The sequence below is a fragment of the Drosophila grimshawi genome, unplaced genomic scaffold (assembly GCF_018153295.1).
Source record: "Drosophila grimshawi isolate 15287-2541.00 unplaced genomic scaffold, ASM1815329v1 contig_311, whole genome shotgun sequence".
NCBI lineage: Eukaryota > Metazoa > Arthropoda > Insecta > Diptera > Drosophilidae > Drosophila > Drosophila grimshawi.
The window spans coordinates 7,514,174-8,081,454 of NW_025063098.1; the positions used below are offsets into that span (position 1 = coordinate 7,514,174).

The 567,281-nt window shown below is 39.0% G+C and overlaps 60 protein-coding genes and 1 non-coding gene across 130 annotated transcripts in view; 32 read left to right on the forward strand and 29 right to left on the reverse strand.

Annotated features, from left to right (window-relative positions):
• Positions 1–718, forward strand: part of LOC6563083 (RNA-binding protein Nova-1) — a 7,680-nt gene extending 6,962 nt beyond the window's left edge. The window contains 2 exon segments of the mRNA XM_032737692.2: positions 346–528; positions 531–718. Coding sequence (XP_032593583.1) covers positions 346–528; positions 531–565 — 218 coding nt within the window. The 3' untranslated portion in view covers positions 566–718.
• An 8,268-nt stretch (positions 719–8,986) lies between these two features.
• LOC6563082 (probable maleylacetoacetate isomerase 2) lies at positions 8,987–10,181 on the reverse strand. Its single transcript, XM_001990040.3, has 3 exons — positions 9,664–10,181; positions 9,275–9,605; positions 8,987–9,201 (listed from the first exon to the last, which is right to left on the reverse strand). The coding sequence occupies exons 1-3, from the start codon at positions 9,929–9,931 to the stop codon at positions 9,057–9,059; spliced, it is 744 nt and encodes a 247-aa protein (XP_001990076.1). The 5' UTR covers positions 9,932–10,181; the 3' UTR covers positions 8,987–9,056.
• Positions 10,182–10,478: 297 nt separating this feature from the next.
• On the reverse strand, positions 10,479–11,688 carry LOC6563081 (probable maleylacetoacetate isomerase 2). The gene is made up of 3 exons (XM_001990039.2): positions 11,245–11,688; positions 10,843–11,173; positions 10,479–10,782 (listed from the first exon to the last, which is right to left on the reverse strand). The coding sequence occupies exons 1-3, from the start codon at positions 11,450–11,452 to the stop codon at positions 10,665–10,667; spliced, it is 657 nt and encodes a 218-aa protein (XP_001990075.1). The 5' UTR covers positions 11,453–11,688; the 3' UTR covers positions 10,479–10,664.
• Positions 11,689–12,644: 956 nt separating this feature from the next.
• On the reverse strand, positions 12,645–13,876 carry LOC6563207 (probable maleylacetoacetate isomerase 2). Its single transcript, XM_032737249.2, has 3 exons — positions 13,523–13,876; positions 13,133–13,463; positions 12,645–13,066 (listed from the first exon to the last, which is right to left on the reverse strand). The coding sequence occupies exons 1-3, from the start codon at positions 13,734–13,736 to the stop codon at positions 12,937–12,939; spliced, it is 675 nt and encodes a 224-aa protein (XP_032593140.1). The 5' UTR covers positions 13,737–13,876; the 3' UTR covers positions 12,645–12,936.
• Positions 13,877–21,684: 7,808 nt separating this feature from the next.
• Positions 21,685–37,999, reverse strand: LOC6563206 (serine-rich adhesin for platelets). Its single transcript, XM_001990037.3, has 10 exons — positions 37,911–37,999; positions 34,063–34,435; positions 32,802–33,490; positions 30,971–31,089; positions 30,143–30,878; positions 29,156–29,530; positions 25,665–28,691; positions 24,930–25,091; positions 24,265–24,743; positions 21,685–22,641 (listed from the first exon to the last, which is right to left on the reverse strand). Exons 1-10 carry the CDS (start codon positions 37,926–37,928, stop codon positions 22,383–22,385), a joined length of 6,237 nt encoding a protein of 2,078 aa, XP_001990073.2. The 5' UTR covers positions 37,929–37,999; the 3' UTR covers positions 21,685–22,382.
• Positions 38,000–58,882: 20,883 nt separating this feature from the next.
• On the forward strand, positions 58,883–60,800 carry LOC6563205 (alkaline phosphatase). The gene is made up of 2 exons (XM_001990036.2): positions 58,883–59,003; positions 59,065–60,800. Exons 1-2 carry the CDS (start codon positions 58,949–58,951, stop codon positions 60,636–60,638), a joined length of 1,629 nt encoding a protein of 542 aa, XP_001990072.1. The 5' UTR covers positions 58,883–58,948; the 3' UTR covers positions 60,639–60,800.
• A 524-nt stretch (positions 60,801–61,324) lies between these two features.
• On the forward strand, positions 61,325–72,123 carry LOC6563203 (atlastin). Of its 2 annotated transcripts, none has more exons than XM_001990034.3 (5): positions 61,325–61,418; positions 69,025–69,369; positions 69,441–70,654; positions 70,715–70,781; positions 70,842–72,123. In XM_001990034.3, the coding sequence occupies exons 2-5, from the start codon at positions 69,160–69,162 to the stop codon at positions 70,989–70,991; spliced, it is 1,641 nt and encodes a 546-aa protein (XP_001990070.2). In that variant the 5' UTR covers positions 61,325–61,418; positions 69,025–69,159; the 3' UTR covers positions 70,992–72,123. The 2 variants fall into 2 exon arrangements, with proteins under 2 accessions (XP_001990070.2, XP_032593704.1); XM_032737813.2 differs by lacking the exon at positions 61,325–61,418 and adding an exon at positions 68,255–68,369.
• LOC6563204 (putative tyrosine-protein kinase Wsck) lies at positions 63,974–67,543 on the reverse strand. The gene is made up of 2 exons (XM_001990035.3): positions 65,946–67,543; positions 63,974–65,451 (listed from the first exon to the last, which is right to left on the reverse strand). The coding sequence occupies exons 1-2, from the start codon at positions 67,068–67,070 to the stop codon at positions 64,150–64,152; spliced, it is 2,427 nt and encodes an 808-aa protein (XP_001990071.1). The 5' UTR covers positions 67,071–67,543; the 3' UTR covers positions 63,974–64,149.
• A 299-nt stretch (positions 72,124–72,422) lies between the features above and the next one.
• Positions 72,423–73,592, reverse strand: LOC6563202. The gene is made up of 3 exons (XM_032736971.2): positions 73,407–73,592; positions 72,497–73,016; positions 72,423–72,426 (listed from the first exon to the last, which is right to left on the reverse strand). The coding sequence occupies exons 1-3, from the start codon at positions 73,558–73,560 to the stop codon at positions 72,423–72,425; spliced, it is 678 nt and encodes a 225-aa protein (XP_032592862.1). The 5' UTR covers positions 73,561–73,592.
• Positions 73,593–74,275: 683 nt separating this feature from the next.
• Positions 74,276–74,665, reverse strand: LOC116805440 (metallothionein-3). The gene is made up of 2 exons (XM_032737363.1): positions 74,585–74,665; positions 74,276–74,526 (listed from the first exon to the last, which is right to left on the reverse strand). The coding sequence occupies exons 1-2, from the start codon at positions 74,607–74,609 to the stop codon at positions 74,351–74,353; spliced, it is 201 nt and encodes a 66-aa protein (XP_032593254.1). The 5' UTR covers positions 74,610–74,665; the 3' UTR covers positions 74,276–74,350.
• A 1,460-nt stretch (positions 74,666–76,125) lies between these two features.
• Positions 76,126–94,106, reverse strand: LOC6564426 (ubiquitin carboxyl-terminal hydrolase puf). Its single transcript, XM_001990032.3, has 20 exons — positions 93,780–94,106; positions 92,511–93,602; positions 91,324–92,053; positions 90,358–91,249; positions 89,004–89,890; positions 84,732–88,052; positions 84,467–84,653; positions 83,821–84,404; positions 83,624–83,747; positions 82,704–82,891; positions 82,367–82,637; positions 82,111–82,293; positions 81,521–81,920; positions 81,345–81,450; positions 81,088–81,259; positions 80,824–81,014; positions 80,392–80,744; positions 78,534–79,482; positions 77,481–77,818; positions 76,126–77,415 (listed from the first exon to the last, which is right to left on the reverse strand). The coding sequence occupies exons 1-20, from the start codon at positions 93,820–93,822 to the stop codon at positions 76,520–76,522; spliced, it is 11,907 nt and encodes a 3,968-aa protein (XP_001990068.1). The 5' UTR covers positions 93,823–94,106; the 3' UTR covers positions 76,126–76,519.
• A 645-nt stretch (positions 94,107–94,751) lies between these two features.
• LOC6564425 (set1/Ash2 histone methyltransferase complex subunit ASH2) lies at positions 94,752–98,077 on the forward strand. 2 transcript variants are annotated; one of them, XM_001990031.3, is made up of 7 exons: positions 94,752–94,961; positions 95,028–95,212; positions 95,282–95,626; positions 96,618–96,998; positions 97,070–97,350; positions 97,427–97,684; positions 97,770–98,077. In XM_001990031.3, exons 1-7 carry the CDS (start codon positions 94,786–94,788, stop codon positions 97,872–97,874), a joined length of 1,731 nt encoding a protein of 576 aa, XP_001990067.1. In that variant the 5' UTR covers positions 94,752–94,785; the 3' UTR covers positions 97,875–98,077. The 2 variants fall into 2 exon arrangements, with proteins under 2 accessions (XP_001990067.1, XP_032593308.1); XM_032737417.1 differs by lacking the exons at positions 94,752–94,961; positions 95,028–95,212; positions 95,282–95,626 and adding an exon at positions 96,129–96,500.
• Positions 98,078–98,787: 710 nt separating this feature from the next.
• LOC6564424 (myb-like protein AA) lies at positions 98,788–100,570 on the reverse strand. Its single transcript, XM_001990030.3, has one exon. The coding sequence runs from the start codon at positions 100,221–100,223 to the stop codon at positions 98,883–98,885; it is 1,341 nt and encodes a 446-aa protein (XP_001990066.1). The 5' UTR covers positions 100,224–100,570; the 3' UTR covers positions 98,788–98,882.
• Positions 100,571–100,823: 253 nt separating this feature from the next.
• Positions 100,824–105,829, forward strand: LOC6564423 (CLK4-associating serine/arginine rich protein). 4 transcript variants are annotated; one of them, XM_001990029.3, is made up of 6 exons: positions 100,825–101,099; positions 101,205–103,169; positions 103,307–103,388; positions 104,729–104,813; positions 104,904–105,009; positions 105,076–105,829. In XM_001990029.3, exons 1-6 carry the CDS (start codon positions 100,903–100,905, stop codon positions 105,701–105,703), a joined length of 3,063 nt encoding a protein of 1,020 aa, XP_001990065.1. In that variant the 5' UTR covers positions 100,825–100,902; the 3' UTR covers positions 105,704–105,829. The 4 variants fall into 4 exon arrangements, with proteins under 4 accessions (XP_032593134.1, XP_043071040.1, XP_032593135.1 ...); XM_032737243.2 differs by lacking the exon at positions 105,076–105,829 and having other exon boundaries at positions 100,824–101,099; positions 103,307–103,392; positions 104,904–104,971; XM_043215105.1 differs by lacking the exon at positions 105,076–105,829 and having other exon boundaries at positions 100,824–101,099; positions 103,307–103,359; positions 104,904–104,971.
• A 734-nt stretch (positions 105,830–106,563) lies between these two features.
• LOC6564422 (bolA-like protein DDB_G0274169) lies at positions 106,564–107,201 on the forward strand. The gene is made up of 2 exons (XM_001990028.3): positions 106,564–106,897; positions 106,960–107,201. Exons 1-2 carry the CDS (start codon positions 106,607–106,609, stop codon positions 107,116–107,118), a joined length of 450 nt encoding a protein of 149 aa, XP_001990064.2. The 5' UTR covers positions 106,564–106,606; the 3' UTR covers positions 107,119–107,201.
• On the reverse strand, positions 107,133–108,779 carry LOC6563279 (protoporphyrinogen oxidase). The gene has a single exon (XM_001990027.2). The coding sequence runs from the start codon at positions 108,663–108,665 to the stop codon at positions 107,223–107,225; it is 1,443 nt and encodes a 480-aa protein (XP_001990063.1). The 5' UTR covers positions 108,666–108,779; the 3' UTR covers positions 107,133–107,222.
• Positions 108,780–112,733: 3,954 nt separating this feature from the next.
• LOC6563278 (calcium-activated potassium channel slowpoke) lies at positions 112,734–164,313 on the forward strand. 31 transcript variants are annotated; one of them, XM_032736831.2, is made up of 27 exons: positions 112,734–112,843; positions 112,964–113,147; positions 119,158–119,496; positions 126,829–126,987; positions 127,123–127,234; positions 127,568–127,719; positions 128,037–128,204; positions 129,588–129,679; positions 140,914–141,024; positions 143,266–143,371; positions 146,326–146,478; positions 146,898–147,053; positions 147,297–147,409; positions 150,084–150,242; positions 150,311–150,387; positions 151,039–151,074; positions 153,210–153,281; positions 156,997–157,071; positions 158,126–158,158; positions 158,280–158,469; positions 159,052–159,117; positions 161,058–161,235; positions 161,591–162,098; positions 162,337–162,473; positions 162,992–163,134; positions 163,201–163,420; positions 163,492–164,240. In XM_032736831.2, the coding sequence occupies exons 2-27, from the start codon at positions 113,085–113,087 to the stop codon at positions 163,627–163,629; spliced, it is 3,756 nt and encodes a 1,251-aa protein (XP_032592722.1). In that variant the 5' UTR covers positions 112,734–112,843; positions 112,964–113,084; the 3' UTR covers positions 163,630–164,240. The 31 variants fall into 31 exon arrangements, with proteins under 31 accessions (XP_032592722.1, XP_032592726.1, XP_032592719.1 ...); XM_032736828.2 differs by lacking the exon at positions 147,297–147,409 and adding an exon at positions 148,851–148,963 and having other exon boundaries at positions 112,735–112,843; positions 163,492–164,313; XM_032736830.2 differs by lacking the exons at positions 143,266–143,371; positions 147,297–147,409 and adding exons at positions 141,489–141,594; positions 148,851–148,963 and having other exon boundaries at positions 112,735–112,843.
• A 6,688-nt stretch (positions 164,314–171,001) lies between these two features.
• LOC116805400 lies at positions 171,002–172,157 on the forward strand (the record flags this gene model as incomplete). The annotated part of the gene is made up of 3 exons (XM_032736970.1): positions 171,002–171,163; positions 171,230–171,406; positions 171,993–172,157. Coding segments are annotated over 3 exons (504 nt in total), but the record flags the coding sequence as incomplete, so codon positions are not given.
• Positions 172,158–172,483: 326 nt separating this feature from the next.
• LOC6563277 (mediator of RNA polymerase II transcription subunit 12) lies at positions 172,484–178,615 on the forward strand. Its single transcript, XM_032736968.1, has 4 exons — positions 172,484–172,540; positions 175,532–176,089; positions 176,858–178,294; positions 178,363–178,615. Exons 1-4 carry the CDS (start codon positions 172,484–172,486, stop codon positions 178,507–178,509), a joined length of 2,199 nt encoding a protein of 732 aa, XP_032592859.1. The 3' UTR covers positions 178,510–178,615.
• Positions 178,616–179,062: 447 nt separating this feature from the next.
• On the forward strand, positions 179,063–179,435 carry LOC6563276 (DNA-directed RNA polymerases I, II, and III subunit RPABC5). Its single transcript, XM_001990024.3, has 2 exons — positions 179,063–179,189; positions 179,269–179,435. Exons 1-2 carry the CDS (start codon positions 179,095–179,097, stop codon positions 179,375–179,377), a joined length of 204 nt encoding a protein of 67 aa, XP_001990060.1. The 5' UTR covers positions 179,063–179,094; the 3' UTR covers positions 179,378–179,435.
• On the reverse strand, positions 179,390–180,802 carry LOC6563275 (methionine aminopeptidase 1). The gene is made up of 3 exons (XM_001990023.3): positions 180,579–180,802; positions 179,785–180,522; positions 179,390–179,713 (listed from the first exon to the last, which is right to left on the reverse strand). The coding sequence occupies exons 1-3, from the start codon at positions 180,730–180,732 to the stop codon at positions 179,481–179,483; spliced, it is 1,125 nt and encodes a 374-aa protein (XP_001990059.1). The 5' UTR covers positions 180,733–180,802; the 3' UTR covers positions 179,390–179,480.
• Positions 180,803–182,252: 1,450 nt separating this feature from the next.
• LOC6564459 (dorsal-ventral patterning protein tolloid) lies at positions 182,253–218,451 on the forward strand. The gene is made up of 14 exons (XM_001990022.2): positions 182,253–182,404; positions 193,175–193,787; positions 209,528–209,868; positions 209,941–210,359; positions 211,379–211,609; positions 212,011–212,247; positions 212,892–213,450; positions 214,090–214,288; positions 214,355–214,619; positions 215,220–215,425; positions 215,547–216,190; positions 216,258–216,438; positions 217,260–217,513; positions 217,594–218,451. The coding sequence occupies exons 2-14, from the start codon at positions 193,367–193,369 to the stop codon at positions 217,900–217,902; spliced, it is 4,266 nt and encodes a 1,421-aa protein (XP_001990058.1). The 5' UTR covers positions 182,253–182,404; positions 193,175–193,366; the 3' UTR covers positions 217,903–218,451.
• A 2,499-nt stretch (positions 218,452–220,950) lies between these two features.
• Positions 220,951–224,201, forward strand: LOC6564458 (dorsal-ventral patterning protein tolloid). The gene is made up of 6 exons (XM_032737281.2): positions 220,951–221,081; positions 221,143–221,960; positions 222,023–222,284; positions 222,354–222,559; positions 222,673–223,035; positions 223,183–224,201. Exons 1-6 carry the CDS (start codon positions 220,987–220,989, stop codon positions 224,151–224,153), a joined length of 2,715 nt encoding a protein of 904 aa, XP_032593172.1. The 5' UTR covers positions 220,951–220,986; the 3' UTR covers positions 224,154–224,201.
• Positions 224,202–224,470: 269 nt separating this feature from the next.
• On the forward strand, positions 224,471–230,914 carry LOC6564457 (protein abnormal spindle). Its single transcript, XM_001990020.2, has 6 exons — positions 224,471–224,554; positions 224,621–224,797; positions 224,909–225,121; positions 225,186–230,154; positions 230,216–230,517; positions 230,579–230,914. Exons 1-6 carry the CDS (start codon positions 224,540–224,542, stop codon positions 230,849–230,851), a joined length of 5,949 nt encoding a protein of 1,982 aa, XP_001990056.1. The 5' UTR covers positions 224,471–224,539; the 3' UTR covers positions 230,852–230,914.
• Positions 230,915–231,482: 568 nt separating this feature from the next.
• LOC6564456 (allatostatin-A) lies at positions 231,483–237,277 on the reverse strand. Its single transcript, XM_001990019.2, has 3 exons — positions 237,029–237,277; positions 231,952–232,378; positions 231,483–231,887 (listed from the first exon to the last, which is right to left on the reverse strand). Exons 2-3 carry the CDS (start codon positions 232,349–232,351, stop codon positions 231,814–231,816), a joined length of 474 nt encoding a protein of 157 aa, XP_001990055.1. The 5' UTR covers positions 232,352–232,378; positions 237,029–237,277; the 3' UTR covers positions 231,483–231,813.
• A 7,438-nt stretch (positions 237,278–244,715) lies between these two features.
• Positions 244,716–246,743, forward strand: LOC6564455. Its single transcript, XM_032737394.1, has one exon. The coding sequence runs from the start codon at positions 245,000–245,002 to the stop codon at positions 245,258–245,260; it is 261 nt and encodes an 86-aa protein (XP_032593285.1). The 5' UTR covers positions 244,716–244,999; the 3' UTR covers positions 245,261–246,743.
• Positions 246,744–249,112: 2,369 nt separating this feature from the next.
• Positions 249,113–261,993, forward strand: LOC6564453. The gene is made up of 8 exons (XM_001990016.3): positions 249,113–249,368; positions 252,075–252,451; positions 252,512–252,638; positions 257,301–257,690; positions 257,753–258,480; positions 258,556–258,831; positions 258,906–261,618; positions 261,705–261,993. The coding sequence occupies exons 2-8, from the start codon at positions 252,100–252,102 to the stop codon at positions 261,874–261,876; spliced, it is 4,758 nt and encodes a 1,585-aa protein (XP_001990052.2). The 5' UTR covers positions 249,113–249,368; positions 252,075–252,099; the 3' UTR covers positions 261,877–261,993.
• Positions 261,994–262,064: 71 nt separating this feature from the next.
• Positions 262,065–266,043, forward strand: LOC6564021. Its single transcript, XM_001990015.3, has 7 exons — positions 262,065–262,558; positions 262,671–262,792; positions 262,857–262,970; positions 263,038–263,282; positions 263,344–263,990; positions 264,048–264,774; positions 264,834–266,043. Exons 1-7 carry the CDS (start codon positions 262,382–262,384, stop codon positions 265,511–265,513), a joined length of 2,712 nt encoding a protein of 903 aa, XP_001990051.1. The 5' UTR covers positions 262,065–262,381; the 3' UTR covers positions 265,514–266,043.
• Positions 266,044–267,984: 1,941 nt separating this feature from the next.
• LOC6564020 (transcription factor cwo) lies at positions 267,985–282,275 on the reverse strand. Its single transcript, XM_001990014.2, has 4 exons — positions 280,837–282,275; positions 271,778–271,901; positions 270,922–271,243; positions 267,985–270,690 (listed from the first exon to the last, which is right to left on the reverse strand). Exons 1-4 carry the CDS (start codon positions 280,893–280,895, stop codon positions 269,192–269,194), a joined length of 2,004 nt encoding a protein of 667 aa, XP_001990050.1. The 5' UTR covers positions 280,896–282,275; the 3' UTR covers positions 267,985–269,191.
• A 9,846-nt stretch (positions 282,276–292,121) lies between these two features.
• Positions 292,122–310,147, forward strand: LOC6564019 (DNA-binding protein RFX2). 4 transcript variants are annotated; one of them, XM_043215071.1, is made up of 12 exons: positions 292,123–292,524; positions 296,520–296,665; positions 296,731–297,047; positions 297,135–297,474; positions 306,847–306,925; positions 306,995–307,208; positions 307,309–307,476; positions 307,573–308,019; positions 308,089–308,391; positions 308,996–309,310; positions 309,384–309,752; positions 309,816–310,147. In XM_043215071.1, the coding sequence occupies exons 3-12, from the start codon at positions 296,772–296,774 to the stop codon at positions 310,020–310,022; spliced, it is 2,718 nt and encodes a 905-aa protein (XP_043071006.1). In that variant the 5' UTR covers positions 292,123–292,524; positions 296,520–296,665; positions 296,731–296,771; the 3' UTR covers positions 310,023–310,147. The 4 variants fall into 4 exon arrangements, with proteins under 4 accessions (XP_032593324.1, XP_032593325.1, XP_043071006.1 ...); XM_032737433.2 differs by having other exon boundaries at positions 292,122–292,524; positions 296,520–297,047; positions 309,819–310,147; XM_032737434.2 differs by having other exon boundaries at positions 292,122–292,524; positions 296,520–297,047; positions 297,144–297,474.
• Positions 310,148–312,992: 2,845 nt separating this feature from the next.
• LOC6564018 (putative GPI-anchored protein pfl2) lies at positions 312,993–324,673 on the reverse strand. Its single transcript, XM_001990012.3, has 4 exons — positions 324,429–324,673; positions 314,520–316,336; positions 314,310–314,454; positions 312,993–314,234 (listed from the first exon to the last, which is right to left on the reverse strand). Exons 1-4 carry the CDS (start codon positions 324,486–324,488, stop codon positions 313,929–313,931), a joined length of 2,328 nt encoding a protein of 775 aa, XP_001990048.1. The 5' UTR covers positions 324,489–324,673; the 3' UTR covers positions 312,993–313,928.
• A 1,169-nt stretch (positions 324,674–325,842) lies between these two features.
• LOC6564017 (protein slender lobes) lies at positions 325,843–330,490 on the reverse strand. Of its 3 annotated transcripts, XM_032737197.2 has the most exons (6): positions 330,376–330,480; positions 330,123–330,206; positions 327,226–330,063; positions 326,969–327,171; positions 326,670–326,900; positions 325,843–326,610 (listed from the first exon to the last, which is right to left on the reverse strand). In XM_032737197.2, exons 1-6 carry the CDS (start codon positions 330,404–330,406, stop codon positions 326,209–326,211), a joined length of 3,789 nt encoding a protein of 1,262 aa, XP_032593088.1. In that variant the 5' UTR covers positions 330,407–330,480; the 3' UTR covers positions 325,843–326,208. The 3 variants fall into 3 exon arrangements, with proteins under 3 accessions (XP_032593088.1, XP_001990047.1, XP_032593087.1); XM_001990011.2 differs by having other exon boundaries at positions 326,969–330,060; positions 330,376–330,490; XM_032737196.2 differs by having other exon boundaries at positions 326,969–330,063.
• Positions 330,491–332,163: 1,673 nt separating this feature from the next.
• Positions 332,164–333,418, reverse strand: LOC6564171 (leukocyte receptor cluster member 1 homolog). Its single transcript, XM_001990010.3, has 3 exons — positions 333,345–333,418; positions 333,165–333,264; positions 332,164–333,103 (listed from the first exon to the last, which is right to left on the reverse strand). Exons 1-3 carry the CDS (start codon positions 333,365–333,367, stop codon positions 332,297–332,299), a joined length of 930 nt encoding a protein of 309 aa, XP_001990046.1. The 5' UTR covers positions 333,368–333,418; the 3' UTR covers positions 332,164–332,296.
• Positions 333,419–333,701: 283 nt separating this feature from the next.
• LOC6564170 (baculoviral IAP repeat-containing protein 6) lies at positions 333,702–353,019 on the forward strand. Of its 6 annotated transcripts, none has more exons than XM_032737091.2 (33): positions 333,702–334,069; positions 334,682–334,992; positions 335,151–336,204; positions 336,340–337,071; positions 337,180–337,999; positions 338,062–338,297; positions 338,354–338,575; positions 338,991–339,260; positions 339,345–339,759; positions 339,841–340,268; positions 340,348–340,577; positions 340,639–340,783; positions 340,855–342,283; positions 342,350–342,621; positions 342,687–342,862; positions 342,925–343,422; positions 343,484–343,604; positions 343,890–343,958; positions 344,183–344,970; positions 345,038–345,302; positions 345,369–345,592; positions 345,654–345,771; positions 345,837–346,067; positions 346,130–346,314; positions 346,374–346,915; positions 346,979–347,442; positions 347,509–348,846; positions 349,397–349,660; positions 349,724–350,341; positions 350,408–351,305; positions 351,387–351,858; positions 351,943–352,371; positions 352,427–353,019. In XM_032737091.2, exons 1-33 carry the CDS (start codon positions 333,850–333,852, stop codon positions 352,877–352,879), a joined length of 14,937 nt encoding a protein of 4,978 aa, XP_032592982.1. In that variant the 5' UTR covers positions 333,702–333,849; the 3' UTR covers positions 352,880–353,019. The 6 variants fall into 6 exon arrangements, with proteins under 6 accessions (XP_032592982.1, XP_032592983.1, XP_032592984.1 ...); XM_032737092.2 differs by having other exon boundaries at positions 338,062–338,282; XM_032737093.2 differs by lacking the exon at positions 338,991–339,260 and having other exon boundaries at positions 333,703–334,069.
• A 1,593-nt stretch (positions 353,020–354,612) lies between these two features.
• On the forward strand, positions 354,613–358,274 carry LOC6564169 (solute carrier family 23 member 1). The gene is made up of 6 exons (XM_001990008.2): positions 354,613–354,757; positions 355,647–355,782; positions 355,851–356,373; positions 356,434–356,950; positions 357,527–357,896; positions 357,952–358,274. The coding sequence occupies exons 1-6, from the start codon at positions 354,716–354,718 to the stop codon at positions 358,131–358,133; spliced, it is 1,770 nt and encodes a 589-aa protein (XP_001990044.2). The 5' UTR covers positions 354,613–354,715; the 3' UTR covers positions 358,134–358,274.
• LOC6564167 (serine/threonine-protein kinase par-1) lies at positions 358,265–385,180 on the reverse strand. Of its 5 annotated transcripts, XM_043214987.1 has the most exons (16): positions 385,160–385,180; positions 377,891–378,159; positions 377,626–377,825; positions 377,332–377,549; positions 375,728–376,322; positions 374,177–375,349; positions 372,076–372,732; positions 370,557–370,929; positions 370,227–370,490; positions 370,051–370,161; positions 369,799–369,922; positions 369,441–369,583; positions 369,175–369,231; positions 368,596–368,717; positions 360,294–364,353; positions 358,265–359,358 (listed from the first exon to the last, which is right to left on the reverse strand). In XM_043214987.1, the coding sequence occupies exons 2-16, from the start codon at positions 378,112–378,114 to the stop codon at positions 359,304–359,306; spliced, it is 8,376 nt and encodes a 2,791-aa protein (XP_043070922.1). In that variant the 5' UTR covers positions 378,115–378,159; positions 385,160–385,180; the 3' UTR covers positions 358,265–359,303. The 5 variants fall into 5 exon arrangements, with proteins under 5 accessions (XP_043070922.1, XP_032593016.1, XP_032593018.1 ...); XM_032737125.1 differs by lacking the exon at positions 369,175–369,231; XM_032737127.1 differs by lacking the exons at positions 369,175–369,231; positions 372,076–372,732.
• Positions 385,181–394,829: 9,649 nt separating this feature from the next.
• On the forward strand, positions 394,830–394,911 carry Trnas-gcu. Its single transcript has one exon. It is a non-coding gene; the product is annotated as a tRNA-Ser (tRNA).
• Positions 394,912–409,926: 15,015 nt separating this feature from the next.
• LOC6563939 (ruvB-like helicase 1) lies at positions 409,927–411,671 on the reverse strand. Its single transcript, XM_001990005.3, has 3 exons — positions 410,701–411,671; positions 410,431–410,629; positions 409,927–410,371 (listed from the first exon to the last, which is right to left on the reverse strand). Exons 1-3 carry the CDS (start codon positions 411,515–411,517, stop codon positions 410,017–410,019), a joined length of 1,371 nt encoding a protein of 456 aa, XP_001990041.1. The 5' UTR covers positions 411,518–411,671; the 3' UTR covers positions 409,927–410,016.
• A 524-nt stretch (positions 411,672–412,195) lies between these two features.
• On the reverse strand, positions 412,196–417,764 carry LOC6563938 (glycine dehydrogenase (decarboxylating), mitochondrial). The gene is made up of 7 exons (XM_001990004.3): positions 417,476–417,764; positions 417,336–417,414; positions 415,592–416,118; positions 414,648–415,381; positions 414,018–414,420; positions 412,415–413,341; positions 412,196–412,343 (listed from the first exon to the last, which is right to left on the reverse strand). The coding sequence occupies exons 1-7, from the start codon at positions 417,650–417,652 to the stop codon at positions 412,233–412,235; spliced, it is 2,958 nt and encodes a 985-aa protein (XP_001990040.1). The 5' UTR covers positions 417,653–417,764; the 3' UTR covers positions 412,196–412,232.
• Positions 417,765–418,214: 450 nt separating this feature from the next.
• On the reverse strand, positions 418,215–440,078 carry LOC6563937 (titin homolog). Of its 6 annotated transcripts, none has more exons than XM_043214892.1 (11): positions 440,027–440,078; positions 439,607–439,959; positions 430,139–430,416; positions 429,414–429,539; positions 429,235–429,354; positions 428,757–429,148; positions 427,440–427,640; positions 421,106–427,373; positions 420,923–421,036; positions 420,392–420,859; positions 418,215–418,521 (listed from the first exon to the last, which is right to left on the reverse strand). In XM_043214892.1, the coding sequence occupies exons 1-11, from the start codon at positions 440,029–440,031 to the stop codon at positions 418,378–418,380; spliced, it is 8,469 nt and encodes a 2,822-aa protein (XP_043070827.1). In that variant the 5' UTR covers positions 440,032–440,078; the 3' UTR covers positions 418,215–418,377. The 6 variants fall into 6 exon arrangements, with proteins under 6 accessions (XP_043070827.1, XP_032592888.1, XP_032592885.1 ...); XM_032736997.1 differs by having other exon boundaries at positions 420,923–421,033; positions 440,027–440,077; XM_032736994.2 differs by lacking the exon at positions 418,215–418,521 and having other exon boundaries at positions 419,190–420,859; positions 440,027–440,076.
• Positions 440,079–440,649: 571 nt separating this feature from the next.
• Positions 440,650–441,230, reverse strand: LOC6563936 (UPF0691 protein C9orf116 homolog). The gene is made up of 2 exons (XM_032737370.2): positions 441,044–441,230; positions 440,650–440,977 (listed from the first exon to the last, which is right to left on the reverse strand). The coding sequence occupies exons 1-2, from the start codon at positions 441,180–441,182 to the stop codon at positions 440,772–440,774; spliced, it is 345 nt and encodes a 114-aa protein (XP_032593261.1). The 5' UTR covers positions 441,183–441,230; the 3' UTR covers positions 440,650–440,771.
• A 161-nt stretch (positions 441,231–441,391) lies between these two features.
• On the forward strand, positions 441,392–442,360 carry LOC6563935 (multiple coagulation factor deficiency protein 2 homolog). Its single transcript, XM_001990001.3, has 4 exons — positions 441,392–441,631; positions 441,695–441,782; positions 441,861–442,002; positions 442,058–442,360. Exons 1-4 carry the CDS (start codon positions 441,474–441,476, stop codon positions 442,183–442,185), a joined length of 516 nt encoding a protein of 171 aa, XP_001990037.2. The 5' UTR covers positions 441,392–441,473; the 3' UTR covers positions 442,186–442,360.
• Positions 442,361–442,615: 255 nt separating this feature from the next.
• On the reverse strand, positions 442,616–443,323 carry LOC6563934. Its single transcript, XM_001990000.2, has 3 exons — positions 443,172–443,323; positions 442,796–443,109; positions 442,616–442,733 (listed from the first exon to the last, which is right to left on the reverse strand). Exons 1-3 carry the CDS (start codon positions 443,310–443,312, stop codon positions 442,616–442,618), a joined length of 573 nt encoding a protein of 190 aa, XP_001990036.2. The 5' UTR covers positions 443,313–443,323.
• Positions 443,324–446,310: 2,987 nt separating this feature from the next.
• On the reverse strand, positions 446,311–472,150 carry LOC6563925 (synapsin). Its single transcript, XM_043214806.1, is given in 13 exon segments — positions 446,311–446,906; positions 448,259–448,915; positions 448,918–449,716; positions 449,775–449,942; positions 452,606–452,702; positions 453,066–453,283; positions 467,438–467,542; positions 467,606–467,749; positions 469,132–469,203; positions 469,275–469,438; positions 469,854–470,197; positions 470,516–470,592; positions 472,072–472,150. Coding segments are annotated over 11 exon segments (2,994 nt in total). The 5' UTR covers positions 470,077–470,197; positions 470,516–470,592; positions 472,072–472,150; the 3' UTR covers positions 446,311–446,559.
• Positions 455,143–467,908, forward strand: LOC6563926 (tissue inhibitor of metalloproteinase). Its single transcript, XM_001989999.3, has 5 exons — positions 455,143–455,388; positions 465,864–466,087; positions 466,191–466,276; positions 466,709–466,927; positions 466,991–467,908. Exons 2-5 carry the CDS (start codon positions 465,955–465,957, stop codon positions 467,183–467,185), a joined length of 633 nt encoding a protein of 210 aa, XP_001990035.1. The 5' UTR covers positions 455,143–455,388; positions 465,864–465,954; the 3' UTR covers positions 467,186–467,908.
• Positions 472,151–476,857: 4,707 nt separating the features above from the next.
• On the forward strand, positions 476,858–498,046 carry LOC6563924. Of its 4 annotated transcripts, none has more exons than XM_032737299.2 (11): positions 476,869–476,977; positions 478,581–478,729; positions 488,700–488,963; positions 494,115–494,221; positions 495,319–495,428; positions 495,502–495,580; positions 495,657–495,754; positions 495,816–496,010; positions 496,461–496,603; positions 496,671–496,816; positions 497,462–498,046. In XM_032737299.2, exons 2-11 carry the CDS (start codon positions 478,643–478,645, stop codon positions 497,571–497,573), a joined length of 1,341 nt encoding a protein of 446 aa, XP_032593190.1. In that variant the 5' UTR covers positions 476,869–476,977; positions 478,581–478,642; the 3' UTR covers positions 497,574–498,046. The 4 variants fall into 4 exon arrangements, with proteins under 4 accessions (XP_032593191.1, XP_043070961.1, XP_032593190.1 ...); XM_001989997.3 differs by having other exon boundaries at positions 488,700–488,948; XM_032737300.2 differs by lacking the exon at positions 497,462–498,046 and having other exon boundaries at positions 476,858–476,977; positions 496,671–497,220.
• A 1,042-nt stretch (positions 498,047–499,088) lies between these two features.
• Positions 499,089–510,043, forward strand: LOC6563923 (bestrophin-2). 8 transcript variants are annotated; one of them, XM_032737170.2, is made up of 9 exons: positions 499,120–499,221; positions 502,904–503,155; positions 505,121–505,231; positions 505,299–505,722; positions 506,156–506,488; positions 506,556–506,918; positions 507,991–508,684; positions 508,851–508,901; positions 509,342–510,043. In XM_032737170.2, exons 2-9 carry the CDS (start codon positions 503,085–503,087, stop codon positions 509,683–509,685), a joined length of 2,391 nt encoding a protein of 796 aa, XP_032593061.1. In that variant the 5' UTR covers positions 499,120–499,221; positions 502,904–503,084; the 3' UTR covers positions 509,686–510,043. The 8 variants fall into 8 exon arrangements, with proteins under 8 accessions (XP_032593064.1, XP_001990032.1, XP_032593061.1 ...); XM_032737169.2 differs by having other exon boundaries at positions 502,913–503,155; XM_032737174.2 differs by having other exon boundaries at positions 502,913–503,155; positions 506,556–506,798.
• A 1,165-nt stretch (positions 510,044–511,208) lies between these two features.
• On the reverse strand, positions 511,209–516,858 carry LOC6563922 (SAFB-like transcription modulator). 3 transcript variants are annotated; one of them, XM_032736827.1, is made up of 9 exons: positions 516,558–516,858; positions 516,014–516,496; positions 515,920–515,947; positions 515,335–515,464; positions 515,200–515,243; positions 512,954–514,046; positions 512,411–512,560; positions 511,821–512,339; positions 511,209–511,748 (listed from the first exon to the last, which is right to left on the reverse strand). In XM_032736827.1, exons 1-9 carry the CDS (start codon positions 516,675–516,677, stop codon positions 511,370–511,372), a joined length of 2,946 nt encoding a protein of 981 aa, XP_032592718.1. In that variant the 5' UTR covers positions 516,678–516,858; the 3' UTR covers positions 511,209–511,369. The 3 variants fall into 3 exon arrangements, with proteins under 3 accessions (XP_032592718.1, XP_001990031.1, XP_043070765.1); XM_001989995.2 differs by having other exon boundaries at positions 511,821–512,342; XM_043214830.1 differs by lacking the exons at positions 511,209–511,748; positions 511,821–512,339; positions 512,954–514,046 and having other exon boundaries at positions 512,445–512,560.
• A 300-nt stretch (positions 516,859–517,158) lies between these two features.
• On the forward strand, positions 517,159–519,100 carry LOC6563995 (peptidyl-prolyl cis-trans isomerase sig-7). Its single transcript, XM_001989994.2, has 2 exons — positions 517,159–518,662; positions 518,726–519,100. Exons 1-2 carry the CDS (start codon positions 517,251–517,253, stop codon positions 519,060–519,062), a joined length of 1,749 nt encoding a protein of 582 aa, XP_001990030.1. The 5' UTR covers positions 517,159–517,250; the 3' UTR covers positions 519,063–519,100.
• Positions 519,060–519,755, reverse strand: LOC6563994 (complex III assembly factor LYRM7). Its single transcript, XM_001989993.2, has 4 exons — positions 519,688–519,755; positions 519,486–519,629; positions 519,345–519,426; positions 519,060–519,284 (listed from the first exon to the last, which is right to left on the reverse strand). Exons 1-4 carry the CDS (start codon positions 519,709–519,711, stop codon positions 519,118–519,120), a joined length of 417 nt encoding a protein of 138 aa, XP_001990029.2. The 5' UTR covers positions 519,712–519,755; the 3' UTR covers positions 519,060–519,117.
• Positions 519,756–519,866: 111 nt separating this feature from the next.
• Positions 519,867–530,218, forward strand: LOC6563992 (protein Lilipod). 3 transcript variants are annotated; one of them, XM_032736899.2, is made up of 9 exons: positions 519,867–520,237; positions 525,302–525,426; positions 525,552–525,691; positions 525,758–525,988; positions 526,137–526,205; positions 527,196–527,710; positions 527,767–527,998; positions 528,066–528,222; positions 530,106–530,218. In XM_032736899.2, the coding sequence occupies exons 1-9, from the start codon at positions 520,160–520,162 to the stop codon at positions 530,122–530,124; spliced, it is 1,566 nt and encodes a 521-aa protein (XP_032592790.1). In that variant the 5' UTR covers positions 519,867–520,159; the 3' UTR covers positions 530,125–530,218. The 3 variants fall into 3 exon arrangements, with proteins under 3 accessions (XP_032592790.1, XP_001990027.1, XP_032592791.1); XM_001989991.3 differs by lacking the exon at positions 530,106–530,218 and having other exon boundaries at positions 528,066–528,908; XM_032736900.2 differs by lacking the exons at positions 519,867–520,237; positions 530,106–530,218 and adding an exon at positions 523,408–523,454 and having other exon boundaries at positions 528,066–528,908.
• LOC6563993 (tetratricopeptide repeat protein 12) lies at positions 526,244–527,078 on the reverse strand. Its single transcript, XM_001989992.3, has 3 exons — positions 526,730–527,078; positions 526,556–526,678; positions 526,244–526,487 (listed from the first exon to the last, which is right to left on the reverse strand). The coding sequence occupies exons 1-3, from the start codon at positions 527,047–527,049 to the stop codon at positions 526,271–526,273; spliced, it is 660 nt and encodes a 219-aa protein (XP_001990028.1). The 5' UTR covers positions 527,050–527,078; the 3' UTR covers positions 526,244–526,270.
• Positions 530,219–530,462: 244 nt separating the features above from the next.
• Positions 530,463–535,715, forward strand: LOC6563991 (protein polybromo-1). The gene is made up of 3 exons (XM_001989990.3): positions 530,463–531,435; positions 531,489–534,527; positions 534,587–535,715. Exons 1-3 carry the CDS (start codon positions 530,493–530,495, stop codon positions 535,561–535,563), a joined length of 4,959 nt encoding a protein of 1,652 aa, XP_001990026.1. The 5' UTR covers positions 530,463–530,492; the 3' UTR covers positions 535,564–535,715.
• A 287-nt stretch (positions 535,716–536,002) lies between these two features.
• On the forward strand, positions 536,003–537,035 carry LOC6563990. Of its 2 annotated transcripts, none has more exons than XM_032737181.2 (4): positions 536,003–536,428; positions 536,485–536,555; positions 536,610–536,880; positions 536,945–537,035. In XM_032737181.2, exons 1-4 carry the CDS (start codon positions 536,023–536,025, stop codon positions 536,983–536,985), a joined length of 789 nt encoding a protein of 262 aa, XP_032593072.1. In that variant the 5' UTR covers positions 536,003–536,022; the 3' UTR covers positions 536,986–537,035. The 2 variants fall into 2 exon arrangements, with proteins under 2 accessions (XP_032593072.1, XP_032593073.1); XM_032737182.2 differs by having other exon boundaries at positions 536,005–536,428; positions 536,940–537,035.
• Positions 537,036–538,329: 1,294 nt separating this feature from the next.
• LOC6563026 lies at positions 538,330–540,136 on the forward strand. Its single transcript, XM_001989988.2, has 3 exons — positions 538,330–538,560; positions 538,624–538,804; positions 539,257–540,136. Exons 1-3 carry the CDS (start codon positions 538,419–538,421, stop codon positions 539,882–539,884), a joined length of 951 nt encoding a protein of 316 aa, XP_001990024.1. The 5' UTR covers positions 538,330–538,418; the 3' UTR covers positions 539,885–540,136.
• A 1-nt stretch (position 540,137) lies between these two features.
• LOC6563025 (ETV5-related protein Ets96B) lies at positions 540,138–546,296 on the reverse strand. The gene is made up of 7 exons (XM_001989987.2): positions 546,249–546,296; positions 545,237–545,708; positions 545,008–545,178; positions 543,798–543,912; positions 543,588–543,634; positions 540,877–541,588; positions 540,138–540,813 (listed from the first exon to the last, which is right to left on the reverse strand). Exons 1-7 carry the CDS (start codon positions 546,294–546,296, stop codon positions 540,435–540,437), a joined length of 1,944 nt encoding a protein of 647 aa, XP_001990023.1. The 3' UTR covers positions 540,138–540,434.
• Positions 546,297–548,161: 1,865 nt separating this feature from the next.
• On the forward strand, positions 548,162–549,805 carry LOC6563024. The gene is made up of 2 exons (XM_001989986.2): positions 548,162–548,300; positions 548,362–549,805. The coding sequence occupies exons 1-2, from the start codon at positions 548,225–548,227 to the stop codon at positions 549,720–549,722; spliced, it is 1,437 nt and encodes a 478-aa protein (XP_001990022.1). The 5' UTR covers positions 548,162–548,224; the 3' UTR covers positions 549,723–549,805.
• Positions 549,806–550,809: 1,004 nt separating this feature from the next.
• On the forward strand, positions 550,810–553,354 carry LOC6563023 (solute carrier family 25 member 44). The gene is made up of 4 exons (XM_001989985.2): positions 550,810–550,913; positions 551,328–552,225; positions 552,298–552,425; positions 552,492–553,354. The coding sequence occupies exons 2-4, from the start codon at positions 551,523–551,525 to the stop codon at positions 552,681–552,683; spliced, it is 1,023 nt and encodes a 340-aa protein (XP_001990021.1). The 5' UTR covers positions 550,810–550,913; positions 551,328–551,522; the 3' UTR covers positions 552,684–553,354.
• Positions 553,355–553,860: 506 nt separating this feature from the next.
• LOC6563021 (cytoplasmic aconitate hydratase) lies at positions 553,861–558,818 on the reverse strand. Its single transcript, XM_001989984.2, has 10 exons — positions 558,722–558,818; positions 558,553–558,645; positions 557,694–557,863; positions 557,412–557,627; positions 556,840–557,350; positions 556,677–556,777; positions 556,496–556,612; positions 554,958–555,612; positions 554,179–554,897; positions 553,861–554,113 (listed from the first exon to the last, which is right to left on the reverse strand). Exons 1-10 carry the CDS (start codon positions 558,726–558,728, stop codon positions 554,003–554,005), a joined length of 2,700 nt encoding a protein of 899 aa, XP_001990020.1. The 5' UTR covers positions 558,729–558,818; the 3' UTR covers positions 553,861–554,002.
• A 306-nt stretch (positions 558,819–559,124) lies between these two features.
• On the forward strand, positions 559,125–560,073 carry LOC6563020 (exosome complex component RRP46). The gene is made up of 3 exons (XM_001989983.3): positions 559,125–559,296; positions 559,356–559,591; positions 559,647–560,073. Exons 1-3 carry the CDS (start codon positions 559,191–559,193, stop codon positions 560,010–560,012), a joined length of 708 nt encoding a protein of 235 aa, XP_001990019.1. The 5' UTR covers positions 559,125–559,190; the 3' UTR covers positions 560,013–560,073.
• Positions 560,024–561,896, reverse strand: LOC6563793 (CDK5RAP1-like protein). The gene has a single exon (XM_032737389.1). It carries the CDS (start codon positions 561,863–561,865, stop codon positions 560,075–560,077), a length of 1,791 nt encoding a protein of 596 aa, XP_032593280.1. The 5' UTR covers positions 561,866–561,896; the 3' UTR covers positions 560,024–560,074.
• Between the last annotated feature and the right edge of the window lie 5,385 nt (positions 561,897–567,281).

Consider the following 567,281-nt stretch of genomic DNA (forward strand, 5'->3'; position numbering starts at 1 on the left):
ATTTTTGTAACTAGTAATACATTAATACACATTTGGAGTAGTGCAATTATTGGGTTTATTATTCTTTATTTGTTTATTATTGCAGGTTTTACCTCAGTGTCAGATTGTTTAGGCTTAAGTCCTTTTAACCGTTGATCAAATGATTATGTTTTTCTTATTTTAGAATAGGCTTCTCTCAATAGGTTTGCTAACCTCTTGGTTTATACATACCACATATACATAAACATATATAAATATACACAATTACACATCATATTACCTTAATATATATATACACACACACACACACAAATATATAATCTATATCCATATAATATTTAAAATAATCTGATGCAAATATTCCAGGTCCGAACGGTCGTAGTTTAGTTGAAATTCAACATGTTTCTGGCGCTAATGTGCAAATTTCCAAAAAGGGCATTTTCGCACCTGGCACTAGAAATCGCATTGTTACCATTACTGGTCAGCCGAATGCCATTGCCAAGGCGCAGTTTCTAATTGAACAGAAAATCAACGAGGAGGAGACAAAGAGGGCCGTCAAATTCCATTAACCACTGTTGTGAATTAATAATCAAGCAATCAAGCAAGCAGCACAACAACAAAAAACAACAACAACAACAACAACAGCAACCATCCCCTACCACCCTACCACCCCTGAACCCCCAAACACCCCCCCATTCAAGCGTATTTCCTCAACAAAATATGTTCATTAATTTAAAAAGAAAAAAGAAAAAAAAACGAAAATGCTAAGAAATCTAAAGCAAAACATAACAAACAAAATGCAAACAAAAAAGAAGTCTAATTTCAAACGAATAACATCAGCAGTAGCCATTAAAACAAAAACAAAACACCCACACACACACACACAACATATATATATACATATATATATATATATAAATATATACATTTTAAAAGGCATTCTGATAAATATTAAATAATTGCCCAAGCAAAACGAGAAGAAATTCAAAGCCTTAGCAAATTTGATTTGACAGTAAGACAAACCAACTACTATCAAAATGCTGCATTTGTTTGCCACACTTATAGTATGTAAAATATGCACATATATATATTTATATGTGTGTGTGTATATACGGTTTGTTTACATAATTTTAAATTTAAATCGAGTTACACCTGGCATAATAATAATATTGTCCTTGCCTAATTTTGTTGTTGTCAAATGTTTGCGTGTTTTTCTTTTTGACACTCTGACAAGCTGAAAACTTATCATAGATATAACACTGTTGCAAATATATATATATATATATATATATATATATATATGTGTGTATATATCTGCATATGTATATATATGTGTGTGTATGTGTGTTGTGTATGCATGTGCATATGTACATAGATATGTGTGTGCTTATGTACTATGTACTACACACTAATTGTTGAGTCTTGTTTATAATACACATAAAACACACACACATACACACACAGAAATGCACATATTTATATGTTTATATATATATATATATATATAGATATATATACACACTATTCAAACACGTTAAATAGCATTATGTTGAGCCTAAAGAAATGGATTTGTTTGTGTAATGCGAGCGTTTTCAGTGAAAACTTCAGGTGATTTGACAAAATGGTGTCCAAATAAGGTAAATATTTTACTACACACACACACACACACACACACACACATAAAAAAATACAAATACAAATACAAATACACACATGCATTGCATATATACTATATATATGTACATATAACAATATGTACAACTATATACAATAATGGCGTTAAATTGCTAAAACGAACGCTTGACCGGCTAGTGATATAAACTATTTGATACACTTTTTACCTCAACACACACACACACACACACACACACACACAAAAACTGATTGCGTTTCTTGTTTTTTGTTTCTGTTTTCTGTTGTTGCCCTTATGTGCTTATTGCTATGTTTAAATATGTATATATATACACACACATATATGTATATTAAATATTACGTTTTTTAAGCCCCCCCCCCCAATGTTCTATTATGATATATTGTTACAAAATGTTGATCATGATAATGTTGTTTAATTTTCGTGAGAGTGGTACAAAAAAAAAAAAAAAAAAAAAGATAGAAAAGAAAACAAATTGAATTAAACAAACAAGTGGTGTTAATGTGTTGCCCGCGCACGTGAGTCTCCTTTTTGGTATTGATTTTATGCTCCCGATTTGTTAATCCTCATTTGTTCTAAACGTCTCCTCTTAAAAAAAGAGAAAAGAAATTCGTTTTAAGTTTCTCGTTTGAAACTGCACCTTTGTCTTCTTTTTTCGATTTTTTTTTTATATTATTGGTCCAATAGAATAAAAACTTTTGGTTTCTTTTTTAGAATCATCATAATTTCTTTTTGTTTTGGAAACTTTGCACCATTATTTTGACATACATACATTCTAATCTTAAGTATTACATTTTCTCTTTTTTTCACCTAATGCATCACAATTCTAATTTAAATTTAAAATAGAAACTCATGTTTCTCTGTAAAATAAACATATCCACACACACACACAAACACAAGTCTACATGCGGCCAATAAACCCCTATTAATTGTTAAGTATTGTGCAATTAGTAAACATTATTATTTTGGATACATTTGAACTCGACACTATGTACATTAATTCACATTTATATACATTTACCACAGACAACAAGCCGAACATTGAAAAACAAAAAAAAAAAAAACAAAAAGAGTTATGTTTACATCACATTTGAATTTGTTTAATTCATAGAAATATACACACATACACACACACACACACATGGATAGAAATGATTAAAATGTAAAGAAATTTATTGTTTTACTTTGTGGCCAACGCAGTTTTAAGTTTAAAGTTTCTTTTTATGATAAATAAAATCAAAATAATGATACAAAGCTTAAATAAATTATGAATATTACGAAAAACAACCAACACACAAATGTGTTTAATTGAAAGCACCTATCAATCACCACTCACAACCACCGCTCCACTAACAGCGAACTCTAAACAATTCTGCAACATTATCATGTCAAATCAACAGTCAGTCAGTCAATCAATCAAACTCTCAGCTACGCTCGATATCAATTTCAATTTCAAATTCAAATTCAACTCAATTTTAATACAATCACTGAAAACGCTCACGAAATTATAAATAAAAACCCAATCCTAAGCTAAGTCTATAAATATAAGTTGAAAAGTTGTTCACATTATTATTTCTTTTTTTCTTGCTATTATTGTTAAAGCTGACCTACATCTGTTCTTATTTGTGCAATATTTATATAAATAATATAAGAATTATAATAAACCTGCGCCAGAAGAGTTAAATAGTTACAATATTCTTCAAATCCAAATTGTGACAAAAGTAAAATGCTTTAAGAAGCGTTGACATAAATGAAGTTAAACAACAAACATTTTAAGTCAAACAAAACCAAAATTAAAGTAATATTGAAAGTACAGTCGTAAATGCTAGTGTGCCTTGAAATATGCAAAAAAAAAAACAAAAAAAAAAAACAAAAATCAAAACAAAAAAAATGAAAATGGTCGGAGATTTTTGTGTTTTCATTATCTATTATTATAATTATTATGAATAATTATTTTATATATAATTTAAAATTGTCAGAAAGAGATACAAGGCGTACAGAGTGCTGGTAAATTTAAAAAACAAAAAAATAGTAATAGACCGTCAAATATAGCCGAAGAAAAATGCAAATTAAGAAATATGAAAACAACGATATCATATACATTACTACAGCCACAAACAAACCGCGATTCAGTAACTTTTCAACAAAGTGCTCGATTCCACCCAAATCAGAACAAGCATAAGACACTGAACCCCTGACCCCAAACAAAAAATACAACCAAACAACAAATAACCACAAAAAAAATAAGTACATTTTCTCGTCTTTTTTGTCATGGCAAACCAGAGAAGAGCAAAGGAGCCATCCACATACATACATAGACAGTCAGACAGACAGACAGACAATATGCATATGGCACATGGCACATTCACAGTTACCGCCCCGTTCCCTTCCCCATAAACACACACACACACACCACACACACACACCTACATATGCACACCTACACCTAAATACATGCATACATAGATACACCATGCATAATACACATTGGTCATACTAAATATTATCATATGCGTGAGCTCACTGAGTTATGTTTAATGTATGAGTTTTATACGGTATCTAAAGTTAAAGTAGAGAGAATAAAAAAAAAACAAATATTATAAATATATTTGTACTGGATCTGTGATATGTATTTAAAAAAGAGAAAACACAAGCAAAAACAAAAAAAAAAAAAAGAAAACATAAGATATATATGTATACATATATGTATATAAATATCGAGTAGAACGAAACATGAAATTAATTATGAAATAATTAATTTTTTCTGAAATGACGAAAAGCTTTTCTTCAGAAGCAAAACAACAAAATCAACTAACGCAGCATGACATTTTTGTCATTTGTCTCAGCGAGTTGTTGCCACTCCGAATGTCCGAATGTTTGTTCTTGTCACCAAATTCAAATTAAAATCACAACCCGCGTTTCTTGCGTTATATGCAACGCCCATGTCCATGCCACATGCCAACATGCCGACCGATGCAACATCGCCTGTGTATGTGACGAAAAAGAAGACAAAATTCTCTGCTCTGGGTCCAGTTGCTCGGGGTTCCGGCCCCGACAGTCGACGTGTTTATGCTTGTTTGGATTTTATTTTGTGTTTTTTTTTTCGCTGTACAAAAAGCCAGCTCTTATTATACAGAAATCATATTTAATACATCTGGTTATATCCAAGATTATGCTAGTTGCTTTAAATAAATTCGAAAAATCGATGGCCCGATCAAAAATCAATTCGATGTTTTACCAATTAATCATTGGTCACATTTCTCATAGCTACAATCACCATTTAAAAAAAAAAATAAAACGCCTCCGCCTTCGCCTCCCCGCCACCCAGCACAAGTCACCACATTGGCTAAGTACACGAAACCTCATCTGAATAAACTTTGGAAAGGCGTACGCATATTTTAATTTGCAAGTTTTATTCAAGTTTTTTAATAATTAAATATATAATGCTGTTATTTCAGCGACGGAGTCTATTAGAGTTAAACTAGTGCAAATAAAAAGCAGAAGAAAAAATAAAAAACAAAAAGTTTTATTAACTATATATATATATTTGCGTATTTAAAATATTTCAAACTTGACTTAAATGATTAAAAACAATAAGATGCAGCAAAAGCGCAAGTACTAAAATGAAACGGAATAAACAAATTACAAATTAAACCGCAATTTTTGCTCTGTAAAAAATTATAAAATAAAATAAACTACAATAAAAAATAATTAATTGATAAGTGGATATAAAAATGAAGTTAAATTTATCAATCAAATCAGTTTTGTTTTTGTTTTGTATGGTAAAGAAAAATACATAAATACTTATATACATATATAGTATATGAAAACTAAAAGAAATTGTTACTTATAATTTGTTATGCTTTGCCTCCACACTGTTATTAGGACAATTAAACAATTAAATGCATATTAACATATATACAAACATAAATCTATGTACAGAAATACATAACGATGAACAGATTCACAAAGGCTTAACCAACATCATTTTGGCAAGTGAAAATCATGCATTGTAAATCTTGTGGCAAGACTCGATCACTGCAAAAATGATTTAAATTACGTATTATGATACGCAAGGCGATTTCAATCAATTGTCAGTTTAATGAAGTCATTCTATACGAGAGAGAGAGAGAGAGAGAGAGAGAGAAAAATGCGTGGGATATGTATATGCATACATACATATTCAGACATACATACATATGTACATGCCCACACTCGCCATTATGTGTAAATAGGCGCATATTCACATACATACATACCTACATCCATACATACATATATATTGGCAACAACAATAACAAGAGAAGCCGTCTACAAGTTCATTCAACATCAAAAACCACACACAACTTATTAAAATATTTAACAAATTATATTTAAAATATATATACATACAATAAATGCATACATACTATATAAAACTAGTTGTTAGCGTGATACATACAATTATTATTAATTAATTCATACATACATATATTCATATAAATAAAAGGCTTAACGATGATACAAAACAATCAACAAAACGGGGCTGTGCTGAGTTCCACTTTCCACTGGACTCCTTCAGCGGCATGTTCAACTCAGCACAAATCCTTGCAACATTTATTTGCCAGCATCGGATTTTGTTTTCCAAAAAAGCAGCTTTGCATTCAATGTTTTTAAGTTTATAGCCATCTTAAGCTTTAGTCAGATTCGTGAGATTAACTTACACAACTCTTAAATAAATACATCGTGTCAAACAAAAACAAAAAAAATACAAATCTTTCAATAATTTAAAGGAAAACTAAATGATTTTCTTTGCATTCACAAAAGTTGATACAACATATTTAAAAATTCATTGAACACAGTCACAGTCAGGCGATACCTTCAACAATTTTATTTTTAATAGAAGATAACGTTTGTCCAAGATACTAGCCATCTTTGAAATTACATAGTATCAGTCAGTAGTGATGCCAAAAGTAAAATCTTGTGTATAATCAATACTTTTGTTTTTCTCATATAAATAATGTAGTAGTCTTCAACAAATGGCAACCTAAGATAGTAGAAGCATACGTGAGTACCTTAGGATGAAAAACAAAAAAAAAAAACAAATCTAATAATAAATACAAAGTTATAACGTTGCCTTCACGTTGTGTACTTAAACTTACGATTATTGCAATTGTTTATAATAGCAACAATTTGCTAAAGTACAAAACGACGTGCAGGATTTCTGTTGAAGCTTTTATACAAGCCACTAAATTTTACATTAACAACAGCAAAACACCAAATATAAATAAATTTGAAAACTTACCATTTTCTCAACATTTCTTAGGCAAGTCAACTACTTACTTACATGCATAATCCAATTATGACAAAAGAGAACAAAAAAAGAAAAGAAACAAAAAAAAAAAAACAAAAGAAAAAGAAAAAGAAAAGAAAAACAAAACAAAAGATAAGAACAAATACTCTCACACAAAAAATGTCGAAACTCAGTTGCACTTTACGAAATCGAAGAAACGAAGTCTTAATATTAGTATACAATTTTAAAATTTTAAGCGGAAACCTCAATTGAACGATGGTCATTCGGAAAGCTCGTAATCGCAGAACATTCAAGCAAGCAAAACATCATGGAAACTCATTCAAAAGTAAAAGTACTAAATCTTTTATGATTTGACTGTGATAAAAAAAATAATGACAAAAATGAAATGAAGTGAATGAATTAACAAATGAATTGTATAATAGAGTATGTATAAATTGAATGTATGTATACACGCAAATGTAACATTAACAATTAATGTAGGTGCAATCTATGGCGGCTCTTTAACAAATCCAATAAGTAGCAAAGAATATTCGTTGGTATGTGCTCATAATGGAACACCATGTACGACCTAGAATATGTTGTTAAAATAGCGATAATAAGTATGTATTTACTTACTGCAAAAGAAAAAATAAATAAACAAAAAGAGAAGAAAAAAAGAACACAAAACCAAAAAAAAAAAAAACAAAAAATCTGAGAAATATAAAAGTTTTACTTATACATATTAGCAAAATATTTAATGAAATTTTAGCAAGAAAATATCGAGAGAAAGTATAGAGAAAATAACAACAAACAAAAAACTTCATTATTAATTAAATACAATAAATATATTAAAAATAACAAATTGAAAAAACAAAAACAAAAACAAATAGATGATATTTAGTTATGCTCTATTACAAATTTATAATCAATTGAAGTTTTATAAAGATGAGGTTCAGCTAGCGAAGCAGAAGGTTTTATAAACATATATGTATCTATTATTTTGAAATTGAAAAACAAGGAAAATATTTCACACTCAATTTAAAAAAAAAAAGTAAACAAAAAAACAACAACTAAGCAAAAATTTCATTTCGCAACGTGCATACTACATTCTTTTTGGAAAATGGAAAACATTAAAAAAAGAAAGAAAAATACAAATAGTCTAGTAAAAATGTTAAATAACAAAAATCAAAAGGAAATGTAGCTCATTCAAATTTTAAAAGAAACACGTAATTTTTGCAACTACTCGTATAATAAAACCAATCTTGTACAATTTGGCAAGAGGCGCCTCGTCGACTGGCTCGCCCAAAAACCAAAAAGTATACAACAAACAGTTATCCCTCTCTACATATAATTACATATATACAAATGCATAGTACATATAATCCAAGGGGATCATACCCGCAAAGAATACAAAATGCAACAAACTCTTTACGATCAGTGCGATATAGAGCAAAAGATGCGGCAGGCAGGCTGGAAACAATAAACAGAAAGCAAATACTAAGCTAGTTAGGACAGATGTACCGATATTAGACATTATACTGAACATAATGCTAATGGTAATGTTATGAAGTTAGTTCACATACGTATGTAATAGTATTTATAGTGAAATTTGTTGAGTACATACATATACATACATATTAACATGCATCCATAAAGTGGAACACCAGCAAATGCACACAACAAATGTCACACATTATAATGAGAAGTTAGAAGATCCGTTAAGAAAAAAAACCGAACTAATTGTAAAGTGAAAATCCAAGTCAAGGAACATAAAGAGTTATAAAATACACATATAACATGAATTACACATTTAAGAAAGATTATATAAAAATAAAAACAAAAAAAAACATAAAATAATAAAGATTATATTAAAAGTATTCCGTTTTCTTTGATTTCGCATTCCCATTTTGCAGAAGTCCATTAGAAATCAGAGGCCTCAAAAATATGCCCCTTAATGTTTGAGGGTAAGGAATATTTTAGCAACTTAACGTTTGCAGAATTTCTGCATATTTATCAGCCTGTAAGCATTTGCAGAGGACGGACTAATCAAAAACAAGCCTCGTGGATACGACTAAATATGAAACTTCGTTTTAAATATACATCAAAATCATCGACATATTTCCACATTTATTTTGAATTCGACACGAGCTATTTTCATTTACTAATCTTTTGTTTATTTGCCAGCTCTGGTGGACAGTCGGGTTGATTATAAGGATGAGAGGCACGAACAGCTGATTGTGTTCCAAAACTGTCATCGAGTTTTACTATCGTGGGAAAGGGATTCAAGTTAACTCGGAACCTGAGAAAGTAATCAAATGGAGTGAATGTGATTTTTACATATTGTGCTAAGAATGATATGTATTGAGGCTCACCTTCTGGCATTAAACACCTGTGGAACAAGGCAGCAATCAGCCATGGAAATTTCATCCCCAACACAGAATTTACCGGACGATGCAGAGAGCACCTTCTCCAGACCAGCAAAACGGCTTGATATCCAATACTGAGCCCACTCCAAGCTATTTTTTTTGCCCACACGGTCCAATACGCTGGCATTTTGCAGCGGCTGAATGCCGGAGCAAATGATTTGCACAATCTGTAGCACCTTGGCACGCTTAAACGGATCCTGTGGCAGAAGAGGTTGCTGGGGTTTTGTTTGTTCCAGGTAGTGCATAATGGCCACGGAATCACAGAGTATTTGGCCATCTAAATAGAGGCAATTAAATAATTTAAAATTATCAACTGGAAAGAGGCCAATACTCACCAATTTTTAGAGCAGGTACCAGTTGCGTTGGGTTTATTTCCTGATACTCACTCGAATTGCTGTATAGTGGAGCATTTGGTTCAAAAAGATGGGTTGCTTTGATTTCATATGGTATACCCTTCAATCCCAATGCAATTCGCACCCGCCATGCACAAGAGCTGGCGTAGTACGAGTAGAGCACTGGTTTTGCATCGCTCGAACTTAACCTGCGTGTCCCATTTCCAGCCAGATTCAGTAAACTTATAGTTGATTTTCTTAACGCACTCATTTTGTTGCGTAATATAAACAAACTTTATCTCTTATCAGTCAGCAGTGGTACAAAACAGGTTGCCAGAGATAGTCTACTGGAGATATCTACTGAAAATGATGATTTGATCGTTAGAATAAAAGAAGTTGGCAATGATCACTATATCGACGCTATATTGTGCAATAGAAGCGTTTCATTAGCACAAGTATTATGTTTATTAAATGGAATGCTGGATTCTGGAGCGATTATCACCCTTAAGCGATTATTGAATAGCACTATCGATATCACCTACATATCGCGCATAGTGTAATTATAAATATCCCTCAAAGTATGCAACAAACTAGCAAAATCGATCAAGTTTAGTTAGAACTTTACTTTTTGAAAATGTAGTTAATATCTGAAATTGTTTCAGTATTTTGGATATATAAATAGGATGTATATTTAGTCGGTTTGTGGTAATGATAGGAGGTCGACTCGCTCTTGGACTCACGAATGTTTCAAATTGGACTACAATGGATTATCCTTGAAACCTGTAATCAACTTATTACATATATATGTACTATGCACATTTTTTTTCGAGTTGTCCTTTAGATTTGCGATTTTAATTTACCTAATTCTAGTTTTTCATTCAATATGTTCATATTTATTTTCAGCAACAGATATAATTTGATTTTAATATTTTTCCATAAAAACTGTCAGGAATTCATCACAAAGTATGATAAACCTTTTAATTATTAATATTTGCTTAATTTGCTCATTTTTGTAGATAGTCGGGTTGATTATATGGATGGCAAGCACGAATCGTAGTATTTGTTCCCAAACCGTGATCGAGTCTTTGGATCGTTGGATAGAGATCCAAGTTAATTTGGTACCTGCGAAAGGATTTATGTGGCTTTGATTTGCTATATCAATAACGATGAAAATAAACTCACCTTCGGGCATTAAACACCTGTGGAACAAGGCAGCAATCAGCCATGGAAATTTCATCCCCCATACAGAATTTACCGGACGATTCAGACAGCACCTTTTCCAGAGCATCAAATCCACGTGATATCCAATGCTGAGCCCACTCCAAGCTTTCCTCTTCGCCCACACGAGCCAATACACAAGTGTTCTGCAGCGGCTGAATGCCGGAGCAAATGATATGTACAATCTGTAGCACCTTGGCACGCTTATACGGATCCTGTGGCAGAAGGGGATGTTGTGGGCGTGTCTCATCTAGGTACTGCATAATGGCTACGGAATCACAGAGGGTATGGCCATCTAAAAATGACGAGTTAAAAAGCTTCAAATTACCAATTGGAATGCTGGTTTGTGATACTTCCGTTACTCACCGATACAAAGAGCAGGTACCTGTTGCATGGGGTTTACTTCCTTATACTCACTGGACTTGCAATCCGTTTTGATGTCGTATGGTATTCCCTTCAGTCCCAATGCAATACGCACTCGCCAAGAGCAAGAGCTCATGCAGGAGGAGTATAGCACTGGCTTTGCATCGTCAGAACTTGGAAAATGATCTGCTGGCTTTGTCAATGCACTCATCTTGGATTGCACTTTGCACCCACTGCAAACAGCTGATGTCTCTTATTAGTCAGCAGCTGTGCCAAACAGATTACCAGATATTTAAACAGCTTCTGGTGATGATGATTCGATCGTTAGCATAAAAGGAGTTTGTAATGTGAACGAGTCTGTTGTATGTGTTGTTCCTTGTGGAAGTATTAAGTCTGTTAAACGGAATGCTGGATTCTGGAGCTGCACCCTTAAGCGATTATTGAATAGCACTATCGATATCACCTACACCTTCGTGCACTGTATAAATTATAAATACCGCACAAATTATGCAACAAAATAAGGGTAAAATAACTATGGCCTTGAGAAACTAGCAGAATCGAGTAAGTTTAGTTAGAAGTTTATTTTTTTAATATGTAGTTAATATTTGGAACTGTTACATTATTTTGGATATTAGCATAGTATATGTATTTAGTCGGTTTGTTTGCGAAATCAGGCAGTTCGTTTAATGGTACAGTATAAACTGTTGTTATGATCGGATGTTGACTTCTTGCGAGTGCATTAAATGGGACTACAATGGATTTCTAGAAACCTGTAATCAACTTATTACATACATGTCTACTATGCATACGATTGTTTGAGTTGTCATTTAGTTTTGTGCCTTTAATTAAGAGAATACTAATTTTTACATTTAATTTGTTCACATATAATGTTTTTTTGGTAGCAACGAACGATTCATTCGCTTAAATATGGTCACATAAGATCTCTGGTGTCCATGGTAATAGACCCCGATTTAATGCCTAAGGTATGGTAAGTATTTAATGTTATTATGTATATTTTGTTCTTTACTTAAATAGTTATGTGTTTCTTTTTTGTTGTTGTTGAATATTTTATAATCAGAATGCCTGCTAGTGGAGTTTACTACCTCTTTGACTGAAGTTTTGTACTTTTCAAAAAGTTACTTTGTTAAGCGCCCAACTTTCTTACTTATGATTGTATATGGAAATACATTTGCGCATTTGGTTTATAGAATATGTATATATGCACTAATACTATTTTTGTTTCCTTAAATCCCTGAATTAAATTTTGCTTTTCGTCATGAGTTTTTCCTTGAAATTTGTTGTCTTTCTGTTAGCCTAAATAAAATTCATAAAAATATGTTTTCCTTTTTTTTTTTTATATATGTGTTCATCTTTTAGATAATTTTTCACATTAAAAACTGAGGGAAATGATAATATTTTCTTGATAATAATTTATATTGTTACTTTGCATGCCACTCAAAATTTTATTTTTTATCGATAGTATTTTTATGCATTTATGCATAGTTAAATGCTGTTAGCAATTTTTTAAATCACATCCGACTGTATCTATCAATGGAATTTCCGCCTCTTCAGCTAGCGCTTCAGCTCCAAATAATTTGTTGTCTCCTCACGATTGAATTTTCTTAATGTTTTCTTTTTACGAACTGCAATTCACTTTTTTGTTTTACGGCGCTTTGCAGTTGTCGTCGGAAAATTCTATTTGTTGGGCAGCTCCGGTGGACAGTCCGGCTGATTGGAGGGATGAGCAGCACGGAATGCTGGGTTGCTCTCCAGTTCGCGATCAATGCGCAATATGATGGGATATGGGCGCAAGTCCACATGGAATCTATGCAACATAGTATAAGTTATGAACAATTTTCATCTTGATTAAAAAAAAAACATGCAAATTTACCTTCTGGCATTGAAAACCTGCGGCACAAGGCAGCAATCAGCCATTGAGATTTCATCGCCCACACAGTATTTGCCAGCCGAGGTGGAGAGTGCCTTCTCCACGGCACGAAAACCACGTGTTATCCAATGCTGGGCCCATTCCTTCTTCTTTTCCTCCCCCACATGGATGAGGACGATCAGGTTTTGCAGTGGCTGAATGCCCGAGCAAATTATCTCAATTATTTCACGCACTTTTGCCCGCTTGTGCACATCTTGTGGCAGCAGTGGACGCTGGGGGCGTGTCTCCTCCAGATAGTGCATAATGGCCACCGACTCGATCAATGTATGTCCATCTGAATAAAACCAAATGTTAGCAACTCTCATTCTTAGAATATGATTTGGATATGCTCACCAATTTGCAGTGCCGGCACCTGTTCCATAGGATTAACCTCACGGTACTCATTGCAGTGCTGCTCGCCGCCCGACTTGATCAGACTGATGGGCTTGATGTCGTAGGGTATCTCCTTCAGATTCATCGCAATTCGAACGCGCCAGGAGCACGAGCTGCGCCAATACGAATAGAGTATTGGCTGTGTATCGATGGAAACATTTGCGTTAGTCGACATTTTATTCAGATTGCTGACGGCAAAATGAATCCCTCAGCCAGCATATTGCCGTTTCGGACTCATTTTTATTGTGAAATGTGTTTCATTTGAATAAATACTGTGAGCTGAGCACATAGTACAGAACAGAACAGGTTGCTACTGATAACGAGTACAGACAAAACAACACAAACTCTTCAGAAGAGCAGCATATTTTAAGAGTTAATCTGGTCAAACCAGTTGCTCAGCAGTAAGTTTGCAAATTTGATTGTTGTTTCTTCTGCTGCTGTTAAATTTATGACTTTGTTTTTTTAGTCGTAGTAGGTGCTGATAAAAGATATATAAATATGAGGAGAGACTCCATTTGTTCTAGAGTTGAAAATCTTTTCCTATTCAATTTTCAGCAGTTATTTGTCTTAATACTGGATACAATTCATTGCTTTAATGTCGTCAACATATCTTTATGTTTATGGCAATATGTGTAAAGTTGATTTTGTTAAATACAATTAAATCATTTTTGAATATGGACCCCGGATTAAGGAAAAATATGTATCATGTCTGATTTACAGTTTTGCAATAGACGAAAAATAATTGAGAACAGTTCCCCTTTTTTAATCGATAGTTTGTGGTCACACTAACGATAAATGAAATTGATTTTCACTTACATATTTTATATTATGCATACGTACACATAAATGAATACATTTTGTAAGGCAAACTTCGAATGCTCACAAAATACAAAATTAAATTGGTATTCTCTCGAATAAAGAGTAGTTTCAGTTTTTTAACTTTGGGATTTTTTCATAAGTTAGCCTAAAAGTATGCAATACCGAATGCATATTAAATTTAATTACTATTTAAATTTAAGTAATTGTTGTATATAAGTTTTCAACTGGATATATAGCTTTTAACATAGTTGCAGAAGCCACCGGTCTCTAAATAATAATAGTTTACATTTTAATAAAATGAGGTTCATAGAAATGAAAAGCTTTTGAATTAATTATAAAAACTATCAAGCAGAACTTGTCTGCTTAATTATAATTAGCACAAACTGTTTTTTCCGTTTATACCCACATGATTCATGAGGTCCTCGCGTTAATTGCTGCTGCTGCTGCAAACGTTAAGAAAGTTATACACACACTGACCGCCTGTACGAAAAACCAGAATGTGCAGAGCAACAGTAATAAAAGGCAATGGCCTCTGACAATGTGTATATGCACATATATATATATATATATATATATATATATAAATGTGTATATATAGCGAGGACCCTATTTCGTTCGGCCAAAAAGCAGCCCAATTCCGGGAAGAAGCGTCGGTCTACACTCCCAAACACATGCCTAAAAGTTCGTTGAACCCGTGTGAAAGTAAAGTCGGTGGTATCCATGTGAGAAGACAGGGAGCCAACAGTAGGCCGGGCCGAGTCGGCGCCGAGCCCCGAAGTGTGTCGTACATACATCAAGGTCGGCTAGGGGCATTAACCTTAACCAAGTTGACGCTGTCCTGGTTGCTGTCAAGCAAAAGCAACCCAGTATGACTCGCCAAGGACATTCGCCGTCGCCGTCGCCTTCGCCATCGCCTCGACATCGACATCGACAGCAGCGCGCTCAAGAGTCAGCGCGAGCGCACCACAAAATGGCTCACAAGTTTCGCTGGGGTGCGCTTTTAGGGGTTGCTCCGACGAGCGACACAAGACACACTGTAGTTTGAGTTAAACATGACCGGCGGGGCTGTCGAGTCCTCTCACAGTCACATGCAAATTCCAATTTGTCGCAGGCATCACAATAACCTGGCAACACTGTTATCGCCATTTCGTGCTGTGTGTACGCTAGCGAAAAAAGCTTTCGGTTGCACGCATGTGCGGCAAACGCTCGCTGGCAGTATGAGTTTGACTCAAACCAGTGGCAGTCAGCGTCTGTTCGTGTAGTATGAGTGAGTTTTCAGCAAGGATTCTTTTTTGTAGAAGCGAGCCACAAATTTTTAGCGCCATTCAGCGCTGGACTGGACGAACTTACCTTGGCTATGGCCGAAAGGGACATAGCGTTGTGATGGTACTTTGAGTAGTTAATTTTGAAGCCGTTTAAACCGGACGCACTGCGAAAACGTTAATTTGCGGACCGGACCGGGGTGGGATGCACCAAAAAATACTGGGCGTAAGCTCCGTTTGGTGATTTAGCTTCACCTAATACATATATATATGTATTATATATATGTATATATATATTTGTGTCTATCACTGATACAATAGTTAACTATTACACAGCCGATTTGGGTATAATTGGTATTTGTTATTTGTTATATGTTATTTGTGTTATTTGACTTCAGGCGACCCCCAATTGCACTCAAAGTCGAACTGCGAATATGTCAGGTAAGCGCGGTGCGCGGCGGCAGGAGGACAACAGCGACTGTGAGAATGACGAGGACGACAGCGTTAACGACAGGATATAATGTCAGAACGCAACTAAACACACTGAACTAAATAAACGAGTGCGAAAGCGAAAGCAAAGGACACCGACAAAGCTAACAGCGTGAGTGAGAGGAGAGTCTGAGCAGCGAGATGAGAGCGCAAATGGCTGAAAAATGGCAAACAGAGCGCAGCAAAAATGGCAAAAGCTTACATTCAGCTGGTGCCTGGCTTGGCTTAGCTTTCTTAGCCAATTTCCAAACCAATTCTAAGACCTGAAAAAAATAAAATATGCAATATTTTCTTATGACCGTTAAAATAACGAGAAAAACACTTAAATCATTTGTTTTTTTTTTTTTTTTTTTTGACCATCAGTTTATTTGTGTTTCCATTTTTAAATATTTTTTACTAGGTTTTTTTTTTTTGTTTTGTAAGTTTACTTCATTTCCATTAAGGTTGCTCAAATGATTTTTGATTAAATTACAAGTGCTTAAACCTAAAGGTATGTAACATATGGACTAAAATAGTTAACAAATTGCTACAGTTTGTTTGCACAGTAAAACGTATACAAATAAAAACCTAATATACATATAAACATTATATAAGTACATACAACTAAAGCAACAGGAAATTGAAGTTGAACCTATTACAAACTTTAATTTCAGTTTCGTTTTTTGTAGAAATGCAACAATGTGTATAACGACTTTAAAACAGTCGCACAACCAATAGAATATCACACCAAAAATGGCAGAGTACAACGAATACAACAAATTGTAAGATAGATAGAGAGAAACAGATACAGAGTGTGTGTGTATGTGTGTGTGTGTTTATGTTTGTTCTGGGTGTATGTATGTGTGTGTAGTTTTGTCTAAGGAGAGAGTGGACATTGCTAACTAGGTAGGTAACGGTATTGGAGACGATACCAGCTCATGCGTGCATCGTGAATCGTCCGTCTGTGAGGCAGGGTGCTTGACTGTACAGATTTCTCTAGTGGGTGTACCGGACTTGGGCATTGGGTACAACATTCATAAAGTTTAACTACCTCATCGCTACCTAAGTTGTCGTTGTCGTTTTGCTAGCTAACAAAAGTAACTGTGTATATATGTATACATATGTATTGTATGTATGTATAAAATTGCCAACAAATCAATAAATTATTGTTGTAATATTTTTAGAAAATAGTGTCCATATATCATCATCATCATCATCATTGTCGTCATTCTCTTGACGGTCTACAATTAATGCTTTCATACATTTTGTTGTTTTATATTTCATTTCATTTGGTTTTTGTTTGTTTGTTTTTTTTTTTTTTTGTTCACTTAGCCTAATGCATTCGAAGAATTGACTACAATTTAATGGCAAGAGCCACATTTTTTGTTTTTTTTTTTGTGTTTTTTTTTTTGTTGTTTTCTTTTTGTTTTTTAGGAGTTTACATGTACAACATACGTTACACATACACATACAATACACAATAATCATAATAATCATAATTATTTGAATGTTAAATATATAACTGGTAACATCATGCTAAATACAATATACCATCATTATTAGATAGTTGCTTCAATATGCTAAAAACTTTTCATTCCATTATAATTATCAGAGATGCAGTCAAAAGTCGAACCTTTTTGACCATTTTAGCGATACATAATTTTAAAAATTATCTGGAGGGAATATTCATGATTCTCAAATATCGTTGCGTTAATCAATTTGATACCGAACATAGGTGTAAAGAATTTATTGCATGTGTATAAGAAACAAATATCGTAATTATCTTTTCGTTTCCGGTTTCGATTGAGTTTCGTTGACAGAAAACAAAAAATGTTTAAATTTGCATTGGTTATTATTAGGTACCCAATAATGTAAAGCAAAGTTAAAGCAGTTTTGCAATAAATGATAGCATGTAAAATCCGTTTGCCTTTCATTACAATTTACAACTATTTTTGATCATCAGTTACAACCATGAAAACATTTATGTTTACACTTATGCATTTGTACACATACATATGTATATGTATGTACCGTAAAATATTTCTTACTATGTATATCAATTATATTAGTACAATATAAATATGTGTGTCTGCATATTTTGTATCATTTTAGAGAATTTACATGCTAAGTACAATTTACGTTCAACAAGAGGTTATAGCATCTCAACTAATGCCATAAAGTAACAGTTTCTTTGTTTATAAAAGATTTGCATATTACAGTTAAAACTTACGTCTGAGAGTTGTGTACTTGTATATGGTACTTTCATTCTATATTCGTACTGCTCGGCGATGAGCTAGAGAATCGGGATATACTCCCAACTGCTCCCATATCTATCGATCGTGGATGTCGTTAATACTGAGCTGTAAAGAACGCTGCTATGCATCTAATATCTGCATGCAATCATATATATTGGCCTGAACTGAAACTGATCTTGATGATTGGCACATAAATTTGGAAAATAGGTTTTCTATAAGAAATTGATTGATTGAAATTGCATTTATCTTGATTCTAGTGTCTAATTATCAAAGCAAGATTTAAACATTCAAATAAATGATCAGTCTAAATACTCAGAGATCTCAACTGAAAGGTGCTCAACAAATCAATACATTAACAGATAGATAGTTCGACAGTTCGACCCATATAATGATGTATGCCCTTCATAGATACATATGCATTTTGCTATGTCGGCAATTCGCCTAAAATTGTCACTTATGCGCTAAACAGGAATTCAATCATCCATAGAAATTTACATAATGTTTTCTGTTCTTATTATGTATATTGAATGCTTTTCATTTTGTTTAAATTAAATTGATATGTCTAAGAGCTATTATCAATCGTTTTCAATTTCATAAAGTTTTTTTTGTATTGTATCTCGAAGTAATTCAGTTGTCTTTTATTTTTCATATACTTGTATGTACTCGCGCATTTGGTAATTGTTGTTCGTATTGTAAAATTATTGTTAGAAAGTGATGTCTGCACATATATAACACATATATATATATGTTAGTGTAAACATACTCCATACATAAGTACATTTAAATCTTAACTAATCGAGTTTTATATTGTTAATTCACTTTGTTTGAGTTTGAGTTTGAGTTTTGAGCTAAAAATAAGTCAGTGGCCCATGAGCGCGTGCAGATCCAGCTTTCGTTAGGTTTATGTATATACAGATTTGTACAAACATGTATGTATGTAGTATGGTATGCATCATATCATATACGAAACATGATGTAACCGTATATGTATATGTATTTGTATTTGTGTGTAGTTGTATGTAGTATATTATTACATACTCGTACACTTAATGAACAATCACAACGCAGAGTATTCGAATAAAGTGCTGGAGCCGCTGAGTTTTTGCAGTTTCTTTAGAAATTAGAGAGAAGTGAAAGTGAATATAGCACAAAATACATTTCACAGATTGTCATATCTACTTTGTTTACGTTTCGAGTAAGGAGAAAAATAAAAATGCACACAGATCGCATTGTAATAACAGATGAGAATATTTAATCAATAGATAAGAAAACATTTGGCACAGTAAATCAAACATAAAAGTAATAAACAATATAAAAACAATATCAAAAAAAATTAATTGTATAAGAAAATCTCTTTTTTGACTAGATGGTAGGACTTATAACTTTCAGCCTACTTTAATATGCTGTATGTTATTATTTGACTAATTCTTAGATTTTCATTTGGCTTTTTTGTCTTTAGGAAACTTTTTTGAAAAGCAACAAAGTACACGCATCTTACTTAAAGTTACTTAAATAATACATCTAGTAAGTACATACTTATCATTATGGTATATACTTGTGTTTAAACATATATTTCAAGACTTTATTCATAATACTTAACACTTACGCTTGAAGGCATTTATTTTATAGATTTTTTCTTTTCTTCTTTTTTTTTCTTTTAATATAATCGAACAAAGTTGAACATTGTGGTAAAGGATTGGAAGTTGTCTATGTGTTAAGTATGCTGTAGAGAAAATGCACACAACCAAAGTTGATCATTAGAATATCAATTGATTTCTTTTTTTTTTTTTGGTTCTGTTAAGTTTCTATTGCTTGAATGTATGCTTGTATGTATTTGTTTATCTACTAACATACGTATAGTACAAAAATAGTATTGTAACTGGTATGAGAAGAGTCTTTAAGCGGCTTTCGTAGCCCACAACAAACAGTTTAAAAGGTGCTTAGTGGTGGGTTGCTGTAGCTGATTACATTTGTGCACACATATGCACTTATTACGTCTGTGTGTGTGTGTGTGTGTGTGTGTGTGTGTGTGTGTGTACATGTGACTCACACAAATACCAAATAATTATGCATTGATACTCAAATAAGGACTATGATTATGGCTTTAATAAATATAACGTAAAGAGCTATTGGCAAACGGCCACAATGATGTGCATTGGAACTTATATAGATATATATATATATATATATACATATTTATTATACATTCCGCTGCACGAGTATTTGAAGTTCAGGACTGGCTTCTGTCTGTTCTTAATAACTAATTACGCTAGCTGATTTCATATTTTGTTTGACAAGCAAAAATGACGCATACACTAAGCAAAGTACAACCTTGAAAATTGCTAAAAGTTTGTTTGCATTTCGCTTGGCCGTGAGTGTGTTCGGATTTTGTAGTTGTTAGTCTAAATACAAGTTGATTTCGCATGCATGCATTTTGTTACAATTATATTACATTATCAATTACATTACGTTTAACTAATTTACGTCATAATATACCACCGGCATCGTAAACATTTATTGCGTACACTCAATTGATCTATTTGTTTGTAGTACATTAGCTCACTGTCCAAATGGAAAACGTGTGATTCTTGTTGTTCTTGTTGTTGTTGTGGTTATTCATCATTTTACTGGCAGATTTACTGTTGTACATATGTACTAAATAATTAATATACATATGCAAGTTCTTAATTACTATTTATCTATTTAAAACGTTAAGTGTATTATGTGTAAAATGTGTGTAATCTAATTGAAAAGAAATTTACTATACTTATTCATATTCACCAAAAGGTGAATGAGTGTGTCTGTTTCACTGTGTGTGTTTGTGTTTGTTATCGATAAAATAATGTCTTTTATGCATTTGGAGAAACATTAAAATAACATTGGCTTATATGTATGTATATATATGTATATATTTACAATATAATTATCTAGTTATATATGCATATATGCACTTATTAACTAAATATGTATGTAGTTAGTTTTATTTACAGAATGGCGTTAAAAGTTAAAATTTTTCAATTTGAGTTTCACTTTGTTTTTTTTTGTCAGTTATTTTTTTTTTATTTTATTTAGATTTTGTTTTTAGCTAAAATCGTTTTTGATCTCACTCAATATCACTTGATTTCACTAGAATTTTTATTTGCTTCACATATAGCAATATGTATTAAGTACAATAGTTTAGATGTGTAAGTACAATAAAAGTTAAATTTCAACCGATTGAAATTTGCTGAATTGCAGCTTAAAACCTAAAACAACAATCATCGTATATGTATATATACTTTTATACATATATATATATACTTCATTTATGTTTATGTATATAATTATGTTTATGCATGTCCTTATACTCATACAGATACAGATCATAACTCTTACAAACTAAACATGTATCGCACTAGTAAAGTATCTGTAAAATGTGATGCAACTAGTTTAAGTAGAAAAACATGTAGTTAACAGTACGTACGCGCTACTAATAGTTAATAGATTAATTGTTAAAACTACAGTCGAGTCGAGAGTCGAGAGAAAACGCCTACTATAAAAATACGGTAGGTATATGTTTTGTATGTATGTAAGTATGTAACACAAATATTGCATTTGCTTACAATAGTTAATAACAATTCAATTTGAACTTGCTTCAATGTATGGTTATATGTATGTATGTAAAATTTATGGCTTAGACCTTAACTACAGATCAAGTCAAAGAGTTCGCTAGGAGAGATAGTAGATAATTATATAGATTGATAGATAGATAGATAGATAGATAGGGGAGAGCGTGTAGAAAACATGTGAAAAGTATGTATGAGAAAAATGCCATTAACTGCTAAATACATCAAAATTACATAATTCATTTACTTACATTAATACATTACATTCAACTCTGAGTTTCATTTAACATTATGTATTCTCATTTGCTTTTGTTCTGATTGAAGACTAAAATTTAATTCTAAGATTGGTAAACAATGCTTGCTGCTTGCTTAACGCGATTGTCAATCTATGCTGGGCACGGATGATCCACATCTACGACGAGGTGGAGGCCGTAACCGATACTGCAGAGGGTGCTGCTGAAGCTGATGCTGCTGTAGATGCCACAGACGCTGCTGATGCTGCTGCTGCTGCCGATGCCGATGCTGATGCTGCTGCCAGTGCCACTGCCACGGCAACAGCAGACAGATTTGCATTGGTGGCCGATTGCTGTTTGGAATTGGTTGATTGTTCTGATTCTTGCACACGATGCGTTTTCATATGGGCGCTGCGACTTTTCACCTTATTGAAGACTCTGTTAAAAATATAAATTGCAGAAATAAAAAAGCAGCAAGTGCCTCATATTAGAGTCGGACAGTGACATGGACTGGACTGTATATTAATTAAAATGCAACCGGTAGTATATAACATAGACATGTAGATATAGGCGAATAACACAGATATAGCAAAAAGTAATCGATAACTAAGATGCATGCACATATATGTATATAGATTCAGCGGTGAAGAGAGTTTCATGCAAAAATATGAGAAGCATTTCATATGGGTCCATTTTTTTCTTCTTCTTTTTGTAGTTTGTTACTTAACCTTGTGTGGAGTTAAATTGCTTTGTTGTTATTATTTACTATGGAGAGTACAGAGTTTTGCTTTATAGTTTTGAAACTTAAAAGAAAATGAATAAGTATAGATATAATAAGATAACAAAAGAGTTAAAAGTTATGTGCGCTTGAATGTTATAGTATTATTATAGATACAATTGCGATGATTCTTCAGTTGTGATCTCAAAACGTTTTTCTTTTTTCAGATATAGTAATCTTTGATTTTTTGATAAAAATCGTCAGCCAATTAGCTGGTCAGGATCACGCATAAAGCAAGTTTCGTCATATGAAAGAACTTCACATTAAGAAATTGGTTAAATTGGTTAGTTGGATGAATTTCCCAGAAACGGTGATTGGGGTGTTATAATATTTACAATAGATTAAATGCAAATGGCATTTAGCGCTGCATTTAGAAAACAAGATAAGTACAATAATTGATCAAATCAGAGAACAAAGTGATTCGAAGTAATGGAGAGACAAATGGAAATTAAATCAAAGAAAACGCAAAAGTGAAAACTTAAAATTATAAATCATATACCACTTACCAACAATTCTGACGACGTAGCCCAAGCGATTTTTTTTACTCGCCCTTTGGCTGAGAGTGTGAGGAGCTGATTTCAGTAACGTCTATTTGCGACTTGTGATTCTTCGCTTTAAAATTGCAATTTATTGAATCATTTTTATTGATTTGATGGTTTTGGTTGGCACGCATATTGTAATTGAATATATTTTGATTGATTTTTGCATTGGTTTCGCATCATGGAACAATAAATACAATACAACAACAATAACAACAATTATTATCGCTTAATGGAAACGCTAACTAAAACGAATGAAAATTTTTAAACTGATATATATGGAATGAACTAAAATCTTTTCAGAAACACTACAAAATCAAGGCATGAAGCAAACAGAGAGAGAGAGAGAGAGAGAGAGAGACAGAAAGACAGAGAAATATAGAGAAATTGATGGGGGCAGTAGATTGAAAGTGTAGTAATTAAGAGCAGAAATTACTTTGAAATCAAAAATCATAGATTTAAATTGAAAAGAAAATGACGTTCAAAACGAAAACGAAAACGAAAAGAGCTAGTTACAAATCCAAAATTCGGATTCAATTACGAATATGTCTTGATACGAAAGTTACGGTTACGATATAACGTGCTTTACGGTCTTAACTCAATACGGGCACTCAAATCGCTCAATATGCTTGCGTAATTCAAATTTTTTTCATGAGTTGTCAATTTTATGTTTTTTACGAATTGTTGTAGATATTCTCTTTATTTTTAAATATATATGTATATATATTTATTTTTGACTCTTACTTGCCGCACACCTTGCAGGGGAACTCGGTGTCCTTTGCAATATTGGAATTGTTGCTGTTGCTGTCTTTTGTTGCTGTCGATGTTGTTGCTACTGCTGATAGCAACGTTGGGTTTATGGAAGTGCCAGTTGCATTGGTGATGTTGCTGTTCATGTTGTTGTTGTTGCTGTTATTGTTGTTGGCATTGGTATTGGTGTTGCTGCTGTTATTGCCATTTGTGTGCGCTACGGTTGTTGTTGCTGTTATTGTTGCACTGATGCATTGATTGCTATTGCTGCTAGGCTGGGGCGCGCATGCGTTGCTGTTATTGGTGTTGTTGTTGCTGTTGCTGGAACTATGGTGGTTGTTGCTGTTGTTGGCACTAATTGCCGTGGCATGCTGATTGTTGTTGTTGTTGTTGTTGTTGTTGCTGTTGCTGGCATTTCTACCATAAGCGTGTATGCGAACATGACCGTGCAGCGCCGCCTTCGAGCTGAAGCTCTACAGTTTGATCGGGGCGGGGATATCAGCATTATGTACAAGAAAGAAAGTAAACAGAATGAACCCGACTAAGGTATGAGGACATGGTTTGCGTGTGTGTGTGTCTGAGTGTGTGTGTGTGTGTGTGTGGGGCGAACTAAACATGCCGCAGCATTCTCATACACATACTCGTAGACTATAACTTACCGCTGAGCAGTCGGCAATCTCGCAGACATATGGCTTTTGCTCCACAACTGGGGTGCTGGGCGGAACTGGCTCCATTTTCAGGTGGGATACCTTGTAATCAACACAGAGCTTCTTCCAAAAATAATACATTTGCACGCATTCGCCCGATGTCTTGGTGAGCAGCTAAAATGCATAAAATTCAATTTGTATTTATGAGATTGTGTTTCAAAAAATATAATGTAGACAAATATTTAATATAATTTAAATAAAATTGAGATTTTGTTTTTTTTTAATGGATTTTATAATTTTTATAAAATTGTAAAATCTTTTTGAGATTAGAGTCAATTTTATATATATTTGATAATCGATGCTGCCGGCAAATTCAGATCTGATCGTAGAACGGCAGCAGTAAAATAGATTTGCTTAAGTCCAGTATCTTAAACAAATCTATTATCTATTCAAACAGAATTTTATGCTAGGAAATGCTTTATCGATTGTCTCATAAGATTTGATTCTGGTAAGCAAACAGCAAGCTAATCTGCTTCAACATATTCCTACTAATTTATACAATCATCATGTTCATCAGTAAGCGATTTACGAGCTTAAAGAAATTTAAACTGATTCATCGAAACTTACATAAATTTTATTTAAAATACACGCCGTAAATTGTGTTTAAGAAGTAAGTAAGCAACTAAGTATATGAACTTCTATGCAAATCAGTTTATAAAATAATTATCATATTTTTCATTTCATTACCTCGCTGGCGATTTTGCCAAAGTCTTTGCCATGCCTTTCCAGGCCGCGTAAAAACTGCTCCAGTTCGTATGCTGTCCATTTCATTTGGAATGCGCTGGACTGCGTCTGCAGAAGGGTTAACACCGCCGCCGCCGAATTACCTTTCGCCTCAAGCAGGGCTTGGAGGGCTACCTCCTCTGAATGGCTGCCCATGGGCACGGCCGAGGATTTGCTGAGATCTATGTAGCGCATCAGTATTTTATCGTCGATCTGTACGCTAGGATCCCACATCATGTCCGCGCACATTGTCTCCTTGATGGCCTCTTCGAGTGGCTTGCAGGCGGGTATCTGCGCTTGATACGTCGAGCCCAGATTCACCTTGGACTCATCGGAGAAGTCCACCAGGCCCACAGGATCACCGAAATCATCGTCAAAGGCATCAAACATGTTTTGACCAAGCTGCTTGCGTACACTGTAATATAGACCGGTGCCCTTCCGATCCGGATTCAATATTGGCGCCGGAGTGTAGTGGGTGCGCGAGGGTTTGCGCAGTTTGGAGCGATGTGGCGATAGCGTATGGAATTTGGAGAACTTGTGCACATCCTGTGCACCATTTGAGCGCAGGCGACGTTTCAATATGGAATTCGTTTGATTGGACAACGGTTGCAGATTGGAAAAGCTGGGTGATGGTGTCGCCACTGGAGCTGCTGCGGGTAAGTTGGCAATCAGCGATTTATTGTTGTTGGAATTACTTTTGATTCCGTCGCCGCAGGCAAAGATCAGGCTAGCATCCAGAGCGGATGTTTGTCCGTTTGTTGTTTGCAGCAGCGTTCCAAACTCTTGTTGCTTGTCGATGCTGTGGTTGTTGTTGTTGCTGTTATTGTTGCTGCCGAAGAGTAATGGTTGCAGCAGATTGTTAAGTGGCTGCATAGTCATCGACTGCTGATTGGCGTCCAAATACTGCGTTTGACAGGACACGGGCGTAAAGTTTGACAGCATAAAGTCCGACTGTTGCTGCTGCTGCGGCTGTTGCCCGATCCCTAACTGTTGCTGTTGCTGCTGTGGTTGCAGTTCTTGCTGCTCGTCTTGCTGCCGTTGAGGCGGCAATTGTTGCTGTTGTTGCTCAAACATGACCCCGGAAGATTGCAACTGGTCCATGGACGGTACCGTCGATGAGGTCGCCGACGTCGTCGCATGGACCACCTGACGCTGCAGGCCAAAATCTCGGGGAGAAGAGGACAAGAGCGGATCATCCGAGTTGGACATCATTTGCGATTGCAGTCCCAATCCGGGCAAATAGTAGAGATCGATGATATTCTCAGCCAGCTGTTCGCTGCTCAGCTGCAATTGCATATTCTCATCTGGAAGGACCTCGCGAAGCACCTGCTTAACATCCTCCGCGGAGCCAATGCCACTGGTGAAGAAGGACTCTGAGAGAGGTGAGGTGGCATTGCGTGAGTCATTCAGGAATTCCTGATCCTCATCGAGAAACGACAAATTAGTTTCCGCAAACTCACGCAGATCACACTCAGCATCATCCTCGGTGCCATTTAAGAGATCCTCCACCTTGATGGAAGCATCAAAAGCGCTCTCCTCCAGCACCGTCTTTAACTTGAGTATCTTCTCATTGTCATTCTCGTTGAGCTGATGCTGCATGCAATCGTCATCCGTCTTGAAATAGACGTGCGAGAAATCTGTCTTATCCCCGAAGAAGGTGTGGTTGGCGTCCACAAACTGGGCCGCAGCATCTTCAATAAATGGCGAGGATTGAGCAACATTCTCGTGACTGGACGGCGGTGTCGGATAAGCCAATGGCGAATGCAATGGTGATGAGAGAACACCTCCTCGCATATTGGCAATCGCCTGAATCTGCGAGCTGTTCTGCATGATGAGCTCCTTGGAATGGAATTGCTGGAACGTGGGCAACGGCGTTGTTGTCTGATTAGGGTTGGTGTTTGTGTTTGTGTTGGTATTGGTATTGGGTGTGCCCGACTCTGGCTCCAACTTGATCAGCACATCGTCCTCAACACTGTTGAGCAGCGGAAAGTTCTCGGAATGTTCGCTTTGCTTGTGCCCCTCATCCTCATTCTCTTCCTCATTGTTCAGCAGTTCCATTGTGTCCACAGTTTGCAATAGCATTTCCGTATCCGAGACATTAAACACCTCGGCATTGCCAAATAAATCAACAGCATCCGTATTGGTCGTGTAGGTGACCGCATAGACCCCATTGACACCACCCGAGATGCTGCTTGGCCCAATGCTCTCCTGATTACCTCCAATGGTCAGGGAGAGTGGTGTGCCATCCGGCAGAGAGATACTGTTCGCATTGCTTGCTCCGTTGCTGCTCACCTTGTTGGACTTTGTGGACACGACATGCACATCCGAGGGTATAATCACTGTGCGATTGTTGTTGGTGATAATCTGACGACTAGTCGCTGCCTGGACACTGTTGCCAATGAGTTCGGCGTTGGCCGCATTGCTGAGCAGCAGATTTGTACTTGTGTTTTGTGCCTTCTTCGAGGTGACGGCAATCCTTGTGCCACGCTTGAGTAGCTCAATCAATGTGGAATCCTTGGGATCCGCATTGCCAGAGACACTGTTTATGCTGCTGGCGCCCTTTAGTGCCGACAGAGCGCTCATTGTCGTCGTCGTAGGCACATTGTTGGTGGTTATCGTAATTGTATTTGCACCACTGCCCAAACTCAAAGTTTTCGGCTGTCTCTGCCCACCGCTGAAGATCTCGATGCTTTGCGGTAGGCCAATCTGTTGAATGCTTAGACCACTGCTGCTCTTAATGGTGGTTGCAGCGGGCAGCACCGCTGTGGTTGTGGTGGTGCTGCAAGAGGTGGCTAACGCTTGGCTCAGGCTACAGTTCGCGTTGCTCTTCGGACTGAGAAAACTCTCCAAGTCGCTGATGGAGCGACGCAGATTGCAATTCCTGTTGTTGTTGTTGTTGCTGCTGCTGATGTTGCTGTTATTGTTATTGTTGCAGCTGACGACACCACTATTAACCGCACTGCTGGGTGGTGCAGGAACTGCAAAGGCACCCTGCAAGATTAGAGACTGCATTAGTGGATTTTGAATTTCCATTCTAAGCATTATAGCTTATATTATAAAAATCATAAATATATATATAAAAATCATACTAATTGTATCCTCAGTTAAAACAAACAAAAAATTAATATTATTTTGTCATGTTTCCTTTCTAAAGAGAGCAACATTTTTCTCAAACTCAAATTGGGTTTGCTTTGGCATACTTTATACGAACTTGTGTTCGAGCTTGCCACAAAAAGTCTAATCAATAAGACTATTTCTTTTATTGAGCTAAAAATAAATAAAATTTACAAAATCATAATTATTTTGCTTTTCTATTTATTCACTTAAGAAATAATCATCACGACCTAAATATGCACAAAAAGCAGTCATTCAAAATTCTTTTATGAACATGACTTTTTTTGAATAAACAAATTTAAAGCAATCAATATTTATGGTTACTTATTCTCAGTGCTTACCTTGTTGATGTCCTTTCGCTTGCTTATAATCTTCTCCTCGATAAGGGCACGCACTCCAATGCTGGCCGTCTGCAGGGGAGGTCCGCCGGAGTCCTTCTTCTCGCTGCGCTTCGTCTCCGGATCCTTTTTGAAGTAGCCGCCATGCAGACGCATATGCCCATTAAGTGCGGGTACATTTTTGAACTTACGGTGACAGAGATTACACTCAACTGGCTTGTCGACCTTCACAATGTTGAGCAGGTGGGGATTTATGGCGGTAACTAACTGTTGCTGGCCCAGCTCATCGTCCTTTACCTCATCGGGTGGGCTTGATGCGGAGGCAACCAGTTCGGTGCCCTCGTCCACTGTAAGCGTCACATTTTGCACATTATTGAGCTGAAAAGGTTTTTAGCATATGTATTCATGAATAAAGTAAATGAAAAAAATTGTTTTATAATTCAATTTAAAAATGAGACGCTTCTACTTAATCGACAATTCGAAAAATATTCGTTATTTAATTATGTATACACTTAAGAAATAACTTTCATTGATGCTTACATCAAATAATTAATAATATTTAATTAAAATTCTAATTTAACTTCTCATTTTTAATTTGAAATCTCTTAATTATTTGAATTTAAAATTCCATATAACTCAATATTATTTATTTCCAAATCTTTTTAAGATTTGTGCACTTAATATTATAATAATATAAATAAATAAAATATCGGGGATACGCTTAAAAAACGCCAACTCTTTTTAAGAATATGTGCGATTAAATTATTAAATCTTAAAAAGATTTGTACACTACAAATTACAAAAATAATATAAATAAATAAAATGTTTAAGTTTATAAGAAGCTTCATTATTTTATTTAGTTTAATCTTAGTTTAAGCTTAGTTGTTGCGTTTCAAAGTTAACTTGCTTACAATTCTAAATTATTATATATAATATACAGTGAATGAAATTGTACTGTAATAACTTCGGAGCAGATTTTACTATGCTCACCAATTGCATGTTCCAGGTCCTTGGTCGCGCCGAGACCTGGGCTGTTTCCGTATTGATTTTATAGGAACTAACGCTGGTGGGCGACGAGACTGTGACCTGGGCACTGGTTTGCTTCGTCTGCTGCATGATCTTGCTGATGAGATCGAGTTGCTCGCGTGTGAGTCCCTCGGCCTCCAGCGTTGCGCCATCACAGAGCGTTATGGTGGGTGAACTGGCCACAACGGAGCTGCCGTTGCCATTGCCCGATGACGAGCATGACATAGAAGATGCGGTGGAAGATGTTGTCGAGCATGTCGATGTGGTGGGCGAGAGTAGAGTAACACCCGTTTTTATGGGCAAATTCATTGCCCTGATTTGCTCATCGGACAGCGCAATTCCAGTGGCCGCATCCACAATGGAGCTACCAGTGGAAATATATGTGCGAATGCAGGTGGCGCCATCCGGTGAGCTGGCATCCCCGCTGGCCGTAGCCGGCGATAGGCTCAGGGAACTGGTGGCAACGCCGATGCCGTTGCTACTGCTATTGCTGCTCCCGCTGCCAGTTAAGCTGCTAATGCCGTTGCTGACGTTGCCGTTGGTGCTGGCCGTGGGCGAGAGTGATTCGCTGGTCGGCACGCATCCATGGTGATTCTCTGAATGACGACGAAGGGAACGCGCATCGCAATATGATTTGCCACAGCCGTCCGCTCGACACTCGTAAGGCTTCTTGTTGCGATGCGTCATCATGTGTCCGTTTCTACAGCGGATAAAGAAGAATCGGATGTGGTGGTTGTTGTGTGTAAGTGGATCAGTGGATCAGTGGATCAATGCGGCGCTTCATTAACTTACAAGTGATCTTGCCGCTTGAATGCCTTCGAGCAGAGCGCACAAATATATTTCCGTTCGTCGCTGTGCGTCAATTTGTGCTTGGCCAACGCCGAGGCATTTCCGAATATCTTGCTACAAATCTATAAAAAGTATATACACAAGCAAAGTGAAATGTAATTAGCATCGCATGCGGCATCCTCCACATGTCGTCCACATAATTGAAAGCGTTGCACACGACTGTCGATTGCCCCTAACCGTCAATTTGGAAATTTTAATGAGCTACGTTGCGTATACGCAATGACACAACATACACTAATTACGCCCGTGTTCATAAAATATAGATATAGCCACAGACACCAAAAACCGACACCAACCTCAAATGCTACTCTAATATGTTAGATTTGTAGAAATGCTTCATTTGATAGCAACTAAGCTAATACTCGTATAACTATTTTGGTAAGTTTGTGGACTTTAATCTTTTGAGCGGACAATTATTTTTATAAATTAAATAAATAAAAAGTTTAAATATAAGAATGAAATAGTAATATTCAATATTTTATGCTAAAATGCTAGTATTATTTATTTAATTTAGTTAAAAACTTAATTGTTCAAGACAACTAAGGAAAGTTACTGATTTGAAAAACTTCTGTTCTACTTAAGAGTATTTCTTGAGCGTATGACAATTTTGATAAATGAAATATCGTTCCTTGAAACTAATACAACACAAATATTCAATATTTAATATTTATATTTGTCTAACATTTATTTCATTTTAATGAGAATAATATTGCTTATTATAACTAAGCTATATTAACTAATTTGGTCAGCATCTGTTTTTTTAATATAAAAAAAAAGACAATTTTAAATGTAATATTGATTTTTGGAGCTAATAAAGTACAAATAATCAATATTTAATACTTATACTCTTCTAATAAGTATTTTATTTATATTGAAAGCGTTTTTATTATAGAAATATTTATTTTTCGCTTTATTAACCTGGGCCACAATTTATTAAATCCATTTGTGTCACAAAGAATCGTAGAACTAATAATAAATAAATAAATAATTAAACAAAGTGTTTTCAATAAATTTTAACTGCAAATTTTGTTTAGCAAGAGTGTATGGCAGTAATTGAAATAGATGAGCTTAAACTGAAGGAAAGATAAACCACTTTAATTGATTACTTTCTGTTAGCAATTTAATTAACAAAAGTTACTATGATTAAATTAAAAGGTGACATCTCCAACCTCTTTGTGCAGACATTTACTTCATCAATACAAGTATCAATATCAACATTTGTCTGTCTGAATTAACACATCAAATTCAAAACATATTATTTATAAATAAAGATATATCATATACATACAATTAAGATAAATAAATAAATAAATAAATAATCTCAAAATGGTTTTCAAAAGTTTCAAAGATTATACAAATACTTGATATAAATATTCATTTATTTTATTGCCAACCTACAATGTGTTGTGACTAAACATGTAAACAAGAATCTAATTGTGATAGACAGTTAAATGCAAATTGTACAGCTGTCTTAATAAAAACATGCTTCAATTTGCATTTACCATGTGCAAAATACTATGTATAAAATCTTGTTGTGTATCTCAAAACTGATTACTAATTTATGTTCAAATGTATTCCCATGATAATAATATTTGATTATAGTTTAGTTACTTGTTTAAGGAGAGCAAAATGAATGGGATGACTCTAATGTTTGCTTATAAGCTTTAGTAAGGTACTCGGTATTTTGTATTGTCATTTTTATTTGCCTCAATCAATCCAATGATAATTCACAAAAAAAAAAAAAAAAACCCACAAAATCCAATCAAATACGCACCTGACACTGCTGAGGTCCGTGACGCGTAGGGGAGGATAATTTGGGTCGACTCTTTCTGGGCGCGTTGTCGACGGTGACAATGCCAATGCCAGTTGCTGCTGTGCTCGTGGATGTTGTTGATGCTGTAACTATGCCAGCAACATTTCGACCATTGCTCTTGAAGCTTAAGCTTTGACCGAGGCTGCTGTTGCTATCGTTACTATTGCTGCTGCTACAATTGCTGCTGCTGCTGGTGTTGCTGGTGTTGCTGCTGACGCTGCCAATGCTGCCCACAGAGGATGCGATGCTAAAGTTGCTGCTGTTGCTGCAGTTGCTATTGTTGTTGTGCTGACTGAGTAAACTGGCTGCGCTGCTGGTGCTGCTGTTGCTCAGAATCTGTGCCAACGTTGTAACATTGGTGGCCGTGTTGCTGCAGCTGCTGCTTCGTATTAGACAGTTCTTAATGTAGTTGGTCTTGCTGCCGCCAATGCTGCTAATCGTTGTGTTCGTCGATGTGCTCACAGTCTGTACGCTAATCTTGTTGCTGGCACTGCGACGTGTTATCGTTATTTTATTGGGACTATTCAGATGTATCCCGGAGCTTGTCAGAATTGTCGCTGCAGTGCTGCTGCTCTTGTTGTTATTGCTTCTTTTGATGCTGGTGTTGTTGTTGCTATTATTACTGTTGTTGCTATGCTTGTTTTTAAGAGCTGCAAATATATATACGCATTTAGTCTGTGGTTAGGGTTGCAAAATACAAAATACACTCAGATAAACAATTTGCCTAATTTTTTGGATCTCGCCTAACAAATCGCTTTGAAAAAAAAAACAGAAATTGTTTCAATTTTAAGAAATATTTTAAAGAAATATTTATAAATATGTTTTTCTACTGGATCCAGCAAAAAATATATTTAAATTATAAACCTCACCGACCAATAATAAATTGAAGAAATATATTTCTAATATCCAATATCTATATAATACCATATTTTCTTTTAATTTTGTTTAACTCTATTTTTTTCTTTTTAAGAAATATATTTCTAATATCTTATTAATTTCTAATTTTTTACTTCTTATTAAAAAAAAAAAAGTGTTTCTGAAAATTAGTAAGTAAGAAGAAATTTGTGTTTTATTAATATTTAGAATTTAAATATATATTTAACATTAATTTCCCTCCTTTTGTTGAAAAATAAAAACAATTTGTCGCTAATTCTGCAATTTTCTATAATTCTCTAATTCAGCTGCATATCTGTTATCTGATTGCACTATCTTTTCCACTTACAGGCTGTCTGTATGGTGCCTAAAACATCTGCTAGCATTTCCGGATCCGGATAGCCAACGGTCAGAGCATTCTCCAATGCTGACGTTATTCCTGACGCAGCTGATGACGATGTCTCAAGCACTGTGACGCCATTTGATTGGCTGCTCAATGACGATGTTGCTATTGGATTTGATGTTGCTGTTGTTGTTATTGCTGCTGTTGCTGATGTCGATGTCGATGTTGTTGTTGGTGTTGTGCTATCGGCTGCTGTCTCCAAGGTACTCGCATCTCTCAGTTGCAGTGTCACGGATCCCTCGCTGCCCAGAGAGGCGCTGCACATCAACACACGCTGAGCGCTGAGATTCGTCAGAGGCAGATGTATGCTTTTGGATACCTGCGGACAGTGTGGCAATTGCCAAAAGCTGCTTAATTATGACTACACACAGGCTAATATACAAACTTGTGTGTGTATTTCTGTTTTAGACTAAGTATAAAGTAGAGGGATAGAGAGAGATACAGAGAGAGAGAGATAGGGAGAGATATAGCAAGAGATACACAGACAATATATTGTCGTGTACTTTCTAAATGGATGCCAAAAAACGCGGACAAGCGATTGCTGCTGCTGTCAAAGAGGATTATTTGAGATTATTGATAATTCACGGCAACTGTCACCTAATAGCAGAAAATCAACAACGTTGGTGTCTCGCATTAATTAATTAATCAAATGCATTTAATTTTTTGAATCATTTGTATTAAACCATTGTCGGAAGTCGAACGACAAATAAAATGTTGAATAATTCAAAACGGCTCATTACAACGTAATTGAAAAAATTTCGCACTCAATTCTATACGAAATAATGTAAGACTAACAACATATATGTATACATAATTTGTATTTTTAGGCATCCTTTTGATAAGTTGACAACGTCTGCCTACATTCATTAAAATGCACTAAAAATGATGAGTCGGCGCACTGGGCTAATTAAAGTTTAGTTGGCCATATCTAAATACACATTCGATTCAAATGGTCACTGGTGGAGGTGTGAACCAATTAAAGATCTTGATAAGCCGCAACCAATGCCCAATTAATGTGGCAACAATTGCAATTGCCCGTAGCCGCAAAACAAGCGAAAACAAATAAAAACAAAAACAGACCGGGCATAAATATCCAGAAGTGCCTGCGACGATAACCACAATGAAAACTAAAACGAAGACATTCGCATAAATTAGTTGCTTCGAGCACATTAAATTTCGCAATGCATAAATAAACAAAATTTTTATTGTTCAGTCTGTGTGCAAAATAAACAGCGCAAACTTGCCTTGACCAATGCCCCAAGTGTCTATCTGATGGAGGCGCCAGTATTGTGCCTTATATTCAGGTTTAGTTCATTTTAAATTGCTTTAATATTTATTTAGAGCAGGTCGGAGCACTTTTAATTGATTTCTGACTTTTAAGCACTAATTTAGCAAATGTTTTGACTACCTTCGTACTTCCCCCTAATATTGAACGAAAACATGCAATTGTAAATAAAGAATTTTATGAAGAAATAAGCAAAAGTGCTTGGTAAACTTAATTTCTTGAGTATCACGTGAGTTGTCCAGTTTCATTCGGTACTCGGACAAATTTCACGCGAATGCTGTGAATTTATATGTGCTTATCTTGTATTCATTTCATTTAATTTTAATTGCCAATTGATACTAAGAAATTATTTACTCTCATCACCGACCTATTCTAGCTTGAAGTTAAAACTTCTAGCTGTTATTTTTCAAGATATCAAACTAAATGCACTTGGACTGCATTGAATAGTAGACTAGAGAAAAAAATACTGAAAATTAAAAAAGAGTTTTTCTATTTTGCAGAAGTATATTTCTTAGTAATGGAAAATATTTCTTAAAAGTAGAAAGGCAAACAAATATGAATGTGTAGTGACTAACAAATTGTCTCAGCTAATCGTCTGAAGAATATAAATGTTTGGGTCGGAAAACATGAATAATAATAAGAACATCCCAAATTGATGTAAAGCAACAATGTATTTAAACAAATGAGAATTCTGTAGTCGACCACGAGATACCCTGAACCCAGCATACAAAAAATACTTACGTCTGCGTATAGTAAAAAGATCAAATTCAGAATACTTACTATAACTTCTGAGTTTATTTTCCAATCCTGTTGAAATGTCAAGGTGTATTATTTCTCAATTGAAAGGCTCTAAGTTGTGGCATTTACTGCTATCGGAAATTTATTTGTATCGATTTTTTCGAAACAGGGAGAGTTATCGATAAAATATTATAAGCGAAAAGTAACATTCCAAATTTAAAGTCAGACGAACAGACAGAAATGGCCAGAACAACACGACTGTTGCTGATCAATAACATATATATTTTATGGGGTCAGACAAGCTTCCTTCTGCCTGTTATGCAAACTAATGACTGCTATTCATAATGCCCCACAGTTCACATGGGCGTTACCAGTTGCCCTCCACCCAGCTGCTGCCTGCGTGCCACACATTTTTCATAAATTGCTTTCAATGCGTGCATTTGAATGGTTCAATAAGAAGCGATTATAACATATTTTATGCCTGACTGCTTGCAAACAGTTGGCAAACTCCCAATGAACATTAATCACATCTGAGTAGCCCTAATGCGATTGTTAGGTTTATTAGTTGTGAGCTCTTTAATTATTTGCAGCAGCAGCTATTTATGATTGTTGAGAAGAGCTCAAAGTTAATGCGCATGGGCAAACTGATACAAATCTCGGCTAAGATGTCATGCTGTCAAACAACAAACAGCACACACCGCCAAACATGACGGCACATCCTGTTACGACATGATGCGGGACCATCTTTACCTGCCCCACGGTGCACATGCGTGTGTGTATTTTTATAGCGTGATTCATGTGTCAATCAAATGTCAATGTCACTCAAAAAAAAAAAAACAAAAAAAACAAAAAGAGAAGAAAATACCAACGATGAGTTTTGCAGCTGGTGTGAAAAATGAAAGAGCAAGAGTTGGTTGAGAATCGTTCGACTGAGGTAAGTGTGGATGTTGGACTCATGATTTGCCGATGAATTTTATCGCAGACCATTTGGCCCACCAGCATTTCGTATATATAATATTGATATACTAACTGGCTGAGTTACATATATGGTATTCATAAAAATTTCGTAGCTCATGTCAACATAAAATTGAAATCGTTATTCGGCAATTTGTCATCGGCTTTTGCTTATTAGTAAAATGAGCTGAAACACATGTTCCGCCACAGCCCCGTCCCCCCCTTTCAACTGATGCCATCCCTCTTTTTACCAACCCCTCCATGCTTGAGGAAGAGCTTTCCCATCGCCAACGTTGTTGTCGTCATCAATAAGCATGAGCGATTCATCAACCAAGTCCAAGTCGCGAAGCTGCCTGGGCCTTTATGTGTATTTACTTATTTATTTACGTTTTTTTTTTCGTCTTAAATTGGGAAATGTTTATGAATTTGCTGTTCAACTGTTGAATTATATTGAAATTGCATACATACGCACATTGCTATTTATATTGGTGCTTGCTCAATATTTAGAGCAATTTAACACGGCGTATGCGTAATTTTATGAGTTAAATATTTGATTAGCTTTAAATTTAAATATTTTATAGCCTCCCGATGATTATTTATGCATTAGAAGCATGCACTGTGTGTTTTTGTTGAATATTCCTCATACGCAGTGATGGCCAATTTGATTATATAAATAAACGCTATATGTGCAAGGCATAACATGTATATACGTATATAATTTATTATGCCTTCTGAATGATTGCACACATAAACTGGCGTATTATTGTGGCATTTGTTGTTGCTCTTGTTTTTGGGCGATGCTTTTTCGCGTACTTACCGTATTTATGGCAGCCATCGTCGCACTTGACGCAGTTGATATTCTTGTTGTTGCTGTTCTTGTTCTTGTTCTTGTTGGTGCTTGTTCTTGTTCTTATAGTTGTTATTGTTGTTGTTGTAGTGGTGGTGGTGGTGATGATGGGGATACAAAATCAAAAATCTGCAAAAAGGTTTTGTATGATAGAACATATTCGATTTCTGTTTCTGTTGCTGTTTTTTTAATTTTGTCTTTTTTTTTCTTTTTGTATCTTTTGTATTTTGTTTCTTATTGGTCACTTCACGATTTTCGTTTAGCGACATTAAAATAAATATAATTAAGTATAAACGAAAAATTGCAAAATAAACTAAAAACACAAATATGATGCATAAAAATGTGCGCATAAAATCAAGAAAACAAAGACAATAAAAAAATAAAAATAATAAAAAAAAATATATATATATATAATATATAACATGCACATAGGCAAAACGTACGACATGACGACGAGGGACGAAAAATATGTGAACATCGAGAACACAATCAAAATGTATGAAAGTTAGAGTTTGTATAAGAGTTAGATGGGATCTGTATTTAGAGGGAGCGCAGGACTGGGCATTTGATTACTGATTGATGATTGACTGACTAGCTGACTGACTGAGTGACTGAGTGGGTGAGTGAGCGATTGAGCAATAAGTGGCATGTGGCATGACTGAGCATTAAGTTTGTGGAAAATTCGCAAGCTACTTATACACATGTTTAGAGAGTGACATTGAAAATATCACCTTAATTTGCATTTAACATTTTTTATGACGTCGCGTCTGAAAACCGAAAGTGTTTTATTTGAAGCATTCGACCGTAAGTTTTGTTTGCACTGCTGCTATTATCGGCGTCGACGTCAACGTCGGCGTCGGCGTCGGCGTCAGCGTCGGCAGTGCCGTCAACGTCTTCGTTGTCTGCTTTTCAAATTTTCTTTTGTAATTTCTCAGTTGGCTTTGTCTCTCATTATTTATTTTTGTACACAATAGTCTTTGTCTGTCCGCTTGTCTGCGTGCTTCTGCTTTAGTTATTTTATTGCAAGTTTCTATAGTTTTATTTTTATATGAATTCAAGTATTTCCCCCGAAACGCCCATCTCCCCATACCTAGATATATGTACGTTTGTATGTTTCTATCGTATATACACATAAACACATTTGTATGAGAATGTCACAACAAGAAATCTACGAGAATATTTGCCAAACATGTGGTACGAGCTTGGCAAACACATAGATACGTTTACACACGTATTTGTGAATGTGTTCAAAGGTGAACGATGGTCAAATGCTTTTCTTATTGGAACATCAAAAATTCGGATTAAGATAAACATTGCAAAAATATTTGAAGATTGGTTTTCTCATAAGAATTAATGTTGAATATGTAAAGAGTTTAAATTTTTCGAATGAGACTTAAATATTAAATATACACGCAATGCAATCGCATAACAGAGTTGGTTAATTGTTTAGCAAAAAAAATATTTTATGTGTATATATATATATATGTCCACTTTAATTGTGTATAAATTTCCTTAGTTATTTTATTTTAAATATTAAATCAAGGTTGCAATCGCCATTTGTTTTAATGCACGGCTTGAACTAGTTTTGGAAATAGTCCGTACTTCCATTTTCCAATGTGTGAGGAAAACAAGAAAATTAATTAATTTTAAAAACCCAATTTTATTAAAGTTGTTTTTATTACTTTTATATTGATTTTTGCTAATTGTTGCAATTGTTCATGATTCAATATATAGTTCAAACGAATTTTCTAATGGTTTTCTCCATTTGTTTATTAATTTTAATATAAGAAAATTAGTTTGCTTTATTTGTTTACTTAATGTGGACTAAAAACATTCTAAAATTGTTATTAAGTTAATAAAAAAATGTTAAATGAAATGTTATAAAATATTTATAAATTATATTAAATTTATTATTATTGCTAAATTACAAATTTAAAATGAAAAAAATAATTCAGGATATAATAATAATAATAAATACCCCTAACAAATCATGTCTCTTTTTAATATTTTATTTGATTGGTGTTTTAAAAATAGGGAGTTAGAATACCGGTGCAAGAGGAACAATTAGCAATATGATCGTCTGTTTGTTCCGGCGAAGACCCCTTATTCTCATAATATTCACGATTGTGTTTGAATCAATGTTATGCATTCATATATCTGATATCAAAGCGTTCTCCGTATGTGATGGGAGGAGTCACCGTAGATTAAACTTTGTGAGAAAACTATAATTCAGCCCCCTTTTCAATTAATAAATAATAATCTTGGTTAATTATTTATATTTTTATTTTTAGATGGATAGAATATCAAAATTTAAATACTGCATAGAAAAGGTTTTTAGTTCATTCGACTATCATCTGAGTTAGGGTTAGAATATTGTTTTGTGATCGATCCACATCGGAGCCATTTTGAAGTGCTTGATCACTGTTAAAAAAAATATGTGCTTATCCCAGAACGACAGAGTGATCTCATAATACCATCGGCAAGCAGAAACAAATGTGTAAAATGCTTTTGCTATTCACCTTCGAACTGCATGCGAGTTTTAAGCAGGCACGATAGAAGCAGCAAATGTGATGGCCAAGCCAAAGTATCTGAACATGTATCTTGTCGTGCGGTCGTTGCTTTTTAATTATAAGTATGTATGAACAAGCCTGCGTACATATGTACATGCTACATCCGTACTTGTTTATATGTGTGCAGCACATTGCGCATTGGTACACTGGCACAATGTGTCACACAGAGTGGGCCCAAATCGACGTTGCCAGGACGGTGGTAGTAAAGCGTAAACACATGCGGAATGTTGTCGAGCGCGACGACAATTTGTTTAAAAAAAAATGTTTGGCAAGGCGCCCACTAAAGCACACCAATAAAATGAGCCAAGGGGCGAACATCAAAATTATATCAACAATCTATGCAACCGAAACAAAGGCATTAGCACTAACCAACGAATTCCATGATAACCGCAACGTATTTTCATTTGGCCGGCACTGGTTTTTGGTAAACATACAAATTTGCTACACTTGAATCCAAAATTGTGTTTTTTTAATGTCGTATAAAATATTTTCTTCATTTGTCAACAGTGTTTTCTATTTTCTATAAATTATTTCAAGTGACAACCGTTTAATCAATTAATTATTTAATTATTTCTTGATCCCCTTTCTCAGTCTCTCTGTTTCATTTAATTTTTTTATATCTACCCCAGTCTTGTTTATCTCTCTCTCTCTCTCTCTCTTTCTGTCTCTCTCCTTAAGCGTACATTATTTTGTATATAATTACATTATTTTTATCTATATTTTACCAACCATTGCAATTATTTCTGAATCATTTGCTCAGATTGAATTATTTTTATTTGGTATTATATTTATATTTCTCTCTCTCTCTCTCTCTCTCTCTCTCTTTCTCTCTAAGCATTACATTACTATCTGGAGTATTACCTTTAAGAACTTTTCGTCAGTTTCTGTTTTTTCTAGATTTTCCCAATCCTAGCAATTTTTTCTGAACAATTTCACATTTTAATACCCTCAGATAGTTTTATTTTAGTGATATTTTATATTTTCTTTTAACTATTCCGTTGTTTACTTTATGTCTTTTAATTAAATTTTTAATTTTTGAAATTTATTTTAATTATTTTCAAATCTTTTTCAAATTATATATAGTCTATAGCCTACATAAAGTAAATAAATAAACATGAGCAGACACACATACATTTATTTTATGAGCTTATGTGTATTCATATATAATAATTTGAAAACTTTCTATTGTGGCCTGTGGCATCAACTCATAAAAAAGTTCTATGCCAATAGAAATGTTTGTTTTTTCCTGTTGTGGATTTTTTTTTCCATTATCTCAGGTGAATCAGAACAACCACAACAAAACAACAACTACCTTGTTTATACATAAGTACGATCAAAAGCAATAAGCATACGTATGCCACATATGCCACACAAGCAGCTGTGACTGTGCATTGTTTTTGTTGTTGTTGCAGCAGAACTATGGACAAAATTAGATGGCAAACGCAGACACACACTGATGTACATACATATGTATATATGTATGCGCATGTGTATTTTCAATGTTAGACCACATTCTAAAAATACATTTTGCAGCCGTGTAAATGCCAAGAAAATATGGAAATTGGTGGGCGTTCGGATTTGCGGCTGTTTGGCCGGCATCTCTCATATCAAAATCCAATTAAGATCTTTCGCGTGCATTGATTGTAAACAAATAAGCGCCAATTGGGCCTGATAGACTTCTTTTCATACAATCGTCTAGCTGCGTCAATCAAAATGTGGTTTTTGTTGCTGCTGTTGCTCATTCGCAAAATTTGGATACGTACAAGTTTAATTACCCCAATTAGACAATAATAAAGAACTACAATAGCACCTCCGTTTTAGTGGCAATAAAACGGCTGCACGAGCCACGGGTGCTAATTACCACACCTGTAGGTGGCTGATAGCCGAAAAGACCGTCTGTGATTTATGAATTGAATGTGTTATTCATATATATTCACTAATAATACTTATAAAACACTTTGGCTAATACAAACAGCGCCCATTCCATCAGACTTCTTTGACTGCTTTGATCTGGAGTGTGTATTTATATTTGTCTATGTGCGTGTGTGTGTTCTCCACGGTTTTTTTTATACATATACTTTTTTATTGCACATAATGCTTAAGTGGCTCTTGAGAGTTGCAAGTGGCTCCGTGCTACCGGATAATTGGGTTAATAGCCTGTGGTAACGGTATAAGTAAGGGCGACTTTGGGATTTATTATTTAAGCAGCAATTTCATTCGACTATGACATACCCCGGGAATCAATTCAGTTTGAATTCGACTATAACAACAATTAGTTCAGTAAAAATTATATTTGACTTTAAGGTAGGATATTAAGCTTTAACAATTTATTTTTTGAATATATTTAAAGTGGTCGAATTTATCCAAATAGTGAATAAGTTTGTTACGTGATTCTTGGTTTCATAACTTTTAAGATATGACGAAATACGAAATCCGTGAGAGAGCATTTCCTTAACACGTCATGTAATTTAGACAATAGACGGTACATATATATATATATACATTAGTTTACATAAATAATCCCTGCAGCTTAAACCTATAAGCATATGAAGTGTTGAACTAAAAGAATATACCGGTGTTTGTATCAATGTATTAGATGTATTTTAGTTTCTGTCCCATGTTTTTATTTGATTTATAATTATAAAATTTTATTATTTGCAATGTTCTTAATTATGCTCTGTGTTAATATATATTGAAATATATATATATATATATATGTGCCCCACAGGAACATCTTTTAAGAAAAGTGCTGGAAAGCAATAAAAAAAATAACCAAAAAAATGAATACTTTTTAAGCCTTCAGATTTTTTTCCAGTCACTTTTTTTCCAAAATAGGAGATGGACTTTCAGCTTTTAAAGTGCCAAAGAAACCTTTCTTGTCAAGAGCAGGCTGGTGGCAGGTGGTTCTGACAGTTGGGGAACTACTCAAGTTAGAAAATGGTTCTAAATTCTACCCTCTGGAGTCCAAAAAAATAATGTATTTCATGCTACAACGATTTTTTTAATATATTAACTAAAAATAATAGGGATATGGAAAACAAAACGATTCCCATACTTGCCGTCGTTATTTTATTTTTATTTTTTGTATGTACTTTTTATTTTATTTTGCGAGAGTCAATCAATCAATTTGGTTTTTATTAGATGTGTTTTAAATTTAAGTTTGAACATTTTAAAATAAAAAGAGGGTGAAAAGTGATGTCGTGTTTGTGGATCACTCAATTATTCTATTGTTCCACACAAAACACTGCCAAAGACTGAAAATATTTGTCGAATGTCCAAAAATAAAATTAGCACGTTTATTCTGACTTAAGCGCGAGGAATGAGGAAATTTTAGAGCGTTGACAAGCAAAGTGGTAACAATGATCAATGGGTGTTCATCCAAGAAACACATCACTTGATTTGAATAAATAAGGGATAAGTGGCTGCCACAGAAGTTGCAAGTGAATTTCATTTTGACATTTCGTGTGCAAAATGCAAGAAACTCATTTACAATAAATTCAAAATATATTCAAAATAAATTGAAACAATCGGCAAATAAATCAAATTAGTCACACAATAGAAAAACAACACACGCGGGTTGACTAATGCATTTCTACAATAAAAATCATGAAAAATCGGCGAAGGCGGCACTTTTAAGTAGTGCAACTAAAGATTCTACTCCGGCTGATTAAGGCTGACAGTGATGATGATGGTGCCTTAGAGGCAAAAACAACGGACATAAATTTCAACCCAGACTGCAGCCTGTAGTATGTGGGTATGTTGTAGTCACAGTGGAACAAATAAGTAAAATATTTTAATTAAATAAAGACGCACACACACACTACATTCACATAATCAAAGTGAGATGGCCATAGTAAGGGGCCAACGTTGGGATAGGCATGAGGGGGGGGACAAGGGATAGGAGAAGACGCCTAAAATTTGTAACGCCAGGCAGCCAAGCAGAAATCTTGGCGAACACGACAGACACGCCTTGTAAGACACAGACGACAAACGACAATGGCTACACTCTTGCCAAATGCATAAATAAAAACCAAAACAAAAACAAAACCCAACCAAAATCGAAAAAAAAAGAAAACAAAATAAATAAATATACTTAGAATCGGGCAGAAGTGTGCATTATTCACTGCAAGAAATGTCGAAATGAAAACGCCAAGTTTTGCAATACAAAACATTACATGTGCTCATCATTAGAAGGTACAGCAGGCACATGCATAGTACAGATACCGATATAGAAACAGAAACAGATAGATAGATATACAAGCACATGTGCTATCGGTCTCGTGGAGCGGGGTTAGGGGGGATCATCGGTATGCTTTGGCACAATCATCCACGTTTCATCTATTGTTCTGCGATGTGTTGTTGTACTCGTTCTTGTGGCATAAGTTCCACTTCAAAAAACATAAAATACGCGCTAGTATTTTTAGCAATCCGTTCATTTGATTTACGATTTCATTAAATCAGCTAATGGACATGCTCCTCCTTCTCATCGCGAGTGACGGACGCGGAGAAAGAGAAAGGGCAACCCGCGCTGATCAGCGGCACAGCTCACCGTCTCTCTATATACATACCCCCCTCTATCTGCCTCTCATACTCTCGATCTCTCTGTCTCTCTCTCTCTCTCAGTCTCTCTGTCTCTCTCTGTTTTTCGCTGACTGCAAGCGACCACCTGTCGTTGTCTGTTGGAGCTGCCGGCCGCCAGACGCCTACCAATTATGTATTATGGCTAATGCCTGCCTGACAGGGCACAAACGTGGCCAACGTGCAATTCGGTCAGATTTAGCTTAAGAATGCCGCAGAGATATGTTGAGGCATAAGACCAAGTCGATCTACAATTTTAATTACCCTCAAAATGACTACATTGTCATCAGCTGAAACATTTCTCAATGCCTATATATATATAAATATATATATATGTGTACGTATGTATATATGTAAACTCACTATTCAACATCTTATAATTAGACAAAGTGTTCGTGTTATTGGAAATATTAAAATACATTTACTAAAATTATTATTTTTAATTTTTTCAAAATACCTTTAGCAATAACACTTAAAGAATATTTGATTGAATTTTTGTTTTATTTACATTGGCAACCTTAATAAGCCTATTGAAAAGCTATATCCATTTAGTATAAATATTTTTAGAAAATTAGGCATGATTCTGAATACTCTGACAGCTACATATGTCAACAAACTGGATGTATCTAATTTTAATATATATATATATTTATATTTGTCATATATATTCGGCACATTATTCAACCTATTGAAAAACTATTTCCATTTATTAAACATATTTATTTTCAAATTTAGACAACTACAACTGTTAACATACTTTGTTTATTTGTTCTCTCCCTTTAACCTTAGTGCTTAAATTATATTTTATTTAATTTGTTTATATCAATTATAGTGGAAACATTAATCCGTTTATTTATTTTTATATTTATTTTTTTATTATTATAAAATATTGATTTCATATATATTATTTCTATTCATATTCCTGTCACTTTGTGGTTAACCACACAAACATTTGTCGCTGTTACAACCAATTCCCTATCAGAAATTAGAGAAATATTTTATGAATGTTTTCTCAGCTGACATATTTGAAATTATGTTGCCGCCACACGTGCCGCATCTGTTGGCAATATATATATATACATATATATCTATACATATGCATGTGTGTTTTTGCCACAGCACCGAGAAATTAATAGTTCATCAAGCAGCCGTTTACGCTGACAGATAGACGACGGGCATCGCCATCCCGTCGAGTTGCCAGACAGACGGAGACAACAAACAAACTAATGGATACGACTCGACATATTTCCATAGCTATTCCCTGTATTTATTGGCGCATGTTCTTCAACATTTTGGTGTCCAAGTCGTCCTCGTTGTCGTTGTATTTTTGTTTGTTTCGTCTGCCTTTTTGTTCTTTATGTTAGTCATGAATAATTGCATTTCTAACATAACTTGACTTTCACTTTATCAGCAATAGATCAGAACAGCACACTCTATAAGTCAACGCACACATTCTGGTGTCTTTTTGGCAACGTGTTGGATGCGATAAAAATATTACCACATACGTAATATGGCTAAAAAAAAAATTGAAACAAAAAAATAAAAGAAAACCTTAAATACGTAAAAATAAAATAAATATTAAATAAGAAATTCCATTTTTTTGGTGACGTCAACTGTCTATTATTTTGCTTTAGTCATAAATCTGACAGATTCGCTAAAATGACTCGATGCTCGCTCGCGTCAAAGAGGAAACCAAATTCAAGGTTTTGAGCTTGAATATATTAATTTCATATTTGGCAGTGAAAACCTGAAAATGCTTTATACTAAACATACACATATTCTAAGCATGTTGCTAGACCAATTATTATGATCACAATCGCAATAAATAAATTAAATATTACAATCAATTCTGTTCACTTATTGGAAGAAAAACAGCTTAAGACAATTGGAAAGAAATGTTTGGTTTTGTTTTTTAAATAAGGAAAAGTATATTTTGTTCAGTATACCGAAGTAAATGGAGATTTTTCCAATTCGTTCTTCAATTAGTTACAATAATCTTGTAACGGTAGATAGATATATGTGTATAGTATGTGTAGACTATATACACACAAAATAAAAATGGCCTTGAAATTTTGAAATTCTGAAAGTGAAAATCGCTCTGAAAACTAGCATTTTTTTGGATTTTTATAAATAATTTCTAAGTATTCGGAAATTTAAATGCTCTGATTAACAAAAGAAAATAAATATAAATAAATATTTATCGCCAACGCATTGCATTTTTATAAAATCTATAGCTTGTTAATTGTCATGATGAAAACCCCAAATTTTTAAAACATATTTTCTAATTTATTAAATCTATATATATACTTTTTGTACATATTTAGTAAATTAGAAAATGAACATGTTTACAGGAAATTACACACTTATTAACAAATCAATCAATTTGACAAGTACAGAAATAGGTACAAGTTATTTTAAGCATATATCGCACTGTGTGAACTCATCCACATGCTCAGTCATGATATTATTGTTTTTGGTATGACAATCGCCTTGTGTGTGGATGAATGAGGTATGTGATTGTGTGTGTGTGTGTGTATGTGTGTATGTGTGTGTGTTTGTCTTTGTCAGCACATCATTGAAATCGTTGTTAATACCAGCCATAAATATGTATACATATATCACTCACAGACATGACAGTTTTTCAAGAACAATGCCGAAACAACAAGACATCGTAGCATAGTATTAGGCGCAGTAGGTCACATTTATATAGTCGTATCATACATATTACACTTGTTAGTATTGTTAGACGGAACATAAAACGTGTCTTCAGAAAAATAACAAATCAAAAACCAAAAAAAAAAAAAAAAAAAACAAAGACAAAAACAAATAACAAACAACGACGACGGGCAAATAACTGAAAATATGAATGCGGCTGCATTCATTACGCGCGCTCTTACCTCTCAACCGGGCACTGCATTTGCCTGGGTCGTGTACCACAGTGCGTATGATGAATTTCCTAAATGTGGATTGGCAACGTTGGCAACGGCAACGGCAACGCCAACGGCAGCGGCAACAGCATCGGCAACGGATTCGTCAACGGCATTAGCGACGGCATCGGTATCGGCAACGACAATGACAACGTCGTCTATCTAATCCACGGCTATTGCTTTTTATATGGCTTATATATGTATATAGGTATGTATGTATGTAGGTGTATCCACAACAACTATATAAGCATTTCTATATCCGGCGTCCACTCTGGCATTGAGTTGATTTTCCACGGCTCGTGATACGGCTGCTAATAATGATGTTGTTGTTGTTGTTGTTGTTCTTGATGCTGTTATTGTTTTTGTGTGTCGTGTTCTTGTAGCTGCTTTGCTCGTTGATGTTGTTGTTGCTTTTAATGTTATTTTAATTCTTGTTAATACTTTTCACTGATTTAGTTTCTTCTTTTTGCCTTTATGTATGTCTGTAGGTATACACTTGATGTTGTTGTTGTTGTTGTTTTTCTTAATTTGTTGTTTTCGTTTTGTTTTAATTCACACGCACGCGGAAAAGGTGGGCCAAACACAAGGCGGCCATTTCCTTGTTTCTCACTCGTTTAGCAAGATTACAAGAGCTGCGCCTTGTTTCGTTATTGTACTCGCATTTAATGTGCAATTATTTGTTATTGAGTTATGCGTAAGGTACGTAAAAGCTAAACTTATTATACCTCTGAACGATTATTGTTGCAAAAGTATTCGCTTTAGTTGCCATTTATATACTCGTATATAATTTTATGATCATTTCTTTGTAAAGAGGACGGCTTGACACGCATTTTTGTTTATATTTAACAGCTACCTGCAGAAATAGAATTTTATTATATTTTATTTGATTTAATTTCTTTGTAAATTGATTGTCTCCATTGTTAGCAGTCGATGTCTGTTTATCGCAACATAAAGTGTTCTGTTTTTTCATGAATATTTGTGTGTTGTCTTTGCGTTTATATAATTGCTTTGCTTCATTAAACAGTTTATGAATTTCTTTTTAGTGCTTTCGCCTGGCCCGTTTCAACTTCAGTGCACTTTTCGTTACTACAATGTAAAACTCATTTTTGAAGTTGTTAGCACAGCTTCTGGGCAGCTGCAACAACAAAACTACCCCCAGAAATTTGTTGCGAAAGAAAATGGAGAAAAAGCGTTTGCTTCAAGCGATATTTGGCTTAGAAACCCCAAAGCTTAAAGGCAAAACAAAAAAAAAATGAAACCTACAAAAACTGGGGAAATTACTTAAGTTTTTCAATGCGTTTTACTCAATTTGACTTTAGGTCGTTGTTAAAATTGGCGCATTAAGCGCAAAAAAAAAGTTGTGGCTGCTGAACCCAAAAGCGCCCTAAAAGTGTTTCCCTTCTCTACCCCTACACCCATGTTGCCTTTTGGATGCCATACTCTTGCCCTTCCCATTGCAGATGTTCTTGTTATCGTTGTTCTTATATTAAATATTACGCTTGTATGTAGTAGAAGTCAAAATAAATCGATAAAAGCTATGCTACATAAAGCAGCACACAGATACAGCCACAGATACAAATACAAATACAAATACAAAAACACACAGCGAACAGCAGCAGCGACGGCAGCAGCGGCAGCGCCAGCAGCAGCAGCAGCTACAAAAACACAAAAACATCATCAGCAACAACAAGAAGAGTAACTTCTAGCAATAAACAGCCTACGAACAAGAGGAGAAACAACAAGAACAACAAGAACAACAACAACAACGGCATAAAATGTTTTTCACTGGCTCCTTGAATCGTCCTTTTACCAGCAGCATCCCCCCCTCCCCCAACCACAACTCCTACGGCACTCAGTCAGCTTCGCTGCCAGCGCCCCTACCCCACACCGCCAAACTGCTCTCATTCATGTACGCAAAAGCCGAGCGCAAAATACGAATGGCGAACGAGACTCGTTCGTTAGCTTCGTCGTTGATTTCGTTTCTGCACGTATGTGTGTGTCTGTGTGCTTGTGTGTGTTTTTGTGTGTTGGTATGTTCGTATATTCGCACGCCTCACTGTCTGCCATTTCGTTTCAACGTACTCCGTATGTGCGTGTGTGTGTGTGTGTGTGTGTGTATCGACTGCTGATGCTGTTGTGTACTCCACATTACCACATTTGGCATCGTGTATTTTTCCGCGTAAGCAGGTACATACACACAGACACACACACATATATATATATACATACAAGTATAGATATTTGTCGCTGTGTGTGTGTGTGTGTGTGTGCAACTCCTACATTTGTTGGGAAAAATCAATTAAAATTTAACTCACGTTCCGTACGCACTTTGTGCGAATATCCCCCTTTTTGCAACAGCCACCTTTTCATGATACAAACACACTTAAAATGTATTTCCATTGGCCAGGAGCGAGTTTAATTTGTCTCATTTGAATTTTAATTAAAAACTTTTACAGGTTCAATAACTTGCAAATGTACGCAATGTAAGAAGCAAAAAAAAATCGGTGCCCCTAGTGAAAATGTGCGTTAGCATCTGATTTCCATGTAACAGCTGTCTGCCACAATCAAAACTTGTTATTGTTATTCGTTTGTTTGTTTGTTTGAGTGTTCGTTTGTACGGGGTATGGCAAAAGAAGGCGTGTCCAAATTTGAATACAGTTTGTCAGTAAATTAAGCCGAAACACTCAAGGCTTAGTATTTAATTGTTTGATGTGGGCGCTTGTTAAGAAAACTTTTCAATTGGCCTCTGAACCTAAGAAATACGTACAGTATTAATTGGCACGGAACAACTCACACATAGTCACAACTCTTAAAGGGGGATTCAGTAATTAATTAATTAACAATTCATAGAAATCATTTGTAACTAATGAGCTTAGCCCAAACTTATTTCACACAGAAGTACTATACCAATTTGATATATATATATATATATATATATATATACATATATATATAGCAGAAAATATAGGCGTGCACTCACTTCTACACATATACATATATAATCCGTACAAAAGCAGAATCATCGCTATAGAAAACTTGCAGGTGGTGAGTTTAATCAACCTAAACTAAAATAAAATAACTAGCAAACTGTATCCGATCTATGGCAGATATACACATAAGATACTGATCATCATTTAATGTCAAACAAGTAAGAATGCTCCAGTCGAGAGAGCTCGACTTTCCGATTTGATAATTTCAATATATTGAATTGTACAATTTTAATATACTGACTTGTACAATAAGATAAGCTCCAGTAGTTCTTATCCGATCTTCATATTTTCATAGAAAAAAACATATTAAATCAAAATATAGCCAATTCAAAAGATTTATCTTGAATATTGCAAATATTATTGGTAATATATGTACATGCTATCAGGATCAGAAAACGCCTTAAAAACTAAACTTTTTTTAATATACGAATACAAAAAATCTTAAAACTCCCTAAAAGTAGTTTACAGATTTGTTATGAGATCTGGGTATAAAAATACCAAGTACAATACAACTTGTATCAAATGAATATTGGAAATATGTCATCATTGGCCATGGATTGTAGCAGATTAAGTCTGTCAGGCAAATGAAAAATGGCGACAGCCTGTAAACGCTTATCAAATTTCTAAATTTAATACAATCATTTGTAAGCGCACTCACAAACATAGAAATGTTTGAAATATTCAGAAATTTAATTGTAATTTATTCTTTGCCAAGTTATATTTTCATTTATTTTCTCAAAATATATATTTTCAATTTTTTTTGTTTAGTTAATAAATAATAAATTGCAAAATTTACAAATGTGCAAATTTACTTTTATTGTTTTTAAGTTAAGTTCTTCTAAAACTTCAAAATTTAAAGGCTCAGAATTTTGTAAATGAACAATTTTTAAATTTTACCATACATTTTTCCAAATTTTCATAGGAAAACATAACAAACGTAAGAATAATAATGTTTGATTGAATAGATGCACACAATTCTAAACTTGATTATATATTAATTTATTCTTATGATAATTATCAGAGCCTACATTTTTAATGAATCTGTCTAAAACACACACATCGGAATTTAATTTAGACCGTTACCGAAGGGAATCAATACTGAATTGAAAAGTGAAATACGCACTTGATGAGCAGCAGCCATAAAATTAACAACAATAACAACAATGATCAACTCAATACACGACTCCCTCCCCATCCTTTGGCAACCGGTTAGGTCCGCATGCAGCGTCAGTGAATGCAAGTCTCCCGTTTGCCCATATGCAGCTACTGGTTGCTATAGTTACTATCCGGGGATAGTGCCTGGATTATCGAGATCCTGCGCACAACATTTCACAGCGATATGCATATGCCATATGTGGAAGTTCTTATTCACATCTAAAATTAAACTGAGCCATGGGCGAGTTCATTGCTGATCTGCTGTTGTTGCGCAATTTTACAAAGTCGGAGCGAAAATAAAAACAAAGACAGCACAGCATCATTTTAATTAAAACTGAATGGCGTTTGACTTTCGGTCGGTTTGTCACTGATTAAGCACCGGAAAAATGGGTGAAGGTCATGCCCCAGCCCCGAGCACTGCACTGCTGTCTCTGCGCCCAACACTATTGCGACGGCCTCCAAACGCACAGCAAAGCAAGAAGGCCATTAACTAAATACTATATCAACAACAGCAGCAGTAGCAGCAACAACATTCACCGCAAAATCAGCAATAACAGCAAAGGTAGGTAAACAAACCAGCCCACACACACACGCATGCACATTTGCACAGTGCAAGCGTATTGCATACAAGCAGGCGCATCCACTCTAATGAATATATGCTGTACTGGCAATAAATATATTGTAATACATAAAAATATCCTATATATATATATATATATATACATATATAAATAACAAAACAACACGCGCCCCAACTCCAACTGGTCCTATTTTCTCAAACTCAAATGCTTTCATAATTTTTACAAACACAAAAAAACAAACACACTGATAAATCTTCAACTGGCGCCACTTCACTCCTTTGCTGCTCCATAAAACCCAGCAAGCGTCTGCTGCCTTACTCGTTCTCTCCCAATGCCCAAAGCCAACACAACGCAACTCAACCCAAAAACAAAAACCAAGCCCAGCCCCAAACCCATCCCAACCTTCCCTACAACAAGAACAACAACGACAACATCCCTCCAATTACTCACACATTCAACGAGCACTCATTTAAACGAAGCACCCAATGCTTACAGTATAACGGCAAAGTTAACTCTCGCTGAATCGCTGATGCTGCTGCTGCTGGTGCTGCTGCTGCTGCTGCTACTCCTGCTGCTGCTGCTGAGGGTAAAGCTAAAGCTAAAGCTGACTCTGACACGTTCGTTTGGGGGGCCGCATTCGTTTCGCTTGAACCGAATGTTCGTGTCGCCTGCTCGTCTCTCGCTTGCTCTGGCTTCGGCAACATTTATCCTGTTTGGCTCGATATCTATATCCGAATGATGCTGCTGAGCTGATTGCACAGTGGACTAAGCAAATCTCAATTTTATGCATATCGTTGGCATTTTTACTATTTTTAATGGTTTTGGGTTTTTGTTATGAGAGTGAAGAATATATTTGATTTTATAGTATTAAGAGATCTTTTGGTTTATGTCGCCAGTTATGAAGCTATAACTTTAATTTCGGTTTAATTATTTTATGAAAATTTGAATTGTTCAAGAAAACCTCATGCTTAAAAAACATGTATAGTAGTAACATTTTGAAATTCGAATAAATAAATCTGAAACACAATCCAACTTCTCTTACTCAAACCCAACATCCCCAACAACAAAATTATAATTATAAACCATAAGAAATTACCGACAAAAATATATTTCTTCGAAAATTGAGTTATTGTGTGAAAAGTATTTGTGCTACAGTGAATTTGGAAAAATTGTTTATAAACTCTAAACAATGTACACAGAGAAAGCACATTTAGTGAATTTGTATAAATTAATTTAATCTCTAATCTACGAATTACAATCAATTTTTTTTTATTCTGTGATCAATGTATACAAATTTTGATAGATTTACGTTATAACATTAATCAGTGTACACAATTTAAAGTTTGGGTTTTTTAAAACGTCCTAAGGAATAAACATTCCCTTTTTTGTTTTGAGATTGTAAGAAAATTCGATATGATCAATCTATGTTTAAGCATTAGGTAATGCACAATACTAAAATGTTTTGCTTTAAAAAAAGTCCTATCGAATAAACCCCATTCTTTAGTGTTTCTAAGAAATTTCCTTTATAGACGCACAATTAGAATTCATTTTAATCTGAAAATTATTTTAACTGAAGATAATTCGAGTTACAGTAAACTCAACCCATAAAAAAACACATCTTTCAAAAAACAACCTTTGAATGCATTTTAAAATAAAGTATATTTTGAATATGTAATTTTAATTTTTAGAAATATTTATTTTGATTTTCTTAGAACACAATAAGAATTCATTGTGCTCTGAAAATTCTAGTCACTTAAGATGGTTCGAATTACAGTAAGCCATGTAAGTTTAGATAAAAACACATCTTTAACAACGCATTTGTTATTATTTTTTTATGCGAATTTATAGTTTTCATTTATAGTTTTCATTTATAGTTTTGTGAGCAAACCAAAGAAATCGACAAATGTTTACAAACCTACTATTAAGAATAAAATGTGCGAGCGATGATTGCTCACATTTAGTTACAACTTTGAGTCAATGTGCAGTCGTCGTCCTCGTCGTATATATATATTTATATATATTATATATATATATGTGTGTGTATATATGTCCATTTGTATGTACGCATGTTTGTGTGTGTACGCATGTATGTATGTCATATGGTTTATTACTTCTGCAGAACTGTGTGTATATGTGGGCTACTATGTTAAAAGTTTGCCTCCCCCAGCCGCCCTTCGATGACGCCAAAGCGACAAGTTGTTTGTGTAGCTGGCGTTTTACTGTTGTAGGTCTATCTATCTAAATGTGTGTGTGTGTGTGTGTGTATGTAGGTGCCTTGAAAAAGTTTTAGACCATTTTTTTTCGTTTCTTCTTTTTTTTCTTTGTTATTTAATTGTTTGGCATGTTCTTGTGTGACTCTCATGTGACTGCTCAATTTCTCCGTCGCTGATGCTGGGCGTGTTAGTTGTCATATTTTTGTTGTAGTTGCTGTTGTTGTTATCGACATGCGAGGCAACTTTGCTGTTGTTGTCGTCGTTGTTGTTGGCGTGTATATATGATAACTTTCGTTTTAACTGTCAATTGAAAGTTGTCATCTTATTTTTAGCATTGATTATGAATGCTTTAATCACAGTCCGTTTAGCAAAATGAATGTATCCATATATCCTTTTCAGATCGGAAAAACTTCAAATATATGAAAAATCCCAAGCCAAAAAAATGTTTGCCATAGCAATGCCATAGTAGCATCAAGGCTGTAGTAAAAACCTCTTTCTATCTTTTTTTTTTTTTTTTTGTGACATCACACAAAGTCGCGCACGTGAACATTTTGCATATGGATATATTTTTGTGTGTATGTCTGTGCGAAATACAGCAGAAAACTCAAACGTCGAGTTATGTTGAGCCATTTTAGCGCTTTGGCAGCCAGCTGGGCGTCCAATACAAAGCAGCATCCTGATGTAATATGTATCCACTTACATACGTATATACATGTATGTAAATGAACATAGTCACATAATCTGGACACACGCACACACAGAAACAACTGTAGTCGAACACAATTTGTAATATTTAGTATTATTCTGGATTTTTCCTATTGTTGGGCTTTTATACATTTTCTGCATCGAACGACATCGGATTGTCTTTTTTTGTGTATATATAAAAAGTGTACATATGCACATACGCCATACATATATAATGCTTTTCGATAAATACAGTTATACACACAAATACTCGTACACCAGCGTAGGAAAAAACTTTCATCAAATCCATTTGTCAATAATTTCATGACAAATGGCATTGTGTATAAACAAATTGTAGAGCAAACGTTTCTTAAATGATGTTGTTGTTTTTCTTTCATTTATTTTGTTTAATTAAATTCAACATTTTGCAATACACAAGATCACACACTTTTTTGCACTTATTTTTACCTTTTTTTATTATTTAAAAATTATTGAAATATCGTTTGTTATATACACGCGTTTTTTTTATAGTTAAATATGTGTATATACATACATTTTATATATTTTTATATATATATAAATATGCATGCATACATATTATTTTTTATGATTTGAAAAAAACAGCAAATGTTGGGCTAAAAGTTTTGTCAGCTCTTTGGTTATTTTGCTACAGTTCCTTTGCTTTCCTCTATGTGTTTTTGTAGTGTAGAAAAAATTAAAAACGCGCCGTTGGTATAAAAATGTTTAGCTTATGCGATTTTGACGTTTTGCATGCGAACCAACAACTATTTTGGCCAAATGCGCGCTGACAGGCCAGAAGCTCTCGTACGAAGATGTTTCTTGGCGCAGCAGCAGCACAAGATAACGGCTGCTGTGCAAGAGAGATTTTAAGAGAGAGTGCGAGCGAAAAAGAGAGAGAGAGAGAGAGTGCGCGACTGAGAGAGATAGAGACACCCGCTGAGATTGTCAAAAAATTAAGCTTTTTTTCTATTCGGATGCTCGCGCCTGCGCTCCTGGCAATGCTTCACATCTAACAGCGCGAATAGCATTGCCAACAGCAAAATACTTTGGCTTTCGCGCAAAACTTTGCGCGCTTCTTTGAAATATCACGATTTTTAAAAACAAAATGTCAATGTGAATACATAGATGCATATGCAAGAATAGACGTTCATCACCTAATCTAATATAAATATTTTTGAGTTCATGTTTCTTACCCTTTGTTATTCAACATTTTTGAATATTGAATTATCGCAAGCTAAATCAAATTTGTAACAACAAACCAATCAATGTTAACCTATGCTAATCACTTTTAGTCCAATATCAGCGCAGTGAAAACTAGTATTGTCTACATCAATGCAGCCCTTGAGGGTCGATTATCACACGAAACAAACGCATGCTCCAGAAAAACACAGCCCAGTTTTCAAAATGCTCTCATCGGAGCATGTTTATCATCGATGGACACTGAACAAAAATCTTTTGTGCATTGTGCTATATACACGTGAGAAGAAGAAAATCGCCATACTTTTGGCGCTAAGGGTAACTCACATTATTATTCAGAAAATATATATATTTATAAAATGGAAGGTTGTGTCTTTCGAAAAGTCAGGGTTGCTTTCTTAATTCTTCTAAAACTAAAAAAAAAAATCAATTTTCTAAGGAATTTTTTTTATGTGCATACATTATTATTAAACATTCGAAAATTTTAAGTTTTTGGTTCATATTTCTCTGAGTGAATACTACTGCAATATGTATATATTACAAATAACTCATAACAAATCACTTAAGAGAAATCTATTAAATAGTTGTGTGTATTGAAATGGATTTTTTATTTGTAAGCACTAAACTCATATTCACATATATATATATGTATATAAGTCAGAGTTCGATCGTGCTGGTGGTATGTTTATTATTTGATTTTTCATTCACTACGAGTTTTAATCATATTGATCAAGTGCGAACTTCGTAAGTCGGCCGTCAAATTGATATTGTTTTGAAAATTTTAATCTAAAGCCAATGACCTAATTACGTCCTTGCAAGGGATTTTACTTTTAATATCATATATTATTACAATAAATTTGAATGCTATAATGAACTGTTATTTTTATTTAGGGATGCAAAATTAATTGGAAATGTGTGAGGCCACGGCCAAATATGCTGAGTTGTTGATGTTTTATAGCTGTCTATTTAGGGTTTATGACTTCAGTAGAATAGCATAACACGGAAATCTGAACTACAATTTCAAAAATTAAGTAAACCATAGCTCAAAGACAGCAATCACGTGCTCAGATCCGCCGGCAGGCAGCGGCGATGAGCAGGCAGACGACGTCGACTTTGTTGACGCGCCGCGGATGATGATAACACACTTTGAAAAACCAAAGAAGACGTACCTACAGTACACACTCGCACAGCGCGACCCATTAAAACGGCCTCTGTTTGCCGCAAAAGCCGAGTTGGAATTTTCTATTAGACAACTGACCTGCTTTTAAAAAGCGATGACTTTTATTTATAATAAAATTACATTTAAATATGAATAGCAATTATTATTCTTATGATTATTAATTATTATTACAATAATTATGGACACAGAACTGTCCAATATTTTAAGAAATTTAAATTTTAAATTGAAAATATAGATTAAAATAAAGAATATAGTAAACATATACAGGAGAAAAACAGAAAAACCCAATCACACCATAATTAGTAGTTTAGTAGCAACGAGAGTACAAGAGCTAAGAACGCAGAGATAAACAGAGATATAATTAGTGGGACCTATAATAAAGAAAATAAATGTAATGAAGAAAAATATATTGAATCCTTAATATACATTTTCAGTAGTATCATATCACCGGGAAACTTCTGAGCGTGCTTAACTGTGCTAAACCTATCTTATTTCTATTATATTATATATACAATTCTTATTATTATTTTTAACATATTTTTTAGGTGTTGCAACAAGCGTTGCGTTAAGCGAGGGTTTACTGTATGTATGTATTTTCAGAAAATTCAAAACACAACACACACACATACATAAGAATACAGTACGTTCAAAATGATGAAGACGGGGATTCGAACAACGATTTTACAATTGTATATACAAACACACACAGACAACACACACACACACATACACACACACACACACACCCATATGTAGATGCATAGATTTTGGTTTATCAGCCGTTGTGGAACTGATGGCGTCGGTGTCGGCGACGACGACCTGTTATGAGATCGTACCCGACTATAAATAAAGCTGGTCTCGTGCGACTCACTATCAATTCCCATTGAAACGTGCACAGCTCTGGCAGCAAAGATGATCTTGCATTTGTTCGCATTGGGAACGATCGTTGTTCTTGCCAGTGGCTATGGTAAGTCAAAGTTCGAACTGAGTCTGGGCTGGTGCTAACTGCAAACTGTACCCACTTCTAGCGCTGCCCACCCGTGAGGCTGAGCGTGGCATGCATCCAGTGTACAAGGCAGATGCCGCAGAGCTGCGTTCCAAGCGTGCCAGCATGCCGGTGATGACGTTTCCCTCGTTGAAGGTGGAACAGTATGCGGAATATTGGCGTAGCATTGCCAACCAGACGCTGGAACAGCAGCTGGAGAGCAAGATGCGATTGAACACACAGTTGGCCAAGAATATAATGCTGTTCCTGGGCGATGGCATGTCCATACCGACAATAACAGCGGGCCGAGTCTATCTGGGGGGCGAGGAGAAGCAGTTTGCCTTCGAGCAGTTCCCCTACGTCGGCCTGAGCAAGACGTACTGCGCCAATATGCAAGTGGCGGATTCGGCGTGCACCGCCACAGCTTATCTGTGTGGCGTCAAGGCCAATTATGGCACTGTGGGCGTCACGGCAGCGGTGCACATGAAGGACTGCTTTGCGCAATCGCAGCCGGAGCATCAGGTGGCCTCCATTGCCGAGTGGGCGCAGCGGCAAGGCATGGCCACGGGCCTGATCACAACCACATCGGTGACACATGCCTCTCCGGCGGGTATCTATGCCCACATCGCCAATCGCAACTGGGAGAACGATGCGGATGTCCAAGCGGATGGCGCTGATCCCAGCGTCTGTGCGGATATTGCCTCCCAGCTGGTGTATGGTCCAGTTGGCCAAAATCTGAATGTGATTCTCGGCGGGGGACGTGAGAATTTTCTACCCGAACATGTTCGGGACACAAGTGGCCAGCTGGGTCGTCGCAAAGACGGACGCAATCTTATCGAGGAGTGGCGGCGTCAGCACACCAACAGTGCCCACTACGTATACACACGTCGCCAGCTGCTGGAACTGTCCAACCAGACGTCCCGAGTGCTCGGCCTATTCGCACCATATCATATGCCCTATCATCTCGATTCGAATGCCGAGGAGCTGCCCACTTTGGAGGAGATGGTGCAGGCAGCGATGGACATACTGGAGCGCCAGAGCGGCGGACGTGGCTACTTTCTGTTCGTAGAGGGCGGTCGCATCGATCATGGTCATCACGATACGTTGGCCCTGCGAGCCATTGATGAGACCGCTGAGTTCGACAAGTCCGTGCGCTGGGCACGGACACACAGCAGCGTGGAGGATACGTTGATTGTGGTGACATCGGATCACTCGCATACCATGTCGCTGGCCGGGTATTCCAGTCGAAAGAACGATATATTTGGCATCAATGATGGGCAACTGGCCGCCGATGATTTGCCGTATGCAACATTAAGCTATGCCAACGGACCCGGCTACAACAGCAACTATCTGCGTGAGGGAGGCGCCGTCAAGCGGAAGAATCTGCGTGCCATCAACATGAAGAACAAAGATTTCATGTTTCCGACGGCGGTGCCACTCGAGTCGGAGACACATGGCGGCGACGATGTTGCCGTCTTCGCCAGTGGACCCTATGCCCAGCTCTTCTCCGGCGTCTACGAGCAGCACTTCATCCCCCATGCGATGGCTTATGCCTCCTGTTTGAGTGAATCGCGTAGCATGTGCTCGGATACGGGGATTAGCCGGCGAATACGTTAAGTTGGGCCTTGGGATTGTGTAGTCACTTTGGGCGTGACTTTGATTAATGCACAATCAGCAGTAATTAATTGTACTTATTACGTAACTTATGAACACACTATTTTAGTTGGTAAGGTATTTAATTCAAACAGCTATATGACTAAATATACAAAATCAAACTAATTCAATGAGTTTTATTTCACTCCAATAATTCCAATAATTTTTGCAACAATACGTTATACAACAAAAATCGGTTTCTTAAAAATTTAAATTTAATTTTAATTAAGCAGAAAATTTCTAAATTTGGTACATTCCTTTGTTTTAAATTTAGATAGTCGGAATCAATAAGCAATTGAAAATGGGAACTCGGATTTGACTTTCTGTACATAATATTTCAACTAAAAAGTTTTTAAGACACGATCTTCTAAAACTATACAATATAATTCACAATTTTTAATTAACTAACTATTCAACTTAATAGGATAGCTTTGCAGCAACATTTGATAATTATAGTTTATTTTATTTATATAGATAAATTAAACAAATATTGCATATTTATTTGGTTAAGTTTCCAATAATAAGAGTTGCCAATAATAAGAGCAACATTGAAAAGTATTTTTTAAATCTGATAGCAAGAGATATTTGGAGTCAACTATCGTTTGCTGAACATCGATAACGAGAGAATCATCGCATCGTTCGGTTAATCGACATAATATACACCACTAGCAAAAAGGTGAGCAAAGTAAATGTTAAAAAAGAGCAAGCAGCAGCAGGCGCGTTGGAGGCGAATTGTTTATTAAAGTGAGTAATATGCAAATTGAAACCGTGAATAACAATAATATACAAAGTGTGCAACAATGTGAGCGTGCGAGTGCCAAGCAACCAGTTATGGTTTGCCCTCGCGACGCAGAACTCTGTACATGTACATCTGACATACACATATCCATACACATGTATGTAATAAAAACAAAAAACAAATTCTATTGCGTCGTCGCTCTGCGTGTATGTGCATGCTCGCATTGTGAGTAGTGGTCAACACTGGTTTACACACAGGCTCCACTTGTTATAATTCCCTTTTGTGCTATCTACGACCATGTCCACGTCGACGTCCACACACAAGTTTCGTTTGCTGACGCTTGTCTAGCGTCATTTCAGGGCTCGCAGCTTGATTTATTAATAATTTGTATTGCCAATACAAACACACACACGCACACAGATTCGCACATATCTGTGTGTATGTGTGCCAATGTGCTTTAGATTGTTGTTTTTGCTGTTGCTGTTGCTGTTGCTGTTGCTCTTGCTACAGCCGTAGCCTCTTTGCTCTGTTTGGTAACGTCATTCACCTTGACTCCGAGTCGATGAGTGCAAAAGTCGTCCAAGCGCTAAAGCGGTATATATATAAATATATATATATATATTTTTTGTTGTTATTGCTTTTTTAGCAACTTGCGCTTCACTGGGTTTTTGATAAACTTTCAGCTATATCAAAGAAAGAAGGAAAAAACATGTGCCTTGTCTTTAGTTAGTCTATGGGTTTCATATTCCATTTACTTTGGCTTATCAGCTGCTCGCGGACCGGTTCTGCTTTATAATGGTGATAGCCAGATTATCACTGCGTGTCCAATTGTAGAATTGTACCGTGTTCCGATCGAATGTATATTAATATTGTATATGAATTTATTATATACACCAAATTGAAATGTATTCGCAAATGTTTCAGATATTTGCCCTTGGGTAATCTTACTCATCTTGCTCGTGTCTATGAGTAATACATAAGCACTGTAATTTTGCAAAAGAAATAATTTTCTTTATTTCATATACCCTGTACACATTTAATTGTTAATTGTGTGTATTTAAATACAACTTTGCGAAATGAGAATCGATTGCTCAACATTGAAACTATTATACCTATGTTTGAGCACATTTTTACTGTCACAATCGTTGAATTTCAAAAATAAAAAAGAAATAATTATAGTTTAGATATGGGAAATAAGTTGAATTAGTTCATTGCACTATTTCTGAAAATGTTGCATCATATTTCTTTAATTACATTTTTCATATAACCTAAAACAATAGTAAGACAAAATTATTATTATTAAATCTATAATACAGTCTCTTAAAAACATTTTCAATATCGTCAATTCGAATAATTAAATTTAAGATATAATAAGAAGATTTGCTACTGAAAGCGCTCCATCTTTTATAACATTTTACATAGTTAAATATGTAGATTCTACCATTTTTCTGGGCTCCGATTTAGGGAGTCCCAAGGTGACTAAGCAAAATTATAAAAAAAATTTTAATTATAAAAAGACGGCCACAATTTTTTCATATAACCTCAACAATATTGAATCCAATTTCTAATACCCCTTACAAGAGAAGAGATATTGATACTGAAATCTTGAGTGTTTTGAATGTGTGTGTAAATAAGTAGATGGACAATCATGATTGATTGGGCTTTGTCAAGAATTGTAACTCACTTCCAAGGGAGAGGCACAATAGACCCAGCAATAATAATAATAAGTAGATATATTCATATATATATATAAAATAAATACAGGGTGTCATCTAGTCAAACATTGTTGTTCAGAGCATACAAGTACTTTTGTTGCTCTTTGCAAATAATAAACACTTTGCCATTTGCCCAATTAATTGTTTAAACAATTGCATTTTGCGCCCAAGTTGCCGACACCCCATTCGCTCGACCTTTAAACTGATTAATCGCCAATTTCTATATGCGCTACTCATTTATATTTTCGCATATATATTTCATATGTATTAATTACGCCGGCTGTCCCCGACTCTCCCCGCACCTTTGGCTCTCGCTTTCTCTTTCGAAAGCTATTTCGATCGATTATCAATTCGATGAGTTCGACTCTTTTTTGATTTTGTGCAGTTTAGTGTTGAAACAGAGTTCAATATTATTATATAATTTGTAAGACATTGCTTTTGCCTTGTTGCGTCGGGATTCGTCTGCGGGGAATCACAGTGAATCGCCAGCGAAAAGCATATTAAAGTATGAAAAAAATTTGTAAAAAAAAAATGGAGCGCTCTCAGTAGTTATTCTTATTATTATTGCTTAGCTCCAATTTGCGGAACGTCTTTTTTTTTTTTCTTAAAAAAAAAACAGGTTTCATAAGCTTTTTTCAGTAGAATTTAACAATTGTGTTAGTGAAAATATTTTCAAACGTAAATATTTTAGATTCAATAATAATTTGGTCTCAATATTGCTTGTATGCTTATATGAAAAAAATCTTTTTCTCTTTCTGGAATTTCATTTTTGTTTTAAATAACTAATATCATACTAGATTTGTTGAGAATAAGGATGCAAAAGAGATGTAGACTCTATCAATGGGTATCTGACATAAGCACACGCATTTATTTACTCGAACAATATGGGAAAATTAAAAATAAAGCAGTATTTAAAATAAATTAACCTCAATCGAAACAGGCGATTATCGAACAGTGCCTGTCAAAAGTTAGGGTTTATGAAGACTAAAGTCGCTAAGCAATCTGCTATCTCATTCTGGCACTAATTGCTCGTCTCAAGCATTGGCAGATACAATGGCAGCGTCTCCATGGTGTCCGAGCTGGAGCGATCAAAGCACAACGCATGCCGGGCCGAGGTCATCAGCTGACGCACACCGAAGGCCACATCCTCGAAGCCGATCCGCTCGCTGGGTTCCAGCTGCCAGCAGTTGAGCAGCAGCTGATAAAGATCGCCATAGACATAGGCGGGCTGAGCGGGACGCACTCCAGCACGAATTGACTCCAACAATTGCTGACCATTGGCCACATTGGCATAGGGTGTGCCGCCGAGAGCACAGCACTCCCAGGCAACACACGCAAAGGACCACACATCCGACTTAGTGGTGTGGTGCTGATGACGCAACACCTCCGGCGCCAGCCAGCGGCACAGATCCAGTTGCTGGCGATTGCTGTTCACATAGTGCGGCGGACCAAAAACGCTCAGCTTCAGCTTGGAGTCGGCGCTGACGAAGACGCTGTAGGCGGTCAGTTGGCGATGTAGCACCTGGCAGCTGCCCAGATATGCCATGGCGCTGGACAGCTCGTACATCCACTGGAGCACCAGTTGTTCCGTCAGCACGGTCAGACGGAGTGCCGGCGCTGCCTGTCGGCTCTCGATGAGGCGTCGCTTGAGACTCACACGCTGCAGTTCGAAGACCAGATAGAACCAATCGGCACTCGCCGATATCCCATAAAAGTCCAGAAGAAGCTCGTGATGTTGCAACTTGCGCAGTTGCCTCAATTCACGCAACAGTTGTGCCTGCGTTGTCCCATTCAAATCGTCTAGGGCAAGCACATGGAGTGCAGAATCTCGGACAGCAGCTGTGGCTGCTGTAGATCCATCGTCCATATTATTGATCCTGCCGGTGATGATCTCACCGTAGCGACCCTCGCCAATCACATCATTGGCATTTAAGCGCAACGCATTCCGCGGCAAACGCTCGAATCCATCGATTGTGGACTGCAGCTGCTGCTTGAAGCTCTCCAGTGTGGGTGGCAACTCCTCCTCCACCAGATAGCCGTTGTTCTCTCGCTCAATGATCGGCGTCTGCTGTGTCATCTCGTGCGCATTGCGTCCCCGCCCGGTCAGACCCCGACCATGGCAGGTCTTGTAGCGCAAGTAAAAGTAGGTGATCAGGCTGAGCAGCAGGCAGCTGCCAAAGATCACACAGGTGACGGCCAGTGCCACCACCGAACTTTGTCCCTTCTCAAACGTCGCATAGCTAAAGTCGTCCAAGGAACTCGCATGCTGCTCGTGACCGCTGCGCGTGTACAGCGTCTTGGTGATGTTCCGCAAGGTGCTCTCCTAAAAAATCGAAAAAATTAATGCATTTTAAGATTGGTAAAGTCAAAAAACTCTTTTTTATAAACAATGATATTCAAAAATATTGTTTGAGTTGAGTTTGATTGAGAAAGTTTCGTAAGAAAGTTATTATGAATTGATTGATAAAGTTTCACATGGGAACAGAAAATAATACATAAATATGTTTAACATGAATTCATTATATAGAAATGTGTTTAATATATACTGAAAATGTATTCAGCATATAGAAATATGTTTTATACACACAACGGAAATTCACTATGTTTTATATAGATATATTTATATACAATGAATTACTTTTCTGTATATATATATATTTCTATATAATGAATTAGTTTTCTGTATATATAAAACATTTTTCATTACTTTTCTGTTCCCAAGCGGCATCACTGTAAAGGGAAGTTCTTTTGTATTCAAATAAACATTATTATTAAGGACTTGTCCTGATATTATTTGGTAATCCATCAGCAACTTACCACGCCCAAGCTAATGTGGACATGATCCGGTTGGTTCTGGTGGTTGTGCTCATCTGAGAGCTGCTCCAGGGGCACGTTGCGATAGCGTCCATAGCGTTTGTTATCGCCGACGACAAAATGCCTGGTGCGATTGTCCTCAGGTCTATCGTAGTCCAGCTCGGCGGCTATATAGTAGGGCACACCATTTTGTTGTGCGTCCTGCCAGCTGCCCAGGAGCTGGGCATCGAACGGCTGGCTCAGCGCATTGTCCACAAACTCAACAATGACGAGCAGCTTCGTCACGGGCCCATTGTTGTTGTGCACGGGTGCTAGCTCCACCGTGATGGTGTTCTCTGTGCGTGTCAGAATCTTGGGTTGTGCGGGTGCCGGACTGGGCAGACCCACCTCTGTGCTGGCCATGATTGTAGCATGACCGCATTCATTCTCCTCGTCCCCCATCTGCTGCTGCTTTTGCACACAAATCGCTCGAACGCTGATGTTGTAGAGCGTTGCTGGCTGGAGATCGGTGAGCTCGAATCGTGTCTCCGTGCCCTGCACTATGAATTCGGGCTGCTGGAAGGCGGGCAGTGTGGAATAGGTTTGCATCACCCGACATCTGATCAGAAAGTTGGCAATCTGTTGGGTTTGCGGGGCGAGTGCTTCAGCGGCGCCAGCGAGGAGCAACTTGCTCGACCCGTACGCATCCCATGCGAGACTGATGCTATTCTCGCTGCTGTTCACCATACGCAGATGATGCGGCGCCGGCTGGCGCAACAGCGTTGTTGAGTAATAGGAATGGACACCGACACCGCCGCAATATTGCGCCTTATTCGCCATACACCGGGTGTGACAGAGATTCTCGTCCTGTTTCTGCTGCGGCTCCAGTTGATTGGCACAGAAGCATTTCTCGGCAGCGAGCACAGCATACCGATGTCCCTGATGCTCACACATCTCGATGCATGTTTGCGGCATCTTCGCATACACCAACTCCTTGAACAGATCCGTTCGAGCCGTATAACAACCGACATAAAAGTAGACGGGCTCCTCCTCGAGCACTTCCTGTACGGAAACGCCAATGGAGCTGAGCAGCAGCAGCACCACAAAGAACACGAGGCTGTTTTCGATTGGGCGGTGTCCAAACGGCATGTTGTGTGTTGTTCGCTGGAATGATGAGCCTCGCGTGGCCAGAGCCCCTATGGTGGAGGCTTGTGTGGCTTTGATTAAGCTAATTAAACACTTTGGCTGACTAATTTAAGCAAATTAAGCCCTGATTTTTCTCTTATATTGTTTTCAATGCTTTTTTCTTCTTGCATTTTAAGCGCTGCTCAGAACGCGACTATTTTCATGTTGCCCGTTTTTGCTTTGGTCATTTTTGTATCGTTGTTGTTGGCTATTGTTGTTGTTGTTGTTTTGCTATTGTTGCTGTTGCTGTTGCTCTCAGCAACGATTCCAGTTGACTAATCATGCTGCTTGCGTCGACGCTGGCGTCACTGTCATTGTCACAACTGTTGCTGTTACTTTCCATTTATGTTGTTTACATCGTACACGAGGCAAATATCTAATGTGCCAAAGGGAGATAACTAGCACGTTGTCATTGTTTCATGATCAAAACTGGTTGATCATCATGCATATAGTTGACTCTGTCTAGCACCTGTGTGACGTTCTGAGCACAGCTTTAACAGCAGGTAAAAACTGTGGCACAGCATTGCCAAAACAGTGTTTAACAATTTCGAAATTCAACATCTTTTACTAAATTATTGCAAACTAATTTAGCACCGTCATACAAAAAGAAATGTTTTTTTTTTGTTTTGGTTAATTAACAGTCAAAGAAAGGTCTGTTAATCAAAAAAAAAAACAAAAAGAATTCAACAGCTGCAGATGTCGCTCTGATCTCTACCTGACACGTTCCAACTCTGAACAGCAGAAGTGCAGAGAGCAAGAGAGAATGAAAAGAGAGAGAGTGTTGGCCTGATACCTAACAGCAAAACGATCCCATTACGAATACAATTCGTTTTCTGTACTTTGTAAGCAGTGTAGCTTCGAATCCATACACAAATTACATATAAGAAATATGTGATAAGTTATTGGCGCATATGAGTGCACAGAATTTGTTGCTGAAGACAAGTTTGTATTCAGGAGAATTAGTAATTAGTAATGAATTAGATTGTATGCATACAGAATGCACTCGGTAATGAGTAGTCATTCACCGTTCGCTACTGGGAAGATGAGAGAGAGAATTTTGATGATCTCTCTCTCTCTCTCGCTAATTGTGTTGCTGTCAAACGGCTCGGCTGCTAAGCGAACAGCGGGCGACTTGCGTGTTGTGCAGTTCACTTTTGGTTGACAGTCGCGATTGACGCTGCGACTGTCGCAACACTGATTGTATTGTTTAATTAAATTTCATGAATATTGCTACAAAGCAGAACGAAGCGACCATAGTAAATGGTAATTGTTTTGCTGTCAAACGCGTTTGTCTAGCATAAAGTGCGTTTGATTGCTGTATATATTTACATGTGTGTGGTGTGCGTGACACGATCTGCCGACTGCAGAAATAGCGTTGTTCGATTACGTTTCCAATTAGAATTTACAGCAATGGTCAACGTCGCAGTGACAAAATGAAAAAAGCAAAAAGTTGTCAACGTCATCAGCCTCAGCCAAAACTAAAATAGAGCTAGGAATTTTAATGTGATTTTTTGTACATAAAATTGTGTTTGCGCGTGTGTGTCAAATTGAACTCGATTACGTGCCATATTCACGCACCTGAATCTGAATAAGCGAAAGATTCCCCTCCTCTCCCCTTATTCTCAGTCTGCGCTGTTGGCTGTGCCAAACTAGCGCATTGTTGAATTTATTTTTGGCCACCTCTCATAATTGCAGGCCGCCGCCTGTGGCTGGCACATTATGCCCGTTCACATGCCAAAATTCAACACACACACACATTCACATGCATACACTGTAAATTGAATAGAACTTGCGCAATTAACCGTTAGTTGAATTGGCTGCCACTGTTGATCTGGCAACACTGCAAACGTTAACAGGAATCCTCTCTGCACATTTACAAAGCAACTTTTACAAAATCTTTCACTTTTTTCTATTGCAGTTGCTCAAAACAAGCAAAAACATTGGAACACAAAGCAACAAAGTTCGTCAAAGCGCCCAACAAACAACACACAGACACACACATACACAGAGACAGACACACACATACGCACACACGTAAATAAATAGCATTCAGATGGAGAAGAGAACAATGGGCGGCTCGTCGGTGCAGGTGATCAAAGCATCCGAGGAACACACATTTGTCCTCGACGAGGATGCGCTCAGCGAGGTGTTGATGCGGGACGAGGTCAAGGATCGCTATGTGTGCGTCGTCTCTGTGGCGGGTGCATTCCGCAAGGGCAAAAGTTTTCTGCTCGACTTCTTTCTACGCTACATGTACTCAAAGGTGAGAGGCCAGTGCTATTAACCGATGCGTGTGTTTGTGTGTTTATTAATCAACACTGTTCTTTTTTGCAGTATGTGCGACATGATGTCACAGATTGGCTGGGCGATGAGGCGGATCCGCTGTCGGGTTTCTCGTGGCGCGGTGGATCGGAACGTGAAACGACCGGCATACTGATGTGGTCCGATATATTCCTGCACGATTATCCCAATGGCGATAAGATTGCGATCATATTGATGGACACACAGGGCGCCTTCGATAGCCAGAGCACTGTGCGCGACTGTGCGACAGTGTTCGCATTGAGCACAATGCTGTCCTCGGTACAGATATACAATCTCTCACAGAATATACAGGAGGACGATCTGCAGCATCTGCAGCTATTCACCGAATACGGCCGCCTGGCGCTGGCCGACACCGGCAAGAAGCCATTCCAGCGTCTCCAATTTTTGGTCCGCGACTGGAGTTTCCCCTACGAGGCCGAGTATGGAGCTGTCGGTGGCGATAAGATACTTAAGCGACGGTTGGAGGTGTCGGATAAACAGCATCCGGAATTGCAATCGCTGCGACGACACATCTCATCGTGTTTCACGGAGGTGGCATGCTTCCTGATGCCACATCCGGGTCTCAATGTTGCCACAAATCCGCAATTCGATGGCCGGCTCAAGGATATTACGCCCGATTTCAAGAACAGCCTGCGTACGCTAGTTCCCATGCTGCTCGCACCCGACAATCTGGTGTACAAGGAGATTAGCGGACAGCGTGTGAGAGCCCGTGATCTCATCCAGTACTTCCAGTCATACATGACCATCTACAAGGGCAACGAGCTGCCTGAACCGAAGAGCATGCTGGTGGCCACTGCGGAGGCGAATCACCTAACTGCCGTTGCGTCTGCCAAGGAGCTGTACAATCAGCTCATGGAGGAGGTGTGCGGCGGCACCCGGCCCTACTTAAGCACCGCACATCTGGAGACGGAGCATATGCGCGTAAAGGACAAGGCACTGTTTCAGTTCGCCGCCAAACGCAAAATGGGCGGTGAGGAGTTCACGGAGAAGTTTCGGGTGCAACTGGACGCCGATCTGGAGGACGTATTCTTCAACTATCGGGCACACAACGAAAGCAAAAACATCTTCAAGGCTGCACGCACGCCCGCCGTCTACTTTGCCTGCGCCGTCATCATGTATGTGGTCAGCGGCATCTTTGGACTCGTCGGACTCTATACATTTGCCAATTTCTGTAATCTGGTCATGGGTGTGGCGCTGCTAACACTGGCACTCTGGGCCTACATAAGGTGACTCTCCAATAACTCTTGGCTAAACATAATCACTAAACCGATTCCATATTCGTATAGATATAGCGGCGAGCTGAGCGACTTTGGTGGCAAGCTGGACGACTTTGCCACGCTCATGTGGGAGAATGTAAGCGATAACATATAAGTTAATCTTTTATCTATTTGTGTTAACTGTTTGCGTTTGCAGTTCATGCGGCCGATCTATCAGGGTTGCATGGAGAAGGGCATTCAACATGTTGCCACGCATGCGGCTGAAGCGGCAATTGGCGGCAGTGGCAGCAGTGGAAAGCGTTCGACAACAGCTGCTGCTGCCAATGGCAAGTTGAAGCGTTCATGAGAATACGCCCAAGTAGCACAACACAAAACGAAGCCGCCTCCCGGGACACACGAGCAACAAACGACAACTGCAACTAACAACAACAACAATAATAACAACAACAGCAAGAAGAAGAGCAACAACAACAATTTTGCAACGTGCAAATCAAATAAGAATAGCAGCAACAACAATAGTGGCTTCCTCAGCAGCATTTGGGGCAAGTTGAGCGGAGCCATACCTGCTGTGGCAACCAAATCGTCGAGCAGCTGTTCCGCCTCCGCCTCGGCCACAAACTCCACATCCACAGCCTCCACAAGCAGTCGCAAAAAACGTAAATCGAAACGCAATTAATTAAGTGGCCACAATTATCAAATTTAGAATTGTCGTTTGATTTGTATAAATTTAAGTCCAAAACAAACAAAAAATATGAATTGAAACAACAAAAAAAAAGTGAAAAACTAGCTATTAATTGCCCTACAAGGAATATTGTTTTTTTATATTACATACACTAATTTAATAGCTCAGCGCAGCGCGAAGTAATACATAACTATATATAATAATAATAATAATAATATACTAAGTAAGTGGCTCGTATTTGTTGAAAATCAAATTTTAAATTGTTTTTTATATGCATCTATATATATATGTACCTATATTGGAAGGAAATCTTGAGACCCGATCTTTAATGCTGTAATATAAAGAAAATTGCTAACGAATTTAAACTTGTTTAATTTCCCCTCTCCCATTATTATTATGTGAACAATCCTAATTCTTGCCCCACGCACGTTTTGCTGTAGAAATATAAAAACAAAAGCAATTTTGATATGTATAAAAGAAATAAAATGCACTTTGTTGTTGGCTCGTTTGTAAAACGTACTCAAATCATATTTTTCCATTATTGTTTCTCAGCTTATGTAGGAAACCTTTAAAAAAAAACAAAAAAAAAACTGAAAATCAACAAAAATCATTGCCATCTACACAAAGTCTCATTGTTGGTAAAGGTCCTTTATTATTATTGTAGTAAGAGTAAATACGTTTTGAATATATTTTAAGCAATATACATATATTAAAGTGTATGATAAATAGCTTACTAGCATTTATATATTCGTCAAGTGAAAGCAAAATACATCGATTTCTTTCATCTTTTTTGAAATATTCATTTTTGTTGTCTTAGTACTTGGAATGAGCAGACGCTTTTCTGCTCAATAATTGGCAAGCCTCTGATATTTCACATCGAGTCTTGTTTCCAAGCGGGTTTATTTGGGTATCTAAACCATCCAAGGCCCCCTCATACACACACAAAATATGTATTAATAATAATTAATAATATGCATGTAGTTGTTTCTTAATGTGCTCGGATTCAGATGATGAAATTGTTTCTATTGTTATCTAAAATCTAAAATATCGCATCTTTGGTTGAACGTTTATTCAAAACTTTACCGGTAAGTAACATCAGCTAAATGAATATTTTTTAACAATATTATTTCATAATATTTAAAGCTTTCTATTAAAATTTAAGTGAAAACATTTCATTTTCGTCCTCTTCTTGCAATTCATTCATTTTGTCAATCATATACAATTTGAATAATCTCTGTCTTTTGGAAGACAGTTTTTCATAATCGGCCAGTAAACTCTTAAAAAACAATGTATTTGCATTTTCTGGTGATTTTTCTTTGTTTCTAGATTGTGTGAACTCAATCATTGGTGCAGCTTCACTTTCTGTAAGTAAGCTTCTACTCCTTTTGACTGCCACTTGGCTGCCTATGGGAGTAGTCTGTGAGATATTTGTGCTCACGCTCTGAACATCTACCGGGTCGTCATATTCAAACCCTTTTTCTGCAAACTCTTGTTTGCATTCGTCCTCGGAGATGTAGGTTTTATTGTTGCGATACTGCTTGATGTAGTCCTTCAAAAAGGACATGGCAGCAGCCAAATACCATTTTTTCCTACGCTTGCCACTCAATCCAGACTGCCTGCCACTGCCTTCCCTCAAATATCTGGAATAGGCACATCGCAGACTTGTCCATTTGTGTTTACATTGCCACGCTGCAATGATAAAGACGAAACACAATTAAAAAAGCAGAAATAGACGAAAAAGACGAAAAAGACAAAAACATAGCAAAACAATGAAAACAACATAAATAGACGAAACAGTCCATAAATCAGAAAAACAATAAAAACATACAAAAAAAAAATAGACAAACACATAGCAAAACAATAAAAACAGCGGAAAAAGACAAAAAAGACATACAAGTATAAAAGCAATAATAACAGCTGAAACAGACAAAAAAAAAAAAACAATTGAAACTGCAGAATTAGACGAAAGACACAAAAAAAGTATAAAGACAAAATAAACGTAGTATTAAAAACAAAATTAATAAATAATTTTAAAAAAATATTACAGTTATGAATAATGTTCTTTATCATTCAACTTACCTTCACAATTCATTTCGCCTGCTATTTCAGCCCACAATTTGTCGATAGTTACTTTATTGGCATGTTCTTTGTGTTTGGAATTGTAAATTGGCCTTCTTGCCTTAATTAATGATATTAATTTTTCCACATCAATGTTCATTTCTATTCTGTTCATTCACACAACGACGATGATAGAAGAAAAAAACTAACGAAAAAAAACTGTTTTTATTTTGTTGTTTTGTTTGTTTTTTCAATGTGTGATGATAACGACAACAACGCTGACTAAAAAACTATTGTGTTTTACTCTGGTTACGATGTGAATTTTTGAAAAGTAAAAACATTTTCTTTTGTTTTATTTGCTTTAATATTATACTCATGTTTCATAAGACAATATTAAACGTTTTGACTGATACGGAATGTTTTCAGCTTAACAAAAGACGGCAAACAAAAATGGAAATGACAAAACAACTTATCGAGGCAATATCGATAACATTGATATTTTTATTTTTATATCGATGCTTTAGTGCGATTTTCTTGTTCACTCAACTTTTGAAAAGCGAAGCGCGCTTTTTTAATTTCGCATGAGCGCGCAGAAATAAAATTAATACATATTCACACATTATTTAAGATTGCTGGTAGTTCTGAAGTATAGTAGTGTTTGAATGGAAACAATAACAAAATAAATTAATGCTGGTATTGTCCAAATATACCAATTACATGACAATTTTGTTTATGTTATATGCCAAAAATGTACTGTAAATCATTGCAGCGGCATTTTCTGTGTGCAATTGTGAATCAAATGCATTCGGAAACCAAATAAAGTTCACAGTCATATATTGGTAAGAGTGCATTTAATACTAGCAGTCACTTTTAATTATAAATAAATAATAAATAGCTCACTAGCAGTTATATTTTTATCGAGTAAACGCAAAATACATGGATTTTAAATATTCATCATTCTTGTCTTAGTTCTTAGTGTTCTTGCAGCAGCTCTTCTCTCCCTTGCCATCGTTAGCAGCCTCATTTTTTTTGCAGCAGCCACCGCTCGAGTTTTGAGCTCCATTATTTGGGTTGCAGCCACACTTTCCAGCCGATTTGCACTTGCAGCTGTCGGCACACTTTTCTGCGGTGCATTTGCATTCTGTGTTGTGAACTTAAGCTTAACGACTTGTCATACATCATTGTGTAAATTCACTTACCCTTCTCACAACCAACGCAAGGCATTTTTCACAAAATATTTTTGTCGTTCAGGTTTCACAAAAAGTCGACTTCACACTTGGATACGATGACTTTGACATTTGTCACAGCGCATGCGCTTCAACGGTAAGAACTATCGAGGGTTAAGTGCAACAGGTTAACAACGAAAACGCTGCATGTCATGCAGTATGACAATCCTCACAACAGATGCAGTTGAAAGTTTGAGAGTCAAGAGAGAACAGTATGCAAGAACAGTTTGAAAGCCAAGAGAGAACCGTGTGCAAGAGCAGTTTGATGGCCGAGAGAGAACAGTATGCAAGAACAGTTTGAAGACCAGAGAGAACAGTATGCAAGAACAGTTTGAAAGCCATGAGAACAATCTGATTTTGATGTTAAATTGTTAAAAACGATTGAGTAAATTTCAATTCGATTATCACATTAAAGTTTTTCATGGGAAAAACTCAATTATCTGACTATTTATGATATTCGCTTTCTCTTTAGCTATTTTCAATTAAATTGTAAAACCAGAGGAATTAATAATTACACATAGTATTAACTTATATGCTGCATTGTTTTTATTGTTATTTGCTCTTATTTTTTGTTTTTGTTTTTCTGTTTTGTTGTTCAACATTACATATTTTAGATTTCGATCGATTGCTGTGACTTAAGACTAAAATTTTATGCGCCCCTTTTAAGTAATGGGTTTTTTCAGTTTATTGGTTTTTCTGTTTTTTTTCTTTTTCTTTTTAAAGTTGTTTCTGTTTTTTTGTTTTTAACTTTGTCCTATTGTGTTTCACATGGACAACTTACTAGACTTATGTGCGTAATTACAATTTATTCTCACATGAACTAAAGAACGTAAAAATTATTCAATTCGTAACCCGTTCATCAGCAATTTACAATGAAAATTGTTACACATCCATTTATTATTATGTAATAAAAAAGTGTTGGTTAGTTTAGTATATAATATCTGTTATATCTGTATTATCTGCTCATTTGTCTCTAACATTCAGTTATAGTGCATATGGATAAGGAGACGAGACGGAGTAGGAGTTGTGGGGAAGGGGGTGGGGATTGTGAACACGATACGAAACTAAACCAAAATGTAATTAGCAGCGTAAAACGTACCTACAGATTTCTACTACAACATATATATATATACGATATATTAGCGTCTCAGAAGCCGTTTTTCAACACACATTCATATTTGTTTAATGTTTTCTTGTTTGTTTCTAATATCTTTTGTTTTTTGCTTTTGCTTTTGTTGTTGCTGTTGTTTTTGTATTGTTGCCCTTAATGCATTTGTTTATTTGGCATTTCGTAGTGCATAACAAGGTTCTTGCATTGAAGATGTTTTCTAACTTGTTGCCTAATTATCAATTTGAAATGGGGGAATTTTGGATGATTTCATGGAAGTCTTAAAATAGTAACGTTTATCATTATTGCTAATTGTATGGATGTATGGATGTATGTATGTATGTAAGGATGTATGTATGGATGTGGTATGCATGTATTTATATATGTATATATTTATATATGTATGTATATATGCGTGTCGATGTAGATGTGTGCGTGTGTGTGTGAATTACATAACTATTTGAATTGATGTGTTACCGCTTGAATATGTTGCTAGATTAATTTTAATTTAGTATAACTGTCCTTGCTCAAAAATCGTTCGCCTCCGCGTGCCACGAAGGAGGCATAGCACCAACCTTGGGTTGTTCAAATCATTCCTTGCATCAACTTTTGACCTTTGGCCAAAAATTCGTAGTAGTAGTACCTATGTGAGCCTCAGCCTGAGCCAGTGTATAGCCATTGTCGGATGCGCCTAGCCGCCTAGCCTGCCATCATCATCATCATCATCATCATCATCACCACCATCATCATTCCAATGGCTTGCCGTAAAATAAAATGCTTAGCAAATCATTGAACGACAACTAAATTTGTGTTGGACTCGCTGCCTGGGAAGTGGATGCAACAACGCTGCCGGCAGCGGCGCTGATGGGTGGGACGACGCTGTTGACCACAGCTGCAGTTGCCGCCGGCAGCGATTCATTGAATGTGTCCGCCGCCTCCTGATCCTGATCCTGATCCTGACCGTTGACCGACTTGGACTTCAGCGGTAGAGTTGCGTGTAAATTCATTTCGCTTGTATCAATCTCAAAATTGTAATTGCCCTGCAGTATATCATCCTCGGGCTCCGGCGGCGTTGTGGCACCCTTGGGCCTGGCCCGGATTGCCGCCGCAGCAGCGGCTGATGTGGATGCCTCAACAGGCAACTCTTCACTGGGCAGCTCCCTGCTGCTAGGAGCTGCTGCATTGGACGCATTTCCCCCATCTCGTTTGATGATGGTAAAAATGCTTTGTATGTAGGATTCCATGGAGAGCAAATTGCTCAGACGCCGCTTGCGCTCCTCGTTGGCCCGATCGTGAGCGGTCTTCTTGTTGGCCGATTTCTTATTACGCTTGGGTGTCGGCTCCAATTCATCTTCCAGTTCCGTTTCGTCATCGGACGAGGGAATCGATCCTTTCTCTTGCTTCTCGGAAGCAGGACTCGCCATATGCTCGTCCGCGTAGTCAGCAGCTGGTGTCGCTGGTTCCGTTGCAGCGACACTAACAGCGACAGCAGCAGGAGCAGCATCGTCAGCGCCTACAGCAGAGTCACTGGGCATTTCCATGGACACATCCGCCGTGCTGATCTTATCCACCGATTCAACCTTCTCTTTGCCATCTGGCGAATTGTCTGCGGTCTCTGCCTCAGACTGGCCGGCTGATGACGTTTGCTCCTTCTCCTTGCCGGATTCACGTTTTTGCTTCTTGTTTGGGAATTGATCTGCAAAATGAGATACAATATTTATCAGACTTATCATCTTGTAAGCACATAGGAGTAAAACCAACCTCGCTCCACTTCCTTTTGAAAGCGCTCGCTCTTGTTGAGCAGCGCCCTTAGCGATCCGCGGAGTTCCTTGCGCACGGAGGTCGGCACACCCGTCGCCTGGGCAATAATGCGTATGGCAAAGAGATCACCGCAGAGCTCCTCGATGTCATCCTTGGAGTGCATGCCATAGTTAATCGTGTAGATCATTCGAGCCACCGGCAGCTGTGCGGCCACTTTGTGATAGTACAGCTCCAGAAACTCTCGCACAAAAGTATCCTTCAGCATGCTCCGCTCATCTCTGAGCACATTATGCAGATACTCGATTAGCAACGGATTCTTCACAAGCAGTTCCGAATATCTATGGGTACAAAATTGAAAGTACTTTAATAAGTCCTTCGAATAATTATGAAAAGTTTCCTTAATATACACATTGATTTGACTGTTTAATTATTTTGCTAAAAGTTTACATGTTCCTTTAACTAACGTGGAATTTATATCAGTACTTTTAATCTTTATTACATTTATTTAAATGTAATAGTATCGAACATTGAAAAACAAGTGAAAACATTCCATTCGGGCCAAGTTTAGTTTTGGTAAGGTTATGAGAGTTGTAAGCAAGAGAGGAGACTTCGGTGAACAGGTAAACCAAGTGTTAGTAATTCAGTTAAGACCCCGAAGAGAGAAAAATAGAAATTGTTTTTGATTCAGAAGCAGAAGATCTAAGAATACGCAAATCATCAACGCATTCAATGCGATCAGGTCAAGTGGTGTGCCAATAAGACAAGAGTTATTTAAAAAGGGAATTAGCCTATAAAAAGAAATTAATTTTGCATTTATCACAATTATAGATTTAATAAATTTACTCCACGCCAGGTTTGAAAACTGTCTAAATCAATTTGTAGCCTTTGATCAGAAAAAGAGTTAGTTTTCTTTCTGATTCCGATACGGACTATATCCATATATCAGTTCCGATATTTGGGTTTTAAGAAAACTATGAATATAGTTTATTACTCCGATTGCTATTCTATATTTCAATTGATTAAGAATATATAAATGTCCAGTGGTTAACTCACTTGTGCGTTAGTGCATTGTTGTGTATGCCCACCCAGAATTTGGGAAAGTAGTTGAAATGGAGCGGCGTCGACTCAATGGCCACCAGGCAGTGCAGCTTGACGAGAGTGTCGTTGAGGGTGCCCGTGTTGATGCACATGCGCAGCATCACATCGATGAAGTCATGATACGGCCTGTAGAAGGCATCCACTTGGGCATCGTACTCGGTGTCGAGGCCACGTGGCGCCAACTCTGACAGGGCAATGCACATCTGCACCATCGGCCTGGGTGGTCGTGGCGAGTTCTTGGCACCCAGTGGCCACGGCGTTTGTTTGGCACCGCGACGTGGAAAATAGGGTCCCAAGGGGCCAATTGCGTTGGGTGCATTGGCCACAGACAAATGGCAGTTGATTAAAATGGGCGCCAAAATGCTGGTGGCCTCCAGGCTGGTGTTGCGCACCAGCTCCTTGAGCACCTCCAGCGCCATGCGACTAATCTCCGGCGAGTTGAATGTGTTCAGCAGCGTTGCCAGCCGCTTGATGGCATCGGGCAGCGCCTTGGCCAATGCCGAGTGTTGATGTTGCTGGCGCAGAAAATGCTGTTGCTGCAACTGCATTTGTTGCAATTGCAGATGCTGCTGCATTTGCTGCTGCAGCTGCTTCTCCTTCTGCTGGGGCGTCTGTGGCGCTTGGGTGCACTGCGTCTGCTGTTGCTTCTGCAGCAATTGTTGCTGCTGCAATTGCAGCTGCTGCTCCAGTTGCTGTTGCTGCTGCTTCTTTTGCGCCGGATTGTCGGTGCGCATGCGCAACGTGGCCAGCAGCAGCACCATCTCCCCGAGCAGATCCAACAGATCCCCAGCCACATGACAGGCGGTTGCCTCGTGATGCATGGAATGTAACGTGTGCAACGCCTCGAAGCACATCTCAATGCCGCCATTATAAATGACCAGCATGCGATCATCGTCGTTGTCCACTGCAAGCAAATAACAAATGAGGCTTTAATTCGTTATACAAGCAGACTAGCTTCTTAATAAAAGCAATCGTCAGCACTAATTGCATATTATTAGCAAATAGTAAGGCGTTTATAAGTCAAATAGTTTGAGAATAGTTATATATTATACATGCACAATAAGCAATATATTTAAACTTTGTTTATTATAATTCTTATTTCGTGGAATAAACAGATTACAGCCAATCGTGAATAAGAGAACATATTACATTTCAAACTCCAGACTCAAATTTAGATGTTAGCAGATTAACTTCGATTTAAAAAGGCGTTGCTAAGATAACCATTCTTTCCTGTCTAATTTTAGTTTAGTTCTGATGGGAATGTAAGGTATGTAAAGTTGAATATTTTAATTTAATTTCTAACGACAATGGGCTAAGACAATTGCGAAATTCGCTTTTAACAATTTCCTATATATACAAAATTAGGAGCAGCCCGATAATTGATTTTATAGTATTTTCAATAAATACTGATGCTTAGATCAACAGTCACAGTCATGTCAAGTTGAAAAGAGTGCAAATTTCAAAATAATACAAAATAATGATATCGCAATTGAAAAAATAATTATTGTCATGTTATTGTGGTATTGAAAACAAAATAAAGTAGTTTACAAAAGATATATAATGCCAAAAAGCAGTCTGGCGCAAATTGGGAAATAATTATTGGGACAGCTAGAAGAGAGAGTTAGAGGCAGAGTTTCCTATCGATAATCTAGTTCTAAAGATCTAGAGTAGTTGCTGAAGTGTCTTCTCCATCTACTATTTTATCGTTACAAAATTGGAGTCTACTTTTTAAAAAATGTATCGGGTTACAAACGTTATTATGCCCATTGCAATGGTATTTTCTTTGCAATAGTAGATTTTATTTAGAGCTTACCCAGTATTTTGAGCGCACTAATGAGAGTGGACCAGGAGACCCGTGCGTCCAGGCTGCTTGTGTAGGCTACAATGACGGAGCGTCTGAAGGCGATGACATCCAGTTTCTCCTGTTCGCTGGCATCCGAATGGCGGGTGGCAAACAGTGCCATCAGTTTAAAGAGCTCATCAACAGCGGCCGCATATTGTGTGGGATGCGGCGTGATGTTCTTGAAGGCCCATTGTAGATTCTGATGCTGTGCCAATTGGCGGGTGAGTGCTCGACTCTGCTCACAGCACAGACGCAGGAGTCCATAGTAGGCGGGCAGCATGGACCGATTGTAAGTAACAATTTCCGCGTCATCGTGATCGGCACTGAATGGAACAATGTTTTTTTTTTGGATTGATGGAACCGTAACGTAACACGGAGATCATTAACAATAGATAGCCTTACAGTATATAGTTAAATGCAATGTTGCGGGTAATCTCCGGACAGTTGGCGACCATGGCCGCATTTTCGGGGCAGTCGACAAGCGAATGATGCCAGAAGGTGAGCAGTGCGTGCTTGTTGTGATGCGCCGGTACGCTGGGCTCGGAGAGACGCGGATGGAACAGCTCCCACAGGGAGCGCATAAACGAACCTATCTGCAAGCGTATAAATAACATGTTTAGATTTGATGGTTTCGACCGGATTGCGATGCAGTGCTGCCAAACTTGCCATTAGTTTTTCAGTCTTTGAAACCATACAGTAGCTGAGTAGATTAAAATAGGCGGTCAACTTTGTGGTGCCATGTGCCCCAATGTCCGCATACACCCTCGCTGGACGCAGTAGTCGCAGCAGCAATGTGATCACCTGATGCAGCACCACCTGGGCATCGCTGTTGATGTCGCTGCAAATGCAAGATAACAAAAGACAAATTCACATAACGCTGCCATCATGAACCCATTTCAGGTTCAAGTGCAGCTAATCTTTACCGGTAACTGTGCGGATTGAGGGCCAACAACTTGTGCTGCGAGTGGGCGCGAAAGTTGGCCCGAAACGGTTGCGAGGGCACCAACGCCACCAGCAGACAGGCAGCGGCTACAACAATATGAATATACACTGAGATTTGAGAGGACCGAAAGATGTCAAATTTTTAGCCATCGCCTACCATTTCGTACGCGCGTATTATCGTGGGCGAGGAGAAACTGTTCCAGCCATTGCTCGGCGGACTGTAGTATCCAGGCATGGGCGATTTTATTTTTTGTCGCCTGCAGCGACAGCCAGTCAAGCACTGACTGTGGACAGTACTCGGCCGCATCCCACATGCGGGGCAGCACTAGCTGGGTGAAGCAGGGCAGGCCAACCGGTCCGCCCTGCGTCTCGGTGAGCAAAGTGAGCAGCTTGAAGAATGGTGCACAGAGCTCGGTGTGCTTGGTGACCGAGGCGAAGAGCATACTGATGATTTGGGTGGCCAAGCGATCGTCCCAGCGGCAGAGCGCATGGATTAAATGCTTTGTCTGGTGCGGATTAATGCCGTCCTTTATTTGTTGATACAAAAATGGAAAGCCCTACGAAATATATGTGAAACAAATATATACACACAGGCATTAGATATATTAGATTGTTTGGTTTTTGATGGATTTATGTTATGGTTTTGTGTTTTGATAATTGACGTTAAAACGATGTGGTTGTGCTTGAATTGATTGATGATTGATTATTGATGATATATCAACCGCTTGAGAGCTTTTTCAGTATCACCTTTCCGCCGGCAATGGCATTGAAGTCTTTCGGCGACAGTCTCAATCGAAAATCGGCGCCACGCGAACGCTCCACAAGACTGGCACAGAGTGCAATCATTTTGTCTAGCGACGCTGGACGCATTTTTTCAACTGAAAGCGCTTCATCTGACGAGTTGTCCTCGTTGTCCGAGCTGATGTCAATCTGCAGTGGGCAAACACATATGGTTAAAATATAAATTTTGATCAATTGTTTTGCGTGTTTGCTGTCGACTTACACTATCCGTTTGCTTATGGCCCAGGTAGAAGTCGACCAGGCTCTTGAGTACACCGATGCGCAACAGAAACAATGCCTCCTCATCGCCCATGCGCGAGAACTCGCACATCAGGCTAAAGTATTCGGACAAATGACGCAAATGCGAGCGAGCTCCATGCTCCAGCAGCGAAATTAGCGAGCTTATAAACCGTGTCACACACGATGCCTGGCCAATCAGCTCCCTGTCATTTTCATCCGTTTCAACGCCCAGATACAGATCAGCATGTGTTGCACTATAAAAATGTGGTAAAAGTAAGTTGAAAGTGCAATCAAGAATTAATTTTAAAAGGAACACTTACCGTAGCCGCTGTATGACATGAACGACCAGACGCTGAAACATTTGACGCACCATTTGATTTGGACACTGGATTAGCACCTGTACGGGCCAAAATGGTTCCACGGACATGTGCGAAAGGAACCATTCGCAAGCCTCTTCACTGGCATTAAACTGCTTTGTAAGCAATTCCACCCAAGGAACCATCGTGGGCTGTAAATTAAAATGATTGTGGTGTTAAAATTATTAGATATCAGTAATTCTTTGAATTCCTTTACATAAAAATAAAACAAACAACAAATTAAAAAACAAGCTTGCTTTGAAACTTATTTAAGACACTAAACAAGTCATTATAATCACTTGTGTAAAAATCAAATTAAGCAAGTCAAACAGTGGAGATTAGTTCAATTCTGAAATTTGTTTCTCATGAAACTTCAAATTGCATCATCTGATTTGTTAGTTGAGGAAACAGAAAACATAATCTATTATCATTATCTATTTATAGGTTGTATAAGAAAACATAAGTCCTTATTTAATGCAAATTAGAATCACTAATTATAATAAAAATCTGCAGAAGTCTGCCTAACTAACTAAAAAGTATCAATGTGAAAATTAATTGAATTAATTAAAAAACAAATTAGTTTGTTGTTGTTTTTATGCGAAAATAGAGTGAGTAATTATAATATAATATATAATATAATATTAATATATATATATTATAAAAGGTATCCATGTAAAAAAAAATAGGAATGTATTTCAAATTTATTAACGATCATTTCATGGATCAAATTTGATTAAAGTTTTAAAAAGAAAAGGCTTGGTTTTAAATATGTTAAAAATATAAAGCTGTAGAAACAATAAAAAACCTAAACATTATATTCCAAGTCTTATGCAGTGGGACTCAAATCTATATTTATTGAGGTTTATTACTATTCGAATGCTCACCTTTTCCTTGGCATGTATGAATGTTTCAATAAAAAATGACACAGACAACTTGGCCGCCATGCAGGTGACGTCCGTGTCCGAGATTAATGTCTGTGGTATATGGCCGCAAATCTGCCACATGAAGCTGCAAGCAAAATCGAAAGCAATTAGCAACTATATACTCTTATTGAGATTGTTTTTGCTTGTTGTCTGCTCACTTGAAGTAGGTGTGCTCGAAGATGTTGCGATCTTGCAGGAACTGTCTATTGTCCTGCCATATCCAATCCTCTAGCTCCTTGCTCAACAATGGACGAAACTGTTGTGGCTTTGTGGACACTTTGGCTTCCGCGACGACGGCACCCTTTGAGGTTGACGCCTGCGGTTGTTCTTTGTTATTATTCGACTTCAAATTATCACAATTGGCTGTTATTTGCTCCTCCTCTCCCTTCTTCTCATCATCGTTCTTGGCGGACTCTTCCTGCTGCTGCTCTGGCTGCAACTTTTCAGTTTGGCTCTCATCCCTCTCTTTCTCCAGCGGCTGTGCCTTAAGTGGTGGATGCGCCTCGTCCTCATTTGTGGAATCTTTTTTATTATTGTTAATCAGCGTCTCCGCTTTAAGGGGTTCTTCCGCTTCGGGCTTATCCTCGTTGGTGGGACTTGGCGTTGGCGTCGCCAGTAGCTCCGAGTGTCGACGCTGCAGATGTTCAGGCAAGCGTCGCTCATAGAACAGCATATACGCAGAATTGGTCTTCTCAAAGCTAAAGTCCAAATACTTTTCGGTCACTGAGTCGTACGTTTTGCTCTTTAACATGAAATAGAGGAATATGTAAGTGGAATAATCTTTAGTTGGAAATGAAGACTTACTGTCATCTCGCCACCAAAGCACTCGGCTGCTATTTGCGAGGGATCAAATGGCTTGACTTCGGCATCATTGAAAAGGAACCAACGCTCGTGCGGATGATAATTGCTTTTCGTGCGCTCCTTGATGAAGCTGTAATAGTGTCCACCATCCGCGGTTCCCGTGTGCACTGTAACGCCAACCAATTCGTACCTGCAACAAAAGAACAAAATGTTTTTTTTTGGTTTTCAAAACGAACTGAAAGATAACATTCCATGTGTAGTCACTTACTCATAGCACTCCTCGATGTCAGCGTCCAGTGTCGCCTCAGCCTTTTCGTTCTCCGCTGCCTCGAGATCCTCGCGCTTCCGCTTCTCGCGATCCTCCTTGTACTGCTGCGGCATCAGCGTCTTCTCCACATAGTGGCACATATTGAGACGCAGCGGAAATGAGAAGTGCGTGTTGACCTTCTCCTTGAGCATGGTGACCATGTTGAACGTATATCGCATCGTATTGAAGCACAGTATCTGTGGCAGTTTCTTGAAGCAGGCGCGCTTCTCGGCGCGCACCTTTTTGCCGCACTGCGAGCACGTGTACATGTTGTCGCCCTCGAGCGTATCTTTGACGGTCACCTCGTCGAGCGACTCCTGCAGATTGCGCATATCCGCAACCTGACAGCGAACCGTATAGAATTCCTCGGCGGTGCGCGAGACATGTCCGCAATCCAATGAGACCACATTGTTGCTCAAGGTGCCGCAGAACAGACGCTTCACCAGATGCTTCAGATCGGGTGTCATCTCCTCCAGCTTCGACACCAGATCAATAAAGAACTCGGCCATATCCTTCTGCTCGCCCGTATTCAGCGGCTGATGGTCCATCTGATAGACCCGACAAAAGCTACGCGGATTATACGCCTTGCGCTCCGACTCCAACAGATAAGCGAACATTCGTTGTAATTCCAGCAGCGTCGGCGCATGCTTCTGTGCCCCGGCCGGGGGCAGGCGCAAAATTGCGGCACGCGCCTGTGGCATCATGTACAGATGCTGTATGCAGCTGGCCATGTAGCAGGTGGCACCCAGATTCGTTAGGCCGACATAGCCGCACTCGGCACGGCCCTCGTCACGTGGCCAATAGTCCCAGGGATACGGCTGCTTGGGTCCGGACTTGTGCTGCGCCAGCAGGCGACCATGCAGATAGCCATAGTTGGTGGCACAGCCGCGGGACAGCTCTACGAGCAGATCGTATGCAGCGGCACGCGATGTGGCCGATTTGCATTTGGGCTTCTGCCGGTTGGCCGGTGAGGGCATCTCGAACAGAAACTCGATGAGCTGCTCAATGAAACTGAGCGCCTTCGTTCTGTACTTGTAACTGGTGTCGTACTTGATCAGGTTCGACATGAGATTTAGCAGCCCGACCAGGCCATCATCCTGATAGCCGTGCCGCAGTTCGTGATAGTCCCGGCCGAGAATGCTCTCCGAGATGCTCTCGCACAGCAGCTCGATATCGATGCGCTCCTCGGCGACCATTTCGGGCGTCAGGGTGTCCACGAGTCGCGCCAGCAGCCAGAAGTAATCTCGACACGCCGGTCCATACGGCTCCTTGCCCTCCTCGGAGAGCAGAAACTGGGTGTGCTGCACCGAGGAGCTCATCTGCTCGGCACGCGGCAGCAGGGCGATCAGCTTGTGCAGCAGCGGCGCCAACAGCAGACGATAGCTTTGCGCATTGCCCAAACAGATGCGATAGAGACCGGCGCAGATTTCACGGCGCACCGCCGGCTCCGGATCCTCGAGTATGAACTTCTGCAGCCACGTGCATTGCTCCGGCTGGGACCAGAGCAGACGACGCGCCTCGGACGAGGCATGCACAAAGCTCACCAGAATATTCATGGTGAACTGTACCAGTTGGGCGCGTCCCCAGAAACCAGTACGCAGCTGATGGAACTGATAGGGGAACACCAACGAGGTGGCGCCGGTGGACAAATGCTGATGCACTTCATCACTGAGAATGCTCGAGAGACGCTGCAGACACTGTGGCACCTCCATTAGCTGCAGCATGAAGGCATGCGGTCGCGACATCAGCACGTGTGCATCCTGCGTCTGCAGCTCCTCGAAGCCCAACAGCCAAAGGATGCGTAACAGGCTGGCGAGGCAGTCGTGACGCCACTCGTTCAGCGCCAGCTCCTTGGCATGGGCGCTCTGCTGCAGCTGGCCGCCGCTGAAGATCTCGTACAGATGCTGCAGTCCACCGCATTTTATGAATGCCTCGCTCCACTTGCTGCTCTCGCCGAGCAGCACACTGCGCACGGGCGCCGCCGCTGTCGCCGCTGGCAATATGGTTGCTGCTGCCGCCGGCGCTGCTGGCGGCGGTGGTGGTGTCACACAGCCAATTGGACGCTCTAGCTCGATCGGTGCATCGATCTTCTTCTGCCGCTTGCTAATCTGCTTGGGATGGTTCTCTTTGTCGCCGCCGCTGGACTGGAATTCGGTGACATCCGCATCGCTGCCGGAGCGTGGCGTCGATGGTTGTGTCGTCGTCGTCGTATCCAGCTCTGAGCAGCCGATCAGCTCCTTGCTGCAATCACTGCTGCTGCTGCTCCGTTTTGGCTCCGGCGGCTGCTCGTTGCTGTTGTGCCGGCGGTTGGTGCCCTTCTTAAGACGCGGCTGCTCCACAATGACCAGACTGCCATTGGAACCGGTCGCAGCAGCGCCGGCAGCAGCCGCTTGACGCGGTGCGCTGCTCAGCGCCAGGCTCTCGACGATGTGCAGGGAGTACATGAACTTTTGCAGATTGCTAGGATCGAGCAGTTCGTTGAACTTCTGTTTGATTTGCTTGCGCTTGTTGGCCAGCTGCTCCTGATCGCCGACGGCGTCCAATTGCTGCAGCTCATTGAGATCGTTGACCAGATTCTTGAACGCATCCAAAATGTGCGGATTCGTCGGCAGCATCGCTAATATGTCCCAAACACGGCGCGACAAAAGCTGTGCCTTGGTGTGATGCTGCAGATGCACCGTTGACGACTGCGGCTTCATGTCGCCCAGCGTCTGCATCAGACAGAAGAGTTTCTCAAAGTATTTCGGTTGCAGCAGTAGCACCGTCGGCAGGCATTCCTTTGGCGGTGGCGGCAACATCGATGGATGCTCCACATTTGTCTCCTTGCGCCGCGCACCACGTCCGCCCAACGAGACGTACACAATCTGATTGTCCTTGAAGCCGGCATCGCCCAACGTCCGCTCATCATAGTCCGAGGTGAGCTCCTGGCCCTGTGTTATTATCCGCAGCGGACCGTCGCTTAAGAGCAGGCCCAGCACCGGCGCCGTCATGCCCGACTGCAGGCTCTCCCACCACTTGGACACCTCCGCCTTGAGATCGGCAATCAGATCACAGGCATGCATCTGCAGCAGACTCTTCTCCGATAGCCCAGCCTGTTGCAGCACAATCCTCAACGGTGGACCGGCGCCCTCGTTCTTCAAATTGCTGTGCGAGCCAATCCCCTTGCCCTCGATTGCCCAGCGCCGCAAGTGGAAGGCATAGCGTCGCCTAAACGTGTCCAGATGCGTATTCAACAGCAGCAAGCCACGCTGTACTCGCATCAAGGCATTCTCATCCTCAATGCTGCAAAAATATAACAATTTAAATGATTTTAGTTTACAATTTAAATGGAGTACAGGTATATGTAAATATTTGTGGGTTTTTTATAGATGTTAAGTTCATACATAAACATTTTTGAATATTCTTAATCATTTAAAAAAAAAGAGTTATTAAGAATCTATCTAGAGGCATAATCATAATTTTAAAATATCTTCAGATCAATACTCTGCCAAATATAAAATGGGAAATTTTAAAGATCATAAGATGAAAATCTTTTCCAAAATATAAAAACGAATCTTGTTTGGACTAAAGGATTTTGTGAGTAAAATTAATTTGTAAATTAAATATTAAAAATCCGGCTGGCGAAACATTATTTTCTCTCAACCAAGCAGATTCCAACTTGCTTTTAAAATTCTTTGAGATTAGAAATAGAGATTTGCTATACACAATTTAAAATGTGGTTACAATACGCAAAGAAAAACATTAGCCACGGATAAAGCTTTATAGTACCACAAAGCATACAAATGATATCATAATTATTATTTATTTAATGTCAACTGAAATCAATCGGCACAGGAAAATACAAATAGTAGAATTTCAATAAAATAAAATAAATAAATAAAAATAAGAATTATTTACAAGATTTCGGAGGGTATTTAAGTGCAAAATGGTCCAACATTTGTTGCACGAATTGGGAAAAACAAAATAATTAGTATTAATTAGAATATGCCCAACAACAAATGCAAGCGAAAATATTATTCCGGAGACAATAAGTTTAAAGTGTAGTTCCTAATGATAGAGCAGTCTAAATTGATTGCATGATAAAGTCTATTGTAATCATTACATTCATTTTGGAGGTTGTGTCAACAAGGAGAAGTCTATCCATGTATGGAGCTAGAAGTTCTTTTGCACCTATTCCAAATGCCAGATTCTCTTTATGCAATTTTATTGAAATCTCGATTGGTTGCAACTTACCATTCCAATGCTGTTGCCGCCTGCACCAAGTTGTCCATGCACTGGGAGACAAACTCCTTTTCCAGGCGCAGCTGCTGGCCCATGTAGTACATGTTGATGTATTGGATCGCTGCCAGCGAGACCTCGTTGCTCTGGGCACGCAATGCGATCTGCCACAAGTGGTACATGCCTACGGCACTGGAATTGGCGGTGATGGCATCGCTGTGCTTCTCGTACTCGGCCATGGCGATGCGGGCGAAACTGCACAGTTGCTGGAACAGGCCCAACGCCACCATGGAGAACTCTTCGGGTCGCAGTTCCGGTAGCTTTTTCAAGTATAAATGTTGCAGGGCATCGATGCCGAGGGCATGTTGATCGCCGCCCTTGGTTTGCGCCTGTAGCCACGAGAAATAGCAGTCGGAGCACTCGGGATCATGCGCTAGCCACTCCCACAGTGCGTCCAACTGGTCCAACGTGAGGCGAAAGTTCTTTGGCGAGCCCACCGACGAGAAGATCGATGACAGAAACTGCAGCCGCACTGAAACTTGCGTCTTGTGCGAGTATAGCTGAAGGCCCAGCTGCTGCTGTTGCTGCTCCCCATTCTGATTGATCAGCAGCTCCGCATGCCGCCTGGCATAGTGGCGAATGTTGTTGAAGAAGCACTGCATCATGCGATGATTGCGCTCTGCCCACATCGTCATTGTGTGTGTGTCCGATTGCCGAAACTGTTGGAATGACGCAAACAGCTTCGGCAGCAATCTCAAGCTGACAATCACACTGCGATTGTTCGCCACGTTCTGCAGACAACCCTCAATGAACTTTGTGCGCAGCTGGCGGTCCATGCTGAAGCATAGCAGCGTCGCCAGTGCCTTCTCCGCCTCCAATGCCAGAGATTCGCCAAGTTGACCCTGAAAACACAATGCATGAAATTTAATCAATACATGATTCACTCAATGATTGTATTCCTAAACCTGAAGGATAAATATGGCTAAGCTAAGATATACCTCAAACCTCGCCTACTTTAAAATCAGATTTATACTTTAAGAATTTAATATTAATCAAAGATAAAAGTCAAAGAATAAATACCAAAGAAATAAGATCCTTTAAGTTTTGATTCATATTTCATAGCTAAGGATAAGATCTCTCCAGTTTGGGAGTCTATCAAGATTTGCCCTCAATTAATATTTAGTAAAATAATAGATAAAAAGTATTTTAAAATCAGATTTGGGTTGCCTTCATCAGCAAAGAAAAAATAAAAGCCAATTTGTTTAATATTTATGAAAGTCTCGTATTTGAGTATTAAATACCAAGGAACAAGATCTTTTTAATTTTGGGAATTTAATCTTGAGCTCAAATTCATTTAAAATATACTCACAATTTTGTCATCCTGCAGCAGATCCCAGAGTAGCGTATTGCCAGGCTGGCAGACATCGTTGAGCTTGAAGGAGGGCTGATTGTTGGCCGCCTTGGGTGAGTGCTGCTGCTTGTTGCTGCCCTCCATGAGATCCACATCGGAGTCCGACTTTGATTTGGCAGCGGCGGCAGCAGCAGCGGCGGCCGCTGCATTCGCCTGATGTCGCATGGCCGCCAACGATTGTTGCGCATTGCCGGTGGCAACAGCGGCTGCGGCAACAGCAGCGGCGGCAACAGCCACATTCGATTCACCGGACTTTTGCATGGCCACGGCGGATTGTACGGCCATCAGAGCAACAGCGGCGGCAGCTGCAAAGCCCGGTGCAACATCACAATTTGGGGCAGTCACACGGCCCACATGAGAATTGACAAGTTGCGCCAATTCCTCCTCGCACGGCGACACATCCTCGTCATCGAAGTCGGCAAGATTCTTCTCCGATTTATTGCTCATGGGCGAGGAATAACTGCCATCATTCTCGGCGCCGCTCAACAGTTCGCTGATGTTCGTCTCGGCAATGGCACGTATATACGGTCCTTCGCCGTGCAAATGTTTCAGGACAGCGGCGGGCACCAGTTGATGGCCGGCGCCATCGCTGCATTCATCGCTGTCTGCGAGCAGTTCGCCATCGCCATCGGCATCGCCGTCATCACTGCTGGGCACATCCTCGGCACCGTCCCATATTTCGACGAGCTCATGCGGCAGCAACAGCTGCTGTTGTTTGTTGCTGCTGGCTTTTGGCCGGCGGCGCTTGTTGCTCGTCTTCTTGCGATGCATCTGCAGCTCGAGAGCAGCTCGCGATTGCAACTCCTCCTCGCTGCTGGTGTTGTCGATGATGTTCACAATGCGATGGTTTCTACAAGCACAAACAGAAACGAATCAGTCAGACAATAATTAAATCTCACATTGTATATCATCAATTGGACTTACTTGATGTCCACCTTGGCCATGTCCTCGCCACTCAGTTGCTTGACCTTCTCGGTGGTGGGATCACAAATATGCCGCCTGTGCCTGGCCTGTTTGCAAGGTGTTACCCCATCGACGGGACTTTTGTGACCACCACCACCTCCTCCGCTGACACCGCCACCGCCACCACCACTAGCAATGCTGCTGTCGTCGGCACCGACATGATCATCCTCGGTGTTGCTACCCTCAATGCTGCCGCTGTCCGAGCTGGAGGCCGTCACATTCGAGCCAAGCAAATGGTCTTGCATCAAATTCATTTGGCTGCGCGTGCAATCGCGCGTCCAAATCAACTTGGTCAGGGCGGAGGCAATGTAAATGCTTTGCTCCGTGTGCTCCTTGGGATCCATGCGGCACAGCAGCGAATACAAATGCATGGCCGGACGCGGTGCCAGATTCTTTACGAGTGCCGGTAAAATATCAAATATGGTCTTCGAGCAGTGCTTCAGCTGCGTTGCTTGCCAAATTAGCTTGATGTCCTCCTCGGAGATCTGATTCTCCACGGCCAGGAAGTTAAGAAGTACATGCGCCTGCTTCACAATCTCCACGTGCAGATTCGGCCCAAACAGATGCTGCACAATCTGATTCTCCGTCAGCCAGTTGGCAATGCGCTGACCAAACAGCTCCACCTCATTGACCGTCTCCGTTGTGCAGATCTCATTGAATAAATTGATGTGAGCATTGATCTGCGCCATGCCTAAAAAAAAGATGAAACAATTAAGGTAAAGTTCCAATTGATTTTTGATTATTGACGATTGATTATTGACATTAAAAATATTTACACAAAACCAGTTGCTCCGGAAGATACAAATAATTTATGTATATTGCATTTTAATGATTAACTTGAGCCATTCTAAGCACTTATTAGGCATCAAAATAACCAGTAACCCATCTTCTACTTTAATCTGTTAATATTATTTTATAATTGAAAGCGATGTTTATAAATACAAATTTAGCAAATATTTAAAACTTAACTTAAGTGAAATACGTTAGATATTTAAATGATAAATTTGAGATTTAGCTAGATGAGGCATCTAAATTAACTCTAAGACATCTCATAATTTAAGCGATTATTGAAAGCGAAGCTTAAGAATATGAATACTAAGAATATTTAGCAAATATTTAAAATGCATTCAATTCATCCGAGCACTCACCCGCCAAACGCATCGTCAGTGTGGTGGATGTGAAATACTTGAAAGCCAGCGCCAGGCCCTCGGTATCAAAGTTGACGGCCACGTCGAGGGGATCCCGCATGGAGGACCACACAAAGTCAGCCATGGCACGCGTCGCCGCTGAACGCAGATTCTGATCGGATAGCTTGCACATGTACTGCAGAATGCGGCTGCGGAGTGGCACAAAGAGCTGGGTGTTGCAGTGATAGTTGAGCCAGAGCTTCACATTCGACACTGTGGCAGTCATGGAGTGTGCCGTGGACACAGGCAAATCGGGATGCTCGAAGCAGAGGGACATGGCGCCAAAGCCGCCCGAATTGCAGAAGAGACTCACGTTGCGCAGCAGGTAGATGGGCAGATCGTTGTCGTGCAGATCGCAGATTAGGGCCAAGTGGTGCGCTTCGTCAGCCTGTAGATCGTCTAGGCGGGAGTGCATGCCGTGCTTGTGGGCAATGTACAGCGGAAAGTTGAGTAGAAATACCTTGGAAACGAGAACGAGCAGCTTCTCCACCTCCGGCAGTATCCATGGCTCTTCGGTGTATTGTGGATGTGATTTGGTGCTACTTGGTGGGGCTGGCAGTGGCGGTGTTGTTGGTGGCTTCTTTGGCGGTCCGGGGCCATCGCCCGAGGCACGTTTCTCCTCATCGCCGCTGCCGTCCGCAAGCTTGGCTTTGTTCTCATCAGCGGCGCGGGCAGAAGTCGGCGATGACGATGATAACGACGACGAGGACGCCAGCTGCTCCTTGGACTTGTTTTCGCTTTCGCTGTCATTGTCGTTGTGTGCCTCCCTTTCCGGTGCTGGTGGCTTCCGTTGCGCCTGGGCGACCACCTGCGCTGCGCTGGCAGTCAAACGCTTATAGCTGTCGATCAGATGATCGATGTGCTTCAAATGCTGCACCGTCAGACAGATGAGCGACTGCACCACCAGATTGAAACGATCATAGTTCTTGTTGTCACGATACAAGCACATGCACTGACGCTGTGGCCACGACTGAATGTAGTTGAATGTCGTCTCAATTTCGCTCTTTAGCAGCAGCTGAAACTTAAGCTCCGAACTGGCCACGCGCACCTCATCTGAAAAATACAAAGTGTATGTATGTGAGGGGGGATTGGGGGTGGGGTATGGGGGAGGTGTGGGCGCACATTTAGACAGTTGTCACAGTGTAAAGCCGACACATTATAAGCAATATTTTTCACGATTTTGCTTTTCTTTTTTCTCTTTTTTTCTTTTTTTTTTTTGTAGCTACTTACACAGCTCCAATAGATTTTGGAAATCGGCGCAAACCTCGCACATTGTGCTCTGGTTGTTTTTGGTGCGGCTATACCGAAAGCCGTAGCTGCTGCTGCGGCGGCTGCTTCTACTTCTTAAGATCCGTTTGATTCGCCGTTGCCGTTGCCTCCTTCGCCTCTGCCAGCGTTTGCCGTTGTCGCAAAGTCGAATTTGTTGGTGGGCTTTTATTTGATATCGTCAGTCGTTTGTTGCTTCCAAGCAATTCCATTTATATTGCGAACTTAATGCCACTCACTCTCATGCACACAATACGTACTTGTCTAGCATTGCATATATAAAAAATTCTCTTAAATTCTAGTAAATTTTTATGATTTGATATATTTTCTAGATATATTTTCTGTCGATAAGAAACATCGCTACTACACGACCGATAGACGGGCAGCGAGTGTGGCGGCTGGCCGACTATTTTGAAGGCAACTCTAAATGTCTGTGTGTGTGAGATACGATACTCTGTGGATTGCAGACGATACGCGATGGAACTTCGATAAATTGACAATTCACTCACCCAACCGGCATTTACTATTTTTTAAATTAAACGTTGAACTAGCTATCATAGATGAAAATATCAATATAAGACGTTAAGCAATAACTTGTCTGTAAAGTCGCTGTTGATAATTTTATATGAATGGAGTTTCTTTGCTGCTTTTAAATTCCACTTGGAGGGTCTTTCAGATTAACTCTTTGCATTACACTGTTAAACTCTTTTTCGCGAAACTTTATTAATCAAATGAAACATCTTTTCGGATTAGAAAGTGAGTAACGGCACTTTTTATCGTTCCTTAGAGCGCGCTCTTATTAACATTGAACCATTGAACATTCTGGGGTGACCAAATTTTGATAGCTCACTTTGTTCACTTGAACAATTTTCGATAAATCGCCGCCGATTTGGCAACTTATTCTGACAGCACAATTCATTTGTTTACATATTTTGTGAATAAAACATCCAATTAGATTCCATAATTAAGCATGGACGACTGCGGAATGGAGACCAGCTCACCTTCTGAGGCCACCACCGAGCTCAGCTTCAACACCGACGACGAGAAAATGCAATTGCAAGAGCAACGTACCTCTGCCACCGTCGGCTGCGCAGCTGTAGTTGGGGAAGGCAGCGACAGGCCGACCACAGCCGGCATTTGTTATTGGTATGCGCACAAATGTGACCAGACGTTGTGATTCTCTGATAAGCAGCAATTTTCTATATTTTTTAGTGGCAAGGAACGCAACCTCAACCTGATCGAGCTGCTGTGTGCAACATGCTCGCGATGGGTGCATGAGACCTGCATAACATATCAACTAGGCAAGGGCAAAATACTGCCCTTTATCTCCAATTATATATTTGTGTGCAAAAATTGCTCGGGCACCGGCCTGGAAAGCTTTCGCAAAAGTCAGGCCAGTAAGTGGCTAATATAAAATTGCTCATTATAAATTATTCACTGTCTGTATTTGTATTTCACTCTTTAAGCAATATCTCAGATGTGCCAGTGCGCGATTGCGAATATGCAGCAGGCGGCTTTACGCGATGGCAAGCAGCACATACAGTTCAGCAAGGACAAGGAGATTATACCCTACATTGAGCAAAACTGGGAGGCAATGACCACGATGCCGCGACGGTTGACGCAGTCCTGGTACTCGACGGTGCAGCGATCGCTGATCAAGGATGTCAACACGCTGTTCGTCTACGAGGAGCACGCTGAGCATGGGGCCATGTACGGGCTTTTCCATCAGGATCTGCGCCAGATCAAACCCAACTACGAGGTTATGAGCAAAACGGGCGCATTGCGCCTTACCGAGGATGGTTACATACAAGGTGAGTATTAAACGACATTAAACCAAAACAATTTGCTAATTTATTCATAATTACGAACTTAAAGGGTATTCATAAATCGGTGCTTGGCAATCAGTTGTGGCAATCATTTCTGTTGTGCCCACCATTCGTTACAGCTGAGCGTGCACAGTGGGTCCAATTTGGCTAAATTTGCCATGAAATCCAATTAATGCAATGTCTATTTTTTATTCATCGCATTCCTTTTGCACGCTCTTTCTAAACATGCTTTGCGTGCGTCGTGTGTGTGCCTGTGTGTGTGTGTTTCATTTCTCTGTTTCTGCTCATGCGGCAGTTATCTATGCACATTTTGTTGTTGTTGTTATTGTTATGTTGAGTGTTTCTAAGATTAAATTCATTGCTCGCGCTCGCTGCTCTTCGCGCTCTCTCTCTCTCTCACACTTTTTGCGCTCTCGTCGTTGATTGTATTTTTTTTCGCAATTCCGGCTAAGCGAAAGCTGATCGTAATTACGTTTCGCGGTAGTTTCTTATTTGTCGTCGTCTTCTGACCACACACCCACAACAACAATAACCAAAAAAGACAACAAACAAAGAACTATAGAACGGGGTGGGTGGGGCTCGCGAACGGAACTTGTTCATTACACTAATAATTAATTGATAGTTGCGTTATATATACATATTTATTTTTATTGTTGTTGCTCTTTTTGGCTGTGGCTCGTTAAGTGTGCGCTGTTTGCTGTCTGTCGCTAGCTTATTGATTTAAAGCGCGTCGCAATTACGCTCTTTCTTCCACATACACAAACACACATTTATATATATAAATATATATATGTTTTTATTGTCCTTGCGATGACGTCAACTCAGAGTTCAGCGTCGTTTGCCAGCAGCGAAGAAGACTGTAAGTGGAGTAACCTGCTCAACACATTGACAACCACCCACTCAACCACCACCCACCCAACCACTCTCTAGTCACGTACATCAACTTATAGACTTTTACACGGATTTTTTTTTGCAGCCACGCTCGCCAAGAGCAACAGACAGAAGCGCAAATTTCCGGGCACCGATGCTGGGCCGACGGGCAAGAAGGGTCGCCCCAGCTCGGATGTGACGGCCAATGTGAAACTGCCGCCGCATGGTTATCCGCTGGAGCATCCATTCAATAAGGATGGCTATCGTTACATACTCGCCGAGCCCGATCCGCATGCGCCGTTCCGCCAGGAGTTCGATGAGAGCGCCGACTGGGCGGGCAAACCCATACCCGGCTGGCTATATCGGACGCTGGTACCACACGCAGTGCTCCTGGCGCTGCACGATCGTGCGCCGCAGCTAAAGATTAGCGAGGATCGCCTGGCGGTGACCGGCGAGCGTGGATATTCTCAAGTGCGCGCCACCCACTGTAAGTTAATCCACGGATTACAACCAGGAATTCGAGTGTAAATCGATTTAATTTATTTAATTTGTGTTCAGCTGTGAATCGCGGCAGCTGGTACTACGAGATCACCATTGAGGAAATGCCGGAGGGTGCAGCGACTCGTATCGGCTGGGGACGGGAATATGGTAATCTGCAGGCGCCGCTGGGCTATGACAAATTCGGCTACTCCTGGCGATCGCGCAAGGGCACCAAGTTCACGGAGAGCCACGGCAAGCACTACAGTGAGGCTTATGGTGAGGGCGACACACTGGGCCTGCTCATCGAGCTACCCGAGTTGCCCACCCTCAACTATCTGCCCAACACATTCAAAGATCGCGTAGGTCTCTCCTCGCATTAGCTGCAAATTTTTAATCATGATTTGATTGGTTTTCCCTTTTTACAATTTGGATTAGCCGCTCGTTAAATTCAAATCGCATTTGTACTACGAGGACAAGGACAAAATTACAGAGACCCTTAAAAACCTGCACATTTTGAGCGGCAGTCGCATTGAGTTCTTCAAGAATGGACAGTCGCAGGGCGTGGCTTTCGAGGATCTTTATGGGGGCAGCTATTTTCCGGCCATTTCCATACACAAGAGCGCCACGGTCAGTGTGAACTTTGGCCCAGCCTTCAAATATCCCGAAGCGTTAACCGAACGCAAGGCCAAGGGCGTAAGTTCATATATATATATAATTATATATATATATATCTGTCTTAATCTCGCTTGCTAATCTCGTTATATGTGTCCGACCCTAGATGAATGAGCGCGTGGAGGAGCTGATCACGGAACAATGCTTGGCGGACACACTATATCTAACCGAGAACGATGGCCGGCTGCGTCTGGACAACCTAAGCCTTTAAATAATATTATAAAAAGCGTCTTACTAAAATGTCGACTTTATATTCTGCAAATTTAAAGCAGGTTTTTTAATTTATTAATAGTCGATGTTATAAGGAGGCGAATATAAAATGTATTTTTAATACTTACTAAACTAGAAGGCCGCCTGTCGAGTATATTTTCTAAAAACAATAAAACACCGCTTACAATTCGAGTTTTAAGTTAATTTCACGAAAATTTAAGTTTGACTTCCCAACTTCCATTAATAAAAATGTGTAAGCATTTTTCAACTAATAATTTTCAATATAAGCAAATCAGATAAAAAATAACTTGGTTTATCAAAAAATCAAGTTAATATTTCTTGATGTATAACTTTCTTTCGACTTTGGAGATCGAATATTTAAAAATTCCGTCTAACATATAATGGGAATTTTACTGTTTGGCTAATCAGTTTGAACTCTTTTAAATAGAATTAAATCTAATCTGTAGACTAAAGCAAGGGCATAACAATCTTTTCGTAAAGGGGGCCCGATTTTAACATTTTCTTAAATTTTAATCAAATCCGCTTTTTGTGTCTTTAAAGTTGAGATAGTGGACGGGTACAGTTGACCCCTTCACCTCCCGGCGTACGTCCTTCATCTTCTTGAGAGATGTTGTTGTACAATCACAAAAGAAATCTTGAAAATTTGAAAGGTTATCTTCGGGGTAAAACAGAAGATTAAATACCCTTGTATTCTTTTAAGGGGCATCTACTTTGTGAAAATATTTTGGTAAAAAAAAAAAAAAAAAACATTTTTTGTATACAAGAAATCCACTGTCAAACTAAACATTTATAGCTATATGAAGATTATATTAAATACAATGGAGATTCACATTTGGCAGGGCATGTTATGTTCCCGATAAGTTCTTAGTTCCCCTCAAGACAGATGTGAAGAATTATTATAATATTTCATCCCTGCAATTTGGTCAAACTTTATTGCTAGTTGTTGTTGCTGTTGTTGTTGTTGTGTATACAAGATGAGACTATTTGGCTACTTAAAGGCTTTAAATTTTGAGGCACTGTACGGTATGTAGAAGGCACTACTGTTGGCAAACTCCGATCGCGGATGATGGATGGCAGCCGATATGGAACGACCCGTTGATGGTGTATTTGAATTAGTGGTCACCACTTGGTCCAGGGCCAGGCCATACTGATGCTGACGCTGCTGCTGATCCCGCTGCTGCAGATCCCGCTGCTGCTGCTGCTGCTGGCCACGTCGGGTGCCATGGCCCAACGAATCCCGATTGCTCGAAATGCTCTGATTGGACGCGGTCGTCGTTGTCGTCATGTCATTGGTGCTAAACTCCCTGGGATGCCGGTTCAGCGATGGCAACACAATCGCATGCTTGTTGTTTAGGAATCGACTGGCAGCCATTGGCATATTCCAGGCGGATCGAATGCCAGTCTGTTGGCGTCTCTCCGCGTATGTTAGGGCCGCTGACTTGGGCTGCTGTTGCACCTGTGTCAGCTGCACAAAGCTGCGATTGTTGAGCAATCCCCGAAAGCGTCGATTCGAGTCGAGCACATTAAGAATGGGCGGCATCCGGAGACGGGAGCGGGCAACGGTTGCGGATTGAGGTGTGCTTGGTGCTGCTGGCGCCGCCGGAGGCTCCCGCCTCCTCAGCTTGAGCGCTACAGATGTGATGTGTAAGTCTCTGTCGAGTATCGCCACAAGATTCGGGCCAGGACGTGTATAATTACGGGTTGGCTCCCGTTGTTCCCTCTGACGGTCAACGGTTGGGGTGAGAAAGCCATCATCCTCCTCCTCATCGCCCTCATCAAAGTCATCCAGCGAGTTTAGACTCAGATCGGAGATGGAATCAATGTCTCCCGACTCATCGGGTGCCGGATTGTTGCGGTGGCTGCTGTCAAAACTTTGCTGTTTCAGTGGCTGCGCTTTGCGCGTCAACAGACTGGGAAATTTGTGCTGCCAATCGATGATTTCATGTCGCAACTCCTGCTCCTGGTCCGGCAGCTGCTCCTCGCCGCTCAGCATACGATCGACGCGCTCCCAATCGAGTTTGTTCTTCTTGATGGCATCGTCCGCCCAGGGTATGGAGCCAATGGAGCTGCGATCGATGCTGCTGGACGAGTATGGCACCTCCTGCAGAAATTCAGAGTCATCGTCCTTGTCGCCATCCGGCTCGGGTTCATTGTTCGTATCGTCATTGTTAGTGTTGCTCTTACTGTTGTTGTTGTTAATGTTGTTGTTGGTGTTGTTGCTGCTGTTGGGAAACAAGGGGACATCATCGTGCAAGGCTTGATCGTCCTGCCCCTCGCCGGAGTTGTTGTAGCGTTTCTCTGCTCCGAAATAGTAACGTCTAGCAGACATTAGACGACAAAACTGGATCCAGGAGCGAAAACTGGTTGTGCTAGTTTCTTATTATATATTTTTTTTTGCTATTATTTGGCTAAGGATGAGCAGGATGTGAATGTGTCCTCAAAATCGATGCCGCAAAATGTTGTAGCGGCAACAAGAGCAGCGGCAGCGGCAGCAAACTGACAATTGTTGTTTTGTGCTCTATGTTGTGTTGTGTTGTGGCTCATTCCAGTTTTGCCAGTTATTTATTATCCTTTATTTCCGTTTCCACCCCAACCCCACACGAGCTAGGACATGCGCAATTGTGTGCCGCACTCAGCCGGCATGCAAAAAAATATTATTCTTGATTCCGTTTATTATAAATTGGTTTTTCTTTCTTGCATGTCAATATATGTTTTTGCAACCACCATCCTTTTTTCTTTATTTTTTAATTAAGCCCAATTAATTTGAAATCTGCCCTTATCGCTGGGCAAAAATCGAGCATTGTCAGCGGAACCAGTTCCAATTCAGGGCGTCGCATTTGCAACGTTTCACAACACTGACGCCGAGACGCAATGGAAACGAGTCACTTGATAAACGAAAAATAGACGATTTTTGCCGGCCGAGCGTGTGTGAACGTGAAAAGTTTTCGCTGTGATAAGTTTGATATTCTTTCGGTTTAGTTATTTTTTTTGGATTAAATGGGAAAATTATGTGGCACGAAGCACGCAAACAGGAACGCCGCATACGCGGCCTCATCGTGGACTATCGCAAGCGTGCCGAGCGCCGGCAATATTTCTACGATAAAATCCAAGCAGATCCCACACAATTCCTGCAGCTGCACGGCCGGCGAAGTAAAATCTATTTAGATCCGGCCGTCGCAGCCGCTGGCGATGGAGACGCAATCATGCAAGTCATATTGAGTGCCGCTTTAACTATATAAATTACAAATATAAAATATAACTGTTTAAAAAAAGTGCGGAAATTGTTAATTGTTTGTTGCATTTCTTACAGTGTGCCTTGGCAAGGTAATCAGGACAATCTTATCGATCGCTTCGATGTGCGTGCCCATTTGGATTATATTGCGCCCGTGACAAAGAGCAGCACCAGCAGCGGCGAGGCGGCATTGACTGGCCACGATGACGATGCGGAATTGACGGCGGAGGAGCGCCAGTTGAACTATGAACGTTATCGCATCTTGGCTCAGAATGATTTTCTCAATGTGAGCGAGGATAAGTTTCTGCATCAATTGTATCTGGAGGAGCAGTTCGGCGCCAACGCACAGCTCGAGGCGGAACGCAATTTGGGCAAGAAAAAACAGAAGAGCAGCGCGGGTGGTGCAACCATTGGTTATTCCTATGACGATGCTGGGGAGACGGTGGCCACGGTGGCGATTGGACCGCAACCATTTGGTACGGCGCCGGCAACGAGCAGCACAGCTGCTGCTGCGGCTGCCGCTGGCGGCGGCGGCGTTGGCGATAAGGCTGAGAATTCGGATGAATCCGATTCGGATATCGATATGGATGTATCCATTGATATTGGCAAACTGGACACGACGCAGGCACACGAGCTGAATGCTTGCGGTCGCAACTATGGCATGAAGAGCAACGATTTCTTCTCGCACTTGACCAAGGATGCCGACGAGGCGGATGCGCTGCGGATTGCCCGCGAGGAGGAGCAGGAGAAGATGCTGTTAAGCGGTCGCAAGTCGCGTCGCGAGCGACGTGCCCAAAAGGAGCGACGCATCGCGAATCGGCCGTTCAGTCCGCCCAGCTATGCGGCCAAAGAGGATCAGGGCAAAAGCAAGGACAAGGACGAGGAGTCCGAGTCTCGCTCGCCATCGCCTGCCGAGGGCGGTGGCGAAAAGATCACGTACATTACCTCATTTGGCGGCGAGGACGAGATGCAGCCGCATTCGAAGATCACCATCAATCTGAGCAAACCCGGTCAGACGCTGGGCGAGTCGTGTATTAATGCAAGCAGCGGTGCAGCAACTGCTGCAGCCACTGCAGCTGCCTCCGCCGTATCCTATGCCCAAAAGGTCAAGGACAATTTGGACAAGCTGCAGCTGATGAACGAGACGGCGAAGCGCAGCGGGCGCCGACGCTCCCACAGCACCACCCGCAGCCCCAGCCGTCGTCGGAGTCGACGTCGCAGCTATCATCGTCGCAGCCGCAGCCGGAGCCGGACACGCAGTCGTCGCCGACGCAGATACTATACAAGATCAAGATCGAATTCACGCTCCCGCTCCCGCAGCCGCAGCCGTAGCCGTACACGCTCCCGTTCCGGCTCCTGGCCGCGCTACACTTCGCGCAGTCCCAGTTATAAGAGATCACGGAAACGCTACTCGTATTCCTCGCGCAGCTCCAGTGTCAGCTCTTACACGCAGTCGAGGCGACGACGTTCACGCTCCCGATCCCGCTCTCGCACCGGTCCCCGCTCCCGTTCCCAGTCGCGCGCCAGTCAACGGCGTCCGAGTCGCGTTAAGAAGCTAACAACGCCACCAGCCACACAGAAAACAATTTGCCTGAGCACAACGACAACGACAACATCGAGCACAATTTTGGCAACAACGGCGACTGTGCAACTGAAGCACTTTCAACAGCAGCAACAGCAGCAGCAGCAACACCTGCAACTGCAACAACAACAACAGCCGAAACCCGTAGCTCCACCAGCTGTGCCCATGATCAGCTATCCGCTGTCGACGCGTGTGCTCAGCCTGACAACAGCAACGCCGGCGGTGACAAGCACAACGGGTTTGGTGCCACAGGTGACGGAGGCGCCTCCGCCGCCACTGAAGCGCTACTATGGACGCAAGCGTGGCAACGACACATCCTCCTCGTCGCCGGAGAGCAGCGGCAATAGCGACGCGGATGAGGAGGAGGAGACGGCAGCAGCAGCAGCAGCCAAACAGCTGCCGGGCAAATCTTTGCGCGGCCGAGAACGTGATGATTCCGAGGATTTGGATGTGGATACTGCGTAAGTGACGGCAGCCGTGTGGTAAAGTTGAGCAACCAAAGCAGAAACCCAAAATATTTAATTTTTCCACTTTTTAATGTTTATTTTTCAAGTGTTTGCTTTTCTTTTGATAATTAATGCAAAGTATTTGCTTTCAGCTCGGAGCGCTCGCAGCCATTGATGTCGTCATCCAGCACGGGTAATCAAACAGGCAAATATAGTTCTGCTACCGAAACCAAAGTCAGTAAGCAAAACCAAAGTGTCCCATTGCCTCAAATATGTAACTGGAGTACACCACAAAATTTCACGCCTCTACCCACAAATACAAAAACCAAAAAACCAAAAAAAGAACAGAAAAAAAATCAAAAACAAAAAAACTATCCAAATCAATGTGCATCCAAGTCGAACACCAATCAACCAATATGCATATGGCACAACCATCAATACCAATTGATCATCCCAGACGTAGACGCGACCCATATCCTTGCAGCATTCTTACTCCTTGTATATGTACATATAGTTCCCAGATCTGTCCATTTATGCCCTAAAACTTTAGCATTTAGTTTTATGATGTGTGATTTTCCTCTATCAAATGGTTATTGTTCTCCAGTAAGGGTATTCACATTTTTTTTTTTGCCAAGCGAATGCTTTTAGTCAGTTCCACAAACAATAATTATTTCGATATTGCAATTATTTCTCAAGGAGATTTAGTTTTTATAGCGATCAGCTATTAATTTTCTAATCTTACAAGAGCTCGAAACAGAACTCAGTACCACAAATATATAAACACAGACCAATAATAATTCGTATATCTTTTAAGTGTTAGTTCTTCAATTTTCCAAGCAGACGCTTTTAGTCAGTTCCAGTTAATTATCTAGACTTAGTTGCTGGAGCGATCACTAATTAATTTACTAAACTTTGAAGAGCTCGAAATCGAACTTTAAATGATTTCCGTCAGACAGACGAACACAGACCAAAAATTATTATTATAATAATTATTCGTATTCAAATATCTTTTAAGTGCTCTTTTTTTTAATTTTTCTTAAATCTCATTTAAAAAAATTATTTCTAAAATTAAGATTATTTTTAATATGACTAGAAAATTTCACTTTGGCATACGTAAGAATATTTTAGCCCAAAAATTATTCATACAATTTTCAGATCCCTAAAATACTAATACTAAAAAACCGGTGAATATGGCTCTTAATATCCCTTGTGGGAAAAAGAGATATTTTGGGTCCAAGATTTTCATTTTAGTGTCAAATTTGGCGAAAAAGAAATGGCCACGTTGAAAGTGCATCGGCCAATGTAAAGAAAACACTTCCAAGTCAAAAGTGTACGAATAATTATCGGTCTGACTGTACAAGATCCACAGGGTTTTTCTATTTTTTTTGTAAAGGCAAACACACTTCCTTTATATGTATTTTCTTTTTTTTGTATATGGCTAAACGTTTCCTCAATTTATTTGTTGCCACGTCTTTTACGCAAAGACACTTTCGACTGTAACCAGAACTGACTCCAATTTTTTGTCACACACATTCGCGTCAAGCTTGCTAAGTAATTGTTGTCGACTCTTACAGGGATCTGGACAGGCGACTGGCGGCGGACGACCCAATCTGCGAGAGCGTCTTAAGCGCAAGATGCAAAACCTGCTAAACAGGCAATGTAAGCCGCCGAGTGTAGTGTGACTTTCAATAAAATACTAGCTGATCTCCTCCTGAAACAGTTGACTAATAACCCATTTTTTCACTTCAGATAAGGCCGATAAACGTGCCGAGATTGAGAAATCGGAACGGGAGCGTCAGCTGCAGCAGGAGCGCGAGGATGAGATGCGCGAACTGGCGCTGAAATTGCGGCGCAGGTGAGTAATCAGTTGTGGGTGGCTTTTGTTCTTAGGGAAAGCCCTCTCACATCTCTTTATTCACAGGCGGCGCGAATTGCGCCACAAATATGGAACGCCCTCCAGTGGCAAACTCTCCGACAGCGATGTGGAATCGGTGGACTCCGAGGCGCCAGCGCGTTCCACAAAACCAACTTCACGTCGCAGCAGATCGCACAGTCACAGCCGGAACAGGAGGCACCGATCCCGTTCGCGCATTCGTCGAAGCACCAGCCGGGTGCAACGGAGGCGCAGATCCCGCAGTGCAAGTCCCAGTGCCAGTGCTAGTGCCAGTGCCCGGAATCGAAGGCAGCGATCCCGATCGCGCAGCAGACGCAGCAACAGTCGCATGGAACGCAAACGCCGATCACAAAGTCGCCGTCGCAGCGGCAGTCGCGATCGTCGGCGATCGCGCAGTCGACGCAGTCAATCCCAGACACGACGACGCCGCCAACGTGAGCGCAGCCTGGAAAGAAATCGGGAGCGGGAGCGCTACAGACAGCAGCAGTATGAACGCTCGCATGGAGGACGCGACGAGGCACATGCTCATGGCAGTCATTTCAGTGGTGGTGGAGCAGGAGGAGGAGGAACAGGTGGTGGAGGTGGTAGTAGTGGTAATCGCGGCAGAGTCGTCATTTCCGCGCCACCCAAGCTGAAGAAGCTCGTCGACTACTGAAAACGATCAACTGACAAAAATACTAAAGAATATTGTAGAGAGATGCGAGAAAGATTTATTCACATGCATTGATCATGCCCGCTCAACGTTTCATTGTTTTTGTAGGGTATACGCATATTTTTCTATTACATGTTGAATATATTTTTGTTTTTGCTTGCAAACACTCACAATTCAAATAAAAACACTTCATTAGAGCAATTGCAGTTGTTTTTTTTATGCGTTTGCTGCAAATAAACTGCGGCAAGAGAAAAATGTATTCAGGAAAATGTTTGTAAATTTGGCGAGCAGTATTTTTTTTTCTTTGACCGAAAGTTAAATTTAGTGATGAGCTTTTCTTTGGTGGTAATTTAAAAAAAAAAATAAAAATTATTATTAAAAAGGGCGTACCCAGCTTAAAAAGGGGCGTGTGTGAATTAATCCCCTCATTTATTTTTGTATTTTAAAGTGTTAAACATATTTTTATATAGCTAATTTAAAATACCTCGAAAACTCTTTTATATATTCTATAAATTTCGAAACTCTTTTATATCTGAATTTCTTGGTTTTTTTTTTACAAAGTGAATTAGTTGAAATGAAGAAGCTAAGGAATCTTAAATTCTTTTTTAATTTAAAGTCCAAATCAAACAAAGATAAATCACAATTTTGGTTTGAAAATTTATTTAACAGCAACTAAATTGACTACTTTTGTTTGAAAAGTGAACTTTAAAATTCCATTCAAATTGATCTAGTACTTAAAAAAAGTAAAGGTCCACTCTAATTCACATTCAAAACTGTGCCTATCGATAACACGCCCAGCGATGAACCGAACTGGCTCACATCGTCTATCGGCTTTGACATTAACCGGCCAGCGAAGTTTGTTTATGTAATTGTGAAACAGCTGATCTGAGCGTGAGAAGTGGAAACATGTTTAGTTTAACTTTGCGTCATTCCGTCAAAGTTAGCGCACAAAAGGTGAATCAACTGCTGTGCACCAGCGGCACATACGTCTATAGAAATAGCCGAGCAACGATGTCACAGGAGCCACAATATCCGCCGATAGAGACGGCGATGAGAAAAGCGCTAACAACTCAGCTAAAACCCATTTTCCTCGATGTCAGCAACGAGTCGCCGATGCACAATACACCCAAACAGGCCGAGTCCCATTTCCGGGTGCTTGTCGTCTCCGAGAAGTTCAACGATCTGACGCTGATCAAGGTGAGTCAATAATAGTTGACAACTGTGTTTAATTTACAAAAATGCCAATTTTTGCTTTGCAGCGCCATCGACTGGTCAATGACACCATAAAGAATGCATTGCAGGAAGCAGGATTCGAGTTTATGCACGCTCTCTCCATTGAGGCGAAGACGCCTAAGCAATGGCAACCGGAGCAGGAGCCGGAGAAGAGTCCACCCTGCTTGGGTGGCTTTGGCAAGTGATGAAATGCTGGTGCTGAAGATGGATAAGTCAACTTTATGTAAAAAAATTGAAAGGGAAAACAAAAATTATATACAAAGATTAATAGACAAAAAGATAAACAATTTCAGTGCGTTTGTGGCATGGGGAGCAACTCCACCTGCCGACGGGCAGAGAGGATGACATCGTTGATGCCGACGCCATCGTAGGCAGCACCACACAGCGACAATGGCAACTTGTAGTTGCGTATGTAATCCCGAATCTGCTGCACACGCCGCTTGTGGCCAACGGTATATTGGGGAATGCATTTGTGGAGCAGGTGGACGCGACTAAATGTCGGCTCCTCCTTAATGTTCAAGATCTTGCGCACATGCTGCTGGGCCGTGTCGCGCAACTCCTTCTGGCTGGGCTGGTGGCCGAACCACTGTTCGAACCACTTGCCGCCCATCATCACGGTGAGGATCGTATTGCCCGCCATGTCGAAGCAGCAGCTGTCGAAGATCACCCCCAGCACCGGCAAATTTTCCACTGGCGGCACCAGCAGACCAAACCCATTCTGCTTGAGCAGCTGATCGCTGTTGTATTGCAGATTGACCACAACGACATCCACATAAGGGATCTCGAGCAGTTGGGCACACAGCGATGGATGCTGCTGCCGCACCAGCGGCGCTAATTGATACGCCGGCAACGAGCTGACCACATGCGACACGGGCAGCTCCGCATTCCGTAGACCGAGCCGTGCACCGTCGCTGCTGAAGCTCAGATTGTTACAGCGACTGCTCAGCTGGACGTTCACATCGTGCTCGCCGAGATATTTGCGTAGGGCGCGTGGCAGCTGCTCCAGGCCATCGGTCAGGCTGTACATAGCCCACTTCTCCTGCACCGCCTGTTTGTACAGATTACTCGGTTCATCTATTGGCCTATCCACATCCTTGTCCTTGTCCTCGTTCTTGTTGAGGCGCGAGTAGAGCACGCCCTTGATGACGCCCCCATACTTTTGCTCCTTCTCGAAGAGACTGTCCATGAGAAAGCGCACGCTAATCTCGCGCGCATCTCCGGCACAAATCCCACATATCATTGGACTGATCGCATAGTCGGCGATCTCCTTGCCAAATCGCCGCTCGGCAAAGCTATAGATAGATTCATCCTCGTTTTTGGCCACAGTGCCGCCCGTGGTCAGGTCATGGAGCAGAGCTCGATACAGCGGCTTGGTAAAAGGCGGTACCGTGGCAATCAGACCCTTTGGACTGTTGGGTAGCATACAGACCTGACCCTTGGCATAGAGCATGCGGTTCCTGGCCGCCACATGGGAGCTGCGTATTGGTTTAACCGGCAGCTTCAGTTGCTCCACCAACTCCAATGTGTTGGCACCAGCCACACCCTTGGGTCGGATTGTGCGTGGTCCAGTCTCGAAGATGAAGCCGCGCTCCTTGTGCCATTCCGTGCGTATCCAGCCGCCTACACGAGGCGATGCCTCGTAAATGGTCAAAGGTTTGCCAAAGCGGCGCAGCAAATAATAACCGGCGGATAATCCACTGATGCCGCCGCCGAGTACGGCTGTCGTAGTCATTGTGTAATTGGAGTTGGGTTAGGTGCTCCCTTTTTGCTGTTTGATAAGTTTCCCTATTGTGGATAATTTCGCCACCTTCTTGAATACCAAATCTAGGCAACCTAGTTTTCGGTAGTTATGGCTTAAATATTTTGATTATCGGCTCTTATCTACGACTTATCGATGTTTCGATTATTATATTTAGCCCAGTATTGCTAACTATCGACACAATAAAAATAAAAGACGGATAAAAAATAAAATAAAATTAATTGACTGCTTTATTGCATTGTTTACAATTTAAGTTCTTATAAATTTGCATAGCTTATTTTTTTTTTTACATATAATAATGTTTGCTGCATTGGAGTAATTGTGTAATCGATAGTTGGGGGCCTTATTTTTCACCCAGGTGGCAGCCCAATACATATTAGGCGCGCCCAAATGAAATTACTGAGAGAAATACGAAACTTATTCGTTTCATTAAAATTCGATAGGAACTAAATTATGGGGAAGGCCATCTGGCCAACGGATTACTGCTGCAATACAATAATCTTTAATAAGAAAATGAAATGCAGATTTCTAGTCACGTGGATGAAAAGAAATCCAAAGTTCGTTTTGAATATCATTCAGCCCTTTTTTTTAATTAGTCGGCGGAGGGGAAGAACTGGTCACAGTGTTTGAGTTGTGTTTTTTGCGAGTTAGTCCCAGTGACCCCAGGTGAGTGCAGATCCTTTCTTGGCTTAGAAAAAATATAAAATATATAATAATATATTATAATATAAAACACAATGTATTATACATATTATATAAAAAATTAATAAATATGGATAATTATTGATATAATTTTTATTGTATTTGTAGCACATTTTTATATTATTAAAAATCTAGCATTTTCATTTTTTAATCATTAAAAATTAATAATAATTGCCACTCAGTCAACTTTTGTGATATTAAATTCCGATACAAAACTATGCGGGTCGATGCCCTTGGAGCCATCGAAAAATATTTGGTGTATATTATTTATTTACATTTTATTTATTGATTTTATATTTTGTATATTTGTAATGTACATTCTATTTTGCATTTTAACTTAATTAACTTCTCAAAAAAAAGAAAACTTTGTATGAATTGGTAAAATATAAAAAAATCTAAAATGAATCGGAAATTTTGTCTTAATCGCCGAAATATAAATCTATATAGACAATAGAATCCAGAAGTTTTTATAAGTTATCCGAAAAGTATGCAACAGTTCCATTTGAAAATATGCCTCAAGTATGCCACATTTGTTTGAAAGAGGCGACAAAATGTTTGCATTTCCTTGCCTGGAGGTATGAGCAATATTACGTATACGCCACGTGAGCGGATCGTCAATAAAGCGAATCACACACACACTTGCAGACACACACACGCACACACACATACATTGGCATTTTCGGTGCATTTTGGCGGCAGTTTTAATGAATCAGAAGCTCCGCCTGCCGTTGCCAGGCCCCTAGCACTCCGAAAAAGCTCAGAGGCGAGCTTTGGCTGCACAGAGCCACGAGTCGTGTTGTTGAGTTGGCAGCGCGCAGAATTGTATACGCTGCTGACGAGAAAGGTTGGTTTCTTTTGGCCTGTGCGCGTCGTTTGTCTGTGTGTCAAAAGTAATGAAAAAAAAAGTTCCTCAATAAATATATATGTGTGTGTACACACATACACACAGACACACACACTCATGCTGTTCTCACATATAGTGTGAAAGTGAAAAATTTTCAATCTGCGTATGCCAATTAAAGCAAATATTTCCTACGCAAACATTCAATTTGAAAAGTTAAACGCATTTTTTCGAAAACAAAAAGTATCTAAATATTTCTGTACTCGTTCGTGTGAAAATCGTGTGCTAGCGTGAGAGAAAAAAAGTAGAAAAATGATTAGTTGTGGTTGTGTGACATATATATATATATATACATATATATTTTTGGACAGGAAATTCAATTAAAATAGCTCACTCGACAAATTCGTGTGAGTGTCGTGCAATTTAATATCCGATATAATACAAAATACAAATTATGAAACTAATTCAACTGTATAACAAAAAAAGAACCAACAACTATCAAAGGATGGCTAAATTAATATGTGGATTTTTCCTGTTTATTCTGGCGATGCTGCTGCTGCTGTTATTTTTCATTTAAGAGGCACACAAGCACGCATATACGCATGGCTACAAAGATACATTCCTTCACACACACACACACAAACACACACAAATATTTGTATATGTATACGTATTGTGCCAGTTTCATGTTGAATTGCTCAAAAACGAGCACACACACACACAAAAGTTTTGAACGACGACGACGAGGACGAAGGGCGCGGCGAAAGGACACGATGATAAAGTCGATGGGCAGCCGGAGATATAGTACAGTTATAGTTGTTGCTGTTGCTGTTGTTGTCGCCGAATGAGCTGCTGGCCCCGTTCTAGCCAGGCTTCGTTGTCGTTGTCATCGTCAATGTTATTTTTGTTGTTTCCAACTCGTCGTCGTCTTTCGTTCGTTCGTCGCGCCTTTTGTTGGTATATGTGTGTCAGTCAGTCAGTGCCCGAGCCTATGCGTGTATGTGTGTATAGATATATATATATGTATGTGTGTGTGTATGTGCGCGTGTGTGTGTGTGTATATATGTGCAGTAGATACCTACAAAGAAATTAAGCCCAATTCGAAACCGAGTTCAATGCGCGCCTGGCCAGGCATTCGCTCTGTTTACATTTCGGCTCACAATGGCAACACTGGCCGCGCTCACTCACACACATGCACACACACGCACACAGAGAAACGGTATTTAGCGCAAATTGGCGTGTTTAAAACTATATTGCCTGCGCAATTATTTTAAATATATGCACTTAAAGAAAAAAGAAAAGAAATATCCCTATGCGGCTTGTTAGTGTATGTATAAGTGTGTGCATGTGTGTGTGTGTGTGTGTGTGTGTGTGTGAGTGTGTGTGTATGTGCACAACTAAAAAGTAGGGCAGTGTGTTTCCGTTTCAACGACAGGCTGCAGCAGCGTACTCTTGGAAGCGTTCATTGCCTCGCACACGCTTCACGCGCACAGTTCGTGGCATGCCTGCTTCTGCTTCTGCTTCGTTCGTTCGTTCGTTGCCCCGTTGCCAACACTGGCGTCGCATTGCATGCATCATTCATACGTACTGTGAAAATTGTGCAACATTGGTTTTTGTATGTGTGTGAGTCTGTTTTTTGACAATATTTAATGAGATACTTATGACAATTGTTAATAAAGGCCAACAATAGCAAATCACAATTTAACAACACTGCTCCTTGTATGCCTAATCGAAATTATTTTGTGCGTTCAACTTGAAGGAAAAAGCTTCAAACGCATTCGGACTGCAGGCAAAGCGCATGCCCAAAAACACTTAAGAGAATGCGAGTGTGTGTGTGAGAGAGAGAGATAGAGAAAGAGAGAGAGAGAGAGAAAGAGAGAGAGAGTGAGAAGAGAGAGCCATGCTTTGCTAGTCCTAATAAAAAGTGACGCTCAGCTGCTGTTTTTCCTTTGAAATCTGCTTCGCGTCTTTATTTATTTATTTACCAGGTGCTTTGTCGTTTTACCTGCAGTCGCCCAATTACTATCATTTGTCGTGGCAAATAGAAAAGCAAGTGAAATTGCGAAGGCAAAGGCACCATGAATAATTTCTCTGTGTTGTGGAGTGTCCTGCTTAGTTGATTAAGTTTAAAAAAAAACCCTGCGCACAATTAAAAAAGCCAAAAAATTCAAATCAGGCAAGAGCTGTGTAAAATAAAAATAAAAAATAATAATAAATAAGTTTGAAGTTTTCTTAATCATTTTTATTCATAGCAAATCAATTGAACAAAATGATAGCAAGCAAACGCACAATGAAATTAATAACGGTATTCTAAAGTAACAACAACAACAACAACTTACAAAAACCCAATTTATATGAATCGAAACCAATAAAATGATATAACAAGCCGCATATAATGAAATAAACACGAAACCAAACCAAACAATTCTCATTTCTACGGCTAAAATAATATTTATAATAATAATAACCAAAAACGACTAAAAGCAAAACAACAACTGCTGTATAAATAATAACAAATACAACAAATCGTCTACACATTGATGTGCGATTTGAGCGTGTGAATGTTGGCAGCCCTGGAGCCCTGCCTCGGTGGTTTAGCCTGTACTAGGTGAGTAACAGCACCCCCTCTCCCCCACTAAATATTAATACACAAAACGAAAAACACAACAAAAAAAAAACCAAAAACAAAAACAATTTCCTACATATCTGACGCACACACAATTTCAAGAAGCGAATATGAAAACGGAGACAAGTAAATCGATTGCGGCTGCTTATTTGGCTCTAATTGCAAGTGAGAAACCCAAATCCAACCAGATATCAAAAACGAAAACGAAACCGAAACAGCTAAAATGGCCAGCTGGTGTCCAAATTGTCAGGAACTGCCACCGTTCTATCCGCCAATCTCGCCAAAGGTAAAAACCTTCATTACTTACGTGTGTTGTGTGCAACAACAACAAGCTAGATGTCGTGAAAGCTTAATTCTGCTCGTATTGGCTATCGATGTGCAATCAATGCAATCAATCAATCCAATCAATCAATCATATTGGGGTCATCATCATTAAGGCAAATCGGAGGCGACTTATTCGACGATAATTGGATATCAATCATTTACAAGAACTGCCTCTGATCTCTGATAAGAGTTTCAGTGTATGAATAAGCTTAATAATATAGCAGTACGGTTCAAATACGAATTGGATGCGCACTTAGAAAAAAATATCTGCCTTAGAATTTGAATAGTTAAATAGTCCTAACATTATCAAAATAAGCTCACGCAGACTAGTGCTCGTATTGGCTGTCTATGTGCAATCAATGCAATCAATCAATCAATCATATTGGGTTCACCATCGTTAAGGCAAATCGCTGGTGGCTTATTCAGGATAATTAGATATCAATTATTACAAGAACTGCCTCTGATCCCTGATAACTGTTGCACTGTACGAACAAGCGTATTATAGCGTATTACGGTACAAATACAAAATGGGTGTACACTCAGAGAAAAATATTTACCAACGATTTTAAAAGACTGTTCAAATATCAAGAAAAACACAGAAAATCAAAAATATTTAGCAGTAATTCCCAAGTTGAAACTTGAAAGTCTTCCTAATATTGAAATAATACTAAAAGCCAGAAATAATTATAAATAATTTCTAAGTTGGCGAAATACATTTTTTGACTTTGAAAACGTTTGCCATTAATTACAATTTTGATAGTTGTATTAAATATTAAAATAATACTAAAAGTCACAAATGAAAATAATATTGACATGAATATAATATTAACAAATCGAAAAAGTTTCATTCAATTAAAGAAATATATTGAAAAAAACTTTTTATTTTTTTATGTTTGTGGCCAATAAATTAATGATTCTCCAAGCTCAGGGGCATATATTTTTCTAAGTGCATGTACGCATGTATGCGCATATTTCCATACGTGTTCAGCAGCTCGCGTGACCTTTTGCGAACGTGGCACAGAAACTCAAACTGTAATTGTAACCGAAACAGAAACGGACACACAGCACCAAACAACAAGCAGCTAGCAGCTAGCGGCAAGTAGCAAGCGGCAAACGCCCAAATGGGGCAGCGTAAGCCCTTTGGCCTTGGTAATGTCGCGTCGGCAGCGGTCAGCAATCAGTGGCTACAATCAGCAGGCCAAGTGCGACCCATAAATTGCTCAAAAAGTCGAAGGGTATTTGTCAACCCATTGCTAGTCGCTTGTGGCATTTGCAACAGTCGTCTGTCGGCTCTGTTGGCTCTGACTGTTCTCTATCTTTTTGTTCTTTTACAATTCTTTTGCTTGCCACCATTTGACGGACTTGCGTCAAGTTGTCTATCTATGTATATATGTAAGTGTGCATATATCGGGTGGTTCACAGCCACGCCCACTCACCAAGCCTACGCCAACGCCTTAAAATCAATAGTTCACAATGTAAATTATTACCACTTGGTCGTCGTGTGACTTCATCCACTTGATTGCCACCCGGGTTGCGCGTTTCTGTCTGACAACCTGAGAAATCGCCTTAGTCTTTGGCCATAATTTATATCGCTCTGTTATCTAAATGCCATGGGTCTGGCTTATTAGTCGCAGCAGGGCGTCGCTGTAGAAAACGCGTATCTAAATTCCAGTTAAGTCACTTTGAAAATAAACGAAATGTATTGTAGAGCAAAGTAACAGACAAAATGCTGACTAGAGCAGAAAATACGACAATTTAAATAATTGATTATTATTTAAAATAAATGTATAAATATGTACAAATTGCTGATGTTCTCAAAATTCAGATAGAAATAAATTGTGTTTTAAGTGAGTCATTTGTAATCTTGACGGCTGTAGTTTTTGTTCTTCGCTCCAAAATACACATCGGAAAAACACGATGATAATGATATTTGTATGTTTATTTATAATTCCGACAGTTGAATGGCAAAATCACTTTTCATCATGTCATTATCGTTAACGGCTAGTTTTAAACAGATTTAGTATGTCAACAATCTAGTCCATTGCTCGATTTTGATTGATTTGAAGATAAAATTGACGGCATTTAAAATGTTGACAGTACAAATAAAGAAAATATACATGTATCGAATATACTTATATAAGTATGTATGTACTTGAGTGATTTACTCAATCATTTGACTATCATTTCATTATTTCTAGTTGGAATACATATTTATTTTGCTTAACTATTTAATGTCGACTAGTAAGTTCAAATAAAACCACTTAAAATTTAAAAAAGAAATGAGAAAAAAACTATAATTGAAGCCATGTTTTAATTTTAAACGAATTTCCCATTAATAATTCTTGAATTTCATGTCAATGCTTTTTATTTTATATGAGTTTTATTTAAAGACTGAAATGTTTTTCTGCGGTTATTTTGTTGGAATTTACTTATAAATGATATATATTCTATTTTTTTGTTTTATTTTACTCATTTAATATATTTTTTAATATCAGTTATATATCAGCCGAAACGGTTATATATATAAAGTAAAAAAATAAATTAATAATAACATTTAAATAAAAAAAATTTAAAAATTGATTAAACAATTAAAGCAATACTTAATTTTTTAAATTAATTTCAATTAACATTTATAGAACTCCACTTCAAAACTAGGTGCTGGAGGTTTGTCGATTGTCAATTTTAGTTGGAATTTACTTAATATTAATTAATATCAGTCGAAAAGAAAAAATACAGAAAATCAAAATTAATAAATAAAATATTTTAAAAATGTTCTTGCTTTTATAATAAAAAAAAAAGAAAAAGAGTAATTAAAGCAATGCTTAATGCTTTTTTCTAAATCCCTTTAAATTTCTACAATTTCATTTGAAAACTTGCCTTTTAAACACCATTAACAATATATATTATTATTTATGCAAATACGTCATCGTGATGTAGTTGTGGACATCATTCCATGGCATCTAACAATTTCAAGGTTAACGACAGTTTAAAAATACGCTTCTAAGTACACGAATTGAAAATAAATTTTTTTAATTGGCCAATTGCAATGAAGCGATAAACTTAACCAGCTACTAAGAGTGACATATAAAAAAGAAACTATAAATAAAATGCACGCTGCTGTCGCCGCTGATGATGATGAGCAATTATGGCAACTCAAAATGCATAGTTAAGACGGGCACATGAACTAACTGGGCCAACATGTTTATGGCAACGATGGGTGGGTGGGTGCTTGGCTGTTCAGGCTGATGTTGTTGGTCTATACCCGCAGGAAATAGTAAACAAAGCGCGTAAATTATGAAACGACAGCTAACTGGCAACATGGCGTGACTGGGCTGAGTTTAGCTGAGTTGGGCTGAGTTAACCTGGCCGGTGTGCTCTGTTTGCCGTTAACCGTTAGCCGTTAGCAGTTTGCTGGGCGACAGGTCACAGAAAAGCAATGCAAAATTTGTGTGTGTGTTGGTGTGTGTGTATGTGTGTGCTTCGAGCTGAACTGCCACTGAGCGGGCACAAAAACAAAGAGAACTCATATTTTATTTATTTATATTTGCCCTGCTGCTGTTCTTGTTGTAATAATAATTCATTGTTGGCAACACACGCATACACAAAGACAGACACACACACATACGCAGAGGTAAACAGCTCTATTGTACATACCATAAACCGTCTTATACACTTCCCGAAGGCATTTACACTTTGCCGCGATGTTTAAAAGACTACTTTGGATTAAGAAATTATTCTAAAAACATTGATTATTAAATTAAATTGATTAAAAATATGACTTAAGTTTGAAAATAATAAACTAGGATTGAAAAATACTGTTCAAAGCTGTTACAATACTCTGAATCAAATATTATTAATAACAAATAATTCTTATCAGACTTAAATTAATAATATTATATATAAATATAAAGAAGGAAGCCTAATTTTGATTGACAGTCAACGCAGAACAAAAGCCAGATGAACTTGGTTACCTAAAATAAGGCAAAGAGCTCGGAAAATGGAGTACAATCAATGTTCAACAATTTTTTTTTATAATCTTTAGCATTCAAATCATTTTAAAGTATATAAATATATATACAATGTATTTCAAATTTATTTTATTTTTTATTAAACGGGTGTTTTATGAAATTGGCGATTAATAGTTATAAATCAAATGAAATATTTTGGTTTTATTTGTTTTTTTTTTCTATAAAAATGTACATCCAATATTTATTATTATTTATTACAAATTAGCATTGAAATTTAACCATTATACAAATTTAAGCGCTCTTAACTTATTTTAAAGTGCAAAGCTGACGACTGTGATTAAATATAGGAAAGAGAATGCCAGGTGCGGGTTGCATCAATGTTAGATATTCTTTAACTTTTCGTGGCATTTAATTAAATTCAAGTTTGTCGCCTGCGCTGACAATTTTCGCGGTCAGCCAGCGAGAGAGAAAGAGAGAGAGACGGAGAGTGAGCCAGCGTCAGGAGATAGCACCAGTTGGCCAGCTGAGAAGTCATCGGCGGCGGCGTTGGACACCTCCTCATCGCTATCGTCGCATATACGCAAAAGAGCCCGTTCATTTTCAGTTGGTGCGCGGCTTTTGTGCTGTTCGCTCGATGCCTCCTTTTTTGTTTGGCTGACTTTGGTCGTGCGTGTTGCGTTGTGGCGTGTGTGCCAGTGTATGTGTATGTGTGTGTGCGACAAATGCAAATTTCTAATATACATATACAAAAACATATATATATATATAAATATAAATATATATATATATATATATATATATTGCAAGTGGTGTACGCAGTGATTCATTGAGTGCGTTGGCCCCAGTGGCTCATTATTGCAAAGCGTGCAAAATTCGATCAAATAAAAATTAAACACAGTGAAATTTGTGCAAACATCTCGCAAACATCTCTGAGTTGAGAATTGGTCAATGTTCATTGACCATTGATACTTATAAAGATAAAGATATATATATGTATATATATATAAATATCTGAATGTACACGTACTCGTCTAGTAGTATTGAAAATGTCGCATGGCTAATGCTAACATTCTAAGCAAATTGTCGCCGCGTTCTATGCTCTAGCTGGTTGTGCGTGTGTGTGTATGTGTGTGTGTTGTCGCGTACATTGCGAGATCACTTTAAAAATAAAAGAACGATTTGTTTGTTGCTATTTTTAAAGGCGTGCCAAGTTTTTGTGCCGTTCTGTTCCGTTCCGTTTCGTCTCATCTCGTCTCGCTGTGGTTCGACGTGTCGGGTCGTGTCGGATCTTTTGGCTCTTTGGTGGCGTCATTGGCCACTTGGCCATGCCCAAAGATTGCCAGTGGTCTGCTATATGCACTTGAAAGCCCAGTGAAAATCAGTCACAGACCCACTCTCAGCCACAACATAAAGTCATAATTTCACATCAATTGTACATAAAGTGTGTATATATATAATATATAGATATATATATATATAGCAATGTAAGCAAACTGAAATGGCAAACGGATTGATCGGCACAAATATCAGTGTACTGACAAATGTAAGCAATGATATCAATAATGTACACAACTAGTCTGCTGCTTATATTTGACATTTCATATAGTTGCCGTACTACCATGTAAATTTCAAAGCATTCGCAATTAAGTTTATACTTATTTATGGCATACACTCTCTGTCGTTCAAAACTAATATTTTTGTTTACATTTATGCGCTTCGCGATGCAAACTTGAGCCAAAAACTTGTGCTCATTTTAAATGTCAAACGTGACGTATGTGTAATATATATGTACATCTATTCAAATAAACACACACATAAATTCATACATACTTACATACATACATATATACATGCATTTACTCGTGTATCTAAATACATATTTATAAATGGCTGCTGTCTAGTGCTCAAAAATGTTGTCACTACCTAGTTATGAATGTTATTATTGCTAAGAGTTAGTTAAATTGAATTTGCAATACTTATAAATATTTAATATACATTTTGCAGGGGATGTCGGGGTGTGATCAAAGCACTGTCGAATCATTGGCCGATGATCCAACAGATTCACCATTCGATGCCGATGATTGTCTCAAAGTTCGCAAATATTGGTGTTTCCTGCTATCCAGCATATTCACATTCCTTGCTGGCCTGCTCATTGTGCTGCTATGGCGTGCATTTGCATTCATCTGCTGCCGCAAGGAGCCGGATCTGGGACCCAACGATCCCAAACAGAAGGAGCAGAAGGCGTCGCGCAACAAACAGGAGTTCGAGGGAACATTTATGACAGAAGCAAAAGACTGGGCTGGAGAGCTTATCTCGGGTCAAACAACAACTGGTCGAATTTTGGTATGTTACTCCCCTCAATTCATTAAAATTCGATTCAAAATTCCACTCTGATCCAAGTAGAAATTTTGCAATTTACAACAAAGCACCTTGCTTGCGTGGCATATGGATACACTTAGAAAAAGCGTTTCTAGAAGTATTTTTTTTAAATTTACGAAACGATTTTTATAAATAAAATAAGCTTAGCCTCCACAGACCCAAAAATTATGGTGTTTATTTCTACATTTGAAAACTATTTTATTTTTTAAGATAAATGTATACTAAATGTAGAAATGCAATCGCAGAGAGAGAGCATTATTAAATTTATTTGAGTGTAGTATTCCTCTTCAAGTGCATTTTAGTTGCTTACTCAGTTGGCGACGTGCGTGTAAAATGAAACATTTACATTTTATTGTGCCACATTTTGCTGCTGTTACTGTTGGTTGCATGTCAACATCGGAAGCAGCAAAGTAAATCAACCATTTCCATGTACCACAATTGCTCACAGCCAAATTTATTTAGTGGCCTGCGAATGCCACCCGCTTTGGTGCTTTGAATAAGTCTGGGGATCTAAATGTTCCCCAACTGCTTACTTGGAAATAAACATGTGTGCTGATAACTAATTCTGGGCGTGAGTAAACATACATATTTCAATATTATGCATATGTCACTTTATACAACCATCCATTAAATGTGAATGCTTAAGTCCAAACCTACTATGGGGATTTTATATGTGGCATTGCCTGACAACCGCTTGAAGTCGCCGACTCATTTGGTTAGTGACTGTATATATTTGGCGCGTAGTACCTTCAATTTCGTAATTATTCATTTCGTTCGTGAGTCACGAATTAATATTTGTATATTAACAAAGTAAGAGAGCAACTCACATGTGGGTCTTAAGATGCCAAAGGGTATACTTAAAATATTTAAATGGTTTACTTTCTCAGGCATTGTTGAAATATTTTAATGGATTAATTCTTCAGGTGTAATTAAATGCTAAAATATTTAATTGGCTTATATTTTAGATAAAGATGCCATAATTATAAAATCTAAAAATATTGACACACAACTAAATACCACATAAGTAAGAGAATACAAAGAAAACATCTGAATGTTCTAGTCAAGTGACTACTCGGTAAATTCTGCATAGAAGTCGAGAATATATTTATATTGATATTTCCCCTTTTTCTGTAGGCGCTTAGATCTAAGTCTCATATTTTTAATTGAAAGGTTGTTTCTATAATGAGATTCTGGTGTGTATCTCTGCGATCTAGGGGAAGTATTTCAACTACCTCTTAGCGCAGGATTGATCCATTTTCCAACTAAGCGTCGTAAATCGCACACTATTTTTTTTTATGTTTCAAATATGAAGCGATCAGGTATGACTACAGGGCTGGTTAAGGGCATTTATTTAAATCGAATTTAAATTAGTTTAATAATCCAGAGGCAATTCTGCATGACATCTACATACTTTCCCTCTGATTTTAGCCTCACAATTTGTGCTTACAATAAGGATTTCTTGTTGAGAAGGGTTGTCAAAACTGTTCTACAAATTTTTTACAACTTTCGCGGATATCCTCTATCTGAAAAGGGCACAGGGCTGAAGAGAAAGACAATTATATTTTTTCCTTTTTTTGTTGCAAAACATTTTTAGTATTAAAATAGCTTATTTTACTTCCATGTCAGAACTTCTATGAATTAAGTGCTACCCAAAGAATTTCTTTAATAATCACAGAAGTTTCTCAGTTGACTATTAAATCGTAAATAGTATCAATAAAATCAGCAACTACTGGGGAGTGCTTCAATAGACTTTTGTTTTTATTTCTATAGCATACTTTTTTTGTAAGCATACTGGGTAGTTTGCAGTAAAAAATCTATTAAACCTTTATTGTGGTTATAGTAAGAATTTGGTTTGTCGCCTGAGCGGGTTCGATTAAATGAGGGTATCTCCACAGATTACATTTGAAGATTGAAACATGCATAGATATCTGAAATTCCAATTTTGCGGCTTGTTGACATTTCGGTTGGTGTTTATCTGGTATTGCAGATTGAAAGACACCGAATAGCGCAATCGAATGCCAGTTAAAGCCAACGCATTCGACATACTTACATAGTTCTTATTATCAAATGACAGTTGAATGTTGAGACGACAACAAGAGCCAAATGGAAATAAAAAAGCCAACTCACAGCGGTCTATGTTTATGTATATGATAAATGCCGCTGCTTGACGCTGCATGGCATTTTGCCATTACTACAAACAACGGGAAGAACAGCTAGTACAAATATTACTAATGCTCGCACTCCCAGACCGACGCACACATCCACATCCACATCCACACCCACACACACATCCACACCCACTGCCATAACAAGCTGGCTTGTGTGCCGCCCATTTATTGATAAATGTTACATGCTCTTTGTTATATGCAAAATGGCAACAACAACTTTCAGCTAATAACGGGAAACAAGGCGAAATGAAGCAAAAAAAAAGAAGATACATGTAAGGGTGCTCTAGTCAACAATGCCCAACTAGTAGATAGCTAACAAGGCCTAAAATACAGTCTTACTTGGTGTATATACACTCTTCGCTACATGAATAGGACACCCCTTAAATCTGTTTTAGACTAGGTATGCCAGAGACTTCATCTTATTTCCAATTATAGTATATAGTATATTCAATTGCTTACATTTAAATTCAAGTATGTTTTACGACACTTCATTAATTTTTAAGGAAAAATACCAATTAGAAAACTTTGACTATTCCTTCCACAATTAAAATCATGTTGACTATTTTAGATTTATCAAACAAAGTTTTTTGTAAGCTATACAGCTTCAAAGCGGAAGCAAAATAAACAAATTTTTCAAAATTAATTTATTTTAGAATACATATTTATTCATTTAAAACTCTGTTATCTTTGAACTATATGCAATGGTAATCTATTGTTTGATTATTGAAAGGATGTCATTGAAATTTGTAAAACAATACAATTGAAGAAAGTGATATCAGAAAACTATTTATTTTTTATTGTTTAAAGAAAGGAAAGTTCTCGTTTTTTTATCTTATAATTCCTCCGGTGATATTTCCTTCGGATATCCTTTTTCACAGATACTTCCTTCGGTATTGGTATATATGTACGCAATTTGATTCTAGCGGTACAGGGTATAAATAATAGAATATATGTGCCACAACAATATAACAGTAAATATTGTGGGCGATTGCCAGGCAAATGCCAAAGAAAATCGATAAAAACTTGCACGTTTCACTTTACTGTTACCAGGACCCACAACGAAGATAGAAGCCAGAAAACGAAAGCATTGAAAAGAGAGTGAGAGAGAGAGAGAGAAAGTCGATGAGATAGCAAACGGGGTGGGAGAAATGTTTATTGCCAGGCCTACTGCCAAAACACGCCAGTTGGCTGGCAGACAGTGGCCAAATGCTTTCTGGCATTGCAGCTGTTGGCCGCTTTTTTAGATGCCTTTCTACACGTAGACGTTTTACCAAAGCCATTTGGCATTTACTTGGTATCCTATTGTTGTTGATTTATTATTGTCATGGCTGCTAATAGATGTCGCTTGAATGTATTACATCTATTCCCTTTTTTTCTTCTCGTTTTGACTGTTATACAATCAGCATGCATTAAAAGTTGCGTTTTAATTGTTAGTGTAACCTTAACAATTAGCAGTTGAAGCCAGACATGAAGTGCAGTGCACTCCAGTTGGTCGCATTGGGGCTTCATGGTGTATCCAGCTGCTAATTGGATTTACACTTTCAAAGCAACGGGAATGCGGATATGGACCCTATGCCTGAAATTGCACTTATGACAGCTTACTGCGTGCCGTGCCGTGCCGCCCATATCCGATTGCACTTCGTCACGCCATAGAGCTCATTTCAAGTGCTGCATTGGATATTGCTCGGCTACACAATGCTCTACAGGCAAAGCTCGCAACTAATATATGTAATATACATATATATGTAGCACAAACAATTAAATAATCAATTCTATTTTTTATTTATATCATCGTTAACAAAAAATAACTAAATCTGAAATTCTCAATTCTAAATTGGTTAAAAAAGTAGTATTGTTGCGAATATGTAATCTAGTTACTTAAACCTTTCAGGACCAATTTAAATTAGTGTATCTTAAATAGTATTTGAGGTTGTATTATTTATAATCATAGCTTACAATCACAGCATACAAAAAAATTAAGGAAATGTAAATGCGTATTCTTCAAAATAAAATATTCAAGTAATGTTATTTTTAAAATAACAACAACTAAATAATAATTAAACAAACAAATTGTCCCAAAAATATATAATTATTATTATAAATTAATAAATATATATAATAGAGCCATGATCTATTAAACTTTAATCAATTTATTGACTTGACTTTAAGAAAATGATTAACCATTAATCTGCAGAGTAATCTTAATATAAATTTAAATTTTAGTTTGGAGTTTGAAATATTACGAAAAGATAGGCTTAAATCTAAGGAAGTTGTGCTCATTACAAAAATTAATGTTTAAAATGAGGACATTAATATTTATTCTTGTACAAATATATATAAATATATACCAAATGTTACAAACTAGTCTCGTTTTAGGTAAAAATAGATAACTTATAAGCAAAAGGCAATTTAACATTCTATTTTGTGTGGCATACTTTGAGGCGTCTAAAGATACCCAAGACGGTTACAAAATGAAACTTAAAATCGATAGTTTGCTGATGTGTTTGTTGGGCAAACAAATCGAGTGAGAACCTATGTAATAATCTTGGATAGTGAATTCAGCTTTCTTTCTCTAACGTTTTGCATTCCGTCGAATGAAAGAGAATTTATTGCCTTTGCTCGAAGAATATTTGAAAGAAATGAAAAGAAGAAACACGTGTTTCGCCCACACATCCACTTTGGTTTGTCCGACATTTCAAGTTCGCGGTGGTGCAGCTGGCTTCTTTGCGCTGCGGCTTAAGTGGTTTTTGCGCCACATCAAACACATTTCGGGTTGAGCTCCCAACTAAGTGATTGACCCAGTTTCTTGCTGATGCCAACAAGAATAAGCCGTGGATATTTTTTTATCATATTTGTAGCCATGTTACGTTTGACTCGCATTCTTGGCCTGTCCTGGCCCGGGTGCTGCATTGATTACCTTTTCTTGGTGACGTCAGTCTCCAGTTGACTACCGATGGGTATTATTAAAGTCTTACGTCAACAATGGATGCGATTGAGAGATTCTATTTCATTAACGGACAATGCCAATTAAGTTATCTTAATGAAAAGAAAACGACGACCCATGGCGTATACGTAATCAGTTAATTTTGTCTTCTCACTCAAAACCTTTGTTAATTTTGAATGAAATGTCTTAAATTAACACTGTTTCGCAGTAAGATTGAAGAATTTCATAAGTTTTTATGTTAGTTATATATATTTGTTATAGTCATGATGTGAAATCAATTCTGATATTCCTATTTCAGCAGAGTATCTTCTAATAAAAAAGTTTCTTCATCTAAGATTGTTGTGGAGTAATTCAAGTAGACAAGTTCGGTAGTTAAGCTGTGAAATCAATTCCGATATTACCTTCATATAAAACTGATACTGAAAATCAATAATATAAGTTACTTAAGAGCTAATAAGAAGAAAACAAATATTAGAACAAATAGAACAAAAAAATTTAATATTTAAGAGGAAATTTTAAGCATCTTGTACTTTGTTTTTCTTTGGGAGTGTCAAATTTTTGTTAATTTAATTGGAATAGCACAATTTTATTTAATGTTTGTTGCGCAACTAACCAAAATTCAGATGAGATTGTAAGTTTGGCTCGTTATGGCTTACTAAAAAAAAACAAACAAAACAACAAATCAGAAACAACATGGGGCTTAAGAAAGTAGTTTGCGTGCGGCGCTTGCCAAATTTAGCTTTCCTTTTATGGTTCGTTTTGTTCGATTATCAAAGCAATTACGTCTATGAGGCAGAGTGGCGGCAATAACCATTAAGCCCATTTAGAATATAAGCAGTTTCAATGTTGGGAAAAAGTGCGACCGCCGTTTTGGCAATCAGCCCTGACATTTAACTGGCGCCCAAGTAGTATGTACTTTTGCCTCTCGAGTGCATTTTAAACAAAAAGCAGCCACGTCGAAATTACCTTGTAAATATTTTATGATTGCCGCAGATTTATCAACGGGACGCCCTCGACTAATTGCCGCAGTGATGCTGGACCTCGGCCCATGAATCAAATGAGCCGTGAGCAGAGCAGAGCAGAGCAGACCCGAGCTCCTGCCGGCTTCAATGCCACTGTGCAATTAAAAATGCATAATCCCATAAAAGTAGTTTTTCTGAATTTTAACATTTTATCTGTGCCTAAATTTGACTCTGCCAGGAGCAGAAGCCATGCTTATGCAGCTTTTATTGACATTGAATTCAATCATTTAAAGTTAATTTCAATTAATATAAAACATAATCATAAATATTGTTTATTTTTTGGGTCCCTCTTTTTGTATTTTAAATATGTTTCTTTTGCTGGTTCTAAGTCACTTTAAGGGTCTTGATAGGCTTCCGATAGTGTAAAATAACAATTGAAGTGTACGCCTTAGCATTATTGGAAGCTTCCAAATATAAAAAAAAATCAGTTAGAATAGACGTCTTTTTTTAAATTATCTCAAATAAAGAAATTAAGCGAACCGTTAAAAATTAATTTTTCGTCTCGGCTTTGGGAAAAGTAGAGGAGCTATAAAAACTCATTACATTACTTTCGAAAAAGAATGCAATAACATATACAAATAAAATAATAAATATCTACCAGTGCCGGTAAGGATTCTAAGTCTGTTCTATTCGTGTTTGTTCAAAGCCGCCTAAAAGATATTTGGCTTGTCTGAGACCTGATATTTCTACCCAACTCAATTGCCATATATCTCTGTGATTCTTCGTTCCTAATTTCGGGCTTAATTTAAATACAAAAATATTTTAGTGCTTTATGCAACTGTTTGTCGTATTCTACACATTTCGAATTTGTTAACAGCGAACTGGAATAATTTTGCAACAAGTTGAAAGAAGTCTGAAATAAATTGTTAGCTTGTCCCAAACGATAGGTGAATCGTGTATCCAGCTCCCCAGATCAGTGTGATTTGTTGTTGATTGCTAAACCAAATAATTATAATTGTGATCAAATTTTAAGTCTTTAGAAAATATAAATCTTATCGATATATGAAAATCGCAGTCACCTGTAAAAATTTGATAAATTTAATTTATTAAGATGTGAAGGTGAATTACCTTGTTAATTATATATACTCGTACGTATTTAATTTGTAAAAAATGTTATCCATAAATTATAATGATGGCTTCAAATTATTCATTTATCTTTCAGGTCGTACTCGTATTTATACTCAGCATTGCATCTCTCATTATATACTTTGTTGATGCATCTAGTGAAGAAGTTGAAAGATGCCAAAAATGGAGTAATAACATTACTCAACAGATCGATCTCGCATTCAATATATTTTTTATGGTTTACTTTTTTATACGAGTAAGTTTCCACACAACACACTATTTATTTTCTCACAATGCAATTGGCTGAGCCATTATTTGATAATCAGTTGATATTTATGTTTACAAATTTGTTAAATATGATTGTGTTCTTTCATTAACGATTTTTTTGCAGTTCATAGCGGCGTCCGATAAGCTTTGGTTTATGTTAGAAATGTACAGTTTTGTAGATTATTTTACAATACCCCCGTCCTTCGTATCAATATATTTAGATCGAACATGGATCGGTAAGCGCAAAAAATGAAAAACCCCAAATTTATACTATAATTATGAAATTCCCAAAAAAAAAACAAATTTGATGCATACAAATCGGTTCTAAGATCACAGATTCCCATATCTCTTGTGTACACTTAAACACACATACACACACACACACACGCATATATATGTATGTATATATGTACATCACAATTACACGCACGCAAGTGTGAAAGAAATGTTTAATTTTAATAACACGATTCAATAGTTAAAGGCGTGCCACGATCGATTTGTATGCATGCAATGTGCTTTACTCTATGTGTGGCAACTTTAATTTGTGTCAATATGTATTATATAAACAGGTCTTCGATTTCTTCGAGCGCTACGTCTCATGACTGTTCCAGATATTTTACAATATTTAAACGTACTAAAAACATCGAGCTCAATACGTTTGGCTCAACTAGTATCAATTTTTATATCCGTGTGGTTAACAGCAGCGGGCATTATACATCTGGTATGTAGACACACACTCACACACCTACACAATTACACACATACACTTTTAAACATTTACACACTCTCAGCTATGCGTGACGAGCGTCTTCCCGACGGCTCTGTGACAGATTTGCAGTGTGTGTTTGAGCCAGTTAAAAGATTACGCATACGCCTCGCTGCACACTGTTACAGAGCATGTGGAGGAAGGACGTACGTTTCGCTTTCTTTTTGTCGAGTGTCCAATGGCATAGTGATTTGAAATGTGCAATGTCGAAAAATCGCTGATGCGTATTTGTTTGCAATTGAAAATTGCAATTGCATTTACTTAAAATTTAGCTGGAGAACTCTGGCGATCCGCTGGATTTTAATAATGCTCATCGTTTATCCTATTGGACCTGTGTCTATTTCCTAATTGTGACCATGTCAACGGTAGGATATGGTGACGTTTACTGTGAGACTGTCTTAGGGAGAACATTTCTCGTGTTCTTTCTGCTCGTCGGCTTGGTAAGTTTTAACAACAACAACAACATGCTTAAACATTCAACAAAAAATATATACCACTTACACATATAGCAACAACAATATGTTCTATTCCAACAATATTCAATCTTTCTTTTAGTTTACATAGACAATGTTTCTCTCTCTCTCTCTCTCTCTCTCTGTGTCTTGCCCAAAAATTTACATCGAGGCCCATTGAGTTTAGGCCAAGCAACTGTGGTGTTGGCAGTGCTAAAATGTGTGAATGATTAAAGTTTTGGTTGTTGCCTAATGTACTTAGTAGTACAGTTATGCTCAAAAAACAAAAAACTAGCTTAGTGACCAAGTATCCAAGTAACCAAGAGCCTCCAGTACCAGTATCAGTTACCCTTTGTACCGAGTTTAGCACTTTACTTTATTTAACCTCAACCTCGCGTTGTCCCTCTACTGTAACAACATCAAACAACAACAATCCGACTTCTACCATAAGGATTTATCTACAAAAAAAAACTCTATATATTTTATTCAATTAATCTTTTTAAAATGTATTTAAGAAATATGCTACGTTTATGTAAATACATAGAACGACTTAATAACGCTGCACCAAATTTGATTATAAAAAGTTTACTTTGAGACTCCGTTTCCGTTTCCGTTTCCGTTTCATTTATAAGTTTTGTCTAAGTTTCGTTAGCTTCTTCATCACCAAAAGTAAGCTTAACGCGTTTCAACGTGCGGTTTAATTTTTAGTCACTTTCGATCAATTCTTCTTCTTATTACCCCGCACACACAGTGACATCTACATACTTACTCGTACAGCAGCTGGTAGTTGATTCATTTTTAATACAGTTGCATTTTCTGTTAATTTTTAATGCTGTCGAAACGAATGCATGCAGTTTTCTATCTATATTTTTAAAACATATTTGAATTTTCAATTTGCTTTTGGTTTGGTAAAACAAAAACTTGTAGACACCGACACTGACACCTACACCCTGACAAACAGGCATAACAATAAACCAAAACAAGAAAAAAGCATATTAGGAAGACAGGGTCCATTTTATTTAGTATATGCATATATAATCAATGTTTCCTAACTATATCACATGTAAGGTAATGGTTTTTTTTGCATGCTCTTATGCTGGCTGCCGCAAATTTGAATTGAAAACTAAAAATGCTTTTAGGAACATATGTATATTGAGATAAACTAACAATTAATTTACTAAGTATTAGCCTCCTTTTGGTGTGACTGTCTTGGCCTTACTTCGTACCCACACTAAGCAGATGCAGAAAGTGTTTTTTCAATCGGAACCTATTGCTAAGACACACTTAAATCACTTAAATCTTAATCAATCAATTATTTTTGATAAACAAATTTGTTAATTTTGCTGTATTCGTATGTGTGGAATATTTTAGGCAATGTTTGCCAGCAGTATACCGGAAATAATTGAACTCGTTGGTAGTGGCAATAAATATGGCGGTGAACTGAAAAGAGAACACGGAAAGAGGTAGTCTATAACATTCCATATGCAATAAAAGACATAACAACATCACATTCAATTTGAAAAAAAAAAGAAAACATAATTCGATATAAATAAATATGAATAACTGTAACACAAATACAAAATCAAATAATATGAAGATCTATATATCTATAGCAAATCTATACTTGAATGAAGTTAGGAAACTTTGAATATGTGTAATTTATTCAATCAGCTATTTAAGTTTAGACTATTGTGTTGCTTGAAGTTTATTTTTGAGCAGTGTTCTCTCATATATATGTATATCTAACTTCTAATTAAATATATATTTGCAAATATTCAGAATTGAATCAAAGGTCTAGGTGATTATTTAAACGATAACTCTGTGTATGTCCTTCTTAAGAACGAGAAACAATCTTTCGTACAACAACAATTGTAATTAGTCGTATTAGCAACACAACAATTATTGATTAGTGATATATTTATAAATATATATATATATATATAAATATAAATATATAGTAACGTGAACACTCAGTTAAAATATTACGTACTTAGTCTGTTACCCTTTGTTTTGTTTTTCATTTACCAAATGGATTTGTATTTTGGTAACTCGCATACGAAGTTGACTGTCATGCAAAGTTTTACTAATATCTTTACCCTCATCAAATGTAGTTCTCAGTCAACTCTGGTTAAAAGAGTCATATTTACTAAGTTTAATTTTTCAATATGAATATACATAAACCAAAAAACATGACAATTATTATCATTGCGTGACGCGCTGATAAATCATACAAGTTATTAAGTATAGTACTTATTCCATTATAATTTCTCTTAACATCGATATTCCTTTCAATTAGAAACGATGGATACACATTTTTTCCTACAGATCAGTATGTCATATACATATATACATATAATTATAAATATGTAATGTATATGCTACATTTATTTTGTGTTTAATTTAATTAGGGTTTTTTTTTTGTGTATTTGTATTTTGCCTTGATTTATTGGTTTTGTTTCACACATTGGATTTCAATTAGTTAGCAATTCGTTCTATAAACACTTTGTAGGCGTGTGTTTACATTAAATTTGCCCCGAATTTGCTGTCCAATTTAATTTAATTTTTTTTTTTACATTTTTAATTTCGTGTTTAATGTTAAATTACGTTTTTGTTTTGATTTGCCAATGCTTTTAACGTTTTTTGCATTAACACCAGAAGTACAAAACATGCGTTTATCAATTTGAGATAGTTAAAGACTTGTTTTATTCAACCATCTTAAAGCATTTATGCAATACTATTAGGCGCATTGTTGTTAACACATATAATAAAAAGCATCGGTCACGCATTGCCAAATCAACAATTTTATCTCAAAGTACACGTTAATATCATATATATTTTCTATATTGAAGAGAGCAAATATCAGCTATATATTATGCAATAATTCAAATTTACTACTACTGATCCTTAAATAAAAAGTTTTGTGTCAGTGTCACCGTAACATAAATAGTACATACATTTTTTAAGTCTTCTTTTTTAAAATTATTTTCCCTTTTATGGTAATTTTATAAAGACATTCTCCAGATATACAAATCAATTATTATTATTATTAAATGTGTGTCTGATTAATAGTTAATGATAATGCCCATAAGTCCATTTTTAAATTCTAAGTAAATTCAAAGTAGAACGTGAAATTATTTTGGAAGTTGTCTTTAATCTTCGGTAAGCCGAAGTTTTTTTTGCTATCGATTTCAAAGGCATTTAAGCATACTAAACGTACAATTTCAAGGTTTGTTTAAGTTCGATCAATCTCATAGCATTTAACATTTAGCACATCACTAGAACTGAAAAGTATCGCTCTATTTTGTATTTAAAAAAAAAACCATTACAGTACCCCAAAACTAAAAAGTAATCATAAACCTGTGCTTAGCCGAGAGATGTCCTGCTCTTCGCACATTCCTTGGCAGCCACAGCACTTTTCGTGTACAGCTGTAAATCTGTAAATTAGTAGATCTTAAAGTAAACCAGTAACTACAGTAAATGTTTTAGATGCGGTAAAAGTGAATATCTTAACGGAAAATTAAAACCAAAATGTATTTGTAAACTAATGTACAATTAGATATGTAATACTATTGTGAGAATGCTTTCAAATTTCTGCAAATGTTGTCAACTGTGTAAATAAGCAAGTATGAGTGTTGGAGTGCTTGATCTGAATGAATGTCTGAATAATGTGTGTGGTGGGGTGAGATCAATTTGATATTTGAATATTGTTTTCTGTTCTGCGTCGTCTGCGTCGTTTCTTTACGAATTTCTTACTCTCGCATTTAGCAAATTTTGAGCATTGTTTAATGCTTAAAACACACACCATCCAAAAAGACCAGCAACAACAAGTTAGCCAAATACTTAAACTGCAATTGTAACTGAAACTGAACTATTTTGGCACTTCTCTCTATTCTAAATGTGTATGTGTGTTGTTGAATTTAGGCTGTGTTCGCTAGTTGGATACCAGAAATCACTGAACTGGCTGCCCAGAGAAGCAAATATGGTGGAACATATAGCAAGGATCCTAGAAAAAGGTACACGAACATATTGCTGGCTGTACCACAAAAAGAAAAATATACAAAAAAAAAAAAAAACAAAAAAAAAATAGTATAAAATAAAAACAAATAAAAACCAAATAACAACAAGAACACCAAAAAGATGAATTACAAGAAACTATAAAGCAACAATCGCTACAATCGAATTAACCTGATTTCTCTTATATTGCATTCTTACTAAAAAAAACTTCAGAAAATGAACAACCTTTTAAAGATACCTTTGTTATTATTTCTTACTTGTCTTTTTTCCTTTAATTAATTTTATTTCTATTTTGTTTTTATTTTCATTTGTTATTTGACGCCACTTGAATTTGCATAAAAATGCCCACATATTTTGCTATCAAACTCTGCTCAGCAACTGCACTCAAAACAGTTGAAAAAGCAACACAAAATTACCGACAAATCTTAAACCACAGAACAGTTGCCAGCAGCTTAAATTGATTTTAACTATTGCTTATCAGCAACTCGAATTAAGATTAGATCAAGAAATATTACTTATATACGAATTCCCAAAAGGCATTGGTTTCTTGGTGGCATGTGTAAAGAGGAGAGCAGAACTTCAACTCTCTTCAGTTAAATAAGTAAAGCAAATGAGGCTAAAACTTAAATGTGTAATTTGTTTTTCAAAACCTTCTGTAAATTATGTTGTCATATTTACCAAATATAAACATGCTAAATACAAATGTAACATTTTTTTTACAACTTGGCTTACTTTTATTTCTTTTTTTTTTGTGTGCGAATCCTTAGGCTTAATGTTAGTTAAAAAAGAAATACTCGACCAAAATCGAAAATGATTGTGAATTTGAACTTGTGCGCAGCGGTAATCTAATGTTAAATCATGATGCATATTCGATTTGTGATGTTGAAAGTACACACTTAGTTAAACGTAGCGCCTGGCGGGTATGCAACACATTTTTGCTCCCACATTTTCAAGTGTGCAACACGGCATTTCCTTTCACGCATTATAACAAGAGCTAACTCATTATCAGTTACTGCTACTGCTACCGACTCAAAACAATTATCTACTATACATAAATGTATGTAGTTTTCCTTTTAAAAGTAACATTTATTGATTTTGTTGTAATTATTGCTGCATAACTCAGAGCATGCATCTTTCGACATTGGTAGCATAATTTCGAAATTGATTGCAAACAAGCCAACACTGCAAACAAACACATTTATGCACACACTAATTCACAAACGCACACACACTCACACACACACACACACAGATACACACACATAATTTTCTTAATTCGTTTCGTTCGGGGAACAATTTACAGAAGGGTTTGAATTAGTTGCGTGTGAGTGCAGTGAACACAATGCACAGAAATCGATGAATTTTGGCACAGAAATCGTTGAACTTTATCTTCATGGTCTTTTGCTTAAGAGCCACGTAAAAAAATAATCTCATTGAAAATGTTTTGTTACAATTTATTTGACAAAACTTTTAAATAAAACTTGCTCAGTTTTTTTTTAATAAGGTACAATCTAAATTGAATTTTCGTGTACTTTTAAATGTGAAACTCACATTAGGCTTTAATTTTGTCCCATTTTTAGTTTGCAAAGTGTCACTTCGCGAGTTTTTATGCAACTTCAGCAGAGTCAATTTATGACAAATTGGTTTTGTTTATAGTTTTAGTTTCCCCGCTGAAATGCTTCGAACCAAATAGCTTTTTACTAAGTTTGGTTTTTGAAAACAAAAAAAAAATTATAATAATAATAAGATAAAATGCATAACATTGAATTGTTTGTTGGTTTGTTTGTTGGAACACACACCAAGTTGCTATTTAAGTTCTGTATTGATTTTAACTATTAACATACCTTTTTATTCCAATTTTGTACAAGTTTTATAATTCTACTTAAATACATACATAAACAAATGCAGTAGATACGTTTTTGCAATTTTATCCACTACCTACTACATATTATATTGAATTCACTTGTAATTACATACATACTACATACTAAACTAAATACTACATAATTATATGGTATAAACCAAGCCATACGAAAAACATATAACACACAACTTAACTATTTAATAATCTCTAATTAATTAAAGTCGTTAATTTGCTTGCACCTACTTAGTATGCCGCAGCCACGCATATACGAGTAAAAATGAAAAATATTAAACTGCGCGAATCCGCGTTGCAAAATTTCTCAATGATTTTATTAAGACAAACAACAATTTTCTTTGTTATTCAGTAATCAGTTGCAGTATCTGTGTAATCGTTATCAATATCAGCATCATGAATACATTTGAAACTCTTTCCCGATTCCTCCCAAAAAAAAGTATAGAATCTCACGCACACTAAACCAGATACAAAGATACAACAAATTTTGTTTGTTAATTAAACACACAGACAAAAACCTACCACACAGAGCCACCGTATTTTGTTGTAGTTGTAGTTTTGCAACAGATTCTGTTGTCCATATAGTCAAAATAGTCAATTTAGTCAATAGGTGCTAAAGCCCAGACCCAACATCAAGCTAAGGTCAATATCGATTTGTATTGATGTGTGTGTGTGTGTACTTGGCACCAATTTTCTTACAGATAATTACTTACTCCATACTTAAGACATTCCTGATATGATACCTACATATATACACGTATTTGCTCGTGTACAATTTTCGATTTATAATTTAATACATTTTGTACTATCTACTTTATATATATATATATATATATATATATATATAAACTTATTTAATAGCCAACACGTACCCCCAAGAAATCGAACGCCTACTGCAAAATTTGTATAATACACACAAGTGTTACCTGTTAACCTTTTGAAAAAAAAAAACAATAATTAGCTGCAGACTGTTGAAATGGTTGGTTGATTTGTGAAGAAAGTAAGAAAATATTCATTTATTTCAATTTTAGTTCAATTCAATTCATTTTCGATACGATGTTTCCGTTTTATGTTTCCTGTGTTAGTTTTATGATTTCGAACATTTAGAAGCTTCAGTTTCTACAACAATGAGATCTGGCGTTATCAAAAAAAGAGAAAACAAAAATATCAATTCATGCAGCAGCAATAAAAATGAACAACAACCAGAGCAATTCTTACTTTCAGCAGGCAAAACTCATCTCGTCTACGTCGTCGAACTACTTAGCATTTTTTTGAGGGGCATAAATGTTATTACATACATATGTATGTATATGTATGTCTGCCAGTCGGTATATTCCTCTCTGTCTCTCTGTGTTTTGGCTCCCTCGCGTTCTCTGAACTCCGTCATACTAAATTGTACTTGATTTTTGTTTTATTTCTATCAACAAAAAAAAGCAAAATGTATTCGAAAATACTTCACTATCATTATCTTTCATACTGTATACAGGCGATTTTTGCAAGTTGTATACCTGAGATTATAGACTTGATTGGAACAAGAGCCAAATATGGGGGCACATTAAAAAATGAAAAAGGGCGAAGGTGAGACAAACTAAATTTTCTTACAATCAACAGACAAATAAATAATCAAAAAACTGATTTTTAAAATATTAAAAAAAAAAACAACCAGACTACTTACTACCACAAAAAAACCAAACATAAATTTAAGTCAATAAATGTTTAAATCACTCAAAGCGTACCTAAAATTAACTAAAGTCTTAGTTTCTGACGATATAAACACCAAATCAAAATGAAATTTCTACAAGTGAGAAAGCAATGAATAAAATATACAAAAATAAAAAAAAAAAATTGAAAATGAAGAGAAAAAATCAAATACCATTAAATTGTGCAGTATTTACTTTTACTTTGCGCTTCATTCATACGAATCCTTTTCGAGTGAAAAGATATCTGAAATTTGATTTTGATTTCTAAAACATTAACCAACTACAAGCATACAAACATATTTACATATATATTTATATATGTATATATAAGCACCATATATACAAGAGCCCAACACACATACAACATAAAAGCCTCACAAAACACGGCCAACTAATCAGCATAGCCAAAAGCTAGCAGCAGCAATTTACATAATACTCATACGTCTCGAGTGCCTGCTTAGCCAGAAACGGTGCAACACAACATTTGAACAACCCAATCAATAACCAATCAATCACAAACTCAAACTCAAACCGAATTCAGAACATTCGATCGATCAAACACACATACACATAAAAAAAAATCCTCAAATACAAGCCACACAAGAAAATTAAACAAAATTACAAATGCAAAAGCAAGAATCAACAAGAAATTTAACACAGAAAAATGTTTTGTTTTGAATTTTAGTTCTCAACAACTCATTTTGGGTTCTGGCTTTGTGTTTTTTTTCTATTTTTTTTTTTTTTTTTGCTTACTTTATTCACTTTATTTCGAATTTAATGTGTCGCCTACTCTACGTAGGCCGACACCATTTAGAGTGTCAATTATCGTTGACAAAGTTACCAGTGCGGTGGTGCTTGAGGAATTAAATTTTATGTTTGGAAGAGCTCGCCACATCAATATTGATTTGATTTACTGATTTCTTATATATTTTGTTTGGATTGGCATTTTTGAGAACTATTGAAACCTGATTCCAAAACTGTATCGTACCTTAAACTGTTCTGAGTGTATAATGTGCGTACTCTTAACTACCAAATTTATCTTGTAAGTTTAAAAAATTCTTATTGAACGCCAAATTATCAATCTACTCTTCTGCTACTTTCTGCTCTTTATAAATACATAATTACATATATCTTGCTCTAAATTTGTTATATTTCTTTATTAGTTTATTAGTTTCTCAGCGCTTATTCTCAGCGCAGGTGTTGCACGTTTTCAGTTCCATTTTCAGTTGACTTAAAACGATTGTCTATCTATGCAGCTAAATAATAAAAAAATATATATACTTTACATGGGGGTCTCGTGGGGCGGTAAAATACTTATGATTGGCAAAACTATAAATGAAAAGCAATAACTGAAAACAAAAAAAACAGCCGTTAAATAGTTTCTTTGATTTAATTCGTTTTGTATGCCATCATCTAGTCATTTTGCATTGTATTAGCCCTTGAAGAAACAGTGATTGGTGTTTAATATTATGTTACATATTCGTAATTGTCTATATAGTCCTTGATATCGAAGTCGTAAAACGTATATATATGTATATTATGCAATCAAATTTTAAGCGATCAAACATTCAACGGTAATAATGCATATTATAATATTCCATAACAACAAATATTATACGTAAATATTAGAAATGCATAAAACAATGTACACACACATACCTTCATTTGTCAAATGGTTAAAACTAAATATCAATTTCTTGAAGAGATTAACTTGTAAATAATCCACCTGTCACTGAAGATTTTAAATTAAAACCTAGAATACTGTTATTATATTTTTGGCTAGTCTGTAAAGCTTACTTCTAGGAAAGGGACTTAATTGAAAAAAGTCTTTTTTCATTTTTCAATTGTCCAGCCATGCATTTAAATTGTTTAACAATCATGTGACATAGAAAAATGAAATATGTGTGTGTAACATATTTTAATAAATAAAAGTTAAACTAAAGAAGCTCATATATATACAAACCATATATTACTTTCACTCTCTGTCTACCCGACTGTCTCTTTTTCTGTCAGTTATCAGCTACTACTTATCAATGTTGTAGTTCTTGAGAAATTTGTATTTATATCTTCCGCAATATACTCGATTTCATAAATAATACAAAACTAATTGTAATTATTAATTTCGTATCTTTTTGGTTGTTATTATTGTAATTATTGTTTCTCAGTGCTCTATTACTATTCTATTCTATTCTATTCTATTCTATTCTACATAACTACAATAAAACATGGTACAATCAATAAATATACGAATTGGCGCATATAACAATACCGTACACGATTAAAGATAAACATCAATCACATACTTATGTAACCAAGAATTGTAAGCATTGTTATGGCTAAATCGGTATATCTATTATTACTATCTATAAATCGCAACTTTTTTAGTGTTCTGTATGGATGCGATAAAGTATTGAAATGAATCGAAACCAAGCCAAATGAATTGGATTGATCGATTGACGCCATTTGTCATCTAGATGATTCTTCCTTACACTTTCGATCTTTTAGTTGACGTGTAGTAATCTGATCAAAGTGTAAATGTTTAGGCTGCCGTTGATTTAGTTTTGTGAACTGTAAAAAAAATCCTCGTCGTGTGATCAATGGTTCAACAAGTACACTATACTCTTACTGTATGAAAAGTCTTACGCTTAGGTGAGTCCAGTTTCAGGAATCCAGCGACTTACTTGGAAAAGTTCGACCGTAAAATGATACACAATCCGTAATGAAAACACGTACCCGATACCGTTTCCACAGCTGTTTCCGATTCCTTCCAATACATACACATTATGCTCTTATTCTGTTATTATTATAAGCTCTCAACTTCCTACCAATTTTCCAAAATTCATTTGTTGTTTTTTTTCTTTACTTTTCACCTAGCCACAAACATTTATACCATTCATGGCACATATAGGATTCATCTGAAATCGAATCAACATTATTTTGTAAATGAAATTTATTTGTTATTAATATTCATGTGTGGAACACATGAGTCGTATTTAAATATATCAAAAATGAATAGAATAAAAATGAAATTATGAAAATGCGTGGCCAGGCATCAAACTTGTAACTTTTCACGGAACTTGTTAATTTGAATAATTAAGATCAAATTATATTCTAAAAACAGCAACGACAATATTCTAAAAACTCAGCACATTTTTATTAAAGCAAATATTATTGCAATTTAGTATTATAGTTAGTTGATTTGCCTGCGAACACAAATTTAATACGACTTTTCTCAAACACCAACATCTTTGACACTGTAGTTGATAATTCACCTAATTAGTTATTAGCGATGCATCCACTTTATCTTATATTGTTCATTTTAAATACAAACATATCGAAGACAACAAAACACATGGTAAAAATAGCATAAGTGATAAATAAATTGCAATTTCCATACGTCTTTTTCTATTCGAAAGTTGCAAGTATGCAAACAATTAAATATTCTGTGCGTATCATAACAAGTTCTTAAATGATTTGAACTGGTTTTGCATTTGAATATTTTGCTTACGGGATAGAAGGTTATCTTAATTTCGATGCTTTAATGGATCGAAATAATGATTAATTTCAAGTTGATTCTTCAAGTGCAATTTTGTGCTTTTATGTGGAATTTCTATGTATGATTCTCATCGTTTACATTTAGAATGGTTTTTGAAGGATCGTAATGTGCCAACAATTTTTTAATTGCTAATTATATTAAGGCAATCTGTATAATGAAAATTAATATATGTCAGTATAAGACAAATCACACATACATACATACATATCTCGACGATGTTGATATGAAGTGGATAAAAATCTCATCACCGATAAGAACACAATAATAACACACAATGAATGCATGTTTTAACTGATGCACCCTAAGATTAATAGGTTTGAGTATGCCTGCCCGGTTGCCTGATTGCATGCTTGTATTAATCGTATATGTAGAATACAGATATATATATATATATACAAATAAATATATGTGCATATATACAGATATTCCCGAAAAAACACTGTAGACTATGATTGGAATGAGAGTAGTTATTTAAAATGCAATTACATACTCTGTATATACAGCCGAAAAACAAAAAAAAAAAAGAGAACAAAATAAATATAAGTATATACACAGATTTGGTAATTGTTGATGCTTTATACGATGCATGTAAGTTGATTATTGCCAACGGTGTGCGTAGCTATTTTTTGAAGTTAGTAATACATTTTTATTTTACCTTCTTGTTTGACTTGTCGAATACAACTGCAAAGCCATAAAAAGCTGTTTTGCACATGTATGTATATATTTTAAGTTGGTTTTTCCTTTTGTTTTTTTTTTTTTGACATTTTGTTACATTTACTTTGTGTTCAAAGAGATTTCTGGGGTAGCAGACTAAATTCATGCATATTGCAGTAATTCTTAATTTATTGTTTCGTTTTTTTTTGTGTCAATTTGTATAATTTTCGTATTTTAATTTTATGAAAATACAATGTAATTTATAATTATAATACTATTTACTGTTTTAACTACAAAATAACACTGACAAGTTATAATAGTAATCATAATGAAAACAAATCAGTTGATAACCAATACAAATGATATGAAAATATTAATATATAAATAAATAATATAAAAAAAATGTATACACTCAGTATATAACACTTACACATACACATAACACACATTCATCAAAGACACACACACACATCGAACAAGCGCTTTATAATTGTACTATAAACTTAAAAGCTGGTTTTCAGTTTACTTCAACAAATCTTGTATAAATTGTTAAACTTGAAAAGGCCAAATATTCTGCCGAAAAAAAATTACAAATTATTTGACATATTTAAAATTCTATAAATTGTTGCAATGCTTGCAACAGGTTTCCACAGCGCTACTGCACACACACACACACATGCGCACACACAATGACATCAAAATGCATATACACCTGAACATTAAAATCTGCACACTAACACACTGATACAGCTAAAATACATGAGACATGTACACGGCTTAATGCATCCCACTCTTAGGTTAAGCCAAACTCTTGCTTTGAATATATTAATCAACATTTAAAGCGATTTTACTAATATATTTCTCTTTATTATACAAATACACAAAACCCGTTCCCAGACATATTGTGGTATGCGGTCATATAACATACGAATCCGTGTCGCATTTCCTGAAGGACTTTCTGCACGAAGATCGTGAAGATGTCGATGTCGAAGTAGTCTTTTTACATCGGTAAGTTATCAACAATACCTGGCTATAACATTAAGAATTTGTGTGATAAATTTGTAACTGTGATTATTTACATATTTATTTTCGTAAAATTTGTTGTATTCTATGACATATGTATAATTTCAATGAAATCAGCAACGACAAATAAAAATTTAGTGCAGTATTTAAGCAGAAATGTATTGCAGCAAGCAAGTGCCCTTAAAAGTATGCTAATCCAAATGGTTTTTGATTGTGCTAATTGCTTGCTGCTTTATATAGTTGAAGGTCTCAGTCTGTTAAGTTTATAATAATAATAATTAGTCAAAGCACTTATTTTAAGTATTTGCATTATTATCGCATTAGTTACTAGTTATCGCAAAATTCAACTTATTTATTTTTTAATAAACATGTGTAAATTTGATTTACATAATTAATTAATATTAAACTCAACTATATACAATAAATGAACGTAATGTAAAACCAAATAGCAAAGAGCCTGACCTGGAGCTAGAGGGACTGCTGAAGCGCCACTATACAACAGTGGCGTTTTTTCAGGGCACTATGATGAACGCAGTCGATCTGGAACGAGTCAAGGTACACAAATACACTTCAAGGAGCAATACTTAAACATATTCACATTGAGAGACACAGAACCACAGACACATATACATACACACACATACAGTACTATAAACAGCATACACTTACACAAAGATACTGAAATAACTGGTCGATTGTGTTTTTTATATTGAGGACGAGCTAAGTTTGCTCAAACTCAAAATCGCGTCACACTGTGAATGTTTATTAAAACTGGCTACATAGGCTTTAGACCGCGATGCGACCACATAAAATATACATACATATAGTTAGCAACAAACTAGTGTTTCACTTTAAATGCCAACCTCAAGTCCTTTAGTTCGATGGGCCAATATGCCAGCTCACAGCCACTCCCAATTCTCAACATTTGCTCGTTCTAACTCTTAACTCTTCGTAATATGAATTTGGTTTCTTGCAATTTTTCCTCAAGATTTTGTTTGATTAATATTTAAGTTTACACTTGGCAGATACTTGCAATACATTTTCAATGGATACGAAAAGGATACAAATAGTTATGCTGCAAGCTAACTGGCACTTGTGGATGCTGATCTATCCATTTTCAGATATTGCTCATTTTCTATTTATTTATAATTAAATATTTTTTTTTAATATTTGTTCAATCCTTAAGAGAATACTTTGTAATAGATTTATTAAACACTTAATTTCACGATTTTCGATACCTACAATAAATTTATAGTCATTTTTCAATTTGTTCACGTTGGCTTTCAGTAATACTAATAACCTGCTCAATGGAATGTCCTCTTAGCTGAAATTTTATTCAAGTTTGAATTTTGTATTCTATTATTTGTTGATTATATAATAACATAGATAAAAGTCAAATTAATATATATTTATATATATTAAATTTTGCATAGTATAAGATTCAAACTTTTCATATATATATATATATCTTCTTTTTTTTTTTGAGTCGCAGCACCTTTTGCTTTTTAATCAAAGTACTTTTGTACTTTTGTATCATATGAATTTCCGAGCATTTCTCGTATCTACAAAACTTAAATAGATACGAGTCTTTATTTGCGCAGCACAATTAGAAAACTACATATGATGATTGACGGTAATAATTATAAAATGTTCCGATTAAACTTAAGTTTTCATATCTATATGTATGTAATAACTAAAACTTGAGATATTTGTATTACATATATGTACATATGTACACTAGAATATGTATTTTATTAGTTATTTACGAGAGCTTATCTATTTTAGTAGTTAAGTTTAGATCATAGATTAGACATTCTTAAGTCAATACAATCCACCTTATTAGGAATAAACATTTTCTAAATACTATATACATATTTTTGTAAATAAATTTATATTTTAGTTTATGTTAATTTGTGGATAATTCATAGACTATTTCGCCGTTCGCACATTTGATTTGACCAAGCACTATAATTTTTGCATTATTTATTATTCTTTTTTCATTTGCATAATCCAACTGCACAATTATGAAAATATGTGTATTAATTGTGAAAACTTTTGGTTTGAATACAACCCAATTTTCCCCAAAAAAAAAAAACTGTGTACATTGGAACATAAAAATAACACCAAACTACTCTAAAAACTTTGTATAATTTTTCCAAAACAAAAAAAAAATGTTCGTCCAAATACTATTTTAACAAAAAAAAAAAACAAAAAAAAATTCAAAAGTAAACCACCCGATTTGGAACTTGAGGGTTTGTTCAAACGTCATTTTACCACCGTGGAGTTCTTCCAAGGAACCATTATGAATCCGATTGATCTGCAAAGGGTTAAGGTAAAACAATTTTTTATTTTATATGTTTCTCTATGTTTCTTTGTTTATTTTATAATTTTGAGTAATTCTTTGTCGTTTTCATTTGTGCGTGTTTCCCCAACTTCAACTACTTAAACCAACCCCGACAAATTGTTAACATACTTACACACTTACCATAACGAACGCTCATACAAATGTACCAACTACCCATACACATCATATATATATATATATATATATATATATATATATATATATATGTATGTATATGTAATTGTATTTGTTACAAATACTATGTACTAAATATGTATTTATGTAATGTTTATAAATGTATGTATGTAAATCATAGCTATAAATGTGCTCATTATTCATTGTGGCCTACTCCTTGCTGGCTTTAGTTTTGTGTACATCAACGGAGCAACATTCATTTGTATCTACATATGTATCAGTTGGTGAATTGCAATGCGTTAGAAGCTGCAGCCTTAGACTACCGATATTTGTGTTAACTTGTATACTCTATAAAAACACATACATTTACATACATACTTACACGCCCACGATAATTCTAACAGAGCCACAGAAGAACACGGATACACTGTAAATTGTTGACGTTATTGTGTATGCAAACATTTATCGTGATTCATTATTAGCTTAAGCGGCATTTAAATACTATAATGTTATTTTTAACTTACTTATATATGTATGTATGTGCTAAGTATATTACTGCATTTTAAATACTAAAATATCTAAATTGTTAAGTATATTTACAATTAAAAGAACTTTAATTCCGATGACAAAAAGTTATAAATTATCAGATACAACAATTTAGGAAATATCTATTCAGGAAAGCTAAACAATTCTTGTTGCTTAAACCACTATAATGAATGAATTTAAAATAAATCTAATATAACTTGGGGTTTATATTTATTCAGAGTTTTGTATTTAATACAGAATATATGTCCGCTTCATGCAATTTATACTACGCGATTCAAGCGACCAAAAGCGACTGACTCTTACTTCATGTAAGTAGCTTAAACATACCATCGAAGAAGGTCTTGATTATAAGGAACTGACAATTACCGTTGCTCGCAGGCAACAACAGATTAAGACTGCAAGACGGGAATGCAAGACAAGCTGCGGTGTACATAGGCAAATACAGTTATTTCCAACAAAATCTATGAATACTTGTATATGCTATGAATGTTTAACAGTATTTAGCGCGAGGCAGTATAAGATATAAATGGATTCGAAGCACCCAACAAACATATTCTAAACACTAATCTGTTAAGAAACAATAGAATTTTCTTGGGATGTACTATAGTTCTTATATACATTTTTTTCTTTAATTGACAGATTGTAAATACAAATTAAACAAGAAAGGTGTGATAGTAATAAACTCTTATTGTACAATATAGTCTGCTTAAAAGCTAAAATTTTAGGAGGTAAGTGAGCAACAAAATAGTGTTGGGGAAAGTTCAAGAGTTTACCAGCGTTGGTTTTCTAATCTACAAGCATCAAAAATCCATTTAAAAATTCATTGAAGGCGGGTTTTATTTTTATTTTTTGGCTAAAATATTATAGCATCAAAGATCCATACGTTTGTTATTTGGAAAATCCACTAAATAAAAATTTGTAGGCAAGGTTGTGTAGGCCTGCAAATTATATAATCTAAAGTACAACATTTTATAATATTTGCTTCAAAAATGGTGGCAGGAAAAAGTTATTGTACATTTAATATAAATAAATAATAAATAGAATATACTTTTTTTTTAACAATTTAAATATTTTGTTGAACAGATGATTTGAATGCTCTGCATTATGACCAGAGTACAACTGCATATTTGAATTCATTCATCTAATATAAGATTATGTAACGCACAGATAAAAAGCGCCTTCAGTGCTCAAGTATACGTTTATTCCTGTACATTATGTATATATTTGAATATTGAAATTGAAATATTCAATCGATATGGCCTATACCCGTATCTATATCTGCAAACAAAATTAATCTGCTCTCAAACAATGCTTCTCCCTTTTTGTTGTAAATATATGACAACAACAAAACTGCTTGGGAAAGGACCAGGCGGTCTGATAATTCTTTTGCTTTTCTATATCTATTGTTCTGTGGAAATTGCATGCTGCATGTGGGCTGTGTTGCATGTAATAACAAATGGCTTGCAGTTAAAGAATATACATATGCATGTGTACATAAAAATCAATTATGTAATGCAAACTTGATTTTGGCTTTTTGGTTTGTATACTTGCTTTTATCTTTGGTTTTGATTCAGAACACCCTAAACGACACCCGAGTTCTTTGTATACCTCTACCTCCACCCATGCACCGAGCGTTCGCTTTTTCAGTTGTTATTATTGTTGTTGTCACCTATGAACTGGAAGTTGAACAACAAAATATTAATAAAAAAAAAAACCGAAAACAAATCCAGTTACCAACAAAACACCAACAAATTAAATAACCGCTTACTGTCTCCCTATCGCCGGTGTTGCCAAAGCTAATCAAAGTCAAGTACTTAATGTGTTTGCAAGAAAACGGTGCAACGTTAAATCGTGTCCCAATCATATACAAACACTTCACTTGTGACATTTCAACTATTTGTACTATACTTAGTTGTGCAGTCAATGTACGTGTAAACCGCTTACTAACTTTAACTGTTAATAATACGACAAGTCTGTATACATACATAATACCGAGACACAACGTTAAGAGATCACAATCACTAAACAACACTTAGCCACCTAACAAAATACATACAATGTACTTAACCAAACCATTACCACTTTGAACAGATCAACATAACAATACTTACATTAACAACAAACGTCTATAGCTCTGCCAAGCTATAACAAAGACATAGACAAATGACTAATATATACATATATATATATATTAAAAATTATTTCTTTGAATATTTAACTAATCAAATAATATTCTACAAAACAAAAAACAAAAAATAAAGGTACACGAAGCCGACGCCTGCCTGGTGCTAGCTAACAAATATTGCCAAGATCCCGACGCAGAAGATGCTGCCAACATAATGCGAGTTATCTCGATTAAGAACTACAGCGATGACATACGTGTCATCATACAGCTGATGCAGTACCATAATAAGGTAAGATCTACGACATTTAAGTAGGGTATCAAACCGAAACGAATTTCGGTTCGTTTTCCACATAGTGGTAGGTAAAGTATACGAATTGCGATACAGATTTAGGTATTCTTCCAAACTTTTTTACTGTATGCGGATAGGTATTGCTATGGTAATGGTATGGCATAATGGTTCTAAGTTTAAAAAAAAATTGAGATTGTTTAGCAATTCAAAATATTAACATTGGACAAATACCTATATCATATGAAAAATTAAGTGTCAGCATGTGAACTGAGGTCTACAAGGGTGTTCTATATTCGGTGTTGCTAAAATATGCATTCTTTCTTGTTATATCCTGAACCGATTAAAAATAAGGCCTGCGTTGATCTAAGTCTGCATGATATTTGTATATGATATTTATCTTTGATATTTGATATTTCTAGGCGTACTTGCTGAACATACCATCGTGGGACTGGAAACAGGGAGATGATGTCATTTGCCTGGCCGAGTTGAAGTTGGGCTTTATAGCGCAGAGCTGTTTGGCGCCCGGATTTTCCACAATGATGGCCAATTTGTTCGCTATGCGTTCTTTTAAGACGGTAAGTATTGCCAAAGTGTTTAACACGATTGGCTACTCCTAACAATATACCAGACACAAGCACACAACTGGGGCATATTGATATCCAGAAAGCAGGCGTTAAATATTAGCTTTTGATGACAATTGCTATATGTGAAGAAGAAGAAGGGGCAGAAGTGAAGATGATGTGAAGGGGCTGTCCCAAGTCGATTCAACAATATCAACCATAAATCTATATTATGTATGTACGTCTTTAACCCCATAGTCGCCAGAAATGCAATCTTGGACAAATGATTACCTGCGCGGCACTGGCATGGAAATGTACACAGAAACATTGAGTCCCACATTTATTGGAATACCATTTGCTCAGGCCACTGAGTAAGTTGCGCAGCGGGCAGTCCACTTTTCTATATGCTATAAAACATATCGTATCGTATCCTACTATTATAATACCTTACTATTCAACTATGTACTTGTTAATCGTACAGCGTTGACAAATATCGTACAAAAAAACCAACTAAAAACACAAATACACATACAAATGAATACACAGACACATTTTGTTCGTTCTTAACTTCTTGATCAGCTCTAATTGATGTTGTAACTGTTTTTATTTTATCTACGTTGACTTTGAAAGAATTTAACGATTCTGATCTCCAGACACGATTACATCGGTGTCAAAGTATGGAGATATATAAAACATATGTAAATTGCCTGCCTATGGTGTAATATTATGATTTTATTTCGAAAACAAAAATAAAACACTGACCAATATACACACAAATACACAGAAAAACAATCGAAGTACACTGTGAAAAATTAGTCGGTGTTTTATGCTAATTCTTTGTGTACTTAATGTTCTCAATGTTTAAAATGCCTTCAGTGTTTGCAAATACAAAATGACATTCTTGCAGAATATTGTTTTAATTACAACTAAGTTTGCAGCCAGACCGTTCTGTTAACTCTGCATTTCTAGGACACAAAGCCGAATCCAAAATATACACAAACACGACCACACACATGCAAAATACAAACACATACACTGTAAGAATTCGGGATCATTGTAAAACGCTAATTGTAAAGTATCTTTGTGTGCTGTGCTCTTTGAATTCAGAGCTAAACTATGCAGCGTGCATTTAAGTTGATGTGTTTATTATGTTGTTTTTATGGTTTTATCTTCTGTTTGAATTATGCTGATTTAATACAAACTTACTTTTCATTTCTGTTGGAACTCTATAAGTCTCACACTGTTCGTAATATTCCAAGAAGTGCCCGTTGCTATGCCTAAAAAATATTTAATATATATATAGTAAAATGCTGTTTCTATTGCTAGAAAGTATTTTTTAAAAAATGTGTCGAAAGTTTGGAGAAGTATGCCAAAGCTAAAGTTGATGAAAGCCTGAACCACAAATGCAAACCCAGAGCACACATACACACACACACACACACACACTGATACACACAGACCGCTTAGAGATCAGTTGTAAGTGTGCCCGTATGTACATACATGTATGCCACAAGAAAAGAGAAGCCCGTACTTAAGTGCCCCAAATGCCCAGTGTTGAGAAATGCGCACGCTACCGAAAATTTATATATTTCTTATCCAGCCCTGAACCTGATCGATTACAATGCGCAAATGAGCCAATATATGAATAAATCTCAAGACTCACTCAACTCTCCACTTACACAGTGCCAAGCAACAATAACAACCAGAACATGTACAAGAAACAAGAAACAAGAAACAACAACAACCGCCACGTAGTTACATTAGCGAACTTACTAAATCCAAACCACAACAAAACCATTTTCTAACTTTCAGTCACCAGACACACAGGCCTGGCAAAATGATTATCTTCAAGGTACAGGGTGTGAGATGTACACCGAAACTCTATCACCTTCATTTACCGGCATGACATTCCCACAAGCCAGCGAGTAAGACTCCAAAATGAGAAATTAGCGAAACAAAATTTACAAAAAATTAAAAAAAAAATGTTTACAAAATCAAAAAAAAAAAAAAAAATACAAAATAATAATAATAATATTATTAAAGAAACAAATGTATAAAAAATACTTTTGCCTTGTACAATATGTTGATTAAACATTTTATTTGTATAATTTGTTTGAGTTGAATTCTGTTTCGTTTGTTTTATTCCTTCTACTATATACTTAATTGTAACAAACTACTTTTTGTCCCCATTACTACTTAATACTCTACTTACTCGTACTACTTACTTACTTAGTTTCATATCAAGTCTTATGAAAAGATCCATATACAAGTGAAAAGAAATCTGCCAGCAAACATTGATCTCTTCCTCTTGTATGTTTAACATTTAACATTTAACATTTTTATGTATTATTTGGTTTTTGGATTAACAATCGCATTGCATCCGTTCGCATATAAAAAAAATAACCAGCCACAAAGTACAAACAAAGTTTAGAATATACTACTACTTATCTAGACACCGTTCGCTTGCTACCAACTCCGCTCCGATTAGTCCCAGCTCAAGCCCCAAATACTGATTACAAAACAGCATATCGCATATACGGCATACAAACATACCCATTATGTCTAACACATATTTTCTTCGAGTGTATATATCAAACTATGCGTAGAAACCACCAACAAGACAGCTTCTGATGGCGTCTGATTTGATGAATTGTAACCAATCCCAAATTCCCTTTATTGCATGTGCATAATGTATCATTGTTTTTGTGACACCTTTGACCCACCTACACCAACCACCAACCACCCAACACAATCCACCTCCATTACTATTGACTTGTTTGTCGCAATTTTGTTTGTCAACTGCGATTTTTCGTTGTATTTTTGTACGCATTATGAGAAGCATGTGATTGTATTTGTTTTTGTACAGTGTATGCTATCAACGCACATCCACAAAACGCATGTAAAGTTTAAAAAGGTTTAGCTACACGTTGTAGTATAACAATATTTAAATTAGCTTAAGTATACTTAAAATATATGTAAATGTTGCAACACTTTGCGGCCAAAACTCAAATAACACGAATATTCAATTTCTTACTCGGCGTTTAGACTGTGCTTTTCCAAGCTGAAACTGCTGCTGCTTGCAATTGAAATCAAAGGAGCTGAGGAGGGTGTAGATAGCAAAATTTCCATAAATCCGCGTGGCGCTAAGATACAGGCAAATACGCAGGGTTTCTTCATAGCACAAAGCGCCGATGAGGTCAAGCGGTAAATGAAATGCAGTCTCTGTAAAAATGTCTTGTCAAAGTTTTCAATGCTCTTCACTTTGTTCACAGTGCGTGGTTCTATTGCAAGGCTTGCCACGAGGACATCAAGGATGAGACGCTCATCAAGAAGTGCAAATGCAAAAACTGTAAGCAAACTTTTGTACCATTTTACTGACTTGATAAGACAGTACTTCTGTCTACAAATGTATTTGGGTTTCATTTATTTCTATTTACTTCTTGTATTTAATTTTTGTTTTTACATTATTTTTTTATCGAGAGTTACAACGTGAACAGCTAAAGTAAAAAAAAAATTAAATAAAAATATATTTTAAGTACAGCCAACCAAATAGTCTTAAGTTCTTCCATAAGGTACAGGCATTCAATAGATTAAGCAACGCCCAATAATAATCTTTATATACTATATATGTATGGATATGAAGATAAAAAATGATTCCTCCAAACATACACAAACTTATTCATAATTTATCTTTACCAAAAAGAATTTATTATACAACTCTTGCATCACATCCTTAAATAAATTGTGGTGCTCCTGGCCCCTTAAATCACTTTAATTAAAACTTCAAAACAAAAAAACAACAACAACAACATCTAACTTGCTTTTGCGATTCAACATGTGCATATACTTACAAACTTAAGAATGTGTGTATATGGATATGTATGTGTATGTATGATAAAAAATATATATGTGCGTACCTATGACCTGACAACCTGAAACAGTTTTCGAATTAAATGTAATACATAATAATACAAATAAATGTCATAACTTTGTCCCACAGTGACGGTTCAGCCGAGGAGCAAATTTGATGACTTAGGTAAATCTAAATTGTTCAACATAAAGTTTAAACCCAAAAAAAAAACACACACACACTAACAACATTCTACAAAACAAAACACCGAACAATTCCACTGATCCACCCACTGAGTTTTGAAGTTTTTTTCCCCCTATTCCAACATTGTTTACAGTACGCAACTTCCAAATTTGTTTTGTTTGGATGTACGTTATATACAACAAATACTAGTTCTATCTATAATAAATCCAATTGCATATGTTTGCCCTACCATATTTTCTATCGTATTTTTTGATCCTCAATTCTATTTAAACATATTTACACATAATGCGCACCTTTCCTTTTACTTTCAATTATTTTGAAATCAGTTTTTTGTTTTGATAGTGAACTGTGCAATTAGCATTCCGCACTTGAACAGTGCGAAGCCATGATTCGAATTTTCCCAAAACAACTCACTCACAATTACGTATATAATATATTTAATGAACAATCGTCCCGTCCCGTATCTTTGGATATGTGCAGTTAATTTTTGATAACTTTTCTTTATTATATGATATGCGCCTCTACTCGTATATAATCCACCATAATACAATTAAAATACTTACATCGGTGACACATACATACTATATACATTATTACATATATACCATACACATACATACATACATACATACACAAACATACACACACACACACAAGTATATACGTTCTCTGATGGCTTTACATAACGTACCCTTGAACTGTAAATATGTTTGTGCAATATGCAACCCCAGTTTTTGGATTTAAATATTACCAACCAAGTACTGCCACAGAAAATTCAAATCATAACAATTTCTATACTTAATTTGTGACTTCATACTATACTTACTAACTTTGTGTTTTTGTAAAGCGGAAAGAATAGTTTCCTTCTTAATTGTTTTGGTTTTATCTAAAAGCTTTACGCCATATGTGTGGTCCGCTTTGAAATGGCAATTCTGTGAGCAATAAAAATGATATTGACTCGAATCAACTTTTTACAGAATTTATTCATTTTGTGCATGTCAAAATATACACATGCATCTTATCTGTTTTATTTCAATCTATCATTTAAACGATACATCACAAATGCCTTTATAAGATATCAGGAATTCGTCAAAATACATTTTTAATAAGAATTTCAAAGTGCACAATCTTAAAGCTCTGTCTCGCTACGCCTTTCGCTCCCTCCCTATCTTTAATAACTCTCTCGCTCCAATATTTTTTCTATACGTTATATGTGTTGATGAAAATGAAACCAATATATATATAAATATATATACTTACAAGAAGTGCATGGAAATGAGCACAAAAACGAATTTAAAAATTTCTATCACTCTATCACGATTCAATAAATTCGAAACTATATTTTTTTTTGATAAATATTTTTGACTCACCTTTTGCAGCTCTGATTTTTAATTCCGTTACTAATGAAACTTACCTAACTTCAATTATACATACATTCCTATTTACTATTTAGTAGCAATAAGTTATTCAAATGCTGCGTCGTTTTCTACCACCAGTTGAAGCCTATAAATATTTATGTTAAGTTTTAAGTTCCTTATCTTCTTGGCGTGGCACTAACCCCACTTACAAAATATTAAACCCATATATTTATATATATATATATATATTAAATAATAATTGTAAATAAGTACATAAGAGTAGATGTCCCCCCCTAATTAACTAAAAACAAAAAAATGTAAATAATTTTAATGAAGGTTATTCTTACACTTTCTGGATACTACAGCTACTATTTAGCATATCCATAAAGAGCGTTCTCCATCACTGACACAAGTCGTGTAACTGACAATTTTTGTTATGTATTTGTTTTCTATGTAGCATACTTACTATACATAATTATAAATAACTGGATATGCATATTATGTATCCATAATTTAGCTGCAATGTTCTCAAGTAGTTAGTAAGTTTCCAACTTTTGCGTTGCCTGCGGCTGGCTTACAAAATAATGAATTGCAAAAGTGCGCTCTTAACTGGGAAAGGCTGTTTTCACAATTACAGCTGCCAATCTTTATATGTCTAGTGTTAAGTATAGATTACAGTGATCTTAGATTGTGTGTGTGATATATTTGGTCCCGTTACTTGTATATACGAATACTATGAAATCCCTAACCATCTTACAGATGTGGGCATGATTATGATGCAGACGGGGATGGTCAACCAAGGCATCACGTCGGTGATGAATACAATAGAGGGTACGCTTAAAATCTAAAAAAAAAAATACAAAAATATAAAAAAATCAAATACCAAATCCTAATAATAATTACAAGTTGCGGTACCTATATACCTAATTGTATATTATACAAAGCCAAAATGATTTATTTGTTGCTGCTAAAGTGTTTAACCGCCTACCTAACCGTTTTTAAATTCCAAGCACTTTCCAAGTCCTTGACGCTTAAAAATAAATATAAAATATATTTGACATAGTTGCATTTGGATTTGGAGAGTGTACATTGAATTCGGTTTACTGAATTCTAATCCGAAACATGTTTGATAATAAGTAAGCAAATATAAATTTTGAAAAACTAAAAGAAAACTAAAACTAAAATAAAATGTTTAAAAAAAATGCTTGCAGAATTGGTATAAATTGATCATAAATGCAATTATTAATCAGTTTAGTAGAACATAAATATACGTAATTGCTATGTCAGTGTACCTTTTACTTATGCTAAAAGAACCCTGCTGCTAAATGCGAGTTCCTGCATACGTCAACCATAAACCGACCCCTCGCCCTGCTTAACTCGAATGGATAACAATGACAGGCCAAATAAAATGATAAAAGACAGAGTATGTGTAGTTGGGATTATCGAACAATTTAACAGCGATTACAATGATTACAATTTTAAGCAGTGTACTAAATTATGTTTCTGTTGTTCTTCTTCTGTCGATCTATTGTTCGCTCTATCGTATACTCAGTATAAATATTACATTCAATATAGATTACCATTAGTTTGCAACGATTTCTGGTTTGATTCTTCTACGTCGCGCGCATAAAATCATATAAAAAAATATCATAACTAGCTGATATTCTATACATACCTACAATCATGAATTACATACCATATCTTAAATGAAAGTTCAAGTACAACGTGTGGCGTGCGATTTAATTTTATATTTTTGTTAATATATATTTTGTTTTTGTTTAATTAGGTAATATATATAAATAATTATAATTTGTGGTTATATAATTATATATAAAATTATGTTATAAGTTCAATTGCTGATTTGAAAAAAAGAATAAGAAAACCAACTATCATTACCTTACCATCATTTACCTATTCACACAAATCCTATACAATTCTGTTTTCATGAAACAAAACAGTGGCCACCTTCCGGAAAGGCGTCCGAGCCGTACAAATGGTTGGGCGTGCAAGTACGTATAACTTTCTCCCTATTCTCTCTCTCTCTCTCTCTCTCTCTCTCTCTCTCTCTCTATCTATCTTTCTCTATATACATACATATATCTTCTCCATGTCTCTACTCTACTGTAATTCTATTAAGCATACAAAACAAATTAATAAAAAAAAAAGAAAACAAAAATTGTGCAACAACAAACATAAACCCCAATCTGAAACAAAATCACTCAACATACTTATAACATTCAAGTACTTACCAAATTAAAGGGTCCTCTGTTTCCAAAACGCTCACTAACTCACATTTATTTGCTATTGCTGAGACTGTTCAGTCGGACAGTCAATAAATTAACCAGCCCGAGCATTAGAATTTCATAATGGAAGACCCTCAACGAAAACTATCCCAATTCATTTACTCAATACACACAGACGTACTACAAAGCACACTGATTGTTGCACACTCGAAGGAAACTACACACAGCTACACACAACATTTATAATCGTTTCTACTCGTTCGTTCTCGTAATTGTGTACTTTTCATAATACATTTTTATCTTAACTACTTAGTGTGTGTGTGTAGTATATTGTCGATAGATACAAACAAAAAAAGAAGATAATTCCAATTTATTTCTGAATAAATACTTAACTTAACATAAATCAAGATTACCATAATCAATTTAATATGACGTGTTCTCGGATGTATTCCATACTACAATCTTGTTACAATTTTACCATCAAGTCGATATATTCACATTAAATATAATTAATCGTATTTTGTACAAACTTTCTGTGCAGCAGTATACATATCATTTACAAATATAATTATTTTTATTTTCGCCGTTATAATCGTTGACATTGAAGTTTATTTCAAACTCAACCATTCTTTGCAACAAGTCGTGACATTTTCGTATATGCTTTTCGTATTTGTGAAAGCAAAGGTTCGCGTATGAACTAGAACAATACAAATAGCATCTACCTTTTTGGTTATTAAATTTCTGTGAAATATCTATCTCTGTCCATCACATCACATATATGTATACATACAACACTTGAAAACATATTATGTAAAATACAAAAATATTCAAAAAGAAATACATAAATTTCTGATTCTGGGGTTTGCTCTTTTTTATGTAAAACATATCATACTTCTATGTATTTCCCTACTCGTACCTGTACTCGTTCGTACCAACTACTTCTACTTCTACTACTACTACTACAATACTCGTACTATGTATTTAAATGTCTGTGTGTGTGTGTAGAAGACGATGAATACTCGTTGTCAAGTAAGTCAAACTAACTCAAGTAATCATATACTCAAACATTATTAATTTTAAAGCCGCATTTGTATTTGTCATAAACATTTACTAGGATTCACATTTTAGATCTTATCAATTTTCCAATATGTATTTTCTTTAGTGTGCCAGTGCACGTTCTTTAATTTTGTTTTTATTTCTTTATAATTTTTGTGAATTCTTTCTTCATGTAATACTTCAAACTTTTTGGAGTATCAGTTGTGTTGTAACTAGTTTATCGGTTTAAAAAATAAAATCATAAACTAATATTAGACAGAAAAAAATATATTTTGAATTAAAACACATTCTGAGAAAGCAAAGCTATAATTGTATGACAAGTATTACCCACTATCGATCATGATCACCAGCTGCCCTGCCAATCGCCAAATGCACAACATTAACATTTAAGCAGCGAGCTTTAATGAACAAAAAAAATAAATTCCCAAAATTGAGCATTGTGTTAAACAAAGTGATAAATGAAATAAGCAGTTTGTAGTAAAGAGACTCGTAGGTTAAATATTCTGGAAAAGCGTTTATAAGTGGGTGTTAGATTTCTAGTGCATAACTGTTGAACCAAATGCTTATTAAATTCAAAACCACCAACTGATGGAAGAGAAGTTAATGTTAAATACTTGTCAAATACGCTTTCATTGTAGCAAACTAATACCTAAGATTTTAAGTACTATTCACTTATCCAATGTCAATGTGCCTATGCCAGCGCCTGCTTTACTTGCTTTCTAGAGTTGTAGTTTTTTCTGCATACCTTACTTATTGCCTCTTAATTACATGTACTTCATAATTATTTGCATGTTTTCTTATGCCTGAATTACAAATGCACTATATAAATGTAAATAAATATATTTTAGTGAATATCCCAATGAAAATTCCTGATCTCATTTCCCCAGATCATTGTGATCACTTTTCCTTACTTTGGTATGACTTTCGGTTCAACACGATTTTTTTAATTTCTTGGGTTAAATCAAACCTATTTAAAATGTTAATAGCCCATCTAATTTGATTTGAAGATTATGAACTTGCTTTATGTACAATACAACCGCAACTTTTAAAATTTTTGTTCCTACAAACACAATATTCCCACAAAGAAAAAAAAAAAAACCCAAACTTAATGTATCCACCATCAAACCCAAATTATAAGCTTCACATTAAAAAAATTTGTCTTTTACACAAAAAAAAAAAATAAAATAAATAAATAACAATTTGATTACCTAAAGCTGTGCGATAACAATACCAAAAATATCTTACAGATGAACACCATCCTGCACCCACATTTACGCCACCAGAGCTACCCAAGCGGGTGCATGTGCGTGGATCTGTATCGGGTAATGTCTCAATATCAGCTTGTATAAGATCTAAAACCAAAATAGTGCTGCCAACCTACATATGATACGTATAAGTCTGTCCAAAAATAAATAATATAAAACAGTACACAAAAGAGAAAGGTTATTTTGACCACAGTATTTTCTTTGAAAACACACATAAAAAACACGAATATCATTTATTTTATATTTGTATATCATAATTTGCCTTATCATTGTCTTATCATTTGCTCATGTTGTGCCAAAGCTCTGTGCTGAAACTACGCCCAATGCCCAATCAATAAAATGATCAAATTAAAACCAGAACTGAAGTAAATAAAATAAATTAAACAATTTTAATTAGCTATTTATTTTCGTTTGTTTTTGATTTTGCATACAAAATGTTGTTTTTGTGTTAATTTTTGAACAGAAAATTTTGTTATTTGCTAATGTAAAAATGACAACGATTGTTTTCCATAAATGTAAATGTTTATATTCCATAACTATCTAAAGAAACTGCTAACTCTATTGTACCGAAAACTTGTTCTTAACAGTCATATAATATTGATTCGATATTGATGTCTACTTATTTAAAGCATTTTCACTATACATTTTGTAAACATTTGTGTGTGTGTGTGTGTTGTGTTTTGTTTTGCATACATATATTTGCTTGTTAAATACACTGTTTATTTATTGTGTCCACACACACAACTCACAGCTACAAGTTTTCAACTAAAAAATAGCAACAACCTTCAATCAAAAGTAACTAGTAACTTGTTGATTACTTACTACTTACTACACGCGGCTCAAAAATACCTTTCTTGATTAACTTTGACCAATGCATAATATGACTAAAACCCAAAATTTTCCTTAGCACTCTGCCAGCAATATCAAAGAATATAAATCTTACTAATCGAATGTATCTGCTGTACGTTTCTCTCTGTCTCCCTCTCTCTCTCTCTCTCTCTCTCTTTCTCGCCTTCTCACTCTCACACACATACTCCCGCTCTTGCTGTTGTTGTCTACAACTGCTGTTAACTGTTCAATTTAACAATGCAACGCAACGCACTTGCCACAGGTGATATTACACGCGACAGAGAAGATACAAATCGTAAGTTTCATCTATGTACTACTACTTAGCTTATGGTACCCCTGGTACTACAGCCAGTAAGCTGATGGTCAATGACTTTGCCACTCAATCGATGTATATTTTTGTGATTTTCCCTTTGCAGTACTCAATCGGAATGTGCGGCGACCGAATGGTACTGGCAACGGTACAGGTGGCATGCATCACATGAACAACACAGCCGCTGCGGCAGCGGCAGCTGCAGCTGCCGGCAAGCAGGTGAACAAGGTAAAGCCCACGGTTAACGTGAGCCGGCAGGTGGAGGGTCAGGTCATATCGCCATCGCAGTACAACAGGTGAGTGGACGGAATTGAGTCAACTTTAGCACAGTCCGAATTTGTACTCAATGCGGGCGGGTTGGGCGAAGCACGGAACCAACTACACTTATACAAATAATACACAACAGAAGGGCACTCGGCTTCAATTACAAAGTACTTGCATAATATATACCACATACATAGAAAGCAACGCAAAGCAAATTCGGTAATCGAGCAAGAATAACACTTAAGGCCTTCGCTGTTCAGCTGCATTCTATAATTTCCTGGGTTTTTTTCCTCCTACTTTGCAACACTACAAACTACAACAAAACTAAACGTTATACATACTATTTAAGTTCGGTCACCTTATTATTCTTTGTTTTATTCCACACCTAACAAATAACACTCAGTTCGATGGCCCTTGAAAGGTCACGCCTCATACATATGTAAATGCTCTTTAAATATAGATTTATCTCTTAACACCTTAACAAATTGTCTAAACTACACTTTCACAATAACAACAAAAACAAAACAAAAAAAAACAAAAACAAAAAAAGAACAACAAACAAAACAATTTTAACCAGTTAATATGTATAAAAAACGAACAACATTTTGTTTCAGGCCACCAGAAAATGATGCTAACCCTTATGCGGGCTATCAACTTGCTTACGAAGTTAAAAAGCTCATGTATGCGTCCATAATTTCCTAGAAATTTTACTTAAAAAAACAATCTTACAAAAAAGCCAAAAGCGTTTTTAAACTTTTACTACTACTACTACTATAACTTAGTATTCGTAAATTCTTATTCAAAACTATGCGCATTTTGTTAAACACACATTAATTGGTTGATTGAAAGCTATTCCATACATCAATACCAAATACAATTCTTAACTATGCGTATGCGTCATTTTATTCACTTTGCTGTCTGTGTGCGTTTCTTTTATGTATTCGTATTTATATATGTGCGTGTGTGTGTGTGTGTGTGTGTGTGTGTCGTCTGTCAGTGTGTTTGTGCATCAGAAGTTCTTTAACATCCAACTCATCTCTGTACATCTACATACAACTCTTCAATATCAGCTGCTTCATCTTGAACATCAACATTTCAAATTCTGTGTCTCTTTTTGTAAAAAAAAAAACAAATAATCAAAATCGATTTACTTTTTTAATTTGTCAGTGTGTGCGTGCCACTAATCTATAACTATAGCTGTAACTAATAATTGTGTACATTTTAAATCAACGCAATGAATAACTTGTTTCGTGTAATTGTATTTGTACTTAATTGTAAATAACAGTAACTACATCATTGCTGCATTTGAGCTGCTTATATTCTTTAAGTGTGTATGTATGAGTGTAAGTGTGTGTGTATGTATGTGTATATTCTGTGCATCTTATCATACCTATCAATGAATAATTGTAAGAATAAACCCGTGTTAGCCCAGACAAGCGTAATATATTGCCGTGCTCCCATTTCCGAAAACGCACAATTTATCCGTTTTGAAAACGGACTCTTTAGAGCAGCCAAATAGGAAAATTTACGCGCAAATGGAAGCAAGACTGATTAATCCAAGCACTTCCAATGCAAATGATGAGTTCAAGTCAAATTTAAGAATCCCTTTCCAACATAATTTGGACTAACATATTCCAATAATATTTTGCGTACTCTAATAAGATTTGATAGATCGTTTAATATTACTAATGAATATATAATACTCTATACTACCCCGTTTGAAGCACTTGAAGGCTTTGAGGGTTTTTTTTTTATAATAATAAATATTTAAAGTATTTCAGGCTCAGTAAAGTCTACATATAATAAAGCGAATCAGTTCAAGTAATAAATTCTGTCAGTTTAAACTCTGCTGCAATCTTTTTCTCTCTCTCTCTCTCTCTCTCTCTCTCTCTCTCTCTCTCTCTATCTGTCTCTCTCTTTCTCACTCTCTGTCTATTTCTCTAGTTATTAATTCTATTATAAAATTGCATTTCTCTTATTATTTGATTTCGACCGAGCACAAAATAATCGTGTTGTGCTATGTCCACTCCGGCGGGGGCAGCAGTCGCATGTGGTGTGTCCCTCGTGCATGTTTAACACTTTCCACACACTAAATCACTTCACTTTATATACGTATATATAGTACACCCGAGGGCGGCCGCATGTGACCTGACCTGAGTCTGCCGCCATCGCCGGGCAATTCTGAGAGCGTTTTGCGTAGTTGTATTCATATTCGTATGTAATTCGTATTCATTTACTGTACTCGTATTGGCATTTGTGTGTAATTTCGCAACTATTGTTATTAGCACAAGCTCTTCCTCTTCTCTCTATTTACATGCATACACACATACTACTATTATATCTCTCTAGCTATCTATCGTATCAATGACACATTTTTTATAAAACGTTATTAAGCTCCAAGTACTCGTATTCAAGTATTCATTTGATTTGATTTTTTTTTGAACGAAACTCGTACTCGTAGCGTTACGAAGAACACTTTGCATTTGGATGTAGCGTTTATTTTGATTGGTTGATAATAAATGATATGCAACGAAATTATAAATAAGATTCCCAAAATTTGGAAAAAAAAAAATATCTAGGCTAGACAGTTAATACAATTTAACAATTTGCTTGCCTCCAGGCCAACGAGTCGCAGTTCCGGCACAGGCACACAAAATCAAAATGGCGGCGTTTCATTGCCAGCCGGCATAGCGGACGATCAGTCAAAGGATTTTGATTTCGAGAAGACCGAAATGAAATATGATTCGACGGGCATGTTTCACTGGAGTCCGGCGAAGAGCTTAGAAGACTGCATATTGGTAAGTGGATAGATCTCAATAGAAGCTATATTTTTCAGATTACAATTTAGCTTTTATTAATTAATTAAAAATTTGTAATTTATTTGCGTATTGGTTATTACTCTAAAATCAAACTCGAAATTAAATTTTAATTTTTTTAAAAGCAAAAACATATTTAATTAAATATACAGTCGGCCTCCAACAGAAGATTTAAAAAACGGAAAAGTCTCGCATAAATTGGAGCACGCCTGATTATCAATTTTAATTATTTTAAGTGGACGATTTTTATTTATTTCAAAATTAGTAATAATAATTACTTACGATTTCTAGCATTATCCTAAATAAATATAATATTTTTTTATTTTTTTTTTTACAGGATCGCAACCAGGCGGCGATGACTGTATTAAATGGTCACGTGGTCGTTTGCCTGTTCGCCGATCCGGATTCACCACTAATTGGGCTGCGTAATCTGGTGATGCCGTTGCGCGCATCCAATTTTCATTACCACGAGCTCAAGCATGTGGTAATTGTGGGCTCCGTCGACTACATACGACGCGAGTGGAAGATGCTACAGAATCTGCCCAAGATATCGGTGCTCAATGGATCACCGCTGAGTCGTGCCGATCTGCGGGCGGTCAATGTCAATCTGTGTGATATGTGCTGCATATTGTCTGCAAAAGTTCCTAGCAACGATGATCCCACATTGGCCGACAAGGAGGCCATTCTCGCCTCGCTCAACATCAAGGCCATGACCTTTGACGACACGATTGGCGTGCTGAGCCAACGCGGACCGGAGTTCGACAATCTGAGCGCGACCGCTGGCAGCCCCATTGTGTTGCAGCGTCGCGGCTCAGTGTATGGGGCAAATGTGCCCATGATAACAGGTAAACTGCATCGCACTAAGTTGGCCGAGTTTATGAACGACCGAACGCATAGCGACCTACCTCAAGCGGTGTACGTGAGACTGACCAGGCGGGGCGGGTTTGGGTTAAGTGGGGGGAATAATTATAATAATTATTGTGTCCTGATCAGTCTCATATGCCGCATAGATAATGTAAAAGAGGTCTTGTCTTACTAACTGAACACTGTGTGTGTGTTTTATTGTTTGGTTGTCGTTTAAAGAACTGGTCAATGATAGTAACGTGCAGTTTCTCGATCAAGACGACGATGACGATCCAGATACAGAACTGTATCTAACACAGCCGTTCGCCTGCGGTACGGCGTTCGCTGTGAGTGTTTTAGACTCGCTGATGTCAACGGTAAACCCAAGTTCCAAAAAAAAAAATAAAAACAACAGACTCAAATTTAAATTCGCCTTGAAATTCAGAAAATCTAAGAATTTTAGGGCCAATAACAGTCTTCTAAAAACCAAAAACATAATTCTAAATTAGATTTCCAAAAATCACGGTTTGCACTTCATATATCCAAGATAGATTTTTTTGTAAGTTTAAAAAAAAAAACATTCTTAAATTCCAAGTTGTCTTTTGTGGTTTGCATGGTTTGCTTTGCAACATTATCTATGATGCCTCTATGTTAATCAATAGTTAATTTCTAAAAAATCTATATTTTATATACTTACCTAAATTTTGGGAGTGTTTAGGAGTTGGGGCAAGTGTTTCTAATTTTTACCAATTTATATCGTTAGTTTAGGAATTATTTGTAGATACCTGAAAATCTCTTTAGTTTTTAAAGCGATTTTCTAAATTTCAAAGTGAATTTTTTACTGAGTAATTTAATTGAAAGGCGACCACATTACCACTAACTCCCTGAATTTTAGACATACTTCAATCAAAATGCCTTAACACTGATACGATCGCTGATAACAGGCGGCGCCACGCCCGAATTGGAGCTGATACTGGCAGAGGGTGCGGGATTGCGGGGCGGTTACAGCACCGTCGACAGTCTGAGCAATCGCGACAGGTGAACCGACTAAAATGCAGAAATTAATCTCTTATATACTAATTAAGTTGAGTGCTGCACGTTTAGATGCCGCGTGGGGCAAATTTCGTTATACGATGGGCCACTGGCGCAGTTTGGCGAATGTGGCAAGTATGGCGATTTATTTGTGGCCGCACTCAAGTCGTATGGGATGTTGTGCATAGGACTATATCGGTTTAGGGATACCAGTTCTAGCTGTGATGCGAGCAGCAAACGTTATGTAATAACCAACCCACCCGATGACTTCTCATTACTGCCAACAGATCAGGTAAGATTCTTTTAAGACTTCCGTTTAACTTGCGTTTCCAACTCAAATTGAACTCCCCTTCGATCCGTTAGGTATTCGTTTTAATGCAATTTGATCCGGGCTTGGAGTATAAGCCGCCCGCAGTGCGTGCACCTGCCGGTGGACGCGGCACCAACACACAGGGCTCCGGGGTTGGTGGTGGCGGTTCCAACAAGGATGATAACTCTTGATTGTTACTGTGTAGCGCCTTAACTGATGGTCCTTATTCGTACATTTGAACGATGGAGCAGTTAATGGTGTACAGAGCAGCGCATTTATTGCACAGATATTGGCATAAGATCAGGAGACGTATTCAAGCATAGAGATAATCATTAGATAAAGAAGACATTGCATGCCACATTTGTGGCATGAACCAAATCAAAAGATAGGACAATTGGCATTAGTGAGTTTAAAATTGAAATGCGTGCCAATAAATGCGTTACTCTGTACTTTTATGTTTGTGAAGATATCGTACAGAGTACTTCGTCTATCCAGTCAAACAATCAAGGGACAACCATATAAGCCACAAAAACGACCAACGTTGGGCCGGAATTACGCGGCAATGTCAGATATCTCCACAAACACAAAAACCACATATTTATTGAAGAAATAACATCTTCTTTGATATCCATCGTTCAATTGTCAGCTGATTGCTTCCCACACCATTCCGTATGCCTTTTAGAACCTTGAAATTTACATATTATATCTATAATTTTGTATCCATATCTATCAATCTATCTATCCAATATTCTATTACCATTACTTGTATAATTACTGTTAATTTTTCTGTTTTATTTGATATTCGGTTTGAATTGTAATTTTTTTTTTATATATTAATTTTTTTTAATTACCTTAAAATAAATCAAACCAAAAGCAACCCGTTTACAATATTTATTATTTTATTTAATTAGCTTTCAAGCAACAATCATTAGTTATTATACAACACAATGGGTATGTATTATATATTTATCAAACATTTATTGTTTGTTTGATTTCATGATCATTATTGTTACCATTATTAACTTTATTATTGCAATGTTATTTCTGTAATTTATTAATATGTTCGTTTGCATTATGAATTCACTTCATGGCGCTATCATTGCATTACAAATATATATTGAACAATTCGAAATGAAAATTCATCTCAATGGTGTGATGTAAGCAATTGGGAACCATTAGTGAGGTAAGCTACACATTAAACAAAGAAAACCAAATCAACTCTCAGCTCTTAACTGATATCGGAGAATTCACAATGCAAACTAACAACAACATGTGCATATATGAAAATAGAACCAGGAGTATGAATATATTTTTGTGCAAGACAAAATATGTAAACTTAAGGGCTACATTGCTACTGTACTAAAGATACAAATGCTTACATACGTATATATTTAAATATGCAAAGCTATGCAATACACTAACAGCTCTCACTAGATATCTGTAACAACAAGAACAACTACGCTACAATTTATATATACTTACTATGTATAATACATGCCCAAACATAAAAAAAAAAACAAAACAAAAATAAATAAAAAACAGAAATACATATTCGATAAATGCTTGACCGCCATGTACATTTTTCGTATGTGGAAAATGGAAGGCAAACGACAAAAAAGACGAGGAAAACCAAAAGTTGTGTCAGCATTCAAGTTCAAAAACTGCATTTAGATGTTTCTGAGCATGCGCAAAAAACAATTTATATGAACATATTATAATAATTTAACTATAATGTTAGCCGAAACACAAGAAATTCCTAGCGGTAATTAATTACAACAAACAAAAATAAAATATATAAATAAATAAAACAATCTGCAGTCTATGGCAAAATGCCTATACATAATTAATTCAAAATTTTATATAACAAATCTTAAGGCGCAGGCTGAGAAAATAAAAATATTAAAATAAAAACAAAATACTAAAACCAACGGTTGTTTCAACAAAAAAAAAACTTAAAGTATCATCTTTAGCATCAGATATTCATTGGTATGTACATGAATACTTTACAAGCCGAGCGAATGCTAATTATAATCACAACACTATTGAATATTTAAAATGTTTTCAAGCTGAGAATTTCTAGCTTTTGTGCATGTTTGTACTTAGAGCAAATGGTTTAAGATGGTTCAAAATATTCAATTTAAGGCCTTTTCCACATAAGCGCTGCCGCAAATCATACCCAACATTTAAATAGAGTATATATCAAGTGTAAGTAGCGCATTCAAATCATAATTATTCAATAGAAATAAATGCATAATTGTATTCATCGTGGTATGAAAGCAGCTGAAGATATACATACATACATACATACATGATAGATAGATATAACTATATCTATACTGAGCAGTTGACAAAATGTAGCTAGTAATATTTATATAGTGCTGTATGATGTATGCGCTTTTTACGTGCGTGCCTATTGCGATTTACGAGCAGCTGTGGTGTTCTAAACAACATTTTTTTTAGATTAATAAATCGAATGTAGACCGAAAGATGAGTTTTCGTCTTTGGGCCACTGTTTCTCGACTTGTCTCAAACCCTTCTACTGATCTTCTATCTTTCACGCGCTTGGGCTTAAGCCGCTAATGAAACGCTCTCTTTTTGTTTGTATATATCATGTAAATAATTAAGCTACCTATGATTATATAACTCGGATATTGTAAAAAGGTCGTCTAAACACTTTATTCTAAATACTTGCATTCATACAAATTTCTTTTCATATATAGTTTTCGGTACATGTATTTGTTCAAATGATAAACACTGCCAAAGCGTATAGAAATCACATGAAATGTACTTTAACAAGAATCACAAGTTGCAGATAATTGTTTTTGAGTTTGATTTTCATAATTTTAATTATCTAAAGCAACAATATAAACGTGACAGAAAATAGCACATTAGCATATGATTTTGTTATAACTAATTTACAATTTGGCACATAAGTTTAGCTTATAAATAATGACAGTAAATCGAATTCGAGCTTTTAATAATATAACAAAAAAAAAAAAAGAAAAACAGCTTAAGCCTAATTAAGTTGATAAAGATAAAATACAATTAAGATTGGTTTTGGTTCATTGTGTTTTAGTATGAAATGAATGTAGCCTTAAGCTTAGCCAAAACTTAAAACGATAAAACCAAAAAACAAAATTGTGAATATTAAGTATGCGCCTTCAAAGTTATATAAAAGTATGCATGTACGTATGTATTTAGATTAGCGGTGTGAGAAACAATTTAAGCCACAGACAATTGAAAGTGTGTCCCAACACATTAACGAAATGGAAACATGCTTAGATTAAAAAATAAAAACATAAAATATTAAAAAAAAACACACACACACATACACATGAAAAGTTAATATGGAAGCCAGTTCATTTATTGTTAGTGGTATTTAAAAACAAAATGAATATAGATGAAATGAAAAAAGCATTTGCAATCCTTATAAAAGGCGTAGACGAAACCCAAAAGTTAAACATAATTTTTAAATGAATAACATAGTTTTAAAATTTTTAGAAATATAAATACTCACACACACACACACTGACACAAACAAACATACACACACACACACGTATAGATACATGCCATCAGCGAAAACCTAATAACAAGAACAACAACAACAACAAAACGAACTCTCGATGTTGTGAAACTTGATCAAATCATGTTTACGCTAAAGAAAATTATGAAAAGAAAAATCAAATGATATACAAAATGCAAAACGAGTACTATCCACAAAAAGCTTATTAAATATAAATCAAAAACTTCACAAAAAATTGAGCAAAGCTGCGTTAGAGATTTTTTCTATATTCAAAGATTCAATATAATTGCTTCAATTCAAATGAACTGCTTGCTTTCTCTATATTCTCTCCAACGTATGTGCTTTGTTCAAAAACAAAAAAAAAATAATAATAAAAATATATCGCCTAGAAAAACCTAACGCCATACAACTAAACACAACCGCAACGTTTTGTAGAAAATTTCGTGAGTAAAAAATGTAAAAAAAATATCATACCCGTAAATGCTAAGAATTTTACAGTAGTTAGATACTTTGTATAGGAATCAACGTTTGCAGCTAAAAACCACAAATGATAATTGTACAAGTTTGAGCAACAAACAAATGTTATTTTTTAAATGATTGAATACTAAAAACAAAAACGTTATTAAATTTATAAATGCCGGAAAACAAAATTATAATATAATTTCACAGTACTTTCACAATAACTGTCACACATACACATATATGTATGTATATGTATATTTATGTATATCCATATATATGTACATATGCATATATATGCACCTGCACCTGCATACAAATTATTTAAGTATTGTGTGCATTGAAAATGTATAGATAAATAAAAATAAAATGCAAAAAAAAAAAACGAAAACATCAAATAGTCAACATAACGGTAATTGAATTTTTTAGTTTTTACTCGCAATTTATAAAATATATTTACAAGTAAAATTCTGAAAGTTTAACGTAAGTTTCAAATTAAAATGCTGATAAACAAATTATTTATGTGCCCTTAAATAAAACCCAATCGAAAGCAAAGAGAACTCATCTGTATATTTAGTTTTGTTTAAACCCATCGGCTAACTTTTTTGAAACGTACACGAAATTTTAAATTACAAACCTTTTACCCAAAAATTCATATTTTAAACATTTGTCTAAGAATAAAATAAAATAATTAATATAATAAAAGTAAAAAAACAACAGATAACTGTAATTAAATAAAATGGTATAATAATAATAATATTATGTTGTTAATGTTTAAAAAAAACCTTGTTAAAATAATATTTCAAAAATAAAAATACGAATATAAAATTTCAAACACTGTCCGACGACGATAGCTTTTCCTTATTAAAAGTGAAATTTTGAGTTATGACAGCGAATCACAGCGAAACAGAAAACACAAAGTGACAACGAACAGCCCAAAAATTGACCCACATATGGTAGGCCAGCGCCAGAAATTCCATCGACAAATTGGGTTTAGAAATTTGCAGTCACGACTCGCATAAAAATAAACCAAATTGTCAAGCCCACTTGAACATGCAAGTTTCATAAACTGTTTATGTCGCCCTTCATTACGCATTAGTATTGTATAACCAGCGATCTGATTAATTATAAATATCAAAATTGTTGATCAGTGCTGAACCGCACGGTATTTTTATTTATTTGAATTTATTTTATAATCTGACTTCTCTGACTAAACTATTAACTAGAAACTTAATCGAGCAAATAAAAATGCTTAAAATATGTGCTCAAGCTATGAGATACCCTGTGTTTTCAATATTACACAAAATTTATTAGGTTTTCCCTTCCAATCGCTATATATGTTTGCATATCTTACAAATTAATCACACAAATTAGATTTTTAAAGTACACAAATGTATATACCTCTTTCACTCGTTGGATGTATTCTTGGTATAAACAAATTATTTTGTCATTAGCTTACTAATCCATCAAATTGAAATATAACACTTTTGTGCGTTTCAAAAATGAATATTAACTTTTTCGTCAATGAAAAAACGAAAGCAAGAGGGATATGTGTATTCTTTTACTTGTAATTTTGATTAGTTGTGATGCCGTAAATACGTGAGTGACAGTTTACAAACATTTTAACATAACCACTTCTTTACGCAGGTCAATGGCGGCTATAAGTTTAAGTCCCTCGATTGCGAACTACTTAAATCAGAATGGATCGAAGTAAAGGAATGCTACATCAAGGCTATTAGCCGCATGCGAAACGAAATAAAGATAAGGCTTAGAATTAACAAAACGATTTCAGAGGTAGGCGACATTTGGCATTTTCGAATAAGCCAAAAAAAATGTGAATACATGCTTCTTGTTTAGGGCAAGGTTAACTTCAAACTCCTCAAACGGGAACGTGGTGGTTGGCATCCTTTCTTGTATGCAATGACTGTTGATGCATGTGACTTCCTCAAGCATTCTCAGAAGTATTTGATTCCCCGATTAATATATTCATATCTAAAGTCATATACAAATGTCTTGCATCCATGTCCATACGAGGTAAGCTTAACAACACTTAGAAAAATATCACCCAAAAGTTAAAAAAATCTACAATGTTTTCCAGCGAAGGTTAACTCACCTAGTTAAACAGAAAGCAAATTTATAAAAAAATATTCCTAAACACAGGAAGAGCTTTTAAGATTTCAGGATGATGTTAATTTTTGATTCTAAAGTCCAGTGCTATTTTTTTCTGAGTGTATCTTCTAAGCCCAGTTTCTAATATATTTTTGCAGGCTAACACCGATGCGTATCTATCAAATTGGACATTACCTGAACAGAATATAATATCTCGATTTCCAGTTGACTATGGTGAATATGCCCTTCATACGACTTGGTATATCCATAACACAATGATTGGACGAATTAATGGTTCCTTAGAGTATTTTAAAAACTGGTAAAAAGAGGTAAATGGAATTGGAACATAAATATTTCATTAGTAAGAATTAAAAATGACATGAAAGACTTTTTCGAAATTTACCAAAATATGTTTTTGGCTTCAGAGATTTTCGGTTAAATAAAATTTCTTGTATGTTCCCTTGTTTATAAATAAATATTGCGGAATATTCTCGTACTATTTTTACAGACAGTATAGCTTAAGGAAATATTCTTAAGGTAAAATAGTTTTGAAATAATAAACACAATTAAATGGATAACGATTTGGAGCCTCTATAAGTAGCACGCATTTACCAAGTGCATACACATATCTTTATGTAAGTTGCCATTTCACAATAACGCATCATGGCTGGTGCTCCCGGTTGTCGCGGACCACAGAACTAGAAACTTAATCGAGCAAATAAAAATGATTAAAATATATGCTCAAGCTAAGAGATACCCTGTGTTTTCAATATCACACAATATTTATTAGGCTTTCTAAAAATATGATTAAAATATTTTCTGCTTGGAGTTGTGCTTACTTGTGTGTTAAAAGTGTATGTAAGGTTACTCTGCATTCCTACTCCACATTTATTAACTCCTTCAAAGGGTAAATAGAGCACATGAAGTTGTGCCAAATGCACAATAAGTAGCTGGCAGAAGACAATGTATTCGATACCATTAGGTATATATATTCCTGATTAGAATCAACAGCAGTGTTGAAGTAAACATGTCCGTCTCTTGAATACCACTCTACGCGCTCCCGATTTACTTCCATTTATCGATAAACAAGACGTACATGCGAGAATGCATGACTACGAATACTTTTATTGGCAATATTGCATATCATTACAATCGCAAGATATTTTTGCATATCTTACAAATTAAGCACACAATTCCGATTTTTAAAGTACACAAATGTATAAAGTACACAAATGTATATACCCCACTCGTTTGATGTATTCTTGGTGTAAACAAATTATTTTGTCATTAGCTTACTAATCTATCAAATTGAAATATAACACTTTTGTCCGTATCAAAAATGTATTTTAATTTTATGGTCAATGAAAAAACGAAAGCAAGAGGGATATGTTTACTCTTTTACTTGTTATTTTGATTAGTTGTGATGCCGTAAATATGTGAGTGACAGTTTACGAACATTTTAACATAACCGATTCCTGACGCAGGTCAATGGCGGCTATAAGTTTAAGTCCCTCGATTGCGAATTACTTGAATCAGAATGGATCGAAGTAAAGGAATGCTACATCAAGGCCATTAGCCGCATGCGAAATGAAATAAACATAAGGTTTAAACTGAAGAAAAGTGTTACAGAGGTAGGCGACATTTGGCATTATTGAATAAACCAAAAAAAAAAAAGTGAGTACATGCTTCTTGTTTAGGGCAAGGTTAACTTTAAACTCCTCAAACGGGAACGTGGTGGTTGGCATCCTTTCTTGTATGCAATGACTGTTAACGCATGTGACTACCTTGGGAATTCTCAGAAGTATTTGGTTCCCCGACTGATATATACATATCTAAAGTCATATACAAATGTCCTGCATAAATGTCCATACGAGGTAAGCTTATTTACACTCAGAAAAAACAATCTCCCAAAATTCAAGAAAATCAACAATGTTTTCCCGCGAAATTTAACTCATCTAGTTAAACAGAAAGTAATTTTCTAAAATTTCATTCGTGTACGTTAAAAAAATTCGTGGTTAAATTTTTCTACAATTTTGAAAAAAATATGTCTAATTTCCAGGGTGTTTCTTTGATTATATTATTATTAAACATTAATATTTACAGATTGAACATATACATAAAATGATGATTTCATTTTAAAAAAAAACTTTAACATAGCAGTAGGAAGAGATCATTTCATAACTATTTTCTGAATTTCAAAAATGATTTTTTCGAAAAATATCGGCTTGCACTTCTACTTTTTGTAATTATTTTCTATTATTTTTTAAAAAAAAAATTCTTAAAACTAGAAAATGCCTTTCTAAATTTAATAATTTCGTTTTCTTATATTAAGAAATTATTTCTAAACACAGGAAGAACTTTCAAGTTTTCAGGATGATGTTAATTTTTGATTCTAAAATTCAGCGCTATATTTTTTTCTGAGTGTATCTTCTAAGCCCAGTTTCTAATATGTTTTTGCAGGCTAACACCGATGTGTATCTTTTAAATTGGACATTACCTGAAGATAATATAATATCTCGATTTCCAGTTGACTATGGTGAATATGCCCTTCATACGACTTGGTATACCCATAACACAATGATTGGACGAATTAATGGTTCCTTAGAGTATTTTAAAAACTGGTAAAAGGAGATAAATGGTATTGGAACATAAATATTTCATCAGTAAGAATTAAAAATGACACAAAATACTTTTTCGAAATTTACCACAACATATATTTTGCTTCAGAGATTTTCGATTAAATAAATTTTCTTGTATGTTCCCAAGTGTATAAACAAATATTTTTGAATATTTTCGTACTATCTTTATACAAATTATAGCTTATGGAATTATTTTTAGTGTAAAATACACACAATAAAATGGAAAACGATTTGGAGTCACTGTAAGTGGCACGCATTTACCAAGTACATACACATATCTTTATGTAAGTTGCCATTTCACAATAACGCATCATGGCTGGTGCTCCTGGTTGTCGCGAGAAGAGTCCATTTGGTGGTCATGTGCGCCTGGTTGGCATTGCTTTTTAAGGTATTGAAGAGCGAGTATTAGCAAGACAAGTTCGTTGCCCAAGTCTTTTGTTTGCCTCCCAGTCCGAAAACTGGCCAAGAACTGGGCAAAACACTTTCGTTTCAGCTGTATGTGAGAGATTAAGACTGCCAAGTGCGTTCGCCGGCATTTCGTGTTGTGGTCGCGTGCTGAACAAGTTTAATTTTTTTTTCTTATACCCCGAACCCATTAGAAGTGGGTAAAAAGGGTATAATGGTTTTGTGAGAAAGTATGTAACAGGCAGAATGAAGTATCTCCGACCTGTCGACAAACATACATATGCATATATATAAGATGATGTCGTAAAAAGATGATTTCAGTTCGGGCTTATAAATAAAATAATTTTTTTTAAATTCAGAAATGAGAGTTCTCCCAAAGGTTATTCAAGGGAAATCTGGCAATAAAACAGCTGGCTTCAGGGTATCCCGTAGTCGACACTCACCCGACTTCAGCGTGCTCGCTGCGATCGGGCAGCGCAGACGAAGCCGTCGAAGTCGTCGAAAGAAAAGCCGACCGCTTTCTTTGCAGCTCTGTTCGCTTCCAGTGAGCGATGGATGGATGACACTTACGTGTGCTTCCAGTGGCTGGCAAAAGTAGCAAGCAGCCAAGTTGGCCACTTTAGATGCGCTCAGTTGTTGGCGCGACCTGAACAGGTGCAGACTTGTCGAATTGCAAGCTCCGGTTAACATTTTCAATTCTCGTTTTCGTATTAAAGGAAAGCGCCGCGGCGCACGTGGACATGAAGTTAATTGATGTGATTATCTACTTAATTGCTATTTTGATCTTCATCTACTTGCTGCTGGAATAAGCAACAGCACGTCTAATCGCGAAAGTCACTCAACTCTGGCTCAAGGCTTTCTTCCAAACTTAACAATCGACAAACTTCTATTCAACAAAATCGCACAATTATGAAGGTAAGTAAATTACACGCTGAGTTTATTGGCCATCCATCATTATTATCGATGGGAAATAACATGCTGTGAATAACATGCAAATTTGCAAATTTCTTTTGCCAACTTCACATGAGTTTCATCACTCGACATTCACCTTCTTATTTATTATTAATTTCAATGTACAAAGACAATGCCGCCGCTCCCCATTCATCTTCATTTTCAATTGAATTGCAATTGAAATCACAACTTTTGTTTTGAATACTTGTTAAATTGCGATTGGCGGGCAATTTTGCGCACTTTCATTTGCGATTCCAATTGTAACAGTAATGGTAATGGTAACGGTAGCAATTGCAATGAGAGCACTTGATGCGCCAAGTTTTCCCTGTCGACAACAACAATAACAGCAACAACAACAACCGCAACAGCAACAGCAACAGCAATGTATCGTTCGCTTTATTCGCACCAATTGCACTTAAGCGTAGTCTCAGTCACAGCCATTGGCATTGAGTTTGCCTCAATGTGCAACATTGTGTGGCGGGAAGACGACTCCAAATAATAAATACAAGAAAGAGTGAACTCGACTACGAGTTACCCTGAACCGGAAGCTGTTGAATATATTCTGGATTTAATTTTCCCAAATTTCCCTTTAGTTAACACACTCAAATAAATGAAATGATCAGAAATGATCAAGGTATATTGTAATTCAATTGGAAGACATGTTAGCTTATTTTGCTATCGCAAATCGACAATCAATTAAATTAACTTAATATGCGTGTGATATATGGAATCGTATATTTCAATATATTCAATCTAGTCTCTGAGATCAGCGTCTTCATACAGAAGGACATGGCTAGCTTGATTTGTCTCTTGATACTGATCAAGAATAGATAAACCTTATGGGATCGATGATGATTGCTGCTGCTTGTTACATGCTTTTGCACAAAATCATTATACCCATTCTAACTATTTTTAATGGGTAATAAATAAGATGCGATTGCTACGAATGCAGTTGAATTGAGTTGCTTTACAGGTTTGGACAAATTGGCATTGCAAATTGGGTTAACGGGTAATTGTTAATGGCTTTGTCTGATCTGCTATAATGCGATTTGAAGCACAGTCAAATCCTTCTGTTCGGTTCATTGGCCGCTTTATGCATACTCTGACTTTCATCAAACTAGCTGCTATTAACTCCTGTCAGCAAGTTCATTCACCACTGGCCATGATGTCGCCTATTATTATTATGCATATTTTAAACGGGGCGACAAAGCACTTTGAATAACTTCGCTAACTAACTGACCACTTCATAGAGACGAAGCCAGCAATTTGGTTTCAATTACAGCTGTAATTTCGATTAAGCAAACGCAGCACGTAATCTATAACCACAGTGCACCGTGGAGACACACAGCGGACATTGGTTGTCTGTCAATTTCACCTGTGAGCAGTGCGCTTGATTGACTGCCGGACTGGCGGACTGCCGGGCTGACGGATTGCTTGACTAACGGTACAGCATTGTCAATGCCAGACAAGTGAAACTTGTTGTTGTAACCATAACAATTACGCTGCCAAATTGTTGACTTCCAGTTCAAATAAAAAATACGGCAAAGCCAGCGAGCCCAAACAGAACCCGAATCGATTAAACATTTCACTTTCATTCTGCAACATTGTTGCATGCCGCACACATTAAATGAGTCGCATCAAATGACCGTCTCAACATGCACTTGCATATATATATATATATATATATATATATATATATATATATATATTTATAAACATTGTTTGCTTAAGCAGCTTTTGATTTTACTAGCCAAACGCAGGCGACGTGATAAAATTTTAGAAAACCGCCAATTTGTATAAATTAAGGCCATTATTTTCGGTTCTGCGACATTACACGTTACAGCCCCACACACCCCCTCATCAGCTGCCCCTACTTCGTCTGTCAGCTAAGAGCGCTTAGAAAGTTTTATTCGTTTATTACACGTAAAATAATTACATTTCATTTCATGAATTTACGTGTTAAATTTTTGTGTTTTATTTTTCTTGACATTTTCACCGTTTTAGCCTTTAATACTCATTACGTTCGTTTTGGGCCTGGCCAGCTGTGAGCTGCCCGCCGGCAAGCGTCCGCTGATCTTCAGCGGCAGCAATTGGCCGCCCAAGAGTGCCAAGCAATTGGCTCCGGCACCGGGTGGCAAGCAGCGCACCTTGGTCGTCCAGATACGCAGCGATCAGCCGGTTCCGTTGGTATTGAAGGGTCGCCACGGCTCCCATACGCACGCCCATCAGCATCTGGCAGCGCATCCTCATTCTCTTGGACACGGACATGGACACGCCCATCTGCACTCTCATGCGCATCAGCTCTCCCACGCGCACGCCCATGCCCATGGACACGCCCACTCGCATCTGTTGCACGCGGCTTTGCCGCAACATTTGCGTGGCTCCCGTCCGCTTAAGCTCAGTGCTCCAGTGTATCTGAAACCCGCCGGAAGCATACGCAAACCGCTCAAGATCAAGCTGGGTAACTCCAAGCCGTACGTGAAGCCCACGTTTGGCTATGAGAAGCCCTTCAAGTATGAGAAGCCCACGGCGATTGCCTACAGTGAACTGCAGAATTTGCCGGTAAGTAAATTCAAAGGAATCGACACAAACTATTGCTATAAAATGTAGAAAATCGCTATACCCAATATACACTCGAAAGATTAGTCTCCTAAAAACTAGTACGTTTCTTTCTGAATCAAGCGTTGATTTTTTCTTACTCCGAGTGTATTTGATACGTTTATTCTTAAATTAGAATTCTTAAATTTATATATTTAAATACATTTTTTTCGACTTAAAATATTTAAAATGGTTTATAGATATGAATAATTTAATTAACTACGATTCGAACTCTTTGATAAGTTTATTTGCTTAGTTCGAAATAAATTAATTTAGTAAATAGTAATAGTTCAAATTTTGATAATTTTGGGAACTACGCAGCTCAACTTGTTGTTCAGAAAGTATTTGCTTTAAAATTTTATGTTTTCCTAAAAGAAAAACTGGGCTTTCTTCCGGGTATACACAGAATTTTTAAATTAGTAAATTTTTCGTGTACGTCTATATTTTTTGCGACTTAATATTGTTTCTTAATTGTTTATAATTTAATTTGCAAAAGTATACGATTTAATTGCAATTTGAATTGGTGAAATTTGTTAAGTAAATTCGGAATTTATTTCCAGAGCCAGGTAATATCAGCGATTATTATTTTAGGGCTATTTTAAAAATGTAATTTAATCTAAGTTGGATTTCATTTTATTCTGACTGTACGTATTTGTATCTCATATATGTTGGTTACACTTGCTGTATTTGGCTTCAACACACACACACAAACCGACACACACACACACACAGCTGGACACACACAACAATTTCAATACCGAGCACTTTGCACCAATTTACACGGTACCCGCACCAAATCTGGCCTTGCACAACGACAATCAGCTGGACAGTGGGTTAGACACCGCCTACCTGTCTCCCCGCCCCGCACAGAGCACACCCCGCCCACAGGCACCACACCCGTACTACAGCGTACACGAGGATGAGACAAATGATCAAACGATACGCGATCCCATTTCGGGCTCGCAGAAATTCTTTGCTCCAGATCCGGATCCATCGTTGCCCACGAGCAAGGTGAAGATCGCCACGGAGAGCTTCAACACGCCCAGCAACAGCAAACCGCTGCCCACGGACGTCCAGAGCAATCATCTGCCCGCCCAGCCACTGGTGCAGATTGTGGGCGCCCAAACAGCTGCCCAAGCCGTGCCCATCTATCCGATCCAGTTTACCCAGCAGACGACACAACCCTTCATAGCCGCCGCCCTGCCCGCCTCCCACATACCCATCTATAATCCCACCTATCTGGTCACCCAGTCCAATCAGCTCTATAGCCAGCACAAGCAGCAACTGTTCAAGCCCAGCACGGAGCATGTGATTGAAACCGGCTACGTGAACGCAGATCTGACCCAAGAGGTGGCCAGCAACGGGCAAATTCTGCAGGCAGCCAAGGATCCCCATCATAATATCCACCCAGTGTTAGATACAGCGCCCCAATATGCAGCACTAATTGCAGCACCAGCACTGGGAGAGCCAACAGAAGCTGTCTATGACACGGCACCCTTCCATTTGCCGAATGTTGGCGCTGCAGCGGCGGCTGCCACAGCGCCCGAGGGTGGCTTTGTGGTGTCCAACTTCTATGGAAATGCGCACGATTCCTCGCAGCTGCTGCAGGCGTATGCGGAGGAGGAGGCACGACGCCAGCAGCTGGAAACTGAACATGCTGCGCTGGAGCTGCACAAGCAGCAGCAACAGCTGCAACAGCAGCAACATCTGCAGGAACAGCTGCAGCAGCAACAAAGTCTGCAAGAGCAGCTGCAACAGCAACAGCAGCAGCAGTTGCACTTGGAACAGCAGCAGCAGTTGCACTTGGAACAGCTGCACGCACAGGCACATGCCCAACTGCAGCAGCAACAGCAGCAGCAATATCAACAGGAGCTGCAGCAGCAGCAATATCAACAAGACCTGGAGCAGCAGCAGCAGCAATATCAACTGGAGGAGTTGAAGGCCCAGGCACAGGAGCAACACTTGCAGCAACAGCAGCAGCAGCAACAACTACAGCTGCACCAGTTGCAGCAGCAGCAACAGCAACAACAGCAGCAACAGCAGACGCCACGTCATCCAGCTGATCCGGCGGCGGCTGCCTTTGAGGAGCATCAGCGTCTGGTGCAGCAGCAGCTGGGCAGCAATACGCCTTTGCGCATCTTCGTACCAGATGAGGACACATCCGAAACGGTAAGATTTTTATTATTATACTCACATATTGATAATTTAAGTAATCACATTTCTTATTACGCTAGCAGCGTCTGCAGAAGCGTTCAGACAATCTAACGAAACCCACTTTTGAGGATGATACCACGGTGGCAGCTAGCGATGCCAACAAGGATTTATTTCCCGTCTCAACTTCCGTTGAAGTGACTGGCGGGCCGACTGACGTCAGCAGTAAATAGGTATTTGAATTTTGTTATGACGTAGTCGTTAGCGTTCTTCCAAAATATTTATGTTACAAAACTCATGTGTAAACGCAAATATATAGAAAGCAGTCGATAGTGTAATTAATAAATGTATTGATATTAAAAAATAAAAAAACCAGCGTTTTAAATGTCACGATATATGATGGGTCACACTGCCACATATCGATACTTGTGGCATGTGCGCCAGCAGACTGGCAGCACTGCTGGCAAAAGGAAAGTATAATCAATGTGCAAGCAGAAACACGAAGTAATAAAATACAAACATAATTTGCAGTTAAAAGGGTTAGTCGCGCGATATGTTTGCCGTCTTTCTAACTAACTAACTGTTACAAAACTCATATGTATGCGAATACAAATAGCATGCAGTTTAAAACAGCGCGCGTATTTATAAGCCCCGATGGTTCACACTGAAATATATCGCTATTAGTAACATGTGCGCACTTTCAATCGATAGTTGACAAGCGATAGTTTAGTCACGTTGGCAGTACTGCTGTCAAAAAGAAGTAAAATAAATGTGCAGAAGACGCTAAATAAAATAGACGCTTAACTGGCAGCTAAATTATGATTATACCAATTCGTTGCTTTACCTGTGGCAAAGTGATTGGCAACAAATGGGAATCCTACCTGGGCCTGCTGCAGGCCGAGTACACGGAGGGGTAAGCCAAAAGGCGGAGTTTTCTCGCCGATCAACCCAAAACAACAATAAATAACCCACAAAAATATAAACGTTTTTAGTGATGCTTTGGATGCGTTGGGGCTGAAGCGTTATTGTTGCCGCCGCATGCTGCTGGGACACGTGGATCTCATCGAGAAGCTGCTGAATTACGCGCCACTAGAGAAATGAAGCTAAATTTTGAAATACAAACTTTTAATTTTATTGTAAACTCAAAGAAGAAAAAATAAGAAAACAACAAAAAAAAAGAAATGAAAACCAATCCTTGGCAACTTTACATTTTGTCCATGAACCAGGGTTGCCCGTTGTTCTCACGGCGCTTCGTGAGGATCTCACAACCATTGTTGGTGACGAGCAGCGTTTGCTCAAATTGGGCCGACAAAAGGCCATCGGCAGTGACAGCAGTCCAATCATCTGGCCAGGATTCCGCCTTCTGCACTCCCTCCGAGATCATGGGCTCGATGGTGAAGCAGTGTCCGGCAGCCATGACGCCAACGGCCGAATTCTCTATGGGATCGGATGAATGAATTTGTATATTACTAGTTGAATCTTGTGTGTAATTTGAGTTGGAGACTCACTGGCATAGTGGGGCACATTGGGAACGGTGTGAAAGACGCGATGAATACCATGTCCACAATAGCTACGGACGACACTGAATCCATGGGGCGCCACATACTTTTGGATGACGTTGCCAATCTCACGATACTTGACACCCGGACGCACTAGCTCAATGGCCTTGGCCAATGATTCGTAGGTGATGCGCACCAGTTTCTTGTGCTTTTCGGCGACTTCGCCGACGAAGAAAGTCTCGTTGAGATCACCGTGAAAGCCACGATGATAGACAGTCACATCGATGTTGCAGATGTCGCCATTCGCCAAGGGACGCTGATCGGGTATGCCGTGGCAAATCACCTCGTTGACGCTCGTGCAGCACGACTTGGGGAAGTTGTAGTAGTTGAGGGGCGACGGATAACAATCCCGCTCAATTGCCGCCTCATGGACGAGTCGATCCAATTCATCCGTCGTCACGCCCACCTCAATGCCCTTGGCACCCTCATCCAGACACTCGCGTCCCAGTCGACCAGCCACACGCATTGCCTCGATCTCCTCGTCGTCGAGCACCTTAATCTTCGTGCCACGAAGTGCCTCCTCCGAGAGGGACCTGCCCGCCGGATGATCGGCATAATCTGGTCGGCCAATGGATTCGGGCACAGCTCGCTTGGGCGTCTGTGGAAAGGGACGCAGTTTGCCCGTGAAACGGAAATGCGGCCACGGATTGTAGACGCCATCATTGACCGCAGGCTTCTCGCCACCAGCTGCAAAGAGTTATCCACATTTTATATAAAAAAAATGATTTATTACGATGATTTACCAGCCAAGGCATGGATGACTTTATGCTCCTTCCAGAATCCCTTGAAGCATTCCTGTGAGCAGAAGAAGGAGCCCTTGATACCCAGCTTGAGGCACGTTGGACATTGCAACGTTGCCTCTTTGTTGCAGTTCGTAGTTTCACAATTTTGCGTCATCTTAGTGCCTGCAAAATTTTTGTGCTTAGAAAATGTTTTACTCCGAAGGCAACTAGTTCGAAGCAACGCCGTCAATAAATTTATATTGTTTGACTACAAAATGTTATCGATATTTTCTAGCCGTTAACACAAAATTGATAACACATGCGATGTATTTTTTTTCAAAATCAAAACTTTTAACGGATTTATTCATTGGGCAAAATAATTTAATTTTTTTTTTTAAATATAAATTGACAATCTATTTTTTACTATTTAGTGCGAGTAGCCTTTGTTCATGTTCAATGTATATATTATATGTATTTATAATATGATAAAGTCAATCTGCATTTTCTTTTATATGAATGAAACTATGTATATAAAATAAAATGTTGGACAAATCTTAAAAATATATTATTTCTTAAAATTTGCAGCAATATAAACCACCGTCACACGAAATATTTTAAAGATTTCTTTATTAAGTACGTTTTTTTTTAGCTTATGAAAAAGTTTTTAGAAGTGGAAGACTCTGTGAAACATAATGATTTCCATACAGAAAGTGTAAGTGGTGTTGTTATTTGTTCTGTTTTTGGCACTATTCCCCTAAAATTAAAAGAAAATATATATGTTGATAAGCATAACAAGAACATTACTATCTTTAACGTTTAGGGAAAATATTTAGCATAAAATTGTTAATCACCATTTGAAAAAATTGTGAAACTTATTGTTTATTTTTTATGTTTTTTTTTTTTTAAATAAGTAATAGTGTTAACTAATATAGTGATATTTTCTCACAAACATTTTTTTATATTCTTACTGGATAGTTTTTTAAATTATGTAATATTTAATTTAATAGTTTTTTTTAATTGTGGTAATATTTAACAAAATGTTGTTTAATACCCTAAAATTTGAAATTATTATTATTTTTTTTTATTTTAAGCATATATATTTGAAAAATATGTGCTAAATCGGATCTGAAAGGCGAATGGCCATATGAAATTATAATGTACTTCTTTCAGTTATTTAGCTCGTAATAAACTATTTGCAATCATAATTGGCTTAATAAACGAAAATAATTCTTAAGATAATTCACAGATACACGTACACTGTGGTAAATATGAACAATAATTGTCGAGCACTCTCTTGTTTGTATTGTTTATTTGTTTATATTTAAATATACCTAATTTCATAATAGATCTCTGTTACATATAATCTATAATTTAAATCGCAAACAATTTCATCTGACACATTCAAGGAGCTAATTATAGCGAAAGATTCTACAACTTAATTGTGATAAAGAATTGATAAACAACAAATATTACACAAACACATTACAACATGTAAACAACACAATATTCCAAAACAAGCTGAATTGATGTGGATTCAAAAATGAAACGGATTTTGAGCGACGGCAGCTGTTCTCAGCGCATGCCCTGTGCATTCTGTGCATGGGTGAGTGTCTGCGTGTGTGTGCGTGTCTGGGGCATCGTTTGCTCTGTTTATGTTTGAATCTCTCAAAGCGCGAGAATCTGTCGTCGTGAACGGACGTGTCTTTGATTGTTGCGGCGAAATCCGAAAACCAAAAAAAAAAACGTATCCGAAGAATATTACCAATAAACTCGTTTGATCGCGAACCAAATACAAAAAAAAAAAAAAACGAAATAAGGGCCAAAAAGGATACCTTTGGCACTCAAGTGTATGTTTTCCAAACGTGAATAAAAATAAAAAAAATAAAATTTAACATGCCATACTAAATAATATAATCTGTAGCATCCTCTTCTGAGGCAGCCACAGGTGAAACATAAAATAAAATTCTTATTTTTCAATTGACATCAAACAAATTTTTGGCAATAGCAAACACAAAAATGTTGGGATATAATTAATATGTATTATGTATCTGTAGGTGTGTGTGTGAGTGTGTGTGTTGTTGCCATACAGATCGGTCCGTCAGTCGTTCTGTGAATTGATCAGTTTGTCGCGATCTTTGCACTCGCCGTTCGATCATTCTATGCTCTCTTTTTCTTTCTCCTTATCAGTTGATGCTGCTATTGTTATTGTTGCTTCACTTTCTGGGCAAACGCAAACAAGAAATAAGTGAACAACACTGTTGCTGTTGTTGTGGTGTTGTAGTGCTATTGTTGTGCTGTTGTTGTTGCTGTTATTGTGCTGTTGTTGCTACTACTGCTACTGCTGCTGCTGCTACTGCTGCTGCTATAAATAACAGTCGGCACGCGGCTGCCTCGTCTCCGTGTGCACTGTACGCTATATCCCTCCTGCCCCATCACTTTACTAACCCCCCACCCACTCACTCACTCGTATCAACAGCATCGTCATTTTACGCTGTGGGTGTTTTGCGCTTTACGCTTTGAATTATCCCACTAACTGACTGGATGACCGATTGACTGACTGATTGACTTGTCGCGTTGTCCATTTTCCGTTTTCACACACAAACACACACACACACAGAAGCAAGCGAAACGCAAATCGTCAATTGTCAATGGTCGTCATTCTAAAGGCCGCCTGCGTAATTAAAATATAATCTGCCTCTCTGCCGCTGCTTCTGCCTCTGTCTCTCTCCCTCTCTCTCTCTCTTTCTCTATCTGTCGCTTGCTCGCTCGCTCTCTTTCAGCGTGTTTACTTCTGCTTCTGTGCACATTCAAATTTACACACACACAAGCAAACATACATATGTGTTTTTTATGTATATTGTGTGTTTTTTTGTTCAGGCTATTGCAATACGGAACAACGTCAAAAGTCAAGGTACCACAGTCGACGCCAGCAGCAGCTGAGGCAGCGACAGCAACGAACTTGCACTGCTTTTGATGCTGCTGCTACTGATTCTGCTTTGAACTCGATCGCAGACAAAGATTGAACGAATAAGGATCGCGCACATTGTTCTTCTTTTTTGTTGCTCTTGTTTATTGTTGCTGTTGTTGTTCGACTGCATTTTTTTTTTGGCCAAACGATCGTTGCTGTTTGTTTGCCCAGCGGCGGCAATTAAAGGTAAAAACACAGAAACATAAACGCCGCCAGGCGAACGCGTATTAGACTTAATTGGCTCTGGTCTCCAGCTTTTTCTCATCTTCTCGCTATTGCTCCTCGTCTGCTTATTCTTCTTCTTGCTGCTCCTTTGCTCAGAATGTACATACACTCAGAAAAAAATCAATCGCTTACATTTCTATATTTCACGGTGAATTTTTCTCAAATTTAAAAAAAAATTTATAGAGATTCATTGAATGAAGAATTCTTATAGCAGCTTTTTTGATCCTGGACTAAACTTTTTATCGATATATTTAGAAATTATTTCTAAAAAACCTTATATTTTTTTAAGGAGATTATCATTTAAGGACGATTTAGTAAAACCAAAGGCGATTTTTTCTGAGTGTACTCATATGCTCATATATGTATATGTGCGTATGAATATATATGTGTGTGGCACGCATTTGGCTGACTTTGTTCTCTTTTGCCTGATGCTTTTGTCAGTTAGATGAAAATTTATGCGTAGCAGCAAAAAATCGAAAAAAATGAAATACCACGAATATATGTATGAAATTCAAAGTGTAGTTTCCGCTGCCGCCTTTTCCAGCGCTTCAACACTTCCGCTTTGCCCGAAAATCAACTTCCGCTGGCAAACAATTCACAGCATGAGTTGGGGGAATGAATGGGTGGGCGGCTGTAGATGACACTGTCGACGCTGGCTGCTGCTGCTGCTGCTGCTACTGCCTTTTTGTGGCAAACGCAGCTCTAGAGACGCATATTGATATTGTTGCCAGGTTTCTTACGCTTGACTGCACTCACTCACACACAGACATAAACAGACCCACACACACACATACATATATACCCACACATAGACACACACAATCATACAAGATTTAAGCTGCTGCAAACGCATTTCACTTTTGCTTCACTGGTCCTGGTCCTCTTTGAGTTCCCTTGCCCTTTGGTCCCGGTACACAATTTGTGGCATCTTCGCCAGCTTATTGCCAACCGACGCCATTAAGCGTTTCATGTTTCATACCTCACGCCTGCCCCTCTTCCTCCTCCCTCCACCCTCCCCCCACACCAAGCAGCAGCAACAACCAGCAACATTAAAAAATAGCTCGCGTATGCAATTCTGAACAACACTTGGGGGTTCTGCGACATTTTATTTCATTTCATTTCACTTAATATTTCTGCCAACTACGCTTTTGAATAAGGCATACATTTTACCGTCTTTCGCTTCTAATCGCTGCTCCTCTACTTCTGTGTATTTTTCATTATTTTTTGCGCCTTCCACGCACTTCTACTTCAGCCGCGCGTGCCTAATATATATATATATATGTATATATATATTTTTTGTCATTTGCTATCGCTGCAAAAGTACCAAAAATTAAAAACAAATTATGTGCCGCAGGTGATGGCGGGACCAGATAGCTGATTTGTGTCTGTTTGCGGCCCTAATCCATGGCATCCACGAGTATCTCGTAGTTGCCTGGTCACCGAAGTACCGATATCGTCTGTACACTCTGAGAATGAAAATAGATTTGCATTTTAAAAAGTCAGCACGCAAAATACTGGTAACTCATCTTATTCTTCAGAAATTATATTTCTAAATCGGAAGGTTGTGTCTTAGTAAAAACTAGTGTTTTTCTTATCTTAATTCCAGGGTAACATTATTTAAAATGTAGAAGGAATATGCCAAGTTTGCAAGTTATTATTATTTATATATTAGATTTTTTGTTACTTATAATATTATTATACTAAAGTATTTCAAGATTTCACAAATACAAACATTTTAGATAATTAATTAATTCATATGAAAATTAATGTTGAAATACAATCTCATGGCGATTTTAACTCGCAACAATATCTAAAGATCCAATTTCATTAATATTTTCTACATTTGAGAAAGGTATTTTATAAAAAATGTTTACATTTCTACTTTTTGAAAATATTTTCCAGAAATATATTTTGGAAAAACATAAACGAAGCCTCTATAAATATAATACATATTCTTTAGTGTATTTAGAAATTATTTCTAAAAACAAGAATATTCTTCTAGTTTTCAACGCGCTTTTCAGTTTGCTCCGACTTTTTTCCGAGTGTATCTGAAAGACATATTCAAAGCAAACGATTTGAGTTATTTTATGAATATTTGTATAGGTTCCTCAATCTGCTGAGTGGAGGCGCGTGTAAGCGCTGAATGCGTGTCAGCGCACAGCTGACGGAACATAATGCAGACGGGGCCAACCCCTGGCAACCCCTCTTTGCCCCTCCCCCTTCCCATCCTCTGATATGCGTGAACTTATTTGCCTTCGTATTTCAGTTCGTCTTCTGAACTGCTCTGCAGTCCTCGTCTGCTTGACATAAATATTCTGTTATCGTTTATGTTGTTGTTGTCCTTATAAAGCAAAGTTAATGATATGTCGCAAGTGGGTGTGCTTGAGTGACTGTATGTGTGTGTGTGTGTGTGTGTGTGTGTGTATGTCTGCGTATGTGGGTGAGGGCACAAGCGCACTTCTGCATGTCCATGTTCAGCTCCAGGCAACAATTTTTCTTTTTTCAGCATCATGTGTAATTAATTGGAATCTAAGAACATTTAATTTTTTTTTTGCTTTGCTTTGCTTTGCTTTTGCGCACCTTACCCTGGTGCCCACAAATTTCATTTCTATATTATTTATTATACTATTCTGTTTAACTCACTGGCTCCCCTTCCAAAAATGAGATATTCTCCTAACGTATTTAGATACGTTATTATTTAAATTCTCAAACAAAAACTTACTTTTGTTTATAAAAGAAGTTCTTAAGGATTTAAAAAACACAGGCATCTTCTCTTTATATAAAAAAGGAAAAACACACATACATTTTCTTTTGAATTGCCACAAGACCTTGTAATAATTTTTAAATGAAAACCTCAGCTATTTTAAATAGATTTACAAATGATTTTTTTTAATTGGATGTGCTATTGAACTTGCGTCGAAATAGATTTGATAAATAAGCAAGGAGTCGATTTAAATAAAACATTTAGGTAGTAGATTTTGATAAAAACCACTTTAAATAATATTTTTTATTCTGATGAATCTTGAATTTGCTTATACAAGTTGGGTTTTCTAAAAAAAATTAAGGACTAGGTTCTTCTAAGCAATGTTTGTTGATTGAATGTGATGGTCTTCTTTTTGTTTGACGTGAATATAATTTTTAAGAATTCATTGAAATTGGTAGGAGTTGATTTGAAATAAAATGTGTTTGTTCTTTTTCTGGAAAAACCTTGAATTTTCTTTTTAAACTTGGTGGTCTTCAATCCGTTCTTCAGACCGTTTCAACCTTATTTGTGCCGTCACTTGCACATGCTTGCTGATTACATGAAAAAAGCATTTAGTAGGGCAAAAGTTAATACTTCAATCACTCTCGGCTTTTTTTCTTTACTTTCCCTTATGCGGCCATTTCTTTGCCCATCTTTTGGGTTCGTACAAATTTTTGTGCGCCATTCAGTGGAGCGAGAATTGAGAAGCGTCTGCAGTCACTTTTATTTGCCAAATTAAAAGGATTTCATTTGCTTTTCATATTTGCATTGGTTTTTATCGCCGCTGCCAGGCAGGCAGGCTGCGAGGCGACCGGTTTTGGCCCAGTGCCGATTTTCCCACACAATCACCATAAAAAAGGAATCTCGGAGTCATATTTTCAGCCCGTCGCTTTCCCATTTATTTTTTTTTTTTTTTTTTGCTGCTGCTGCCATAGTCCTTGGCAATTGTTATTTATGAGCGGGTGTATTAAATAGAAACAGCAGCAGCTGATGAGACCCGGTATTCTAGTGTAGCGAATTCCCAGTCCGCTCATCATTTGCCGTTGTTGGTATTAATTATTTCTTAACGTCTGTGTTGCTGCTGCTGCGGCTGTGAGGCGACTATGTAAATACTTAAATTGCATTATATATAGTTCATAAACAGCTGGCCGAGTCCCTCAACCCGCCTCACCTTTAAATCCATATTTGTACTGCGGCTCTTTGCATCTTGCTGGTTTCAGTTACAGATAATGGCTCACAGGATGCCAGCAGCCAGAGGAGATGCAGAAGCAGCAGCAACAGCAGCAACGACATTAGTTGTCCTATCTGTCTGCGTTGTATTTTATGGTTGAACTTTATTTACATTCACATTGCTCTGGCCGGATAGAGCCAGACCCAGATTGGGCCGACTCTCGACCTGGCCAAAAAGGTGCAGCTTGGTTCGGCTCAGTGTTTTTTGGTTACAGTTGCAGGCCAACTGCGAGGCCACAGGTGCTAGCTGGCCAAGCTTAATTATTTGCCGTTGCCTGTGGCCGGGTCCGGGTCCTGGCTCTGGCTTCAGCTCTGGCTCTGGCCTTTCACTGGGCGTTTGCCTGACTATTTGTACGCTTGTTGGTTGGGTTATTTCTCTGTTTGTTTGCCCGTCCGGTTTACATTCTGCGCTTGTAAAGCATTTAAATCGCATAAAAGTTGCTGCTGAAAAGGAATGCGCTGCCTTCATTATATCCGGACAGCTGTCTGGCCATTTTTGGTTTTGCGTTCGTAATTGAAATTAACTCATTTTCATCCAGCTGCTGTCAATTTCCTGTGCTCTCCGCTTCTCTGCTCGCTTCAATAAGCGCCTGTTGATATGCAATACTTTTCGACACCGACATGAAAATCCGACAAACCGATTCGAGAATTAAATGCAAACAAATGCATTGATTTAAATTCTATACTGATCAATGCAGAATAGTTTATTACACGCAGTCCGAATATTACATTTTTGCATCTAGTCCTGATTAATTATAAAGTGTTCTTAAAAATAAAAGAAGAAACTGATTTATTTAGTGTGTTGTGTCAATCAGAGCAATATAATTTATGAAGAATGTTGATCACAAATGAAGACAATACAGATTTGTATACAATAGGTTATCTTTTGGCTGTTACTCAGACCATGGTTTCATTTGTCTGATCTGCATGAAGCAAATATTAGCATATGGCCAAAATTGCATAAGAATAGGCTATAATTAAATTTATTATTAAGAAATTATTAGAAACAATGAACACTGTTTAAATGTAAGAAAATGTTTTCTTCAATAAAGCAAGAGTGATCCGATACAAATGCTTTATTGCAGATTTAAATATGTAAACAATTCAAATTAAAATTTCTTTGCTGCTGCTGCTAACAAATTCAAAGAACAACATAAAAGGTTAATAGTTAGTAAAAATGTTAATAATAATGTTAATTGTTAATCTTAGTAATATTGCTTTTTTTAAATTTGATTTTTTATTGTTCATTGTTGCTATCCCAAAGAAATAAAATCAAAATTATAGCTTATTATCCCTTATACGCCAAATCGAAAGCTTATTTTAAATCCTGTTTTATAAATATTTTAAACAATTTAAACAAAATCACTTATGTATTTTTCGGATAGCACCATTTACATTTACGGGTTTTTATTATTTGTACAATTTTAAGAATAATATTCATTGTAAAATGAGCATTCTTTAGTAAAGCTGAAAATTATTATTTTCTAAATTAACCCAAGCTGTCCTTGAGAATTATAAGCGAAATCATTGATCAGCTGTTTTCAGTTTATTCGATATCGTTGTGCTTTCAGTGTATCTTGACAAGGGTATACAATTCATATCCTAGTAGATAGGCAGCAACGGACATAGTTTGCAACTTGAAATGTCAACTGTCAGTGCGACAGGGCAAATCAAAACGGAACAAACAATGAATGCGAGCCATTTTTGGAGGAGCTTGGGAGAAGGGCTCGTGTCAAGATTTGTGCTTGTAAAACACTAAAAATGACACAGACGAGACGAGGCGTGTAGGCAAGTAGATACAAGAGACAGGACTAGATGAGACGTGGAGCAACGATGCCACTTTACTGACTACACTACACTGAAAACTAAAAAGTTTTTCTCGTTTTTAGAAAAGAATATTATGAAGTCTTATATTTCTACGAAATCCTAAGCTATCTTAAATGTTTGTATGTGTGAAATATTAAAGTATTAATGTTTAATATTAAGATAAGCAAAAGAATATCTACTTTTAGAGTTCTGTGTACACACATTTCCAAATAACACTCTTGAAATTAAACAAATCTTTTTTTTAGTAAGAAAGACAATTGCTGAGTATTAACGTTACCCTTGGCGCCAAAACTGTGGAGATTTTTTAAAATTCATGGCGACCTTTTTTTGAGTGTAGCCTAGACTAAACCATTTCCGTTTGTGGATATCCCCGACCACTTTGCGCTTGTCATTGTCAGCTCGTGTAGTTTGAAAGTGGCGCGCACTTGACAAGCCTGATTGATGGCCTGACTGAGACTGTGAGAGAGCAGCAGGATGAATTTGAAGCTCATGCTGATGCTGAAGCTGTTCATCTTCGGACCTTATCTCACATAATTAAACTAAATGTGAATGTCCCGCTACATTTAGCATCATCGTCGTGCATAATCTTTTAATATCAGAGTCAAAGAAGAAAAAAATAAAGAAAAAATGCAAATAACTCGCAGACAAGAAACACATTCATCAAAAACATATTGCAAAGCTGTTGTTGTTTATTTATAACATTACGCAGCCGTGCAATGAAATTTTAATTTGTTTACGTTTTGCAACATCGTTGTCAAAAAATTTGACCTAGACCCACAGCTTTTCGCATTGCTCGCTGATAAGCGGAACAGGCCAATGTGGGTGCGGTGAACAGCCACTAAGTAGTCTGTAGAAAGTCCAAAGCACAAAGCAGTGCAAGCACCAACGGTTCCCTGAGCTGATGCTAAACAACTGGTTCATTTAAATATACACCTAAAAACCCGACTTGAATTTAAGAAAATCGCTATACTTTTGGGAAAATATACATCATTTCCAGGGGTTTTTTTTGATCTGTGAAGACAGAAATGTGCTTTTTGTTGCTCAAATTATTATTAATTATTACACTTTCCCTATTATATTTAAAAATTATTTCTGAAAACAAAAAATGCTCTTTAGTTTCAAATTCATTCCAAACTTACACCTAAGTAGTTCAAAATGAATCAATATAATTTTTAATTTAGCGCCGCAAATAAGGCTGGCTGCTAGTCAAAGACTCTCTGTCTGTTGCCAGTTGGTGCAGGTCCCCTGGTGACACATGCGGCGTATACGCAATTATGCGACTGAGCATTATGAAAATGGTTTCTGCTGGCTGCGCACCACGCACAAGACGAAACGAAATGAAATGAAATTAAGAAAATATGTTGCACTTTTTTTGTTGCTTGCCCCACAAATGTAGTAGTTGCTGTCACTATTGTTTGTGCCGCAGCAACTTTTGCCAAGGGTTCTTGCTGGAATTGTCTTTGGCTTTATTCGCTAGTTGTGCTCGCTGGCTAAGAAATTCGGGCATTCAGCACCCGGTCCACAAAAGCCAACTTAATTTGCCATAAAAACCCAGACCGGCACTTGATTTGCTTTGTTATAGTACTATTGCTGTTGCTGTTGCTGTAATTGTGGGTTGTGCGCGCCGGAAATTAAATGATTTAATGAAATTGCCAACATTGGCAGGGACCAGGTCCTGCAACAATAACAGGGCGATAATAGCCGACCCAGCATTTTAGTTAATTGAAAAGGTTTTCGTTTTTTTTTTTTTCTTTTTTGGTTTTATTTTTTATTTTTTGTTTTCAATTGCCAAGCAAAGTTTGTTTGAGGGCAGCGCGCGGAGCTACTGCTTTAAGTGATTTTTAATTACCTGCCATTGTGCGCATAGACAGGCAGGCACTCTTAGACAATGGACAATGTGTGTGTCACCTTCAGCTCAAATTAATTGAGTGCTAAGCCGATGACAGCCGGCGGCCGAATTCGCGTTTATGAGCCTGCTGGCAGATCACTGCCTGACTGCCTGACTGACTGCCTGGCTGCCTGCCTGAATCAGCTGCCATCCTGCCTGACTTTCCATCCACATTTCCTTTCTTGTCAGTTCCCACATTTTTCTTATCGAAATGGTACACCTCTTTTGTTTTTAATATGCCAGCACCGAGTCGTCTTCAAGTTGTGCACAGCTGTGAGCAAACACAACCCTATTCACATACACATTCACGCACAGACACAAACACACACACACACACACACATGCACACACACACACACACACATGCACACACACACACACACACATGTTCACTCACACAGCCGCTCACATATGTAAATTAGATGCCGGCTGTGCATTGATTGCTTCCAACTGCTGCTGTTCCGTTCCTGTTGTGTTTTGTTTGCACCAGTTTATTATGGTCGGATTGAACTAAATTTGTATAGACAACAATGCCGGGAAGGCATCTTGGCTTAAGGCTTAAAGTCCTCCCATAAACTCTTACTAAACATATGGTGCAAGTGCTGTTATTATTCGTTAAAGAAGCTCAAATTTACGACATAAGCTTATAATATAATGCAATTTCACAAATTTGTACTCTGTTGTGGATATCTTATTTGTCTATTATATTTCCTCTTATGCATATATTATTTATACTGGATTTTTAAAATGTCATATTATAATTTATAAAATCCTGTTAAACTTTCACTAAACATTCATTTGGAAATTTAAAAATATTCAAAATAATCACATAATTTATATTCCACATTTTAAATGTTAATTTATATTTTTTTTTTTTGTTTTTAAATTTGAAGCTTTACATTTTAATTATTATTATTATTGTTTATTAAATTATTATTTTATTTATTTTATTATTTTCTTTGTATTTTTTGTGCTGAAATTGCAATTTTAAATGCATTAAGGGATGTTGATTCTTAGCAATCAAATAATTGATTATCTCATACTAAATTATGATGTTGATAGCAATTAAATCAAGTATAACTCTACCTGCGGTCAAGATAGTGAAGATTGTAAATTTAGATGATATACTGTTAAAGGCTATCCTAAATATTATTTTGACTTTCCGTTACAATTAACAAAAACTTCGATTCCATAAAATAATATTGGAATTACGCATGCCTTAGCCACAGTGGACCGCATGTTAATTGTAAATATTTTCGATAGCGACAACACTCTAAACACACCAAAGGCAGCAATTATATGGTAATTTCATATTCTCCTATTAAATGTAATGTTCAGAGTTACTCAGCAAACTGTCGAGACTTATCTTTTTCCTAGCTATTACGAGCCACTTTTTAGTTTTTAGAACAGTGTTGATTTGAAGACATCAGTTTATTTCCATGGTTAATTCACGCAGCGAATCTTGCAAACTGATTAATAGGCATAAACAACAAATAAATTACGCAAGAGGTTAAGGTTATCATATATATTATATATATACACAAATTGTTTTCTATATTGTTATTATTGCGTATAAACATATTTGAATACTCTGTCGCTGGCAAGACGGCCAATTGATCGACCTCGCGCAATTCATTCGAATTGAAACGCAAACAAAATCGAGCCAGTTAAAGGCAATTCAACAATTAGCATTTTTAGACGCTCATTCAATACCTTTCTTTCAATTCCCATTGCAGGCCACGTGCAGGGCAAGAATGAAGTGCTCTTGAACCGAACACACACAAGCTGAATTGCAACCGATAAGCAAGAAGCAGAAGCGCTCAGCAAGAAGCGAAAGCAAAAAGCGCAAGCAAAAGCAAGCGAACGAAGTGAACAAAACGCGACAAGCGACTGACAAGCGCGAGAACGTGCAAAGCAGCCGCTCTTAGATGGCGTCGCGGCATAAACTTGCAACTGGACGCATTAGTCGCATTAGCCGCATTAGCCGCGTCATGAGCTATACGAATTACGCCCTGCTGATGGCCACGACGCTGCTGGTGTTAATCTCGGCACATGTCAAAAGCGCCAAGCTGCATGAGGAGCCGGCAATGGATGTGGGTGCAACCACGTCCATGGATAGCATTGCAACTGACAAGCATGCGCGTGACACCGACACCAAAGCAACAACTGCCACACATCCTTATCAGCACCATCAGCAGCTGCATCATGGCCACAAGACGCACGTGCATCACCTGGCTCCGCTGAATAATCGCCGGGCCTATCACAGCAAGTACAGCATCCAGCAGCTGCTGCAAATGCGAGTGACTCCAAAGGTGTCCAATGACATCGACATGGATCCCTGCAAGTCAGGTGAGTGACTTATTCCGCTATTCAAACTTTGATTTTGTTTTTTGTTTTTCTACCAAGTCCGAAGTTAATTCGCTTTGCAAAATATATTTTCTGTGGTTTCGCATTTCCGCTGCTTCAGCGCAAAATTGCTTTGGCGCTAAGTCAACCCCACAGCTATATCTAAGTATAGCTTAATACACTCAGATAAAATTTCGCCTTCAATTTGTCGCCAGGGTAACTCACCTTATTGTCAGAAAGTATATTTAAAGAAAGTTGGGTTGCGTCTTTCCAAAAACCAGTGTTTTGTTTCGTGGTGTGTCTTAATTCCTGGCTACAGTTTTCTAAAATCTGGAATGCCTTAATTTACAAATAGTTATTTTTTATGAGTGTACATACAATTTTTACAATAGCCTTTTTTAATTATATTAAATAGTTTATAAATTCATGGATTATTGGTTTCTAATTTGAGAAAGTTAAAATTTTACGATGATTCGAACTCGATAGCAAATTCCATTATTATTTGCTGAATTTCTGAAATGATGTATTCTAAAAATAGGTTTTTGCATGTCTACTATCTATAACTATATACATATATATATATATATTTTAATGCTTAAAGACAATTTTCTGGGCGATTTTTTTCTAAGTGTAGTACATACCTCTGCCAAATTTAACTCATGTCCATACATATGTACAATATATATATCTCTGCGGCATTTTGCGAAAGCTTTGAAAATTGACTTTGGGTTTCAATGTCTTAAGTTTGAGTAAAAGTGAAAAGTCTTGTAAACTTGAGTCAGACTCACGGTACGTTCTTGGCATACGCTGGGCTTCTCAATCGCATTCCCAACTGCTCACCCAGACCACATTATTTATGGGTGGCGGACACGCCTCCCAAACCGCCTCGGGCAACGTTAGTTGCACCGTTGAAAATTAAGCGCCATTGTAGCAAAGTCGACACTTGCCTCCTCAGAACAACTTGCTCGACTGCTGCTCAACTCAATTGAATTTACCTCGGTTTTTCAGAACGAAATTGACTGAGCAATGCCTCCAGAACGAGCATATCAATGGCTGTTGTGTTTATAAGTAGCTGTGTGTGTGTGTAGAATAACTTCGATGACTATGACGACGATTGCAATTTGTCTGCCACCAACTACGATGTGCTCTGTGGCCCTGGCCCCCAGTCAAGTTTATCTACGGGCATGCGACTGCGAGTGTCTCTGACTTATAAGTATTTGCGCACATCAATTGTCAAAAAGTTGGCTCCCTGCCTTATACTATAAGCAAACGATTTCCCGCCCTAACTGCCAGCGGCAATGCTGCGTCAAGTGGTCCAAGGAGTCGACATTGTGCCACACAATGGAACCCAAATACCATCCTGGAAAATTTCGCTCAAACATAAAATGCTTGAATTTTTAATTTAATAACATTTATAAAGCTTTGAAAAATATATTTAGAAGGCTACACTCGAAACAAAAATCGCACTGAATTTTCAAAATCCACCCTGAAAACTAGAAAATTTGTCTTCTAATTAGAAGAAATTTCAAAAAATGTCTTAGAATTAGAATACTTGATTATTAAATTTTCCGAAATAATCTTGTCGCCAATAGTATGTAGATTTTCTAGAATTAAAAACAACATTTTTCTGAGTGTATGCGCGTCTGACTATCTGTTTCTTCTGTCTCTGTTAATGCAAACTAGTATCTCAGTTTTAAAGCAATATTGCTGGCTACATTTTGTATGATAATTAAATTTTGCAAGACGGAACAAAACTTGCTTTCTTAATAACGAGGGTGGCTTATACACCGCCAAACTTTTGAAATATAAATATTACTCACTGAATATGGTTTTCACAGCGTATTAGAACTTAATTGAATTGTAAACTATAGTGATATTAAGCCAAACAATCGGCCTGAGAAAAATATAAAAACTTTTGAAATAATATAAATTAATTTGTGAAATAAATGTCCTGAAATGGATAAATTTTCTTCACTGTACCATCAGCTACAGCTGGCGACTGTCTGTCTGTGACTTCTATCAGGGCCAGACTGAAGGTCAGATTGTGTCTGGACGACTCATAAGTCAAATACACTCACAAACGCATGTATAAACTCATATTCGTGGGCGGTAAGTTTTTGGACTGAGATTCGCAAACTGTCGGAAATGAAAAAAAAAACAAAACAAAAAAAATTACGAGCCACTATTAATCAATGTCTGCGAATTGTTTTTGACACTGGTAATTTTTGTCATACTATCAATTAATAAATTGTTGAATTTCTTTGCTCCACAAAGTGGGTCACTGTGGATTTACAATGCACACTCACATACCCATATACATATACATACATAGTCTCACACACATGCAAGTAATATATGCAAATAGACGCAACAACAGAGGGGTAGAGGAAAAAACTCAAACACATTTTTCCTTGGGTTTCTTTACGCAACACAAAGTAAGCTAATTGAATTTTGAAGTGAGCTCGAATTCAATGTCCATCGTAGCATAAGCATGAGCTAAGTGCAACAAAAAAAAAAAAAAAAAAAAAAAAAACAAAAAAAAAATAGCAACAAGAGCTAATGGACTTACGTTAAACACATTAGAAATTGTAAATCGAAAACTTTATATTTATCAGCTGTGAAAGTGATTTTCTTCCGGTTTAATGTACCCAATGTAAATAACATTGAACAAATGTTTATTGCACAAGCGAAAATTGTTTACTTCAGAAGAATGAAAATGTAATGCTGCCAATCTTGCTTCAATACATGCCTAATTTTATACATTAAATCAGAATTTCCATGGTGTATGTGTTTGCTATGTCTTCATAGCAAAATTGTCGTCTTCTCCAGAGATGTGCTCAATAAATCCATTTACTAAAGTCGATATGTTGTTTTTATACTCTTGTAGAAGGAATTATAATTTTGTCGTGGCACGTGTAATTTATTAAGGTATACGATTGTACCACTCGAAGGATTTAATTTGTGGAATCGATAGACATAAAATGTCATTCTTTCTGATTCAATATAACTTAATTTTTTTTAAGACATCCAGCACATAATAATATTTCGAATTAAACGAAAATTCAGATATTAGCAGATTAACTCCAGTCTACAAGGGTATGCAGTCTTCGACAGGTCTAAGATAACCTTCCTTTCTTATTTTTAAAAAATTGAGTCATACAAAAAAAACCTTTCTAAATGTTTTACATAAGCTTAAAGCCCCTTTGTTATGCACAGAAAATGTGCCTCCAGGATATTCGTTAAGTAAGCCCATATCAGGATTGAATGGCAAAACCTTTAAGATTTTGAGATTCAGATGAAAGTACAAAATGCATATAAAAATCCCGGCCAACAAAATATTAAATCAATACTGAATGATGTCGCTATGTTAGTCAAGCTGCAGAGGAATATAATGTAAGACTTCATGTATTTCAGCAAATGCATATAAAAATATGCAAACCACTTTTGAAAAAATCAATGTTTATCGTTTGTTAATGAATTACGGCATACCAAAACGGTCTTAAACATTCTTAATTAATCTTAAGCCTCTGCTCAAGCAGAAAACGGAAAAGTTTTTTAAAATTAGAGGTCGAATTCTAGGCTTAGTAGCCGAGAGAGTATTTCAAATTGTAATGTACAAAACCGGACAACAAAATATTTAAACAGAAATAAATTATGCTGATGTGTTAAGCGTATCTGTCAATGGTCAAGGTACAAAATATAAAATATTATTATTTCCTGTAAACCATTTTCAACAATTGCATTTAGAATTATGCAAGATTAAGTTGACATTGGATTGCTGAATTACATGCATATTCAAGACTGCATTTAAGATTGTCTGAATCATTTTAAACGCGAACATTTTGTCTAGCTGAAGCCATCAGAGCGGAACACTTAAGCAAATGGATGCCGATGCCGATGTTGGAGGCAGACGCAGTTGCGCTAATGAATTTGCATGGGCCGCAATGCATTCAAATTGGATCAAAGCGATGCCAGACGGTGCCAATTGGGATGGTGCTCTAATGCTGGGCTTGTTGTTATTCGGTGTTGGAGCTAATGGGCGCGTGGGAGTAGCTGTCTGTCTGCTTGTCTTTTTGGGCTGTCGAACTGCACCACCAGAATTCAAACCGCAAATGACACTACAAATGTGAAAATGGCGCGCAAACGCGAGCCCATCTGCAGATAACTAAGCAAAGTTGCCGACAGTAATGATGACAACAGCAACGTTCTTGCAACAGCAACAGCAACGATAACAACAACAATTCCAACAAGACCGCAACCATAGCTAACGAAACGGCAGACTGTGCGGTTTCCACTAGCCTGGCAGCACAAACAACGTATCCAAGGCCCAAGCGACTGCAAATCATTTTCAACCCTCTCCCTCCTCCCAGACACACACTCACACACACACACACACAAGCATGGTATATATACGAGAGCAGTACGCTAAAGCTCGCCAAAAGTAATGCTATTCTTCACCGCCGTTGACTTTTTCAGCCCTAGAAATAAAAAGCCACTTAACAGACATTGCATGCACCGTTCCTACGAAACACACTACTCACGGGGCTGGCTGACTGTCGGGAGGGGGAAGGCAGACGGAGTAGGACTGTGGAATAGAGACAGACGTCACAAACTATTTACGGTAACGCACTTTTGGCGCCATTGTGCAGAGAGTTGCCACTGTTTTCACTGTTTCCACTGTTGTAATTGCGGTAAATACGTCCACATGTAGATGGATTAGGTTTAACGTTCCAACTAACTGACAACGGGAATAAATTTTAACAAAACTGTGCAACCAAACTGTGCAACGGGTGAATAGCAAAATATTGCATTCATTTAGATTAAATCGTTCAAAATGGCGAAATACCTTCTTCTCTAAACTGGGAAATAAATGGCATTAAACTTACAGCCTGATTTCACAATACCTAATATTCCTGACATTCACATTCTTAACATTTCGCGATTCCATTATGAGTCTTCGCTGTCATTAAAATATGTATGACAAAATTGCCGCTTGATTCAAAAAAATTTGTTTCTCCAAAATTAATAATAACATAATTAATTTAAATAGAAGTCAGGCTATAGCCACTTTTCTGTAAGCAGTTAAATAAATACCTTATATTCTAAATTAGAAGTCTCTATTTCTTTTAATCTCTGGTATTCTGTAGGAGTATAAGAAACTTTCTTCTGGCTGTTACACACTTTTGCGTAACTTCATAAAATTATTTATATAAATATTATACAAGTTTTTTTTTAATACGTATAATTAACAATGTTAGTTCTTCTTTTTGCTCTCTGTGCCAATTATAATTTTTTGCCTTTTAATACACATTCAGCATTACATTCAGAAGTTCGTTTAAACTAAATTCTTTACAGTGTGTGACATCGTCTACATATGCTTCCACATAAAGTAACTACGATCAAATACAGGGTAACTGCTAGTCGACAACAATGTTTTATGCTATCTTATGTCTGCCACAACCAGTTCTTTATTATCAGTAAGCAGCTGAAAAGAAACTTGCTCTTTTCATTGTAGGTCCTTTGAAAAGCCGGTTAAGCATGACACAAAAAATACAAAAAAAAAAAACAATAAATATAACTAAATATGAGCGTCTGCTGTTACAAAACGGAAATGCAAGACTTAAAAGTCTCACATATACACCCACACATACACAACAAAGCTTTGCTGCTGCTCCTTTGACGATTTTGCCACTGAAGCGCTAATTTTTGCAGTCTCTCATTGTGTTTCCTGTCCCTGAATGCAAACAAAGAGAAATGCAACTGACGACTTTATTCCATTTTGCAACTAGTAACATTGTCAAAGAGAATTGAATTTAAATTTGTTTACTTTTTATGTAATGTAGACTAAAAGCCATTTTAAAAATGTTCTGACAAATAACACTGTTAAGTTAAAATCTAAGTTGCAAATTAAATTATTTACAATTCAAAGTGAGTAATCAAGCTTAAATTCAAAGTGGAAAAAATAAAATTATGAATATAATAAATCTATGGCTAATAAAATGTAAAATGGTGCAACATTCATGGCAAGGATTAGGGAAACACAATAAAAAATCAAATCACACGAGCATATAGATATATATATATATACTTGTTTGCTTTATATTTGTTTGGTGAAGTATTCTTATTATTTAAAAATGTCTTTCGCCTAGAGACCTGAAGGCAGGTCAAAAGCCAGCGAAGGTCATAAATATAAATAAATATTTTCATTACGAAAATATGACTAAATTATCGTGTAATTGTTGACTATTTGCTATTTGGCTCTTAATTTGAATTTTATATAAAATGGCATCTAATAATATTTAAAGTCATTCATTTAAAGTATTCGTTTTGTTGAAAACTAAATGATGTTTGTGTTACTTACAGTGTAAACATTCAATTTTTGCTTCAATTTTATTTGTTTGTGCAAATGAATGTATGAGGGAAGCATCTCCGACCCGAAAAATGCGTTGCATTCCATTATTTTTTACTCTTCAGTGTATTTGGGGGCAAATCCTTTTAAGGAGAAATTTGAAAATAAAACTATTATATTTTGAACACCTGGCTTCAGGGTAAATAATAGTCGAGCTAACTCGACTACAGCATTCTTACATTTTTTTTTTATTATAAAACGGCTACTTATAAAGTTTGAAATAAATGTTGGTTTTTGTTTAAAAACATAATTTGCACAGTTGTCCTAGTCAAGTTTTGCACACTATTGGCAGCCCCAGCACAGTTTGACTAATTTAAAATCCATTTTGAGTCTTAATTGGGAAATGGCCTCTCTCAGCGAGAAAAACATACAGCAACATGTGTAAATAAAATAAACTTCATTTAAACTGTTTGCATAATTAATTAATGCCGAAATGGAAGTGTGAGTGTGTGTTAGTTGTGTGCGTGTGTGTGTATATGTGTAGTACGCCTGGGGGAGGGGCGTGGCATAAGGACAATTACAGACTACTCACGCACAGCATGCACAAAGTAAGCCGACGGACAGCCAGATAGATAAACAATTGCAACAGTTGCACGATGCGAGCGACATATCAAAGAATTGTGTGTGTCTGCATTGGTGTGAGTGAGAGTGGGTGTATGCATGTGTTGTGCGTGAGTGTTGCTTTAATAGTATGTTGCTATCAAATTTAGCATGCATAGTACATGCATACGTGAGTTTACAGCAGACAATCTGACATACAGACTACAGTTTTTATGCTGCGTACAATTTGTTTTTTGCTGCATACTTTAAGGCACTGTCTTATACACAAAACACAAAAACAAATATATTTTATTTATAAATATACAGTCGTAATACAGTACGTATTGCAGCATTATGTTAAAGTCGAAAATACTTTGCATTTGATGTACTTGGAATTATTTTTTATGTATAAATAAGTAAGCATACGAAACCAAGACACTAGCTCAAAAACTGTTCTGCTAATGCTGCCTGAAAGTCAATCGAATTCTCTTCTGCATGTATGTATACATTTGTGTGTGTGTGTGTGTGTGTGTGTGATATTCAAATGCTTATGTCAATATACTAATCTTATTTTAATTGTTTGCCTAAAAACTTTACAAATTGCATAAGAGGGAATCTATAAGCCAGAACGGATATGGTGATTTTTGGTTTGCTTGATGGCCTGGCCAAAATTCCAAAATGGCAAACAGTTCAAAAACAAATTGAATGCGTTTTGCCTTCCTCTGTTATTTCTTTTCCATTTTTCATCTGTATCTGTCGTTTGGTTACTAAAGCAAATTGAAGCAACTCGAAACGGAATTTATATACCAAATGAAATTGAATTCAGCAGGCTCAGCAAAGGGATGCTTGTGTCAGGCACTTGGAGCCATGAGAAATTGGTTACAGCTAGATTGGGTTCAGAATTCAAATATGGTAGTTGTGTTTTATTATGAAGAAAATGCTTTTGAATTAGAATTAGTATTTAATGTGTCTTACAATGTGTTCCTGTTCCAAATCATAATTATTAATATTTGTTAAATGAAGATTAGTAGCAATTTTTTCAAATCTAAACCTGGCTAAACGTGATTTATGGCCCTGCACAAATATTGAAATTTATTGTGCCACAAATTGCAATAGCTGTTGGTCTTCAAATGTAGTGTGTCTTTTAGGCCTCAGTTTCCCAAATATTTGCGCTTGTTTTGACTTTACGTTTGCAAAATATGTGTGTTCAAAAATAGACTCTGCCGTGTACAGCATTTGCTGCTGTTGTCATGCCACAATTATCTGATGCCACAACGAGCACCAGACGGAGTTCTAAGGGGCGGGGATTGCTGCTCCGAACGCTTGGTGGGGGTAGCTGTTGCACTGCACAATGAGAGTTTGTTGAACCCATTAGGCAGCTTCTGTATGCGTTGCCACAGCCTGCTGCCTGCTGCTGCCAACACAGTAATAAAGTTCGAGCGAATGATGTGTGTAGGTGCAACGCCTACACACACACATTGGGGCGCATCATGTGGCCACGATGAATGTTTTTTAGCCGCTCTTCAATGTATAAAACCTACGCGCAAAATATTTCGCGCTCAATGACAAAGTTTTTCTAAAAATGATGCCAGCCGAAATGTTTCACGAGAGCCGAGCATAGCCAGCGTTGTTCTGTTAGTTTCCACTTCCAATATTTATCTTCTTTTTTTTGTTTGCTTTTTGCCTTTCGTTTTTGTTTTTTTTTTTTTTTTTTTTGTGGCGCAGCCATAGCGTATAGTTTCTATATTTGTGGTAGGTGTAAAGTGGCCAGTATTTCAAGGGAGTGGTAGGATGGTAAGAGGAAATTTAGTGTTGCACGACTGCATAAATGCTTTGACGCAGTTGTCCATCATAAATCTGCCTGGGGCAACTCAAACACTGACCCCATTTTATTTGCACTAAAGATATAGATGCGATTTGCCACACACATATAGCGCGTCTGGATTTTGATGTGGCTGACGTGGTACTTGAACAAAATTCATTATTTCATGTTGGATGTAGTAAAATATAAGCATTATTTTTTTCAATCTATTAAAAGCGTTAGAATATGGGAGTGTGACTTATAAAAATGATTATTATTCAATAATCAAATCATATTGTTAAAAAAAAATTGTTTTGTCTATATGCAAAATAATTCAGGGTTTTTTAAAGTATATAAACAACAGGGAAATAATAAACATGGAAATGCAATATTTATTAATAATTTATTATTATTAAATTTAATACATATATTTATGTATCAGAAATGTATATCGTAATGAAAGATATATTGTATCAGTCAAAACAAAAATTATATTTCTTTCGCAAAGACGTCTACTTTACTTTATTCGGTGCATTGAGCTGTTCTTCTTCAAGCTGGTGATCACACCAATGATTTCTATCGATATCGATATCATATGTTAAGTACATAGTTGCATGTTATGTTACAGTCCTAGTAGTACACTAGTGACCTGCTACAATATTAACAAAAATGTTTCATCTATATTAAACAAGAAAGAAAGAAAACCACAAAATTTGTAGCGTCTTCCTAAAGGGATGTTAAAAAAGTCAATTGTGAAAAATATTAAACTGTACAGTAAAATTTTTTTATTAATCCATTTGATAACCATCAGCATATTTCAATTGAACTGACACTTGAATGCCTTTAGAGTGGTATATTTTACATTGTTAAAAAAAATACAATTTTTATGACGGTTATTGAATGCTTGATTAAACATATCACGTGCATTGTTGTAAAATTCTATGAGTACTTATCCATAAGTAAGAGCTTAAACATAAATGTTAAATGCAATGAGTATTTATGCATAAGTATGAGCTCAAAAATAAGCATTTGGAGAATACAAATATTCGGACATGGTACATGCTTGACACAAATATTATTTCTATACGCGGGGCTTGTTGCTGCTTTACATTGCATATGTGAGTTCAAGGCGAAGGTCGCCACACAAACACAATATCCAGCTGAACTCTAAAATCGTTGGCCATAGTCGTCTATTCCGTGCCGTCCGCTGATGGCCCAAAGTGCCGGATGTGCCTCTGGCCAATAGTTCAGCACAGCGGGGAACGCAGGAAGCTGAATGCAATCTGTGCCAGGGACCAGATTAGTTTGTCCGTTCGTCTGCCATTATTTGTCTGCCTTTGTTTATTTGCTTTGATTTCATCTTTAATTTCAGTCGCGCCCAGTCCGGTTCGACCATTTATTCTGTTTGTTTGCTGGTTGCTTATCAAAACATAATTTAAGCCTGATAAATTTGTTTTTCCGGTCATTCGGCATGGCAGCAAGCCTTTCAGTGCAAATTAAACAATATTGTGTATGACTTCTGCAATCACGTACACATTGATATTATAATATAATTAAACTGTTATTTGTATGTATATATTTTATATATATTTATACAATACATGCCAATGTTTTTTTGCACTGTCAATGCAAAACATTTTTAGCAAAAAAATTGCCACTGATAGCAGTTAAACGAATCAAAAAGTCAGCTCCGCAATTATTTGGCCGTTTAGCATTTAGTTTTTGTTCGTGTGTGAATTCGCTTAGAATTTATTTGAACATATAGTGGTACTTGAATTATTTCCTCTTTATGACAAAAGCAGCATAGTAAAACAAAGCAACAACAAAAAAAAATAAACGAAAAAAAAATCAACAACAAAAAGTTGCTTGAAATGGCAATCAGTTAGGGGACGGCACAATGCTCTTTCATTATTTAATTTTGATCCAGAAAGTGCTCCCTGCTGCTGATGCGTAAAATGCGTGGACAGGATATTGTTCTTGTTGAAATTATTGGTTTTCTTTTTTGCTGTTGTTGCTGTTGCTTTCGTTGCATGGTGCGTATCGTCAGCCAGCCAGCAAAATCACATAATCAGTTGTGTGGCAGTTGGGCCAGGGAGCAGCTAGTTTATTTTTAATTAAATTCTGTGCTTATCGCGTCAAAGACTCATAAACTGGCGTTACGCATGTGCTGAAGAGGGGATCATGAAACATCAGCCCAAAACTGCAACTTGGCAAATATGCTAACATGTTTGTGGTCGCCATAAAAAAGGGTTTTTGCAAACTGGACCCACTAGTAGCCAGTGCCCCAGCTTGCAGCACAATGCGGCACGTCGCTACGTCAGTTCGTTAGTGTGAATGATGTGGGATTGGGGGCGTGTGGCTGAGCAGGCTAAGGGGGTTGGGATGGTGTTCAAAAATTTAATTACTTTCACTTGTGCGAACTGTTTGTCTGCCAGACGAAAACGTCGAGGCGTTAACGCGTCCAGCATGTCTGGACGGACGGATAAAGCACCAGCTAAGGGCATTTAACTTAAATGTAATGAAATTGTACACGGACTCTGAGCTACGCACGTTTGCCTTTCTTGCTTTCCACTTCATCATCAGCTTTCTCTCTTCCGCTCTCTCTGCCGCTTTCTCTTTATTTTTGCCGTTGGCATTTCACTCGTTGCGTTTGTGTGGGCAGCCTATCCTTGCGAGGACGATGGCCGCAACTAGCACTCTTAGTTGAAGATTGCCAGGGCCGTCTGTCGGATTTGTGACGCATTATGTGCTAAGTTTTCTCGCCGGCTGTGCTTCAAAGTGCATTGGCTTTTAACTGCTGCTATTTTTGCGCTGCTTCCACATCCTCTTTCCATGCCACATTCGTTTTGGTTAGCTGTTTTAAATGCCAACTGCAAACGAGTCCATTTTTTTTTAGTTTTTCATCCATCCTTTCAAAGATATTTTACTAGGTTTTTTTCTGTCGACTTTATAGCCACAGCGAATTCATCAAAATCTCCGTATCAATCATACGCCATGTCATACGACGCTAGCGTGGCTGTGCATGAATTTTTATTTCCCATGCTGTGTATGAATTTTGTTGAAAACAAATGTGGTGCTAAAGTAAAGGCTACCTTTATATTCATATTCATATATTCACACATTTGTTATTCGATCATTTGTTATTTATATTTAAAATTTATATAAAAAATATATTTATAGCACATGTTGAGACTGAATTATTTAAATTCCTAACGCTACCAGTGCAACCAGTGTACCAGTACCAGAGTACCACTATATTAAATAACAAATACCATTCAAACTTGTAATAACATTCGACTAGAAAATATATGAACTTGTTCACTTTCAATTGAAAATACTATAGAAAGTTGAGTTTACTGAAATTTGATTTGTTGCTTAAATGCACAAAGATTGCAATTTTATGCATGGCTTTCACTATTCTACTACTAGAACTATTTAAATTTATAGTCAATACACTTTGAAATAGTCGCTCTGAAGTTTAGAAAATCGGCTTAATTTTTGCGCCAAGTGAAACTCATTTTATTATTCAGAAATTTTATTTATTTATCAGAATGTTGTGTCTTTCTAAGAACCAGCACTTTCCTTTTGATAATTCTAGATGTAAAAAAAATGCCTAATTTCCAAGCTGCTTTTTTACACACATATAATTCTAACGTAAGCTTTTTAGAAAGTTAAGATTTCATATATATAAAAACATTGTAGATAGTAACTTTCCACTGAGCTACTCGACCTCTGAAGCAAAACAGCAAAACTTTAACTAACAGGTCAGAAAGCAGATTTCATTACAATTTTCTGAATTGGTTTTTTTGCTAAAAAGAACCCTTTGCACTTTCAGAAATATTCTCTGTTATGAAGAAATACATATCAGGAAAATAGAATAAACGCCTTTTTAAATTAAAAAAAAACTTTTTTCCTATATTTAGAAATTATATTTTGCATAAAAGCTTTTTTTCTGAGTGCATTTGGGCTTGTCTTTGCTATTTACATTGTGGTATCTTGCTCCTCAATGTAAAATTTATGTACTTATTTATTAAAACCCAATTGCATTTTAAATCATCATTTGCCCAAGTATGCTATTCTTAGTCCTGACTGCAGATTAAATGATTCAAACATTTGATTAGCATTAATTGTATCATAACTTGGTCATTTGTGTGAGGATTGCTAACATAACTGTAATAATTGCAAAAGCCGACAGTTTAGCAACAAACCAATTACATAATAATATGCAATCAATCCATATCTCGAAACAACATCTTAAATATTTGATAGCATACTCATCTGACAGAAGTCAAATTTAGAAGTGGGTTTCAAATGCAAATAATCAATTTATCATTATGTACGCTGAAGGTTGGCAATCATTCAAAATAATAATTCAGTTTTTAGTTATGGGCAATATTCATGCGTATCTCTTGTTTTCTGCACTCTTCTCACCAATGTGCTGACCTAGTTGTTTGAGAGGTGGCATGCTCCCATGGCAGCTCCACGCTTATTGGATTTGCGGCTGCATTTGCAATAATCATATTGCCTGCTGCCCCTGCATCATAGACTTCGACTGTGCGACTGTTCTGCAAATTCAAAAGTGGGGCACGCTAAGCGGTCTCAAAAAGTCAAAAAGCGTTAACTTTAATACCGCTCATCCTTAATCCGATTTCACTATGTATACAGTATAAATAGCCTTAAAGCAGTAAAAGTTGCAAAAAAAAGGAATGAAAGAAATAAAAAGATCTAAAAATTTCTATAACAAGCAGAGAGAGGATTATCCAGATGTGTTTTTCCAACCATATAATGTGCATCAAATACACGACGGGAAATTAAATTAAAGACACATGCTCTTTTTAATTTTAGATAATAAGAAAACATAATAATATAATAATCTAATACTAAGAAGATAGAACGGTTATCTTAGACCAACTGAATTAAATAACCTTGTTGATATATCTACATGATATAGTCATCCGATCCAATCAACTTCGATCTATGTAATATCTTCAGTTAAAAGACGGATTATTCATCAAGACTGACCAACCTTTTGAGGTTGAAGACATCTATTTAATGCGTTGTCAATTCAAAAACAATATTAAAATACCTTTACAGCTAACTTAATAAAACTAATGCGAAAAAGCAATTAAGTTCAATTATATTTTATTGAGTGTATAAGTTCTCATATATTTACCACACTCAGATCTACATTTTACTTAAGTATAAATTTAACCTTATGCGTACATGATTTGAATATAACTTATTTCATATTAATTTTACAACAATTAACAAATGTTTGTGTATAATTTTATGTAAATTTACACATTACTTTCGAAAAATACTTAATATTACTCGAATAAACCAGTGTTAACTTTCAAGCATAAAGCGGAAAACTTTGCTAAGCGGCTTTAAAAAAAATTTTCAAACCAATCATAATTATGAAAAAGGGATTAAGAAATAAAGTCAACTTAATTATTTTCCATGTACTGTTAACAGTAGTTTACAAATGGTATGAAAAGCGATTTGAGGACCTTTACGAGCAAGGCAGGAAAGTGACTACAGCTGAATGCAGAAGTTTAACCACAAGCAAAGACAATAGGGGGTAAATACCCCCTAATAAAGTTCTTCAACATTTCCCTGAATAAATTTCTTCAATATTGACAGAAATTAAAAATTTATAATTTATTTTTTCTCTAAAAAGTTATGCTATTAACTTCACTTTGTAGTGAAAAAAATTATTGGTAGTTATCCATTTATGTTTAATATTTAAGAACTCCTCTATATAAAGACTTTTTTTTATTGTAATTTGTTTATTAATATTAAGGAAGCTCAGGAAGTTATCGATAAATCGAGAAGTTGTTTTCAAAATTGTAAGTTTCTTGCACTTACCGATAGAAAACTCAAGAACTTAATAACTTTAGCTTCATTCTATACTCTTGAGCCATGTTTAATGGGTAGAGGGTATTAATTCAACTTATAATGAGTACATGACGTTCATATCAACTGCAGACGGGAATAATTGGCTTTTCTTTATGTCTTTTATGGCATGCGTATATAACAAACACACTTAATTAATTTTATTTAACATGCCCGAGCCTGATGTGGCAACTTTTTCATATTTACCGTATTAACTGTTATCATTGTGCGCTGGACGCTGTTGGCCTTTGAACATTGCCTGACTGCTGACCGCGTCTGTATCCACAACATGGATATGCTCGCATGTTGCTCGCCGGTTAAAGCAAACAAACTGCCTGATGGGACCGGGCTGAACAGTTGGCCACACTGATATACTAAATAAATGGATATGCAGTGTCTATCTGGACCGCTAGGAAAATAACAGACAGTCTGCTATGGTCCTGCCTCACTCCATATCAGAGAACGCATCCCAACACAACACACGTTGTTTGTATAAATTATAAATGACGAGCAGAATCTGGACATTATGGTTACACTCGGAAAAAAAGTCGACTTGAAATTTAGAACATTTAACTGATTTTTTACTTTTTGTTTTGATTATAAAATAATTGAAATGAAATTGAAAATTCGAAATGCTTCTCTCTAATATGATGTTTATATTTAATATTTTGTGACAACAATAAATATATTTCTCTAAAATATAAAATTAATTCTTATTATTAAAAACATTCGTTATAAGAAAAAAAAAACATTCGTACAAAGAAAATTTCGATATTTTATTTTAAAAAAATTAATATATTTCCCTTAAAATAAAGAAATGAAAACACTTAAAGGGACACCAGCTTTATTTTTATAAATTCGCTCTCTGAAAAATAAGACTTTCTTCTTTTGTCGAATTTGTAGAATTTGAATTATTTTCTGAGTGTAGAGAGCCAGATAAACGTTACCACATGAAATTTCAATTAAAATACCAATTCATGCGCTTTTGCTCTTGTCGCTTATAATTAAAACAATATCTTAGTTATTCTACTGAAATTCTGACTGGTTCCTCTAATTTAAAACGAAATGTCTTTAAATGCCACACAATTTATCTTGCAGGCGGCTTCATGGGCGATATTGCGCTCCCCAATGACGATACAGGGCCGGTGGTGGCACACACTCCAACTGACGACGGGGCAACGAGTGAGGAACCGCTGCCGAAAAAGGAGGACGAGCTTATGTTAGCGGATGCAGTATCAGTGCCGGCAAAATACAATGCGACTTTTCAACTGGACCTCGAGAAGCTCAAGCAGGAAGTGTACAACGAGGGTCTGCAGGTGGAGGAGGAGGGGCTAACGGACATAATACGCAAGAAGACCAAACTGCCCAGCGGGGGAGCCATCATGACTGGCCAGACGCTGACCAAAGCAAGTGGCATTCACAATAATGATGCCACCATAGTAAGTTACCGCAGTCTAAGCCTACACGGATTTCCGAATGTGACCCTTCTATCATCACTCTCTATTTTTCAGAGCGCCAATGAGCCGTTAAAGCCTAGCGCGCAGGCCTTATCCGACATCGCCCATCCTCCCAACTACAAGAATGAGGTACTGCCGGCTCTAGAATCTACGGTTATCGAGCATCGTCGCATTGAGGAGTTGAATGTTGCACCTGCTATGCTGCAGTACAACAAATCACAAGCGCTGCTCCGCAATGTAGATGCTCGGAAAATACAATCGAACAATAAGGATATTGAGGACGATTCGGGCAACAATTTTGTCGCAGAGCGACGCCAACACATTGTGCCCACCTCGCTGCCCACGCAGAGATCGACGATGCCCAATGTATATAGCAATGCCGGTGGCAATGGCATGCATCTGGACGAGGATGTGGACTTCTTGCATTCCCAAGGCGTGGTTCGAAGAAGACATCGACGGGGCCCCAAACATCGGTGAGTAATCTGGCGTCTACAGTCTCTCAAAATTCTGCTCCACATTTTCCATCTTCAAAACAGGCGTCTGGGAATTTAGAGCACCCTAAAGCGCTGATGGAAAATAAAGAAAATACAAAAATTATATTTCTGAATTTTATAAATTAATTTACAAATTTGTATAGTGTTTACTATTAATAAAAGGTATACGGACTGTATTGATAGTATTGGAATAGTTATCAACTTAAACAAGCATTCAATTCAGAGTGGACTCAAAATATTTCTTGCTCTTTTGCTATCTTTTGCTCGATTATTAAATCTAAACGTTGCACGCTTGGTTGCAATTGGCCGATGATGTCGCATTTGCTCTAAATCCAACTCCATCCTCCTATCTAAGGGACTCACGTGCTTCTGATAAGCGACCCCAATGTATTTCAGTTCGTTATTCGCGTTGCTGTGCAATTTGATTCGATTGAAATTTCACTTACGAGTTTTGCGAGCACAATTTCTTCGTCGTCGTCCTGTTGGCGGCATCGGGGCACGATTAAATTGAAATTCAAGATGTGAAAAGTTAATATTTTTAGCGACAAACCTAGAAGAAGCACAGTTAGTGGGCACATATACCATGCAATTTAGCGTTATTTGCTAAAAATAAGTCAAGTTGAACAGCATTTAAATTTCAGTTTATAGATTATTATTGCAGTTTGTTAAATTTGAAAATATAATTTCGAAATTGAACCCTCGTTTATGCTATTTTTGATTTTAAACTTTGCAACGCCTTGAAGGAAGCGATTGCGACACAATAATCTCGATCGCAGATACAAGTCACTAATTGTGATGTAAAATAACTTAATATTAATTCGTTCCGAAGAAAAATTGAGGTGTCAGCAGATTAACTACAGTCTACAGGGATATGAATCTAAGATAAATGTTATTTCTTGTTAAAGACTATTTCTGAAATATAATTGTATGAGCTGTCTTCGGTATCGAAAGTATGTCTAGTCTAGACTCTAGGTGTAAATTGTAAATTGTTATTGCAGCAACAGTCAGTGGGAGGAGTATGTCAGCAAAGTGCAGCGGTTGCGCGAAGAGCTCAATCGCCCTCAAGGCCCGCATCCGCACCAGGGACAACACAGGCAACATCATCATAAGAAGCATCGTCAGCATCGTCGACGGGGTCGTGGGCGTAGCACTCCGTCGCCTTTAAATGGGTACTCGACGCCAGCGCCATTTGATGATGGCAAGCTTGCAACGGGTGTGGCAGATACAGAGTAAGTTAACAGCTACCACTTCATCCTGATAGCCACAGGCACCACATCCGGTTCCGTGGCCGTTTCCTGGCTGTTGTACATTACTGGCCATTCAATTCAGACGTTTGGCCATAAACTTTGCACAAACAACACCCATTTTATGAACAACACACTTACACACACTCACACACCCCCACACATCCAACCGCTCAAAATAAATGTGTTCCAGCATGCAGTTGAAAAGTTATGAATTTTAATAGAAATTCGCGGCTCAAAAAGTTTCACGAGCATTTTGGGTATAACTGTTGGCAATTAAAATTAAGCATACACCATGCACAACTTTTATGCGACCTGCCCCCAACTGTTGCACGAAGATTTTTTTTATGACCACAAGTCAAACTGCCTTCCCTTTCCCCCCGCAGTAACCTGAAGCAGCAGGAACAGCATCATCGAGTGGCACGTGCCGTGACCGCAAAAAAAGAGCGTATTTGGGATTACGGTGTCATTCCCTATGAGATCGATGGCAACTTCAGCGGCCTGCACAAAGCTCTCTTCAAGCAGGCCATGCGCCACTGGGAGAACTCTACCTGCATCAAGTTTGTGGAGCGCGACTCCGAAATACACCCAAACTATATTGTATTTACCATACGCAGCTGCGGGTGAGTCTACACAAAATGTATTTAAATATAATAAATAAATAAGCAAAATGTATTTATTTATTAATATTAACGGTTCTATGTTTATATAAATAATATAATAATAATAATTAAAGTAAATGCACTAGCAAACTAGTTCCTCCTTAGGGAAGTAAATTTGGAACTTGGTTTTTGTATAACCTCCCTGAATCTTCAGTAATAAGAAAATAGCATTTATTTTGCAATTATTTTACTTAAAAAGTATGCTTTAGTTACGGCAATATGATTGCAAATATAATATAAAATAAAATATCTCTTACTATTTATAAATAAAAAAAAGAAAAGAATAATATTAATAATAAAATAAGTTCAATAATTTCTTATTAATATTAGTTTTTATTCATTTTTTTGTAACTTTTACTTATATACAATATATAAAATATATTTTTCATATAAAGAAAATGGGTATTGACAGTAATAATAATATATAAGTTCAGTCACTTTTTATTCATCTTAGTTTTTATTCAAAATTCTTCGATTTTCTGTGTTCTGCAGCAAAACTTTTATGCATCGTATAAAGTCTTCTGTTAATCATTTTATAAATATATTTGTGAAAGTTTATCAAATAACAATAATACTTTATTTGTCATAATATCCTGTATATCCAGCTGCTGTTCGTTTGTTGGTAAGCGTGGCAATGGTGCACAGGCCATTTCAATTGGACGCAACTGTGACAAGTTTGGCATTGTGGTACATGAGCTGGGGCACGTGGTTGGCTTCTGGCACGAGCACACGCGTCCTGATCGGAAGAACCATGTGGTAATAGAGCGCAATAACATTATGAAGGGTCAAGACTACAATTTCAACATGCTGTCCGACGATGAGGTTGACTCACTGGGCATGGCCTACGATTACGATTCGATTATGCATTATGCGCGCAACACGTTCTCCAAGGGCACCTATCTGGACACCATATTGCCCATAGAAGTGAAGGGTCGCAAAAGACCGGAGATTGGTCAACGGTTGCGTCTCAGTCAGGGTGACATTGCACAGGCCAATCTGCTGTACAAGTGCCCCAAGTGCGGTCGCACCTTTCAGGAGAGCACGGGCATCTTCTCCAGCCCCGTCTACTACACGGCGGGCGCGCTCAGTAATGATACGGAACACTGCGAGTGGCGTATAACAGCAACGCACGGCGAACGGGTTGTATTGCGATTGGAGAATATGGTAAGTGAAATTGTCCTTATATATTTACATTAAAACAAGTATGTGCTTGTTAAGGCAAAATGCGAACCACCTCCCGGCCAACCGAAGATCGCTAACAAAAGATTAAATAGAACAATGAACACTGGCGATATTGATCATTGTCCTATAGAGTTTAATAACCAAAATGGGTTATGGATATCATAATTTCGTAGTACAAGTTTGAGGAGAAAGAGGAAGAAAATTCCTTGGACTCATAATCGGAACTGTAAAACCAACTTGGGTGATTCATTCGGAACAATCAATTTCACCTCTTCTTAGTTTGTGTATGAAGATTGCACCACTAGTAAAAGTTGACTAGCTATTCCAATTAAAGCCCCAAAGGTCAAATAAACGAAATGATTTGTCTATAGATTCTATTTTAGCCTGATAAGCATTATAGCTGGGAGACCATATACAGAATCCATATTCATAGGACGGACTAGTAAAATACAAAGGTTTAGCTTTAGAGATCATTTCTTTTGACCTAATGAATTCTATGACACCAAAGCCTCGCTTAGTGACAGAAGAAATATGCTTATCAACTTAAGCTGGGATCAAATGGTTTTCCACGAACAAAATAAATGTTTAAAAAAAATTAAATTCTTACCGATCCATCCATAGAATATCTTCAAATCAAACAATTGCGAGACTGATTATTTAGAGGTACGCGATGGCTACTACTTCAAGTCACCACTCATTGGTCGATTCTGTGGCAAGGTGGCCAACGATGTGATCACCACCCAGTCCAGTCGCATGCTCCTGACCTATGTGAATAACCATCGTGCCGATGGGTATCGCGGCTTCAAGGCCGAATTCGATGGTAAGTAGAGAGAATGCAGCGAAATGAATCGTGACAAATTGATAGACATGTAATACTCTTGCCTAGTTGTTTGCGGCGGCGATTTGTCCGTGGATGATGCGGAGGGACGCTTGGAGTCACCCAACTATCCGCTGGACTATTTGCCCAACAAGGAATGCGTGTGGAAAATTACAGTGCCAAAGGGTTTTCAAGTGGCGCTGAAATTCCAGTCGTTTGAGGTCGAGAACCATGATAGCTGTGTCTATGACTACGTCGAGGTGCGGGACGGGCCCGCACAGGATGCGCCGCTAATTGGCGTTTTCTGTGGCTACAAAGCGCCCCCAAACATGAAGTGAGTGCCGACGATGACAAGGGCCCAGCCTGTGAGGCTGGACCACACACACCCCAACACACAGCCCCACACATGCACACAGAGAACAAAAAAATACACCTCATATTTAGAAATCAGCACAGCCAAAGCTTCATTTTTCAGAAAACGAAATGAATTGCATGGAATAGTTGTGGTTCTTTTAAAAATAAGGGTTTTCCTTTTGTAAACACCAAGTTATAACAATGATTCCGATTTTTTATATGTTTAGACAAGAATTCTTGAAACAGTCGGAGTTGCTTTGAATGATAATTTATTCTTTTAATTAATTTATTCCGATTTGAACTAGGAAACCAATTTCTTAAAACCAAGTTAGAGTTTGTTAAAATGAAGAAAAAAATCACAATATTCTTGGGAATGTCGATTGAGAGCAGGTCTTCCTAATTTGACGGAATGTTTTTTAAATATTTAGAAATTATTTCTAGAAACCAGAATAACTTTTTGGTTTTCAGGTCGATTATTTAAGTTGTAGGTTAAACTTTTTTCTCAGTGTACATGCACACACACTCATATCCACTCAAACCGACTCAAGTCCGACTATTCTTTGTTCATCGTGACTTTCAGGTCAAGTGGCAATTCGATGTACGTAAAATTTGTGTCGGACACATCGGTGCAGAAGGCGGGCTTCTCAGCCGTATTTATGAAGGAGGTGGACGAGTGCGAGACACAGAATCATGGCTGTGAGCACGAGTGCATCAACACGCTCGGCGGCTACGAATGTAGCTGCCACATTGGCTACGAGCTGCACAGCGATAAGAAGCATTGCGAAGGTAAGTAGTTCTAGTGTTCTGGTTGTTGCTGCTGATGGACAGAATCAGATACAGCCACAGACACAGATAAAGATAGTCGCTCATTGAGTGTCGTCCTAATGACCCAACTGTGTGCGTTTAGATGCCTGCGGCGGCGTCATCGAGTATCCGAATGGCACCATTACCTCCCCATCGTACCCCGAATTCTATCCGGTGTTGAAGGAGTGCATTTGGGAGATTGTTGCACCACCGAAGCATAAAATATCATTGAACTTCACGCATTTCGATCTGGAGGGGACGGCCCATCAGCAATCCGATTGCGGTTATGATTCGGTGACTGTTTACTCCAAACTCAGCGAGAATCGTCTGAAGCGCATCGGCACATTCTGTGGCAGCGCCATTCCGCCCACAGCCACATCGGACAGTAACGCGCTGCGCGTTGAGTTCCACTCGGACAAGTCAATACAGCGTACGGGCTTTGCTGCCGTATTCTTTACGGATATCGACGAGTGTGCTGTCAATAATGGAGGTTGCCAGCATGAGTGCCGTAATACAATTGGATCTTATATGTGCTTCTGTCACAATGGCTACTCCTTGCATGAGAATGGACGTGACTGCAAGGAGGGTGAGTGCAAGAACGAGATAACCGGCGCCTTCGGCACCATCTACAGTCCCAACTATCCGGACAGCTATCCTCCAAATGCGGACTGTGTTTGGCACTTCTCTACAACGCCAGGACATCGCATCAAACTCATTTTCAATGAGTTCAATGTGGAGTCACATCAGGTGAATTAAAGTTGAATTATTCAAAGAGAGGACATTAAATAATAGCAATGTATGTTTTATTTGCCAGGAATGCTCCTATGATAATGTGGCCATTTACGATGGTGAATCGGAGCTCAGCTCCTTGCTGGGACGTTTCTGTGGCGAAAAGATACCTTACCCCATATCATCCAGCACCAATCAGCTCTATATGGTGCTGAAGACGGATAAGAACAAGCAAATGAATGGATTTATGGCAGTGCATTCGACTTGTAAGTCTGTCTTTAATTGTTGATACTTAGAAGTCAATCAGGTCCTTTCTCTACGCATATTTAATAATTGAATATTGATCTGATAATTTTAATTTTTTTTTATATACATAAATGAAATTTTGAGAGCGTGTTTATATAGTGTATAGAGAGAGAATTTGAATTTGATTGAGTAAGAATTTATTGAACTAGAAAATAGTGCTCTTGAGTGAAATTTTGTTGGGTTATTTTGCATTGATTATTTATTTAATGTTTAATATTAGCAGTCGATACTAACGTTATTTAATGTTTAATATTAGCAGTCGATACTAACGTCGAAAAAAAAAGTATTGCATTTTAAAAATAAATATAAAACGAATTAGAATATGGAATTGATAGAGAGAAAAATTAAAAACTTTTTATTTTTAAAATGCAAGATAAATTTGTATCGATAATAAATTAAAAAATTAAAAACGTTTTCATATTGTTTTATAGAGATTTTATCTTTATTTTTGTGCTTTTGTTTGGCTTGTAGTTTTTTTCTGAATGTTTTATTTATCTTACTGTTGTGGTTTTGAGAACATACGTATTTCGCATTAAAATCAACCAAGTCATTTTATATTTATTTGGCTTTCAATTCACATAAATTTTATTTTTTTTTGATGCTGTGAAAGCATTCCTGCATAAAAGGTGAGTCTTCCTAAGTTTGCCATGGACATATGACTCAAATGATGAATTTATTATTTTAATAAAAATGACTTCTAGGAGGTGTATAATTTATGCTGTATATATGGAGAAGTAGGTCAATCGATACCTGTGACTAAATATATTTCCCATTTTTGCAGCCTGCGGTGGCTATCTGCGTGCCACAAATCATGTGCAGCAGTTCTATTCGCATCCGCGATTTAGCAATCAGGATTACGACGACAACATGGACTGCGAGTGGACGATTCAAGCGCCGCCCAACAGCAATGTGCAGCTGCTCTTCCTCACCTTCGACATTGAGAGCAGCGAGAATTGCACCTACGACTATGTGCAGGTGTTCTCGGGTATGGAGGACACCAGCGGGCCCATGTATGGCCAATACTGCGGCAATGTGGTACGGTTCAAATGTTCTTGTTGTTTCTCGATTCTCGTTGCTTCATTTCTATGTCTATCGTTTTATTATTGCACTTGCAGCTGCCACAGGACATCATCTCGATGACCGATTCGCTGCTTGTGCGTTTTAAAACGGACGACTCGATTCCGATGAAGGGATTCTCTGCATCGTATGTGGCCGTCGATCCGTTTGAGAACAGTGATGAGGATGTGGAAAATTCGTATAGCTCGGAGATGGTTACACCATTTCCAGGCTCACTCAAAAGCATCTACAAGCCGGATTCCGAGGAGGTGGACGACTATAGTGACTTTAGCGAGAATCAGCTGGCCAATGCTCATTATCGTCGTCACCATATCCAACCCATCAGTTACTCATCCTGGATGAATTAGACAGACAGACAATGCACTGGCAATGCACAAAAATAAAACATTATGACAATATATATATATATATTACGAGTAAAATGGAATTTATTTAATTATTTAGGCATATCGTCGCGTACATATAGCAACACATTTTTGCTCTCTTTACATAATCATAGATTTCATTTCGACCATATTCGAATATTAAGTATACCTAGATATTCAGAACAAATCGTTAGGTTATAGTAGAATGTCAAGCATATCGCTATAAAAAAAAAAAAACAAAAAAAAATAAAACAAAATGAAGAAAAGTGTAAGAACTCTCTCAAGCCATACAAATGATTTGATCGGCTTAGGATCCTAAATAATGTGTACTATCAATGATTAAATATGTATATGAAATTCATGAACAATTGCCATATAATATTTATTGACGTTTCCTTAACGCCTACGGCCCCAGTACTACACCGATCTATATGTGTAACTACGTATGTATGTATGTATACCTATTCTAGTGTTTAAAAATTTTAAACTTAATGTGCAATTTGTGTAAACAGTTTCTGCCAGGGACCATAAACAAATATAATTAATAATATTTTTTTTTTATTAATTGAAAAAATAATGATTACTTTTTACTCAAAAGTCAAGCTCAACCTTTAATTATGATTAATGATTGATTATAATATCTTTGGAAACGAAATCAAGCCGACACAGCTATATTTGAAAAATCATAAACGGAATTTGAGTTTAATTTTGATTTTTTATATCATTATGTTTTCAGTTATAAAGCAAAGAATAATCATTATTCTATTAGCAAGTAAATAACTTAACTTGTAATGTTTACGGTCCCCGATTTTTACCTAATGAATTTCGATTATAATTTTTCCAACAATTACTATGGCATTTTACGAACAATATTTTCTATTCCTACAGAGCATTTTCTATATTTTCAATTTAGCCTAAGCGCATAGGTTGCCAAAATCACACACTTGAACTCCCCAAAATAAAAAAACAAAATAATATGTATGTATAGTATGTATAATTTTTGCAAAACCTTTAAATCAACGTAATACGTAATTAAATATATTAACTACAAATTAGTATGTTTAAAAACTAATAAAGAAAACACAAAAAGAAATCAACAGCATTTTGAGTACTTAATTAGGGTATATAGGATCTGTCGGGAGTTGTTTCGGAACCTTTTTATTACCCCCTTTTGCACATTGCCCATTGTAAAACGACAATAAGGCACAAGCGCAATAGCATTTGCCGGATTTATGGTTTGTCGTTAATGACCTGCCCTAAATACCCAAGACAACACCTGATCCCGAGTTAGTTGGTTGGCTTGTGGCTGTTGCCCTGAGGCTAAACCCACAGCCTCTCAATTCCAGGTAGACGGCACAGCACAGAATGTCAAGGTGTAGGGATACCCAAATCAAAACCCATTGAATGCAATGAACAACCAACAGCAGACAAACCAGACAATGGCCAACTCGAAATGCCAATGTGGAGGGCTCGGTTACAGTTCCAGTCGCGGACGTCGTCATCATTCCAAACTGGATGCTCTGCCAGATTTAATCTGGTTGTTTTTGTTGTTGTTGCTGATGACGACAGATCAGGCGTTGTGTCTGTGTTGTCTGCCTGCGATTCTCTTTCCTGCTCTTACCCCTTGCTGCTGTCTCTCTCTTATTATTTTTTTTGCTATTTTGATCTCTTATACCTGTTGATTCCGGGGCCGTGAAGCAAGAACCCTTAAGAATGTGTAAGGAATGTGAGTGTCGAATGAAGTATAATTCGGCAATCGCCGCATTTGGGAATTCAGTTATATCTTTGAGCTGGACCAGCACGGTCGTTTGTCGCATCTTAAGAAAAGAACAGAGAGAGAGAGAGAGATAGAGCGAGAGACAGAGAAGAATCTTAGAAAGGGAAACATATTTAAAGCGTGCGCCATGCCACTGAAAGTGAATTTGTTTCTGATTTTGGCGGTATCATTGGCATGGTTATTGTTGCCAGAGCTGGCACAGGGCATGGGATTGCACAGATCAGTGGCTGTGGATGTGGATGAATGTAATTTCGATTTTAAGGAACAGCCCGAAGATTTCTATGGCATGCTCGATGCCATTCAGGTGTGCATATAAGAAAGTAAAGTCAACAAAATCATATTCTAATTTAATTAATTGCAGACGGCAGAAGCGAACTCTGATGAGACAAGAAAAGACAGTCGCATTTTTGGCAGTAGGCCATTTGAGTCAAGAATGCGACACAAAAGGACGAAACTGTCGAATATTGAACCAGTTGTAGAAGAGCTTAACGAGCGTCATTTTTTGGGGTAAGTTTGAAGTGTGTGCTGCATTAAGAAAGCTCAAGCACGTGCTCCACAATGTGGCACAATTAGACATCCATTTCAATTTTGCCAGCAACTTGAAGCTGCCATTAAACTCTACAAGCGACCATTGAGACATTTCCCCGCTGAAGTTATGCGACTGCAGACAGGGCAGACAAAGGCGTAGTCAAAAATATTATTCACAGAATATTATATGTTACAATCAGTGCAAGAATTTAAATCAATATCAACTACTTTTGTAATATTTTTTACTCCAGTTAGTTAAAACGTGTTTGCAAATTGATTGAATACATTTTGATATCACGTTGATTTAAATGTTTAATCACATTAAACTCGAGGCCAAGTCGATTTAAAAAGAAAAGTAATTTTACAAAGCATTTCAACTGTCCGTCTGACCCCTCATTGTCCGTATTTGCCACTGACTACGCCGATGGACACAATCAGAACAATGAGGCATATAAATTAGAAGATGCAGGAGTTTAACTTTCCCCCATTTTCTCCATTGCAACAGTCAACGCCGGAAGCGGGAACAACAAAAGCGACATAAATCGCCGGTGAAACCTGCTTTGACTTTGACTCCGAATACAGCAACGGCAGCTCAACTGCTCTGGACGGATGAATCAACGGATGTGCTGCTGCCACAGCTAAGCAGTCGATTTCGTCGAGGAGTCACCGTGCGCAAGGAGCGCACCTGGGACTATGGAGTGATACCCTACGAGATAGATGCCATCTTCAGTGGCGCCCACAAGGCGCTCTTCAAGCAGGCAATGCGCCACTGGGAGAACTTCACGTGCATCAAGTTTGTGGAGCGTGATCCCAAGCTGCACTCCAACTACATTTACTTTACGATAAAGAGCTGCGGGTAAGTCTTAGATCCTAGCTCGCCCATAAATCATAATTATTATTATTTCTGTTTTCATAAGATGCTGCTCGTTTCTGGGCAAGAATGGCAGTGGAAGACAACCCATCTCCATTGGGCGCAACTGTGAAAAGTTTGGCATCATCATCCATGAGCTGGGCCACACGATCGGGTTTCATCATGAGCACGCTCGCGTAGATCGGGACAAGCACATCATTATCGACAAGGCGAACATAATGCGTGGTCAGGCATATAACTTTGATGTACTCTCGCCGGAGGAGTTCGATGAGCCGCTGCTGCCCTACGACTACAACTCCATAATGCACTATGCTAAGAACTCCTTCTCGAAGAGCCCGTATCTGGACACAATCACGCCCATCGGCATACCGGCCGGCATGCACATCGAGTTGGGACAGCGACGTCGTCTCAGCCGCGGCGACATCCTACAGGCGAATCTGCTCTACAAGTGTGCGGCCTGTGGACGCACTTATCAGCAGAACTCCGGCCAGATTGTTGCTCCCCATTATGCCTATGCGGGCAATGGATTGCTCACCGAGTTCGAAGGCAGTGGAGATGCCGAAGAGGAGGCGCTCAGTGGCGGAGCAGCTGCTTCGCTCACCGTCTGCGAGTGGCGCATAACGGCCACAAATGGCGAACGGATCATTCTGCATCTGCAGGAGCTGCAACTGCTACACACACAGAATTGCAGCCAAGACTATCTGGAGATTCGCGATGGCTACTGGCACCGATCGCCGCTAGTGCGTCGCCTTTGCGGCAGCATAAGCGGGGAGGTGATCACCACCGAAACGAGTCGCATGCTCATCAGCTATGTCAATCGCAATGCTGCACTCGGCTACAGAGGATTCAAGTCACGTTTCGAGGGTGAGTACTAAATAGAATAATAAATAAATCCAAACCTCGAATATTAAATATACTCTTTGTAGTGGTCTGCGGTGGAGATGTATTCTTGAGCAAGGCTAGGTCAATTGATTCACCCAATTATCCGCTTGAATATACGGCCAACAAGGAGTGCATTTGGCGCATTACCGCACCCACTCACCACCAAGTGGCGCTTAAGTTTCAGTCCTTTGAGCTGGAAAAGCACGATGGCTGCATCTATGATTATATTGAAATTCGCGATGGCAGTCGCAGTGACTCCAAGCTAATTGGACGCTTCTGTGGCGACAAATTGCCACCAAACATCAAGTAAGTTATATCAGCTTAGCATGCCAATCGATCTATAAACAATATATATAAAATTGATATCCAACCTAGGACACATAGCAATCAGATGTACATCAAGTTCGTGTCGGATGGCTCCGTGCAGAAACTGGGCTTCTCCGCCGCCCTCATGCTGGACGTGGACGAGTGCAAGTTTATGCAGCACGGCTGCCAGCACATCTGCATCAATACCTTGGGCAGCTATCAGTGTGGCTGTCACGCCGGCTACGAACTCCAGGCCAATGGCAAAACCTGCGAAGGTCAGTTGAGAGTATAGTTTTTTAAAAGTCGGGCAAAATTTGTCTTCAATTACCGCCACTAAATTTTATTACCTATTCATGATTTTAATATTTTTAAATCATTGGCTTTGCAGACGCGTGTGGTGGCATTGTAGATGCTACAAAATCAAATGGCACTCTCTACTCGCCCTCGTATCCCGATCTATATCCAAATGCCAAAGAATGTGTATGGGAGGTTGTGGCTGCAGCACATCATGCCGTCTTCCTCAACTTTTCACACTTTGATCTGGAGGGCACCAAACTGCAGTACACCAAATGCAGCTATGATTATCTGGTCATCTACTCAAAGATGCACGATAATCGCCTCAAAAAGATTGGCATTTTCTGTGGCAATGAGCTGCCCCCCATTGTCAACTCGGAGCAGAACATCCTCCGCCTCGAATTCCACTCGGATCGAACAGTGCAACGCACCGGCTTTGTTGCCCAGTTTACCATAGGTGAGTCTAATCTAGGCAAATATATTTAGTTGGTTAGGTTGGAGTGAAAACTGTCGATTGCAAAACCGAAACAAAAATGTTGAAAAAAATATATTTCCATCTAATTTTTTGCTTAAATCCATATCTAATGCTTTCTGTGACCCCCAGATGAGGACGAGTGTGCGGTGAATAATGGAGGATGTCAGCACAAATGCAGGAACACGTACGGCGCTTATTTGTGCAGCTGCCGGAATGGTTATACACTGGATAAGAACGGGCTCAACTGCACGGAGACCAAGTGCAAATTCGAAATAACCTCTTCGTATGGGGTGCTCCAGAGTCCCAACTATCCCAACGATTATGCGCGCAACATTTATTGCTACTGGCACTTTCACACTGTGCTGGGACATCGCATCCAGTTGACCTTCCATGACTTTGACGTGGAGAGCCATCAGGAGTGTATCTATGATTATGTGGCCATTTACGACGGTCGTTCTGAGAATAGCTCTACGCTGGGCATCTATTGTGGCGGCCGGGAACCCTATGCGGTGATTGCCTCCACCAACGAGATGTTCATGGTGCTCAAAACGGATGCAGGCCTGCAGCGCAAGGGTTTTAAGGCGAGATTCGTGTCCGAGTGCGGTGGCTATCTGCGTGCCACGAATCACTCTCAGATCTTCTACTCACATCCGCGTTATGGCAGTATCAACTACAATCACAACATGTACTGCGATTGGCGCATCGAGGCAGATCCGGATAGCAGTGTGAAGATCAAGTTTTTGCGCTTCGAAGTTGAGTACTCAGAACGATGTGATTATGATTTTCTTGAAGTCACCGAGGAGGGCAACGCCATGAATACAATTCACGGCCGATTTTGTGGCAAACGGAAATCGTTGATTATTGTTTCCAACTCGGACTCGCTGCTCTTAAAGTTCCAAACGGACGAGAGCAACTCGTTGCGCGGATTCGCCATCTCTTTCATGGCCGTCGACCCGCCAGATGATGATGCTGGCGAAGATTTCGATGCAGTAACTCCTTTTCCTGGTTATCTTAAGAATATGTATGCAGAGACGGCGGCGGCCGGTGATGACCAGCAAATGCAGCTTTCACGTATTTTGCCACCCAGCAATCTAATGTAACGTGTAATTATGCTTTATAGTTTTTTATTGTTGGCATTGTAAATAAATTTGGAGAAAAACAAAAATGTTGCATTTTGAATTGACCACCTTATGTGCAATTTGCCAATCACAGTGATGCAAGAGCGTTGCCAGTGTTCAGCAGCACTTGAAATGTGCTAAATAATACCAAGCCGATTCAGTTACGAAGCAACTCTAGCAAGCTGTTTTCAAAATGGCAACAGCGTCAGTGGCGCTTTTTTTTCGAGTCTACATTTTGACAGTCGCGTCGCGCGCTAATTATTGTTAATTGTGTTCAATTTTGATTTGTTTATTAGTGCAAGCGTTTTTATTGTTGTTTATTTTTGTTATTTGCACACGGTGTTAATTATACAAACGCTAGCAACAAGATGAGCGCCTTTGAGGTGGGTTCACGCAAAAAGCACAAAAAAAGTAAAAATAAATGAATTTAATTTGAATGTATTTTTTAGGTAACGGTGACGCCGTCGCGCCTCAAGCAAAAAAAGCGCATCGAGGGACGTGAACCGGCCGTCGTCGTCATGGCCCCGTTTTCGGCCAAAGCAATTGTGCAATTCGAGGATGTGCCCATTACAAAAACGGCGAAGCGCATTGTGCGCGTCCTTAATCCCAGCGACGACGACATTGAGGTTAGTTGGCCGCCCAAACGCAGATATGGATCGCCTATGCGTCGGCCTGGCAACTACTACTTATTTGATCAATGCCGCGCTAAACCAATTCCTTTTTTTTTTTTAATATAGGTCAAGGTGACCAAGGCCATCAGAGAGGAGCACAATCTCAGTCTCGAGTGGATGGAGAAAACGGTGCCCGCATTCGATGAGGTCAGCATGGAGCTGGTGTGGAATCCACAGCTGGAGATTGCTTGCAAGGAAACACTGCAGCTGGTGGATAACCGCAACTTTCGCAAAGATGTCATGATAATACTCAAATCTAAGTGCAACCAGCCGGCAAGGGTAAGCTCTTAACTGATCCATATTCAACCCCTATTTTGTGATCCTCACTTTTTTCTACCTGAAGACTACCCGCAAATTTCCCACGGTGGGCAAGACGCTGCATCTGAAGTCGCCGACTGGCAACAGCAGCAAAACACACAAAACGCTCGCTGCAACTGCGAATCATCACAAGAGACGCATGTCCATGTCCAGTGCTGCAGCAGCCTCATCATCTTCCTCATCGACTGTCATTAAGCAGTCAGTAGCAGTACGTGCCGTCAACCGTTGGTCAACTGCAGAAACAAAAGCGCCGCTTAGCGAGCGTAATGCATTTAAGGCGGCACCTCCGACTCGAGATGCATTCGAAGTCAAGTCATTTTTATCGCCAAAGGAGCGCCAGTGCAAGGAGAATGTTAGTCCAATGACGCCAGCAAACGTTTTCAATTTGATTGACAACATGCAATTCACGCCGATGACCGAGAAGATTGGTGCAGCCGCAGCGACTCCACTGCCGGATAACTTGGCTGCGTGGCCAACACCAACGCTTAGCATTAAATCAACTCACACTCGCATTGCCAATGTCGAACTGCAACCACGTCGCCTCGGTTCCGCGCTTGACGATGAACAGAATTTGCGGACCGTAAACGAAACTTTCGATGTAAAGCGAGCTGATGTCATAGAAATCTCCGTGGACACTTTGGATTATTCGCGCACAGATCAGTTGCTGCAAACGCCAACTCAAGTCCTAAATAAGACAACAACCATTGTTCATGGCACACAGACGCGTGCCTTGGCCTGCATACGCGAGGAGGATGTCAGTCCACCGCAATTTCTGACGGAATCACCTACCAAGCTGCCAAGCGGCAAGGTGCACGATCTGAAGCGGGATATAAACGTGATCGGCTCACCGTTGCGCAAGTACTCGGAATCCATGAAGAATCTGTCACTGTTGTCGCCTCAATCGAAACTTGGCATACAGGGCTCAATGCCAAATCTGAATGAGATGCTGTTGCCACTGCGTTCCATTGAGCAGAATCGCTACTTTCAGCAACAGGCGGCTACTGCACCGCAGCAGCCCAGTTATTCCAAGAAGCTAACAGTTCCATCCCCCAATAGTTCGTGCAGCAGTGAGGCGAGCACTGTTTCCCACCCAGATATGCTCTTCAATCAATGCGAAATTCTGGCGCAATCCAGTCGCTTCAATTTGCACGAAGTGGGCGGCAAACAGGCCAACAGCAAGCCGCAGGAGGACGTGAAGCAGGCCATCAGTGGGCAAAAGCGACGCTCGCATGAGCTAAGCTTCTCCGATGCGCCCAGCAATGAGTCATTGCATCGCAACGAGACGCTGACCATCTCACCGCCCAAACGTCAGCGTTTCGATGCCAGCAATTTGGCGCCAGCCAATGCCTCAGCACGGGCCGCCAAGGTATGGCCACGCGCCCAGCCCAAGAAGTTTAAATTGGCACAGACGATGGCGCTGCTGAAGAAACCGGCGACGCCGCGCAAGATGCGAGAGCAGCCGGCGACGAAACTGTACGACTCGGATCTGTATATGCAAACGTGCATCAATCCCGATCCGTTTGCTGCGACCACAACAGCGGATCCCTTTTTGGCATCCACGATGTATCTGGATGAACAGGCTGTGGAGCGGCATCAGGTGGACTTTAGGAAATGGCTGAATGCTCTGGTGAGCATACCCGCAGACCTGGATGCAGACACCAATAGCAAAATCGATGTGGGCAAACTGTTCAACGAGGTGCGCAACAAGGAACTGTCCCTGGCACCCACCAAGGAGGAGCAATCGATGAATTATTTGACCAAGTTTCGCCTCGAATCACTTCGACGCGCCGCCGTTCAGCTCTTCTTCAGCGAAGAGATGCGTCTGCCCTGCTCCAAGGTGGCCGTCTATGTCCAGAAACAGGCGCTGCGCATACGCAGCGATCGAAATCTACACCTGGATGTGGTCATGCAGCGCACAATTCTGGAGCTGCTGCTGTGCTTCAATCCGCTCTGGCTGCGTCTCGGCCTAGAGGTGGTCTTTGGCGAAAAGTTGCATCTGCAATCGAATCGCGATATTGTTGGCCTGAGCACATTCATCCTGAATCGACTGTTTCGCAACAGGTCCGAGGAGCAGAAGTTCAGCAAGGCCTACACGCTGACCGAGGAGTATGCGGAGACGATCAAGAAGCACACACTGCAGAAGATCCTGTTTCTGCTGCTGTTCCTCGATCTGGCCAAGCAGCGACGCATCATCAAGCACAATCCCTGTCTGTTTGTCAAGAAGTCGCCCCACAAGGAGACCAAAGAGATCCTGCAACGCTTCTCCTCCGAACTGCTGGCCAATCTGGGCGACATAACGCGAGAGCTGCGTCGCCTGGGCTATGTGCTCCAGCACAAGCAGACCTTCCTCGATGAGTTCGACTATGCGTTCAGCAATCTGGCCGTCGATCTGCGCGACGGCGTCCGCCTCACCCGTGTCATGGAGGTGATTCTGCTTCGCGATAATCTCACCCAGCAGCTACGCGTGCCAGCCATCTCCCGGCTGCAGCGCATCTTCAACGTCAAGCTCGCTTTGGGCGCATTGCGTGATGCTCAATTTGAGCTCAGTGGCGACATCTCGGCTGCCGACATTGTGGATGGCTATCGGGAGAAAACACTCTCGCTGCTCTGGCAGCTCTGCTACAAGTTCCGTTCGCCCAAATTCCATGCTGCCGCCTGTGTGCTGCAGCAGTGGTGGCGCCGTCGCTGGCTGTACGTCTTCATGCGGCGTCGCATTCGAGAGCGGGCCGCCATTCGCATTCAGGCCGCCTTCCGGGGTCACCAGATGCGCAAGTATTGCAAGTTGTACAGAGTGCAGCGGTTGCAGGCCGTCATTGTCCTGCAGAAGTACACACGTCGCTACTTCGCCCAGAAGCGGCTCTTTCTCATCTATCACAGCGTTGTCACCATTCAGGTCTGGTGGCGTGCCCAGCGTCTGGGACGTCAGCGTCGCCAGCACTTCCGTCACCTGCGGCAATCGGCCATATTTCTGCAGCGCATTTGGCGTCGTCGCATTTTTGCCCGCAAGCTGCTTGCCGCCGCCCAAACGGCTCGACTGCAGCGGGATCAGAAGCATCAGGCGGCGGCTGCCTGCATCCAAATGCATTGGCGTGCGTATCGCTTGGGTAAGGAGCAGCGTCGTCGCTATCTGCGTCAACAGCAGCTCATCGTCTTTGTGCAACGCTACGTCCGTAGCAAGTGGCAGATGCAACACACGCGCAATCAGTTCCTGCTGCTGCGACAGTCGACGCTAGTGCTGCAGCGACGCTATCGTGCACGTCTCCATATGTTGCAGGCACGTCGCAGCTATGAGCAGAAACGTGAGTGCATCATCAGCTTGCAGCGTCGTTGGCGAGCCAAGTTGGAGATGCGTCGCCAGCTGAAATGCTATCGTGATTTGAAGAGAGTCACCACATTGCTGCAGATCAAGTATCGTGCTCGGATACAAATGCGCCTTCAACGGCAAGAATTCGTGCAGCTAAAAGCAGCTGCTGTCGTGTTGCAGCGACGCTATCGAGCACGTCTCGAGATGTTGAGAGCACAGCGCAATTATGCCAAGGATCGCCAGAGCATTATCAACCTGCAGAGACGCTGGCGGGCAACGTTGGAGATGCGTCGCCAGCGGCACCATTATCGCCAGCTAAAGATCTGCTCCAGCTGGTTGCAGAGCAAGCAACGAGCCCGGATGCAGATGCGGCGTGAGCGCCACAATTTCATCCAGCTGAAACAAGCAACTGTTATCCTACAGCAACGCTGGCGAGCCCGTCAACTGATGCACTCCCAGCGTCAACAGTTCCAGCAACTACGTCGTGTGACCATCAACATCCAACGACGTTTCCGTGCCGACAAAGCTATGCGATTCCTGCGTGCCAAATATCGCGGCACTCAGACAGCCGTCTCCTGCCTGCAGTTGCACTGGCGCAACTATCTGTTGAGCAAGAGTCAACGGCAAGCGTACGTAGAGCTGCGTCTGGCAGCCATCAACGTGCAGAGACGCTATCGTGCCCAGTTGGAAATGCGCCGGCAAAGAAACAGCTATCAGCAGCTGAAGCTGGCCACAATCCAAGTGCAGCGTAGATATCGTGCTCAGTTAGCCATGCGAAAACAGCGCCAGGAATATCAAAACCAGCGAGCACTCATCGTTCAAATTCAGCAACGGTATCGCGCCAAGCTGGCCATGAAAACAGCCCGGCAGGTTTATCAGCGTCAGAGGCAGGCGGCAATTAGCATTCAGCGCAGGTGGCGTGCCCTTCTGCAGATGCGACTACAGCGGCAAAACTATCAACGCATGCGCAACAGTTCTATAATCTTGCAGCGCAAGTGGCGAGCCACTTTGGAGGCGCAACGCCAGCGACAGATCTTCAGGCAGACTGTGGCAAAGGTGCGTCTATTGCAGAGACATGTGCGCGCCACTCTGCTCATGAGGCAGCAGCGCCAGCAGTATCAGCATCAGCGACAGGCTGCCCTCATTCTCCAGCGTCGTTTTCGTGCCCGACAAACAATGCTCGTGGCAAGGGCACACTATCAGCAGCTGCAGTCGGTCACCATTTGGATGCAACGTAAATTTCGAGCTACACGCAGCATGCGCCAGAAGCGCAGCGAATTTCTGCAACTGCGACGGATCACAATCCATTTGCAGCAAAAGTTTCGTGGCAAACGTTTGATGTTGCAGCAGCAGGAACAGTTCCGGCTGCTCACGAGCTCCATTGTCGATTTCCAGTCGCGACTACGGGGCTATTTGGCACGCATGCGTTTCCAGGCTCTGATGACGCCCGAAATGATCGAGTATCTGCGTCAGAAGCGGGCGGCCAAAGTCATCCAACGCTACTGGCGTGGTTATCGCATCCGTCGCCGACAGCGGCATGCGGGTCTGATAGCCATACGGAAGCGTCTGTTGCATCTACGCCATCAGGCAACAGCGATGAACTCGGTGCGCGCCAAGGTGCAGGACGCTGTGCGTATTTTACGCGGCCGTTTTATTGCCTCAGATGCATTAACCGTACTCAATCAGCTAGGTAATTGAATTGACTGTTAGCCAGTTATATTAAATTAATATATAATATAATTTGATTGCAGATCGAATCTCTCGCACCGTGCCCCACACGCTTATGTGCTGCTCCGAGTTCATGTCCACATTTTGTTATGGCATCATGGCGCAGGCCATACGCTCGGAGGTGGACAAACAGCTGATCGAGCGTTGCAGCCGCATTATTCTCAATTTGGCACGCTACAACAGCAGCACGATAAACACTTTTCAAGAGGGCGGCCTCGTCACCATTGCCCAGATGCTGATGCGCTGGTGCGACAAGGACAGCGAAATATTCAACACGCTGTGCACACTGATTTGGGTCTTTGCCCACTGCCCCAAAAAGCGAAGGGTAAGCTATTGACTCTGTCATAGCATCAGCTCTCCACCCTATAACTAATATCTCGCCACAGATCATACACGACTATATGACGGATACGGAGGCAATTTACATGGTGCGTGAAACGAAAAAACTGGTGGCCCGCAAGGAGAAGATGAAACAGAATGCACGCAAAACGTCGGCTTCTGTCATTGGTCGCCACGGACAGCAGACGCCTAACTTTTCGCCGCGTGCACTACCCAGTCTGCAGCCGGACTTTGGCATCATACGTAGCAGTCCATATACATTTATATCATCGGTGTTTGCATTCGACACGATTCTTAGCAAACTTAATATTAATGTCTAAGTAGTTAAATCGTCAAACTCGAGTTGGACTGAGAGCTCATTCTAAATCTATAGTTGAATGTTATAAACGTTTTTAATATTTGTTTTTTTATAAGCTATTCATTTGTGAGTGTTTTGAATATTTTGAAATAAAGAGAAACGATACGTTTTTATACATATGCACTTCGTTGGATTTTTACTGGCACAATTTTGCAGTGCCAAGTTAATAGGTTTATTGAAACATATTCACAAAACAATTACATATATTTTTAAATTTAAATAATCACTTTGTTTAAACAATTAGATACATCGACTGAAGTATGCCTTGTTATATATTCTACACATACTCAAATATATACATATATATATGTGTGTATATATAGTATATAGCTGGTACTAATGTTTAGGGTATTCCTGTTTCGGTTACAACGAATGATTCTCACTGCTGCGTTTCTGCTCGATGTGGGTGACAGAGTGCACCAAGTAGGTTTATATATAGTTATATACATTGAAGTATTTATTGATATAATAATGCCCCTTTAATGTGTACATATATAATAGATTTATTAAAATTTGATTAGATCGAATATGTATGTACTATAATTGAATATTTATATACTCCTGTATTTCTATTAATATTTCAATTTCACACATTTTTTTTTATTCATTTTTTCTTTTTTGCAATTTCATCGTTGATTTTGTATAATATATATTTAAAATTAGAATTTTGCTGCAGTTTAGCGCCTCAGTTGAAAAACTAAAATTATAATTTAAATCTTGTGTTTGTGTCGAAAGTTCTCAGTTTTAGATTAGTTTCGAGATGTTATTTAAGTTTGACTTCTTCGTAAGTCGGAGCCAAGTAACAACAATTTGATATAATAGTTAAAAGTTAGTTTTGCCCTCTCTCAAATGGTACACGGCTGGAACTGGAATCTATTCGTGGGCCATTTGTGCGTCCGTTTTCTTTTTCGGGACAGGTCGGTCTTAACGCCTACCCAGGCCAAAGTTAAACGGCTGTGGGCGTGTCGTCCGCTTGTTTTGTCGACCCTGACCCCTGCCTGGGAAATGCGAAAAACAAATAAAATCAAATTGATTGCAAGTGCGCATTCGTTGACTACTCACCAGCAGCAACAGAAAGATATCCCGGCGGCAGAACCCTATAATCAATCTCATTTTCCTGATCGTAATCATAGTCGCTGCGCTTGCCCAGACCAAAGGAGTACGGACGCGAACGCTTGCCGAGCCCAAAGTTGTAAACCGGCAGACGCTTCATGCCAGCTCCTCCATTGGAGTACATATAGGCGCGTCGGCCCAGACCAAAGGCATAGCGCTCCATTCTCTTGTCGATGTCGCCTCCGTTATCGGGCATATCTTCAGCGGCACTCAGCAGCAAGTCCCCGTCACCATCGCCATCGTTTGTGCCTTGGCTCCGCGACTCCTGGCCTATAACCGGTGAGCAGCAGACGTACCCCAGGCAGCAGAGTGCCAGCAGCAGTAGTTGGGCATGCAGCATGGTATTCATGTCACGACCGAGTGTCTTCTGTCTTATCTGCAAGGTGAACAGAAGGCGGCTCAAACATCAATTCATTCCAAAATGTCTAACAACCTTGCCACTGACAACTGCCGGCCTATTTTTAAGTGTTTACAAATAATTTATTTATGTATGAAGAACAAAACTTATTGACTGCAGTATACCCAAATTTACTTTTGTCTTTTGTTGTATTTAAATAATTAGAACAAAATATAACTATCAATATTTATTGAAATATCTATTTACATCAGTCACGAATACGCTATCTTATTGAAAAACAATAAAATTATCAGAAAATAAGTCTTATATATTTTTTTGATTTCACAGTTTTTTTTTTTAAATTATACAACAGCTTTTAATATTTTTAAATTTCTCGCTTTCTGTTGCATTTAAGTTTTCAAACTAAATAATGTACCCATCAATATTAATTTTAAAAATATATAAATATGTTATTTAATCCATAACAATATGCAAAAAACGATTCGTATTTGCGAAAAGAAAAAACACACTGCCGTTGGTAAGTGAAATTCAAATTCTGAATTACACACTCGTACATTGATATACAAAATATTATATACGAGTATATATCATAATTATATTTTAGCTGAAATGCAATAGTTTTGCGAAAATGAGAGCACGCATAAAGCAATCTGATTGAATAAATTTGTTACTTCTTCAAAGCTGTAGACGTAAGAACTGTATTTTTAATTACTACTTTTAATTACTAATTAAAAATAAATAAATTCAGAAAGGAACTATCTAAAACTGAACAACTGATTGAATAAATTTGTTAGCTTAAGTCATAATCTAATTGTGGACTTTAAATGTTCCAAGTCCTTCATTTACACACAACCGATATACCCTTCAAGTGGATAGGAATTTGGCATGCACACAACACACAACATACAACACCCACATGCTCGTATGCACACACACATACACATGTCAAATGGCAACAAATTTTACAACTTTGACAGGTAGGCGACAGGTCTGAATATCGAACGCTCTGAAATGTGGTCTACTACTCACTGGGAGGTGAATTTAACGGTGCGAGAACATTTAAGCTAAAAATGCAGCCAACAAATTTTTGCTGTCCTTGCAAGCTGTACAAAGAAGTTTTTGTTGAGTTTTGAACCCATTAAAAATTAAGGTTGCTACGTTAAAAGAGATTCCGCTGCTGCTGCAAGGTCCTTGGCAGTGAAGTTTGCTGAGTGTGTGTTATGCACAGCTTAATCCGCGAACGATGCGACAATTAAGTTAGCCAGCTACTCAGGTTGAAAACTTAAGCAAATTTTACTAGCTGACAGCTGACACTGTTTTCAGTTTGTCGCCATTAGCTGGCAATAAACAGACTGCTAATAATACATGCGACACTTCCATTCCATTGCGAATCTGAGGCAGTCTTCTGACCCCGACTGAGTCATAGTACCAGTCATGATGCCACCGAAAGCCATCAACTTTTGTAGCACTGTAGATGAGGCGAGTGTCGCAATGTCATTGGCGTTAATGTGCAACTCGTAATTGAAAGTACATAACGGAAGAGAATGTGCCGCCATCATCTTTGTGTTTTGCATTAGCCGACTGCAATTCCGTATCCTGCACTCAGAATAAAATATAAATTGCGACAACAGCTCATAAAAAATTTTCAAGACAGTGAACTTTGACAATCAAAAGACATATTTTTAATGAAATGTTTTTAAAATAATAAGTATTCGCCAACATACTATAAATAAATATATATCTTAAATATTGAAAATATTTCTGGAATATATAAATATAAAAAAAAATGTTGAATAAGTATATTTATAAATATAGAAAATGTTCACCTTTATAGAATTATTTTTTGAAATAAAGACAGAATTTGAAATTGCTTCTAGAAAGCAGAAAAAATTAATTCTGACAAATTTTTACTTTAGGGCGACTGTTTTTTTTTTTTAAAGTGTGAACGCATCGATTGCTCAACCCATGTTCTTATCACGCAGAGCACGTAGCATCTGAGTTGGGGGGAGGCGTGAAAAGGAGATAGAACTCACTTCCCCATTTGCCAAGTGTTATTGTAGTTTTCTTTGACAAGGCACTTGTTGTTTGCACAGTCAAATGAGTTGGCCGCTTAAGACGGCACAATTTTCAATTAACCAACGACTTTTGGCCTTCTGGCCATTCTGTTTAATGCGTAAAGGCGCCGCGAGGCTTACTTCCCAATACCAATTGATGGCATTTTAAATCAGCTGTGCGCGCTGACTCACATAATGATGTGTAAACAAAATGTTAATTGTTGCATACGCTTAGGAATGACACTTCAGAAGTAACGCAGAAGCACGCCGCGTTGACTGCCATAAATTGCAGCTCGCATGTGCAACATGCCATAACCGTAGCGACATGATAACATATCATGCAACAGGTTACACAAAATACACACATACACACAAGACAACCGCAGGACAGTCATGGCCAGAAGCGACACGACCATGATTTACAATCATGGCAAGACAGCAGCTGCACATTTTCCCTGCGCCACAATAAAAGCAAGGGTTCTCGCATGTTGTTGATAATAGGCGGAAAATCGTCACATTCGTTGAACTTTATCATGAACATGGGCCACGTGAACATTAGCAGCACAATCGTAAATCTGCAAAACAAAACTTACCTTTGTTGTATTTGTACAGCGCCATCTTTCAGCACAGCGATAATAATGAAAACTTGTTTGTCGCCACATTATTGCCAACGATAAACCTTTTTAGCCGCGGTGCAAATGAGACTTTAGCGCAGCGGCATCATTTGTTTATGAATTTATGGTCATAACTTTTGTGGCCTTACCCTGTGGCTTTCTCATATCCGTCGCGGCGATTAGATTGCCCGCCAGCGAAAATGCAGCGGAAATTTAAAAGAGTTTTCTTTTGCTGTTCCTCTAATTAAGTTGAAAAACTTTAGCCTGGCCACAAAAGTTGCAATACCATGGCAATTGGCTTAAAGGTGCACACGGTACGCTCAAAGGAGCTGAGCAGCTTGACCTAAAAGTCGTGGTTCGAATATATTTAGTATATACATATATGTATATATATATATATATATATATATATATATCTCACTCTGAGACGCACACACAAGGAGTAGAATTCAGGTTAGCCGCAGGTGATTCTGCTCAAATGAGCTAGAAATTAGCTGGCAATTTTGTGCATACATTTTTAAATTGAAAAACAAAAGTCAGCTAAACCAGCTGCTCCGGCAACCCACTGTTGGTTGGTTAATTAAGTTTCGCTCAGGTAATGAAGTGGCTAACTTAACGCTAAGTTATGACGGTTAGGCAATTGCTGAAGCAGCAACCAGCCATGGCAAGGCTGTCAGCATTTGTGGCTTTCTTTTAATTTCTCAATAAAGTGTATGGTATATTTTTGTTTCTGGAAGGAAACATAACATATGTTAGCCAGCGGCGTTTAGCATATATTATTTTTTTAATAAATAATCAAAACATATTTTGCCAGCGGTCCCTCATCCTACAACTTTATCTATCTATATCCCCTTTTTCAGACGCATTGCCATCAATCACCAGTTGTCCTTTGACTTGTTTATTCAATATTCGGCATACAGCTTTTTGGGTTTCTCTGTTATGTATTTAATTGCAATTTGATTGAGGCTTGTCTTTTGTCTTTAGGCTTATTGTTGCGATTTTGTTTTTTTTGTATATATATTTTCTTTGTGATTCAGAACGATTTCAATTGACATGTCCTCCATGACCCTTACACATATGTCAGTCGATGCTGCGAGCATTTCATATAATCAAATTTGTTGGCGATTGAAATTGTCTATTGGATTTAGGGTGTTTTCTTCAGATCTTTTAGCTAACAAAATTACATTGAACCAAAAATTGCATACTTATGAGGGCATGCAAAGCAGTTGCTTTTGAAAGAAGCTATATATGTATATCGTGCTCACAGATTGTCAACGTGGGCAATCCTAAGATATAGTTATATATGTGTGTCTAGTTTGATTAAATCAATATTTTGTTGTTGGTTAATACGCTAGATCCTTGGTCAATTATTATATATTATTATTATGAAAAAAATATAAATATCGCTAGACAATTAAAATAAAAATTAAAATGCTTCATTGTATTATGAATATTTACGCGTTTAGATAACTAATTCTTTGCAAGGATTTTATTAATATTTTATTTTTATAAAAATGCTTGCTTTTTTAATATTTGCGCATATTTATTTTAGGTAGTAAAATCTTTTATAACTCTTATTGTCTAATACATCCGAGAAAGAACAAAAAATTTAATTTTAGAATAATTTTTAACTATGTCTTTATTAAATTTATAACTTTGCCAGATAATTTAAATCGCGTTACCCATTTCAAATAAATTTTTGAATATAACTTAAAAAAAAACTATTTAGAATGACATAAAAAAAAATTAACTAAATATATCACACGTAAAAGTCCTAGTAACTTATATATCAATTTTATTACAAATATTAAAAGTCGCATTCAACTTCAAAAGAGCCGCGACATATACAAGGATAATCCAAATAATATCCAGTAAATTATATAGAAAACTACTGATTAAAAATAATCATTCACAACATATCAAATGTTCTCTAGTCGTCCAATATATTGAAAAATCAATTATAAATATCCGATTACCTTCTTTTTAACTTTTCAACTTACATTTAATTTGAGAAAAGGGTTTGCCGCGCTGCCACGCAAAAATTCACAAACAGAAAACACAATTTACGGATGAACTTTTGACAAATGTTTTGTGATAAACTTTCGGGCCAGCTTTAAGGGCGTTTTTTACACAAACACGGCCTAAATACTAAATGTTCAAACTGGCCTTTTTTGCCGAGTAAGGCAACTTATTTTGTTTTTCCGTTGCAGCAGCACGTTGACAGATCAAATGTCGGTTAACTTTTGAATCCACAGCCGCAGATGCCATCGTTCTTATATGGGCGAGCCGAGCGTTTTTCGCGCGCGCTGTTATCAGCGCAACACCCACGGGAAAAGCAACAGTCGTCAACGATGACGACAATGTGTGGCATGGCCAGCGAGTGTGGTGAATTCTATGAATGATTCTCAACACAAAGCGAAGCGTCCTTGCGACATAGCCCAACCGTGGCTGCCAATATTATCTGCATGTAACAAGTGGCGCCAAATAATTGCTTCTTGTGTGGTATTTTCAGTGACAAAAGAACAGGCTTGTTATTGGATATCGAAGTGCGAAAATTATTTCAGGTGAGCAAATGCCTTCGGCTAAAACCATGCATGCAATGAAGCTCATTAGACCAACAACCGCCCACAACAAGAACAAAACACTAAAAGAGCATCATAGTCCAGTGGCGCCCACATACTTATATCTATCTGCATACTTGGATATACACTCAGCATAAAAATTAACTTGAAATTTAATTTCTAAATGTAAAGAAAAATAGAAAACAATTTTAATTGGATACTAATGACGTTATAAAAGCGGTCATTTAGAGTGAAAACACATATTGCATGTGGATGATTTTGAAAGAAAAACTTAAATTTTTGATAAATGGAAATTACTTTGATTTGAATGAATGGATAATGTTAAATTGGTGAGCCAGGATGAGCAGCGCAAAGTGGAATAATATGTGATTGCTTAAAAATTAATTTTTATATGTACATGAGGGCTTTAATGTTAAGGTCTCTTTGTACAATTCTGTTTCTTATTAATGTATGGTTTCCTACCATTAGTCTGATTTGACGTTGAGAAGATAGTTTAAATTTTGATCTGATATTGATAAACAAGTGTAATTTTTGAGTTCTAATTATGATTCTTTTAAGAAATTCATGTATGTGAGCTTTAAGACTTAATGACTTGTAAAGAAAAAGCATTAAATAATATTTGTGTGTGTGTTGAGTTTGCAATTTGGTTCCGTTGAGTGTAATGCCTGTGCTGGTGTTGAGTCTATTTTCTTAGAAATTTCTTTTTACTATTTTTCCGAAATATTTCTAAATATTAGAAAATATTTCTTAAAAGTTCTTTATGGTTTGGTAACATTTTCTGGCTGAATTTCAAACTCCACAGCCGACTAGTCAAATTGCAATGGTATTTAAAATTTGAGTATATAAAGTGCGCTTGACCTGGAACCAGAGGAAAATATATTTTAAATGTTTTCCTTAAAAATGGAAACATTAATTTTTAGGAAAAATACTTTCTAAAATTCAGAAAATCGTAATGAACCAAGCACCTCAAGTTCAAATCTTCGTAAAATCGTAACAGAAATTGAACTATATGAATTTAGAAACTAATTTTTAGTAATTTTATTAAAAGTTGCCAAAAATCTAATGTAAGAATTCTGGGTACACATATAAAAAAAAATATATATATATATATTATTTCCAAATTTCACATAAATATACTCTGGAATTCAGAAATGAAAAGCCCCGGTTTTTAGAAAGAAACTAACTTCCACTTTTGAAATATATACTTTCTGATTTAAAAAAATTCAAGTGTTTTTTTTTCTTGAGTGTACGTATATGGATGTATGTAAATATGCGACCAACTATTTCTCAATTTCATTGAAAATTGTCAACTAGCCGAGCAGCGCATTAGTCAAATGCAGGGAGTTCAGTTTGCCGTTGGCGGCGCCTTTTCTTTTGCGTTGCTTTCTAGAAGGCAGTCGGATGACAGTTTACATGACATGCATGCTATTTGTTTGTTTGCCTGTGTATTAGTGTGTGTTAGTGTGTATTAGTGTGTGCATGTGTGTGTGTGAGTCTGCGTTTGCTTTGCCTGAAATGCGCATCCTCTAACTGGCACTGTAACATTTCAAAAGCCGAACGCCATGGAATTTTATGCGGCATGCCTTTAGTTATTTATTTCACTATGCTCCCACTCAGTATCAGCCTCAGTCCGGCGGCTGTCTTTGGCGACCTCTGCTTAACGTTTTTTAAATGCCATCCTGACTGTTGGGGAACGCCATCGATGACAATCTGGCAGAAATAGACACAACGATGCAGCTTAAGCTTTTAACCAAAATGAATATCTATTATGATATGTCAGGTTTCAATGGGATTCACAAATTTTTTAGTTTTCCAAATTGCCAATTGTGTTAGGGGAGTTGTATCTCATGGTCAAATATTCCGGAATATACATTCCGTACTGATAAGCCGCAGATATTTTATTATGTTTACGCCTTTGGCCGTCTACAAAGTTAATTTTGCGCTTATTCGCTTCTTTCTAATTTGGAAATTTATGAGATAAATAAATAAAAATAATACTTATGCGACAAGTCTTCATTTCTTTATAATAAAAAAATTATTATTGGTTTAATTGGTTGTAGTTGGTAATAATTTTTATAGCCGTTTTATAGATTTTAGATGCTCAAAAAGTTTAGTTAAAGGAGAAAACACACTTTATGGGATCAAAAGTAATTGATTTTGGTTTTTAATTACATTTGAAACTTTATGATAAACTTTTTAATCACTATTAATGTGTACTGTCTGTGAATGGTGTATTTAAATGCTTATATTTTTATATAATGATCAATAAGTAAATGTAGTGACTCTAAAGTGGGCGTGACATATACATATATTGTCATGATATGACTGACGCATAGATGTAGTTCAAACTTCAAAGGAAACAACTGGCACACGACAATTGCATCAATCAATTCAATGATCTTTCAATAGTGCTATAGAATGAATAAATAAAACAAAATAAATGTGAAGATTGACTAATATGTCATTTATAGATTTTATTTATTCTTTTGGTGACCTCTTTCGTTGCTGTATCTAGTTAGACCAGGTAGATCAATAAATCGGTAAATATTTCCTGAAAGATTATATAAGAAACAAAGATTTTGTTTATCCCAGCTGAGCTGGGTATTCGAATTTTGTTGTGAAGCTTGTAACGTATTGAGGAAGACATCCCGAACCCATAAGTTGAGCTATGTTCAAGATGACATACATGATACAACATAGCTAGACAAATGATTTGATTTTGTGCATCCTTAGTAGTAAGTAATATAGTTAACACAGTGATTTCTTAACAACGAGTAGAGCATTTCCCCGCCCTGAAGTTGTACAAATTAATGTTTTCATGTTTTCGCTTTGCTCAATGGAAAAACTACTAAATAGTAAATGATGTGAACACCCAGCAATTTGCCAATTTGTGTGGAAAGTGTCCTGGCATTTGCTGATGGACATTCAGCAAGGGCAAATTGCCAACTAGAAGCCATCGTCTGATGGCCACCTGCTGAGCGCTTAATAGTAAATAGTTTAACTGCGTAATACAAAAATCGCCAGCTAATTGCAAAATATTGTGAAAATATGTATTGCTTCAGGAGGGAATTGGAGGGGCAGACTAGCGAGGACACGCGGCAAGTCTCGCATGGTAACTGGGGCGTATGCGTAATGCCATTTGATGCCAGAGGTGGGCATGGCTAATGGTGGAGAGGGTGGGGTGGGGTGGGTGTGGTGAGTGCACAGCGTGAAATTATGGGACCAAATCATGATGAGCATTGAAATTGTATTGAGATTTGTGCTTCGAAATACATATTTATGTTAATGGCAATCAATAAAAACCCAATTGCAGCAGCTACACAAAGTAATGACGTCAAATAATGACAAAAACTAAAAAAAAAAAATTATAATAAAAAATAAAGCACTTATTTGAGGGAATGGCGGTGGCGATCATAAATCTTTGGCACTGATAGCTGACTTATGACTTATGACGAACATGGCATGGCCTGACATATCCATATCCATATCCCTATCTATATCTATATCTATATCTCCATATCTATATCTATATCCATGTTCAGAACACTGCCTGCGCAAATGTTCGAGGCGTGCAAAAGTAAATCTCAAAGGTCGCGCTGCTGCAGACCGGAACAGGTTCATAAATTTCCCAGTGGATTCGATCGTTAGCCAAAATCATTAACCGTGTCCCAAGGCATATGCTTGCTGTGGAGCTGTTATTGTTTTTGTTACTGTTACTGATTACTGTCAGCGAGTCGAGGATATCAAGTGTTGGCTTCTTGTGGTGCACAAGCAACTGCATGACAATGCGGCCGGCACTCAAGTAATTTCAATTTAGTGTTCCAGAAGACAAGTTCAGCAATAAATCATAATTTGCAGCAAGGCCTGTTTCTGTTTCTGTTTCTCTGACTGTGGCTGTTGCTGTTGCTGTGGGGGCAACAAACCTGCGCCAAACAGCTAGCCAGCTAGCGTCCAACCAGTTTTAGCCCACACTTACTGCAATACACACACACACACACACACACACACACACACACAGACACACAGCAAACTTCCCACCAAAAAAAAAATGCACAAGTCCAAAAATAAACGTCAAAGAAAACATATTTTGTACTTGTTAGATGACAAAAAAAAACACACTCACAAAAAAAATACCAAAATTCAATCACGATTTTTATGCAGGTTTTAGGCGATTTTTCCCACAACAAGTTTTGGATTTTAATTGATTTGCCGCATGAGAAAAAGGCAGCGCAATGCAATATGCACTTGAGATCCAGATGAACTTAAGTATCTTTAGATATCAGCAAACAGCAACCACAACTAAAAGTCAGCATAAGCACTCACACACACACACACACACACACACACACACACACACACACACTAGTACAAATACAAGAGCAGTAGAATTATAATTAGAACTCCAAAGGCTGGCGATATTTAAATGTGCACAAATACACTTGCATAAATGAGTGTGTGTGTGTCATAAACATGTTTGGCTGTGTGTGTGTGTGTGAGGCAGAAAGTCAGCAAAGAATGCTGCTGGCCTCTCTTCCAATGCGGCTGCCAATGCTGCCGGTTTCTTCTCAGTGACACACTTTTTTTGGAACGCACTATCGACGACAGAGGCGATGGCAGGGCCACAAGTAGGTGAGCGTCGAACATGTATGCATGTGTGTGCGTGTCTGTGTGTGTGTGTCTGTGTATGTGTGTATTCACACACTGCCATTGTGTGTGCGTGTGTGTGTGTGTGTGTTATCCATTCTACGCTTGGCTGCATTGAAATTTCTTTTTCGCTTTCTTTTCGAACTCTCCAAAGCGTCAACACTTACACTCGCTCTCTCTCTCCCTCTCTCTCTCTCTCTCGCTCTCGCACTTGCTCTCTTTCTCTCATTGTTTATATGCTCTCATTATCGCTTTTTCTCTTTCTCACCTTAGCCAGCTAGCATTTCACTCTCTCGCTATCTCTCTCTCTCACTGTCTTTGGCGTCTCTCAGCATTCTTGCTTCCACCCACAGAAGCCGACTTCGCGACTGCGACTCTTTCATTGTGAACTTATGTGTGTGTGTGTGTGTGTGTGTGTGTGTGTGTGTATATGGGTCAACTTGAAGTTCTTGGGGAAAACTGGTAGTTCCACTCTGCAGCCAGCAAAACGGACGAAAGTGATTTGACCACTTGATCGAAAGCGAATGCGCTCTGCTGCTGGCGTCGCTATTGCTGTCGCAGTCACTGTCAGCAGCGCAGCCGGCGTCGCTGTCGCTGTCGCTAATGTTGTTGTTGTCGTTTATGTCATGCATTCTAAATGTGGCTGGCGATCATAGAAAATGTTGCCTACTGCAAATGAGGTCAGGTTCAACATTGTTGTTGTTGCTGCCAATGTGACATTTCCGCTGTAGGCCCCCCTCCTTCCCCTACACCATCCCCTGTACCACGTTGCGTATGCGCAATTGCAACGTGCAAGGTGCAGCTGCAGCCAAACAAGAAGAAGATCAACAAAACCAACCGATGAGATTTGAGTGCAGGGCGCTCAGCAGGTGGCAGCTGGATGGGGGAAGCGTAGAAGGTGGAAGGTAGGTGGAAAAGCCAACTTGGAAGGCAGCCGGAAGGGGGAATGTGGAAGGCAGCTGGAATGCAGCTGTGATTTGAGCCATGCATTTGTTTGCCCATTTGCCTATTTGCATTTCCATTATGTAAACTAAACGAGTCAGCCACACACACACACACACACACACACACACACATACAACTATAAGTAGACAAAAGTTTTTATATTCATAAATATTTTGTGCTGCTGCTGCTGCTGCTGCTGCCGCTGCTGCCGCTGCTGCTTTTGCTGCTCAAAAGGTGAATGAAACTTGATGAATGCCAGCAAAAATGACAACGACAACAACAACAACAATTGAGAGACAACAGGTGAGTTTGCTGCAGCGCTTAGTGATTTTCACCTCTCGCGCCTGCATTAATAGTTTCTTCTGTTGTTGTTGTTGTTGCTGTTGTTGTGAGCGTGCGCTTGGAATTCGCAAATTGTTATAAACAAAACGCAAATAAAAAACATCACACAAGAAAAGAAAAAAAAAGAGCAAGCGACGACGAAAAGATTACACAAGCGCAGCGTCTACGCAAGCAGCACAAATTATATGCCCAGCTCGACTAGGCTGGGCAGGGGGCGGGGGAAGGGGGAGAGCGCAGGCATTTGCGGGAATCGGCCATTAGGAACTACTGCAGTGCAATCAAGAAAGCTCTCGCTCACAACTCACAGCTCACAGCTTACGGCTCGAAGCTCGACAGGCCGACGTCGCTGCCGCTGTCGCAGTCGCCGTTGTCGTCAACGTCTCTGCAGCAGCATCCTAATCCGAGATCTCCAACGTTGCACACTGAAACAATTACTGCACTTTTTATTACATTTAAATACAAAATATGAAATAAAATGTAACTGAAATGCACATATAATATTTATATTTATTTAGGCACTTAAACTTATAGCAGATGTAATATTAATATTTATGGTAATTTGTAATATATTTTTTGCGCTTTTACTATTCATTCGAGCTTAAACTGTTTACTTTTCTTCCACTTGCGTCTGGTCTTTGAATTTTTGTTCAACTTGTCTAATAACTTTTCATTCAGCTTGGAAGCTTTACAACTTCATTGGCAGACTTCATAATTCGAGCAAATAAAGTAAATTATTATTTAACAATTGATTCGATCAGTTGGCTGCAATAATTTTTGGAATGCGCTTTTGCGTAAACGTTAACCAGTGTGGATCGACTGCAAAGTGTAGAGAAATTTATCATTTCACTGCAGCGCCCACCAGCAATAACAGCAGCAGCAGCAGCAACAGCAACAAAAACAAACGGCACCAACGATCGCAGCAGCAGCAGCGAGTATTTATTTATTTGTATTTCTTTTTTTTGTTTTTTTTTTTTTGGCGCTCAGTTGGCTCCCATGTGGCTCAGGCGCGCTCAGCTGACGGCTGGGCTGACGTTCGCGCTCTCGTCCGCTCTCTTCGATACTCAATGCTCATCGTCGTCGTCGTCGTCGCGGTCGCTGTCGTCGTCGTCGTTGTCGCTGGCTGGCTGGCTGGCAACGCCACAAAAACAACACCACAGTTTTTCGAAATTAGTTCTAGTGAGTCTGTGAAAGTGTGAGCGACTATCGGACGACGACAGAAACAACGACGACGACGAGGAGCAGAAACGACTTTACTTTTGAGTTTTGTTTCGTGCACACGCGCACCGTTCACCAAGCAAACAAAAAATAAAAAATAAATAAATAAAACCCACACAGGCAACTCTGATTCCAGCTGGCTATTTAAAAAGGCAGCAAATCCAACATCGCACATCGAACATTGAACAACACTGGCAGAAGATCGAACAGTCAGTCGATTCAATAAGTGGAACACGTGCAAAGATGTCGCATCAGTGCAGCTGCGGTCGCGATCTGAACAACAATTACGTGTCCTACACGAGCGCCTACGCCAATGCGAATGCGGGCCTGGATCGCGATGCCAACGCGAACGCGAGCAGCAAAAGCAGCAGCGGCTCGCTGCCACATGCACAGCTGACGGCCAAGGTGATGTTCGGCACAGTGGGCGCCATCAAGGAACTGCGCGACAAGGAGCAGCAACAGTCTCGCCATGCGACGACCCGTGCCGGCGATAGACGTAACTAAATATTGATCGAATGTGGAATGTGAAACGTGGGCTGTGGAATGTGGGATGTGTTCCAGCCAGGCAGAGGCAGAGGCGAAGGCGAAGGCGCAGTCGAAGGAAGCCAGCCTTTTTGTTGAACCGAGTCGAGTGCTGTGCTGAGAATTCTTTGGGTAGCGCTGGATGGAGGGATGGAGGGAGGGAGGGGAGGGGGGGTCATGTTAGAGGCTTAAAAAGTGCTTAAGGGGCAATGCAATTGGTTGGGGGCAAGTGTGCAGCGAAGAGTTGCAATAAGTTACAATTAGGCAAATGAAACACATTCCGTGCTGTAGAATTGGTTTCGAGTTCGAAATCGATATCGAATCCGTATCCGTATCCGTATCCGTATTCGCATCCGTATCCGTATCCTTAAACACATGCAGCTCCTTTGCACACTTTACAACACTTGCGGTTGTCACACTTTATCTTCATCCATTTCTGTGTTTTCTGTTTCTATTCCTTCTCTTTCTTGGAGATTCCTTCTGCACAGTTATAGTGACTGTTTTATTTTTTTTTAGCATATTTCCAATGTGTGACGTGGCCAGCAGGAACTATAAATAGTTTTTCTTTTTTTGTCTATTTCTTTTTCTTCTGTCAAAGCTCTGCGCAGTTTCCCGCAAAACATTTTGAAAGGCTTTTGGGTGTAACTGTTATACATATATGCATATGAGGATATAACTTGATGTTTGAAATTGAAATATATGTAAATTGTTTATCATATTTATACATACTATACTCCTATACATACATAATACTATATAGTGCAATACTTTAGCTATATACACGCATACCCACAACACACACCTACACACAATCACACTCACACACACACAATTACATTATGCATAGCTTTAGGTTTGCTTTAGCTTTTAAGTGCGAAACATTTTACAACAACAATTCGTATTGAGCTTTGTTAGTTATTTTTGTGTTATTGTTTTTTTTTTTTTGGGTCCGCTTCTGGAGATTTCCAGACCCAAGCCGCAGTCGCCACTGTAACTAAATGCAAAGCACGTAGACACAAAGCAGACAGATTTCCACTACTTACAAAACTACTACTTAAAAAACTGATATTTTGTTAATTAATATAATATATTCGAGACGACAATCGATATCGTTCGTAAAATGAAAACACAAAATACGAAAAATCGTAAAACCTAAAATACAAAAAGCAGTTTCATGTTTGCTCAAGTGATTTTTACGAAAATGGAAACTTATCGCATCGAAATTGACCAACTGAAATAAATAAAAAAACAAACAAAAAACAACGAAACGAGAAACGAGAAAAGCATCAACAGGAACTTGGAAATCGTTTGCATATAAACAAACATATATATGTATATTATTATATTTATTATATACCTAACTATAACTTTACAATATATAAAACCTTATGTACTGCCTATTTATAATGTTAAACTTAACAATAACACTCAAGATATGCAAATAAAATATCAACTTTTTAATCAACATGTAATTTCAAATATTCGAAATTTCAATTAACCATTTACAATAAAAGGGTAAAAATGGAAGAAAAAAAAACTTTAAACTTATCAGCAACAAATTGGGTTCAAATACAGGCGTGGGCGAAGTTGTTCATTGTCAACTTTTTTGCCTGCGTGTGAAAGTAAAAAACAAACAAAAAAAAAAAAACAAATTAAATAAAAAAGCATAAATTATAAATTACAATACAGGCAGAGACATAGAAAAGCAGAAGAAGCGAAATGAAAGCGAAGTCTGAAATTGACAAATGCAAAAGCGAACGATTCTTTACCCAATGCTGTCGCCGCTCTCTCGCCGCCTCTTCATCTGTCCATCACTCTCTCTCTCGCTGCCTCTCTCTCTTCTAATTATGACTCGATTCTGTCGTGCAAGCATGTGTGTGTATGTGGCTGTATGTGTGAACTGTGTTCTCTTTCTGTGCGCTGCGGTCGCTTATTCTTACGCTCGTAACAGTGACCCAGTCTGAGTTTTACACTCTGCCGGCGGCAGCAGCGCGTCGCTGTATTTGTAGTCTGTCTTTGTGTGTAACATTCCATTTCATTTCGATGAGACGCGACGCGACGTAGCCCGCTTCCTCTCTCTCTCTCTCTCTCTGCGGTCTCCACTTTATGTGGAGCTTTTGGTGGATCAAAGTCACCGTTCGATTGTTAATTCTCAGCGTTCTTTCTTAGCCCCCGCCCCCACTCTCTCTTTTTATTTATTTATTAACTGCGCACTCAGTTCAATTGAATTCAATTACCCAAGTGCGTGGGTCTGTCAGGCAAATGAATTTGCTTACGTATACTTTATTTACGAGACGTATACGTAAAGCCAAATTGAGTCGATCTAAAAACGCAGCCTTGCCAGCCAACTAAGTGCCTATCAGCAATGAGCGATGGCTTATCAAATTATTTATATTTCCATGTTATACTTCAACTTAGTTTCGCTTATCTTTCACATACAGCAATCGCCGATTATCTATGAAACTTTGGTAAACATTTATTTAATTAATAATAATAATTTAATTTAACTAAAAAAAAAAAAAAAATTTTAAAATATATACAAATTTAACTGTAAAAATACAAATTTGAAAACTAAGCGCTAATCTTAAAAATTACAAATTTAACTAATTTAACATTTTTGTGAACTTACTTCTGATTATCTAATAAACATCAATAAATATTTATTTACTTCCATACTTAGTTTAAGGTAGATCTCAAAAATGTATAAATGATTTTCAAAAATATATCAAAATTGATGAATTTACGTGTAACATTCCAAATATTTATAACGATAAGTTTTGGTAAATTTACAGAATTTAAAACATTTAAATTTAATAGGCACTAAGTTAGATGTTGGGGTGTATTTCAAATTTTTTTTAAATTTTAAAATTTATTTGATGTATGCTGTAATTGGATGATATTCAACTTTGCATTCACCTTTGCATTCCTAAATGTGATTCACTTTAGTTAATAAGCTGGGACATCCCCTAATTAAATCATGAAACCAAATGAAATGATGCTCGATCAGTTTCTGTCAGTCAGTCAATGTTGGAGTCACTGTTGAGCTGTGGTTGAGTCACCAACGTGATCAGTGATATATCAGATGGTTAATTTATGAGGTGCAATTTTTAAGATCTTTTCGATGTTGTCCGCTCGGTTTGTGTGAGGCGATGTCTGACAGAGTAAAAGCCGCCTGGAGAAATACATATTATATCTCTTTGTGTTTGTGTCTTATTTGTTTGTGTTGGGCTTTTTCACTTTTTCTTGTGGCAAGAACTTTCTCTTCTAATTGAAAGCAGTTCGATGGGGCGGACGATAAACAAACTGCCATATAGACAAGCGGATTGCCGAGGTCGGGCTCCAGCTCCAGCTCCGGCTCGATCTCAGGCCCGGGGGGCTGGGAGTCAAGTATCCAGCTGGGAATCTTTTGAAACAAGTGGCGAGTGGCCAGCACTGCATGACTGACGACCGATGAAGTTGCCCACCATGAAGTAGATGTTTCTGCGGCCTGCGGCTATTTTATCTCTCAATTTAAATACTGACCAAAAAAAAAGTCACAGCTTATTGACGGCGGAGCGAGGGGGCTGGGTTGGCAGCGCCAAACTGAAAATAAATAATAAACATGTAGAAGAGTGAAAAAAAAAAACAACTACTACCAGCCGCATTCGGCGGCAGCGAGAACTGGTCGCTAGCCTGGAACTCTTGACGTTGATCTTTTTTTTCAGTTTTTTTTTTTCGGTGTGCGACGTCGCGACTCGTAGAAGTTGTGGCATCGGTCTTGGCATCCAACTCTGGCTCTGGCGCTGGCTCTGACTCTGTTTCTGTTACTGGCTCCAGTGTGTGTCGTTGTGTCTTTTTGGCTTCTAATGGTAGCTGTATGGTGAGAATCGATTTAGTTCGGTTTACGGCGATCAAAGATACAAACGCGAAAAAGTTTCTATCTTGTGCGGCGCACGGCATTCATTCAAAAGTGAAACAGTGTCAGGAAGCGGAGGAACAGGAATATAACATTAACATCTACATCTACAACACAAACAACAAAAAGTGATTGAGCTAATTTCCTGCTAATTGCAGCAGGTGTTAATCAATTTGACGGCAAATTGCATTTTAGGTAAATCGTTTTCCGTTGTGCAATAATCGTATAAAAATTTATTACCATTAACGGCCGCACTGCTGTCACAGTTAGTTAAGTGAGCGTGTCCTAAAGCTTTCAAACAAAACATTTTGAAAAATTTCTCTTAATGCTAACCACTTCCTGATTGCAACTGAAGCAAGGCCAAACTGCAGGGTGTTTGGAGGGTGGACAGCGGACAGAGGTGTGGTTACAGACAAAAAAGTGCCTCTTGCAACTCTGATCGTTTTGTTATTGGATAGACAGCAAAACCAAATTGCATAATTTATTGTTGGAAAACAATTGAAAATTTAAATTATTATTAAAGACAATGGCAAAAGGCGGCGTTGTACAATTTTGCATGGGGGCAAATCTTGTAGTCAATTTCAAAATAATAAATATATAAGCATGCAAAAGTTGTTTAAAAGTTACATCTATAAAATGCAGTCTACAAAATAGCGTGTGCTTAAATGTTAAATGTGCAAATTAAATTCTGATTCCCTTGGGAAAAATTGAAAGCTTTAAAAACAACCTTTTACAACCTAATTAGGATCGATCGACTTGAATTTGGATAATGGACTAGAAATACATATATATATTCTCTATGTATTTTATTAAACACACATGAGTAACTTTGTTCGTTAAGAAATAAGGTGGATATAATCAGAAATAATTCAAGCAAGTAACTGCCATGGGGAAGACTTTGCTCAGTATACTAACTGGTCTGCTGATCGGATATTATAGACTAAAAATTAGTTAACTAAGCTAGGTATTATCAGGAGCGAACTATGACGATTTTGTGGCAATGAGAAGGCATTCTCAAAGGACATCATAGAAAAGAATTTATATAATATTCAAGGGAAACATGTTTTAAACTCATAGAACATAGAAACCCTCAACCGGCCAAATATTCTCGCATTAGTGCAGAAGGGATAGAATGGATCTAACTGGTCACAGAGCCTACTATAATAAAATTAAAAATAATTGTGCTGTTGATGTGCATAAATGGCTAATGATTGCTATTCCCAATGTGAATCCCCCGCTTTCAATGCCACTGGGCAGAAGTGTGCACTCAGCTGGCCACTAGACCATTAGCACTACGAGTTTAACACTTGCAAATGCAGTTATTACACTTGAAAAAAATCCCCATGAAGTTTAGAAAATTTTAAAAACAACAGAAAGTAAATTTCAAAGGTTGTGTCTTTCTAAAAAACAAGAATAATTGTGTAATTCCCAGTTACATTTTTTACAATTACAAAAAAAATGTATTTAATTTCCAGCTTGTATTTTATACACTGTATTTTCCCAATACATTTTTTATTAAATATTTCATTATTAAACATTAGTAATTTTTTAACTTGTGCAAACATTTTGAACAGTTTATAGATTCAGATATTTGTGACTAGCATTAGGCAGAAAAATTTCATTAAAATTTTCTAAATTCCAGAATGAGTTTTTCCTAAAAATAATAGTTTGCTCTTCTTGGAAATATATTCTATTATTAGATATGTTCCAGCAAAATAGAAAAAGAGGTTTTCTATTTTAAGGAAACTATTTCTAAGAGCAATAAAACTTTTGAACTTTTCAAGGCGAATTTCTAAACTTCCAGGCGATTTTTGATCTGAGTGTACGCCACTCTTGGCGCCTGTTATGCGTCCAGTGAAGCATATAATTTAACGTAGTACGTATTACATCAAGAAACACGCCAAGAAAACACAATAGAAATATGCTTAGATTAAAAAAAAAATATATATATATATATATAAATATATATGCCCACAACAGCATAGAAATCATTCGGCCAGAGCCGACAAAAAGTGCAGAAAAAGTATAAAGCGATGATAGAATATGGAGATGGCAAATGTAAAATACAAAGCGGACTCAAAAGAAAATATCACATAACATTTTTAAAAGACAGCTTTTGTTGTTTTTGCTTTTGTGGTTGTCGTTGTTGTTGTTGTTGCAGTACTGCACAAAATTACTAAATAAATAACTATAAGCTAAACACGGCCCTGCACTCCCCGATTATGGCACATATTTGATCGTTGATGTAATCACAGCAACAACAACAACAACAACAACAATTGGAATTACATTGGTTTGTTCGTTTTGCGTCGTCCATAATTAAAGTTAATTTGCGCGTTTATTGATTCAAGACAGTTTGTTTATTTTTTTTCACAACTTTTGCCCACAGATAAAATCAAATGAACTTTAATCATTTCGCATGACTTGCAGCTTTAAATACACACATATACATATATATATTTAAGCAAATATGTGTAATCGTATTTAAAATTCACATTTTTCATCACCTGTGAAAAGACAAAAACAAAAGTGAAATTAATACATTGCATGTGCTCTTAGAATACAAGATGAACGTAAACTCAGCTGTAATAATTATTGTTTATATTTGCACATTTATTAAAAACAAAAAAAAAACATTAATAATAATCTAGTCGAGAACTACCAAACACTTTTGTTTTATTTTATTTTCAAATTCTATTATAACTTTATTTAATTATGAATATTTTGTACAAAAAGTGCCATTCTCCATTCAGTGTACGAGTATATATGTTTTTCGGATTGTAGCTTATGCCATAATTAGTTCCATTGAAGCTGCCCTCCAGGGCTATACTCCCAGAAGGTTCCTGTGACAGCGGTCACACAGATATTGAGGTCGATTCATTAACTCTATTGCGCTTTTAGAGTTTTTGCAGGTCGCACTTTGCACATGAGACACAAACTTATCATGATGCAGTTGTCCTTGTTGACACTGCTGTTGACGTCAGGCGCAGGTCACGAGCAGCAGCTGAAGCTCGAGACGTCTCCCCCGGTGGTTTATGCTGCGAGCAAGCCGCCCACTCATGAACTACCTCGGCCGTTAAAGCCGCTCAAAGAACTGACCTTCGGCCAGGGTCAGAGCGAGATAGCGAATGAGTCTGAGAGTGAGAACGAGACGGAGAGGAATCCGCGCTCACGTCGACCCACTCTGATGGATGTGGCGCTCCAACAGAGCGTGCAGAAAGGACTCAATGCCATGGCCGAGCTGTATGGCAAGATACAACCACAAATGCTGCTCAATGGTCTGCAACTTGATATTTTATTGCTGCAAACAAAAAACTCTTCATTTTTTTCATTCATAGGTCAAACACTGCAAAACAATCATCCAGCCGCATTGCTATCGCGCTTCAACGCGCCCAACGCCGATTCGGAGCAAAGGGAGATGGCCGCCTATGCAACGATTGAAGCCACCAAAGCCTTTCGACAAAAGTAAGTCCTTGGGTCGACTGCCAGGACCACTGCGGGTGCATGAGTGAGTTCATTAGCCACAAACACATATGGCCTGTCATATGAGCAAAGTTATTGCCAATATTATTCATAATTAAAATTCAAAGTGTGCTCCACTGTGCTCATGGGTAGATCGAGAAAGTTTCGCTAAAAAAAATATAAAAAAAAGTTAGTCAAACTTTTACGATAGGATACAAAACATGCATGAAAACTCTAGTCAAAGGTTATTTTCCAAAACGATTAACAATTTTTGTTCACATGTTTATTATTACGTACGGAATCTTAATTGTTGCCTGACTTCTCTATATTACTAAAAAAAAAATTAATATAATAATATTTCGTAAATTTTTGCAAATGGGACTATTTTTTTCTTAATTGTTCAATAAATGGATCGATAAGTTGGACTTCAAAGGGAAAGTCTTCAGTTTTAGAAAATCCCTATACTTTTGGCGAAAATAATATTCATCTTAATTATTCAGAAATTATTTATAAAACGAAAGGTTTTTCCTTGCTTAAAATTACAGATATTTCTCTAGATTCTTCAATATACATTCATATATCTTTGCAAATCAAATTATTCATATTTCAAATAAATTTTGTGAAGTCAGCTATGATTTCGCGTCATAAACTCAGATGCAAAATACAAATACTACGATGAGTACTGATGGCCAATAATAATAAACTCTTGTGAATGTTTGGGATTTTTTGGTATCCGTATGTACTCTTGTCTATGCTTTGGAATCTTTTTATTCAATATATATATATGGTTTCGCAATATTTTGAATTTTATTTTTGCCAAGTCCCCAGACTCACTTCACAACTCCCGCAAATGTGGCCAAGACAAAACTTGATACACATGAGTGGCCCATCTGCAGGCTATCTAATGCAAAAAGAGGTAGCAAAAAAAAGTGGGGGAAGTGGTGAGGGGAGTGTGGGTGCACGCCCATGCAGTACGCTGCCAGCACCCCGTGCCACAGCAGCGGTAACTTTCTCGCTTGATTAACGAGTTCTACGGTTGGCATGGCACCCATGGCTGGCTAATGAGTTGAAGTTGAAGTGCGCTGACAAAAGTGCTCCAAAATGCGAGAGGAGCGGAAACGAGAGGGGAAGCGGACGAGGCAGCTGGAATGGTGGCGACACCAGCAAAAATCGTAGCTAATACGACAGTCAACGATTGTTGTAGTTGTTATTGCTGTTGTTGCTGTGACTGCCAAGAGTCAACTTTCACTTTGACATTGAAATGCCACATAATTGCAAGCCAGCATCAGCAGTCGTCATGCCTTGGACCATTCCAAGTTAAGCCAAATTGTCTGTTAGGTGAAGGTAAATTAAAGATGCTCGCCGAGCAGAGCGGAGCTCAACTGTGCTGTGGTCAGTGCAAAAGTAAATGACCTCTTTGGCCAGGCAACGGGAAATAGCAGTCAAGCAGCCAGCAGCCAGCGACTGCTGTAGTTTTTCCAGTTTGCAAGTTTTCACTTTTCACAACGAGTTCGGGCTCGGCTACCAGTTGGTGCTTGAGTTCAAATTCGGGTTTTTTTTGTTTGGGTTTGCGCTTGTCTTGTTGCTATACGAATCCGTGCAATTTTCCACATATAACACACTGAAACAGAACTTTCACTCAAAGGCAGTCATACACATATACAAGTGCAGGTGCAATGAGCCAAAGCTGCCCAAATACTTTTATGTAATTGAAATCAACGGCACTGCTCAATGAGCTGACAACAATAACAACCCCAGACGAAGACGCTTCAATTGTCCATGGAAGTAAATATGTCCCAGCTCGTATTTATCTAATACCCTGTCTGTTTATTGGTCTGTCTGAAAAGTTTTAACATTTTATTTGATACTTGTAAATTTTACAGAACATCTAATCTGACTTTGTTTTCTTTAATAATTTTAGTTTTACAGAAAAAAGCATTAACCCACAGCATTTAAATATAGAAAGTGTTTTTGACAATTGCAAAAATGCATATTAACACATTTCAAAGATTGCAAAGAAAAGGTTTATTTTATTTTAAATATTGTTTCCCTTATTTTCTACAATTATTCGTAACACTTAGTTATGTTAAAAATTAATATCAATGAAATCCACTGATTGAAACCAAATTTTGAAATTTAAAGTCAAAACAGACTAATTTAGAATTTATTTAGAGAAAGTGTTTTGTCAGAGGAAAAAATGTACCCAATTCAAATGCAAAGTTTTAAATTTGTTCATATTTTTCTACGATGCTTTTTAGCAATCAGAAATTTTAAAACTATTAGTAACGAGACCCATGAACTTAAATCATTTCAAAATAATGAAAACCAAATATATCAATTGCTGAATATTTTTAATTATAATATAATTGATATAGGGAAACTATTTTAACAAATTGTTTGGCTATATATTGTTTCATATTTTTTTTACAATACTTTCTGGCTCTTCGAAATTGTAAAAATTGAAAACCAAAAATATTAATTTTCAACTAGTCCTTTTTGATGATATTTACATAATAAGTTTATGTACGTGTCCAATATACTATCTTAATCAGCAATGGGATTGAGATCTGGTGGCATGGCATCTTCGAGTCTGTTACTCTAATTTAACATTTTTTTTTTGGTTTTCTGATTGCTCAAAATCAAATTACGAAATATTCGATGCGGCTGCTTTAATTAATAATGAGCTGCCTTCATCGATGATGTGACCAAGCGTTGGTGCTCATTAATATTGCCAAAAGCAGCATTTAGCCAAAATTAGAAGAAAGCGAGTGAATGTGAACGGCTGTAATTATAAGTGTTAATGTATGTGTGTGTGTGTGAGTGTTTGTGTGTGTGCGTGTGTGTGTGTGTGTTTGTACACACACTGTTATATGGACAGAGACAACAAAACGTTAGAAATAATACATATGAGAGAAAAATGCATAGAGCTTTCCCATTTATGCTCCAACGCTGTCTTAGTCTCTCATTCTCAGCATTCGCAATTTGATTACATCAAACGACGACAACAGCAACAAAAGGCTCAGTAAACAACAAGCTGCGACGACGGCTGATATGACAAAGAAAGATATAAAAAAAAAAATACACACACACACAAACAAAGAAATAAATACAAGACGCGACTTTCGTTTTCTACAAGCGCCAAGACTCAAGCTCTTCGCACGAATTCGGCCTCAAGCACCCAACAGTACGAAAGTTTAGACATACACAAATACATATAAACATATATATATATATTCAGATATATATACATTTTTGTTTTTGTGTCGTTGCGAAGCCGATGAGTTCATTGAACGCCGCTACGGCTGCGCTTCGTCTCTGTGTTTATGTGTTGGCTAAATATTGCGTATACGCCCCGTTGTCTAAGGTAAAGGGCGCTTAGTGCCTTTTTGGTTGGGCATTTAAACGATAAGTTAAATGAAAAAGCAGAAAACTGAAATCCGATAAGCGCCAGATTTACCAAGCTCGGATTTTCCACTTTCACCACAAAAAAAAAACAATAAAATTACGCTGACTTTGTAATACTCTTTAAATTCGCAGAGGAGTGTTTCTGTAAAAATACGAAATGAATTTAGGAAAAAAATCATAAAAGGAAATAGATCATTTTATTTTCTACTCTCGCCTTCCAAATTAATCACTTTTTAATATGCTTTCATCAACAAATCAAATTTTTTATTCAACTAATTATTTTGACACTAGATAATTTTTTGTAAACCATTTTTAAGTTATTGTTTTAGAAAATACAACATGTATAGGATTTTATTATACTCCGTTTAATGAATAAATTAGTTAAATTTTATTTTTATGTAAATGTAATGAACAGATTAAAACTAATTCAATGTTTCATTCGACAATTACATTTTTAAAACTGTCCCGATCTGGCGAGAATTAAATTAATATCAACCTTTATGTTCCAATATAATAATATAATATAATGCATTTAAAATTCATTTAAATGTAGACTTTGTCTATTCTATTACAATCACAATTTGTACATAATTCATTAGCTATTAATATGAAATAACGAAAAAAGAAGAACTTAAGAAACCCAACTAAATTTGACATTTGTTCTTGAACTTAATTTGAACTTAATTTAATTCCTGATACTTATTTATTGACTCTTTTTGTATGAATTATTTATGGATTGGGTAGTACTTTTAGCTAAGTCAGAGTGACATCTTGTTTAACTTTCTGATATATATATATATGAGTAACTACAGTCACACGATAAGATTAGAAATTTCCAATGAGCTAACACAGCTATCATGATCAGTTAATTATAGCCATCGAGAGAGAGAGTAAAAAGCAGCCAGTAAATGGAAAGCCAAATCGGCTAAAATAAAATCTGGCTGCTATCGTTGTGATTTCTTATGCGTTTTCCCACAACACACAACACACACATACAGACGTAGACCCTGAAAACGCAACTTGCTTTAATTTGTTGGTGAATCTCGCATCTTAACGCCCGGCAGCAATGCGACGAACTTGTTTCGAGTCTGTGCAACTTCGTGCAACTTGAGCGTTTTATAAATAGAAGCCGTCAACGCTTGTGGACAGCACTCGAGAGCAAAGTTTGAACGCAGCCATGTCGGCGACATTGTTAAGCGCCAGGATGTGGCATCGGATGAGGACGAGCTAACCGAAAGTCCACTTTAAATATTATTTTAGCTTCCAGCACATCGATGAGCTAGCGCGCCAGGCGCATGCGCACAAAATCTCATTGCGCCGGACGGCGCTGGAGGGACTCTGTCCGGTGCGGGATCCACCGCCCTGCATGCCAGCATCGGAACGATATCGCACCCATGACGGCACATGCAACAATAAGCGACGGCCTCGCTGGGGCGCCTCACAGATGCCCTTCAATCGCTTCCTGCCGCCAGAATATGGCGATGGCGTTGACAGCGTTCGCAGCTCAACGGATGGCAGCACTTTGTCCTCGTCGCGATTCGTCAGCCTGCTGGTGCATGGGGCACGCGACGGTGAGGCACCGCTCACCCTAATGATTGCGCAGTGGGGCCAGCTGCTCGATCACGACATGACATCAACGGCACAGCCACGGTAAGTGGTTAGCTACCAGCACGGCAATCCTTAAGTTTAAATATAACTATTTCATTTCGCAGCTCCATCAATGGCTCCATACCCAGCTGTTGTGGTGGTAAGGACTTTCATCCGTCATGCTTTCCCATCAAGGTGCCGCTAGACGATCCGTGGCTGTCGCCACTGAAGGTTCGCTGCTTGGAGTTTTTGCGCTCGGCGCCGGCGCAACGTCGTGACTGTGTCTTGTCCTGGAGGGAGCAGACCAATCAGGCCACATCCTACATTGACGCCTCGCCAATCTACTCGAACAGCGCCAAGTCCTCGGATAATGCGCGTATCTTTCGCAACGGTCAACTGATCTATGGTCGTGGTAATGCGGCGGATGATGTTTGCCAGCGCGGTGCGATTGCGACACAGTGCATCCGAGCGGGCGATGGACGCAGTGGTGAGCAGCCCGGTCTGCTGGCCATGCATCATGTCTGGGTGGGCGAACATAATCGCATTGCTTTGGAGTTGAGTGAGCTGAATCCGCATTGGAGCGACGAGAAGATCTTCCAGGAGACGCGACGCATTGTGGGCGCCATGTTCCAGCATATCACCTATCGGGAGTTTCTGCCCATCGTACTGGGCAAGGAGGTATGCAAGTTGTTTGACCTGGAGCTACTGAGCACAGGCTACTATGAGGGCTACGATTCCAAGACCAATCCCACTGTGGCCAATGCCTTCTCCTCGGCTGCCTTTCGCTTTGGTCATTCCCTGGTGCAGAACTCCTACATGAGATGCGATCGCCATCACAATGTGATCAACAACAGTGAGTTTGATCCAACCGACAGACAAGCGAGATTCCTCAATGTTTCACTGTCTCTCTGTATCTCTGATCTTCTAGATGTCAGTCTGCACAAGGAGTTCCAAAATGGTGATATTGGCACAGCGGGTTCACTTCATCGCCTGCTGCGCGGATTGGCCTCCCAGCGTGCGCTGAAGCGCGATGAGTTCATCACGCCCGAGCTGACCAATCATCTATTCCAGACACCAGGCTTTCCCTTCGGACTAGACCTGGCCGCCATCAATATACAGCGTGGTCGGGATCATGGATTAGCGCCGTACACCTCGTGGCGTGTGCCCTGTGGCCTATCTCCCATTCAGAGCTGGGATGAATTCGGTAACCTTATGACTCTCTGGAGAATCACACGTCCAGCTTGTACTTACCCCATCTTCTTCCCATTTGTGCTGCAGCTAATGTGGTGGGTCCGGAGTCAGCCAAGAGAATTGGCCACGCTTATCGCAGCGTACACGATATCGATCTCTTTGTTGGCGGGATTGCGGAGCGACCCGTGGTGGGTGGACTGGTTGGTCCTACCTTTGCCTGCATCATAGCGCAGCAGTTCAGCAACTCGCGTCGAGGCGATCGTTTTTGGTACGAGAACGGTGACTTCGAGAGCTCTTTTACACCAGCGCAGCTGCACTCGCTGAGGAGGGTATCGCTGGCGCAGGTGTTGTGCCGGGCCGTGGGTGGTGGCACTTTCCAGCCGCACATTTTCATACCCGCTGAGATGACGGACAACGAACGTCAGACTTGTGGCTCTGGCATTCTGGGCTCAATTGATCTGACTCCATGGCTAGAAAAAGATCCGTTTCTAGTATCCAAGCAACAGCCGGATCATATATTCAATATTTTGCAGTCGGATTCAGGACAAAATCAAATGAGTGCCACGTCCTTTGTCAAGGAGGACAAGGCGGGTTTCTCGAACCGCATTAAGCCGGGCAATCCACATGTGGACTTCAATCCCAATTCAGCGACGGGTTTTCTCCGACCCACAAACGGTAGCATTCACAAAATTAACGACAAACTCGATCTGAAACGAAAGACTCTAACCACGACAAAGACGCACAACAACCGACATGTGACACCCACTCGAAAGACATCAGTTAACGGTATTAGTAATAAACTAGACAAATCACCCAAACTTGGCACAAGAGTCAAAAACGTGATCACCAGAAAGCCAGGGGGATTAACACCCAAACGCACCGTAATTATTAACAATGTACCCCTTGAGCTAAGAAGCGCAGCGGAGGGTATTTCAACGACGACTGAGACAGATGACGACACACACTCGAAAACAGCAACAGATACCGACTTACCCGAATCACGAGCGGACGACGAAGGACTTCTCACCATGGACAGACCTGAGACAACGACAGTCCGTATAGACAGACGACACTTGAACGATACTGGACAAACTGCCGACGAGCTAGTTAATACGAAGAGGGTGCAACGTCGGGTGAACATCCATGAGCTACTGAAGACAAAAACAACAGACACACCAGCGGTTAGTAAACTATTGCACGCTCATCGCAATCGAACGACAACAACAGCACAAACAGCATCAGCTACTACAGGAAGCTTTGTCCGGGTTAGTCGCACAACCAAATCATCGAAACTATCGAGAACCACCAAACGTGGCATCGAATTACGCAGTCATTATCAGAGTCGTCCGGTGTATCCACAGAAGGTAGTTGTAAACGGACCCAATACAAACGATCAGTACGAAATCGAGATAAACATACGACAGACGAACAAGAGCCCTGTGACACGACCCATTGGCAATGAGTATGCCGATTACACGACTTCGACCATTTACAGACCCAACTACAGCAACTACGAGAACAGTTATGCACCACACTATTTGGACTATGGCAGCACCACGCCCGGCTACGACTATTTACAAACGCATAGGGACACGATCTTGCATTCGCAGAGAACCAAGCCACCGACAATTATCTACTTGAACGACAACGATGACAAACGACTGACAACACGAGCACCGAACATCTTTCAAAACTTTTTAACTTTTGCCACCAATCCCTTCAATAGACGTCCCACAGAGTCTCCCAGTCCGATTTCTGTGACCCACAAGGAGCGTCCCTATCAGGAGACCCATGTAATAAATAACCCAATCTCAAGCACACACAGTTTCACAGCTAACTCTGCGTATGCACCACGTCCTACAGCTTCCCCTTTGTCACAATCTTATCCAATTTCGAGTAGCTCCCAAATAGGACCGAATTCCCACACAAATTTTCTGCATGCGTCTAGCAGTGCCGTCAGCTCGGGACAGTTTGGCAGCATTTCGGGATCCGCTGTTGCCAATGGAGCCGATAGCACATTCAGCTTTAATATACGTCCGCGTCCGGAACTCAATCCGGTATTTAGTTCATATCCACATCCGCAGAGTTCAAATGGCGGCTATGGCTTCTCCTCGCAGTCGCCCTACAAACCGGACTATTCGCACAGCCAGAGCGAGTTATACTACGATCGTGAGCTTGTGCAGCAGAATTCTAGTCCCTTTTCCAGTGGCAGACCAAAGACACAGACTTATTACGGACTCACGTCGGAACTGAAGGAGGCAGGTGGGGTCATCAATGAGATTGCAAAGGCGGACCACAAACTGGACATTGTACGTGACTTTGACTACTTGAGCCGAACGCTGGGAAATGTGACCACGGACGAGAGTACCCAAGACACCACTGACGATTATGTCTATGACGAGGACGAACCAAACAAGACCATTGACTTCATCAAGCTAGAAAAAAAGACGGCAAACCTGATCACTTCATCCTCCAGGATCAGCGATAAAGATAACATTAACTCAACGACGAACCACACAACAGCTGAGAGCCTGGACGATAATTTCGTACTGCCCATACTGCTAGGGGACAACGAGACACAGACAACGTACATGACTGAAATGCCGAGACCTATAATGTCAACCACAAGGACTAACAGCAAGGTAACGGATTTTCCAGACAGTGTAGGTAAGCAGTTGGGCAGCAACATTTTAGCCGAAACTGAGGACTATGACGAACGTGCAGCACAGGCTCATCACGGACAGAAACAGTTTCCCAATGTGGCCTTTGCGCCCATCAACGTGCTGACAAAACCAGACAGGTGAGCTCAATCGATAATAATCGATTTTGAAAATCGCTTATACTATTCCCAAGTTATACTAATTTGATGTATACCTCTTTTTACAGACCCGACAATTGGGTGATCTTTAACAGAACAAACGAGGAACCGCTATTGCCACCACCGCCAGCACTGAGTTCCGCTACGGGCGCTGAGCCCACTAAAGAGGTACCAATGCCATTTAGCATGATGCGCAATAAGGAAAAAGAAGTGGACTTAAATACGAAAGAAACCGAATAGGAAATGAACACTAGAAATACCAAATTTGCCTAAGTTTATTTAAAGTATTTTATGAAAATGTCAACTACGTTATAAGCACCGTAGATAAGTAATTTAATTCATTTTTATTTAATTCATGTTTCAAAATCATTATCAGTTTGAAAATTAAAAATGTGGCGCGCGCACAGCCTTGCCAGATAACAGAAAACATTAAGCAAAGAATAGCGACCGATAACACTTATATTTTGAGTACGGCGGTCACACCATTTATCGGTCGTCTGTCGGCTGGCCGCCACAATTTATCATCCATAAACTGAATAAACTGAATAAACGAAAAAATTTTCGCTTCCAATGTAAAAGTTTAGAAAAAGACTGCAACAAAGCAAATGGGATTCGATGCGTGTGCCGGACTTGATTTGGCCGTTGCTAACGCCTGCGTTTAAGCTGATCATTGATTTTTATAGTGTCGGCCCTTTGCTACCGTTGTCGGTAAATTATTAAGTCTGATTTTCGAGTCTGTGAGGCAATGGAGACTGATTACCAAAATTACGTCGAGTCATTGTCGGGAGTATCCTCGGATGACGATGACATCTCCACAGTGGATAGCTCCGATGAGGCTGAGGAGCCGACCAACTCGCACAGCCACCCAATGCAGCCGCAAACGCGAACGCGAAACTTGATGCAAATGTTGTACGACAGAGAGGTATGTAAATAACACAGACACACACCTTCAACACACACATACATTTTAATGTTTTGCCTAATGCACACCAACACTGATATATATGCATGTATGTGTTTATGTTCACATGCAGCGAACAGGATTTTTTTCAGGTCGATCACAAGCGGGCCAGAAACAGAAGCTTCCATATGACCGGGTGCCAAATAGATTAAAATTATATCTCAAGGACGTTTTGGCCAGCAATGCGATGGAGGGGTAAGCAGCAGCAAGGACTTGGCAAGGAAATGAATTATTCTTATTCAAAGTGATATTCTTGCAGGCACATCTTCATGGGATTGACTGCTTGTGGGCAGTATATGATCAGTCATCGGGTCGAGTGCAACGATAATACGTCCCTCAATCATTACTCCTTCAATGTGGGTTACAAGTATACGTAAGTGAAGCAGGAGAAGCATGCAACGGCATTCCAAATAGGCAGTTAATCAATCTCTACTTTACAGGCTTTACTTTTGGCTGTTTCAACCGCACAAAAAACTACGTTACTTTTTCTCGCGTCGTCTGTTTGATGATCATGTTGTCGATAATCTGAAATCGGTTACCATGACACAGTGGAAAAATGCAGACAAGCAAATATTGGTTGTACATGGTGCCGCTACAGAAGAGGGTGAAGAATGCTATATAACATATGTTAAAGTTCCTAAGCTTGGTTGTTTGGAGTGCAAAAAGCTTTGCGATGACGGTCCATGTAACGTATATATATATTACAAATATATAAATTGAGTTAATTGTTCAAATGATATTTTCAGATTCCTTTTACAACGCTCATTGTATCAATTGCCATTTGACTGTGCACACAAAGTATTCCTCGACCGAAACGGATCCTCGCTTCGAACCGACCATCAATCTTCTCTGCCCGGAGCGCATTCTTATTATCTCGAATGGATTCATGCACATGCTGCGAATTGATGGAGACACGCCGGCCGTATCCAGCAGCTCCTTGCCACAGCAAAACTATAACCTGCACGGTACACAGCACAGCCAGACCCTTTTGCTGCCACGCACTCCACTGGCCAGTGAGGAGGATCGCTGCTCTGTCCCGTTTACTGGCTCTGAGGCGGACAGTGAGCACAGCGTTGTAGCGCGAATAATTGCCGATTTTAGTGATATTGAAACAGAGCATACTCAACGCACTAATAATGCCATCAACAACAACATCAACGAATTTCAACAGCGCTCCAATACAGAATCACACAGTGTCTGCAACGAGAAGATAATCTTCTCATCTAACTGCAGCAATGGCATGGCTGCGTCCAGCATGACACTGTCGGAAACCACCTTGCCAGTGGTAATGCAAAATGCCGTTGGCCCCAATGATTCCAGCCAAGCGCGTAAGCGTAATCAGCGCATTGTTACTAAGTCTTACCGCAACGGGATCACAACTATTGACATGCAAGTAAGTTTTGCCATACAAATTTAGCTATCGCAAATACTAACATTATCCATTTCACAGAACACATCGACTTCCAGCTCAATGACAGATAAATCCAATGCATACGAGTTCTCTGAGGACAACGAAAAGTGTGAAAAGATTTCGATATTTCGCAAGCGGCGGCTTGCTGACAAGAAGTACGAGTTTTCCGAGGATAACTCTGAAAACATTATACCGTTCACTAAAATACGCTCAGCAGGACGTACAACATTCAGTCCTTCGGCTGCCAGTTCAACCGCTCAACGTAGTTTGCATCGATTCTCGCCTACAGCTCATTTTTTCCACAATTCTCCATGTGCTTCGCCATCGTCCTCGCCACATCCGGCACACCCGGCACCGCCTGCGCAGACGCCGCCGCATATAGGATTTCGTTCACCACCTTCCAGCTCGAATCTGATGCGTTCGCCCAGCCGCAATGCAAATGCAGCCACTGTGGCTGCTCAGATATACAATCAAAAGTCGCCACCGCTGTCCCAGGCGACGCAACAGATGCTCAGCTATAAGCCTGTTGGACCTTTGGGTGCACTATCGCCATTGCAGGTATCTATGGCGAAGCGCTTCGACATTGGCGGTTCCATGTCACCCAACGCGGGTCTTTCATTTTTATCGCCGCGTCGCGATGAGCAGCGCATTGTCGAGATGCCTGTACAAGGCGGCCTGATGCCAGAGAAACCGGTGTGCACCAAGAAACTGCGACGTCGCTATGTAGATGAAGATGATGCCACTTCGGTGATTACCAGTGAGGAAGGTAAGTCATCATTTTCGAATAATTTATCATATCCAATCTGAATATCGAATTATTGGCAGACGACTGTATCTCGCCGGGATATCACACATCACTGCCAATGGAGGTACACGGCTCGTGCTACTCGGAAATGCAAATGATATCACAGGCATCATATCAGCGCCTGCGCTGCAGCAGCATCATTATAACACAGCATTCGTTTGACCTCGAGACGTTCACATATTATGTCATAAGCATGATCTGTCAAAAGCATCAAAAGATGTACAATGTGTTCCACGACTGGGCCTATGAGGTCATCAATGTGTGCCCGCTCAGCCAAACGATCAGCGGCTTGCTAATGGCACAATTCTCGGCACGAGATCAGATGCCAACCAGTCCAACGAATTGCATGTATTGCACCGGCCGCATGGGATGTAACTTCCACAAGGGGCAGTATGAATGTCGCATTCTCTTCACATGGAACATGGAGAGTGGCCAATGGCAAGTACTGGACTATGGCGAGCTCAAGGAAATACACGAGCTGTTTAGCCCCCTCAAGCGTCTAGGCAAATCACGCCTGACCTTTGCACAGGTGGCCAAGCAGATGGCGCGGGAGATGTCTGCCAGTCTCAATCGATTACCTGATTATACTTGCAATTTGCGAGTTCTCACAGCAGATATTAAGAAATCGAAAACATCCATTTGCGATTTGGACAATATGGTTGAGTTTTTTCTGAAGCGCACAAACATCGAAATGCTCTGAGCATATCTAAAGGGTTCCTATGGCTACGGCATAAATTGCTGTTTCACAATTTTGCCGTTACCCTCTCGTAACGTACAAGTGCTTCTAGTTCAGTTTCAAACACAATAACGTGTGCTGTATTTAGTTTTTAAATTCATTTAATTTATTTTAATGCAACGAAACGCTTTTGCAAAAGGTTGAAATGCGTCCTAATTTTGACTGAAGTCGTTTAAGTAAACTATAACTTCTAGCTAGTTTTTTGACATCCATACAATAATGCATATGTATATACTTATATACCTTAAATATTTCACACAATACATTCTATTTAAAAATTAGTTAGTTCATACTACGATTTATCAGTGTGGTACTTGAAAATTTGTTACCACTTAGTTAAAAAATAAAAAATATACAAATCTAATGAATTATTTGATGTAAATTAAAACTTGAGTGAGTTACATATTAAAACGGTTATATGGCCAGTAAATAAGTTCATGACAACCCCGTTATTTTTTAATATAAACTATATATACAATGTATATGCTTTCCGAATACTTGAATCGTTGTGTTTTTATTATTATGAATTATGTGGGATGTTTTTTTCTTCTATCAAATCATATATTAAGGTGGGTTTGTAAATAATTTTTTAGTCATTGTGCACAGCTTCGTTCTTCCACTGTTGAGTATTTTTGTATGCCATTTATTTAATAAATACATACACTTGCTGTAATTATGTGAAAACTCAAATCAGTTAAGTAATTTCTCATATTCTCTCAGTTAAAATAGCTAAAATCGTATTTTGTCATAACAACACAACAAGCTTTGACTGGAATACGAAAACCCTATTTGACCATAGTACTATAAACAGCCAAAGACAAATCCGCATTCGTAATTGCATTGTAATCCTCTCGACAAATCATTTTTCTCTTGATTTAAATATTTTTAATAATGATCCAACTAGACCATGCATTTGAGCAGATTCACTAAAACAAAACTAGGTTTTCTTCCTGTTGACGATCCTGTTAAGTCCTTTCATTGGAGCAGCAACTTCCAGCAACAATTTATTTCTATTTAATCCTATATCTATCAAAATATCATTAGCCAACTTCGCAAGACCTTCATTCACATTTTTTTAATTTGTTTTTGTTTTGTTTCAGAAATCGATCCAATTCTAAAAATACCTTATCCTTTGAAATTGGACCATTTTTACGAAGATATAGCCAAAAGTCACAATAAGCAGTTACATTTTTTAGACCTATAAATTAAATAAATGTATATTATAATTATTATAAATATCAAGAAAACTGTTTGAGAAAAGAAATATGTAAATTACATTTAATAACAAAATCTCAATAACTATTGTTTTCTTGAAAAAGAAAGTGAATAATGAAATTTTTATTTAATAAAAAGGATATGTGTATATTGACACCATTTTATAGTTGCATATTATATGCCAGTTGAAGATGTTCTCTGTCACTTTGCCATGTGAGTGTTGAGTGCTTGTAATAGCTTCTATTTTGCTTTGTTATATTCTGATAAAGAAAAATATATTAAAATTACATTTTAATCAAAAGAGATGGGTTCTCCTCACCGGCCAACAAAAGCCTTCAACAGCTTCTTTAAGATTGTTGCTCTGCATAATCAGCAACCTTGGCCAGTGACAAATATATCCAAATATTTGATTATATTTTGAATATTAAAGACTATTTCACTGATATAAGAATAGATTTCCAAAATCCATAACATTCATTGTTAAAAACAAATCGAAACTAACAAAATATGTAAATTTAGCAAACTTGACTACAAAGTTATTAAGTAGAAAAATTAGTGAAACAAATTTACTTTGTCTGATTCCGTAAATTACGTCGACATCCGATATTTATAATTGTCGTCTGTTTCTCCTGTTTTGCACAAAATTTCGTATTGCAGTTTTGATGGAAAGTGTTCGCTAACAACATAATAATGATAATAATTGGTTGAATCCTTAGAATCCTTTTTTATTAGTTATTCATTCATGCGGTTTGGCGTAGCTATACAATCTTTTGTATCTGTTCTTGAAGACGTAATAAACCTAGTAATAAACCTACCAAATTTAATGGCTTTAACTCAAAAACTGATGAAATATATTTTGGATGCTTTGTGGTTTAAGTATGAATATGGTATATCTATAATCGGTTTACGATTAGAATATAGAAAAACCAAACAAATACATTTATTCTCATCATAATCCAACTAAACACACTAACAAAAAATCTTTTCAATTGACTAAACTCTCTTTCCCATTTCCTAATGATTAACAATCTATTTCTTGAAATCCCTACTCAATGGGCCCATCCTGTTATGGAACCGCAAGATTCCTTCTACTCATCGAAGTTGCAAATTAAAAAGTGAGCTTTTTCGTAAATTTATGGATTGCAGATGACTTAACAATGCCTCTCTAATTGTTATAATCAGATCTTCCTATTTTACGGGGTGGGATGATAGGCGTTTCGTTTAAATTGTATTTCCTCGATGAACCTTCGAAAAAACTGTTTTTTATTGATTTTTTTCTCAACTTTATTACATAAGTATACAGACATATATAAAATATATTAAACAGTAACGTAGTTATGCTATATTAATTCTACTGTAGTAAACATAATAATCATATTAAAATCCATTAAGCATGAATATTTTGTGCAGTAAACTCTTAGTTATACGCAGAAAACATTATTAGAAAATAATTTGTTGATTTCTTCATCATTTTCACTATACTTGTTAAAATTTGAAGGTCATATAACATGTCACAACATTGAAATTTTCATTTATGAAACTTAAGAGCAAAAACAGTGTTCAACTAAATATTTACATATTCATAGAAAACCTCATTTCGAAAATGAAATTCGGTATCAACTGTAACAAAATTGTATTTGCTCAAGATTTTCAAATAAACCTCGAGCCCTATTAACTTAAAATAATTTGTTACTAAATTATAGGACCTATAACAAAAAAAATTGTATACAATTTCTAAGTTAATATGTACACATCAAATTTAAAAACTTTTCATTTAGTTTTTGTTATTTGCATGTTTTCTATATTGATTTGACTAGTGGTTTATGAATTTCACATTAATTTGAAAAACGCACTTGGAGCCTGATTTGAAACCACAACGCTTATTTTAGTTGCAAAAAACAAAAACAATAAAAATTGTTACACATCTAAAAATACATTTAATTCACAATTATATAGTTTTGTAATTTGAATCCATTAAATTTCTCAACGTGGGCTGGTTCTTGGCATCAAAACATGCACAAAACATGCATATTTATTTGTTTTTATTTGTAATGCAAAACTAACATTGGAAACTGTTGTTGTTCACACAGACCACAGGTCGACTCATTTGCATCAGTTTGTTTAAAATAGTTATGTATTAATGTACATTTCTGTTTGTTCAGTAGATCAATAAATAGGCGCACCTTTTGGGCCAACGCCCAAGTACTAACTGTTTACATACTGTCCTTCAGTTAAACTGTCGAATTTATGCAGACAAATAATTGTGTGTGTGTGTATTGGTGTGTATTGTGTGTGTTTTTATACTGCTGTAGCCAACAGCTTCAATTTTCGCACAATATTTTTGGAATCAATCATTTGATGATTATTCACAGAAGTAGTGAGGTAGAACTGTTCTCTGCCCTTATCGCCAGCGATTTTGGCGACCCGCTACCAGCTGTTGCTAATGGCCTGCTCCAACTTGGCTTTGGCCACAGCTGTCGCCGTGGTTGCGCTCAGAGGTCCCACTGTTGTGGCAACGACACCCTGTTGCTTCCCAGCAGCCAGGGCAGCGGCGGCAGCAGCTGCCGCCAACAGTGAGGCAGATGGCGAGCTGGGCATGAAGTTGACATTGATGTTAATGGGATGCACCACGGGCATGCTGGTGTAGCTCTTCTCGAGCAGATCCACACCGTTGAGATACGGCACAAGGGAGTTATAGTCCACATTTAGTGGCACATAATAGTTGCCTTGGCCGTGCAGCGCAAAGATTGGCACGGTAAACGAATGCCGGGGCGGCACTGGTGCGGTGGTGCTGCTGGGTGTGCTCAGCTGGGCGCCAGCAGCACTCAGCTTTGCGAGCAGTGGACTGGAGTTGGAGCTGCTGTTGTGCAATTCCGATTTGATGTCCTTGATGTCACTGAAGTTGAACGAGGGCTTGTTGTCTTCGCGCCCCAAACCCATTGGTCGTGGCGGATTTGTGTTGCTCGCCTCACTGTGCACATCCAAGGGGAGATCACCGTTGCAAGCAGCTTCTGCCAGTTTACGTTTCTTGGCCATTATGGGCGCTATCTCCGGTTCGGTGCCATCCTTGGAGTGATCGGACATCGCATGCAAATGCGAATGCGAGTGCTCGCTCTGCAGATGTGGGGCATGCTCGCTGCTCGTCTCCTCGTCGTGCAGCTCGTGCACGAAACGCTCCTTGATGTGGTTCTTGTACTTGTAGTTGTTGTTGTGCTCAATCTCGTGTGAGGATTCCGAATAGTTGCGCAGCCGCAGCGACAGCAGGTCGTCCGTTGTATGATGATTGTGGGCCAGATGGGCATGCTGCTGCAGCAACGCATCCCGCGGCGGGGGCGAGTGCATGTTGGAGGTATCCGTGTGCAGCATCGGCTCCCGCGACGAATCGAAATCGTGCTGGCTGCTATCCGTATGATGATGATGCGGCGCCGTCGATGTAATCACTGGCGCCTGATGCGGCTGCTGGTGTGCAGCAATACCAACTGCGTTGGCGCTTGCAGCCGCCGCCTTGACCAGCGGCATGTGGCATGTGGATATCGATGTCGTTGAACTGGCCGCAGTGCTACTGGCGGTGTTCGAGCCGGTTGAATTGGTGGGTATGTTGTCGCCATTGATGCTATTGACACTACCACTGCCCCCTGCCAGTTTACTTGGGCTTTGACTCTCCATGCTGGCCGTGGAAGTGCTGGCGTTGGTCGCCGAGGCAACAGTGGCAAGAGCAGCCTGCTGATTGCGCTGCAGCTGATTGAGATGATTACGAAAACTTAGATCCTTGACATCGTTATGATCGTTGCTGTGCTCCACATCTGAGGTGCCCAGCATATCACGCAGATGGCACAGCGGCGGATGGTAGGCCTGGTGCGGACTGCCGCTGGAAGCGCTCACATTATCCGGCATGTGGCAGCTGCGGCTGGACTTGTAGCAGTCGGCTAATAAACAAAAAACCAGAGACACAATCAACAAATAGCATATACAAATAGGTAAAGGGGACCATAAATAATTTTGTTTTTTAATTAAAAAAATCATTTAAAAAAAAATACAAAATAAATATTATTTTTTTTAGTTTTACTCAGAAAATAATCCTGATGATTAGCAAAAAATGAATCATTATCATTAAATGAATAATATTTATGGTGCCTGATACTGCTGGTTGTACTTACCCTTAAACACCTCATCGATGTGCTCCTGCAGACGTGTCAGGAGTCGATAGCAAAAGTCCTGCATTTGGCTATCGTAGAGGAACTTGGCCGCCTCCTTCATGCAGTCCATGTAGCCGCTGCGATACTCGCTCTCCTTTTGGAGGCACTCGCTCTGCAAGTGCTTCAGATGTCGGATGGCCATCTCAATGATTTCGGTCTTCTCGATGCGGCCACGCCCCTTGCGTTGATACTGTGGCGGTATGAGGCGGGACAAATCGGCCAGGCAGGAGTTCATGCGATCGCGTCGCCGCTTCTCAATGATGCGATGCGACAATGGATCTTGCTGTTGAGGCACACGCAAATGGGGGATACAATTAAATTGAGTTTTAACAGAGCCTAGCTAACTAGTAAGAGTAAAAGATCATGGTGTTCTGGGACCATTATCATGCTAAATAATGATTCTGGCCAGTGATTTTCTGTTTTCATTTTTTTTTTTTTTTTGTCTTTTTTTTATTCAATTCAACAATTTTGGTTTGGTTTTAAGTTGTATTATCTTCATACAATAAAAAAGAGTCAAAAGCGGCGACTTCCCGGGATGCGGTGCGTGTGCGTTCTATGTGAGTTGTGGGCGTGCGAAAGTGGGCTCAAATCATCGACATCGCTTGGTAAATCGATAATCGGTTATCGGTATTCGGTAATCGGTAATCAGTAATCAGTAACCAGTAATCAGTCCCAGAATATGAGTTCAAGCTATGAACCTTGTTACTCGGGCGCTCTTTTCTTTTGATCCTTTGATCTTTGATCTTTGATCTTGCTTTTCAAATTCGATTAGTGTCGCGAATTTTTTTTTTGTTCGCTCTAAAATTGTAATATTTACCCTCGATGTTTTATTACGTCTTCCGGTGGCATATTCAGCATCATCCTCGCTGTATGCTGTTGCCGATGTTGAAAAATTTAAACTAGATTCTGTGCAATAAGGAAAACTGGAGACAGCTGCTTCGCTATAATTCGTATGCGTTTTGTTTCATATGCAAAAAGAAGTGGGAAGGATAAGAAACACAAATAAGTCCAAATCTTGTTCAAAAGTTTGTCAATTTTTTTTGTTTTTTTTTTTTCATTGGTTTTCATTGTTTTAGTAATGCATTTATTAGGCGCATAACTTAAACTGACTTAAAATAGAAACGTAAGACTAATTAATCTAAATATTATTATATATTTAAATAATATATATATGTGTTTGCTTCAATATGGGCAATGCTTTATTTCGTTTCAATTAAATGTAAATGTAAACAATAAACCTAGGCTGCAATTTTAAAAGAAAAGAAAAATGTATTAATCGAATTGTAAAGCTGTGAACACCAACCAAAACTCTCAGTCTGTCGCTCAGCCCATTCTCTCATTATACTCTCTTACATATCTCACTCTCAATTCACTTATAATGATCCATTGTTGGTAGTCAACCAGCAGCTAATCCGAGAGTTGATCCCCGAAAAGGGCCACCAATTTTTGCACCCCAAGTGGTCGCTTGGCTAAAATCAAACGAGTGTTTTGTTTTGTTGTGGTTGTAGTAAAAAATGATAAATGTGCCTTAAAGTACAAATAGCATAGTAAAGTAGAATCGTTGAATCGTTCAATTACAAAACATACCCAGCTATATAGTCAAGTTATACACACACACACACTCAGAGACACATCAATACTTACACTTACACACCTTGAATTTTGCCATTTTGTGAGAGTCTTATGTTGTGTGGGATTGGGCTTTAAATAGTTGCTTACTCATTTAATAATTCGTAATTTGTAATTACAGACGAACAATACGAATTATATTCAATAATTACACACATACACAAATCAGCAGCTCCCCAAAAATATTGCCCACACGTGTTATGAAAAGCTCAAAAGCTCACTTTGTATCAAAACATGGGTTCTACACGTTTTCATAGCATGTGTCAAAATAAAAATAAAAAAAAAAACAAAAACAAAAATAATAAATATTTTTAACAGCCAGCCAGAACAAAATTGCTGAAAAACTAACGAGAAAACTTGCCAAGTGTGGCAAGTAAGTAAATAAAACAAGATGCATACAAAACAAAGTACGACAAAAACAAAAAAAAAAAAAAAACCTAAGCATTTTGTCAATTTCAATGGGCACCAAGCAATCGGTGACCAAAACAAACAGCAAAATTTAAAAACAAGAAACTGAAACTGAACAAAATAACGCTGAGAAGGCGCGACAGCGTCAGAAAACGCTAGAAGAATTTTTGCTACATCGAGCGACGCTCGCGATAAGCGCCAAAACGCCACTATTTGTCGCATATGTGTGTGAGTTATATTTGTATGCATATATACACACACGCACACACACCCAACACATATATATGTATACATATAAATGCCTATGTGTGACAGCATGATGGCTACTAGTACGTTCCAGTGCATGGCGCTTATAACTTGTTCACTTTATCCGCTTAGCAAAACTCTTGTGAAATCCACAAGCTGATAAATTAGCAACCTGCTATTTATACTACTACTACTACGGCTATCTACCCACTACTTGGTAGACGACTTGATTTCATTGTTGTAAGTCATACGCTGCTATAAACGTCACGCACAGATCTCGGCCATCGCTGCGTATGAGTGATGTGTGCGCACTTCGCACTGTCATATTGTTTATATGAGATCTGTACAGCCATGACCAGTGATCGGAGAAATCTAAACTAAATAAGCGATAACCTTAAAATATTGTTGATTTGTGCTTGGAAGTTCAGAAAGATTGAAAATAATTATCAAAAGCTAAACGCCAAAAAACTCGTGGACAGCTAGAGACGAAAATGGAAAGCAGTTATTCAAAATATAGTAATAATGCTTATACCAAAAATAACTAAAAACATTACCAAAATATAAACGCCGGTTATTCAAAATACAGAAAACTTCAGAAATTTGAATTAAAGCTTCAGATATTCAGAGATTTGAACTCGAAACATTTAAACTCTAAATATCATAACAAATTTTTCTTCTAAAAATAAACGTTTGCATTTCTATTTTTAGAAATATTTTCTATTATTAAGAAATTTATTTCTAAAAAATATAAAAGAGGCCTTCCTAATTTAATGATTTTTTTCTTGGTATATTTAGAAATTATTTCAAAATACAAGAAAAACTTTATTGTTTTCAGAACGATTTGCAAAAATGCATAGCAATTTCTTTTTTCTATTAATTAATGGCGGAAAATGATGCGAAATAAAGAAATGCATGCCAAGTTGTGGAAAAATGTGAACCTTACATGAACCATTTTTTTTTTCTTTTTACTTGTGCGCTATTTTTATAGTCATGTCTGTACATAAAAAAAAATACCAAATACTTAAAAAGTTGTGCACAGGGCATTTGCCTATCTGGAATGTACTCGAACAGTTTTTATGTCTGGAATATGGGATGGCGTGCAGCAGGCCTTGCTTGGGAAACAATTACAGAGATAGTCCCGTGTGCAGGGCGTGTTCTTAATTTACATCAGTCGAGTGACAGTCAATTGCAGTGGTCGACCTTTGAGCGCAGCGAACGGCGTCAGATACCAAATCACTCGCTTGATTCATGAAATATCTACGCGATGCCCTGAACGCTGAACGCTGAACATTGAACCCGGCGGACACGCCCCCTTGCGTCCGCCCAACAAAAAATAAAAGCTGGCAAACGTTCGTGTTGGCGTTTTGTGAGTTTTTGGTGCCAAAACATTTTCGATGTCGTAGCCGTTGTCGCACTTTTCAACTATTAAGTAATTGGCAACGATCGGCGCTCGTCTAAATTTATAGATGAGCCAGCGCGATCTGTGCAAATGCATTTGAACACGGCAGGTAGTTCGTAAGCAAAGTGACGCCAACTGTTGATCAGCCGCACGCTGCTTGCCAAAAGCATGAACGGACGGAGAGTCCTCAAATTAACAGAGATTTATACAAAACAACATAATATAAATAGTAATAGAAGGTTTTGCACACGCGCGGCTCCAAAATGTAATTGTTATTGACGATATCGTGCATTAACCTAAAAAAAAAATGAAAGAATTATGAATTTGTGTTTAGCTTTATGGCTTCCTGTTGTTGTTTGACCACGCAGATAAGATAACTTGTCAGCTACACGTGACAGACAAGCTCTTCAAATTACACCCATATAATATATAATAAAATAATATATAATAATAAGAAACGATTTTCAAATTGAACTTTTTATCTGTGTGTGTTTTTTTTTTTGTTGGCTTGTCTAATCGCGATGGGAACAACCCAAGTGCCTCTTAATAAAACTCTTTAGTGATTTTACATTGTTATAGAGATAAAGCCACAATCTAGTTGAGTTGTTGATATAGTATATACTATTGCAACATGAGGATTTCAAGATTGGCAGATCGACATCACATGTCATATTAATCAGGTTGCTAATCAAGTTGGCTTATGAAGTGACTAAGCGAAAGATACAAATATACTTTGAATCAATTGTCAAGTGGAAAATTTGTTTAACAAATTTTGTTTTTTTTTTATTGTTGTTGATGTTTTTGCTGTTACAGTCAGCGTCTACATAAATATTTGTGTAAACTATTTCAATGTCACGCATTTCCGTTACAGAAACTGTGTCAAATGCAAGAGACCTTCGCACCACATCATCATAGAATTTCCATATTTCCACACTAAACACAGTTGACATTGGGCAACCGAATTGAATGTGCTGCAAAATTGTGAAATACACATAGAACAGCAAAACGATGACGCACATCGGAGGTGAAAGGAGGGACAGACAGACGAGTGGAGTGATCACAAAAAAAGTAAACACAAATATAAATATTATAAATTGTTGTCTTGACTTAGGCAAATTAGCGGCGACCATCAACTAAAAAACAAAAGTGATCTTAGTCGTAGTCTCCTTCTGCGAGTCTGGCGATTTACGACTTGGCGCGACTTGGTGACTTTGTGACTGGCACTGTCAGTGGCCGCTATAACCTTGACTGCACCTGCAGTCACTGATAAGATATATGTATATACCTCATTGTATTATAAACAAATACACTCGTGTAGGCCCGTCACAGGCGATAAATACAAAAACAGCAAATAAAGAAAAAAAGACAGCCAAAACAAGTTGAGTGTTTCACAGCGATCACGTGAGATGTTTTTGTTATGGCTGACTAACTGGAAATCTCACAACAACCGGTTGCAGCTTAAAATAAATGTATATGCATTTACACTCAGGGAAAAAAATCGTCAAACTCTCATCTTATTATTCTAAAACGGAATGTTGTCTTTGTCTAAAAATTAGAGTTTTTCTTTTCTTGATTCCAGGGCACATTTTTCGATAATGTAGAAAAAGTGTGTCCAATTTAAAGGGTGTTTTTACACGTTCACCAAGAAGTCTAAAATAAGCTTTTCTGATGCTTAAAAAAACTTTGGATTTCAGCTACATTTAAACATAGCAGTCTAGAGTCTAGAAAGCCAATTTTTTCTAAAAATTAAATTGAAAATACTTTATATTGTTAAGAAATATATTACTGAAAAATAGAAAATCCCTTCTAATTCTTAGAAGATTTTTTCCTATATTTTGAAATTATTCCTAAAATCTAGAAAATTTTTCAAGATAATATTTTAGTCTGATTTTCTAATATTCAAGGCGATTTTTTCACGAGTGTTGAATGTTTTAGCAATGGCTACCCGTGATACGTGATACAATGACCAGAGTTAAGCTGTCACACTCTAGAGTAGAGTGCTTATCCATCAAGAATAAACCAGCAAAGCTTAAACCGATTTGTCAGCAAAACTTGTGCACGTGTCGAATGAAGTGCTTGGCAACAGTGCTTGACCAGCAAGCGGAACTGCAAAACTGGCATCTGGCCCCTCTCCCATCTCTTCCCCCCAACCATCCATCCAATCCTTTTAGCTTTCGTGCTGTCTAAGCAAAAACAATTCAATAAACATAAACAACAGCAATTCACAACACAGCAGCACACAGCACAATGAGCTCAATTGAGCACAGCACAACAACCAAACACGAAAGATGAGTGCGGCATTTGATTCATAGCGTATACGCTACTTACTACACACACACATACATACATGATATATACATACATATATATTTAACGAATGAAAGATGACGATGCAGCGGAAATGGGCATCGTTTGATTCAGCCACGTGAAATATTTTCGTACGTCAGAAATACAAATCGTAAAATGCAACGTTGAGTGAGTAATTCAAAATTTGAAAATTGTTGTGGAATTATTTTTTTTTAAATATATACATTCATAAATCGACAAAATGCATATAAATAATTATTGATTTAAATATTAATATTAAAAAATTACATAAAGTGAAACACTTTTGGCAATATTTTATGAGTATTTATTTATTTATGTAAATTTAATATTATTTTTTTATTTAAATTTTTTGAAAATTATGTCTGAAATGTGCAGTATTAGTTGGCCTTTTTCTGAGCTCTCATCTGCATTACTTTGACATTACTCATAGCTTTATTTTACGACATTCCGCCTCATAAAAACGAACAACAAAAGTTGCTCGACTAATAACTATCCAGCATTTGAACTTTATATAATAACGTATAAGACCATTTGAATTTAAACTGTATACGTGCAATTAATGGGAAAATGTAAAAGCATCTTAATTAAGTATTTATATACGTGCCAATTCATTGAAATTTTAGGGGAGTCAAGTGAAATGAACAAAAAACTCAAAATAACCCAACCTTCGTGGCGTCTGTAATGAATGAGTATCTAAATAGAAGAGATATACATGTATGTCTAGCCATAATATACACTAAAATTGTGACCCAAAACAAAAACATGTGCGCATGTGGAATACTTTTAATAACTGGGTCAACTGACATAAAAAATACATCTATTTAAATCACTTAGCGGCAATCAAATGCAATGGGGGCCCAGCCAATGGACGCGGCTGACTCACCTGCCCCACTCAGCCCCAGGCCCCAGGCCCCAGAGCCCAGAGACTCGCATCGGAATCATGCCCAGTCAACGTTGAGTGCATTAATCACAACAAGGAAAGCACACAAAAATACATATACACACACACACACTCGCACATACACACACACACACTCGCACACACACACACACACACAGACACACACTTGCTAGCAAGTTGTGTAAATTTCTCAATATTTGCGGCACGTTTGTCAAACTGCACGAGGCAATCGAGAGCTCAATTTCGTTGGTGTACACGATTATAAAGAAAGGCATGCAAACTGGTGCATACACACATACATGCATGAATGTGTGTATGCGTTTGTGTGTGTGTATGGTGGTGGTGCGTATATGCATATGCATAGGTGTGTGTGTGTGTGTAAATTGCACTGCATGGAAACGATCGAGTCTACGTGCTTGCGTTGGAAACGCCAATGGACGAACGATGAAGATAAGACGACGCGAATTCGAATTTGAATTCGAATTCGAATTCGAATCAGAAACTGAAACAGAAACAGAGAGAGAATCGTACCTATTTATATGTGTGTAGCTAGATATAATTTAATGCGGGCCGTATTTTATTTATTAATAGAGCGCAAAAGACGCGTTTATTTTGTAAACAGCACACGCTATTCGAAGCACTTATTTTATAAACAGATAAACAGATAAATATATTTTTTATGTATTATACACATATATAAACCCGATCGATTGCGGCTTGCTTTGACGTGTTGTCTTGCTGAACATTTGTGTGTTGCTTAACCTACATGACGAACGCACCCGCAGCAGGAGCAGCAGCAGCAGCTGCTGGCGTTAGTTCGAAATGTAACACAAACGTAGCCAGCAAACAAACACACTTTCTCAGACTTCTCTTCGTGCGAGAGGCACCAATCACATATCACTTATCACTGGGTCATGGCCGATTGGTTTGATTGGTTGATTAGTTGATTAGTTTGGTTGGTTGAGGTCACGCCGATGACAAGATCCCGAAATCGAAAACATCGAGAGACAGCTGCGTTTTCGAGTTTTTGCATTTGGAGCAGCTGCCACGTCGTGCAACAAACCCGAGATCTCACAATATATATACATATATATATATATATATATCTCAACCAGCCAATTACATGCACACTCCTAACAATATATATACATATATATATATATATATATACTTATGTACACAGTAGATACGTTATCCGGAATGAGTGTGCGTCACTATCGTTTCACTTTTATCGCGTGTTTTCTTATCTCGTTTATGGATGACTTGTTTGTAGTTGGGTTGTTGTTCTTTGTTAAAGCATCGCGCTAGTGCAAATTATAAACATTTCAAATATATGACGACCGTGCAGATGATTGTTTGTTTGCCTCACAAGTGACAAGTGACGAAAACAGCGAACGAAACGAAATGTTTACGATAACGATAACGATCAGCATAATGTTGATGACGATCATGTAGATGAAAACAAAAATTAACTACTTCTTTACGCGTATTGTTTTATATTAAAATTCCCCAATTACAAAAAGTACCCATTGTAAAGAGATTAAATGCATTATTGTCAATTGCCTCATGTCTACCTACAATTAATGGCTCACGTGACGCATACGTAATATGTATTGAAAAGAACCTTAGACTGCTTAACTGATTAATTGATGTCAATTGTGCAGATGATCTATACACACACACTGTATATATATACATACATATACATCTGTATACACCATTGTGTACACATTTCATATAATAATCATCGCGGCTTTTGGGGAGCATTTCGAAAACAAACCCAAGCCAGCTTGTATGAAAGCCAATTGGTAAATGTGTTTTGTTAATTTGTATTTATGAGCTTGTTTGCCCCGTTCAAGCAAATAAAGCTGTTATTGTTGTTTTGGCTGTTGCATATTTGATTATTGGGTATTGGAGATAGTTTCCGTTATATGCAAAATGTAAACATGTATGTATGTATTGACAATAAAGCACACACATATGTATATTGATAAGAATCGCTTTAGGGCCAATGGATACTGAATACTAAAATAGACGAATAACTACAATCGACAACAACACTTGCAGCTGACCTTCAAAAGGACACCGACTGGTACACACTCACGTGCTGACGCGTGTGCGTGTGTGTGTGTGTGTGTGTGCGTTTGTTTTTATGTGTTGAGCGCACGCCCACAAAGACCAATCAAATGAGAGGGGCAATTGACTGTTGTTGCTGTTGCCGTTGCTTTTGACTATTTATAGCCATGTTTTGGCCGTTGACATTTAGTAAAAATAAGCTGGCTTTATTAAAACCCGGTTCCCAGTCCGGTCTCTCAACCACTTATTTGTTTATGAATATTTAATAAGTGTGCACAAATGTATGCACAAGTATTTCTATAGAATAGAAAAGAAAACAAAATTGCAAATTTCACAAAATGCCGCGATAAACAAGATTCAAGTTCAAAATACAAAATACAAAATGGAGATGAAGGGGTAAACCACCCAAAAGCTGAGCGTCACGTTTGTCCATTATTGTTTCTCTTTTTTTTCTTTTTTTTTTTTGCTATATGTTTGCACAAATAAATACATAAACTTAAAATTCAATTTAAAAATAGAGTCAACGATTTTTAGACTGCCCACGTTTTCAGTTGCTTTTCGCTTAATTTTCTTGTTTAGTTCGCTCAACTGCCAAAAATAGCCACACGCTCCACGCCCAATCCCAATCATCACACACACACATACAAAGAAATGTGTACACATTGACACTCACATAAGAGACCGTTATACAGCCGGCAAAACACAAAAAAATAATAACAAACTTAAACTACAACTTAAAGATGATTAATTATTAAAAACTACACTAACAATAAATTATATGTATAAACTTAAACGCGCGCAGGTGAAAGTGAATGGGATTTTATTTTATTTGTTGTTTGTTGTAGTGGTTGTGTTTGTGTTGTGGCAAAGGGTTTCCGTTTATACCTACCTCTCATACTTGACCGGATGTGCGGCATGTCCGTTTGACTCGCTCCAATAGGGCTCCATGTTGTTTATGCTGCTGCTGCTGCTGCTGCTCTGACTGCTGCTGCTGCTTCTGGGCAAAATTGCGTTGGCTGCTGTCCTCTGCTGCTGCTGCTGCTGCGCCGACGTTGCTTGCAATTGTGGTGGAATGGTGGAAGGTGTGCTGTGTACTCTTTACGTCAGTGCAGAAATGGCCAAGCTAAAACGCCGGCGAATACGGGCACGAATTTATGACAGCAAACAGGTTGTCGGCGAATTCACTTGCGGCGAACTACAAATTGTTGCTTGCCTGCTTGCTTATTTGCTTGCTTGCTTGGTGGTATTTTCAGGTGGGTTTACTTTTAGTACTAGATCACACAAAGCGACTTGCTTATATATGCCAAGATATATATTTATTAAAACTGTCGTTAATTGATCTTAATCACAATTGTTGAATATCCAATACTCTTTGCAGCCCTGCAACACTCTCGACCGTTCTACAATATGTAGCATAACATGTCGTATTTCATTCTTGTTGAATTTTTGTTGAAGGAGTGAATTATTATATTTGCTGATAAGTCGACTCAGCGTCAGAAGTCTGCTTGTCTGTTTGTCTATTGTTGAATGCTTAGTGATGACTGCGTTTTGTCAGCGCTTATCAGTTGCGTTGGCCTTTTGTTTTTATGATAACGCAGTCACCAGCAATCTTTACAGCGATAAGACTCTTTTTATGTAGAGACACACACACACAACACACACTATGTTCACTTTTATCTACACACTATCTGTGTGGGTGAAGCTTAAATTTACTAAGCGTTGGCAGTTTGAGGGACGTTTATCAATGTGGTAATTGAAACGCACTTGTTGAACCACGGTAAGCTGCCTCAGGCACAATCTGTAATTATATTAGACGACTAGTGGTGTCCCGTGTTGCCACCGATGCGGCTGCTGTGTTGTGGGAACCTTGAAATTTCTTTGCACTCGCAGCACGTCTCGTTTTTGGTCGCGGGACTTGCTCTCTGCCCCACACACACACACACACACAATCGCAGCACCGAACGATTGTCGAAAAACGTGATTCGGTTTTTTTTATTTGTGTTTAACTTATTATTATTTTTTGGTTTACACGTTTTGCACTTTTATTAATTTGATATTTGTTTTATTGATATACAACTTGCTTCGATTCACAGTGGAATTTTACCAGCAGCAGCCGCGCTTTCGTGTGTATGTTTCTATATTTTACTACACAGCACTATTATATATACATATATGTATGTGTGTGTACACATTCAATTTGTTGTTGCTGCTCGCTCGGCAGTTGCCTATAATTTTGTATTTTTTTGCTTTTTGTTTTTTGTTGAACAAAACACTTGCGCTGTCCGAAACGCTGCTAACACCAACTGCTCACTTCGAACGGCCGAATTGAAGTGAATGAAAAATACACGGCGAACGGGCTAAAATTAAAACCAAGGCGTCAAAAATAAATGCAACGTATCGAACGCTGAATACCCTATAATATCTCCAATATTCCAAATGTCCCAATAACAAGATTTATATCAATGAAGCAATGCATATTATTATTTTTGTTATTCAATTATTGCGTAACAGTACGACATAATTTTCAACATTTTATAATATTAATACAATTGTAAAAGTACAAGCAAAGTATGGTACGATTATGTCAAATTTGAAAACAGTGGATTTTATAATATAATATATAATGACTATATACATACATACAAAAAGTAGAGGATAGAAAGCTTACGTTAAAATCTATATATTGACTTAGTGTGTTAGATAGTGAATAACAATGCTTGTTGTACTTCCGATAAAGGGCATACAAATACACAACACGAGACCAAAAATTGTGAGCAAACTGAGAGAGTTGATGACGTGAGAGAATGAATGTGGCAAAAGAGCTAGAAACGTGAGAGAGAGCAAGAGAGAAACCGCCCCGCTGACACTGAGCGAATACTTTGTCAAGTCATGCTGGGCTGCGGCTGACGCTGTGTCTCTGTGTGCGTGTGTGTGTTGGTATGCTTTGGATCTCTTTAAATGTGTGTGTACGTGCGTTGATGTTATCGCATTTCGTGCGCGGAGAACGTGATTGCCACAGTGGGCCCATGACGAGTATAATTTTACATATTTTTGTCGTATTTTAGCTAATTTATATATATATATTTAAGGTGTGGACTCAATCGAACACAGAATATGCAAATGATGACAGTTCTTAAATATGTGATATTTTTTCTTAAACTTAAGTATAGTCCGAAACCAACTAATAGACATATCTGTTTCAAATTTATGTGTTTTTGCATAATTAATGAATACCATCAATTATCTGATCAGTTCTGTTTGTATAAAATATTCATCACGTGTTCAACTATTTAGAACTACGGTGCATTTCTGATGACGAGACGTCGCGACTTTCAGGCAGCCATAGCAGAGAACTGCACAGAATTGCGGTTCATGGGCCTATTTGAGTGATACGAAGGAAAATACATGTGTATGTATACGTATAGTTATTCTATGTGCAAATGCACACACACACACATACCTACGCAATGGACTCTTGTCACTCGCAAGCAAAAAAAAAGAAGAAAAACACAAGCATTGTTATTATTAGTTGCGTGTGAATTACTTGCACACACACATACATATAGTATTAATAATCGTTCAGTAGGTGACTGTATTAGTTACTGATTGTTATAAATATAATTTATAGGCACACATGTACATATATATAGTATATATACAAGTATAAATGTCTTTCTTTTTTTATTGATGATAAAGACTCACCCACACACATGCACATACACACACACCCATGTAGAGATTATTGTTACAGAAGAGCTCAGTGGTCATCGGGGCGTGCGTTGCGTGATATTTTTGCCTTTGCTGTTGTTGTTTGCTTTTTGTCTGACAGCTTTCAAGTTGAAAGGCAGGCGTAGAAACCCAAGGCAAGAAGCAAAACAATAACAAAAACAATAACAACACTCAACAGCAGCAGCAGCAGCACATAAAACACGTGAACGTGACAAATTCCAAAGCGATTCGCAGCTGTTACATTGGGCGGCGGCGCCGTCAACGTCGACGTTTGACGGCGAATTGCGTCGAAATGAGCATTGCTTGGCAACAAAGCGATTGTCTCACAGTCACACACAGACACAAACATGCAAGCACACATGCAAAGCACAAGCTCTCCCAGTCGACAGACATTTTGTTTTTATAATATTTAGCTGGCCGACGGGCTTTCGTATATTATTATTAATCGAAATAATAATCATACGCTGTGTTGGCCCCTCATAAAACACCGCATCTCTCTATCTCCCTTGCACTTTCTCTCTCTTTCTATGCACGATAGTCTTCCTCTCCCTCCCGCTCTCTCTCTCCCTCTCCCTCTCTCTCTCTCACTCTGTCTCTCTCTCTCTGCCACTCTCTTTCTCGCTCCCTCTGATGTACGCGTGAGCAGCTTTTTAATCAAGACACGTTGAAAGCGGCCATAGCCAGCGCGAAAAAAATTCATAGCGCATGACGTAATATCTCACGCGAGGCGAGCGTGTCAGCTTTACACACACACAAAAACAAAAATACAAATGTGTGTATGTGTTTGGTATACATTTAAGCCATACACATTCATAGATATTAAAAAAACACAAGGCAGTTTGTTGTTGGTCACGTGTTGTGCAAATGCTTAAGCTGTGTGCGTGTGTGTGTGTGTGTGTATCTCTTTTGACTATCAGCAAATGTGGTTATATATGTATATATATATATACACATATACATATATATATACACACATTTACATACGTTCAAAATGTTGTTGATTTCGCTTTATTTTCCAGCACAATAATTAATTTGAAATGCCAGCCAGTCACAAAAGGCATGCAATCTATTTATAGCGCTAAGCCAAAGGTCAACACAAAAATCAAAGCAACAAGTCACTGCCCAGCACGATCGAGTAATGTCAGAAACGTGTCCAAGTCCAATGCGCAAAGAAAATGGGCGCTGGCTGGCTGACTGACATAACAATAAGCTGCATTCCTGCCATTTGCTGATCTCACATTTACATACATATATATATATATATATATATACACATTTATATATGTTTGTGCTTGTGCATTACGTATACTTCAGATCTGGCCTGACGCTGCTGGCACGTGCAACGCCACAGCGCAGTTCCCATTTCCTAATAGCGAATCACATGTCACATTACGTATACGCTGGCTTCACGAAACAAATAAACCCGGTTATTACAAATACGCTGCGATGGGCACGTGTGCATGACCGACCACAAAAATGGTGATGATTTTGAAAATGTCTCCAAGCTACTCCAAGCCCCTGCCGTCTGCCTTATCAGAACTTCAAATTGGCTCAATTGCTTAATATATGTTTGTTTTTATTTTTCCTTTTTTTTTGGTTTTGTCTTTTATTTTTATATATTTACTTGCATTAAACAGTTGGTTTTTGTTATGGTCACGTGTCGACAATCGGTATGCGTTACGTGGCCTGTGAATTTCCACAGAAATGAAATGCAATCAAGCGACACATATCCACAGCAACAACAGCAACAGCAGAAAAATTTACAAAGTTGTTTTTTTCTTTTTTTTTGTATTATTTGTATAGTCGACGCTAGCGGCGTGATAAAAAACAAACACTTGTGGATTGTTTATGTGTGGACATGGACCCTAACGCTGACTGATTACACATACACACACATATATGTTAGTTTGCTATATATTTGTATATACACACATACTTACATATCCCTATGCGATTATTTGTATCTCTATTTGTGTCGCTTTCTGTATCTTTATTGGTTTGTTGGCGTTTGCTTAGCTCGACCACATACATACATACATAAATACCTTGTACATATGTACATATAGGTGTGTAAAATTCAACCACGAGCTACATGCTTAACGTGTGTGCAAACTTAGATATAACAACAATATCAGCTATAATACGATGTTGATTCTTATTCACTGTAATGCGCTAAAAAAAAATATAATAAATTTGACAACATGCTAACAGAATTAATGTGAAGAAAGTATAATGTCTTAAGCTCTATAATCGAGCGTCTGTGACTAGCACATGCCCTGTCCTCAGATCTCACATAATATAAGTTCATAAGCACCGACTTGTGTATACAAATAAAAAGAATTCCAGAAATTGTTTGCAGAATAACAGCGTGTGCACATTGAAAACAGACTGCACAACTGTTGCCCGATGCCTTGAAATAATATCAAGATTCTTGAATAGCTAGACTTTTGAATAACATACTTTCACATATTGTTTTTTTTCTGCAAGACATGAATGTAAATAATAGTGTTAACTTGCACTTACTATCGATAAATATAAATTATTATACAAAATTTGGAAAACTTTTAATTAAGCAAATAATATCGTAACTTTAATTTTATTTCTTTCAAATGAATTTTTTTATGACTATATTTTAATGTGACAGAAAATTGTATTATTTTTTAAATGGAATGCAAAGTATATTCCCAACAGCAACTTTTAGTTTATTAAATTTGAATTTTTAAATATTGGCAGATATTTCGATTTAAATTTTCAAAAAAATTCATTGCTTTGGATTTGTAATAAAAAGTTTATTGTGTTTTCAAATCAGATAAATAGGTATTGCTCTAAACACTTAGTAAGGATCAATAATAAAGAATTCTAAATAAACTGAAAATCGCGCTGAATAAATTGAGAGCTATGGAAAAATGTCTTCAAATTTGCAAGGCCTTTATTATAATTTTCAGAATCTTATTTCTTAAGATTAGATTTTTAAAAAAGTAGAAAATTTTAAGTTTTTCATATTTAATTTAATTCTATGTGAAATCTTTAAAAACAAATGCTTAATAATAAAATAATGTAATACTTCGATGTACATATATAAAAAAAAAAGCCTGGAAATTATACATATTTTATCTTAATTTTCGAAAAATGTACCATAGCATTAAAAAAAAAGTTAGAACCATAATTTTAGTAAAAAAAAAGAAAAAAAAGAATGGTGATTTTATGAAATTCAATTCTTTTTTTTTTTTTTTTGAGTGTATATGTATACAAATTATGTGTATATTAGGGTATATATAGGTATGTACATTTATAACTCGATCATATACAATTGTACATTTGGATGTAAATACATACATTCGTAAGCACATAAATAACAGCAATTTACACCTCTTTATTAGCACAAGCTACTGATATTGCCCGATATTGATCAGACAGAGGCGGGACAGTGATTTGGGCAGTGGCCAGGCCCAAAAAAGTTGCTGCAGCTTGAAAGTAGCACGCCCGCAACGGGACAAACAAAATGGGTGTGTGTTAATCAGATTGCTCGATTAACTTACCGTATTCGATTAGCATCACACTTAATATGTATATGTAGATATATAAATTTGTGAACATATATATATATACACATACATGGATGTATTTAAATGTGTTTGCGTGTTTGTATGTATTTGACAATAAAATGTTGACGTGCACGCTTTTGGCTCATATAAATTAAGAGCGATAGCGTTATCTGCCTGCCAAAATTTCAAATTCAAAGTCGAGGTAAGTCCAATAAAAACTGGATGTATAAACCTCATACATACGCAAGTTCATCTGTATTTGTGAGCTGATAAATATATATATATTTATGTTTGTATAAAAACAGTTTTCTTTTTTTCTCTTGAGAAATATTTGTTGAAAAAAAATGGCGTCGGCAGTCGTGAACCCGTACACGTGTTTTCCGCAACTGAATAAATAACGATAATGAAAATTCTCAAGTAAACAACCCACACACACCAATATACACACTCACACTGTCTCTTAATGTTACTAATGGCTGATGTGTGGCAAAAATAAATTTACTGCATTAATTAAGTGTCTATATGTGAATACACAAGCAAAGGTGCTTCAATCAAGATTGGGCCACTTGAAGACACCCTGTTCTAATATATATTTACAAGTATAGCTATACATAGACCAAAACACTATCCCAACCATCTACATTTTGTGTTTACTACGACGCACTCCAGTTGAATATTTATCTGCTTTATTTTATATAAAGCTAACTTATACTGAACACATTTATTTTAATTATTTATTTGTAGTGTTAAACGTGGTTCGAATTAAAAAATAAAAAACAAATAAAATTGAACTTCATTCGCCTTTGTAAAATGCTGTGTTAGATAGCAATCATATTTAAGTAATTTCATATCACCGAAAATGATTTGTCAATTTTGATTTGATACGAGGGAATATGTACAAATTAAACAGCTGCCTCAAGCTCCTATAACCTTTAGAATAAATAACGAAGACACCGTTGTTGGTAATCGATAATAAGTGTTATTTTTATGAAAATAAGTTATCAATAAAAAATGAACTAAAATTGTTTTGACGCTAACATACAAAAATATATATTCTAAATTTAAAGTCTTCTACTTTTATGATTACAGGCGAAAATGGCTTTAACGACTGGCCTGTTAAAACAGATCAAGATAAAAAGCGTTTGTTTGATTTGCCTCATGCTACCCATTTTCGGTTGGTTAAAGATATAAAACTACTGTACACAAATGTTTGCATGTTTCTCATATCTACACGGCATGAAAGCAGCCTCATATATATATATATTTTAACTGCCCTAATAGGTTTTAGTGAAAAGTGTTAATAATTATGTTAAGAGAATATTATTTTGAGATAGATTGTTTTTTTTTTTTTGGTATTTGTACTCAAAGGTTACCCCAAAAGGTTATAGAAATAAGGGCTTTTTTTCAAACTCATTCGGATATTTTTATGTTGAGTCTAACTTAAATTTGACATAGGCATAAAAACTATATACTACCTTGATAAAATAGCTTATGGGCATAAAACTAACACGTCGTTTAATTTTGACAATGTACATACAATGTATATACATTTATTTATATTTTGTAAACATAACACTTTTGAGGTTATGCATAGCTAATTATTTTTCACACCTAGATGGAATAGTTTCTCAGTTTTATGGTTTTTTGTATGGTCAAATTCTATGAGTATTTTTTAAATGTTAAATTCTACACGCCTTAGTAGTGATTTGTTAAAATAAACAAATAAATAAATGTGATTTCATATTACTCTCTCAACATCTCGAATCGATAATAATGGATTACGCCCACAATTTGCAATGATTAAAAAAATAAGCACTTAGACACGTTTTTATTATATGCATAACCAACTCATTTAAACGCACATGGAGACCTAATTAAATGTTTCCGCATTTATACGCTTAATACAAATGATAATAACTACATAAGCATACTTACGTATTTATTTCCATACATAAACATACTTACGTATTTATTTCCATACATAAACATACTGATGTAATTATTTATTTACATCATAAATATTTACAATAGGCATACTAATGTATTTACTTATTTACATAAGTTTGTTTACGTTTGTAAATAAATAAAAGATATGCTTATGTAGTTAAAGCCTTAATTTTCTAAATGGTTAAATGATGAACTATAGACAGGGTAACTGCTGGTCGAACTGTGAGTTTGTCAATTTTAATTGTTTTATTTTTTTACTTTTATTTATATTTAATTATTGTTTGCATTTCATTTGATTTCAAAGTAATTTGTATTTGTTTACGGTCTCGAGTTCTATTTTCGCTACCCGCCAACTTATGTAAAACTTACAAGTTGTCTTACACGTTTTGCATTCAAATGTTGCTGTTGCTGTTTCTGTTGATAAATCAGACAAAGCGGGTTTCGAATTTCCCATTAGGCTTGAGACTCTGGCGACAAGGTGACGCGGTAGCTTTGGACTTTTGTTTTGATGTTGTTTGTAATAAGTAAGTATATACAAAAGTTTTTTATTTTGTAAGGCAACCTCGTTCGTAGAGGAAATCGATTTAATGATATGCACACATTTGTTGTTAGCAAGTAATAGCATCTAATTTAATTGAATTTGCATGTGGCTTTTAGGGCCAGCTGCCCTGACCATGGCTAGCTTGAGTATATGTATGAATGTACATATGTACATATGTATGGGGGCATATATAATAAAATCAGCTTAGAATTAGAATCGCCTAAAGAAAACTTGAAATTAAATTAAATTTTCAATTTAATTTCTCCCTCTTTTATATAATTTAATTTGTAACTGGATGGTTATTAGATCACATTAAATAAATAAATTTTAAATAATATTATAAATTGGATTTAATTTAATTTAAATAAAAAAAAATATTAGTTGTATAATGGTAAGATTTTTGGAGTCGGATAATTGGATTCTTATGGAAATTAGATTTTTTATGATAAGAAAAAATTCACAATTAAGAAATACTTTTTTTTAAATTAAATTTAAATTAATTTCATATATATATTATATGTATAAATAATACAAACGTGAATTTATTTACTACCCTCTATATAATTATAGAGCTATATATATTAATTTTTGATTATTTACATTATTCATGAAAAATGTAAGCATTAGTTTATGTTTTATTTTTAATTTCCTTTGGCATTGATCGCCATCATTTTCAAAATCTTCAACATACAAATCGTTGTTTCTGTCTGGAGGAAATGTAACAATAAAATAATAATTTATACAAAAATTAATAATAAACCAACATTAATAAAATATTACAAATGGCTTTTAAAAATTAAAATTGAAGCTACAAATTAAATTATATAATATTAAAAAGAAGTAATTTAATTAAAAATTTTCAATTAAAATAATTAAATTAAAGATATAATAAATCTGGGACTATTCAAATGTAAAAAAAATACTCAATAAGACCAATAATTGTTAAACGTTTGTAGCTTGGCAATAAGAATATTAAAATGTCAAAAAGGGAGAGAAGAGAGAGAGATAAAGAGCGAGAGAGAAAATAAAGAAAAAGTAATTCTCTGAAGCTGTCGAGTAAGATAAGTTTACAACTTTAGAAGCTTTTCACAATTCGCAATCACCTAACCGATTTTGCCATCGCATTTTTAATGCTTTGCAACATTTTTGCGGGCAATGACACCACCGTGCGACATCGAAGACGATGAGCCTCCGTGTTACGCATACGCCGAATGTGGGTGGACTGTAATCCGAGCACTACGAAGACGTTGTTATGTCAATCCAATGCCGAGAACCACTGACAATGTTGTAACACAGTCGCATCGCCAATGTCTGTCATTTTAGATACATACATATGTAAGTATCGCCCCCATTACATACACAATGTACATAAGCATCTGTGCTTTAGGCACTGCCTGTTTTTTGTCGTTACAACGGAAATCTACGCAAGCAAACGTGCTGTGCAAGCTGCGCCTGCAGGTGACAGCAAACAGAACTGGGGGGGCGAAAAAAATGACATACATTGCGTCATACAAAGTGCAAAGAACGCTCAAGCCAAACAAAATATGAAATTATTGCACAAGTGTGAACAAAGAAATAAAAACATAAAAATAACAAAAGAAAAAAAACCCACACACCTACAGAAAACACGTTCACCTTCCGAGCTGACCGCTCTGGGGACAGACACAAAAAATTGAAAACAATCGCCATAGCTAATTAAATTGTGCATGAAGAGTGCAAAAACATGCAAACACATGCACACACCTGCCGTGAGTTTGTCTGGGCGAGTTCGTTAATGTGCAACACGTGTTCAAGCACTCAGAGGCTGACCGACCGGCTAGCTAATTGAACAAAGCTCAACACGAGCAGCAATACACACACACACACACACAACACATGCACATGCACATGCAGACATTTGTAATTGTTTCGCACAAGTAGATATGTAAATAGGGTAGCTATTATTGCTTTATTTGACCGTAATTGGTTGTTGTTGCTATGCAAGTCAAGTGCTAAAATAGCAGCTCGCGAATTAATTATCATGTAAAGTGCAGCAAAATTGTTCACGCTTTTCGCAAGCTAACGTTAAAACATATTGGCTAAATATATACATAAATATGTCGTTTAACCTCGCATACCATATATATTAACATGATTTTCTACTTTACTTAAATAATTATTATAAACTATTTGTGTATTATCACAAATTGAATTTAACCGTACGGTCGCGTACAATTGTGAATGGCAAAGCCGGCACAAGCAACACTGTCGCGTTGCCAGACAGCAGAAATAACATTTCGATAGCAGCTGCGATTCGGTCGCTGTACAGCACTGTACAATGCCGAGTCAGCTGCTCACATTTTAGTGCAGCAATTTTATACAAGAATTTAATATATTTATATTTATACTGTGCAATATATTTAAGCAATTTATTTTAGATGAAACGTGCAATATTTATATGAGAGCAACCTATAAGAGCGACACCGATAATTGTGTCACATTTCGCGCTTTGTTCTTTGGCCAACAAAATGCCATCACTTTGTTTGTTGTTGTCCCCTGCTGTTGCCAAGGAAACGAAAAACGCAAACACAACAAGTTACGTCGGTGCTCGGTCGATCCTAGGTGTGTGTGTGCCACACATCCTTCCGGTCCAATTTGTATACCAAATAAAAGGGTATTGCACAAAAAAGGAGCGCTCTTCAAATTATTTGTACATTTCGTTAAAAATTCAAACAAATAATATGCCCAACAATGTGCAAATAATGTTGTTTTGAAATGCAAGTCAACGACCAGGATATCGATCAAGGACCTAGATGATACTACGCATTTGAATATGGTAAGTGCTAGAAAAATCCATTGAGCTAATTTTATTGACCCTCCCATCCGCCGCACCAACAAGCTGAAGGATAGCAAGTGCCACAATTATATGAAAGAAAATCACGAAATAGAAAAACTTTCAAGAAGCAGAAAGAAAGATCAAAAGCTGACAACTTTTCTAATTTTCGTATTCGTTTTGTAGCGCAGTAAATGAGTTTTCATTGAACGGGAAAATGAGAAAATTACTCATTGCCCCGCTGCTCTCACCCCGCCTACGCCTCGAGTTGTTTCTTTTTTTTTTGTTTTTTTTTTAGACTTTTCCAGCCAGGCTCAACATTTAGAGGCAATTAAGACGAGTCCTTTTCGCGGTCACAGAAACCAACCCCCAAATATTGACATGTAACACAGTCTCACCGACACCCGCCTGCAACTTCGCATCCAAATCCATGTGGCGTGTGGCATGGCCGGTTGCACTCACATTACACAAACAGATCCGAGTCGACCACCAGGTGTAAAGCAACCATCTCGTTGCATATTTCCGCATTGCTGCCTCGCACCGCGTTGTGCTTGGCTGCCCGAGCCAACGAGGCAACGGCCATGTCACCTGGAATGGATGGTGGACGGAGTGGAGGGGGAGTGGGGGTGGCGGTGGGGGTGTTGAACGCATGCCAAGCGAACGTTCGCATAGATCTCATATCTGTCAGAGCATTTGACGACTGATGCCCATTATAATGACTGTCACTCTTAATATGCTCGAACCGCCATCATCATCCGAGACAGTTCGGTTTTGCGATACGTTTATTGTTTAAATGGAGCTTGTTACCTTGCAGCCAAAGACTCTGTGCTTACATTTTATTATAGTTTATTGAAAACACATTCAAATACATTATGAATAACAGCTTTGATGCTACTGACTATGTCCTTGTTAATCAGAGCTCATTCGACCGTAATTTTAGTGCGTCCAAATCAAAAATAATTTGCCAACAAGGAAACAGCTCACAAGAGTAAGCAGAAATTATACAAATATGACAAAAACAAATTAAACGACAAATAATTTTGATATTTTGCTCTAAGAATTCAATTATGCGCCTTAAACTATTTTTCAAAATTTGAAGTCAATTAATTCGTCTAATTTGGGTATGGAAATATTTGGGAAATTGTCTGCTGAAGTAAAGAAATGATGCTTAGCTTGAAGTTTCAACACAGGCAACGGAGCATCTCTAAGAATTTATTTTTGCTTTGTTCCTTGTTTAAAAGGTCCATGAAACTTAATCCTAAATGCGATAATATTGTAAAAATCTCATAAGCAAAGTAATGTTTAAGTGTGCTTATAAAACTATATGTGAACAAAAGTGTAGCGCTCTAAACTAAAAATTTATTTTGTATGCTCATAAATTCTTATTTATAATTTGTATATAATTTAAATAACATCGAATTTCGAAACTAGTCCAAGTTGTGTGCTGCTGTATACAAATTTAATTGCTGCAATTGGCAGCTGCCTAAAACCTAACCTTTTTTTTATACACATCTATTATTTTTGGAAGCTTGCTTTGGCCATGCAACACTCAGCCTGCAAACGAGTTGAACATTAACTGAACCCAAAAAAAAAAAACAGAAAACAAAAAAACAATCAGCATTTTACGTTGTTGGTAAAAGCGTCACGCTGACTGAGCCACCAACTGGCTATTCCTATGACAACGCAGCTGCCACAGTGTATTAGGGATCTTAACGCAAATGCATATCTAAGGGGGGTGCGGAGGAGTGCTGCAAGTGTCCTGAAAATGCGGCACAGGCTTGCCGGCCATTTGCTTGACTTATTTTTGGGCCAAATGCATTTTTGTCTCGCTCCTGCGGCTGATCGAATGTGTATGCTAGACACCACCACCAGTAAAACACAGAGCGGGTAACAGCATATTGACCAAGTCTATTACCCATTAACTACCCCCTACATCCCGCCGTTAGCTCTTGAGATAGAGCTAGACGTCGAGCTCGGGCTCGAACTGGCCACCTGCTCGATAATAATAGCAGCGTGAATATGTTTCGTGTTGTAGTTGCACATTTACGCTCGTAGCAAGCGCAGCAAACTGCTGCACAACTACAAATACAATAACGCAAAAAAGAAAAAAAAAAACAACAACAACAAGAACAGTATCGGAAAGTGAAAGATCAATGGAAGGAAAGCTTTCAATTGAATTGCAATTGCATGGCTGAAGTAAGAAATATAAAACCCACCCGGAACCGAATAGCAGCAAAAAATAAGGCAAAAGCAAAATAAACAAAAAAAAACAAAAAAGGCAAACTTATTTGATCAATAATTTGCCGTTGAGCGTCCTTAGTGATTCCCTTGCCAGTGCTCTGTGTGTATGTGTGTGTTTGTTTGTGTGTGTGTGTGTGAGTGTGTCTGTGCTTAACTTTCAGGCTGCATTTTTCACGCTTCGAATTTATGAACTTGTCCGCGTCGCTTTACCATTTGATTTGTGAACTTATATGCCCAAGCACTTTGCATTTCCGCTGGGGGCAACGCATTATACTCACCGAACCAGACCCCAAACACCCACACCTACACCTGCCCCTCTCACACTAGCACACCCTTAGAAAACCCGTTAAACGGCGCTCACTCGCCGCTGACTTCGTTTATTGTTTATAAACAACAACTTGGACTACAAGTTCGACTACATGACGTATGCCGGGTCGTCATCGGCATCCTGTTCCCAGTCCCAGTCCCAGTCCCATTTTCTCCTGTCTGGATACTTACTCTAACTTCTGGGCTTGGCGTTGCCAGCGGCGTTGCAACAAACATTATTTACATTGAACCGGTTGCCCAGTGAACAATTGCGGGCCAAAGGGAGAGCGTGTGAAAGATGTCCCACAGAGTGTGAATCAGAGTGAGAAAATCATAAATGCAGTGTGCGGAGCTAGACAACAATTCAATGTGAAAGACATAATTATAATCATTTAGATTACGGTATTTATAATTAATATTGTATATAGACAAGGCTCAGTCACAACAATGTGAAACAAATATTTTAAATGCAGTCGTGTGCAGCTGTCAAGCAAATAATGATAATTAATATCTGTGCTTTGCATAGTTTAACAATAATTATTTGCAAGGATTATATAAAAGCAGGCAGTGCCTTTCCAGAGTATTAAGAAAATGTAAGCTGTGTGTGGATTATAAAGTTGTTGTATCCATCTTGACTATGCTGGAAAATTATAACTTTAATCATTATTATTCGACTGCATACATCGAGAACTCCCAGCTTCGTTTATGTGTTGTTATTAAAATATATGTTTAAACATTTGAATGAGGAATATTAGATAACAATAGATATTTTCAAAAATGTTGTACTTTTGATAATGACAATTACAATTAAGAAAACGATTACGGAAATACATTTTTTGACTTCAGGGTATTTCAATTCATATTATTAAAATAGAAAATGTTAAATTAATTTAAATGAATACTATAAATATGTTTAATACGCAATTAAAGTGCTTTATAAATTCAATTCTATTCTGTACGCATTCATGCCCAACTTGATGTTGCAGATAGATTTTTGAGCGCCTAAAAGATGCCACAGAAAATGGTCGAGAATAATTCAAAATGGCGTCTTTTTGTACGATAACAAAAGTTGGTGGAACATTTTTGCTTTTTACTTTATGCGCGCTGCCGTAAAGAACAAAGCGGCGAACAAATCAAAGTATGTAGAAAATACCTGTGAAATGTTTAATTTCATAGCAACGCCCCATCGGAGGCAGTCAACCCCCAAAAGCAAGTTGGTAGGCAGGCAACAAAGGCATCAAGTGGGAATTTCATCAACAACAACAACAGCAAAAACCCAAAAAACATAAATGCCCACAGCACTCTCGTACGTCATATTGAAGTAGGCATTTGTATGGCACTTGAATTCGGTGGGAGGCAGATTGAGTTTCTAATTTTAGCGACATTATTTTCTGTTTAATAGCCTTACAACAGTTCATACAAATTCACAAAATTTTCACTTTTTATTGCAGCTGTTAGGAACCTAAGCAACTAAATACATTTAAGCACCGCAATTGCCTTAAACATAAACAGACGAGAAAGAGTAACAGAGAGAGACAGAGAGAGAGAAAGGAGATCAGCAACGTATAACTAGTCAACGAATTTCCGCATCGAAAGTGTAAACATCTGGCCTTCAACTACAACTACAACTACTACTACTATAACCAAGCAATTTGTATTTAGTTACATTTGAATCCTAGCTTGTAGAGCATTAAGCAAATGAAATGAGCACACGTCTGGCAACTCAGCGTCAATTCATCATCACGACGAGCGCCGTTGAGGCCGCCACAGTAGATGCCAGCCAAACAGATGCCGAGGAGCAACAACATCAACAACAACAACATCAACAACATCAGCTTGTGACCAAAACGACAACAGGAGATGTCCTGACAGTGGAGCCGAGAACACCATCGACACCAACAACACATGCGGAGGCATTTGAATTCTGTACCGAAGATGGTGTCGTTGTGGCTGCCACATTGGAAGATGTCATGACACAGGTTGCCATTTTTTCTAACTCGCCATCTTACAATTATAATGTGCCCCATTTATAATTTGCTTTCATTGAATGCTGCTCTTGCTTGCAGAATTGTCAGCTCTTGCAAAAGAAACTTAGAGATGGCATTAACGATGATGCCACAGCGACCACCGATCAGCTGGAGGTCATTCGTGTTGTCCTGCCCATGGATACCAGCGATTCTAGCCAGGATGCGCAACTGCATGCCCATATCAATGCTGTGAATAATGTGAGCAGCAGCGATGCCGTCGCCGCATCCACAACAAACAGCACAACCACCATACACACCTTACCCGGCCTGGGTGCCATCAAAGGTGGCGTCGATCTGGCGCAACAAGTTGCCAATGGACAGTTGACCGTGGTGCAGGCCACCGAGGATGATGATGGCACACCGTTCATTACGGTGACGGGTGAGTCAAAGTAAAATTATATATTCCAATCTATTTTTATGCTGTTAATGCTTAGAATTTATAGTTGCACATCTGCTTCAAATGTGCAAATATTTGTGTGTATATAATTTCTGCATTTATTACATAAGAACAGACGTAAGTTTTTGATTCTCCGTATATATTCGATAATTATTCGTATTGTTAGTGATTTAATCGAATAGATAAACAACATTTATGGCAAATTGTTTTTGGTGAGCTTTCGACTAGAAATAACCTGAACCCGAATTTTAAATACATTGTTGGCTGGCTGATATTAGTTTGTTCAATATGAATAAACATTCTATATAAAAATTCTCAATCAGCCAATCTTCTTCTATTTGTACAATTGTGTTTCTTATTGCTATCGGAGTTATTTTGTGTTGATCTTCTCAGAACTTGCTCCTGAAGTATCTGGGATCTTCGGTATTATCTTACTCATACAGTCAGAGCTAAATTCATTCGGCTGTTGATCCTGCTGAATAATATATTTATTTTATTGGGGTCGCATACTCTTCCTTCTGTCATTCGCATATTTTTGTAAAGCTTTATTATGCTTTATTTCAGTGTAGAAGCGTTAATTAATTATTTAAAGCTTCCAGTACATATTCCCATATCAGTCGAGTTATTAAAAATATGTTTATAAAATCATTTTGCTAGATGGACACTATAAGACAAGCTAGATGGATATCCTATATCATCTGTGTTCTATCTAACTGATGTTATATAATTATAATGCTAAAAGTTAACCAAAAATGTTAAGATACGTCAGAATATATTTAATGACTTGTTTGTAATATACATTGCAGCTAAGTGAGGTAACCTTACAATTATAATTATAATAGAGTATGAAATCTTCGCGTCACTCAAGACTAATAGCGTTTATAATTTTTATGGGAATTCAATACACAATTTTTATACAATTTTTTTTGTTAATTTCTCAGCTAAGCCCAAATTTATAAAAGCTTTACAAATTCCATTGACTTTTTTTTAATTGAAAAAATTCTGCATTATGATAATCAATCATGAAACTGTAACTTTATAATTATATTTAACATAAGGCCAAATTTATAAAAGCTTTTAACATTCCATTGACTTTTTTTTTGATTAAAAAACTGCAGCAATCCTGAAACTGTAACTTTATAATTATATTTAACACACACGTTCACTTTAAAATACGATTTAATATTTTATTATTATTTCATTTTTTTGCATGATTTAATTAAGCCTGCCACTTTTCCTTTTGTGGCCAATTAATACAAGTTTTACAAGTCAAAGCTTTGGGTAGCAAAATACATATTTCATATATATGCGTATTAAAACAGAATAAAAACATAAATAAGTAAACAAATATGATTGCAAGTGGCAAACTTTATGAATTAATCATCCAGTTGCAAACGGATATTTTTTTAATTATCATGAAAATGTGGACCGCAAAAAAGCGCACTTTTTTTTTTGCTACTTACGTTGAAAAAATAAAAACACTCGCTACAATCGCTGGTGGTTTATCGCTTCCTCTCTCACTTGCACCGCTTGCGCTGAAATCAAAACGGAAACCAGCAAACAAACAGCAAACGGCAAAAGTCGCGCCTTTGTAAACAAACATAATCACGGGATCAGCGTGTCGTCCGTAGGGCGATGCGGGGCAGGGAAACGGCTAAGTCCCTGTACATTTTAAACGTTTGCTTGATATCACAATTAAAGCGACTTAATTTGAAAACTGAAACGAGCTGAGATGAGCGCGTAACAAGAATCCGAACAACAGATACACAGATAGACAGATAGCCAGACAGACAGACAGACAGAAAGGCAGATTCAGCAGTCACCCCGTTGCTGATGATAGTCCTACCTGTGCAGGAGGTAGGATTAACAAGAGTATACGGCACCAGTTGCGGCACGTGCAACACATAGTAACAGAAAGTGTAGCAAAGTGCAGCTGTGTGCTTTACCAAAAGGGGAAGCGAATGGAAAATGATATCCAGTCCACACACGCATACAACATAATTATTATATTCCACTTCAGCGCTACACAATGAATTAATCGAGATTACACTTGGTGAGCACTATCTATAGGGCAGGATCACACGCTGCCGACTGCTAGCTAGCTAGCGAACTGCTGCCTGGAGTGGGTAGTTGCCGCGAACCAGAACTGTTTGGCCATGATACTTGATTTTATTAGCGCAAATTACCACCACCAGCAGAGCCAACAACAAATATGGCAAGTAATCACAACAAATTGAGGTGTGTTGGGAATAGGGTTGTCAGTGCAGAAGGGAGTGAGGACGGAAGGACAGAAGCGCGGCCATCCCTCACACATCGACTCATTAATAACCGCCCGCTGTGTATTAATACGTGCCATGTAATATCCTCCAAACGGGTATCACGACTCTTACAAATATCTATTTGATTGTCCAAATTGTAGATCGTAATCTGTCAGACAAACACACATCCATAACAATTGCTTCTGTATTGAGCGATGAGAAGCTCTTCATTATAATAAATATTTTATATTATTATTATTTAGATTTTTAAAAGCTATATTGTAAAATCATTAATGATTCTTTCGTGAAGTTCCTTCGCGTATGCATTATCGGAAAGAGTATACAGACTTCGACTATTTACAATTTTCATTGGCCTTGCTTTGTTTCGCATCAATGCACTGGGTGATGCATCCTTGACAATTTTACGTGGACTCATGTCTACACTTAGAAAAAAAAAATCGAACAGTTATTTAGAAAATCTCCCTGAAAACTATCAACTTTTTCTTGTTCTTGGAAAAAATTTCTAAGTTGACGCAAGAAAAAATGTCTTAAAATTAGAAAGGCTTTTTTCAATTTTGTTTATTTCTACTATTAATAATAACGTTTGTAAATACGATCTCTCAAAATTCTAATGAATAATTATATATAATATAATACAAAAAAAATAGTGCAAGAGTTATGTGTGATGAGACATATTTTTACTAGATTTTTGAAAAATGTGCCCCTAATAAATAGGAAATTTTTTTCGATTTTCTCAAAAATACAATCTTCAGTTTTGTAAATATAATTTCTGAATATTAAGGTGGAATTCCCCTCCTGCCAATAATATGGCCAATTTGCGTTTTTCCGAGTGTAGTCAACAAACACAATACTCAAAAGGCTTTACGTTTAAGAGGACACTATCTGCCGCCCCCGCTATATCCCGCGCTCTGTTAAGCTGTGCCAACAAATAATGAGAATATTTGAATTGATACGCTTTAGTGGGGTGCTCATCAAATCACCGAAGCAGCAAAGCTTCAAATTTAATAATGGCAAACAGCCAATAAAAATGGAACGCTGGCAAACTCAAATCCATACCAGCTGACTATTGAAAAGTTTAACCAAGCCAGAGACCAAGTGGCTAAACTTTGGCTTACTGTCAGGGAAAATCAGCATATGCTGAGCTTCTTTTAATTGGGTAAACAGCAAAGATGTCGAGATTCCAATCATTTTCAAAGGCAAGTCGGCATTCATATTGATGCGTTTGCCTGTTATCTTTAGGTCGAATCAATGCCAGCATCTGAAGCACTATAAAGCGTTCAAAATTCAATGAACCTCGACCCTTGCCCCAGCCAGGTGCTGTGTCCATTCACAAAAGGTTAATTGTTGTTTGTTGTTGTTGATTCGGCTGCTGATGCTGCTGCAGATGCATGGATAAACTACAGGACTTGGGATTCGGCAGTCTGCACTTGTCGGTTATCCTGGCAATTTATTTTCCCTTGCACGCATATAAAAAGTTTTCCGATTTCCATGGAATGCACACAATGGAGTAAAAAAGTACATTATTGTTTTTGTGTTTGTTATCTGCTAGTTTGACATCGTTTTGTGTTTTGGGAATAAGCACAAGTGGCTCAGACTCATTTTTGATAATGATTTGGTTATGGTTTCATATAAATATTAATATAATTAATTATAATTAATCATTAGATCTGGATAAGGCTTTTAAAATTGAGTTTTTTAGATACAAAAAATTATATTAATAACAAAGGCATCCACTAAATCACCTGCAAAGATGCTATGAAAAATAAAAATAAAGTAAATTTAAAAATAATACCGGCGAGGTTCCCAGTTTGCAAGATATTTAAATCGATTATCTTATGCAACAACAAAAAAATAAATAAATAAATAATAGCATAGATACATATAACAATTAAAAACAGTTTAAGTTAGTAAACAAACGCTTAACTTTGTTTCACTTAGCTCTTCAAACGTTCGTCCTTATTTCTGGAACCTAATTAAATAAGATGAAAAATCATATATATATATATATAAATATAACTACAGATGTTCTAAATATTTTAGTTCGTAGTCAAAACATTAAAATCCAATATAAGTACATATCTGAGGGAGACCTTACCACAACTTTTTGGTTTATTGTTTTATTTTGAAATTGACATGAGACCGAGGACATTGTAGCCACAAACTTGAATGTGCAAAGCTTTTTACTCGAAAACCACAGAGCTACTTTTCATATGAATTTGCTACGCAAACCCCAAGAATGTCTAGAAAGCTTCAAAGGCTTAAAGTCGAAACCTCTAAAGTCCTGGAGCTAAAGTATTTCCTGCTGAGGATGGAAAAGGCTCCACTCATTCTTATATCCACAAACATAGGTAGGCACCTGCTGGGGTCCAAAGATGAACAGTCAAATATGTTTCAATGGACAACACCCCCTTTGTTGACAAAGTGGACACGCGTGCAGTTCATGTAGGAATAAATTAATATTCGAAATATGTGCTGCTAGAAGAAAAAAAACATGCTCGACTAGGAGATACCTCTTCAGTCTTACATATTTTTTTTACAGAAGATAATTGAAACTTTTACAGATGCTCAATAGTATCAAGGTATATTCTTAATCAATTTGAAAGCAATTTCTTCAAAATTGTGACTTTCGTTTTAATCGAGTTTCTTCTATATATCGGAAATAAAAAGTTATCGATATAATCAATTAGAATAACAAACTAGTTCTGCGAATGATATACGAAAACTTACAATTTCAAATTTGTCTCTAATATCGATTCTCTCTGAGATCGTTTAAGCACACATGACTAAATCGTCTCGGCTGTTGGTGCTATTCAATAATATATATTTATACATATAAAATAGTCTATACTGCTTGTTACATCCTGTGTACAACTTCATGATACCCTGTTTACACATATTGAATGGGTTCATGATATAAAAAACTGTAAAAACACGATGATGCCGGGATAACAAAATGAATAAATTCCACGCGCTCACGCAATGCCAAAGTGGCAGGCATACAGGTGTACATATGTGTCATCCCCAGCCCACGTAACAGCCCCCAACCTGCTGGCCCACCCCCTGCTCCATGGAGAGGAAAAGCGCGTGCCGGCAGCAAACGTTTTGGTTGGCCAGAGCCAGGCCAAGCAGCATCTGCTGGGGGTTGTTGCGCAAGCAAGCAAATGACTGTGTGTGTGTGTGTGTGTGTGTGAGAGTGAGTGAGTGAGTGAGTGAGTGTATGAGAAAGAGAGAGAGAGAGAGAAAAGGCTTGATGTCCTAGCAACCACCAGAACTGTGTGGCTGCGTAGCTGTGTGGCTGCAACAGGGTAGGCGCACGGTGGCAACTGCGCGCCCAAATGATTGGCTGCGTTGCCTTGACGCCAACGTTGTTGCCACATGCCGCACTGCCTGCCCTGTCTGCCTGCCAGCCAGCCAGTGGTTGGCCATCTCGCTCGCACCTGTTTGCAGCATCTTCGGGCTACGCTCGACACTTGTTCAGATCCCAGAAAATGCGACTTTGAGCCCGGAATTAGCTGGCGCCGCTTGAAAAATAAACCGTTGCTACTACGAAAAATCTCCGTTTTGGGTTTGGGTTGGATTATTTGCCACGGCGATGATGCTGTTGAATGTTGAATATGGGCTGCTGCTGCTACTGCTGCTGCTGCTGCCACCACACAAGGGTGGCTGCTGGGCATGGGCAGGCGCAAATCATAACAACGCAGCATCAGGAGAAGCACCCAACCACCCACGGCACCACCACCGCTGTAATTTAATTCGTTGCTGCGCCGCCGCCGTCATCGCCATCGTCATCATTATTTTTCGGAGGCATATTGCTAGGATAACATTTGATTTTGAGTTCAGTTATAATTCTACCGTGCTTACGTTCTGGTTGCTCTTGCTCCGTTGCTACGTTCCTCACAAGCTCACATTGTTGCTAAGTTGTATCTCCGCCATTACAACGCCAGGAGCCACCCACCACAAGCTTTGCAGCAGCATCAGCAGCAAGTTGTGCGGGTTTTTTTTCTCTTCCGATATTCACTTTTACTTTCCGTTGTGGCTGTTGGAAGAGTTGCCCAAAGCAACCGGTCGACAAACATCTCGGCTTACAATCGGCACCCACACGGCTTGTTGTGCGCCGTGCGGACATGCGACATGTAACATAAATCAGCTGTTCAGGCACCCACCTTTGACACCACTCACTCAGTCAGTCATTCATTTGCGAGCTACACACTCGAAATAAAACTAAACGAATGCATTCGCGATTCGGCTTCGACTGTCAGACGCGTCACCACCAACACCATCAGCCACACCACCTGCATCATCATCAGCAGCAGCAACAGCAGCAGCAGGCGCAGCAGCCGCATCAACATCATCCTCAGCCACAGTTAGATATTACGTCACCGCCGCCGCCGCCGATCGCCGCCGCCTATACGAATCTCTTGGAGAAGTGTCGTTGCAAACTGCACTCACATCCACATCAAAATCCACACCACCCTCAGCATCAGCATCAGCAGCAGCAGCAACAACAGCATCCTTCGCAGCCGTCACATCCACACCAGTTGCTGCCACATCAACAGCAACAGTTGCCAGTGGCGGCGACAGCAGCGTCACTAGCGCCGCTGCCAGCGGCCCAGTTGCAGTTGCAACTGCACCATCATCATCATCATCATCACCATCAGACGTTCGTGGCCACGGCCAGTGCCGTCAACTACAGCAGCAGCTGTACGACAATTGGCGCCGCTGCCGCCGCCTCCACAGGGACAGCATCGAGCTCAGCAGCAACCACAGCAATGTATCACCATCACCACCATCGACGTCACAACAATTTGTCCTATTGCGGTGGTAAATATTTTCCATAGACAACAATTTCAGTTTCGAATCCTATCAATGGCTTTTAATTGACGCTCTGTTTACACTCCGAGTGTAAGTTCGAGGGTGTGTGTGTGTGTGTGTGTGTGTATCTGTGTGCCGAACTCGGGCAAGCAAACGAAAGTGTCAAGTGTCTTACTCATGCTTCATTGTCCATGTTGTAAACTTTCAACTGAATGAAATGTAAATGATATTTGAGAAGTTTGCCTAATAGAAGCTCCCATTCCCTTTACAAAACAAATCGCAACTTTATAGCGGAAATCGAAAAAGAAATAATCCTTACTAATATATATATGTATATATATGTATATGTTTTGTAATGCACATAATTTTCGTGATTTTCAAAGTTAACAAATACAGAGTCAGGCTATAATGTTTCCAATTATAAACAAATTCGATATGTGTTAAATGTACAGACTCAATGTGGTCAAGCAGTGCTTGTAGATTAACATTAACAAGTTTGAATGCTCTAGTCGAGTGATCTTGACTGTTAAATAAATAAATTGTTATAAAGACAGATTTCTCAAATCGAAACTAAAGTTATCTTATTGCCTACAAAATTGTAGTTCAATAGTTATTTGTGCAATATGAAAATACGTTTTGTTTAAATCTGCTTTCCGCATCTCAGCTCATCTGAATAAAATGTTCACTATTGATAAATAATGAGTCAGTGCATATTATATATCAATCAATATCAGTGCTAAATCCTTACAGTTGTGTCTTTTATTGCTATCGAAAACAGCTATAGATAAAATTAAATAAATTGGAACCATATACAAAATTCTACATTAAAAACTTAAAGTCTATGGCTCTTATAGGCTTCTTTGCAAACGAAATCAATTTAAAGTGATTCAGAGTATTAAAAAGAAAAAACCACATTTTAGCTATTCTTTCAAATTGAAGTCTTTTGATATACCCCTAATTTGTTTGTTAATACCAGTGGATATCAATTACAAAATTCGTCAGTTTTCGATAAAATTTACTCATATGTTTGATAGTCTTTCACTCCAAGTAAATTAAGAAAAATGCTCATTACAAGTTAATTCTATTTATAAAAACCTTTTTTAAAAATTCGATTCGCCGTCGGCATATCAGAAATTTTTCTTTTTTAAATTAGTGCTCATATTAAAGCTATTGCTGAAAGGAATATAGAAAAATAAGTAAATATGGCTTATTAGAAGGAATTAACTTGCCCATTTGGCAGTTTCACAACTTTCTGTTCAGGACACAAATTTTAAAAAAATTGCAAATTTGTGCGGACCGAGATAAAACAGATTTTTGGAGCTGATGAAAGAGCTGAAGTACGGTTTCTATGAAGTTTCTTATCGGTTAAAAAATAAACAATTTTCATACGTTTGTCTAATTTCAAAATGAATTTAAAGGCGTCAGGTTAAAAAGCAAAAAGTAAAAGAATGTAAATGTTTCAAATCTTTCTTCCACTTTCTCATTCTAGGAAGATTGTCAACAAATTGCACTGCAAAACTTGCCAGTCGATTTTCCTACTTAAAGTTTTTACAGTTTCAGTGTAAAAATGCAATCGAACAAGTTTTACCAGCAAGCTAGCGACTTTGTTAGTTTAAAGTGTTCAGAAACATGTAAAAAAAATGTGATGGGGCTTTCACCTTACACATAATTATTTTAAAAGATTTATTTTATTTATTATCTTAAAAGTCAGCTACTTCAAAAATTACATATGATTATTCGGTTTAATTAGCCCATAAATCTTTAATTGAACGTCAACCAAAGCTTTCTTAAATCCATGTAAAAAAGAACAGTTTACAACTTGACTGAAATCTTATTTTTGTCGACCTTTCAAAAATAAATGAATATTACATTTTTTATCTGTTGTTTTGGTGATACTATATAGATTTATTATATATTTTATTTTGTATTTTAAATTTAAATTAAATTACTCACTTTAAATTGTATATATAATTCCATTTTTAATATTTATTTTGTTAAACCTTATTTAAATAAATAAAATAAAATGTATGAAATCTGTAAACGTTTCTTTCTTTAATTTTTCTTATTATTCTTATTATTATACAAGGAAATTGCACTTATAATCTGAACAATATAGGGAAGCCTTTAAGTAGCCGTTTTTATGATATTATTGATTATTATTTATTGTAATTACTAAAAACTTAGAAGAAGACAAGCTAAAAAATCTATTTAAAAACACGAATATTAAATATTAATTTGGCTTTCATATTTGAATATCTTTCAGTTTCTGGTCAGGAGCAAAACTATCAAGTGCAATATGTTGATTCGGAACTATATCACAGCAATTCGAGCCAGACGCAAATGTAAGTACATCATCACGATTTGCGTCGCCTGATCCCCCAAACAGTTTTACATTCCGTCTGTCCACACAGGACGTACCCATTCTGCCCGGTGGGCGATTATCAGGGCAATGGCCAGACGTATTACTCGACAACGGCAGCAACTGGCAACTATGCGACAGCGGCGGCTGGCAGCACAGCAAATGCCCATTCCACGACGCTGCCGTATCTGGTACCTGTCGACGAGAGTCTGCTATTGAATGGATCCTCGCAGTCACACAGCCGGGACTCGCCGCATAGCCTGACGGTGAGTAATCATCAGGACGTTCACTGAGCCGATGACATTGACTAAAACTAACCAACAACAACAACCACAACAACATCTATTTTTTGGGCGGTACATGCAGCATGAGGTTGCCTACATACAGGAGGCGCAGAGCACACCACAAACGCCCACCTCGACAACAACCACCAATTCGGCCAGCGGCGGCAGCATCGGCAACGGTGCCGATGGGGCGTCACCCGATAGTGACCAGAGCGCCATGGGCACCAGCAACAAGATTGCCTCGGCAACGGTGAGTAGTTGGGGTGGCAGTAGCAGCAGCAGCATCGGCAGCAGCAGCAACAGCAGCAGTAGCAGCGTTGCTAACATCTCTTTCGCACACTTGCAGATTAAGTGGCTGTCGCGCAACTACGAGACTGCCGACGGAGTTAGTCTGCCACGTTCAACGTTATATAACCACTACATGCAGCATTGCAACGAACAGAAGCTGGAGCCAGTGAATGCAGCCAGTTTCGGCAAGTTGATACGCTCTGTGTTCTCTGGTCTGCGCACACGTCGCTTGGGCACGCGCGGCAACTCCAAGTATCATTATTATGGCATTCGCATCAAGCCCGGCTCACTGCTAATTCATCAATCCATGGAGGACAAAACTATGCAGGGCTATGGCACACCAACGGGCAATGGCGCCATGGCCAACGTCAGCAGCAGCAGCATCGGCGCCACCCAACTGGGCAGCTCAAATGGCAGCAATGGCTTATCATCGAATTCTGGCCAGCGCTCAGCTGGCGCCAAGAAGCACAACTTCAAGCCGGAAACCTACGAGGCTTGCATACAGGTAGCCAATGCTCGATTCTTTGTAAATTTAATGATTTAACTAATTTGTTTTATTTGTGGTTTTGTGTAGTACATTGGCGACGGTGCTGGCGCCATGCCCGTCTTTCCGGCCATCGAACTGAGCCACAGTTTTCACAGTGAACTCACCCTGGACGATGTGGACACTTTTCGTGCACTTTACCGCGAACATTGCGAATCATTTTTGGATGCTGTGCTCAATCTGGAGTTCGGCACGGTTGAGTTTTTGCTGCGCGACTTCTGGCGCACCACGGACAACAACAATCTGGATGAGTGCGAGGAGGAGAAGTACTTGAGCAAGACGAAACTGTATCTGTTGTGCCACTGCGCAGAAGTGCAAAAGTTTGTGCGCGAGGTAAGTTCGATAGATTCCCCAAAAGCTGTCGCCTTTTTAATACAAACTTATATCTAACTAAAACTTTAATGCTAATGCAAAAATTAACTTGTAGATCATATAAAAACATATGCTATAGAATCGAACTATGCAGTTTATTGCCCAGAATTCCGATTGATAACATTTTAAATACAAATTTTGACACATAGTTTTCTTTAAAATTTAAAAAATCTTTTGCTTGTTTTTGCTTTTGAGAGTAATAAAACAAATGCTGATCAAGAATATATATACCTTATGAGGTCGGAGACAAAAGACATCTTACCGTTTTGCAAACTTCAAACAAAATTATAATACCCTCTACAAGGATACACAAATAATTTTATTCATGATTACCTGGATTGTTCAAGAACATTGAATAATTTATATAACATTACTGAATGAAAAAAAAAATATTTCATTCTTAAAGAACATTAAATACATAATTGATTTATTAATTTTGGTATTTATTTTAGAGAGTGTAGAGTGTTTACATATATGTTTTATAAGTGCATGAGTTCGTTGTAAAGGTTAAAAATAGTTCCACTGAATGAAGTGAATTGAAATTTATTTATATATGTTGAACCAGGTGGACTATCAGTTCTATCAGAACACCGTGGACGTTATAATACCAGATGTGCTGCGCTCGATACCCAATGCACTGACTCAGGCCATACGCAACTTTGCCAAGAATCTGGAGCTGTGGCTGTGCGAAAGCATGCTGGGAGTGCCGGAGCAGCTGTCACAGATCAAGACTAGTGCCGTCTCGGCATTTTGCCAGACGCTGCGTCGCTACACATCCCTCAATCATCTGGCGCAGGCAGCACGAGCCGTGCTACAGAACGGTGCACAAATATCCCAAATGCTCAACGATCTGAATCGTGTGGACTTTCACAATGTGCAGGTGCGTCAATTAATCAATTTTCACACTAATCTCCACCAAGTTACATTCTAATCTTTTTAATTTGTGCGTGCAGGAGCAAGCCGCCTGGGTGAGCCAATGTGCACCGGATGTGGTGCAGCGTCTGGAGAACGATTTTAAGGCTGCACTGCAGCAGCAAAGCTCACTGGAGCAATGGGCCAGTTGGCTGCAGCTTGTGGTGGAGTCCGCAATGGAGGAGTATACGGGCAAACCGAGCTATGCGCGTGCCGCTCGTCAGTTTCTGTTGAAATGGAGCTTCTACAGCTCGATGATAATTCGAGACTTAACACTGCGTTCCGCATCGAGCTTTGGCAGCTTTCATCTGATCCGGCTGCTATTCGATGAGTATATGTTCTATCTGGTGGAGCACAAGATAGCCGAGGCGCAGCAGAAGACGGCCATTGCGGTCATTTGCGAGCGCATGGTAAGCACCTAAGCACCTACTTAAGTGACTGGCAACTAGTATTAACTGTCAACCTTTGCTCAGAAGAAGGAAATGGACTTTGAGTTCGAGTGCCAGTTCGCCTATATCACCAGCGATGGGGAGCAGCAAGCAACGGCCACCTCTGTCAGTGGCGGCGGTGCCAATGGTGGCGTTGGTGGTGCTGGTGCCGTAGGTGTTGCTGGTGTTGCAGCGACAGCGGCAAGTGCCACCAGTGCTGGCAACGAAGCCAAGCGTCTGAAGCAGGAATGAGTGAGGAGTTGCCTGATCATATTTGTATCGAGTATTCATAGAGTCTATGTAAACCGAAATTATTATTCTGCTTTGCCCAATCGAATCGATATGCACACAACCCCAACCAATACTTGGAAACTTTACTTCACCTGTGCATTTAATAGTCAACGATCTTTGTATGTATTCGTGTGTGTTAGGTTGTAGCTTAAGTTCTTGTCAACACTCTTGTAAACATAATCGGTTAACTTGTAGGCATATGTGTATGTGTCTGATGTCTGATGTCTCCATATATGCAATCAATGGACATGGACATACAACACTTATAGATTTGCCCCCGCATTAAAGTAAAGAACCGTCCAAGCAGCAAGCTAGCCACGCTCCGCAGAACACGCGCAGCGTTGGCGTTTGACTTGTCTGATCTGATTATGTATTCATAGGATACATTTTAGTTTAAGTACATGTGCATTAATATTTGTGAACTTAGCGTCTAATCGAACTTGTGTTTAACTTTAAGAACAACGATTTGTCACAACAGTTTTGTCTGGTTTCAACGAATAATTGTACAGCATAGCGCTCGGCGCATACATGCACACATGCACACACACACACGCACACACACACACGCACACACACACACACACACACATACACACACGCACACACTGATTTAAATACATTTACATATAAATATGTAGGTAAGAAGAAAAAAGAAAAAACCCTCACTGGCATCAGCACGGAATGCAAAACTGTATAGATTGTTAGTTAAGAAAAATAGAAGCTCATGTTGAAACGGCTTGCTCAAAACTAAGGGAAACTAATTTAAGTAAACAACAGGCCTTAAGTGTGCAAATATCAACACTCAATTTTGAAAAACAATACAATTTACTGCATACCTATTAACATATGTTTATATGTTTATATAAACAAGATAAACAATATATATATACATATATATATCTATATATCTATATACATATAATTAAACTGCAAGTGAATAATTGTATTGTAATTCCTGAAGCATATACAAAGAAACAAGGACAGAGAAATATTTTAACAGAGGCGCCTAACAAAGTATTTTATGCCATTTTAGGTATTTACTCAAGCAACAAAACCTTTTGTAAGTCATTCAACTAGAATTAGCTAAAGCTATAAGAAATACAAACCAGTCTAGTCTATTAAGAAATATCAATTGATATACTGCAAAAAGAAAAACAAAAGAAAAAACTAACATTTTACATTCAGCTGTTTGCAAAATGTGCAAATCAAGGCATGATACTCTCGGTATGTATTTCGAAAATAACTCATTGTGTATATTATTCCATTTTGTACTAATGCCCCCCTCTAAATTTGAAATCTGTATGTTTCCCAAACATTGTCGTATGACCTATATCTAAGAACTGAGTTTAACGCAATAACAAGCTCAGCGTCATTAGTTTTCTCTGACCGATTTTGTGGTTTAGTTACAATAAAGACCCCAGATCTGGCCAGAATGCTTTACGATTGCTTCGCAAGGCAAAATCGTTTACAACAAATTCAATATGTAAGTAATTAAGCTGAAGTCTAGAGCTTTATTGGTTGTAATAACAGAAAAAAAACAAAAACCAAATTTAAAAAAAATAAAAACTGGAAAAAATAACGAGAAATTCGAAAACCATTGAACTATATCAAATCAGATCTACCTATTTATAAATGTGAAATAAAAATGTTCTAAAGCGCAAATCTATGCATTTTATTTTGGGTGGGATGAATTAGTTAATTAAGGATGCCAAAATGGGATTGGAATCGAAACCGCATTTTTACCGATTTAAAACCAGAATCGACATCGGAGTCAGAATCTAACTAAACATTTTTTAACACCCAAATACCTTAACTGGCATTATTCGTCTCGAAAAGACCAAATCGAAAGCATGATCGCGAAAAGACCTTATAAGAAGGAAAATATCATAGCGGAACATTATATAAAAATGTATCCGTGTTTAAGTTTATATTCCAAATCTGAAGTCTCCGAAATACATTTATCCATACAGACGAATGTGGCTAGAACGATAAACACACATTTTGGGATCAGAGATTTAAACATTTTTAATGGTTTCAATCAGCCAGATACTGGAAAGTTTCGACGAACACCGGAATCTTTAGCAAAATTTGCTTGATTTATACTACCTAAATTAGATTCGATTTGACATCCTGGTTAATAATCATTTTTAAATGAACAATTTGCTTGCTTTGCATACCTTCGGTATCAGAGTATAAAAAGAAAAACAACAAAATGGTTTTGAATTTTTTTTATTCAATTTTTTTTTTGGTTTCAACTGCGTTGTACATATTGATTTTCTAACAACTCTATACAAAAATTGTTTATTTTGTTTAAAGAATTTATACATATGATATACATATTTCGTAATTAAATATATAATTTGTTAAATGCAAATCAATCACTAGTATTACTAGTAGTATTTTGATATAAATGGTTATTGAAAATGTGTAAAATTGATATTGAAAATAAAAAAAAAAGAGAAATGTATTGTTTTCAAAATTGAGCATAACTCGTACTTAGGCTTATTTCTGTTAACTTAAAAACTGTTTGTACTTTGCATTTAAAATCTGAGTTCCTATTTACGCTGCTCAGGCGTAAACTGATTCCTGAATTTGTTGGGCTGCATACGTTGATGATTTTAAGTCTTTTCGGTTGAAGAATTTTGACAATTCATTTTGGAATTTTTGCAATGTTGCACGGTTTTGGTTGATATTATTGTATACTGTATAATTACCATATATTTTCATTTAAAGCTAATATAGTATATAGCGTACATTAAGTAAAAAATATTTACATACTATATATATATATATATGTAATGTATATAATATAATATATTTCAAAAATCTAATTGACTCTATTTTCAATTTGTTAATTAGAGATTTCGTTTCTATTCATTTTATATACCCATATCTAGGGTATATATACATAGTATAGTATTTTTATATATATATATATATATAATTGGTTAAATTCTACCAACGTCTGTCATATGAATACTGGACCGGCAAGTTTTGGGTGGTTGTTTTCAACATTAACTACTCAAATGTCTATATTGAAAATCCGCAGAAAAATGCTTATAAATGCCATTTTATGTACAGTTAACAAGTGTGGAAATATGTCTATGAACATTTCGAGTTTCATATTTCGTTGTCCAAATGATTATTCTTATTATAAATATAATGTAAAGCTTAATGATAAAAGAACTACTTTCTTCTTTTTTTTTGCTTTTTCTTTTTTTTAATTTTGATCTTATAGAAAACGTTCGTCAATAGTAATTACAACATATATTAGTAAACAATTTTGTTTTCGCTAGAGATCAATTTCAAAAATGCCCTTTATAGTCAAGATTTTGGAAACAATTAATACACTGAATGTTGCGTCATTTTTGGAATTAGGACTTTGAACAATTACAAATACAATATTCTTATTAATTTACGTATTTCTTGAGCTTTTGCTCAAGCGTCAAAGGTAGTCATCATCTATCGTCTAGAAGTATATGGAGAGATTTATAGATCTCATTGAATGATTGCTTGAGGAAACATAAACATTTATTTGAAAGCCCCTTACAATTTACATGGAAATGGAAATGGAAATGGAAATGTACTGCGACACAACTGCTATAAGCGACTACAAAGCGCGCGACTAAATTGAATAACAAACTAATTTGGAATCAAAAGAATCGTTCCGCATGCACACACACACACACACATATACATACAGGTGAGTGTGTGTGTATGTGTACACAAAGAAAAATCAACTTAGGATTAAAGTTTTAAGCGTAGCTGACGTAGCTGTTCCCTAAACGTAAACCTAACACTAAGTGTGTATTATACATAAATATATATGTATATATATACATATAAATATATATATATTTCTATTCCTTATATGATTCGATTAACCAGCGGCATCTTGCGACGATTGTAGGTAGGAGGCGCCTGCTGTTGGTACTGCTGCATCACCTGCTGCACCTTCACCTTCTGGCCGTACTGCTGCTCCAGTTCGCCGGCAGGTCCGATGGCATAATTGATGTCCAGCCGAGCACGCTTCGGTGATCGATAGCCATCATTTACATTCAAATCGGCCGGATTCAGCTCAATAATGCTCGTCGACTGGCTGCTGACGGCAATGGCCTGGTGCACCGCCAGCTTGCTATCGTCAATTTCGATGGCGTCGTACAGTTCGTTAACCTGACCAGAGATATAAATATCAGAAATCAGAATATACATCATAAGCATTAGCTGCTCCTTGGCAGGCCAGCTTACCTCAATGTCAAAGTCGGCGCTCTTCTGTGCGACGAGCAGCTGGTGATCCGTTGGCAGGTTGTTGGTTGAGTGGTTGCTTGGCTCATACTCTTGCAGCATGTGCTCCTCCTGGACGTTATCCTCATCCTCCTCGCTGTTGGCCCAGCTGTAAATTGTGGATGCACTTTTATTATTTATTTTCGAATTGGAATATCTTCATTTGTTACTTACTCGACTTCATCGTTCTCCTCCTCCTCGACGAGCATCGCATCGATGAGGGTCTCATCAAAGTCGTGCTCCTCCAGATCGGACGACTCCTCGATCTCCGATTGCGAATCCAATTCCACATCTGAATCGGCCGAGCCGTGCTTCATTTCGCCACGCTCCAACGCCTCCAGATGCTCCGGATAGACCATGGCGCCGCGTATTGCACCCGGATCCTTGCGCGACCACTTCTGCACCTCCTCATCCATCTTGCAGATGCGTTCCGGATTCATGGCCCAGCGGCAGCCCTTGCGCTGATTGCCATTCGTTGCCGGCCGCTCGATCTTCTCGAAGCACTTGTTCAGCGACAGATTGTGACGCACACTGTTCTTCCACCCACTGGGCGCATTCTCAAAGTACGGAAAATGTTGGCACAGAAAACTGTAGATCTCCGAGACGGGCAGTGAGCCGGCGCGCGAATTCTTCAGCGCCAGTGCAATCAGACAGGAGTAGGAGTAGGCGGGCTTTGGGAATACGCTACTCATCGCCGCCGGCAGTTTCATCTTCTGCTGCAGCAGCGGTTTCATGTTGTTGGTATTGCTGCTGTTGCCATTGTTGTTGTTGCTGTTGATGTTACTTGTGTTGTTGCTGGTAAGTGGCGCAAAGGAGAGCGGCGAGGATGACGTTGTGGGACGACCATTCGCCGTGGATGAGGAAGTCGAGGAGGGCGATCCAATGCTGTTGTTCTGCATATGCATCTGATGATGCGGCGAATGTGCCGCAGATGCAATGCTTTTTGGTGCATTACTGCCACGCTTCTGGACGACACCGTTTGCGTGCAGCGTGGCCATGTTGTGCAACGGACTCGCCTCCCGATCCCGTTTGAGCACTATGTTGCCATTGGCGGTGAGGGGTGCTCCATTGGGTGACTTGACGGACGTTTGCTGCTTCAGTTTGTTATATGTGGCACTGTTGGCAAAGGTCAAACCGCCAATGCCTGGCCCCAATTTGATGGTGTTGGTGGCGCTGCCACCAGTCGTCAGCAGACTGGTGTTGTTTTTGGGCGTGCTGGTGCTGCTCTTCGTCTCATCATTGATGGACTGCATCTTGCGTAGCTCCGTGCCCAGATCCTTACGCACCGCATCCACAGCCGATGAGTTGCGGCGCTGCTGCTGGGCCGCAGCATTGCTGGCCATTGTTGCGGGCGCATTTAGCGACGATGCTGAGATGGGTAACGCTGATATCTGCTTGGGTATGTGGGCCATAACCTGCTCGCGTCGCATGGAGCCAGCGCTAACCTTCATTTGAGCTGGCGAGAAGGTCAGATGGGATTTGTGCTGGCCGCATGGCGAGGCAGGCGGCGCCTGTCCACTCCCAGAGCCGGATCTGCTGCTCTGCGTTGACGTTGAACCGTTGATGCCACCACCAGCAGCACGCGACTTCTGCGGCGATCCAGAGCCGAGCAGCGACGCTGCTCCAGAGTTGGAGTTGATGAGCGGCATCACAGAAATGGGATTCACACAGGCTCCAATGTCTGCATAGTAATCAGTTGTGGACCAGAAATTTGCGCACGAACCCATCCACTTGGCGGTGGGTGAGGCATGCAACCCGCTGCTCGTGAACAGACTGGCGTTTGCATTGTGCGTCGACGATGAGGCAATACTGCTGTTGCAATTGTTGTTGCTATTGTTGATGGCAGAAATGGCCTCGAGTGCATGATCCAGCGAGGAGGTCAGATCACTGGAGCTGCCCACAACGTTGGCGATCTCCGCCCGAATGTCCACGTCCAGCATATCCTGCATCGAGTCGGACACATAAAAGTCCAGCGAGGGTCCTGCGGCATCCTGTAGGCGAGACACAATGTACACCATTCTTGTTAATCAAATTTTCGTTCTTCTTAGTAAAAATTTGAACACGACAAAACAAAAATAAATCCCGCTTATCCCGAGATATGTTATATATCGATTGCATTCTGATTATCATATCTTCAATCAATCAGCACTTATTGGAAATCAATGAAACATTCAACAACACTAAATTTGCTGATTCTCGCTTCGAATTTCACAAACTCGGATTTTAGTTAATTGCATTAGACATTTAATTACAATTTGCTAAAGGATCGATGTCTCAAATTTTATTTTAATAATTTTTTTTTTTTACTTCTATAATTTGTTGCTGAACGCAAATTTGTTTCTTATTTATTGGTTTAGTAGGAGATGAGAAGTAATAGCCTGTCTTATATTTTAACTAATTTGTTTATTAAAGACAAATAAAAAATAAAAACAATCCAATCAGCTGTTTTAATTAAATCAAGCGGTAATTTTGCCACTCACACGTTAACGACCTATGCACCTATGCACCCCAACCACTCCTCCCCCCTGTCCAACAACCAACTTCAAGCAGTGTTTACGTTTTCGCAGTGAATGTCAAAAAATAGTGCAACAAAATGTTTAGCCACATGCCGCCCAAATTATGCGGAATTTGTTGCGCGGCAAAAGCAAAGGGAACATTTTCTGTTAATCTTGTGCTAATTGCCAATTAAAGGTGAGTTAGAAGATGCCCAGAGCACACCAAAGGAGCAAACACCAGTGTTGCCAATGGCCAAATGCCTCTTGCCAATGTCTCTCTAGTCATAAACATATAAGATATACATACATACATGTATGTATGTATAAGCATTCATAAATGAAGTGCAGTTGTAGTTTTTGGGATTTCAGTTAATGTTCCACTTTTTGCATTCTCCGATAAAACTTCATGCAACTTGTTGACGCTTATGGGGCTTCGAAAATGGTAAACATGCATGCCTCTATTTACAAGAGTATGCACAAATGTACATATTATATACAAATACACATATCTACATACATATATACATGCTCACATGTAAAATGTGAAGGAATACATAATTATTTGATCATCATTATCGTCGTTGTTGCTATACACATGTGTATATACTTTTCCTTTTTTTCCAACAGCAGCAACAACAACACGCAGAACACAACTGCAATGTTGATGATGGAAAAGAAGCAGGAGCAATGTCAAAAACCAGTTTTACGGTCCAAGGCAGGCAGGCAACGAGAAAGGCAGACACAGGCTGCATATGGCACACAGCAAGCACACACACACGCATAAATACCTATTTATGCCTGCATGCATGCACTGTTCGTATGTGTGTGTGTTTGTGTTTATAACTCGGCGCCAAAAGTCCAGCAACAACAAAACCAACTTGTTTGTATGCATGTGTACACATGGGGATGGACTTAAGAAACACACACACAGATAGCATACATATGTACATATGTATGTATATACACACACAGAGGAACGATGATGATGAGAAGGCCACCATCCTAAACCGGATATCAGCAAAATTGAAAGTTTTATGAAATTTTAGGCTAAAGGCTTAAAAAAAAATAAATCGTGTGTATATAAGTGTGCACACACTTATGTACATAATTTTAGATAACTTACAGGCATACAAATTTGTTTATACATAGTTTTTTTCAGGCATTCAAATTTACCGCATTTCCATTTGCATTACAGCTGCAAACTAATCGTACATATATTTATTTATTTATATATACAATACATACACACACACACATACATATGTATATTATGCTGCATAAACAGATTCTTGTATTATATGCTGGATATGCTGCCGGCAAAGACGAGTTGAGCTAAAAACAACCACCAGTGGAAATGTTGCAGAGCTACAAATGTTTCCGCAACATTTAGTCAAATCTTATAGCGAGCGAGCGACCGTTAACAGTAGATAAACGATAAAAGGGGAAAAATACATACATACAGAAAGTATGTATATGTGTATCTTTGTAGGTATGACCATTGAAAAACGAAAAGTAAAAAGAAAAAGGAATAAAGCCGTACATAAACAATAAACTGACAGCAGCAGAGCAGCGCGGCAACAGCAACAGCAGCAGCACGAACAGGGAAGCAATACAAACGTAGCAAATTTACGTGTGTTTGTGTATGTATGCATAGCAGTGAACAGAACAGCAGGCAGCGACGTTGACGTCTGGCTCATGTTAAAAGCGACTGAAAGAGAAACCAGCACACAGAAAAACTCTGCTACTCTTTACATTGAAAACATAGGAGGAACACATCAACCAAACGACGAACGAACAGCAGAGTTCTGTTCTGTTGAGTACAGTTGGCAACAAAACATTCTGCAAATGAAAACGGCAACAGCAAAAGAGCAGAGCAGAACACAGCTGAGCTAAAATTGAGCGCTCGACTCGGTCTGAGTACTTTTTGTGCTGTTGCGCGAAACTTGAATTCTGCTACGAAAAAGGGTAGTAGGCAAAAGTTTTTAGCAATAGGCTGACAACACTTTTGCACATGTTGAGACATGCTTGTTCTTATTGTTGTTGGGTATTAGGCGCAACTCTTCGCTTGGACGACACTCTAAAAAAGAGGCAGTGTTGCGCAGCGCCTGTTACATGTGACTGACTAAAGGGGATGGGGGTGCGGTTTGTGGGTTTATGGTAAGCAATGTCAGCGTGTCCTTGGACACATTCCAACTCATTGACCCGCCCCCGGGTCATGTCTGCTCCTGCTGAAAAATCGATAGACGAGGCGGGGCACATACACAACGCTACTTGCCATTTGCCGCTTGCCACACGGGGCATGGCGCATGTTTCATGCTCCATACACCCACCATATGAATGATGATAAGTTGCATAATTTAGCAGGATTTCATAAATGTATGCAAGCCGCACGTTCTTTTGCCGCCGCGGTGTTTTTATCAGTAGTCAAAACAGTCCCGAAAATGTTGTTGCTTTTGTTGTTGTTATTCGCCCACAACACACATCATTTGTCTGTCTGGCTGGTGTCTGGGCAGCAGATTCATTTGCATGAATCGCAATCCCTTGCCACACACATTAACAGAATTTGTTGTGCAACCGACCGCTGCTGCTGCTGTCAATGAATGTTCAGATGTGGCAGCAGCATCCTGAAAACCAGTTAATGCTCTTTTCTGTGATATTCCCCTCCTGCTTCTCCCCTCTTGCACGCATTTACAATTGGGGCAGGCAGCAGCAGGTGTTGCACTTCTTAACCCTTGTTTTTGTGTAGCAGCAACAGCAGCAGCTGCCTCATTATTGACAGCCATCATTTGATTGCTTTTCTTGTAATCGAAGGAGGGAAGTGGGAGGGGTGGAGTACATTAAGGAAATCAATATGAGCTCTGTGCAAGTACATCTTAAAATGTATAAAAATAAGTATTTATGTATGTACGTAGACATACACATACACATCAGTTTCTAAGTGGATCACTTTGGAACCTCGAACGACTGAAGAGGTGGCCAAATCATAAGTGCAACTCAAATAGATATTGAAAATAGTTCAAAAGTAAATACACGTTAAGAAAATAAAAGCTCCCATTTGAAGGGGTTCCACTCAAAAGGGAATTGCAGAATCATTAACCATTTCTTGACAGTTTAAAAGTCATCAATTTTGTTAACTAGTAGTAAGAACTCCATTGCACAAAAATGTAAATAAGATAAAGACAATAATAAAAGAATGATAGATGAATGCAAAAGAAATTAAAATATTTTTTTTTTTTTTTGTCAAAACACTTTCTCATCATATTTCCATTGCTATTTCTAGTATTTTGTTTAGTTAATTAAAACAAATAAGCTACTCTATGACTATAATAAAAACAACTGGATTATCAGATTAAAAACTTTGAACAGAATATGTTTGTCAACCATATAGACGAAAGTTTAGGGGAAAAGTAAACGCTAATTTCTAACGATATTGGTTCAAACAGCAACTGCCGAAATCATTAGCAGTATTTGTCCAAACATTTACACTCAAAATAAGGAATATTTTAAATAAATAAATAATAAATAACATAAATAGCTGATCAGATACTTTTTCCCTTGCTAAAGGAATGGGAAAATATGAATTGTTTCCTGTGTCCAAATAATTACTTGACACATTCTACATACACATGTACATGATTACATATTTAAGATGAATTCATTGCATTTGTAAATACTTTTGCATGGTCGTCACAGTGTTAATAATGAATCAATGACATTTCCTGCTCGCATTGCGCATTTTATTAAAATCATATTTCAAGTAGCATGCGAGAAACTAGGCTTATGGTGAAATGAGTGAGACAACAAATATGTAAATACTTAACCAAATGATACTGGAAATGTATGTGTGTATAAATGTGTGTGAGTGTATGAGTGTGTGTGCTCTGATAACCTTATGTCAGGCTGGCTGGCAGACGGAGCAGGCAGGCAGGCAGATAGACTAGGCAGGCAGGCAGCAGGCAGCAGTCAGGCAGGCAGTCATGAGGCAGCTGCAATTTGAAACACACTCAGGGGTGGTTGTTGCTGTAGTCGAGTACACACACAAACACACACACACACTCACACATATACACATGCATATGAATGTATAATAAATATGTAAATAGTTCTGGGCTTTGTAAATTGTGCATTGCAAACGGAAAGGAAACTTCCTGCCTCTAATTGGTTTTAGTTCTTGTTCAACACCTGCATGGATAGTAGAATATAATTTATATATGTATATATATATGCAAAGGGTTATCCTCTTTTTTTTTTTAATCTATTTTGTTTTTGTTATCATTGGGAAACAAACAAAAACAAAAATTGCTTTCGAAAAAATGTGCCGAAATAAAAATGCATTGAACAGGCGGCCAAAATTGGCAGCAAGCATGCGGCGAAAAGCGAAAAATTGAAAACTTTTCGACACTTTGGCTTGGAGCAGTTAGCAGCAGCAGCAGCAGCAGTAGCTGTTGCCCGCCTCCCTCCCCCTACCCCCTCCACCTACTTACGATGACCTTTTCGAGCTGTGCAACGATTAAAAAGACATACCTACATATGTATGTATGAATGTATGTTTATAATTGAGCTGAAGGCAGGCAAGATAACAACATGTTGAAGACTTCGTTGTTGCACCCTTGGCAGGCAGGCAGGCAGGCAGGCAGGCAGCAGCAGGATTTTTGGCCTAGACACTCACTTTTCTGGGGTGCTGCATTTGTTTTTGGTTTTGTTTTTGTTTTGTCTTCTGTGTCTGTGCGTGTGCGTGTGTTATCGGAATTCCTTTTTGGTGTCTTCGCTCTGCCTTGCCTTGCATCTGCCGTGCATTCCTCTTCTGTGAAGTTGCTCTGCCTTTTACATTTCTTCTTTGAGCCGCTTTCACCTTTAAATTGTTGCAATGACACACAAATCCAATCCCAAACTGAATCCCAAATGCCAGGACCAGGCCAGGTATGTAGGTAGGCAATGCAGTAAAAGAGAAAACATCTGACGAGGACCGCGGCCGTTGATAATGTTCCTTTTCTTTTCCTTCTGAGCGCCTATTCGTAAATTACTTTATGGACCCCGGGAGAATCCAGGCGACATACAAATTCACACATATGCGATGGATATTGGTAATATGATGTTATTGGTTATTTTTTTATCTCCAATTTTCCAAACGTCGATCGAGGAAATTGAAGCTGCTACAAATTGTTATTTTGCAATATAGTTTTATTTTATTTTTTTTACTTTATAAATTAATTTTATTTTTTTTTTGTATTTGATAAATTTTTATATTTTATAAATTTTATTTATTTTTTTACATATTTTTTTTTTTGATTGTTCGCGACTTAAAATCACACTTCTTATACTTTTCAAACGGCACTATTTTTGTTCAACTGCTTACAGTTTATGCAGCCCCAGTTCGAAATCAGGGTTACAAACAACTGCATACTGCAGGCTCCTCTCTGGGGAGGTCCAAGTTTATGTGTGTTTGTGTTGCGGGCCGTGAGAAAATCTATGCGGCATACAGCTGGGCGCTCATATTCATCAAGCAACAAACGAACGAAAGCCAGCAGCAGCAGCAGCAGCCAGCGACATGTTGCCTCACGCGTGAGTGTATTTTTGGGGGTGTGTGTATATGTGTGTGTGTGTGTGTTGAGGTGGGTGCCTCATACACTCACTCAAACTCAAAGTTGCCGGCACGTTGAACTTTGAAGTTGATGCCAATTTTTTTACTTAGCCATTTTCATTGAGAGTAAGAGCGAGAGCGAGAGAGAAAGCTTTTGATGTATGAGCGCTGAGTGCTTTTTGACTTTGAATATTCGCTCTTCCTCTCACACTGACTCGCAACTTGTGGCGTTTGAAAATAAAGTACAAAAAAACAAGATAAAAGCGTTTTGCTGTGTTTGCTTTCCTTTGTTTTCCCCACACTCACACACAGATATCAAACACACTTGTGGCTGTGCTCGCATGTGTCTGCTTCTTGTTTCTTGGTACATGTTGCATTTATCAGGCGCACATGCTTTTTATAAGTTTTTTGCCCCCTTATTATAATATGCAACACAAGAAACTAATACAAACATAGAATAAGTATATTGTATAGTTACCTTAATAAGTTTATGTACATCATGCGTTTAAAGCTACACAAGACAAAGTTGCCGCTAGCAAAGAAACGCGAGTTGAATCTTTGGCCTTCAAAAAGTGTAGAACGCAAAAGCAGAAGACACCTTAACAGAGGCAAAAGCAGCGAAGCAGCAGCCCACAGCAAACTGACAAATACACATACACACAAACACAGACACCCATTATATATGCTAGTGTGCACTGTTTAGCAATAAATAAATAAAGTTAAGTAATTACGCATTATTCTATGTACATAACATACATACACACAGTCATACAAACAGTACAAGCGAAACAGAGAGAGGCGAAATTAGGAGAACATTAATCTCATGTTAATCGACGACAACAGAGTCAAACTGAGTCAAACCTCCCCCCCCCCCCCCCCCACCACCAACAACCATACACCCAACCTATTCCAACCAACCGACAAAAGACGAAAGTCAAACTCAAAATCCAACGAGCAACAGCAACGTTTTCGCCGCTGTTGTGGCTGCAGAGTTTTTTAGTACACACAACAGAAGCGCCGCTCTGTTGAGTGAGATTTAACATTGGCGCTGCCTTAAACATTAAGTTTGGGTCTCCACACACACAGACGAATATAGCCAAGTTAATCACCAGAGGCAGCAGTGGCATAAAATAATAACGTAAGCAAATCGCCCCAAAGTTAAGGAAGTACATTTACAACAATGTGTGTATTATGTACAATTTTGTAGAATCTTATTATCGGTTCCACTTAACACTGCGACTCTGTTCCGGCTATGACCAACCACCATCTCCCTCCCCCACATGCTTGACATCCACACACCAGCATTAATCAGCGGTTTCTTGAGAGCAATTTCAAATCACAATGATCGCAAAGAATTACGCATACACACATACATATTACACACATCAATGTGCGCAAATATTCGCTGCGGCGAGCTGACGAATTCAAATTTAAAAATTGTACGTTAAGAACGAAAGCGACAAGCACAAACAAAGCAAGCGTGACAAAAAAAAAACCGAACTAAGTTCGCCGAACGCTAACAGTGCCAGAGAGGGGAATGTGGCAAACTGTTCTTGGCTCGACTGCGCAACAGTGATGCGCGCTGTTGTGGTGGGGCGGTAGGCAGGGGTATATGGTTGCATAAATACTAGGAAAAAAATATATACTTTGGAGAGATGCGGCTGCAGCGCTGCTTTGTCGACTTCGGCGAGTTTGCGTGCAAGAAAACGAACGTTACGAATTCGAAAATAAACGATAAAGCAGCCATGTGGTTGGTTGTGTGTGTGTGTGCGAATGTAGTGTGTGCGTATGTGTATGTGTGAATGTGCGCTTAACCGGCCGGCAAGTCGAAATTTGCCAATTTTTATTTGCTGCTGTTTCTTTGTTTTTTTGTTGTGTGTTCTTGTTGAACAAATACACACACACATGTGTCAATATAAATGCTTGTCAGATTGTGCGGCAGTATTAATTATTAATATTAGTACATTATTAATTATGTATTTATTATTGATGTTCGTGTGTACTTACTGCATATTTGCTGAAGAAACCCTCGTGAATGCTGCTGGAATAATCCTCTAATTCGAACATGTTGCAGCCGTTTAATTCCCAAAATTTACTGTTGCATATGAGCTTTGTTTTGATCGACTCTGCCTTTATCACTTTCCTGACGATGTGTATGTGTGTGCGTGTGTGTACAAAAACCGTTACGCGCCTAGTGTAGCAGAGAAATAACCGTTCATTGGATCCGCACACTTTTATATTCCATAATTTAAATACATTTATTTATTACACAGTTATTTTTTAAATAAATATACATATATTATTTATCAATATTAGTGTGTACTATTTGTGAAGTGTTGGCGTTTCTATTTTCCTGTACCGTCACATTTCGTAATTATATTTTAATTGACTTCTCTTTATCGGCAAAAATAATATTTACAACCAATCACAAATTCACAAGCCGCGCATACGTCCGCTCCGTTCGGCCTTGTTGTTGCTTTTGACTAGGGATGTAGATATCGGGCTTGCATTCCGATAAGTCGCAAATACGATTTAGCACAAAGACGAGTGATATCGATATCGATATCATTATATATTATTATTATTTAAATTATATATTATCCTTTGAAACAAATGTTATCTTTGCAAGCCAACAATACTGTAAAACTCTTTTGAGTTCTAGCTTATATATTATTCAAGAAATGCACTTATTGCCTTATCGCATAATGATTTGATTCAAATTCAGAATATATTGATTTCCGGTTCTAACTAACAATTATATACAAATTTTAATAAAACAATATGAAATGTAAATACGACAATGTTTAAATTAAAAAGTATATTTACATCACACTGTAAAAGATTTTCAACTGGAAATCAAATTATTTGAATTTAAACGTATTTTATCAATGTTTATTACCATAAAAACGCCATCGAACAATTTATCGATATGCAGGTGTTGAATATCGTAAGCTTAAACCGTTCAATTGAGCAACAACAGATAATTAACAGATCATTTGAGCATAACAGAGTTTGAAAAGGTATAATCCAAATGGATGATGAATGATAATGAAAAATTATTTATTACATAAATCATATCACTAATATAAAGCAAAATTGTGCGATCCATGCACATTCTAATTTATTATGCTTTACAATATTTCTACTAAGCATTCGGGGTATTCCATCATAAAGATAAACAATTTTTTTTTTATTGCACCACCAGCTGTTCTGCTTAAAGAACTTACAGTTTAGAATTTGAATTTTTTCCTGTGGTTTGCAATATCTGCAAAATGAAATTCAGTAATCTCTCTTGTAAAGAAAGATATACATATTTAGAAAAAATTTTCAGATCCTGCTCTTTTATTGTTATTTTTTATTGTGCGGATAACTTGCTAAAAGTAATAAATGATGTAAAAGTAAACCAAAATCATCAATAATATCATTGACAGAGCCTACAAATATATATATTTTTTAATTGATGTTTATTATAAACATCAATAGAGTTTCTTAGTAAATTATGGATTATATTTAAATACAATAAATGAACTGGGAATTGGAGTATGTTTAAGGTGTGATCTAGATTGTAGAATATATATCAGTGAACAACAAAACTAAATCAGCAACTTCAAATATGGCATAAACGAAAAAATGAACAATAATTTGAACAAAATAATTCAATTTAGATTTGATCCATGCTTAAACATAAAATGTGACAAGCTGACTTGAAAGATAACATAAAAATATGGAATTCCGGAACCTGCGAATACATCCAACAACAATCGAATACTATACTATGCATTTATAATCACTTATCTCTGCCGAACATTTTCATTTTGAATCGCAACGCCGCCTCAGTGGCTGCATTGCGTTTATCCTTTGCTTTTGTCCTGTGGGGCAGCTGCTGCTCCTGGAAGCCAAGACCCACGGGTGTCAAATGATCAACCCTGAAATGCTTCTGTTTTGGCGTGCAGGGCTCGACAATCATGGGACCCGAGTTTGTTTTGACAATTTCCTGTTGCTCCTTGGTGACAAAGACCCAGCCGGCCCTGGTTTTAATAAGCTCCTCCTCTTCCGAGCTGTTCCCCGGCGTCACCTGCTCCACCAACCCTTTACGCTTCTTCTTCTTATTTGCCTTTGCCTTTGTTTGCTTCGTCGTCCTGCCATTGACCTCCGGCTGCGGGGACAATTTGCGAGCCAGCGATTGGGGCTGCAAGGATAGGTAGATGTAGAGGCAGAGCAGAGGAAGAGTTCAAGTGCGACACTCACCTGCTTGTTAGCTGCTGCATCCGGCACGAGAAGCTGCACGGCATGATTCACAGCCTGCTTGACGGCCTGCTTGGTGGCCTGCAAACGTTTCACGTTCTTCTTAATCTTGGCAGAAAGTTCTCTTTCCGGACTCGCTCTGAGTATGGCAATTTGAGAGTTTGGCAAGGGATCGGTAACGACTTTAGATGGACGCTTCTGCTTCACTTGCTGGTCGCCAGCAGCGAGACGTTGCTATCAAAGTGAAATGAAGAATCAATGTGTAATCAATGAACAATTCATTAAGTTCAAGATTCGCTTACTTGTTTCTTTTGCTGCAGCTTGGCTTCATTGGCCGCCAGCAGGATGTTGTCACAGTAATCTAAATAGAAGCTGCGCCGCTTTGCAGGCTCCTTGGGTGCAGCAGCAGGGAGTTGCAGCTCCAACTTGGCAACAGGCAGTTGCTCCACACAAACAAGGTGCGTCTGCTCCTCAATCTGGGCATCTTCTTTTTGGGCAGCAGGCAACTTCATCTCAACCTTGCTGGCAGGCAACTTCATCTCTACCTTGCCGGCAGGCAGCTCCTTCTCAACCTTCCTGGCAGGCAGCTCCTTCTCAACCTTGGCAGAAGACAGTACCTTCTCAACATTGTTGACAACAGGCAACAGATTCTTTTCCTTCTGGGCAACAGGCAGCTCCTGCTCCTTCTGGACATCAGGCAGCTCCTTCTCAATTTTGGCAACAGGCAGTTCCACCTCCATCTGGGTAACAGGCAACTCCACCTCTAGCTGGTCAGTAGCAGTAAGCACCTTCTCCAGCTGATCAGCGGACCGTTCCGCTTCAACCTTCTCAGCTTCGGCATTATCACACGATCTTTTGGCCTTCTTACGCTGCACTTCCTCCACCACACTCACGTCCAGATTATCGGCAGCACCACAGAAGCTTTTGGACATGCGTTTACGCTTCGATAGACGGCGCTGCTCCTCGGCCAGGGTTTCGATGAAAGATTGGGATGGCTGGACATCGCTGTTCAGTTGCACACTGCGACGCTTCAATTTGGGCTCCTTGGCTGGCATGGGCGTATCCTCCATGTAGAGCGTTTGACGACGCGACTTCTGGAGCGGATTGAACATTTTCTGCAGATGCGAGACGTCGCAGGAGGCGAGCTCAGCCAGGAGCACCTCCTCTTCGCCACGCTTTTGCTTGTCATGGAATGTCGAAGATTCGCTGGCAGTTGCCACTGATTTGCAACCAGCAACTGTCTCTGTCGAGGATTGCTCAGATTGCTTTGACGATAAAATGGGTATTTCATCATTATCTTTACCATTTGATGAAGAAGCCTGTTCATTTTCATGCTCTGCACTGCTTTTGAGGGATTTACCTACATCATCAACATTATCCTTCGCGCCAACTTTAACGCTCGACTCATCACCATCATCATCACCACAAGAATCGAGTACTTCATATATGGACTTGTTATTCAGTTTTGACTCGTTTCCTCCATCCTCATCATCGGAACTGGAAGACACCTCATCAATTTCCATCGGTTCCTCATCGCTGTGTCCAACGGATGAAACAGTTTTGTTAATGGCAATCGACTTGTCCAGCTGCACGGCCTCCTCGCTTTCTGTTGGCTTCAGTGATTTCTCCGGCAGCTCTGCTGTTTCCTTCTCCTTCTTTTCCATCGGCTTTTCTTCCGCATTTTCATCGTTTTTGACTTCATTTTCCTTCGCCACAGTATCGCCTGGTTTTTCTTCATCACTGCTGTCAATTGATACAATACGACGATATTTTTTCTGTAGCTTGGCATCCTCGGCATCTTCTTCAGCGGATGAGAAGCACAGGGACGTAATGCTACAACCATCGCCATCACCTTCTCCATCACTGTCGCTCACTATGAATGACATTCGCTCATCGGCACTCCCCTCCTCCTCATCCTCCGAGTGCTCATCTGGTGTGTCCTGACTGCCGACAGACTCGCCATCGTACAGTATTTCATTCTCCTTGATTTCGCGTCGTTCGGCGCTGTCCATTGAGTCGCCCGATTCGTAATTCTCAAAAACCTCTGCTTCGGTGTCAAAAAACTCACAAGCTGAGCGATTATCTTCGTCCTCCTCGGCGTCTTCATACTCGTCTTCGTTGTGGAGTGAAGCGGAGCGATCAGCTTCCTCATCCTCGTCATCGCTGTCAAGACGGCTGGCGAGCGTCTCCTTGGTAATTTCAACTTCTGTAGATTTGTTATTATTGTTGTCGTCCTCCAACGCTGAGAATGGTGGAATCACGTCGATTTGAGCAGGCGGCTGTTTTCTTGGCTCATCGGAGGCAACTGTCTGCTCGTCCTGGAGTGGAGTCTCTGACTTTGCTAGTGGAGTTGAGCTTTTACGTTCCTTTAGAAGGGGCTTTAGAGGTGTCTCGTGCTTAACCTTCAACATGCTGCCCTTTTTCACCGATAAATTAGTTATTCGCGCTGGTGTTTTTGGATATTTCGTCTTCGTATCATCCTCCACTTGATTGTCACCGTTAAAGCCCACAGCTTTCCTAGACTCTGAGCTTTTCTGTTCCACCACCCGAGACATTAACTTTGGCGTAAGGTCCGGCAAGCGGACATCATCGATGACGAGAGCATCGCATACTAGCGCCACATCAAGATCATCTAATAATACCTCTGTGGCTTCAGTTGATGGCATCAACTGTTCCTTCGCTTTTTCCATGCCGTTGTTCTCTTCATCCTGTGGATTGGTTTTATTTGTCTCTTTGGGCGCTATGGGACTTTTATAGTCCAAAAGGATGTCCTTCACATTCACTTTAACTTTAGAGGTTGTGGCAACCATTGACATTGACACATTTGCTAGCCGTTCATCCATTTCGGCTTCTTCCACTGGTGCCTGTTTTGTTTGAAATTTAGATATCGATTTTTCGGCTACTTTCTCATCAGAGTGAATCTTTTGCACGTCTACAATTTTAGGGGTGACAGGTTTTTGCTGGGTTTCTTTTGGCTTTGCTTTCGGCGAATTTTTTACATTAGTTGGCGTGTTGTTGGCGGAGCGTCCAGCCACGGGTGGTGTCTTCGACATGGAACGCGTCACCCGCCTGTCATCTGATGGCGGCGTGCTGATCGCGCCAGCTGCACCTTTTTGAACTGGAGTTATGGGGTCTACAGCAACTTCAATAGAAGCTTGTTTTGCCTCGGCTTCCTCTTCTTTCAAATCCTCTTGCAGTGTCAACTGCTTGCGTGCGGATTTAGCTGGCGTGCGCGTTGCTCGCTTGGCGGCCGACAAGCTCAAAGTGGGCGTGGCCGGTTCCGGGGTATCCCCGCGTGCCAACAATGAGCGGGTGGCACGTATGGGTGTCCTTAATTCGATTGTTGACGAATTCACGCGAGTTCGCCGCATCACACGGGGAGATGCTGCAGCAGCTGCTTGATGTTGATGTTTAAATATCAATTGGACAGTTAATATAAAAAAAAAATGTACTTACGACGCTCGGCGACCAAATCCACCTGTGGCGTCAAAGGACGATCGCTTTCCAAGGCGGACATGCGGCGTGTTCGAGCGCGCGTCACTAAAAGTGGCAGAAATTGTTAAGATATTAGTTTAAATTTGCGGCTATTCGCATTTTACACCATTTTTTTTCAGCGCGTCACATTTTGAATTCAAACGGTACTTGAAATTGAGCACATCTAGAAATTTGGCAACATGTTATCTGCAAATGCAACTCCATTGCAACTTACCACGCGGAGTGTCGCTATTTTCCTCATCCATTTTGAATGGCTTGTTGTTGCTTCTTGGATTTTTTTTACAACTTAACTCTATACTATTTAACTAACATATATTGGCAAATACGCAAATGTGAAATCGTCTCAGCGATCCAGACGACGCTAAAGTTAGCGATGAAATAACCCAAGCGCCGCCAAAATTACATGTGCGTGTGTGAGTGAGTTTTGCGATGATTTCTAACACTGACTGAACTAAATGTTGCTCACGAGCGTGAAAATTCGGCGCAAATGAAAGCAGTATTTTAAATTTACAATCTTTTAGACATGCGACTCAAATGTTTATTCGTTAATTGCATTGTTACTGACACTATCCTGATCTGTTCTTATAATAAATGTAATAATTTAAAATCGGATTTTCACGGCCTCTTTTAGATTATCTCCGACAATGAACAACTCCACATTATCGTCCAAAATATCTTTAATATTATCAACTTTGGAAGCAATTAGCAGGACCACGTGTTCCTCTTTCTCAGCAGCTTCTGAGTTTAATGCCATACACCTTTGTCGCCCTGCTCGACCCGAATCCGGTAGAATAACCCCATGTATTACTATTTGATTCCATGCTTTTCAGCACCGAATCAGAAAATAAATGTCAATGCTTTAATTTGATTGGGTTCGATTCGAAATTGAAAATCTGCTTGTTTGCCAATAGTGATTAGCATGCAGTGCAGTAATTAAAAAATGAGCCTAACTTAACAAAAATAAATAAACGAACACTGCTGCACAAAGTCAATTATTTAAATGGTTTAATTTACAATGCATCCGTAAATAAATTTTTGTATTCACTAAATAATGCATCTTCCAGCAATATCTTTCAATTTGGGGAAATATGTAAAAAAAAAGGTTTAAAAATGCAGATGCGATGCAGACGAAGAAATAAAATTACAAAATTCGGACAGACCGACCAGGAAAAAACCAAAACAGAACAAAAATATATTAAGAGGATAGAAAACAGGCAGCAATTTAAAATTAAGTTCTGGCTAATTGGGATTTCAATAAATCTTTATTAAAAGTTTAACTGTCAATAGCAAACAAGTTTAAATCATTTAAATCATAATATAAAAGGCTAAAACGGCAACACTGATTGTGAATAGTGCTGGAGAAAGCTTAATGGTTATCCATATAAATGATTTTTGGGTATTATATCGATGTATTGATGATTTACTAATGGCGAGTTTTTCGAAATGCTTACAATGTTGTACTTCAATAATTTACCATTTTGATTTTCCTTTTCTGTACTTCAATAAAAAAGAAGCAAGTCCTACATGCTGGAGTGGGCTATCCAGAGATTCACGGTCCACCTCAGTTGAGTTCTTAAAACAATTATGTTTTTTATTTATTTATAATGTAACCTTTGTTATTCAAAATGAATTTCTAGACTTTCACTTAGCTCACCTTGGATACGGGCCAACCTTTGTTCATAACCTAGTCCAGATTATATTCGTCAATGGACAACTTCACATTATCCTCTAAAATATCTTCAATACTTTTAACTTTGGAAACATTTACCGATACCACGTGTTCCCCTCATCAGCAGTTTCCGAGCTGTTATATTTTTTGCTTTGCTGCGTCGCAAACAATCACAAAATAAATGCAATTCGATTTGAAATTGAAAGCCTTCTTGTTTGGTTAGTTAATATAATATATAATAATGTAAAAAAGCATGCATTTTACCGGAGCTTCCTGCATCAAAAAAACTATAATAGTAAAACACACCATTTTTTTTGTATTTGAATAGATTCATTTAGAATTTGTCTTAAAATCATTTTTTGTAAACAATAAATAATGGAACTTCCAGTTATGGCTTTTAATTTGTGGTGAAATCTTTGAAAAAGGGAAATACAAATATATGGATTATTTACTATCCCACACGTGATCAGAGCATATTTTGCTTGGCAAGCTCTGGATTAAATTGGCTGTTGTACTTTTGGACAATCCGCGGCGTAGCTGCCGGCGTGCTCGCTGCAGTGCCCGGCGTCAACGATTCCTTGGGCGCAAACAGTTGCTCCTGGCGACGCTGCTCAGTCGCCTCACGCAGCAGACGTTCCTTCCGCAACCTGTTTAGCTTATCGCGTTTTGCTTTTTCGGCTAGCTCTTTGCTTGATTTTTCATGTTTGTGACTCTTGTGCTTGTGCTTCTTCTCTTTTTTATCATGTTTTCTATGCTTTTTGTGTTTTCTACTCGATTTGGATGAGCGAACTGAGGCTGGCGTAGACGGTCTCTCTGACTCTGGTTCTAGCTCCGGCGTAGGTGTAAGTTTTCGTCGCTTGCTTGATTTTTGTGTTGGCTTTTTAATTTCGGATGGGATCAGTGCGTTTATTAAGGTGAGTGGATCTTCTGATAGTTTCTGTTTCAGATTGGTTTCAGTCTCATTGCAGCAATCGCCGGGTTCGGGACGTTTTGGGGCCACTTCATACCAACTGCGCACCTTAAGCGCCTCATTTGTATCCTGTCCCAGATAGGTTAGATATCCGATTTGTTTTTCATACTTTTCCTGTTCGTCCTTTTTCTCCTTTTCCAAATCTTTATTCGTTTTCTTCACGTGACTTCTGTAATCGGCAAATAGATCGACAGACTGCGTGGTATCAGAACTGTGGGTAGCGACCTCTTGGCTGGTTTCTTCTTTCTGTGTTTCGGGTAGCCCGGATTGACGCCTCAGGTAGTTGATGCGCGCTTCGCTCTCCTTTTTATGTAAATGGGTATTAACATGTGGTATTTTCTACTATAAAACTATGATTATTTACGGCCAATTCCAATTTGTCCAGTCTTTTCTTTTCTTCTTTCTGTGCGGCTGCTTCATCCCTTCGCACTCGGGCAATATTATCCTTAGTGCGCACATGCCAGCTATAAAATTAATATAGGAATTTATTATTATTATTATTTCACAAAATAATATTTTTATTGGCTGTTTATTTGTGTATTACCGTTTTTTTGGCAAAATATTCATCTGCTTGCAGTTGCTGTAAAACTATTCTGACAAATGTAAACAAAACGCGCTGTAATGTGAATGGCAAACCCAGTGCTGTAAAATATTTGTTTCGAATGCAAAATTGAATTAATGTGTAATCTGTGAAGCAAATAGAGTTTAGTTTCGTTTGCTTCACATCAAAGGGGCTGGTAATAAATCAGCATTTTTATTTAAACATCAATATTTTGTGTAGGCCAATCAATGCTTGCACAACACTGAATTGCAATTTCTGACAATTGGCAAACACAAATGCGAATGGCAAATCAAATACTCATCTGTCAGAAGGAAGAAAAGGGGACACATATAGGAAAAACTGCAGCGCAGCAGCAATAGTCCCGAAAAAAGTAATTTTGATTGTGAAAAATTTCTTGATCGAATTGTGAAACCAATAATCCGAAGCATAGGCAAAGTAGTAACTGTCGAACCAAAAAGCGCGCTCGACGCCCGCATGTAGTTAAAGAATGGAACAGCGTATTCTAAAGCAAGACGGCTACTTGGATGTGGGCGATGATAGCAGCAACGATTGTGTCTTGCCTGGCGGAGCACCCGTGTTCGAAATACGCAACATCGTCTACCATCCGCAGCTGAATGTGCTACTTGCGTTTGGTATCAACAATCTTGTGAAAGTTCTAGATGTGAATTCCGGCGTTATACTGCAGACGTATCAATTGAGTACAAATGGTAAGCAGCACCCAGCACCGTACACATTCATATGTGTATGTGTGTGTGTGTGTGTATGGAAAAAAATTACTACACAGACGCACAAATACAAACGCAATTGCGAATGTCAATTTATTGCATTTGTTTTTTTTTTGGTACATTTGTGTGTATTCGTCAGATTTTGATATACATACATACACATGCATTCACTTGTATTTACAAATGTATGTGCGTTTGTTTCGTGTGTATGTGTGTGTTTGTGCATGTTTGTCAGGAACCCCTGAGCAAACCAGCAAGCAAAGGATAACTTTTAATTCAATTAAATCCATGTGTTTATGCTCAGAATATAGAATCGCACTTGTGTTCTTCTATTTGTTTTTTTTTTCTTCGTTTCTATTGTTTTTAGCGATAATAAGTTGCTTGTTATTGTTCCATCTTCTACTTCTACGCAGTTAGGAGTGATATTGCTGTTAAGTATGAATTGAATGTACTTATGTATATAAGTACTTATTTAAATTTTTTTTCAAAGCTTAGTCATAGCTTCAACTAATTACATTCACTCATGAAATGCAATGATTTGTAAAGGCTTGTCGTTATCACATACATATATAATTGTTGATAATAATTTTTCAGCTGATAGCTTAATCAATGGACGTTACATGCCATTGCAAGATAAAATCTTGTTCTGGGATGGCCACAATTTGGGACTGCGGGGCGATTACAACGGCGTGTTGCTATTGGATACCATACTGCAGGCGCCGATCGGTCAGAATGATGATTACATTAAGCTGGAGCTCATATTGTCGGAGGCGATCATCTTTCAGAACTGTATAAACGAACTGGAGAGCGAGGGTCTCGAGTGTCCGTGCGATATCAGCAACGAGCTGACACTGAAAATCAACCAGGCTCAGCTGAATGCCAAAAAGGGTATTAAAGCGCAACGCGTAAGTTACACGATAAATATTAAATCAGATAGATCGGAATTAATACATATATAACAATCTGACTGCAAGTTCGCATTACAATTACAATGTACAATTTTCAAAATTGTTTTCCCAATCTTTAACCAGTATGTTATCATATAAATATTATTGTTTTGCAGTGGAACACAATTTGCCTCGAGGTGCCCTATTCCAGTCTGAAGTTGGTCGCTAACAATGTGATCATATTGTTAAAACGTTTGGAACGAAACATTCCGGTACTGGCCATAGCATCGGCAATTAATGAACGTCTCACGGACATGCTGATGGGCTCCCGTTTGCCGGATTACGGCTGGAACTATTGCAACTTTCAGCGGGGACTCATGCACTCGGAGGCAGTGCGTCGCCAGACGTTCGAGAAATGGCCGCACATGGACTATAAATGGGCACTGCCGGATCAAATGGCACAGGCCGGCTTCTATCACCAGCCATCGTCATCGGGCGAAGATCGCGCCATGTGCTTTACATGCGACGTGTGCTTGGTTTGCTGGGAGAAAACAGACGAGCCATGGAGTGAACACGAGCGCCACTCGCCCCTCTGCCCGTTTGTGAAGGGCGAGTACACACAGAATGTGCCGCTCTCCATTAGCTATGCCACGAATCCAGCATTGACCGCTCCGGGCATGGGTTTCGATATAATTTCGAATAGTGATTATGCGAATGTTCTTTGCACGAGCTGCACGCAGACGGGCGAGCTGAGCGTTTGGAGCATTGAACGCCACCTTAAGCTCATGCACAGCATCCATGTGCCCACCCTGCTCAAAGAGGTCTTCGAGGAGAACTTCGAGTGGGCGCGCGTCACGGCCATTTGTGTGCTACCAAATGCGCGCGCCCGCACCAAGGTCAACTATGTGTACTCGGCAAACTATAGTGGAAGTGGCAACAGCAGCAGCGCTGCACACGCTAGCAGCATGCACGGCAGCGGCAAGTTTGCCGGCGTCAATGCACAGCATATAACATCCACATCGACACTGCGTGCCGGCGTTGTAGGCTCAAAGATAGTCCTCGGAGTCACTGTGCGCCAGAGCAGCGGCGAGATGGCATTACGGATGGTGGTGCTCAACATTGTCGAGTTGGACAGATACTGCGAGAACTCGGCCATGATCAGCAATGACAGCGGCAGCGTGTCGAGCATTGGAGGGCATCTGAAAAAGACATCTTCACATCTGGGAACAAGTAAGTTCTCTTTTATGTATTGAACGCTATAATCGATTTCATTGTAACCATTATTTAGTGACGCACTACATTTCACTAAGAGAGTTCTCGTTAATTTTGTCATATTGAGTAACGCTTATCATTACGCTCTTGCAGCTTCCAGTGATTCAAATGTGGTTGCCAGCCAAGTGAGTCTTGAATCCTCGAAAGATGATGACAACAAGTCGCTGACGGCATACGAAAAATTTGCCGATGGCTTTGATAGCAACGGTTTTGTGTCCGCCTTAATGACGTATAACAAGAATAATGATGTTACCCAGAGTGGCAACAACTCCTCTGTGCTGTATGACTTTGATTTGTCGACACTGTCGCAGATACTGGATAGTAATCTGGACGATTCCTCCTCTGGTCTAATGGTCTCTTCCAATACGGTGAATGTAAGCAACAGTTTGCTGGGCATAAGCAATGACATGGATAAGCTCATGGACCAGGCCGAGGTCTCAAATCAGAACAACAATAACAACAATGACAACAACGCTCTGGGTTTGGGATCTACAAACAACAACAATAACAACAACATCATCATCAACGGCAGCAATTGCACCAGTGACAAGTTGATAGCTAGCGAGGAAATTGACTGCCTCGTGGAGAGCTGGACGAGCGTTAAGCGCATGAACGCTTTGGATGGGGCACATAGTGCCAACGGAGTTCCATTGGATGTTCAGGAGATTGTGGAGATTGCTGAAATCATGCCAACCAGTCCCAAGTGTAACCAACTGCTGGTCAAACTGATGCGTACAAAAGCTCCCGAATCGGAGGATGCCAAGATCATAATGGCCACGGTTGCCAAGGAGGAAGAAGAGCAACACAATGTGTCCACAGATATGGGTAAGTAATATATATATATTTAAATTTTATGTTTTATTATAGATTGAAATTTTATGTTTTATTATAGATTGAAATTTGTAATTAATCTATAACTATCACTAATTGCAGACGACAACAATGCAGAATGCAATGTAGCCGCCCAGCTGCTGCTCTTTGACTACGATGACACGCAAATCTCCAATGATTATACTCTTGCCATGACCTTCAGCCGTGCCAAGTGCCCCAAACAGCTGTGCATCCTGCCACCCTATGCATCGGCAGCATCTTCGGAAATGAAAGAGGCGGGCTCCATATGCGTGGTGTGCGCCGACGGATGTATTGAAATTTTCTCACTAGCCGATTTCCAGGCCACATCCGTCATCGAGGAGGAGGGTGAACACTTCGAGGCCGTTGTCTATTGTCGTAACTTGGACAGACTTTGCTGCTGTTCGCGGCAGGGTGGCATGCTGTTCTATTCGCTGAATGACGGCGAAATTGACTCGGGTGATGAGCTGCTAGAAATGGAGGACGACTGCAGTACCACGTTGACACATGCGATGGACTTGAGCGTCACGGATGGTGTTCGAAATATGGCAGCCAGTGATTCTCTCATGGGCGATACAACAATATCTGTGGATGTGAGCAGCGATGGCGGAGCTGGGACATCAAGTCAAAATATGCACGTGCAGACCTCACCGTCGGTTGCTTCCTTGATGAGCAACAACGCCAATCTGCTTGCCTACAAGACCGCTGACCTGACGCTTGAAGATCTACGCGTCTTCTACGCACTAACCCAGTTCGATGACAAGTTAACGGTGTACTCGGCTGAAGTGCCCAGTTGCTGGAATGATCTGGGCCAGGTACAAAAGCAGCGAAAGCAATCGCAAAATATGCGGCATGGAGGTGATGAGCGTGATTTCACACGAACTTGGCGACTGCATAATGATGCGTGAGTTTTGTTTATCAAAACAATTTTGTACCACATATGTTAATTGCCATTTTCGTTTATAGAACCACCTGGGACGAGCACATCATTGAGCTGAACCTGGCACAGCCGGTCTCATTGGGCCATATAGATTTAAAGTTCACGGTCTACAAACAGTGCTCCAATCCAGCAGCCATACAGGTCACCCTGCTCAAGCAGAACACAAACGGGTTTGGCTACAGAATGAAAGGACCGCACGCCAGCTACAAGCCCAACGTTATTGAGGATAACATCGACTTCTCTTACAGTGAGGCACCAAATAGTAATCACCTAAGTTTTGTCGTTTTATGCATCTATCTATTCATCCTTACTTTACAGTTGCCAGTGAAAATCCGGTTCTCAGTGAAGAATATCTGCTGGCCCACAATGCCGAAGTGCTGGCCGGCCCCATCGAGCTGTCGTCGTGCATTGATCTGTGTGATCAGGGTGGAACCGCCACACTCACCTCACCCAAGCTGTTCAAGACACGCACCCGTAATTTTCTTCTGCATATCAAAACCGTATCGGATCCATCAAAGGAGGGCCAGAGCAAAACGAGAGGTAAGTCTATGGCTACGTTATTAAACAAGAATCGAGTTATACTATTATACAATTTTGACTTTGGTCAAAATTTATCAACAACTGAAGCGCGTAACACAAATAACTTTTTCCAATACTTTTGAGAAAACTTAATCATGGTTTATTAGCCCATATCGTATTACAAAAGTGTGATAAATGCAGTATAATCCAATCGGTCAGCAGCTCATGAGTATTTTTATGAGTATACGAATAAGTTTAATGTTGATTATTGAGAATAGGTGTTAGTTTATTACATTGCTAATCTGTTAAGGCTTTACACATAGTTTAGTATTAATGTTGTTGTAGGGGTATATATGAATATATGCCGACGATATTTTGGTATGATTGATGCCCGTTTTGGATTTGGCCCAGTTAATTACTAACTCAACAATTGCAGCCCCTTCTGTGCGACACAAAAGTACGCATCAAATTGAAGATTGTGTTATTCGTAAGCGAGGCGCCAAAAGAAAATTCATTCTATACAATGCAAATCACGCCCATGGGAAAACTAAACAAATGAAAATGACTTCCATTTTGAGAGCAACGCTTTACTACAAAAAAGTGCATAATTCGGAACTTCCGTATGTTCAAACTGTCGTCGCGCCCAAGCACTCAAGACCCACTGCAGCTGGTCCGGTCGATCTTCGAAGATCTGGCCAATTTATAGGTAGTGCGTGCCGCTTACTGCTCCTTTTACTGGATCTTCACAAATAATTGATTAAAATCATAACATTTCTTTTGTGTCCTGCAGGTTGCGATTGGCTGCACGAGATCTCGATAAGTGTGCGGACTGTTAAGTCACACAGTCGGATTAGCAATGGACGCATTCAGCGCATTGCCATGCTGGATAGCAATGGATTTTTGGAGCAGCTTTTCCGCATTGCGAGTGATCTGGACTCAACGCCGCTAACCAAAAATCTGGCACTTGATGTGCTCAACTGGATTTGTTTCATTCGCCTCAATCGTTTCCGTTCGCCGAAATCAGAGCGTCTCAAGGATCAGATTAATAAGCAGACAGCAGCCAATATCAATGATCTGCTAGCGCAGCAGTTTGAGTGCATCTATCTCTCCGAGAAGCACATCGAACAGCTGATGCGCCACTGCATCATTCATAGTGAGCGGACCACTGCGCATAAGTGTGTCAAACTGTTGATAATGCTGACGGAGTAAGTACAACAACAACAATAACAATCTTATGCATATTTGAACTCATTCAATTATCACAATTTTGTTTGGCACTCTTGCAGAGGCATGGCCAACCTGCCCCGCGAATTGCAGAAACATTGTACACTGGATACGACCATTAAGATGGCGATAAGCAATACGTTCCATGAGCTGCCGCAGGCACAATGCGCCAGTGTGGTGCGCTGGTATACGATGCTAATCTGCGCTACCTCAACTGCTGAGTCACATAACAGCATTTCTGAGTATGCTATCAATCTGCTTAAAAACATCGCCACCGAAATTGATAAGCGATGGGATCCACATTGCGCGTTGCTTAGTACACGTTTTGGTCTCTATGGCTTTCCCTTTGAGCCGGAAATTTTTGACTTTGACTTTCCCAACATCAATCGTCATGGCTCAAGCTCGTCCGTGGCGCTCACAAACGTAATACGTAGCAGTGCAAATATTTTGCCGGTGACCGGACTCGATATCAAGCGATTAAGTTCGATAGGTACGTTATGTTCAGTGTGCTAAAATTGAAGTTGTAAGTAAATTCTATAAAACAGTAATATATATAAATCATTTTACAGATGGAGTCGACTTTCGAACTTATCCACATCTGATTCGTGTCAAGAGCATTAGCAATCAGTTACGTGGTCTTTTGGAGGTGGTGCAACTGCATTTCAATTGTGTACAAGCGTCAGAGGCTACGCGGATCGATAATATTGACAACGTAGTCAATGGTGCTGCGAGTGTGGTCATTGAAGATGTGATGATGATGCCAAAAATGGTAGCCACCAAAGGGAAGGATGAAGAATTGGTAAGTAGAAAAGCTCAGCCATCCATCACTTTCAATTATATGTGAATTATATATATTTCAGCCTTCAAATGTTTTCAATTATAAGCTGAACGATCTGGTCAACGATGTAGAGTGCCTAGTAGAGGAGCTGGAGGATAAGGATGCTAAGTCTGTTTTTTGTTCTTTAGCTTCTATGAACTTGCTCAATGGTTATAAGGATAAACCTTGTAAGTGTTGCTGTTAATATGATGTATTTGCTTATTTATGTTCGAGCATTGTCATCTGTTATTTTGCTTAGGTGTATCACATCTGACCGATGTGGATCTGGAGGAGATACAAAACGAGCAAAAGGCGTGTCTGCATAAACTGAAAATATCAAAGTTTATGCCAAAGCTTACGCTTTATAATAGCTACATACAGAAAAAGCTTGGCATGACCGAAGAAAATTCCTGCGAGGCATTTGGAGATCTGGAGGACTGGGAAAAGGAAGGCTTAAAGTCTTTGCTAGACGCGCTTCCTGAGGAAGTGTCGCTATCACAATCGTCCGAACAGTCTCCGCTAGCATCACAAACTGGCACCAATGACAGCGTACATAGTGTGGCAGATGATACCCTCGAGCGAGAGAAAATCATGGAAAATCTCAGTGCCAATCCGTGCCCGCCAATTGCTTGGCACAAGTTGCTCACGCCGCCACCCAAGCTCATGATTGTTGTCGACCGCATGCATTCCGGAGCCCGCCGTTTTGTTGTGCTTGATTTTGGCCAACACATACTTCTTACGGATGTGGTGATTCCCGCTTGCGACGAGCTCACCTCTTTGAATATTGACATTTGGTGCTTTGACGAGGAAACAGACTGCACGCGCCTTGTTCAGGTCTCCGATATACAGACAAAATCGTTGGTGCTCAGTGATATGCAGCCTCCGCCCATTTGCCGCTATTTGAAGCTGACGATCGTCGGTCGTATTGGAATGTCGTCCACCAAATGTAAGGTGCCGCTGGGCAGTTTCTTTGGTCATCCCGTTGTGCTAGAACATGATGGATACGGCGATCACCTGGTGCGTTTTGTTATGCAGCCACCCCAGTCGCTGCAGACACATCTTAAATCGCTTAATGCCCTGTACGAGGATGTACACTGTCGCTACAGTTTGGCCAGCTGCAAATTGATGGAACTGCTGTCGCCTATGCGGAATAGCGAGCTATCCAATGTAGCCCATCTGCAGGCCTTCATTAACAAGCAGCGTGACGAGGAGCTCAGCTGTGGTATGGACACGAACAACAAAGTCGTGTCTCTATACGAGGAATGCATGTTGCTTCAATACCAAATTAATGTCATCCGAAATGTGGTGCAGCGTTTGGAGCGTGGCCTTTCGCAGAAAACACACCGGTCACCAGCACCACCGAATCTTGTACTCCCCGAGGAATCGTTGCGTACCGCATCGCGGGATAAATTGCGCGTGCTGAGCCTCAGTTTGGCCGAGGTGCTGTTGCATTTCTCCATTGAGTACGGCATCAAGAACATATTGCCTGTACATTCCCGTTTCAATGTGGTTACAGCTAAGGCGCTGTTCAATTCCCTAGTTGTTTATGGCGATGCCCAATTACAGCTGACAACCTGCTCCCTGTTGGTGCGGATGTGCTGCTTCCAGCCTTGGTGGGGTGACTTTTTGGCTGATACCTTCTGTAGTTTGTTCTCAGCGCAGAACTGTAAGGCATTTCCACAGGATCGGTATGTGAATCATGTGCTATACACGTATATTTCGCATAAACTTATTTTATTTAAACTACTCTTCAGCATCTTCTTCCTGCTCACTTATTTGGCGCGTCGTAGCATTGCAATGGGAGCTTGTCGTTCCATTGTCATAGATGCTGTGCTCAAGACGCTAGTCAAGTTGCTGGCGCCTATTTCGCCGCACTACAAGTTTCAATCGGAGCAGCCAAGCACTTCGGCCAGCGCTGCAGAACGCAGTGCGGCCGTGGGTCGCACGTCAGATCTGCAGCTTATCACTTGGCTGCTATTGTTCCTTTCTGTTTGCCTGGACGACAACAATGAACGCAAGGATAAATGTGAGTGAACATCTACAAGTACCAATACCAGCCTGGATCATAATATTGTCCTACTCGATTCACAGCGGCGGCACGTTGGGATTTCATGAGCTGCGAAAGCGACTTCACAAAGACGAGACCCAACAATACGCCCAATAGTAAGCAACTACGTTGCTTCAAAAAGCGAATAGTACAGCAAAACAAATACTCTGTGCAGCCCTACACAGATTGGGGAAAGAAAATCTACATGATACAGAATGAGGTAAGACAGAAGGAACTGCTTCAGAGTGCATATAATAGTAATAATAAATCGGTTACTATTAGCACCCCGGTATATTTATGGAACTGTCTACTAAATCAAAGGCTTGTGGCGTCAGCAAAGGAACGTCAACTGCTGGAAAAATCAATATGGGCACCACCGGTGTGTGTGCGCCCAGTGTTAGCACCAGCGACAATGGTAGTGGTAGTTCAGGAAAAGCCGCCGGAAATTCCACAACATCGCCCAAGCATTTGGATGGTTTGGGAGCCAGTGCAGATGGAGACAGAAACTTTGACAAGGGTCTCAAGACGCTAAGTATGGCAAACATCAAAGTGGTAATTCGTGGGCTATTCGCACTGTTGTTGGAAATGGATTTCGACTGCAATATGGATCAGTTCCTTCTAACATGCAAAGTGATAGCTCGTCTGGTGGCTGCGTGCCGTCCATCGGTGCGGCTGTGTAAAATTGTGACAACCGCCCAGCTCGAACAACTCGTACGTCTGGCCGTGTGGAATGACCAGCAGCAGCCATGGGCGGTGCATGCAATTACTTGTCTGCTTCAGGTAATTTAATTTCATGCAACTTGTCAGTATATATTTTGATAAATTATTTCTGTGTATGTAGGACCTGTTGGATGCAGACAAACAGTACAGGGATAATGATGCAACGCCCACCAATGATGGTGCTCGGTCCATAGCCACAACAACAATGCAGGAGAGTCGCGACATCTTCAGTGACTACGCATGTAAGTAATTTAAAAAATTAAGATATATTCTATTCATTCCGTTCTGATTCGTTTGACTTGTGCATAAGTTAAATCCTCATGGAATTGATCAACTTGAAATAGAAACAATATGAAATTTGTAAAGAAAATTTCTTCATAGTTTGTTTCCTTGAATAAAAGCAAGGGTGTACTATTAAAGCATCGGCATTTAGCCGATGATTGATGTCCATTGCTATTCTCAATTGCATGGCAGCTTGCACTTTGTTCACTGCCAGCTTATGAAAAATATATTTCTCATTTTTTTAGCATCCTACTCTTCCCCCATCGCACAGGTTGGGTTACATATGCCGACAGCGAGTGATTTTTATCAGGAGGGTAAAGAGAGATTATAAAATAACCACATACAAAAATATTCCTCTTGACTTGAGCTTTAGTTTTGGTTGGTCCAGATGAAGACTAAATATTTAACAATATATGTTGTCTTCGATCCGCTTGAATCAAAGCTCAGGCTCATATCAACCATGCTACCTTGACCACAACGAACCACGTTTAAATGTTAGAGTTATTTACCTGTCTAAAATGCTTATTATCCGTTCCAGCTGTCAGACACAATTATTTGCCGTCTCTAATCGAATGCGAGGACACCGAGTTTGATGAAATGCTCAACGACATCGATATGATCGAGCGCACAAAGCCAACTACTAAAAAGGAGAGAAATTGGCTCTGCTCGAATACGTTCAGCTTCTTTTGTAAGTCCATATCCATTGCGATGGATTCGCGGCTGGATGCTGGTTTGGAGCTGCATGTGGAAGCGCAGCTGCGGCGCCTGACGAACCGCACCTCACTGGATCTGTATTCATCGATGCCTCAGGTGGTGACCAATGAGTTCTTGTCCGCACCACCGGACGCACCGCCCTGGCCAGAGTATCTCACGCAGCTGTGGTCTGGCCCAGACTACAGTGGTCGCAACACCTACATTATGCTAAAGAATGTTTTCGATTCAATACTGGCCGATCTGCACTATGAAGACACGTGGGTGCATCTGGAGCAAGTCTTACAAATGTGGTTGACACTCAATTGTGAACTGGCCGATAAGCCTTACACGTCTGGAATCACTCAAACGGATATTCCGAAAATTCCATTTGGTGCGAATGCTGTACTGGGTCTTCTCCTTGCTTTGGCCTGGCACAATGATATCAAGCTGCGCACTTGGTGCTTGGGCTTTCAATGTCTGTTCCTCGCCTGCAATTCGTTGCCAATTGGCGATGATGTGACCGATTGCACGCGCATTAATGAGGTCATTGTGAACGATGAGAACTTTGAGAAGATGCTGCTGCGCTTCTTCTCCGGCTACGGCATGAGTTCTTCCATCATTACGAATCGCTGTGTAAGTTACTCCCTTCGGACCCTCAACTTATCTTATGAATATACGAATTTGTTTCTCTTTTTACTAGGCTGGTCCCACTATCTGCAAGCATCTTCACGAACTGCTACTTTGGCTTCACAGCAAGAGCGAAAGCAGCGGCGGACTCATTCCATGCAAGCGCCGGCTCAAGGACATTCTGTTGCATGTCGTGCTGCAGCTGGTGCAGCCCGGCGGCGCAATTAGCAACCAGCAGGGCCCCATCGATGCTCAGAATCAGCTGGTACGCGATCTGCTTTTAATGCCCAACGACAAGGGCGATCTGAACATTGCGCTTAAGATTACCGAAAGTGTTTGTAAGTAAACTTAATCGAAAAGTCAGTTTAGTGGCAGTTTCACATTTTTTATCTTTGTTCCTTTAGCTTTTCTAGTCTTCAACAACATTTCCAATGGCGAGAAGCTGCAATGCCAGCGCGGCAACGAGAACAGCGCTACTGGCAACAACTTTAGTAATTTGTTTGCCAATGTGTTGGGTTCTGAGAATCCCAGCAAACAAAATGCTAACATATGTGACAATTCGCTAATTATAAACCTACTCAAGCTGTCGTCGCACATGGTTCTCACTGAGATGCCCAGGCAACCTAGCGTATGTTAAGCCAGCGAGAGAGGTGCATATCAATGTTTTTAATTTCCTTTGTCTGTTGTAGGAGGTAACTATACCCGAGGAGGAGGAGTTGTCCAATCAAAGCCAAACGGATGAAACCAAAGCTGAGCAGCTAAACACTGAAGGACATCGAAGCAAGGTGCCATGCATAGCCGATTGGGGTGCGTACTTTCCTTTTTTGCTATATGTTTAGAATATTGGTTATTTGTAATCATTTCGAATGCAGTTTTGCGCCAGTTTCCCACCATGAAGCGATTGTTTGGGGCGCTCTCCCAGTGCTCGACCAAAACGTTTACTATGATGTCCTCGAGTTGTTTCTTTTCACTCAAAACGAACATGGTACTGGATGAGCCGCAGACCATTGCAGACGCCGTTTTCAGTTTGATGATCACACTAAGTGAGAGGGCCTCCAATCCACGCCTGGTCGTAGCACCTATATGCCAATATCTCGAAGAGAGTAAGTCTTGCTTCAATATCGTGACCCGTGTCAAATTGTTTAAATCACCTTTTTGCTTACAGCTACCATACAACGCAATGCGACATTGCCACGCCTTCAGCTATCAGAACCCTTCCTTTGGTACATATCCAAGGTGCTGGAAGTGACTGCGGCAGTGCAAATATTCACACAGTTGGGTGGCATACAAATCATTTGCCATAATTTGGTTCGACTCAACAAGACTATTATTAACATGCAGCCAGGATTGGTAAGTGGGGATGCAACATAATCGCCAGCTGAAACATATCTACTGTTTTCTATCTTCAGATCTCAATGATAATGCAACATATGACGCGGAACACGCGGCTTAAGCTCAACAATCATATAAGTGCCGCCAACGCCTGCAAGAAAACGTCGACAAGCACAGGCGCTCAATCGACAACAACAACTGCTCAAACATCGAGGAACAACAGTGCTCAGTACGATGGACTGATCAACTTTGCTCCCTTCTCGCACATTGTTTCGGAGAATGATGCAGCACAAAGTGCCGAAATGCTAATCTCAAATCCTAATGCGTCACACAGACGACCTCGCTCGCCGGCGTGGAGCTATATGTTCTATCCAAATGAGACTCATGTTGATTTGACCATAACACTGCCGACCGCCATTTTGCTTAAGGAGGTGCAGTTGGTGCCGCATACCTCTAGTCTCGCGTCGTGCCCATCGGCCGTTGCCTTGGAGCTATCTCGTGACTATGGTGTTGGCTCTATACCCGTGGGTGCACCCATGGCCACCACGGGCCTTACCTGCATACGTCTGAAGTTAGCTAAAGCTGAGGTGGCCACCAGCATTGTGCTGCGACTTTACAAGTAAGCTAAACTTGCTCGTTACGTCAAGAGAATCAGAGTTGTAACAATCGTTGTTCATTTTAGACCCAAGGACTGTGGCAATGTGGGACTGGTGCAAATTGCTGTACTGGGTCAGACCATCTTTGGAAATCGCATGCAAGGACTACGCAGCCAAGGCACTTTTGGTGATGCATTCATGAGCTGCTCCACGCCGCTGCCATCGGCTGGACTGTCGGCAATGGATGTAGATGCTATGCCGGAGGATGATGCCTTTGCCAAGACGAGCATAGGTTGGGTGCGCATCTTATCTCGATGCTTTCATGTGGCTGCCCTGCAACCAGATTGCAAGCTGGCCGATTTAATTGCCTCGTATCCCGCTGCGTATCCCGGATTTCTGGAGGCGTGTTGTTCCCTTCTGAACATCATGCCCATGATACCGAGTTTTGCCCAGCAGCATCTTGAGACCATACTGATCAAGTTGGGCGCCTACAATCATGAGCTTAGTCTGCAGCTGCTGCGAACTCTACTTTGGCATACCACACCACAGGGTAAATCGCAATTGAAAGTTAAATTGTTGACGAAAATTTGTACAATCGTTTTTTTTTTTTTTACAGTGTTTAAGCTGTCCAGCGATGCGGTGTGTGATCTCATTTACCAAGTGGTGACTGGTTCCACCTCACACATGCTAGATAAGCTGCGTGTGCTGCTCGACTGGATTATGCAGCTGCATGACAATTATAGTAAGCAGGCCCGTTGCAATAATCCCCAGAGCGGGTTTGTCAAGGTGATTGCCTCAATTTTGTGGCAAGTGCAGCGGCAACAACAGGTGCCCGATCTGTCGCAGCTTATTACGCCTGCATTGTTCGAGACTTGTTACCAGTGGATATCTGAGCTGGAGCACGATGAGCCATTGAAGAGCAGCTTTGATGCGCTCATCTGTGCATTGTGCTACATTAAGCCGGAGATATTCAATCAGCTGCTTGTCAAGCTGGGCGTCAAGTTGGAGCAGCAGGCGCGCGGAAAAACCGATGATAGCAAGGTGCAGAGCGGTTGCGCCTGGTTCAAGCGCGAGGGCAGTGAGAATCTTACACAGCTGATGCAACACCCTGCGTTTCTGAAGACGCTTGCCTTATCCTGCCAATCTCCGGTGGCTGTGTATCAGATGCTGGACTCGGGTCTGCCCAAGCTGCTAGCGCATGCCATCTATGAATACTGCACACATATGCTGCCCACAATAGAGGCACCACCTGTGGTGCAAGCAACTGTCACAGCCTGTTGCAGCAGTCAAGCAGCTACTGGTGGCGATTCCCCACTTACGGACTTTGACAAAGCGGAGGCGCATGTCGGGAATCCCGCAGTTCCCCTGCTTAGCAGCGCAAATGTGCCCAAAGTGCTGGACTTCTTTTCAGAGTGCTGTGCAGAGGGACCGATGCGTGACTGGCTGGGCACACTGCAAGGCTCAATGTTTTGGAAGCCACTGCTGCAGCTGCTTTGTAACACACACTTGGCGCAGTTTAGCAAATCCCTGCCCATGCAGCAATCCTTCATTCGTCTGGAACGGGCTACCATTAACTTCTTTACGCGTGTAAGCGCATGCCATCCAGCCAATCAGGAGGTGCTCACCTCTCTGCTCATTGGCGCTGTCATCTGCAAGCCATTACGCTCAGCGGGCAGCATTCGACCCACTATCTCGGGCTTTACTAGGCAATTGGTGCTTCAGTTGTTGCTAGAGAACGAGCACATTACGGTCTGTGTGCGCAGCCAGCAGCCGTTGCAGCGTCGGGACACTCTGTCAGCCATCATGGGCGGAACCGGGAACGGTGGTGCCAGCAACAGTTTACCCGTTGCGTCCGTCAATCATCATCCGGCGAAGCGTAGCAGTGCCCATCAAATGCTCTTCAATGTGACCACGAGTACCACCTGCCAGGAGATCATGCAGAACTGTGTCAGCGGTAAGCTATTCCGATTGGTAGAATGTTTATAATATTTAAATAGATTGTGTTATTTTGCCTGCTATAGCTGCATAATATCAATAACAATTCTATACGAGGGGTTCCTGTCAAAAGTGAGAGGAGTTATTCTATCGTTATTCTATATTAATTTTAAAATTATACTAGTTTTTCAATTAGAATTGGAAGCAAATGTTTTATTCATTATACATTTATTTATGCAGCGTGTAGAATTTATAATAGTTTTTTTCCCATTCAATTTTTTTTTTTATCTTGATTATTAATGTGAGCTTCGCGTGACTAGTTAACTTAGCGCATGCATTATTGATCAGATAAAAACTAAAACAAACATTGAATATAATAAATTTCGAGCTCAGCTTTTAATATGGGAGTATAAATAACAATAACAATAACAGTTACTCAATATTTGACGTTTAGTAAGTTTTAATTATCCCTTACGATGTTTTTATAGATTTTATGTCTATTTATTTATTATTTAATTAAATTCATTTTCTATTTTATTTCATTAATTGCATTTTTGACACCACCGCAGTGTATAGTAACTTAGTGTACCAACAACCAACAGATCAACGCAGTGGAGATGCGTCGACTAGTAGTCCAGCTGCCGCCAAGTCAATCGACAAGCAGCAGCTTGAAAAATCGTGCTACCCAAACTTGAGCAATATTGCTGGTAGTCTGGAATTTCTAACAGTTGGCGCTGCGGTCGCCGCCAAGGACAAGCGCATCAAGGACGCCAAGAACCAGGCGGCAGTTAACAAAGACAAGGAGACCCAAACAACGGCCACGTTACCCATTAGTAAGTGCAGTTATCATGCCGACAATTAAACACAGCTAACTAATCATTTGCATCCGTTTGCAGACACCTTCAATATTGAGGAATTTCTGCTGCAAGCAGCGCATACCAGCAATGGCAGCCAGTTGATGATAGTGGAATATCCAGATATACTGCTGGCTGGTGATGCCACCATCTCACAGGTGTTGGCCACGCTGCAGGATGCTGGTCATTCGCTGTCCGCACCCTGCCTTACTCTAGATCTGGTGCCGCAGCGCTCGTTGGGCGATGAAGCTGCCGAGTCGAAGAAAGTGAGGGCTGTTTGCACTGAGCCGCTGCCATCGCCGCTGCAGCGATTCTCCAGCAGCGGTGGTCTGTCGCTGTTGGCCCACTATTTGCCTACTGTGTATCCTGAGCACATGGGTCGTAAGGCTGCCGCGGTTGCAACCGAAAAGGAGAAGAGCCCACCACTCTCAGATTGGGTTAAGCTTGAGCCCAATGATGAGATTTACGAAGATCTGGAAGATACCATATGTGAGCCGGCTGCCAAACAGATTACTGTTAGCTCCGTACCCCAGCATTCGTTGGCCGCTTTTGGTCTGTTCTTACGCCTGCCAGCCTATTCGGATGTCCTGCTCAGGGATAAACAACGTGCTCAGTGCCTCCTGCGTCTTGTCTTGGGCGTAACTGGTGACGGCGATGGTAGTAAGTTCAGCTTAATTAAACACAATTTTTTGCTTTGCTAATTCTGCTATCTTTCTTGTGCTGTAGATGACATCTACAGCCTATCGCTTGCACCTTCGTTGCCCACTTTGCCGTTTGAGGTATTCCGCCAGCTGCTGGACAGTGTATCGCTATCCACTGACGACGGCGTCCTTCTGCGCCGCGTCGTCATTGAAGTGGGTGCTATGCATCTGGTGCTTAACTGTTTGGGCATCTTTTCTCATCAATCGCATAACAGCAAGATCGGTGCCCTAATAACTGAGCCGACAACCAGTGCAAATAGCAGTGGCAATGGCAATGGTAATGGCAACGGTAATGGCAACGGTAATGGTAACGGTATTGGCAACGGTATTGGGAACGGAAATGGCACTGGCAATACCAACGGCAATGGTGCTTCCGCTAAAGCCAGCACGGCAGAGGATGCCATGCCCAATACGGCGATATCGGATGATAAGAGTCACATTTATTGGGCAAAGGGAACTGGCTTTGGCACCGGATCAACGACACAGTCATGGAATGTAGAGCAGGCCCTTCTGCGCCAGAAGAGTGAAGAGGAGCACGTGACGGTGCTGTTATTGGTTTTATCCAGTTACATAAATCCCAGAGATTGTATACCCAGCGACATGAGCGGAGAGGATATACTCGCCTATCATGATGTGCGCGATATGGCTGGCGAACTGCCGCCTATTTTCCAGACACTGCTCCAGCAATCTTGCCTGATACCGGCACTCAGCTCTTACCTGCGTAACGATTCAGTGCTAGACATTACACGACACATTCCACTCTATCGTGCCATACTGAAGCTGCTGCGTGCGCTGTCATTGTCTAAGAATTTGGTGTCGTTGCTGCAACCGTCGTCGGGTGCCAGTGGGGAGTGCACTCCGCCCATTGCAGAGCTTCTGAAGAACATGAAGACCTGCGTTGATACGTATGCCAAGCGACTCAAGTGAGTACCATCACTGCAGTAAATAAATATCAATAACAACATAAGTTGCTTAACTTAACCGTTTCCATTCCTGTCACACAGAGTCAACAAAAAGTCCAATATTAAAGGCCAAACGCATCAATTGACATTCAATATTGATGACGGCGATGACGAGGGTCTTGCGCTGCTCATACCGGATATACAAGAGACCTGCGTGCTGGTTCAGAAGACGACTGATGCAGATGCTCTGATTAATATGCTGCATACGCATGAGGATGGTATGGGTGCCTTGGAGCGGCCACTTAGCAAATCAGTTGAGCAGCGTTATCTGGAGCTGATGAAAAAACGACAGTTCGATACATACGATATGATTGTGGAGTCAGATAACAACAGCTTTCGTTTTGTGGTTTCGCATCATTTTGAGAAAATGGTGCGTTTAGCTGGCGATCGCTATCATCCCTCGCGTGTTAAGCGGTTGGCACAGGAGGCGGTCACGTTGTCCACCAGTTTGCCGCTCAGTTTTAGTAGCTCTGTATTTGTGCGCTGTGATACGGACAGATTGGATATAATGAAGGTACGTTTATTACATTTTATCCATTTCGGTACATTTTTTTATTCAAATTGGATTCTAAATATTAAATTTTGTATTAACTATTAGGTGCTTATAACCGGCCCAGCGGACACGCCGTATGCCAATGGCTGCTTCGAGTTTGATGTCTTCTTTCCACCAGACTATCCCAACTTGCCCATGCTCATCAACCTAGAGACTACAGGTCGTCATTCTGTTCGCTTTAATCCGAATCTCTACAATGATGGCAAAGTTTGCCTGTCAGTGCTAAATACCTGGCATGGGCGACCCGAGGAGAAATGGAATGCGCAGACCTCCAGTTTTTTGCAGGTACTCGTGTCCATACAGTCCTTGATATTGGTGCCGGAGCCGTACTTTAATGAACCCGGCTTCGAGCGTAGTCGTGGCACGCCCAGCGGCACCAACTCGTCGCGCGAATACAACAGCAACATATATCAGGCGTGCGTACGTTGGGCAATGTTGGAGCAGATACGCAATCCCAATCCCTGCTTTAAAGATGTAAGCTTCAATTTCAAAATATCTTATGATCTTGCTAAACCATGTGCTCTTCCAGGTGATACACAAGCACTTTTGGCTAAAGCGCGAGGAGATTTGCACGCAAATCGAGGGCTGGATTGAAGAGCTAAGTAAGCCACAGTATACGGAGCGTGCTAGTCGCACTATTTCCTTCAACTCGATGGTGTTGCGACGGCATTATCGGCATCTGCGGGAGGAGCTGGCCAAGCTGAAGCCACCACGGGGCTTAGAAGATCTTGACGCGCCCTTTAATCCGGTGGCCTCTCTGCCACCTATGGATGTGTCCACAACAGCGGCATCTGCGTCAACGATAAATGCACAGGTGGGCACCGATGAATCACTGGTGCCGGAATTGAATCTGATGGTGGACAACGGCGATAGCGATATGTCGATTCCAGCTAGTTTCTTCAAGGAGGAGGTTGTCGAAATTCTAAGTGATACCGAGAATGAGAGCAGCGTTTGGCAGGATAAAGAGGAGGATACACCATAAATAGCTCCTTAAATGCCGCTTTCGCGCACTAGACAGTTTTATTTATCGTTTTAAGTTATGTTTTGTTTAATTTTTGTAAGAGAGACTGCAACTGCAACAGAACTTGGTGTGCTTTACATAAAGAAAACGTAATAATTAATGTTATCGATTTGATCCTTTTGAAAAATTAGTTAAATAATATATAAATACATATTAATCAAGCTCCCATACATATACACCCCAACAATTGCATGTTGATAAGAAAACATTTCACTAACGAAACAAACACTATTCGAAAAATCTATTAATGTAATTCAACTTTTATAAATGCTTCATTGAATGGATCTATCGGTATAATGAAATTAACCATATGTGTATAGCATAAAATATCACAACTTAAACAAAAAAAAAAACAAAAAAAACAACAACACCACCAAAACTAAATTTATGTGTATTAAACTATGAATGTAGTGACTTAGTTAAATATTTACAAACAATGTGCAGAATTACTTTTACAATCAAAACGCAACACAAAATAAATTTTGTTTCTCCAAAAGTAATTTGGTTTTGTCAGCATTAATTCACATTTTGGAATTCATGGCAAACTTCGCATCTAATTGGTGATGTATCATTTTTCAGATATACTCAAGGAATTCCCCTTTGGGATGGTCAACTTTAATTAAGTACTTTATGCCTAGATGTAGGCAAACTTCTGTGCGGGAAATCTCAATTAATGCATTTAATAACTATAAACTATCCCTAAAACTATGCTACTTTAGTCTACAGAAAGATTTGTATGCATATACATTAATTTAAAATTTTATTATAATTATTTATTATAAATGATAAATATACAGAGTAAATACAAGTCTGAGCAGAGTATCACTGGCTTTGTGGAGGGGAAAAAATACACACTGATAATTTACTAACAATTTTCAAATACTCCGATTGTTGACATTAAATACCTGACTTGGTGACTAAATTGATGACTGATTATATCTGTTTTTAACATGAATTTTTAATTATACTAAGACTTGATTTTAATATGTTATTATACTATGCATAACTGACTGTTGCATGTCAAATAGGTGAGTTTAATTAGAGGTTGTTTCCGACTAGAGTTGTGCATTTAAGTGTGTTAATTACTTCAAATTGGGAAAAAGGCTTATCGCGAATTCCGCAAACCATCATTTATTTTTATTAATTTTTATGCTGAGGGCTTAGTAAATATTTGATACACACTCGATAAGATCTTTTACACGCATTATTTTTGTTCACTTTTCTCCAAAAAGTTGTCAATAGAGCGAAGATATAATATGGTTTATCAAGCGGTTTGGGCGGTATCTATATGATTTTTTCGACACTTTTATAGAGTACCAACTGACGGCATAAACCTATTTTTATCTTTTACCTACCATAAGTAAGAATATCTTGAATATAAGTAAATTACTCAAAGAGAGTAAATTTATATAAAAAAAAATTATACAAAAATATTTTCAATGTAGATACATTGTTTGATTGGAATTCACTAATAAATCAAACAGAGGCGAGCGAATTCTGTTCGACGTCTCTTCTATTTAATTGCGATTGCTCTTCAATTGATTGATCGTTTAATTTGTCTCAAAATATGCACTCGCTAACTGTACAATGAATTGAGTACATTTCGACAGATTTTAGTAAGATCTTTGCCAACGCTGCCGTCGCCGTCGCTATGTTTGCTGTGCCTGTTTTCTTTTCTCTTTGATCAGTCTCTTCCGAACTGCGGACTACAACAGTTCACGGCGATTGCAGTAGTGAGGATAACAAAGTGCTTAATTTTAATTCAAATATACAGGGCATAAATAGTTATTCAGCTGAATGATGGAGCTCAGTAATATTGCGATTGGGGACGGTCTGCCTGTGAGTGACTATTAAATACAGATTTCCTTGTTGGTGTTTGCTGTGTAACGATCATTATTATATATATATATATAAAATATATTTATATATATATTGCATGTCTGCATTCATTTCCTTTAAGTGGTTTATGTAAGTGGTAAATTTTCGAAGGGAATCCGCATACTAATTGCACTCAATTGCCATCTCTGCTCTTCTTGATTCTTATCAGATTAATTGTTGGGCGTAATATGCTCAGTTTCTTTTAATTATATATATTGGCAACAGTGTAAGTAATATAAGGATATAGTGGCAGTGAATTAAGGGAAGATACCCAATTATATGATATCGTATGACTGTCTGATCAATCGATAATCACAATTTGTCACATTTTTTCAGTGAACAATTTATGCTGGTGATTTATTCACTCAACTCAACTCGGTCAGGTATTTTTGTCCGTAATTTATGGGCTTAATAATACCGACTGCTTAACGCCCTGAGAACAGTCGGTAAATTCACAAGTTACTAGTCTGCTACTCACGCTCAATTAATCAGTATGCCGACACGATTGGCAACAACGTCGCATTCTGTGGGTGTTGGCGAGCGGCGCGAGAACGGGAAGTTTTTCATGAAAATCAGCGATCTGGCTAATCATATTGGTGTTCAATGCAAATTAATTCAAGTAGAAGTTTTTTTTTGTTATAAGTTTTATAATAATGCATTTTTTTCCCTTCTCGACAAAATGCGGTTGCAAGTGGCAACCTGTGCTTTAGCTCTCAACAATTCGAAATTAACATAAGTCAATAGAAATTTGATTTAATACATATATACTACATTTAATTATAAGTTGGGATTTATCGTTGCATAAATTTGCGGTAACAGCTTAATAAGATTGGCTGGTCATTTGTTGTAGACCGATGCAAACAAGTTGAATGATTTGAACAACAGGGCGACTCCAGTTGGAGATGACCCTCCCACATCGAATCCGGCGGCGCCACATGTTGAGCGATCCAAGCCCCAGCTGCTCTATGCAATCAATGAGAATCCAGGTAAGAAAAAACATCCAATGCCATAACTTTTCCTTGTAGCTGTGTAATCTCTAACTGATCCTTTTCAGAATGGTATCTGAGCATATTTCTGGCGTTCCAACATTATTTGACAATGATTGGGGCGATTGTATCGATACCATTTATATTAACACCGGCGCTGTGTATGTCCGACGAGGACCCGAACCGTGGCATTATCATATCCACAATGATCTTTGTCACCGGCATAGTGACTTACTTTCAGGCGACATGGGGGGTGCGGCTGCCCATAGTTCAGGGCGGTACCATATCATTTCTGGTGCCCACCCTGGCTATCCTTGCCTTGCCCCAATGGAAATGCCCGCCCCAAGAGGAACTGGATGCCATGGAAGATGGCGCGCGCGAAGAGTTGTGGCAGATACGAATGCGTGAGCTGTCTGGAGCAATTGCCGTCTCAGCATCGGTGCAGGTCATCTTGGGCTATACGGGACTGGTTGGCAAGATTTTAAAGTACGTCACGCCGCTGACCATTGTGCCAACAGTTTCCTTGGTCGGTCTAACACTCTTCGAGCATGCCGCGGATACGGCCTCCAAGCACTGGGGCATTGCTGTGGGGTAAGTTTAACAAGCCACATCAAACAACTGATTATCCACTGATTACACATTTTTTCACAGCACCACGGGAATGCTGACACTTTTCTCGCAAATCATGTGCGACGTCTCAATTCCAGTGATTGCCTATAGAAAGGGACACGGTTTGGAGGTGCGTCGATTCCAGCTGTTTCGCCTCTTTCCCGTGCTGCTGACCATCATGATTATGTGGGGCCTTTGCGGCATTCTAACAGCAACCGATGTGTTCCCCCCATCGCATCCATCACGCACAGATGTCCGTCTGAATGTGTTAACCAGTGCCAAGTGGTTCTACGTGCCATATCCCGGCCAGTTTGGATGGCCGTCAGTAACGTTGTCCGGTGTGCTGGGCATGCTGGCCGGCGTGCTCGCCTGCACGGTCGAATCCTTAAGCTATTATCCGACAGTCTCGCAAATGTCCGGCGCCCAGTCACCGCCGCTGCATGCCATTAATCGTGGCATCGGTACTGAGGGCTTGGGCACGGTTCTCGCTGGGCTCTGGGGTGCTGGCAATGGCACAAATACCTTTGGCGAGAACGTGGGCGCCATAGGTGTGACCAAGGTGAGTACGAAAACTAAACTGGCTGATTGAACTATGCAGCAATGACAATAAAATATTGCTGTCGGCAAAATTATCCGCTTCATTTGGAGCCCACAAATGACAAAAATTAATTAAGCAACTTTTTATTCTTATTTTTCACCTTTTTAATACCCTTATAGAGGGTATTATAATTTGTTTAAAACGTACAAAAACATAATAATAAGTCGAACACTGGTCTAATATTTAAATGTCAGCAAATTAACTCCGGTCAACAAGGGTTTGCCATCTTCAATTTCAATCGTTTTTTCTCGTTGTGAAATATTAAGTTATTCATTTTAATCAGCGGGAATCAGAAAATACAAATTACAATATTGAATAACAAGCTGCAAATTCACATTATGAATCTAAAATGTTTTTAGGAGTTACTGTGTTCATTTTCTTTACATCTAAGAAGCACTCGAATAAAAGTTTTTCTCTAGTAAGTCATAAAGAAATGCTGCACAATATTATCGATTTATTTATTTTCCAATTTCGGTTGCAGTCTTACCCTACGGATTATGAATTTTGTATAATCATATTATTTTATTTCAACTACAGATCGGTTCGCGCCGCGTGATTCAATGGGCGGCTTTTATAATGGTGCTACAGGGCGTTATTGGAAAATTTGGTGCCATATTTATTCTCATCCCTGATTCGGTGGTCGGGGGCATTTTCTGTGTGATGTTTGGCATGATCATAGCATTCGGCCTCTCTACACTGCAGTATGTGGATCTGCGTTCCGCAAGAAATTTATATATACTCGGCCTGTCGATATTCTTCCCCATGGTTCTGTGCCCGTGGATGCAACAGAATCCGGGTGCCATTAATACGGGCAATGAAACCGTTGACTCAACATTATCGGTGCTTCTGGGTACAACTATATTGGTGGGTGGATTGCTTGGCTGCTTTCTGGATAACATAATTCCTGGTAAGTTGATCTGAAACTAAATTGGCCAGATCCTCACTAATAGTGTAATCAACAGGCACCGCCGCAGAACGTGGACTTACTGAGTGGGCCAATGAGATGCCGCTGGGCGATGACAATATAAACGATGGCACTGCCACTGATTATGACTTCCCATATGGCATGGATGCCATAAGAAGATGGAAGTGGACCTATTACGTTCCATTTTTGCCCACCTACAAGTTAAAGAAAGAAAACTGAGTGATTGTTTCCTCATAGAATTCCATAGAGCAAGTCGTACAACTATTTTTGTTTCTTTGTTAGTTTTCCAACTTTTTGGCTGTATGTACAAAATTAGAAAGCATAGATTAAATAAAAGAATTTGCTACTTTAGAGATTGTATTTGTAATTGGTGTTTATTGATTTTTAAAAAATGTTTTGTATTCTCATGCTTTATTACATTTTCAAACTTGAAATATTCTACCCACTAGATTTTAAATTCGCTTATTGTTTTCGCTACATTCGAATCTTTCGCTCACGTTATTCCTACACGTACATATCTTCTATTATTTTGCAATAACATCAATAGTCCTAGTTAACGAAAGAAAGCTTCATTATCATCGCAACACTCTTAAAATCTCAAATAATCATTCAGTTCTGTATTTGCAAAAAAAATTGTAGTTAAAATTATTGATAAAATTTTAACGCATTTTTTTGGCGCGAGGCTCTTAAAAATAGCATATAAAATATTTCTGAAACATCTGTTAAAAAACTAACTTTTCTCAACTATCTGTTTATGTTACTTTCCCCTGCTTACGAATTAAATCAACTTTATATCTAGGGCTAAATCTAAAAACGCCGAAGGAACCAAGGCACAATCATTTGAAAATCGTATATGGCAATAATAGTCGGCTTTTTAAGGTCGCCATTGGATTTTTAAACCAATACCATTATGCATTATTGAACTACGGTTTATTTTTTATACTTGTTTTGTTTTTGATTTTTTCTTTCTTTTCTGAAACATCGCTAAGTACAATATGTGTCTGATTTAGTTACTGGGACAACTAGAAGCAGAGCTGCAAGGCAGCCTGCACTAAATTTTAACTTTGGCTATATAAAAAAATATCAAAAATTAGTTAGGCCTAAAATGGGTGCACTCAAAGTGGGCTTCATTCTATAATTTGGTTGTGTCTAAAATTTGGCAGCATTAAGTACTACAATCGCCTAGAACCTATGCTGATTATGATGGGGTGTTTGTGCGGGTTGCAACAGCTTCTTGATGCCGCCACTGCTGGCACGCGAGGATGAAGCCGAGGCCGACGAGGAGGCAGTTGTGTTTGGCGGCGTCTTCCCAGTAGCCGCGGCATGGTCCGCCTTTTTTCGCTTGGAGTAGTAGCAGAAGATGCAGAAACCATTCTGCGGTGTGGAACATCAAATGTTTGTCGGACTGCGCGTTGCCGACGAGGTACGATAACGCGATCCAGAGCTAAAGCAAATCAAGAAAAATTAAAGATTAAATCATGATTTTTATAAAGACATAATTTAAACCATTAACAAAACAAACATAAATCGCTTATGTAAAGTGTTCTTTCGTGGTGTTGCTAAGTGAAAGACTTGAATTTTGTAAGTTGAAAGTTAATGTTAATTAAGGGAGACTGGTTTGATAGACAGGAAGTTACGTGCAGGGAGTTGGTCTGGTTGAAATCGTCTGGGTGAAGTCTTTTTTGAAAAATGTAATTGATTTTTGAATTAAATATGTTCATGGCACGTAATGTTAAGGTCTTTAAGTCTTAATTACGTTATTTACTAATGTTTTCAATTATGACATTGACATGTTATATAACTATGTTAATGTGGTGATTGTGAGGATAAACCCCAAATTGCAATGTCGTAATTGTATATGGGAAGAATGATGGATATAAAACGTCTTTGGATTAGAGTCCTTATTTGGATCAGTAAAACAGTTGTAATTCGCTTACGAAGTTCATTTATGTGAGTTGTCAAAGTAATGGACCCATCAAGAATCATATCTAAGTATTTAATTGAGTGTTGCATTTGTAATGTGACTGACAAAAATAAAATAATTATGCCAGTGGGTATCTATTTTGATAACCTTTGCGTATTCAAAATGGCTTTAAAGTTCAGCATCGAGTATATTTCTGATTTTTACTGTCTATATGAAACCTGTGCTTTTATTTTATATGATATGAAAGGTACTCGAATAACCTTTCCAAAAAGTACGAATTTGTATTTGTGTAGATTGTTTGTTAGTATTATTTTCCCTCAGGACATAATTAATACAACCTGATGTGAAATAGCTGAAACATGATAATTTTTGTATGATGTGAAAATTATAAAATTACCGTTTAACGATTATCGACCCGCTGGTGCAAGGAGTGTAATTAGTATTAAAGTACTTACCGCGAAACGCTCGAGGTGTAGTCACGTGCCGGGGTGCGTGCCTCACGTCTGTGGTAGCTGCCACCGGCACTGCTGCTGCTTGTGCCGGCGCTGGTTGGCGGCTCCAGCAGTGACATGGTGCGATGATCATATGGTCGAATGGAGCGACGACCCAAAGTCGCATAGCCATCCAAATGACTACTGACGGCAGTGCTATGATGATGACTACTAGCGCTACCCGATGCCAGATGCCCGTTGCCGTTTAGCGTGTAGGAGGAGCGACGCTTGGGATTGTATGTGCTGTAGTAGCTATTGATGCCGCCAACGGCACCATTGCTTGGACTCGAGCTGGAGGAGCTCTTGTAGCGCATGGGCACCGAGCTGTAATCGTGAGTCTCATAGCGCTTAGAGCTTAGGAACGAGGGCGATGTGTTGCGAATGTCATTGAGGCTCTTGCGTGGCTTGCTTGTCGCACCCGCCGACGACGTTGTGGAATAGTCCAACGGCGAGCGATAGACGGGCGGCTTCAGCTCGGTGCCGACGGGACTCAACTTGAGTGGCCTGAAGAACTGCTGTGCAATGTCTGGCGAATGGGCGCGCGTCTCCACCTCGGGGGCATGCAACTTCTGGCTGGAGCGCGCTTTCACAGCGGCCTGCTGCTCCCGATAATAATCGCGCACTGCCGAGGGACCCACAATGCTGCTGGTGCGTCGAGGCTTCTGCTCATTGAAACGACTGTAGAAACTGCGACGCTTGATGCGATCGATGACACTCTCATTGGGATCGGAGCTCTCCGAGCAGCGTGTGGGCGAGGAGAGTTGGGAGGCGCGTGAGAGACGCGACACTGTCGGCGATGGCGTTGCATGCAACATATAGTTATCCTCGGAGCAAATGGACCAATTGTCAAAGTACAACTCCGGCTCCTCGGTGGGCGACATAAACGTCGAAGTTGAAGCGCAGTCGTCCTGATAGCTGCGCGAATCCGACGAATAGTTGGCAATGTTCTCAAACGATGGCGTCAGCAGATTATTCCGATTGATCTCATGCGCCGACGAGGTGCGGTAGCCCGACGTCTGTGAGCTGCAGTTGTTGTTGGTATTGATGGAGTTGTTGTTGGTGGCATTATCCACTGACTGCTGACTCGAGCTGTTGTTTGACGAGGCGCTCTTCACCGCGCCCGGATATGGCGGCAAATTCGAATACAAACCATTGCCATTAGGCAGAGCGGGATTGGTTTTGGCCCCCCGATAGTTGCCACTAGTATTGGTTGTGGTTGTTGTTGCAGTGCTCGCTCCAGTTGCTCCGCTTGTCGCATTGCTCAGATCGAGCATGAGACCCTTCCGCTTCTCCTTGTTGCTTTGCAGCGTCGTCGTCATCGTCGGAGTCGTCGTTGTCGTCGTTGTACTTGCTGCTGTGCTCGCCGATGCTGTTGCTCCCCGATTCTGTATGCAGTCCGGACAGATCGTCTCACAGTTGCAATTAACCTCAGCGGTTACTTTCGTTTTGGCCACCACGTTCTGGTAGATGGGTGATGTGGGCAGCGAGGCATCCGGTTCCTCGCGCACCTGTCGCTCAATGTTGCTGGTGGAACGTGTGCTGCGCACGCGTCTCTGTTCGCTGCTCTCCCGATCGAAGCGTCGCAACAGACCGCCCAGCATTTTGTTAACCGTACCACTTTGTTTGCCACCGCTGCTGTTGCTGCCGCTTGCAGCGTGCAGCTCCTCAACGCTGGCTGATCGCTTGGGACTGACACTCGCTGCGGAGGCGGGCTGTGTGCGTGGCACGGATCGTTCACGCAGCGAGCGTAGCATGCTGTCGAAACGGGATCGCTTATCGACACGCTTATCCTCTGTTGTGGCCGTCGCTTCCACTGGCTCCTGGGTCTTCTTCTTGCGCTGCAGCGTGCCAATTGACTTCTCCGGGGAGCTGCGCTCCTCGGGCGAACCTTGCTTCTGTGTGCAGGCGAGGGCTGTTGAACTTGGGCTGCTTGTCTTCTTCTCTTTGCTCATTGCAGAGTCGCGCAGCCTCTCGAACTTTTGGCCAATGGCATAGAGGAGGCCCTTGCTGGGTTTCTTTTCTGGTGATTTCTCCTTTGATTTAATCACAGGACTCGACTCCTTTGAGCTGTCCGCTGGCGTGGTTGTCGTTGTTGTTGTTGGCGTGGATGGGGTGACGGGTGTGGGAGGCACCAGCTTTGATTTCTTGGAGACTTTGATCAATTTCTTAATTGTCGTTGGTCGCGACTCTGTCGATGACGAGTTGGTGTCCTTATCCGTGACCGTGGCTGTTGTTCCAGTGGGCGTGACCGATAGTGACTTCTCCTCTGAAGTGGACTTGGAGCTTAATGCAGTGGCGGTAGGCAGTGGAGTCTCTGAAATATTGGGTATTGCTGCACCGCTGCGCGTAACCTTTCGGACATCCTTGGGCATAGTCAGCTTGGTGGCCGGATAGCTTTTGGGACGCATCAGACGGCTTTCCCTGGGTGCTCCATCAACAGACGCTTCTATTCCTGCTATAGGTAACTTGCTGGGCAACTTACTGGGCAGTGCCGTAATTGTTGGCTCGGCCAAAGGCAATTCCGCATTGGCCTTAAGACTCAGACTTAGATCCTTCATGGGATAGGATTTGGGGCGTTTCAGTTTAGTCTCCTTCGATGCGGGCACATCAGTGGATTGGATTTCAGGCTGTGGTTGCTGTGTTGCAGTTTCATCCGTTGATTTTTTGGCAATCTTTTTGATTTTTCGCACGAGCGTCGTTGATGTAGTCGTTGTGGTTGCGATTGATTTGCTGGCCTCTATTTCGTTAATTGGCTCCGCGCTCTTCTCCTTGGACTTTGTCTTCTTTAATTTTTTGATGGTGGACGTCTCTTCGGATCTGTCAACTCTGGGAGTTTCAGCAGCTGTCTGCTCGGTCTGGGTACGCACTGCGGATAGAAGCTGCAGCTCTTGTAGTATCTTGTTCGCCAATTCGTGCTTGTCCAGCTCCGTTTCCAGTTCACGGGAACGCGACTGGCTGCGTCGCTTCTCAGGTGGTGGCTGCTGTGGCTCTGTGACAGTGTCGGCGTCAGTAAACTGTTCCATGCTCTTGTTGCGGGCATGCCTGTTCGTTGTTTGGCTGGCCTCCGCCTCGGATTCCACATTGGGCAGGCTGTGCTTGCGATGGCGCAGATCCGTTGACTCTATACGATCGCTGGACTTTTCGCGTATCTCGTGCAGCACACTTTGAGAGTCGCGCTCGCGTGGCTCGTCGAAGAAGTCGGGCCGCAGAAAGCGTGAGATTCGGCGCTGCGAGGAGCGTCCACGCAGGGAGCTGCTGCCATCGGTGACGGTGGCACCACCGGGTGCCTGTGGCGGCGGCGATAGGTAGCCACTCGGTGGACGCCCCAATGCAGCGCTATAACGCTTTTCCGGCACCTCCTTCGTCAGCGTTGTCGTCGCATTGCTGGACTTGCTCAAATATGGCGAATAATATTTGTACTTGTCATTGATGTCACTGGTGTAGCTGCTGCTGCACAACGACGATTTGCCATGCTCATCCCGACAGACGCTGCTGCTGCGACTTTTGGTGGTGGCACTGGCCGCTTCCTGCGTTCCCTGTGGTCCCTGGCTGGGCGCCCTACTCAGACTGCGTCGATAGATGGCCGTGCTGGCCGCTGTCGTCTTGGGCGCATCCGTTAGTGGTTTCGGTTTGCTATCCTCCTCTGGCTGCTCAGGCAGATAGCCACGTCCGCTGCTCTGGCTGCGCTTGTACACCTTGATAGAGGGTGTGGTTGTGCTTGTCGCACCATTTTGGACGCTTAGTGTCCGGGATAATTTGCGCGCCTGTGTGGGCGGGAGCTTGGCTAACAGTTGCTCCTGAAAGCATTTGGGCAGACCAGGTGTGATGCTCGACAGCGTTTCGAGATCCTTTTTGCTCAGCCGCAAACGCGACAAATCCAAATCGGCCAGATCCAATGGCTCCTCACCACTGGCATCTGTGGCATTTGTTGCATTCACTGGTTTTTGGCTATCTTCATTCTCCTCACCGTTGCTGGCCGCTGATCGAGGCTTGCTGCTCGCATTTAAACCCTTTGCGTTGTGGCCTGTGAATGGTAGAGGTAGAGGTAAAGGTGTGGCTAAGTGTTGGGCATCATTGAACCGAGAGACTCTCGGCACGGAGAGTAAGAGTTAAATGCTGTTGGGCATTGGCAATTGGCAAAGCTTACTTACTTGGCTGTATGGCATAAATACAGTTCAAGCATCTTACATTACTCAGTACCTGTACTCCAAGTCAATGTCCGGATGCACCTGTAAACGTTTTGTATGTTTGCAACCAAAAGAACTTTGCACACTGGATCGATCTAGAGTAACATAGCGGGGTTAGCTCGTTAAAGCAATTAGAGTGGAAACAATTAAGAAATAATAATCATATCATATTAACAACATACGAGTACAACAATAACAAATTCGTTCCAATCAACAACAATGATTAGCTCACGTGCAGGAGTACTATATAAAAATAACAATTTTTGGGTTTGTTTTCTGTTTGGGTTTTCATGTATTTCGCAATCAAGTTTCAACGACTTTTGTTTATTTCATTTGCAATTCAGCATATAAAAATGTTTTTTTGTTTTTTGTTTAGTATTAAAATGTATGTATGTTTGTATGTATATAAAAATATTGCTTAGTTGTAATGCTTGAAGCAGCATTTGCGCTGGAGGAATACCCTGCTTGAGTTCGGAATGTGACATGAATATGTATGTAAATGTTATCTATCGCTGATATTTCCTTTTAGTTTCATTTTTTGTTGTTTTTTTTTTTTGTTTTTGAGGAATATCTTAAATCAAACTCAAATTGAGCAAGTAGTAGTAGTACATAAATAATTAAAATTGTTTAAAATTAATTTAAAATCACAAATAGGTGTCAAGTGCTATAACAATCGCCATTTACGAGTCTACACTCATCACTCGCACTTGGCCCGTTGGCAGTCCTTAAATTTCGATTGATTTGCAATTTGTTATCACTTTAACAAAACAAAAATAATAAGTTTATTTGCTTAAAGCTTCGATTAGTGTTTAGTAAACAGCATTTACTACGTTTAATGCAGTATGCCTTTGGGCCGCATACTGAACGTTAAATGTGTGTTGCCTATTCAATGTGTTGCCAAATTTGTTACAGGTGGTGATATTGAAATGAACTATAAAACAAGTATGTAAAATTCAATTTGAAAACATAAACGTTAATTAATATTGATATCAGTTGCGCTGCACCACATAAAACACCAAAAGCTGCTTCCAGCACTTTCTTCCAGCTATCTCTCATTTGTGCATTTCTGTGTGTGTCTTGAAACGTTTTGCTTTATGGCTTCTTGAGGTTTCTTGTGGTTGTGATTGTGGCTGTGGTGGTGGTGCTGATGGTTTTTGCTGTCTTGGGTGGTGGTGGTGTTCGTGTGCCAGTTGCCAGCAGTTTGATAGCTTGCTGGTGACCAATGCTTAATTGCGGCACTGTGGCGACGGCGACCTTTCTTGATGTCGTTGTTGTGGCCGTTGTTGCAACAATGGCGGGTTGCAGTTGCGTATTGGTTTTCGTATTGGTGGTAGTATTGATGGTGGTATTGAGCGGACTGTTGTTAATGGTTATAACATGCTTTGTGGGCGTGGTAGTAGTTAAAGATAAACCAACTGTAAACGAAATAAGCACAAAATGTGTAAAACGGCCAACAATTGCAATTTGCAAATAAACAATTCTTGATGAATTTTTGTTAACTAACTAATAAATAACGTAAGATTCAATAAGGCAAAGTTAGCGGCACCTACATAAGATAAGTAAGTAATTATGAGTATGAAAATTCTAGTGCGTTGGGGTGTTAAACAAAAACAATACAAAAAAAATTAAAATAAAATAATAATAATAAAAATAAAGAGCAGCTCAAGGTTTGTGTTTATTTTTTTTTTTTGTTTGTTGCTGATGATAAAGAAAATGTGTTTGCGCTTTAGAGAATGACAACAATTAGTAGCTGAACATTTTTGTACATTATCGTATTCAAAGTTTTGGACATTTTTTGTTTTAGTTCTTCTTAAGTTTGCTACAATTATTCAGAACGGCGTTTTCTGTTTATTGATGGAAAAAAATTCATAGCTTGTTTTTTTACATTATTTAAATTGCCATAAGCAGGTTGGTATTAAATTAAACAATTTTCCTTGTTGATTAAAAATAGCCCAGAACTCAGAAACTTGTTTTTGGTTTTGATATTGATTTGAATTTTGATTATCATTTGGTGTTTGGTGTTTGTGCCAAAGTTAGTTATTGTTGTTTTTGCGGTTGTGGTTGTGGTGGTTGATAGATCAGCTTAAACACAGCATTAAACAGCGTGGACAAAATTAACTACATCGATAAGCTTCAAATGCATGTGTGGCTTGTGTGTAAATGTAGGTGTGTGTGTGTGTGCTTAGTGGTGTTATAAAAAATTAATTTCTTGTACAACACAAATTTGGTTTAATTATTAAACTTAAAACATGAACAATAACTTTGGAACTTAAACAACTTGCTTGGTTAGCGCTTTTCTAATTGTTTTTTTTTTTTTGGTTTTTTCAATGATTGTTTTTTTTTTTTTGTTGTTTGTAGTAATAAAAAATGAATAGATATATAATTAAAACTAAAACAAATTTAAGGTAGCGGGGCCATTTGCAAACTGTACAACAATAATTAATATAATATTATGTATGTATATGTAGATATTTATTTAACAAAATTCTTTTGGTTGTCAAACAATTTGTAAATCGAAATAAAATAGCCATGGTTTGTTTTTCTTTTGTTTATGTTTTTGTTTCGTTTGTTTTTAGATTATTCAAAACAAAAGTGGTTCGCTTTATTGTCATCAAAATTGTTCTCACTGTAAAATGTAATAAAATTATTTATGGGTTAAATTTGTTCATTTAGCCGCCTCGGGTTTATTGCATTGTTATTAAGATTAAGTACATTTTCATCCTTGCTTGTTGTCCACAATATCATTTTTAACAATTTTTAATAACATACGAGGGAACGTAAATTAATTGAAATTTCATGTGTTGCCAAATTCAGTTGTTCCAAATCATTTTTTTGTGGCTGTCGTTCATATAAATATATATATATATATAAATATATTTATACATATATTTATATGCACATACTTATTGTTTGCTGAGCATTTTGTTGTATTGACCAAGCAAAAAGTTCTATATAAATAACTATATAATTGCGCAGATATTCAAAACTTTGAATACGATTTGATATTTCTTTAGACTTTTGACATTTTTTCTATCATCATCATCATCATTATCGTCATTGCAATATTGCATAACATTTTAATACTAAATAAAATAAAAACCTTGTTAAGCAAATTATGAAAAAAATCAAATTAAATTAAATAAAAATAAATAGATATAAATAAATAAATAATAAACTGTGCAAAACATTACGAAGAGAACAATTAGAGGCACATTTAACTGAGTCGGTTGGGTTCGTTGGGCTACGAGAGCTAGAAAATGTCTCTATGTAAGAGGTAAAGAGCAAATAATATATATGTAGATACATTTTTATGTATGTATGTATGTAAATTGTAAAGCGGCAGCAGCATTTAAGGTTAATAACAAAAGTTGTTGTGCTCTAGGGGACAGGTAGCAATAGATCAATAGATAGATAAGTATATAATAGATAGAAAGATAGATAGATAGATAGATATATAGAGTACTATTTTTGATAGATAGTTCACATCTTATTGAGAAGGATATGCTATTATAGACTTGTGCACGCACACAAAATTTAAATTCAAATAAAAATAATAATAAATCCAAAATAGAACAGAAAAGGATTTGTCAAAGTAAGTATTAATTGGCATTTTCATTTGATAATTACAGTAGACACTTAATTAATTGCTTATTTTTGTTGATTTATGTTTGTTTGTTTTGTTTTTTTTTTTTTGTTTGTTTGTTTTTTTAGGGGGTGTTTCAGGCTGCACAAACTTGTTAAGACTAAATAAGTAGATATATAGTAGTAGTGGGTATTCACTTGATTTGTTTTGTTTCTGTTTTTGATATTTGTATTTGTATTTTTTTTGTTTTTGTTTCTGTTTTGTTTTGTTTTTAGCATACATCAACAAACTACTAGAAGTGTGTATACAAGTATATATTGAAATTGAATTGAGTTTTCTTATTTACGTAGCATACTTTAGCAGCTGTTATTTAGTTTTACGTTGTGTGTGTTCTCGAGAATTGCAGTTGCTTCGCTGCGCCTCGTTTCGCTTGATATCTGTTGCCTGTTGTCTGCCTACTGATCTAAATATTTACTCTTTAATCTGTGATATTCACCTCTTGGCAGCGTGGCGCCCGTGCGCGAGAACATCGACTCCATATCGCTGCCCAGATCCCGGGACATGCTGTGACGCCAGGGCGCACCAAGACCGCTGCTATTGCTCGCGCTGTTCAGGCGACTGTCGCACATCGAGAGAGAGAGAAAGAGAATACCAAAAATAATTTATTATACATCGATATTTTTGCAGTTGAATGTTGTACTGAACATATCTGAGATGGCGTTTGAATGTGCTATGTGCTGTGTCGGTCAACGTTTAGCTAAAGGACTTTCACATTGGGCCAACTTACAGGCAACATTTGGTACCAGGCCACTCAATCAGCCAATGGCGTAAGCGGTTCGCAATGTTAAAGCCCCTTAGCAATCGTTGACTGCACCTAAGGAAACACAGGGGGATGAAATAGCAGAGCAGAGAATGTAAGCATAGCGAAAGCTTCGATTAGAATTATTGCAGTAGTTAGATTTTGTTAATGATGATTTACAATAGTTGTTGTTGAAGTTGAATCTGTGCTGCTTTACTATATATTATGTATACATATAGATAGATAAATATACATGTTTACTCTTTGTATACTTACACTTGCTTCTTTTCTACCGTTTGAGTATAGCTATAGCTGACTTGCGACCTATGCTCACTATTTGGTTAGTCAGTTAAGCAGTTTATCAAGTTAATGCAGTTATTATTTAAGGAAAGCAGCATGTAAGAGATTTATAACAAAATGATGGAAATTTGTTAGCCAACTTTTATACGTATGAGTATTTGATTAATTATGTACATGAATGTAATGAAATTGCTTATTTACTATCAACATATTTGCTTCGGACTAAGCCGGCAATCACTCACCTGCCGAAGGGACTGCTCTGACCCCAGAATGGCCGGTGACCTTGTGCCTGCCTCGAAATATCCGTTAGCAGACGACTAGAATGACTGGGAAAGCCGGCTGTCAGTTCACTGTTTACGTTCATCCGATTCGTAAGCGCACGCACCTGAAAATGGAAAATTCAATATGGTAATAAATACACTGAGAAGAGAGCATTATGCATATGGTATTATAATAATTGAATATTAAAAGAGATCCCACATTTTAAAGATTTGTTTTCAGTCAAAAAATAATTATTATTATGTGGGCAAATGTAAAAATTAATTAAATAATCAATTGTGATCTTTATATATTAACTTAATTCACAGGATTTCAACTTACGCGTTGCAGTAAAGTTGAAAATAGGTTCTCCGCAGTAAGTATCTCAAAGCCATCATCGTCATCCTCCTCGCCAGAGCTCTGCGAGTCGTTATCCTGGCTAATTTTCTTGACAGGCCTCGAACTTCTGCGAATAGTTAACGGCAACAGCAACAAGAAGCACAAGAACAAACACAAAGTGGAAATTGAGTTAAATATTCATATAGGAAACTGGACCGTGGCTGCGAATGGCAATTGGAATGGGCGTATGCAAACCTAAGTCTGTGCGGAGTGAATAGCGACTCATCGTCGCCGCCATCACGCGTAGCTGTGCGCATCGTTTGGAATGGCGAACCCTCATCGAACCCGGTCTCGCTGAGCAGTGAACTGCGAAATGAAAGTTTGAACATTCAATATGAAAATTGCGTAAGTTTTGCATGAGCGAACTTTACCCAATGCGATGCGATGGACGTAGTCGGCTGAATGTTGAGCGACTGGAAGCAGTTGTGTGACTTGACTCGGATGGCTCAATGCTGCGCTCACGCGGCGTTATGAAGCCGCCACCCTCCACGGCAATCGGTATGATAAATTCGCGTGGACTCTTCTTAATCGGTTGCGAGATGCCCGGGCCGCCAGCAATCGTTGATTGCGATTGCATGGTGGTTGTTGATTCTGTCTCGGAATCAGCAGTGGATTGACGTGACAGCGAACCGGAACTGCAAAAGTCATTAAAATTAGAATCGACATCCATCATTTAAATATGCCGCCAGCGACAAACTCACCGTGTGGTCGTGGAGTTGGAGTTAGTGCGTCCATATGCTTGTTGCGTTGGCGGCCGCTGTATTGTGATGATGTGCTCTTTGGGCTCCAGACTGGTGGCTCGCGCCTGCAGCGTCGTCTTAATGGGGCTGTACGGCAAGGGACCTTCGCGTGGTGGTGCACTGCGCAAATCGGCCACAGGATGCTGCATCTCGGTGCTGAAGCGCATCGCCGGCTGCGGCGGCTGCTCCGCAATGCGTGGTTTAATGTCCAGCTGCACCTCGGATTTGGCATTGATTTTGCGACGCGGCAACGTCGCTGACTTCAGTGTTATCGATGCAGTCGACGTTTTAACTGCACCGCCTGCAGCTCCTCCAGCATCGCCGCCCGGTGAAGCTGTGTAATAGATTTTTAAACATTTAGTAAGTTGGTTTTGTTTATTGTCGCTCATATGTTGTAAGACAAACAATTAAGCAATAAGCATTGTAAATGTCAACTTGCGGTTTGGTTGCTGGCTGGCTTGAAAGTAGTATTTTGAGGGCCAAACAGTCTGGACTTGGGAGTGTGTGATATATGTATATATGCATGGATATGTGTGTCTGAGTGTGTGTGTGAGTGTGAGTGTGAGTGAGAGAGTGTGCGTTTAGGAAGGTTATAGTGCAGCGACAGCGACTAGCAGTTGCAGCGGCGACTAAGGCGACTACAGATACGAATAAATATATGTATGTACATGTAACTAACAAAAACAACGAGCACAGCAACAGCAGCAACAAAGACAACAACAACGAAATTGCAACAACAGTAGTAAACAGCAAAGATAAGTAGCTATGGTTTCAGTTCAGTTTCAGTTTCAGTTTCAGTTTTGGTTTGTTGTGGATTCCATTTATGGGAGGCGAAAGGAAAGTTGAGTGAATGTACAACCAGTACAAAGAACATATTTGGTGATGGTGAGTGAAACAGCAACAGAGAAACAGAGACTACAACAAAAAAGGAGCACACACAAATCGCTGGATTAGGGATGCCATGATGCTGACTAGGCTAACTTCATTCTGGCCAAGAGATCACCATTGACCATGGATACAGTATGTCAAGAGAGTGTTTGAACAAAGCAGACAAATTCTTATTTTGCAAAGAAAATTTATTTTCTTTCCTTTTTTTTTTTAAAGAAATACTCGATAATGTTTACCGCAGTAAAAGCTAATCATTTCTAAAGGGATCAGTATCATGTACAGTGGTAGTCAAAGCAACTTCTGGATACCTTAATTAAAAGGATATTTAAATGAATAGATTTTGTTATTATTTGTTTCGAACTAGATCAAAGAACCCTAAAGAAGAAATGTAAATCGATAAGAAGATAATTTGTTTTGCAAAAGAAATTGTGTCCTTTGCCACAACACTTGTTTGACATACTACATAGAAAAAGTTCAGTTCTAACCAGCACCATGGCAACAGCTAAGGAACGGAACGAAACGGAGCAGGCAGGCAGGCAGGTGGGGCAGTTGGGCGTCGCGTGGCACTGTGGAGCCGCTGCCCAGGACTTACATTTCAGCCACATAGCCGCAGGCAAGGCAGATGTATTATTGAGAGTGTCTTGAGCTTGATTATGAAATGGTCTCGTGCGCGAGCTGACATTGTAATTGATAATAGGCATCGTGTTGTTGCTGTTGTTGTTGTTGTTGTTGCTGTTGTTGTGGTTGCTGCTGGCTTGGACGTGGGCATGGCTGGGGGCGTACAGCGGCGAGGGCGGCGGCGTAAACAACGCATTGCTGAATGAACGTGGCTGCTGCTGCGCTAACTCCTGGCATTTTTGCTGATACTGCTGCTGCAGCTGCCGGAACGGACTGCAGCTGGGTTGGAATATGCTCGCAGTGCTGTAAGCGGCCTGCGGCTGCCAAATGACCGCTCGTGCCTGCTGCTGTTGCTGTTGCATTGTTGGTCTTGTGGGTCCCGGTAAGCCGGCCGCAAAGAGACGCTGCTGTATCGTTTGCTTGGCGGCTGCCAATGCAGTGATTGGACTACTGCTGTTGCTGTTGCTGCTGTTGTTGTTGTTGTTATTGTTGTTCATGTTGCCAATGAAATTATTGTTGCTTTCAGTGCGCATCGGTGCAAAGACACCGCCCCCAACCCCGCCGGCGCCAGCGCCAGCGCCGCTGCCAAAGCCATTGCCGATGCCAAATAATGGTGTTGGCCTGCGTATCACTAAAATTAAGATGATGATTCAATGAATATGATGAGAATGGATGGGTGTGTTTGTGTAAGTGTTGATGTTGATGTGCTTTGAGCGGATGGTCAAAACAACCAAAACAGCGCGAGAGAAAGTCAGAGAGAGAGAGAGAGAGAGAGACTGAGTGGGACAGGTGAATATCTGAGACAATGAAGAGTATAGAAAAATGAGTGTGGGTGGCATATGCTCTGTTTACTTTTGGGAACTATGATGACCAAGCGAATTGCATTTGGAATCGATACAAATGCTGATTATAATTAAATCCATGCAGCACTCCGCTGGCAAAACGTTTTACAAACACATCGAAAGTGGTGGGAAATAGTTATGTAAATATAGTATGTGGAAATACAAGACGCATAAACTTAAAGCAATGCACAAGTCTCAAACAGTTTGGCAGATAAGAACGGATTCATTATACTATTTAACAATCTAAATTGTACCATTTTTTGTACTATATTATTGATAGTTTGCTGATTTAAACGCTACTCTTCAAGTTGGTTGAAAAAAGAGAACACCAAATGTAAAGAAAATGTAATCTAATAAGTATTGCATATGACTTGATCTAATCGATGTTCAGCTTTTTTTACATACCTAACCAACTTAATAAATACGTCGTTAACCAGCTTTGATAAGTGCAATTAATCTATATAAAGCTCATTTTCAAATACCTAATGCATAAGTCTTATACCGATTTTGAAAATGTAAAATGTGTGGAAAATTGTTGGGATTAATTTTTTGCGTTTTAAATCGGATTTTTTGAACCCGCTCATGCAAAATAAGTTTTTAATCTATTTTGGAAATTATATAATATTTATGTCCAATAAACATGTAGAGTGCACAAATTTTATTTTTATTAATTGAGAGCTTATAAAAATTACGTGAAAATGCTATTTTCAATACGTTTTATTTACTTTTAAAAACCTATTAAAAAAGCTGCATGATTTCCATAAATTTTGCAAAATAATCAAGGCCAGTTTTAGAACGTTTTACATCGATTATGCAAAGTAATTAAATGCAACCATTTTTTGGCCTTCGGCTATGTAAATATTCAACAAATTATTAAATTATTATTATACCAAAAATACGTGAATATAATTTCATTGTTAGTTGTTCAACCCACGAAAATTTAGTCTAAATATTTAGTGTTAAATATTTAAAGTCATTAAAAACAGATTTGCATTAACTAAACATATTCTAAACAACAATTTTTGTGAAAAATCTTTTTAGGATTTCGCTTAACTGCCTAGCCGCTCGACTTGTGTCAGATGCTAGTGATGCTATTGGTAATGTAGTGCTTGGTAATGTTTATATAGAGTAGAAGTGCTGGTAGTCAACTCGAAAGCGCTGCGGGGCTTAGCTTGATTTATCATTCATCCAATAATATTAAGTCGAATAGCATTCGTTGCATTCGCCACTTACCCGGCTGTATGGCATTTCCGATAATGGCGCGCGCATTCTTCAACTTACGCTCGCGCTCCTCCGGCGTTGGCTCACTGACGCCAATCGTCTCGGTTTGGGCGCACAGCTGGTCCAGCTCTTTGCTGGACTCGTTCTGCGCCTGCCGCAGCAGCGCAATTGAGTTCTCCATGGAGCGACGCGCCTCGTCCAGTGATATGGAGGCTACTGAATTCTTGGAATCGCTGCCCTCCAAGTTGCCAGACGCAGCCACCGGTGAGGGTGATGCTGGTGGCGTGTTTAGGGCCTCTTGGGCCTCAGCCTCTTGTGCAGCGGCTGCTGCGGCGGCCACCTGCTCCTGGGCGCGACGCTCGCCCGGCGTCGGTCCGCTCACGGGTGTCGGATTCGTTGCCTTGCGCTCGTATTCCTTTTTAAAGCTGCCCACACTGACGCCGGGTATGCTGAGCTTCTTCGGCTTCTCCGGAGCGGCGGCAGCCGCTGTTACTGGCGGCGGTGGTTGAAACTTTTCCGCGGTTTCCAGGATGCGTGACTTGCGACGCTCGGCATTGAATTTGTTCAGCGTGGACTCGTCCTGCAGGCTACACTTGCGAATGAAGGGCGGTGGCTGCTGCGCGACTGCAGTTGTATTGCTGCTGGGCGTGGTCGCGACCGCCTTGTTCGTGGTGCTCTCATTGATGGCGTTCACCAGATCGGCGGTCTTGTGTTTGTTCACAAACTTTTTGATCACTTTGGTGGCATCCTTCTCTTCGGGCGTTTCCGCCACAGCGTCCAGTTTGGCGCGTGTCGCTTGACGGGGCACTGAAGTGACGGGTGGTGTGGTTGACGCAACAGGTTCGCCAATGAGTTGCTCGCAAAGATTGCCCACTTGTTGCATATCCTGTGGCGAATAAGATGACGATGCTGGCGACTCCTCAGCAGAGAGAACGCTCTCAGTTTCCATTGCCTGGGGCGCAGTCAATGATGATGGTACTGATGGTGCTGTGGTTGTTGGCACTGTGGCTTCGCCGCTAATGACAAATGATGCATTGTTTGCCGGTTTCTCCTTCTTTTTGGCCGTGGTGCCGGCGGCATTCTCCGTGGACACAGTCGGCTGCAGTTTGCGCTTCGTCTGCACGGGACTCTGGGCGGGCGTTATGGTGCGTGTGGGTGATGGCATCAGTGCAGCCTCTCCGCCAGCTAGGAATGCGTCACAGCGAGAGTGCGAGAACGAGAGGGAAACAGAGAGAGAGAGAGAGAGAGAAAGGGAGGCGTGGTTTTTAATGAGCGTGGTTAAATGGATTTTGGTATCAAGTTTAGTTTAGTGCACTTGAGTGTGATCCATATCGATCGTTAGATGGGTCGAGGAGGGGTCGGAACAGGTAGACCGCATGATCAACAGCAGTTAGTTAGTGGGCATGATGAGGGCAGGGCACATTGTTGTGTGTATGCCAAGTTAGTTCACAGCACTTTACAATAAACAATATATACAGAAATAGATTGTGCGCTTAGGAACTCTCGGGGTCTGATGGTCTTTACAAGCATGATGTTTTTGTCGATAGTCGGCAAACAACTCACCAGCAACCATGTCCAGAATGCGACGCTCTGCCTCCGTGTTGGGCGCACCCATATCACGTATGGAGCCCACTGAATGCGAGCGTTGAACACGCTCATTGGCCGCTGCTGCTGCTGCGGCACCTTCTGCCGATGGCACCACTAGCTGATCCGCTGTGATGGCAACCGGCGTCAGCGAGAGGAGGACATCGAGGCGCACTGGTGTCTGATTGGCCAAATCCTCGGCCAAATCCAGACAGGAGACATTATCATTCTCGTTGACCCACCAATGCGAACAGATCTGCTCGATGGTGGCTCGCTTCCGCGGACACACCGTCAGCATGTCCCGAATGAGGGTGGAGGCACGCGACGGCTTGCGCGGCTCATAGTAGTCGCCCTGACTGATCTGTTTGACAAGTCTTTTAAAGTTGGAGCCATCGAAGGGCATGGAACCGTAGACTAGAGTATAGAGCAGAACGCCCAGTGACCAGCAGTCCACCTCGGGTCCCTGGTACGGTGTACCCTCCACAATCTCCGGCGAGGCATACAACGGTGATCCGCAGAAGGTGCCAAGCAGGCGCTGATCATCGAACACATTCGACAAACCAAAGTCGGCAATCTGTGAAATCGAAATGGAAATAGAAACTTGGGTAAATTCTCACTTCGTTATTAAAAATAACAATTATTACATTTAGACAGGTCCTGAATATGTTTTGTAAATAACAGTAAGCTTGCTAAACTCGGAAGTGCCAGAACTAAGTTCTCAAATATATTCTTGTATCACTAGTACAGGATTTTTATTATGCTTCGAAAAGTTTCTGGAAAAGAGCGGATTCGGACAATTTAAATATCTGCAAATAAATTCCGATCTGGTCTAATCTTCAGGTTGCCTAAAGCAGAAGTTATTTCTTGTTTTTATTACTGTTTGTAGATAAGACTGCACGGCTTGCGAAATCATATTCAGATTCGAGTAAACTCAGAAAAACATCCCTAATATTTTGAAAATTATTATGAGGTATTTTTCTAAAACGATTTTGATTAAATTTAAAAACAAGATGTCTAATTTCCAGTTTTTTTTTAATATGAATGCTTACACATTAGTATGTTAAGATATCACATATAAGTCTAGGATTCTCGATAGTTTATAAAATCATATAATTCAGTTAAAAAACTAGCAATTTTATGGCGATTTTAAGTGCTTCTCAGATAGACAACAGCTAAACTGTAACATAGAGTCGAGAGACAATTTTATTACTTATTTATGAATTTCAGAAAGTAGCTTTTCTAATAATAAGTTTAATGACAACTAATTTGTAATGTCACAGTAAAAAATCGTCTTAGAGTTTTCAATTCTACTGTATAGAAAACATTTTTTTCTCGTATTAAAAATTATATCTTTGAACCAAAACATTGTTCTAGTGTTATTTTTGTGTGCATTGTAATTCAGGATTTTAAAGGTTGAGAGCACTTCAAAAAATCAACACAAACTAAATCAAATACACTGTTGATATCAATAAATACATCTATAATTTTGTATACTATATGTGGCCAGATATGTTTCCTTCCATCTTTGAATGTCAAGTGTGATTTGTGTGTGCTTAATTAATGCTGTATTAATTAAACTATACCTTTGCATTGCCCTGTTCATCAAGCAGTATGTTTTCCAGCTTCAGATCGCGATGGCAAATCTTGTGTTTGTGACAATAGTAGACGGCCGTTGCAACCTGACGAAAGATGCGACGTGCCTCCTCCTCGCAGAGCACCTTGCGTTCTGACAGGTAGTCATATAGCTCACCGCCAGCGGCAAACTCCATAACTAGCACCATTTTCTCGCGGTTCTCAAATACTGTAAGCGAATTACACGAAATTAGTTTAGTATATCTAAATAAGATAAGATTAATTGTAAGCATTGAATTGAATACCTTCGTATATGTGGATAATGTTGGGATGCTGCACTGAGCTCATGATTTGCACCTCTCGTCGAATGCGCACCAGATCCGCCTCTGCCTCGATTTTGCATTTCTTTATCGTTTTAATGGCCACCTCCTGGCCCGTTTCCTTATTAATACCAAGCTGCACTTTGCCGTAAGTGCCTTGACCTAATTTCTTAATAATATCAAATCTGTAAGGCGAAGTTATGTGAGTACGCTGCATTCAAATTGAAGTAGGATATTAGAGAGTGCTTACCTTTGACGCAGCTTCTTGCGATGATTGTTCATTTTGACATTGCCCGTGTTGGCAATGCTGCTCATAATATTGTCTATTTGATCCTGCGGTATGCCCGATCGATGTGCCATACTATTCGCGGCTGAGTCCAGACAAGCAGATGCTGCGGCTGCAGCCGGCCCCGCTGTCGACGCCGCCGCCGCTGCCCCCCCATTTGGCGTCGAATCGGGTTTGCTTATCACCATGGCTTTGGCTGTTGCTGTGGCTGTGTCTGTTGTCGACGCAAATTACTGCAAAGGATACAGGAAGAGGACAAGCCCCGTTAGCAAATAGTCCATGTGCACCAAAGGCAAATATGTAGTATGCCACAGGGCAAAAACAGAGAGCGCGCACACACACACACACACACACATCGCTGCATTCATCCATCAAACGTTCTATCAAATGGGCAATCAATTAATTACCCACGTTGAACGAGACATGCACACACACACACCCACACACACACACATACATACACAACAGAGAATGGAGCAGCACGAGCAGCCGAGATGAAACCAGTGGCAGCTTTTAGCGATGCTGCGCTTTTCAGGGCCGCCTGATATCCGCACTCGACCTAGTTCTTAATTATGCTTAGGCAGGCGACAAATGTGCCGAGAGACGAGAAGATTTACAAAGCGCTTTAGCTGCCATTTGAAAAGCGAAGGATTAATGCCATCGGATTTCCCATCAGTTTCTTATTTGTCCACAAATAAAAGATGAGTCTGTTTGACAAATACCAAGAAAATGAAAACAAGAAATTAAGTGAAAAAGTTGACGCAGATTAAACACAATTGCAACACATAGCGCTATTTTTTACCCATCGTTGACATATAAGCGCTATTTAAAAGAGCTGCGGAAAGGCACCCAAACATAATAATCATGTCGAATGAATCAATGAACAATAAAAACTTACACAGAAAAACATACATAAAAAAATATATATAAAAAAAGTGCACACGCTTGTATATTTAAATAAATAAAATGTTCCGTCAGATGAAATCCCACAAAATATAATTGAGTTGAGTCAAAATCGTGGAACTAAAACAAACAAACGAAACCTATAAAAAGTGTATTTCAGGTTCAAATGCAAATGGATGAATATTTATTTTAAAATTTTAAAGATGGATTATGTAAGATGTAAACGGATAATAAATAAAATCACTCATTTGATTATTAGTCGAGTATGGTTCAAAAAGATGTGTTATAAATTAATAAATTTTATAACAATAAATTACTACATATTATAACTGGTTTATCTCGCAGTCAATAAATGTTAAACAAAAATAAATAAAAGTAAATTTGATACAAACAAATTTTGTGTAAGTATGATTTGCATGTTGCTATGTAATTCCATCACTTTCCCGATTTAAATTCTTGAACATAGAAATGTTATTCGATGACATCAGCTGTACTTATCTTAAGCTTAAGCTCAAGATAGCCCACAAAATCTGAGCATCGCTTAAGAAGCATTTAGACAGTTTTAGAGCCAAGACCAGACAAGAAACGCCCACGTCCATGCCACTTCCACTCAGCAGTGCAGTGTGTGTCGGCTTATGCGACTGCTTTGCCCTGTCATGCTTTAAGTTGCATGAAGCCAGAGAAGATGTTGGGATGGGTTGAACCAGCAGGTTAAAGTCAAGTGTCTGACATGTAGTCTTCACTTGTATCGGTGTCCCCATGATTGCTCCCATTGTGTTGGCTTTCTCAAAAACTAATCTATCAGCATTGTGCCAGAGAGAGGAGTATGTGTATATACATAATATACATATGTACACACAATGTACAAGTGAGTTTCAGAAACTAATCGCTTGCCTTTGACAGTTATGACTTGAAACGGGAGCACGAAGCTAAACCATGGATAAGGGAAAGAGTTCGACGTGCTCTTTAGCTGGCTGGCTGCGTTCCAATTATAAACGTACACTTGATGGCTACTAAATTAGAGTCTAACCACAACAAACAGATACAAAACAGAACAAGCAAATGTATAACGGCTAACTGAGGAACGTAGCAGATTAGATACCCTTGACGGACTGGAGTCCATCAGCTGACATCTAAATTGCACTTTAAATTAACCAAACCTATGTGATGATGGTGTATGCTTTATTATTTATTTTACTTTATTTGTACGCCTCTTTTAATTTAATATGTAATTTTAATTGTCAAAGTCCGCATTAAATAAATAAATAAAATAGTAGCATAAAAAGTGAGCTTTCATTTCTTACTAAATAGCGATCCTATGCAGTCGAATCGAAAATAAATACGCCTGCAGCATATATACAATTAAATTTAAAGTTTCATAAAATTTAATACTGAGAAACTCCACTTGGCATAGAATCAGACAAACGGACCAGCTTTGTGGAACGAAGACATCCATTACAGGTGTTCTGAACTATTTTAAAAAATTATAATACCCCTCGAAAGGGTACAAAAACAGAAAACAGAACCAGTACTAAGAGTTACTCAAAACACGAGAAAGATGTGTGGTGCACACAGAAGCCAGAAAGACATCTAACCACTTCAAAGTGCGCTAGAAGCCATGTGCAGCACTGCTTGGCACGAGCCACACTCGCACACACACGCACACACACACACAGACGCACACACAGAGTCAGACACATACCAAATACGGGGGGTTTATCTGTGAGATAGTGGCACATGCATTACGAATGTGATGGGGGCGCGTGATCAACGGGAATAACAAAATTAATCTCGGCACGCAATTGTATTAACGTTCATTTATCTTCAGCGCGCTTCTGGGGCACTAGCTGCATTTGTGTGTTGTGTTGCAAGTTTTTTTTAAAGTGCGCTGAACTCGCTTCGTTCATTTTCACATCAGGCAATTCAATTTGTGTATCTGCAAGATACAACAATAATGTGCGGCGTCCAGTCTTCCTCGTTTGTTTGTGTTTTTTTTTGTATTTCTTTTTTTTTTTTTTTTTTTGGCTTTTTTGGCACAGAGAACTCAGCACATGTCATTGAGCTGATAGCGTAACAACTAACTACGTGCCAAACAAGGGGCGCATTGTCAGGAGTGGGGGCAGGAAGAGGAACAGAACAGTTGGACAGTCAGGCAGGCAAACAGGCAGACAGACTTGACAACCAGCAGAGAGATAAACACGAGCAGCGCCGTTCGTCCATCTCCTCCTACCCCGATCCCTCCGTTCCCGGCTCATGCCAGCTCAACTCAAGGCAAAGTTGCTGAAATATCTGCGCTTGCTTTTCCGTCAGTTTGGAATTTCTTGCATCGTTGTCGTTTACGTCAAGGGAAAATATTTTCCTCAGTTATTTATATATATATATATATATATATTTTTTTTTGTGTTTTTGGTACCAATGCCGGTACTCTTGCCTCACAGCAGGAGCAACGACAGCAAAAACCACAACAACAACAGCAGCCAAGAGAATTATTTTAGATACATATAAATAACTGACGTTCAAATAAATATGCAAATGTTTAATGTGGGTCAAGTCGAGTGTTAAACTTGCTGATGCGGGAGTTTTTATGACGAGCGTTCAATTTATACCACTTACTCATCACAGTGCTCGAATATCCCTAAATATTTAAATTGGCTTATGCTCAATACACAAAGAGCCTTTCTTCTTTCACTGATGAGCCCATCAATTCAAGCGAGAAATATTCCACTTAATCGCATAAATTAATCAATGGCCGTAATCAGTCTATACAAAATTGTGGTTGCTTTGCGAAAATAAATCAATTCTATCATATAATTGAGTTGAAGCTCTGACAAGTTATTTGTACTTTGCGGTGTTTATATATGCACATACAAATAACCATATCAACATTGCTTGCGAGTCCACCAGGAGTGTGAAAAAGCAATTATTTTGCTGTGTGGCTGAATGTGTTAAATAACAATTCGAAAACTGAAGGGGACTTCACTTGTTATTCTACAACACAAGTGGAATACTAATTAACACTACAAAGCTAATGCTTAATGGCCTTTATTAAAAGGTGTTGTCTACTCAACATAAATTTATATTACTACTTTTAAAGTATTTAAAACTTTTTAGGTCATTTTTTAATGATGTTCCTAATAAAAATACAATATATGATTTTATTTGAGTTCTTGAGTAAGGGAATATAAAAAAAATCAAAAATACTGTTTTCAAAGTAAAAATTTCTGTTTGTCTATTGCTCATATTTCATTGTATATATTTTTCTATATAATTTCTAATTTTTAAAGAACAGAGTATTTCTCGTTCGGTAATGAACGGTGAATTCATTTAAATAATATGTATAAACTGCTTGAAATTGTGCCACACATACCAAGATGTGCTTGGCTAGTCAATTAATAAATGAAACGTCTCCTGCAACAATTAAGCCAAACAATTGGCAATTTTATGTGTCAATAAGTCAGAATATCTTGGCCTCGAGAATCTACGATCAATGAACCATTTAAACCGAATAAACATGGACATTAATTGTGTTAAATAAATCACACAATTTATTGTTATTATTCGTTTGGCAGCGATGAAATTGAAATATGACAGGCCTCAGAGTAGAAGGCGGCGCAATTGGACGAAGCAGGATTTGCTGTCCTTACCAAAAAAAAAAAGGATAGGCCGACGTTTATAATAAAAGCTCAGGTAACCGCTGTGACAACAACACAAAAAAAAAGTTGAGAGGAAACCAAGCGGAAAAAGTAAATAGCAACCAAGAAGTAAATAATTAAAATGTTGAGAGCAGCCACAAAAAAATAAAAGAAAAAGAATAAGCAACAACAAAATATGTTGTTAATGCCACTGGGCAAAGCACAAAAACAAAAAAACAAAAATATTTGTGAAAACAAATAAAATAGTAGAAACGAGGAAGCAAAGCGAACAAGACATGTCAAGCATTTCCTTTACTTGCACTAAAGTTGGCACACCAACACAAGCCCACTCTTACACACACACACACATACACACACACACACAGCCTCAACTGACGTGCAATAAGCTGCCGCCATATGCTGAAAAAGTTTTTCTAGCCCTGAGCACAACAACAAGAGCAACAGAAAGCGCCGTCAGCCGTCTGCTTTGTGTGTGTGGGTGTCTGCTTTGTGTATATGTGTGTGTATGTGTGTGTGTGTGTGGAAAACGAGAATTTTACGCTCAGCTCTTTATGCCGGTGCAAAAACAGCACTGAGCAAAGTTTTCATTTTTCGTGCACTGTATTGCTCTTGTTGCTCTTGTTGGTGTTTTTAGTTTTTGGTTTTCTGTTCTTTTGTTGTTGTTTGCAATTTGAATTTGTAATGTGTGTGCGTGTGTGTGTGCGTGTGTGTGTGTTTAGTAGTTTTTGCGTTGGTTTTCCATATTAGTTATGAGCTATTTAGTGAAAATACGCAAATAACTCTTTCAATTGAAATCAAGAGCTGATCAATGGCAATTTGCATTATTCAATGATAGTCAAGATTGTTTTAGAATTGCCCAAATAGTTGAAAACTGTTCTCTATCCCAAGTACATGCGATTTGGGTATATATGCACATACATATATATATATATATATCGCCTCTCACTCCCTTGCTGTTTTGGGTTGTTTTTGCTGTCATTGCCATCGTCGCCTTTTGTTTGACACTTGAGTTGTGACATTGTTGCCATTGCCAGCGAGCATTGTTGTTGCTACACTCGTTGTTGTGGCTCTTGTTGCAGCTGAGATTCGACGTGCTGTCCACTTGCACGGATACTACATTTTGACTGTCCGTAGCCAAATAAATGTTAAGCCTAATTGGCATTTTGAAAATGTTTGAACAACAATACCAGGAGATTTTAAATGAGCTAATCTAATGTACATGCAAATATCCGATTGCTAAGTAGGGGGGAGAAAACGTACTTCAAAATGAATGCCAGCAATGAATGCTTATTTGGCCATTAACAATGGAAAGTCAGTTATTTGGCACATCCGATCAGTTTAATAATCATTGGCCAAAGGCAATAATAATCATGGATGAATCCACATGCAACATGCAAATCTTGCTCAATGTTCAGAGATAAGCAATAATGCGTGTTCTAATCATTAGAATTTGTGTGCAGCATTTGTCATAATTTCAATTATAATTGCACATCTTTAATGAACAAAGGAATCGAATGTTATCCATACGGTGAACATTATTTGCATGTTACATTACGTATACGTAATTTTAGCTCGTAATATTTGTAGAATGCTTGCACATAATTAATAATTAGTTATTCATTCAACGGCAACGGCTAATCCCTTATACCATCATTAATCATACGAATAATGCATGTGAATTGATTCAATCGCCTTGTTTTAAATGATTTGCATAAGTTCTCCACATGAATTGAATTCTATTATTGTGTGTAGATTTTCCTCATTGCACACTTTGTCAACAAGATACGGAAATTTTGGTGTTATTGCAAGCGAGGGCACAGAAAACGGTTTTTTTTTTTGTTTTCCTCCTCTTTGAAAAACTAAATTCCTATAGAACAGCATCGACAGCGACGTCGTCTGTATTTAAAATCTCGTATCTCGTAAATGAGAAAAAAATTAAAAGAAATTTTTAAAAATAACTTTCAGCTAACACGCAAGAGGAATTTTTATTCGAGCTAAAGACCCGACGGCCGACCAGCAAACGAAAAGTAAAAGCGCCAGCGACAAAAACATACCCGCCGCAACTAAATAGCACACGAACGAAACGAGGAAGCAACTTCGTCGGTCGGTCTCCTCTCCCTCTCTCGAGAAGAAGAATCATCAAGCGGGGCAATTTCTCGGGATAACACCGTTATACATAGATACACCATCATCTCGCACAGCAAATGCAAGCGTATTCAGTCGGCACTCCTGCTGTCTCCGTAAGTAAATATGCACATACATACATACAGACATACAGACATAAATATATGTATATATGCATGGGTATGCATTTATGAACATACATATATATGCATGCATATGTATATTAGTATTTACCTCGGTTCTGTATGCTTCTTAATTTGATTTCTTTTATGCGATTGTACCGTGATGCATATAATAATTTTTCATGACCAGCACACCCACACACACATGCACACTCACACACAGTCGCAAACACACACACACACGCACACACACACATGCACACATACACACATACACAGAGTATACACAGAACACACACCAATACGAATTGCACAACGTCAATTTTTACATTTCGCTTTTTTGTCAAACTGAGAATTCTTCACTTAAATATTGCTCCATATATAGTATAAGACTTATGTATCTGTGCCTCTATATATATATATTTATATACCATGGGCTATATACTGTATATATGGATGTATCTCTCTCGATATATGCACATATATGTTGTATCTATGTATTGCGTCTATATATATATATATAGATATATATATATATATGTACAAATATTTCGCGCACTAGCCTTTAGCCGCCGTTGCCGTTTTGCCACCTTGTTCGCGTTGCTCTATCCGGTCGACTGGTTGTAGCTCTGAAAAATGTTCCTCGATTTTCCCCAAAATACTAAAGTGCTGAATTTTGCTCCTGTTCTACCCAAAATGCTCTTGCGGCATTGTTATCCTAAAAATAAATCTACACATTGCTGTTCTCAACTGCAAGATCTCAACGTATGTTCATTTACTCTCTTACTCTGATGCTCACAATTGCTCTCTCTCTCTCTCTCTCTCTCTCGCTCTCTCTCTCTCTCCCTCTGTGTGAGGAGCAGAGTTTGTGCTCTCGTGCGTTCTGCTCACGTGCGTCAGGGGGAGACTTGAGCGAGGCGCGTGCCATATGCGTTATGTGTGAAACGATCGCATCGCAATCACAATCGTGCATATATATTGGATTTGGCGTGTCTATAAGCGAGTGCGTTGTCGATATGTATATAAATATATATACAAATGAACTACATACATACATACATACAAACGTACATGTAATTATATACACTGTATAAACATTTAGGGCAGATTGCGAGACCAGAGACCATTATGGCAGGCAGCACAAATCAGCCAAAAATGAGCAATTGATTTATTTTGATATAATTTGCTTAATGCCGCAATACAGATCAGAGCTGAGTACGACGACTATATATGCATATACACATATATATATTTATATATACAAATATATATATATATACTCAAATGCATGATGTGTGAGTGAAGAGAGAGAGAGCAGTGTTTGCATATGACAAGCATCTTTCATATGTATACACATAAATATCAGAAAATGCAGTTGCCAGTTTAATTCACTTGTAGCTGACGTTAACTGCTCGTGTTAAATATGACAGGGAAGTCTACACTCGATAATTTATCGCTCAACTGAACGTCTAGTTAGCAAAAGTGCCTTGAGGGTAGGTAAGTTTATGAATATATATGCATTTCTACCTCTCTAATCGATTGTGTCGATAGATAATCAATCTTTCATCAAGTTAATTACAAATGTTATTATTTGTTGGAAATTACAGGCAACAGTAAGGCGAAATTACCTTCTGAGGTTTATTAAATTGACTAAAGAAAAAAATATCCCAGCTAAACGCAATATATATTTATATATAATATATTTTCAGTCTAGCCTTTTAACCTTCACCTCCAAGGAACACGCTTAACAATCGATTTATATTTTCACTTTAAGTGAGAGCTATTAATGTCATAAAGAAGAAAAAAAAAACTACACACAAATAGGAAAGCTTAATTTTTACCGCAAAGTATGAGATACAATCGACCATCCTTTAATGAGTGTATTTACGCTGCTCAATTGCTTGACATACTTGCGCCCAGCATAAAGACTGCTGTCAGAAACAGTGAATACCACAGAGGACTGAATATTTTCTGTCAGTTCTGCGAATTCAGCCGACAGCACCAAAGCACCAAAGGGGCAGACAGGCTAGGAGTAGTCTTGGCACTCGTCGTCTCGGTGTGTACTTATAAGCATGCTTAGCACTAATTAGTTATTGATCACAAAAATACATTTAAATTGTATGCATACTATACTATATAGTGATAATAGACTTTAATACGCCATCAATTCCGAGATTTCTATTTTTACTATTAAGAACTCAATTATAAACGTCTTGTCTCATAAAAAATATTAAATTCAATCAAATGACTTATTTAATTATTAAATTGTCACTTGTAATTTATTAAGTTGCTCCATTTTCATTATCAAGTCGTTTCACTATTCATGGTAGATTGTCAAACTGTCAGAATATTTCAAATTTAACAGACAGATTAACAAAATGTTTTTATTTATATTAAAAAAATTAGAAAATTATGACTTGTATGTCAAATTGTTCCAAATTTATTATTCAATTTCGAACAAAAAATGGTAGTAATAATATGCAACTAGAAAAGAATTTAGAAGAACGTTTAGTTATGTAAATTGATTCATTGATATCTAAGTTAACTAATAGGTGAATAACCCGAATCAAGACACAGTCATTGCTCTAACAATTAACATAACAAATTTTAGGGGAACAATACAATTGCTACTTCTCACATAAGATAAACGTTTGCAAAACAGAATTTGCATAGCGTAGCGTGTGTAAGATCCAAACTTCAGTATCTCTACTGTACTTTGGTCGGCAAACATCCAACTTCCATTGACTATTTATCAGACTAAAAGACTTGGCATTACTCAATCTCCAGCTGAGTGACCGCTTCAGGGCAGCACAGAGAAAGGTTTACAGCAGGACCATGCAACATTAATCAACAAAGTCAATCTTTTAAGCACATACCAAATACACTTATGATGTATGTGTGTGTGCGTGCGTGTTACTTTGTCTATATATCCGCTGAAGTAACGCCCAGTGCCTAGATACTTACCCATGGCAACACATTTGCATATGCAAAAGTGTGCAAAATATTTTATAGCTTATCAACTCTGGGCAAACACTGGCTGACGATGATGATGATGATGATGATGCGATGCTGATGATGGCGGTGCAGTAATAGGAAAAATGCATTATAAGTTTGCATAGCCTTTTAAATGCCTGTTCAAACACTAAATATTGCATTATGCCAAGTTTATCACCTTTTAGTTGAAGCCAGGGCAAATATTTGCCCGGCAGCCTGCCAAGAATCAGACGTTGACTATTTATCAAATGCCAGGCAGTCTATAACGACAACGATTATACTAGTTGTAGTTGTGACCCACTTCCGCTTGGGTGCCAGGAAGCAGCCAAGAAATGGAGCACGGAATCGAATCGCTGCTTATACCTATGCATATATGTATTTAGATATATATCTATGTATATGTTTAGTGCTCGTAATTGGGGCCAGGGCACTAAGTCAACCTTAACGCCATAAAGTGAGCTTATATAATTTCCGCACGCCTTTTGCCTGTCAGCGTGCCTGACTTTATAACAAATTCAAGCACACGCTCACGCTTACGTCCACATGCTCAACTGCTCACATGCTCACATGATGCACGAATACATTCTCATGCCGCGTTGCAGTCGTATTCGGTCTTTAAAAATGACCCACAGACCAATCGACCTACTTCAGACCACGCCCACATTTTCGGCTATGCAACAGCGAGCAAACCGTCAAGGAAAATAAAAAACAACAAAAGAAAGCGCACAAATTGCATGACAAAAACGTTGCCAACAACAACTACAAATAACAAGCACTAAGAGTACTCTAGTCGGGACTGATCAACTAGTAAATACTCTGTACAAGGTGTACACAAAAACAAAAACATACTCTGCAAGCTTTGCACTTGCAATAAACCAAAATTCATTATTTTCTATTTCGGGTTAGGAATAACATGCCTCTATAAACTTAAAGATATGATATGAAAAAAAGGTATTCAGAAAGTGATTTCTTATAGTTTAAATATAAGCCATGAAAGTTATCGATAAAATGAAATAAATGAATTTATATACCAGAGTATAACAAATTACTTTCTGTGTACAGGGATGGGAATAGCTATATCAACTTGTAGGTTGAAGCTGCCTAATGTGGTCGGCGATGTTTTCTTCTGCCTGTTCCACATATATCCACATCCACAACGTCTTAATACACTTTACATCCCTTTTTATGGCTGCAGGGTATAAAGAGAGTAACAACAACCAAATGAGGGCGTAAGCATTCAATGGGCGTGTAAGCCTTGTGTGCCCAAAAGTAAATGCGACACTGTTGGAATTTTGCGCCAATGCTAACCGGATATGTCATTTTGGGCTGTTAGCTCGTTATTTGTATGTGTGTACAACACACTGAGTGTGCGTGTGTGTGTGTGTGTGTGTGTGTGTTTGTGTGTTTCGATTGCCTGAAAGCATACACATAAGTAGTTGCCATAGAAGTGTGCAAGTCTTTTCTGGCGCCAACACGCGTTTGGCTCAATAACCTCGCTATAGCGAATTTTGAAAAGTTTGAAAAAGCCGTGCCCCTTTTGCATAACAGTATTCCCTACCACCCCCACCTCCATTAGCCGCTGCCAGTACCACCCTAGCGCAGAAATTAAAAAGAAAAAAAAGTCAGCCTTCATTGCTATACATTTAATTTCATTGCAATGCATGTGGCAAATTTCATCAACTTTGTGAATGGCGGCATGCAGTCTGTAAAATGGCGCCTCCTCGCTTGAATGTGTATGGATGTGTGTGCGTGACTGTGTGTGTGTGCGTGTGTGTGTGTGTGTGAGTGTAGTTACGTGTGCTGGCCATTTTCTCGCCACGCTTAATTGACTTTGCATGATGCAGAGAGTGTTAGTTATGTTGTCGCCTGCACCCAGTCAAGTGACATTTTTTTCATTTTTCCATTTTGTTGCATTTCGCGTTGGAGCCCAGCTAATTGTTGGCCCGGTGCTGAGCGATAATTAAGTTTTGCTTTTAAGTAACAAGGAAACGAGTTAACCAATGAATTTGATTTACAGTAAAATTTTTTCACTTCAAGAACTTTCATGAAACTGATTGAAGATAAGGATTAGTCTGTGTTAATCAGACAAGAGTAAATAGTAATAAAAATAATAATAGTAAAACAACGACTAATACTTTTTATAATAATTATAATAATAATAAAATTGTTAAATATTTATACTCCCTCAGAATATTTGAGGTCGAATTCTTTTTAGCATGAGAACAAGCAAATAATACAAGTAATTCAATGAATTTAAATGGAAACACGACAATGAAGGGATCTTAAAAATTGGAATGCAATAAAGGCTCTGGCTCATTTGGAGTATTATTCTTGAGATTAACACAAGCTTTATAAGCTACACAAGCGTTTAATCAACATTTAATGGAGTTGGTCTGATTTAAAACTTTATGAAAATCCACTTCGAGAAAAAGTAATTAATTTTATTTTAAGCTGAGTGATTTTCTGCCTTATTAAACTCAACACGCTAAAATAATGAAGACAATTGCATGCTGAATGGAGAAAATCCAAAAAATAAGTTTATTTGTGGAAATCCGCAACATAATTTGTGGTCTTTCTACGTTTGTACATGTTATACTATAATTTGCTGCCGCGTCCGGCCAAATATGGTTTTTGTTTCACAATTTATAAAAAATATTATCCACGTCCGGTTAAAAAGGGCATCTGTCCAACAAAGGTTGATGTTTTTTGTGAAAATTTTCGGCCTCCTACTTCCGGAGTGATTTCATTGTATTGTTTTGACATTTCAAAATTGAACCTCACTTATATTTTTGCTAAAAGAAAACAAGTTGATTTAGGTGCTGTGCTTTCAGACCATTAGCTTTCCAATCGTTTGAATAACCTTCCTAAATTCTAATACGTGACTGACTCTTTTTACACATCTACCAATTATCACCATTATGTACTCGCGGCAAGGGTTTAAAAACAAGAACAACCAAATTAGTGGTAATAACAACAAAAGAAGAAGGACAAGCAACATCAGCAGCAGCAGCATCGCCATCAACGTCTGCTTTTCACTCATTTACCTAATTGAGTTGTCGTTGTCGTTGTCGCGCTCCATTTTGTTGCACTTGGTTTTTCTTCTTTTGTGGCAACATAACGTTAACGTCCAACTTGTGGGCAGTCAAGCGAGGGGCCTTGTAGGCGTCAAGGAGGCAGAGAGGGAGGGTGCGGTGGGTTGAGACATTATAGTGGCTGGCACTGTCTCCGCAGCGGCCTCTTGTTGGCATAATTTACGGTTGTAATTGTCGCACGTTGTTGGCTTTTGGTGTTCCGCTTTGTTTCGTTGTTATTTTGTGCACGGTTATTCACTGCGCTATGTGTGTGGCACATGCGGCGAGTCATGCGCCTCACTTGACGCTAATTGCTTGCGGCAACAACTTAATCAGCAACATTTGTGTGCCAGCCAAGGTGGCTTTTTGTTCAATTGAAGTTTCTGCTGAATGCTGACATGAATTTTTAATACTCCCCTAAAAAAGGGGTGCGAAGGAAAGCACTTCCGGCTGCTTAAGCATCCTGAGCTCGAGTGGACTCAAGTATTTAATTTAAATGCTTTTAGCTCTATCCCCTAATTATTTACATTAAAAATTGTACCATGGTCGATGGAAACACATGCAATATTAAAAAGATTTCGTTTGTGGTATATTTACTTGATCAGAATGAACTCAAGGACGTGATGTCCATAAAAGCTAGAACGATTTTCATTTTGTATTTGATTTGTAGATCATTGTTTATTATAGAAACCGCATGAGTCCGTGAATTTTTACATCTTGATATGCTTATACATGCTACAAATAGATTATAAAATGCGTTTATACTTTAAGTGAATATAGAGAAACTTTATCTTATTTAAACTGTAAAGAATAATAATCTGGCTTTAAGTACTCTCATCAAACCGCATATTTTCACGTGATTAAAGTGATTGTCGAGCATTTTTAGTTGTGGTGATAATGTTTTTAAGAGCAATAGCACAAAGTGTTTATTTACTTCAAATGCGTTGCTTTACCTGGCGCCAAAAGCGCTATAAACTTTTATTGAAAACTCGCCACAGCAAAATGAAGTTGCGGCAATAGATTTCAGTTTATTTTTTCACCCACTTTTTAGCTAGTCGGCATAAAAAAATTGGTTCCGTTTTATGATGCAATAAAAATGTTCAGAAGAGAAAACCGAGCGAATGGAAGCTGTCTAGCTGTGGAAGCAAGAAACTTGCACTAGAGCATTTTTTCAATAACACAATTCAAACTGCTTCTGAGTGTATAAAAAAATTGAAACTGAAAATGGACACGATTATGTCATAACTAAAATGTTATACTCGATTTTAATGAATTTTTTTTTAGACCATTGTAGAGGTTATTATAAGTTTGTATCGCATTGAAGGAGACTTATTCGACTCATTATAATATTTCAATTCTTGACCAGCATCATTTGCCGAGTTCTATGCAAACTAGTCATTCAGTTTGGAAACTATCTTGATGAAACTTTGTTAAAATCCGTCTTTTGACAAGCAATGCATATGTCGAGGGTAGATAATAACTATACGAAAAGCTTCCATAAAACACTTTTTATTTAACAAGTTTTTTTTATCGCTTGATGTGTGAATTGTGGATTATTTTCTGCACTAGGTTGTATTACATCAACACAAGACCCTTTCGCATTACACAAAATAAAATACAAATTAAAGCAAAGCTGAAAACCCACAAGTCCAAACTCTAAACTGATAAGAGTGGTCCAATAATGCCAGCAGAGTACAACCACAATTTGCTACTTAATTGAAAAACTTTGATTGAATTTGGGTTGCATCACAGATGCCACAGCTAGTAATAAAAAAAACTTATCGGTGGCGCATCATCCACTGGGCGGTCAATTAGTTGGACACATACTCGCAGGGTTTGGCCCTCAGTTGGTGGATACCATTGCGGTTATTCCTTTGACATATTTGTGCTGTGCAAATAAAGAAATGCACGCTGTGTTGTTAATTTATTTCGACATTTAAATGAATGCGCCCTGAAATGACAGTCTATCTGCCTGTCTGTCTGTCTACCTCTCGGTTGGATTGAGTGACTGTCCGGGAAGGTCGTCGTCGTCGTCACTTCAGGGCGCGCTAAAAATTCATGGCACACTTTTTTGAGGCGACACCCTTAATGCCACGCCACACCACGCCACACCGCGCCATGCCACCTACCGAAGTGACCGCTGTCCACCAAAGTGGTCTGCCCATTTAATTGCGTATTTTTGCTGCCTTAAGCACATTAAATTAAAGAGCACTGTTCTAAAGATACGAGTGGGCATGGGGCACGGGGCACCGACCACGGGGGCGTGCATTGCCACTGAGACGCATGTAATTAAAATGCATTTTCAAGTTGTTTTGCGCTTTTGCTTCTGCACGTTGTTCAACAGCCAAGCGCTCACACTGTGTGTGAGTGTGTGTGTGTGTGTGTGTGTGTAGAGCAGGGCGGCGGAACGGACATGCTTGCAACGAGTGCAACGAGAAATTCGCAGAGGAGCGCTCGCACAGTTTTGCAACTGTTGTTGCCATTTAGTTTAGTTTAGTTTTTGTTTTTGCTTTTACGCCAAAGTGCCTTTTAAAATATAAAACAACAAATAATGAAAGCATAGAACGTCAAATGCTGAAAGCAATTCGTCAGCATTGGGAATGGATGGGTTGCATGTGCCCAGATCATGTGCAAAGGAAAGATCTCCTAAACCTGAAATTTAATAAATATAAAAAAAGAATTCTCATGTCGTTCATAATTTTACCAATAAATAAACAAATTGTATTTATGTAATCCACAGACATGTATAAATGTAACCTTAATGATTTTTAAATATGATTAGGGATAAGTTTCCCAAATTTTTATATACCTTTCGGCAAGTAAAATTCTCGAAAAATTGTTTTTTTTCTCAACCAAAAATGACATGTACCTAAATCAATATTTTTAATGATTTGATTATCTCAGAGTAAATAAACTGAGTAATAAATTTTTGTACATCGCAGAAAATAATCAAATTGTTAATCTCAGTATTCTAAAAACATTTGCTTATCTCTAAGGGTGCTTAAGTATTAAAAATTATTATTCTTAAATGCTTTACTTTATTTTTTTTTGTATTTTTCCAATTAAGTTTATTTTTTTATGAAATTCAACAAATTTATGTAGGTTAATATTTGGCATGCCATAAAGCTCATTCAGCTTGTTAAAAGTGCATTGCAAATTGGCAAATAAATTTGAATCAATTAATGCATAGAAACCAATGAGCTCACAAGACGAACACCAACAAGTTAGAGAGAGCTCAACTAGAAGATATCTTATATAACAAACTCTGTGTTTGTTAGCCGAACTGAATGCAATAGTTTATCAATATTAATTCCGTGTATATTAAGTATTAATTGGTAGGCTATACTTTTACAATTGTGTATTTTATTGATTTATATCGATATTCTCGAAACGAAGAGAGGTATCGATCAAAAGAAATAAGTTTGATTTATATTCTAATTCTTATTATCTCTGAGATCGGTTTATTCATATAGACAGGACAATGCAAAACGATTGGATGCTGCTCCAGAATATACGTCATTTATTCTTCTGCCTGTGACATACTGTTGCTTGAGTTCATCATACTCATATTCCCATTTAATGTATTCAGTGTATAAAAACCGAAACGGAAAAAATATTACATACATTTGTACATCGATTAGTACAGACGAGGCAGTAAAACCAAAAAACAAATATTTAAATTAAACTAAAGAAATGTGTGGCAGTGAAATCTCAATGAAATTAGAACAGTGCGTGTGGGCGTTTAGCACCAAGAGTAACGCACCTGTCAGTAATATATTATTTTCGTTTCATTTATTAGATACATATTTAGTTAGTTGCAGTTTGCTTCAATTGATAAAGCATAATAATCGAAATCAATTACCAAAATAAAACATGTTCATGTTATTCCATCATTTCACTATCTGTGCTAGCCCTGAATATGTACACATACATACATACATAGGATAGGTAAGTACGTAACTTTGTTGGCGTTGTGCTGATTAGCAGCCGAAAACGCTTAGTTTATGTTGGGTTCTGAGAGCTGCTCGACGGAGCAGACGAGGTGGCCGAGAGGTTAAGGCGTTGGACTGCTAATCCAATGTGCTCTGCACGCGTGGGTTCGAATCCCATCCTCGTCGCAACAACTGTTTTTATTATATACTTTTTTTGTAGTTTATTTTGCATTATAATGTAAACAATGAGCCGTGAAATTAACCACATTTAGTTTGGTAAATAATAGAAATAACTATTTAACTTTACATGTCTAACCAAATTTAAAGCACTTCATATTTAAACGCGTTTAAAGCATACCAGCATCCAATGATGCATCATTCAAGAGTAATTATTCATATTGCAAATTAATTAATGGAATGTGTGGATATTAATATGCGCTGTGTGGCTGGCGGCAGATTGCACATTGTGGCAGCAACGTTTGGAGTAAATTATGAATACATTTAAGAGAGCCACTTTGTATGCATTTAATACTCAACACCGACACAATTTAATATATGTGTGTAAATATAGCTCCTGTTAAATGATATATTTTCTAGGTAATTCGACTGTGGAATACCCTGAATGTCGAATGAGATGTAAACAATGTTTTTTACTTCAACATTTTTGTCTGGCAAAGAATTTAAATAAATGAATAAATCACTTTTCGCGACACAATGCATAAAACAAATAGGAAAAAGCAGTCAACTTTTGAATGGAACACACAAAATTGAAATAATGACATACATTCGTATTTTGACTGACTAAGCTAAGAGTTGAAATTATGGGCGGACAAAAACATGTGGTCAAGTCACAGGCAACAATGGTCATGTATATTTTAAAATTGAGTAAGAACAAATATTATTTGTTGTTGATTGATGGAACATATATGCAGAAACATATATGCAGCATATAAACAAAGCAAAACTCGAGAGAAACAAGTTCAATAATAACTTCTATTTATCAAATACATATCTATTAATTTGGGGAGTGTCCACATAATCCCACAACAACAAAGTTCAACAAAAACACCACAACACCTGAGGAACATAATTGATTAAATTTCAAGCAAACACCTTGTTAAAATTCAATATCAATGTCACAAACATTTGATATGTAAAGAAAATGAAGCAGTCATTTTAAAATACAATTTAATTTATTTATTGGGTATTTTTTTCGCAGAAAATTGGTAATGTCTTTTTTGTATTTTAATTGAATGTATTAGTATTCATTGCGCAGAGAGAAATAAAAATAATAAATGAGGCAGTAAATTTGTCACTCACGAGTTGACGACAACGAAGAATCATAATGGAATCGCAATATGTAAAGAATTAAAATCCATCCAGACAATTTCCCTTTACGACACATATAACGTTGCCACCGTTTTCAACAATTTCACATTATCAATTCATTCAAGCCCCATTAATTTTCATCCGAAAAAATATAATTTTTTCACTTAACATTGCACCCAAGGAAATCGTGTGTTTTATATTTATATTGTATATTAGCTCTATTAATTTATAATGTCAGTAAAAAAGTGTAAGCTTAAAGAAACTAAAGATAACATAATCGTGTTGGAAGTCCTTGGTTCTTAACTTATCTAATCGTAGAAAACAACGAAAGAAGATATATTTTTTCAATTTTTTAAAAAGTATGTAAGATGTACTAGGGAGAAACGACACTTTATATTGAAAGTTTGACTCTGAATTAGAATAAATATAGAATTGGAATAATTCTAGACATTGTTATTAAAATACAAAATATCATTATAAGTGAAGCATTAAAGCATGTTTTAATTAGGGACCATCCATCAACTCTTTTTCTTTTATTTCTACGATGTGCTTTGAGGAACTTCCCGTTGTCACAATATCGACCAGATGACCTCTTAGTCAAGAGACTGATGAGTATTGTAAGTCTGTTCTTCCCCAGAAATTTAACTTGCTTAAATCGTTTATGACTATAGCTGCATAAAAGGCATTTGGCTTTACTTATGGCTGCTTTTTAATATATTATAATATATTTTTATATATAATTTTTTCTGTAATGAATGACGAATTGTCAAAAGACAATTATTGAGCAGTTGAATCATCAAAAATGTTGGATGTCTAAATATCTCCCATTAACTACAACAAATCATCTGACAGAACTGATAATAATGACATGAGAAAAGTTTTAGCTGCCTCAGCAGCCTTTTAACTGGTTGCTTGATATTATCGCACTAATGTGACTTGCTGTACAAAATAAATGGGAAATTATGTACGCACTTATGTATGTATGAACAGAAATATTTATGTTAATTACCAAGAATGTGTGCTGCGTAAGAAGAGTAGATCAGTTTGGCCAACTCATTGTCATATCAAAGAAAAGACAATGTCATAAAACTATTTCAACAACCATAAAGACAAACACAAAAAGCATTTAATGGACGACATTTAGCGCAGAAGAATACAAAAGCTACAACTGAATTTATGGGGTTAGTTCTGCTAGAACTGGTTCAGTCTGGGATCGGGTGAAACGACACATAAAACAACAAGCAATTTTCATATTTTTGGCGCAGCGGGTAACAGGAAAACATTGGAAGTAGGGGGCGAGGCTGAGGATGACGGTGGCCAGAGGGCGGAGATAAAGCACAGATACAGAGAAGAGAACAAAAAACACAAAAAAAAAAAAAAACAACACCATTGGCGAGGCGAAAGAGCGTGACATTAGCTGGCCCATAGTGGGCGTCCTGGACAGAGGAGCGGCATCCGGGAAAGCACTGGCATATTATGTACGTATATCTACGTATGCGACAAGCTTTAAGATTGCCATTTTTTTTTGTCACCCAATGTGCGACGTCCGATAGTTTTTTTCTTCAGTTATTCATGTATGCAGTATTTCATTTTCCAGTTGTCAAAAATTTTCAATCATTTTATGTTGCTTCTGGCGCTAAAGGCAAAGCAAGCTGCCAGCGACTGGCTGAGTTTGTCACCCTCTATTCCTCTTTCTCTGTCTTTATCTGCCAGTAGCAGCTGCTGTGAGTATCGAGTCATTGACGTTATAATCGAAAATCATATGACGTTATACAGCAGCAGCGACAAAGGCAAAAACAGCAAAGTTCTTAAAACTAAGAAGCAAGCACCGTCAATGTAGGTCAGTCCGAAAATAAATATCAAAAACCAAATCCAAGCAAAGAGACTAAAAGAATTGAAAGCATAACTAATATGCGCAACGAAGAATTTAATACTCTAACAAACTGATTGATTGAAAAAATAAATAATTTAATAAATAATTTTCTCTGTAAGCGTTGACTATAAAAAACTTTAAAAACATAGTCATTAGCATTCTGATTTCCTTTTTTGAGTTGAAACAAAAGCTAATTAAAATTATTTAGTTTAACTTTCTGGAAATAACATATTTCTCCTATTTTATTTATTTTTTTACATTTTCGCAAATTGGAGCACGCCTGATTATTTGTGGATATTGAGCGACATTGTTTGACTTTTATTTAAATAAAAACATTGCTGTTTTGGAGTACGATCTAATCTATCCTCCAATTTTGCTAACTATAGCTATTAAATTGCGCGAGATATAGCCTTCAATCATTTTTGGGGGCGGGAGTGGGAGTGGTCCACCAGCATTATGCCTTTCAAATTTGGTGACTCTAGCTTTCAAATTGACTAAAATATATGGTTTGTATCGAATTACACTAACAGGTGTATCGGATTGTGGGCGTGGCCATCCAATTTTTTTTATCGATCTCTTAGGAGAGTCAGCGTTGAGAGAGTTAGCAGTAGATATGCATATTTTACATTTCTAGGGCCAAATTACCTTCGCCATGGTATAAAAATACACCAATAAAACTGACGTTGGCAAGTTTTTGGAAAACCTGTGGCCAAATTGTCAACTCGCAGAGCTACAAAAGAGAGAGCTGCAATTTCTGCATTTGTTTTCCTTGCCTCTAACGCAGCCAAGGGAAAAAGCTCGTTGACAATAGCGTCGACAACGTGGCTAGTAAAAAATGCAGCAGCAATAGTTGAATCTGCAGCAGCAGCAGCAGCAACGGCAACAACGATGAATGCTTAAGTAAAGGAATCCAAAGTAAAGGCGTGATGCCGGATGGGCGTGGCTGGTTGACTGGCTGTCTTTCTGCAGAGCAAATGGATTAAGAAAGCGTCGACGACGCAGCTGAGTCGACAAATGCGTAAGCTGTGGATTCGGATTATTTGCTTCTTTTGGCAAGAATGCTGTTTGATTTGGGCGAGCGACCAGTGTGGGCAGCGCCGTTTTATAAACAAGTGTTGATGGCATTTTTGAACGCACGTCTTATGGCCAAAAGCAGCAGCTCAGTGGCAGCTGCACCAGCTTGCTTATTTGGGATTACACGCAGAGAGACTTTGTGCGGTTGGAGCAGGAAGTGCATTGAACATTTTTCAATGGCGCGCACTGAGAGTTGTTGTTCTTGTTCTTCATCAGCTTCTTTTTTTTCTCTTCTTCTTGATGCTACTGGCATGGTTAGTTGTGTTGAACTTCTTGTTGTGCTGTTGATTGCTCTTTGTGAGCGCATTTTATGGCATCCGCATGTCCAAACAAATTCATAAACTTTCCTTCTATGTTTCAGCTTGCTCTCTCTCTCTCTCTATCGCTATCTTTCTCTCTATCTCTTTCTTTATTTTCCCATTTGCTGATGGCGTTTGCTTCTGCAGTTTCGTTAGAGCTAATTAAAATTGGGTGCCAAGCTTTAAAGCGTTTCTTTAACGTGGTAACTAAAAGCTTGCCACACCCTGCCACACACACAACTCATTCAAATGACGCTTAATTTAGCCAGCTAGCTTTTCTTCATTCCGTAACTTTAGACTTAATTAATTTACAGAGAAAAGAAAAGCGCGCAAGAGGAATTATATAATTAATCAATATGACGAGTTGTTGTTGTGTCCGTGTTAATTGCGTGCCTTTCGAAACGAGGATTGCATGGTATATTGGCTGGAGGATTCCGGTCTTGTGGTTCCCTATACGAAACACAGGCTTAATGCTGAGCAACCGCAAATGCGCTCAAATGAAGGTAATGACAACAAAATTCACAAATTACACTAGCATAACAGTATTAATTGTTATTGCTATCAGCAGCAATAGCAATTTTATGTGAAGGCAGCAAATTGTACGATTAATATTGCATAACACTCCATTTATTTGCTATAAATAGCTTTGATATGCAGAAATATTGCGATTTTTTGTTTTGTTCAATTAAAATGGCAACGTTAATCAAACTTTGGAAAATAATATACAACCACATTACATTTTTCACGACGTAAATCCAGGCGACAACAAAATAAGTATTATTGCTCTAATCGAGACACTTCGACTAGGAGATATCCTGCACCCATCTGTTAAATACTCAGTAAGCTTACTAATTAAATATGACAATCAGTTTGTTGTGTTGTTTATTGTATTCTACATTTTTAGTCTCTAGCTGTTATAGTCTCTCAGATCGGCTTGGACATACAGACGAACATGGTTAAATAGAATTGGTGTTGAGCAAGAAAATATATGTTATTTATTACACTCCCTGTTACACTTACGGATATAAGCCCAGCTTCGTTCAGATAGCTTAAAAACTGGGAAATTAGTTTGTATAGAATCAGCCGAATAAACGGACGGAATTGGATAAATCGAGCCGGCTGCTGATCAAGAATATATACATTTTATGGGGTCGGAGATGCTTCTTTCTGGCTGTTACATATTTCTGCTTACATTATAGACTTTTCCCATTTTTATTGGTTTTTGTGGTATAAAAAGTTGTACTTTGACTTTCGAATTTTTAGTAAAAGTAATAATTAGTAATAATTTTATAAGCATTTAGGTGGTAACAAAACCAATTCTGTAATTCATAAAATCGAATAATTAATAATGAGTCGATTGCACAATTTGCACAAAACATTGAAGTAGAGCTCATAACATTAAGACACAAGTCAAATTTTTTTAAGTTCTAAATTGAGAAGTGTATTTTTATTGCCTGCTCTGCGTGCATAATACAAAACTAATGTGCAAATAGGTAATCTGACCCGAGTTCACCAGTTACAACCCCACAACTTTAGTAAGGTGCTTATAATTAACGTGCATTGAATGATTTAGGACACAAGGCTGCCCTTTCATTTATCGCAAGTGGTAAGGAATGCGGAGCCACGCCCCCTGTTAAATGCCATGTTCTTGCATGCAAGCTTCCGGGCCAAAGCCGATGGCAGTGACCACGACCACATAAATGCAATATTGACGCCCTTGCGGCCCAACAACAAATAATGAACACGCAACCCTTGCAACAAATACAAGCAAGCAGTGCCACGCCTCCAGGAAGACTGTTTGTGCCATTTACTCACATATACACATACACATACACATACACATCCTCACACACACACATACACATAAAAATTCGTGGGTATCTCAAAGTTTCGGGTGTAAGGACTGTGCCAAAAATATCCTTGACCTTATTCTGGGATACAACCAAAAGTACTCGTACATTGTAATGTAAAAGCAACGACAGAGAGAGGGGCTCGGAGAGGGGATAGAGTCGGGGATGCATGCAACGTGAAAATGTCATTAACGATGGCATTGCTGCAAAGAGGCGAGGAAGAGCGTTGGAGTGTTGAGATTGGGTAGCGCATTTAAGGGCATCGTTCAAAAGTGTTGATTTAGTGGCAGAGTTGTCTTGGATTCCAAGCCATGGCAGCTCCTAAAAGCGCCGTTTAAATGCGAGCAGCCTTGACCGATATTTCAGCGGCAAACACACAACACACACCAACACAAATACACAAACACAGTCCCACAAACATCCACACCCACAGTGAATGACGAAAAAGTGGCATAAAAAGTAAATGCTGCATGTGGCAATGTTGATGTCGCTGCTTTTGCTGCACTTCAGCAAACTTTTCCCAAAATGCGCCGTCATATTTTATGCACACTCATTCGCATACACACACACACACACCTACACTCACTTACCACACACGTACACAAAGCATTTTAACAAATGGCATCAAATTGATTTTGCCACGCTAAGCATTCTTGGTTTTTGAGCAGAAGTGCAGAAGCTCCTGCAGTCCCTCCCTCCCCCACCCGAACTCACTCGTGCTTGCCACCTCTGAAGGTTGAGTGTGTGTGTGCGTGTGTGAGAGAAACTGCAAGCTTAGCATATTTACAACACTAACCGCATCGTGAAGCGCAGAGCATCATTCAACTGCCGCATACTCTGCATATAGATATATGAACAGATGAAAAATACGCCATGAATAGTTATTTGTTATGTTTGGAACGCAATCCAACTAAATCACACACACACACCAACACACACACACCAACACACACACACACACACACATACATATGCACATTATCATATAATGTTATCTTATCTTTCAGATATGAAACTTATATAGCTGCTTGAGGAACAAACTTTGCATAATGTTTAATTTTGATTAGGCTGCATTATAAAAAACTATGACATATAAACATTTGGGTATTTTTTGGGTGTTCGGTTTAAGGTCGCTGAATCTTAATTTATATTTTTTTCAATATACAAATTTTTATTTAAGATTATTTGATAAAATTGAATATGATATGAATCTTGCAGTATTCTGTTTATCCACTGACTTACTTATTTGATTTACTTTTTAGTTTAATTATTATATTTTTTTATATCGATTTATTTATTTTAATCAATTTATTCTTTTATTTATTTATTTCATCTTTGATATTTACTTTATTTATTATTTTAAAATTAAAAGTTTATTTTTTCAAAAATTAAAATTAAATTATTTAAAATATAAATATGAATATTTTAAAAATGTTTTACGTTGGGTTTATGTCAAGGGTTTTTTTTAGATACTCCAATAAATATATTATTTAAGATAATAGGAATTATTTAAATGTAAAACAGTTCAACATTCATTCATCATATTAAAGCTAAGAAATTTATGAAAGAGAAATTTTGAAAAAGTCAGAGATTTAGCAGTGCAACAATAAGATACACGATTGCCTTCATTACGGCTGCAAATTTAATATATAATTTATATGTTTTGATCTACCCCAAGCTGAAAATTCGAATACCTTGGCTACATATTAGAGGGAACTAACATTCCTGAAAGCCGTTTAGTAATTCTTGTCACAACCTTTAACTTTTTACAGCCTTTAGAATCTTGCTGCGGTACGCAGCGCACCATTGCCAAGCTTCACGCCCACAGCGTGCCATACAAATATTGGGTAAAACTACAGACACACGCACATCTGTGTGTGTCTACATATATACAACAAATTCGGTTACGTATGTAAATATGTGTGTTCTTATGTGTGTGTTTATTTATATGGCACATATATGTGAAACCGAGACTTTTTTATGATGAGCGCGCACGGCAAAGTGGCTGCATTTTTTACCAGATTTAAAATGATTGCATACAGCAGATAAGGGGTTGGGGGATGAAGGAGGGGTGGATATGGTGGTACGTAACTGGCGCCATATATGCATATTTTATGGCTTGGCATTGCTCATTTTGTTATTGCTACCTGACTTTAATTTACCACCATTCGGATGCCATCATGTGTCAGATTTATACATTTTTTTTGTTGCGGCTGCATGTTTTGCGGTTTTTGACTTTTAATCACAAAATGTGGCACGCTATCGTTTTGACAGTAGACGCAGCAAGAAGCTATATTTAAGAGAATAACCCAATATTGGATGCTGACACTTGAAAATCACTTTAAGCTTAATATTTATTCTAACTAGAATGTGCTTTTAAATCAATTACTACATTCTGCTCTAAGAAACTATTTACTTACCATTTGAAGTTTAAAAAACGTATTTTATCCAAAATAAAAAGATCAAGAATATTTCAAGTGAACGACATTTTAATCCAATTTCTTGGCAAATGTTTAAAGCTATACAATTTTATTCGTGGCATGTCTTAGTTTCCAATTGCAATTGCATTGCTAATCCATGACAGACAAGCACCGACAACAATTCACAATAAATTCTGTGTGCAGTGTGCACTCGAGCAATTTCTAAATGAAACTAAAGCCATTTCCCCATACTATTTTATAGTACGCACAGAAAATAAATGCAGGCAGCCAGCTCCTTGAACTCCTTTATGGCTCCACCACAACAACGACAAATTAATAGAGGGAACTAAAAAGAAAGAAGCATATTGAAGACTCGGCACATCTTGCACATCTTCTACATTCCAAGCAACACATCACTCATCTCTCTCCCTCTCTCTCTTTCTGGTGCATCATTCAGCTTGAGTGAGTGGAAGGCAGAGTCAGGCAGCTGGAAGCAAACACATCAAAAATGTGGCCCGCTTTTATTTAACTTGCGGATTTCATTAAGCCCCTGTGCACAGCCAGCTACTCAGTTGGTACCTGAGCAACAATCAAGTACAGGTAGTGTCTGGTGTGGAAGGAAGGGGAATAGTCTCTGAAGAGCTGGCAAAATTCTTAGCTGTGTATTGGTATGTGGAGGAGTAGTTAAGAGTTGAGAGAGTTGTGCGTTGCAAATGCATGCAAAGTGTTTGTCAGTTGCATTGTTCACATAGAATACATTTTCCTGGCAACATTGTCTGGCTGGTCTACATGGCGTGCGTCCAAGTGGAAGTGTGGCTGGGGAAGTGGGTCACTCGCAGTGGCAGCAGCTGATGCGAAACTAACTCAAAGTTTTCTTTTTTTCCTTTTTTTTTTTGCCCATTTCTTATTTGACTGACAGACAGACGGACAGAGGACACGCTCAAAACGATGATGACGAAGAGCCAACAAAATTCACTTGCTGCACGTAGAGCAAAATCAAATTAAAATCAATTAAAATTAACAAGCGAAGCAGCCGGCAAACTAAAAAATAAAGAACAGAAAACATCAGACCAGAGACCACCCCATAGTGCTGGCAGCGACGCTGACTCCGACGCCGACGTCGACGTCGAAGCTGACAGCGGAATGCCAAGCGCATGAATCATGCAATTTGCCGTTTTGGTCTTCTTCTCTTTACCATTGTTGTTGGTGTGATGAAAGGTGCGGCAATAAGTATGAATGTAAATACATTCACATGCATACACACAAACACACACACACACACACACACATACAAATAAATTGAAATAATATTGATAAGCGCAGACGTTAAGGCAGCCTGTGTGTAATCAAAGTCAAAAGAATGCGCCTAGAGAGAGAGAGAGATGGAGAGAGGGACTGGGAGAGAGTGTGTCATCAGCCAGTTGCTCATTGATATAGATGTGTGCAAATATTTAGCACTTTTTCTTTACACCTTATCGTCACGTACACACACACATACACATGTACATGAACACAAGTAAGTTGAAGCTCGAGTGCCGTTTGTCGCTCAATGTCTGTATGTGTTTGTGTGTGTATATTGAGTCAGCATATTGCGAGCGGCCCACTCATTAACAGTCGACGAGTAAGTCAAAAGTCGCCTACACAAAGCACACCCACACACACACACACACTCACACATATACACATGCATGCATAAGTACTTCTACTAAAGGTGCGATATATGTTTGTTGCTTACAAATGGAGAGCGAGAGAGAGAGTGGGAGGAAGAGCAGCTAAATAATGTAAAACGTGCTGCATACAACGAGACTGGCGCCATCTATCGTTGAGATCCGCGCATGAACTCATGCGTAACCATTTTTGTCTAGCCAAAAGTTAAGCAATATTTAAACGGCTTGTTGCTCCATTTAGCGGCGCTGCTTTTCTCTCTCTCTCACTCTCTCTATCTGTGTCTCTCATTTGTGCTATTCGTTTGACAGTTATTGCTTTAAAGTGCAACAGACAGGCGGCTGCTTAGACAAAACAATAATAAAGCAGCAAGTTGAATATAGTATTTGATCACACACACATACATACATATGCATATATATATATATATATATATATATATATATGTCTATATACATTTGTATATTTGTTGGCTCTCTATCTGGCGGTATTTCAATTATATTGGCACAAGGCTACAAAGAAGAAAAGGCTGCAAATGGCAAAGTTGATGCGGCTTATGCGGTGCATTGTTGCCACTGGCTGTTGTGGAGGCGTCTTCTTCTTTTTAATACAAATGTACGAATTGCATTCAATTGCCTCAAAATGCAATGAAATTTAATATGAAATTCAATTTCATGCTGAATGTTCATTTGACAATGTGATAAATATACAGTTAGTCACTGTCAGCGTAGGCAGAGTGAATGACTCAAAGCGCGCTCTAAAAAAGGCAACAACAAAAGGAAACTCAGAAGCCGAATGCGAGTCAAAAGTAAATGACCGATTAGGAGATAACCTAACATTCATAGTTCTTTCGCAAGGCAACAACAATAAATAAATGATGTGTTAGCAATTTAGATGATATTGAAATGTGTGTACATGTAGGGTATACCAGTATTAGCAAGATAGACTATTATAATGCAGCTGCACTACACCCCTAAGTATGGCAAAATGTGTAGTACATACACAATTGTATGATTTATGACAATTTTATATATAAACATAGAAATACATTTTCCATAGAAATACATTTTCCATAGAAATACATTTGCCATAAGTAAAATTCATCGATATTTTTATCAAATGCGAGTTATGGAAAATCTTGTTTTTGCATTCGATTTATCCTGAAGTGATACCCACATTTTTGGTACAGGGTATGCGAAGATGAAATCACACGTGCACAAAGAATGAAGAACGAAGCATGAAACAGCGAAGCGAACTGCCTGGAAAACGTCATGAAGCCGCGGGTATAAAGAATGAGAGAGAGAGAGAGAACTGCGCGCTCAGCTGAGCGTGTGACGCTTTTAAAGCGCGACTTGAAGAGCGTTCGCGTAGGCGTAGGCAACTACGACGACGTCGACGCTGGCAGTTGGCACTCACGTCATAGCATGTGAGCGAGATAAATATGCGCATGCATGTATGTGTATATGTGTGTCTGCTTGTGTATGGGTAAATGCATACAATCATTGCATTTCTGTTGGTGTTGTTGGGGTATCTCGAGGCTGGTGCTTTACAAATTTTTGTGTGGACGCCGCTGCTTTTGTGTGGGTGGCGCTTACAAGGCTGCTGCCGCTGCTACTGCTTGCGTCCCATTCACAATAGACTTGTCGCCGCAGCTGTTGCTTTTGTTTGTGACGGACAACCAAAAACAACAACAAATGTTTTTAAATATATGTATACAAAAAAAACCACCCTAGAATTGTGTAGCTTACCGTTATTATAGCTCTGCAAAAGCAACCTTGCGAAGGGCACACAATTGTGAGGCGAATTCAAATATCTATGTGTCTATGGTGGGTGTGTGTGTATGTGCCAAGTAATGCGAAAAAGAAAGAGATTTTCACGTAGCAGCGAACAATAAATAATCCGTGACTATGACAGTAAGTAGCTTAAAGCAATAAACAACAACAGCAACAATAACAACTAGTTGAGTTTATGATAATGCAGCAACAACTAACAAGTAGGAATACTGTTGTCGAGTGAGCTTGACTATGATACACCCAGCTGTTAAGCGTATGTATTGATTGCAGTTTAATTGACAAAATTTCACATTAAAATTTTTTGCACACCCAAATGTAAGCAGGTCTGCAAGTGCAAGCATTTTGTTATGGCAGTCACAGGCCCGTAAGAGTACAAAAAACTGAGGCAGTGCATGTCTATCGGCTATAGCTTGGGTGTTTCTTATCCGATCTTTATGAAAATTGCGACGTTGTTTTAAAATATGTTAATATACATTATGTATTGATTAAAAGCCTCTGTCCTTAAAATAGTGGCATTTATTTATCGATATATGCGAAACGGAGGAAGTTATCAACCTCCTTTAGTCTCTGATATCTGCGTGACGGTCACGGCTATAGCGACTCGAATGTTGATCCTGATCAAGAATATATATACTTTGAGCTCCTTTTGCCTGTTACATAGAGCTGCACAAAACCAATATACCCTTTTTACCCATTCTCAATGGTTGCAGGGTATAAAAACTAGCAGCAACAACTAATTGCAAGTAAATAAGCGAGGCGCACATTTTAAGCAGCATAAATTCGCTTTATTGCTGCTGCTAATAAATATGGCAAAAAGCTGCCAGCGTTTTGTTGTTTTGTTGTAGCAGCAGTTGTTCAACAACGTCAACGTACAAGCCGTTTACACATGCGTACATAAGTATATACATATACTTATACATATATGTATATACCGTATGTATGTGAGTGTGTATGCTTGGCTTTGGTCAAAATGTTTGAAAATCAAAAAAATAAAAAAGAAAACACGACGGGCAAATAAAAAATTGGGCAAGAAACGAAACAGCAGCAGCGAAACAGAAAGCAAAAGAGCAAAAGTGGGAGACGAAGAGAGATAGTGAGAGAGAGAGACGGCGGTGAGTGGGCGAAGTGCGCGCAGTCGGCGTCAACGCCGACGACGACGTCGTTGTTGCCGGCGGCACATAAAAATGTGTTGTTTAAATATTTCAGCCAAAATGTTCGCCTTAAAATTATACATACATTCGTACATATATATTCGTATGTAATGATTTTGTGTTTAAAGTCGAAAACGGGTACATAATACACATATACATTTATATATATATATATATATTTTTTTTGCAGTGCTTTATTTGATTTACGGCGAAAAACAGACACAAAAGCCAGTTGCGCTTGCGTATGCAAGTGAGCGAGAGAGGGAGACAAGAGATTAGCTGTTACGCACAAATCAAATCAAATCAAAGCGTATGCTTGCAATTAAATTCACTAATCTCATTCATAAATAAAACAAACAATAAGACAACAACAATATAAACATCAAAGTAAACGAGGCGAGCACAAAGCAAGCGGCAAAACTAGCGTAGAATTCCAATAAGAATTAAGTCGCGGCAACAACAACAACAATAAACATTAAAAGACAGCAAGAAAAATATCAAAAAAAAACCAGTAGCCAGTTGCTGGCTGCCTAGCGCCACTTTCGTTTTCGCAAACACAGAAATTATGTAATTTGCTGGCGTGCTACTTAAATAATAATAACAGTTAATGTAAAAAAAAAAAAAAAATATGACGAGCACCCACGCACACATACACACATAGACACAGACAGTCAGTGGCCAATGCTAACGCTAATTTTCGCCCTCCACCCACACACACATGCAAACAAATACATACATGGGCGAGAATACACCCACAGGCACATTCACAACTACACGTGCACACATACGCACTTACCGTCTAATATTTGTTGTTTGTTGCTGCTGCTGTGTTGTTGCTGTTTCTCTCCCTCTCAAACGCGGTAGCTTCTAGCTGCCGTCGTTTTGTAGTTGCTGTTGTTGTTGTTGCAGCTGCTCGTTGACCCAAAGGCCGCCAAATGTTTCCATTTTCTTAATATGCAGCCATGAAGAAGGCTTTGACTGGCAGCAAAACACAATGCACCGTTTGATTTGCACTCAAATAACCATAAGCAATCTTATTGCGTTGGCGGCACACAAAATATATATGGCGTTTACACACACATGTGCCTATACACACGTATGTGTGAGAAGTAATGAACTTTTAACGGTTAATTGCTGCGCTTTTGGAGGCGGCGTATTTTTTGTGCCCACAACTTTTTTATTTTCAATATTTTAATCGACAATTTGACACTTACTTATGATTTAACCATGTGCGTGTATGTGTGTGTTGTGCGTGCGTGTGTGACTAAGTTGCGTGAGCGTGTTGTATTGACACGAACAGAAACTTTGTAAATTATTAAAAAACACACATCAAAGCGACAAGCGGAACACAGAGCACGCACCGAAATATAAAATGTTACTGAACCAAACTCTGTTAAATGTGTCTTATAAGAGAGACATTTAATAACAGAGTAGAGGTGCGCGCGTGCCAAACAATTTGCACGAGCATCGCTCACGAAGCGAAATCTGTGTGTATGTGACTTAATACGAATAAAATAGTAGATGATTCGCTGTTAGATCAGTCTTTGGGTAATGATTAAATAAATCAGATTTGGGGCATACTTATGGTCTATTTATTACAGTAGATGTGCTTTCAGTGAACACACACATTCTCTGGCAGGCTGCCACCACTAGTTCGATTGTGAGACAAATGTTAACTAACAGCCGCCTCTCAGAGAGTAAACTGCAATTCAGAAGCGATATTTTTGTTGTTGATACTCGATGTCAGTTAATCGATAGTTTGCGTAGCTTTATTCAAAATTATGATGCAAAATGGAATTGGATTCAAAATGGGATGATTAATGAGTATGAGTAAAAATTACAACATAAACTTATTGTTCTTCTCGGACAAATGTTTCGACGAACGCTTGGCATCCAGGAACAGCGAATGCACATCCTCAATATCATCCTTGCTGATCTGGCTGCGTCCATTCACCTTGCACATCTGATGAGCCGGCGTCAGCAGTTGGACGGCATAGCGCAGAGTGGAGCTGGTCCCGATCTCGCTGAGGCGCGTGAAGGCGTTTTCCTCCAGCTGGAGTCCTTCGGTCTGCGCGCGCAACTTAATTATCTGCTCCATGTCCGAGGTGGAATAGAGAAGCGTGCGAATGATCAGCAAGCGATCCAGCAAATCCAAGGGAACTCCGTGAGGCGAGACTATGTCGGTGGTGCCACTGCAATCGAAAGCGAATTCTAAGCGAATCTTTAAACAGAGCTCAACCGTTTGGCTTACCGAATGACGCAGCGACCGCGATTGGTGGCAAAGATGACAATCGGTGCAATTGGCGACTCCAGCGATTTGTGTAAATAGGTAAAGGTCTCCAGATCGAGCATGTGAATCTCATCGATGAAGAGCACGCCGGGCACCAGCTCAGCAATGCCCTGATCAATGTACTTGTTCACCACCTTGTTGATCTCCATACGCAGCTTGTCTAAAACGAGCAAGCAACCAAAATGTTGAGATTATGATAGATCTCTTAGAGAATTTCCACACACTGCTCACCTGTAATTTCCGTTTTCTTGGGCTTCATCAGTTGACCCACCATGGAGAGCACATCTTGGCCACCCTGCGGCCGAGCATTGGCCACATCCAGATCATGCAGTGTCACATCCTGGATGACCTCCTTCTTCTTGTGCACATCGCCCTTGGGCAGCGGCACATACTCCTCCGTCTCCAGATCGAATTCGGTGGCAAAGGTGTCACTGCGTCCCTGACGCTTCACAGCTCCACTATTCGCCTCAATGTAGATGACATCGCCCACCTCCACCTTCTCCTTCTGCAAGGCATCAAATATGCTCGGATCCAGTTTCAACTGCTTGGTGCCCTTCGCAGTTTTTAGGCCAATGACCACATTGCTAATGGTCTTTCCATAGCCACCCATGGGATTCTCCGTCTCCACGGGAGTCAGCTCCGTGACTTCGCCCTCGTAGACCTCCTTCGTCTCGCGGATGCGCAATCCGATCGAGCGGCGAAAGTTTTCCATGAGCACCTCCGTCTTTTTGATCTCATTGCTGAACACCTCGGAGCCGACCATCGGGCAGAATGGAACCTTGTTGCCCAACTCCTGGGCAATGGCCAAGGCGATCGCAGTTTTCCCAGTGCCTGGTGGTCCGGCGAGGAGCAGAGCACGTCCGGCCATTTTCTTCGACTTTATCAGATCAACAACAATGCCGGCTGCCTCGCGTGCCGCCTTCTGGCCAACCAAACCGGCGGCACTTTGTATTGCGGTGCCCTCCTCATTCAATCCCAATCCCTTCACGTGGCTGTGGGCAGCAATGCGTTGAGTGCGCACCGTACTCTTAACTTCCTCGATTTTCATGATTTCCCTTGAATTTTTTTTGGGAAAACTCTCTGTGTGACGATGACGATGCGAAGCTGAAGTCAACTAACTGTGACTTGTATTGATTAAACAAATTTGTTGTTTGCCGCAACGCACGCTTCTTTTTTTTTAATGTCACCAAACCAACAACATATGTTTATTTCAGTCGGCGTTTAACTTAACATTTGCCCCGCTGTTATTAACAGTGAGCAACAAATATCACCGGTAATTTTTAAATAAAACTAATTATATTAGTTTTCAAAGCACTTTAGTGTAGTCATCTATGTTATCTATTTATAGCAATAAGGTTTTAAAGCTGTCAGCTAATTTATACCAAGGAAAAGTGTAATTAAATTTGAACAGTGCTCTAACAGAGCACACGAGCTTGTTGATAAATCGATATATTTCGAAATGCATGGGAGTAATCGATTATGCAGCTCGTTGTGAATGCCTCGTCAAAGAAGAAGAAATATCTTTTGGCGCATTTAAATATTAAAGTTTGGCAATAATATTTAAAAAATTATAGAACTTGAATTAATTTATAGTTATTATTTTTTTTTTGTAATAAGCAAATATATTGTTCTAATTTTAAAATGTATTTATTATATTTGCTTAAGTGTAAATAGAAAATTGCAACAAACAAATTAAAAAAGATTCGCTTTTGACACAATAAGGTAATTGAGTTCTTAATTTAATATATTTCTATGACATTTAATTACAAATCTGGCAAGATGGGAGGGCATGTGCACACCAAATGCTTATCGCCATAGGCATCATCGATTCTGCCAGCAGTTGGCCAAATTTTAGCATCAGGCTTTACGAATAACTGAGAAACAGAAAATATATAAATTAATATGAATAAGTTATTGATTTGCAGATTAGACTAATAACACTTACAGCTGGGAAGGCAGCCTGCTCACGGGTGTAGGGACGATTCCACTTCTCCGAAATGACCTGGGCCTGTGTGTGAGGCGACATTTTGAGCGGATTGACCGCTTTGTCCATGCGTCCCTCCTCAATTTCGGCGATCTCCTCTCGAATAGATATCATTGCATCGCAGAAGCGATCCAGTTCCTCTTTGTCCTCGGATTCGGTGGGTTCAATCATCAATGTGCCCGCCACTGGCCACGACATAGTTGGTGCATGGAAGCCATAATCCATCAGACGTTTGGCCACATCCACAGCCTCAATGTTTGCCGTCTTCTTCAGATCCCGAATATCGAGTATGAACTCGTGGGCGACCAACTGGGAGTTCTCCGCCTTGTAAAGGGTCTTGTAGTGCTGCTCCAGTCGCTTGGACATGTAGTTGGCATTCAGGATGGCAACCTGGGTGGCTCTCTTCAAACCACGACTGCCCATCAGTTTGATGTACGACCACGAGATCGGCAGAATGGCCGAGCTGCCGAAAGGTGCCGCGGAGACGACACCAAAGCTATGCTCCTCGCTGCTTAGCGGACTGATGACCGGATGACCTGGCAAATAGGGCGCCAGATGCGCCTTGACACCGATGGGACCCATTCCGGGACCACCGCCGCCATGTGGAATGCAGAATGTCTTGTGCAGATTCAGATGGGAGACATCGCTGCCATAGTCGCCGGGCCGGCACAGACCCACCTGGGCGTTCATATTGGCACCGTCCAGATACACCTGGCCGCCGTGCTTATGCACCAAGCTGCAAATGTCTGCCACAGTCTCCTCGAACACGCCCATAGTGGAGGGATATGTGATCATCAGGCAGGATAACTCACGCGAATGCTCCTCCGTCTTGTCGTGCAAATGTGCCATGTCAATGGACCCATTGGACAAAATGCGAATGGGCTCCACCTGCAAATCAAAAACGAAACATAACAAAAATGTCATCAGAATTGATTTAGAAACAAAAACATTCACAGAGGAGTTATAGCTAAAAACCCAAAAAATAAAAATAAATTAAAAAATAAATATCAACAAATTAAACTATGAATATGGGTTCCTTTAAATATAGTTTTCTCTTTCGAAACTCAGCAGCTTAAAAGTTGAACAATATTTTTTTTTTTTTTTCGAAAAGTGGAAGTTTTGAATATTTAAAATTAAAATGCGTTTGACAATCGGAAAATTAATGGGAGACTGCTAAATAAAGTTGTTTTTTATTATTTATTTGGGTTGGGTTCAAAATCATTTTCGGAGATCAAAATAAATATTTGTTAAAAATTGAAACCATTTTTTTTTTGCTTAATCTCACTTCTGATTGGAAGATGGATATTTAAATTGCTTTGTGCGACTTGTGTCAAACTCATTTCCAAAGCAATACATAGAAAAGTATAAAATAGGTAAATGTACAATTTTGCAAAATATAATCGAAAATTTCAAAGAAAAATACTGTTGTATGAAACTTTTTTATCTTATCAGCTTCATTTTTACGTGTCTTACTGAGTATAGAAACTCACACGATAGTTGAGCCCTTGCAAAGCCGGAAGCAACCTTCATATAGGAATCATCTAGTAGATGGATGAGTTCTCACCTTCATGCCAGCCATCTGAGCCGATGCTGGATTGGTGCCATGGGCAGAAATGGGTATCAGACAGATGTTGCGATGACCCTCGTTGCGATGCTCATGATAGCTCCTAATGGCACGCAGTCCGGCATACTCGCCCTGGGCGCCAGAGTTGGGCTGAAATGATATCTTATCGTAGCCGGTTATTTCGCACAGATCTTTCTCCAGTTCGTTGAACATCTGATGGAAGCCCTGCGCCTGTTCCACGGGCGCAAACGGATGAATATCGGTGAAGTGTCGGAATGAGCAGGGCATCATTTCAGTCGTTGAGTTCAGCTTCATGGTGCAGGAGCCGAGTGGAATCATCGAGTGCACCAATGAGATATCCTTATTCTCCAGCTTCTTCATATAGCGCACCATGCGGGATTCACTGTCGATATTAAATATATTAAATATTAATTTTGGAAAAAATCATCTAAAAACCAATAAGTTCTCCTGGTTTCCAGAAATAGTTTTTAGTTTGACGATTGAAATTTCTTTTAATTTGGAAACGCACCTCAAACTTAAAAATATTTCCAATATTTCAAATATACGGAAATATTTTCTATTTCTCAGAGATATATTTCTAAATAGTTATAAGTTTTATGGACTTTTTACCTGTGATAGCTGTTGAAAATGGGATGTTGCAGGAACGGCGATGTGCGAAGGAACTTGGAGTTCTCAATGGAGTTCTTAAGCACATCCTTGCGCGCCAACAGATCCTCCACGCTGGTTGGCGCCTTGAAGGTCCACAGCAAATCATTCACATCCGCCACACTGACCGTCTCATCCAGTGCCACGCCCACAGTACCATCGTTCAAGTAACGCAAATTGATGCGCTTGTGCTCGGTGCGCTCCCTCAGATCGTCCAGCGTGAAATCGGCGGAAAGACGCACATGCAGCGTATCAAAGAAATTCTTGTTGATCACCTCGTGCCCCGCCTCCAGCAGACCCGTCTGCAGCGTCAGGGCAAAGTGATGGATGCGATTGGCGATCGCCTTGAGTCCCTCGGGGCCATGGTAAATGGCATACATGGCCGACATATTGGCCAGCAGCGCCTGAGCGGTGCAAATGTTACTCGTTGCCCTGTCCCTGCGAATGTGCTGCTCTCGTGTCTGGAGCGCCAAGCGATAGGCGTCATTGCCGTCCATGTCGCGGGTGACGCCAATCATGCGACCCGGCATCAGGCGCACCAGATTCTGTTTGCAGGCAAAGAAGCCGGCATGGGGCCCACCATAGCCCAGTGGAACGCCCATTCGCTGGGATGTGCCGATGGCAATGTCTGCCCCAAACTCAGCAGGCGGCCGCAGCAGGGTAAGCGAAAGTAAATCAGTTGCCACCACCACCAGTGTCTGAAAGTATAAGTGTTTATAAATAATAATAATATAATAATAGTTTTAAGTAAATAAATAATAAGAATAACAAGCAAGAATGCTCTAATTGAGGGAGATACCAACAATCTTTGCTGATCATACTAGATGGATCTATATACATATATATATAGATGCATTTGTTATTCAACAAATTAAATTAAAATGAAATCTTTATTAAACAAATCTTACGCCATTTTTGCGAGCCAGTGCTGCAATGTGCTCAAAGTCCTTAACATCGCCATATGTATCGGGATATTGGAGTAGGATGCCAGCCAGTTCGCGACTGGGCAGATCCGCCTTCTCGATGGGACCGACCACAATCTCGAGTTCCAGGGCCTCGGCACGTGTCTGCACCACCGACAAGGTCTGCGGATGCACCTTGTTCGACAAGTAGAGCTTCCGCCGCTTGTTGTGCCTGGTGGCCAGGCACATTGCCTCCGCTGCCGCTGTGCCCTCGTCCAGCAGCGAGGCATTGGCCACATCCAGGCCGGTCAGCTCGGAGACGAGTGTCTGATAGTTGAGCAGCGATTCGAGACGACCCTGTGCAATCTCGGGCTGATACGGCGTATACTGTGTCGTCCAACCGGGATTCTCGAAAATATTGCGCAAAATCGTGTGGGGCACATGGCAGTTGTGGTATCCCATGCCAATGTACGAGCGCCACAACTGGTTCTTCTGAGAAATTTCACGGATGCGTTGTATCAACTCATGCTCATCTGTAATGTAAAGATCGAGATATGACTATATATAACAAGTAGAAGGGTATTTAAGTATTCGTACTGTCAAGATTTCAGTAACATTATTTTTTAACAAAAGCAGAAAATAATTTAAATTATTGAGAACTGTGCATTAATATCTGATTTATCCTTTTACCTTTTAAAAGCAGAATTTATTAAACTCGATAGATTAATAACTTATCGCATGAATTTTAGAATGCTATCCAAGTAGCCTGCTTTCAATGGATTCAAATATAAGTTATTTTCTATGCTATCACAGTTTGGACATATTTTGCCAGTTAAAAATTTCAAACTGCCCAAACTAAATTATTAAAATTGTTTATTAAGCTCCCTTAGTATCATTCCACATCAGACTTGCACTCTAAAGTCAATTTTGAAATGATAGCGACTCAACTGCCATGATAACTGTAGATACTTAACTTTTAAGCACATAAGCCAAATGATTATGTAAAATTAGATTAAGTAGTATTAACTAAACTAAACTGTTAAATAAAACAATGTTTTGTAGAAGATCTTTTCGCTAATTATAAAAGACGACAAATGTAACACAAAGTATAAGTTATTAAAACTAAATTGAATAGGATTTAAAAATCTGAACTCTTCAACCCAGAAAATAATAACAATTCGCATTAAATTTCACTGAATTAAAAATCATTGAATGAATCAACGAGGGTGGTATAAAAACTACCAGATTGTTTCTGTGGATTTGTATGATGTAGTAGTAAAAATGTTGGTCCCTTTTTCTGAGCATATTATAAGTGCACAATAATAAAATCTATTACATTATTATTATTAACAATAATAACAATCATAACTGAAGACTTCGCCTAAGATATCTTGATAATCCAAAGATTTTTAGAAAATATCTTCATTTTATTTCTTTACTATGCTCATCAATATTTATCTACCTAGAGAAAGTGAAATTATGATATAATATGGAAGCAACCCAGCTGATGCTGTAGAGAAATATCATGTATGTGTTGTAGCAGCTTTCAAACAAACAATTAAATTGAATGGAAAAATATTATTTTGATGGACAACGCGGAGAACCCAATAACAGCAGCAGCTGATAAGCTGTAGCCGGCGGACCTTTTGAACCGGGCTTATCGCTTATCAGGCCAAAAACACGCCAGGGGGTCTCAGACTGTCAAGTGTCGTTGTAGTTGGCTATTTTTGGACACATTTTCACAACTTACTCAGAGGCTTGTCCAGGCTCAGATCCCGCTTCAGTTGGATGCTCTGTGGCACAGCCTTCTCGGTCAGCTCAGCCAGGGACTGTTTAAGAACAACATTAAATGTGGTGGCTGCCTAACGATTGAGCTGCTGTGTGCGTTACCTTAAAGCCCAGGGTATCCAGCATGGCAACCACATCCGTTTTGCGTGGACCAATATGGCGACTGGGAAAATCGGATTTGGTGGGAAAGAGTACATCCTCTACAGGTGTGGTGGCCAGGCAACGATTGTGGAATCTCAGCACAAGGCTGCAGCTGCGTTTGGTCACAAAACGTTGCATTTTTTGTCACAGTTAAAATGGGAAACCTAAAGCGAAAATTATTAACAATTTAATGAGACACTAGCTGCTCTCTCTCCTGGCACGTCCAATCCACACGGCTGTCAAGTGGCGACTGTTCGATTAGAGCTGATAAAACCCAGCTCGAGCTTGTCACTATCTGTAGAGATGCTGTACAGCTCCGGTTTGGCAGAGAGAGAGAGAGAGAGAGAGAGATAGAGAGGCAAATGTTTCATCAATATCCATCCATACCCTGCCCAATGGAAACAAATGGTTTGCTGCTTTTTCAATGCGCATGCATTAAATGCATTACTCGTTTATTTGTTGCTTTTTCCAATCAAATCAAAGACATTACATTCCATTTTGTAACAAAAATATTTTATATATCCAATATTTTGACAAATTTTCAACATTAACAAATAAGTATTACAAAAAGTTTCAACAAGTTACAAAACATAAAAACGGGGGGAAAAAACAACATTATCAATATTAAATTTTTGCATAATTTGTTTGATTTTGTTTTGTTCATTTTAACTGAAGCTCAAAACATTTTTTTTTGCCTACTTATATATGTAGTATGTTTGTTTGTTGCACGATCTGTTAACAATTGCATTTAATAGTACATATCAGTGTACGAGTATGTAATATTAATAATATTGTTGGTTGCCACTCAACTGATTGGCCCATAACATAATATCTATGCATGTAAATGAACTCCGTTTGCGTTGTCATAAAATTTTTCTAATCGTTTTGATTAACTTTTTGTTTCTTTGCTTGGTGTAGTAATAATTTTTGAAGCCATTTGCATTTTGTTTCACTTGCTTATTGTTAGCCGTTTTCGAAATCGTATTTGCTGAATTGAAAGTCACCAACTGTAATTGGTATGCAAGTATAGTATATATATATATATATATATCTATGTATAATAAGTATATCTGTTTGTATAATTAATTGTTTGTATATATGTGTAGTGTGTATATGTATCTATATATATGTATATATGTATATTTAACTAACGTTTTTCTCTGTCAGTCAACGAACAATTGAAGCGTCTTAACTAACCCGTCACAAAATATCTGTGCCAACATTTTTGGTTTCATAAATATTACGAAATTGAAATTTGTTAAGAAGGAATACAATTCAATAATTGAGAGTTAATGCAGTGTTCGTTAAAGAATTTCATTTAATACAGCGCTAAAAAGTTTCATAGTTTATAGTTTAAATAGTATTTTTAGTAAGATTATATTGTAGTATAAAAATTGTTTTTCTTTTTTCTATGATCAGTTACATTGATTGGTGCCTTGAAAGTAGATGAGGTAATTGCAAGAAGCCAGAATGCTTTGGTGCAAGAGATTTTCTTAAATTGTTTTCTTTTCGAGTGTAAATGTATGTATTTAAATATGTATATTTAATAGATATCTTTATAGATAACATTTTGTAGATAAAGGTGCCCCTAGCCGTATATTTTTGAGTATGTGTAAAAACTGTTGCCCATTAAATTTGACGAGAATTATATATGTGTATTATATATATATATATATATATATATATATATATATTGCTTGAGGGTTTTAAAGTTTCGATTTTGTAACGTTGAGTAAATTTGTAAGCATAAAGTAATTAGTTTGAGCTTGTGCTGCAGGTTGAGTAGATGACATGGTTATGCGTTAAGAAAGGACAACCTTGGATTAATTGAGATTGAGAAGCTTATGGCTTATCTGGCTCGCTCTTTGATCCAGACGAGCTGTAGTTCGTGGTGCTCAAGCCACTTTTGAATTGATACTGACCCAATAAAGTGCTGCTATTGGTGTTTATCGATGGTTCTCGCAATGTGAATGACATCATGGGATTGTAAACGCCAGTGGAATATGAGTGAGAACCGGAGCTGAGATTAGAGACGACAGAACTGGTGGTTGCTATGGGATCGCCCAGGCGACTGGTAAATGAACTAGTGAAATTGTAGGGTGTAAAGGCCGATGCACTTGAATATGATGGTATAACGGTGCTTGCAGTGCTGCTGGTGGGAATGGTTTCATAGCTGCGCAAGCGAAGATCGGTGGCACTGCCACCAGAGCCAGCACTAAGCAGTGGGGCATGAGAGCTGCTAGAAGCTACTGGTGCTTCGCCAACTGTGGTGAGATATGAATAGTTGCTGCTGCTGCCCGCATAACTGCGTGACATCGGCGAGGTGGAATAACTGCTTGTGGTGGCTACATCCAGGCTATATTTGTTGGCAGCCAGAGTGCCGGGAAGATCGGTGTAGCTTTTGGTTGTTGCCGATGGTGAGACAACGGGGGAACGGCTTGGTGGACGCGACAGGGTTTGCTTCTCAATTTGTCGCTCGGTCAGAAAGCGATCGTAGAATGTCGAGGTCACCGTGGTATGCCGAATCTCCAGCTTGGCTGGCTGATAGACGGGCGTGTTGGAGCGTGTCGACCTATTCAATGGTTCATAGGGCTGGCGATAGGGCGATATGGGCCTAGTAAAATTATCGACGGCAGCGTTTTGAGTTGTTGTTGTTGCTGTTGTGGTGTTGTTGCTGTTGTAGCGTGTGCCTGTTGTTCTGGACTCGTATGGTGAGCTCAATGGCGATTTGCAGGCCGATCGTCTGTCATCGGCGTACTTGGCGCAGGTTTCTTCTAGTTGTCTATCTACTTTATGAAACTTAGTTAAACTACTGGCGCTACTTAGTTCACTACGATTATCGACAAAATAATTTGGCAACATATTATCACGTCTTACCCTACTACTCTCGCGCTCCTCGAGCTCTTCCTCGGCCTCCCGGCGACGGCTACGATTCGGCGACAACTCCCTGCTAATATCCCGGTGCGAACGATGATGCGGTGGGCTGATCCCACGCAATGGGCTGCCCGTGCGCAGCGACTCCACGGAACCTAGCGAGCGATGCTCGGAGCTGATGCGTATGACCGGAGTATAGTCACTGCCACGTTGCGTTCCACGTCCACGACTCTCGCTCCGGCTGTGCGTTAGATCCTCGGCGGAGCTCTTCTTGCTGGCAAAGTACGTTGAGTCCGAAAAAAGGGAATCAATATAGCGCTGACATTTCTCCTTCTGATAGGACTTCTCCTCGCACAAGCTGTCAATCGACTTGATGCTGTTCTTGATGGAACTCAAGCGTTCGTTGATGTTGTCCGCTGTGCGCAGCGGTACGCCCGTATGTGTTCCAGTCCGTGTGATTGGCGACGTTTCCTTGGGATGCATAAGTGGGTTGATAAGAAAGTCGTGCAAACACTCATCAGTCATCGGACTTACCCGCATCAGGCGACACCCCAACTCATCGAGACCCTCTGATGTTTTGGCACTCGCCGCTCTGGTGGAGGTGGTGCTGCTGTAGTTGCGACTAGCTGGCTGATCTGCAAGAGTCTTCTTAAGAATACGTTGTAGAATTTTAGTATTCTCCTTGATAAAGGCTAAAACTTGAGTTGTGTTGCCCACCATTCGTTCGCTGGCCAGACCCTGACGGGACTTGGGTCGCCACTTCTCCTCAAAGTAGTCCTCGTCCTCGTCACGAAAGCGTATGACCTTGGGGCTGGTGGGCCGATACGAGGTCGTCGTCTCCTCACGTCGATAGTCGCGATATTCATCGCTATCATCGCGTCGCATTGCTGACTTGGGCGTTGTGGGGGCTTGGCGTCGGGGGCTCTGTTCACGCGACTTGGCCGCTTTGAACTCCTCGTAGGAGAGCGAGGGCGAAACTACATTCTTAAGCTTTTGATTGAATTCTTTGAAGTCCTTTTGGGTCTTAAAATCGAAACAATGATCCTTTTCTAGTGCAAGTATGCGTTGATCCAGCTCCTCGGCAGTCGGTGGCTCAGGCTTGCTGGGCGAGTAGACCAAGCGTTCCAGGTTGTGCACCGGTGTCTTGGGTCGCTGATCATCTAACATTTTCTTCCGCTTGATGTCATCGATAGTCGGGGAACGAGAACGTGACTTGTGTCGCGAGGGCGACTTCAATTTCCCGTCGAGGATGCGTATGCGATGCTCCAACTGACCGGTTGTGGGTATTTCACTGTCGTCCGGACTCGAGTCGAGCAGCATTTCAAGCGGATGAATGGGCGGCTTTTTGTTGGGATCATTCTTGCGCTTCGCCAGATTGTCCTTGGACTTGGAGCGCACTAAGTCAAGTACACGATATTTGTACTCCAAGTCATCTGAGATGGGTAGATCATCCTTATGCGGCTGGCGTCTTGATGGCGATGTATAGGGACTCTTTTTGTTGGTGGCGCTGCGCGATGGCGATGTGTGTGGCGTCTTTTGGGCCTGGCGCGTTGGGGAAGTGTAAGGCGATTTGGATTTACGTGAGGGCGAAACATATGGCGACTTTGTCGAAGCCTTGCGAGATGGAGAAGTATAGGGTGATTTCGTTGCCTGCTTGCGAGCGGGGCTGCGTGAACGTTCGCCGACTGGAGAAGTTGGCTCGGGCGCCGGTTCATCGTCGTCTAAACCTTTGCCCTCGCACAGCTCCAGGTACTTATTGAGATCCTTCTCATGCGACAACGAGTACTGCAACTTGATCTTGCGTTCGATTTCACACAGTCTATGCTCCACATCGATCTTCTCAACGTCTTCGAGAAGTTTGATTTGGCGCTCCAGCGAGCGGAATCGGGCCTCCAGCTCTTTGGTCGAGGGCAGATAGACTGTTTTGCGCTTCAAGTGGTGCTTCACTGGATTCGGCCCCCAGTCATAGTTCGGTTCATCTTCGACTGTCTTTTCATCCTTTTGTTCTGTTGTTGGTTCTGGCTCCGGTTTGCCACTCGTAAAGTCTTCAATTTCTTTGGTCAGATCGGATATGGCTTGTGCCTGCTCAACCTGCTCTGCAGATGGTTTGCTCTCGACACGAACCAATTTACCATCTTTCGATTTGACCAGATTGCGATCGCTGAGCTGTTTTTCAAGTGCTTGGAACAGTCCCTCAAGCTCCTCAGTGTTGGCTCTGGTCAAGCGGCGAACTTTCAATGCCTTTGGTTCATTGTCCATTAGAAGGACCACAGTTTTGTTATTCGAATCCACGGGGCCTATCTCACAGGCATTGATGACCTGATTTGCGACTGATTCATTATTTGATTCGGCATCTGCTGTAGGTTTATCTTTGACAGTTTCTGGTTTCTCAGCATTGGCTTTTGGGGAGTCAACTTTGGCAGGAGCCGGGGGAGTTTCCACCTGTTCAGTTGAAGGAGACGTCGTCTTTTCCATTTTGGCTTCCTGTTTAGGAATTGAAGGGGAAGTCATCTTTTCCACTTTGCTTTCTGGCTTGGCAGCTTTTGCTTCTACTTGTTGTTCTTCTTTAATTGGGGTTTCTGCCTCGGTTTCTTTGCTGCGAGTCTGCGCTTTTTCTTCATTTTGCAAGGTTTTGGTTTCCTTAACCGTTTCCGGCTCATGGCTATGTTCCGATGGTAATGGAACCTCCTCCAATTTCTCAGCTTCGTCAGACTTGACGCTCTGATTGTGGCTATCTTTTTCCTGCTTCTTGCATGCTTCACTCTCCTCAGGTTGCTCGGGTGGCAGCTGCAGCAAATCATCGGTGGTCAACTCGCAATCCGGGATGATTATGCCATTTCTGGCACGCTCCTCAATCAACTGCTGCTCGAGCTGCTCCAAGCGCCGTCTCAAATCATCTGTGGTGGGCTCTGTTGGTGGCTTTTTGTGCTCGCTTTCCTTGTTGAGCAGCATTTTAATATTGATGCTTATGTTGATGGGTTTGTCCGACTCCTCCAGCTCACTTATGTTCTGTGTGTAGCGCACCAGCTCCTTGCCCGTTTCGGTGTCCGTGCTCAGACGACGTGGCGAAGAGCAGCTGTCTTCTCTATTTGGTGGAGTCTTCTCCTTTTCTTTTTCCGTTTCTTTTTCTTTCTCCTTTTCCTTTTCTTTTTGACGAATAGCTTCCAGCAGCTTGAGACTGTTTTCGCTCAGCTGCTTCTCCAGGGCCAGGACGCGCTGTTCCAGCTGTGCCTCCGCGTGGTGCGAGGTGCTCGGCTTGTCGTCATAACTGCTCGTCCTTGATGCAACTTCGGAATCACTTGCACATCGCTGCTTGTAGAATCTCTTGAACAATTTCTTTTCCAAGAATTGTAAACGATTTTCCAGATCTGCTCTCGATGGCAAATCGGAGAAACGACGAACCATCCGATGTTCGGGCCAGGGTTCGTAATTTCCCGATCTGTAGTAAGCGGTGTTTGCAGGTGCTTCCGAGGTCTCATCACCCATGGGTGTGGGTCGCTGTTGCAGCTGTTGCTCTTGTTGCCGTCGCTTGCGTTGTGGATTTATATCGCTCGGCTTCAGATTCTCCTCGCCAGGCGATTGGCCTTCCATTTTGCTCTGCAGCTCTTCGATGAGGGCGCGCTGCTGATGCTGTCCCGGATCGATAATAATCCGATGCTCAACGGGTGGTGGTGGTGGCGGTTCGGGTATATGCGCCTCAATGGCCACATCTACGCGATGAGGAGGCGACTTGATCGTTGGTTTTGGACTGGTCGCAGCTGCTTTCTTATCCTTGCCATGCAGCGCTTCGTAGCGGCTCTCCAAATCCTCAGTTGTGGGTGGCTGTTTTTTTTTAGTTGGCTTCTGCACCTCCTCCTGCTCCGCCTCCGCCGTATCGCCCAGTTCGGCAATTACTTCTTGCTCGATGCGTTCCAGTGCCTCGTTCACAGTTTCATTTTGGTTAGCAAAATGATTTTTGGCACTCATCCGACGCTTGAGCCTCTCATAACGTTTCTCCAGATCCTCCATAGATGGTGGCTCGGAGGCTCGCCTTTTATTCAGCTCTGGTTGCTCAGCTTTCAAATCTTTTTCGGGCTCTGATTTGGTAGCGATTTTACTATTTGCATTAATTTCAATTGATTTAGGCGGGTCTTCGGTTTCCAGGCAATTTGTATCTGTCTTGCATTTGGCTTCAGCTGTTTCGTCTGAAACTACAGTTTCTTTACTGGTCTGCTTTTCGTCAGATAAGGATGCACTTATTGCTTGAACTTTATCATCAAATGACTTAATGGACTTTACAGCCTTAACTTCTTTTTCCATATTATTCTCTTGTTGTTTTTCATTTTCTACAGATTGCACTTTTGCTTCTGGCTTCGTTTCTTTGGGCTTAGAGGAACTGCCTGGCTGTGCATCATCACTGGACTCTATGTTTGTGGTGCTGAGCTGCTTTTCCAAGGCATTGAATCGTTTCTCAAGCTCCTCTGTGGATGGTGGTGTTTTGCGTTTGACTACCTCGACTTCATTGGAGTCCTCGGCATTTGTTGATGGACTGCTTTTGGCAGGTTGGGCTTTGTCGCTTTGGGTGTCATTTCTATCCTTCGTTGGGGTTTGCGGTTTCTCCTCTGTTCTGATCTGTTTAATTTCTTGATCTTTGTCTCCATGTCTATCTTCTTGTGAACTTTGCTGTTCATTTGCATCTGCTGATTTTGATTTAATGCTTTTATCCACTTTAGTTGTTGTCTCATCGCTTTGAGCTTTATCCAACTCAACTTTCGCTGGAGGCTCTTTACTCTTTTCCACTTCCCCATCGGGTGGCTCTTTTTTTGCTTTTGCCGGGCTGCTTTTTTGCACGCTCATCTTTCGTTCTAAGGCATTGAAGCGATCTTCAAGTTCGGCTGTTGAAGGCAGTTTCTTGAGGCGTGGTTGCTCCCTTTCATCTTGACTTTCAGTTTCTTCATGTTCAGTTTTTTCGCCTTTATTCGCAGGTTGTTTTGTATCCGACTGTGTTTTCTCTGTATTTTCAAGTTTATTTGATTTCTCTTCAGCGTTTCCCTCTTTCGCGCTGCTGCCACTTGGCTGTTCCTGATCTCTTAACTCCACGGGCGTCTTGGGATTCGATTCATTGGAACTCATTTGCTTGGTTAAGGCATTAAAACGCATCTCGAGAGCAGCCGTCGAGGGTATTCTCGGCTCGGGCTTCTCAAAACAGTCGGCAATTGGTTCAGGATCCTCTTCCAATCGTTGTTTCTCCACGCTGCGCTGCTTTTCCAGGGTATTGTAGCGCTCCTCTAGCGCCTCTGTGGTCGGAATGTACTTTGTGCCCTCCATTGTATCACTGTGATCTTGACTTAGTCGTTTCTCTAGTGCCTGAAATCGTTCCTCCAACTCAATCGTCGAGGATCTCGTCAGTGTTTTGCGTCGTGGATCTCGACGTTTGCGGCTGGCATTGCTCATGATGGCGGTAATTGGTGGCTTTGCCGGCACTATCGTCATGCTTAGCAACTCCTTGTAGTCGTCCTTGTTTTCGCCCGGAATGTTGTCATCGCGTATCTGTGGCGTTTCCCCTATCAGTTCTAGCGAGGCTTCAACTGGAGGCACGAACGGCATGGCCTTTGGTACATGTCCAGCACTTTGGCCTTCCACCAGCGCCCGCTGCTCCTCCTTGGCGGTAGTCACTTCGAAGTCATCCACGCTTAAGGAGTACGCGAGCTCAAGTCTCTTTGGACGCTCAACACTATTGACGCGTTCAAAATACTGATTGGTTACGCCATCATCGCTGACATCGTACCGCTCGAAGGGGCCTCCTTCCTTTCCTTCCATAAGCTGTGCAGCATCAGCAACATCAGAGCTGGGATTGATTGATTCGATTTCCGACATCACATATACTGGCTTCGGCGTTGGCAGTGGACTAATGCTTGTCGTGCTTAGGTAGCTGGCAATATCGGGTAGTGGAGACAGCTGTGCAATACTGGTAATTGACAGGGGACATGTGTCAATGTGCAGTGGCTCCACTTTGCTGGAAGCCAGATCTCCGGCTGCCTGCGACCAATTTATGTCGCGAGAATAGCCGAAGCGACCGCTTTCGGTGGCACTGTTCTCCCCATCCTCGTCATCGTTCTCTGCCTTGGGCTCCGGCTCCTTCTCATCGCCACTGTCAGTGCCCATCAGCATGAAGGGTATTTCATGAGTCGCCGGTGCCCAGGATTTGGGTCGTCTCCGTTCCAAACTGCTATCTTTCGTTGCGGCCAGTTTTGGTTTCTCTCTGTGTTTGCGCGTCTGTTTCGCCTTGCGTTTGGGACTCTGCTCCATCGATTTGGGATCATCATCATCACACAGACTTGTGTCTGTGCTAGAGCCATCTTTCTCTTCCACATCTTGATCACCATCGCTGTCCTCACTGTACGATGAGCTATCGCTCTTTCCCAAGCGCGAACGCAACTTCTGAGTCTTGATCGTCTTTGGCTCAGCTCCGTCCCGTAACATGGCCGCACGATCTGCTTTAATCTCCTTCCATGTCAGGCTGTCGCGTCGATGCCGTGTGGCATCCGTGTCCCGCCACAGCAACGTCTCTCCACGTCTGAGCTGCCGCTCTGCAGCGGGCTTGCTATGAAGAACTGCCGGCAACGAAGGCTTACGAGCCGGCGGAATGGCACCCAGAGGAGCCCCAACACGATTGCCCTTGTTGGTCACGATGGCTGGGCGGCCGAGCAGCAATTGATTGACTGGCACATTGCTGGACGGCGTTTGACGCACTGCAGTCGCTGTGGAGCAAGCGGTGGTCAGTATGACATGGGCCTGCTTCTGGCGCTCGCGCAGCCGATCGTATTGCTTCTTGAGCAACGAGATGTCCAATGCCAGGCGATCCTTCTGTTCGGTGTGTGGTTTCCCTGCCACAGGTGCCGCTGTGCCCACTGAGCCACGTCTGCCCCAGTTCAAGCCAAAGACAGTGGCCACCGCCAGACGTGACTCTTCATCGGAGTGCGCATCTTCGTCGTCATAATACAGTCTGCAAAACGATGAAAATACCATCAAGTTGTTGCTTTTGGCAAAGCGTAGTTAATCTGATGCTTACTGCAATCCTTGTTTGTTACCCAGCGGCGCAATGTTGTACAGATGCTTGTCCCTCAGCTGCTTGATGTCGGCTATTGGTCCCAGCTGCACCACCTTCTCGATAAGTCCATTGGAATCAATTAAGTGTCCATTCAGCAGCTCATTGGAGAAAGAGCCCATTTTGCCATAGAAATCATCGGCCGTGCGTGCATTCAAAACGCGTCTGTAAAATTGAAAAATAAAATAATACATACAATAATTAATTACTTAAGTAAATTTTGATATCAATCCTTTAGGTGGTCTAAGCTTATTTTCGCGGTTTTATTTTGTTGCTTATTTTGTAAGACCTACAAAAAGGTTGCCAAAATTCGCTGGCGTTTTTAAAGCCAGCAAACATATTATAATTTTCAACTGCAACCATTTTCAATATTTTCTTTTTAATATTTCGTAGTTCACATTTTTGCTAAGTAATTATTTATTATTATAGAAGTTTAGTTATCAGCTAAATCGAATACAATTTTTTTCAGTTTTTATTTACTCTGAGTAATCAATAACAAAGCGGATCGTTAGAGTGTAAAATTCTCAGAAATTTAAATTACTCAAAAAGAACATTTTAATGCTTAAAATTCTTTAGAAATTACTAAAACTCTGCTTTGCTGAAAGAATTTATTAAATTCATTTTGAATTATTGAGAATTGGGGTTCGAAATTAGCTACAACGACATCAAAGTGTTCACAGTACTGTGGTTTGGGCTCTATTTACAGCAATCTGAACCTTAACCTTACATTCTGCTAAGCAAAATATTTTCAACGAATTTCAGAGTTTGCTTTTGAAATATTATTTGTGCTGCTGCTTAATTTGCGCGGAAATAAATCATGCAAACTGCGCGTGGGTTATTTTTCCTTGAAATAGCAAAATCGGTACACGATAACAACTAATAAGCTTACTTCTAAGAACTCTAAGAGATAATTAGGATATCAAGTTGGTAAAGTAACCATACATCTTTAATCGCATCTCAACGCAGTTCCCAATGTTTGTGGTATAATGTTTTTTTTTTTAGAGATTGTGATATTGTAACCAAAAATACAATATATGATATTATGCTTATATCTTGCGATGATTTTTGCAACAGCACAGAAATTTGTTCAACAAACAGTAAAATTGCATTTGGCAAGCGCCCAAAGTTTTGGCAGATGCCAGCAACCTTGCAACGGCCAGAAGCCTTGACACAAATTTTTTGACTGCAGGCCAATAGAAAACAGAAAACAGACGTCGACACTGACAAAATTGCCAAACCCTCACCCACCTCCCTCAAATGTCTGGGGTCCCCTTTACTCACTCTTCTAGCAGACTCCAGAGAACGAGGGCCGTGCGTAGCAGCACATCGCTGCCCTCAATGAGTACCAGATCCCAGACACGTAGCACACAGGACATGGGCAGGCAAGTGCAGAACATGGTGAGGAACCATTGCATGGTGAATACGTTGGTAAGCGGCGGCTCGTAGGCGTTCTCCACGGGTCCCTGCAGTCGCTGCAGATGTTTGGCCAAACGGGGTAGCTTTGTTTGCATTAGCTCTCGAAATACGCCCATATCCGCCTGAAGGCCGCCCATCGAACCATAAAAATAGCCCGTGGGCAGAACACCCTCAACCAAATATATCATGACCTTCATGGACTCCTCCTCTTCCTTGTCCATTACTTGCAGTATTAACGCGCCCAACATGTTGAAACCCTATGTTGATGCAGTAGTCATTATAATTGTTGTCAGCATTTAAGCGGCAATAACAAGAAAACGAGGTTAAAGGGTTAAACACTCACCTGACAGTAGCCCACCTCGGGATTGTAGCGTGCATAGCCGAGCAGTATGCGTTTGAGTTTCGCCTGGTTGATGGAACCTGCGGGACCAGTGCACAGATTGGAGCCCGTGCGGTGTAGATCCTATCAAGAAGCAGTTTGTTGAACCTTGTTGCTTGCATAAATGCCAGTTACTGCCTTACCTTGACTATCTGAATGCCCAGCTCCTCATCATCCTCACGCCATTCTTCGCAGAAGCATTTCTCGCGTTGCTCAGCCCAGTCCACGTTCTTCAACTTTAGATACTTATCCGCGAGTGACAGCCACAGCTGTGGGCAGCACAGAGGATTAATTAAAATACCAAAGGATAATTGACATTGCACTCAGAAAAAAATAAACTGGAGAAGTTTGTACTCAATTCAAGTATAAAAGTTGTCAAAGTCAGGTCAAGGGCAAAATTACAAGACCAGTGAAAGAAATTCTATTTTGAAAAGGAGTTTTGAATTTTATAATGATAGTTCTCGATTCATAATGATTTGATTCCTTTAACATGTTCGTAAGTAAAATAAAAACTAAATCGGATTGAATCAAGATTAAAGCTTCCTAAATGGAAATAAAAAAAAATTTCTTTTCTTTTTTAATACCAAAAACTCTGTTCATAAGTATTCTTTACTAGATTCATGAATTTTTCTTACGATGAACTTGAGAACTTAAGGTAAGAGAGCTGTCCCCTCCACCTCCATTAAAATTTATGGAATAATTACAATCTCTCATTACGATTGTACGAGAAGCTGGACACCCTCTTAATGGAAACATATTTAAGAATTTTCGAGGTTTTAAGCATAATACAAGATTAAATTTCTTTACTGGTTGCACTTGAATTAAGAATAACGTTTTTTTCTCCGAGTGTGGGCTTGTTCTTATTTACCTTGCGCCGGAACTCTGGTGGTGTACCGCCAGGCAACCGAGCTACCAATTTCATGGCGTGCAGCCATTGATTATAATCCGACGCAGCATCGTCTGTGCCGTCAGCGATGCTGGCTGTCGAGGAGCTCAGCATGTTGTTGTTGTTGCGACTCCGGCTGAGCTGCTTGCCGTTGGTAGTGGTGCTATTGTTGTTGTTGCTGGTGGCGCTGGTGGGTGAGGTTAGGCTGACTTTCGATGGCGGTGGTGAAAGACTAAAGCGCATTTTAGGCTGTGCATCGTCTGCAAAAGTGTTCAAGTAAAAATATTGTGCAGCCGCATTTTAGTAAATTGTATAAATTAGTTGGGTAAACATGTAATTTGTTTGCTATGAAATAAACGTTATCGTTTGGATATTTCCGTGTGGTTTGACTTACAATATCCGTGCAGTATGCAAACTTTACCCAAGAATATTACATAGATAATTATAGAGATAAATACAATTATTTGTTTGTTTGTTATTTAAAGAGCACACGCGAAAGAGAAGAAGAAAGAAATACAAAAGAATATATGTATATATATGTTTATATATATTAGACACTTGATCAGTTAAATAGTTGAGCCCTAAGGCAATGAGAGCGAAATGTCAACAATGATCGAAAACTTTGAGCCAAGCTTGATGGCAATTTGAAAAGGAATCGCAACAAAGAACACAAAATATAACATGCAATGTTAAATGCAATTTGCGGGCTTTGTGCAACACTATGATCCAATATGCAACAATGAGAACGCCAAACATTTTCTGCTGCGTGACTAGCTGTTAGCTGTTGGTATCTTGAGATGTATTCTACGAGTTTAAATTTACCATGATATTGCTGGGCAAGTATAAATGTGTAGGGGTGTGTTAGATTTGCCAGGGTGGTAATACTGTGTATGCATCTATGTATGTATGTATCTATGTGTTGTATGTGCGACGACTGTTGACAGCTTAACTTGTCGCATGTGGTGGCGGTTAGCACTTGGTTATTTGTATGCTATTGGTTTTTCCTCGCTTTGGGACACACATGTCCGCCACTTGATACTCTGGCATTCTGATATGAAAGTTAAATTCACTTAAGTTGGTCCTATCTACGCCTTGAAGCGCATAAATCTTCACATTGTTATTTTAGTCGACGTTGCTGCTTTTATTCCTTGCACACACACACACACAACACAGTACTACAGTCAAAGGTCAAGTAGATAAAAGAAATTGTGCTGTTCGGAGTTTGTGATAGCTGCATGAAATAAGTTGACTTCTTGCTGCTTTTTTTTACGAATTTACTTTAGCTTGCAAAACTATTCCTTAGCGTTGTTTTCAATCGATATTTCATATTATTTTTCACATTCACTTTGTGGCTGATAATTCGATTTCAGTGCAGTTAAAAATGTATTAGATGAATATTGTTTGAGCTGGGAAATGTCAATGGCATGAAAGTTATGAATTGAAGAATATTACAACTAAAAGTTAAATTGTCATGATAGATAGTTGTCAGTAGAAATCATATCATAAATAATTTAATAATGATGGTACTGTTTATTACAGACTTTAACTATACATCCATATTTAGGATTTATCTGTAATGTGTCCTAGATGATCTTTCTTGGCCTTAACATAATTTAATATTCTGTAATCTCACATATCTGTATAACATTTCTACATTCAGATCAACAACAAAAATTTTATATTAAGACTAAAAAATATAACTCAAACAAGCCTCAACTTTTCGCACAGGAATTTCTAATTTAATTAGCTTAATTGAATTATTTTCGTAGACTAACTAACAATTTTAAGGAAGTTTCTTTAACTGTGGAAAACCAGACAATCAAGTAAAGAAAATAGTTAATTTCAACTTTTACTAATTGAAATTCTGCCCATAAAACAGAAGTTAAATACAAATGTGAAAAGGTAATTGAAATTCTGGATAAGCCTCAAGGAAAAAGTTCGCCTGAAACGTGAAGTCCTTGGCCCGAGCACGTGGAGTGACATCCCAAAGTTTGTGCAACGCTTGCAAATCTCTTGGAAATGTTTGTGCTTATTGTATCTGTGTTTATATAAGAACTCATTTCCATGTACACATTTATTTCCATGCACGGCAAACAAATTCTTTCAAATTTAAAATAATGTTCATGATGTCGATTCTTTTTTGTTTTTATTCCAGCCCACTATATAATGGAATTTTTGTTCTAAATTAAATTTAAATTAAATTCTCTCTAAATTGCTCTAATAGAAGTTTTGATATTTTCGTATATTCATAACATTTATTATAATATAGTTGAAGACACAAAGCTATAACTAATATTATTTTATAGCAGGTTGCTTTAAATTTTTTAGTTTTCCCTCGTCTTATAATTCTTTAAATTATTCCATGTATATTAAATTTCGCTTTAAGTCAAAGCAATTAAAGGCTAAGCAATTAAACACACAGCTTAGGGAAATACAAAGAAATTATGAAAAGTTAATTGAAAAATAAACCGTAATCTTCGTAAAGTTTGCTAATGCTTATGCTTAAAATAAGGCTCCCAACTTTAGCGCGTTTGTAAAGTCCCGTGGAACATTCCTTATGTTGAACACCGTGCGTATTACATAAATATTATATAAGCCTGTTTGGTGTTGATAGCAGCAATGAAATGTTCGCCATTTCTGGCAGTGTTTGCGAAAACGAGGCAAACAAAAGAAATGTGTACAAATATTGTTGCTTGCATGGCAACCCAGCAATGTGAATCATAAGTGGAAAGTCAAGAGTGTGTCAAGCAAACAACTGGCAAATTGCTAATAAATTACTAATTGCATAAACACTTATGTAATGGTCCTCAAACGCTGCGACGCACAAATTAAGTAAGGCTCATAAAGCATTTTTATGAGCAACGATGGACACGACTCGTTGGCTTTCTTCCTCCCCTAATGGGGATATAAATGCATTCTAACTGATTTATTCAACAATGGCTACAAGGCACGCAAAAGATACAAAAATAGTTGCCCAGTTCTTTTTTGTTCAGCTGCCCGTAATTATTTTAAATGCACTACAAAATGACAACCGGGCATGTGTAGAATCTACATATATACATCTGTAAGCAAATATGCATGTGTATATGTATTTGCGTGTGTGTGTGCGTGTGTGTGTGTGTGTGTGTGTGTGTGTGCATGTCAAGGCTGTGCCAGGCAGTTTGGTCGAGCGCTTGACTAGGCCTTGACCAAAACTGAACTTTAAGCCGCATCACGTGCGTATCTTTAGTTGGCCGTCTATGTGTACACTCAGAAAAAATCGACCCCAATTGTTTTTATGTGCACATCGAAATATTTATTTGCATTCTGTTTGCTCTGCTGTTAAAATTATTAAACACAAATATTTTATGATTTAACCAATTTGACAATTAAATATAGCATTTAAATTTATTTGATCAATTTAAATAAGCCTACGACTGACTTGACTGCGATTTGAACAAAGAAAAATATGTTCGTTTTCCACTTTCTTACTTATTTGCAGATAAAATAAATTTCGATGTGAATTTATTCTGAATTTGTTTATCGAGCTAATATTTAGAAAATTGTCTTTAAATATTAAAAAATAATAAATAATACTTGCAAGAAAATACTCAAGCTTGTAGTGCTAGAATAAATAAATAAATAAAATAAATTGAAATTATGAAAAGTTGCAAATTCTATTCGAATTCTAAAAATGTTGAACGACATTGAAAAATGATCGATCTTCAATTTAGTTAAATTTTTCTCTGAGTGTATGCGCTTGTGTTTATATTTGGCTAGCCAAGTGAAAAACCGCAATACGCGACATTTGGTTTAATGAGCCAAGCGCACATTTGGCTTATGTACTTAGAGATAAAAAAATTCGCAAGCAGCTAGCCCCGAAGGCAGCCAAAGCAATGTCCTTACGAGCCAGTTAGAGTACGCAGGATACACAGCTCACCAGTCCTTTGGGAATGCCAAGGGTCTGCCCGAGCAGCGTCACTTTGTCTCCAGCAATCGCCACTTAACTATGTAATTCCCTGCTCCGTTGCCACACCAAGATTTCCGGATGAATCTATTTGCCCAATGCAGCAGCACGTTCAGTGCAATTGGAGCCAATTATAGCTGCGACAAACGGTCCTCTAAACACATTGACAGATAGATGGTTGGACAGATAGAGTAGAGCGGGATAAGTGAAACGGTTACATAACAATTTTAAAGCTGCTAGGTTCGTTAACCCATTGAAACTCAATGCTTATATCGTTGCTAGCTCAATTTTGCAGCGCTATCACGTGGCACAGACAAAAACTTGAATTGCCGATTAAGCTGGCACTTCCCATACTCAAACACATACTCATACACACTCATATGTGTGTGTATACATGAAGTGTTTGTTGTATGTTGTGCTCAAGTGTCTGCCATTGTTTTCCTGCCTCTGAGTGTCTGTGCAGCCGACTCCATTTTTCAATGGCTCCCCAAAGTGCATTGGCTTTTTAGTTGAACGATTTTTACTGCTATTTTTAAGTCCCTTTAAAATTCTTGTTATTAAATAAAACTCTCGTTTGTACAGCATTAATCAGATGAAATCATCTGATCAGATCATATAACTAACTGACTTGCGCTCAAATAAATCCAATCAATTTGTTTTAAATGGCTACCTGTCAATTTCAATGAGCTTCACATTAAAGTTAAGCTTTTTTTCTGAAAAGTACACGAAATTGCTTTCGCTCTGACCCTCACTCATCATTTTAAGTTTACACAAGTTGGTTTGCGCGTTCTGCATATAAAAATACGAGAAATTGCACCAAAAAAAAAATCATCTGCGTTTTATTGTTGATGTTGTTCGTGTGCGGCTCACAAAGCCAACCATAAAAAATGAGAAATATATGAGAAGGAGCCTGAAGGAAATCAGGCGGTCGTGATAAGAGCTCTCTCAGTCATGTTGTATTTGGCAGGCAGAGGCTTTTATAGATTTCATTTTGATTAGATTTCAAAATTTGATGCGCACAACATTTACGGAGTGACCCTCTCTCAATATATTTTTCTGCTTATTGTTGACCTTTGTTGACTGTGTGTATTTAAATAAAAATTCATTGAACAGAATTAAAAATAGAAAATCTGTAGAAGCACAAATTATGAAAACAGTTCAACTAGCTAATGTAATCAATTCATCATACTTCCAATCGTTTCTCGCTTAATGTATAATATATAGGATTCAAATATTTATTCGCTAAATATTAAAATATCCCAAACTCCTCTAGCAACAAATAAACGGAAAACACATAATCCGATACTTGTAAAAAACTTTCAAACTCTAAGCTATGCGATGCTTAAGCTAATATTTATCTTAGGATAACAAAATTTAATACCTTTCAAATTTTACATTAAGTATACATAATAAGTATGCAACGCTACGCATGTAAGCTGTTTAACTGGCTTAAGAGAATTTAACTTGAGACATATTTAAGGCAACCTTGGTTCGTTGTAGAAATGTTTTATGATAATTTAAATCTCACAGCTACTGTTTCTGCTATATTGGTTAGCCCGTAGAAAAGGACATGGGTGTCAAGGTGCGCTCGAGGCAGGAGATAAAAATGTGAAGCAATTCAACACTGATTTAAGAGCAATTAAAATTTGATGGCAAATCGCTGGAGGTGTGAAAAATTCAATGGCACACATAAAATTGTGAAAATAGCAGCAACAGCACAAAATAAAACTGAAAACTGTTTCGACACAGACAAATCGAGTATGCGTCAATAATGAGAACCAGCTAACACAAACAATATCAGCAATAACGATTATTAACAGAAACAACACTGCGGCATGCAACAGTTGCGTGTGTATGTGTCTGTGTCTGTGTCTAGGCATGCGTGTAAGTGTTCGTAAGTGTGTATTTGTGTGTGTGTGTGTGTGCGTGTGTAAGGAGCTTGGGGAGTGTGGGCGTTATAGTTGAAATCTGCTAATGACAAGCGACGTCAATCTAAAAACAGAACCAAATGGGAAACAGCACGAAGATGTGAGTAAGTTGAGGGAAATTCTAATTGAACGGTCATCTTGTAAAACTTGAAGTGGCAAAAAAGGGATTAAAAGGGCAACACGTAAACGCCATTAATAGTAACGAAATATAATGTAAATGTATGCCCAAGGCAGGCAGGATCCAAAACGAGGCTCCTCTTTGTCTTTGGCAAATTCATGTGAAAAATGCAAATGTTAATTACAAGCGGGCCCCAAATTAGAACTGTGCGCGTTATGCATGACTAATGCCGGGCTGTGGAGGGGTGTTTGTGTAAGTATGTATTAATGTATGTATGTGAGGGGTATTTTATGAATGCCAATCGAAAATTTGGCAGGACCTTATGCAAGAGTATGGTTTTTGTTTGCATTTATGTATATTTCATTTGTAAAATTTACCTTTTTGTTGGTAATTGTTTGTTAATAATATATAGATTATATATATATATATATATATATATGTTGTAGCAGTATTCAGAGCAATAAAGAGGGAGAGAGAGAGAGAGATTTAGAGAAGAGAAAAAAAGATAGAAAGAAAAACAGAGAGACAGCAATAAATGTACAATAATTAAAATATCAATGCTGAACACACACATATACACACAACCAAAGGCAACTCAGCTAAGCAAATGCTCAACAATTGCTTTGATGGTGGCTTCAGGGCGCGCTAAAAAACGTTTTTTTTGGGGGGTGGAAGGGAGGACATTAATTAACAAATACACCAGATAGGATTGTCATAGATGTTAATGCTGGCATTATTGTTGTTATTGGTAATCCACTTTCGTTTTTATACAGTTGGCATATTTACCCATGTTAAGTAAACCTGCGCTGCTTGTTATGCTACGATTTCTGCGACTGCTTTTAGCGGCGCCTCATTAAATTCAAGTTGTTGTTGTTACAGTTGTAGCTGTTTATAGTTGTTTCTTTGTTGTTTTTGATGTTGTTGTTGTTGTTGTTGTTGCTGAGCGTTCGCAATTTACTCGTTTTGTATTTTTTGCATTTTTACGTTGTTCGTTTCAGCTGTATGTTGTTGTAGTTGTTGTTGTGGCCTATCATTAGTATTGTTTACACAGTACACACATAAATTTACATAAATACAGAAATTTACTACGAGAGTATATCTACAGATAAATATGTCATGCTGTTATTAATGTTATATAACACGTTTGCTACCAACATGCTTGCGACTCAACTCACACACACACACACACACGCATAGACACACAACACACACATGCAAACACTGACACTAAAATAGTAACAAACAACAGCATGGTAAATGTCATTGAGAAATGTTTTTCAGTCTTTTTTTATTATGCCTAACAAACAAGTGAAAAAGGAAAGTAAAACAACATTCATGAAACTGGTGGCACACACACAAAGAGGTAGCTGAAACCTTGACAACGGCTAAAGCTGTGCCAGCTTTGTAGTTGTTGGCCCATAGTTTTGGATTAGGTAAGACGACGACGTGCCATTGTGTGAATTTTGCACTGTAGTTCATCGATTCAGCTAACTGGCGTCTTGACCCACTTTTTAGTGCTGGCCCAACCAAAATAGCCATGCAATAGTAAAAACAAATACTCGTAGGTAAATATAATTTACTTACATTTCACTTGGTTTTACAGCCCTTTAATAAATTTTCCAAAACAGACAAACGTATTGAAAGGCTTTTGAAGCCTTAATGGTTGGCTGTTGCGGGAGGCAGAAGCCTCTTAGCAAATGTAATCGGAGTCTAAAGCTTGCAAGCCGTGAGGTATTAACTCTGGCACTGGCAGTCTTTAGGGCTTAAGTAAAGTAAATAAGTAAGTGGACAAGGACTATTTGGGGCACTCGTCAATTAAATTGCAATTAGACTAAATTGACTACATTTTCTATGGGAAATTTAAGAGCTGTACAATATATTATATTAATTTATTGATTAAAAATTTTTTAAATCTTCATACTTTTTAATTGAAACTATTCGCAGTTACGCAATGGCTGAATTAATATTTTTTTGTTCGCTTCACCAGTGATTTAACGAAGAATTTGTAATGGGCCCGAGTGTGCTTCCATGACTGTATGTAGTTGGATGTGTGTGTGTGTGTGTGTGTGTGTGTTTGTGTATAGTACATAAATCACAAGAAATCGAATACGCTTCAAATGGCACACACTCTCGCCTACGTGCTCATAAGTATGTATGGGCATGTCTGTGTGGGAGGACAAACAAACAATGGCATCAATAGCCAGCAATATATATTTTCAATAGAGCTGACAAAAATGGGCCGCTAAAATGGCGCGCGCCCTCGACCGCAAAGCGAAACTCGGCTCGATTTAAGTGAAATTTTGTGTAGCCTACTTTTAGGCGCGTCATTAAAATGAGCCCTCAACTGCTGACAGCTGCAGCAATTTTTAATTGCATTTCAACATCGGATCGATAATATTGCGTTATTCAATTATGAGCCAACAAGCACACTCACACATACACACTATAGAGATTGGTCTATTGTATTTTACTTGCATGCAATTCTTTCACTATTCATAATTTGATTGCGAATATAATATTAGCATGCCAGCATAAATAAATAAATGAAAGGAAAACTGCTTTTGCACGTGTGCGTGTTTATTTCCGCTGCTGCTGCTGCTTCTGCCGCTGTCGCTGCTGTAGCCGTCAACGTCGACGTTAACGTCGGTCGATGTGAAACATTTCTACATCATGTGTACGACGAATATCAAGGGTAATGTTCTGCAGCCACATAAACGAGCCCACACAATGACGCGACACCAACAACTGACAGCGACTGGCGACTGAGGCAGCGCACAGATATAAAACCATAGATAAATGTGGCAAAATACTTGCGGAGGCCAAGCAGCAGCAACAGCAGCAGCAGCAGCAGCAGCAGAGTCAGCGACATATACACGTGCCAACACACGAATACGAATACGGCGTAGTAGTTGTGTATTTGCGTGTGCGTCTCTGTATGTGTGTGTGGGTGTGTGGGTGTTGCACGTCAGACAGTCTCCAAACGACCGCCAGCGAGTTGTTTTCATGTTCAAGCATTGTGTCGTCATCAACCCCCAGAAGCAACACACAGACACAACCCACTGTTACATACATGCGTAGGCATTACCTGCCACCATAGCACACACACACACACACACACAGGGAAGCGGAGTCACCATTCATTCAATGAACTTAAGCAACACAACAAAAATATATATGCATATATATATATAGATAACACACATACATGCGTTGCGTTGCGTGTAGTGAATTTCCTTCAGCTTTGCTTTCTGGTTTTCCGCACTCGAGCGACGCACACAGCTGAGAGTTCCGCACTTGACTGATTTGGGTTTGCTTTGGAGCCGCACAAGTCCGAGTCTAACCCGCTGGCCAGAACATTAGCCAGCTGTCGGTCATGCGCACACCGCATTCCATTCACAGTGGTGCCAACTTGACAGCTGACTACACTGCTCGCAAAGATTGGTTCGAATGTAACTTACGTGTCTCCACAACAAGTATGGCCGTCACAAATTCACAGAGCACTTCCTGATGTCGCTTCAGACGATCCCTTGCAATCAGCGTTCGCTCCAGCAGATAGCCCATCATCAGAATCTCCACCTTGAGCATGGCACAGACATCGGTCAACTGGCGCACATCCAGCGATTCCAATGCAGGCCGATTCCCAGCCAGACTGCTGGCCATTCTGGCCAGTGGACTCTTCTCGGACGATCTTCGGCAGCGATGTAACTTATCCTGATTCCTCTGGCGACGGCTACGTCGCAGACGTCTCGCCTGCAGCTCCTGCTTGCCGTAAATGTCGCATAGCAATGCGTTGAGTAGAGTTTTGGTTTCGCTGTGGTTGCCTCAATCGTTTCAATTGTTATCAACTTCACATGCTAATTGGTAGCAACAAAACTCACCTCATTTTGAAGGTGCACTGATATGACACAGCGGTAGGTAGTAGATTGTTGACTTGGTTCTTCAACGGTAGATTAATTTTATAAGTAAGTTTTTTTTTTGTATTTTTTCAATTTCTCCTTGGTTTTTATGCAAAATATATAAAAATAACAAATGAATTAACATTATAATCAACGCCAGATGCGACCTGCTTAAACTGGAGCAAACCTTCAAAAATTAGAATTTGGTTTGGTCTATTAAGCTTGAATTTTAGCTAACATTCCTGATCAGTTGCAATGTATTCATTAAATTGTATATTGTTGTTGTTAAATATTTTGTTATGTTTTATGTCGCTTATGGTCTCTATATTGTTACTACTAAAATGTAAATAAGTCGACTATGCATTTATAAAACAGCAAGGATATTATTTAATAGCTCATCTTGTTAAAAGTCTATAAAATACAGAAAGTGTTGCCTTGCATCGTATCAGGGTAACCCACTAATTCAATTAAAACACTTTAATTATTTGTAATTATCTTTTTTTATGAGTTTCTGTGCAATTAGGTACTTGATAGTATTGTTAATATTGGCAGAGATATTTTAGTATCAGACATCTGATAGATTGTTAAAAAATCATTTGGTGGTATAAAAACAGAAAGATGTCAAGCATATTTATTTGCTCTGCTTATCAGTTAATTTGAAATGCTAATGAAAAATGAATAAAAACCCTCTAGTGTGAGACTCTGCACTTGAGATATGTCCCAGATCTCAGTAGAACGTACGATCCATGTGCGTGTTCAGCGAGAAATTACGATACATGCCGAAGCGGACGACATCATTGGAGAAACGCTGGGAGAGGGGATAGAAGCGAGTCGGTATGGTGTAGGCATTGGGCGCATAATAACCATATTCCGAGTTACATGTGCGATACATGGTGTTGGTGTCCTTCTCCACACCATACCCCTTGAAGTTGTCTGCAGAACGTGGTTAATGAACTTCTGTAATAATGGTAAAGTGCACTAATTTTGTGGTTTACTTACAGGGACATTTAATGTCCTCGCGTTTGTGCAGATTCTCATAAAGTTTAGCCGTTTGCACCACCGGCTTACGTTTAATAAATTTAAGGAATTCAACTTCAGGATTGAATGTCTCCAAATCATCACATAAATTATCGCACATTTTGATCAAAAATCGGGCAACGTTTTTGTAAATATGAAATTTTTGTTTCGAGTTGTTGTCTTGAGTTTGTTAACTGTTGCTTACAATTCAAGACTATCGAATAAATAGTCCAAAGGTTGCTGGGTTACTAAATTGAACTCAATGTGTATATTTAAACAGACGTAACAGTTGCGCCATTTAAAGACTAACTGAAAACGACGCATGCGCTTTGAGCTGTCAGTTTGACAGCGTTTGGACAACCCTGTAAAAAGCAAATACGTAAATTCCTCAACAGCTTGATTGGTCTGATTAATGCACAAAATGTACAATTTGTCCAATGTGCTTAACTTTATCATATGCGTGGCCAGCTTCAGTCAATCATTTGACGGCACTCTGGCCATGAAGCGGGGACCACATCATCCACGCGGCGAAACCCGACGAGTGGACCAGCATCTGACTCATGAGGAGCAGTGAGTTGCAAAAGGGGTGTGTGAATTGAAAATGTTTGGTAAATATTTTGAATTGTTCAACAGTCGAATCGATGATGATCTAAGGGAAATGGGCATACAGGCGAACTTGGATGATATGACCGATGAGGAGAAAATATTTTACATGTTTAAGGTGAGTTGCTTCCACACACAGGTCCTTTGACTTATTATTGATATACACACACAAACACAAACAAATACACACTGACAGGCGCACGACAACGACAACAACAATGCACTGGATGGTCTGGAGATGATACAATCGGCCATGCATCATAATTATGATTACTTCAAGAACAGCGAGCGCAACGATTATTTGCAAAATGCAAGCGAAGAACTTGATCATTTTATAGGTAAAATATACATTTATTAATAAGTGAATAAATTCATGCTTATGTCATTTTATAGAGGCCATTGATAAGTTTCTGTTGATTGCGGATGACAACAACGATGGACTGTTGCATTATCCCGAGTTCGTCAAGGCCGTTTCCGGTGGCAAGGAGCAATTGGCCATCGAGAGAAATATGCTGCGTTAAACTGAAGAAGCAATGAATCTCATCTAGACACAATAATAGTTATAGTAGTTTAATCAAAAATGCTAGCATTTAGCTGTACGTACTTGTATATGTCCATGCTGAACCATTAAGACTGTACATAATACACAAACGCCAGCAAATATACATATATATATGGTATATATGGTATATATACTTATTATTTCAGGGTTTAAAAAGTGTCATTTGTTTTGGTTATAATTTTTTTCCTTTTATATGCTCAAATGCTGTTTAAAGTGATCTGTTGGAAAACGAACTTCTAACAAAAACAGATTGCTTTTTGTGCTGAATTTTTTTACCGTAGCTACAGCCTAAAGCAATACTACAATAGCACTAAAATAAATACATATTTCCTTTGTACTACAAAACATAAATAGTATGATTATGATTATGATGAATCGCAGTGATCTGGCTATAAGAGGCCATCACAGGATTGGGTGGTGTTGCAGCTAGCTCCTCGATATCCATCGTAGGCGGCACGCTCCATCAGCACGATGAGATCATTATAGCGTGGCTCCTCCAATGGTACACTGTGAATTATTACACAGACATATATTGTTAATATTAATATGTGGATATTTGTCTGGCTCACCCCTCGAATATTTCAATGGCGCCCAGCAGCGCACGAGCTGACTTGGCATATTCATAGGCAGCATTTGGACAGGCACAGGCGGCCGCATATAGGCAATCGTCATGACCGGCACCCTGGGCGGCCAGAAAGCCCATTATCAGATAGTCATCGCCCGTTCCAATGCCCAGGCCATGGAGACTGTCCATGCGTGAAGCGGATCTGGCATAGCCATGACCATAGCCACTCCAATGTCCGGCACCCAGCAGTCCAGCCGAAAAGATCAGCACCTTGAGCAGCACAATGATCAGCAAATTGGTCAGATTCAAGCTGAGCACCTGCAAATAGCAGTAATGATGTCTCGCCTAAATTATTTAAATATATATATATGTGCACGCACTTGACTATTGCCCGCTGAGCGATGCAGCAGCTCCTTGGCCACCTGCACCACAACATGGCCAGCGGGACTGCCAAACATATCCTGAGCACTTCTTATCCACGATAACGGTCGCAATTCACTCTGTGAGCTGTCATTCAGCATTGGGTCTAAACTCTCCACCGGCTGCAGATGTAAATTCACGCTGGCTGCTTGGCACCGGTAACAGCAGCCCAGGATTGCCAGCAGTGTCAAAGTCAGCCAATGTTTTGTTGCATAATTCCACTTGGCTTGCATTGTGCTGTGTTGTTTAAGATCGCGTGTTGTGTTTTTGTCAGTTGGCACGTCGTGACTGGTCGGAGGCAGGGCGAGTGCCTGCTTTTTATCTGTCGCACATCTGTCGGCCAAAACTGTTCCGCTTATACAGGTAGAAGGCAAGGCTAAAACCCAGAGACAAGTCCAAGCCCATGGAGACATTACTTGTTGCATGTTGTGCCTGGCTGCACCATAAAAGAGAGCTAAAAGAGATTAACGGCGAGAGACTATCGAGATCGAGAGTGTTTTCCTGGTGTCATTAGCCTAAAATTGGCCAGACGTTTTTCCACTTCAAGGATTCAGTTTACCTGTGCAATTCTCGCTGTCTCTCTGTCTCCCACTCTCTTGTTCGCTAATGTCAATGTTGTCAAACATTTCCAGGTAAACGCACGCGAAATTGTGCGTGGCAGCCCCTTACCTCAAGTGAATAAATGTAACACAATTGTTGCTGCACTTTTTTTTTGTATCAATCATCAACTCGTTTATTGTTACTTGGGTTTTGTGGTTGCTGTATTGCCGTTGGAAATAGTTGGAAAGTATTTATGTACGTATGCATTGTATATATATATATATATATATATATATATATATGTGTATTGTATAATTCAAATGTTGTTCATGCTTTTGTAGATGCTTCATAAATGTTCACGATCATATTTTCGATTTTTATATGCAATTACAGACAACATACACGTACATAATATATGTATATAAGTATGCATGTACTATATGTACTATATATATATATTTGATTTTTTTGTCTTTTTGGGTTTTTCACAATAATACGAGTATTTTTATTTGGTATATTTTGCAACATATGTAGTAATGTATAAGAATTATTTATGTATTTTATAATATATATATATTTTAGTTGGGTATTTTACTTATAAGTTGTTTTTTGTGTTCGTTTGTAATATTTCAGCATTTCATCAGTTTTCATTCATTATGCGCTCAATGATATTATCTGATGTGATATATATGTTCTGTTTTTGCACGATAAGTTATAGATAATGCCAGTATGCTTATGTGAGTGTGTGTACTATAAGTAGATGTACTTTGTGTTCTACTTTTGTCATTGTAAATGCTTGTCTCTAAAACAATTGAATGTGATTTGAATATGTGCCAGTTGAGGGTATAGGTATAGGAATCAATTTAAATGATGATGTTTGGTGTTGCGAAGGTAGGTATGATATCGATAAAGTTGGGTTCATAACTATGAGAATAAATCAAGCTCAGAGTTGTTCGTAAAATGTTTTATTTTTATCGAAGACGTTAACTCTTTGTATACGTTATTAATAAATTCGTAATATGTATGTCGAAAATTGGTTTGCTTTTGTAAATCACTACTAAAATTGAGAAGACATTACGAATTGAAATGTAGTATATGTTGTGAATTGTAAAGTTTATATATTAAAATGGATTTTGGATATATAAATATGTCTATTGTTTGATTTGTATATCTTTTAACTAAGTAACTGTAAATAACTGTCATTTAAATACATATTCTAAAAACGTTCGTAATATACAACCCAAGCAAAAAGTTGGTTTAACTATTTTCGCGATATGTAACAACAAAATCATTCTAAATATTTAGCTATTGTTAAAAATAATGCTTAAACATGTGCGTAACAAAAATTAATAAAAACATTCATTGCTAAAAAATATAGTTTTCATTTAATACTTCAAAAAGCTTCTCCGCATCTATGTTATAATATCTTCGTTGTTGCTTTCAACATTCTTGACTAGTAAATAGTGAATAGTATAGAATGTGCATGCCTCTGGATAAATCAATCCATTAACAAAAGCCCCATCGTTTTCTATTTAAGCATCATTTAAAATATTCATTCATTCATATTCTGCTCTCGCATTTTGGTTCATTATACTTAATGTAACATTGCTTTAGACGATGCCATTCGGTAGTTAGTTGAATAGGTAGATTTCATCGATTTTCAAATACCATATACGAGTATGTTTTGCTGTATGTGTTCAAATGTGTGTGTGTAAACATTAACTACTAATATATGTATATGTATTGTATATATAATAATATTTGTGGGCATATAATAAACATTTAATTTGTGTGTTGGTTAGCTTTTGTGTATGCCTTGTTATGTAACATTTGCTCATATATAGTTATTCGAAATAAGTACATACATACATGTGTGTATATATTTTATAATAACCATCGTTTGCGTCATAAATATTTAGTATGTTAGTTTAAGTTGCCTTTTCATACTTTACGCATATTGTCGTTTATTTTAGCACGTGAATCCAATGGAGTTCACTCTATGCTTCTTAGTAGTTTATTCGCAAATTCATCATTAATATTTTATTTATTTGCTCCTCGTTTAACAGTTTAATTTGTAACTTGTAATATTCGAAATTGATTTAAAATAGCAAGTTAACATATAATATACCCTTGCGAATATATATACTTGTTTAGCAACATTTAATATGCCATAAAATTTATCTCAATATTTGTTATTTTAGATGTTTTATTTATATATATTCAAATGTTCATCTCAATAATATATATATATATATGTATGTATATATAATTTTGCATTCAATTAGAAAAGGTTTCAAAACGATTTTCGAGTATCCCTAATATCCTCCATCTATTGCTGCAAAACCAGTCAAGTCATCGTCGAAGTTGCACATTTTTTATGGGCTTTACTTGCATTATTATTGTTGCTTTGGTGGTTATAATTATACATTGTATAGTGTTTTTTCCGTAGTTATTATTCTGTTTTATCTTCATTATATGCGTTTTCTTTTTTTGTTTGTTCCTTCACATTGCAAATGAAAAGTAACTGCATACATATTTAATATAGATGATAACAGGAGATACATATATTTATATAGATATCGTAGCATATTCAACTCATTTGTTTTTAATAGTGAAAATGATAGTAACTCAATGCGGATGCTGATGCTGATGCAGTTGATTAGATTTGTATGTGTTCATTCTTTCATGAAACCAGGAAACTTCGGAGGCAGAAAATGACAGATTTCCCATAGTTTTAAGTGTGTAGTGTGATTATGAAATGAGTGTTGTCTACAATTTGCGTGTGTGTGTGTGTGTGAGTGAGTGGATTCATTTTAAATCCAATTCATCGTCCTCATCCTGTTTGGCGCTCCATCGTTTGTTAGCTGAGGTGACGCTGGCAATGCTGCCCGAATCGCTGTAGTCACTGAATGCCGCATTCTGTATACCCTCATAGATCTTATAGGAGTTGGAACTGGCGTCAACGCCGCTGGAGCTCATGCTCATGCTTTTGGCAGCGCCAAAGCGATCGCTCTTATAATTGGATGGCGGTCCGCCAAAGATCATGTCCGCATCGGAGATTGAGCCGCCGGAGCGAGTGAATTTGCCATTGCCTGGACTTGAGGTCGTTGTCTTGCTATCGCCGAATATGATGTCCAAGTCGGATTGCTTTGAGGCTGCAAATACACAAATCACAAATTAATCACACAAAACCCAATCAAAAACCAAAACTTTGAGATGCACATCAATTTTTTATGTTTGTTCTTTGCGTGGGTGCAATTCTAGCGCGCTTAAAATTAGCACTACTTGGGCCAATTGTTTACACACACTGATTAAGGTGATATGAAAGATATGAGAGAATGAGCGTTACCAAAAATGCGTCCATAACAATGAGTGATTGCAATTGCATATGATAACGAAACGAATATGAATCTGGGTGTATAAAGTAAAAAGACATCCTCTACCTAATTGTGATAGGTTTGTAATGAGTGCGTATGCATCGCAAATGAATCACATGAATCGCGCTATTTGAATGAATTTTGATATCAGTTTCGATATGTATGGGGTCAGTCTGCATAATAGAACTGTTTTGATCTTTTGATAACTCTGCATTTGCGTTTTCTTACTCTTTCAATACACACTCACACATACATACGCATACACAAAGTTTAAGGATAACCAAAGGTAAAACAAATGAAAAAAAAAAAACAGAAACGGTTGCATTTAACATCTATCGAATTTTGGACTACTTTGAAGCTTCTTTTAAGATACTTGTTTATTGTTGTTATTGTGTCCATTATGTTGGCGTGTTTTATATTTGTTGTTGTTGTTATTGTGCGAGTCAAGAAAGCCAGAAATTAACTGAGATTGCGGTGCGCTCTAGCGAGTATTTACTGTATGGCAGAGTTCCTGTTGTTGTTGTAGTTGTAGTTGTAGTTATGTGAGTGTTCGTGAAGAATTGTGCGTGCAGGCAAGCGAATAGAGCAGCACTCGGGCAGATGGCGAAACTTACAAACAGTTTTGCGGCGCACATGTCGTATACGTTATATTTGGCTTACACATTTTGTAAGAGTTGGCTATCAAAGAAGAAAATCAATGAGGAAAAAACACAGTGGCACCTAATTTGCATTGGCTAACATTCTCAAAACGCTGCCTACTTGGCTAAAAGGGTTTGTTGTAACGCTTAACATCTTAACTTGGTCGCTTAAATACAAATACTCGCTTATCGATAAATACGTATGTATGTATTGTGTGTATGATAATATTCTTGATTATTTATATGTCTTTATGTGTGTGTGTGTGTGTGTATGTGGGTCTAGCTGATTATTGGTTAAGTTGAGTTGATATTAATGTCGATGTTGATGTTGATACTGATGCTTATTTTGATATACTGATTTATGAGATTCAATGAAAATGGGATATGAGTTTTGGTTATACATATCCATATGTATATATATATATCTATATATTGATTAGGTCTTGCGCAGCGTTAAGCTGACCAGCAGCACGCCCACCGCTAGATAATTACCATTGCTCTCGGAGCGGGAGTAAGAGGGCCGTGTGTACGAGGGCATATCGCTGGGATTGTTGAAGCCCGTCTGCGAGGCCAATGAGTTCGAATCGTAACCGGAGGTGTCACCTGGCAGAGCAGCTGTTGTCACTGCAGCGGGTGCACTATAAACACTCGCCGATCTAATGCCAATTGCCGAACGCCAATCGTTGTTGGATGCCGAACTGGTGATGGCAGCGGTGCCAACGGCACCGGTACTTATTGCTGTAATGCCGCTAGCCTCGCCTGCTCCAGTTGCTGTTGCGGCTGTGTTTGTGGTATTGGTGTCCATGCGTGTGATGGTCTCAATGGAGGTGGTGCTATCGTAGTTGCCATAGCTGGTCTTGTCCTTGCTCAGCTGCGAGCTGCTGAAGCTGCTGCGATAAGCACTGGCACTCACACTGGAGCTGTTTGTGTTTGTGTTTGTGTTGATGTTGACATTGGCATTGGTGGCCACCACACTGGGCGGTGGTGGTGGTGGCCCTGCTGGTGGTGGTGGTGACTTAATTGGATTACCATTGCGATTGATGCGTGACGAAATCGACGACGACGACACTGACGATGATGATGATGAGGTTGTGTTTGAGGCACCGCCAATGCTGGCGATGCTAACCGACTTGTGCGGCTCCTTGTCAAGGGATTAACGCGTTCCTGTGGCTCAAAGTTGGTCACTGGCTTATAGCCAGCAGTTGTTACTGTTGCTGAAGATGATGTTGCTATATCCGTAGTTATATTGACGCTGTCCGAAACGCTGGCAGCGGACTGAACGGCTGAGCTGGCCGCTGTTGATGGGTCCTCTAGCGGTCGGCTTGGTTGTGTTGAGATCACATCCGTGCCGCTAGATTTGCTGCCCGAGGCGAACGAGAACTGCTTGCCCAGAAAGGAGCCGCTGAATGCACTGCTTGCTCCACTGCTTGTCTGGGGTCCAGCGCTGCTGGGCACACTGCCCAGGCCGCTGCTGTTGCTTGTCTCGCTCGCCGTTCTGCCGCGCTTCTTATTAGCGATTTCCTACATATCACCAAAGATCCCCGCAAACGTCTTCCTCAAGTTCTTCATGGTGTCCTCCGCATCCTCAACGACCGACGTCTGAGTTTGCGGAGGACGCTGTCCAACCCTCGATGCTGACGAAATGCTCGATGCCTGAGACGTTTGCGAATCGCGACGCACCCCGCCCACTGTGCTGGGCCCCGACGAGGATGGCTCCTCGGGCAGCTCGGAAATGCTGCTGCGGCTACTCAGTCGGCCAATGGAGCCAACCGCTGGCGAGGTGCGCTCCGGTATTGGCGGCGGTCCACCCATCGGTGCTGGCCTCGGTCCGGCGGGCAGCGGTGGCGTCGGTGCCGGATCATCAGTGGGACTCTCCGCGCGAGAGGAGACTGAGGAGCGCGACGGTAGCTTGCCGGGACCAGTCTGTGCCATACTCGGGCGGCACACATTCTATTTGGTGTGCTCATTATTAGCTCTTGTTCAAAATTACAGGGTATCTGAAACTCACCTGCATGCGTCCAGATACCAGTTCGGCTATCTGCCTGCGATCCTCCTCCTGGCTATCGCCAATCAGAGCAAATGTGCTATCACAGGCGCTGATGATGTACTCGCGTCCATCTTTGCCCACCACCACAGAGACGCCGCACACCTCCAAGCCACCAAACAGTTCGGATATCTGTAAATAAACAGATTAAAAACTTTTATATTAATATTGAATGGATTTAAAAGTAGTATATATCTGATTGGCGATAATTGACATCACATTATGGATAAAGCCGGGTCGACTTATCGCCATATAAAATTTAAAAAAAATTGTTGAATCAAAGAAAATTTCCTAGATTAAAACAAAATTTTGTTCGATATTAAACATATTTCTAAAATTGTAATATATTTATTTTTTAGCTTATTTAAATAATTGATGTGATATAATTCCATTTTGTACAATTGAATTAAATACTTTTCGATGTATATTACGTATTCTTTTTTTTTTTTGTAAAATAGGAAATACTTCTGCGTATTAAAAGAACCTGTTGGAAATAACTGTATTTGCCTATGTACACCGCAGCTTGTCTTGTATTCCCGTTTTGTAGTCTTAATCTGTTGTTGCCTGCGAGTAACGGTAATTGTAAGTTCCTTATGATCAAGACCTTCTTCGATGGTATGTTTAAGGTACTTTCATGAAGTATGAGTCAGTCGCTTTTGGTCGCTAGAATCGCGTAGTATAAGTCGCATGAAGCGGACGTATATTCTGTATTAAATACAAAGCTCTGAATAAATATAAACCCCAAGTTATAATAGAACCCTATTTTCAATACAAATTTAAATATTAATTATTGATGCGTTTTTCAATTTAAGAATGTGCACAAGTGGGTCGCAAGATCGAGTGGAAAACTGATAGTTCGAATTAACAGTGAAGTAAAAGATATATAATACCTTCTAGTACATGTGTGTAGTGTGTTTGTGTGTGCACAGCACGTTTGAGTCAATTCATCAAAATCGAAATCAAAATCTGTTTTCGATTTCATGCTCAGCACTCTGGGTTTGTGTGGGCTGCTGATGCCTATTTTGCAGTTTTGTTACAGTTGTGGTTGTTGTTATTGTTGCTGTTGTTGTTGTTGCTGTTGCTGTCGACGTCGCCAGCTGATGGTTTTAATTACAAACTCAGTTTGTTTTGATTAGGGGCTGCGTCGAGTTGCTTAGAACTGTAGGCATGCTAAGTAGTGGCTGGCTGTCTGGCAATGTAGCAATGTGGCAATGTGGTTGTGTGTGGTACGGCCACCCACCTAAAAAGCTCATAGCTCATAACTGTGCCGCATTGCTCGGCAGCTTATCTAATCGTCATGTGCAAATTGCGGTAATTGCCGTTCATTTATGCGCATACGCGGAAATTCTGAGTCAGCATTGAGCCGAACTATCTTTGAGCTGAGTTCTATGCCATTTATGGTCCATGATCAAATGCCGCAATTGATGGCATTCTCATGTTTCACAGTAATTATTACGGTACCCCGATTGTCCCGTTACATCATACATAAATAATACACTTACATAGTTGTAATATATCTAAGTGCACTCCTCTGAGATTTTTTGTATATATTTTTTTTTTTTTGCATATTCATGAGCTTGATTTAAAGCGGCGCCGACTCTTGATCGGTTTGTAAGCAGCCTCGGCTCAATGTGGGGACCCAAAGATTGCCCAGGGGGCAAAACCAGCGAAACCGAATTGTGTGTGCCCAAAATGTGCCGCAAATAATTCAAGTCGATTGTGCAGCTATTTTGATTGGCAACGTTTGATAAATGTGTGCACTTCGCTTTGGGCTGCCTTTCAGTTGCATGCTCATAAATGCGACTTAAACGCTTCGACTGCTCTTTTCATGGGTAGCTCAGCTTTTGCAGCCAGCCAGCAAAGGCATAGAAGAAAGTTTGGTTAGCCTGCGGATAACAGATGGCCCTATTGATATTTTGAAATACTTTATATTCCGCAAACTTAGTGGCAAGTATAGTGTGCAACTCATGGTAGTCCAATAGGTCCCTTCTATGGGCATTTTTTTGAGCGTGTGAAAGTGAAACGTGTACTTTGGGATTGTGATGAGTATTGAGACTCCTTTTCTACTAATGTGATTTGAATGATTTATGTGTATAGTGTATAAATAGTATATAGAGAACGTAGTGTCTATAAAGTTACTAGTTATTTTGAGATGGGTGTGTGACGTAGTATGACTTTCAGAAATTAACAAAATGTCAGCGTTATTTATATCCATTCTGATTTATAATGGAACTATGCAATTAATTTGTATCCACTTGTTATTTTACGCGTGTTAGATTTGGAAAGGGAAACATGTTACACACAGAACTGAATTATTAAGAAAAGATTAAATTAAAAAAATGACAAGAAGAGTTTATTAATTGGGATAAAAAGGATTAAAAATTAAATCTTTAAGCTATTTCAATTAAGGATTTTAAATTAGTGAGTAATTAAAATGAAGGAAGAAAGAAATTGTGAGCAGTTTTCAGCATTGCTTAAAATTTATGTATTTGAAAAAAAAAAGAAATGAACGAAAATGATCATATTTTAAACTATATAATAAGGTTATAGAAGGTTATCATAAGTTTTAAAATTAAGTTTAAATTAACATCCCAGAGAGTTTTAGTTGAGAGAATATATATTTAATTTGAACATCTTTGATTTATAGCACATGCTGAGCTTAAGTCCCATATATATTAGGTTTTGATAGAGCATAAAAGCTGCCAAGCATTGAAAAACATTTTCATATCACATTTTGATTAACTGTTTCAAGTCAGTTTAGTTTCGAGTTTCGAGTTTCGACTTCGAAGACTTACCTCATCCACCCAGGATTTGTACTTCTCAGTTAAGGTGATTTGCTCGAGCATGGCTGAGCCCTGGTTGGTCTTCCAGTTGCCAGTGATGGATTTGCGCCTGTTTTAAAGAGCAGCAAGCATGAAAGCATAATAAATTAGCCAAATTTCAAAGCGATGATAATTTCATGGCAGCAGGCAATTTGCATTTGAGGTGCTTTGAACCCAAACAATGAACTGCACTTGGTAGGATAATTGCCAATTGCGGCTGCATTGAGGTTTCTTTTGTTTGCTGACAGTTGCTGTTGGGCCCAAGGTCAATTGTCAGACTGCGGCACCGGCACCGGCACAGGCACAGAGACAGACACTCGACCTTATACCCATCAACATCTACATCCACATCCACATCGACATCGATACGGAGGCTTTCAGCTTTTAATCGAACGAATGCCTGTTGTCTGCGGTTATTTTTGTGGTCACTTACATAAATGCCTTGTAGTTGTTGCCAATCTTTTGAATGTGCACGCTGAACTTGGCATCGATGTAGGGCTCGATGGTGCAATAACAATGCGTATCATTGCCAGCGCCGCTAACAAGTCCGGCGGCATCTTGCAAGGCGCTCTGGTTCTCTAAACGAGCGGTGGCCACTCCGCCGTGGCAATGTCCAGCCTTCAGCACGCTGGGGAACTTGGTGAATTGGAACTGCAACGATAAAGAAAATTCATACGAAATTCAAAGTTAATACCGATTTGCAATAAATATATATATTTTAGCAAAGTAACAAAGCATTTATTGATATTATTTTGTTTGTTTGCTGTTGCAATTTCGGATTATTTGCTATGTGAAATTTATGAATATTGGAAAAGCGCCAAGTTCGACATTTGTGCATGACTTCCGAGTCTTAATTGGTTTATTGAATTCAGTATTATGACATACAGATGTGCTGTGTTTGAAAATGTTCAATGTGCGTCAACAAATTTGGCGCCAAATTTAAATTTTCATGAATTCGTTCAATTTTTATAGGAAACACTTGTCGTTAGTCAAGCCTGATATAAATAAAACCACAACGCATTTACTAATATAATGGCCAGAGAATTCTTCAGAAATTTGAAATATGTTTTTGAATTTCAAATGATATATTCCAAAGTTAAGAATATCATAATTATATATTTTAAATTCTGTGCATATTGGAAATACTTAAATAATTTTCAAGGATTGCTCTTAATTTTGTTTTGTTTAATATGCGCTGATTCATTACCGAGCCTAATCATATGTGGGAGTTTCGGTCTATTGCCATCCCCATTGTGTCGCCGCCTTTCATAAGCAGCACATAAATCATTTAGAAAACATGTGGACATCTTGGAAATTTATTGAAAGCCCCAAAGCGAAAATATCAACAAACCATAACAAATGATGACGCAGACAGAAAAATTGTCGCAATTGTTGTGAGACGCAAGAAACCGCTCAATGAATATCAATAAGAATGACGAGCGCCGAGTGGCGAGTGGCAAGTGTCGAGCGGGTGTTTGTGGGCGGAGGGAGTGCCCTGTAGAAATCATGGTCACACCCCCGCATTGCTCACATTCCTGGAAACTGGGAGCCGGGAAGCGTAGTACGCAGCATGCAGTATGTAGTATGCAGTTGTCTTGCTCGAGTGGCTGCTTGTCTGGAGGTCTTCTGGTTATATCAGCGCTCTTAAAATATGCACTCTGACGCATCCAATGAGCGATATATGCGTGTGTGTGTGTTTATGGCAGGCATCTACCTAGCAGTTGCTACATATTATATATCCCATCGTATATCGCAGATTACTCGTACTTGTTGTGGGCGTAGCATGAAGTACAACCCACAATACAACCCTGCGCACGTGTGCTCAACACATGGCCAGCCACTTGGGCTGGTCGAACACGTAAGTGGATCTGGATGTTGATGTTGATGTGGATCTGGATGTGGATGTGGAAGTAAGTCATAGCTATGCATCGACTATAGTACAACTATAACTAAATTATTGCTTGATTTGTGGCATGACAGATGCGCCGTTTGGTTTCTGTTATTGTTGTTGTTCCTGCTGCTGCTGCTGCTGCTGTTTCATCTGCTGTGGCGCCAAATATGTTTGCCGGCGCCGAGAGCATAACCGGTGTGTTCCACACTCGCAATTAATAAAGCTGCCAAGGTAAAATAATGCGCAGAAAAATGTGTATAAAATTGAGCGAGCCCCTGCGCTGCAAGCCAATCGCCTCTCTCTCTTGCTCTCATTTGTAATGAATTTATGACGCTTTTGATCGGCCGGCGATGGCGATGGCGATGGTGACGGTGACGGCTAAATCCGCTCAAGGCAACCACTTGAGTGGTGCAGTGTGCGGGTGCACAAAACGACTCAAGCAGTCGCTAAAAAGCTCAATGTTGACTGAGAGCGAGCATTGCTGACTCTTTAACGATGCCGAAAAGATCTCAGCGATCGCGGCTCTCTCTCTCTCTCTAGCTCTCTCTCTTTCGATTCACGAGCGTTGAGTGGCTGACTTCGGCTATGAAAACACTTGAAACGGTTGAGTTGACGATTCAGTGCAGAACCGCAGGCGCAGCGAAGTAGAACGCTCGAAGACAACGACGGCAACGACGCGGCGAAAATTATTGTGTGAAAATTTATTAAATGAAAATACAACGAGTCTCGACTGTGTGACAGTGAACAAATTAAGTTGAACCATCTCGTGCTCAAAAAGTGCTAAATAAACAGTTCGACTGCTTACAAAATTTAACGAGCTTAAAAATACATAAACTCCAATAATTGCGGTTAGCTGACAAGACAGGTAATTAATTATTTGCATGCATTTTGCATTTTGCATTGAAACCTTAAGAATAAGCTGAGGTATTTAAGTATTTAAGTATTGGTGCAACGCGTGCCTAACGCGCGCGTTTTGATGGCGATTTGAAACGCTTTTCGCTTTTAGAATTGTGGCAGACGTCGAACTCGCAGTTGCAGCATCGTTGACACAGCGACACAGTTTTCCACACTCACGCACACAAACTCACACACACACACACTCGAATTTATGATGTATGTATGTATGGATGTATATATGTAGCTGCATTTCTTTCTATTTATTTGTGCTCGAACATATTTGCGTTTATTTTTAATTTGTTTTTATTTCATTCTTTCTCTGTTTGCCCGCTTTGCTTTGCTTCGCCGCAACGATGTTATTTTCTTTTATAATTTTCTGCTCAGCTTTTGATTTGTCTAAATAGTTTCCTAGTGTCGCCAATTTGTAAACAAACTGCAGCCATAAAAAAATATACATATGTGTTGTGCAATCTCACATAATAAATTCCATTTAATATACACACAGATGTGTATGTATGTATTTAAAATGTAGACATATATATGTATATATATATATATATATATATATATTTATTTATTCACGTTTCACATACAAGTACGAATTTATGTAAAATTTTCCAGCACACTGAAAAATGTCAAGGGACGCTACGCGTGGCATTTTAATATTACGCATACGTCATGTGTCTCGAATGCTTTTGGAATTGGCCGTTTAACGGCATTAGGCGTAAAGTGCGACACACAAGCAATTAAAATTCCACCAATTCAGTGTCGCTAACTTTGCTAATTTACATTAATGTGCCAACAAAATGTTTATGCATCAAAATTCATTTACTAATTGCAAATCCATTTAAGTTTTATTTACATATGTATTGTTTAATCTCTAGTATTTTGGCACTTTTATTTTTGAGTATTTAGATATTCCCTCCTCGCCTTAGTCATCATTTATACTACATCGGTTAAATCGATATACTTTGTATTTATTCTTGGAAATGAATTCATTTATTTCATTTTGCGTATATGTAGCCTGTTTTGTCTTTTCTTTGCGCCATTGAGCAAAACACGAATGTGACAACTTGTTGTTGTATGTTTATTGCCCCAAAACTTGGTACGAAGGCCTTTTCGGCATTTGAATTTAGTGTGCCTAATTTTATTGGCTTACCTTGCTTTTGGCACGTATTTGTGCTAAGTCAAAGGGAAAATCCTTAGTTATTGGCTTAGTAATTTGTAACTAAATTGACTACGGTTTGCCAAATACCAATGAGCAACTTTTACAGGTTTGGCGGTTAAGAGAATCCCAAAACGGTAAATAATTTTGATAATATCTTTAACCATTCCATTCAAGTTTTATAGGAATTCTTGGAAACATAGAAACATCTGAGCACACGTGATAATAGTTCGCCTTTAATGCTATTATTAGCATAGATATGACTAAAATTCAAAAAAATTATTTTAATGCTTCTGCGAATTTGATTTTCATAATTCCCAACATTAAAATCTTGAAAACTGCCATTGTTAATTAAATATTATTTTTGTATTTATTAATTGTAGAAATATATACCGAAGTAAAATTGTATTTTGAGTAGTTATGCTTATGAAATTATTTAAAAATGATCGATAATTGAAGATGGTATAATCCACAGAGTTAAGCTGTCTAATTTTTACCTGAATGAAAATTGGTGGAGAAGTCTTAATTATTTACAAAATTATGACTTACAAATCAAAGCTAAGCATGCTCTCCAATTAACAAGTCCTCGTTAAAGTGTTCTTTCCATTGGTTACTTATTTAATATTTGTCACACATTTTTCACTCATTCTGGTCCCGTGCAGAGCGGAATGAGTTAATAAAATAGAAATCATCTAAGTGGTGGGTGTTGCTTCTTACATGCCAAGCATATTTCAACACGGTTTTTTTTTTTAAAAAAATTAAATTCTTTATTGTTTAATATTATATTAATCATTTGAAATTCAAAATGAGCAATTCTTCTTGTTGAAAATTACAATTTCGAAATTTCGTTTAACTGGACAGGTTAGTCGAATCTTAAGAATCTTTTTTTTTTTTTCCCCCCACAGCCTTTTGAATCATTCAAAAGATGTGAATCATAATAGCAAATATATTTCATTTATATGCATGTACACTCATATATTCATATATATATATTGAATATTAAGGAGGAATGAAATGTGTCGCTTATCAAATTTTTAACACACACAACAAATTTACTTCGCACATCGCTGATTGTACATTTTTGGGCACAGAACTCAAGTTCGAAAAGTCAGCGAAGTGTTAAGAACAATACGCTTTGTACAGATATTGATTGTTTATTATATTATACTTGTTTGACTTTTGGCACAAGTCTCTGGTGATGGCGACACACCCACAGCCGATTTTGGGATTATCTGTCGAGCATTTATGTGGGTGTTGTTGTTATTGTTACTGACCAACCAGCAAAGCGCAACCACCAGAAATCCATTAATAATTTTCTTGTGCGGCTTTGCAATTAAATATTATTGTACAATTAAAAAAGAAATGCAAAAGACAACGCGACAAAGAGCCCGGCAAGTCCATTTATAAAGTTCGTTCGCGTAAATTTCGCAAGACTCGAACAATTTATTGACGACGATTTCCTTTTACTGTCTGCACTGTAACTCGCAGGGAACAGCTCGGAAATTGGGATGAAGGCAATGAATATGGGGGTTGGGTAGAGGGGCTGGGTCGACACGGTCTGTTCGGTTTGCGTGTGGGCCAAAGACGAGCAAATTGACGACGCCTGCGTTTGTCAATTTGCCTGATTGTCTGTCAGTTTTTTAAATTTATTAAACCAGATCTGTCACAGAGCATTTTAGTGAATGAGTATGGAATTTGTATATTAAGATTATTTATCGCAGAGCGTGTAAAAAAACACTTCAATAAATCAAACGATAATTTGCTGCGTAACCTATTCTGAAAGGCGTCGCAAAAACCTTCAAATGTATCTGGGTAATTTACTTAAATACTTTAAGTACCATTTTCAAGGGCATTACAATGCTATTGAATATTTTCGACTACTGTAAATGCAAGCGTAGACTAAATTCTGATTAGATTAACCTACAAATTTGTTAACTTATATTCTTTTTTTTAATTGGAACTCAAATCGAACTAATATTTTGTAATTACATTTACTATTGATAGCAAATTTTTAATATTATTAGTTACATGGAATTGAGATCAGAAGTTATTTCGAAAATAATGAAAATGCACTTAGTTGGCACCTCATTATCAATTGTCAAATCAGCAATAAGTTGTTGTTTTTATTTGCTTATATTTGCAATTTGTATGAAAATTGAATTTCGAAATTGAAATGTGCTGGTTGCGTGACACACTGCCAGACCTTGTTGTCTGTGCCTTGCTTTTACTTCAGTAACAAAAAAATATATATACATATATGTATATTAAATGCATATATGCACATACTAAAAGGAAAAAATGCCAATGGCATTTGGGTTCTTACATTACAAATTCTTATTTGGATGACCTGCAAATGCAATTTGAGCCAAACTGATAAACGGCACTGCCCCTGAGCCAAAGCGTCTCAATTTTTGAGATTCATGTTTTATGTGTGCTTGGCAGACATTAGCATTTTTAATTGAATTCTTCGTTACGCATCCTGGCCAAGCTGCCAGCTTGACATGAATTTTATTTATTTTGTGAAGCAGCTGCAGCCGCCTTTGCAATAATTTGTGTTATAATCAACGACCGAGACTTTTTTAATTTTTTGAAACAACAAAAGTCGGACAGCATTGGGCGTTGAATGTTGAATGTTGAACGTCGAACGTGACGATTGCCGACATTTTAAAAACTGTGGCAATTTTGCATTTTGTTTATTTACCTACCCAAAGCAGACGAGCGTATTGAGTGCCCAAATATGAGATATGCGTAAGACTTATTTTCGACATTATGATGCCAGCATGCAAGTCACTGCAGGCGACAGACGGCAAATACACTCAAAGAAAATGTGCACTAGAAATTAATGTTTGCATGCTATAAATAATTTCTTAATTTACAAAATACATTTCTTAGAAATGGGAATATTTTGCATTTTATATTTTATTTGTAGGCAACTTGTTTGTGAAAATTGGACCTGCCAAATCTGGCATTATATTATAAGCAACTAATTTCTTATATTCAGAAAATTTAAAAAAATTATTAATAAGACAGAATTGAATGTTTTGAAAGCATAGAGTCAAAAAATATCCATTGTATATTTATTTTTTAAGAGTATTTAAATTATGTATTTTAAATATGCATTTAAAATGTATTTAGAAGTACTTATGTACATCCATATAGAGAAAAGCTGCTTTCATAAATGTTTAATAATAATAATGAAATATCTATTGAATATCAATTGCAAAGCGTACCAATTTACGTACATATCTATTTAAAAGGTAAGTAGAGATACTTATCTACAACCATATAAGGAGCAGCTGCCTGTTTGAAACTAATGATGCATAAAGCTAAATGTTGAGCATAATTGTAACGAGTACTCATTCTTATGCACCTATTCGACCCGGGGTTTTGGCAACAGTTCTCAAATGAGTGCCAGTTGGCAGTACGCTTTTGTATTGGCGCCGCCTTGTCAAGATCATGTCACGCTAGAATGGAGCCGTCAAACGTTGTTGCTGCAGTTGCAGCTGTTGCTGCGGCTTCTGCGGTTGCAGCGATTGCTGCGCCTGCTGCGGCAGCGGCTGCGGCTGCTGCTGCTGTTGTTAATGCTTCAACGGAGTCGGAATTCAATTAGCGAACACAGAGATTGACGTTAGCACGTCTTATCAGCTAGGCATTTATATTAAGTAACAGGTGTCTAGCTGTCTATGATTAGTTCTGTTGGCGTGTCGTTTGAATCGCCTCAGGTTGAACTGATCTCAGCGATCAGAAAGCATTTTTTAATTTTTTTATTTTTTTATTTTGGGCTTTTGCAATCACACGATTCGTGGTCGCAGCAAATGTATTTGCATGTCAAAGTTCAGCTAAGTAACGGCCTGCCCCTAGGCATTAATCAACATACTTTGTATGCCCAGTTGTGGACGCGGGCTTCATTGATCATGCGGATTATGGCTTTGCCGATCGTGACTTTGATATTTTCTTTTAATTTTCTCTCATTGTGCTCGAGCGTTGAGCGTTGAGCGGAAAAGCCGCCGCAGCCATAAAGGTTGCCACTGGGCAAAGAAAGTTTCGTGCTCGTTATGAAAATTGCCAAAAGAAAAAAATCAAAACAGAAAAAAACAAACATTTGGAGTTATAAAAAAAGTAGCTCACAGTTTCCATATGGAAATTTGCGTTGCACATTGCTATCAGTTGCGGCTATTCAAATATTGTACCAAGGAAATGCAGAGTGCAACAAATTGTATTTAATTAAAAGATACACACCACCGATAAGGTATCGTTTTTAGTACGAAAACTGCGCACAATCAGGAACACAATAATATAACCATGATGCAAGCACGTAGTTATCAACGAAAACAAGTCGGAGTCCAAACTGGCATAAGCGATATATAAAAGAAAGTGCATCACTTTAAAACAGCTTTCTTTGCGTTTCGATGATTTATACCCCGTCCATTCCTCAGCGGTAGTTTTATTTTTACTTGGAAAATTAGTTGTATAATTTAATGAAGTTATTGGAGAAAAATATGCATTTCGTTAATTTCAGTAATTGATTTCCGACACTTTACGTAATATACTCGTTATATTCCATATTTATCTAAAGTCACTTTCAAAGAAAGCCTAATTTAATAAAGGTTTAAAAAAATAAACAACACGAGATTCTTGGAAGATTTAAAAATCGAAATCACGTTTGTCTAAGTAATAAACTTACATATCTGAATATCATAATCAGTTTAATCACCAATGAGCTTAATGCGTTTTTAAAATTCTAGAAATGCTTAAAAAGGATTTTTCAATGCGAATGCAATCGTAAAATTAGTTGAAGCGTATTTCAAAAACAAAATATTAAACAAAAATGAAAGAGTTAATTTGCTAGTAAATGTATATAGATAAGGAGTATACTTTGTCTAATAATACATAAATACTATTTTTAAAACATGAAGTGTACTCCTTATCTCAATTGCACAGTCATGCGTTTGGAATTTCAATTACATTTCACCACAAAAATTGAATAGCTGAAATTTCTAATCAAGTTTTTTTTTTTCTTTTTGGTAAACAAATATATTCATTGCTTTATCGGGAATGCATATTGTGTGACAAAATCGTAGTGCTCTCCGTAAGGGTATGCCAGCTCGCTGGCAATTTAAGATCGAATTTATTTATATGTCTCGGTCTGAGCAGCGAATTGTTTAGAAAGTCAATCAGCAATAAATGTCAAACACACACTGAGAATTGTCACAAAACGCAAAAGCGAAAAGTAAATGACCGCCGAATTAAGGCACTCAACACTCAAAATAAAGTCAACGACAAAGCCAAACAAATAAAATTGTTGGGGTTTTGGTTTTTGGTTTTTGTTTTATATTTTTTATTTGCTTCGTTTGTGGTTCGATTTTATGTGCACTGATTTTATTATTGAGGCGCGAAAAATGGTGTGGCTTAAAATGAAAACACATTGTTGAAACTATTTACATGCCCCTAACTCATGCTGCATGGGGCTATAAAAGCAGAGGGGGCCAGTCAGTGTGCGAGTTCGAGTGCCACAAGTGGCGCAACATGTCAATATTTTGGATTCCATGCATTATACCGACATTAGTGGCTTTTTATGACTCAATTAAGCGCTCATAAAACAAAGTTCTCCAGTACTATTTACAGCCCAGTTTTACGCCCAGCTACCGAGTGAGAGACAGGCATAAGACCAGCCAGCATTTTGGTTAAAAGCGCATTAATTATGCGGCTTTTTTTTCTGTAAGCCACTTTGCCCAACAGCCATAAAGCCGAAAGCCCAATCGCATCGCTTGAAGTTGGTTTGCGGCTTAGTCTTTTGGCCTTTTGCGCTTTACTGTCCTTTTTTGGTGTTTACTTTTTTGGAACCCTTTCAATGCTCAGTTAACCATTTACCTGGCTACGCTCTGCTTGGGCAAGTTTCATAATCTTTTCACACATTTACATAATTGTATTTTGTGGCGCATTCAATATAAATTCAACTGTCACAGACCATTTAATGTGGAGCCAAACAGTTCCATTGTTTGTCTCACAGCACAACAGGATTTTAATAAATATTTATATGAATTTGTATAGCTTAAGGGTATAAGTCCATGTCAACTGGTTGGTCCACAAATTAAATTATTTTATCTGATAAGTTCTGAATGCAACGTAATTGTAAAGTCATGTAACACAGGGATCTGAGCTAAATGTGCTGATAAGTTAAATTCCAATTTATACACCTCGTGCTAGGCAAAAATCGTTATAATTTATTAAAAAGTACGTGCTTATCAAGTGTTATTTAAGCTGATATGCATTAAAGTTACCTAATCCGAACTACATACATACAACGCATTACATTTCCTGGAATCATTGAATTCTTTAACAAAAACAAGCGACTTGAAATGAAAAAGTTGACCAATCATAATTAGATACTCGACGCGAAGATTTCTTTGAAGCACTGTATTACCTTCTCTGAAAAGAAAAGCCGTCAGCATCCTAGATATGTTTTATCGTGTGGCATGTCTGAAAATGCAAAAGAAAAGTACCTTCCGCATTGATCTGCACTCTACAGATATCAGTATCTTATCTAGATTTTGATCGTTATCGTTTTGGTGTTGCTCTTCTGCATGACACCAATCGGATATATATGTCATATATATGTATGTTTAACAACTACCAGTTGATTTCTACAAAAGACTTGAAGTACTTTTGGCTCTTTATCTGGCCTGAGGGCAAAGTGGAAATCAATGCTAATTAAAGTCATGTCGATATTTGACTTTATACATAAGTAAATGCGTATATATAAAAATATATTTCGAAATTGTTGTTGGCGGCCCGCATAGTAAAATGACATACAGAAATTTTAGCTGACTGCCGAGCGTTTCAGTGTCAAATGTCAACTTCGATGCCGATGACGACACAACCACACAACACAAGAGCAGCAATAGAAAACGCCGCAGCAGCAACAACAACAAGAACAAGTGTGGCAATTAGCCGATGCTCAAAGTGACGTCAAAGCAACAGCCCATAAGTGTTTATATATATACATATATTTTTTTTGTTGTTGCTGAAGCATGAATGAAGTATGCTATGATATATAACATTTAATTGACACATGTAAAGCTTGTCAACAAAACACGGCTGCCTCTGGCAACGATAGCCGTTGCCCCAAAGCCCCCGCTAAGCGTCAATGTTTTGGTTCTGGCGTTGACATGCTGCCACCGCCTGCTGCTGTTAGTTTGCTGCACATTCTCAATGCCCCCACTTTCTGTGGCGGCCAACTTTAAAAAAATGCCCGTGTGATATATGGGAACGCTAATTGTGGCTGCCGATGCTGATCGGCATGATGACGTTGCCTATGGAAAAACTAAAAGGAAATCGTGCGAATTTGCAACGAGCGTAAAAAGATTTTCTTGTTTTCTATTGACTTTGAAGTTGATTTAGTTGCTAAACGCTGTCTACGATACCAATGTGTGTGTGTGTGTGTGTGTGTACGTGTGTTTTTCTGTGAGTATGCCAGTTTTATGTTCGCTTATTTGTTGTCTTGTTGGCTGTTTGTTAAACAAATCCACGACGTTAATTGCCAGCCAAAGTGTCAAATCCAGACCGACAAGACAGGCCACAACAATACCAAAGCGAAAACAAAACAAATTTGAAGTGAGGCAAACTAAGCTGAAATGGAAACTTTGCTCATGTTCAGTTCTCAGAACATTACGATATCACGTCATGAAAATATACATTTGACAAAGCGCCTCTAACCCCCCAAAAAAAAAATAAAACACAGTGTGCATTAGCCGAGGCGTCTGCTTGTCTGTCTGCCACTTTGGGCTGCCACTTAATAAATAGTTTGATGCATTATTTCTTGCTTGCATTCAATCAATAAGGCAATCGACTCTGCACCGCCCTCTGCCACACATATACACTCTGCTCTCGTTCGTCGCTGTGTTTTTCTAGTGGCTTTTCCGCAAAATGCTTTTAATTCAATTTTATTTCAATTTAATTGCCACATTGCCGGGTTGCCATTGCCTCTGCAGTTGCCTTAGCTGCTGCCTTTGGTGTTGCCTTGCATAGCCATTGCATATGTTGTCTATATGGGCCTGCCTATCTCTGTCGATCAGTTCGACACGATGACTGGGACCTGGGTATGGGAATGGGACTGCAACGAGTGCGACTGACTGAACTGATTATTTTGCCCCGGCTCTCGATATTATACAATATTTTTGCGTTGATATATGCACAGCAGCAGCAGTTTTGTAATGGATTTCGACTTCTTCGCCTCAAGTTTTCTATGAATTTCCCATAAACAATGCTAAATGGAATGGCTGGCATGCATTTGGCTGGCAATTGAACTACTTTTCGGATAGTTTTCTTTTATTTTTTCAAATAAGATTTATGCGTGCAACTCATCCAAATTGATGGCATGAAAACACTAAATTGAATTCAAATGACCAATAAAAGATATGTTTGTGAAATTCTCGAAGTAAAAAACCACATCTATTATTGTGAATTGAGTTGCGTTTACAAATAAGTATATATATATATATATGTATAGATATATGTACGTCCACATGTTTGTATATAAAGTAAATGGCTGCTAAAGTTAATGTAACCCACAATCAATAATGCAACGTGCAATCAATTCACCCACTGATAATGATGCGTCTGCTTGGACACTGGGCCGTATGCGTAATATGCACAGATGACACTTGAGGGTGCCTTGATGGATGCGTGTATAGATGGTGATGGTGATGGGTGGCAGCACGTTTAACTGATAAGCCTAGTATGACTTAAGTAAGTCAGAATTAAACTCAACGCTGACTGACTGACCTTCAGCGTTGAATGCTTTGGGTTACCGCAAAACCAGTAAATCATCATCAAGAAATAATAGTAAAAAAAAACAACGACATGACGAAGACACATCCTGCAGACCAGAGTCAACCTGCTGATAACTAAATGTCATTATTAATTTAAGAAAAAGACCGATTGCTAATATAAAAGTTTTATTTGACATTGTAGGTCGATGTTGATGCTAAGAGCATGGAAACAAAAATGTTGTTTACACAAAAGCTCTTCTTTCTACTGGTCGACTGGTCTCATAGAAAATATATGATATAATAATAGCTTAACAAGTTCGCATAGGAAAAAACAGAAAGGATTTGTATCGAGTTAGCTACTGATGCCACTCGTGAATATATGGATTTTATGAGGTGGCAGAAGTGACCTTCAATGCATAATGAATTTCACGACTATATTTTATTATTATTACATATTATAATAGTCATAATAATAAAACGCAAACACATTTTCCTTGTTTTTCACAGTCATCACGCACACACGATTTACGATTGGTTTGGTGACTGGTTAACAAGTCCACACCTAAGGATTGGATTTGCTCCGCTTGACTCGCGTGACATGGAGTTGACAAAACATTTGAGTTTATTGGCGCTGGCTGTGTTCGCAGTGCTGGCGTTTTATGGACACACAGTGGATGCCTGTATGTGCATGCCCTCGCATCCACAGACACATTACTGCAATGCTGATTATGGTGAGTACAGCTGCGAAGCAGCCGAGTGTGAAAGGATGCAACAGTATCCTTGACGAATTCAATACAAATGCGCATGCATTCATTCATTGACATCCCTTGACAGTTGTGCAACTACGCGTTCTCCGCAAATCGAACACCATCGAGCCCGGCAAAACCATTTACAAGGTGCACATAAAGCGCACTTATAAGGTAAGCATTGCTTTCACAAAATCCATGTCAGTAAATACACTCAGAAGAAGAATCACCTGAAAATTTTGCAATCCGAATCACTTTTGACGCCAAGTTCAGCTGAACTTTTTTTTCACTTTCTACATTTTTAAACCAGAGTTTTTATATGTTAATTCGAGATAGATTCATCTATTATGGATTCTTTACACATAATTCTCGTTGGTCTGCTAATTCAAATTTAGGCAGTAATAATTTACTTAAAAAACTTAAGAATTGACTGCGATTCGTGCACAAAATCCTGGATACTTCTATTATTAAAACCGTGCAACTGCTATTATTTGTAGAAACTAGAATATCTTTCTGGTCTCAGGATAATTTTATTGCCAAATTTTAGAGCGAATCTTGCTGAGTGCATTTTTATAGCCAAGCTCACGTCATTAAATTTGTTCTTAGGCCACTCCGGAGGCGCGCAAGATGCTGCGCGATGGGCGTCTGGCCACGCCCAGTACTGACTCCATGTGCGGCATTCAGCTGGACATTGGCAAGGTCTATATCATAGCCGGACGCATGCCACAGCTAAATCTGTGCGGCTACTACAAGGAATACACGAAGATGACAATTAGCGAACGCCACGGTTTCAGTGGCGCCTACGGCCTGGCCTGTAACTGCACCGTAAGTGGTAATCCTCTCCCCCAAATGTAGAATTTTGAATTGGAATCCAATTTACTTTCACAGATCAAGCCATGCTTTGGAATGCAGTGCCTGAAGCAGCGTGAATATGCCGACGGTTGCAAGTGGTCGCCGTACGGCAAATGCGAACGCGATTTCTCTGCCTGCGTGCCGCACAATATCCGCACACGTAACGGTGATATTCAGCGCTGCCGCTGGAGGCGCACGCAGCTCTACAAAAAGTGCCTGAGCTACCCGTAAGCCATTGGCAGAGCAATGGCGTTGTAGTCTCGAGTAGAATGGATTGGCCGGAGTGGCTTTTGTTATGCTACAGTTTCTCTATTTTTTTATAATTTAATACTTGATTTTTGTGTAGAGCTTTAATACGTATGTTATGCTTAATGTGTTATTTATTAATGGATGGCTTTTTAGATGCGACCACAATTCAATAATGTATGATGTACTATGTAGCTACTTAATTAGTGATTAGCTTTTAATGTTTAATACACTTACCAAATCACGCGGATTCGGGAAGAATGTCTGCTCGATCAGCGGGAAACCGTCGCGTCCCAGGCGACGCTGCAGTTGCAGCAGATGAGAGAAGACCCACGGTTTGTCCTATCCACAAGGATTGCACCATTTAATATGTCGTTTGTTAACAAATATTTGCGCTCAACTCACCTGAAACTGGTAAATGGAATGCAACGAATTGATGCTGGGCACTCCGCCGTACTTAAGGCCCAGTATGGTCGACCGGAAATCGCTAGAGCCATCACGCGGCGGTTGCCGTATCAATACGAAATCCGGACGAAAAGAACGGGCAACCTGTTTATTGGTTTGTTTGTATTTTTGATTTGGTGTGTGATATTCCAAAAATTACATTAGAATCATATATATCAAAAGCAGAATTTAATTTTGTAAATTTAGTTGACTCTGAACTTATAAGATGCAAATGTGAGAAAATAAATAATGAAAAACCAGAAATTATCACGCATTTAACTCGCTTATCTTGGCAGGTTTTCACAGTAAACTGCCCTCAAAGGCGCCACTTAATTGCACCAGCGTAATCTAACCATGCATAACGTAGTTGTGTATAATCAACATATGCTTCATAATTATATATGACACACGACAACTCAGGCACAAAAATGCAGACGTCTACATTTTACACACACACACATTTACATCTTCCACACAGTCGCACGCTCGGGTAAACCCAGAGATAATTTTATCACGTGCCCCATGCTATGCAGCAATCAAGAACTGACAATTTAAACGTTTCACAGCATACTTTTAGGCTGAACCAGCAAATAGTGGTGGTTTTTTGGATATTGAATGGTTCGGATAACAAATTGGAAAATGCTCGAAAGGTGCGAAACTTGGCTTGGCACTGAGCAATAAAAACTAATTGGAAGAGCTTAGCAAATCTTAGAGCGATTTTTAATTTGTATAGCATATTTAAGATAGTATAAAAGGAAAGTTTGTTTAATATTTATGTATTAGTCTACAGTTTCTAAATTGGCAATTTACATGTATAATTAAATTGTGAAGCAGAAATTGCTTTGTATTTAGATATTGCTTTGATGCTTCATTGCAATGTGGGGCAACATTTTTATATTAGACTCTCAAAGATATCCATTCAGCTTACAGAGGAAAGATAGCATTTTAATAAGTTGTACACAGTACTGTGGCGATGGTAAAACATCCAATTTTGATGTTAATTACTAACACACTCGCTTAAAATTCTATTAAATTTAGTTACGTTCTTCGAAAGCATTGCAAAAGAGAATACAACAAGAGATGACTATTAGTACCCCGGTATGAAATACTTTGATACTACTTAAGCAGTAATTGCAGTTAAGAGTTGTAGTAAGTTACACATATCCTGTATAAGCTAAGACAAACACGACTGTTTGTAAATGTTATGCAAACGGAGTGCCAAACGTAACGCTTGAGTATCCATTGTACTACAAATAAAATAAATGCGTGCCAGTGTTGAACACTGGCGTAGCACTTAAGCCACTCCAATGCGAATTAAGTTGGATTGTCCTGGCAATATAAAACACAAATAGCAAAACTACAAATAAACAGACAACTAAAGGGAACTGGGTGTTGGGACGGGCTCCTGAAAGATTGGCGTCTATCGTCTGTGCGCATTGCACTAATTAAGAGCAAACACGAAGTTGCCTGGTGGAGGAATAACTCACCCGGGTGCCGCTACGATAGGCGGCCATTGTGACGACCGGTCCGGTATCGGCGCTGGAGACCACCGTAATGTCCTGCGGATGCACAGCAGACGATAAACAAAAATACAGACGGTTCACAATTGTTGTTAGTATGTTCAACTTACCCGAAATTCAGCTTGCTCCACGCGTATATCGAAATCGCCATGCAAGCGCCGGCCACGGAAATATTTGGACCAGTCCGTATTCTGATCATCCAACACCAGCAGCGTGAAATATCTGTCCTTGTTAAAGGCAGGCGCACGTTGAGTAGCGCTCTGAACTGCAGCTCCTGCGAGTGGCAAAATGGTTTTTTTTTTTTTAATTTAGTGTATGCATTTTATTAATGGTTTAATTTCCAATTCGAGCAGTGAAGGAGCATTCTGAAATGCATTTTCTCTACAATTTCGCCAAGTTTCGCTCACTGCCATTTTACCCCGTTCAAAAATCTATAGATTTTTCTGAAAATATTTAGCCAAAATCTGATTAAATATTTAAAAATATATTGAAAATATTGCTAGTAATTTCAAATTTACCTGAAAATCTAAAAATATAGTAAAGATATTATTCTCTAACTACGTGTAACTAATGCAATCGAGAAAGGAAAAGCGGAAACTTTATGGAATCGAGAACATGGCTGATAATGTGTTTCACGAAACTTGGATGAAATTGGATCTGAGAATCTGCCTCAATGGACTATAGCATACCCAATATGGAGGCGCCCTGATCTCGAGCTGCGCCCGTCAAGCTCTGCACTCGTTGCAAGAGACTCTCCCGCGACTTGGCCGGACTGGTTGGTGCACTGACACCACGAGGCGGCGCAGGAGCCGCCGAGACCGGAGCCTTGCCAGCGCCAAAGCTTAGTGATAGCTCCGGTGCGGCGCCGGTGGGCTGCGGCGGCACCTGACCGGGTGCCGGCGGTGGCGGCATATTTGGTGGACCGCCGGCAACATGCGGCTTGGTTGGTTGGTCCTGTATAGGACGCGCCGCTGGCGGCAAGCTATTGGGATCAACATCATCGACCTCGGAAGACAAGTCTCCCGAGCTGAATCTGCACGTGTGTTTCCGTGGATGTGGATTAGTTGTTAGTGTTCGGGTTAGCGTGGGTGTTGTTTTGTGTGTGTTGTGTGTGGTTTTCGTTTAGTCGTTTTTTCAAATGCGAACCGTTGACAAGTGAAAAGTGCAGCGCAGTTTAGTGATAGAGCAAGAGATATATAAGAGATAGAAAGGGCGAAAGAGATAACACCATTTTGTGGGAGGTGGGGAGAAAGAGAAAAAAGACAAACATATGAAATCTCAAATTAGTCTCATCCAACTAATACACCCCTTCCCGCTGGAAAAAGGGTGCGTTTCTTTTTAAGGTCTTTACCTTCTCTTCAGGAAATTAACATTGGAAGTGAAGCTTGATTTGAACGATGAGAAATTCAGGGTGCTGCTTTTTTGTTCCTGTGCGGCACGCATACAAAATAGAGAATAGAGAATTTAAAGTTGTCAGATCAACTTATTAAATAAGTGCTTGAAATTTTGGGCATTCATTAAACGAATTATTGTATTAGTGCATAGACATTAATACATACATACATATGTGTAAGCACTATGAGTATTTTTATATATATTCAAGGCAAAACGTCGAAAGCGTTACATAAACATAAAATGCAATAAAATACTTAATCATTCAATCTGTAACTATCGGTAAGGCACTTGCCCACCAACAAAAATGTACCCCTGAGACACCTTACGGCTGTTGTGTCTAATTGGTCACCCGGGCTGGTTGGGCATTAAATTAAATTATTGTTAAACTAGTCGTTATACTTGACGGCCACTTCGAATGAAAATTCACACAGTGAAAGATGGTAAGAATCGTAAAAAAAATATAAACGAGCTTGGCAATTCACATATGTATTTGCTGTCAGCTTCGTATAGAAAGGAATCCCAATTTCAAATTTCATATGTCATATCTTGTTGAGAGAACGATTAGTAAATGTATATATAAATAATTCGTTGCGATACGAACTGGTCACTTACAAAATTGCCAACTGGTGGACATGTGTTTAAATAGAGCATGAAATTGCTAATAGAATAAGTGATTTAGATTGAGCTTGGAATGGTCGAACGGACAGAGTTAGTCGAGTTAAATGGAGAAAACGAAAAAATAATAAAATCAGTAATCATTTTGCAAATCAAAGCAAAAGCTGAACTTTAATTAAAAACGAAAAGAACTCTTATGCATACTGAACATAAAAACTAAGTGCATTAAAAAAGGCGATTAAACTTTATTGCAAATGGCAAATGGACTGGCAACAGGTGCAAACAGTGCAGCAGCTGCCCTTAGCTGCTGCCAAGTCCAACCGAACACAATGGTTAACAACAAATGCTAAGCAGCCACATTCATCGAATCCATGGGCTTTGTGCGTCTTTCGACTTAAAAAAAAAATCAATGCTGAATTTCAGTAGCCCATAAGTCGAATGGGGAGCCGTGTTTGCCTGACAAGTATGTCAAACACTTGTAGCCAAAACGTTGCACGGCCTTCTCGTGTTGTTGCATGTAAGTGGTTGCTGTATTGGGCGGCGGCCCTTTAGCCCCAGGCACTTGAAACTTTTGAAGCTGACATTATGGGCCAACACTCGCAGCACGCACAACAAACAAACATCCCCACAGTTGTGGGCCATTTGAGTTTATGTTCGAGACGTGTGTACAATCCAAGGTAGCAAGCTGCTCTAAATTAAAGGCTCAACCGAGTTTTAAAGGCAACTAAAAATGCAAAACCGAAAAATTTAAATGAATGTTTGTATAGGCCAAAGCAAGACGTGGCATGAGTTATTGTGAATAGGTGATAGCAGTGAGTTGTGAGTTGTGAGTTATTAGCAGTTTAACAAGGTTTTGCAAGGTGGTTGAATGCATATGAGTTATTGGCACCGCCTTACCAATGGCGGGGCGCAGATTCGCCCACACCCAGCAGTTGCAATGGCGCTAATATTGACCGTGGACAAGGATGTTCCAGAACAGTTGGCCGCTGTTCAGTCTTGCTGGCGCACAGTTTCCGTTAAGATGCCTGTTCAACTGATTCAACTAAGATGCCGCTAAATGCTGCAATTACAGAAAAAAGAAACAAATAAGTTTACATTAAAAGTTGTACTACAAATTAATTTGCTCAGCAAACAAGCAAAAATTCAATTGTCAGTCAAAGTGCACATAGAGAACAAAGCAGAGAATTCTCTGGTTGCCCGAGCACTGACTTGGTTCAGTCCTGATTCAATGACTATCCTGGCTGCCTCTCTGATTGTCCCTTTGACTGTCTTTTGTTGTTATTTTCACTGTTTCTTTTGCTGTGAGCTGTATTTGCTGCCAACTCGAACGATGATTGTTGCTGGTTCAATGTACTCGCCAGCCGCAAAATAGGACAAAGTTAGTATGTGTATACAAACAAAAGTATATGTACTATGTTCACAACTGAGAGTAAAAAGTTATTGCAGACCAACATGGGAAAAGTCGAACACAATAACTGACTCCTTGCCGTATTTTACTGTACATACATATTTTCATAGAAAAATTAAAGAAAATACGATTATATACATTTTTGGTTGCAATGCAGCATTACAATTTGATAATGGCAAAGCTAAGTTCAAGCTTTGGAATAAATGCATAAATTAAAGTAGTTTATTCTGTTTTTACTCTATTCACAAAAAAACAACAAAAAAACGCGACTTGTGTTATTTCTCGTCTGAAGCTCTCTCTAGAGAGAGAGAGAAAGTGACTACAAGCTTGGTCAATATCTATATATATATTTATTGACGTTTATCAAAATAAAGTCAAATAGAAAACTACATTTTTACCAATCAACAATGGCACTTACTGCTCCTGCGATTACCATATGTCGTCATTTTAAATTGTTCCTATATATTGATGACCTAACTGTCACCAGCCATAAAACACAGTACGAGAAACTTTGTATATGCTAGCTCTTAAAACTTGTTTAAATTAAAATATATACACTTTGTGAAATTTTTGTACTTGGTTGAATGAGAAATCCAAATCTTTACAATAAATAGTGTTTTGTTCAAAAGTATATAACAGGTAGAAGGAATCATTTTTGACTCTATAGAGTATATTTTTAAAAGGCATAATCTGTTTTTTCAGCAAAAAATTTGTTTACATCAATTTTATACTAGTTAGTCATTAAAATAAGTCCTTTAACATAGTTTGAATGTTAACAATTAATTAATTTCAAGTCGACTTTTACTTGTTGGCTTCAGCAATAAGGATTAAAAGTTGTTGAACAAAAACAAAAATTAAATGCAGTTTAGAATTAAAGTTGACACTCAGGCAACTATTCGTAGCCTACTTAATTTGGCTGACTTAAGGCATGCGTGTTACAAATTGACATAACAACGGCAGCCGTGAGGCACAAATTGGTCTCTTATGTAGCATGTCCTTGGCAGACTCTAATGATATGCGCATAAATTGAAATTCGTTAGTAAGCAAATGGGACTTGGAATTGCAAATACCAAAAATTACAGTGTCATAAAAAAATGCATAAAGCGTGGATTTGGACAATGTAGAAATTGCATTTGCGATATACATAAGCTTTCATTATATGGCCTACTTAAAGCTTGAGACGTTACACATACGCCACGAAGTTCGCCAATGGCGTCACTTTGTCTACTCCTTACACTTTGTGACACATTCGCGTGGGTCGCCGCTCACAGGCCAAATGTACGGTTTCCACACATTGAAGCTGTGAAAGTTTCGGGTCTGTTCCTCTCTACACTCAGAGAAAAGATATGCAATTTCTTTTTTTTTTTCAGAAAAAGTGTATAATTATATTCTGGCAACTATGATGCATATATAAAACATCCTGGAATAAAGATTTTGCTGCTACATTTTTAAATATATTTTCTACAAAAAAAATAAGCAATAAAGTGATTTTTTTATTTCCCGGTTAGTTACTGGTTGAGTTGATGACATTTGCCATTTCGCCGGTAGCGTACGTTTCCCTGCCATTCCAACAACCCAACCCATATTCGCCTGTAAATGTCAAAGTTGACAGATGACTCTGCCAAATATCGGAATCGGAAATGAAATACTTGGTGGCAAGTGTGTTTATTATTTCATGCAGTGACACAAATTGCTTACTGCACGCAATCTATATGTATATAACAATGATTAATCCAAATATTTATGTTTTGATTGCTTACATAACACAATATGTATAAAACAACAACATTTAGTTAGTTTAATTTTTGGGTATACCAAACGTAAATCTCATTTATAGAATGTAAGATTAACCAGTTATAAATCCAAAAATCGGAGTTTCTGTTGCCATTTCGTGTGGCAGTGTGTGGTATCCGTTGTGTGAAAACTTTTTGAATTAATAACCAGGGTAACGTGTTGGTGTACAACTTTTGGCATTGTTTGTAACAACTTTTTTGTGTTCGGTAGCGAGCTGAAATCTGGGCTTCAAACTCCATAACAGCATTAAGCCCTTTGATGAGAGTAGATTGCAGCTCGGTGGACACGACAATCCATCATCTTCGCCATCTAGGTTGCATTTTACACTCACCGTTGGCTTCTACGAAAGTTTTTCTTTTGGTACCTCATAAACTATTCTCGACTGGTTGCATAAACGGAGAGCGATGTGTAGAGGCAGAGGCAGAGGCAGTGCACTCATTATTTTGTTGCCGCACAAAACGCAAAAGGAAATCCACAAACACCTGCAGCCACATCTAACCCATTTTCCAGGCCGCATTTCCTTTGCTGCCAGTTAAGCAGGCATATTCAGCTGCTTGACAGTTTCTGAACGTTTAACGTCCTTTCAATGGTAATTAAAGCAAAAAATCAGCGACAATAAAAAAAGGGAGCAATCACGATGCTGACAAAACTGTGGCATAAATGTGACACGGCTCGTGGCAGAGGTCAAAGACTCGCACGCAAACAACAGCAACAGCAACAACAACAAAATATCCTTGCAACACATTGTTGCCTCACTTTTAGCTGACACATTAATTGGCACACTTACGTCTACCCGCCCACGTGCAGTGCGTTTGTGTGTGTGTTTTTGTATCTTCTCATTAGCTAAATTGCAAAACTCTGCTCGTTGCATAGTTTTTGGGTGGGTGCTATAAATAAATACTCGTATTTATTTGCTTACTGCTTACTAATTAATATTTGCTTACTTTCCAATTAGAAATGCAAGTTACGCCCCCAACCTCACAACACCCACACCACACACACCACCCACACCGTCCACACCCCCCACTTACCCCGGCTAGAGTGCTGGTGTTAGTGGGTTAATGGGTTAGCAAACTCTTTAATCGTTCAGCGCTTTTTGTTTTGCGTTTAATTCAATAAAACGCTTCTGCCTGTTTTCTCAGCTTTTGTTTCTGTCTCTGCGTTTGCCTTTGCCTGGGGTTTGTTGTTACGGCGTCTATCTACGCTTATCACGTACACACACAATGGCACACACACACACACACATAGATACTTTACACGCACACACTGCACACACAACGGTGCCTGTCTGACTGACTTAGTGATACAGAATTTTTACCGTGTTTCGATTTTTTTTGGCAGTTCCAAATTCCTTTCGGGTTTGAGTTGCAACTTTTTCTTCGCCAAACTGAGCAGAGCAATTTTCACACTTTTGTTTTTGCAGTTAAGTGATTAATTTTGTAATGAAATAACCGAGTTAATTTTGAAATGACTTTAATGATCAAAAATGAACACAAAAATGGTTTTCTTTTTAAATTTAAATTTGATTGTTAAATTTCGAGCGCACAATGCAAAAAATAGCTGAACTGTCAACGACGGTGATGAAATTTTCACTGAGCGTCGGGTCGACTTGTTATATATTAATTTCCCACCAAAATGTTTTGTGTAACGGCATGAGAGCATGCCACCGAAAAGAGAGACTGAGAGCGCCAGTTGGAGAGAGATAGGGCCAGAGAGTACTCAGTGGGTGTTGAGAATCTTAAAATATAAGAACGTTCCAAAATTTGCATATTCATTTCATTTAAGCAAATCAAAAAGTAAAAGTACATAAATCTACTTTAAAATGTCAAATAACTAAATATTTCTTTACTAAAGGCCCAACAAGTAAAAATATTCCGTTATTTCTAATGCATTTAGCAACACTGCTTGAAAACTCTCAGTGCCTTGAAACACTCTCGAAGCCACTGCGCATGTGTCTGATAGTAAGCCTGCGGGTGTATCGATTCATTCAAGTCTTCAAAAGCGTGCAAATAGCAACCACCGTCACACACACACACACACACTCACACACATACACACACATACAGACACACACACAAAACATATATACACGTGCTGCTTTATTTTTACTACTGAAAAGCTTAACGGTAATGGTATGAATGATAACAGGCCAAATGGGAGTCCAATCCACATTCATTTTTCAACGATCTGGCAGCACGACGATTCAAGCACGATGGCCAGCCACCGATGCGGATGAGGCATTAAACAAACGAAAGATGTGGCCAAAAAGCGAAACGTGAAAAGTATGTCTGTGTGTAAACACAAAACAACAACAGCAGAAGGCTAAAGCAAAAGCAAAGAGAACACAGCAACAACAGCAACAACAACGACAACGACGATGACGATGTCGACTAGCAGCAACGGAGCGGCAACTAAGCCAATGCTAAGCCAACTTGGAGCACGAGCATCCAAGCAACGGCCCCACGCTGCCAGTTTCAGTCGCAACCAATCTCTCGAGCCGTAAAGTTGTTGCAAACGTGTCAAGCGGAAAGTTTTTATTGCCAGTTGCGTTTCAGTTAAGCGCGTTTCAGAACAGCCCTTGCAATAACTAACGCATATTGTGTGAGTGCATCTAATACAATTTAAATAACGCATCTGATTCAACAAAAAAAAAACAGTAATAAATTTAACTGTTAATTAATTTAACTGTTAACAAACAATAAATACGCCTCGACTTGTTGCATAAAACTTGTTTTCACGTGCACGCTCGCTTACAAAAATTGCTAAAGAGCGCAGCAACGAAGTGAATATAAAGTAATGGACACAAAATAAAAAGTTACTTTGCATAAATAAATAAACAACAATCATCCGTGTAAGAAATGGCAAATTTCATGCGAAAACTTTAAGGAAATGATAAAAAAAAACCCCATAAAATCTGTAATGTTTTAAATTAAAATGTTTGAAACTTTTGTGAATTTATGAGCAGATCTTCTCTCGCACAGAGATGCGCTCTTAACTTGTCTTTAGCCAAATCTGGTCTCTTAGTTGCTGGCTCATGTGCTTAGCTCAAATGTTAACAACTGTTTGCGTTAGGTTTTTAAGTTATTGCATAAAGTGTGCTCACACTGAATAAATTACAAAAAAATGATTTCGTTAGTGCTAAGCTCAGCTTGCTATATCAAATATGTACTTTATACTCCCCTTGATGTGCGAGCGTGTGTAGATGTGATTACAGACGTGTGGGTGTGCTCCCATTTCCGCCAGACGCTGCTCTTTGAATTATTATTATTAATTTCAACCACAGAAAACATGGAAGTTGTATGAACGCATACTAAATTCGATTCTAATTTTTGTTTGATATATTTTTGCATGATATATTATTGTGTTTAACGAACATTTTCACAATGTGACAATGCGATCTAATGACGTAAGCGCGCTCTCAGCTCTTTGCTCTTTTTTGACCGCCTCTTATTATAATGCGCGCCAATTTATTATTGGATTTTATTTTTATATTTTTGTATTTTTTTCGATACCTACAATTGGTGTGCCATAAAATCATTTCTCGTTGAAAAAAAACTTGTTTTGTTCACTCATTCTCGTTGTTTCATTGGAAACAATTTGCGAAACCTTTTTTCGACAGAAAAAGCAGCTTCATTTCAAAGTTGAATGCGTTTCACAGATCAATCAGCTCGGGGTCGCTCTTAATTTTGATGGTGTAAAATAGAAAATGAAATCGTGTACGTGAGAAACAGATGCGATGCTCGTCGCCGACATTCATAGATAAAAAAGCATATTAAAAGATTAGAAATTATTAAGGCGGACACCGTATACACCGTGTACTTGTGTCACGTTTGCGCACTTCAAAATTCCTAGAAAGTTGTAAGCTAGAAAACCACAGAAATCTTTAAATGATCTGAACTGCAGCTGCGCAACCGAAAGCGCAATAAACCGCAGCAAATCAGAGAGCTATCTATTTCGAGTAAAGCAATTGTTAAAAGCTCGCATTGTTCTCGCATTGACTCATCATCGTCTGTTCAGCATTTGAAAATAGCAGCGACAAAAACAACAAAACCAGCAAGGTGAATGAGTAATTTGTTATGAGTTGCAGCTGGAATCAGTTGTTTAGTTGCCAACTGCGTGATGCGCATGAAATTTGCCATAATAATTTACAATACCAATTTGCACAATTGCCCACTGCAAAATGCTTGATCAATGACTTTTACAGTTATTCCATAAGGATAAGTGACGCCACATAACAAAAGTCTTAGGCAACGAACGTGCGCCAGTATGACACACCACACAAAGGAAGCTCAGGGCTCCAGTTGGAGAATGACGACGCTTTGGCTGCTGCTCAGTGCGCTGCTCGTCACACAGGTAAGTTAACACACACCACTATTCAAATCATTCGTCGCCCCCTGGGGTGTGAGAGTGGTAAAAAATTAGACAATTATAACTAGTTGTAGATCACACAGTTTCTTTCATCCATTTCACTTTTCATTTGCATACAATAATGTTCTGAGCTGGCATAAAAACGAGGTTAACCGCGAGCTCTGACATTACCTGACCATTTTCATGGCGTACTCGTAAACTCGAACTCGTACAAACAACATTCGCTGCGGGCACGTGAATTTTCCACGGCAATTTTCCAAAGCAAGACAAATTAATGAACTGTGTTGTTGCCGCAGCTGCGCCCGATTCAGTGCTCAGTTAGTCAGCTTATCCATTTATCAATAGAATGGTGTCTTGTGGGCTTGTGCTGCTTACAAGTATATTTTTCATTTCTCAAATGTGCCACTGACCGATATCTTAACTTTTACCCAGCACTACTTCTACTCGCTGGCCCTTCTCAATTGTAGCCCAATTTTCAATTGTTTGTCGAGGAATGTTTTGATTTCATTTTTTGGCTTATGAAATGGCACAATTGTATTAAAACGACAGCTGCAAAGGCTTTGCATCGATTGGAATTGGTCCAAGCCGGTCTCTTTGAGCAGCTGCATTCACGCGTATGAGCGATGTTTTAGTTAGTTTCTAGCCGCAATGGGAGCTCCAAGCTGTTTAGAGAAATAAAATAAATAAATAAAAGAAACAGCTATTTATTTTCGCCGCAGGCCGCAATTTAGCAAGAGTATTTCGTTGATTGACAGCTAAAAATACAAAAACTTTCAGTTTCTTGATGTATGCAGCGGCATTTTATGCATAACGGGTATATTGAACTATGTATTTATTGATGCCAGCGGTCGCGCAAAAATGACATCATAAAAAAAAGTAATAAAATACACAGCTCAGCGCCCACGTGAGGCGTCGAATAAAGGCGTTTTGGGCTTGGCAGGCGGAGCACTGAGAGCACTGCCTACAACTTCATGCATGCAAAATAAGAACAACGTCAACAGCGAGAGCAAAGACAGCAAAGGCTATTTAGTCTTTTAGTTAGCTTTGGCTAATGCAAAACTCACAGAACCTTGAAGCAGAAACAACGGCAAACAAACGCAGCGAAGCCGCTTTAAATTTCTGTGAATAATCATGATTATCAACATGATAATGAAGATGATGTTGAAGGGAACACGGACACATTATGATGATCATGAGAGTTAATGATAATTAAGATATAAGTTTACCGACGTTTGTCTGGACAGCACACACAAGCACACACACAACCTATGCATATGGGTGCGTGTTAAATATCTGTTAAAATTGAAATTTAGCTACCTTACGGTACATTTGATGTTCTTCTCGTTGTTGTTGTTTTTGTTGTTGTCTTTGCTTTAACTCTGCTCTGCTCTTTACACTCATTAGCCAAGAAATGAACTTGCGTTTTCTGTTTTAAGTTTCATAAGGTTGTTCACACACACACACACACAGAGTCCAAGTCCAGGCTTTGAATAGTATTTAAAATGCGCAACGCATTTCGACAACTATCGAACATGTTATTAAAAATAATTGTCACCTTTTGTCAATGCTCAATGTAAATAAAAATATTGACTTGCACATTTGTTAAGTTGTTGTTGTTATTATAATTGTTACGGGCCATTAAAATCCATTTCAATGTCACAGCAAACAAAATATGCTAATTTCCGAGGCACACACATTGTATGATGATATTCATATGTATATGGCTATATAAGTTTTGGCCATGTCGTCATGCCGTTGGATTGCTGGCCGTAAAAGTAAAAAAGCCAAAAAATTGGTAACAAAACGCAACCTAACACCGATTTAAAATCTTGCGTATTTGGCCAGAAATGACGCGTTGATTTTAACCGCAAATAGCACGTTGGCCTGCGGTTAAGCCATGGGGGTTTCGCATCAAGTATGTGCATATTTTTGCTTGCTCTTTATAATGCTTCAAGTCTTTCGCGGAATTTACAAGCACGTGTCTTACAAAACTCAATTGAAGATTTTGAAGTGAATCGTTGTACTATATATGCCATGTAGAACAGCAGCGAGAATATACCCGAAATATGATTCATTGTTTATTATACTCAAAAATGTTTTCTTAGAATTACCGCTGAGGCATCAACGACAGCGGGCAGCGATTGCTAAGCAACCTAAACAAAAGACTTAGACAACAAACTGGCTGATTGTTATGGCTACTTGATTGAAGTTCTTAAATCTTCGCTTCTTAGGATGTGTGTCTGTCTTTGTGCTTTGTGCTCACGTTAACGGTAAAGAAATTGTACAGCTACCCGGCATTATATGTATTCAAACAGTTTAACTAGATCGTAGCTGCGTCGATTTTCCCTCCTCTATTCTTTTTATGTTTATGAATTTTGATAATAGCACACCCAACCACAGAATGCAAATGGAATATTTCTTATGATGCACGCCATTATGCTCTAATTAACAGTCGGGCAGCCAGTTTTTGTTTTCTTCGACTCAACTCCAATCACCATCGACCACAAAGCCGACAGTGCAATGAAGTGAACTGCCCGAGGTGCAACTGGTGCTGGATTGTCATAGTCAATAGTAGTAGATATCCGCTGGTAACCAACGCTGGACTGGGGCAATTAGAAGAGCAACCAGTTTGTTAGCCACACGCAACCGCCACTGGGTTAGTAGTGTGTCTGCGTCTGGAGACGACTTGATGCGACTTGAATTGCTACACTACAAAAAAAAAAAAAGCGCATACATACCGATAGACTTACCTTTATTTTCATAAGATATATTTATATATTGGAAAATTGTATCTTTTTAAAAATCAGATTTAATTTCAATCATTAACAGTGTACACAGAGATCTTAGACTAACTTGCTCTTTCTGCGTTTTTATTTAATAGATATACAAAATACTTTACAATTCCATAAGACATTTTAAATATTTAAAAGATTTATATGGATTATAATTTACAATAGCCACAGTTGGAAAATTTGATTTTATCATTTTTTTCTCAACATTTTAGAAGCAATATTTTATAAGCTAAGTGTCTTAAATTTAGAAAACTTATTTGATAAGCATGGAAAATATTTCCATGAGACAGAAAACCTTCGTGATTTCTCAGATTATTTACAACATTTTTGGGTTCTTTTTCTGAGTGTAGTGTAGATAATGTGTGTCAGGAAGTTATGCTATTGCTATTGCCATTAGATATGTGTTGCGCAGTTAGTTTTCCGATGCTGGCCATAATTCTCAAAGCGTTACAAAAAACAAATAAACACAAAAAAAAGCGAGTTTATGTCATGCCACCAAACTGACCACAGAATCTACTATTGGCCTGTAGCATTCTAGAGTTGACGCAATTTAACGCCGAGTTGATTTCGAGTGCAAATTATTTTGTTTACTGGCCAACAGTTGTCAGTTGCCAGTTAGCATTTTGCAGTTGCCCAGTTTCCAGTCTAGCGTAAAATTCATTAAAATCTATGCAAAAGTGTTTGGCATATTGGGTCATCATCAGTGGCATTTGGTTCTCAGCAGTGCGCCAATGGAGAAAGTTCTTTCTTTCTTTTGTTTTTTGTATTTTTTTGTCGGTTAGTACACTTCATTATTTGATTAACTTGCATTGTTCACGTGCAGAGTGCGCTTTGCTCTGCTTCTGCTTTAGCTTCTGCTTCCACTTCTGCCACTCTTTTTGGTGCCTGTCACTCAACGCAGTCAACAACAAACAACAACAGCAGCAATTTTAGCAATTGTTTTTTTGTTGTTGTTGTTGTTTTTGTTAGCTGGAGTAAAAGTAGGTTTTATTTGAAGCTAATGGGAAAAACCATTTGCCAGTTCTGCTTTTGTTGCATTTTTGTCCGGTGTCTCATGAAATTTCCACAGTGTCTTCTATTGGCTCGTCATTGGGGCTTATGCTCCCAAAGTTGTGCCTCCAAAAAACCCAAAAAGAAAAAAAGAAAAACTAAAAAGAAGCGACAGGCTAGCTAACTACTATTTGTTATGCCCTGCGACTGAGTTGCTTTCAGATTCTGTTTTGGCAAATGATGCGCATGGAAAGTGGCGTTTATGAAAATTGCTCAGCGCTTGAGGGTATTTGGGAAAAATATTGTGTAGTTGCCCAGGGGCTTAACGATGGGTTTTTCGTGCATTAAAGTGTTGAGTAAACAATTTTAGGTAATTAAGGCAATAGATGAAGAAAGTGTCGCGACATTTAGCCTGACTAGAAATCACGACAGGTGAATACTTAGATGTTAACTTCATCCAATGGGTAAAGAGAATGTGGCACTTTCTGACAGGTTTCACATTAGCAACCAAAGTAACTATGACTCGCAAAGGTTCATAATTGAAGCACTCAAATCGTGATTAATGACAATTCAATGAGCAACAAATGTATAATAATTATAATGAAAGAATTTTCGGTAATTTTCCAGCATTGTTATTGGGTTAAGAGGGTTATGTCCAAGATAAATTCAATTAAAGGCAGCTTTCAAAACATTTTAAGCCCATTTCAACTTTAACTTCAACTCCACAATAAAGCAGCATGATGCCCTAAGATAAAAACATCAGAGAAGAAAGTACTTGCCATGCTCGTAAGTGGCTACAGTTTATGGGAAAACCATTAAAACGAAACCTTTCTTCAGCTACTGTTGGAAGTAAAGAACGCCAACTGAGTCTGGCTGGCTCTGAGTAAAAGAGAAAACTACTCAACAACTAGCAATTAGTAAAACACATAAATAAGCTGGAAATGCTCGTAGCCATGTTCTTTGAGATGTTTTCTTTTTATGAAATAGTTAACAGTAGTAAATAGTTTGAACATATTTTTTGCCATCTATTGATTGCTGTTCAGAAGCAAAAAGTGCAGCAACAAAAGGCCATATATAAGTGCTTATTATTGTATTAAGAGCCACACAATTGACCCCAGTGTTGCGTCGAAAGGGGACAACGGCAGCACCAAGTCCGGGCTTGGGTCTAGGTCTCAGTCTGGGTATGAGTCTGGGTCGATTGGGTACGTGCAGTTGGGTACGTGCCATGAAATTAGCGCGTCAGCGTCAGAACATCAATGGAGCAGCGCGCCAGCAATTGAAATTTAATTATAGCGACAGCGACATTAATTGCAGATCTTATATTTAGTGCATAAGGCCATCAATGAAAACACTAGCATTGCCTCTGTGAAAATGCTGGCTAACCAAACCAAAATCATTTTGACAGTCAGCTCTCATCCAACGAGTTTCTGTTAAGCATACGGCCTGCTGCGTGCCGCCTGCCGCCTGTCGCCTGTCGCCTGTGCAGCCTGTAGCTTCATTAAGCTTTTGGCCGAGCCCCAAAAACTCGACACTAGCTATAAATACGGCCAACAATATGCGACTGCTGCAACGACTGCGACGTCTGTAATGCGATCTGCGACCGCTTAAGCGGCAATTTATGCGCTGCTTGCGAAAATACCGTGACAATTTGCGATCAGCAGCAGCAACAACTCGGCAAGCAGCGACTCAAACTGGAGGCTCCAACTTGCTGCCTGAGCTATACACTCAAAAGAAAGAAGAGCAATGAAATTACAAAATCGGACATAAAAGTATTACGTTTTCTACAATTAATTCTAAATATTTAAAAAAAAAAATGCGTAAAATAGAAGATGTTTGTCCTAAATCGACAAAAGTATAATCCATAAATATATAAAATATTTATGAAAAATTTAATCAATATGCAAAACATTATTTTGATCAGTATTTTTCAGAAATATAATTATGAAAAGTAGAAATACAAACCCTTCTACTTAAAAACATACTATCTAAAATTCAGTAAAAATATTATGCACTCTAAAATTCTATGCTTAAGATTGCCGGCCATTTTGTAAATTTCAATTCGTTTTTTTTTCTGAGTGTATATATACAAGTTGGCCGCGACTGGTCGGTCGGTCGGTCGGTGGGTCTGGGGCTTTATGTTATAATTTAGTTGGCAAGCTTTATTACTGCTCAGCCGCACATAGCGGAAATTCAAATGCACACAAAATAAGTTTAGGCGCATAGTCCGATCACCTCAGCCGCCTCCACCAATCCCCTGGCCAACATGCTTGAGGCCGCCTTTTGTTGTGCACGAGTTTCGTTTTGCTTCTAACACATAAGTTGCAGTTGTTTCTGTTGTTGTTGCTTTTTAGCATTAGCAAATTTATTTGGCAATCAGTTGAAAATATGCACAGCTGCACTTCGCCTAAGTCGCCTAGTCGCAGTTCAGGCTCTGGGTGATCGTATCGCAAAACAACTGTTGCGCAATATTTATGTTTTCTAAAAAGTCAGCAATAGGAAACACACCCAACCGGATAACAAATATGTGTCTGTATATAAGAGCTCTGTCCACAATTTAATTATAATTAGTTGAGCACGTAAATTACAAGCATATTGTTATACTTTACTTTCAAATGAGCATTGCAACTATGTAGTACAAATTGTAACACTTCTACCTTAGTTGTTATAAGCATCGCCACGATTTCACGCTAACTCATTTTTTGCTTCATCAACATTAGACCTGGTGATTAACTAATTAGAAAAACATATTGTTCTTAAGAACTGAGCTTTCGATGATCTGCAATTATGTATTTAAAAAAAAAACTAAACAATTCAAAAGAAAATAATGGAATGCTATACAATATTTATTTACATCTTTATATATATATATTTTATTTTTATATTTATATGATGCTCAATTATACTTCTACGTAATGCAAATAATATATTTGTAAATGCTTCTACAGCTTTCAAATTTCTCATATCTCCCAATACTATAAATTATGTATTCACAATTTAAATGATTTATAGCCTTTTCAATAGGTTGATTAACGCTCCCAAATTTTACATTAAGCAAAATCTTTTCAAATACCTTAATCTCCAATTAAAAAAACTTTCTTCTATCTGTGTTAAAGTTCTCAGCTGTTGTCGTTCAAATAAACTGATATATAATTAGCATTTCTTGCTCTCATCATTGTTTCTAAGTATTTAAATTTTGGCAACGCTAAGTTAATAATTGGCAGCAGGCGGTTGAAAACTTTAACTATCAATTTCAGACAAGTTTTTCTTTGTTAACAAATAGTATTTACGTCTGCCACAACATTAAAATTTTCCGTGACGATGATTTGCTTGTGATTATTACCAAATTAGATAGAATTAAAAAATTAATTGTTAAATAAATGTTTAATGATTTTACACTTTAATGTCAATTACAAGGAAGGAGTTATTTTTTTGGTAACAAACATTGGTAAATTTGTACTATGCCGATGAGATGTTTCAAGTTTTTTTTAGCCCACTTTAAAAGAATATAAAAAATGACTATTCAATAAATTGATAATACTTTTAAAAGTGTCAATGCTTAAGAGGTGATAGATTTTATATTTCACATTGGTTCTTTTAGATTTGTCATTTTCAACATCAACTAATTGCTTCCTCTTCTGTAACTTTGTAGAGCTAATGACGCATATTTCTGTTTCTAATAGTTAATACTTAGGGCAATGTCTGTAGACTTATGGTTTATGGCAAACAGCGCTTGACCCCTTGCAGCTATATAAATTAGCAGTTGGTTGCGCTTAATGGTTTAACCCGGCAACAAGCCAAGAATCCAAGCAGCCAGCAAACTTGTCCAGTTGGATGAAGTTCCAGCTGTGCAAGTCTGAGTCTGGCTGTGATTTTTGATACGATTTACATGCAGTGCGGCAAACAAGTTTTTTGTTGCAAGTCTTTTGTTTCGCCCCTAATCGCCGGCAGAAAGGAATTTTGTGAAAAATCACCCGAGTGTCCTGCGGCTGCAATAGCAACTGTGGCAGCAACTAATGACTGAGCACATGAGCCAGTTCAAATCCATCAAAATCAAAGCTCCGCCTCATTGGATTTAATGGGCGCTGGGCTTCAGTTGCTGCAGCAATTTCTGTGGCGTGACTGGCAGCGCAAGTGTCTAATTGTGTTTTAGATTTTCGCTTTTTTTTTTTGTGCTTCTACTTTGTATTTTGTAGTTGTTATTTTTTTAGTTTTTGTTTATATGGAAAGTCAACAACAATCAGAGCGTGTTGCATAATACAAAGGCCAACAGCTGGCAACAATTTTTGTTGCGATTTTAACAAGCCGAACGATAGCGAAACGAGCATGCAAAAAAACAAAAACAATTTTAATTGACTGACTCCAGCTCTGACTGTGACTCTGGCTGTAGCTGAGCCTCTGAGCCACTGTCGCGGATTCTGGTAACTGAATGTAAAATGCAAAACTCATACAAAACAATTGCATTTTGCCAAGCGACAAATTGTCATGGGAGTTGCGGCTGGAGCTGAAGTTAAAATTGGATATGGAATTGGAATTGGAATTGTGTTTGCAACAACGCGCCACATATGCATGCATGTACTATGTGACCCTCGAGCGTTGGCAACGCGCATTGAACTGCGCCGCCAAAAGATGTTGGCTGTAATTGCTGGCATGAGCAAACAAAGGAAGCGACATCCACATTTATTACAGATATTGGTGTTTTATTTAAGTGGTGCAGCTACAAGCCAATAAAATCCTTATGCGATGCAAAGTGGACGTTCTAGTCACGCTTAGAAAGTGGCACACTGGCCAACATATTTTGCTTATACCCAGAATCCATTCTAAATAAGTAACAAAGGGTATAATAAATTTGTGCAAATATATATAACAAGCAAATGCAACTCTGACCCCATAACTTAGATAGATATACTATATAACAACATCAAAGGTCAAATCGATTTAAATATGCCTCTTTGTCTGTTCGTCTGCATGAAAGCACCCATCTCAGAGATTATGTGATGCTAGAGACTTAACTTGAATACTAGACCCAGATCATTCTTATTTATTTTTATTTTATTTATTTATAGCAATATAGCCATAATTATACAGATTCGCTCCGTGCTTGATCTTATATTGAATAACAACATAAGATCGGTTAAGAAATCGTATATTTCTATTTACCAAATTAGTTTTCTCTGTATACACGTAGATACACCCAATGCAATTTAGTCATTGACATTACCTATCCAACTTGGCTACCTCCACAGTAGCCACTGCAGAAACAGATTCCAGAATCAGAATCGGCGAAAATAAGAAGCCATATATTTATATAATGACTGGGCTGTTTGCCGAATTCGCTGCAGATCAGCATTGAATGAATGCATCTAGAATGGATATCACAAGACAGCTTTCGAAAGTAAATAAACATAAATCAATGGGGCACGTCAAGCGTAGGGAATTTAGGCGGCTTTCGTTGGACAGGCGCTCCGAATTGTTGGGCCCAGCCCGCAGGGTGAGAACGTGAGCTGGTCAACAAATAAAAAATAAAAAATAAAAAAGCGGGGTAAAATGGCAAGCGGCATCAGTGCGATTGTCATGACATGACTTACTTAACTTTTGTGCCGCTTATCTATCGCCTACGGTCTGAAAGTCTAGTTTCAGTTTAACATTTTGGCTGTGGCCGAAAGCTGAAGCTGGAGAACAAATTCAATTATCACGACGACGCGACGGAAACCCAAGTCGAGAGCATGCCAATAAATTATCTTCAAGCCAAATGCCTTTGATAGTGCGCGGCTGAAGCTGGAGTTGTGGCTCTAGCTGGACCTCAAACTGGCCCAAAACGTGCAGCGTGGCCGCCAAAGAACTTGAAAACAATACACAAAAATACACAAAAACGCAGATTCGATGGCAAAGTTCTAAGTTCCAAGCATTCGAGTCGAGCTTATTGCTGTTGCCTCTTGCAATTAATTGCGACTTTTGCTGACTCTTTGGCTGGCCATTAAAATTAATTAGAATTCTCGTGTTCTTATGGCTTCCCATGCTTACCCAATGACTTGGCCAAAAATGTTTACCCATCTATCTTACAGCTGTGTATGTAGTATGTAGTGCGTTCCCAGGGTCCCTAAAATAGGTCATAGTTATTAGCAAAAAAAATAAAAATAAATAAAAACTAATACCACTCTGTTTTTCTTTCACAGATAGCCTCGGCACAGGAACCGCCGGCGGCACCCGGCGAGTTTGCGCCCCATGTCGCAGCCACGTGCAAAGCGGGCACGATGAACATCAAGGTGAAGTTCAGTTCCGGCTACACAGGCGCTGTTCATGCGCGAGATCATCGCACACAGCCCTGTATGGCCATGGGCGATGGCAGCGATTCGGTTGCATTCAGCCTCAACCTGTGGGCCAAGCAAGGAGCGCCAGACTACTGCGGAATATTGGTCAGCAACGTGAGTGGAAGCAATGTAAGCATCACCCATTCAACGCTTCCTTAACAATATTAACCACTAAGATTTACTAAGCGTTCTGAGCATTGCACTTGCTTCAGATACATTTCTGATTTTTATTATATTGACCTATCACTATTCATTAGAAATATTGGACTGAATCATATATACAAGTATATACAAGAACTCATCCCACTGCTTATTCGTACATGGAGTATTTTTCTTTAACTGTTATTGCACAATCAAGTTTATACTTTTTGGAAAGGTAACTTAATTACCTTTCATATTATACTTAATCAGAACAGGTTTCATACAGATAGCGAAAAATGCTCGATGTACGATTTAATAGTGGTTTGGGCTGTATATAATAAGAAATGACAGCTGAGATAAACATTTTCAGGACGGGCATGAACATACTTTCTTCTTTATTTTATGCTACTGATAAAATATATTAGAAAGTAGTCCTGCTGGGTGTCAAGAGTGAATCCACTTATGAAAGCATCAAAAACTTGGTTTTCAACATTTTAGCAAATAGTTTGCAACTTGGATATCTTATACCGCCAAAATTAAACAAGCTCCTATCAGAGACTATAATATAATAGTATTGCATCTCAATATATCATATATCAATATATACACACTTCGCTTATAATACAGAACTTATAAATCAACTTAATTCTAAAGGCTTAATATATTTAAAAAGGTTGCGAGAAACTTGTTAAGCAAACAATTTTATATATATGTGCAGCGACACAAATCAAACCAAATGGCAAGATAAGAAGGCAGGGGTATCTTGCAGTCGGGCGTCTGTTTGTCTTAGGTGCGTGTGTTTCCACATGCTAACACTAAGACCTTGTCTACGGTCTGTGTCGCAGGCAGCACCAAAAGGGCACGCATGCCCATAAATTAAAGAGAGCCTCGTATCTGGTGTACAAGTACTTGAGTCTTGGCCCCAAATCAAGGCAAATCAGCAACAGCTGCAATGCAAACGACGACGACGACGACGACGACGACGATGACGATGGCGACGACTAGTCGTCAGTCTATATAGTAACGATGGCAATAAAAATCAAGTTTAATCCTACGTGCATCACGGGCGTTGACAGGCGGCGGTTGTGTGTGGGTAAGCAGCCCCCAAGTTGAACAATGGCAGACAAAGGCAGTGAGGGCCTATATAGGCAAGAGGCATTAGCATTAGCCAGCGCCATATGTAAGTAGATAAGTCAGTTATTAATACACTTTAGAAAAAAAAGAAGACCGTGCATTTAGAAAATTGCAAATATTATCGTCCTGAAAACCAGTCATCATTTTTTAATTTACTTTATTTAATATTATTTATAACATTTATGCCAAAATGTACCTCAAAGGTCGTAAAGATATGGCAAATTTACATAATTTACAAAACACAAAATTCCCCATCGGAAAAAACCCTTCAATGCCAAAAGTTTTAGTTTACTTCTGCCTTTTAAAAGTACGTTATATTTTATGGATTATTAGAACACAAAAATTAAAAACTTATTTCGAAAATTTATAAATTTTCATATATGTGTAGCAAATCTAAGATGTTAGATAGCCTTGGTATTTTGAAGAGAGGCTTCCTCTCTGAAAAAGAATGCAAAACAGTAATAATCAATATTGCGATTTTCTAAATTGTATGCCAGATTTTGTTTAGTGTATGCAAGTGTGCGCATAACGCATAACGTTGAAATGCAAATTATCAGCATAACGCGTCATGTTATAAGTTTAAGCACATCCAACAAGTACGGCATTATTAATTGCAATGTCAAATCAGTCAGGCTGCACCCTGTATCCCAATTTTATAAATAAACTATGACTGGGAATAGGCCAGGGCACAGGTAAGTCGAACTGCCTCACTTACCAGCATGCATAGGTGTAGCATATTTATTTCAGCTCTCTTGGCCCACCTTCCGTTTGCCGGCCAAAAAGGGAGGTCCCCCATAAAATTAAATCACGCTTATCGCGACGGCAGCTTGAGTTTTATGCAGAGATCTAGCTCCGAATGGCAGACTGCGAAACGTCTGAGGGAGCGGAGTGTTATAGCTGGAGGTCGACGAGTGTAAAGGGTGAGGGCAACAACTGTTTGGGTTGGGACTGTCGACAGCGCGCCGGCGTCTAGCTGGAAACCCAGGCCGCCTTTTCAGACAGTTCACATGCTCAGACAAGGCTTTCCACGCTTCGACTTTGACAGCATTCCAAGTTGTTGTTGCTGTTGTCGTTAAGCTCGTTGTTCTTATTGTTGTTCGGCGTGTGCGCGGTATTTGTGTCAAAAGAATTTTTATATGTATGTACTCCAAAGCTCTTGAGCAATTTTGATTCTATTTCTTGGCAAATATTTTCGTGGGGCATTAATTGCTTCAGAAATGCCTTCGACTTTGTCTGACCTTGGCCATGCACTCCAGATGCACTGCATGCAGAGACCCAGACAGGAACAAAAACTGAGATAGGGAGCAGCCTAAGCTAGAGCTCAGGCTACAACTAGCAACCTCTTTGTAGCGCCGTAATCTCTTTGATTTGGTATTTTATACCCTGAACGCATTGAAAATGGGTGAATGGAGCATAATGAAGTTCTACAAAGGTATGTAACTGGCCATAAAACATAAATATTTTTGACTTAGTCGACTTAGTCACGTCCGTCTGTCAGTCTATAAACCAGAAACTTGAAAAATGTCCTCATTTTTCCTGAAATAGTAAGTTTGTCTAGTTTTCTTTAACCAAGATATCCGAACCAAACTTACTCAATATGCGAATTTGTTCGTTTTTCAAAATTTAGAAACAAAATCTGGGAGATTAGAATAACATATCATAAAGCTCACGATAAACGACATTTTGTATAAGGAATTTGTTTGTTTAGCATTTGTAATGCTCCTCATATTTGGGCAAAAAATCAATTACAGCGGAATACTCTATCTATAAAATGTAGATGAGATTAGATAAATAGGGGTCTGCAAGAGTATGTAATCTTCGGTGTGCCCAGAATACTTATTCTTACTTGGGTTTTTTTTATGGCTAAGCCCTCACATTGCCGTACTTGGCAAAGCATGAAATTGGCGCTGACAATGGCAGAGACGCCCAAGCCGCCAACAAAATTTAACATAAAGTTCAAGTTGTTATTATTGTTGATGTTTCCACAAGTAGTATTGTTGGCTTTGTGGGTTGAGTTTTGGTGTACTTGAACCTATTTCATGTTGCGAGTGGGTCGCTTTGCCAGTTCGCCGCACTCGGCTTCAAATTGTTTGCCATTATTTTATGATGGGTGTTATGGTGTGTTCTTTGTGCAGCTCCATTATAATCATTTAAATGTTAATTGCATTGCACAAACAAGCAAACAAAACGAATAACAAAAAAAATTGTCTGCCAATTTGTCATTAAGTAATTTAAAAAAACAAAATTACCACAGTATAGAGAAAAGAACTGTGCACATATGGAAAATCGTCGCAGTAATTTTCTCAACTTCAGCTTGGTTTGATAATAACTTGATAATGAGCCCATCCGCTGGCTTCTACAGCTTATGCTCTCTGTATATTGTATCTCCACTCCACTCACCACTTTGCTTCGGTTCAACTTTGAGTTGAGCTCGTCATTTGATTGCTCCATTCGAGTCGGCTTGTCTGTGCTCGATCCTGATGCATGAGCTGGCCAACAAATTGTGACACAATTTGCCAAGTTACCTGCCTGCCTCCCTGCCTGCCTGCCTGCCACTCTATCTCTAAGTCAATTGATATTCTCTTGCAGCTGTGCCCGAGGTATTTATGTACACTTATGTAGTGTTTATTTGTTAACAGCTTGCACTAATGTTATAACTACTTACATATATACAATACTTATCTAGTTTGTTGAGTCATATACTAAAAGAGCACTGATCAAACTGAAACCTAAAAGCTTGAGTTCATTCATAAAACGCTGACAATTTTTAATACATACACTTCAGACGTGGGACGTCAACCAGATAAATCCAATAAATATTATACCAATAAATATTATTTTTTATTATATATATATGTATGTTTATATGTATGTGTACGTATGGAAAATAAAACCGGTCGAGCGAGTTGCAGCTGCTCAGTGCTACAAGTAACAATTGTAAACTATACAAGCAAAAACTGCGGATGCTGAATATTTGCATATATGTATATACATATTTATACATATATATTTATATTTATTTATATATATATATGTACTTGCTGAGTCAGCTGTAGCTGCGTCTTTTTATAGAAGTTGGTGTATTACTTAATTGCTGTCAATTGCGGGTCAAGGCTAACTGACTCGTCAACTCTTCAAGTGAAAATCATGCATTAAAGATATTCACTCAAGTATTCCACAGATAAAAATCAGTTGCTTAACTGCCTTATTCAATTTACTGATATCCACAGACAGAAACAACTGGTAACTGGCAGCTCAACAATTTCAATAACTCAACTCGCACAGTTGCATAATCACGAGAAACAATTATAAGAGTGAAGAGCGAGCATTCTAGCAAGTTGTTCGCTTAAGTCTTTCATTTTGGTGCTCGTCTCGTTACATGTTACATGTGGCTGCACAATTAAAACGCTAAATTATATTAAATGCCACAGTGAAGTCGCATTCGAAATGAAATGCAAACATGTTATTACCGAAATGTCTGGCAGCCAACTCATTAACTTGAAAGTGCAGCTATTAAAGTGGCTGTAAAGCATAAGATTCAATGAAGTTCAGACGAAAGCTATACATGACCAAGGAAATTGTTAAATAAGATAAACAAACACCTGGAAAATGCATGTGTGTGTGTGTGTCTAGTGTGGGCCACCTGGCTGACTGGATGACTGAATGGCTTGTTGGTAGTCAGCGTCACAGTTGGCAGCATTTTGCATTTCCTTGTTGTTGCTGGTTCTGCAATTACATCACAGTGACAATTAACGTACCACACCAGACTGCCGCAAACTGCTGCAATCATTGCGATCTATTCTTGCGATAGCCAATAAGCACCATAAGAGCAGCGTTTATTAAAGGGCCAAATGCCGAACATAAATATGATCACTTATGAGACGCTCCCAACGACTGCAGCTTAGTTTCTTAACATGCCTTTTTAAAACCAATCAACATCTATGCGCTTTGCACTTTTATTGAACAAATATTTAACTGTCTACACCTCTCTCTGTTTCCCCTTAGCGTACGGAGGAGCGGTCCATTCAGCTGGCAGTGCGTGTGCACAAAACTCTTGAACTGGCAGATGATAAATTTTATGTGATTACCTGTGGCAAATCGGGCTTCGCTCGGTAAGTTTGACTGCCCAAAGCTGTAGCTGTCTAGACAATTGCACTTCGGCGTACTCTCGCATGTGGCTGGCTGAGTTTGCGTTGTAATTTGGTTTAGCTTCCGTCAGGCCAAAAGTGCTTCGAGTGCTAGTTGTTTTGGCCAGTATTTTGCCAATTTCAGATAATTTCCGAAAACTTGTTTTTTTTCCTATATGTATGTCGGCGCACAACAAATGAAATCAAAGATCAAATTATGCTGACTGGAGAATCGCTCCAGTATATATACATATATATATTTATTTGTATGTACCCGTAGGTGTTGCCTTTCTATAGCACCTTTTATTGATTATCTATATATAAAAGACAGCGCTAAATAGAACTCAAGGCCATTGGCGTTTGATACAATGAAATTCTTTTCGGCCTTTTCGCCATTGCTGGACATTCTAACTCATTTCGCACGAACTCCGAGCTCAAATGTTGTGTTCAATTAACGGTAAAGTTATTTATGGCACCTCTTAACGATTACAATCTGGTCTTGTACACAAACAATTTAATTTCCACCTGCCGCATTTACATAATGCCAATGACTTTGCCTTAACATTAATTACGCAAGTTCGCTGCCTAAGTCTTTCGTGTTGAGTGAAAGAAAAGCGCAAGCAAATAGTTAAACAATTTAGAAAAACATAGGTATGCTCAAATTAGTGATTTTTGCAAATTGTTGCGCTCTGTTAAATAACCAGTAAGCCAAAAGGAAATTGAAAAAAATACAACAAATACAAAATAAATGCACAAAAATGTTCAAAACAACAAACTAGGTAGCGAAAATTAAAAACTATACAAATTATATATACAAATGTATACATATGTTTGTTGTTGTGCCTATAAGGCATAAAAACGCAACTGTCTATAACGTAATGACCGGCAATTGCATAATGCTGCCGTCCACATTGAAACTGCAAGCGAATTGCAGTGGGCCGCACTTTTGGGCCTATGAGCTGCGCTTTTAATTGGCGACTGCATGCGATCAGCTCGTAATTGTGGGAAGTCTAACTAAAGTCAACTGTTGGCTAATAATGTGTAACGACCATTTCCATTTTCATTTCCATTCAAATTGACAGCGATGACAATGCCCATGTTGTGCTCAAGTTTCTGGAAAACGATCATCGCGTACGCGAAACGGTCTATGGACATGAGTATAAGATACGCGCGGAGTTCTCCAAACCAAACGGTTAGTAATCAGCACAGCACCTTGTTCCCTGTTGAATGCACTAATTAAGACTCACTCCATTAATTCCATCCAGATACATATGGACTACGCGTGGGCAATTGCTTTGCCTTTGACAAGAAAAACCTTACCCTCAAGCTCACAGATGATCGCGGGTAAGTACAACTGACTCTTCAATCAGCTCCTGACATGTTGCAACCAACGAACTTAACGGTTTCTTTTCATGCATAGCTGCCCCTATGACGCAAGAATTATGAGTCGCTTTGTACCTACTTCCGATGGGCGGGCAGCTGAAGCTACGCTCGCCTCCATGTTCAAGTTTCCCGAGGGTGGGTAGCCCGACCAATCACAAAACATGCAAGATACTAACTAATTTAATTGCCATTTCAGGATCCGAAGTTCATGTGCAGTGTGACGTCATCCAGTGCTATGGTCGCTGTGTGGAAATTGATGATTGCACTGAACTTTCCCTGGCTGGCTTTACAAAGGGCAATGGCAATGGACCCCGCAAAATTGGACCCAACGAGGAAGGTTCTAGCATAGCGGGCACAACCGTCTTCGTCTTAGATCCTGCCGAGGCGCGACGTAAGTGAAACTTAAAATCCCTTCCAGTACTGAATTTTCTCAATTACTTGTATATAAATATTGCACACTGTCTACTAAAAATGTATGTTTTCGCGCTTACTTGTTAAAGCTTTAATAAATATTTTATTTAAAGGTTTTATATAATTATGTTTAATGCAACTAAATTTGATGTATTTTCTACATTAAAATCAAACTTTTACAATTGTAATATATTTTTATTCATATTTTTATTAAATATAGAATATATTCTTCATAATATTTCTATTGCATTTCCTGAGTATTTTGCCTCTTTAGTAGAATATGGGCAATATATATGTGCATATACAGAGACACGCAAATTAATAACATACCTCTTGATACTCATTTTACACATAATAATTAATAGGTATGAGGGCATAAAAATGAAATCAAAACTAAGCCCAACAATAAAATATATTTTATCTCTTGCAGTAATCTCACCGAACTGCGATGATCGTATACGGCCTGGCTGGCTTTTGTGGCTTGCCATAACTCTGGGCGTTCTGTTCCTCATCATGTTGCTGATGAATATTTTCCTTTGCACTGCCATGAGCTGTAGTTGTGCCAACACAGAGGTAAGTCTGCCAGTCGTAATTCCTATAAAATATTGATATTTTAAACATGCGTGGCCCTTTCTTGCAGATCATTGAGAAGGAGCCCTCCATCATCGAGGAATACGATCCCTATCGCAGTTGGCATGGCAGCCAGTATGGTTCACGTTATTCGCTGCATGGTAGAGATGCGCACAAGGGTTATACCAGCGGCGGTTCAACGATACACTCAAATAGGTCTGATAGATATTAAGCTGATCTAAAAAACACACACAGACAAACACACTCTTATACACTGAAGTTCTACTATACACTTGATATGCATCTGATCTGCTCTCACAATATTTTTTTCTGGTAGCTGTGGAGCCAACACAGACAAACACACAAATACAGACACACACACACACACATACACACACATAAACTATATCTAAAGCATGCCTACAAAAGCCTTGGATCGTATCTATGTATCGTATTTTGTTGTACTCGTATCTTTTGTTAACTCTACTGAAGTGCCCGCCCTGCTGGACAACAACTACAACAATGCAACACAACATGTGTTCACAAAACAAAAACAAAACAAACAAAAAAAAAAAAATAAATATAATGAATTTATTTCGTGCCTTGTATTGCAACTGTAATTAACCATTGATTATTTGCATTCATTTAAAATGATGACTAACTTTAAAAACTAAACTAAACGTATTCAACGTATAATTTTCTTTTGCCCATACCCGAAAAAAAACACTAACCGTCCATTTGAAAGAGTTGCTAACTACTGCTGTCAAGTTTTCTATTGAAACATATATTATATACATAATAATTTACCATTGATTTTGTATTAAACTTATCAACCAACTTATCCAACGTACTACTTCGAAGGTCTATACCAATTGATAACGATTATGCAATTGTACATTCACGACCCGGCTCTAGACATTCCTCCACGTTGCATGGACAGCGTGCACATCGCGGACCGCCCAGTAATATATAATACAAACCATAATTCATAAGTCGAAATGTGACAGTTTTTTATGTTTAGCATAGTTTAGTTACGTTTTCCCCCAATTCAAATAAGTCTCAAATGTATATAACTAAAAAAGCATTCTGTTAATTCTTTTCTAAATTCTTTGATGCAAATAAGCTAATGAAATGATGTCGCTGTAAAATACTAAATGAAAACAAATACATAAAATTTCATTGAAATTTGCCTAATAATATAATTAAAATAACAACTAAACATAAGTCATTAGTTTACCATAAGTACGATCGAATGTGTACGAGAATTAGTGAAATGTTCAAACTAAATGTAAAAAGCAAGAAACAATATCACTAATTCGAAATGCAAAAACTATTTAGTCTAAAAACAAAACTAAGCAATCATTTGGAAATGCGTTAAACGTCAATCTTACGATTTGTAATTAATTTAAAACAACATAAAATAAATGTAAAAACAAAATCATTTTATTGAATGAGATAATAAAGTAACAAAAGATAAAAGAAAACACATTGTTTAATTTTATTTACTGATACGCTTTACTTTGCTATCAAGGACTCCAATTTATTTTGCACTGCTAAGATCATATGTGGCATAACTTTTTATAAGTATAAACTGTTCAGCCTGTTTATCAAAAAATGGAACTTTATCTGTATAATGTTAAAAGCAAAGATTTGGCTTATCTAGGATTCAACTGTTACAGAGTAAACTTCTATATTTGAGTTTCAGATTAATTCATCATTTATACTATTCCTGACTAGACAACTATATTTGTCGACTAAATACCGCTGACAATAGATCCATTAAATGATCTACAACCTGTAGGTTAATATTTTTATATGCGTATCCCTGAAAGTATGCAATATTTATTTATTGATTGAAAATAACCTGTACAATCAATGTACGATGTACGACTAGAACTTGGAACTGCTGGTGTGCTTTTCTTTCTTGAAAAAATATTACATAATTCCAAACTATACCAGGCTCTGCTACACCTTAAAATGATTAACATTATGATCTCAGTTATTATGCATAATTTGCTTATCTTGTAAATTTGTTTTTATATATTATAAATAATTTATTTTGGCCTTCCAGTCATATGGGCAAGTAATTATTTATAATTTGATAAGCTTGGGATGTTTCACTCTAATACTCGAAAGGCGTTTATAAAATGTTTAATAGTATTTGCAGTAAGTTTAGTACAATATTTTAGAGATCGATGCAATTGGATATTAATTCACATTCTGAATTCGTCCATACGTGTATCTTATAAATTAACAATAATTTGAATGCATAAAACAAGTGAGCAAAACTCGGCGCCTACCCTCAGCAGTGTCAACTCCAACCCTGTGCTTGGCTTATCGCCATTCGCCGCTCACAACCAGTTGTGTTGTGTTGCTCTCTCTCACACGCTCGCAGCAATTGGAACAGGCATGGATTTGAGGTTTCTACACAGCTGCCGGTATACGAATAGTGTTCCCAGTTCTGTTAGTATTTTTGCACAGCAGTTTCAGTCTGAAATTGGCGGTCGTTGAGCGTGGAAGTGCCAAATGCGAGAGAATACGTCGCACAGAGCGCGATTTGTTTGAATGGCTGGCACGAAGGGCATGGCAACATATACATCTGCGTCTACGATTTTATAAATGTATGTGTATGTGTCTATGTGTATGTGTGTGTATGTGTGTGTGTGTGATAGAATAACAGTGGCAACGGCACCAACGACGTCAAAATAGTGAAACTTAAAGGCCAAGAAAAGAAATAAGAGCCCAAAATACATAACAACAAAGAAGCAGCGTCAGCGTCTTATTGTTGTTGTTGTTGTTGTCGTCGTCGTCTCTGTTTGGACGCGAGGTGGAGTTGTTCTATGTTGTTTTTTCTATAGTTGGTGAACCTCGTGTACCTGGAGCAGTTTTGTTTACTGTACTCGCGTGTTTCGTTCGCACTGCAAACCCCAGTTACAAACTGCACTAATATTAGTTAGCAATTGTAAGTGACCATGGCGCGATTTAATCACAGTGTAATCAGTAAAACTAACCACGCTAAACAAACATTATATGCTAACGCTACATACAAATTTATAGAAACCGCGTGACGCTCAAATTCAAGAATCCGGTTGATGCTCAATTTGAAGCAAATCGATTGAATATTTCGAATCATAAATAAAAAGTGCAGAATAAATGAACTGTCCGCAATAGTGGGCAGCTTTTTTGTTATGCCATCGATAATTTCTATATGCGTATATATTTCATATATATGTATATATGAACATAAGTTGTGTCTCTTTGTCAGTGGAACGCCGCTGTGAGTCATCACAGAGTCCGCATTGGCTAAAGTGCAAGCTCAGCACACATTACTTCAATACATATATAAATATTTATTTTTAACCCTCGGCACACTCAAAATTTGCGTCGCATGCAAATTTTTGACAACCCGACACTCGTAATATTTTCAAAGTGCGCTGAAGCTTTGAGTACTAACAACAATCAAATCTGAATAATAAGAAAATTAAATGTTTAATTAAAATGCTGTTCGGGTCCGCTTAATTGTCATCAAGTTCATCAAAATGAACTGCCAATAAAATAACATAAAATACTCAAGCACTTATGTAAATTCGCATTTCGTGTATTAGACGAATTATTCAGAAACAAGTGTGTGTGTGTGTGTCATGTTTTGTAAATATATATGCATATACTATATATATTTAGAAACCCGTCGATCTGGCAGCCGTTGCCAATTTTTTGCATTAAATGTCATTAACCTCGACGAGTTGAGTTCGAATGTTGTTGTTCAGTTTGATTTACCGTAAACCCTTATTATTCTAATAATAACTTGGTTCTTGATATTGACTTAATTTATTATTAGGTGTCATTGGTTTGAATTGCAAAGAGCTATCCATAAATCACTTCAAATGGGTTACTCAGTGATAAGAATGTGCACTATTGCATAAGCCTCAAGCATTCATACATTGCCAGAGGTCAGTTACATACATAGTATATACATAAATATATGTATTGATGTACGCATGTTTGTAAGTGTTGACATAGTTCTCCAACGGCTGTTTTGTGAATTTTGAGTTGACTGTTTTCAATCAGTTGGCAATGAAGTGCTTTGAGTGCTCGATTGCAAGTGCTAAATAAGTTAATGCGAATATGAATCAGGTCAGTTAGCACATTAAGTGCAGAAGCGATAATTATTAAAAAAATAGAACATTTCTTTGTTTGTGGATAAAGCGCAGTCATACAGTGATTCCGAGAATAATTATTATATATTAATAAAAAAAAAAAATACGGATGCTGAACATTTAAATACCCCGCAAACTTTTCTGCTTCATGCATTAGTTAAATGTTTTAAGTCCATCAATCAAGCAACTTAAATTCTATTTGAATTTTACAATCGCATAGCAGTCAATCTTGTATCGCAACTCTTTATGAACGACTCTGCGTTGTTTACTTTTAACGAAGGGGCCTAGCTACATAAGGCCCCAATGACTCATTTGCTTATCAAATATTCATAATACTCTCAGCTTATGTCCAACAAAGTACTCATAATACTCACGCAATTACATTTAGTTGATCACGAGCACATTTTGCTCCAGCTATACTTAATAATCTTATAAACATCCACCAAAATGTATCATATATATAATCAGCTGACTATGTCAAGTGCTGGCTTTTATGTGATTTACGAGTTTATATACTAAAAAATAAGCTTGTATTGGTACAGTTAAACAAATTTATTTATCGGTATCCATTTTATACACATGCTTACCTTTTCAATCTGTAAAATATACCAACAAATGATGTCATGATCCAGACCCAAAAGTCTCTCTCACATTCACATACCAGACAATACACAGACAACCATTTTATTTGAGTGCTGTATTCGTTTTATGGATTCTGATCATTAGCTCACCGGTTCACAGAAAACCTTTGGCTTTTGGTTACTCTCTTACATACGAAAATTCGTCAGCATTTGTGTGTTCATTGAAAACAAATTTTTCTCACTTGAAATCGGAGAAGTGTGAGCTCATCTTTAGTCATCATTAAGTACATAATACTAAGTACATAAGTACTTTTTTACAAAAGTAGAATAACTTAGTTACGAAACTTTAGGTTCCAATATGAAATATATATATATTGGACCAATTAATGTGCAATCATAGCTTTCAAAAGCAGCTGACCCTCAGTGACACCTCCGATTAGAACAAAAATACCCATTATAACATCAATGATATCGCCCACAAGTGATCTGCCAACGCTTTTCAAACGTTTTTTTTTTTTTTTTTTTGTGACCACTATATGTACAGCTGTGGACATCTAAATAATATTCGCTGAGCTTGTAAATATGGTTATGTTTATTAACTCTGCAACAACACGATTAACTCAACTCAAATGGGATTTACCCAAAATTAATGGCATTTCCACAAAAAAAAATTATTATTTCCTCATATAACATTAGGCTTAAGCAACATGTGCTATTTGTGTGATCACTTAAAATTACAGCTTATAAAGTAAAACAAACGATGATAGCAAAAGTAGTAAAGATATTGAAAGGCATAGTGGCGCAAAATAAAGTTTCAGATAACAGACCAACAATTTCTGCATGAAATGTTGAGGAATCCATTGATGGAAAACTTTGAGGAATAGTAATAAATATATATATATATATATATATATATTTTTTGTTTAAGTTCGAATCTTCTATGCGTCAAGGATCCGAGGCATATTATGCAAAGTATATAATTATATTTTGGTCTTAAAAATGTTTAAAAAAATATATAAACATAAGTTTTGCATTCCATGCCGGGAAACAATAATTTTTTGTCTGCTACTTGCTCAATTTTGTGTAGCTCGGATTATATGCTTGGCATTTTGGCCCGGAAATTAACTTATTGTTTTTTTTTTATCAGGTCCCACTGAATTGATAGTTTTTGTGCTGATTGTATGGCCATATCTGTACGTTTTTGAGTAGTTAGCTGGAAGTCAGAGCTTCTCTGTTATTCCCCACAATTTGTTTAATTGCTGCAATTAATGTAATCCACACGTCACTGTTGCATTTTTGAAAATGTTTAACTGAATGTGCAATTCAATTGTGTTCCGCGTTTTAATGTCTCATGTTTTCTGTTTAATTGACCTCTAGTTGGAAATATCGATTTTTGAATTTCAAATGCAATTTTGATGTAGCGTTTGACCAAGCTTAACTACATATGCGTGACTATAAACACCAAATAAAACTATTAGAAATGACACAATATAGCACAGTTACATGATATTGAAAGATTTTGGACTAACACTTAATGTATATATTTTTGATTTTCTTTTTCTTAGAACCTAAAGACATTGGCTGCGCTAAACTAAAAGAAAACACAGCAAAATGTACATTTATCAAAACGGCGAATCGTGATAAGAATCAAACAAAAACTGAAGCTACAAAGCAATACCAATATTAGTTTAATCACAAATCTCAACTGCAAATAATCAAGTGTAAACTTGAATAAGCGTAGCAAAAATGACAATAACATATACAGGAGAAGTGGCCACTTGTCGGGGCTTTGGCTGTTTTCTCAAACTATTACTCAGGTAAGCAAGATGTTACTAACAAATTTCTAAGTACATATAAATTAAATTATATATAAATATTTATTTAATATATAAATTGTCTTTATACATTGGTAGAAGGTATTATAGACGTATTGAGACGTCTTTTATCTCACAAAAGAATATATATTGTTGAACAGCAACACTAACCGCATTGATGAAGACCATCTGTCCGAATCTTTTGACTTATGTGTCAGTTAAAAAATAAATGTCAAACTGTTTATTTGTTTGAACAAAAATGTTGAAACTTTAAACTTTAAACAAAACTCCTATAAATAAAATTTATTTGAAACGTACAAAAGATTAATCAGCAGATTGACTCCTGTCTACAAGGGTCTATTACATTCGGCATGCCTAAGGTTATCCGTCTTTCTTATTATTATTATTTTTTTTGCTCAATTTTGAATTGCAGTGCAAACTGCATGTGAATGTAAAGTGTGTATAAATTGATAGTCCAGTGCTAATTCAAGAACTGACACAGTTGAACACAAACCACAAATTGAGCTATACTCAAATATATACATTTATATACATTCAGTTGATAGTCGTCAAACAGCGCACAATTGCATGTAATGCAAATAATAGAAGAAGTTCAACGCTTCCCTTCAACCACCAACGAGGTTTGCAGTGCCGCTGATAGCAGCAACTCCACCCACACATGATACTAATATCAACACAACCCTACCAGCCACCCATCCACTTGAAATGCAATGTAATATAGACTGCCTGAGCCGTCATGTGTTTGACATCTGTCACGCATGTAATTTGAATTATAATTTAATAATGGCTAGTCAGGGTTTGCTTCGATATCTATATGTATATATTTACATAAATATGAGATAGTATCTGTAGTGTGTAAATATGTAAAAGTAGTTCACATCTATATAAATGATCAGCTGATAAGGTGAGTTGCATTATTTGTTGTGGCTAATCAACAAACAGGTTACCCTAGATTTGATAATCAAACTGAACCTGTAGATAATGTGCTAATTTAGAAATGTGATTTAGCACGTCAAAATAATTGAAAATCAGCTAAAACTGATGCAGTCTCACGTAACCGACTGCATAATACTCTATTCCCAACAAAATTGCAGATAATAAATTATGGAAAACAGACAATGATTTTAAGTTGAGAGCTGTAAATAGTGAGTAATTTCGATTTCAGAGGTGGTAATAAGCTTTAGCTGGATCTTAAAAGATTGTTGTTTGTAATCTCCTTTTTAAACTAAAACTGCGCACATTTAGTTTTTCAGTCTTAAACAACAACAAAAATATATTATATTGCCTTCTTAAAGCCTTTTTATCACCTTCAAGCTAATTAGATTTCATAGCAGTAAAAGTCTTTTGAGTGAGATTGAAAAAAAAGACGAGCTACTATATACCCTTTAAAAAAATTGCAATTCCAGACGAGGTTATCTTTGCATATGAAAGTTTAATTAAAATTATCAACGCCGACAAGCCTTGAAATCTTGCTGCCAACTGATAAAACTCAAAATTTGTTTGCCTGTCTGCGTTAAATGAATACGTTTTTTGTTGTTATCAACTTTTATGGTGATAAGAATTTTGTGTTTATAATTGGTCGACTTTCGTTTGAAATGATGGTGAGGCGATTTACAAATATACTCAACTGGCACATGCTCATTTTTATGACGTTTTGTCAGTAATAAGTGGACGGTGGCATCAATATCGCCCCATATCAGGGCGGTATGGCTTTGTATTGATGACTCCTGATGACGTAGCCAGTTATAGGAATTATTGTAAACACATGTCAGACTTTATGCCGCGCATTAATATATATTGTTCCCCTCCTCCTCACCGATGGGTGTAGCCAATAAACGTTGAAATGTTTTTGTACCAACTATATTGTGGTAATAAGCTTACGCTCTATTTATAACTGTGACTAGTCGCCAACACAATAATAATTACACTTATTATGTACCCTTGCAGATGGCGCGGCAGTATTTACAAATTAGTTTGGCTGGATCTGTTGGCCTTTCTTTCATTATATTATCTGCTCAATCTGGTCTATCGCTTTGCGCTCAATCCAGCACAGAAAGAGTAAGTTGCAATCGTAGTTTCCCTATACTAAATATAATTCTAACATTTCTTCATTTTCTTCAACCAGAACATTTGAGGCCATTGTGGCTTATTGCAACAGTTATCGTGATCTCATACCGCTGTCCTTCGTGTTGGGTTTCTATGTGTCGATTGTGATGACAAGGTGGTGGAATCAGTACACTTCAATACCCTGGCCGGATCCGATTGCCGTCTTCGTTAGCTCTAATGTGCATGGACAGGATGAGCGTGGTCGCGTCATGCGTCGCACAATTATGCGCTATGTGTGCTTGTGCCTCACAATGGTGTTGTCAAATGTATCGCCGCGCGTTAAGAAACGCTTCCCGGGCCTTAACAATCTGGTTGAGGCGGGCCTGCTCAACGAGAATGAACGTACAATCATTGAGGCAATGAACAAATCGTTTCCACGCCCCTCCAAGCACTGGCTTCCCATTGTCTGGGCAGCCAGCATCATAACGCGGGCCAGAAAGGAGGTATTGAAATAATAAAATCACAACTTAAAAACTAAAAATAATAGCTATCTATCTACACCAAAAAAAAATCACACTTGATTTTAACAAATTTGGCATAACATTCTCTTGAAGGGCAGCTCAACTCATTTCTATCGATGCGATGAAAATTGGAAAGGCAAACTTTTTTCTACCGACCAACGCGTTCAATAAACTATAAAATGAATGTTTTTCAAAATAAGGGTTTCATATAAATTTGGAATTCAATCGAACTACAAAAAGTAGAAATAGAGCAAACCTTTCTTTTTCAGCTATTCCCAATAATGGTTATACCTGCATATTTATCTAAAAGCTTTCCTAATTTCCAGTATTATCTTTCTCAGTTTTTCCCAATGATAACTATATCATAAACTCCAACAAGTGATATATATTTGAATTGTGTTTTATACATTTACAGGGTCGCATCAGGGATGACTTCGCAGTGAAAACCATAATTGATGAACTAAATAAGTTTCGAGGACAATGTGGACTACTTATAAGTTATGACACGATCAGTATTCCCCTGGTCTACACACAGGTGGTCACCTTGGCTGTCTATTCCTATTTCTTGACCTGTTGCATGGGTCAGCAGTGGGTGGATGGGAAGGTCGTCGGCACCAGTAGCTATCTGAACAAAGTGGATTTATATTTTCCCGTATTTACCACGCTGCAGTTCTTTTTCTATATGGGCTGGCTCAAGGTGGCCGAGTCTCTGATCAATCCCTTTGGCGAGGACGATGATGATTTTGAGGTGTGTGTTCAATAGAAAGAAATAGTGCAAATAAAAATTGTGTAACTTGTTAAGTGTTGCTCCCTAGGTTAACTGGATGGTGGATCGCAATCTGCAAGTATCCTATCTAATTGTAGATGAAATGCATCACGATCATCCGGAGTTGCTGAAGGATCAATATTGGGACGAGGTGTTCCCCAATGAACTACCCTACACAATAGCTGCAGAACGGTTTCGAGAGAATCATCCGGAGCCTTCCACTGCCAAAATCGAAGTACCCAAGAGTGCGGCAATGCCCTCAACATTGTCGTCCGTACGAATTGATGAAATGGTTGGTAATAATAACGGACCAGGGCCCCCAGGGTCGAAGCAGTCTGCCGCTGAGCAGGCGCAAAGCGCACCCATGCAGACAGTTACTTATGACCTTTCCAAGGCTGCGCCAGATGAGGAGGTTAGAATCAAAACGTTGGCAGCATTTACTACGATGTATTGGCACCAAATAATAATCGGCTACCTGAACTAAATCTACTACTACTCGTCCATCCATGAACATCACTCACGTACTATTGGCGGAAAACAAATCAATCGAACTGATTTTTCTAACCTTCTTATCTCTTCTTAACTGAAATGGAATTCCAAATGGGATTCAGATCTATCATTGGCATTTCAAATCACAACGGTGCTTGGTTGTTATAACTACGTCTTTTATATGTTTAAGAGCTGAAAAATGTGAATGACAGTGGATTTTATTATGTATCTAGATTAACTATCCTTATGACTGGTATATGAACATTTAAACAATTGAACTTGAAGTGGTTTGATAAAAAAATGAAAATTATGCCTAATTACAGCAGAGAAACTCAGGGGCCGTAAATAAAGTTTAATTTTTAATATAATATGACTTTTTCAAATTAAGCTGTTGCAAGATTTACACATATCCTTAAAAAATGAAACAAGACGTAAATTTAACAATCATATTTTAAGTTTTCTTTTAAAATTAATTTTTCGGACAACGACAGCTCTCTTTGAAAATTTCATAAATAAAATCTACAAAATAATAATTATTTTTGAGTTTAGAAAATTGTTTAGCCTGCGTTCTTTAGTAAAACTCAAAAATAATCATTATTAAATGAGATAACACCTACAATCTTATAAATAGCCAATAAATTAAAATTTTTATGATACAATTTATAGTGATAATGGAAAAATTCAAAGTAATTATAATATATTCATATAGAATCCACTGGAAAATATCACTAACATAATTATAGTTTTAAATGGTGTTTGTGTCTGTGTATCTATTGTATAAGACTGCATACTAACTTTTGATTCTAACAATAATCTGTTTGCCTACAGCCTCTAACTGCACTACACACTGCACGGCTTTCGGTTGCTTTATTGCACCAAATTGCACCTTTCGGTTTCAAGTAACTTATGCGCACTTTAAACTTTCCATAGAGTATTATTTGTGCTTATTTTGACTAATATATTCCGCTTTTTTTCCACCATGATGCAACACGCAGGCCGACGACGCCAGTGGTATTCATTTCTCAGCTGGCAATGGCAAATCGCGTTTGGGTCTCGGCTCGTCGCCCAGTTTGGGTAACGTGTCGGGTACCTTGTCTCGGGTGAACACTGTGGCATCCGCCCTGAAGCGTTTGCTAAGTCGCGATGACAGTCGACCAAACTCTGCCACGCCAATCGATGATCCTGGCAAATATCGTTTCCCCACTAGCGCCAGTTCGGCCAGCTTGAGTGGCGCCGTCGCCAGCGCAACTGCTGTGAAACCAGCTGGAAGTATGCGCATTACTGATCAGGTCATTGAGGAGGTGGACGAACAGGTGACCATCACATCGACGCGAGCCAACGATCCGCGGCCCAATGTGAAGGACATATTTGGACAGCCGCAGTCAGTGCCACTACAGCCACCGCCACCAACAGGAGCAACTGCAGCAGCAGGGGCAGCAGGAGCAACAGCACCAGGTCGCTCCCAACCCATGGATATACCGCAGCGTACGCCACCATATGAGCGTGCCCATTCACAGCATGATCCACACCCATCGCTATTCCCGCCCGGTGGTGTTGAGGCTTTGTTGAGCACCTCGGCACCGGCTGATAGTACCTCGCTACTGTCGGCTGCAACGGCTCCCTCATCGCCGGTGGGTGACAGCACCAAGTCGTTGTTTGACCAACCGAAGGCCGCTAGCCGTGACACGGGTAAGTTGTTGGCATCCGTACGGGGGAGTGTGGAACATCCTCTTCCCCAGCTTTTGACACCCACAATTAACATTTATCTTCATATATCACACACTCAAAAACATTCAACATTCAAACAACACATTCGTCGAATGCGCGTTAAAAATATAATGGTTAATACGTAAAGCCCTTGAGAGACCTGATGCACAGCAGCTGTTTAGGTGGTTCTTAACGCCCGGTAAAGTTCAATCAAGCAATGGCCAAAATAATCTAATTCGTTCCTTAGCTTAGATCCATTTAAATGTTGCGATCCCTTAAGCAATTGTTATTTGTACGTGTTGTCTTATATTATTATTTTTATATTTAGTACTCGTACTCTTCATAATTGGAATGAAAATTAATTTATTTTTATTAAAAAAATATTTATTGAATTTTGTATTAATTACTAACCAGAGCTTAGCGAATATTCGAATTTGTAGCTTGTATTGTCCTAGACCCAATTTGTTGTGGGTTAATTTAAACTAATTAAATGCGCCCGTAATGGCAAATTTATTTAAAAACTTTGCGTAGCCGTAATCCTTCTTCTTCTAGCCGTTGCACGTTATTCTATTCAACCTGTTCAAATCTCATTGAAGCATGGAGCAAAAATCAAACTAATCTAAATCTCTGTACTTACAGTCGAAAACTTGGACATTAAGACATCAAGCGATGCGCTGGCACCCAGCACAGCTGCCGAGCCGGTGCCAGATACCAACGATGACTTCGATAAGTTAAAGGCCGCCCGTGAAAAGGAGAAACTGATGCGCCAACAGATAAACTTGGCGCGCACCATCAGCACGGCGCCGGGCGTGGATGCCTCTGGAACTGTGCCGCTGGTGCCTGTTGTGCCGGTGACGGTAGCTGTGGGATCAAATGCACCGCCACCACTGACATCAAATAATTCCAGCGCCGATTTACTTGCTGGCAGCGATCCAGTGAAAAGTTCCACCATCAATTCTGAGGATGCCACAACTGGAAGTTGAACTGGCGTTTAGTATTTAGACGTACTTTTGTATTCAGGCATCTTTTCAAATACCAATTAATTTAATTTAGCGTTAGTGTGTTAGTTAATTTATGTTAGCTACTAAACAGAATAACGCCTTAACATGCTTAGAGTGACACAAACCGATTAAGAATGCTCATTGAGTTAGAATGGACCTTCGTATTTAATTCTGTTTAAATACCAATTATTTAACATTAAGTCAAAAGTGATTTGAATCTTTACAATAATATAAGTATTTCCTAATGGCCAACAGCAATGTGTTTCAATTACAATTTCAAATATTCTGGGCCACTAAGTATATATAAATAAATAATACTCCTCGATCCTGGAGTCAAATATCTAGATTTGACCATAAATTAAAAAAAAAACCGACGGATCATTCCTATTAATGCTATGTGATTTTGTAGCATGCTATTAGTAGTATTTATCCAAATTTCGGCAGCATAAAAAGACGCATAAGTTGTGTGCTTAGTTAGAATATAAGAGAACTTTTTTACACATGATCTTTACTCTTTGATATAGCATTCCAATCTCGATGATTTTCTGCGTAGATATTAAAAACCAAATAATACGTATATTATATTAGTTTGGGTTGGAAAACCGTATATACAAAAAATATGTTTATAAAAGAGCTCATCTTTTGACCGATCGTTCTAATGACAGCTAGACGACGTGGCAATCCGATCTAGCCGGCTCCGATATAGATAAGATAACTTTAAAACTGAGGAACTTGTTCGCAATGAAAAAGACAGAAAGACGAATATAGCTATATCAACTTGGTTAGCAGTGCTAAAATATATGCAACTTATGGGGTTGGAGACGTCTCCTTTAAAGCGTTACAAATTTCACGACAAAATTCTAAAGCCCTCCTACAATGCTAGAAAACATTGAGGTTTATTACCCTATACAAGACGCTAAAATTAAAATGTCTGATATACAACCTAGCAATGGCTGGATACAGAAACTAATATCGTAAATCTAAAATAAATACGATCATAACACATCTTTAATCCTTAGTTCTGTTATTACCCGAGAAAAACAAGCGGAAAGCACTATATTCAATTAGCTTAACGTCCATAACAAGAATATACTTTGATACTTAATTGTGTTTAAAATTTCTGATGCACGCATTTCATTATTTCTCTTCTTTTTTTGTTCAATAAACGCTTCGAGTACACAAAATCATTGAATTATTTTAATCAAAATCTGCACGTCATCTAACAATAAACAGATGTAGACTTTTCTCAATATTCAATATGTGCATATTTCTTTCACACATGCTTAAATAATAATAGACCCAAACAAATTTTGCCCAAGTATTCCAGCAAGTGTTTACATTTAAATGGTTTTTATTTATATTTATTTTTAGTAATTTATTTTCAATACAAGCACATTTTACAAATACGTAAATACAGATATCCCGAGTTGTACATAAAATTCCAGCTACTGGAGTTTTAATTGCAATTTCCCATATCGTCCCATAAGATAATATAAAAAACTGGATTTTAATGATACATCTAATGATATTTAATATAGTTTGTAGATGCTAAGATAATACAACTAAAAGAAATTAACATAAACGCCGAAAGCGTTTAAGGAAAAGTTATCTAGTAATGTTCTTGTTGTGTGCTGTCAATTGCCTCATTAATTGTGTGGGCGCACTTCTAATAACGCGTCACCTGCCCACCATAGCGATCCTGGGCCGGACGACTGCCACCGTACATGCCGCCGGCACCGCTGTTGCCCTGGTAGCCACCACCGGAGCGTTCGTTGTAGTTGCGGTCAAAACGACTTTGACTCTGTCCCTGCATCGGACGCCAGCTGTTGTCCTCGATGGTGGCCGACTTTTGCCACGAGTTGTTGCCATGCATATTTGAGGACATACCATTGTTGCTGTATGACGACTTCAATTGGCCGCCACCACCGCCCAGATGAGCGCTAGCACTGCCGCCGCCGGATGGTGCCCAAATGTTAACGTTCGAGTTGCTGCCATAGCCGCCGGCGGCTCCGCTGTTTGTTGAAGTATCATAGCGTTTGTTGCCACTAAAAATAATTGAGAGCAGGGTAGGCGGATGCTGAGGTGTTCTTTAGTTAAACATGGAAAATGTGGCTTACTGTGACATGCTGTGGGTATCGTCGACGGCACCACGTCTGTAATTGGAGGTGTTGCTGCGATCGGTATCATTATAGCGACCACCACCACCGGCAGCGCCACCACTTGTGTTATTCTTGTGGCCATACGAACCGGCCACATTGCCCGTATTATTTTTGTGCACATAGGAGCCAACACCGCCTCCAGCGTTGCTCTTGTGCACATAGGAGCTGGTCGATCCGCCAGCACCGACTCCACTCGACGAAACTGGCAAGTGACGCACCTCAACCTCGCGCTTGTAATCATCACGTTTACTGGTAGTAGTTGAGGTGTAATCATGCTTGGAGCTTGTGGCATACTCATTGCCGCCAGAGCGCTTGCTGGGCACAGCGGCGTAATCCTCGATGGCGCTGCGCTTGGTGCCCGCGGTGCTGCCATATTCGCCACGTTTATTTGAGTACTTTGAACTGGAGTAATCCTCAAGGACACGTTTCGAGCCCGATGAAGTAACATAATCATCGTGTTTCTTGTCATAACTGCTGCTGCTGTTCGAGAGAGTCAATAAATGTTGTCAAAGTGCTCATCATGACTAATCAATGCATAATAAACTTACGTGCGTGAGCTAACCAAGGAGGCATCAAAGCGCGGCGGTGGCGGAACATCAAAGACATTGGAGCGTTTGCGTTCAGTGACATCGCTGTAGCGATCATCGGTGCGCTTGCTCAGTGAACGCTTAACGGGATCGTCGCGTGACTCCATAATCCTGTGTGGCAGTTGGGGGAAAGATGAAAAGAGTAAAGTTGACAACATAAGCATTGACAATTTCAAGATAGTCGAGTAGTCAAAATTTTAAGTTTCGCAGGTACATATATATGTATGTAGATATAGTTTAGTTTAGTTTAGAGACTACGATGCAGTACATTTGCAGTTGCATAAACATAAACATTACATAAATGCAAAAGCATTTGCCTAGACTCAGCTGTGTCCGGCAACAATATATATTGGGTTGAAGAGACAACGTGGGCGGCTGCAACTTAACACACTAATTTACACGGCTAAATGCCATTTTTTTTTTTGAGAGAATATGTAAAAATAAATATGTTGGTGTTGTATTTTTTTTAGCGTTGTGTGTGCAACGCGTTTACGTTTATCATACTTCATCTGTTGACGCTTCAATTCGAGGCGCTCCAGCTCGATTTTTTCACGCTCCAGTTTCTGGCGCTCGCGTTCCATGCGCAGCAGTTCGGCCTTCTCGCGCTCGAGGCGCTCCCGCTCGATGACTAGTTTGCGACGCTCCTCGGCCAGACGTTCCTCCTCGACGCGCTGCCGTTCGCGCGCTTCGCGACGCCTGCGCTCCTCCTCGCGCAGCTCACGCTCCCTTTCACGCAGGCGCTGGCGCTCGCGCTCCTCACGAATCTTCTGATAGGACAACATCTCACGCTGTCTGCGCTCGCGCTCACGCTGACGCTGCTGTATCTCACGGTCAACGTCGCGCGGCAGACGAGGAGGAGCCGGACGACGATCGTTGGATACCTCACGTTGCTGCGACTTATGGCCACCCGAGCGGTGATCTCGCTCGTGACGCTTGTCACCACCGCCGACCGTGGATGCCTTCTCCTTGTCGTCTCGTGCTGACTTGTTGTTGCGCTCCTTGTCCTTGCCATCCCGCTTGTTACCCAATTCGCCGCTAGAACAGTTCTTGCCCTCAGCGTCAGCATCGCCAGCCTTTTTATCATCCTTGGCACCGGACTTCTTATCGTCTTCCTTCTTCTTCGAATCGTTGCTGGACTTGCTGCTCGTCTTGCTGTTCGCCTTGCTGCCCGAGTCCTTCGATGAGCTGGCACTGCCGCCAATTTCGTTCTTGGTGCGCTCCACCGATATGATACGGCCGTGCAATTCAGTCCGATGTAGATTCTCAATGCAACGTGATGCATCCCCCGACGAGGACATCGTGACATATCCGTAGCAGCGTGTACCTGGGGTGCGTGTGTTGGTGACCACCTTGGCACCAATCACCTTGCCAAACTTGGAGAAAATGGCCTTCAAGTCACTGGCGCGTGTCAATGTCGACAGGCCGGACACCCAGAGATTGCGTGAGAGCAACGCTTGCTTGCCAGCCGCATTTGACGACGATGCACCAGTGGAGCCGGAGCCGGAGCCTCCACCCGATCCCAACTTGTTGGCAGCGGCACCCGAGGATGCCGATGATGCTGCACCTGTTGCTGCTGCTGCTGTTGACGATGTTTTCTCTGCAATTTCCATGTAAATAATAACAATATTGGAAGAGAGTTATGGTCAGAGGCTGTGAGGCTGGTTAACTGTTTTTTTTTGGTAATTTTTTTTTTTTTTTTTTTTTGTATTGATTGATTGATTTGATCATTAAGGGAAGCACTTTAAACGAACACTTTTGTAGCTGGCTGCTGCTTGCTGTTGTATCGTAAATTATCGACAAAACGAACCTAACTCTAGATGCTACAATATAAGTATATATATTATGATTATTATCATTATTGATCTGCGCACTAAGCGGGCTAAGAGAGTGTGAATTTGATTGGGTTTGCTGCTGCTGATGCTGATGCTGGTGATGATGCTGATGATGTTGATGATGCTTCTGCTGGTGTTGTTGCTGCTGTGTCTGCTTCACCACAGGAAGAGGTATAAGTTGTCAAGGTTAGCTCTTTCCATTGTCGCACATGTGAAGAAACCGCCAGTTGCCATGCGTGGAACGCCGTCCTCAAGTCAATGTCGTAGCCTCTGTTGCCGTAGATGTTGTAGCTGAGATAGTTGTCATCATCGCCATCGTCATCCTCGTCATCAGTGTTATATTCGATCTCGCTGTTGCTCCGCGTAGTATTTTATGTCGAACCATCAAGTTAATGCTGCGCTTGCTTTATTTTTTGACTATAGCCAACACTTAAATTTATAATTATAAGCTCAGAGCTTATCCACAAGAATCAACCGATATCGATGTATCGACCTGAATTTTCACACAGGTTTGTCAGCCGTTTGCCAGCATGACAGCATCTTCAGCGGCACAAAATTATTCTTCCTTCAAAACAATACAGTTATCAGTCGAGTTCCTTTTCTCCACTTTAGAAAATCTTTGCTAAAAGTCTATGATTGTGATTAGCTGTATGTCCTTCTGAAAATTAAGGGAGCGCTTTATAATCAGGTTATCCTAGATTTACCGAAGTGTTCGTTATCGCTGCTGGCTTCGATTTGTTGCAAGTTTCTTCCAGTCGCCAGTCTTATCCAATCCATGACCCAACCAAATTCACAGTCTCCGCACATTGGGCTTGTCGCGCAAGTGTTTACTTCTCTTAAGCATGGCCTAACCAACTTATAAGTATTGCCTTTTTAGAGGCACACTTAACTTCCTGGCGCAATAGCAACTTAATTTACCTTTATCGTCTTTTTGATTCGACGATTTTGAAGCCTTTTGATCGCTGTAAGTATATAGATAGAGATAATTTGATAATATTAATATAGTGAGCTTTAGAAGAGCAAAAAGTATTGCAAATTTTTGCGATAACTAACCTAGAGTCCTTCTTATCAGTGGACTTGTCATCCTTCTTCTTTGAGCGAGTGTTGTCATCCTCCTTGTGAGTCTTTTTATCACCATCCTTAGAGACGGCACTTGATTTTTCAGTTTTAATTGCCGGTTTCACTATAAATTGACCATTTAATATGTTAGGTATATATATATATAAATAGAAAGAGATCGAGTTAAGAAGTACATCTTAAGTTTCTGTATATAATTTATATAACTGGCTCATAGTGTCAGTTTGTTTATTTCTCTGAATGATAATAACTAACTTGGTTACTCTTAAAGCTAAAGAAATCGTCGTAATTATGCGGGTAACTAGAAGTTTATATTAGATTCGATAAGATCAGTCTCAACTATGGCATTTGTAGAAATTAGAAGTGTCAGCTAAAAATGCATTTCAACATTTGCGACTATTACGAAACGAGTTTGCTCGCATAGAAAGCTTGTCAGACACGCTTTGGTGAAGCGATGCGATACGACTAACTGGAAGAACCAGTAACCCAGTTAATACAGTTTAAGTCAATGTATATATATGTTTAGGTATTTGTGTAAATTGCAGCATAGCACTTGCTTACCCGACTTGATGGACTTGTCATCAGGCGCCTGTAAAAGGGCATTTTCCAAATTAGCATGCGTTTGTAGATTTAGTTTATTGCATAAAATACTTACCTCATCGTGTAAAAGTTTTTGTTCGTCTTCACCAATTGTTAGGTTGATGGACTCGTCATTGTCCATGTTCACAGTGTCGCCGGTGTTCTCCTCCTGCATTTCATCTTCGGCCGCTAGTTCGGCTTCGCCTCCTTCGGCGGCATCAGCACCTTCGCTAGCCTCGACTTCGCCATTGCGCTGCTCACTGTTTTGTGCGGCACTTTCCTCTTCTTCTTCGTCATCATCATCGTCATCCAAAATGACGCAGACATCATCGACATCGCCGACCTGATCTATTTCGTGGCCATCTCCATCGGCATGGTGAGCACCATCTTCTGCCTCTTCTTTGGAATCTTGATTTGCCTCATCGGGATCAATGGGCTCCTCTTTGATGAGCACCTCGGAGGATTCAGGCTCTTTCATTGGAACCGGAATTGGCTTCTTGGCCTTGGCTGACGACTCTATTAAATGTATGCTGGGGTCGACGCCCTCCTCCTTCAAAGCCTAAAATCATTGCACAATCGTACTTCTTCTGCTGTTGTGTAAACCCTCTCCAAATACCTACCCTCTCGAGACGTTCGATTAACACAGACTTTGGACCCACTGTCTCCAATTTGCGCTTCTCCAGCTCTTCTTTCAAGTCGCTGACCCGCAACTCGCCGACTTTCTTGCCAATCTCGGGCATTTTGTATTCTTATTACACTTAATCACAGGGCGCACACAAATTGTCGTACGAAATAATAGAACACACTTAAATCTCAACAGCAACAAAAAAAAAAGAAAAAATATTCTGATCTTTGCTGTTTTCACAACGTGTGTAAGATTCCGTATGCCAACTGAGAACCTTTTACAATTTTTCCAAAAATCAAAATGGCGACTTGATAAATACCTAGCCCTGCTAGCCGATAATCATCGATAGTCGAGGGCTGCAACAAATTGGTTAATTTCAATGTGTTACGATAAATCAGTATCGTTAAGATTGAATATTTTAAGTATTATTCCAATACAATTTGTTAAAGATTTCGAATTGCCAAAACAAAAATATATTTTATTTTTATTCATTATTTTTAATCAACATACCAGTCTTTCATATCTGTTTCGCACATAATAAATTAGACATGCAGAGGTATGCATTACAAAAACAAAATTAGAGTTTTTGGTATTGCGGAATTAATCGTAAGCGGTCTCACTGTTTGCGTACACATTCCTTGCCTACTTGATTTTCGTAAATAATCGTTTGCGTTTGTACCGGCTTAGAATGGCTGTGGTTATTGAGACCACGCTGGGTGACTTGACTGTTGATCTATTTATGGACGAGCGACCGATTGCGTGCCTTAACTTCATCAAGCTCTGCCAGTTGAAATACTACAACTTCAATCTATTCCACACGGTTCAGCAGGGATTCATTGCCCAGACTGGGGATCCTAGTGGCGCCGGTGATGGCGGCTCATCCGTGTGGGGCGTTGTGGAGGGCTCCCAGAAGCGTTTCTTTGAGGCCGAATACATACCGAAAATCCACCATTCGAGTGCCGGTATGCTCTCTTTGGTGAGTGTCGGCAAAAACCTCGTTGGCTCCCAGTTTTTCTTTACGCTCGGCGAGAATTTGACTTCCTTGGACGGCACCCATTGTGTCATTGGTGAAGTGGTGGAGGGACACGAACTGCTGCGGAAGCTGAACGATGCCATTGTGGACGAGAGCTTTCGTCCCTATCAAGATATTCGCATAACGCACACAGTCGTTCTGGAAGATCCGTTTCCCAATCCTCGTGGCTTTCAGATACCCGCCCGTTCACCGTCTCCCAGCGTGGAAAGGCTTCAAAATGGTCGCATCGCTGCCGACGAGGACATTGACGACACCAACGGCAAGACCATGGAGGAGATGCAAGAGATGCTCGCAGAACGGGAGGCCATAGCACGTGCTACAATCTTGGAAATTGTGGGCGATCTGCCGGATGCGGACATGGCGCCACCGGAAAACGTGCTATTCGTGTGCAAGCTCAATCCTGTAACAACCGACGACGACTTGGAGATCATTTTTAGTCGCTTTGGCGTTGTGAAGGGCTGCGAAGTGATACGCGACCGGAAGACAGGCGACTCCTTGCAGTACGCTTTTGTCGAGTTCGAGGATCAGAAGTCCTGCGAAGCGGCCTATTTCAAAATGGACAATGTGCTCATCGACGATCGACGCATCCACGTGGACTTCTCGCAGTCGGTGGCCCGGGTGACTTGGCGGGGCAAAGGCCGAGGCGTTATTGGTGCCGATGGCAAATTGGACTTTAACAATCTACGAGACAATGGTGCCAATAACAATGGACGGAAAAATGAGAGTAGAACCAACAAAAGGGGTCGCAATGAAGGACGAAGGGATGTACGAAAACCTGAAGAGCAACGGAGCCGAATGGGCTCTGCTGAACGCAGAAGGGCTCGCGAATTACGACATCAAGAGCAAGAGGGCCGTGAGGATCGCTCCCGTAACCATAATCGACAACGTTCAAAATCAAGAGAACCCACTGAACGCCACAGGGAACGAAGCGATCGGCGACGCTCCCGATCGAGGGACAGAAACGAGCGAAGAAGGGCAACGTCTCCTTACCGAGGCAATCGTTATTCGCCGGAGCGAAGACGTCAAGAAGATCGTCATAATCGCAGTAGTAGAGATCGACAGCAAAGGTATTAAGTTTTAAATGACTAAAATTGAAATTGAATCTTGTGCATTAATATTTTCGCTTGCAGATCCGCGTTTCGAGTACAGGAAAACTCACAAAGCGAACGACGAAACATTGAAAGAAAATCGAAGGAGGAACGCTCGGAAAACACCCAAAACGATCGAAAACGTTTAGCTGTGGAGAGGGAGAGTAAATTTAAGAAGAAATCTAAACGTGCCAAGAGCAGCAGTACGGAATCTAGCGATTCCTCCGATGACACTGAATCGTCATCTGACAGTTCGGAGGATAGCTCCTCCTCCACATCCTCAGATGAGCGTAGCAAGCGCAAGAAGAGTAGCAAGTCGAAGCATAAGAAGACCAAGACAAAGAGCAAACACAAGTCAAAGAAAAAGCACAAGAAATAATATTATATACATATAATTTAGATTAATTCGCTAAGTTATTCACAATGTGTATTTTTTACTTCTTACTACGCGAATCCAACTCGGCCTCCAGAGCAGCCATCGCTGCCCCACCACAACAACCTGTAGACTTATCACCTTGTCGTTTGCGTGGTGCTTGAATAACTGCATCGGGATTGAAGACCACATTGTCCATGCGAGTTGTTTCCGGCGTTATGCGAAGCTCTGTAAAATTGTTACTTTGGATTTGGCAAATGGGAAACTATTTATGTAATTTATACCAACCGTAGACGTTATCTTTTGTCTGTTTGGCCTGTATTACATTCGTTCGCAACTCGTAGTCCACTTCCTCCGCTAATTTAATCATCTGCAAATAATGTACTTATTTTATTCATTCACACAATTGTACTAACTCTAAGAAGCAACCTTTTGAATTTCTCCCTCATTGGTTTCATTTCGATTTTGCTGAAAAGATTCGTTGATCTTATGTCGGCCGGCCAAAAGCGCCCTCTCGTCACCGTCAAACACATACTCACGAGTGCGATGTAGCTTTTTAAATGCACTCAGCACCTGTCGTTGTCAAATCAATGTATATTAGTTAAATTAAAGTATGATTTTAATAACTTGCCTGGCGCCTTAACGATTGGGACATTATTTTTACGTCATTAACCAGCTATCAGCTGTTTATTTTGACAGTGATGGGCAACCCTGGCAAAGTGCACAGAGCTGCTTATTGTTCAACTATCGATGAATACATATCGTCAATAGCTTGATAATCATTTGTTTTCGGCATCGCCAGCTCAGTTGCAAAAAATTTCTACGTCGGTTGGTTGTTGTGCGGCAGTCGTTTCGGCACGAACGAATGAAATATAAGAATTTAATAAAATGCACTGCAGCTTAAAAGTTTTAATTTTTTAACAATACAAATTCTTAGATAAAAGGACATGCAAGCTATTACAAACTCCTTTCAGAAGTAATAACAACAATACTCCAAGGGAGTGCGCGAGCAAGAGTGAAAAGTGAAATTATTTTCAACTGGGCGTTTTTAAACAAACACGAAACTGGCTCAAAACGACAAGCTAAGTTTCTTCCTGAAGAACATGCAGGAAGAGGAAGAGGAGGAGGAGGTGACGGACCTAAAGCTACAATTGTTCCACAACACAGTACGCGAGCACATCGTAAGTCAACACTGGCCATTATCGTTGTGACGTCACATTACAACACCCCTAGGATGCAGCTGCCTGCCTACTTTTTGTTGCCACTGGGCAGCTGCTTATTGTTAACCGTTAAACGTAGTCGTGTACAGCAGTTGTCAAATTGTGGCTGATTAGGCGACGATAAACAACAAATCAGCCAAATCAGCACGCTGTTTACATGTGTTTGTATTTGTGCTTGTGCGTTTTTGTTTATGGTTCTTATCAAGCGAACGCTTTCGATTTACGAGCCAAGCGGCGGCAAAAGAGAAACAGAAGAAAACTGATAGCAAAAGTTTCTACTTGCACAGCAAACAACTTGACGGTTTCCGGTTAAGAAAAGTATCTAAATGTAGACGGTGCGATTAAATTGCCAACAAAACTGTCGCTAATGTTTACTGTTTAATTTTCACGAAATCCCCCAACCACAGCAGCAGCGGCTGCAGCAACAAGTGAAAGTGCTACGCGATTTATTAATAAACATTTGGGCTTGTAATGAAACATGTACAAGTATGTAAAAGGTTATTGCGCAAACAATGAACACGAAACAAGACAAGAAGAACAAACAAAAGAAATCAATTTGAAAAATTGTTGCTCTTACAAACAGTTTCAAGTGCACTAACAAATAAATAGTCACAATTCGTGCCCAATCTTGAAGACAAAGTGTGGCAGCAGCAGCTGTGACATTTTGTTTAAGCAACTTGCAATGAATACAGGAATATATATGTCTATATGTGTATATATATAAATTTCTTTATTTTTTGCATTTTTTCGGGGGCGTGACACAGTCAACACAATTTGTTATTGCGAAATAGTGTTGTTTGTTTACCCAGCTATAAATAAACTATTCATTTGTTTAGGCTATACAATTGCCTAAATATACATATTATATTCATGCATATATTTTATATCCAACAGCTGAAATTGAGTCAGGAAATGAGCTACCTGTAGCATTGTTCTTTTACAAATACATATGCAAGTAAATTAACGAAAATTGAATAATGTCACTCTGAAACTGGGTCAATAATTAAAGTACGTGCTTCGCATTAGCAATGATTTCCAAAAACCTGGTCAAAGCACTCATAAATTATGCAGGAACCAAAACTCAATTCATCATCAGCAATGCAAAATTCTTGCTATGGGAAAGGGGTGCACAGAAAAAGGGTAATTCTAAAAGTAGCCGAGAAACCAACCATTTTAAGAATAATAATATGAACATAGTTATTTTTTTTTAACCATGCTTCCATGTCGATTAGCTGCTTTTCAGCATATTTTAAGTAATCAAAATCATTAATCATTAATGTCTACAAAATACAACAATTTTATAATATTTGTGAATTAAATGTCTAAAATATAAACAATTTTATAAATTGTTGTATTGTTTAGATATACAGCAAATTTATGAAATTAATGATTTTTATGACTGGAAGTAATTATTGCTTTCAGCAGTGAGTTTATATACTCTTGATTAATTCCTCAAATACTTCTTTTGTGTGTCTCGGTCGAGTATTAAAAAGCGACGTTCACAGAGAGGCTTCTAACTTATAAACATATATGTATTTACATTTTTTTCAAAAACTGATATCTCAAAAAAGAATTCTTAAATTTATGATAAAATTCATAATTATAGATGTTAGAAAACATAACAATAATAGTAATAATAATCAACACAAAGAAAATATTAAAAAATCAAAATGTAATACAATTTGATATTCTACTTTCTCAAAGTTCGAATAAAAAAAGTTCTACCACATAAATTCAAGTTCATTCTCTTACCCATTGGGTACTTTTCGGTCTACCCTCGCATGCATATTTCTATGTGAACATGCAAGTCGTGTTCTTTGACCGTTGCTTTTGCTACAAGCTTCTTTGCAAACTCTGATCCCAATGCTTTTGCACGCAGCTTTAATTGTTAATTAATTCAATACATAAAATAAAAAATAAAAAAAAACTCTCCCCTGTTAATCATAGATGGTCTGGATCGAAAGATAAATAATAGCTCTTTGGCCACTTCGAAAACATCTTTCACTTAATGTGCAAGGCAGGCGCCTCCACCATTCACCGGGCTGAGTTGTTTTACAAACAACATAAACCGCAACAATAACCACAGCAACAACAACAACAGCAACATTATGCCGCACAAACAGCATTTTTATATATTTTTGTCGGTGCCTCCTACTGCCCACGTTGCCTGCCCCCTTTGGCTGGCCCAATGTGCATTGCTATTTATAGGCAAGTTTCGCGTCGCATTGCATTTCGTGTCGTTGTTTTGGGCGTTTTTCATCTCGAGTTCACGTCAAGTCATTGACTCTCTGCTGCTGCTGTTTATGGCCAATGCAACAACTAGTTTGCATAGAACTAGCTGAAACTATCGGGTCTCCCAGCAGCTAATTGATTAGCTTCCCTCTGCCAGCAATAACTGTTTTGTTTATAGTTTTACATACACATTTGTATTTTCGGTTGTTCGCTGTGGCCACTTACAGATTTCAATGGAACTGGACACAGCTGTGCGGTCTGTTCTCTTTCACACACACACACATGCATACCAACACATGTATTCGTATCGCAATCGCAACAAATTTTATTCATTCAGCATTCGTGTCACACTGAAACTTGAATAGCTTTGAGTTTTCCAGCGCCTCTTATCTGTCTGTGTTGTGGGTTGTTGGTTTTGGGCCACGCGATCCAAGTTCATCAGCGCCGCAAAGCGTCACGAAATTTAATTAATAATTTAAATACATAAACAAATTCTATACTCGGTTTATACGTTTGGTTTTATAAATAAACTATGTACAATATTAAAGTATAAGTAAATATATTATATAAAATGCATATGTATATAGGAAATAATTTCTATGTACTATGCGAATCAACAATAATTCGATGCTTTTAATCAAACTCAATCAACATGATGCGTCTCAATGGGCAATACATTAATTAGAAGCTGACATTCAATACGCCAACTAAACACTACAAAAACATATATGTATATATATATACTATACATATGTATATCTACACACACACATTCATCATTTAAGTAGTTGTAGTATTTATGCTCTGGCATCAGCAGAAAAAAAAACAGCGACAGCATTCGACACATGTGTTTTGTTTTCAAGATATTCTTTTGTTGTTTTTCTTCTTTTTTTTTGCAGAACATGAAAAGTCTTTTCATTAATGATACATGGATACTTTAGTTAACGTATGTACATACACACAAACGTAATTTGTTTTGTATTTTTTCGCAACGCAAAAAAGCAATGACGTGTGCTTTAAATACCTGCCTCTGTCTGATTTCCATACTTATTTATTATTTTTATTTTTCGTACTTCTTGTTATCTTTGTTTATATATTCTTATGTGATTATATATATATATATATATATTTTAATCATTTTCAATTGGCATCTAACGATGATTTAAATAGATTTTTGTCGTCAATGACACAGTGATAGCAAAACAAATAGCGTCAGTTCGAATCCAGAACTTACAAAATTACTTCTGTCTTAGTTGGCTGAACTTTAACGATTGGCAAATTTAAAAAATTGTCATTAATAAAGATATTTACGTTGAAATATGGGAAACTGCAATATAGATTTATGCATATAGTGAAATATCTTTAATGGGGATCTTCCAAGGGGAAAACGATTCTACATCTTTATTAATAAACATTTTAGTTACAGTTTTCTCAATCTTTTTTACAAATATTTGAGTTGCAGAGCTCAATTCCATATTTTATGGCAAGTGACACTTTTGTTCTGGGATATGTAAACTTATATTTCTTCATTTTGATTAGGTTTTTTTATTTTCACCTGGAACTAGTCAAAAATATATATAAATTAATTGGCTTATTCAAATAAAATCATCTAAAAAATAATGTTTGCCAATTTGATAGTATTTTTTCATCCGCAACTGTATTGTTTTTAAGATAATTAATGTATTTTAAAAGCGTGTACTGAGAATTGCTTAATTTGACGAGTTGTTTAGTTTGAATTGTCCAATTTACTTTACTGTTGTGCGAGCCCACAAAGTATTAATAATATTTTAGGCATATCGCATTTCAAGTTTATTTGCGTGGGCTTTTGTTGATTTCCGGAAAATATAATTTAAACAATTCTCTCAGAGTACAAAAATACACATATTTGAAAATCGAAATATTATATCATATTTGGCATGGAAACCTTAAATAAACATGTGTCAAATGTTTAGATGACTGCCAACTTTTGAACAATATTTAACTGCATATAATATCTGCCAATCTCTCCAGTCTCTAGCTAAAATTGTTTTCTGGTTCCTCTTTCGTTCTGTAATCAAAATACTGCCGCGGGACACGCTTTGGACATGGCTAATGAGTTTATACTTTAAAATATTTATAGTCTAAATTAATTATCTTCCAAAGAATTGCGTCACGGTTGCGGTTTATATTTAGACTAAAAAAAAGAAATGAATAAATAAAAAAAAGAAAAAACATTAATAATATCAAGAGTATATATGAGTGTCAATCAATAGTTACCCACATACCCCCTGGTTACATTACAGAATAATGACATTTAATTGACTATCAGGTTCACAATCAATTTATGCTTATCAGTCCATTTGTCGCTATTGTTTCGTCAGCTGCTGATAACAAACGTACCAAACTACAAACTTTCGACCTTTGCACGTCAGTTAAAGTGTTATTTTTTTTACTGATTCACTGTTTGTTTATGCTGATAATTGAGTATCCAAGGCTCTAATCACACACTCACACATACATCGTAAATGTTTAATTTCAAGCAGATTAGATCGCCTTACAAACCCCAGCTACTGAATGCAATTTGTTTTGCATTATCAGGTAGATTCCAGTGAAGACCTTGACACGAGCCGGCATTTTATTAAATTATGATAAACTAGAAAGCGACCAAAAATAAACATAAACCACAAAGACGAAATCAGAATGAAATAAATATAGAAAAATATTGAAATTTTTCGAACTTTTGTGAATCTTTATAAATCGAAGACATAATATAATAATATAATCGTAATCATATCTGTCTTTCTTCTTTTGTAGATCTTTCTGCTGCTGATTATATTGCTGTACTTCAGCTCGTATGTGGTCGTCTCGCGTTTCCGTCGTCGTGATCGCGACGATCTCTACTCAAATGACGAGGACGAGGTGCTTGTCTATCGCATAAGGTAACTTGCTGCTGTTGTTGTTGTTTTACTGGCTATACAGTTGAATAACCCGTCACGCTAATTACAAAGTCATCAACGTGCACTGAATGATCAATGATGAACTCTTTTATTTTTATTTTTTGCAGCTTCTGGCTCTGCACCTTCACACTGGCTGTGGCCGAGGGCGCAGCTATGCTGCTCCCTGTATCCATAGCGAGCAATGAGGTGCTGCTGCTGTACCCAAATAGCTACTACGTTAAGTGGTTGAACAGCTCACTCATTCAAGGCAAGTGGGGAAAACTCGCTTAAATGCAATTATTAACATTTGTCTGACTGCCTTTATCCATTTCAGGGCTGTGGAATCACGTATTCCTCTTCTCCAATCTGTCGCTGTTCATTTTTCTGCCGTTTGTCTATCTCTTCTCGGAATCGACGGGTTTTGTCGGCCACAAGAAGGGCATCCTGGCGCGCGTCTATGAAACCTTTACAGTATTTATATTGATGGCCATTATTGTTTTGGTTTTGACTGCAGTGCTTAGCGCGATGTTTGGCATTGAAAAGTTTCAATTCTTTTGGTTTCTAAGTGAGTATTTTAAATTGAAACGGAAGCAGTTCTCCACCCAGTCGCATGACAGACAGGGACTGCACCCAGAACCGTTTCCCTCTCTACAACAACATTATAGATCAATATCAAATTGCATTGCTAATTTCCGGCTGTTTACGCTTCACAGATTTGGGCAGTGTTCACCTGCCGTTCCTTTATTCATGTGTCTCATTTCTGGGCGTAATGTTAATGCTGAGTAAGTAAAATACAATACAATGCAAAATAATATTTATATATATATATATATATATATATAGCTTTTTACGCTTCCTCTTCAATCTGGCCGATATACTTTTCTATATAGGCGAGCTGTAGTGGATTATGCTCACGGGCCTTGGCCACACTCTGCTCAAAGCGTTCCTCATCCTTCAAGCGCTTAAAGGCAGTGGCCTTATACAGCCAGGCGCGCAGATTTGTCTCCTGCAACTTGTCCAGCACATACTGGCAATCTTCCACGGCACGTCTGTAGTTGCGTAGCCTGCAAAACAGATTAAACAATGGTTATGGCTGATAAGCTAATTAATATTGCTTTAGGGGCTCACCCACCTGATGTAGCACAAGGCGCGATTGTTGTAGGTAGTAGCGCTATTCTTAACGCGCTCGATTGCCTTGCCATAGTGTAAGATAGCCTTCTCAAATTTGCCCTTGCGAAAGGCCTCGTTGCCTTGACTGCGAATGCATCATTTAATATGGATTATAGGTATCAATACTAATACTAACCTGCGTTGCAGCTCCGCCTCGTATTCACTTTTGGCACGCGCCTGGGCACGTTCATTGGCATCCCGTTCGACCTCTCTCATGAAGCCCTGCTGATCCTGGGTATCTGTCATCTGGCTTTGTGGCTCCCGCTTATTGATTACAGTGCGATTCTCACGCACTCTTAGACGCACCTTGTCCACATCAAGTCGTTCGAAATCCTCAGCGGTTTTCGCTTTGGTCTCAGCAGCAGCATCTGCTTCGGGACCACCTTTTAGAATGTCGTCAATCTTTTGCAAAGTCGCTTCAAATTCATCAAAGTCTTCTAGAGGTTCCTTTTCCATGTTGAAGCTGTTATTTATTTGATAATATGCCTATCCTATCCTAATTCCACAAAGCGTTTGCCGGCTGTAATTTTTTTTGTTTTGTTTAGTTTCGAGAGAGAAACCTTGGAAACGAACTAACCCTGTTTACTTTGTTTTTCTCACAGTTTGTACGCCTGTTGGTTTCGTTCGATTGTTTGGCGTTGTCAACCAGGTGCTGGTGCGGCCCCTGCTGCTGCGAGACGTCAACGAGGAGTTCAGCGTCTTCTACATGGAGGAGGCGAGCGTTAAACGCAAATTGGCCCACATTGAACTGCACAATGTGAGCATCTCGGATGCCACCAACGCCACCAATCGCCTGATCAATGGCAATGGCATCGCACACAGCTATCTGCCACAGCCGCTGCTGCAACATTCGCTGGCGCATTTGTATCAGCGCAAAACGCTTGCCGCCGGCAATGTGGACGAACAGCAGCAGATGCTGAATGAAAGACTGAGAGAATTGTACAGGGAGCGCAAGGAGCTAGATAAGCTGCGCAAATCGAGCACCTTTCAGCGTACCTTTGTCTATCCGCTCGCCATGCTGCTGTTGCTCTTCTGCACAGCCGTCACCACGCTGCTCGTTGTGCAAAACACGCTTGAACTGCTCATTGGCATCAAGGCGCTGCCGCTGAGCACAAGGGTAAGTTAACTATTCAAACTGTTTTCGCACGTGAATTTAATAATTTATATTTTTAGCAATTTACTTTGGGCATTTCATCGCTATCGAAGTTGGGACCTGTTGGCGCTGGCTTGGAGGTGTGCCTCATCTTCTATCTGGGCGCCACATCCGTGGTGGGCTTCTACAGCATGCCGTTCATGAGCAATGTGCGTCCGAAGCGGCGCCAGACTTCGCTGCCACAACTGATGTTAAACTGCGCTTTCATGTTGGTATTGTCCTCGGCTCTGCCACTGCTAAGCAGAATTATAGGTGCGTCAATTGAGTCAAATATCGAGTGCTATTTTCTAATTGTTTTTAATGTTGTACCCTTTAACAGGCATTACCAACTTTGATCTGCTGGGTGATTTTGGCGCCATCGAGTGGCTCGGCAATTTTCAGATTGTGCTGCTGTATAATCTCATTTTTGGCACAACGACTGCTCTGTGCCTGGCCAATAAGTTTACGGCGACGGTGCGGCGCGAGCTGCGCGCACGGTTAGTGGAAAACTATGTGCTCTTTACTAACTACATGAGCTTCATCAACTGATATTTAATACGGCGTCGCGACAAACTCTTGCAAACACTACAAAGTCAGCGTTGCGCTGACAAACTGCTAACACATTTTGTCGAGTCGCCCCTTAAGAGTCTAGCTAGTTTATATGCCAAGTACTACGATCTTAGCCGCAAGAGTAGTCGCAATACCACCACCGCTAGTCGCCAGGCACCAAGCCAGATGGACTGTTGAGGAGGAAGGTTCACCTTCCAATATGATATGATACGAAAAAAAGAAAAGAAACAACAAAATACATTTTATACAGAACTGATATTGCTAGTAAAATGTTGCGCTGTTATTGTTGTACTGCTTAATTGTTGTAGTTTGATAATGCTCATATTAGAATTTCACATAAATGTAGATGGACAAACGTCTATCAAATTTATTTTGTATACAACATAAGCTGCTGTCAACAATATAAGTATAGTTTTAAATGTAGGTGTTTTTGAAAATTTATTAGTCTGAGTCTATAGTCAAAGTCGATGTGTTAATGTCGATCTTCAACAATTCATACATACATATTTATATCACATTAATGTATTTTTAATTTTGTGTCCCATTGTCATTACATTAACCATACACAAATAACTTATTTTAGCATATATACATATATTTTTAAACATTTGTATTTCAACAATGTTCCTTAAAATGGCGGAGAAACCAAGGCGCCTTTCATCATTTCTTTTGCCTACTAAACAAAAAACAATAACACCACAAAACATACATATAAATGCATCTAAAAGTTATGTGATAAAAATATATAAACAAAAATCGTTAAAAATAAATTAAAACAAGTAAGAATTTTGTAGTCGAGTGAGTTCGACTACGATTTACCCTGAACCCAGCTGTTAAATATATTATAGTTTTATTTCCAAATATTCTTGTAAAACGATTTGCACACCCAAATGTAGAAAGGTGTGCAGTGCTCTTATTTCATATGGCACTGGTACTGAAGAAAAAATACATGATATAATTAAATATTAATTATGTTCATTTTTACTAAGGTTAAGGACTTTAAAATATACAAACATAATATTTCTTTATATAAATATATGCATTCATGCATCCTAATCACAGGTATTTTACAATCAATGTTAATTTCCAATATCCTCAGTACTAATACAAATCCTATGCCAAGTTGTGGTAACTTTAAAAAGTCTCAAAAATCAGGTCTTATTATAAAAGGAAAGCGTGGGGAAATACCCCGTTCCCTTGGGGGCGTTACACCCTTTGAGCAATCTGGAAAATCTAGGTCATTTGTTACAGAAACCTTTGGTTTCTTGCCTAATTTTATGCTCCTGCTGCAAAACTTTACTTATTGTTGCAGGAAAGGAAAATCGGAAAACTAATTTCTTTAGTACATACATTTGCATTCTATTATTTCCCCAGAAATTTGAAGTACTTCGAAACACCGAAATTAGTGTTTATCGCTTGACTTGCTCTATTCTCTAGAAAGGTGTTCGTACGTTGCTTTCCATGAAGGGTCGCATTTCTCCTATTTTCAGCGACTTAGACCTGTGATTAGTATCGTTCTAAAATTCTTCTCTCAAAGTCAGTTCGCCGAGTAGCGGGTTTTTATCGTTTTTCTCTATTCGTTTTCTTCTTCATTTTCCCTACGCTCTCTTTGAGACAGTGTATCATTGAATTTCTCTAGTCAAAATTATGCTCTATGCTTCCTTCTGCTGTTACATACATTTGCACTAAGCTATTATATGATTTTTATCCATTTTCAATGGGTTAAAGGTATAAAAAAACTGCTTTCATTGCGCATTCACAGCTTGATTTCTGTGATTCAGAATTGACCTCAAGTTTCTTTTATTTACAGCTTGACGGCGCTATTTTAGATGTCTTCACACTCGAGCAAAGGCAAACTGCAGACTGATGTAAGCAATTAAATTACTGTGATGTTGTAATAAAATTAATGATGTTAAATTAAAATAATATATTTGTTTTAATTAAATATCTAAATGTGGTTTATTTTTTTGTTACTGTTGATTGAAAAGTTATCATAGTAACTGTAATTAGGGTGGCCGTATGCTTTTCTCAACTAGGCCGGCATGTTCACAGCACATTTTGTTATCGATATATCGACTGCGTGCATAAGAAAAATGCTTTCAACTTCTAATTGACTTGTGCATCACTAATTTTTATAGTGGCGTCGTTGTAAAGTTAGAATTTTATTTATAAATCTTTACACAAATTACCAGAAAATATGCTAAGTCGCAAACGTCGCGCCAGCTCCATATCGAGCCGTCAAGACGAAGATCCCCTGCTGTTAGATGACTCAACGCCCGAGCAGTCACCGGTGCAGCAAACACAATCGGCGCGAAAAAAGCGGCGCTTGGATCCGACGGAGCTGTGCCAACAGTTGTACGACTCCATTCGCAACATCAAGAAGGAGGATGGCTCGATGCTGTGCGATACATTTATACGGGCGCCCAAGCGCCGTCAAGAGCCCTCCTACTATGACGTGGTGGTCAATCCCATCGATTTGCTCAAGGTTCAGCAGAAGCTGAAGACAGACTCCTACGACGATCTGTATGACATGATGAACGACCTCGAGCTGTTGATAAGCAATGCAAAGGCGTTCTACAAGCCAGACTCGACGGAGTTTCAGGACGCCATTGCTTTGTGGCAGCACATCCAAACGCAGCGTCAACGCATTATGGAGGCGAATGGATTCGCCGAGGAGGAGCCACGTGCCAAGCGTGTGCCGCGCAATCCACGTCGGTTGACGAGCAGCGCTGAGCCAGGCGGCGGTGATCTCGACGATGATTGCTCTCAGTATGAGGAGCTCTTTGCTTCCATTATGACGGCGACGGATCCCATTGGGGAGCGATCAATGCATCGCATGTTCCAGCTGCTGCCCTCGAAAAAGATCTATCCCGACTACTATGATGTCATCGAGCATCCGATAGACCTGCGTCTGATTGCTACCAAGATTCAAATGAACGCCTACTCGTCGCTGGTGGAAATGGAACGGGATCTGCTGCAGATGACGAAGAATGCCTGCCTCTTCAATGAGCCCGGCTCGCAGATATACAAGGATGCCAAGGCGCTGAAGCGCATCTTCACACAACGACGCATCGAACTGGAGACCGGCAAGGGCAAACCAGCACGGCGCCTAAAGAATTTGTCCAGCGCGACCATAGCAGGTGGGTTGAGCTCAAGGAGAAATCAAATTTAATCTCATATGTATATATTTTAGCGCTCAAAGAGGAAGTGGATAGCTCCGACGATGAGGAGACGAGCAAGAAGGGCGAGGGACCAATGTGGGCGCTTTTCGATCACTTGTACAATGCGCCCGGTACCTCAGAGCACCCGGGTGTCACTGGTCCACCGCTGGGCAACTCGTTGTGGAAGTTGCCAGTGCGTCGCTTTCATCCCGAATACTTTGAGCTAATCAAGCGTCCCATTTCGATGAGCCAAATAAATACGAAGTTGAAGAAAGGCGACTATGCCAATATAAGCGATCTCACTGGCGATCTCTATTTGATGCTGGACAATGCCAAAAAGGCATTTCCGGCAACGCATCGCACGAACAAAGATGCGCTGAAAATGCTTAAGCTGATGAATGCCAAACTGGTGGAGGAGTCCCTGGAGGAGACCAGCGACTTGGACGAGGACGACACAGATGAAACATTCATCACAAGTGTGCAGCAGGAGCGACGAAAACCGGGCCGGCCACGCATCAATTCCAACTCGAATTCGAGCACGACGCACGTGTCCAATGTGTCCTCGAATTCACCCAAATCGAATCGGATTGCGATCAACGCAACCATCAAGAAGAAAATACTCAGCATCCAGAAATATCTGGTTGACTATGCGGTGGGCAATCGTCGACCCATCGAGATGTTCATGGAGAAGCCGCCGCGCAAAGTGTATCCCGACTACTATGACATCATCCAGAATCCCATCGATATGAACACCATTGAGCACAATATACGCAGCGATCGGTATGCCACCGTCGAGGATGTCGTCGCCGACTATCGGCTGATGTTCTCCAATTGTCGTCAGTACAATGAGGAGGGCTCCAACATCTATGAGGATGCCAATGCTCTCGAGCGTGCCCTAACCGAGAAGCTCAAAGAGTTTCCCGGCCTGGTGGAGGTAAAGCGACCACTACAAAAATACAACAAACTGGGACGCAAACCAAAAGCGGCTCTGCTGGCGGACAGAGAACGTCTGTGGCAATTCTATGAGACGCTGCGCGACTATCAGGAGCCGAAGGGCAAGCGCCAATTGTCGCTGATCTTCACCAAGTTGCCGTCGAAGAGTGATTACCCCGAGTATTATGACATCATTAAGGAGCCAATGGATATGGAACGCATTGCCCAGAAGCTCAAGCAGGCCACCTACGACAGCGTGGACGAACTAGCCGCTGACTTGCTGTTGATGCTGGAGAACGCCTGCAAGTACAATGAGCCCGACTCGCAGATCTACAAGGATGCTTTGGTGCTGCAACAGTTGACTTTGCAGCTAAAGCAACAGTTGCGCACCGAACGAGATTCGTTGCCGGATGTGCCGTTGGCTGTGCAGGAGCTGTTTTTAACCCTGTTCACCTCGGTGTACAATCATCAGGATGAGGAGGGACGCTGTTACTCTGACTCCCTCGCCGAGCTGCCCGAGTACGATGAGTTGGGTGAGGGTGCCAAGGTGCGGGGTATTTCGCTGGATCTGGTCAAGCGGCGTCTGGATAAAGGCGCCTACAAGCGTCTGGATGTCTACCAGGAGGACATCTTTGCCTGCATGGAGCGAGCACGCAAATTTTCCCGCACCGATTCGGACATATTTCAGGACGCCATCGAGCTGCAAACGTATTTCATACGCAAGCGCGATGAGCTCTGCAAGGACACGTTGAGCTCGCCGGCGCTCAGCTTTACGCTGGATCAGCTGCTGGCCGACGTGGAGGTTATGCGGCTGCAGAAGGTGGCGCAAGAGGAGCAGGACCAGGAGCAGGACAAGGACAAGGATGAGTTCAACGCAACCACCAAGGGCGAAAGCATGACAATCAATCAGCAAGTGTATTCACCCGGGGATTATGTCTACGTGCAGATGCCGGAGAACAAAATACCCAGCATTGTGTGCATCGAGCGACTATGGACGACGCCAAGCAACGAGAAGCTGATGCAGGCCTCGATCTTTCTGCGTCCGCACGAGACGTATCACGTGACGACGCGCAAGTTCCTCGAGAAGGAGGTGTTCAAGAGCAGCATCTCGCAAACGATTTCCATGGACAAGGTGCTCGGCATGTGCTATGTGATGCACATCCGGGACTACATCAAGCTCCGGCCGGACGGACTGCCCGAAAAGGATGTCTTCGTCTGCGAATCTCGCTACAATCTGCAAGGACGTTGCTTTAAGAAGCTCAAAAATTGGCCAACGTCACGCGAGGGCTCGGTAAGATTTGTGGCGCGCGAGACGCCGCTGGAACTGAAGCGTGTGATGTCCGTGTTCAAGGAGCGCATCGAGAAGCACAAGGGTGAACTGGAGGAGCTCAAGCTGCAGGAGGCCCTCATCGAAAAGGAGAAACCCAATGTGACCTGCGATGCGCCACCAAATGCCGAGGACGCCAGCGTCTACTATCAGCAGTACAACACCATTTGCAGTGGCGTCATCAAAACGGGAGATTTCGTGTACGTGGCCACCCAGACGGGCAAACAGTCCGTTGCCCAAGTCCAGCAAATCTGGGAACTTAATGGTAAATCCTATTTCAAGGGACCCTGGTTGCTGGCGCCCAGCGAGACAACGCCAGCACTGGGCAAGCAATTCTATCGCCAAGAGCTGCTCCTTAGCACCGTCGAGGACATTAGTCCAGTCATCGGCATTGTGGGCCGTTGCGCCGTGCTTGAATACGCCGAGTTCATCAGTTCCCGGCCAACGGAAATCGCCGAGAGTGATGTGTACATATGCGAGTCCGTCTATGATGAACTGAAGAAGGCATTGCGCAATCTTGTCGTTGGCAATCTGCGCAAATTCCAACATAGCGCCGCTGTCACCGAGGATGAGATCTTTTACTTCAAAACGCCCATCAAACCGGCCAAGGATGTAAAGAGCGAAACGAACGAACTGGCCATGCTCGAGGATTCGATGGATGGGGATACGCCATCGCTTAGCTCGGATATAGTCGCCATATCCTCGCCAGCGCCGTCTGTCAACTCGACGCCGCTTACCTTCAAGGCCAAGGCCAAGACGACCAAGAAGAGCCTCACCGGCTACATACTCTACTCCAGCGATGTGCGCAAGGGTAAGTCCATGATACTGATGTGATTCCAGTCAGATTCACTCATGCATATCTTTCGACAGGTATAAGTCAAAGCAATCCAGATGCCTCGTTCGGCGACATCTCACGCCTGGTGGGCAACGAGTGGAAAAGCCTGCCATCGAGCGTTAAGCAAAGCTGGGAAGATCGCGCCAACAAGCTTAACGAGGAGGCTGCCGCCTTGCGTCGTGAAAACGACGACAGCCAAAATTGCGGCAGTCCGCTGCCACAAAACGCAAACAGCCAGGAGACGGGTCCGCCGCTCACCTTCGAGTGTCTGTGGGACAAGTGCGACTTTCAGTTCGAGGAGATGGCCGACTGCACGGAGCATTGCCTGGCAGATGCCACCGGTCACATACAGCGCCATCCGCAGGCGGGCGTCGAGATGGAGTACGTGTGTCTATGGCGCGCCTGTCCGCGCATCCGCAAGTCCGTCCAGGCATTTCCCAATGTGCTGCGCCTCATCAAGCATGTGCGCGAGGTGCATCTGAGCAAGTGCGGCAAGCCGCTGGCACTCACCGAGCGCAGCAAAAACTTTGTACCGCGTAAGCAGAAGCTGCTGCCACAGATGGCCTCCAGCGCACTATCGATTCATCCATCCAGCAATGCCGTGTCACCTCGAGCACCGCTCATCGCAGATGCGGGCCAGCAGCAGCAACAGTTGCAGCTTCAGCAGCAGCAGGCACAACAACAACAGCTGGCGAACGTTGTCACCGGATTGCCGCAGGAGCCGATGTTTGTTACTGTGCCGCCACGTGCCAATCGTGTCATCCACTCCGAGGCCTACATCAAGTACATTGAGAGTCTGCAGACAGGCAGCCATTTGAATGTCAGTGTGTGCAACAACAATTGGCGTCGATCGCTTACCCACCTGAATCCCTCGCAGGTGGGCAAGACACAGCTGCCCGAGCACTGGCTGGGGCCCAATCTTCGTGATCAGGAGAATGTGGTGCAGGCGCTGTGCCATTTGCGTAACTTCATGTTGGACGATGTGCTGGAAATAGAGCGCAGCTGCAACTAACATTAATTTTAAATTTAAATCCAAACCGTCGTCAGCATAAAGTTAAAATAAGAATATATTGCATATTGCAATATGACGCATTTATCGAGATTTCGATATGTAATGAGAACAACACATTAATATGAATAAACATCTCATCCTCTTTAATCAGACTTTAACTTTTTTAAGAGGGTTTATTGGAAAAGTCAGCCTAAAATCCACATGAAATAACTGAAATAATGAATATCTGTTATATATAACATTTTAATTCTAATTCTAGCTTATCTTAGTAGTTTGCAGATCAACACAATATAGGCTTGCTTATCAATGTAAACTAAATATTTCATTTGACCAAAATAAATATTTTGTAAACATAAAAGACATTTTAAAATCGTTTTAAATTTTTCGCGCTTTTATAACGACAAGTTGTCAGTTCTGTTAATTGAGTTGCAAAAGGTGGCCACACTGTTTACTGTTATTATGATTACAGCTGATCGTATTTGTTTATTTTGGGCGGATAACAATCGCAATATGTCGAGCGAGGAAAAGAAAAAGCGGGGCAGAAACTTCTCGGAAGCGGAAGAACTAGTGCTCGTGGAGCTGCTCGAGAAGAGGCGAAGTGTCCTCGAAAACAAGAAGTCAGACGCGGCCACCTGGAAACAGAAAGTGCAGGCCTGGGAAGAAATGGCGCACTCTTTTTACACAAGGACTGGAGTACGACGCGAATGGAAGGCGCTGAGGGACAAATTCATAAATATGAAACGCAGAGCCAAAATGGAAATTGGGGAGGAGCAGGCGTACAGCATTCGCAGGAGGAAGCGCAAATTTTTCGCTGCGACAGGCGATTCAGCAACAGGCTTAAGCCCTCAATTTGGCAGCGATAACTGTAAGTTAGATTAACGCAGAAATCTTATTAAAAGTAAATCTAAATTAATTTTATAGTCATTTTGCCAAATGAGACGGGCTACGACGGAGAAGATGATATGTTCGAGAGTTCGACGGATGAGCACGATGTAAGTGCAGATAGTTAGATATGCTGGGACTCCGTGACATCTTTTAAATTATAGGTCGACGGTTTGATGACACACAAAAAAACCAGTTCCGAGTGGTCCAGTTTGAATCCAAGAACTCTGCGCAGCCTGCACGAAGAGAAGATTAAGTTGGTGCTGCTACAGCAAGAATTTTATAAAGGCGAGAACCAGCGAGCACAGGAGAAACATGACCAGGAAATCGTCAAAGAGAAACTGAAACTGGAGCAGGAGGTTAAGGAGGGCAAACTACGGATCGAACTGATGCAATTGGATATCCTCGAGAAAAGAACCAGACTAGATATGAAATGTAAGAGAAAAATCTTTAAACAAATTGTAACCATTTATGAAGTGAGTTCTCTTTTGCAGAGAAGTTCTAAGGAATCGCTTGTCGCGCTGCAAATCTAATGCCTGAATTGAAAACCATTTATTTGGCTATCAACAAGAAAAAATTGACTTCTTAAACATATTGAGAAAATCGCTCCTATGACAGCGATTCGATATAGTTGTCTATATATATCTAGTTCACAAATCTTGTAAGATAGGTGTTATTTGGATGCTAACCTAGTCTTTATTGTACATAGCTGATCTGACTACAAATAACTACATTTTCGACCGGTCGTTCCTATAGCAGTTATATGTTATAGTAATATGATTCGGCCGATACCGACGAACATATGCATACTGAAAATCAAGAGTGGACAGATAGACTATATCGAGTCAGCTTGTCTTTATTTGTCCTATGCTAAAGATTAACTTCTATTAGGTTTCAAAGTCATTACATCATACCACTGCTATGGCATAAAAACCGAGGCAAGATGTTTTTAAGCCTTGGGCTAAGCATATTTATAAGAATATAAAATTGGATACAAATCTGTATTTGTCGTCATAAGAATCAGATGCATCTGGAAATACTTACGTATCTACGGCAATAATCGAGCTTACTGAATTTAATGCAAAAAAAAACTTCCATTAGTAAAACTGAAACTAGCCGTTTTCAAAACTAAACCAAAAATCCGCAAACGCTTAAAATAGTTGATTTACTTTTTGATTAGATGTACAATTTTGTGTAAACATTCATTGATCAAACGTAGACTTAAGTTATTTAGGAATACACCATAAAAAATGTACATATGTGTGAAAAATATATACAAAATATATAAAAAATATTCAATGCTTTAATTGAAGATTTAATAGACCCAGTCTGAATAAGGGTGAACTTTTTATTTATTTGCCTGGATAAGCAAGGAATCTCGTTCCTATGGCGATTGATTGAATACAGAAACCACAAACAAAGTCATCGACCCCATTTTCCTATGAGCTGCTCCTATTTTCTTGAAATAGGGTTGGGTTGTGTTATTCCTGTTGACCACCATAATTACCAATATCAAACTGAAATTTGTTCTTAGCATTTTATTTGAGACATTCCAACGAATGTGTGTATATTGTGTGTGTGTGTGTGTGTATGTGTTGGGTGTGTGTGTGTGTGTTCAAGTAAATGCTATCTGTTAGCCATGACGTCATGGCGGGGCCTCTTCTCGCTTTTGTTTTGCTACGGCAGTACGAAAACAAACCGGTTTCTCTATTGAACACTGATAAAGTCACTTGGTTATTTTGGCTACGCTTATCTAATTGATTGCTCAAGGAATTGCTCAGCGAATCTCAACGACGCTCGCATGTTCTCTTTCAGCGTGTTCCGTGCCATATTTGCTAAATGCTACTTTGCCTGAATGGTTCTGAAAACGAAAAAGCAGCAGTCAGTCGCAGTTTGTCGTTGCTTGATTGCAGTCGATTCGATTTTGTTTTGTCGTTGTCTAAATACGTATTAATATTTTTTGAGCAGAAATTATGTCGGAGGGCGAATCGAAATTTGGCTTCAAGGACATGGAGAAGGCGTTGGAGACGCTCAAGCTGCTGGAGAGTCATGATATGCAGTATCGCAAACTGACCGTCCGTGGTCTTTTGGGACGTGCCAAACGTGTGCTCACCAGTAAGTTGCACAAATTATAATTTCTATTGAATTTATAAATAATCTGTTTATTTCATCACACAGTGACAAAGGCAGCCGAGAAGCTAAAGAACATTAACGATGCTATCGGTGTGTTCGAACAGTGGTTGGAGGAGAATGGTGGTGGTGCGTCCAGCAAGAATGCAAAGACTGATGGCGATGATAAGGTGGAGACAGTGCCCGGACTGGGCTTTAAGGACAAGGCAGCGGCGGAGGCAACGCTGAGGTAAGTGCCAAAATGACTCTGTAAATGCGAATAGTTTGAAACAGCTTTTGCCAGAAGGCTGAAGGTCGTCGCCATCATTCGGCACTTTGGCTATGATGTCATGTCACAGTTTTAGTGTTCAATATGAGCGCTCACAATTTCGTCTTATAAGTCTCTAATTTGATAGTGCGCTCCGCTCTGCTGCTCCGCTGCTCGCTCTCTCTCTCTCTCTTTCCATCTCTTTAACACTTTGTGACTCTCTTTCACACACACACACTCTCTCTCTCTCTCTCTTTCCTTCTCTCTGTGTCTGTGTGTGGGCACTGAATACGAACGAATGAGACAGACACATGCAGAAAACATTCCGTAGTTTGCCTATACAAATATTTATATTTCTAAACGTATAATGTATGCATAACCCACATGCTATTTATTCTTTAAATTAATATATTGACGATCTATATAATTTGCAGCATTTTGGAGGAACGTGATCCGGATTACCAAAGACTCGCGATCAAGGGTCTTATTGGCAGCTCGAAGCGAGTGCTCTCCGGAACCAAGAGCGAGGACAAGATTCAATCCATCAAGGAGGGTGTACAGCTGCTTGAGGACTTTCTCGAAAAATTCGAAACGGAGAATCGCATCAAGGACAACCGCGCATATCTGCCACATGCATTGGTGGCCAAGTTGCCTGAGCCAAAACAGGAGCTGGCTGCTGAATTCCTGGCTGCGTATGGCGGTGACAAGGCCAAGGGCAACTACAAGCACCTGCGTACAATGTATCCAAAGGAGGAGGACAGCAAGAGTTGGGATATCGTTCGCAATCGTCAAATAGCCAAATTATTGGAGCAAATCAAGAGCGAGGGAGCCAAGCTGTTTGACGTGGAGACCGGTGCGCCCAGTGAACTGCACTTGGAGCTGATACACTGGGCATATAGTCCGCAGCCGGACAAGGTGAAGAGCTATGTGGACAAGTTGGCCAAGAAGTCACCGGAGAAGCGAAAACTGGAAAGCGATAGTAGCAGCGACGATGATAAGTCCACCAGTAGCTCCGGATCCGAGGAAAAAGCAGTTCCTAAGAAGAAAAAGAAGGAGGAGTGAAACGTAAAAACCACATGCGTACACGGAAACACGGCAGAGCTTTGTGTAACGAACAGAAAACGGTTTATACTTTATTTAAATACGCCAACTCAACCTCAACGCGATTACATTTCAGTGGTTTTGTATATATATGAATGTAATTATATTTATGTGTGTAAACGATGCTGCTTAGGCCTCGCTAAGATGGGCTAGACATCTAACGAAAGCCATCTAATAACCAAATACAAGAAAATTTAATATATATATTTTAAATCCGGTCCACAGTACACATTTCGTTGTCCGTAAATGTACAGTCTAAATTTGACTGCCTAACGGTTGTGGAACTGTGATCGCTTCGCGATAGACGCCGATTCATCGATACACGCTTCATAGCACTCCTCGCTAGTCAACACTTATTTTCCAGTTTGTCCGTTAGAAATGTGGTATTTTTTTTCTCAACACACGCTCACACACACGCACACACACACACATACATACTGAACACCGAAATAAATTACACAATGTACATGAGAGGTGGTTACACCCACAAAGCGAGGTTCCCACACTCCGCCTACTGATACTTATGCAAGTCACTGTCATAGTAATCCGCTGCCGTCGATTTTTGCACGCGAAGCGATTGCGATTGCGACTCCGGCGATGACTTGGCCAGCGACAAGGTCAACTGATGCTGCTGATCGGCTTGCTTGCTGGTTAGGTGCCCATATGCCATGTTGAACAGTGCGTCCGGATCACAGACAAACCGATAGACATAGCGCTCCCCGTTCACCTTCTGCATGATTCCCTTCTCGTAGTAATAGCGCAGGCTACGCGACAGTTTGTCATAGTTCATAGCCGGCCTATTCTTCTGTATGCCCCAACGACGTGCCACCTCCTCCGGTTCGATGAGCTTAAACTCCATGCCACGTCCTGTCCAGGCAATGCAGCTGGAACTAGTAGAAGAAATTAGAATTAAAACGAATGCTGGCACTGATCAATTTCTTTTCTGCACTTACCTGGTAGCGGGCTCATCTAAGAGTGCCACAAGAAACTGCCACAGCTGGAGTGATCCACGACGCTGGCTAATGGTCTGCCCGTTGCTGCTGGTGGAGATTGCATTGCTGGCATAGAATTGATCCAGGCGCAGTTCCGCATCGCTGGAGGTGGTTGAGTCCACCACACTGGGACGCAATGGCGGCGGATAGGTGGAAGATATGGTAGCATTATAAGGACCACTGTCATACTTCAGATCTTGCTCGCTGCCGGTTCCAGTAGTGGGTGAAATGTCGCGGTAGACACTGCTATGTGTCTGTGACTGCGGCTGCTGCAGGTGGGTCGAGTAGTGCGTGGGCGTGGCATAGACAGCCGAACTGGATATGACGGCGGTGTGACTAAACTTGAAGGCGGAGGCAGCCTGCACCGGAGTCAGGTGGGTATGTGACTGCTGATGTACACTCTGCTGCGTCTGCTGGTGACTGTGCGCATGTGGATGCAGTGCATCATGATGCTGCTGATGCTGTTGCTGCTGCTGCTGTTGTTGCTGCTGCTGCTGCTGTTGTTGCTGCTGCTGCTGGTGCTGTTGTTGATGGTGCTGCTGTGCTGCAGCGGCCGTTGTGGTGGAGTCGGCATGCTCAATCTTGGTGTTATGCTGATGGAAGTTCTGACCAACCGTTACATCGTTGCAATATGCAGCAGCTGCCGCAGCGGCGGCGGCAGCAGCGGCCGTTTCTAAAAGAGATGGGCAGAGAGTCGAAAGAGCTAAATGAAAGCCGCTTTCATGCACGCTTAAGCAGCGAGCTGAGAGTGGGCGCTAATTACACAGTATACTTATACTCTACAAAAAATGGTCACTACACATTTGTCATCAATTATGCAATGCTAGAATTAAAACAGCAGAAAGCTTTGAATATACTTAAAATCACCTTCAACCCTTTGTTCGTGAGTTTTGGTAACTTTTCTGCATTTCAGATTGGATTTTTTTTTATCAAAATTGAAGTTTGCATTTTTACATTTTAGAAGTATTTATTTCTTTTTAAAATTTACTCTAATTGTATTTAGAAAGTATTTCTAAAAATCGGATAGTTTTTCTAGTTTGCAGTGCGAATGTATTTTCAAGTCTTGTTTTTACATTTTTATTATGTGTGTATATGAAATTACTTCTCGATAATATAGTTAGTAAAATGATTCCTCATTATGTTCTTCCATAAGTCATCAGCAGTAGAAAATTCATAGTAAGATTTACATGACGAAATTGTTTGCACTTTATTTAAGACAACAATGTGAATTCTATTCGGCATAAAAATAAAAAACATTCCATTCGGAGCCCATAATACTAATCATAATCATTCATCGAAAATATATCTAGAATTAAACAAATTATCAAGGAGCCTTAAACTTTTAATTATTAAACAAATTATCAATAAGTCTTAAAATTTTTGTTATTATTATTAATTTAATTATTAATTACACTAAATTTATCTAATAAACGAAAATAATCATAAATTAAAAAAGGATAATTAATAAATAAATCAAGATTTATAAACCATATAATTTAAAATAATTATTTCATTATCGCAGTATTTATCAAATAAAGGACAAAAATATAACAAAGAAAAATGAATAATGCATAATTTGAAAATAAATTACAATTTTAAAACAATATTCAAATACAACTGAATACATATAAAATAAAATATTTATTGCATTGATATAAAGCTGTATTTAAAAAAAGAGTAATAAATAAAAATGAATAAATAATAAATAATAAATAAAGATTTTCGAAAAAATTGTTTTATTTTTTTCATCCAACGAAATTGTAAGCTTAAAGGCTAATTAGACTGAAAGGGTATTCAAAGGTGCTCTGGAAGAGCTTTGTTGTTATTTCACTAAATGGCCAAGGTATTTAGCACGAATTAATTATTTAAGCAGCCCACTCTCCGAGCTTTGTAAATGCTCAATATGCTGCAATTTAAGGGCAAACAATAGAACAAACCCAGCCCCGCCTACCACCACTTATTGCCCTTTTCATTAGGTGGTCGCCTGTGCCTGGGCACTCCTTGGCACTCGCTCAAAATCACATCAGCCGGCAGCGTGACTCGACGCTGGGCGCATTAAAAATTCAGAAGATACCTCTGCATAATCCATGAGAAAGTGTCGACAAGTAAAAACATCATTGCCGATAACAACAAACGCTGAATGAAAACCTGTTGGCTGCCAAAAGCGGAGTGCACAATAAGTATTTCCCAGTGGTGCCCCGTGTAACCCTCACCCTTCGATTACAAAGCGAGTGCGCCCAACTCCAACCACTCAGCGGCTTGTGATTGAGTTGCTTGTTTGACTGCAACCACGCCCACCCCAACCGCCCCAGCACCGTTTTTCCCCCACCAGTCGCAACCGGAGGCAAACTAAGAGCATCGCATTTCTGTGTTGCTCTCAAATTGAATTCCAAGCCCGTGCCACCAATTGGATTAGCGGTTACTAACACCGCGGATACTGTTATTGTAAATTATGTGCGCGATTTCTTGCATTTTGCGTATGGAAAAGCAATATGCGAAAGAAAACTCAAGTTTCCCATGCAAACAAATTGAGTTATTGGCATGCTGAACTGATAGCACCAGCTCCTTCTACTGCCCGGAGCTGCACGTTCTAGCCTCGCATAATTTAAATAAATGATGAACGCATGTCTTTAATAATTTCTTTTCAGTTTCACAGTCATTCATTTGCTTACCTTCGTCGCTCTTTTTCAAAATGCCCGCGGGTGGCGATGGTGGAAACCTTGAGGCAGCATTAGCAAAAAAAATTAGATATTGAAAATGCACAAAAAAAAAAAAAAAAAACGTTGATTGACTTAAAGTTTTCCGTCGTTTTTGGTTTTATTCTGCTGGCTTGTCTTTCCAGACACTGTGGCTGCCATGTTCCACTTCCACAACATACATACCTGTAGCAATATGGATGCGGATGAGGGTGCGGGTGTGGGTGCGGATGCGGGTGCGTCACAGCGGGTAAGTCGAAGAAAGTTGATGTTCTTTCATGGCGCACGCCTTTGACATTCACTGCAAATCCAGAGCGGCATTGATGGGCAGGTGGGCAGATGGGCAGGTGGGGGGGCACAAGAAAATAAATCGCTTTTAATGTGATTTCCAGCAGTAACAGTTAGGCAACTTGACTTTTGTTAGATAATATTTTGCATTACGGCTCACGCCGGGATATCTTTGAGTTCACAAATCGAGCTTGTCACATGCACATGGCAAGTACTCCTAGATAGATTCATTCATTCTAATACTACATATGTCAGCGAGTAGTGCAGAAAAATCAATTTCAGATTAAATATGATTTAAGTGCTGTTAAAAACTGAGCAAAACTTATCTATAAGACACAGTTGGCTTAAGAATCTTATGAAAATCATAAAATAAAATGTTATAAAATTGAGGTTAAGCATTGAGGTAATACATTAGTATTCCAAACTGAAACAAATAAAAATTTCTTTAGTCGACTGAGTTCTAATATAAGATACTCTGACCTCAGCTAATTAATAAAAATGATCTACCAGTTTTATATCAGTTTTATTTTCTTATTATCAATTGTCAATTGGAAGGCTATGCCACACAAATTTATTTGTATTGCTATCGCATATCGATTTGTATCGATATTCGCTAAGTAAAGCAAATAATTAAAAAAAAATTACATTCCCTGGATCTTATAATCGACTCGGCTGTTTATATACTTTATGGGGTCGAAGATGCTCTCTTCTGCCGTCTGTCTTAGCACAAATTCATTCAGGGTACACAAAATATACATGTATATATGTAAGTGAAATGCAAAAATACTTGAATCATGTATTATTTTTGGCTCATGCTTGAATAATTGAAAATATCAACAGCTTAAGCAATATCTGCTTCATAAAGTTCGTCTGCAAAGTAAAAAGTTAAGCTCAACAAAATAAACAAAAGAGGAAAAAAAAATGAAAGCCTTGAGGCAGAAAGAAGCGTAAGCAAGCACACCAAAACCCGTCCTCCTGCCACATGCCCAGCTTTCTAGAAAACTCATAATCGGAGTTAATAAACACAAGTGTAAATAGCAAGAACAAACAACAAGACGCTGCGATGCACTGCTCGTGGAGCTGCATCCGGGCGGACGTGGACGCTTACCATTGTACCTTGCGTTCAAGTAACCCTCCGTGGATGTGTCCAGTCCAAATTTACCAATGGCGGCTGCCGCCGTCGGCGCTGGCGTTGTGTACATGACCAACTCATCGGCCAACTGATGGTGGTGATGGTGATGGTGGTGATGCGCATACCATGATGATTCGCGTACAAGATCTGCTTGAACAATAATAATGGTTAACATATTCTTACACTTGGTAATCAGTTAAGTCACCATTGCATAGGGCGGTGGCTCCTCCGTTCGCATTGGTCGCCAAGCCATTCATCAGAGCTCCTGCAGGAGGCGTGGAATTTCCGGCCATGGCCAGGCAGCAGGGCGGCGACCTTTGGCCATGCGTGGGCAGCGGGAGCGTGCAGATGGCTTCCATAAGCGTGTGGCTCACATCCATTTCGCTATGACTGTGACTGTGGGTATGGCATTTCTTGCGCTCTGTCTCCGAATTGTCGCAGCTGGAGGAAGATGAGGATGAGGATATGGCCTTGCCGACAACCGGCAATGTTGAGGTGACACAGGAAACCACCGAATCTGTGGTTATAGTCGATGTATTTGGCGCAGTGTGATATAGTCCGTGGTGATGAAGGGCATGAGGATGTGGATGCGTATGGGGATGATGATGATGGTGATCCAAGTGCGTCAGCGTCTGCTGGAGCTGCTCAAGATGAGTCTTGGCCTCGCTGTAGTCGGCCTATTTCGAGAAAGGAAATGAACCAAGGCGCAGCAGGAAATTGTTAAGAGTTGGTTTTTTTGGGGTCTACTTCGATTTTGGCAAATGAATTGCCAATTTGTAATTTGTTTTGGGGTTGCTTCGTCGGGCTTCAAGTGCCAGCCGTCGTAGCTTTAATATCACCTGCTGGGGCGACCCGTGGCGCTGGTCAGGCACACAGCCGGTTAAGGTTACGGTTACAGATCCCCGTACAAATAGAATAGCTACAAAGTGTCCGTCACATTGACATACTCAAGTGTGAAGAAGTTGTGGCAATTAGCTTAACAGCTTCTAGCTCTCCACTCTGGCTTTGGCTTCGTGTGTGCGATGCACTGGTGTCAATTGTGGCTATTGTTACTGTTGCCATTAAGTAATGAGGCTAGATGGGGACTGAGACGGCAGTGGGGGCATATCATATACCTAAATGTTGTACACACTTCAAAGTATGGCAAAGACAATAGTGACCTGCGGTTTATTGACACTTTTACATTTAATGAGCTGCGTGGACTGAGGTCAACTAACCGAGTTCAGTTTATGGGCGGTATCATCTGTCACTCTCTCTTCGCTCATTATCACCTGGTCAGCATTTCACTTTCTTGCAGGTCACGCAGATCTAATGATGCAGGCCAATATACCGTTGTATATACCGTTGATCTGTCAGCCGATCTACTTTTTTGTAGTCTTGCGGAGGGCATTTTAATTTTGTCGTCGTGTGTGTAATGAGACAAGTTATACACTGAAAAGTATACATAATATACTTGATCACATCAGGGGTTGAGTCGCTATATCCACCTGACAGTTTATATGAGAAAGTTTCTCTTTATAGAATATCTAGTTAAAATATTGGCTGTTTGATTTTAAGATTTGTGATTGTGGCAGTTGGCAACGTTTTACTTTTTCTACAAGATTTTAGCTGTGATTGCAAACACAATTTGTGTATTGAGTTACACAGTTGATTCTCGACGATGATTTGTTTTCCAAGATACCAAACTACATAGAATACTTACTAGATACAATAATAATACGTATTAAATCCTTAGTGGCTCTACTATATCACATAGCACTAAAAGAAACAATTGTAATTAAAAATGTGCGTAGTTGGAGGCTGCTGGGCAGAGTATATAATATTCGGCTAGCTTCAGATAAGTGATTTTTTTGGGGGTCAAGCAATTTAATGTTGTTTGTTTTCGCCATCAATTTTGGTGTCCGTTGCAAGTTGCATCTTCCGCCCAGTTTGGCAGTGTGTTTATTGACTCTTGACACCTAGAAACTGGCACACGTTCAAGCGTTGCGCCTCAGCGCATTTGAGAATCATTTGCGCCATAGTTACCCCTAATTACATATATATATTTGTATATAATCATATACGTGTGGGCTTTTTTGCTTGGCCAAGCTGCAACGACTTCAATTTGATGCGGAAACGCAGAAAGCGGCAAGTTTCGCAGCAGCTAGAAGTCACAGAACGTGCAGAGTGCAGCTTTCTCCCGTCTATTTGCACAGAAAATAGACTTAAGGGTTATGTAAATTTGGTACATTAAACTTGAAATGTGGCATCACATTTTGCAACACTTAAGTATACAAGATGTTTCCGCCATTTGCCGCTGTTAGCAATTTAGAAATTGCAAAATATGCCACTGCAATGACAGTGACAGCTTTTGGTATGAATTTAATAAGTGCATGCGAACAAATTGTCAAATCAAATTACCGACATCATTTAGCGTAACCGTCAAAGGTAGGCTGGCAGCTAGCCAGCCAAGCGTTGCCACCTGACACGAGACAAGTGCAAGCTACAGAATTATCGCTATCGGTATTTGTTGCTCTTTTGTTTTTACGGTTGTGTTTTAAAACAAAACTACAACAAATATATATGCGAATTGTACTGGTTCCATCAATTAATTTTCAAGGTAATTGAGCAAAACAAACTGACTGACTGATCAACTCTGAACTTTTTTAAACAATGTGGCTGCATGGTGGAGGTGGAGTGTGGGGGAGGGGGAGGGGGTAGGCGGTTGCGGGTGGCTTGTCCGTATTACGACGCATGCGCGCCCGCATTTAAGTTAACATTACGAAACGCCGACGAGGCTGGCGTTGACGTCGTGTTTGCTTTGCGTTTGCAAGTTACTCTGATCTACTTTGCAGCAGCAGCGACAGAAGACAATGCTTTTCTTTTTAGCTTTTTAGCTGTGTGTGTGCCGCTGCCGCTGCTGATTTCCACGCTCGTGTGCGTTGCCGCTTGTCGTGGAAAACACTTTCACTGCGAATGACACGACTTCGTCGTCAGCGTCACGTCTGCGTCTGCGTTGCTGTCGTGAACTTCTTGTGGGTGCTGCTGCTGCTGTTGCTGCTGCTGCGGCTGTGTGTATGGAAGCGCGACAAAGCGAGTTTTTCTCGGGTCTCGCATGCGTTGTTGTCGTAGCTGGCAGCGCATTTTCGTTTGAGCCGTGAACCAGACTGCTGGTGCTTCGTTCGAGCTTGTCTAACAGCGTCAGTTATACGTCATGCCAGGATCAGGATCAGTATCAGACCGAACAAATAATCTGATGCGTTTTGTTTTGCTCAGCGCATTGTTGCAAGGTGAGTCCAAGACACAAATTGATCTTTGGCTGACTGCCTAATTGCAATGATTTCTCTTTAGCGGTTGTAAGTCAACCTTATCAGACGCCACATCGCTGCTCAAATCGGTTGGAGAACGCACTGGAGCAAATGCGACGTCGCAGTGCTCAGACCAAGGGCTCCTCATCGCGAGCTCGATCCCGTTCGATGTGGGAGCAACCGATGCAGAGTCCGTATCAGTTGTACAACAGTTTCTACGGCCAGCACAGTGAGCCAGAGGATGATTTCTATAATGTGGGCGGCGGCACAGGCTACGGGCGTGGCTATTATGCCAAGCTCATCAGAAGGAAGGGACGTCCATATCCGCAGGGAGACACCGGTGCCAGTGGTGTGGGCAGCAGTGCTCTCGAGCTGGAGGAGCTACTCTCCTCACATCAGCAACAACACCAGCAACATCAATACCAGCACAGACAGCCACATAAATTGGCAGTGTCTCGAGTTGAGGTTGAGGATCTTAAGGTGCGTGTGCCGCCGGCAAAGTCCTCGTCCCGTTGGGTGGAAATCGATAAGTGTAAGTTCAGCACGGAGAACTCCACGCTGGACACACGGCTTATATTCCCAGACCTGACACTCAGCGGTAAGGTCGTCCTGCAGCCTACAGGCGGACGTTGCAACATGATATTGCGCATGAGGCATGCAGGAATTGAGTTCCGTACGGTGCCGCTGGGACCAACTTCATCCACGGCCCAATCATATGAGCAGTCCCGCAGATTGGGCACCGCCTCGGTGCGCACGGATTCACACTTTGCCGAGCCGGGATTTATCTCGGTGTTTGCGCACGGCTGCCAAGGCCCGAGTGGCATCAGATTACGCCAAAACTCGAAACGGCGATTTGGCTACGGCGAAGGAACGGCACCTCAGGTGGAACTCGGGGAGCCACATGTGATCCTAGGCACCGCCGGCAAGTACCAAAAGCCAGACTACGATATTCGCCTGGATCACACCACTCAGCGAGATCAGAGTCTAAACTTTGGCAGCAACGAGGGATTTAGTGATTCGAATGAGTTCTTTGATATAAACGGCGACAATTTTTACCGCCGGCGACAATTTGGCAAAAGTCGTCGCCGACGGCGTCGTAATGTTCCGCCCAACTACTTCTCGGATGAGGTACATTTCAATGATGATGTATTGCATTTTGAGGATGAGCAACTGCAGCAGCTTGTCCAGCCAGATGCTCGTGCCTTTGCAGATATTTTCAGTGGCGCAAGTGCTACTGGTGGCAATCACGAAGAGCTTGTGGGCGATGCCATGTCCAATGAGCTGGAGAAGCTGTTCTCCATGGGCGTGCGAGGATTGCTTACCACCTATATGCAGCGAGCCCTGCAGCCGGCGATAAAGGAGACGCTCATGGAGAACATGGGCTACACGCTTAGCTACGGCTGAGATCTGGGCTAAGGACAGGGCCTCAACTTATTATACGAGTAAATGTATGTCTGAATGAATTAAAGCTTTAAGTACATAAGATCAAGACACTTTTCGCTTTGCATGCGGGCATTTTGGATGGTCTTACCAATTTAGCTGTATCCATGGGATTTTGGTTTTTAGAACTCGCACTTTATTGAATTTTACACACAGTTTTGAATTTGGTTGTTTTTCTCTGGCAAAAATTGTATTAATTCGATTTCACTTTGTTTGCGTGCATCAATAATTTTAAATTATTAATCACTGGATGGCATTCGCTTGTCACAGTCAGTGATCGAGGCATTCCGTTAACACCGTGCAACGTTTGTGAAGTACCCGTGGCAACTGTTGTCTATCCGCACAAATTCCAAAGATGCCGCCGACGTTCAACATGATTTATTAGCTGCTGCTTGGGGGTTGATTGGCGGTTAGGATGCTGTAACATATTGCGCAGACTCAAAACGCCCACCATGAGTGTGATTGGTGTGCAAATGGGATATGCGACAACCAATCAGAATCCAAAGGATTTGCCACAATTGGGAAATTAAATTGCACGTTCATAGCTATATTTGGCATAGTGGAAGTATCAAACGACTTCAACTAGTATGAATTTATGTTGTCAAATAATCAGCTAATAGTCAAAAATATATTTGAAATACCAAATATAGCTACAATCATCCAAATTATTCATTATAATTGGTCAAATTTATATAAACTAATTTTAATAATTCAATTCAAATGTGCCGCTTTGTAATAGTGTCTGCATATTAGCGACAGCTAAAAGTGTTGCCAGACTCTGAAATTCACTTGGCAATATTTACGTACTGCATGTCAAGCAGTCTATCGATGTCACGAAAAAAAGTTTAGATTAATTACATTCACAGTGTATTTATTCTTTTCATGTACTTAGAAAACTGTTGTGAATTTGTCATCTCGGCAGTTTAAATGTTGTGGTGTGCAATTTAAATTGATTTCACCGACAAATAAATTCCAGATTTTAATATTCAAAAGTGTTACCGATACATCGTTTATATATAACGATCGTAATATCGATAGTTCGATACAATTTAACATCAACAATAATAATTAAACAGGGTGGATGGTATTGTGAGTGCCTCATCAACAACAAATATTAATATTCCCAACCAGAGTTTACATTGGACTGCTGCGAAAGTAAGCAATATATTCATTGAGAAAAATCTCATTAAAAGTGTAGTGATTGTGCAATTCTAAAATGATAAGAGCATAGTGATAACACATTCCTTCAGTCAGGTGGTAGTGCTGGATGTTTCGTCTGGTCATTATATAATTATAAAAACATATATCTGTAAACATATGAGTTTTTGTGATGCGAAAGCCCTTGCCGCCAACTGAACAATAACAAACAAAAAAACAAAGGCCACACAGTCAATAAGAGTCATTGGATATAGAATATGCACGCGCCCGAATGTTAACCTTGGCAACACAATGCGTTTCGTGCAGTCGCCTTTCAATTGCGTCAATACATAAAAACATATGTGTGATATATAAATATATATATATATATATATGTATATAGATATATCATTCTATATTTTCTCATTCCAGAAAGATCGTAATTGCACATAGGAAGACACAGGAATACTTAATGAATGCCCAATTGGTTGGAAACTGTCAACGACAGCGAACGATGCTTTAATACGAGAATCAGATACGGATTAACTGATTTGTGGCAACGCATGCAAAGGGCGCAGACTGGCAAGCGCACGGTCTCCGGCAGCTGTTTCAGACATAGCTAACACAATGTCGGACAGCACCGGCGTGACTATGGTGGCGACCGATGATGGGATTGACGGCTCGGCCAGGAACACTGGCAGGGAAGGCGTCTATATACGCACAATCGAATGGGACATGATGAACAAGACCAAGTTTTTTCCACTGTCCATGCTGAGCTCGTTCTCGGTGCGATGCTGTCTATTCCCGCTGACTGTGATCAAAACACAGCTGCAGGTGCAGCACAAAAGCGACATATACAAGGGCATGGTCGATTGTGCCATGAAGATCTACCGTTCAGAGGGTGTGCCCGGTCTGTATCGCGGCTTCTGGATCTCTTCAGTGCAAATCGTATCCGGCGTCTTTTACATCAGCACCTACGAGGGTGTCCGACATATACTCACGGATCTAGGTACTGGGCACCGTGTGAAAGCTTTAGTTGGCGGCGGCTGTGCGTCGCTGGTGGGTCAGACCATCATAGTTCCTTTCGACGTTATATCACAACACGCAATGGTGCTGGGCATGTCGGCCCATGCCGGCGCCAAAAATGACATAAATCCTTTGGGGATTAAGTCATGGCCGGGCCGCAGTCGTCTGCATATATCAATGGACATTGGGCATGAGATAATGCGACGCGATGGGTTCCGCGGCTTCTACAGAGGCTACACTGCCAGCCTAATGGCATATGTGCCCAACTCGGCAATGTGGTGGGGATTCTATCATCTGTATCAGGGTGAGTTTAGTCCACATTAATGATATACTCATTAATGATATACAAATTACTTTCCAATTTAACCCCTTGCAGACGAACTTTGTCGTATATGCCCTAGTTGGGTCTCTCATTTATTCATCCAATGTGTGGCCGGCAGTTTAGGTGGCTTCACAACGACAATACTAACCAATCCATTAGACATTGTACGAGCACGCCTTCAGGTGAGTCCTGCTCTTGTCAGCTGTTAAACGGACTGCGGAATTAAAAATCAATTCGCTTATTCACAGGTGCATCGCCTGGACTCAATGAGCATGGCGTTCCGCGAATTGTGGCATGAGGAGAAACTGAATTGCTTCTTTAAGGGCCTGTCCGCACGCCTGGTGCAGTCGGCGGCCTTCTCATTCAGCATTATACTAGGATATGAGACGATCAAGCGCATTGCCATTGACGAGCAATACAAGCATCAAATACGGTGGTAACGGACCGCACAACTTTAAAGAAAACCAAATTAAATCGTAACTGCATTTACGCAACGTACTGAGGAACCACCAGAGATTTGTTGTTGGCACTGTGGCAGCGTGCTACACAATTGTAAATAGCTGACGAGATGAATAGAAAAGGGCACGGGGGTTAATTAGCTAAATTCTTAAAATGATTATTTTTGTTAGGGCGCTTTAATGTTTCATGCAATTAGTTTACAAACAAATTTGTTATGCTCTGCAATGTTTAACATATATTATTAATGCAACGTAACTTAAAAGTATCCAAAGTGTTGTAGCTTAAAGTGAAATTTTTTTGTTATTGTAATTTTATACATTATACCTCAAGAGGCAAAAGGAAAAAACAGATAACAGGCGGAAATTATTATATACCACACACTTACATAATAGCACTCTTGTACATTATTAATTTAAGTATGTAATTGATGATGATGTTGATAATAATGTTACAATAATACTTTTATAAAATCCAAACTGGACATTCTAACGCTAGTACTTACCTAATTGTGTCCTTTTTATCACAGCAGGTCGCCCAATTAGGGCAAATATTGGATGTTTATGTGTTCTTTGAAAGATATGTAGTCTTAGCCATGCATTGTAATAAAGTACAAACCAAGAATTTATACATTTTTGGCACTGTGAACTGTAAATTTCATGTACACAATATACTCGGGATCAGCCGTTGCTATCCTAACCTTAATCGAATTGCAACCTTTAATGAAACGAAATTTGTAATATGAGTTTATCACTTAAACATAAATCCTTTGGCCTTGTTAAGTCACACTTGTTGTAGACTTAGATCTCCAGGTCGTTGTATAAGTGGCCATCTTTTGCAAGTTAATGAAAGTGTCCCAATTGCTGTCCCCACTGCTGATAAGAACTACTATTAACGTTTGGAAACTTGCACACCTATATATGAATGAATGATAATTGGGTAATATTTTTAGTGCTGTCGGTAAGCGTAAAAGGGCGAGCGAGCCTCCATTAATTTACGTAATATATTGTTTAATTGCAGTGACTAATTCACTGATAAGAAAAAATCCGCAATCCCATTTAATGTAGTTGCTGTGTTGCGTGGGGGGTTCGTATTATTTCTATTTGTATTAAATTGTATTTGCACTGTGAAGCGCACTCTTATTTAAAGGCAATTTGGAAATGCGGCTAACGAAATGAAGGCTTAATTTTATTGGTTTGACCATTGTTCAGGAAAGCACCAGCACACATTAAAAACTTAGGACACTACGATGTACAGTATTTGAAATGCAAGTGGAATATATGCAATTAAAAAAAGGGACAATTTAGGAGAGTATTTTGCGAATCATGTAATTCAGGATGCCGCCGTTCTGGTAATAGGTGATATCCACTTCGGTGTCGAAACGCAGCGTGGTCTCAAAAACATTGCCATCAGCCTGGAATCGAATGTAAATTTAATTAAGTTAATGTGACAAATGACTAAATCAAGACTATAACATACTTCAACTTTAATTATCTGTCCTGGCTTCAGGCCGCTTTGGGGCAAAGCAATGTTGTAGGCCTCCCGACCGTTCAGGTTGAGAGTCTCAGCGTTCTGACCCGGTAAGAACTGCAGGGGAATGATGCCCATGCCGACCAAGTTCGAGCGATGAATGCGCTCATATGATTCCGCAATGACTGCTTTCACACCCAACAGGAAGGGACCCTTGGCGGCCCAATCGCGAGAACTACCGCTGCCGTAATCCTTTCCAACGACCAGAACCAGCGGAGTGCCTTCCTCCCGATAGCGCTCAGCAGCATCAAAAATGTCCAATTCTTCCTGGCTGGGTACGTGCAGAGTGCGTGGCCCTGTCTTTGTTATCAGCTTGTTCACCAAACGAATGTTGGCGAATGTGCCACGTGCCATGATGGCGTCATTACCACGACGCGAGCCATACGAGTTAAAGTCCCGGGGAGTCAAATTGCGACCGGAGAGGAAGCGTGCCGCCGGCGAGTTTCTGGCTATAGAACCAGCGGGTGAGATGTGATCTGTGGTCACAGAATCACCCAAGAAGAGCAGACAGCGCGCGTTTTGAATGCTCTTCAGCTGAGGCAGCTCTCGAGTCATGCCCTCAAAGAAGGGTGGACGCTTGATGTAGGTGGAGTCGGCGCTCCACGGATAAAGTTTGCCATCCGACACCTGCAGAGTCTGCCAATCCTCTGAGCCCAATTCGATCTTACCTATAGGCAGATATTGGGAATTAATTTTAGTCTAGGACACTAACTAAATCGATTACTTACTGTAGACCTCTTGGAACATGGCGGGAATGACGTGCTTATTCTCCACCTCTTGAATTTCGGCACGCGTTGGCCAGATATCCCTAAGGAAGACGTTCTTGCCATTACCATCCACGCCCAGTGGCTCCTTCTCGAAGTCAATATCAACGCGACCCGCAATCGCATACGCAATAACAAGCAAGGGGCTGGCCAGATAGTTGGCGCGGGTGTTGGGGTGAATACGACCCTCGAAGTTGCGATTACCCGATAAGACGCCGGCACAAACCAAGCCATTCTTCTCAATGGTGTTCACCACGTTCTCCTCCAGTGGGCCCGAATTTCCAATGCAGGTCATGCAACCGTAGCCGACAATGTTGAATCCAAGCTGCTCCAAATAGGGAATAACGCCCGACTCCTTCAAATAGTAGGTGACCACACCAGATCCAGGTGAGAGTGACGTCTTGATATAGGGCAGAATGTTGAGACCCTTCTCGACAGCATTCTTGGCCAGCAGACCCGCACCCAACATGACCGAGGGATTCGAGGTGTTTGTGCAAGATGTTATGGCCGCAATGACCACAGAGCCGTGTTGAAGCTTGTAGGTTTTGCCATCGTCCCACTGGAACTCACCGGTAGCCGCCAGGGCCTCTGGCTCAATAGCAAAACCCTTGAAGCCGACCTAAAAAAAAGTGCCAACAATATAAATTATTGAGTATTGTTAATTATTGAACTGTGTGTATTTAGGAAGCCAGCTCGGTTGTCAGGGCGTTCAATGACCCCGCTGTAAATGAACTAGTATTTGTAGGTCAGTTTGCTTGCGGAAACGGCCGCGTGAGGCCCCATCTGTAAATGCAAAGCCAGGCCAGGCCAGTCCAAGCCAGGGCAGGGCAGGCCAGGCCCGGGTTCAGAGCCCGTTAAAGTCCAACGAAGTGCAATAATATCAAAATAGCACTTCACAATTTTAGAAATTCGGCATAAAAATATCGAGCGTGCCAGAAAAGCCAAAGCGCATTCTCAGCGAATTTTGGTAATAACCAAAATGCGATCAGCCAACCAACTGCTGCTGTCGACTTTGGTGGTAACTTGATGCGCTGGCAGCGGCCGTTGAACGCAACGCTGCTTATAAGAGCTAGCTGGCCAAGAACCAGGTTTCAGTTCAGAGTGTTACGTGGTGGTGTCTTGCTAGGCATTTCACAATTAACTGCATTAAGCCAACACATCAATGCAATTGCTATTTGTGCTGTGAGCAAAAGAACCGAGTGCATCGATGATGACAATGATTTACATTTATATCGAGTTATCTAAGGAAATAGTAGCCGTGATTTTACATTTGAAACTCTCTTACATATCACAGTTGCTGTTTCTTTTAGATAGCTCTTTTGTAAGCAACAAACCCTAACTCCTCACCCAGCCGGTTCGTCGTGGCATCTCGTTCAGTTTAGTTCGGCTCTGTTTGTGATTTCGGATTTCAATTTATGGGATACACCAAGTTCAGTTTTGTCAGATGTCCAAGCATCACTGGGCTTTGTTTATCTCATAAGAGCGAAATTAGTTCAACTTACCGGACTGGACAGGCACGACTTGAAGTCTTCGGGCATGTTCGAAACGGAGACGCGATCATGCGGCCGTTTGGGACCCGACACAGAGGTAACTACCGTCGCCAGATCCAGACTGATGCTCTGCAACGTAAGCTCTTGTGTGAATGTGCGCAATAATTGAATTTTCAGCTTGTTAGCTGCTAACCTGAGTGAACTTTGGATCTTGTGCCGCGTCGGCGTAATTGCGCAATTGCTGGGTTGCCTGCAGATATTCGCGAATAATGTCAACCTTCTTCTCGGAGCGATCTACAACATAATATACAAATTCAATGAGTCCAACTTTTTATGCATTGTCGTCGCGTACGCACTTGTTTTCATCATGTAGCCCAGCGTATTCTCATCTATGGGGAAGTAGCCAACGGTGGCTCCGTACTCCGGACACATGTTACTGATGGTCGCACGATCGGCAATGCTGAGCTCTGCCACGCCGGGTCCATAGAACTCCACGAATTTGCCGACAACACCCAATTGACGCAAGTGTTTGGTAATGGTCAGGACCAGATCCGTGGAGGTGGCCAGGGGACTCAGTTTGCCCTCGAGCTTATAGCCGATGACCTCGGGCAGCAGCATAGAGATGGATTGGCCCAACATCACAGCCTCCGCCTCAATGCCGCCCACACCCCAGCCGAGCACGCCTAGGCCGTTAATCATGGTGGTGTGCGAATCGGTGCCGACAACGCTGTCGGGATACAGAATCTTGCTGCCATCGGCAGCATTGTTTTCGAAGACCACACGTGCCAGGTACTCCAAGTTCACTTGATGCACAATGCCCGAGCCGGGCGGCACAATCAGCATGTTGTTAAAAGCCCGGGCGCCCCACTGAAAGTAGATTCAGATTATAAAACAAGCTGGTTTTGGGTTTATGTAATGCAAAATTCACCTTCAGGAAGGTGAAACGCTCCTTGTTGCGCTCAAATTCCAGGTTTTGGTTCTTGGTCAAGGCATCTGGGACGCGAGCAAAATCCACCTGCACAGAGTGATCGATGACCAAGTCAGCGGGCACAATGGGATTGATTTTTTCGGGATTGCCGCCCAAATCTAAGACAGCATCGCGCATGGCAGCAAAATCCACAACTGCCGGAACTCCAGTGAAGTCCTAAGGATATTGCAATCCGATATAGAATGATATTTATATATTTGCAGGTGACCGCAATCAACGCACCTGCAGAATGACACGCGCTGGCTTGAACGAGACCTCCACATCATTGGTGCCCTGCTTCAGGTCTGGTGTCCAGCCCAGAATGCTCTCAACATCCTTCTCCAGAATATGAAAGTTGTCGCAGTTGCGCACACCAGACTCGAACAGCACTCGAATCGAGTAGGGCAGTTGGGCTGTAAGCGAATGCGTTTAAATTTATTTATCTTTCAAATAAAAAAGATTGCTGATAGAACAGTAACAGATAGCGATTTCTTATCACTCGTTAAGTTGAGAGTGAGTTTTGCGTTGACGTTGAATGTCTGCAGCAGCAGCAACAACAACCGCAGCAGCAGCAGCAGCAGTTGACCTTTGTGATTGGGTAACCGGAGGTGAGACACAAGCGACAAAAATCACAACTATTTCGGCAGTCGCGTGTCGGAAACATCAGACTACGAAATCATCCGATATCAGCTCAACTTGAGTGTGTGTCGTGTACATGCTGATAAGCGGCTGAAACAGCTTGATTGGCGCACAATCTAGCAATATAATATAGTATTACTATATTGTATAATAAAAGTCGGACCTAATCAAATCGCGCCCGGTGTCATCATGATTATGACTTTCGCTTTCCGGTAAGCGCAAGGCGCGTTTTAGAAAGCAGAGGCTGCGAACAATGCCGACATATATAGTTAAGTATTTTATTTATTCACCTGTCCACTGACACTGTTTGGACTTGCAAATTACAGCGGTCGCCGCTGGAGGAAAGCGGGTTCAAACTTCAAGTCATCGCACTTTGTATTAACCAGGTGTGTTTTAAAAAAAAACTCAGCCTATTTTTTGATATCGACACATTAACACGTCAGCTTAGCTGAATATTACTTACCATATTTGCTGCTAATGGCAGCCAAATCGAAGTATTTGTACACCGTGCCATCCTTGGTGAAGGATTTCTCGAACTGTGCAAATGGATTTTCGCCTGTAATTGAAGGTTTTGTTCCTTACGGTAATTATGCAAGAGACAGATTGAGCTTAATGCAACAAGTTGCGCTTACCAGACATAGTTAAGCTTTCGTATTCACTGAGAATTTAACCTGAACTGCGGGCGTTTGCTTTGTGGAATGAACAAGTTTTTGGTGTCATTTACCGTAGTGTGCGTATTTTTCAGTTACGAGTCGCCGATGCTAAACACTTGTACTCGAAACAAATAGGTACGCAGCTCAAAACATTTGCTAGCAAAATACAACTAACATCGAAAATTGTATTATTTTCCTTGCAACACACAGCCAAATAATTTCGTAGTATTTAGCTCATATTTACTTGCATGCTTAATTACATATCATTTATAATAAGATATTTACAATGTATAATCAGCGTATCGGCTCCACCTGTTGATTCGATATTTTGTACGATAGCTTATGTGTAATGAGTAACTGTTGGCTACAAAGCGCTCATCTCTAATTCGGTTTTTGTTAGCATTCGCACGTTGTTTTTTTTTGTTGGATTGATCAATTTAATTAAAAGATGAGTAAAAAAGCAGCGACAAATGCAGCCAAAGACAAATTACGCGAAATGCAATGCAAATTCAATCCACTCTCCCGCAGCGATGGTTCCGTGATGTACAGCCAGGGTTTGTACTGAGTTTCCTCATGTTTTGAAATGCCGGCTAAAATTGTGCTCATTTTACAGGCGCCACAGTTGTGATTGCCGCCGTGCTGGGCCCGATTGAGGTGAAGACCCAGAACTTGAGCATCGAAGGTAGCTACTTGGAGTGCAACTACCGTCCCAAAGCCGGCTTGCCACAGGTAAAGGAGCGCATTCGCGAAGCAGCCATACGAGATGTCCTCGAACTAGCGCTCCTCAGTGAAGCCTATCCTCGATCAAAAATGTCGCTGCAGGTGCAGGAGCTTGAGGATCGTGGAAGCGTAAGACTTGAAATTTAAATGCATTGAATTGCCAACTAAACGAATTGCTTTGCAGACAGACGCGTGCGCCTTGAATTCAGCCTGCCTGGCCTTGCTCATCGGTGGCCTGCCCCTAAAGTATAGTTTTGCCGCTGTGCACTGCATCATCAATGAGCAGGGTGAATTTGTGCTCGATCCGGAGCTGAACGAGACGTTGCGTCAGCAGGCCAGCTTTACGTTCGCCTTCGACTCGGTGGATGGCAATCTGCTTCTGGTGCAAACAAAGGGCGCCTTCAAGATCGCCCAGTTCAATGACATCGAATGCATCTGCCGAGCAGCGAGTGCCCAAATCTTTGACTTCTATCGCAGTAATCTGGCCAAATATCATGGCAGGAGTGCGGAGAACGACAGCAGCAGCACGGATCTACCCATGGAAACGTGATGGGTCCTAAATTTAAGTTTGATTAAACCTAGCCTCCAGCCTTTATTGTGTCCACATTCAATTCAACTTGTTCTGTAATCACTAATGCTGCTCATGTGCAGCGGTATACCCTTCAGCACCTGCGAATTGGACTCCACGATGCGTGCAACCACGAAATCTCCCACGCCAATGTTCCTCCTACTGCTCTCGCCTGCATCTGCTGTGGTGGGTATGGAGGCGGCAGGCACAATTACCTTAATGTTAGCATCATTGCGTCCGAACCAGTGGCTATCGGATCGTTTGCTTTTGCCCTCGATTAAGATGAGCTGCTGCTGTCCCTCGAAACGTTTGTGCAAATGTGTGGCACCAGCCCGGAAAGCCTGTACCATGCGCTGCAGTCGAGCAGTCTTCACTGCGGTTGGCACATCGTCCACATAGCGTCTGTGGGCGGTGGTCTTCTCGCGCATGCTGTAGGCGAACAGGAAGGCGACATTATAACGCACGCTCTCGATGAGCGTCACAGTATCCTCGAACTCGGCCTCCGTTTCGCCACAGAAGCCGCAAATGAAGTCACTCGAAAGGCCCACCTCGGGCAGCATCTGACGGATGTGCGTCACCAGCTGCAAGTAGGCATCGCGAGTGTAGCCACGTCGCATGCGGGCGAGGACTGCTGTGTTGCCCGACTGGGCGGGCAGATGCAGCTGCTTGCAGACATTGGGATAGTCGCGTATCACGCGCAACACCTCGTCGGAGAAGTCTTTGGGATGCGGCGATGTGAACCGTATACGCATCTCCGGCACAGCCTCCGCCACACTTTGCAGCAACACCGCGAATGGTAATCCGCCCGTTTTCGGTTTGTACACTGTGCTGAATCCGGATGCCATGTTGCCATCGGTTGTGGCTTGGTTGTTCTCGCCACTTCTGTCCCTGTACGAGTTGACATTCTGGCCGAGCAGGGTCACCTCCTTGACACCCTGCTGCTGCAGTGTGCGCACCTCACGCACAATCGAGTCGAGGGGACGGGAACGTTCGCGTCCCCGTGTGAAGGGCACAATGCAGTAGGTGCACATGTTGTCGCAGCCCCGCATGATGGACACGAAGGCTGTGGGCGAGTCGGAGTTGAGGCGCACGGGCATCACATCCGCATAGGTTTCGTCCAGCGAGAGCAGCACATTGATCGCCGAGTTGCCGTAGTGCCGGGCAACGGCCAGCAGCCGGGGTAGATCCTTGTAGCTGTCTGGGCCCGCGATCACATCGACGCACTGCTCCTGCTCGAGCAGGCGCTCCTTCAGTCGCTCGGCCATGCAGCCCAGCAGCGTCAACTGCAACGGATGTCGCCTGGTGCCGCGTCGCTCCTTCAACGCACGCAGGTGCCGCAAGCGATGCCAGATCTTTTGCTCGGCACCGTCGCGCACGGCGCACGTCACCAGCATAACGACATCGGCACTGGCAACATCCTCGCATCGCTGATAGCCATTCTCGTGGAGAATGCTCCACACCACCTCCGTGTCGTTTGTGTTCATCTGGCAGCCATATACCTCAAAGTGCACCCGCCTTCCCTGCCCATTGTAGTCTATGGCACTCAAATATGGTATGCTGTTGTCCACTGCCTGCGAGTCCTCTTCCTCCTCCTTGCTTAGTCTTCGCCTTGGCTTTACGCTGAAGAAATCTCTCAGACCAGGTCCTCGTTCGACGCGCTCCACAAAAGTTTCACGTGGACCCTGAATTGGTTTATTTGTTGTTGTTGTGGATTGGGTGACAGCAGAGCGAGTGTTTGCAGCATGAGCAGCAGCAGCAGTGGAGGAGGCTGCCTTGCTCTGGTTGCGCCACTGCTGCCTCAGACAACCGTTCACCAGCTGCAAGCGCAGTTTCATTTTAGTTTTAATACAAAACAATCCGATTTTTGTTTAGAAATTATGTCACAAGTTAAATAGTGGGTTTTTTCTGACATATCGATAACTCACTATTTGATGTAGGTTGATTTGTTTGGTTTTTATTTATCGATTATTGCTGGCGCCTTAATTTGAGATATTTCAATTAAGATCTAATGCAATTCTTGCGTTGAAATATGAAGAAAGGTTTCTAATTAACAGAAAAGTAAAAAGTAATGTAGACATATAGGCTTCTTAGCGCCGCCTTAAGGGAAATTAAAGCGTCAAGCATTACGACATTTACGAAAGAAATTATGAAAATAAAATAAGTAATGCAAATCTGTAATGAATAAAACTTTGTCAATCATTCGTTAAGCCACTAAGATATTCAGACTTGCGCTTTGAATGCTCAAAGATGAAAACAATATGACCGCTAGATGGCACTAAGAAAATTGGAGTTATGGTTTTTAATAAATATAGCCAGTAGGTGGCATGGTGCAAAGATAAGATATTTATCATAACTTATACATATATTTTCAGCCGGTAGGTATTTTCCGACAAAAACTGTTCATATAACGTAGTACAAAATTTGGCCAGTAGATGGTATTATTGAAGGATGCTTACAAAAGTTAGTACTAAGTATAGCCGGTAGGTGGTGGTTGCGTCTAATATCGACCGGATTCTGTTCCCGATTTATTATAGGTGATTTAAATATGTTTCTTATTTCTATTTCAAGCGGATTACACTAAAAAGAGATGAATAAATCTTATAATCCTTAAATCTTTTCGCTTAAAGTAAATATTTAGTTTTTCATCTCTATATTAATTTTAAGCTAAAATATTAAAATATCGTTGCAATTTAATTGCAAATATAGCAACATCGATTAATATCGATATACATACATTTATAATTATTCGATCGATAGTACATTTAAGAACTTGAATTCTCACATTATGTAATTTGATAAATTTTTGGTACTACAAAACTAGATTGATGTGTAGATAGCCACTTTCGACAAACTAAGCTAAAATTAAAGCATGAATTCTTGCATCCTTGCCCATTGGTGTTTCTCTTTCTCACGTAATTGGAATGGAGTCAATGCTGATGTGGTTAACTAAATGTAGTATACATTTCCGCTTGCTTTGCCACGATAAACAGATGCAGAATGCCACTCGTGCTAAGGGGCAAGGGGTAATAATCTGACCTCATTATGAGCCTATCGTGGTCGAGTTAATAATGCACATCCAACAATCAGCAGCAGAAGCAGAAGCAGAAGCCGAAGAAGAAGACGACGATGCAGATGCAGATGAGGACGCTGCACAAATCCGTTGCAAGGTGGCAGGTTGGACCTCACTTCTTTGACGTTTTGTGGCTTTTGTGGGCCAATAACTGAATAATTGCGTCAACGTAACTCGTAAATGTGGCCATAAATAGAAGAGGGTTTGCTGGCCAAGTTGCCTCTAAGTACATACAATAAATATGGGCGAGCATGTGAATGTGCTTGTGGGTGTGGCAGCATTTCAAATGGGGGTTAGGGGGCGTGGCTTGGCTTGTCTGGCATATTTGTAAACACTTACTAGCAAAAATATTTTAATGAAAATGAAATGAAAATTCCACTTTTGGCCAAAAGAATTTCGTAATTACAGCGAAAAAATTCGGTAATTAAATTCATGAAGTTTTTGGCTCGGCGCAGCGAAGCGTTTGCCATTTTCGGCGCTAGGGTCCCAGGGAACCCAAGGCAACGAAGGCAGCCAGGACACCCAGGACACCCGGGTGCCGGGTCCCGGATCCCACGGAACCCAAAAATATCTGTAACTTGTGTGTCTATGCCACTGACTCTGACCGCCTTGTTGGTTAAGCATTTTCTTGTATTTTGTCGGCACTTTTCCGCTAAAGTTATTTTCGCATGAGTTTCGCTTCTGGCAGCGCTTCTCGCCGCCACCAGCAGCATGAGCTATAAATCTTAGCGGCCAAGTTTCACTGCTGCTCCACTGCTCCACAGCTTCAAGGAGACGGAATGCTGCTTCTGCTCCTTGTGGATAAGAGTGGAGTTTGAAGCAGCTTAAGCTGACTCGACTCAACTCGACTCGACTCAACACAACTCGACTCGTTCGTATTGCGTATTCCGTATTCCGGCATAGACGTAAATTGTAAAAAGCTTGCCAATAATTCAGTTGTGCGCATTGTGTTTGCTCTTCGGCCATTTTGCGTTTATGATAAGTATTTATGGTATTTTATGTTTAGCTATTGCAATTAATCCGACAATTCTGCGCTCGAGCACGAACTGGACAGTTGAGAACTGCTAAGTGTATTTCCAATCGCAGCAGATAATTAAATTATTGCTAAGTAGACAGGGAAAGTGTTTGACCCCATAATTCATTTTGTGTTTAGGAACTAGCGACAATTTTTCATCTTTTTTTTTTCTTTGCACACTATTTGAATTTTCGCAATTACCTCATTCAGTTCGATCGTTCCCTTCAGTTCGATTTATATCGATTTTAATTAAAATACATTTTAAAATATTATTAATCGTTACACTACACTCTTCTGAGTAATGTGTCGTTAATTAAATTTCACTTTCACTAGTCGCGTCACTTCCATGGTCCACCATCTGTGTCCCAATTGGCTTGCCACGAAAATCCTTAACCGCTGCATATACCAAGTGAGGACCCTTCCTGGCAACATGCCGTTTTACACCAACCTCCGCCTCCGTCTCCACCCCCTGCTCCGTCTCCACCACCGTCTCCGTCTGCCATTCAACCAAAAACGACACTTTTAGGCGCCATAACGTGGGCGCACGCATAATGATCCCCCGAATGGCTCAATGCGTAACTGTGGCCTTAAAAAGCGCCCAAAACTTTGCTTACAGATTTCCATTTTTCGAAAAACCATTTGCCCCGCCCCGCACAGCGTCGCCTCGTTCCGCAGCCTAACAACACTCCGTCGCCTGTTCCAGTTCGTTATACAGCACTGCGCTCGATATAAGGAATGGGGTTTGTGTAGTGGGGGGTAGGTGGGGATTGGTGTGGCTGCACAGCGGTGTTAACGGCACTGCTGAGAGTAATTCGCTACCCGAAACAAAGCGACGGGTGAAAAAAGTAACCCAATGTTAATAGAAAACGGTGCGCTGTCGTCGTCCTCATTGTCGTTAAATTGAAATTGTCGCGCAAATAAAAATTTGCATATTTTAGCATTGATTTTGTTGTCCTCCCGTCCGTCCCTCCGTTCCCTGTTCTGGCGGGCTTGACAGTCTCGCTGTCCCTTTGTGAGGCCCTTGGGATACGCGTCGTATGCGCAATGTTTGAGTGCAGTCAATAAATTTGTCCAAAATCGCTAAAATTGTGCAAATTAATTACAGAACAGTGCATAAAACAAACAAAAGCTATGTATGCATAGACACTAAACTATGCCATTCCCTCAACGCAAAGAAGTGAGTGGGATGGGGGTAGGATGGAGTGGGGGAGGGGAGGTGGTGTTGGTCTGAGGCCTCATTACTGGCTGCCAGCTCCAGTTGTTGTCTATACTAAATCCTGACGCTGTCACAATAAAATCCACTCAAGCCAAACATACGTCAGCAGTGACGAGAAGCAGCCCGAGACAAAGAATACAAAACTCAACCCAACCTCTAGTTGGGATCCGGGGTCCGTCTCCAAGGCAAGCTGCACAAATTTATGCGCTGGTCAGGACGAGCATAAAAACAAGAAGAAGCAAAAAAACGGTGTCCCTGTCAGTGACTCGAAGGCTCAGGGTGCAATACAAAACAGCTCATTGATTTATTTACGAGCTCAACTGATGTGTCCGCCCAGCCTATCTACAGTTGCCAACAGTGGGCTTGAGGGAGTATCAAGCAAATGCAACATCTAAATATTTATATTCTATACCATAATATTTATATCTGTATGGGTTCCATTAAAATGGCAAAGAAGCAGACAAACCATAAATTAGATATCATATTTTTAATAGAAAACCAATTAAATTTTCATCGAAGATGTATATAAATTTGAGCAATATTTGTATAGAAAGACATGATAAAGCGATTTGCATAAAGATATATTTAAGACTGGGAGAATGAAAGAATGAGATCGAATGAGAAAAATAACCAGGGAAAGAGGGAGAGGAGATTAAACCTCAACTGAAGAATCAGCCTATTGTTCAGAAAGGAATTTTAAAATAGATAGTTAAGTCTATCGGAGACCAGTGTTTTTATTTTCTTAATTCCAATTCTAAAATTGGCTTATTTTATTAACTGGTATTATCAAAAAAATATACAACCATTTTAGATAATTTATAAATTTTATATTTTTAAGAAATATGCTCTGCTTGAGGATCAAATTTCTGTGGGAACTATTTAGCACTGATTTTCAACAAAAATAAACTTAATGTAATAATCAATTATATTTATTCTTCAAATATTAATTTAACTATGTAAATTAAAATGTGTGTGTTTTTTTAAAAGTTTTTTTGTGTTTATTTTTTTTATTTATTTATTTTATACGTTTTCCCCTAAGCTGCTAGTATACATTTATAATTGATTGCTCAACTAATAGTCGATTAAACTAGTTAAAGATAAAATATATATTTTTATCTATATTTTGTTTTGATTTTTAATGTAGAGTTAATTTGTAATTGTGCTTTATTATATAAATGTCTTTTATTATATATTCAAAATAACCAATGTTTCATAGTATTTTGAGTATCTTACTCAGTATGTTTATTGTAAATTGGCAAATGGTAAATTAATCTCAAAATATGAATTAGTAAAAGTGATACGATTTGCATATATTCATTTTAATATTTGGCTCCACTGTGCTATGATGGCCCATGTGCACTGGACATGACCTCCATCTACATCTCGTTCTTTGTCTCCTTCACCATTTCAATGTCCATTTCCATCTCATGGCCATTCTCATGGAGACTTTCATGCTCGTTGTCTTTGCTTTGTGCATTGTGACTTACATAAACTGTACTCGAGTTGGTCGTGGTGCTATTTGAGCGCTGCAGCCGTACATCTTTTAGAGCAATGGCTTTTGACACTCAATATGCCTGCTGCTGATGCACGGGGGAGGCGTTTCAATATTTATGTTCCAATTCAGATATTCAGCTTTAAAAGGGCGTGTGTTTGCTGGTAACTTTCATTGTCACGTGGCGGTAATTACCGGTGTCGCCAGACACACACAACCAGACACACACACAGCGCACACACTCGTTTACTCGTATACAGATATGTATATGGCTTTGAACTGCACGCCAGTCAACACTCCGGCGGAGGCTCAGCAGGCGCTCTCCATTTACGTCTCCATCCGCGCAGCCCGCGACTCGTTTTACAATTTCAATTCATTGAATTTTAACGGCGCCTACAACAAAAACGCATTTCGTGTGCCACCCTCCACCACATCCCGCCTATCTCCTCTAACGGGAG

What these genes read in the sequence shown, in the direction of transcription:
- LOC6563082 (XM_001990040.3), bottom strand. Translation starts at nt 9,931, where the DNA reads ATGAGTGCGTTAAGAAAATCAACTATAAGTTTACTGAATCTGGCTGGA. An exon ending in GGTACCTGCTCTAAAAATTG is followed by an intron (nt 9,606 to 9,663) that starts GTGAGTATTGGC and finishes GCCTCTATTTAG; the next exon opens with ATGGCCAAATACTCTGTGAT. An exon ending in CAGGTGTTTAATGCCAGAAG is followed by an intron (nt 9,202 to 9,274) that starts GTGAGCCTCAAT and finishes TTACTTTCTCAG; the next exon opens with GTTCCGAGTTAACTTGAATC.
- LOC6563081 (XM_001990039.2), bottom strand. Translation starts at nt 11,452, where the DNA reads ATGAGTGCATTGACAAAGCCAGCAGATCATTTTCCAAGTTCTGACGAT. An exon ending in GGTACCTGCTCTTTGTATCG is followed by an intron (nt 11,174 to 11,244) that starts GTGAGTAACGGA and finishes CGTCATTTTTAG; the next exon opens with ATGGCCATACCCTCTGTGAT. An exon ending in CAGGTGTTTAATGCCCGAAG is followed by an intron (nt 10,783 to 10,842) that starts GTGAGTTTATTT and finishes ATCCTTTCGCAG; the next exon opens with GTACCAAATTAACTTGGATC.
- LOC6563207 (XM_032737249.2), bottom strand. Translation starts at nt 13,736, where the DNA reads ATGTCGACTAACGCAAATGTTTCCATCGATACACAGCCAATACTCTAT. An exon ending in GGTGCCGGCACTGCAAATTG is followed by an intron (nt 13,464 to 13,522) that starts GTGAGCATATCC and finishes GGTTTTATTCAG; the next exon opens with ATGGACATACATTGATCGAG. An exon ending in CAGGTTTTCAATGCCAGAAG is followed by an intron (nt 13,067 to 13,132) that starts GTAAATTTGCAT and finishes TATGTTGCATAG; the next exon opens with ATTCCATGTGGACTTGCGCC.
- LOC6563206 (XM_001990037.3), bottom strand. An exon ending in AGGCACCATACAGACAGCCT is followed by an intron (nt 33,491 to 34,062) that starts GTAAGTGGAAAA and finishes ATATATTTGCAG; the next exon opens with CTCTTAAAAACAAGCATAGC. An exon ending in CCCTGCAAGGTGTGCGGCAA is followed by an intron (nt 22,642 to 24,264) that starts GTAAGAGTCAAA and finishes TATTTTTAACAG; the next exon opens with AGTCTTCAATAAGGTGAAAA.
- LOC6563205 (XM_001990036.2), top strand. Translation starts at nt 58,949, where the DNA reads ATGATCTTGCATTTGTTCGCATTGGGAACGATCGTTGTTCTTGCCAGT. An exon ending in TGTTCTTGCCAGTGGCTATG is followed by an intron (nt 59,004 to 59,064) that starts GTAAGTCAAAGT and finishes ACCCACTTCTAG; the next exon opens with CGCTGCCCACCCGTGAGGCT.
- LOC6563204 (XM_001990035.3), bottom strand. Translation starts at nt 67,070, where the DNA reads ATGCCGTTTGGACACCGCCCAATCGAAAACAGCCTCGTGTTCTTTGTG. An exon ending in TCCACATTAGCTTGGGCGTG is followed by an intron (nt 65,452 to 65,945) that starts GTAAGTTGCTGA and finishes TCGATTTTTTAG; the next exon opens with GAGAGCACCTTGCGGAACAT.
- LOC6563203 (XM_001990034.3), top strand. Translation starts at nt 69,160, where the DNA reads ATGGAGAAGAGAACAATGGGCGGCTCGTCGGTGCAGGTGATCAAAGCA. An exon ending in GCACTCTGGGCCTACATAAG is followed by an intron (nt 70,655 to 70,714) that starts GTGACTCTCCAA and finishes ATATTCGTATAG; the next exon opens with ATATAGCGGCGAGCTGAGCG. An exon ending in CCACGCTCATGTGGGAGAAT is followed by an intron (nt 70,782 to 70,841) that starts GTAAGCGATAAC and finishes TTGCGTTTGCAG; the next exon opens with TTCATGCGGCCGATCTATCA.
- LOC6563202 (XM_032736971.2), bottom strand. Translation starts at nt 73,560, where the DNA reads ATGAACAGAATAGAAATGAACATTGATGTGGAAAAATTAATATCATTA. An exon ending in AGGCGAAATGAATTGTGAAG is followed by an intron (nt 73,017 to 73,406) that starts GTAAGTTGAATG and finishes TTATCATTGCAG; the next exon opens with CGTGGCAATGTAAACACAAA.
- LOC116805440 (XM_032737363.1), bottom strand. Translation starts at nt 74,609, where the DNA reads ATGCCTTGCGTTGGTTGTGAGAAGG. An exon ending in TTGCGTTGGTTGTGAGAAGG is followed by an intron (nt 74,527 to 74,584) that starts GTAAGTGAATTT and finishes TTCACAACACAG; the next exon opens with AATGCAAATGCACCGCAGAA.
- LOC6564426 (XM_001990032.3), bottom strand. Translation starts at nt 93,822, where the DNA reads ATGTGCGAGGTTTGCGCCGATTTCCAAAATCTATTGGAGCTGT. An exon ending in ACTGACGATGCGTTTGGCGG is followed by an intron (nt 92,054 to 92,510) that starts GTGAGTGCTCGG and finishes TCTTTTTTTTAG; the next exon opens with GCATGGCGCAGATCAATGCT. An exon ending in ATTGCATTTAACTATATACT is followed by an intron (nt 80,745 to 80,823) that starts GTAAGGCTATCT and finishes TGTTCCATTCAG; the next exon opens with TGCCGATCACGATGACGCGG.
- LOC6564425 (XM_001990031.3), top strand. Translation starts at nt 94,786, where the DNA reads ATGGACGACTGCGGAATGGAGACCAGCTCACCTTCTGAGGCCACCACC. An exon ending in CTTTCGCAAAAGTCAGGCCA is followed by an intron (nt 95,213 to 95,281) that starts GTAAGTGGCTAA and finishes TCACTCTTTAAG; the next exon opens with CAATATCTCAGATGTGCCAG. An exon ending in CCGAACGCAAGGCCAAGGGC is followed by an intron (nt 97,685 to 97,769) that starts GTAAGTTCATAT and finishes GTCCGACCCTAG; the next exon opens with ATGAATGAGCGCGTGGAGGA.
- LOC6564424 (XM_001990030.3), bottom strand. Translation starts at nt 100,223, where the DNA reads ATGTCTGCTAGACGTTACTATTTCGGAGCAGAGAAACGCTACAACAAC.
- LOC6564423 (XM_001990029.3), top strand. Translation starts at nt 100,903, where the DNA reads ATGTGGCACGAAGCACGCAAACAGGAACGCCGCATACGCGGCCTCATC. An exon ending in GGCGATGGAGACGCAATCAT is followed by an intron (nt 101,100 to 101,204) that starts GCAAGTCATATT and finishes CATTTCTTACAG; the next exon opens with TGTGCCTTGGCAAGGTAATC. An exon ending in GTTCTGCTACCGAAACCAAA is followed by an intron (nt 103,389 to 104,728) that starts GTCAGTAAGCAA and finishes CGACTCTTACAG; the next exon opens with GGATCTGGACAGGCGACTGG.
- LOC6564422 (XM_001990028.3), top strand. Translation starts at nt 106,607, where the DNA reads ATGTTTAGTTTAACTTTGCGTCATTCCGTCAAAGTTAGCGCACAAAAG. An exon ending in ACGATCTGACGCTGATCAAG is followed by an intron (nt 106,898 to 106,959) that starts GTGAGTCAATAA and finishes TTTGCTTTGCAG; the next exon opens with CGCCATCGACTGGTCAATGA.
- LOC6563279 (XM_001990027.2), bottom strand. Translation starts at nt 108,665, where the DNA reads ATGACTACGACAGCCGTACTCGGCGGCGGCATCAGTGGATTATCCGCC.
- LOC6563278 (XM_032736831.2), top strand. Translation starts at nt 113,085, where the DNA reads ATGGCCAGCTGGTGTCCAAATTGTCAGGAACTGCCACCGTTCTATCCG. An exon ending in GGTGATGAATACAATAGAGG is followed by an intron (nt 153,282 to 156,996) that starts GTACGCTTAAAA and finishes AATATCTTACAG; the next exon opens with ATGAACACCATCCTGCACCC. An exon ending in TAGACTCGCTGATGTCAACG is followed by an intron (nt 162,474 to 162,991) that starts GTAAACCCAAGT and finishes CCTGAATTTTAG; the next exon opens with ACATACTTCAATCAAAATGC.
- LOC6563277 (XM_032736968.1), top strand. Translation starts at nt 172,484, where the DNA reads ATGGCTGGTGCTCCTGGTTGTCGCGAGAAGAGTCCATTTGGTGGTCAT. An exon ending in TTGGTGGTCATGTGCGCCTG is followed by an intron (nt 172,541 to 175,531) that starts GTTGGCATTGCT and finishes TCACCGTTTTAG; the next exon opens with CCTTTAATACTCATTACGTT. An exon ending in GTGAACTGCAGAATTTGCCG is followed by an intron (nt 176,090 to 176,857) that starts GTAAGTAAATTC and finishes ACACACACACAG; the next exon opens with CTGGACACACACAACAATTT.
- LOC6563276 (XM_001990024.3), top strand. Translation starts at nt 179,095, where the DNA reads ATGATTATACCAATTCGTTGCTTTACCTGTGGCAAAGTGATTGGCAAC. An exon ending in CAGGCCGAGTACACGGAGGG is followed by an intron (nt 179,190 to 179,268) that starts GTAAGCCAAAAG and finishes AAACGTTTTTAG; the next exon opens with TGATGCTTTGGATGCGTTGG.
- LOC6563275 (XM_001990023.3), bottom strand. Translation starts at nt 180,732, where the DNA reads ATGACGCAAAATTGTGAAACTACGAACTGCAACAAAGAGGCAACGTTG. An exon ending in AGTCATCCATGCCTTGGCTG is followed by an intron (nt 180,523 to 180,578) that starts GTAAATCATCGT and finishes AACTCTTTGCAG; the next exon opens with CTGGTGGCGAGAAGCCTGCG. An exon ending in CAATGTGCCCCACTATGCCA is followed by an intron (nt 179,714 to 179,784) that starts GTGAGTCTCCAA and finishes CCGATCCCATAG; the next exon opens with AGAATTCGGCCGTTGGCGTC.
- LOC6564459 (XM_001990022.2), top strand. Translation starts at nt 193,367, where the DNA reads ATGGCGTCGCGGCATAAACTTGCAACTGGACGCATTAGTCGCATTAGC. An exon ending in TTTACCATACGCAGCTGCGG is followed by an intron (nt 212,248 to 212,891) that starts GTGAGTCTACAC and finishes CTGTATATCCAG; the next exon opens with CTGCTGTTCGTTTGTTGGTA. An exon ending in TATGGCAGTGCATTCGACTT is followed by an intron (nt 216,439 to 217,259) that starts GTAAGTCTGTCT and finishes CCATTTTTGCAG; the next exon opens with CCTGCGGTGGCTATCTGCGT.
- LOC6564458 (XM_032737281.2), top strand. Translation starts at nt 220,987, where the DNA reads ATGCGCCACTGGGAGAACTTCACGTGCATCAAGTTTGTGGAGCGTGAT. An exon ending in CAATGGCAAAACCTGCGAAG is followed by an intron (nt 222,560 to 222,672) that starts GTCAGTTGAGAG and finishes TTGGCTTTGCAG; the next exon opens with ACGCGTGTGGTGGCATTGTA. An exon ending in TGTTGCCCAGTTTACCATAG is followed by an intron (nt 223,036 to 223,182) that starts GTGAGTCTAATC and finishes TGTGACCCCCAG; the next exon opens with ATGAGGACGAGTGTGCGGTG.
- LOC6564457 (XM_001990020.2), top strand. An exon ending in AGTGCAACCAGCCGGCAAGG is followed by an intron (nt 225,122 to 225,185) that starts GTAAGCTCTTAA and finishes TTCTACCTGAAG; the next exon opens with ACTACCCGCAAATTTCCCAC. An exon ending in AACCGTACTCAATCAGCTAG is followed by an intron (nt 230,155 to 230,215) that starts GTAATTGAATTG and finishes ATTTGATTGCAG; the next exon opens with ATCGAATCTCTCGCACCGTG.
- LOC6564456 (XM_001990019.2), bottom strand. Translation starts at nt 232,351, where the DNA reads ATGAATACCATGCTGCATGCCCAACTACTGCTGCTGGCACTCTGCTGC. An exon ending in ATATCTTTCTGTTGCTGCTG is followed by an intron (nt 231,888 to 231,951) that starts GTGAGTAGTCAA and finishes CGCATTTCCCAG; the next exon opens with GCAGGGGTCAGGGTCGACAA.
- LOC6564455 (XM_032737394.1), top strand. Translation starts at nt 245,000, where the DNA reads ATGTCGCATCAGTGCAGCTGCGGTCGCGATCTGAACAACAATTACGTG.
- LOC6564453 (XM_001990016.3), top strand. Translation starts at nt 252,100, where the DNA reads ATGAGACACAAACTTATCATGATGCAGTTGTCCTTGTTGACACTGCTG. An exon ending in TCACAATGTGATCAACAACA is followed by an intron (nt 258,481 to 258,555) that starts GTGAGTTTGATC and finishes CTGATCTTCTAG; the next exon opens with ATGTCAGTCTGCACAAGGAG. An exon ending in GTGCTGACAAAACCAGACAG is followed by an intron (nt 261,619 to 261,704) that starts GTGAGCTCAATC and finishes CTCTTTTTACAG; the next exon opens with ACCCGACAATTGGGTGATCT.
- LOC6564021 (XM_001990015.3), top strand. Translation starts at nt 262,382, where the DNA reads ATGGAGACTGATTACCAAAATTACGTCGAGTCATTGTCGGGAGTATCC. An exon ending in GCCAGCAATGCGATGGAGGG is followed by an intron (nt 262,793 to 262,856) that starts GTAAGCAGCAGC and finishes ATATTCTTGCAG; the next exon opens with GCACATCTTCATGGGATTGA. An exon ending in GCTTTGCGATGACGGTCCAT is followed by an intron (nt 263,283 to 263,343) that starts GTAACGTATATA and finishes TGATATTTTCAG; the next exon opens with ATTCCTTTTACAACGCTCAT.
- LOC6564020 (XM_001990014.2), bottom strand. Translation starts at nt 280,895, where the DNA reads ATGGAGCCCTATTGGAGCGAGTCAAACGGACATGCCGCACATCCGGTC. An exon ending in CATCCGGTCAAGTATGAGAG is followed by an intron (nt 271,902 to 280,836) that starts GTAGGTATAAAC and finishes TACGAATTATAG; the next exon opens with CGAAGCAGCTGTCTCCAGTT. An exon ending in GACGTAATAAAACATCGAGG is followed by an intron (nt 271,244 to 271,777) that starts GTAAATATTACA and finishes GTGCCTCAACAG; the next exon opens with CAAGATCCATTGTCGCATCG.
- LOC6564019 (XM_032737432.2), top strand. Translation starts at nt 296,772, where the DNA reads ATGAGCACACGTCTGGCAACTCAGCGTCAATTCATCATCACGACGAGC. An exon ending in ACTCGCCGCATAGCCTGACG is followed by an intron (nt 307,209 to 307,308) that starts GTGAGTAATCAT and finishes CGGTACATGCAG; the next exon opens with CATGAGGTTGCCTACATACA. An exon ending in TGGACTTTCACAATGTGCAG is followed by an intron (nt 309,311 to 309,383) that starts GTGCGTCAATTA and finishes TTGTGCGTGCAG; the next exon opens with GAGCAAGCCGCCTGGGTGAG.
- LOC6564018 (XM_001990012.3), bottom strand. Translation starts at nt 324,488, where the DNA reads ATGTTCGAATTAGAGGATTATTCCAGCAGCATTCACGAGGGTTTCTTC. An exon ending in GTTTCTTCAGCAAATATGCA is followed by an intron (nt 316,337 to 324,428) that starts GTAAGTACACAC and finishes TCTCGCCTACAG; the next exon opens with GATGCCGCAGGACCCTCGCT. An exon ending in GCGCCGACTTTGACATTGAG is followed by an intron (nt 314,235 to 314,309) that starts GTAAGCTGGCCT and finishes ATCTCTGGTCAG; the next exon opens with GTTAACGAACTGTACGACGC.
- LOC6564017 (XM_032737196.2), bottom strand. Translation starts at nt 330,406, where the DNA reads ATGGATGAGGAAAATAGCGACACTCCGCGTG. An exon ending in AAATAGCGACACTCCGCGTG is followed by an intron (nt 330,207 to 330,375) that starts GTAAGTTGCAAT and finishes TGCCACTTTTAG; the next exon opens with TGACGCGCGCTCGAACACGC. An exon ending in AGCTGCAGCAAAAGAAACAA is followed by an intron (nt 326,901 to 326,968) that starts GTAAGCGAATCT and finishes TCACTTTGATAG; the next exon opens with CAACGTCTCGCTGCTGGCGA.
- LOC6564171 (XM_001990010.3), bottom strand. Translation starts at nt 333,367, where the DNA reads ATGAATATTTTGCCAAAAAAACG. An exon ending in AATATTTTGCCAAAAAAACG is followed by an intron (nt 333,265 to 333,344) that starts GTAATACACAAA and finishes TTAATTTTATAG; the next exon opens with CTGGCATGTGCGCACTAAGG. An exon ending in TGGACAAATTGGAATTGGCC is followed by an intron (nt 333,104 to 333,164) that starts GTAAATAATCAT and finishes TTACATAAAAAG; the next exon opens with GAGAGCGAAGCGCGCATCAA.
- LOC6564170 (XM_032737091.2), top strand. Translation starts at nt 333,850, where the DNA reads ATGGAACAGCGTATTCTAAAGCAAGACGGCTACTTGGATGTGGGCGAT. An exon ending in CTGTTGATAATGCTGACGGA is followed by an intron (nt 339,760 to 339,840) that starts GTAAGTACAACA and finishes GCACTCTTGCAG; the next exon opens with AGGCATGGCCAACCTGCCCC. An exon ending in TTGGCATACCACACCACAGG is followed by an intron (nt 347,443 to 347,508) that starts GTAAATCGCAAT and finishes TTTTTTTTACAG; the next exon opens with TGTTTAAGCTGTCCAGCGAT.
- LOC6564169 (XM_001990008.2), top strand. Translation starts at nt 354,716, where the DNA reads ATGATGGAGCTCAGTAATATTGCGATTGGGGACGGTCTGCCT. An exon ending in CGATTGGGGACGGTCTGCCT is followed by an intron (nt 354,758 to 355,646) that starts GTGAGTGACTAT and finishes CATTTGTTGTAG; the next exon opens with ACCGATGCAAACAAGTTGAA. An exon ending in TGCAATCAATGAGAATCCAG is followed by an intron (nt 355,783 to 355,850) that starts GTAAGAAAAAAC and finishes GATCCTTTTCAG; the next exon opens with AATGGTATCTGAGCATATTT.
- LOC6564167 (XM_043214987.1), bottom strand. Translation starts at nt 378,114, where the DNA reads ATGGTGATAAGCAAACCCGATTCGACGCCAAATGGGGGGGCAGCGGCG. An exon ending in CATTATCCACATATACGAAG is followed by an intron (nt 377,550 to 377,625) that starts GTATTCAATTCA and finishes ATTCGCTTACAG; the next exon opens with TATTTGAGAACCGCGAGAAA. An exon ending in TACACCTCGAGCGTTTCGCG is followed by an intron (nt 359,359 to 360,293) that starts GTAAGTACTTTA and finishes GATTTGCTTTAG; the next exon opens with CTCTGGATCGCGTTATCGTA.
- LOC6563939 (XM_001990005.3), bottom strand. Translation starts at nt 411,517, where the DNA reads ATGAAAATCGAGGAAGTTAAGAGTACGGTGCGCACTCAACGCATTGCT. An exon ending in CAAGAAAACGGAAATTACAG is followed by an intron (nt 410,630 to 410,700) that starts GTGAGCAGTGTG and finishes TGCTCGTTTTAG; the next exon opens with ACAAGCTGCGTATGGAGATC. An exon ending in CGCGGTCGCTGCGTCATTCG is followed by an intron (nt 410,372 to 410,430) that starts GTAAGCCAAACG and finishes TTTCGATTGCAG; the next exon opens with TGGCACCACCGACATAGTCT.
- LOC6563938 (XM_001990004.3), bottom strand. Translation starts at nt 417,652, where the DNA reads ATGCAACGTTTTGTGACCAAACGCAGCTGCAGCCTTGTGCTGAGATTC. An exon ending in TGGATACCCTGGGCTTTAAG is followed by an intron (nt 417,415 to 417,475) that starts GTAACGCACACA and finishes GTTCTTAAACAG; the next exon opens with TCCCTGGCTGAGCTGACCGA. An exon ending in CACTGGCTCGCAAAAATGGC is followed by an intron (nt 415,382 to 415,591) that starts GTAAGATTTGTT and finishes TTATACTTTCAG; the next exon opens with ACACTGGTGGTGGTGGCAAC.
- LOC6563937 (XM_032736994.2), bottom strand. An exon ending in CACCAGAGTTCCGGCGCAAG is followed by an intron (nt 429,540 to 430,138) that starts GTAAATAAGAAC and finishes TGCTGCCCACAG; the next exon opens with CTGTGGCTGTCACTCGCGGA. An exon ending in GGTAACAAACAAGGATTGCA is followed by an intron (nt 427,374 to 427,439) that starts GTAAGCATCAGA and finishes ATCGTTTTGCAG; the next exon opens with ACTGTATTATGACGACGAAG.
- LOC6563936 (XM_032737370.2), bottom strand. Translation starts at nt 441,182, where the DNA reads ATGTGCGATAATTTATGTGATGATTTGGAGACATTCAATCCTGAAGTT. An exon ending in CGAGGACATTAAATGTCCCT is followed by an intron (nt 440,978 to 441,043) that starts GTAAGTAAACCA and finishes CACGTTCTGCAG; the next exon opens with ACAACTTCAAGGGGTATGGT.
- LOC6563935 (XM_001990001.3), top strand. Translation starts at nt 441,474, where the DNA reads ATGCACAAAATGTACAATTTGTCCAATGTGCTTAACTTTATCATATGC. An exon ending in AAATATTTTACATGTTTAAG is followed by an intron (nt 441,783 to 441,860) that starts GTGAGTTGCTTC and finishes ACACACTGACAG; the next exon opens with GCGCACGACAACGACAACAA. An exon ending in AGAACTTGATCATTTTATAG is followed by an intron (nt 442,003 to 442,057) that starts GTAAAATATACA and finishes GTCATTTTATAG; the next exon opens with AGGCCATTGATAAGTTTCTG.
- LOC6563934 (XM_001990000.2), bottom strand. Translation starts at nt 443,312, where the DNA reads ATGCTGAATGACAGCTCACAGAGTGAATTGCGACCGTTATCGTGGATA. An exon ending in GCTCAGCGGGCAATAGTCAA is followed by an intron (nt 443,110 to 443,171) that starts GTGCGTGCACAT and finishes TGCTATTTGCAG; the next exon opens with GTGCTCAGCTTGAATCTGAC. An exon ending in GCCATTGAAATATTCGAGGG is followed by an intron (nt 442,734 to 442,795) that starts GTGAGCCAGACA and finishes AATAATTCACAG; the next exon opens with TGTACCATTGGAGGAGCCAC.
- LOC6563926 (XM_001989999.3), top strand. Translation starts at nt 465,955, where the DNA reads ATGGAGTTGACAAAACATTTGAGTTTATTGGCGCTGGCTGTGTTCGCA. An exon ending in TTACTGCAATGCTGATTATG is followed by an intron (nt 466,088 to 466,190) that starts GTGAGTACAGCT and finishes ATCCCTTGACAG; the next exon opens with TTGTGCAACTACGCGTTCTC. An exon ending in ACATAAAGCGCACTTATAAG is followed by an intron (nt 466,277 to 466,708) that starts GTAAGCATTGCT and finishes ATTTGTTCTTAG; the next exon opens with GCCACTCCGGAGGCGCGCAA.
- LOC6563924 (XM_032737299.2), top strand. Translation starts at nt 478,643, where the DNA reads ATGACACACCACACAAAGGAAGCTCAGGGCTCCAGTTGGAGAATGACG. An exon ending in GCAACGTGAGTGGAAGCAAT is followed by an intron (nt 488,964 to 494,114) that starts GTAAGCATCACC and finishes GTTTCCCCTTAG; the next exon opens with CGTACGGAGGAGCGGTCCAT. An exon ending in GTAGTTGTGCCAACACAGAG is followed by an intron (nt 496,604 to 496,670) that starts GTAAGTCTGCCA and finishes CCTTTCTTGCAG; the next exon opens with ATCATTGAGAAGGAGCCCTC.
- LOC6563923 (XM_032737170.2), top strand. Translation starts at nt 503,085, where the DNA reads ATGACAATAACATATACAGGAGAAGTGGCCACTTGTCGGGGCTTTGGC. An exon ending in CTCAATCCAGCACAGAAAGA is followed by an intron (nt 505,232 to 505,298) that starts GTAAGTTGCAAT and finishes TTCTTCAACCAG; the next exon opens with AACATTTGAGGCCATTGTGG. An exon ending in GGCCGCTAGCCGTGACACGG is followed by an intron (nt 508,685 to 508,850) that starts GTAAGTTGTTGG and finishes TAATACGTAAAG; the next exon opens with CCCTTGAGAGACCTGATGCA.
- LOC6563922 (XM_001989995.2), bottom strand. Translation starts at nt 516,677, where the DNA reads ATGCCCGAGATTGGCAAGAAAGTCGGCGAGTTGCGGGTCAGCGACTTG. An exon ending in GAATCAAAAAGACGATAAAG is followed by an intron (nt 514,047 to 515,199) that starts GTAAATTAAGTT and finishes TGGAAATTGCAG; the next exon opens with AGAAAACATCGTCAACAGCA. An exon ending in TCCTTGGTTAGCTCACGCAC is followed by an intron (nt 512,343 to 512,410) that starts GTAAGTTTATTA and finishes TCTCTCGAACAG; the next exon opens with CAGCAGCAGTTATGACAAGA.
- LOC6563995 (XM_001989994.2), top strand. Translation starts at nt 517,251, where the DNA reads ATGGCTGTGGTTATTGAGACCACGCTGGGTGACTTGACTGTTGATCTA. An exon ending in AGTAGAGATCGACAGCAAAG is followed by an intron (nt 518,663 to 518,725) that starts GTATTAAGTTTT and finishes TTTCGCTTGCAG; the next exon opens with ATCCGCGTTTCGAGTACAGG.
- LOC6563994 (XM_001989993.2), bottom strand. Translation starts at nt 519,711, where the DNA reads ATGTCCCAATCGTTAAGGCGCCAG. An exon ending in ATGAGGGAGAAATTCAAAAG is followed by an intron (nt 519,427 to 519,485) that starts GTTGCTTCTTAG and finishes CATTATTTGCAG; the next exon opens with ATGATTAAATTAGCGGAGGA. An exon ending in GACAAAAGATAACGTCTACG is followed by an intron (nt 519,285 to 519,344) that starts GTTGGTATAAAT and finishes ACAATTTTACAG; the next exon opens with AGCTTCGCATAACGCCGGAA.
- LOC6563992 (XM_001989991.3), top strand. Translation starts at nt 520,160, where the DNA reads ATGCAGGAAGAGGAAGAGGAGGAGGAGGTGACGGACCTAAAGCTACAA. An exon ending in ACACAGTACGCGAGCACATC is followed by an intron (nt 520,238 to 525,301) that starts GTAAGTCAACAC and finishes CTTCTTTTGTAG; the next exon opens with ATCTTTCTGCTGCTGATTAT. An exon ending in GTGCTTGTCTATCGCATAAG is followed by an intron (nt 525,427 to 525,551) that starts GTAACTTGCTGC and finishes TATTTTTTGCAG; the next exon opens with CTTCTGGCTCTGCACCTTCA.
- LOC6563993 (XM_001989992.3), bottom strand. Translation starts at nt 527,049, where the DNA reads ATGGAAAAGGAACCTCTAGAAGACTTTGATGAATTTGAAGCGACTTTG. An exon ending in GAGGCGGAGCTGCAACGCAG is followed by an intron (nt 526,679 to 526,729) that starts GTTAGTATTAGT and finishes ATGCATTCGCAG; the next exon opens with TCAAGGCAACGAGGCCTTTC. An exon ending in CGCGCCTTGTGCTACATCAG is followed by an intron (nt 526,488 to 526,555) that starts GTGGGTGAGCCC and finishes TCTGTTTTGCAG; the next exon opens with GCTACGCAACTACAGACGTG.
- LOC6563991 (XM_001989990.3), top strand. Translation starts at nt 530,493, where the DNA reads ATGCTAAGTCGCAAACGTCGCGCCAGCTCCATATCGAGCCGTCAAGAC. An exon ending in GTCCAGCGCGACCATAGCAG is followed by an intron (nt 531,436 to 531,488) that starts GTGGGTTGAGCT and finishes TATATATTTTAG; the next exon opens with CGCTCAAAGAGGAAGTGGAT. An exon ending in CTCCAGCGATGTGCGCAAGG is followed by an intron (nt 534,528 to 534,586) that starts GTAAGTCCATGA and finishes ATCTTTCGACAG; the next exon opens with GTATAAGTCAAAGCAATCCA.
- LOC6563990 (XM_032737181.2), top strand. Translation starts at nt 536,023, where the DNA reads ATGATTACAGCTGATCGTATTTGTTTATTTTGGGCGGATAACAATCGC. An exon ending in TCAATTTGGCAGCGATAACT is followed by an intron (nt 536,429 to 536,484) that starts GTAAGTTAGATT and finishes TTAATTTTATAG; the next exon opens with TCATTTTGCCAAATGAGACG. An exon ending in GTTCGACGGATGAGCACGAT is followed by an intron (nt 536,556 to 536,609) that starts GTAAGTGCAGAT and finishes TTTAAATTATAG; the next exon opens with GTCGACGGTTTGATGACACA.
- LOC6563026 (XM_001989988.2), top strand. Translation starts at nt 538,419, where the DNA reads ATGTCGGAGGGCGAATCGAAATTTGGCTTCAAGGACATGGAGAAGGCG. An exon ending in TGCCAAACGTGTGCTCACCA is followed by an intron (nt 538,561 to 538,623) that starts GTAAGTTGCACA and finishes TTCATCACACAG; the next exon opens with TGACAAAGGCAGCCGAGAAG. An exon ending in GCGGCGGAGGCAACGCTGAG is followed by an intron (nt 538,805 to 539,256) that starts GTAAGTGCCAAA and finishes TATAATTTGCAG; the next exon opens with CATTTTGGAGGAACGTGATC.
- LOC6563025 (XM_001989987.2), bottom strand. Translation starts at nt 546,296, where the DNA reads ATGAGCGAAGAGAGAGTGACAGATGATACCGCCCATAAACTGAACTCG. An exon ending in CCGCATCCATATTGCTACAG is followed by an intron (nt 543,635 to 543,797) that starts GTATGTATGTTG and finishes TGCTGCCTCAAG; the next exon opens with GTTTCCACCATCGCCACCCG. An exon ending in TTAGATGAGCCCGCTACCAG is followed by an intron (nt 540,814 to 540,876) that starts GTAAGTGCAGAA and finishes TTCTTCTACTAG; the next exon opens with TTCCAGCTGCATTGCCTGGA.
- LOC6563024 (XM_001989986.2), top strand. Translation starts at nt 548,225, where the DNA reads ATGCCAGGATCAGGATCAGTATCAGACCGAACAAATAATCTGATGCGT. An exon ending in GCTCAGCGCATTGTTGCAAG is followed by an intron (nt 548,301 to 548,361) that starts GTGAGTCCAAGA and finishes ATTTCTCTTTAG; the next exon opens with CGGTTGTAAGTCAACCTTAT.
- LOC6563023 (XM_001989985.2), top strand. Translation starts at nt 551,523, where the DNA reads ATGTCGGACAGCACCGGCGTGACTATGGTGGCGACCGATGATGGGATT. An exon ending in ATTCTATCATCTGTATCAGG is followed by an intron (nt 552,226 to 552,297) that starts GTGAGTTTAGTC and finishes AACCCCTTGCAG; the next exon opens with ACGAACTTTGTCGTATATGC. An exon ending in TTGTACGAGCACGCCTTCAG is followed by an intron (nt 552,426 to 552,491) that starts GTGAGTCCTGCT and finishes GCTTATTCACAG; the next exon opens with GTGCATCGCCTGGACTCAAT.
- LOC6563021 (XM_001989984.2), bottom strand. An exon ending in TGCCATTAGCAGCAAATATG is followed by an intron (nt 557,864 to 558,552) that starts GTAAGTAATATT and finishes ATTCGCTTACAG; the next exon opens with CCCAACTGCCCTACTCGATT. An exon ending in CAGCGCGTGTCATTCTGCAG is followed by an intron (nt 557,628 to 557,693) that starts GTGCGTTGATTG and finishes CAATATCCTTAG; the next exon opens with GACTTCACTGGAGTTCCGGC.
- LOC6563020 (XM_001989983.3), top strand. Translation starts at nt 559,191, where the DNA reads ATGAGTAAAAAAGCAGCGACAAATGCAGCCAAAGACAAATTACGCGAA. An exon ending in TTCCGTGATGTACAGCCAGG is followed by an intron (nt 559,297 to 559,355) that starts GTTTGTACTGAG and finishes CTCATTTTACAG; the next exon opens with GCGCCACAGTTGTGATTGCC. An exon ending in AGCTTGAGGATCGTGGAAGC is followed by an intron (nt 559,592 to 559,646) that starts GTAAGACTTGAA and finishes ATTGCTTTGCAG; the next exon opens with ACAGACGCGTGCGCCTTGAA.
- LOC6563793 (XM_032737389.1), bottom strand. Translation starts at nt 561,865, where the DNA reads ATGAAACTGCGCTTGCAGCTGGTGAACGGTTGTCTGAGGCAGCAGTGG.